This window comes from Grus americana, chromosome 17, assembly GCF_028858705.1.
Source record: "Grus americana isolate bGruAme1 chromosome 17, bGruAme1.mat, whole genome shotgun sequence".
Classification (NCBI taxonomy): domain Eukaryota; kingdom Metazoa; phylum Chordata; class Aves; order Gruiformes; family Gruidae; genus Grus; species Grus americana.
The window spans coordinates 12364207-12940922 of record NC_072868.1 but is presented as its reverse complement, the minus strand read 5'-3'; the positions used below and the strand labels follow the sequence as shown (position 1 = coordinate 12940922).

The window sequence follows — 576716 nt, the reverse complement described above, 5'->3', positions numbered from 1 at the left end:
ATTTGTGTTATAAACAACTCTGCTGGCTGTTCTCTATCAGCGCATTTGTAATATAATAGTAGTTATTCCAGGGCTCCTTGTAAACATCAGGAATCATGTGCTATCACATCAGAACAATGACAGATTGTCAAGGGGTTTGCATTGTCATATCAACCCTGCCACAGATAATGACTATTGGATTGCATTCAGTTCCACAGCTGAATCTCTGCAGCTCTTTGTACCTGTGGAGAGCTTCAGCATCTGGGTTTGAGATCAGATGGACACTAGTACAGAATGTTAAAAACCTTACGCACGGTCACACAAACATGTATGTACTTACATACGTGTGCACACAGGCTTCTTTAGTTTGTGTAAAGCTGCACAGAAGCGCGTTGTGTTAAATAACTTGATGAAGAAGGGATGGTTGATTGTTTAGGTTTATGCTGCAGTGAGTGCATTTAACAGTTGCTTTATTGGGAGAAAGATTTTGCCACCTTCTGGGAAACTACCTGTATTTAAAACATGTAGACCTGGAGATACCAGTAACACCTTTCAAACAAGCGTGTCCTCAACATACTGTGAGAGAGCAGTAGGGTTATAGTTACAGCTGACAAATACATAAAGGCTGCTGAATTCTCTGGGACCATTATATTCCCATGAATAGCAGTTGAAGCCTGTGTTTCTCAAACATTTAAAGTCAGAGGACCAGCTACGCTTTTTGAAGTATATTGCAAAAAAGTCAGAGCTGCAGATGATGTTGGCAGTGTACTTTCTATTCATAAGCTAAAATTCAAATGTCCATTTATTGCTGGAATTTTCTCTCATTATTTTTCCTTGCTTGCTTGTGGGATTTATAAAGAGGGAAAGAAAAGGAGAGGAAAAAAAAAAAAAAGACTTTGCAGATCAATTCTAATTTCTTACAGGATGTCATTGGGCTCCAAACAAGAACACTGACTTGCCTTGCTTTTTCTCTGTGGTTTTAGAGTTCTGAAGAAAATCATTAGTTGCTGGTTTTTGCTAAAATACAGACCGAAGCCATACAAGCCAGGCAAGGGATTTGTTTCCACCTGTTCAGGGATGAACAGTAATGTGTTTTTGGTCTGAGCTGCATTAGGAACCAGATTCCGTGGTGCACCAAGTGCCCTCAAATTCTATTGACACCAAAGAGAGATTAGATCTCCCTGCACCTTCCTGTACCCAACCCTAGATTTTTAAGACTCTTCGCAGACCCCAGTATATCCCTCTGTTTGATGACAGCTCCTAATAACTTACAGTATCTGCTACAAGTTTTTAGCAAGTGAGTGAAAGCACTAGAGACAGAAAAAGGGTGCTTAAAATCCACCTGTCTTACAGGAAGCATATCCTTTCAGGTGTGAGATAAATGGCAGTTGCAGCGAAACCTTCACAAAAGCTGCAGCTTAATGAGAATCCATCAGGCAGAGCTGCTTACTAACATACAGCTCAAGCCTTTCAAGGAGAAAGGTGGGAATAGCCTGAGTAACAGCCATGGTATCAGCCTGTGTCTGGTAGAAGATAAAAAAAGAAAGCCTGAGCACGAGCTTTCTTAGACTCCACAAGTAAGAAGGCCAACATGCTGGCAGGAAAAATACAACTTGTTATACTGATTTTGTTCAGAAAACCCATTCAGTTAATTTAGCACTGCAAAGAACTTGCAGCAGCAAGAAAAATAACCACAGAACACTTTGAGTTGTTATTTTGCTGAGGCAAAGGCAGTAAGTTTGGATCCTGGTCTTGCTTGAAAAAATAGTCTAATGCGGCATAATCTGCTTGATATTATCCATGTACTTCAAAAGAGTTAAATATTGTTTTCTTGACAGAAAAAAAGTAACAGAAAAAAGAAAAGACGACACATCTAGTGACAATAGCAAAAGACTAAGGATGCAAGTTGATAGACAAATTTCTGCTTTGAATCAATCTTCATGAAAATGTGTTCAACATTGATACGGAAAACTTCCTCAATGAAGGCTTTTACTGCACAGTTCTTCCATCTACTAAGTCATAATCATGATATGCATAATATTGTAAGGTTATAATTGAAAATGTCGTCGGATCATCACTGGTGGCAAAATTTGTTTGAGAGCTATCAGATTAATCTAATAATGCCTATAAGGAAAGCATGAAACTACATTAGAGACAATGCTGTGATTACCTCCCTTCCCTTCTCTACAAAAAAGATAAATATAAACATTTCCTGAGTTTGTTTCACGGTAGATTAGGAAATAAACCATCATGCATACTAAACATTTAAGAATGGGACTAAATTAAATTTCTGAAACAGAGGCAACAAAATACTGTATGGCCAATAGCAGATATTTAAAAAAATCTAATTTCTTGAAACAAGATAAATGCATAAACAGGATAAATGCATAAACAAGATAAATGCATAAACAAGTATGCTTCTTAAGCTTATTAAGCATCTTACTACATTTCCCTTCTGGTATTCTTGGGCTATGATTTTTTAGAATCAATAGTAATTTGGGCTGTGCCCACTGCTTGTGTTTTCAAGCTGTGACATCTTAAGATACTGATTTAAAAAAAAAAAAAAAAAAAAGGGATTGGATCAAGTGTGATGACTATGGGTTTGTCCTCAGCTACTTTTCTCTTCTACTTTATCTTTCTACAGAATCCATTCAAAACATATTCCTATGTCAGACAGCAAATCTCTTAAGAAGCCTGATCATGCCTGTGGGAACCCTTTCATGTACCCCTCCTCCCTATCTTCCTCCCTCTTCCAATTTTTACTGGGTTTTCTGTCTCACATTCTCTAAAAAACCTCAAGCACTTCTGAAATGCTCCAAACCAGGCTTTCAGAGCTGTACATAATTTTGGAAATTAAAAGCTCAGAATAACAGACTGAAAGATGTAGCTTTCCTAAGTATATAAAGTTCAGTGCACACCTTCTTGCCTTTCTTATGTGTAGTTTGAAAACTGGTCAAAGATGTTGTTCAGTATTGATATTTCCTCACAGATCTAATAAACAGCCAGTTAGTTTCCCTTTGTTTTATTCTTGTTTTGCTCAATGCTCTCAATTATCAGCTGTAAGCTGTCTAGTGTAATCTTTTCCAGGCTCGCATAACCTAACTGTACCTCTGCAGTACCAAAGTCAGTAAATTTGAAAGTCTCTGATTATCTGGGGTCTAAAATTTTTTTTAAACAAAAAATCAGCAATTTCTTTCTTTTGTGAGAATGAAGAACCGCAGTAGAGCACTATCCTTGAAGCATATCTACCTTTGAATGTTTTAAAATGCCCACAGAAGCCCCATAGAAGTTTGAGTTGAGTTCTCAGACCACATCCTTCAGTCAGCACAAGCTCATAAACAGTTTTTTCCTAAGATGTGTATCTAGCTATCTGGGACTGTTTGAAGGTGCTAGACTGGGCAAAATGGCACTCCAACTGGTCAGATTCAGAAAGGATTTTTATCTTACAACGTTTAACGCGTGTCTGTGATCCCTGGTAGGTAATCACCTGGATCTTACAGAAATCTCAGCCATTTGGGGCTCCAGCTGTCCCTTGACAAGTCTCCTGGTTGCTGTTCTGTTGCTGAAAATTAATACAGCACAAAAGGAAAATCTAGGTATTGTTCAATGGGTATCAACAATCTTTCCTAGCTAATCCTTCCTCTGAGCTGAGCCATAAAAACTCAATCTCCACTTTAACCTTTTCCTTTGCAAGAATACAATAGGCTAAATTGTATTATTTTGTCCCCGTGCAGTGTACTGCTGGTACCTTTTGTCAAAGGGCACCCACAAAAATATTCCTCTTTAGTTTGTAATAAATCCTTTGTCCTCAGGATGCGTGTATTTCCAGACAAGGCAGCAGAAGAGGAAAGACTTGAGAATATCTATCCCACCCTTTCCATTCACCTTTAAACAGAAATTTTCCCCGATATGAAGATGTAGCCCTGGAGACAAAATCTATAAATGTGCTGGAGGGAGGTATTTGTACTTGTTTTGAAAAGTATGCAGAAAGAAACTGAACGGTGTTGACCTAAAACTGTTTCCTCTAAGACTAGGATTTTTATTGTTGATTTCAGTGGATATTGAGTTAAACTGAAACCAAATCTTTTGAAAATCTGGCTTAGAATTTCATTTCATGATGTGGATTTAGCTGGACTATTGACTTGAGAGCTGTGTCGTGGATGCTTTGTCCCTCCAGGATACACGCTTCAGATAACTTGCATTCTAAAGACAAGCAAAAAATATTTATTAAAAGCCCTGATGTAATTATCTGTAAAACTTAGTGGGTTTCCCCTTATGCAGCTATTATTCCAACAGGGCTGGATGAGACTGCTGAAAACTGCCCAAAGTGCCAAGGCCATTCACATGCAGGATCATACGCTCTGGGGTACAACAGGGCTTGTCCCACACACAACTCAGAGCACGCTTCAACAGACAAGGGAGGTGTCAGTGTTGCCAGTTTTGCCTGGAGGCTGTTTGGAGTCCACTTTACTCAACAGTGTAGATGGTCCAAGAAAATGTGCCTCCTGTATCCTCTTTTCTGATTGATGGTAGGAAGATATGAGGACTGTTTGCTGGCCACTTTTTCAGGAGTGCACACAGAGATTTAAAGCCTTCCTTAACACTTCTGTTTTGGAATACCATGGCTCTCAAAGTGGTTTTTTTTCCCCTCCTGGATTCACATCAGAGAACCAAGAATAGAACCCATGTCTGCTGAACCATGGAATAAAATTTATATGCATTTGAAGGGCTAATATAATAATGTCATGAGAGTCCCCTGAGATGTTTTGAGTGTATCCTTCAATCACACTGAAATTAGTAGGTGACTGTTGAACAACTTGGACAAAGTGACTGGGCTTGCTGAAGCCATAGATGTGACTTGAAGGATGGGGAAATTCACAGTTGGTATGAATAAGGTTTTCTAGCCAAGGAGAAAAGATGACAGTTGAAAGATTTGTCTTTATAAGCATGACATATAATTTCAATAAAAATATTGGTGTCTCAGTTGGGTGAGATGAAAGGATCAGAATAATTCAACTAACGCCCTTCTTTTGCCACCAGTTACCATAGCGCTATTGACCATGCAAACTTAAAGTTATAATGTTATTTATTGGTAAGTCACCACATGTGTCCCTGATGCTTTAAAATAAAATCAAGACAAGCATTCCTGTCCACTAGAACTTATAATTCAAATTAATTATATCTTTCAGTAACAGATGAAGGGAATCATAGTGGAAAGGTTAGCATAGTATAGAGAAATGGTCATTTTATATGCAGGCAGATGTGCTAGATGTTAGGGAGCACAAGTTACAGATGAGTGTAATGCAAAGAATGCCCAGTTTTGGATTATTATCAGCCTGGAATCAATCAGATGAAATTTCCTATGACATATCTGTGTGTTCAAGTGAGTTTCTTCTTACATGTGATGTTTTCTGAAGAGCACCTAGAGTCCCTGTCAGTAGATTACAAAGGAATGTTTTAAGGACCCATCACTGTATTTGAAAAGATATATACTGGAGATACGAGAGGGCCTGTTACAATAGGACAAGGGGTAATGGTTTTAAACTAAAAGGGGTTAGATTTAGACTAGACATAAGGAAGAAATTTTTTACAATGAGGGTGGTGAAACACTCAACCAGAATTGCCCAGAGAGATGGTAGGTGCCTCATCCCTGGAAACATTCGAGGTCAGGTTGGACGGGGCTCTGAGCACCCTGATCTAGTTGAAGATGTCCCTGCTCACTGCAGGGGGGTTGGGCTAGATGGCCTTTAATGGTCCCTTCCAACCCAAACCATTCTGTGATTCTATGTTGAATTAGAGTATTTGCCTCTGCTAAAAACTTGCACATGAATCTGGCATCTTGGTCTTGATAAACCTGAGGCCTCCAGTATTTCCACTGTAGTCTGAGGTATTTCTTTTATCTTTAAATGCTATATGTAAATAATTCAGCACTCAACAAAGCAGCAAATTTACAAAATAAAAAAAAAACCTAAAAATGCAATTATCTCAAAATAGTCATATGTCTAATAATGATTTTCACAAAAGTCTATACTTTTGTAGTACCGTCTATACTGACTGACATCAGTTGAACAGGAATTTGTCACTGAAAGAACAACAGAGACAACACCTGAAATGTTAATGAAAACTTCTTAAAATTATAGGGTGAATATTGGTGATAATGCAAATAGAGAAGTATTTCCAATATGAAAATGAGGGATGGGACTGAAAAACAACACCCAATTCAACTTTTTACTACGATAGCAATCTGGGAAAGTTCAGATCTGGGTCTTGACACAAATTTCTCAGATTTGACCCCTTCTAATTAAAATGTCATGTCACGTAACTGAGGCTGACAATAGAGTATGTCTGGTTTGAACTCTCTGAGCTCTGGTGCCTTCTCGCACTGAATGCTCTAAGTGGATTTCACCTAATTGTTCAGAAAATATCTCTGAACTATACACTGTGTAACCCTTCTTGTGGCTCCTTTGTAGGAGGGAACAAGACAAGCTACAAAGACAAGCTCCAAGCCCTCTCAATAGTGCAGAGCTGCTGCTTCATAAGGACCTACGGATTTTGCAGTTTGGGGAAGGTGGGGGCAGACGGTGGCTCGATGTTCAGAACGAACCGTTGCGTGAGGAATGAGACCGTTAAATCTGTTCAGCAGTGCTGCCTGACTCAGTCACAGCCCAAAATTATACCCCCTGCCCCCAGTATCTTCATGTAATCACTATGATGAAGCTTTTGTGTTCTGACTTTGTGATAAATATGGTACCAAATAGTGATGATATGGAAGAGGCTAATTTCACCCATACCTACTGTGCCAGTAGGGTGTTTTTACTGTTTCTATAGTAAACACAAATATATGTCTCTGCATGCTCACACATGTATATTTTAATTAATTCCTGGTCCTGAGTTTAATTACATGCTATTCTGTCTGCAGATAGTGGCTTATAATGTAGAGATAAATTGATACTTTGTCAGGGTACCCGAACATCTTTAGGAAATCGTAAATCAATTGGCACACAATATGAGGTTTTATGACTCTGCCAATCCTACCGAATTATAAAGTGAACAATACATATACCTCTCTCTAGATATGAGTATGCTAATGATTAACTGAGAATATTTTCTGAGTGATTTGTTACCTTAAAAAGCACTAAAATTACTTATGCCAATAAGTGTGTTATAGTTAAACTCTATGTATTATTTAAACAGTTTGGTTACTGCTAGTATGATTTATAAATTCAATATAAAAATGCTCGGATTTTTCACTGGTTATATTATTAGTCTCTTGATAAAAATTCCTTGCTTTTTTCCATCTCAAGGGAACTTAATTTAAATATGAATAATGGAAAAAAGCCCACTTCCAGAAATTTAAACTAATCATGTCTTTTAAGGCAGAGAAACCTTGGATTGAATTTTGGAGTTAATATAAAAGAATTAAATGGTAACAAATTGTCTTGGAACTTGACACGTGATAAAATGCTGTACATGTTTGATGCCGCATTTATGTTTTGAAATTTAGATGTGTATCTCAGTAAAATATACATATGAAGATGCTAGTGGTTGATAATTAGTAAAAAAGGTATAAATTAACAAACCTCAGAGGGGAAAAAAAGTCCTTAAGTTATTTGCAATGTTTTCCAGTCACAGATTCCAATAATACTGAATTGAAAGGAAGTGCAAATACCTGGTGGTGAGAAAGTAGATTTACAATTTTTGAATAGCCAAAGGTTTGGGGACACTCTACTGTGGGGAAATAGTTCAAGCCCATCATTGCAAAGGAAAGGGAGGCATGATGCTAGCTTATGTACTACCTTACTGGAAATAATGCACCTCAAATGCAGAGTAGTTTGTCATCAAAATCAACTACTAAGACTTTTCTTAGGCAAAGTCTCCTTGTTCTCAGAAGTTCTGCCTGAAAGAACTTCAGGATCTTAAGGCAAACAGCCTTTGGCTAAAGTGGAAAAGAGTCTGCTGTAGCTCAGTATTACTATAAGCAACATTGATGAGTCACATTTTTTTTGATACAATAAACGTATTTGGCCTTTTGAAAAAAATGGATTATTGGGACTTCTAACTAGACTCAGAGGTATTAATGCATAATGATCTGTCACAACTGTTTTGTTTCTCAGTAAAATGTGGTCCCGATGTTTGGGAAATCTTGGAGAGTAGGTGGCAAGCCATCATCAACACAAGTCATCTTCTGAGTTCCATAAATCTGAGCCTGCTTTCTACCATCCATTCCCCTGAGCAACACCACCTTCCAAGGGTCATCAAGGTAGCTAAAAACCAGCTGGAAGGAGGAATATAAGGACAGACTAGCTTCCATGCTTGATTCTAGACCACGGTGTATCAAAAAGAGGACTATTAAGTGTATCTTAAAACTGACCTTGCTTTTCATATTAGGTGTACAGATCTTTCTACCTAATGCTATTTAACTATGGTCAGAACATCTTTACTTTTGCATATCTTGATTTCTTTTGATCTTTAGCATCTCCATTTCTATAGCCTTAACATAGTAAATTGAATTGCTGGGATTTTCAGTAATTCAACTTGAGATACATCCTTCTCAAGAAAAAAAAAAAAAAAGTTTTGCTGAAATCAGATTTATTTGGTTGTTTTGCTGTTGCTTGAATCTGGCATGTTATACAAGCAAAGAAGAGTCTGATTGGTGCTCCCAGGTGTGGATGCACTAAAGCAAACGTCAATAGTGGTTTAAAGAAAGTGCAAGAAAATACCCAATGGGTTAATTAGGAAAGTTCCATAGCAGGATTCAAATTAGGCTCAGTGGGTAATGGAGAAATATTTTTTATTTATCCAAAACCAGAAATGGGATTCAAATCTTGATTGTGAGTTTCAAGTAAGTTCTCAGACTGCAAAAAATTGACACATTTTGAATAATTTAGGAAGGTCACTGACTGTTCTGACTGTTGCCTTGAATTTCTTCTGCAGTCCTGCGGTCTGGTACACCAGCTTTAGTTTACAAACATTATTGGCGCTTTGGCAGCATAAGTTTCTTTTTTTCCTCTCTCTCCCACTCCATGGTGTCTCATGCTTTTGTGAAGGTTTGGCATGTGTCCACTGCCCAGCAATCACAGATGTTACCCATGTATTTCCACTGCTGGGTAAAAAAATCCCTCAGTGTGTTAACCTGCGTGTTTCTGAAGATTCAGCTGCTGCTGCAAAAGCTGTATTGTTCTTTGGTCAGGGCTGGAAATTTGATATCCTGTCTCTCCTTTCTTTTGCCTTCATTTCCTTATTTCCAAAAGACATGGAATTTGTTAAGGGAATGCCTGATAAATGAAAATTAGTAATCACTATTAATAAGCCTACTGCATATGCAAATTCTAAAATGACAGCATATTTTCTAGTACAATAAACTATTATTATTTGTGCAACTGTAGATAAGGTTGTGTCTGCTCTACTCTTTTCCAGTAAACTTTTTTTGTGGGGCTTAAACCCCAGGAAATAGGTCAATTTATGATGAAGCTCTGGCTCTACACGTTCAGGCAAGGACTGAATACTTCATAAATTTTATTTAAAAGACATTCAGTTATTTTTCATTAGAAGAGGGTAAAAGACTATTTTGCTTACCAATTTATCATGATGGGTTTTTTTTAATCTAACAGAAAAATGTCTGTTTCTATTAAAAAGAAAGTATTTGGCCATGATTTTTTAACAGCTATTAGTATACTACAAAAGACTGAAGAAGTAAATGACTGTGACATCGTAGGTCATATAGGTATTCTATTACAGGGAAAATAGTCTGTAAGCAATTCCCAATGTTTTTCCTTAAACATTTGTCCTTGCTGAATGCCAAATCCAAACACTAGTCTGTTGCTCGTGCTTCGTTCCAGCAGCCTCAGAATCTGTAATCTCTAGCTGCATTTTCTGATTGTAAATCATGTCGTTTAATCTTGAATAACTGAACAGTGAAGTCAGTGTTCTTCATTAGCATACAATAGATCTGGTGATGACGATGATTTGTGCAGCAGTGGTTTCAGATGAGCTACTGAGGATCCCTCGTGAGATCCCATCGGAGGGAATTACTCTTATTTAAGACCGTAATTCAACACTCGCTCCTCTCACCTAAGATTTGTCTGTTCAAAAAAAATGGAAATGTGCTCTGATGGTCCAGAAGCATGATGATTCCCCACAGAGGGTCAGGTTCCTGCCCTCCCGTCTTTGATTACACAGTTGTCTTAGGAAGACTGTGCCAAAAAATGTATTGAATTTCTTGGGGTTTGCCTTCAAAAGTTATTGGAATACGTGACAAAAAGCATCACTTCTGTTTGCCCTCAGCACACGTGTTACCCTCCTTTGAGAAAGCTCTGCCTTGATCAGGTAGGACATTTTGGAAGCAGGAGGTACTCCGGGAGTCACAGGTGATGTGCAGGGTCAGGTGGCTCCAGCCCGAGAGAAGCAAAGGAAGGGGAGGGTTGGCACAAGCCACAGCTGCCCAGGGAAGTTACAGCACCGCTGTTCATGGTGATGGAAGGAGAAGCTTCCTGGAGACTAGATGGGACCAAGCACAGTTTTCTGAATCCAGGTCTTGAAGTGAGGGTTTCCTTACAAGGCCACAGTGAGTAGGGAGACAACTGCTTGTAACCTCTTTTCATCTTTCTTCTGGTTTATTTTTCAGTTTTCTCTAAGAAGTGTAATCATCCCAGTTTGCATTCTAAAACCAAAGAGGCTTGAGTTTGCTATCAATAAGGAAAAGATCTGGATGGATCCCACTCAAAGCTCTGCCTGACTCTGGGAAGTTGCAGTGGCAGGATTGCTTTGGGAACTGTAAACAAAGGCTGTGTGATTTCGATAATCAGGAAGAACCAAACTCAGATTTTTTTTATTTTTTTTTAAATATTTTCTGCTGATATAATTTTCACTCAGAAATTATTATTTTGTTTGGCTTCAAACATTCCTTGGCCCACTAAGGATTTATTTTGTGGCACTTGGCAAAGAGTAAAGAATCTGGGTTCATGGAAAGACTTGGAACAATGAAATACATTTTTAAGTGAATTTATTTATTACCCAAATAAATTTACCCAGATCTTCTTGCCACTTACATGGACTTCACTCCCTCACCTTTTCTTTTCACAGAAAGACACCTCTTACAGCCTTTAAAATGAAACACAGATCGATGCTGTTTTCAGAACAACAGTTAAACTTTTTCAGCTGATGTGTCACTTTAGATGACGCCATTTCAGATGTGATTAAACAAAGGAGTCAAACATGCTACAGTAGATTAAGCTTGAGCCAGTCTTTGGGGATTTGGTGAGTGATAGTGAAAAAGAATTTAGCAAATCACTTTGGGATTCGGGATGCTAGTGATTCTACATGCTGTTTTCAGCTGTTTTCATTAATTGCTTTGTGCACTTGTGGTCCTTTTTCTTTTTGAAGCTTGTTATATTTATAAAGTAATGTAGCAAACAGGCTGTATTAGTGCCTGATTAGTGAAAATAAATAACCATATGTTTGTGAGCAGTCCTTTGGCTACTTGCCATGTCCAAATTATTGTGAACAACCAATGCTTTGCAAGCTACCACATGGTCCCTGCTCTGCCTCAGATTAATTTGATCACTTAGTGCATGGCTTTTGATAAAATAGAGTGATTTGGGAATTAAAAAAATATAATAAAGGTAAATTTTTCTTGCTTTAATGATTGACTTCAGATCCCTAAGTATTAATATGGTTTGGGAGAATTCCTGTTTTGACTTTTATTTTAAATTGGTAGACATTTTGTCCGTTCTTTTCAAACAGAAAAAATATTGACTATATATATTAGTAGGTAAAACTAAAGGTTAGTGGGAATAGCCATTAGAAGAGAGAGGGATGGGGGCGGGGAGAAATCAATAAATAATTTCCATTTTTTCTCTTAAATTCCTCAAAGCTGGGTAAGTGACCCAGGTTAATAAAGTTAATAGACAATAAAAAGGAGAAAGATTTGGTCCAGGATAACTTCATTATGCTCTAGATTTGCCATGGATGTATCTTCCTAGTTAATCCAAATCTCATAGGAAGTAGCCTGTTGTAGTGATGGAGCAATAATGTTATCTTTAATTGGAAGCCAAATTGACCCTTAGAGCTTTAATTTTTGGGTTCGACTTGGGGACAGGAGTCATCATATAACAGTTCGACAAGTTCAATAGTTGAAAATAAACAGAGTAAACCAACTTGTAATCACGTATATACAATTAAAACTTAGTTTCCGGTTGGTAAAACCACCTGAAATCAAATAGATCCAAGCTATATTTCTCTATGGAAGAAAATAGGTCAGACCATTAATCCACATAGAGAAGTGTAAATCTGGTTTTGAAGATTTCATGAAGTCCACAGATATATACAGATGAATCCATGGACTCAACAAAATGATGGGGATGCTACCTGAATTATTGATTGTTCACTTTTCTTCTTGATTAGGAGAGCCTAGTCTTTATATTTGCATTTAATAAGTCCTTATATCTGGTATAACTCTGCAACTGTGATGGACCCTAAATACAAAAAATATAGAAAAAAATGTATGTCATCTGCATTACAATATTTACAAGCATATACAATCTATTTCATCCTATCTTCTAGCTTTATTAATGCACAAAGCTTAGAAGAAGCAGTGACGGTAGCAGGTTCTGCTGTATTCACCTTGAACTTCTTTTAGTTTGATTCTCAGCCTGAATCTGCACTCAGAGCTTCATCCCTAATTTATACATGCAGTGCTTTTGAGGATGTCAGCACCTAACTATTTATGCCTGCAGATCCTGAACTTAGGTATGCTTGTGCAGAGTAAATGGTCTTTTGCACTTGTATTTGCATATTTCTCTGAACTCTGGGAGAGAAAGATAATTTCTCTTTTACAAATGGACAAAAAAGTGCCACACGCTACATTGCTAAGGCTACATGTTGACAGATCTAGGAACTGAATCCAGATCTCCTGAGCCCTGTTCCTTCACCAAGCGGCCATCCTTTCTTTCCAATAACTTTCTACAAATGTGGACTATTTTGAGCATATAGATCAGGCAGCACTTTACAACCCCTACATTTCAGATTGCTCTGCCCTTAGTACTTATCAGCCATGTGTCTCATCTCCCTAAATTGTCATTCCCCAGGGTGTGCTACATGATCTGCCTGAAGCGGTAATTGCACAAATTATGATACCATGATGTATCAGGGCAACAGGCAATAGCTGTAATCAGTGTGTAATAAGGTACTGATGCTTCCCATCTGTTGCATGAGGTTCAGTCTTCAGAATGAACAGGATAGAGTTTTCTATCTAGATTTCATGGATCCCATTTGTCAAATCTCAAGTGAGAGGCAAGAGTTACACCCATGTTTCAGACCCACATCTTCAGTCCCAATAAATAACTTTGACAGAAACTCAGCAGTCCAGCTTTTCCTGTCATTCTTTGAAAATTTTTCTTTGGTGAAGGAGCTTTAATTTTTTAGCTGAATTCCAAGCCATTAATGATGAAATCTGCGACAGAAAAGTAGCAGGTTTTTCTGTACTCTTCATGATTAATACCCAAGATGCTGTTCCGATAGCAAGTGTTACTCCTTTCTTTCTTCTTTGAAAGACCTGGAAGAGAGCAATGTGCATCTCTGTTCTTTCTCCATATTGGACTCTATCCTAATTTAAATCTCTGCGGATGCCAGTTTTACGGTGAGTCTCAAGGATGCAGCACATTGAACTAACCATTTTGTTGTATGTGCCTGCTCCAGTGCTATGAGTAAGAGTGTTTCATTTTTGGTGGAAAATAATTTAAAACAGTTCATTGAAAATGCATGGTCATACAAATTCTAATCATCCTGCAAGCCCTACAATCCCAGACGCAGGTCTTTTGTTGCTGGCTGGTTTACTGAGATCCGAAAGATTTTTTTATATCCTACAAAACAAATGTGGTTTCTCAACTCAAGCTCATGATTCTCTAGAAGCAGCAGGTCACCAGTTCTTCTCTGGTGAAAGCCAGTGGGAGATGTCTTCATGGTTTTGGTAATGTTGGTGAAGCCTGAGTCAGAAGATTTCTGCCTAGAAAATCTGGCATGATTCGTTTTTAAGTTGTTCTACAAAATGTTTCTTGCATATGGCTTTTCTCTGCTGTTATGCTTTAAAAATGTCCAGTACAATATTCTTTATGGATGTACATCTGCCCCTGAAATACTGTGTCTAGAACACCGACGGGATTAGACCTCCAGTAATTGCAGATTTCTGCATGGCTGTAACTATTTCCTGAGCATGGAAAATGATATAAAAATGAGACCTCTAGAATGATGCCTGACTTCATTCCACTGTTATTAAGTGAAGGTTCATTTTTACAGAATGGTTTGTTCAATTTTACTCCATATTAGAGGAGATCAATGAAATAATATGATATTTGACTAAAAGTGACATCTGGACTTGTACAGTAATGTTTGCTTTTCTCAGCAAACTGACTTTTTCCAAAAAAAACTCTGATCCTTTTCTTGTATCCACAGACTTTGAGGAGTCGGTGCCTCTGAGGTACTTCAAAGTATAACCTGGTGACATTATGGTTTAATAAATATATAGCTTTCCTCTTTCACTGCCACTGACAGAATACTCTTTTCAGATTTCCTTTACCTAACTTTTAGTATGCCTATCAGCACTGAACTGGCCTGTAGCTGCTCCCATAACAAGAAAATTTGTTCTCCTGATTCTAGCCACACTGTCTCTCAGGCATCAATTCATCACTTAAATTTGTCGTAAGTGCATTAAATAGAACACTGAAATTGTTCTTGTCAAATAATCTCCAAGAAGTATAGAGTATGACTCTGCTACATCCTTGGATTCTGCTCTGACATTTTACACTGTCAAAATAAAGCAGACGTTACCCTCCTCCCCAGTAAAAATTCTTTAAGCCATTAAATTACATTATCATTTATACATATTTTTATCTGCTGTATTTGCATGGCTATAGTTATGGATATGTCAGTATTTTCGCTATAAACCCCTATTTCCAGGGATTTAGACAGTAACTCTGCCTTAATAATTTGCTCCAGGCTAAAGCTTAAAATGCAAAGTCTCAGGCTGAGAATAGTATTTTTTTTTTCTCCATTTTGAAAAGCAAACCAGTTTGCCTGGTCTTAAGTATGGGAACTGCAGTTGTGCCTGCAGGGAAGAGCTCCCTGGAGGGGGGCTGGGGGGTGTCCTCCCAGGCAGAAGGTGAACCTGTACCCGAAACAACCGGGTATTAAGTGGTTCAAGCGAGAGAAATCTTTCCTAATGCTCATAAAAAATAAAGGGGTGTCTATGCAGTAGTCTAAAGATTGACTGCAGCTTGCAAAGACGTATGCCAAACAGATTTAAATTAGGTAGTTGGATAGTAATACCAGTAGAGCTCTGGCAATGTAGAAGTCAGCACAGGTTTTTGGGTAGGTTGGGTTTTTTTTGGGGGGAGGTGGGGGGTGTTGTTGATTTTTTTTTCCAGCAGTGTTCCCAGATAGCTTTCACTGCAACTGCTCAAACTTGGCTGTTCTTTGGTATTTCAGTGGAAGCAATCCCCATCTCTTGCCAGCTGCCATGGTAACAGAGCCTTGCCCAACTATTGGAAAATCAGCATTATCACCCCAAAATTATGAGAGTGCATTTGAAATGATGAGATTTGGGGGTCTCTCTTTAAAAATTTTTTGGGGATGGCTTTATTTGTCTGCAGCTTTTAAGCCTTTCAGTAATTTCAAGCTCATTTTGAAAGCATGCTTTCAATCTTTGTGCTGTGTGAGAAGCTGCTTTTATTTATTGTTATAATTAATAAATGAAGTCTGGACTAATCAGATGATTCTAGGAGCTGTGATTTTAACAAAAATGTAAAAAAAAATATTGCAGGGCTTGAAGTAAAATTATAAGTTGGCACAGATAATTTAAATACTTTCTGACACTTAACGCATACTTGCTGTTTAATTTCCCCTCCCTCTCCCTCACCCCATTTTCTCTCTTTCTCTCTTACAAAGTGCCACAGACACAAGAGCCCAAATTTCAGTTCATCACCAAAGAAATCAGATGGAGGGTGAATAAATTGATCATAAAAAGAGAAAGCACCCATTATTTGCCTGATAATTTCTGGTAATCAGCAATAATGAGAACAGAAATAGAGAAAGTTCTTGCTAATTACATCATTTTTTGTGTGCAAAATGTTAATGTTTTCATGAGAGGCAGCAACCATTCAGAAGAAGAAATGGGTGCGTTTTCTTAGAATATTTGTTGCAGGTGGCTACTGTTTAAAGAGGTTTCTTTCTTTGAATGGCTCATGTTAATTATTTAAAATGAGCTGCTATGATATCTTACTGATCCCAAATTGCAGAGATTTCTGGAATTTTTTTTTTTTTGCTGTGAAGTTTAAAAAATGGGAATGAAGGTAATGAAATAACTGTGAGAAATAAGGAAATCAGATTAGAATTGACCTTGCTGCTATGATGACTCCTCTCAGCTCTTGCGGAGGGGGAGGGGAAAAATCAAAGATGTTAACCTTATTCTCTTTTTTCCCTTGCCTGCAGAAGGCCTCTTGGCACATACATCACATCTAATCTTATTTCTCTTTCTTGTATATATTGCATTAACCTCAGTTTGCATTTGGCTTGTTTTCTGCCTTTAAAAAATGATGTGTGGGGAGCTGTACCTTCCGTTTGGCAGTCTCCAGTGATTTGGATCTTAATTTTCACCAACAAATAATTTGGTTGGAGGGCAGGTCAAGTAGCCTCCAGGCTAACTTAAAATTGGTTTTGAAAATACACCATACGCATCTGTTGACAAAAGGGTCTGTCAGTACCTGGCTAAGCGGCAGGGAAGTCAGGCAGCAGACTTCTCCAGGTACTGGGATGGCATCTGCAGCACTGCTACAAATTAGCTTCCAGGTTAGCTTGAGCTGTAGCACCATATATTGCATCTTGCCATGTTTTATGACTCTGTGGAGCACAAAAATGTTGTTTTAGACAGAGATCCTGATCGCAGAACTGCGCTGCGGCTGGCAGAGACGTTGCACTTCTTTGCAAATAGGCACCACGGCAGTTGTTCGGGAAGTGGCTCGTTGTGCGAGCCATTTGGAGCATTCGTCTTGTCTCTGCAGTCACTGCAGGTGTTGAATAATTTGCTGGTTCTCCAGGTTTTTGTCATTAATTCTCTCTAAAGACAGAGTCCTATGGAAAAAGTTCTACGATCAGGTTTGTGCTGAACGCTGCCTGCCTGCCTGCGCGCGGACAGGGGGAAGGACTGGCACTTACCCCTGAACGCTGGCACGAAGCAGACACCTGTGCTTGACCTTGTTGATCTGGCAGGAAGGGTGCAAAGCGGGTGCTCCGAAGAGTCGTCTTACTATGCAAATGCTTGGAGAAGCGCCAAAATCCAAACCAAACCTAAGCTATGTGATGCCATTTAACAACAGAATCAAGGGTTGCTGCAAGGGGCAGGAAAAATGCTTGCTCAATCCTAACAAAGCAATAACCTGCAGATGCAATAACCAGAAAGCCAAGAGTTTAGTCCTATCTCAGAGCACGCTATCCAAGGAAGAGACTGTTGTGAGCACTCTGAATTTCACTGGAAATCTCATGACAGTTGGGAATGTTGTTCCTTAAAGTTCCCGTGCTCAAGCGAATACACCTCTCTGACAGCTGGGAAGACGTGAATGATCTTCTTTTCTTTCCCTCCCTTATTTACTCTGTGTGTCCTGAAATTGAGAGTTTTGACAGTAGGAATAGATTTTGTCTGACTATTTGCAGGATTGCTGCTTCTTGGCAAGGGCTCGGTTACTGAGAAAAAGATCCTTGATCTAGAAAAAGTATGTGTGTCTGTGTATAAACATTCAAGATAAAAACATTCTAAAAGCAGAATTGAACAGAAGAGTCAACAAAGTACCTGTCATGGAAATACTGTGGTTTGGTCTAAGAAATGGGAATGTACTGCATTTGTGGTGGAGAAACCAGAGAAAACATGATGTTTATATTGTATGTGTATTTAAAAATAGAAAACCACAAAAACTGACATCTCTATTTCCTTCTGCATTGTTTAAATGACATGAAATGCAAATGTCAAGCTAGCAAAGTATCATAGACAAATCAACTCTTTTTTTTCTCAGTATTTGTAGCATATTTACAAAGTTTCTAAACATTCCTAAACCATGAAAATATTGAGGCATATTCTCTTCCATGTAGGAATACAGGGCTGTTTTTTCTTTAAGCTAGGAAAGGGAAAGGGAAGACTTTCCAACTCCGATTTTAGATACTTAAGTAAGTATTTGACATGGTTTCCTCAATGTTATGTACATAAGGGCTTCTGCTGAGGCCCATTATTATTGTGATAGTCTTTTTCCTAAAAAGAAGAAATAAACCTTCCACACCACCCCCACTGCCACAACTGTAAGGTTGAACTCTTGCTTTTCATACCTGCTAAGGTAATGGTATTTTAGAGTGCTTCTACTTTCTTTAGTGTTGCATATTGATTAAGTTACTCAGTATTTGACAACAAGAAGCTTCTTTTCCCAAGATATTTGTTAGAGAAAATCTATGCTTTTCCATTTACAATGAAAAGCATTAAACACACACCTCACTCTTTATGTGTCTTCCTAATGATAAGGTGTGCAGCCAGCACCGGGTGACTGAGCAGTGTGGTATGTTGTTTCTTGACACTCAACAATTGCTGTCAAGTACAGAACGCAGCATTTGAATAACTGATCATTTAATTCGTTTCCCCTAAAATGATATCCAGAATTTTCTTTAAAAAGCAATTTCAACTTAGATAAAATGATGATTTAATGCATTTATAATAGGTTTGTGTATAGAAAAACACTTGCTTTTATTTCTTGCTTTGTAATTTCTCCTCTTTTCAATCTGCTTTCCCCACCACCACCACGTACAATCGTACAAGAATTCAGTGGTCTTGAAGTAATTCTGTCAGTCAATGCTGCTTACAACGCTCTGTAGGGCTGCATATTCCTATGTTTCTGTATTTCTTTTAAGATTTTTCAGAAATACAACTAATTATCATTATCATCTTGTGAAGGATAGAAAGCCTTCTGTCTGAGTTAGTCTAGCTACTGGGGTGAAAACTATATGATCTAACCATATGTGAACAGTTGCAGTAACTCGTAAATTATAGATGAATGCTGTGATTCCACATTCTGTAGCAGTCAGGTGCTGCATACAATCCTTCTTCCATCCTTGCCTGTTCTCTGACAAAATACAAGATTGAGTTTCAGTATAACCACTCTCTTTTAGCTTTATTTTATAAATATGTCTAGTAGATATTAACTATTTTCGACTCCTTTACAGTACATATGATGAGCTCTTAAAGGAAAGCAAATTTCTCTTTTTGTTTCCTTAAATAACTTTCTTGAATATTCCTCTGGGAGGCATCAAAACTGTCTCTAGTTAAAGGTGGCAGTGTACAGACCTGCTACATCTTCTTGTTTTGTAGCTACTTTTCTTTCAAAGTTGTGTGAGAAACCACATGGCCTGCTCCTGCAAAGCCTTCACACAGAGACGTAACACTCGTGTTGTATTGGAGATACAGTAACGTCTGAGGATGGCTTAAAGGGCAGGGTGGGAAGCATATTCGCAGTTTCTCAAGAAGGGAAACACGCGCTCTGAATTAAATTCAATAGCTGTAAATTTTTGCATGCAGGTGCATGTGTGCTTACATAGTGGTGACTTCATTAGCCAGTCATCAGAGTTGTGACTCATGCTCTGGCAGTAGTTAGCTGCATTGCAGATATACATATTAAGTAAGACTTAATTCATATTTAATTGGCAATTAGGAAGGAAAGTTTTGAAGAAGTTAATTTCCACTTTTTTTACCTTCTGGGCAATACTAGACTGTTAACCTCTAGTGACGGTTATTGTAAAGTAGGTTGAAGTAGCAGAACAGGAAATTTTTAGAGAATGAACTTTGAATGACTTGAAACAACCCATTTCTTCTACCTGCTCCATCACATATGCGCATACTCTTCTTTTTTTTAAAAAAAAACCCACCACACCGTATACTGTTTACCACCATAAAAGTAAAGACTGAAATTTGATCATAAAATGTACTTCTGCATCAAGAAACCTCACGGAAGAAATCAATAAAAAAGAATTGCTTGTCTTGTTTTTTTCCAAAATAATGCTCAGAGAAAATATGATAACACATCTTGAAGGCAGGTCAGGAAGGGCAAGTTTAACTGAACAGAGGCGTTGCATGAACAAAGTGTGCAACTAATCCATATATTCCTTTATTGTCTGGGCACTCTCTTCCCTTCTCTGTCGGACTGGATTCAAGCAAAACATCTTCTAACATTTTGTTTACGCAGCCTTTTCTACGGCCAGTGTTCACCATAGAATTAGCAAGATATCAGCGGCATGCAGAAATGTGGCAAATTTAAGAACGTTTATTTCTAATGTCACATGCTGGTACGCCCATCCATGTGCTAGGTGAGATTTACTCTAATCTGCAGAGCATCGTTCGTCAATTCTGATCACGTTTGGCGTGCTGTTCCCACGGTACTGGCTGGAGGTGCTCAATGAGAGGAGAGTTTTCAGTGGTTCTTCTTGTCCGTCTTCATATGGAGTGCAGGCAGAGCGGTCGGGTGCTGTTGTCTCTTATAGCCATACTACATCACCGCTTTCCTAACCAACTTGTGCATCATCAATTCTACACTGTATCATCTGGGTTCTCACCTTCAGTGCTGTCAGTGGTCCTGCTGCTGAGCTTGCTGATGTCAGTCTGCAGACCGTCATCATAGATAGATCCAAAATGGCTATCTGAACATCCTTTGCAGGCAATTAGAGGCAATGATGTACGTTGTTAATGTGTGTCCTTTATTGGAACGTGGTAGCTTCTGATAGCGTTGGACGCTGCCAGTGAAGCAGCTGTAGCTTGGTTTGCGAGTGCTCATGGAACGGACAAGTTTTGACTGCTATGGTGGAAATGATTGCAAATGAGAAAATACTCAAAGGCAGGTTTGCATTAAAGCTTGTTCATCACTTGATTTGGGTTTCGCTAAGACTTACTGTATGCATGAGAAGCAAGGTGGTTTTTTTTCTTTTGTTGTATATTTTTGTCGTATATTTTTGGCAACATATGTGGGTCATAAACATTTGATATGACACAAGAATGCAAAGCAGGATGTAGCATGCAAAAATGGCTGAGTTCTACTTTGGCTGTCCTCACCAAATTAATCACCGCTCTCTGTCTGTTGGCTTCACAACCATTTCTTGAGAAACAATTGCTTCTTCCTGTGGAAACAGGTATATTAGTGGAAGCTCCAGGCTCTATGCAGTGTATGATGTTGGAAGTTTAATTTAGACTTGGAGAAATGAAAAACTGTGAAAGAAAATTTGCGGTTTTTTTCATATATTGCAAGACACTAAACTATATTAACTTTATGCAATGACTTTTGCTCAGCCTACAGATTCATTTTGTGGAATTGGCAACACCGAAGCTATAGAAAGATATAGAAAGCCATAAAAGATGCTTTATAAGAAATGCAGTCACCTTACCACATCCAGTTTCCCAGGATAATGATTAACTATTTGTATTCTTTGGAATTTCTTTATTTTGACAGACTAGAACTCATAGAACTCAGTTCCTGTAGGTGCTAACTCCTTTTAGTAAATAAGCAGCTATTTTTAGATATACCATAAATATATTAAAGCTACGGTGGTTTTTTATTGTGGGTTTTTCTTTTTTTCTTTTCAAGGGGATACAGGCCTTTTGGCATTCAGTAACTCCTGTGCCTTAGCAATACATTATCATTCTCATTTTGACAATGTGGAGCCAGGACGTAGAGAGGGAAGGTCAGCCACAACGTATGTGGCTGCCCCTTGAAGCCGGGGCATTATCTCCTGACCGCTGGGGCAGCACTCTGACTACAGGACCATCTGCCCCCCATAGTGTAGCAGTATGCAGATTTCTACTGACTTCTTGGGAATAGGGTCAAGAATACAAAGCTAATAAAGACTTTCTGTAATGGTGGTAAACAGATTATTTTTTTTTAAACTTTTAAATTTCAGTGAGGATTAAGCTCTGTTACAGAGCCATGGAAGCCTGCAGAGCTTTAATTACTCAGCACTGGAAAAGCTTAATTTTGCTGACTAGAGTCTGTCATGATCTAGTATGTTTCTGATATGCCCTTGAAACATCACTCACAGAAAACAAATAGACAAAAATAAAATTGGAAAGTTTTAAAGCACCTGCAGTGAGTTTTAATGAAATTCTATAAAAGCACTGTGAACATGTCCTAAAATTAGCTAAAATATTCTGTTTGTGATCCTGATATTTTAATTAAAGCACCACTGAAAGGAGTCGGTTCGTTTGGGGTTTTATGGAACTACTGAAAAGTAACTGCGGACACAACTTTTTAGGGGAATGACAAAAATATTGAGAGAGTTGCTTGCTGTTATTTTACCAAAAATGTGTGATTGTTACACGCTGCTCTAGTCTGCATTAGCTATTTTGAGTGAGGCAGATTCAGCTCTGCATTGCATTTGTGACTCTTTTTCCAAGTATTATTCAGCCTATTGTGCCACTTGATAGAACAGTCCATAGGGGTTGCTCATTAGCTCCTTTAAGATTAATTCTCTGTCTGTTGGCAAAGAGAACAGAAATACAGAAATATAAAAGTACAACATACTGCTTTCTTTTGAACTGAAAAGTAGGTTTCAGATTTATTTGGCTCTTGATTATCATTTTCATGTTTTTTATAGGTTGATTTCATTTGTTCCTTGGAATTTGAGTTTCATCACATATCATTGTATGATCAGTTGATGAAATAATTGAGGAAAAAAAATTAATGAACAAGCCTTTCAAAATTGTAGGTCTGCAAATCTGAAAAGCTTAAAGTGCAGTTCTAAGAAGCTAAACAAAAGCTAAACTGAAGGGGAGGACCCTTCTTGAAAGAAAATTAAATGACATTATAGATACTATTATTTTCTAAGAAATAGTCTTCTATGCTGAAAAGAAACTCTCTTCAGAGGTATAGGACATACTACTTATGATAAAAGATTGGAAGGCAATTTAAAATTTCCCAAAAGGGCATATGCCAGTATATTCCAGACCTCTGAAAACTAGGATGACACTGTGGGGCGCTTAATTATAGACCAAAGTTTTATCAAACTAAGAGAAATAGAAAGCACTAGACTAAGTATAAAGCTGCAAAGAATGTTCAGTGGTTTAATACTCAAAGCCAAGTAAATTTTTTATTTCCTTTTTTTCTCAAGACCAGCTGCAGTACCACTGATAAGAAGTGCAGGGGAAAGACAGCCTTTGGGCTACTTGTTCCATTATCTCTGGATGAAGATGCCCTCGATTGTGGATCGATGTTATATCCACCTCTAACTGAACATAGGGAAAATACTTTTCAGAAATATTTTAGACTGAATAATGAGTGAACATGTATTTTCAAAGGACTTTTTTTTTTCTTTTAACAAAGAAGTAATGTTTTTGAGGGAGGACTGATGTTTACCCCTGTAATGAAGTGTAGGAACACCCATCTCAAAAATCTCCCAGCTTCCCCAACCATAGAAACTCATCTACAGAGTGTGAAAATGCTGCAAGTCATTGTCCCCAGGCTGGAAATGGATATTGCCTTATCTCTGCTGTTCATCATGGCTACGCTACCAGAAAGCGTGCCAGGTGAGCAAGGCAGTCAGCTCAGATGAGCGCTGAGACCCGGTGCTTTGTGGTGTGAGACACCTTGCCATTAGGCAGTGGTGGTTTTTACACACTGGCCATTGCCATGGTTAAGGCATTATATGTTTGAACATCAGTTGCTTATTCTTGATTCCCTTCCAGTGGTCATTGCATGCAAGCAAGAACAAGGTCATGATGAAATAATGCAGACAATTTGTTATTTAACTGCACTTTCATCTCTGTGCTCAGACCATTTTCTTTCTGGTCAGCAATGATATCCAACTGGAGAAGCATCCTAAAACCAGATTTTTCAGAAAGTTGGTACCAAGGCTCTACAAGTGAACCTGAACCTAAAATTCCTGTATTGTATGTTAATGAACCCAGAACACCGATGTGTGTTGATTTTTAAGGTTTTATTCACCTTGAGATGTGTGTATTTTAGAGTCAAAGGAGATAATGTGTCTCATTCAAGAGATAAATGTCTCTTGCTGAAACTCTCTCTGCTCTTCTCTCTGAATAGGCTTCCAGAGATTTTATCTTTGCCCTTCTTGAAAGCCACAGATGATGACATCAGGTGGAGTCCATCATGCATGCCTTGATGTCATTACTCGGGGGGGGGGGGGGGAGTCTTTTCAGAGTGACATGGCAGTGCGCCGAGAGCCATCTAGATTTACCTTAGAAGAACCTGCACACTGAGGACATTTAAAAATAAATGTGTATCAACTTCCTCTTCTCTCCAAAAAGCAAACATCCCTAAGGGACATCCAGTGGCTTTTTACTTCTTTATCTTCTTGTTCCCTTTCCATTCCCTGTCCAGGCTTTTATTTTCTACCCTCGACCATCCTACCCTCTCTTAACACTTGTCTCACTTCTAATTTGCTTGTCCCCTTCTCCCCATTCCCTCCTCCCTGCTCAGCTAACTCCAGTCCTCCTCCTCTCCCTCGGGTGCCCGCTGCCGAGTCCTCACTAACATGCTCACAGACCCCTCCATCCCTCTGCTACAAACTTGAAGATGAAGGAAGTGACAGGCGGAGTGGACAGCTGGAGTTTGTCTGACATGACAGTTTTCCCCTGTGCCAAAGATTAGTATTGCCGCTGCGGTAGCGCAGCCAAATATAAAATAAATATAAAAAAAGTCTTTTCCTGAAATATGCCCTATATAAAATCCAGTCCTTGAGTGGGAGAAAAGTTGACTATATTTGATATCATCTTTTTTTCATGAACATACACAATCTATATATAATTTTTATATCCAAGCTTCCTTCCAGCCTTCACAGTCTAAGCAGCAGTTCATAGGCTCAAAGTGAATTACACATATTTAGCTTTTAAAACCTGGTTGATATTCTGTGTTAATTGACAAATAATGACAGGGATGCCTGTATCACTGTTTAGCACAACCACACAGTAGCGATCAATATTTACTCTAATCAGGAAAATGAGCTACATTTATTTTTACAGGGAAAATGTTTCATTTATCACTCTATAAAAATGCTGAGTGAGCTACAATATTAAAAGTCAAGATGACCTGGATTTTGTCACTGACTTATTTTGGGAATCTTATTTAACCCTTTTGTTTCTTAGTTTGCACATATGCCAAAAGGGTTTAATAACTTATTTCTCACCCAAGTTGGAAAAATTAGTAATTGGTAACTGCTTGGGGACTTCCACATAAAAAGTACCATATAGATACAGTCATAATTGCACCGGACAGGTTTCAAAAAAATAGATAGCTATAGGCATATTTATAATATCCAGTTCTACTAGGTCAGTTTAAAAGTGCAAGAAGTAACAACCCTCCCACTTAAAACAACTAGTTTTCTTTGCCTTTGAGAAAGGAGAATTTGGGATTCCCAAATGTGGAGGAACCTACAAAAACGTCAGCACTTTCTGTTGTAGCACCTACTATTGTTCACTGCTTACAGCAACAATATTCTAGCCTATATTTGGCAGTATTATATTATTTGGTATGACAATTCTCATGTTCCAATTGCAGAAAGCAAGATTTTGTTATTCTTTCAATGACAGTAATATAAAGCAGCACAATAGTGGCATTATTTTACTTGTTTTATGGAATTCCACCACAAGGTAAAATTGGAATCTGCCCCCTTAAATAGGAGGTTGAAAATCTGGACATAAATCTCAAACCCACAGAACAAGTAGTTTTCACTGGAGATCACAAATGTTCTTCACAATTATTTTGGATTAATTTTGTGGTTTTCCTGCACCAATCTGAAATTTCCTGGGTCTGTCATGCCTGATCTAAATTAATAAGTAAAATACTAAAGCTTTATTGCCATAAAAAGATTTCTGTTTCCCAAATGATAAGAATGTTATGACACATATTGATCTACTGAGGTGGTAGTAAGTCACTGAAAGATGGATCTCCCCATTTATTTTTTTGTCCTTTTGCTATTCTTATATGTATTGAGAACATGTCAGAACAATTGTCACAAAACTTTGAGATGTTGATAAACTGATAAGCCATGCATATATTTGAAGCAGTAGTTGATCAATGTATATTAACTAAGGTTATTTGGACAGGGAAATGTAATACTTTCCACATATCCTCTTGGAAATAAATTTAATAGTCTATCTCACCTCCCATGTGTTTCCCAGTAATCGCCTTTAGTTATTTTTTTCCCAATTAATTACAGCCATTTAGATGATGAACGGAGTCTCTCTCATGGGGACATGTAGTCAGAGTACTGCTTGGAAAAATTCTTCTTTGAACAATGCAGCCTTACATGCGGATTATTTCTAAGGAGATTTTTTCCCTATGTCATACTCATTTTAATGCATATTTGGAGAATCTAGAATTTATTCCAAGCTAGTTTACAACTAAATTAAAGGAGAGGAAGGAAGCACCAGAAGGGAGATTTCATCCAGTTTGTCAGTGTAAGCTCCTAGCTATTCAGGATTATTCCCTTGGTTTTGTGGGGGTCGTATGATCTTTATTGTGATTTAAGGAGGAAAGTGCATAGGATTTCTTCTGTGTTACTTTCTCTTCTGTACGTGTGTGCTTCCCTCCTCATTGTTCATTTACAATGCCTGTTTAGTGAACACACAACAGTGGCAACATTTAGTAGCAGTGAAAGATTTTAATTGTAGTCATCCAAGACGATGACGAACATAAACCATTCTATGTGAATTATGTTACAGCAGAGGATATAACTGAAGAATAATGAGAAGCAAACAGAAAATATTTGCTGGAGGGGAAAATTGGAGACAGGCCAGATTGTAGATTTTTATAGTATTTTTTTCCTTAAACCATATACCAACCATGCTACAAATACATCCAAGAGCAGGAATTACCTGCTTAAGGAGGTTGTGCTAATGGGGATAATTTTAAAGCATCAGAAGCTATGCTGTTTGTGTTTCAACATCAGTAAAAGAGGTATCATTTGGAGGGATACTACATTATATCCACTGAAGTAAATCTTCATGCAGACATCTCCTGACAGGCATGAATATGTGGTATGCATAAACAAATACTGTGTAACAGTATTCTTATGGAAATTACCATATTGCAGAGAATATCTTTAAAAAAAATGTTCAAGATATCAAAAGCACATCACCCACTGTGCTGCTTAGGTTCTTCTTGAATACTGGGGGCACACTTAAGATCTCGGTATTTCTAACGCTATCAGTAGACCAGACTCCTGGTATCTACGTGACTGAGTCCATCTATCAGCTTTGGGCCATCGTGGGTAATTTTTCACTTTAATAACAAATTACAGGCCTGAATTTAATTTAGACTACTTGTGTGATCAAGTTTATTCAGTGTGGGCTTCAGTTAATAGATGGAGCAGGATTATGGAATTGATTTGCATAGAAATTAGAATTGATCAAAACTAAATTATTGATTATTTCAAGTTGAAAAACACTCTCTTCAACCTTGCATTCTCACAGAGCAGCTCCTAACTGATTAGCTTTTATCATTGTATAAATGATAACATAATAAATGTATGTAGGAGGGGTGGAATTTGCTGATCGTTTCGAACATTGTGGAATGAATAATGAGTTTGAATTAGAAGAACTCTCCTTTAAATGCTACGAAGACCTTATGATACATTCCAATATCACTTCCAACTTTATTTGGGAATGAATAACTTTTGATTTTCTGTTTCATATTAAAAATGTAATCTGCTCTTCCAATTAAATATAAAATTAAAAATAGTCCTCCCTTTTTTTTGTGCGTGGTCAGATTACTTTAATTTATTTATTAAAAGTCCCTTATAGTACTGTCCTGCATTAAATTGCATTGTGTTTTGTTCCCGCTAACACTTCCAGTTCTTTATTTCTAATGATAAAATACTCCTCTTCCCTTGCCTCCTCTTTTTCCCCTGTTAAATGCTATTTATTTAAAGAACTCATGAACAATGGCATTTGAGAGCTAGGAGAACAAAGTTTAATTCCTGGCTTTACTACGTGATCCCTTTATGACACTGAACAAGTTAGTCAGGCTCTGTATACTCTTCCCTATCTGTAAAAGGCAGATAATAGCACTTTCTTACCTGGCAAATCTTAACAATGAAGGTATTAAAGGTTATGTGTACTTGTGCTGAGGTACAGCCAGAACTTTTAAATAGATACAATTTTTGAGGTAGGTTGAGAGCCATTTCATTCCTTTTATTTTATTGCTAACCTCTGAAAAAGTTTTCTTCTTGTTTTCAGAATTTGCTGCAAGTGTCATAGCTGATCACAGGTATCAGAGATCCAATTATGAAACTGTCTGATTTTAGAAACTTCAGAAGTAGAATTCCAGAGTCACTTTTTAGCTATTTAGCCTTCATCTGAGGGAAGTCTGCACAGATGGATACCTTGTTGGGATTCAATAACCTGAATATTACTTTGATTCTCTTTTGGTAACTGAAGATAGTAGGGAGAAGATGACAAATTCTTCAGTATTTGTTTTCCTACAAACCTCTCTTGTAATGACTTTCCTTTGGTTATTAAGGTAGATGGTGGGGTTTTTTGGTTTTTTTTTTTTGTGTGGGGTGGTTTTTTTTGTTGGGGGTTTTTTTTTGGTGTTTTTTTTTTTTTTTTTTTGCCTGTTGAGCTACATTCAGGTCACCTAGCTTGCCAGTAATTTGAATACCAACAAACTGGGTCTTTCTGACAGCCTGAGCTTGACAGGCTGCTCTAAGTCCCTCCACTGAATTGTTGGTCTGTCATGTTATTTCTCCTAGCAATGGTATAAGAGCTGATAGCAACCTGAATACCTAAAAATAGATGGAGAGAATAGGCCTTAGAATTTGTAGCTGGTATTTTATCATCTTGGCTCCCTCTGCCATTGCATGGTGGAATGCGATAGCTTAAAATAACTAAGTGCCATTTTTGTGCCAAAAATATAAAATGTCGTTCAGGATTACAGTATCCATTTCAGCTATGGATGCTCCTACCACTTCCTACCGCAGCTTTCCTAGCATAGGTAATTGTGAAGACTGAAAGAAATAAAAGTCTTGCAGGTGACCAGATTTATTCAATGGGGAGAGACATTGTACTCCATCTGCATCCATGTGTTCAATTCTTCTAGACTGTACGCATGGCACATGATCTTGTATGGTCCTTACAACAGCTGCTTTTCTTTCCACCGCTAGTCAGGTAGTGAGTAAAAGGATAAAATCTGCCTTGCCATCTTATACTTTCTTCATAGCCACAGGCTAACTTTTGTTGTTACGAGGAGTATTCATGCATATAATGAATGTACAGTAGATTTGATGAGCTGGAGCCTTCTGTTTCAGATGGTGTTCCAGCAAGTTGTTTCGTTGCTGTAATGCAAGCAAAATGTTTCCTTGTTTTGACACAATGTGCATCGCTACCATAGATTTAACATGCTTCTCCTGAAAAATATATCATGTGGTGGAATTACTTCATAGAAAGCCAAGTGGCGATTTTTAACAAGCTAAAAGATATGGAATGGTGTCGTCATTCATTTACCAGTTTGCCTGAGCTACGCTGCTACTAATCTCTGGGGAAAACCAGATGAGTGCTTCTCATCAGCTTTATCATTCTGATAATGATCAGATAGGGGAACTGGAGGTGTAAAACCAAACAGCTGTATTACAAGCTTCATTTTAAATCAGATAGAGAGACTATTTTAGCTGTTAAAATATCTCACCCACATCCTGATTCCTCTTTATTCTTCCCATAATTTCCACAAGAGCCTTTCAGGCTGCTCAGGTCTCTGCCGTTGCTCTGGTCAGAGGGGAAGCGCGCTTGCTAACGTCTCTGATGCAGTCTCTGCAGCGGAGGGTGTAGCTAGTGACGTGGAAAGGAAGAGCTAAATCTTTGCTGCTACAGTGGGACAGGTTTTTTTGAACACTTTTATACAGTTCTTTGGCATTTCAGAGGCTTGACTGAGCTCTTGATAGGTTGAGTTTACAGGCAGTTACTAGTTGCAAAGGCGTTTAGTTTGTCTAAACTTTTATTTTTTTCTCTTGAGAACGCATTGATATTTCTTGTAACTATCAAACATTTAAGTTTTACTGTGGTTAGGATGGGAAGGGGTGAACTAAGAACTGTACAGAGTGTGTTTTATCATGAGAAATAATTAGCGGGTAAGAGAGTTGGGCTGTCAAATTTTTATGCCTGCGTTAAAGCAAAATGAATTGCTAGACAATGAGGAAAAATAACATTTAGAGGGCTCTGTGGCTTGTGTATTTTTGATACCTTTGCCTCAGATAGTTTCACCAGGCCCAAGTGCCTCACTTCATCCTTTCTCCTCTCGTTTCAATTGTTTTGGAAGTGCCAAGAGCATCTTGTTTGATTTAATAAATGTTTTGTCAGTCATAGGCAGATTGTTTGCAGAGCTGCAGTTCTCTTAGGTGTGTGTTTATGAAGTATATAAGCCTGTTAGTGATGATTTTTCTTCATATTCTCTTGTGTTTTGTATTTTTGTACAGCAGAACAGAAACATTGTATTGTGATAAAGTTGGGATGGTGGCTGACTCACTTCCCTTTTCATCCTCCTGAGCTGCAATTTTCTGTGTTTTCATTTTTTGTTCAAGTTTGGCAAAGACAGCGCGATTATACGCTTCACACTTTGTACTCCTGAGGTAATGTTATGGATCTTGATTCTGCCATGAATTTGGATTCAATGCTACCCTGGGCTGAATATTTGGGTTGTCAGAAGTGTTTGAAGGGTGGCAGGATGGTCGTTTTGTCTCATAAAAGTGTATGTAAAAACCAATGAAATAAAACACAGGACAGAGGCAAGACGTGATTCATTAAGGATGGACAAATTGGTTTTCAAAAGACAAACTAACTGCTCTCCAGAGGGATAATACCGCAAGTTGCTGAGCAGTCTGGCTAGAATCCAGAAAAGCATTTAATTGTGTGCTTAGTTTTAAATATTCAGTTAGTGCTTTAGCTTTACAGGGAAAATCCATGTGTGTAAAGTAAAACAGAATAGAATGTTCACACAATCAAGCTCTAAATCTTGCTCCATTTCCCTGAATTTTGCTCCACGGCTTCCAAGTCATGATTCCACCTTGGAGTGATCTTGTATTTCATAGCACACATCTTCTCAACTATGCGTAACCCACAATTTCAGATGGCTCCTATCTAGGAGGTTTCAGGACATTCACATAGAGCATCCTCAGAATTAAGTTTACGAACACTAAGATAGCAATGGAATGCTGTTTTCTTTGATGACAACAAACAGTGCTCTGTCCTTCTCAGTGCAAGAGGTTTCAACTTTTCATTGAAGGAAAGGAGGGCAGTAGGAGAGGGCTGCTCACTTAGGAGAAAGCTTCGGCTGATAAGTGAATATATACATTAGCAATTAGCTGCTATAAGATGACTAGGAAAATATAATAAGATGAGTTCAAGAAAATGTTTCTAAAAGACCTTAAGGCCAGATTCTAATTAGCAAATGACAAAATTGTCCAGAAAATAAGACCAGTGCTGTAAGAATCTTGCCATAGTCAAAGACTACCATCAGCAAAGATGCTTAATTATCCACTGCATATAATAACTCCCTTGTGGAGTTATATGATAAGTATAAAGGGCATTGAAGTCAGAATTACCCTGAAAGTCTTTGGCCTGAAAAGCAGGGGCAGTGAAAGACGATGTAACAATGAAAACACTTTGAAACAAGTTGCATATTTTCAGTAACTTCTTATTTTTAGGCCCTCTGTAAATAACAAAGCAGAAAAACAATGAAAAATTGTATGGGCTGGAGTTTCTTCTCTTTTACACGAGCTTAATTGTGTTTCACTGTTCTGTTCCTGATTTTCATTAATACTAGCAAGAATGAAGTCAAGGCTTACTGCTTCTTAAGCTGCTCAGTACAGATCCATGCAAGCCTTTGAAAACAACAGGAGCAAAGCAATCTTCGGGTAACATAATACAACCCCTGAACTTTGATCTCAATCAAGGCAATCTAGAAAGAAACAATAATGTCATAACTCTTTTAAAGCTTGCAACACTGAAAAATAAAACTGCTATCAGAAACCTACCCACAGAATGCCGAGAAATAATTCTCCTGACCTACAGTACTGCTCCATATGTTGTATATACTAAAGAGAAAAACTGTTTTTTATTTGTACCTACAGCTCCCACCAATTATAGCTAGAGTTGTTGGCTCCCTGTGTGTTTTCATTGACACAGATGGATAAAAACAGATACAGCGTATAAGATAGAGAATATTATAACTCCGAGCTCTCAAGTTACACCATAGACATGATTTAAATTCCTTTATACCTTTTTAGCTTGAAAAGTTCTCTGAGAAATAGCCTTACTGATTAGGGTCTGTGTAAACTAAAACTTAAAGCCTTTGTGTTAGCATTCAGGCTTGAAGACACAGCAGGAAGATAAGAGATCCTTTGGGGCTAAGAGAAATTTAGTACCGGTTGTAAGCCCTACATGGGGATACATACCCTGCTCATTGTAGCGAAATGAATCAAGACATTTTGTCTCATCAAGATGACCAATAAGTGACAACATACTGATGTACCTGCTGTGCAGAAGTCTTGTTTGTCCTGGAGCTGCACTGGCTTAAGTGGCAACACTATGATTTCTTCGTCCCCTACTCTTCCACTACTTGGTGCTCCTTCGCAATCCTCATATTCCCAACTGGCATGTGTGCAGCCAGTTTGACGAAGAATGAACGCTTGGCCTGTAACGCTACCAACTCACAGCCAGCAGAGCGGGAGCTGTTAAGTGTCAATATTCACGGTCAGAGGACTCACTCATTGAGACGCTGATAGCTCACCTGGAAAGTTTGTGTCCAGTACAAGAAAGACATAGACCTATCAGAGCGAGTCCAGAGGAGGCCACGAAGCTGATCGGAGGGCTGGAGCACCTCTCCTACGAAGACAAGCTGAGAGAGTTGGGGTTGTTCAGCCTGGAGAAGAGAAGGTTCCAGGGAGACCTTAGAGCCCCTTCCAGTCCCTACAGGGGCTCCAGGAAAGCTGGAGAGGGACTGGTGACAAGGGCAAGGAGTGACAGGACAAGGGGGAATGGCCTGAAGCTGAAGGAGGGGAGATTTAGGTTAGGTGTTAGGAAGAAATCCTTCCCTGTGAGGAGGGTGCTGAGGCCCTGGCACAGGTTGCCCAGAGAAGCTGTGGCTGCCCCTGGCTCCCTGGCAGTGTTCAAGGCCAGGTTGGATGGGGCTTTGGGCAACCTGGGCTAGTGGAGGGTGTCCCTGCCCATGGCAGGGGGGTGGAACTAGATGGGCTTTAAGGTCCCTTCCAACCCCAACTGTTCTAGGATTCTATGAAAGTCCTCCCGTCAATCATGGGCAAACGCTCAGGACTGGGAACTGGCTGTTGCTTGGTTACAGCTTTTCCCAGCTGCCTTGGAAAGCGCTCTGAAAGGAGGATAGCTTCAACCTGACAGCAATTACAGAAGAGGCAGGCCCCAGCTTTCATTTTAGAAACCAAATAAACAAATGGTCTTTCCTTCGCAGTTAGCATTTCATTATGGTTTGAATGGGCTTCCTGTGGTACAAGCATTGAGTTGTAAGGTAACAGAACTGAGATGCTGAGGTTTTGTGTCAATAGCAATCCCCTCACCTCCAAACTCTAATCTAGTTTTAAACATAAAAGAATTTTTTTTTTTTAAAAAAAGGTATTCTGGAAGCAGCTGAGGAGGAGGTTTGGATTTGAGTGACCAGTGGCTCTCCTAAGAGCAGATTTTAGTCAGTCCAGCTTCTGTCATGTATCTCTAGAAGTTTTGTGAATGGGAACCTCGTGTCCTGGATCTTTCTCGCCTCTTTGTTTCTGGTAGGGTTTCACATGGTAATTACCTTAAGCGGAAAGCTCAGGAAAGCAAAACAGGACTCCCATCAGTAACTGTATGTGCAGTGCCAAAAAAATCACATTTCCTGATAGACAAACCTTCAATAACAACTGATTTGAAAATTACAAGAATGATCACTATGTATCAGCAACCACAGGAGATTTTTCTGATTTTACAAGCAGCTTTAAGGTTTTTGTTAGTTTCGGTCTCTCTCAGATTTTCTGTTCACCACAACTGAAAAATGGTGTTTAATGGCCTTTCTAAATCTTGCTAATGAAGTCTTTAAACTATGTAATAACCACTCTAAATATAAGTGAAATTATTACTTTAAATTTGCAAACACAATGGTCCTGATAGGTATGAAGGCAGGTAATGTTACATGCATGTGATGCAGATCTTTGTAGCTGAGAAAAGTTGTAGCTTTGAATCACAGAACGTGGGAGATGAAGGGTGTAGTGCTTTGAGAAGCAATTTTCCAAAGCATATGCTTTCAGTTTAAAAACATTGTATTAAGTGGTAGCTAGAGTAAATGTCAGGAGAGCATAAAAGAATGAGCATGGACAAAATGCTTATGAAAATTAAGTAAAATTGCAGTAACTTTGAGTGATTACTCCACACTGAAGTCCTGAAATTTCTGTTCCATGCAAATCTACAGGTCAGTCGGCAGATCTAGAGGGGAGACACAAAAACTGTAGATGTGATATAAAGTAAGAAGTGACAATCAGAGAAATAATGTGTTTTGGGGGAGGGCTGAGATGGCATCCAATACGTTTTGCCATGTTTGAAGAAATAATGTGAGTGCTACTTCAAAATTAATCATAAAATTTATAGCTAAGATGTCTAAAGTGATTGGCTCATAAACAAACCAGAAATTATATGCCAGTGTTTAAATTTAAAAATAAATATATTCTTGGGAGAGCAGAACTAGTTCATAATGATTGAGAAAAGAGGAGTAAACCAACCCAAAATTCATGATGCGTGTAATTTGCCGTGCATGGTTCCACAGGCTGCCACTAATTGCTGCACGTTCTCTGCAGAATAAACACCAGCTTTGGTGGAACCGAAGTCGTGGTATTACTTCTGTTTGTAAGAGGCCTTCTAGGTGTCGTTAAGTAATTGCCACTCAGCCGCCGGGAACTGGCTCGAGGTGATACTGCTGAGTTCTCTCTGCTTCCATTAGCTTCAGCCAAAGTAGAGGTGATCTGATGCAGACTGTGCCGGATCAGGTTGGGCGTTTTCCCCGGCACAGGAAGGCTGCTTTTCGCAGAGTGTCTGACGGTGCTTCTCCAGGCAAATGTTCTGTCTATGGAGGAAAACTTCAGTTCCTATGTGTATTTACATACACTCGCAAATGTTTATCTGAAATTACAAACCCAGGGTAATCTCTATGATGGGACACACCTACGTTTTCTCTTTATTAATACTGCATTAGGCAAAATGGAAAAGCGAGTGCTTCCCATGAGACTTTTTTAACATAATTGAAGACACTGGGATCTTTATAAAATTAGCTTAGACATTCTGCCGATTCCTCTGTCCTCCATGTAGTTTTGAGTGATTATAACACATCCATGCCATTGACAGCTGTCTCATTATCTTTAAATGGCAGACCCTGGACTTATTTACTGAAATAGGTTAAAAACGAACGTTGAGGCTTAACTATTACTTGGTTGCCGTTAATGTTTATCAGTGCTCTTTGCATTTGAACCGACAAAGGGAGGATTGCAAGAGGCAGTAAGTGTGCTGATCCTGCTCAATGCAACATAATTGCAGGGTCAGACTTAACATGTTTTGTATCAGTGTGTTAATAAAGCTGAAAATGCTTTTAGGAGTCCACAGTAGCGCTGCAGTAAGGCAGCTGACCTGCCAACCGGTAGAGATGAAAAGGCCATCCCAGCCCATACGCTTCAAGAGCACTTAACGAAAAATCCCTTTTTTGTATGTGTGTGAATGTGTGGATATTGTCGTGCACTGGAAAATCAGTTTCCATGAACAGTTCCCAGAAAATACCTTATATAATAAAGTCTCAAGCATTAAAACATACATATAGACAGCAACACTCCAATGATCTGACTTCCCTCTTTGATTCTGTCCACAGACAATGACGTAATATTATTTGAAAAACAAAGGGGGGAAAAAAGGAAAAAAAACCAAGGACATTTAATGATGAATTCTGAAATCAATTTCTTCCCCCATCAGACAATGAATTGTTTAATGAAAAGTTCTGAGGGCAAATGAAACATGTTAGAAAGGAAGATTTCTGCTGGGGTATCTGTTACCATAATCTTTTTTTTTTTCTTTTTTTTTTTTTAATTCAAACTGAAACCCAAAATAGCCATATAATTACATGGAGTTTATAGAAGCAGAAATTTGCAGGGACAGGAAAAGCAGACTTTGTAATGAAAGATAAACTAAGCTTCTTTGGAGTTTTTGAACTGCAAGACATGGGGAAGGTGATAGTAGAACACGAGTAAGCGGGCTAGCAAGTATATTCTAAAGAAATCAGCAAATGTAGAGCTTTCTCTTCTGTGATATACCCATGCATAGGTGCAAAGTTGTGTATGACAGTATATAGATATGCATATATAAGTTCATACTGCTCGTGTACATATTCTCATTACTACTGAGGTTTGCTATTGCAGCACAGTCCATGTTTCCTATCTGTAGAATTTTTATTTCCCATGAGTACATGTTTCAGCGAGAAGAGAGCTGAACATCTGTTTGGTATTGAGGCTAGTTTGCCTCGCTAGAAGATCTTTAGGTCCCTTCCAACCCAACCCATTCTATGATTCTATGAATCCTTTCCATTAGAAAAATCAATTAATAGTGCATTATCAGTCATTGCTTATATTGATTACCAATTATTACTACGTCAGGTATTGCTTTGGCACAGCCTTTTTTCTTTCTGAGGAATATGCAAAGTTCTTTTTCACACTGAGCTGTCACTCCTTGCTAGTGTTGCTTTGTAGAAAAGCAATAACCTCATGTTTTCCTGTGGCTACACAATATTTTGGCTGTGCATCTTTCTATCTAGTATCACTTGCTCTGTTTTAGAGAAATAATTATTTGAGATTGCCAGAAATAAGCACAAATCAAACAGCATTTACCCCTTCTATTAGATTGAAAGTGGTTGCAGTCACCTTCTCCTGAATTATTGAGCTAAGAGGTCACCAGTAACAAATGTAATAAAAAGCCATTTGCTTTAGGGCTATTAGCACATTTTGGAGATAATTATATAATTTTTCAAATATTCCTAGGGATTTACTTCATAGCACAATCATACATTTGAACTTCAGCAATGGAAAATTATAGGTAATTTCTGTTTGTTTGGCTTGTTTCTATAGTAATAAGGGTAATTATTAATAAAACAACACTTTATTCTGATAAGTCATGTTAGGAGAGCCTCTGAAATAAAAAGCAATGCTAGAAGAGCACAATCGCTCTCCAAGTTACCCAGTTAAGTTTTGAAATGGTAACATATCCTCTAGTCTGTTAGCAGACAGTGTTGTACAGCCCTCATCTTCCTTTAGAACCATTGCCATCAGTGGAGCTACACTGGTTTACGTCACTTAAAAACATCACTAGCATGTTTTAAATACGTTAGAAGATAATTTGACCTAGATAATTCTGCCTGCTTTTATTGTGTATTGATGTTAGAGGTCTACTATTAGAAGTCTAGAGGTATTAGAGCTCTTGGTAGGTCCCATTTTGTGGAAATAAGATGTAAAAATGCACTTGACTTTTTTCAGAGTTTGCTTTATTTAACATAAATTGCTCTCTGTATTCCTATTACGGAGACAATAGAAACTTACTAGTTAACGGTCTGTGAAAGTCAGAAATGCTTATTAAAGGCAGGTGACTCTGCTTTTATCTCTTATCAGGTATCGGCACATGTCTTGTTTAAAAGCTAGAACTGGAGAGATGTACTGGATTTGCTCAGAGGTGTGGGCAAAGCCACAGCTCCTTCAACCATCTTGAGCTGTCTCCTGTTCTCCATCGGGTTACTCATTTTGGCGGCTAGACTGCTTTATCCACTTGCCCAGCAGATCTAAACAAGGACTTAATTTACTTTTTAGAAGACTGTACCCCACAGCGTAGTCTCTGTCTTTGTTTTCTCTGCCACCAGCTTCAGCACTGCTATTTGTGTTGTCACGGCCGCTCACTAGAAAAGTTTTTCTTGCTGTCTTTCCTGGAGGACAAGCATAAATATTGTGGGATGTCTGCAGGACAGAAATAAATGCTTCTTTAAGTCCAGAGAAATTGGGGGTAAAACCCCAAGAAGTACAGTTATGCTCTGGAGTCAAGTCCATAACATTGGTGATAAATTTTCTGGTGTACCAGTGTAGATTGCTGTCTGAATTCAGTGTTGTATTTGCATGGTTTACTGTACAAACCAAGGGCCTGCAACCACGGGAGGCAGTTTTAGCTGGGAGGGGTCTGCTTTAAATCTGGCTCATACTTCAGTAATAGAATTGTTAATTGTGGTTTGATTATAGATTAATTTATAGCTCCTTACAGGATATCAAGGACACTGATACTGAATTTACAAGTTTATCAGTCTGGTAAGCAGGAAAACTTTTTCCTTGGAAACTATTGCAGTTTTAAGTGAATTCATTCATACAAAGCTTCTATGGCAAATTGTCAGCTGTAGACTCTAGTTCTGCTGAAGAGAATGAAGCTGTGCCAGTTTACAGTGCCTGAGACTTTGGTCCCACGAGGCCATTTTTAGATTCACATTTTGACTATAATTGTATTTTAAAGTGTAAGACAGAATAAGGAAGAATGTATTACACGGTCTTTTCTTCTACTCCGTTAAAATGATCCCAGTATAATGGAAACAGGAAGAAAATAATTCAGTTTCCAAAATTGCAGTTCTGCAGAAAGGAGGGAAGTGAGCAGTTATGTGTAAAAACATTGGTAAATTGTCAGGCAAAGTACCATACGTGGAAGAAGAAATGCAAGTGGGCATATCTGCAGAGCTTTACCAATTAATCTATATTTGTGGGCAATATGCATGCGTAACTCCTTTGGTAGTATGTGCAAAGGCTTCTGTTTGCGTAGTCAGCTGCCTGGTCTGGCAAAAATTGTGTGGGGTTTGGGTAAGTTTTGCTTTGCATCATCTCACTTGACTGTATCTAACTGCGCACCCATCAAAAACCTTACTCTTCTGTCTGATAGAAAAATGACTTTGAAAGATACCTAGTCATCTTTCTTGGATATATATGAAGATGAAGATAACATCAAGCAGTTTGGTATATTCACTTATGAATAATTCATCAGGCTGCACACAGTTATTTTTTATTATTATTATTATTATTATTAATTACGTGTGTATAGCTGGAAAAGACAGGAAGGCTGTAACCGCTGCCTCATGAGAGATGCTTAACGTTAAGAATTTGGTTAGACCAAGATGTGTGATATGAGAATTGGAAGACAGACAGTGATAAATAGATCAGAGGATACAAAGGCTTTAATAATGTTGATGGGGAGAAATATCATTTGTTTGAGATGATAGCCTTGGGACCACAGGCTACTACTACCTCCCTTGCCAGGAGTTCAGCTCTTTGTCGCTTTCTGCGAGCTGTGGATATTCAGAGCAGACATGCCTACGTTAGAGCACATCTAGCTTTGATCTGCAAAAAGATCTTGATGTGGACATGGGATCTGAGTTATACAAGCACGTTGGGGAAAAGGGCAAGAAGTGTTGTCCAGTTTAGACCAGACATCCAGAAGAATGTGCATGGGTCCAGGAGCAGCCCTGCTTGAAAAGCTGGATTGAAGTATTCTTGATATCACATTATTTAACTATCTGGAAAAAAAAATAAACATAAATGTTTGGAAGCAGAAAACAAAGATGCAAAGAGGAGCTTCACAGCAATAAACTACTCTCAGACAACATTTCACTTTCATATCCCCCATGCAATTCAGAGGTGTCACAAAAACCTGATTGAAATTACATCAACTGTAATGCTTGTGATTTATTTCTGGCTTACCTCAAAGAAAATCTTTACATTTCATGACAGAACTGAGTAAAGCCTTAATAATTATTCTCCACAGAGATACTTATAATGACTATTTGCTGTGTTTAGACTTTTAGGAAAATGTGTGAGGAAATAAACTGAACTTAGTCCTGGTGAAGAATTAGTAATCTGGAATTCTTCATTATATAGTAAAAATGTGACATAGGAGTTACCATTTGGGAATCTCACTTTATATTTTTATAATTGCGTAAGAATAATTGAAAACTTTCGCAAATGGAACTAAAAATCAACAAAATATTTCGATGTAGTTTTGTCACTTTTTATCCTAGGCGTCAGAATGCCCTCCATCCTTTAGGTATGATACTGACTGTAACCGTAATGCTAATTGTACGGAATGGCGTGGACCCTGCTGCAACCTCACTTGAGTGCGGACTCACAATCTGGAGAGCGCGAAAGACGCAACCTGACAGCACGGGCTGCTGCTCAGGAAACGCTCCGACGGTTGGTCACCGGTGACCAGAGTCAGACAGACTCGTACACTGAAAAGCTAATTCAGCCTCTCTCACTTACTTTTTCTCCCACCTCAGTTCCGTAAGAGTGGCAGGTGGTTATTCAGTTACTCAAACACTCGCAGCGTACTGAGACCAGCACAACTTACACGTGACCCGCTTCTCCGCTGGCATTGTTCTTTGCTCTGCAAGGACATCCAAAGGCTCTGCTTTGGACAGAAGTACCTCTCCTTATACATAGAGATGGGAAACATATCTGTGCCTGGATTAAATAACTTTCTAGATAAGTGAATTTGAGTTGTTGTTGACTAGCTCCTACGCTATGGTTTTCAGGCTTCTGGAGAAAATGTTATTTAATGCTATCTATCCAATTCATTATAAAGATGTGTTAAGTTGGGCTAAAACCAATTGTGATTCTTCAGGTTCGCTATTTGAAATTAACTCTGCATTCCAAATACAGTAATTCAGTGCTCTGGATAGTTTGTGGCTTTTCTTCATTACTTTTTTTATTTTTTAATTAGCCATATTTGAGAAATCAAAATTTAGCACTGAGTGTACAAACAGTGACTTTAATTTTCCCTTTTTGTAAGGTAAAGTGTAGTATTTTGCTTTCTGTCTGAAAACGTTCCAGCTACTAAATGGCTGAAAGTTTACAAGTTGCCTCAATCTATCAATAGGAAAAATAATAGTTTTGCTTCTCAGCAATCTGGGTGTTGAAACCATCTCTAGATTCATTAAAGCATACAGTGGAAATAATTTTCTAGTGGGAGATATAATGAATGTGTGAGGCATTTTTACAGCATGCAGGAAACTATAAATTTTTAGAGAGCTTTTATTATTATTTCTATGCTGTAAGTCATATTTTGCTATATGTCATAAAGGTTTGAAAACTTAGAATGCTTTGTAATTACTCAGGAAAAAAAATTGACTCGTTACATCTTAAATTCAGATAACAAAAGAAATGCGGTGTTTGTGCAGGATGTTTACTAGTTCTGCTTATTCCAGTGGGCATAGGCCAAGGGCAAACAGTTATAAAACTGTAGCTGTGTAAAACATCCTTTGCTGTTTGAGTGCACACAAACAATAACAGAATTCGTCTGAAAGTGATGGCTGATGGGTTTCAAGGTGAAAATGTCCTTAGTAAGGATGTATTTTACATAGTGAAACATCCATCTTTTGTTTTGTTATAAAAGCTCTGCATATATTTTTGCTTTAGCAACATGGTCACTACCTTTTTATCCTGCAGAAATATTTACATATATGTGCAGCAGAACATTGAATAAAAAGTGTGTCCTCCTAAAAAATTAACAAGCATTAATTTCAGTATCTCTAACACTCTTCCATATTTAATTTTCTAGCCAATAAAAGTGCGATAGAATAACTCCTGTGCAAAATCTACAGAATAAGAAGGGTTTGTGAGGATAGTCAGGAGGAACTGTAGCCTCCTTGGTCAGCACTGGTTGCTGTGATACGGCTCTTAGTCCAACCGTGGTGAAGTAAGCATGAAATAGAGGGGAAGGTATTTCATACAAGTAACAGAAGACAGCCGCCTGCCAAACATCCAGAAAGCGTTGCAGACGTTAATCCCTAGGCGCTGCGAGTGCAAGGCTCTGAGGTTGGGTGTCTCCTTTGACTGCCCCCTCCTGACGACAGTGGTGACATGAATCTCTTCTGTCTTGTCTCACGGGGTAGGTTGCTGCATCTGCTTGGATGTGGTCATGATCGCTTTTGGGTTTCGATCCTCATGTGTAAACTGGAGAAGGTTTAGTGCTCTTCACTGCTGGAAGAGCTTATCAGTCTGTTCAGTGCACTACATTTAAGAGCTGTATGACTGAAAAGTCTGCTTGCAGCTATAGTGAGGCTGAGGAGGAGCAATATGTAGGGATAATAGGCAGAAGCGTGGCATTTCTGAGGATGTACTAGTTCCAGACTGAAAGGGACAGCATACACATTGTACTTGACTTAAATGTCGTTTTCCTTAGAACACATTTGTATGAATTGTTATGTACTGATTTTATTCAGTCTCTAAGGTGTTTGTTTATATCTTTGCACGGATGTCTGAATATGTTGGCTTTTGTTTTCAAGGTGCTGTTATCTTTTTTGGAAGCTTTAGTCTTGCTGAGAAGTATTAATTTAAAAATCAAAATGAAATTTCAGAGCCAGAGTGAAGCCTTCCTTATAAACATGTTTGGAAAATAGGACGCAAATCAGTTGTTTGTTACGGCACTTCATTATATCATGTGCATGACCCCTTAAAATTCGCCATCTGCAGTAAACATCATTTCCAAACTCTCATTTCTTTCAAAAAGACCTAAAATAATTGCAATAATATTTTCAAACAAGTTGTTGCCTGTCACGGAAGTTCTAAGTCCAGCTGAAGAGGAGGGTAGGATGCTGCCGTGCTTTGCATGTCAGAGTAGCTGTCGCAATAGCTAATGAGCTGGTCTGTTCCTCAGTAGTGGGGCTTGAGAACAGCAGGAAGCTCCTTCGCTTTGAAAAATTACAGCATTAGGCCTTGGAGTGTAGAAAAGTGAAAATGAGCCCATCCTTAAACACTTTGTTAATGTGTGTTGGTACAAATGAGCCACAGAGAACCTTATTCCACCTTCACGTCTGAAGCTTCAGAGCTTTTTTTATTTCTTTCTACTTCACAACCAAAAGAAAGAGAAGAAGATCTTTGTGTTGCAACATGTAAATTCCTACCAGTCAAGGATGAGACAGTCTGATCAGCCAAGGGTATTTGTCCAAATGTGAGTGGATTTTGCTTTATCTGTTGAAGAAGAAAGTGGTGCTGGCATAGGAAGAAGTAGCAAGAGCAATTTTAACAAATTAAGAATATTGTAGTGACTAATCGTTACCCAAAACTACGTTCTGTCTCCTTATCTGATAAAACAATGGTGTAAATAATTTTATGCCTGTGAAGTACAAGTTTTCCAGGGAATAAGGGTCAGCAAGTTTGCATGGTGGGTCCTGGACTGTGACAGGATGTTGCTATCCTTATCCAACAATTCTGATTCCATATTTCAAATGAACTCTTGCCATCGCTTTAATAATATAATTTTTTTTTTTTTTTTTTTTTTTTTTTACAATGCAGCATATGGGAAACCATAGCCTTCTTAAAACTGCAGGTATTTTTGATATTGAATGTGCATTGGGAATATTTCAACTATAAATCAAAGAAAGCGAGGATGGAATGATGGGTTTTTCTAATGGCCCTGCTGAGGATTTTTTTGGCAATAACAATGTATCCGCACCCATCTGTATAACTGTCTACTTACGGCCCAAAAAGCTATCATTATATGCAATGGAACATCAAACAACTATTTCATTAATGGTCCTATTATGAGAAAGTACAGTGACATTAGAATACCAGCATCTTGTTACTATAGATACCTGAGTTCTCTGCAACACTCATGTTCTTATAAACTTACATATATCTCTGTGTGGTTTATATATAAGTATGTATAAATGTATAAGTATACACATTTCTCTCTCCTTCAGGAAGATCTTCTTGTCTTTTCAAGCATTTAGCATACTTTGGTAGACATCATTATCCAAAGGCCACAAGACATTCTGTATTTGAATGGCTTGAATTAGATGCAAGTGTTGTAAATGCAAATGCTCAAGAAAATAAGTTTGTAATTCATCTTATCTAACAGCCAACATATTTACTAAAGAATCTCGGACTTGTCTGGTCTGTTTTACACATTTGCACTGTAATGTTTGCATGTTGAGAGCAGGGGTTTGAGGGAGATCAGGTTTGGGTGTGATCGCTTTAGCTGAGGCACAGAAAATTGTTTTAAATGTGCTGGAAAATGAAAGCTATGAATAATTACCATTCTTTTCCTTAGTTGTGCTCAGATAATATGTATTCAAAGCATTTCACAAACGGTAATTGGTTCTCACAATTTGCATGAGCTAGAGAAACGTGGGAATAGTACTTTCCTGACCATGTGGTAAAAAAAATGTGTCAGGAACTACATAATTTGCTTGAAAGGAGGTAGGGAGGGTCACATGGTAAATCAGTGGTGAGATGAGATGAGATTTTTAGCCCTGTTTGTGTGCTTTAATCACCGGACCTTCTGCCTCTGGGAAGACAAGACTGCTGATGGGTTCAGACGTGCATCACTACAATACTGGTCTGGATTTTTCACGTGGGTTGGTTGGTTTACGAATATTTTTAAGATGCTGTTATGTTTAGAGATAAAAACACATTGCTAAGTACCAGCATGCTACATATTGATATTAAAAATGCTGGCTTCAGTAAGGCAGTTGGACCAGACCTTACTCATTAACTTTGTAACAGCTGTATCAGCGCAAGAGAGAATTTGTCCCCCAGCTAATGAGAAAGCCATAGAGTCCAAACTGTCTATGATTTAGTATATATTTACTGGAATCTTGAGTTCCTTCTCTTTGAAGCTTATTTGCTTTGGGTTTTTGCTGATCATTTTTCCTGTATTTTCCAAAAATTGTTATAAAAATGATGTGGCAACTTCTAATGTGAAATATAGGCACTCTGCACAGCTGACGTCTGAGGCGTGCAGAGATTTAAGTTCTCGGCATTTCTCTGACCTTGAAGTCATTTTGTTCTTGCGCTGTCAGTTGGAGTATAGTCTGCGAGACGCTGAGCATCTCTGGCAAGCTCTCTCCACTTCACTAGAGCTAGCGCTTTGCAGGATTAGCCCCTCAGTGATTCTTTCTTGTGAAAAATTCTATCAATAACTGAATGCACAAATGTAGGATCTTAGTCAGAAAACTTTTTCTACCTCTTCTCCACTTAAGCCATGGGAAGGAAGTAAAAGCTCTGAAGACATATCAAGCAGCCCATTTTCTTTTGAACACAGCTCAATTGTGATGAATTGTGTGGTAGTTTTGTGATGTAAGCAAAAGCCTTTTAGAGGTACAACTGTTATCAAGTTCCTTGGGGAGAGGAGTGGGAGGTGAGTATTCCTTCCTGCGTACCAGTGCAGGACACAACTGCAAGATGGTTTTTCATTCAATGGGTACAGGGCAGAGCAGAGAGAAAAATGTGGCATGTCATTAAATTCAAACATTTATTCGTGTTATTTAAAAATTGTGGCATTAATGCAACCATGTCGCCTTGCTCTGATTTAAAACCATTTCCTTTCAGAAGAAATACAAGGCCTCAGAAATTGCAAGTAACAGCTCTTCTTGATAGCCTGTACTTTATTCTGAAGTTAGACATGAAAGGGGGGATCAAATATTCCATCATAGTTATGTTTACAAAAAATGTAAATAATTTGTATACAAATAATTATACTTTCACGTTCTGTATCACTGCTGAAATTTGGAGTCCTGAAAAATGAGAAACAAAAAACAATTTTAGTTTAGAATTTGGATGCTAGGTAAGATTGAAGTCAAGGGGTTTTCTTTCTGAGATTTTCTTACACTCCTTTCTAAATGCTACCATTTCACACAAAATTGGGTTCTCTTTGGATTAATACATTTGAAAATTAGGTTGATTTATAACCAATTTTCTCCTCATTTAAACAGCGACCTGCAAGTGTTTCTCCAGGGATCAAACAGGATCAGAGAAATTATGTGTTGTTCGAGTTGTTCACTGAAGCAGAATCCCTCACAAACATGTGCATATGGTGCTAGGCGCTTTAGGGATCAGACTAATACATTTACCTTGTTGTACATTTTTCCTCTCATCTTGAACTTGTATGTTCTTACTAGGAACTAAAAAACCAAAACAACAAGCTATCACTAATTTGATGGCTGCAGAAATAATACATTCCTTGTTCAAGTCACAGCGTTGAAAGCGTATAATGTGCTAATGCCGAATGCATCTGTTCGGATACCCTGGTCAGCTGCTTAAGGACAGTTGGCAGTTCCCCACCTCAAAATCAGAGGAAACTGGGCAGCAAAATTATCCTCCCCAAAGCTTTGAAATAATGGGAGTGTTTTCTCTTTATGCAGTCAATGTTTAAATGCAGGCTATATTTAGAAAGCATAGCCATATGTCATCTGAGAATGAGACAAAAAATAAATGAAAACCCTAAATTGTTCTCTGAGCAGCAGAATTAATGGGACGTGATTTCCTATAGTTTAGTCCCCTGCAGTCCCCTCAAGTCATTTCTGTCCCTCTGATATTTCAAGTCTGTTGATTACCAACGGGCAAACCCATGTGTAAACGTAGCGTCTGTCATCTGCTCTGGGGAAGCTTCCTGTGCAGACGCGCTTACCTGTAGTAACTTCTTACTCTGTGGCAACCTGTTCGGGTGCATGTTACCCATAAACCAGATCTTAGCTTTGTTGGGAAACGGCGGCAGTGAAATTACAAGATTTAAAAACTTGTCAATATAATTTCTCAAATGATCTAATCAGCTTTAGTGCTATTGCTGTTTCTGCTGCTAGATAATTCCCCAGTCATAACTCGTTCAATATGTTCCTCCAAGCCACCTTTAAGAAGGGTTTGCCTCGATGCGGCTCCGTTTGCATAATTGCTGCGTGTATCCTGAATACGTTGGATGGCTTGCTGTGTATAATCACAGCGGGATGTTCACTTGCTGCTTGGCTACCTGAAGTGATAATGCATGCCCAAAAAAATGAGTTTAATGAAAATGTTTAGGATATCAAATTCAGCATCAGGGATGCTTAGAAAAGCACTTACCCATGGAGTAAGGGCAGCATAATGTACTAAGCTGTTGTAGAAAAGGTCAAGGTTTAGAATTTCTCCCCTAAGTTTCATGAGGAACAAATTAAAAATAACTAAAAAAAAGAAAAGTCATGAGAAAGCAACCCTAATTTTTTGCTTATTCCAAAGCTATAAGAAGCTTGTTTTCATTATTCAATATGTCTAATTAATACAATGAAACAGTATCAAACATTGCAAAATGAGTACACTGATTTGACAGTAAGTATGAATTATTAAAACCTACTGTAAAATAATTATTGCCCCTCCATTTTAAATATTTCCACTGTAGTCATAGGAAAGGACATTTCACGTCTCAAAATTCCCTGAAGACACAAGGAGAGATTTCTCAGGCAATTCCCTAGGCTTATTTCCCTATCTGAAAACTAAAATAAGTAGTCAGGCTTACAAATGGCAGGTCTGCGGACCACGTGGAAGCATCTGTCTCTGAAATAAATGGAGTTTTGTTATCCCACTACTGATTGCGAATGATTGTGTGGGGCCACTGATGAGACAATTACACTGCCCGCAGATTTCGAACCGTTATGTGGAGCAACAGAGAGACCCGATTCCCAGCGCTCTGGTGCCCAGAAGTATCGGGTGCTTCTCTCGGCTTTGGATCAAACTGTGCTATAGGAATCCTCTTTAGGTTAAGATGAGATTTCAAATCTCAACCATCGACACACTTTGCCATGGATAGATTATTGCAGTCAAGTGACTCGCCAGTGCCTTCTGCTGTTTCTAATATGCTTTGCTAATTATTTCAGGCTGTAAGATAAGGGGAAATAGGGAATGACACGCTTTATTTGTAGCTGAATTGAGTTTATGAGTGAAGCTAGGAAAGGAGGAGATGCAGAGTTATTATATGAGAGAAAAGCTAGAAAATAAAAAAGGATGAAAACTGGCTGGGTAGGGTTAAGTTTAGCCTCAAAGCTGAAGATTTAAACCTGAATGAGGAGACTCATTAGGCTTTGAATAGGTCATCTCTTGCTTTCTGTAAAGAGAACAGTGATGTTCCCTGGTGCTCCTCTGGAAGAATGCAGGTGGAAAGAAAAGCATAGACAATGAAATAATAGGGAGAAAGCAGGTATTACTATAGAATAATGTTTCCAAATTTCAGAAGCTACTGTTACTCAGGTCAAAAGCCAGGGAAGAGGAGAAAAGGACTCAAAAGCCAAGAAATTGGAAGGCTTTATTTCAGGCCTCAAACTGTGATTTCACTATTTCTGATATTTTTTTAAACCTTTTTTCCAGTCTGCAGAATGTTAAATGGCTGGTTTTTAAGGTAATAGTGCCTCTCATTCGAGTCTCTCTCACCAATATGCAGTATTGCAGAGTCAGGCAGAATGCACGCACGCCAAAAGCAGCATATACTGAAGAGACGGACACTTGAGGGACTTCTGAAGGAAATGCCGGAGGCTTGAGCTGGGCCAACACCAGGGCGCGTGGCGGCAGGAGGCAGAGCTGGCAAGGGTGAGCTCAGCGTTCTGGCTGGTGGTGCAGCCCCACAGGGACACAGCTGAAGCTCCGTCAGCGTAGGCGCTTCCCAGTTCAGGGCTCCTGTGTCACAGCCCTGTTCTCTGAGCACATCAAACCCTATTTGTCATAAAATAGAAAGCATTTCCTAGAGATTTCCAGGAGTAGGCAGGTATGCGGCAGTGCTCGTAGCTCCATATCCCTGTTTGATGCGTACCTGGAACTGCAGAGGAAATGGTCGTGTGTGCTCTTTATATTTTCTTTAACAAAAATAAAGTTGTATTAAAAAGAGGCTCTTAAAAGGAGATAACATCAGTGCTTTCTTGACAACGCTATGGTCTGCAGTGCATTCTTTAGGAGGCAGGAGAAGGTAAAGCCAGTAAAAAGTGAACTAGTTTAAACCAGATGGGAATTCAGTCCTAAGAAATGAGGTTTAAAATGCTATTACTTTTGCAAGTTTCAGTGGAGCTTGCAGTATACTCATTTTTATTCCTTATCTCAAACACCACAAAAAGGGGAGAATTAAGGGGAACCCTCCCAACCTGAAATACTTCCATTTTTCACGCACTATCGTGGTCTGTATTTGCCTGATGACAGATGTTAGTTTTACTGCATTTCAGTCCTTTTTCTGCCCGTACAGATGTGATTTACTAGATCATAAATCAGTCACCACTTTTGGAATTTCAACTAACAGATGTCCTCTTTAGAGATTTTAATATAAACACTGTTAACCCACAGATTCTTTTTGAGGAAATGCCAGTTGCGTTTAAGAATGCCAACTGGCATGAACGTAACGTGAACATTTGACATATTAATAGATTTTTTTTTCTGAGTGAAATAGATTTATTTTTTATGGAGAAGGCATAGCTGCTTTAGTTCTCCATTAGAGCCCCAGCTTGCAATATCTGTTTGCTTGCAATGATGTCATTAACTAGAAAACAGATGCACTCATGAGCATCAGAAATCAATCATAGCTGTTGGCACTTTAATAAACAGCTGCCTTCTTAAATGGTTTGGAATAAACACTGATCATCACTAGCTCTTTTTGAAGGAAGATCAGTAGGTTATAAAACTGCTGATTAGAGGAGGGGAAAACCTTGAAATTATAAACTTAGTGGTTGAAAACCTCTGATTGAGTTATTTTAGACTGTCAAAAGATTTACAGTAGAAAATAATTGCAAGATACCAACTGCACTGTGGAATATCTGTCATGTGGCCGCTGGAATGGTGCCTCATATATTTACATGAACTTTCTTCTTCAGAAATAGATTTAATGTAGGGGAGTCAATTGTATTAATAAGTCATTTATCAAACTTGAGCGGAGCAGGATCTTATTGCTTCATTGTGCAGTTCAGAAGGCATTTGTTTAAAGATACTGAACTCCTTCCCTCGCTCTCGGATGCAAACTAGGAGAAAATGTGCTATCCTTCTTCTTTTCAGGAGATGCTTCTACATTCAGGGCCTTTTTATGACCTGTGTATGGGCCCAAGGATTTAGCTTTGAGATAGCAGCTGCAATTCACAAAAAAAGTGCCTGGAAAGAGGCAACCAAATATCAAACAGTGGCACAGTGAAATAGCACATTGCATTTCTCATACGGTACTCAGATTAGCTTCAACTCTACCTTGCTAAGTAGCTTATCAACAGAAAAGATGTAAGAATAATCCTACAGCAAATGCTTCATATGGCTTAGTGACAAAAAAGGAGAGATATGTTACAATATATCCTGCTGGTGCTGGTAATCTGCTTGTTCTGGCTTCTGCTGCTGCTGATGTGCTAGGTATAACCTGCCCCCTCTACAGCGTCTCTGATTTTTATGTATGCCGTATTGTGCCATCAGGTCATAATCTGAACCTTTTACAGTGTCAGTGGACCACGCTAGTGTAACTCCCGGTATTGTTGCAGAAAGTTCCTTGTATCTCTTTGTCATGGTACTGTAAAAACGTCTGCAAAACAGATTAGAGCTGAGAAAAGGAGTTTATCTGCAACTGAGGTTGTAAGCTGTGTGAGGCACAGGCGCAGGTTTGTCATGGGCCTTTTGTGCAAGGCTTTGCACTTTGGGATTGTGATCTATGGCTACGGCTTTTGGGAACTAATACAGATGATGATAGCGATAAAATGGCATTCATGAAAGTCTTAGTGGATCCTTCGGAAATGTTACTTATCTCAGCCGGGGCACCCATATATAGCAGATCCACACTGCACTCTATTATGAAAAAGATGTACTCCAGTGCGGTTACAGATGCTATTTGAAACCATTTTATTCAGTTCCAGACTGCCATATTATTTTATATTTAGGTCCCATTTCCAAATGGCTTGCAGAGGTCTACTGAACGATTATTCAGTGGAATCAATATCAGAACCTATCCTTTTCCCTTGGCGTCCTAATCTTTCTCTGCTCCCTGTCCCTGAGAATTTCACTGGGGCTGTTTCCTCCTCCTCTCTGTGCCACTCGGGCTCTGCCAGAGGGACTTTTTCTCTCAGATGGAACGTTTCATACTGCTGTAGTCCCTGGCAGCCAGGACAAGGAAAGAGGGAAAGCCCTTAGCATCTTGCTGTGTTAAGCAAAGCCAGCACAGAAAGAATTATCAGAGATTTTAGGTGCCAAACTCTAACAAGTTTTTATTGGTCATGTATAAGCTGAGATTTTAGGGGATGACATTTGGCAGAATATGAGCAGATTTGGAAAATATATTCCTGCTCTTGTAGGGAGTGCTAATACCTTGTATTAGTCCAAGTAGTATTCAGAAAAAAAAAAAAAAAAAAAAGACAGTTATTAAGGCCTGTGAATCTAAACTGAAGAAGGAACATCCCAGAACCATCTCCCCTCTCACTCCCCATTTCTCCCATTAAGTCTAATAAAGGAGCATTACTTCTGGCAATAAGCCTTGTCTGGGTACAGTACTGCCTGTGATGTTCTTCTCTTGGGAAGTTACTCACACGTTCACTGCCGCACAGGACGAGCCCTGGGACCCGTAACTGCTTGACTGAGTGTGCGAACCTCATAGTTACGTGTACACACACTGAATTTTTTTTGGTCTGTAGTTAATTTTGTGGACAACATCAGGCAAACATTAACAAGCGAAGGAAAACTTTTTCCACTGCAAACTTTTCCCCCAACGAGAGTAAAGTTTCACTGCCTTACTCTGGGAATTTCTGGAAAAGCTCGCTAATGCCCATGACAGCAGCTGCCATGTGGCGGATGACAAACAAATGCTTTGCTTCGTTACTGAATATCTAAGTATTTTAAATCCCACTCCACCTTCCCTACAAAAATGTCATATGAATGCTTTGTCTTTCAAGTTTTGTCTCCGTAAGTGTTTCATGGCTGGCTGTGATATGTGTTCTGGTGGGTATTGTCATCATGGCTGACTGGCGTATGCCTCATTTAATCTCCAAGAACTTTTCAATATAACTTAGAAATCCACTTACAATCATGGTACATAGTTTCTGGGTTTCATTAGCTGCAATACAAAAGAAGTTTTTGCTCCTTTTTTCTTGCTGCTCGGACCTTGATACTCACTAAAAGCAGCTCTCCAGGAAATGAGCGGCGTAGGGAGCTTACATTGAATTCTGTTATTAACACGGCGGTGTGGTGTCATGGAAGATATAATTCACTCCTGCCTCAGATGAAAAATAATTTCAAAGGGATGTTCCTCTTGCTGACTTCTTTGGGTCTGCTTGTGGAAATCAGGACTCGAAATTTCAGCTGGCTCAGAAGAACAGAAAAGAAATGAACTGGCTTTTACCTTGGCCTTGCACCCAGGTTATCAGAATAATAAGCTTGCTTTACTGGTTTCGATTATGGGTCTCATTTCTCCAGAATTTAATTGTTTTGTTGTTAAACTGAATGCCATACTCTAGAGAATTGTATTTCTATGGCATATTTTTAATACCTGTAGATTTACGTCTTCTTTTGTGGTGTGATTCTCCAAACTCAAAGGTATTCACAAAGGTAGTTCTGAAATTCAGGACGAGGTGCGTACATTACCTGTATGCTGAAGCATTCATGGGAGGCAGAACGTATTTTACATTTGGTGTTGCTTTCGTGTTACAGACCTGGATTTAAACTCAGCTGCTTGCAGAAAAGAGCATGTTCCCTAGAACCGTTCCCTATCCCTAGTCCTAGAACTAGGACTGGTTTTTGTTAGGATCAGAATGAATATCCCAGTGATAACGCAAGCATAATTTCCTGTCATTTTGGTCTGAATAAGGCAGTGTAGCTTCCCTGCATTTCATGCACAATGGAGATAAGACTCTGATGTGGAGGGCTGAGGAACAAATCTCCTTTTTATGTAGTGAATTTCAGAATAGAATTCAATTTCACAGAGACTCCTGTGCCTGAGTAGTCCAGTGCACTCTGTGAAGAGAGAAATTCTGGTAGTTCATTGGCACTCGCAGTTGCAGGTGCCATTGTGCCCTTTGCCACTGCTCACACGCAGCCTTGGGTGTTAAGGTGCTTCAAGAGAAAAAGTAGAGGAAGATAGAGAGGGATTGGCAACAGAACAGCGCGTAATACAATAGCTGCTCCTTCACCCACTGCCTGCTATTCCATAACCTCCCTCCATGCCTTTGAAACTTTTTTTTACTAATGATTGGCCTGAAACCTAACATCTTTTAACCTTGGAAAGTCAAATTTCACGACTTTTAGCCTGTGTAATAAGCCGGGCCGAATCCTTCTGCTTGAGGAAGCTTTGGATCTGAACTCTCACTTTGTGGCTCAGATCTCCTTCCCTCTTTTTTTATTTCCTTTTTTTTTCTTTTTTTTTCCTTTTTTTTCTTTTTTTATTTAATCAGTAAGCAGGGAAGGAGCAGAATATAAAAAACTGTAGCAGGTGATTACCCCGCATTTCTCCCTGATACAGGTAGGTGTTTGTGGAGTTTTCATTGCCGTAAGTGAACAGGAAAGTTTCCCTCTCTATCCTAAGCAGACCCAGAAGCAGGCATTCCCCTTTCTTAAGTCTCCCTTCTAATACTGAACCTGTAGTCAATTCCTGATGGGTATATGACATAATCTTGGGATTTGCAAAAGATTTAATTACACCATTACAGCCTAAAGGTGTTTCTCCCTTTTTCTAACGTGCTAAATTACCCGCATCACTCCTGGTTTTTTAAGCATCAACTTGATATAGAAGAGTGACTGAAGAAGCATATACAGATTAAAGATCAGTTCTGTTGTTACACATAGTGCAACACTTTGATACGACTGTACAGACTGCTGTAAGAGGCTGCGCAGCTAATTCATAGCGGGAAGCTGATGGGTGGCAAATAGCGGTACATCACGGGTACCTGTTTCATTGACTCACCAGCTGTGCATGAGATTTTAGTTCCGTTTGGTGAAAAGTTATCTTACCTGCATCATGATGTTATGATATGCACATCAGTAGATAAATGTCATGCATGGCTAATTAATTTTTCTAAAGGGCATGTATTGCACGGTATGTAAATGACAGGGAGACCATATTGCATTTTGCACAACAGTTTGTTTTAAATGAAACAGCTTGGCGGTTTTTTTCACATCAGATTTGCTTAACTCTGATTTAAGATATGCACAATCAATATATTTCCTTATTACCCTTGATTTTTAACTCCAGCCTTTTACTTGTCACACTAGAGAGTCATACACCACTGGATACACATGCATAGAAGAGGGTGAGTATCCTGGTACGTGTATCTAAGCATCCCGTCACTTAGAAGGCCAGCAACTCACTGCTCTGTTTGCAAACTGAGCGTCGTCATGATCCAGATTAATAAGGAAGCATATTGCATGTGACTGAAGAGAGAGAGGATCTCGGAAATCAGGCCAAGGGCCTCACAGTATGAATATTGCAATTTCACTAGCTAAATCCAGGTCAAAAATGGTCAGTAAGAACATAAATCTAAGCAGCTGTCTACAGCAGTCTACAGCTATTCTAGCAGCAAGCATAACATTTTAGATGAATTAATAAAAATTCTAGTCTAGGTGGTTCTTCTTCTGGGTTATGCTGACCTGGACCAAAGTAGCCAACCTCCTGAATTCATGATTGTGGCTGAGAACAGTTTTGACATGCTGTAATTAATGAAGAAAACCACAACTAATGATAATTAATCTGCAAACCCCGCACCTCTAAATCAGTAAGAAATCATCGGAGCTGTGTCTTTCCTCATTCTTCCCACAGGAGAAAGCAGCATACTTGATATCAAAAGAGCACTTTAAACTTAGCAGGGTGGCTTTATTCACTCATTGTTCTTTTCCACAAGCCTGTCCCTTCAAAGTGAGCAATGTTGTGGCGCTTTTTTCACCCGTTTCTTTTCCTTTTTTCCTACCCTTCTCTCTAACTTTGACTTTTCTGGCACTGCAGTACATGTGATCCTGTCCAACACTCTCCGATGTGCAAGCTGTGGACAGCAAGGCATCTACTATCAAAGCAAACAGGCTCCCTGACTTCCCACTGTGATATTGGTTTTTTCTGGCTACAAAGTTCCCGGTGGTTTGGGAGACAGGAGCACGCATCCTGCACTCCGTGTCTCATCTTCAAAGTCATGTCTCTTGTTCCAAGAGCCTTTTAAGACATTTCCTCAAAATATTTTTTTTTTTTTTTTTAAAAACCCACTTCATACCTAATGATCATGAAGTGATTGAACACAACAAATGTGTACAAATTCCCTGTCTTATAAAAGTACAATCTGGAGAAAGAGAGAAGGCCGGGTTTGTGTCCTTTGTGCCTACAGCCAAATTCTGGGCCAGGAAAGGGATTTTGGTGGGGAAACAGATTATCTCCCAGCTCCTCAGATCATCTGAAGCTGCCGTTGCTCTTTCAAACACACAGTTCTGGACTTAATTATACCTTATTTCAGCTTCCTCATCACCTTTTGGCATTGATGTAAAGTGGGAGGCAGAATTTACTACTGCTAGAGCTTATTAACATTACTGCTATTGCTCACAAAGGATAACAATGCAAATTATGTGATGAGACTCTCATGTGATATAAACCAGCATCAGTTTAGCGAAGTCAGTAAAGGTATGACAGTTTGCATCTGCAGAAGGGCTACTCCATTAGTCCATTTTATGATTGCAAGTTAATGAGCTTCAGAACCATAACCATAACTGCATCAGTAATGTGAGCATCAGTGACAACCATCCGTATCTACGGGACGCAGACCTCGGTATGGGAGAAGAAAAGACATGCAGTTTTGTTAGGGCAGAGAAATCTCCTTGGGGTAACTGAAACTTTCCCTGCTAGCCCTGACATTTGGCAAATCTGGTTACAGCTGGGGTTTTGGGATTGGTTTTTTCCCCCTGTATGTAGGCTATTTAAGCTCATACTGGAAATGTGAATAGCACGGTCTTTTGGCTGGTAACTAATCTAACTGAACACTGCTGCAGCATTACAGATTTCATTTTCATGAATGACTGAAATTTTTGTTTGGAAGCAGTGGCTTGAAATGCATTTTGACTGGGAAAACATTGATCAACCTTCTTCACTGCAGGCCTGTCTTTGTCAGACCTTCACGTGACCTAGGCTCATTTTAAGAAATCCTGGACTGTGCTTGCAACTTCCTGTGATTTTACACGGTTCTGAGCAGAATAACTTGCAGTGATTTAATCTTTTTCTCCTCTCTCTCCCAAACAATGCAATTTTCATAGAGCCCTCAGGGAGTTAGACACCCAGCTTTCCCTGAAGCCTCCCCAACTCCTTCAGGCTCCTTTGAAAATCCCAACCTAAATTCCAAGTTCTTTCCAGGTGGAATTCTTGGAACAAGTGAAATCAATGCTGGCACTTCTTACACACCTGCAGCTCATTTTCTCATAGGAACTGCTCACCACAAATAGCACAGAGAATGTAATTACATGTAACTTTTTCTATTATTTTTCTATTAAGGGATTCCTTAATGCAAAAAAATCCCACTTTTTTAATAACGAATGAACGGAGAGATGTCTAAGCATCGAGAGGGTTTTAATTAGAAATGCTACCTGTAAGTACATCTAAACAGTCGGTAGCAGCCATGGAACACTTCTAATTATAATCATCATTTTGTTTTTCTCTCAGGTAGCTTAGCTCATTAATTACTTTAAAAAAATCAAGTCTAGCATTCAATACTACTGTGCAATATAAAATTCAAATTAGACTGATATCGCTACCAAAATATTATGAACTGATTTATATTAATGGTATTCCGTACACACAAATTTTGGTAAGTTATTGTCTATAAATAAATTGGGTATCATAGTCCAAACTTTTTGATTCCCGAAATTTACCTGCGCATACCAAGTTTGCCCTTGTCTTTTCCAGATATTTTCTCAATTATCTTGTTTGGATTTCCATATGTATCTGTTAATGGTATGACAAACCTTTTACTGTATGGGCATGCCACTGTAAACGTACAGAGTTTGGGTAACCAGGCTTCTCGCTGAGTGCACAACTGTGATTCTAACTCGCACCCATCTGCCTGGTCCTGTGGATTTATAGATCCAAGGAATGCAGGACTGTTGGCTATAGGCTGTTTTGGGATCCATGAATAGAAAACAGCCTCGACAGACAAATCAGTTGACAGAAAGCAGTCTGGCCTTTGAGAGAGTGCATAGAACAAAATGGAGACATCAAAGTGACGAGAGCAAATGAAGAGTCTGAAGATGGATGTTTTCTCTAATTTCCCCTAATGGTTTACTGGGCAAACCCTAGCTACCTATCGCACACAGAAAAGCTGGAAGAACTGAGAAATACAATTGTCTTAAAGACAGCTCATCATCAGCTGGGACGTGGTCCTTGAGCAGGCAGGGGCCTGAGGCTGAAGGAGCATCTCAATGTTTCCTTCTTGCCAATGGAGCCCCTTGTAAGCGAGCATTATTATTGTCAGAGGGCAAGAGGAGCAATATATTCCGTGACCTTGGATTAGTCCCTGCGTTTTGCTGCGTATCAGTAACTTGCCTTCTCTGCCGAAAAGGGAGTTCCAGTGTCTGACGTGGCCATACTAATTTCTCTGATGGCAGTGAGAACGTCTCTGCTCTGCTATAGCTGAAATGATTGATTTTGCCAATGCAAATAGCTTGATGTTCATTTTTTTCTGTATTTGGTCTGTACAGAGCAAAATACCTTCACGTAGGTGGGCTTTCAATGCCACATTCATGAGAAATAGTGCACTAGGGTATCAATAATGCTAAAGTGCTGCTCGTGGCAGGAAGCACAGTACAGCAATATCAGCCGTTGCTTTTCAGAAATGTGATGGGATGTTTGTCAAAGTCAGTCAATAGTAGAAGAAACTCCAGGTCAGGAACGAGACTGGCACTAAATTTAATCTAACTTTAGTGGTGTGGAGGGGATGAATGGCATGTTTTGCAAACAGTCCATGAAACTTTATATTAAGTATGTATACTTCTGGGTTATGACCTGTTTTATAATTACTTCTGAATCCAGATGCAGTCTGTTTCAGGATACGTTTTGTCAGTGCGGTAAGCTCAGGATGTGACAAGTGGTACAGGCTTCTTTTCCTTCCTTGAAATAATATCCTCACATGGACAGTATCTCGTGGGGATGAACTTGAATTCCAAAATTGTGTTGGCTAAAGGAGGTCTGAGTTCAGCCTGCTAAAAATACAGCTCCTACATATTTGCTTTACTTTGCTCCTTTATGTCCCATTGACTTAAACGAGGTCGCAATAGAAAACTGCTTTGAATAAGGCACTGACAAAACCCACTGCTTTGAGAAAGACCCAAGCTGCTCACAAAGATGTCCTGAAAAACGGGACAGCACAAAGCTTCCCACCACTTTCCTCGCTCTTATCTCTGTCTGAGTCAGCGTGCTCATGGTGGAGCCTTACAATCCCTTTGCATCTGGTTGCTCTGGAGGGTTTTGATGCCTGTTGGGGATGTGAGGTGAGGCTTTCCTTTCTTGGTGGTATCGCAGAGAACCATTGTTGAGGATTTGATGTGAAGGAGTGCAGAGATGTTAAGGAGCCAAACCTTCCTTCTAAGGGTAACGATGCGCTGTCTCTTCTTTTTGCTGTGCTATATTCGGTCCAGCCTTCATGTAAATGTGTTATCTGGGTGTCTGTTTGATGAGCCCGTTATCTGTACAGAAAGCATCTTTGCTTTCAAGTTAAATATTTTCAGAAAGCGGTGCTCCTTCTGGCACTTTACTCAAGTTCACTTAGTTCCATGAAGAAAACTAACCATGAAAAGTCACTCTGCTTCAAGTGACTGCATTGGAATAATTTTGTGTTAGTTTTTCTTAAAGGAGAAAGGAATGCACCACCCTCGCCCCAGCTTTAGATATGCAGTCTTTTCTCCAGCTTGGTAAATGTTTACCTACTCGTTTGTTCAACAACAGCTTATTTTCACACTGTAAACAAAGACCTTGTGTTTAACAGTGTTAATTTGACAGTGTACGGTGTTGACAACATCCCACTAATATGTGGTGGTACTTCTTAAAAGGTGTATCGAGCAGCAAAGCTGTATTAAGCTTAATAAGAACGATGCAGCAATAACAACATCCACCGACTCACTGGGTGGATGAGGGTCAGAATCGCTTGGCTCGGAGTCCTCTGACTCTGTTTGCAAACATCAGCAAATCATATACAGGTGATGTGCTGAGTAGGTTTGAGCATCGAAGTGTCTAAAAAGGAGCACTTGGCTCTTTGGAATTTCTGTTCTGATGTATAAGCCATGGGACAACTGGAAAAATCTGTTCTTGTAAGTACAAAAATCAAAGTACCAATTTGGTTAGGTTTACCAGAGGAAATGCTTAAATAGAATGCTTCAGAGATGCCGGTATTTTGTAAGTTTAGCTTATTGCTCTGCAATTTAAATCTTAAACTAAGTCACTGTGGTATCAGAAACCTCTCACTGAACTCACGGTTTACTTATTACTGTCAAATTCAGCTGGAATCTATGTTTCTTGGAAATCCAGAAGAATTTATGTGGGAGATGGAGTGCTTGCTCTTGAACAAACCAGGGTAAGAATTACGACTGAGGCTGAAACTTAAAGAGAAGTGAAGACTCAGGCTTGGAGCAAGAATGTTCTGAACTATTTTCTGGTTTCAAGTGCTTGAAATAAGTATCATATTACAGAGGGAAAGTAATTACTGAAACTTCTTCCAATTCCATATATATAATAGAAATGTCATGGAGGAGATAAACTGTATTTAATTTTATTTTATAGTTCTAGTCGTGTGTTGCTGTCTTCAGGGGGTGGGGGGCGGGGGCACAGAGGGCTGTTTCTCAAGTCCTTTAGTCTTTAAAAACGTCAAAATCTGTTTGAGTGTTGTGTAGCATGTACAATTTTTCTCTCTGTTATCCAGAAGTGATTGTGTTGTGAAATGCTGAAAGCTTAGGAGCTTCGGAATAACTGGAGGTAGTTTCAGAAGTATGAAGAAGTACTGAAGTATGTTGTGTCTTAGAGGATTTTATTTGCAACAATGATGTTGATAAATTCTGTCATTCATTTGCAAATTATATACCTAGTAAGCAGCTGGATTGCACCCAAAGAAGTGAAATGTTGCTCACTTTCTCCTCGTCTAGTCAGGACCATGCATCACATAGCAGTAGCTTAAAAAGCAGCTGCTGAATTTGGCATCTTAAGTCAGCAAGAAGCCGCTTCTCTGCACTAGACTGTCTGGTGCGTTTGCACATCGCTGCCTTCTACTGGAAGGCATCAGAGCATCACAGCTGTCTCAGAACTGCAGCCAAAAGCTAAAGGGTCTTTTTCAACTGTTTAGATGTCTGTGATTTAGTAATTAGAAGAACAGGGATCCATATCTGGTTTTGCTGCCAACACAAAGTTCAACAGTTGAAAGTTCATCAACAGATGAAATATCTTTTCACGTTAGTAAGAGTTTTGTGATAAATGTTAGCGCATTGAGGTTTTTACCTCAAAATGTCTTTATTGACAACTCAACAGTCCGAAAGGCTACGGGGTTGTATTATAAATATTAATTTGGTTATATGCCGGTGGGACTTAGCACAGACCCAGCATATGTCATTCTTCACGGGTTTTACGTTCAGCAAGAATGTACGCTGTCAGAAGACATTTATACAGCACGTGCTATGTCCTGGTAATGGCCAACTCACTTTAACTTTAATTGTATATGAGTTTTGCTTGACAAAAACTGCAGTTTCGAATCGACTTTGAATTGTCATTTCCCCTGAATTGCTCAAACCCTCCTTCACCCCCATGAAATATACTTAAATGATTAAAATGACTGCCTAGACACAGCTGTTAATAAAATGTTAAGGAAATCAGATTAAATCAGACCCATTATAGTTTAAACATTATTATTACCCTATTGAAACCCTGGTGCAAAGCTCCGGATTCCAGATGTCCTCCAGGGAGGGGCTGTGGTAGAGCTGAAACCTACACACTGGTGGAGACCTACGGAAAGATGCGTAAGATCTCTTCATGTTTATCTGTACTTTGCTCTACACTGATGTCTTCATGCTGGAAACAATTTTTAGAAGGTAGAAAACCCAAACATCGTGGCATATTCTGAAACAGAAAGCTGAATCATTGTATTAATGTATTGATTATGTATGTTTTGTAACACAAGCTTATCTAACAGGACATTATCAAAGATATTTGGGACTTTAGCCGTGAATGAGAACACACACCTGAATTGTTAGCATTCTTTGTGATATATGTAAGGTCTCTGCAGTCCTCCTGCTTGGTCATTTCTACCATTTGTTCTCTTCTCTTGCTGGACCAATAACGCAGAAATTCGCATGAAGTTGTCTTCCCGTTAGTGTATTGACATTTTCCTTTTTCTGCCTTAAAACTGAGCCCAAACTGTGACTATAATTTCTGGCCTGCCTGAAGGGAAACTTACTCCGTATTCACCTGTGGCCATCACTTGGCATTTTAGGCATGTGGTGGTAGAACTGGAGGTGCCCAGGGAATGTACCTCCAGGGGCTGGGTGGGATGGGCACGTTGTTCCGCTACTGTCTCCTTGTACAAGTTTGGCTGTATGGCGAGGCTTGGGAGAGGAGAGGATTAATCAGGATTTCCTCCTGGTGAGAAACATTGCCTCTTCTTTCTCTTGCTGGGGGGGGGGGGCGGCGGGGGGGCACAAGGGAAGGAGCACCAGTGATATATTTATGGATTATCTTACTTTTGGGATTTTTGTGGGATGGCCTGAGCACTCTTAGAGGCTGCTATTACTGAATCACAGTCTTCTGGAATTTCTGTTTCAACTCCTTAAAATGCACTAATCTCTCACTGGAGTATCAGTTACTAACCTTCAGTTATTTATATGCCAGTAACCCGTCCCCTTTTTGTCACTGCTTTTCCATACGGCACATATCCATTTCATTCAACCTGACTACCTAGGACAAGCAATGTGTCCACTTCATCATTTTTATTGCTCTCTTCAGTAGTGCCTCTGGTTTATCAATGTACCTTCTATAGAGGAGAGCCCTAAAATATATATATACTACATCAACCTTGAGCTGAGTTTGTGTAACTGGGAATTAATCACCTCCATGGTCTAATCCACTCCCTTCAGGTGCTGAATATCTTCTGCTATGTGTTAATGCTCCCAATTCTACCAAGTTACTGTGAGTAAAAAGGTCTCAACTCACCAAATGGAGTCTCCTGTGTGTAGAATAACATAGCTTATGCTTTCTGTATGGAAGGATTGTGCTGCTCACTCATTTTCAGTCTTTCCATTGGTGTCCTCCTATTGCCATACTTCCCTCTGATTTTTGCCTCTGATTGACATTCTTTATTTTTATCTTTCTGTTTGTAGAATTTTGTTTCCATTATTATTTCCTGTTCCTGGAAAAAACTGCCAAAAATAGAAATTGCCCTTGATTTCTGCCCATCATTTAAAATTTATTTCCTGTAAGCTTACTATCTGTTGTACGTGTGGCAATTTCCAGAGCCTATCCAATTATTCTCTGTAGATAAATCCTAATTTGACTGGGACAATAGCGAATAAGATACCACACCATGAATATGGTTATTGCTTTCATCAGCTATGTTATCTAACAAAGCAGACAGAAACATGTCAGACAACTGTATGTGCTAAGGACTCGGAAAGATAAGTAGAGTGGGATTCACCACCACCAGATGACAAAGGTTAGCCTAGCAAAAAGGAAAAAGCTTTAACCTCCTCCTGCCAGAGATCAGAAAAAAAAAGGAGTCCTTTGCTGTGTGTGACCAGAGCAAGAGTTTGTGTGTTACTCCCCTGCATTATGTGTATCTCTTGTCGTCATGCTTTTATGGGCGCTTTGCTATTTCATGAGAGACATGTCCTCTGTCTTCCAAACTTACCGCAGCACTTCAATATGGATCTGATTTTTTAAAGAGACTTAAAGTTCTGTCCTACAGGTCCAGATAAAAAACCTATGCGTGCACACATAGCTGCACAGTGAGGCTGAATGACGGAGTACCCCCAGCTTTCATGTTCGGAGAATGGACAACTGGAACCCAAAATTCTGCACGTACCATTTCCACAACTTGCATTGCCCCCCAAAAAAATTAGTTGCAGTGTCCCAGGAACCAGAGAGGAGGAGGAAAGGAGGCATGGCATCAGGCAAACAAAAGAGCGTTTAAAAAAAGCTTAGAGCTGCAGTACTTGTGTCACAGCATTGCATCAATACATGATTTCATCTAAGGCACCGCAATGATATATAATATCACAACAACATACAGCGATGAGCCTGGTAATCTTTGTAACGGACTTTGATCGTGAAGTGACTGGCTGCCCGGCAGAGCTGGGGCTCACTGAACTGATTAATTTATTTCTAGGAAGGTTATGGCTTGATTTCTTTAATCCTTTCTGACTTTTAGTTTGTAGAGGAAATAATAGTTTAGGTTCTAACCCAATCACAAGGATACTCCTTTTAGATTGGACCCTTATCAGGCTATTGCGCTTCATGTCACTAAGATGATTGGGAAACAAAGTAATATGTCATAAATTGTCTCTGGTTCTTTGACAATACATGTTTTATTTGTCTGTGCTTAAATACAGTTCTGAACCATAACTTTAACTGGGAGACGTGGGAATATTATCAGGGAATGATTCATAGCATTAGATATTCCCCTCCTCTCGCAGAGCATCTTCTCTGTTACACTGTTGGGTTTTTTTCTTTTTTCATTTGTCGCATTAATGTGAGTTGTAAGCAGAGTTTCAGAGGCAATGTATTGCATGCAGGAGTTGTTATAGAACATTAAGTCCATCTCATAATTAAATGCTCTATCTATTTTCTTGTAAACAATAAGACCATAAAAGAGGTAATAGAAAAAAATGATGTCCCGAGTGTAATGGTTTATACAAAATATGGCCAAAAGATCACAGCGTTACAGCGTGTTGGAAGTGCCAAGTCCTTTGGCTTTGTCCTTAACCCAGCCGAGTAAAGTTAGTATCATCCATGGGCTTTTGAACATAACAGATCGTCTCTTCATGGGTTTTGAGCATTGCATGGCAAGGATTCCCCAGCTAATGAAAGAAAGAATACATTTCTCCGGATACAGAAGTACTTTAAAAAGGGAGTTTTGTAATCAATTTAAAAGCTAGATGTGAATTAGTATTAGATTTTCCTTATGTTTAATTAAGTCTAATTAAACAATGCAGACATCTTCCTGTCACCTGTGGTGTGATTATGTTAAATATTTAATGCTTGTGAAGGATTAGACTGCACATCTAATCTATATCTAGCAATCTGTTCGCTCTCTGGAGTATTTTTTATTTAGTTCTGCTTTTGTATAATGAGTTGCATTTCAAAGGAAGTTGTTAAATACTTTGGTGGGAAGGGGGACATGTCACGCTGTACTGTTTGGAGAGGAGAATCTTGCTAACTAGGCATGCAACGTGTAGGCTGCACTGCCAAGACGGTGTGGCAGGGATAGTATACTCTGCCTTTCTGCAAGGAGAAGGAAACCAAATCAAACCTTTCTGTTTGTTTTAGGAGCTTCAGTTTACCCCTCTTCCACAGCATAGCCAAATGATTAAGGACTTTGAAAATCAGAACACAGGGTTCACATTGAAAATATCCCTTGCAGCATGCACACATTTCAAGGTTGCACATTTCTTAGACTTGTTTTCCCAAGGGGCTGTCAACTGTGTAATAGAAAAATGTATTTGTACATCTCTCCCCTTCTGAGCCCCCCTCCTCCTTCCTCATCTTTGCACTGCCTCTGAAACACAAGAATGCATTTGTATATATCTGGTCACCTCTTGGGATGAACCCCTTTAAAGGAGAGGCCAAGGATGTGTTTCTGGGAGCAATTGCTTTAAAATATGGGTGTTTCCATCTGGTCCTAATAATCATCTTCTATAACAAAACCAGTGGAAAAAAAATTCAGCTATTCATCAAAAATGGGTTAAATATATTCTTATTCATGCTATAAAAAGCACATAAAAATACTTCTCTGGCAGTTTATTTGCATTAGCCATTATTTGCATCTAAGGACAAAAGACAAATTCACATAATTATTTTTCAATTGGTTGGGTCTGTGTCTGTGTAATCATTTTTTCACAGTGTATGAAGCCCTTTCTCAATAGACCATAACAGTAATAGCTATTTCTTATTTACAACTTGAGGAGAAGATCCAGCAACCGGATTTTATTATGCAGGGTGAACTTTTCAAAATTAAATTAGCAGAGCTAACGTGGTAGCCCATAGTAAACTAATTAGTTGTTAGACTGTTGGCAGAGATAGTATCAACTCTTTCAGATTTCCTAACAAACATCCTTAAAAATTACAAGCAAAGGTTTTCTACTGCATTTTGGTTAAGCATGAAAATACGCATCCTCTTTAGTCAAAATGAGAAGGTAATGTCATAAGCGGCAGCTCAGGGGCAGAGAAAATAGCCCCCAAAACATGCTGATCAAAAGCAAAGCCCAGTCAGATGGATAAGAGGTTTTCATTACTACAGCTTAAGTAGCTTGAACACTGGTGGCTTTACTCTCTCTAGCGAAACCCACATGTTTTGATCTACAAAACCAGTGTAATGTTCAAAGGGGTTTTATGAAATGGAGCTCGGTAGGGTAACTGGAGTCAAACAATAATACTCAAACAAAGGAACGCACCCTCAGTCTGGTGCTGGGGGGGGGGCTACGACTCCAGTAACTTCTTCCTGGCACCTGTTGGGAGGCTACAGCATGTATATTCAGCAGCCTAACTGGCTTTTCAGAAGTAACTTTGCACTTATGTAAAATTAATAGGGTATTCATTATGAAATCCATGCAGCATCTTATTAAAAGTGCTCTGTCATTGAAAGTAGAAGGTGGAGGCTTTTTAAACTGGGGTTTTGTTGCCCTCTAGTGAATGAGGTCAGCATTATGCATGTGAAATTATTTTGATCACTGCATAATGAATGTGTTCTGAATTGGTACAAAAGTGCAGCCAAATTGCATCCTGTTCCCACTTGAATTAGTTAACCTACAGTTACTGTTTCTTACAATGCGTTGCTTCCTTGCCTGAGGTTTTTTTTCCTTGCAATGAGAATGCATGATTGTGTGGGTATCATGATAAGGCAAGGTAGCCAGAGACAAGGAATAAATCAACTAAATGGATCTGCAGCACAGTAGCTTTAATACATTGGTATATACTTAATATGTCTCCTGAAAAGAATGTCTAATTATACTGTCATGGCACAAAATGCATTTTCAATAGTGATAAATTATGCCATCATTTACTTTCTGAGAACATGCTGAGATTTATGAAAGATTACTGCAAAATTATCATTCTGGGATAAAAAAAGCAAAATGCAGTTATCATTGGCATCAGGAAAGAAGGAAAGGAGAAGAAAAACCCCTTTCAGTAGCAAAAAGGCTAGTAGACTTGATAAAATATTATGCAGTATGAAAATATGCTACTATGGAATGAAATTCAGCTTTACATTGTGCTCTTATTCTGACTTTGTTACCTGCTAGAGTATATTTTTTAGGCTTAGAGGAGCAGGAGGTTGTCCCAATCCTGTCTATAGTTGGAAGCCACAGGGCCTACTTCTTCAGTGACTAGAACTTGACATTTCTGCTTATCTGGTATAAAACCAGTGTGAAGTAGTATTGAGCCACAGAACAGCACATTAGAAAATATGAACATATTCCTAGCAGCCTTTACTCAGAACAGCCACCAGCTCAACATGAACTGATCTAGAGTGCACGTGTAGAGGCGGCTGTTATTGAACATGCATTTGTTACATGTGACTTGAAATCCGTATTCTAAAAGTTTTCCATTTTTTTAATCTTTATTCCTCACTTATTTTTTAAAGAAATCTACAGAATTGATGTCATTTTGTGGCACCCTGTACTGCCAATGCCATAGCCTACATTACGCACTCCTACCGGTGTATGTGGAATCCCTCCTACCTGCAGGCTCAGTAGTGGGTCATCATGAACCTCGTCTGCTCCATCAGCTCCTTCACTTTCAGAAAGAGGAGCAACTCTTCCCTGCAGGGTGTAGTCCCTTGTGCTTTTTTCTGCATCACATACAATCCAAAAATAAGGAAATCATTTTCTTCCTCACACACGTCCTTCTACCAGTTCCTTTCTGAGCTGATGCTTCCTTCACTCGAAGGTATCTATTATGGACTTGAATCAGAACCCTTTTTTTTTAAATGGGATTTTTCTTCTATTTATTCTAATGGGATTGAGAACGAAATTTATATTTTCCCAGTAAAGGCACTGCAGTCCTCTACATGATTAAAGAATACAGAATTGAAACAACAGCTATTAAGGATGAAGGCAGCCCACAATGGAATGGGACTGGGTAACCTGTTGAGGTCAATTAGGGGCTCGGATAAGGTTCAGAGAATGACAACCAAGTCCTTTATTGACCGCCCGGGGAGAAAAACGCAACTTAGAAGCAAGGAGATAAATAAAATGTTACGGTGTTTGCTGCATTCTATGAAAAACAGAGTGCGGGTGAAGATCAATATTCTCCAAATAGAAAGGACAAATTTAAGGGGAAAAGTATTGTTTTTCCAAGGCACTGAGGTGTATATAAAACAGGGGCACAAATTCTGAATTTTCCACACAGCTCAGGCTTTGCTTTCAGCCTGGCGAAAGCGGGGTGGACTCCCCAAGTTACTCCCAGTTTCCTGTGCAAAACAATGGTGATCTGACCGGAAATTTTATCTGAACACATAATTCAGGGTTCTGTCAAGACATCTACAAAAAAGTGCAACCTGATTTTCTGAGAGTGCATGGTGGGTTCCTAGTTTTCATGTCGATTGTTTTTTTTTAATTACTGACTGCTTAGACTACTCCTAACAGACTGCATGGGGTAGTTGGGAGAAATGGGACATTTGATCAAAATTCTTATTCAGAATAAGTCAAATATACTTAGTGCCACGCAGCACTGCCCAAGCAGTCTCACTGAATTAAAAAGGCCTTCCCGATTAAACAAGATGTCACTGAGTGTAATGATAATAGATGGCATAAGTAAGTAATCCATTTACAAAAATTTTATTTCCTAAAGAAATAAAATACAAATATAACTCCTAAGTGTATGAGATGCTTGTTACATGTCCCAAAGCTAATGCAAACCGCAAGGCAACCTGTCTTGCAGTAAAGACTTGCCTTCGTTGTCTGCTGCTGTATGAGAGATTTCCAGCAAATCCTCTGTGGCCCCATTCTAATTTTCCACCTCTTGGCTGTTTTTATTTGCTCAGCTATTCACTGTAACAGCATTTTCAGTACTGTCACATGATAAGAGCAGTTACAGTAATATATGGTATACAGTTCATAGCCAATTATGTCACTACCTCTGTTTGTTCTGCAGTATATGTGATCTAAAACCAGAACTGTAAAATAAAAATGTATATATTATTGACTGAGCTGTTAGAACATGAGAACAGTTTCTGATCTTTGCTGTACTAATGTGGGTGTGAGGTGACAGTATTGACTTCGGTGCAATTCGATGACATTTTGTTCAGCGTAACAGTTTAGTTCAGGCACATTTTATTGGCTTTGCTGAATGTATGCAGCATATTCTCATAACCTGTAGCACCTAGCGCTGAATTGCCTTTCAACATTTTAGTTCTATTTTAGCTGCTACAAAACTTTTTCTTATGAACAAACATGATTGGCAGTTGTTATTCATTAATCTAAGTTAGCAAAGAGAAATCAATCTCTTTTTCCGAGCAAAGTCTTAATTTTTTAGGAAGTTTTTCCCTCTAGTCATTAGCAAGTACTCTTGGCCATAAAATTAACAGCTTTGGTATATTTTATAAAGACATTTACATTCATCTTCTTCATGCTTTACACTTGTTTCCTAACATTTTTTAATCGCATGGTGAATGTTTTTTTAAATATTGCTGGCTTCCTGCCTGAGTCTACATACTCTCTGGAAAATGCTATAAATAGAGACGATGCCATTGAAAAGTACTACTTGCTGTTTGTGAGATTTAACATTATGCTTACATTAAAAAATATTATTGCAAATATTACAGTGAAGGTTGAAAGTGTTTCCTAAATACACGGCAACTACTTCAGGGGATTGTTGTTGTTGTTGTTAACAAAATGGCAGGAACAACAGATCCACAGTTATTTTTTTGCTTTCCTTTCTCTATCTGTTTATTGAATACAGAGGTGATAATTGCTGTGGTTTGTTCACAGCTGGCACTAGATGAGAAGTTTTATTTTCATTAAACATGTAGACCACTGACATACTTGCTCAGCTTCTCCAGTTTCATCAGATATAGTCTCAGCTGATTTTTGTATCTTTAAAATGAAGCCTACGTTTGGTCCCAATAGGCATATCAGGTATTTTTGTAATTGAAACCCATTAATAAAAATTTCTTTTGATGGAAAGAGGTATTTTAAGAGTTGGGTATTTTTCCCCTCTATTCATTAATGAAAGCACAAGTGGACCAAATTTCAGAGCCCAAGATCCATGGGGATAGGAGAAGTGATCTGTCCCACCAGTCACTGAAGCTCTCCACTGCAGGAACCTGTGTGTCATGAGGGGAGAGCACCTCTATGACTACGACATTAGACGAGGTCTTTACACTATGGGCTTTTTTAACATTTCCGGACAATCCTAGCTTTAAAAGAAAAAGCAATCCTGAATGCTTCCACACTCACTAATCTTCACTTTCAGTTTATTTAAAAATGAATTTTCATTTTCTTTATATTTATTGAATCATATTTATTAAATTGAATACAATTTATGCAGAACAAGTATTAGCTGTAGCACCAAATGACCTACTGAGCTCAAAGTCTGCAAGAAAAAAAGGAAAACAGTTATGCTAATAAGATCCAGCTTCACTTACAACACATCTGCAACATGAATCGCTAGAAAAACTGCTTGTTTCTATTACTGAATGGACTTAAACCAGGACATTACCAATCAAAGAGAGATAATTTATGCACGTGCATTTGCAAATGGCTTTCAATACAATGAATAATTAAGGAGGTCACATCTCATCGTGTTGTTTCTAACACCCACGTAGCACTTATTTTCAACCCTAGCTCAAAAATGTCATCTCATCATGGTGGACTTGGCAGTGCTGGGTTAACGGTTGGACTTGTTGATCTTAAAGGTCTTTTCCAACCTAAACGATTCTATGATCATTAGTGAACTTTTGCATCTTGATTGCTGCAGAGCTTTCACGGTTTGCTGCACGAAGTCTGGATGACCTACAGATTATTCTCCATCTTTGGCTGGTGGGAATAATGGAGTAAGAACTTGGAGTTGCTTAATCCATTCAGACATTATGGTCCTGATTAATGTCGTGCATTCTCATCACGCAGCTATATAGCCTGCTGAAATTCTGTCACTGCAGAACTGAAGTAAGCAGATCTAATCCGATGTTTCAGAGTAAAATTTAGTTTTGAATTGCTGCATGCAGAAATGGTAAAAGTTGATGCAAAATGGTTTTAAGCAGATGGAGATTCAAGATTAACTATGTAGAGTCAAAGAATAAAGCGCAGCATTTGATTTCAACTATAGTTATGGATTTGAGAGGGAGAACAGATTTTGTGCTTTCCTAGGTTAGTGGGATTGCTCTGATTGGAATCAGTGCAACTTGGAGGCAAAATTTTGCCAAACGTTGAATTATTTTGACGGCAAACAGACAATATTTGGATTTTCACACATGCACCCCACCCCTGAGAACGCTTTCTCTGGGAGGCTATGGGGAAGATTGTCATTGATAAAAAAGAATAACATTCAAGGACTTCATTTTTTTTAAGAATACCTGCAAATTTGAGGGTAAAAAATAATTACCTTTGTTGCTGTAACATTCACACATTTTCTCAGTCGAGGTGGCTCTGATCTCCAGTTAGATTCTTTAGAAACTGTAGTAGTACAAATAAAGAAAACGGATGTTTGCTGTCATCTCTTAAAATCTCCAACACTTGCTTCATTAAACTCCATGCAAAATCTGAAATGTTGGTTCACGTGTAGGTCCTGTCCTTTCCTTTCTGCAATATTTTCCACTCCTCTTTTCTATTTGTTCTTCCTTCCTATTAGTGATTCTGAGGATATTTTGTACCTTGCGCACATTTTTTCTTATTAAAAATATAGAAGTAAATATTGCTCTTAGCTGTTTTGGAGTAAATCCAGAATTAACTTAATGCTGTCATGGATCTTCCTTCATTTTTGTAGTGCTATATATCAGTGCTCTGAGCCAGAGTCCCTGCATAACGTAAAATTTAAATTCTAGACAACAAAAATATCTCAGTGAAATGTTTTTCCATTTTTTCTCATTAATCAAAATAACATGTTTCACAGAAACACAAGCTCTGATCATTCTCTTTGTGAAAAACTGAAAATGGATTATCTTGTTATAAAATGTAAATCTCTGGAACCTGAATGACACATTTCAGCTACCCACAAATCAGATTCTCTTTCCCAATAAACTTCTTTTCTGCTTTTGTTTTGTTCCATTATAAAAACCTAAAGCCTGTCAAAATCTCAGAATGACACATACAACAGAAAATCAGATTGCTGCCCACCTCTATTAGTTTCTATAATAGTCTTCAACTACAAGGAGGAAAAATGAAGCATTAGGAACAAAACTGTTTCAATGACAAGATGCATCCGAACTTCTTATTTTCTGACAAATAAGAAGAATATCTTTACTGTTGCCTTTGCTGCTTTCCAGTTTTCTGACAGTTATTTCTCTGCCTTCTTCAGCGCCAGCAGAAATGAAAATATCAACCTTGATTTAAAAACTGCAAATACTTTTCTGTGGCTATGTGAGCGTGCACACACATGCCGGGTACAGTTTTCGTATGGTGCCAATTAAATCCATGCTTGTATCAAGGCTTACGTTTTTATCTGACCGTGCCTTGATACATATTTATAATAAGAAGGTGTGCATTTTTCAGGAGCACTTTTTACTCCCTCAGAGAAGTAGTAGGTTGGTGTGTGCCTTACTTGACAGATAAGGGTGGCACTCACTCGAATAGGATCATCAAAACCAACATACTTTGACAGAACAGGCTTCATAAATAATGTGCATCAGTTTTTACTCTGTCAGTGTAAATGCATATCCTCCAGTACTGGGTTCCACTTGTTTCATCTGGAATTTCTAAGAATAATGAATAAATCATAGTCCTGTATACATGTATGTATGCATATGTATGTGTGTACATTTATACATAATTCATGCCATAAATATCTATTTGCATCTGGCACAGAGATCATATGCAAAAGTGGAGGTGAGCTCTGGAGGCACTGGTCTTTGCTTGACCTAAATGATTCATCGAGATTCAGAATGCTGCAGATTATTTCATTCAGCGAGAAAAATAGATGAATGCAGATTATGTTAATGCGGTCCTTTGCTTTTTGTTTGGTTTTCTGGGGTTGTAGTTTTGGTTTGGGTTGGGTTTTGTTGTTGGGGGGTTTTTGGTTTGTTTTGTTTTTTCACAAAGAACATGCAGCATTCATGATCACCACTGGAAAGTTCTTCTGCTTATCACTCCTGGCTGCTTCCAGTCATTAATTGGCCCCAAATTGCTCATTAAGTTTTTCTTAGCCTGCCAGTTCTTCTAAGCTGTATGTGGTGCTTCCTTCTGCCTTCTCTCTTTGGTTCTCTTCTCACATAAATCTTCATAAACAAGAGTCATCGCCTTTCCTTCCACATGTCTTTGTTTAAGAGTGGCACTAGCCAGGGTCTTGATTTTGTTTCAAGTTTCTGGCTCCATACAGGGGCATAAATCGTTGACATATTCCCTTTTATTTATAAAATACATTCAAAGAACACGAACAAAACAAGAGACATCTTTTGCTTGGAGCTGCAGTTATTGGGCAGTTTTTACACCACCTTACTTCAGTGATATTTAACGTACATGTGATTTAGTACACAAAATCGATAACTTCAGCATATGATTTAGCCTCTCTAGTTACCGCACCTTCGTACGGCCTTCAGCCTTCCCTCTCTGTTCCATCTTTCTTCTCTCCACAGGATAAGAGACGGTCTTTGTTTTATAAATCACTGTGCAAATCCCCATTGTTAATTTGCAAACTATAATTTACAGTGTTGCAACACTTTGGTACTGAAGCACCTGAAGAAAAAAGCTGCATAGAAAATATGCAATGTTGTCTGGAAATTAGCCCACAGGATTTTGGGGCGCGGACTCCAGTTTTCTGTGTCATTTATGGGAAAATAAGGTAATTTAGATCTCACTGATGTCTAATTAGTACCTAAGGAGTAATATCTTCATTGGACAAGAAGGCGTGGAAAAGGGTCCTCAGGAGAAAGGTCTCTGACTGGAGCTGTTGGCACCAGCGCTCGATGCTATTGGATTTTAGCATCTATGACACACGAATAGAGGCACGCGTCCCACCGTACGGGAACTGCCCGTGTGCTGGGGCTCCCAATACACTAATTACTCTGTTTAACACAAAGACATTTGTGAAATAGTTTTTGGAAAGAAAAGCTGAGCCATGTCATCTATATGCTGTGGGATTCCTACTAATGCTGAGTCCCGGACCAAGTGCCTTCCACATGAGAAGGAATGGCAAAGGACTTTTCTACTTTGTTCTTTCTTCATTATTTTTGAAGTGCAGGCTGTGGTCTGTTGAAGATTTTCAGTTTACCTTTTTCTCCCCAAAATATGGACCAGTCCATGATACTCAGAAAGTGCCAAGTCTAACATGACTTTAGCGTATTCTAGGACATTTTTGCCTTTCAAATTAAACCTGATTATTTCCAGGTATTATACACTTCTGATGACTTAGAGCTAGTATCGGAGATTTTTTTGTTTAAATCTGCTCAAATGCATTGTAAGGGAAGATAGAGGCACTGCATTTCTCAAAGATAGCTTTACATTTCCACTCTGGCACTAAAGAAGGGTGTAAATTTTCAGAAGGGTTGAAGAGCTGCTAAGGTTTTGACAACTGGGCTGTATCTGGATGAGCAGGTCTTTACAGAAACACGACCCTTCTGCAGGTGTTGACTGGAAGCTGAATTCTTTCAAAAAAAAAAAAAAAAAATTGCCAGTCACAGTTGCTAGGAGCTTTGTCTGAACCCTGGGAATTGGAGGGTTTTTTCTACCCACGCCTGCAGAGGCACAGTAGATCACCGTAGGGTCGGCATGCCCTGCATCACAGCGTGTACACTCCTTACCTCGTGCGTTCACCTGCCACCTCTAAGCTGTCCCTAATCCCGAAGTCAGCAAGTTTATATACCTTTAAATCAGTCTGTAGTTGCATACATCTGATGCAAGTTTAGGCTGTCCGGCTGACTGTGGTTTGCAAAATAATGTATGGAAAGTTGTGCAGATAACAAGAAAGACAAATCTCTTTCGAATGATTCCTAACCTCACCTTTTTCCTAAAGAGAGTTTGTGGTGTTATTAACTGACTGCTAATGGCACTGCCTGGCCTTCTCTAATGGTACCTGCCATTAGTCAGGGCTGCTAAGCCCAGCTATGTGTTTGTGTCTTTGTTGGCCCCGGCTGACTATAAATATCGTCATTGTATATTGCCCCTGAAGGCTGTGTAAATCATTCTGCGGGTCAGTCAGTCGTGAGAGCTGTTTGCTCTGAAACCCAGCGCTCAGTGTGGCTTTCAAAGGGCACGTGCAAGTTAAAGCAGGGTAAACAGAAAAAATCTGCACCAAGGACAGCAGTGAGTTTCAATGGTGTGCTGCTCTATGAAGAAAAGGATCTGCTGCTGGATCCGGAGTTCAGTACGGTCGGCCGGTGTTTTCCCACGTACCTGTGACCTGTAGATCACATTTCTAGAGCTCTGTCTGCTTTGGGCAATTGCCATGTTCTCCCTGGAGCACAGGGCTGAAAGGAAGCCATGCTCAAACCCAAAGCGGTTTCATTACCACCACATCTAGCCTCTCATCCGAGTCAGGAATACGATTAATCCAAATTATGCAACTGATTAGCAAGTTGTGTGTTCAAATGAAAAACCTTAGATTGAAAATATGAAAGGGGCTTCATTTGAGATTTGAACATCCCAGCGTGAAGCAGCTCAGCAGGATGTTCCACCTGGTGTGGGCCACTGATGGTTGGTAGAGATCGGAGCAATCACTGCAGAGCAGAGCGGTGGCTTTGTTTGCTGTTCGGGCTGGCGATAAGAGGCACTGAGAGGTTTGGAAGGAACGTTTGCGTTTCCCAGTCAGCTCTGGGCAAGCAGCGCTCTGGTCAGGAAAAGGAAAAACTCATTTCTAATTGAATGTAGCATTGGAGGGGGAGAAACGAGAGGAAGAGATCAATACTTATGTGACACTAAGTCCTCCCTCTGCTTTCTTTTGCACAAACCACCCTGGTTTCAAGTGTCAAAGAGTGAACGTGGCGCAGGCTGACTGGGTGACACTGGCTCTGTACCTGCTGTGCAGTGCGAGCGACTCCGCTTTCAGCCTGTGCCCAGGAAGGTCCAAATGCAGAGCTGGTGGGTGCTGAACGTGCGGCAAATTCCTCCCAGACTGTGCGTGCTTGGATAAACTGCAGTTAACTTAGGTAAGCTGCCCAGAATTCATCGGCAGCATTTCAGAGAGGGGATTTGGTTGGGGCTTGTTGTTTTTCCTGTTTCCTTGTTTTTCACTTTTGAGGGAGGAAAAGTAGGTTTAAGTTATGGTCAGAAACTTGGCAAGTTTAGAATTGTTTGACAAATCCAATACACTGCTTGCAAAGTTTGTGAAACATCAAACTGCAAGAGGTTGGAACATCTACAGTAACAAGTAAGAAGCAAATCATGACAGAGTGAGTGACGAGGGTGTTAAATAAAGTCACAACAAAACCTGTCACAGGTTTTCTGATAAGCTTTGGAAGAACACCTGACAAGTCACATGAATAGCAGCAGTTATTGTTTGATTACATTAGCGCTTTGAATGCAAAGGGCTATTATTTTGCCTTGCTGGCTTAGTAAGAAACAGTGGTTTGGTCACCATACCCTAGTTTGTGAAAGTTGCTGAGCAATTTTTTTTCATATTAATTTATGATGTCCCTTTTCTATGGGGACATGATTTTATTTTGACAAAGTGCAGTAACACTCAAGAGCTCCTAATATTTAATGTATGGAGAAGGTCATGAATTCATATCCATGCTGGGGCAAATATTACAGCATATATGCCAGAGATGGATGGCACCTGTGTTATGCTATGCTGCTAAGGAAGACAGTAAATCATAAGATGTTACTTCTCACCTTGCTGAAGTTGTAAAATGGATATAAAATTTCTTTACATTGAAAGATCCAATCAGGGGTAGGGAAGGTCAGGTCATACAGAGTTGGGCTTCCCAAAAGCTCGAACTACCTCTCCAGGGTAATTGAGATATCTTTTGAGACATGGAGAACAAAGTTTTTGCAGTGAAAATCAATAAATACCTGGCTGTCCATCACTGTCTCTTTGCATTGTCATGATGAAGTTTCTTCTTGACATCTGATTTAAAAAAAAAAAAAAGAGATTGCATTGCCACTTCTGTGAATGCGGGTTTTTGTATTGCTCTTACGGCAGGTCAGGCCCACAGCGCAGAACTGGTCAGGCAGCGCATGGGAAACCCCACGAACTCACGCTGGGGGAACACCGCAGGTTCGGGGGAAATACGGGGCTGTTTTTTCCTTTCCTGTGCTCCTTTCCATTACCTCATCTTGCTGCACCATTCGACAGGCAAACCTTAGGCAGCGGCTACTTTTCAGGAGGCTGCCCAGCACATTTCAGTGAACGGGAAGGGGAATTTTTGAGCACGGCGTGGCTTGGCCTCTTCGCCTCCCAGCCTGGGAACAAGCAGTCTGTGCCGGCAGTTGCTTCTAAATGGAGCTGCTTTGCTCTGGGGAACTCGGCACTCCCTGAAGTCCTGAGAACTGGTAAATAGCAACGCTATATTTATGGTATTTGGCAAAACTGGAGCGGGCTTAAGTGTAAAGGCCAATTAAGTGTACAGAGGAGAGAGGAACAAAATGTTAGGGACAAACAAGCTTGTGGTAGCTGGAGAAACTGTCACACTTGAAAAGGCAGTGATAGACAGGATTTTATTAGGAGGTGGGTTGTTGGATGGGGTTGACTCTCTCTCCAGCCAAAATCTTTAATTTTTACTTTTGTTGCTTAATTTGTGTTTGACCAATAAACAGATCAGACAGTGACCTTAAACCGGTTTTTAAAGAAACACAATGATTTTATATCCTTCCTTCTTTTTTTTACTGACTCCTTCCTTCATTTGGGGTTCCTTCTGTCTTTGCCATCTTCTCCTCCTCTCTTCCCCACCTGTCTGCTCTTTTTCCCTGTATCTTTTGGATATTTAATATTAGAAAAGCAGCTAGAAGATTCAGGAGACCTTGGTCCTACCTGGTTGCCTTTTCTATGAATACTGGTATCAGAGTGAGCACCCTTCGCACCTTACTTTCACCACCTGTAAAAGGGAGATGGAGAGATTTGACCCGTGATTCTAGAGCACGTTAAACTCTTCTGCTGGGAAACGTGGTGCTGTTTTATTTCATCAACCACTCACTTGGCCGATCTGCCCTAATGTTGAAGGCAGTTAAGCATTTTAGCATTACATGTTTTTGTGGGACATCAGTCATTTAACGTTAGCTTAAGATTGTCATGGGGCTTTGTTAAGAATATTTCAGATTAGTCAAATCAACTTAGCATATGTGGACTAATTACCGGTTAGCACACATCCATGTTACCAACACTTCGGTTAAGTGGGGGGAAAAGTCCTGAAGCTTGTTCTAGCTAGCTAAGATTGCATTCATTTCTTTTGATTTATTTCATAAACTTGGATATTTGTTTCATTTTTTATTTAGTTTGCAGGGTTTTCACCTTGTGTTTAAAATCTGCAGACTGTTCAATCCCCCTCACACCTTTTGCAACAATCCACCTTTTACAACATTCAAAATACTGTGGTGACCTAACCATACGGTGGCTTACAGAGGCTTGGAGAGCACAGATCCAAGCTCCGATTTTTATCTTACCATCTTTATTTGCTGAAACAAATGGGAACTAAAGGAAGCTACCGCCACAGGCAGTCTGTGTCACCAGTTGCAATGCGCATCTTCATGGGTAGTTTAGAAGCAAATTCTTCAAAATTGTTTCTACATAGTTTGAGGGGGTTTATCCATTTGGATCTATGCTTGATAGAATATGAAAAAAATAAGAGTCTCTGATAATATAATATATATATATATCTTTAGCAAATTCTTTAAATTCATTTAGTTGCGGGCATAGAATAACAAAGAGATGCAAAGAATACTAACCAGCGGGAAGAAGGATTGGTCTCTGGGAAAGAGAGTCAGGGTTTGTCTTTTATGTTTGGCGCAAGTATATATCTTTCCGCAGTGAAATGTGTAGTAGTTACAACATTAGTTGATTGGATAGTTAATAACTTTGACGCAGAGAAATTACCAAAAGCAAATGGATGGCATTCCTAAGAGCAGTTAAGGGGAACAATTGTTCTATCTAACAACTGATTGAATAATATGTCAAGCAATATCAACATCGAAAAGAAGGTAAATGCCAAACAAGTAAATGAAACAATGATAGCTTTTAAAGTTGTAATATTTGATTGGGAAATAAACGAGCCTGGCATTATGTAAGGACTTGTCTACATGGAGAAATTCATCAACGTAACTATATTGGTATAATTATACCTTTCAAAGCAACAGAAGCCGAACAAAGAAAAGGCACTCTGATTGCAGAATAAGATTCTCCACATGGGGAGTTATACAGCTCTAACTCCGGTGTCGTAGTTATACTGGTGTGGTTACGGGGGTTACTTTCCCCATGAAGACAAGCCCTAAACCGCACGATGGGCTGCTGCCACAGACCCGCCTGGCTCCCTTTGCATCGGGCTGCGGCATTTGCATCTGCTCAGGAAAACGCAGGCTGTAGTGGTGTCGATGCTGCGAAAGGATGCGAAGCCAGGTGGTGAACTAGGTTGTTGTCCGGGCTGTAACACATCATGCAGTAAAGTGGCAGGCCCACACGGTAAATATCATTTAAATACGTTCAGGGTTATAATACCCAAAACAACCTGCCCGTTGCCATGTTTCACCATGGCATATTTTCCGATTGCGATAATATAATTTTTAACATTCTTTAACCTGCTTGCTAGGAAGAAAAATAAGAGTCTGTTGTTCTCTACACCTTAATTAAGTTGATAAATAGTATCTTTATGACATTTGAATAAAAAGTTAACTCAAAGCTTTTTCTTTGCGAAGAGTCACTAATTTTCATGACTCAAGTTTTGATAAGCCTGAATTTGAAACCTGGTTGACTGGGAAGGAATGAGGTAAAAGGAAAGATCTAGCGCTTCTTTCCCAGGCACCTCACACGCTTGGCTATGAACCTCTGAAGCCACATTCTGAGGAGCACATGGGAACTCTTTCAATAGGAAAATTCAGATCTAACAGGTGAAAAGGACTAAATTAACAGATCTGAAAATCACTTACTCTCGGAAAGCAAAAAAATCATCTCCCATCCGAGGGTTTGAGATGGTTCAATGTGCAGCAGTGGGTCAAGAGAAACAGCTGGTCTCGCGTCTGCCCACCTGGTCCCCTGCTTTCGAGAAAAGCACTAACACAGACTACAGCAGCAATGAACGTGAACAGTTACGCTTTCTAGGTGCACATCTATGTGTTTCTATATGTTCTGGACCTCCTAGAGAAACTGTGCTACGATTTGCAGTGAAAGCAGCTGGGAAGTCTGCATCCAGCATGCCCTTGTAAGCAGCTTCAGTGATGCAGGCAGGCGGAGCAGCACCCAAGCCATACGCATAAGCTCGCTTTTTGGTTTCGCATCCGCAGTAGTACAGCCTCAGCTTAAAGGAGCCTGAAGACAGTACGGCCTGCAGAATATTGTATAGTTTTAACATGCTTATGTACTATGTGGCCTTTTTTAAAGTGACTGTAAATGTATAAAGATTATAGGTGCTCATGTACGCTATACTTTACAAGAAGAAAATCAATTTTTCATTCCTCTGCGGCAGCTTGCAATACAACTGGAATATTACCTGAACCAAGTAAACAGAATTATCTTCTAACCTGAATAAGAAAAATGTAGCAGAAAGTCTTTATCTCTCTATTTTCAACTTTTATTATCTAAGTTTGGCTGTGATTTAAAAGAAAGGAGGGGAAGATGAGCCAAATGCAGAATTTTTATGAAAGAAGCTAAAACGAGCCCCGTGAAAGGCCTGTGAGAGGTTCAGAATGGAAATGATTTTCAGTTTAAATTACTTTTGCAGGACTGGGATGTGGCAGTCAGGAAGCTTCCATGAAAAGTTCATTCTTTTTCCTTCTACCTTTTTTTCCTTTGTTGGTTTGCGTTTGTGTGAATTGCCCATGGCCCAGGCTGAAAAATACCTATCTTAAACGTTCGTCCCTATGTGTCTCCTCCTGGAGTATCTGAGCACTTCACACACATTAAGAATTTCCCTTTTATAAACCCTCTGTGAACATTATATTGTTACTATTACCCTTCCATTGCAGACAGAAGTTCCTCAAGGTCAGATTAAAAGAACTGGGAACCAGATTCTCGTCACAGGCCATTCTCTTCCTTGTATGCTTAGGATAGATATCCATTTGTACTCAAAAAAGGGTACCTAGATTTGAGGGTCATTCCATTAACAGCCGCACACGACAGCCGGATCCACAGGAGAGTTGGGCCTACGGCAGAAGAAGAGCCCCTTAAAGAGAGGAAAGAGGTTTATAGTTTTTAGCTCGAGCTCCCTGAAGTGGGCAAAGGTGGCACGGATTCAAAGACACTGTCTAGCTACAGGTGTAAGGACTCAGATCGGGACTGGAAATTGAGCTTTTGGGCATGAAAAATCCACGCCACCTTTTACAGCGATTGGTGCTTTGTCTCTAACAGCACAACAGCACACAGCACTCCCTACCTCCTGCCCCTAAATGCTTCTTAAATCTGTGGCATCTCGGTTGGACACTTGGCACGTTGTTTTCAAATGTTGGCTGCATCTCAACGACAGATACAAAGAGAAGGACAATCCCCCTCGTGACATGTCAATACATTTTGGTGTTTAGAAGTAAGAATTTGGATTGGTTTTTAATTATATATACAGTAATTACGGTATTAGTATTAATGGAACTGCAGTGCATATCAGTGCAGTGTTTTACTCAGGATTTTCTGAATTATGTCCATATCTCACATTTCTGAGGAATGTTCATCCCCTGCAATAACACAACTGGCCAATTATTCAGTGCTGCATATGGAAGCAACAAATGAAAATTAATTCCTGCTGGGATCTGATGATTTTCACAGTTACGGTTTCTCTTCTTGTGAATGTGTAAGTAGAAATTACTTTAGTGTCTTTAAAATTTACATTATATAGTCTCTCGTACTTCACTCTCCCTTATAAAATCCAATTATAGAATTTGACTTCATGAGCCTTTTCCTGCTTTAGTGAAGTCCACAGACTGATACGTTCCTAAAAAAAGTGTGGTTAAAAAAAAAAAAAAGTGGTTTACATTTTTCAGTATATATTGGGGAAAAAAAAAGATGTCATGCTGAATCTATAAATACATTATAATTGCAGTTCTGTTGCTGTCTGTGTGGAATGATACAGGAAGTTTTACAAACAGGGAGAATGATTGTCATGAATAGTGTTCAGCAGCTATCCTGGAAACTGCTCTGTGCTCTTACACTTATGGACTGAGAAGTAATTAATGCCTCTTTTATGTATCCAGAATTGCATCTCTTAATGCTTTGCAATTTTTTTGTCTTTTATACTTCCAGGTTTGTCTTTAATTTAAGGATTTTAGAACAGTATTGTTTTCTTTTCCTAAATTTCTATATGATGTTTTCACTTCCTGGAGCTTTTATTGTTTCATCTTTTGTCTTTGAAATAGCTCTGGATTGATGGGAAGATGATAATAGTTATGAAAAAAATAATTTTATTGAATCTCAGCTTATTGGTCCCTTGAAATATTCTAGATAATTTTCTCCATTCTAAACTCTTTAATATGTTTCTTGAGTCAGCAGAAGTTTATTGTGTGAACCTATTAGCTGCCAGTGATCTTTGCTGGAAAATGGATAGCATCTGTTTTTTGGTAAGACTGATCTCGTCTTGGTTTTTAAAGACACCATCTGCTTTCCAGTGCTCCAAAGGGGACTGTGGTGTCCAGCGGGATTTTTATCATATGTTTGCCTCCTTTTCTGAACATCTGAATATTTTAGAGAGCAGCTAAAGGCATAATTCTTCCTCCTAAACCGTATACTTGTTTATATATTAAAACCACATGGAAGTATTTTCAGCAAATTGAGATTAAAGTTGTAAAATGCTTCTTATAAATGTTATACTTCCATATTTAATAATGGATATTTAGTATATACTCATGAAAAGTGATTTTTGGTACAGAGTCATTGCAAGTATATTAAATTAGGCAAACAATGGACCCATTTTCTAAAATGGGAGCTTTGGATTTGGTCCTCTAAAAATTGCTCACCAAATTGCTCTCAGAAATGCCTTTTAGTATCACCAATCACATCTACATTTTAAAAAGAACAAACAAAATCTAGCTTTATTCAACTGTGAATTCTATTGACCTGATTGAGCAACTTCTGTTCCTGTGAAAATTCGTTACTTGCATGCTAATTACAATGAAACCCTTTTGTCAGGATCACGACAGGGTACGGCTGAGGATTCTACTGACATTTTATTTCCCTTTAGTCCAACTAACATCCTAATCCCTTTCAGCCACCGGCAGTAACGCACACGCTCAAGTTTAAGCATGTGCTTTAGGATTTTGTTGAATTAGAGGTTTGGCAACTGGTGGGAACACTAATGTGAATGAAATGATATAGGTGCTTAAGGGTAGAAAGATCTGAACCAAAGAAATAATAGAAAAGTAAAATATATTTATTTCCCTCATCTGAGGTCACATTCTGTGTTTCAGAACCAAAACAAGAGGACTGCTTCACTCGCCACTATTAAAAAAATGATTTCTATCCACATTGCGTAAAGTCCTTTACTATGATTACTGCTTCAATGCGTGGTTTTACTGTGGAAGATCCGAGGCAGTGGCTACAGTATCCGAGTGGGTTCTTAGCACGGCTGTTTCCTTAACGAGGCTCATAAACTTACTAGAGCATTTTCATGTAATTTTTCTTTGTTTTCCTCTACGTTCAACATGTGCCAGATGTCATTTCCAGACTGATTGTGTGTGTGTGTGTGAAAGATGCACAACATGAGGGACAGCCAAGCAAATGCATTAACGGATGCAACTTTATTGATGAGTAGCAGCGTCTGGTGTTCGGTGGCGTCAGGCTGCGTTCCCCACGGATAGTCACAGGAAATGCCACCCCAGCCCCATCTGTTCGCCTTGAAGAGGTTTTACAAAAATAGGGAAGTCACGTACCTGCCTTGTTTTATGACACTCACCTATACCACATCATATGGAATGTCTTGCTTTATATACCGTATATTCAGTGTTTGACCTTCTTCGTGCCATATGCATTGCACACCTCTTTGTAGCTTTCGACACTTTGTGTGTGTAGATGCACGCACTTGTACAGAAGGTGTTAAATGCACATGCCTTCATACTGTGTTAAAAAGAAAAGACAATATTTTGCTGTATACCTTAAAATCACATTGTCCCTGAATAAAAACTGTTCCAGAGAAACAAGATATTGTATAATACTTAATTTTTCCTTGTTGCATGGAATGGAATTATATCAGAACACTTGTTTCAAACATGACCATAATACAGTGAGTTTTAATCTCGTTTTCAGCCACTGCAAATAAAGGAGATTATTCCTATTAAGGTATGACTTTATCACATAATGTCAATAAATGTTGTTTGGTCCTTATGCTTTACTACAGGTGTTCAGCAGGTGATTAAGAAGTTAAGCAGGATATATACCTATTCAGTGACATTCTGTCAACAAGTGCTACAGAGCACAGAGATCCTGGCTGAATACCGTTCCTTTTAACTTTTCAGGTCATGCCACTCCTGTCTGTCAGACAAATACAATAGGAATTACTCAATTTAACACCATTTCAGTTCTAATTGAATTCCATTTGCTAAATCCTGAATAAATACATTACAACTGCTGCTTCGGTCAAACAGAGAGAAATAGCCATCTTTTAATGACTCCCCTGTGGATTTAATGCCTATTCTATCTGTTAGAATAATGATTCCTACATCACTGGAATATATTGAAAGGATAATAGTTATTTAAACATGCCAAGTCTTTATACAGCAGATAAGTATTTTTAATTTGCATTTATGAAATCAAAAGGAGTTACTAGTTACCAATTTGTCTGTTTTCTAAAGTATCTGGGTATCAGAGCAAAGCTACAGGATTATGAAAGGGTTTTACATTTGCTTTTAACATCAGTCTTAGGTGGGGCAAAAGGATCCCATCAAGGATGGGATTCGCGTCACTAAATCCAGGTAACTACCATGGAAATGCACTCTCTGCTCATCACGCCTGGTAGCCTACTGGAGAAAGTAGGCCACCTATGTTGATTCATCTTTTTGGACAGCAGCTATATGGAAGAGATTTGATGAATGACTCCATAAAAGTGATCTCAGGGGGATTAAATTCAAAGATATTTTCTCCATTATAAGGATCTGAAGTTAGGTGAGATGAATCCCACTTAAGCCCATAAATGAGAAGTCCATTTGTTGAAATTAGGAGGCTCCCCCTGGAAAGAAAGGTAAATGCTGTATAAGGTATGGGTTTCTAGGTTTAAGGGAAAGGGAGCGAAATTGTCTCACTTGAAAAGAAACAAACCAAATAAAAACCTGGAATCTCTCATTTGTTTCAGAGTTGAATATTTCAACTCAAAATATCACCAATTTTTTTCTTTCTTTTCATGAGAGATATGAGTCTCTGCTGCTGCTGATGTCACCCATAGAGCAGTGGTTAGGCAGTCACCTGGAACACGGAGACTGTACTTCCCCAAATCCTGCTCTGAACCCAGCAGAAGACTTGAACCCACAGGTCCCTGTATTGAGATGAATGTCTCCGTTACTGAGACGTGGTAGGCATGCACCTTCTCTGCCTTGCTAGTTTTGTGAATGGTCACCAAAGTCCCACTTTTTTTTTTTTTAATCAGCCCAAGTTATTTGCCAAATTTGACTCAAAATGCTGAACAATTTCAGTTCTAATTAACTTTTTTTTGAATCAACTATTCACAGCCTCCCACTCCCTCTGCCTCCAAAATTCCATCTTTAGCACAGATCTTGTGAAACAATGTAGATCATGAGAAAGAGAGAATCTAATATAAATTATGTACTTTGCAGAACTTCTTTTAAATATAATGTGTTAAGCATAACAGTCTTAAATATATGGTCTTAAAAACATATCAATGCTAGATGATTTTTTAGGGCTGTGTTCCAATTAAATCCATTGAAGCTTGAGTTAGAGGTTACGGGTTGAAGATTCATACAGGACTTGAATGACTCTCGCTACAGAAGTGGATTTCATCCCTTTGAACAAACGTGGTCTAATCTGTGGTTAAGGCACCACGCACAGAAAACGCCAGTTCTTGCTACGCAGCACGATTTCTGTGTGAGCCCTGCTCCCTTAACCTCTCCCACCCAATTAGCCAACCGATGGTATTTGTGTCTTGGTAGCAACGTCTTTATGAGGAAGCTCTTTGCCCTCTCTGGTGAGGTAGAGACTAGCTCTCAGAAATGAACAGTTCAAAGACTCATGTTACGTTTTGTCTCAGAAAGTTGCCTCAGACATTAAATGACTAGAATGAACGCTGAAATGGAGAGTGTTCCCTTATCAGCCAGAACAGAGAAGAAGAGTTACCTCTCCTGCTACGTCCAGGCATGCTGCTTTTTCTTCTTCACCACTCCCTCTTTTTCTGTACTATTTTCCAAACATTCAAAAACTCCTTTAATTTCTATTTTACCCTGAAGAATTGTTAATGTTTTACTAACGTCCTCAATGCAGATCACTAGGAGAATATAATTCACCCAGAAATTAGCTAAAATGCATCTATGGCAGAAGTATCACATACCAGGAAATAGATTTTATGAGTTTAAAAATGTTTGATCTGTTGTGCGCCATTTATTCTGTTTTGGAGCTCTTGCTCGGTCCTTCCAAGATAAAAGGTTAAAGGTATGCAGGTGGCAGAGAGGCTCCTGCTTTCTCTGCCTGTGGACAGCTTGCTCACAACTCTTGCTCCACTACCAAAGGAGAGTTGTTTTAAAATACACTCACAATAGTGTGGCAGGAAGTTTTATTTTCCTTAGCATCGCCATCGGTAAATATGCACCCTGTGGCGCATTGTCACTAAGGTAACCCACCATGGGTGATGAAAATACTCAGAGGTCAGGAATTTTAACAAGTAAAGGAATGCAGCAAGGAAGTGTTATTTGTAAGTTTGAGTTGAATGAATGGATGAGACACGGAGCCACTTATGATTGCCAAGGCACCAGAACGCTTATTCTTTACTGAAACTAACTTTTGCTGATTTTACAATCCCCAGGGCCTGTCTTCATGCTTCCCACTTACACCCTTGGCCTTCTCAGCGTGTTGGTAGCCACGTCCCTCTTAGTCCAGTGCGATTCACAGCCCCATGACCGCTCTCAAGACCCTGCTGGCAATGGTGAGTTAGCTTGCTCACTGATAGCATGGTGGCACCGGGGAATACACAGGGGTCACGTCACTTGTTGTTGCCCTTAAGGTGACACTTCTTGCCTGTAGGTTTAATATTAGCTGGGTTGATGACAGAATAAGTGATTTTTTTCCCCTTTAGTTATTTTGGTATACTTATGAATCATCTTACAAAATCTTACAAATAGCCCACTCCAAGAAAAAAGATCAGACACTACCAGCTCCTGTGTCTCTGTGTTGTTTTCACACCTGATGGTATTTCCACTGTGGTCAGAGAATAAAGGAAAAAGACATGCAGGGATTTTGCTTCCTCAAGAATTAAACATTGAACAAGATATTTAGGATCATCTGGTCATACCACTTGACCTTTTGAATATTATGGTGGAATGGTGACAATGTATTTTTGAAGAACTGTCAAGAGATAGTGTACGGGTAGGTGTTCAGAGGATCGCCTTTAGGGTTGTCTAGTCTTGTTTCTTGTATTCCTAGACTTTAAAAATCAGTAAGAATGATCTGAAGAGGTGGCTAGTTGTGATGGCAGGATGACTTATGTTAGAATATATGGGGTTCCATTTTCTAATGTTTTATTCTTTCTCTTTTCCCCTTTATCTTTTCCCTTTTCCCTTCCCTTCCCTCTCCTTTTCCCTTTCCTTTTGCTCTTCCCTCCTCTTCTTCCCTCTTCTCTTCTCAGGGTGACCTTAAACTAATCTAATCTATGTAGATAAAAAAACCATCTTCTACCTAATGAGAAGATAAGATAAACCCACACAGATTTGAGGTGTATGATACACTGTTATGTGCTTACAAACCAAAATGTATTGGCAGCAGCCCAAAAGTGTCTTAGAAGATACACAGACATAAGATAGACAGGTAGAAACAATTATTGATCAAGACCTTTTGTACTAGGAGCTAAAGTTAATAACATTTTATATCAAAATCAAGTGTGGATCCTCAGGGTGAGAGATGTATTCTGAAAATGTTTACTCATACTTTGCTATGTGGAGGCTTGCAGGGAAGCAGTTCGAACTCAGTAGCATGGGAGCACAAAAACAGAAGATCAGAAAAACTTTGGAAATATAAAGTACTAATCAGTCATTATTTATGGGTTTTTTAAGTTAATGTGGCTACATGTGGCCAAACACAACTAGATTGGAATTTTTTTTCTATTTTTTTTTTTAATTTAAAATTCCTTCGTACACACAATAACCATTTAAGGAAAGAACAGTCAGATTATTATATTTGCAATATACATTTTAGTTATGCTGTTTAATTAATGAGAACAAATGTAGTGTGTGCTCACAGTGTAAAATGAAGAATCTCAGTTAAGAACAGGTTGGGGAAACCATGTGCAAAGCCGGCATGTTGCAGAACAGAGCTGTGTTTCAGTTGTATACACAATTATTGCGGCCACATATGCAGATCTGGAGAGTTGCAGGCATAAGCTGAGTTGGACACTGTGCATTTTGTTATCCACTTTGTGCGTGCGCTCAGAATAAGTAGATGTGAAAGCCAGGAGTATGAGTACCTGGCTGCCTTGAACAACCATGTCCAGTCCTACACTGCTTGTGGGCAAAGGAAGCTTGAGATTTTATTCTGGACTCAGTCATTAGTTAAGGGACAAATATTCTGTCTCTTCTGTGGTCAGACATGACAGAAGAGGCATAAAGTGTCCTCACGTCCTTAGGGATTATCTCAAATGGGGTGCGAACCCTTACAGGTATGGACCCACTCTATCCAGCTTGCCGGCTTTCCTTCCCATGGCCTGTAGTGTTGAACATCCATCAGCATTAAGAGCAAGAAGATCAGGAAGGTATAAAAAGGATGGCACAGGTGACACCACGATGCTCGTACTGAAATACAGCATTAGCTTGCAGCTAGGCAGGGACACGAACTGGAGAGATTCCAAAGTTTCCCTCTTGCTGCTGAGTGCAGCATAACCTGGACGCAGAAGAGAATCTAGTTCACTGAAGATGCCACGCTGCAAAATTAGTCTAAAGGAAGGTTTTAAACTAGTATTTTGGGTCTAGTCTCTGCCAGCTGAAATAACTTTGCTCCAGATTGACAAAACTGTGAGCGAGGAAAAACCCAAGCATGCTGGCTGCGTTTACACATCGACACTTTGAACCAAGCTCACCGTACTGCTGGTTTAGGTGTGAGGAATCGTCTGCAACTCTGAACTTACGTGTTCACAGTGGGAGGTCTGAAACCAATTTCCAAAGGTTGCCAGCAGTCGCTCGCTGCTTGAAAGTATCTTTGCACTTTTGTGAGCATTCTCGCTCTCATTTCAAATTAGTGAACTCTGTGTCTGTCTTTGGCTCTGACCGGCTGCAGTCATGTTGTTCCTGTACGGACAGGTACACGACAATGTTTCTTTAATGGACAATTATGGCTGGGCTGGGTTTTTCTCAACCAGAAATTATTTTCTACTTTGCATTTCCTACTCTTCAAAAACATACGTATAATATTTTATTCCCTTTCTTCTTGCAAGCTTTGCTAATTATGCTACAAGTAAAGGGCTTACTCTTTTCTTTCTGTTACATTTGAAAAAGGATGCTTAAAGATGGCATTACCTTTAGGAAAGATTTCTGGCAGAAGAAATTTCTATTCTCCCAACAACACTCAAGGCTAAGTTTGTTTTGATTGAACACTCTTCAAATGTTTGGTGTTTTGTTTTTTTTTTCTTGCCTTTATATAAAAGAATAGATTTCCTCTGAAGGAAAAATGATATCTAAAGTCTCTCTCATACTTTGGAGGTTCCCTCAGATACTATAAAGAATATTTCTTGTTTCAGAACAAGAAAGGAAATTAAGACATTCTCAGTTTCCTGAGTGTCTGATCTGCATAACTGAAAACTCTGAGACAAATGAGCATTGGTAAAAAATCCAGAAGTATCTAAGTAAAACAGGGTTTCACCTCTTGTGGCAAATTAGGAGAAAGTGGATTACTAAGTCATATACATTTGAATAATGTGCTTTTTACTTTTTTCCTCTGTAATCCTCCTCATGATTGGTGATTGCACTGCTCTCTCTTTCCTAAAAGGTATTTTTAAAACATTAGGTCTTACATGAGCTTCAAAAGACCCTAAAAATGCCATGAATCTCCCCAAGTAGGGCAGTATTTAGTCTTCTGAGGGGGTCCAAAACACTATGGTGAACCGCAGTTAAAACTCATGACCATTTCATATTAAAATAGCCATATTGTTCATTAGAGATGTAGCTTTTATTCTTTGGAATTGTGAAGCATCTTGCTGGCATTTCATCTCTCCTGCATCATTTCTGGGTTTGAATTCTTCCTCAGCCCGTCAGATGATGGAAACCTGTATACAGCACCCGTGACCACCCTGAGCTGCTCCCGCAGAATACAGCCCAGACTCCGATCTTTGGAAGATGAGTTATGGACTGAGGTATTCAGCAGCCTGGTTCTAGATCGTTATTGTAACAACAACGTCCCTTCCTTCATTTACAGGTGGGAATGCAACATCCACTCTCCCAGTGCTTTGGGCTGAACAAAGTCCTCTGGGCCAAGCAAGAGACCAGAAGGTGTGAGAGAAGCAGACAGACCCCGGAGGGGAACCCTCTTTTCCTCAGCAGTTACCAAAGCAGGATTTACTGCTGCTACGGCGGTTGCATGACGCAGAGCTAATTGCAATAGGGATCCTACAATGATGATGTCTTGCAGGAATGGAGGCAATAAGCTCCATGTGAGAAGGTGGTCTCATGCCTTTAGATCTGGGAGTAGTGTCCTCAGGTTCTCACATGTGGTTTCACCAACTTAAAGGGCCCTGCTACCTCTTATGTGGCTAAGTAAAGCGAAAGTCTCAGACTTCAGCTTCTTTTTCCACTATAAGGTTTTTACACAAGATGAGACAATCTGATTTATGACCTTAGATATTAAAAAAAAAAAACCTGCATACACGCTTGCTAATTTGCACGTGTGTCTGAACATTTGAGCTAACATACATTAAAGACACATACGGCTTCCTGTCCTGAGCACCTTTGTAATATGGGATGCGGAGACTACCTAGCCACGAGTTTCTAGTATTTGTCATGAAGCTGTGGCAATTACTGAAATGACTGTGCATTTGCTCTATTGATTGTTGGCCCACCAAAATAAAATTACATTTGGCTTCAGATAATTCATTTTCTGTACCCGAATATCAGTTTGCTCTCTGCTGAGACCTATCAGTAAAAAAATGCAGTTAGTAGGCTAAATGTTAACGTTTTTCTTCTTATTCTGAAAACATCTCATTATAGATAAAAACCCCACAGCGAGATACAGACATGTAAATGGCATTTCACGTTTGTATCCTGAGTTTTATTTCAGGCGACTTGGAGGCACCACCCAAGGAACAAGCGGAGTGGTGTGTCTCCAGCTGCCCCGGTGTGTCCGTCAGCCCGTAAAGGGACTGACAGCGACTGTAGGTGGGTTAAAAGGATGCACGGAAATTTGGGTGAGGTAGTCTCCTGCCTATTGTACTTAATCACTGACTCTCTCTGATTTCTGTCATTGCTGACAAGTGGCACTAACAATTTAGAAGGAAACTTGAGGGCATACTTTTGTCCAAGATGCTTATCTTCAGTGCCTGCATTTTTTCTGTGCATTATCTATGTTCAGTCCCACAGGCGCCTATTACTCGAAAGCAGATGCAAATCTTCAGCCTCGATAATTGTACATATGCAGTGAGGTTCTCTGCTGAAAATTTGGCTCTCTGTTCGTCAACCAGTGGCACGAAGGGAGCACCACTTAACTTTGGTTGTGACTTGTGCAGAAAACTTTAAGTATTCCTCATACGGAGAAGATACCATGGGTTGGTAAATGCAGACTGACTTGCACCAGTCATTATTAAAGGAAATTGTAAACAGTCTAAGTTTGGCAAACGTGCTGATATCTTTAGTTCTCGTAATACAGCAAAACGTTTAAAATGTGACATAACTGAATGCAATAGCATAGAGTAGTTAGTCGTAACCCCCCCACACACACCGTTATTGCCTGATACACAGACCCAGTGATCACAAAATGTATACATTAACATATGAAACAGCTCTAGTGGAGGTGGTTGGGAACAGAGGGTTTGATTCTTCTTTATCCTGTGGCTGTTTAGTACCAGTCTAACCATCTCAGAATCAGAAAAGCTCAGATTCCTCCCTGGCATAGTGCTGAATGCTTCCCTGATTATTTACAGGTGGCTATGGCACAACCATTTCATTACATTGTGAAAGATGCACATAGCTCGTCATACAGCACTGTAGACATTTAACAGGTTCAAACCATTTTCCCGTGAGGTTAATATAATGATTCCTGTGGATTTCAACGAGCGTTGGACAGAGCCCTTAGTGCAGCTTTTCCCCATATGTTTTAAAATGAACATTTCTTGCCAATATTTTCAGGTTTATAGTAGCTTCCTTCTGCCTCAGGCAAGGAAAAACAACGGGGCACAATGACAGCACATTATTGGAAGTAGCATGATAAATTCTAAATAGATATAATTAGCATGTGACCCAAAAGAGACCTGCATATAATTAATATTGAAATATGGTGCATGCGTTATATAGGAAAACATATTGTGTATTCAGAGTGGAACGTTTGGAGAATGGAGGCCTGTCTGTAAATGGCTTGTCATTTTTTCATTTTAATCGGAATTGAAATTTCTGCACTTGAAGAAATAGAGAATGATCATTAAAAACACTTGGACTTTAGAAATGACACCACCTGCTTCCTTTTCCTCTTTTTTATTGTGACAGTGGGAAAAAATCCTTACATCTTCAACTGGGGAAATGTGCACTAATGGGGAAACAGCCCTCTGAGGCGCTCGCAGAGTGACAAGCTGTTCAGGAGCACGAGGCTTCTCAGCAAATAACATTCACTCCTCTAGTAGTTTGTGGTAGATTATGTCATCTCTAGAAGTCCGTACTTATTCGAACCCGGCAAAGTGAATGAATAACAGATACATAATGAGCATCCATGAAAAAGGGAAAGAACATCTCAGATATAAGGTGAAGATTAAGAGGGGCAAAGCCACCAGCGAGCTGTGAATGCGTTGCCTTCTGAGTGACATTCAGTTCGTATCACACGGCAGCTCATTACGCAGTCTGTTTATACCAGAGGGAAACAAATATAAAAGTTAGTCCTTTATATTTCACATTAAATGCAAAGAGTTCAAGGGAACGGAAAGGCTTCATTATGGAATCTGATACCGCCCTTTGTATTTTGCTGGGTCCTGTTTTAAGTAAACTGAATAATTTTGGTGGGTTTTTAAAAGACTTTCTATCAAATATTTAATTAACATTTATTCTGCCTCTTTGGAAGCTGAAGCTTTGGATCCAGGATATAATTTTTTATCAGAATGAATAAATATAAAACAGATGTTAAGCAGAGGCAATAAATTTCATCTTAATTGTAACTCTAGAGATGACTTTCTCACCAAACCACATTTTTTTCTCCCATAGCTTTAATTCTCATTTCTGTAATTGACAGTGCACTGTCCCGCTATATTTTCAGTTATATTAGTTCTTCCAGTTATATTTTTGCACGAAGATAACCACAAGTTCATTTTCGATTAGTAGTCTTCACAAACAGACTATGTCGTGGATTAGTAGTGGCAAATTCAACAGTTTGGATCTTGTGGCGATTCTGTCGGATAGGATTGTTGCCACAGAAGGTATCTGGCATTTTTGTTCTTCAAATCTCCTCTGTGTGGTTCCGCAACAGATTTCTGCAGGCGGACCGTTTGCGTTGTGACCTTGCTGGATTTCCTTAGGTAAACGAGGTTTGATTTGAAGCAGAGCTGAAGAGAAGCTCTGGAAGGTAAACCCAGATTGCTGTGGGAAGTGCTGTCAGTCACGCAGAGTCTGGCGCTTCTCTGAGCTACTGCTCGGGACTGATGCGTCTCTGGGTTTTGAACCATTGCCCAATAAAACTGAGCTTTCAAATGTGAGTGCGCTAAAGATAGCATAACAATGTTCACAGAAGTGGCATAATTGGACCTAATAGTTTGTTTCACCATGTTTCATGTGTTCTGAATGTCTTCTTCAATTAATAATTATTCTGCATTATTCCGTCCCTTTGCTAACCAATTGTTTAATATCATGGTTGAAAACAATGAAACTCTTCCTTACTGTGATTTCCAACCAATTAGTTCTGGGCAATGGGTTGCCCATGAACACTCCTGACATATCTCATGGCCAGAAGAAATAAAAAATTAAGCAAACGGAGGTTATTATAGAGCAAATTATAGACTTCTGCACAATATTGCTCAGTATTGTTGCCTCTTGGCAAGCAAAGCTTTGGATGGCTATCCTAGAAAAAACCCTAACTGTCTCGTGTGTGGTTTATTTCCATTAAATGCTTTTTGAGTGAATCTGGTACAGATTCTAAAGGCTGCAGAAGAGGTTACAGAGAGATCTAGAAAAAAAAAAAAAAGGAGAGTGAGAAAGGTTCATTGTGCTGGTCATAATGATAATTGAACTTATCTTGAAATGTTTATCAATTGGGTATTCAAGCTGCTTGAATCTCCACATTTGCATGCTTTTCATTATATGAACAAAATGCAATTTTATTTTTTTTTAATTGCTGCAGAATGTTTTATTAGCTTCATTTCCAGGACCGTCCTGCTATTATTCAGGGCTGAAAGCAAACAGTTCATCTTGGGTATACAATGCACAACACGGACCTTCAGACCTCAGTGAAGACAGCCATGTTAATACATGAAGTAAAATGTTTCCTAGGTCAGTGTTTCATCCACAGCAGAACCGCTGTGCAGTTTTTTATGAACCTTCAATCAGCAACTAAGCAAAGAAAATTGTATTTCAATCCAATCATACTGAAATCAACGGAACCATTAAACTGGACTGCCAAACCAGCTGATTGGACTGGACTGTTCCTGAAGACCGCCAAGCTTCTAGCAACGCTCTGTTCTTAATTAAAAAAAAAAAGTGTGGGTACTGCAGATCATTTACAAAATGTATTGCAAAACTAAAAGTACTGGCCAATCTCCCTGATTTCTCTAGCCATTGACATAGTCCACTCATTTTTCCTCTTTTGTTGTTAAATAATAAGCTCCAAATAAGGATCTCTGTCAGTCAATATTGCAAGTGTTTTTATTTTACCCTTTTCAGAAGGTGAATACCATTTTTAAGTTGTTACAAGGTACTAGTGGTATACAAAATAATGCTTCTGATGGTAAAATTGCCAGTTACACGTAGTAATTCCTTCACTGACTGTCAGACCTGTCATGTTGCAGAAAGGTAGGTCAGTTGAATTGGTTATTAATGGATCTATTCAAAAATAAGCATTTAGGATTTGTTTGCACAGGAGAAAAAAAAAAAAAAGGACTAGCCGCATCATTTATCTGTGGGAAGTGACTAATGTCTTTATTCTTTTTAGTCGATTAATAAACTGTGATTCCTAGAGCAGTAATTTCAGGATCATGCCATTATTTGCTAATTCTTCATTTCTTCATTTCTTAAGAAAATATTAAAATTGCAGTTGGCCACAGCAGGACAGGCCCATGCATCATTGAAGAAACCAGCAATTTATGATGCATTTGGAACTCTATATTAACATTCCAGGCTGTAATGAAGTTTCATATCGAACAAGGTCAGGCCTGATTGTATGATTAAATAATTTGAAAATGTTATTAAAAGTTTGCATTTCTCTCCAGATTTCCAGCATGAGTATTTTACTCTGGGGCACTCCATTAATCAAAGCCATAGGCTTTGTTGGGCCACGTCCATTCCATCCCCTATTTATGCAGACATGTAGTCATCAGGTTAAACAAGCTGCCGAGGGGTTATAAAGTCTTCACAAGTAGTTGGTTTTTTTTCTTTTCCTTCAAACCTGGAAATCAGACACATATCAGTTGTTGTGGCTGAGTCTTTTTCGTGCTTGGGCCATCACACCGTGAAAGCTAGCGACTTATACCTCCACCAGGTATGCGTATCTTTTGAACAGTTATTCTTCTGTTATGCTTCCAATTAATCTTCCATTTTTACCAAGCTCTCAAGGTCCATAGCTGCGTACTTGGTAGACGTCGGTAGCTCCAGTCCTCACTGATCCTGGTTTACGGCAGTATCCAGCCCTCCAGAATCTGACGGATTTATCCTGACGCCTCCTCGCAGCGCTGCAACCCCTGTTTGCACATTGAGAAGCAAACTACTGTGCTGAGAGGACAGATCTGAGATTTCTCTGGGCTTCTGGGATCGAGGGGCTGGTTCAACTCAAGTCTCCTAAATCTCTTGCTTGAACCTAATCCGTGTTTTGGGAAATATGTAGAAACATTTGGCATGTTAATGAAGTGCTGTTTGGTAATGGATGACACCTACAAGTACGGGGGTTGAGCACAGGAGAAACTCAATGGGCTTTTTTCCTGTGATTGAGACATCAGACTCTACAGCCCCTTAAACATAAACTGGGGTACAATACACTACTATTTGGAGTGCTTCTACTTGAATAGGACTGTTATGCTGTTTGCTGGTTGCAAACCCCCATTAATATCCACGTTTCTCGTACGGAAATCTGTGAAACTGAGTCCCTCCTGCAAAACAGCACTAAGCCATCTTTCATCCTCCTACTTAGAAAGGACCTTTGGTCCTTGTTTCTCGCCTCGTTTCCTCAGCTATAGCACTTGTCAGTTTGTATTATGCATATTTGTAAATAACAGAAAATGAAAAAAGGTATTATCCAGGTAGAAGGTCATGGAAGTTTTACAATGTGGGCTTTGAATAACCCCAAATGATAATTACAGTGTTAAATTTATGTGTGTATATATGTATAAATACATGTATGTGTATATTTTTATATAGGTATTTGGGGTTTTTAATATATATTTATATATATATATATAAAAAACATTATAAACATTTCCTTTTCCAGTAATAGCTAAGCTCCAATACTGGAAGATATAGCAGGAGTTTTGTCATTGATATCAACAGTGTTGGATCATACCAAGAGGATAAAATAAAAAAATAAGACTGTCGTGTATGTTTTGTTCCCTAAATTGAATTTCTATTGCTTTGCTGGTAGAGCTGGCCATCCTCCCTGAGAAGTCAAGGCATCTAATAAGGAAAGAGCTCGTTAAGTGAACACTTTTGTTCAAGCCATTCCTGCAGTTGAGAAGAAGGATGGGAAGGATGCATGCAAAAAATAGAGCAGCTCTGACTCTTCCCAGAAAGCTTGTCAAGAAAAAAAAATCTTCAGAGCTGGTATTTTCGCACTACGTATTCAGCATTCACAACAAACTCATAATGCCAAAAAACGTGGATTGTAATCTGAATGAAATGAAACGTGGGGCTTTGAAAGCTGAATGGCCGGTTCCCTGCCCTGTTCTCCTCTCTTTGTAAAGGTAATGAAGGTTAACCTGAGCATCAGATAGGGATTCCTTTTGTGCAATTGAATTTCTGATGGCTTTAATCCACCTACCGATGGGTTATTGCATAAGAAGCATGTCAGGGAGCAGAAAGGGAATGCCTGGAGAGTTCAGCAATACAGAGCCAAGAGAAGGGTCCCAGGTGCTGTGACCAGGAGCAGGTTCCAGCTGTTCTAACTGCCATCGCTGACCAAATACTCTGTCCCCAAGGCCCAGGGAAGATACGGGCGGTGTGATACACCGGGCACAGTGCAGAGGAAATTGCTCTAGTTCTGGATCTACGAGTTTTGTTCTCCTTTTAACACCGTGAACCGTAAAATAACAAATGTGCATTTTCAGACTCTTATCTGTGGGCCTTGCCAGAGATATGTCATCTGATTATGCATGTAGGTAGCATTTAACATAATCTGCCCTGACACATTCATAAGAGAAGACAAAAATAATATTTTATCGCCATGCAGTAACAGCTTCTTATCAAACTCCAAAGTCTTAATTAGGGATTTCTCTCCAGGTCCCCACTTGTCTGATGACCACATAAATGTCTACATTAGATAATGAATATAGTTCATACCGCAGGGCAGCATACAGCAATTTAAAGCCCTAGGCAGTGAGCTCAACAGAAACATTTGCCTTTTATATTGCTAGGAATTCAGCTAAATATGTGCATCTAGAAGTTCCTCGTACGATATTGATTCTACTTTTTAACTTCTTTATAGTTTCTGTGAGGGAATGCTATTGTCTCCATTCTTCATAAACTCTGAGAGATGAAAGGATATTGGGTTGTTTATGATACTTGGCATAAATGACATTTTATATTTTATTTCAAATTTTAATCAATATTTGGTCTGCAGTTTGCAGATTAATACCATACAAGATGTACGCATTCTACAGGGGGAAAACCTACCCAGTGCTTCATTTATATGCCAAATCTATTATCCCTATTTTTCTTAGAAAAAAGCTTCTTGCAAATTTAAACTGGAGCTTTCAAGTTCCTTATCCACTTCTACTACTGCAGGAATTATGTCTAATATTTAAACAAGTTTTTAGTGAATGAAGCAAACACTGAGAAGCAATATCGTAGTCTCTAAGTAACACAAAGCCATGTTTCCAGAATTTTTCCTTGATTATTCTTTAAATGTAGCAGTTATATTTGTTTTTTTCAAGTAATTACCAAAGAGAAAACATTCCTGAAAGTGTTCACAGTCTAACGCACTAGTCTGCGACTCTGTCTCCTAAATGAAGAGATTCGTAAAATAACTTGAAACTCCTTACACAGGTCCAGCCAGGAAGAAGGTGGATCAGCCATGGAGAAAGAATTTTAGATGAATTTCCCAGTATGAGGCAGCCGGATAGGTGGGACGGTGGTTGTGGAATATCTCCGGGTTTCCCCTGGGAGCAGTGCTGATCCAGGCTGTGCAGAGCCAGGACAAAGCTCCAGATGCCATAAATTGAACGTTGTCACTCCTCGAACTTAACATATTCAGAGTCAGTGATGTCAGAAACGAGCGTTAATTGTATGTAGCAAGAGCTCAGACCAAATCTACAGGCAACAGAATATAAAGAATATAATATCAGGGAGTCAATAACAATTTCAAACTCGGCGAAAGAACTGAGGTCACTTGTAGAATCTGCTTGGAGATACAACAGTAAGACTTCAGCAGCTCAGAAAGTTTGCTCACTGTTGGATTTATTCTGCTCAAAAAGGAAAAAGAAAGAAGTACATGAACAGCAGGAAAAGCACAGAGACAAGCAAGATGGAGTGATGCCACACTGCAGTGCTGGCCTTAGGAAATGAACTCTAACACATGGAAAATACCGTAATGGTCTGCATCACAAGGCAGGTGTTAACGAAGCAATACACTGGTTAAATTTTGGGAAACCTGAGAATGATTGCAGGGGTGCTGAGGATCTGCTCTATGTCATGGTGAAACCACTAATAAAATCAAAAACTTCTCAGACAAATTTTGGACCACTATAAATCTATTTTTAAATACGTAAATTGATGTCTAAAAATGTAAATGAAACATTTCAAAAATTCTGAAATAGTATTTTAACTAATTCAGATACTTGATTCAGGAATTTTTAATTTTTTTTTTTTTTTTTTTTTTAGTTTTCACGTTTTTCTTGTTTGGGATAGCTTATTATTAAGATATCAAAAGCTTAGTATGAATGGAAAATAATTTCCTGGATCATCTAACACTTATCTGTTAGGTGTTGCTTTATGCAAATTCCTGATTTGCTAATATTTTTGGTGGTGCATGGAAAAGAAGTAAATGTCAGACGAATCACATTGTTTCTGGGTCTGCAGCTGACCCTGTTCGTGACACTTTAATTTTGCATTTCTGCTGCTCTCTCCAGAGGACATTTTGGACAGCTACTGTTCCTTATTATGTGTTTGCATCTGGCTATTGTCTGGGGCTCAGAAATAACGCTATAATAGAAATAACTGATACAAAGTTACTTTGGGTGGTGTCATTTCCTCTAAAATTGAAGAGTCTTCCTTCTTCTGTTAAAAGTTCACTTATTTTTCAGCTGTTATACTCATTTTCATCAGATTTTCTGGTATAAAACTGATTTACCTGTGATATTTCTTTCTCTCCTGAGAAATTCACATCTGTCTCTAGCATCTGTCTCTGACTTCATTCAAAAACAGTGGTGGAGGGGAGCATTAATTTTATGGATCTATTTGTATCATTGCATTTCTGTCAATAAATCATTTGTTATTTTCAAGAAGAACCTGCAACCTCTACCTATCAATACTTTTCTGAAGCAGAGCTAATGCACAGCAGCTAAAAATAATCACATGGAACAGAAATGAAAAATACAGAGAAGTCAGTGTTGTGAGTTAACACTGACATATTTTTACCGGAAAAGGACCAAAGAATCAGCAAAGCATCACCTTGTTTCAGCAAAATTTATAGTAGTAATCAGTTCCTGTACAGCTTTGATACCCTTTCGGCTTTTGACTCTTGATTTAAATCACTTCTCTGGGAATACTGTGCATAAACTGGCACCCTGCACACAAATACAGCCCACGAAAGGCACTAATCCTCGCCGCAGAAGTTCCACCTCCTTAAGGCATTTTGCTCAGCAGAGCAGCTCGGGTAGGCAGATATCCATCGGGTTTCAGCAGGAGGCAACGTTTTAGGGTCCTTAGATCTGATAAATGCTGACTCCCAGATCGTGTCTGGGCCTGGCTGGAGACACGCACACGCCATCCACGGGGGTGTCTAATACAAAGAACCGACTTTGCTCCATCACGAGCTGAGAAATGCACCAAGAGACCCGGTGGAATCCCTGAACGCCAGTGTTCATCGCTCCATCCTTTCTCCTCATCCTTTCTCCGTTTTCTAGGACAGACCAGTGGCAGAGAAAGAAAAGGAGTAAGCTGCTTTATAGACTGTGGTTAAATAAGTTCCTCCTCCTTCAGTAAAACAGGAGGAAAGCTTTGCGATTCCTGAACTCAGTCTCTCCATTCCTGGGACGGCACAGTTTTGTCCACGGATCCTTACCCTGAATGTATCGCTGCAGCCGCGGCTGAGAGGCAACATGTATGTAGGGTTGCTTGGGGCAAGAGATCGCGTGAGTGTCAAAATGTCAAAACAGTTCCTCTGCCTGCTGTATTTACTCTTCTCCTGGGACTGAGACTAGCAGAAGTTGCAAGCTTGCATTCTCCTTCCAAATTTACATCCTATTTTTAAATTGCATCATTTTTGGAGGGTGGGAGGGAGTAAGCCTACATGTAGATATGTACTCCAGAAAGAACATGTTCTACTTCTTTTTGTCAGTTGATATAAAATAGGGCATCTGTTTTCAAAATAAGATTGCTAGTTCTGGAATAATTGCAAGTATTAATTAAACCTAGGGTTTTATCTTCAGGGGTTTTTTGGTAAGTATTTCAGGTTCTAAGCCCCATAAACTTGAGAAAACAATACTAATAATTAAAAAGGAACAAAAATAAGCCAGACAAAGCTTTTAAAAAATTAGAATTATTTTCTGTAATCCTCCACTTCAGATGCTGTATGCCAGGGCTCAATCTTTGGATTTCTTTAATCATTTGGATTGGCCTGTTCTTCCTCCTGATTTATCCAGTGCCGCAGAAGGATTAAATCAGCGTAATGGACACTTGTTAAGTGTCTACATCAGTCTAATCAGCTTGACAGTGTTCTGGTTTATTCCTCCTTGTAAACTGTGGTATCATAAAGATGCTGTACTGTATATAGCACCACTTAGTGGCAGAAGTCTACTTCAAATACTGCCTTCTGAAATCTCAGCTGAGGAACTTTGTTCTGAGTCAAACCAAACCAAACCAGTACGTTCCTTTTCCCTCCTCCCTGGCTTTTCACATTCGGAGCCTCACAATGCCGCCGTGAGTCTGTCTCGGGAGCACAACGGCACTTTGGCTCTGAGCCAGTCTCTTTTCTCCCGCTCCCCTTGCACGTTTCCCTCCTTTGTGCCCACAAAGGCCGACGGGTATCTTTCGCCTGCGTTAGTGGCTGACTGAAACATTTGACCTCAAGTTATATGTCGTGCGTAAATAAAAAGGTGCTACCCTAACTGCTTGTAGACTCGGCAACACAATGAGCAGAACAGAAAATAGGAAACCATCACAGAGCAGGCTGAGGATATATCCCTGCTTTCAGTAGCCAGAGCATATCAAAACAATACAGACAGGTATTTTTCTTCACAGGACATTGATGTCAGGGATGTTTATCGTATCATATTGAGAGAATTTTACTGTATTGAATTTTAACAATGCTAGCATGAACTTTCTCACTTTGCGGATATAAAGAGAACTAATCAGTGTTTAGGTAAAGGAACCTATAACATCAATGCCTGGAAAATTAAAACAGGTAGATACCCTTTTTTCCCCAAATCTCACTGAACCTTCCAAAGGGATATCGTGCTGTCATACCAGAAACCCCGCTCGGATGAGAAGAAAGGGCACTCGGTCAACGTACATGAAGTAAAATTTCCTGCTTATTTCCAAAACACATACTGAACAGGTGACAGCGGGCTACAAACGTCAAGTTTAAGTTTAATGACACCATCTCTTGTGCCATCGAAATGATTTTATTTTGCTGAGTGTGTCTTTACCGTACTTGCAGAGATGGCTCTTTTCAAGCCATAGATTTGCATGCTATGGTTCTAAGTGCATGGGAAAGCAGTAATGGTAGAGATGGTAAATTCCATTCTTCCTGTAAGGCTCCTCACAAGCTTTTGCAGTCCCTCTCACAAGCCCTATCAGTTGTCCTATTTCTGATCGCGTGCTCTGCATCAGTTATTCCAACACAGTACTGAGAAACAATTTTTTTAATCAGTTATGTGTCCAAAATGCATATGCAATCGCACATCTGAGTTGTGTGTACAATTACTGCGATTCCATGCGTGCATTGGGTAATTTCTCACATAAATGCACTTAATTAGTCATCTGTGCATGAGTTTTCCTATTTGCATACATACTTATGGCAATTTTGCATGCAAATTAAGCACTTTATATATATATATATGTAAAAGTTTGACTCTCATCATGTTTACTAAACAGAAGCTTATGTTAGATCTGGAAGAAAATAATTGAGTTGTCTGAGACCCTACAATACAATGCGGTAGCTTGCATATGGATTATTATAGTGTCCGCATCCTGCTGAGGTTTTCACAGAAAGGTTATTAGATTTATCTCTCATAAAATACTTGCGGATCAGCTGTGTAAATGACCGTTCTGTTGAAATATCTGGCTAGGCAAAGTACGGGTTACCTGATTCAGCCCGTAACTTGCACCAGATATAATTTGTATTTGTTGTTAAAATCTTAAAATAAAAATGTCCCATCTAAATCCTATGCTTCTTCCTGGCTACAATAAAACCTGTTACATGATGATTTTGCCGTTTTCTACTAATGGATTAGCACGATCACGATCGCTGAAGTAATGTCACTTACAATAAGCTTTATTAAACCACAAGCTTGCCTGTAGCTCATAACGGAAGATGGTGCAGGAATATCTCCCATAGCGTTTCTCTCTCAAAGAGATGGAAAACACACACTTCACTGTCTATCAGAGTTACTTTTTGGCTGGGCGTTACCCCGTCTTGGCTATACTAAGCTCTTTAGTGCCTATACGTGTGTCCTGGACACAGTTACAGCCTGACTCGGAAGCATGTGTGAAGTTGGGAACAGATAAGGTGATGTGAGACCACAGGATCTATTGGCCAGCATTAATAGGATAACTGCAGATGATCTCATTAGATGAATGCATGACCTTGAAAAATTAATCTTTCGAGTTCAGGTATTTCTGGGCACTGGCAAAAGGCAGCAGTTACTCTGTCTACAGAACTCTTTGGGATCATGCAAGAACCTTGCCAACATCAAAAATAGCCTATATGCGTTGAACAGTAGCACCAGGTGATAATTACCAATGGTAGTTACCAAAATTTTAACCCACGTGACTCTACTCTTTCTCTTCCTTTCTGTGTGTGTAGAGGACTTTGTTATTCTTGGCTACAGTCAGTCCATATCATTCAGCTGTGCATGCAGTTAATGTTCTTAGATAGTTCACTTCCTTTTATGTCTAGGCTTTACTTCACTTAGGCGTGTAATATTATTAGTAGAACTCCTCCACATCATATTATCCTCATTTATAGCTAAATCAGTGATTCAGATATTCAAGTAAATTTCACAGACATCTTCAACTTGACCAGAGTTGTATGGAGACAAACACTGTAAATTTCTTACTTTTTTTAATTGGAAAGATGCTGGATCTTTTTGAATGTGTGATATTAAGTCATAAAGTAATCTCTTACAAGGGCACATCTCGCCCTCTCTCTCCCCTCAAGTTTTCTTATCTTTTCAGTTCTACTGTTCAACTCCATACGCTGTCAAAGCCATCTCTTGTAAAGTGCTTTGTCTTCCAGGTGGTTCTTGACCAAAAGTGCTGACGGCTCCGGAAAATGACTTCATATTAAAAAGGTAACTGGGGCTTTCTCTGAGGAGCTCTGCCTCAGCATTTAGCATGCACACACACACACGATTTAGAGTATCTGCTCTGGTGCTAAAACTGGTGGATATATTCAGGAGGAAAAAATATTGGGAGGCATTCAAACAAGCTGGGTGCCACAAAAGGCAGAGAGAGTTCAGAATATAACTTCTATTTATGCCTTACCAATCTGTGCAGAAGAAAGCATACTTTTTTTTTTTTTTTCTGATAAAGAAGAAAAGCATGTATTGTCAGTAAGATAAGAAATTTTGCCTGATCTGGACCCCAGGTTTTTGCTAGATAGAAGAGTGTTTATTTATTAATATTGCTGCTTGTACCACTGTAACGTATTTTGAGATCTGGACTGGAATAAGTGATATTAATGTGAATATCTCAAAGTAGATAAGAGCCATGTCCACCAAAAGGTGGGGAGAAAGAAAGGCAATGGTGAAGTGACGAGAACTGCCGCTGTAAACAATAAAACCAGCAAAAGCTGCAAGTCTGAAAAAATCCTCATTCTCCTTTCGCAGTCCCTATAAGAAACTAGGGACATCAATTTTAATTATGTTGATATTCGTTTGGAGTTTTCTGGTGTGTGGTGAGTAAACTTTACAGAACTGTGGGGTTTCATGGGTTAGATCCTGCCCCTTGTCCCTGAACTGTGCTGAATCTGTAGGTGCGAGCGTACCCGATGGCACGGGAGCCCGCAGGACGTGTCAGAAAGAGCGTGTGCGCCTCAGCTGCTGAGGAGGGTGATGGAGAGGGTGGGGAGGAAATCACTTCGGTAAGGTTCTTCTCAGATGGCTGTCACAGTGGAAAGCCTACTGTGAATGCAACCGCTTGAGATGATGACTACTTTAGTAACTCTTTGTTTCTGAGGTGATGGCACAGTCACTCTTAAACACATGCTTGTATAAAGAGTGTCTTCAAATCACTGAGTCTGGGGAGGCTTTTGGGAAACCGGGAATCTGTGGCCTTCCTCCCACTTGTGAAACAGCACAATGACTATTAATTTTTTTTATTTTTTTTTTTTAACTAAATCTGGTGGGTTTCATTGTTTCCGTGAATACGAGGCACTGCATCACAGAGCAGCCTGAGGAGCTGTGTCTGGGATCTCTTGCAGCCTGTTCTCCTTGGTGATGTTCTGTCTGAGGCACACAGGTTTGCACACCTACCAGAGAGGTCACTTTTCTGAACCTCTTACGTAAATAGGCACTCACTCTATCTTCCCAGAACAAACCTAATTCTGCTTTTTTTTTTTTTTTCAATACCACTGCTTTAAACTGCAGTCCACTGTAATGATACAGACGTATTAAACCTCTCAGTCTACTTTTCCCTTTTTTCTTCGTTTTTGCAAGAATACAATAAATGAATTAAAAAAAAAAGTAGTAGAATTGTACTGTTTTGCATATGTCAATTTTGTTTTACAATATTTTAATAAGAGTTACATTAGTATAAGGCGTGTTACCTCACCTAAGGTGAAAGGGAGGTAGAATTGGGATTTTTAAATTGATTTTAATATAGCCATTGCTGGCACGCTGCCATTAATGCTTGCATAGTTCAGTGAGGAGACCACAGCACGTCTCATAATTGGAGGTCAGACTACGCTAAAGTTGGCCTCCCTTGGTCAGTGTAATTAACTGAGCAGGAAGGTTTTGTATAGGGCCTCTGAAGCTGTATTTTCCTCATTGCCATTCACATTACTAACTCAGAAGGAGAATCGATAGAAGCCACAATGTACTGATGAGTAGATAGCAGAAAAGAGAGGAAGTTCAAATTCCTTGGCATTGCAGCATGTCTGGCAGGACTGAAAATGTGACTTCAAAAGACCTGTTTAACCAAGAAGATAGCTGTGTCTTTCTCACCGTCCCAGCACACAGGCAGCACATGCAGGGTGGTGCAGAATCAGCTTAGAGTAATGGGTATTCCGTTCCTGTTCGGCGCTGCTTTTTCCTGTGGGTTCTTTCTTCAAGTCACTTTCTCCTCTGTGACTCATCATTTTGTCTTTAGATATTGTACCAGAGTCAGACCATAAGTAATCCAGAATTTTGAGCTGTGCCTAACCATTCGTGTAGTTCCAGTGATTTGCTGTTGCTTTAAGAAAAAATTACATAAATGTACCAAAGTCTGACTTTTACTGTAAGTTATTTTCCCTCTGTGGTTGTGTTCTTCCTACTTGGGAGCATCTTTGTTTCCTATGTTGGTTTCTGTGTCTATCTGGTAGGTGCTTATGTCTTTTCCTGACCATTGATTTCTCCACAGCCTCGATTTACTTTTCACTTTACAGTTCAGTTCCATCTTGTCCCATCTTCCCTACACATCTTCCCAAAAGATCCCAAATGTGGAGTAAATCTGAAGGCATTTCTCATTCACTTCCGTTTTGAACTGCTGACATATATTCATAATTTGCCATCATCTATCAATCCAGAATCATCATTCTCTGGTTCTGTATGTATGCCTGCCTCTGTTACTACTTTTGACGTGACCAAAATTAATAATATCACTTTCTAAATCACCAGTCTGCTATCGATCTCCTAGAAGAAGGAAAAATCATCAGATCATACTGAAGAAACCTAAGGTGTGATCTGCACACTGTAATTTCATTTCTCCTTGTTTGTCAGATTTTTTTTTTAATAAAACCACTTTTTATCCTTAGCAGCTAGGCCATAACTGTTTACTCGAGTTCAGTGAAACATTTACTTATTAGACAATTAAATGGGTTAAATCAGCAGGAATATTTCCCAAAAAAGGAATTCAGATACCAGCCCTAAGCTAGGAAGGCAAAAGTCTCTTGAGACTTTGTTTTCTCACCTCCTGTCCATTTAATTTGTTATTCCCATGCTTTCACATATTTGATGGCTGCTTGACAATTTTATTGTATGTTGTACCGTCCCTCAGTGATCACACCTCCCTCTCTCTCTTTTCTATCCGTGGTAACACAGCTCACATCTGATACTCATCTCCACCACTAAGGGTTCTATTGTCCCCTTGATATGTACGTGCAACTCCCACTGCTGTCAATAGGAATTACATGTGTGCATCAAGGAGGGAAAAATCCCTTGTGCGCTCCACGCTCCTCATTATCTTGGCGCAGTCAGTTCTGTAGATGTCTCGTCTACGAGCCTTTTATTCTCTCGAGTGTTGCACAGCATAGCAAGTTGGCTCTTAGGATCAGCAGTTTTGCTCTTGAGGTGTTTAGCAAGTTGATTTACTGTGCATGTGTACGCTCTTAAATGTCTTCATCCAGCCAAATCCACATCTTCTAACGTTCATACGTTAGACGGTGGAGCTTCGTATTTCCTTTTTATGCAAGAATATCAATTCATAACCAGTCTCCCAGCAGACTCAAAGCAAAGCATATGTTCAGGCCCAGACCTGTATGCTTAAATGTGAAAAACTCAATAGGTACAAAAATGTAAATGGCATATTTTAATTTTCCTTGAAGATCTGAAGGAAGATATTTTATGAACACTTCATGTTAAGTGCTTCTAAACAAGGAGGTAGTTGAAATAGTAGCTAATCAGTTAGCAAAACTTTAATTCCTTCCCAAATTGATCAGAGTGTTAAGAGTTGAAGGAAAACGGTAGAGCGAAAATGACCACACATGAAAACCAGTGATTTCCACTGTCTGAACACGGGATTTGTATTCTCCTCTGATCCTCCCGGAAACACCTTGGTTTGGGAAGGTACCCGGTTCTCACACAGGCCAGCGTTATTAGAAACATAACTGGAAGGCATATTCACTCCATTTGCAGACTCATTCCCCGAGTACAGAGTCAGTTACCACAGCTTAGAAAAGAGGGACGGCAAACTACTTAGGGAAAAAAATCAATTTGCCATCAGATTAGAAATCAACTGTAAACATGTTGAAGAATTCTATTTTTTTTCACTACTGCTCTGCCTTTTCTTCACAATCTGTTGTGGTGTCAGACTTATTTTGACAATACTTGTAGAACTTGTCATATTAACAAAGTTATCAAACCAAGCGAGCGCGTGCATAGCAACAGCTGTAGTCCGGCAAGAGTCAAAATAACTGGCCATAGATATTCACAAGGAAATATCCACAAATCAAAAATACCCCCTGAAGTCTCCAGAGTACTCGTAGTTTTATTTAAATAGCAACAACCGCAGCTGCCCTTCGACCTGGAACAATCTACTCCAAACTTTGAAATTTAGGATAAAAATAAAATAAACAAATTTAGATTTTACATATACATATAAGGATTTATTTTTGCTATGACAGCATCACTCGATTATTTCTGCCTTTGTGAAAGTGTTTCATAAAAAGAGTATACACTAAATTCGATACAATGATGGGATTTATTTGATGTTATATAACAAACTCAGAAATACTTGTTTAAAAACAAAATAAACCCCATAATCCACTAAGACTGTAAATTGGTGGGGTAGGAACAATCTTTTCATTATTTGTGTCTACAGAGCTTAATACAATGAGGTCTCAGTTCTTCGCTAACATCTCTAGGTGTTAACACAATGCTATTAAATCTACTCAATAGCAAAAGATGCAGTCAGTGGATTTATGTGTCTCATTCCTTTGGAAATGTGTGAATATAACAGAATAGTTTAATGGCCAGATTTTTCAGCTGCAATGTCTGATTTTGCACGTACATCAGATAGTATGCATCTATTTATGCAAATAGATGTTGGATTTATATGCACAAAATATACATGCCAGAGAACTCCTATTTGTGGTGTCGAGCTGCATTCAGAAAGGAAAAAGATTGTATTTGGATGTCAGGGTCACGCTGGAGGAAAATAGCAGGAGCCATACTTAGCAGTCGAAACCACTGCTTTCCATTTTCAGTTTTCTGTGAAAACTAAACTGACTTAAGTTTCGTTTTTCTGGCCGTGTTTTTGTCTGCCTTTATTTTTACACCAGAAAACCTCCAGTTGAGTGGCGTTGGCTTTATCTGCTACTGACCCTGGGCTAGGCCTGACATGCCTATTTTCCTCTGAGAAAAGAAGGGCTGGGCTCAGACTGCCTCACGGACGTGGCTGAGGAGCCAGTTCAGGCACTATCCATTTTTTCACCCCATCCTGAAACCACCATTCACCCAAATTACTCTCTTCCCAGGAAGGCACCTCCCGCACCCTCCCCTCTTGCTGCCCCAGGTCTGATTAACGCCCGGGGCAGAGCCTGGCCCGGTGCTCCCTGCCCGCACCCAGGCCCTGCCTGCCTCACACACGCCTCTCCCACCGGCTGCCCAGCGGGGCCTTTCCCGCCCAAACAAGGCGACATTCCGCTGAGGCCTTCGCAGGTGAAGGAGCGGGTCCCTGTCGTGGCGGGGCTGCGATTTCCTCTGGTGTCTTTTTTTTTCCTCTCTCAAGATATACTAGTTTTTTCTTCTCTGGATATGTTAGTTTTTTCCTCCCGATATGTTAGCTTTTCCTGTGGATACGCTACTCTGCCCCACACAGCTCCTTTTCCTCACAGCCTGGGCTGGGCTCTCCTCATGAGGTATGCTCATCACCCCCTGGATGTATTAGCTTTTCCTGTGGACATGCTAGTTTTTCCTCACTGGATACGCTTGTTTTTCACCTGGATGTTAGTTTTTTCCCCACTGGGCATGTCTTTCTGCTGGATCTATTAGTTTTCTCAGGATATGCTACTTTTATCCTCAGTGGACACCTCCCTACCCTGGATATGCTGGGTTTTTTCCCCCAGGATATGTTAGTTTTTCGACTTTGGTCATTCAAGTTTGTTCCCTGGACAGGAGAGTTCCAGCTCCCGTAGCTGCTCCGGCTCCCGGAGTTCCCCCACCTCCTCCCTCCCCGCGGAGCTACGCCGGCTGCCAGGGGAGGAGGCGGCCCCGCCACCCGCCACCTTCGCGCGCGCGCCCCCCCCCAGCGGGGCGGTGCCTGTCGCTTTAAGGCGGCGCGTGCCCGCGCGCGGCGGGGCGGGGCCTGGCGGCGGCGCGCGGCGGGCGCTTCACCTGCAGCCCAGAGCGGGCGCCGAGCGGCGGCGGCGGGAGCGGGGCGGCAGCGACCCCCTGGCCCCGGCACTGCGCAGCGCGGACGGGGCGGCAGCCGCTCCGCCACCGCCACAGCCCGGCGGGCCGGCCGGCGCCGCCGGGGCGATGAGGACCGGCTCACGGGTGCTGCTGGTGCTGCTCCTTCCCGTTTGGGGCTCGGCGGCGGTAAGTGGGGCGCCCCAGCGGAGCGGGCGGGCGGGCAAGCAGGCGGGTAGGCAGCACCCCCGGGTTCCGCGCCCCGCGGAGGTTTTGCCGCCGCTCCGCGCCCGCCGCCTGCGGGCATGGCAGCCGCCGCAACTTCGGGGTCGGGGCGCGGAGCCGGTCCGGGCGGCCGCGGTGGGGAGAGTGTGCGGGAGCGGAGCGGAGCCCCCGCAGCTCCCTGCCGCTTTCACCCTCTCTCCCTTTTTTTTGTCATCATTACAGTTTTTAATGACGATTTTTTTAGCGCTATCATTCGCCTCGAATCTAGTGCCTCAGCCGTGCCGGCAAAACTTGCCCTCCGTGATGCGCGTCGAGAGATAAACTTCGGGGGTAGCGGCGCGTCCCGGCGGCGGTGCCGCTCCGCCCGCGGAGCCCTGCGCGCCCGGCGGAGTCTCCGCACCCCAGCGCGGTCGCGCTGCGCTGCCCGCTCCGTGCGAGATGTCCCTCCTTTGCCGGCACCGCGGCGGTGCCTTTAACTTTTGTTTTTACAAGCCCGTAAACACACCGAGCGGGCCTGATCCGTGCTGGGGGCTAAGGGCGTGAAAAGTTCGGGGTTTTTAGGGGTTCGTGTGGCCCCCTCGAGTTAAGGGATATCTGCGGAACATCAACAAATGCCTGAACGCGTGGCTGCAGTATTACAGTGCGAGCGGGGCGGCTGCTGTATTTCTCGTTGGACTGGCTGCAGAAACGAGAGCCGCTTATTTTTCTGCCTGAATCCCCCTGTGCCGAGTTGAATCTGTGAAGATGTCCCGAGTCCGAGCCCTCGGGAGGCTGGTGGGTGTGCAGAAGTAGCCCCGACACTCTCTCATCTAGCAAGCGCTGTTACAGTAATTGATTGATTTCAGATTCAAAGCCTGTTATCTTCAGTCAGACCCGTTGAAATGTTTCCTAATGGCAACATCTTGCCAGCGATGGTCAGAGTCCACAGAGCCGCTGCTTCCTTGTGCTTCCCATGCAGTAGCTGGCATCTGTCTCCCGAGCGTGATTTTTAGCAGAGTACGTTGGCTTGCTTTCTGCTTACTAAGCTCATCTGAAAGGACCCTTCGCTCCTCTTCCCTTCTGCCTCTCTCGGTAATACAGCATCGTCTGTGTCCAGAAGCGTTTCGGGAAGCCCGGGGGAGCTCTGCTCCTCTCCCCGGGGAGGCAGGTGCACGCCTGGAGTTGCACTTTCTCGGGGAAGTGACTCTCCCGGTCCCCTGGCTTCAGCCTGCGCTGCTGGGACTGGAGGTGTCGGAGGCACAGCCACATCGCTAAGCGATGCTCTGGCTAGCCCTGCCGACGGTCCGGGAGTGTTAGAAATCCCTTGCCACCAGCACTTGTTTGTGCATAAATCACCTGGCACTTGTTAGGCATAAATCACTGGCTTAGGTGCTTCCAGTGAGTTGGCTGGAGCTGGGGTCTGGGACCCTCCTTGCTGGGGCATGTGTACCCCATCCCAAGGAGCCTGGACTACCACGACTGGACTGACCTGTCCCCGTGGCAGGGGCTGGTTCCCTGCTGCGCGGTCCAAAGTTGCAGCAGAGCAGCTGAGTGTTTAGCTGGATGCTTCCCGCTGGATCCTTGCAGGTTGTGCATGGGGCTGTGCTATTCAGTGGCGTTGTCACATTTTTGATCGGGCGTCCCTTCCATCCCCTTCGTCCCTTCCATCCCCTCTCCACTGCTGGGGCAGGTGCGGAGCATGGATGGTCTCAGAGGCAGCAGCAGGCAGAGCCTTGGAGGCTGCTGCAGGGCAAAGGGGAAGGAAGGGGACTTCAGCTGCTGCGAGCTGGGGTGTTTCTCCTCCTTCAGTCCTGGGGCTTGCCCAGTTTCTCAATAGCAAACCCCAGTGATTTGGATGTTGCAACATCAGGCCTCTGCGTGGCTCCAGTGCGAGCACAGCTCGCCTTGATGAATTGCTGCTCTTTGTTTCTTCCCCTCTTCTGACAGTGCCCAGTATCCCAGCCTTCCTACAAACAATGCTCTCTATTGTAGTCAAGCAACTATCTTCTGGCCCATTTTATTTTTGCAGCTACAGTATGGATCCAGTCCAACAGATAGGCACTTTAGCACGAGCGGTTTCTACTTGCACACTGCTTTACTGTTCAGGTTTGCCCGTGCCTAAACACGGAGTCACTGGGTGCAAAACATTTTCCCAAATGACAAAAGTCACGGTATGTGTTTTCCTTGTTTTCTTTTTCCAGGCACACAATGGGGATCTTACAGTTAGACCCGCGTGCAAGCCTGGCTTTTCAGAAGAAGACTACACAGCGTTCGTCTCCCAAACCATCATGGAAGGGCAGAAGTTACTCAAAGGTAAGTGGAATAAAAAGCTTAATAGGTGCTGCAATAACTGTATTTTCGGGAGGTGAAAGGAGGCTTGAAGATGCTGGTTTTGATGGTGAAATTGTCTGCAGAATTATGTTTGTAGGAGGATGAAACACTAAGTGGTTTACCTGAGCGCAGTTTTGAATACAGATGAATCACTCAGAGTCCACGTGCTGTCTGCTTCAGGTGGATTGTTTGCCTATAGTATGCGAGGTCATCGCTTCACTTTTAAGTCTCCCACTCCCACCCCGTCTGAAGGAACTCTGCATTTGATATTTTAGAAAGTATTTTTATGTATGAAATTCTAAGATCCTTAAATTATCTCTGCTTTGAAATGCATGATAAAGCAGACGTTGTTGTTGGAAATGTGGTAAACAAGCCTACAGACATTCTGTTCACAAATGTGGCATTCATTTTCATTACTGCCCCACTGACAACATGAAAACACAGGCAAAAAGAAACTACCAATTAGCTTTATAGTAATTGCAGGATTATAACCACTTTTGTGATTGTAAACTCTAAGACGTCTTCATAATCCAAATAACAATAGATTATCCTGTGTATTGATCTGTCTCCCTTTCAAGTTAAAAATAATTAAACTTTGTATTTTCATGATGCAGGAAATGATTGTTTTACTCCAAGAGAATTTTTGAAGATCAAAATCTGCCCTCCCTCCCCCCAGCATCCCCCCCCTTGATTTAAATCACTAACCATTGGTGGATGTTACAGCAGTTCTAAAAACATAGTACATTGTGGAAGTTGGGGAGCACATCAGGACTTGACGCTCTACTCAAGGGTTTATAAACCCTTTGCTACTTTCTCCTGAGTACATTTACTCTCATGCATGTTTCTCTGCCAGAAAGCTGGGATTTCTGTCTTCCTCCAGAGCAAACACCTGCTCCGCTACTTTGATTTTTCTCAAAAGCGAGGGAGAGTTGTCAGTGTTCTTTCTGGCTTCAGCAGAATCCAGGACTGGACATTTTTTCTCTACGTGAGTTGGCAATCAGTTTTGTTTCTGAGCCCAGTTGTCTTAGTTTTGCTGTTCAGGAATTCTCTTGACTAGCCTGGCATCAATTAGTAGACATTGGGGAGTTTATTTTTAGTTTGAAAGATAACCAAATAGGGGTTTGACATAAACCCAAGAATGTAGCAACACATGAATAGACCAAATACCAATTGTTTACGTATTTAGCAACGCTTTTTCCCAAACTTACACACTGTAAGGCTTTACAGGTCAGTCTGTAAACTGAGTAGATTTCATGCTTTTTAGCTTTGGAAGTTAATTGATAAACAATGCCCTCCAAATACTGTAGAAAATAATATCATTAATACACTTGCTCGCAGGAGTATTTTTTGCAGTTTAGTGCTTGATAAATTGTGCTGTGTGTTTATGTAAGTGGACAATAGGGGTGGAGCAGAAGGTCTGTTCAGGAGTTAGCTGGCAATGACTTTGCAGACAGCACAGTGGCTGTCATTTCATTTCAATTGCAACTGATAATTTTTAAATATAAAATTATATTTACATAGGCTGTCAAGTTGTTTTGAATGGAAATATATTTCTATTTAATTTTGTCCTTTAGGGGGCCAATTGTAGTTTCACATTAGTCATGGCAAACCTGCCACTGATTTAGGGCTGACCTGGCCCTCAAGGTATTAAGTGTGCATGCATCTCTTCTGAGATTCATGTCCTGATAACATTGTCACAATGTATGTGATTTGTAAGCATTTTGTCAACTGAGGGAGAAAGAAAAAAGTGCAAATCCTGTGTTTGCTAATAAGTAAACTATCGTCTTTACACCTTTTAATCTACAGTCAAATACATGCTGCTGTTTATCATAGGAAACAAATATATCTAATTAATTTGTACAATAATGGGGGAGAAAATCTGCTGCATAAAATTCTTCTTCGTGCTTGTGTTGTTCTTTATATATACTCTAGCATGTAAAATTGGTAGTTTTCCAGTTTAGGTTTAATTTTACTTCCTAACACTTGATATGTCTGAAGCATAAAATGTTTATCTCTTTCTTCCATCTGGGTGAAGTATTGTACAATAGTTCAGACCAAAAATGGGTTCAGATTGCTTACATTATCATGTTTGATAGATTGACATATGTACTGTTTCACACCATCTTACCACGCAAAGCTTTGCTGCCAGCTACCACCATCTTATTCATCAGCATTCAGTAATTCATCTTCAGGCCAAATGGGACTGCTTGCCTCAGAAAAAGTAGGTAGGGATTTACCTGTCAGTGCTTTCTTGGAATTGGGGAAGGAATTCCCCCACATTGCTCTCGGGGGATTCCAGTGGGCAAACATGAAGTCTTTGTGCTGCATAATCCTCCTCGCTTTGTCCTCAGGAAGGAGATGCGAGCAGTCCTGGGACAGTTTATGCTCCCTAAAGGTTTGTTCATCAGAAATTGGGTAGTATGTAGAGTTCAGCACAGCGGTGAACTTCAGCCGGTGTTGGGAAGTTTAGATGTTACATGGCTTGGGGGCAAGTTGCGTGGCAATAAACCCAGCGTTTCCCTTTTAAGCTTTGTAACATCCAGCTCTCAAATGTATGCAGTGTTATGAATGTATCAAAATCAAAGTGCTTATAGTATTCTAGGTTTGAATCAAGTTAAACAGATAATGACTGCCTATAATTGACTTATTCCAATGGAAATAGCTTAGCCTTAATTTGACAACAAGAGCTTTTACAGAGTCATTGTTTTATTATAAGTGTGCCATAAGCTATTAACTACTACTTTGTGGTTCATCTTATTTGCCTGAGTCAGCTCTCTAACATCCTCAAAACATACAGATTCTAGCAGGAGCTATTTGTTACACAGTAATTAACTTGTTTATGATAAATGGATGGGAGAAATGTCACGGCATTTTGTTTTATGTATAAATGAAAAGCATTTGCATTCCAAAAATTTCATGTTAATTAGACTTAAAATAGTTTTCCTCAGTAGTGCCACAAATACCACGTATTGCACATCGCTGCCAATGTTGTAGCCTGATGATGGGGTATCAGCTGAGTTGATTTGTGGAGCCAGCGCCTTCCTTAGAAACGCTGTCCCTGAATCTCTTAATAAAAGTTAGCGGCGTGTAATCAGTTATAATTTTTGATCTTTGTTTTTGTTTGCAGGATAATAAACTTAGTCTTGATTGCTGAGGCATGATAATGTCTAAAATAGGATCGTTAACTTTTTTCTTCTTTAGCCTAAGGAAAAATCTCAAAGCCTGCAGTATGGCAGAGGGCAATTGCAGCACGGGTATCTTTTTCTCTTTGTTAATTATTAATGTTAACTTAAAATGGTGAGAACATTGGTCCTGAGGAGTGGGGAGCAATGACATGCAGTACTGCACTGGAGACAGTTCAGGACTGACTCGAGGGATCTGATCCCTGAGCATTAACTCAGGTGTAGGGGGATGCTGATGACTAGTGGCCTCCTGGGAAAGGAGAGGAATAAGGAGCAGGATGCTGAGAGTGATATGCGATATGGTCTAAAGGGGGGTGATACTCTTGATACTAGGTTTATGCCCTTTTCTGTTTTTGAAAATTGTAATTTAAAAAAAGGACATTCTTCAAGATCAGAAATTCAAGTTTTATTGGCATGCTGTGAGACCGTGGCAACTGGTAGTGGGTGGAATGACATCACAGTGTTAAATGTATTATTTTTCCAGTGTCGTAACGTCACAGTTATAGCACGGTCACCTCTCCGAAATCCAGCTAAACAGAACAACTCATAGCTTTCCGTACAGTCAGGAGGCAACGCAAGCAGTTGAGGCATACAGCCCCTTTTTTGTTTTTCTGCACATCTCTCCCTCTGCAGTGATTCACGTTTCTGTTGCCCATCCTAAATAGTTCTTATACTGATGTAGCAGGCTAACTTCACTTGTGTAGGCAGTTACGTTTGGGTAGAAGCACGTGGAAGCACAGTTTATTTTCATATGGGAAGATGAATAAACTGTGCCAGCATGTTCTGCTTTAAGCAAGTGTATGAAACCAAAGGTAGCCAAGCTTCATGCAAATGTATAAAAACGTAATTGCTTCCACGCTAGGATTTTTACTAGCGTTATTTTTGGCTAAAACCAAATAAATAAAATACATAAAACCTTTACCGAAATAGTTGTTTTTTCATAAGAATTCAGTATGGAGGCCATCTCTCATAAGCTTGTTGTTTTAGGTTTTTTTTTAGAGGTAGGATATTCTCCATGGCCAAAGCCTTTTGTTCTCCACACTGAAGTTTCAAAACCTCCATCCTATTCAGCCCTCATCACCTCCAATAGTAAAACTTAGGAAGGCTGCAAATGCTGTTTAGAAAGTATAGAACAGATGAACCAAAAAACCCCAACACCCCAAATCTTCATGGGTAGTGTAGAAGCAAACATTACATTAAAAAAAAAAAAAAAAAAAAAGAGGGGAGGGAGAACCTGAACAAGCCTTTGCAAACTATGTTTGAGTCTGATTTCTTTTAATTCATGCAGTAGTAACTGTAGGGATATATACTGTACCTCCTTTTGGAGGTAAATGTGCTGTATTCTTGTGGTTAAGGTAATATAGGGACCTGATTGCGGAGGCTGCTTGTGAAATGTACTAACAGCTCTACTTGAAATAAACATACAGCCCCAAAATACTACTGCATACATGAAATTTTGGCCCCTGTGAAAGCGTGAGACAAATAAATCTTTCAGGAGGAGTACTAATAGCTTAGCCAGCGTACCCCTGGGGTAACAAACAGTAACCTGGCAAGCAAGTGTGTATCTGCAGTGCTGTGTGGCCGCAACGCGTGAATTGGTTAACGGGGATGTTCTGCCTGTCTGTATGTCTGGCCTCCCACTTTTCCTGGGTCTAGGGTCCAAGAAATACATAGGTACCCGGCTGCTGTTACTTTTGGTCAGAGCTTGGTTCCTAAAGGCTTTTCTGCAGGTCGAGGTCTGCCTTTGAAGCATGCTTGGGAGGATGCTCTATCCCGCCTGTGGCCACGGGGCGTGCAAGGTGCCTGCCGCGCTGCCTGCGCACCCAGACATGCCTCCGTCTTCCGAGTGCCCTTTGGTGTGTCGTACAGATGGTTTTTTGGAAGCGAAGACCATAAGGAAAGTTGGGATTTGTTCTAGGGTTTGGTGGGATTCTTGAGCACCTCTTGAGGAGTGCTCGGTCCTCGCTGCAGTATGGAAGCTCTGCTGCAGCCTGCTGAAGTATCCACTGCCTTCTCTGAGCTGCTCCGAGGTTAAAAGACAGAGAGACTTTTCCATTCATGCTTTCATTATTTTCTGGTATGTGATTCTGCATGAAAAGCAGTTACTGGAGTTATCGTACACATAATTAGCTTCGCAGTTCCCTAATAAAATCTGCAAGTAGGCGAAAGTCCACCGGGAACCCAGAACTCTTTCCCTAACCTTTCTTCATTCCTTTCTTGGAGGAAAAAGAGACAGACAGACAGCAGCTTTCTATGTGAAGTTTGTACATGCTCCAGTGAAGCTGCCTCTCAGAAAACACTTCTCCTATTCCACAGGACAACTTCTTTTAAAAGCAGTTCCTCTTGATGGGCATGTTGCAAATCAAAACCATAATTTCAATTATGAGTTCCAGGGGAGACCCCAGAAAGAGCTGCTGCAGATTGGGGAACTGCTGATGCATATTTATTTTTAATGTTATTCTTCAGATCTAACTTCTGACACCAAAATGATGTTTAAGATGACATTTTTATCTAAATAAAATTGCAGTTAATGAGACCGGAGTAGTCAATAACACTCTGTAGAGTTAATCCCTTTACACTGTTTAATAACTGTATATATTGCTTTCTAGATCAGAGCTTTGAACCAAATTCCTTAAACCCAAGTAAAATTACTTTTTTCTGCATTCTGGGGAGCTAACTGATTTTTATCTGAATAAATCTGCTTCTCCAACAACAAACTCAGAGCTTCTCTCTTTTTCTTTTCCCAGGAATTTGTTAAAGAATTGCACTGCTTCAAATTAGGCACTCTAAAAAAAAAAAAAATTAAGGAAGAAAATGAAACAGCAATATCTATTGAATAATTTATTCATTTCTTTATTTATGCTTAGGCTTTTAGGAAATAAGCCATGTCTGGAACAGTATCAATTTGTTATTTATTGTGAAATACCTGTTGTTTTGAACTCCAAACGGATGATGTTAGGTCTTTTAAGGTTAGAAAATGTTAATTTTAAAGTCACTTCTGTGTTCAGAAACTGTCTGTTGCTGACAGAGCTCATGAGCTCTGATCTCACAGAGCAGAAGCTGAAAGCATTCAGGAAATTCTATTTTGCATGTGGTAAATCAAAATTATTTATTCTAGCAGTGAAATATTTTCTTGCTTAATTTTCATTGACCTAATGCCAGTTCTTATTGCCTGATTTCATTGATATTTATGTGTAGGCCGCCTTCTGCCTTAATTTCTAACCTGGAGATGAGTGTAATGTTTTTCTAGAGGTAGCTTATTTCATTGCAAACTAAAGCTGGTGAAGTACTTAGTTCGACAGTAGCATGGGCCATGTGCATAGCTCATAGAATATTTTAGTAATATAGATAATACTTAAAAGTCTTATTTGAAGGGCAAGAAGAGATTAAAACTACAGAGGATAGGATTTCATTGGAAATCTGCTTCTTAATATTTTTTCCTATAATAGAATGAGTTTGAGTAACATAGGGAAAGAAGGGAGTTTCTGCTCAATTCGAGGTTACTGGTATATTCAGAATTTGTGCCATTCCTGTATAAAGCCTATTTTTTTATTTTTAGGCAAATGGAAATAGTAAGAACTAAGACCAGAAAGTAGTGTTTGAAAAATAAAGACTGGTATTTGCCTCTGGGAACTCCAGTTTCCAGTGGTTTGACAAGGGTTTTGAGATGAGCCTGTGCCAGTGACCGGTTTCTCCAGGACCCTGATCTCGAGCACTGCTGTAGGAATTTATGCTGGCTTGATGGACTCAACCTGTATCCATTTTTGTGTATGTAAACGTTTTGTGCACTGGCCAAAGGTTCTGAAGAGCGTTTGGCTTCACATTCAATTTTCCTTTTGTGCTTAAGTGACCCCCCCGCAATGTTGCTTTTTCAGGTAACGCTCAGAAGCGTCCTTGGCCAGTCGTGCCATCAGAGAGTTGTCTTGCTGCTCACTATACTGTGATGTATTGGTTTTGATATTTTGTTTAAATATTTATTTATTAGTATTTCTGAAAGGAGAAGCTGAGAGAGCTGAGATTGTTTAGCCTGGAGAAGAGAAGTCTCAAGGGGAGACGTTATCATCGTGTATAAATACCTCATGGGAGGGTGTAGAGACGATGGAGCCAGGCTCTTCTAAGTGGTGCACAGAGAAAGGGTAAAAGGAAATGGGCACAAACTGAAATGCAGGATATTCCACTTAAACGTGGGGGAAAACTTTCAGTGTGAGGGCTGTCAGACCCTGGAAGAGGTTGCTCAGAGATGTTGTGGATTCTCCATCCTTGGAGATAGTCAGAACCCAACTGGACACAGTCCCGGAGCTGCTCTGGCTGACCCTCCGCTGAGCAGGGGCTTGGACGAGATGCTCTGCAGAGGTGCCTTCCAGCCTCCGCTGCGCTGTGATCCTGGGAAACGCCTTACAGGTGAATATATGAAAAGGCAGAGTGATGAACTGAGCTTTTCTGCAAATACAGATCAAATAGCCTTAAATAAAAACATTGCAACAGCCTGCAAAAAATGATCCTCCCAGGGAAATTGTGTTTCTGTAACTTCTTGGAAGCATAACCTCTAAAGAGAGAAGCATTGAAACACCAGGGACCAGCATTCTGCTGTTTGCTTCCATTAATGTCCAGACTTAACTTAGGCATAGTTTGTCTCCCGCTGTAAGGAAATGTTACACTTAAATTCAAAAAGCTCTTGGTTTCCTCTTTTTATTTTTGGTAGAATAAAAGGAGAACATATGGAGTTTCTGTTTTCCCAAAATATTTGTCATTAGTACTGGCTGCTTCACTTCTTTCACCAGAATCTTTCCCAAGCAAATTTTCTGCAATATAAAAAATAGTTGGGTGGAACAAGATTTCTTTTTGCCACAGGCTTTATGATTTTTCTTGCTTGTATTCATTGTCTGTAATTTATTAATTTTCAATTGCAATTGCACAGAGGGAGAGAGAAGTGGCAAATGTTCTGGCATATGGGCTGCACTGTCATTGGAAACAGCGACTTTGAGCTGCTCTTGCTGCCCCGTTCCTCATGACCCCGGGCTCCAGCGTCTCTCTTTGCCAGCCTGTTTAGATTCCTGCTTTCTGCTCCCTTCCAATACAAAATTTTAATTATTTTTTGCTTTGCCCTCACTACTTTCCTGCCACTGTTCCTCACCGCTTGCCAGCATTTTGTAATAGAGAGCCAGTGGCAGTAATTCAGTGCTCTGCTAGTTATGCTGTGCAATAGCTGCTGCTCCGAGGGGTCACATAAGCTACAGCCTATTAACATTAGCATGGTAATAGCAGCCACTATGTGGAACGCACAGTGGGAATGTTGGAAGCTCCTCCGAGGACCCTGAAGATATGTATGGGCCACCCATGAAGGAAAAAAAAAAAAATTAAAAAAATGCCCTTTCTGCTTTGAAATGAGCCAATCTGTGTGTTTCATTGATACCCAGAAGCACTGCAATCATTAAGGCTATTACTATGCCTATTATAAATCACAATTTTGTAGCAGTTCATAGATTAGTCACAAAAATTACTTTTCGTCCAAAATTTTGTTATACTGAGTTTGTCTAGTAGCAATTCCAATCCTTATTAAACAAAATTGTCTTTAAAATAATTATGAATGTAGCAATTATCCAAAGATAAATAGTCAAGATTACAAAAATTGTTCCATACAAAGCTGTGTGTCGGCTTGTTCTGTTGGTTTGTGTCTAGAGAGTCATAAAATGCAGGTCAGTGAAACAGACATTTGTTACTTCACCATGTAGCAAGAAAAGCATATTGGGATTCTTGGTATATGAAGTAAAAACATCAAGAAATGAGCTTGTGAAGAAGTCAAAAAATAAAGAAATTATTGCACTTGGAAAAACTGCAAATCAGGACCAGTTTAAAGCATAACATTTAATAACCTGTTTGTTCCTGACATAGCAGTGATTAATGGATAACTCTACCCTGAGTGTTTGCTATCTGCCTTGTCATTGCTTCTGGCCATACAGGTTTTTTTTGAGAAGTCTCACTGATTTCACCGAGAGCTGTTTGTGATATTACCTGGACCTGCTCGTGCTCGTTACCGTCTGTTCGTTGGCGTATCACGGACTCATGGAAAAATAGGGCTGGAGGAACTCAAGAGGATGTGTGATGCATGCTCCTTCCTCAGGGCATGAGCAGCTCCTTTGTAATAGGTTTGTCCCCGGTGTGGCTTTGAAGATCCAGTCGTAGGGACCTCAGCCAATATATTGTATTGCTTCCCTTTCTTTCCTTCATGTTTAAGCTGCAGCTCTCTTGGTGCAATTTAAACCTGTTGCTATTTGTCTTGTTTGTCATAGACACAGAGAAGAGTTGTAGCCTTTTTTTTTTTTCCCCCCCAACATACTTGAAAAATACTTTTTTTTTTTTTTCAGCTTCCGTAGGCTGAACCACTCATTTGTTCCCTTTCATGTGTCGTGCCTGGGCTCCCTTCTCTGAGCACTTATCTTTGCTACTAGCTCGATGCCCCGAGTTGATCTGACTATGCCAGCCAAGTCTCGCAGTGCTGAACAGACGAGGAGGATTACTTTGCCTGTTTTGCAGGCAATACTCCAGTTGATTTATCTAATGTGATGATTGCTTTTTTTTCTTAACAATATGACACTGTTGACTCATGTTCAGCTTGTGATCCAGTATAACCTCCCACATCATTTTTTGAAGAACTGCTACCTACCTAGTCATTTTCTATATGTGTAGTTGATTAATCCTGCTGAATCAAGTTACCTTGCTCCTCTTCTATTGAATTAGATCTTTGGGTTTGGGTTTTTTTTTGTTTTACGGCCTGATCTGACTTGTTAGGATTGTTTTGAATTCTAATCTTGACCTCCAACAGAGCTGCAGTTGCATCCTGCTTTCGTCTTATTTGCAGATGTAACAAACATATGTTGCATTCCTTTATCTGTTCTGTTAATAAAAGCATTGAACAAAACCAGCTCAGAACAGACTGTTGCAGAGCCCATGTGATAGAGCCTTCTGCTATGACCATGAACCATTAAAACTTATGCTCTGACTAAAGTTATTGAAATAACTAGAATTTGAATAGTGGTTTATGATCTGAGCCTTTTATGTCTTGACATTGTGTATGTGGGATCTGTAGGAATACAAATCCAAACGTCTCCATTTGTCAGTTCTTTCCCTGGCTTTTATGAGAGTTACAAACATTGGGATCTTTTGAGTTTTCACCATCTACAAATATTCCAGATTAAGCCTGGGATAGGTTCATGCGAGTTAAATAAAATGCTCTTGCTGTTGGAGGGGAAGGACTGCTTCCGTTCTCTGTCCAGCATTGGACACACTGAATTTGTAGGGTTTTTTAGATGCTTCAACTCAACTCCTGGCCACCCCCTAAGGTCTGTTTCCAAGCCACAGGACATGCTTTTCGGGCTGCCCTCCCCCGAGACTAGTGAGGTCTGCTCAGAAGAGGACATTTTTATTGAAGGAGCTGTTACTAGTCCCAACATGAGCTGAAAGAGCAAGATTAAATTAAAACTGCAGTAGTAAATGGGAGCGTTGTACCTGTATGCGGAGTATGGGTGGACTCCTTGGTATAGTCTGTGTTTTCACTCTACTGATGGCTTTTGACCTTTGCTGCGTCCCATTTCCCACCCTGCAATCTGTCCAACCTTGTAATGTGTTGAGGGCTCTACACGTGTTTGCGCCACGCAAACCAGTTAGGTATTGCACTGCCTGTTTTTATCATATCTGTATTATTCATAAAGCTTATTAGAAGGCCTAGCTCACACTTAAATGTTTTTCTGTTTAGTGTCTCTGTTTAATTTTGCCCGTCGTGCCTGTGTTTTTGGTAAGTGAAGCAAGCCAGATGCATGCTGATCTCAGTGTTAGAGGAAGAGACTCCCTCTGCTGATAAGATCTGATTCTGGAGCATCTCACTTCAGGAGGGAAAAGAGAGTGGGGCTAGTGGATTTCCAGATGGAAAATTATTTATAGTGTTTTCCCCCCCAGTGAAAGTGCTTCCCTGGGGAATCAGAAAAAGTCATCATTTCAGGTTCTGCATGCCTTCCTACTTGTCTTTCAGGAGCCTAATTATTGCTGGCTGGTTGCTTAGCTCCCTTGAAAACAGAAGGTTTATACAATTACACATGAAAGGCAACTGTTTTGCTCATCTCCAGAAGCTTTAAATATTTTTACTTTGTGCCTTAATTATTTGGGTGAATTATTCTTTCATTTATTTATCTTTTCATGGGCAACTGAACATTCTTCAATTGATTCCGTGTCGTTTTTTGCCTTTTGACCTCCTGTAGAGGATAAAGAAATGTGGGTAAATGGCATTAACAACAAAAAAAAGAGGTGCTTTTTGATGTTGTTTGAGTTTTTCCTTTCCTGGGGAGAGAAGAGAGGATGGGTTGAGGATGAAGAAGGGTACATCTATGGTTGCTTTGACAAAGGAGAAACTATAGGCCCTGGTACGATTTGGTGTGATGAAATCTTCTCCAAGGATGGCAACTATCAAAAATGTTTGGATCACACCCAAACATTTCCCGGTACTGTGTTCAAACTCTGAGACCCTCCTCAGGAAAAGTTTAATGATCTCTAGATCGCTAAACTCCAGATGCTTGTTCAAATAACTGAATAGCAGATTGATTATGTCTGTGCAAAGTTTACCAAAAGAGATTTTTTTTTTTGTTGTTTTTTGCCTGGAGTTTAAAACGTAAGAGGAATTGAAAATTAACAGGCTGGTTGCTATCCCTGGTAACAGGCAAGCTATTCTCATCATACAGGATGGTTTTGATAACCTCCTGACTAGAAGAAACCCAAGTAGAAGGGTTGTGTGGGGCAGTTAGAAATGTTAGGTTTTGTGTTAGACATAAAGTAGAGGTTTAATCCCATACTGATCACTGAACACCCGTTGCATGAGTCTTTGTGGGAATTTCTGAGAGTGGTGAATTAACTGCGGTGTTTTGGCAAAGCTCAGTGCAGACGATGCATTTTACTGGAATGAATTTTTCTAGTATTTTCAATAAAACAAAGTTTTATTTTCCCTTTCTACTGTGAATTGAGGCATAATGTTGGCTGTATCCTGTTAAATAGCAGCAGAACTGAGCAATAGTGGCACAGCTGGTTTTACCTTTATAACAATACAGCAAGTTTCATTGCCTGGGAAGACGTGATGACGAAGCACAGTGCTGTTAGTGCAGCAGTAGCGTCCTTTGGCAATGCAACTGTGAGAGGGAGGGTTTAACATCTGGGGAGTGCGGTTGCTCCTGGGGAAAAAAAATAGAAAATTAAAATGAGGCGTGGGGGCAAGGGGGAGAGAAGAGGAGGTGTTGCGTGCTGGGAGGCATGGGTACACTACAAAACTGCTGGGCCGTGGTTCACATTGGGTCTGGACAACTCCAAAAGTGGTGCATATGATGGAGACCTATAGAGAAGACAACATTTCTGCCACAGTTTATTAACAGCCTAAGTGATTTTTTTTTTTTTCAGTCTTTCATCTGCATTGGGGTCCCTTGTCAACAGTCTCTGATTGCAATATGTGTGTCTGCACCTCCAAGAAAAGTTTGTAGGGAATTCCCACACCAAGAAACCTACTGTTCTTAGGACAGCTGTCCTGAAAAAATGGGGAGGGAAAAAAAGAAAAGAAAAACAGTAAAAAAAAAAAAAAAAGCTCAAGGTTATGTACTAAAATCAGTAACATGCTCAAAAAAGTTAATATCTGGTGAATGTCAATTAAGTACTTCCCCAGCTAATAAATAGCTTAGGAGGCATAAAATTTAATACTTGTCGAATTGTAGAAGCCTTTGAAGAACACTTTTAAATGGGACTCATTGGAAGCAGATTTAACACTGATCTGTTCAGAGGTGAGTACTGAAAAAGATATGATGGAATGAAACTACATTTCTTGAATATAGAGGCGTTTGGGCTTAAGCTTTTCTTTCGTTAGGTTGCTTCTGAAACAGTTTAAGTTCTTGTGTAACACATCAGCCGAATTGCACTAGTAAACAGTGTCCTGTTTATTTACGAGCGTGATTCGAAGTGTTTCTGAAGGCTCAGCTGGCTTGGGAGCGGGTCACTGTGCCGCAGAAACGGCGTGAAGAGTGACTGCACAGAGTTTTTCACATGGCTGCGCCTACTGGTTTTGCTCACTTTCAGTCTTAAAACATAAATCTGTTGCCCACGTAAGGATCTCAAGCACCAGAATGATTCTCACTTCCCTTTTGTTCTTTCCCTGTCCCAGGGACCTACGGGAAACAAATGAGAGGTGCACATTTCTGAGGGCAGTATTAGGCACACTCTGTCTTGGGCAAAGAGCTTTTTTATTTTATTATGGAGCTTTCTTTGAGAGGTGAGCAGATAAGCAACAGAAACTGCTCCGAGGTCACTGAGACATGATGTAGTAGTTATGAGTTTATTTGGAAATCAGAGCAAACCAAACCTTGCCCCAGTTGGCTTGCTTCCTGACAAGCAGAGCCCCCTGTTTTTTCTAGTCATGTGTTTTTTCCTAATCCCAGTGGCAGTCAGTTTTTGGCAGTTACAGTTAGGAGGAAAAAAAAATAAAATGAAGTAATACATGGCATTTGTTTTGGCCCTAGTCATGACTCATAAATAGGGATAACATCTGCGCTGATAGTTTTTCATGATATATAACCAGATTCAATGAGCAAAGTTTTCATTTATTGCTGTTCTTTTCCCATTGTTATATTTAGGGAGCTCCAGTGTAAAGAGTGAAACTATCTACTTATGTATATTACTCATGTATAGATCAGAATTTATATACATCTTGTGAATTTTAATTTAGCCACTCTATCGCTTTCAACTAAAAATGGCTTATTGCCTTTCCCCGAGCTTTACAAAACTTTTTCAAGATCCTTCCCAAATCTTAGTCTGTTGAAGACTCGTACTGCTGCCAAGTCTACACCATTCTTTTAATTAAAAGACAAAAAAAGAGAAGCGAAACTTCAGTGGATGTAAATCCTTATAATCCTGAAATGATGTAAATGAGTGCAACTCCCGAAGTCATTGGAACTACTCTGACTTACATCTACTGAAAATCTGGCACATAATATTCCTGCTGGTCTTTTCTTTTGCCCAATAGTTGCTCTACACGGAGTTGGCACTGCAGACAAAGCGCTCTCTTACTAGCTGATAGAGGGTGGCACGGCTTCCAGCACTGCTGATTCAGCACAGCAGAGGCCATTTTCCTGATTTCTTTGTGAGCTAGATTAAATTACTCTGCAGGCTGGACTGGAGCCACAGGCCATAGTTTTACAGCCTTATAACATGGTATCCTAGCCCATGGCATCCGAGAGGTCTGGCTGCGCGTAAAGCTCTTCTGCTTCCCTGCAAAGGATTTTTAGATTTGGCGATCTGTCCCTTTATAAGGCTAACGCCAGCAGTATCGAAAATATTTTGATTGTCTCGTTGAGATGTAATGAAATGGGGTTCTGTTAATTGAAGGAAGGGTATCATGGGGATTGGGTTAGTATGAAAACTCCACTGTGTGTGTTTGTCATGGCAACGTTTCTTTATATTTGCCTTACAGAATTACAAGATAATAAATAAGGACTGTAAGTTTTTAATGAATATAACACAAGGGTAGCACCAGTGAGGCGTCCTGCCTGAGTTGGGGGGGGGGATGTGCCATTAGAGCTGTTCGAATGACTTACCAAAATTTTGGAAAACCCATTTCCTTTTGTGTCTCAGTCTACGGACATTTCTTGTCAATTCTGAGCGGGTTTGGAATTGAACCAAGGGGGTGAAGCAGTGGGATGCGCTTTGTGGTGAGCTCTGTCTTGTTCACATCCTACAGAGCTGAGAAGTGGGATGTCTGTGACTACTGTAATAGGCACATGAGTAGATGAAAAAACATGTTTTCTGTTCACTGACGACTACTGGCTTCGGGTATTGAAAAAAGGATAGCCAGCTCTGCTGTGCTCACCGGTTGGGCTTCATGATTGCAGCTCATAGCAAACTTGGTCTGGGTTGCTTTGGCCGAGTCTGGATGTTGCTCCGATTTACCCCTCTCCGCTCCGATGCTGCTGATCTAGCCAACAAGGAGTCTGGTGAATGGAGAAAACGGCACTGTTAATGACGGGAGAAAAGGTCAAACATGAAAAGTAAAAGCCATCCTGCTTCCAGCATAAAGAACAATCTGAGCCGATCCCATCTAAGCCAGGTGTTGGAGTGAAGCTGAGACCAGGCTTAAAAAATTTTCACAGTAAGTTTAGAAGTTTCACTTTATCTCTTCTCCCTCGTCTGAGTGTCTAATCACATTGCTTTCTCACTTTAAGGCGCTTGCATTATATCAGAAAGACACAAGCTCCATAGGTGTGGTTATCTTTGAGTTGCCTTATTACTTTTCAGCTTTATCTCTGTAGTTTACAAATAAATAAAAGAGAAAGCACCACCAAACTAAACCTCCTGGTTTTAATACAAAGATGGACGTTATTTTTACAATTAAAGAGTATTATTGTATGAGAACATTTTTCAAACAATAATTCCCCGAGTGTGATACAGAGGTGAAGTTCACGTTGCTGGTTTCAGTGCCAAAACAAAGGTGGGCAAGTGAGGAACGTTGTTTCTGAGCAGTTCTATTTTCTGAGACTTAGTTCAGTCTCACCGTATCGGGTAGTGTGCCAAGCAAAGGGTTTATATATTGATTTCTGAATGTATTGTGCTGTTAATCTAAAACTTCTTTCCCCAGTGGAATTTCTATTCAGAAGGCTCTAGCCAAGCTCAAGAAAGTTACTTGATTTGGGAAGTTTGAAAGAATAATAAAAGAAGGATTGATGCAGTTGGATTTTCATGATCTCAGGTCTTCTAGTAAAATACGCAGATTTCTTCCTCCTGTATATATTTGTGATGGTTTGGCTCGTTATTTAGGAGGAAAGCAGAGTATGGAGATCACTTCCGAGAATTTGCAATTATGAAACATGTTCAGAAGAAAGTTATGAGAATGGTTTTGGTGATATAGCAAAATATAAACATTAATGGGTTTTAAACTATTAAAATTTCATGCTAGCAATGCATTATTGTAAATTCCTAATAAGAGAAACGTGGCAAGGGAATTGCACAATATATGCAGAGGGGCTTTACCCCTCAGGTATTTCCAACATCCTTTAAGTAGTTAAGGAAACTAAACCTTTTAAAAGAGGTGTGGCAAGAGACTAGATAGTGCTTTATGGACATTCTAGTTATTAAAATGTTCCTTACTTTTTCTAAGAACTGAACACAGGAATAAACAGTTAATAAAAAACCCCCAAAACGTACTTTTTGCCTTTGAGTGGACTGGTGTTCATCTGTTGTCTGTAGTGCAGGAGTTAGAGAATTAAATGGATGAGATGCAGTTGGTAGCAAAATGAAAAAAAAATATTGAGGTATTTTTGCCTTTTTGGGTCTACAATCCTGCCTTGCTGAAGTCAGTTGCCTTTGACTTCACGGTGCCCGTGACTGGTCCAATAATAGGTTTATGCTATTTCATTAGGACACTGTCAAATTAAATCAAGGAAGGTGGACTCATGTCTAAAAAGAGCTTCCTTGTGAGTGTTCCCTGTCTCTGGAGCGCTGCAGTTTGTTGGAGCTGACAATTACTACTAAGTTGGGTTTGGAGATATGCTTGTTGCTCTTATTTATGCAAAAAATGCAGCTCTTTGGAGGTATGTGATTAACCTGAGGCATTACTTTATTGCATGCCCAGGTGGGAAGCTGGAAATTAAGAGTATGCATGAAGAATTATCTGGATATGGGGAAAAATGTTGTATTAACTATGCAGTTAGTCTTTCTCAGTAGCATTTATAGTTTCTTCAGTCCTTGTGGTGAGTAACCTAGCAGAATTTATTGGTGAATAGTTCAGTCTGCTTCAATGGGCTGATTTTCTTGAGTAGGCAGAAATTACATCTTATTTCACATCTCAGATTTACTTTAAATGAAAGGCCAAATCCAGATTTGACTTGCTTTTCTTCCCAACCTCCTATTTAAGCGCCGGGTGAACAGGACACGTAGGACTTGCCCTAGTGAACTGTTCAGAGTAACTCAGTTTACCGGAGCTGGGCTAAAGAGCTGCTAACGGTTAAGGCTGTGCTAAAGATCCAAGTTTTTGAACCAGATAGGAAAAAAAGTGATTTTTATTATTTTTTTTTTTTTAATCCCTGATGTAGAAATAAGTGCTTTAGAATATCTGAAACATCCACCAGTATCATTTCACTGCTGAGAATCGGGTAACTGTGTAAAATTATATTGACCTGAGGGGATTGAAATATAGAAGTGGCCGTGCGCTTAACTGTGCAGGAATCAAACTGTTTTACTGATAACATTTTATTGATTCATCTTCTCTCGGTGTTACAAGTAGCCCGAAGCTTCGCAAAATGAGCTGGCTATGTTTTTGTGTTGTGGACATGGAAGCACTGCAGCTCTTCATAGGTATTGAAATTTTATATATGGGCTGAGAGCTCAGATAATTATTGTGATTTGTAATGACTGAGACTGCAGATGGGGCTTCCCAGAGGTTTCATTTCAAGCTAGATAACTGGTAATTCCTCTTTTCTGTTTAAGAATCTGTTGTCCCTCCTTTTCTCTGCAGCTGTTAAGGTTTCTCTCTGTGAAAAGCGGAACCGTATCTCTGACTTAATGAAGATGCGTAAAATGATTGAAATTGCCTTAACAAGGCAGCGCTCTATATACAGTAGCAATGAAAATGTGTCTTGCTGTTCGCAAGGGATACTTTGTCCTTTTCATAAAGGAACCATGGTTTCTAACTGTATTATAAAAATAATAACAATAAAAAAAATCCTTCTTACGATAAAGCTTGAAGAAAATGAATGGCTTAAGAAACCACAATGGCAGATTGTGAGTTTAACCTGCATGTGTTGACTAATTAAATTCTTTTGAAGGAGCTAATTTCATGTATTTTATTTAATGAAGGCTTACTTAAGATTTTAATGATGTGGGTCTTTTCTCTTCAGTAGAATGCCATATTGACTCATGACATATTTTTACACAGGCTTCATTCTGCCGTGAACAACGGTAGTTGAAAATGTGAGCGCTTGATAAAGTATCATTAAATTAGCTTATTGTAGTTGCAGATTTTTATTATGCTACTTCACTGAGATATGAATTGATCGCGTTGTACTTGCTGTTTTTTAAAGGTGCAGCATTGTTATTGATTATGCTACTTTATCTCAAGTGTTTCATCAGCCTGCTGGCAGGCTTGTTCCCTCTGCAATTTGAGAAAGTACTAGCCTTTGTGCTTTTTTTCCCCGTGTATTTCATGTGTTTGCATGTCTTTTTCTATTGTAAGTACACTAAAAGAGATTGCGATTCGTGTTTGTACCGTGCCCTTGCGCACAGCAGGTCTCCTCCGTCCTGGGGCTTTGGGTGCTGCCGTGGGAAGGAGAAGCGGTTGGTGTCCTGCTCAGAGGTGCTGCTGAACGGTCTAGTGTCCTGGGCTGAGTTCCAGGGAATCCGTCAGATTTACGAATGCCGAGGGCAAAATCAATTCTGCTCAAATTTTATAGCATATGCCTTTGGAACAGAGGTTTCATCTGTGCAGTCGGTGTAATTGTTTGTAATGCGATGTATGTCACAAATGAAGTCAGAAAAACAAGAGCCTACGTCTTGGATAGTAAAACTTTCAGCTATTTTTCCATGTTAACTTGAATAGTGGATTTCTTCTGTAAGTCTTGGAACACCCAGACCTATTTCAATACTAAGTGTATTGGAAAAGGATTGCTGTCAAGGCTTGTCCATCTAATTAAATTCCCTTATTAGCACTGGAGCTGCAGTCTTCCAGAGAAGACATTAGATGAATAATCTTTCCAACCTATCTAGATTAAAACTAGATGGCCCTTCATCAAATGCTAAGCTAAAAGTCCAACAACAAGATATGTAAGTGTTGCTCTAGTCGCCCTTTTTGTGTGATCTGTTGTAATTCAATCTATTCCTTAAATATAAATTGGTATTTCAGCTGTCTGTGAAATATTTTCAGACTTCAATTATCACAAGCACTGGATGCCGCGAGGGCTCTGTCACCTTGTGCTTCGGGCTGATGGCATTCCAGCGGCGATGTCTTTTATACGTTAGTAGAGCTTGCCATGATTCATTTTGACATATGCTTAGCCAAATGTAAGAAACTTCTTGTCATAAAGTCCTACTGATGCACAGGGGCTGTTTGCGGTCTGTCTTGGTGTCTCCCTACCAGAGAAGGGAGTTTGACGGAAAACCAAAATACTCGCATTTGAGGAAAAGCCTTGGTGTTACTTTCTAACAGGTGAGGGGCTTGCCATTGGAGGGAGCTACCAAGTGAAATGAAAGACGCTTTGACCCTTGAGCTTTGCAAATCGCCGTTGAGTGACTGCCAACAGATGTGCTTTAGCCAAATGTAATCTATTGACCCCATGGAATGCGTGTGGCCGGCAAGAGCATCCAGGGGTCCTGTGGTCCTTCAGCTCTGGGAGCAGTGGGGGCCTTTCACGTGGGTGGTCGGGGTGCCGCAGGTGTGAATGCCTTGTCGCTGTGTAGAAATGGAAGAGAAAACTGTCCTTGCGGCAGAAGAAAGGTCCGCACTAGCTCGGGGTTAGTAATAGAGAGTATCGTAATGATACTGAGCAATAGAGGTTTAAAAATTGCCAGAAGTTTCAAGAAACAAGATATTTGTGCTAATTAGACTATTTGTGTGTCATCTTTATTCACTACTTTAAACAACAAAAAACCCTCAAGTGAAATCAAAGCGTGGTAGAACATATTTCTTAAGTCTCCTTGATCAAAGCTTCTAGAAGGAGGGGAATACTGCTCGTAACCATTTCCTCAAATACAGATTCGAGATAAATTCTCTATTGTAGCATGAGGACTTTTGTGTAATGTCGGTATATGGCATATATAATGGCATGTATAATGGCAAAGTGTCGGTGAATGTCTTTCAGTATTAGACAGCCTGCTCCCTTTCAGGTGTACATGTGATGCTTTAGTGTTAGCTTAGCTTTTTTAGGTGATGCCAGAAAGGAATAAATAGGTGTTTTTATAAAAAGTACTGTTAGTATTTATGTGCCCACATATTGATTAATATTGGTTTGCTGTGCTCTTGTCTTCCTCTGTGTCTTCCTAGGTATCTGCCTCTTTATCGTTACTTAGATTGCAAATCATCTTTGAGATGGAGATCACAGTTTTCCTGGCCTGAGCTTATAAAGCGTTCAGTTAGCGCAGTGGGCTCCTGGCCGTGGATGGGGTCTCCCAGCTTCTGTCTTGGAGTGAATGATTAGTAAAGCAAACAGGAGATGCCTTTGGGTTGTTGTTTTAGGGCAGGTTGATACAGAAATCTGCCCAGAAATTTTTGGTGTGTTGTTTTTTGGTTTTGGCAGCGTGACTTTTGTTTTTGTTTATTTTTGGGTGTTGATTTTTCTTTTGTTGCTTTTTTTTGTTTGTGGTCTTTAAGGAAGTGGGTTTTTTTCGGAAAGCACTATGAAGCAGAAAAAATGCAATTGCTGGATTTGAATAATTGAGAAAGAAGGCTCTTCAAGGTTGATCGTCTGTGAATGGGAGAAAGTACTAAAAGGGAAGAGGAAGCACACGCGTGTCTGGACCCAGGGAGGAGGCAGCGATGGCACGCGTGGCCTTTAGGCCGGGACAGGCACGCCAGGCTGACTGCGCGGCGGTGCAGAGGTCACGGCTCTACCGTAGCACTGAAAGTTTCCAGGGTCTCTCTGTGCTGTCTTGGAGGAGGACTGGAAAATGCCAAGGAAAACGGAAAGGAGTCTGCCATAATCGTGGCACAAGATAACTGGAAAATAATAGAGTACAGTGCAGGAGCTCATGTGCTGTCAGCTACTGATGTACATCTTACTCATTCTTGGCGTAATAATTTGCACTGAAAATCTTTAGTCAGAAACCAGCTGATTTCTTTGTTTCTTTTCATTCTGCTCCTTCTAGATAAGGGAATGAAAGGATTACTTCATAGATGTGTAATTCAAATGTCGATGTTCTGGCTCATTACAGAAACCAGCACAGTCTACTGAAAAGAACAAAGCGTCAGCATGATACCCCATCTGATCACCTACCCAGACGCACTTTTATCAAGCTCGGAAACCCCATTAGTCTGAAGGATTTCCTACTACGTGAATTCCTCACCTGTGCTTCTGTAGCTGTCTTATTTTGAATTCGCAAGTCGCAAATTGCGTGTCGTTTCTGGGCTGGTTACTTTGGAGGATTTTTAAAATTTGCGTCCTTTAGTCCTCTCCTGCCTGGGTCAGTGGTCATGTTTACTTTTTAGATAAATAGCTCAAATCAGTTGGAAGGAGAGGGAGTGGAACAGTGTCCTAAATAACTATTTAGGAATGTTATTTATTAATCTGTAAAGAATAAAGAGGAAGTTTCAGAGTTGGTCACTCTAAGTGGTATTGGACTGGCTGAAACTTGACTTTTAGATCCATCTTTTGAAACTTGTCTCCATTCAAAACTTGAGTTAAATATCTTTCAAATGTATGGATTTTCTCCTCTTTCCCTTCTTTGCTCAGCTAGATGAATGCTTAGAGAGGGTATGCAGTTCTTCTCAAAGGCATGCCTAAAACCAGAGACCAAAAAGGGCGGGGGGGGGGGGGGAATCTCAGAGAACTCAGTTATGTGTCTGCGGGGTTTCAGCAATAGTTTAATTTATGATGTCAAATTCTTTTCAGCAGTTGACTTGCTGTGACCTTAAAGGAAGTTCTTGCAGACTGAGCTTTCGCTGCTTCTGGGAGAAGAAATTGTGTATTTTTGTGAGTGTGTTTTACTGCCATATATGGGTCCCGCTGAATTTGGAGGCCAAGGGCAGTGGCTAACGGTTTTATTTAAGGATGAGAGTTATGAGATGGCACTTCTGCATAGTAAGTTTCTAAAAACAAACACATCAGTGTTTAAAGCTTTTTTCTGAAGCACCCTGTAAGGTCTGGTTCAGAAGATGTTTAAAAACTGTAAAAAACCCTCCAAACAAACAAAAAAGAAAAGGGAAAAAGGATGTGTTTGCCTGCTTGCATGCAAGTATCCCTGAATAGCTGATAGGTTCATTTTTACTTATTTATGGGCAAATTATAGAGGTACATCTGTTCCTCCTCTGTATACAGTCAGGCATCTCAAGTTTTTAAGATACTTCTTGACAGTCTTTGAAGATTTAATGCCAGGTGGAAGATCAGTTAGAATTACAGATATCCTAAACTTTCAAAATAATGCTCCTGCCTGAAAACTCTGTTACTTTGGCTCCCAACTTTAATGAGGCGCAGTCTAAGCTTCATAGTAACTGAGGCAGGGAAGAGGGAAAAAAGCCAACCCAAAAATTCATGAGAAGGAAATCTTTCCTCATGTTTACAGTAATGCCAAAATATTTGTGCTGTGTTTATTTAACTTAAATGCTCAGGAATATGTCATCTTATAAAAATGACATTACTGGAATAAACCAGTAAGTAGCATGTAAGTCAGATACCAGGACAGGAAACACTTAGCTGGACTCAAGCTTTTATTATTTTTACAAGTCGCTTATAGTGCTGTCAGTAAAGAGGGCAAATAACCATAGATAAAACTCTTTGCCTGCCATTAATTGTGAGAGTAAGTATGTGCCTTTAGATCGCAAACAACCTGATTTGCATGTGCAATCAGGCAGCTAGGTATCCTGTAGCTAGCCCTTCTACATCTTAATTGTGTCTGCAGTATTGTGTCTGCAGAATGGGAAGCTTTGTTTGAAAGATCACACCCCTAAAAGTGAAGAACATGTAAGCTGTCTCACTGGGGATTTTTGTTTGCTTTGCTTTTTTTTTGCTAAATTCAATCACTCATTCAAGTAAATATATATACACCCTTTGAAAGTATGGCCTGAGGAATCTGACAGTGGCCATCAGTTAGTGGATTTTGCTTAGTAATTGCTTCATCTATTCAATACTATTGAAAATACCCTTGAGCAGAATATAGCTGCAGGGGAACAGCACTCTAAAGCAGCAACCTAATTAATGAATCTCATTGCCACTTAGACGAGCATTATACAGTTGGCCTTGGTTGTCAGTATAGATCTGTTCTTACGACGTTACATATTTGTCCAGAAAATGGGTGTGATTATTAGAAAAATGAATAAAGTGGGTTTGGGAGGCTGGTGTATTAGGGTCCATGAGTGAAGCAGATTGCACGTTCAGTATGTGGTCGCATTCCCGACGTTGCAGGTGTCACCAACATCTTGTGGCTGCGTGGAACAACAAATGAATTCTCTTGGCTTTTATCTCTGTAGCCGTGACCAAGATTATTCATTGCATTTAGATGAAGTGAAAACAAAGTAATCGTAGCCGGAGTGTGAAAGCAGGTAAATTGTTTTCACATAATAGAAGAGAGAGCGTGAAACAGCAGTAGATTATTTTTTTTTTCATTTAATATTTAAAAAACCACAAGCCTTTGTGTGCATCCATGAGCACCTGGTTTTTGTAGCCTGGATGGCAGGGGGAGTGTTTGTCTCCAGTTGAGTAAGTTGGGCAATAATACCTGCTGGTGATGAGCCTTTTCTGAAAACCTTTTGAAGAAAGTTATTTTAATAAAAGTCATGCCAATAGCCAACTAATTCTTAGTTCCTAGCTTTAAGAATATAAATGCTATGCTTGAGATCTGCATTCCTGAAATCATTCTACCAACAAAAACTGTAACTCTGGATGCAAATCAGGGCTTGTGTTTTTAACTAAAGTCATAGACAAATTTACTGAGCAGTCAATAAATAAAAATGTTGAGGTTGGACCAGATGATCTTTTGAGGTCCCTTCCAACCTGGGCTATTCTATGATGCAATGAAAAAGGCACATACTCTTCTAAAAACTCTTACATAAAGCAAAGGCCAGAATAACTCACTCTTCCTTGAGAAGTTCTTTTCTGGATGGTACTGAGCCTTTACCAGAGCCCAGTTCTGCAAGTCCCTGCTATCATGTGGTGTGGCCTCTATGCATATGAGACCGCACATTAAGGGCCCCTCTATTGCTTATAAATCCTTCAAATTTATGCAGCATTTTAAAATGTAATTTTCTGCCTCTCTATGGAGACTCCCTGAAACCTGTGATTTCTACTTAGGCTTATGAGAGCTCTTTGGATAAAATAATTTTCATTAGTAAACTCCTCGGATGGGGTTATGGATCTTTAATGTGAGATTGTCACTGGACCTTTTTTCTGTTCGCTGGAGTGACCCTGGTACAGGACGAGTTTTGATCCTGGAGTATCTTTACTGGTTTGCACGTTGGTGATTAGCATGGCAGCTTCTCTGCTTGAATGGGTAATTCCAATAACTCAGGTAGTCAGTTGATGGAGCATTCTTTGCCTTATGATTTGAGTAACAGAAGTAATAACATTTGGGCTTATATATCAGAAAAATAACTTATCTAGCTATTTTCAGTCACACTTACCCATTGGACGTGACCACAATGCCTTTTAGTGGTGGTCAGTCATTTTCAAGTCAGTGAGCATCTGGGTTGGCCATTAGCCAGCAGAGAAATCAATTAGGGCTAGTGGGGGTGTGTTAGAAGGAAAGGATTAAAATACATGAATTTTATTGATCAATTGTCCTGTACAATCAGCATCCCCACAAGCAGGTCTTAAAGCTGTGTGAGAACTTGATGGAAGTTCTTTTCTGCTCTTGCATGTCTCTAGATTTAAGAATGAGTCCTCCGGTCAATGGAGATTGCAACTTTCAGAGGTTCAGAGTTCCAAATGTTGATAAAGCAACAAGCTAATTAAGCATAAATTGTTAGCATTATTATGCGGAGTGGTGCTGAAGATCCATTATTTTATTTAGTATATTTGTCTTAAAGTGATTATGTTGCTAATTATAAGGCTCACTAGTCTGTTTAACAGGAGTCCAAATAATTACAATTTGTTTGCAGTTCGCACCCTGCGTATTTTCATGCAATAAGGCAAATATTTTGTTGAATGATTGATCTCCTGCATGCCTTTTTGTATGTTTAGGAAAATTAGATGTTTCATTTTTGTTCTAAATTAAATATTTCCAACTTCGGTACTCTTGTTCTGACAGTGTGTTGGTAAATTTTGGAGAAACTTGAGGTTAAGGCCACAGGAGAGATGATTGACTCTCAGGGTTGGAACTGAATATGTTCTCAATAAAGTCTGTAACAAAATTCCTTTTGGTGTCAGTTGCTTTTGCATAATTTATTTTGTGTTTAAAAAAACTGGATCAAAGTTCTTATTTACTGGTTATCTTGAAGCAAGAGAAACCCTCCAGCCTTGGAAGCAATTTGGGAGCTGAGTTCCGTCGCTCTTAGGGGAGTAATTTGAAGGACAAAATTTTTAACAGGCTTTTCAATGAATGCTCAATTTAGGGCACCTTGGAATCAGCAGCAGGCATCTAAAAAACCCTTGGAACATCCAAAGAATGTGTTATTTAATGTTAGGAAAAAATTTGTCAAGCTTTTATAAAAAAGCTCAGAAAATTGAGGCTAAACTACCCAAGTCACTCTTAGAACTAGAGCTGTACTTAAGAAAATGGCTTAAATGAGAAGTCAGCATTGTGAAGTTACCTCCTTGTTTTACGGCAAAAAAAGGGTAGGTAGACTTCTGTCTCCGAATCTCCTTGTAAGTTTGCTGAAGTTTAGGTAGCAAAATGCTTGCTTGGAAAAAATACCTAGTAAAAAAAAAAAAATCACAATCTCAAACTTAGATAATAGTTTCTGAAAATAGCTGGGCTGCCAGAATGTCAGTATTTGGAATGAGAAGATTGCTAAGGGGAAATGGCAAGTAATAAGGGGCCTAAAGAGACATGAAAAGCTAGCAGCTTCATTTTAGTTTGAGGGAGAGAAAATTGCTTAGCACTACTTATAGCATCTTTCATTCAAAGATCTCAAAGCTTGCTGAACCAAACATAATTCTTTGAAGAGAGGTATAGACTAATGATCACTTTACTCTTCATTGAAATGCATCCATCTCCGCACTGGAGCATACTTACTATTTGGCGGCAGGTGTCAATGCTACCTCGTAGTTCAATACGTGAAGTAAAGAGGAAAAATGCGGTTGGGAAGAAGCTGGGGCAACAGAATGCACTGAAATGCCATCAGTTATGTCTGAACACCACCATGCTTTTAATAAAAAAAAAAGTTCAAGAAGTGGAGGTGAAGATATTTCTTCTCCTCTGACATTCATGTTTGTTATTCTGCCAAATGTTTCCTTTTTTAAGAAAAAAACTGGGGCAGCCAAGATTCTTAATGTTAAAAGACCTTAGTGGAACTGTTAAAATTCCGTTCTGTTCAAAACTTTAATGCCAGTTGGCTGTATTATCTCTTTATAATTTTCTTCTTCAGTGCATACGTAACTGCATTAGTTGGTCATTTACCAACAGACTTGAGAGACCAATACCATTTAGCTGGGAAAACATCTAGAATTTTTTATGAGGGAATAAAATGGACTGAAGTGTTTCTTACTTTTTGATGGTGGTAGTAGCAGCCTTTATCTTTTCCTCCCCCGCCCCCTGTTCCCATAAAGGCAAGAACTCCAATTTTATGTACATTAGTGTGAATAAGTGAAGTGCATCCTCAACTGAGATGCATGAGTATAACCCTTTTTACTATGCAAGTAATAATTGCACTTGTAACTCTCTTAAGAGCTGTTATAATGCATGAGCAAGTCCTGAGAGAGCATTCGTCATGGTTATTTCAAATACAGACCTTCGCTCCGCGGTTACGGACTGGGTCCTGCGCGCGCAGGGTCCGTCGCTGCATCGGACTTCGGTGGAGGAGGGAGAGGACAGAGAGAGATTAACACAGGCGTTAATCTGAATACTTTCTCTGAGTCTTGGAAAGTCTTTGCAAGCAAAATATTACTTGATCACTGCTGAATTATGTATTGTCAGGCGTTTAAGTGGCATAGCTATGTTTATGCCGAGCTCTCTGAACCAGAAGGAGAAGGAAACTTCCTAATGAACCTCCTGGAGAGCCAAGCCCCAAGCATTGGGTCTAGCACTGTTTTTTCATCTGATGCCAGACGGCTCTAAATAGGTCTTAAAGCAGCTCCAACAGTTTATGCTGTTTAATAAATCTAATCTGTAAAACAGGTCACGTAAAAAACCTAAAACCTTTTCTTCTAATTACAGTAAGATTTTATTGAATGCACATTATACATATAGATCATAATACTTATTAAAAAAGACTATTAAGATTTTACAGTTCAAGATTTTACAGGCAATGGGAACAGTGGAAGCCTAATGCTTTCTGAGAATCATATCTGCATTAGCAAGATAAAGGACAATTTAGGAAGATTACAAAAGCAATGATTTAGAGTACAACATAAAAATCTGCTGAGAACTAATTCGCAATGCCAGCTGCTGCTAAGCTTCTTAATCTTTATCTAGTTCAATTAAAATCTGAATGTTTGGGATTTCATTAACAACTGGGGACTTGGAAATTACATGCACTTTTACACTGTATTCAACTGCTTATGCACATTATTGGAAGTTGCCCAAAATGTCTTCAGGTAGACTTGAGATATAATTAAAACTTAAGTACTTAAAGGATAATGCAGAGGTAAAAGAGGATTATTTTAATTTTTCTGTCAGATCCAATTGACAAAAAAAAAAAAAAAATCTTACACAAGTCAAAATGAGTTGCACACCAGTAAGAATTTTAGTGCAAGTGATATTTATGGGTGATTGTGCAATCAGATGTGCAGATCAAACAGCTTCGTTGAGGGTGGAGTGAATTGGATATTGTAATTGTGCCCTGTGCTGGTTGTATTTTTTTTTTTTTTTGTGGAAAAACCACTTCACATCTATCGCTCACTTCTGTACTGATGTAACCAAGCTGCTATCAATTAATTATGCATTTCAAAGAATCTGCAAGTAGGCCTTTCTAAAATTAAACTAAGCAAAGTGATGAACAAGCTTTTAATCACTTAATACTGTGTATAAAAAATAGTTTCTTTCCATTAATTCCTCAAGAATAATTCTTCTAAAAGTTTTTCACATGTAGAAAAAGCCTTCATTTTTTCTTTTCCCTTCTCCCTTGTTTTTCTTCTATTTTTCCATGAAAGATTTGACCGTGGTTGGCATGCTGATTGAAAGCAGCAAAATAAAATACATGTCAGCGTTTAGCAGAACAGCCCTGTATTTTGAGGCAGCCATTGAAAAAGCTGATGATTTGGTTATTTGATGGTGTACAAGAATACCAACTTTTTCTTTTCTATGTAATGGAATGGATGTCACGCTGGCTGTGTTTCCAAAGAGAGCAAGGGTGCTGGGCAGGGTTTTAGGGGGTCGGGGACAGCACCGGGGGATCTGCTAGTTAAGCTCTGGGTCAAATTCTGAGCTGGTTTAAATTTTCCACGTTTCCAACTGGAATGGATTTCTTTCTCTTTAATTATTCAGTTCTAATGATCTTACGTGCCACTATAGGATGTAGAGATAAGAATATTTTTCAGAACGAATGAGGGTATTTCAGGTGGTGATGTTTCTCTTGGAAATGTTGAAAAAGCATAGTACTGCAGGATAATTGGTACAAGACTTAGAGACAGCCTGGACGTGTTTAAATGGTGTGTTTTGATCAAGTTAACTTTTAAAATGATATAATGATAAAAAGAAATCGTTCAGTAGTGAAATTTCTTAACACGTTTGGGGAGATTGTGTTACCTTTTGTCATAGGAAATTAAGATGCTATTCTTAGCAAAAGAAAACTGAGGCTTTATCTGCTCGGCTACTTGATTTTTTTTTTTTTTTTTTTAAAAGAAGTTGTGTTTGCAGAGCAAGACCAGTGTGTAGGAATACTGCCATATATAACTTTCAAAACCAAAATACCTTTTTTTTTTTCTCCTCCCCACCTCAATCATGCTTTTTAATGGAAATAAGCGTGACTGGGTCGCTCAAGACAAGTGGAGAATGCAAGAAAGAAAAGTGAATTTTGGCTTTGGCATGCTTTGGCCAAGTATGTTCTGTCCTGTTTCATATTTGTGCCTGGAAACTTTTTCATATGCTAGGTAAAGAGGATGCAGAGATATCCTCTGAAAGTAAGTTTGTTTTTTTTAAGCAAGTAAGTATCATGAAGTTATGTGTTTGTCATAATGAGGGGAAACTTATTTACAGAAATACGTATATGGTGGTTTTCTTTCCCTCTGCATGTTTGGATTTTGGCTTTTGAATAGTGATACCTTCTATATTATTTAATAAAGTAAACTGTACTTTCAGAATTAAAAATAGACCTTTTGCTTTCTTATGTAAGAACTGAAGCAAAGATGTCTAGATCGCAAGACTTAAGTACTTTTGAAAAATCAATTAAGTCTATATAGGGCGCTGCAGAGGGGATCTCACAAATGATTTCCCCATACAGAATGGCTAGGGCTGGAGCTACGGGAGGCGGGAGAAAACGGAGTCCCCAGCAGTGATTCCTGGAGGCGTTACCCATGCATACGGGAGATTTTGGTCATGTAGAGGAAAGTCTCGTGGCTGGCTGTATGGCTGGAGCAGTTGTCGGGTGCTTCCATTGCACAGCTCTTGCGTGGCAAGCTGCAGCAAGCCTGGGCTCTGCCACCCTGTGCCGCCATCACCCTGTGCCGCCATCACCCGGCCACCCTGGCCCAGGGAGGGCTGAGCTTAACAGCATGCTGAGTGCAGTTTGAGTGGGAGTTTGGGGACAGTATCATGTTGGGGGAGAGGGAGGGAGAAGACAAACCCATCTTTCACCTCTGATCAGAGAGGTCTTGAGAGCTTTGTGGCAGCGCTGCTGACTTGATTGTCCCTGCGAGGTTGGGGCAGTTTGGGTACAGAACACTTCAAACTGTGCCTGCTGCTCAGCCCTGCTCCCACTTAGAGCCATCCGTGGGAGCAGGGCTCAGTCTTTTTTTTTTTTTTTTTTGTCTGGAGCTGATCCTATGACTTCAATAAATTGAAATCTGGCATTAACCTTCCTTATATGTGGATGCTGAGCCCAGTGAGGTGTATGTGGTATTTCAGCTTCAGAGATCTCAATTTGCCCTGCTATGTGCTGGGATATATGTCCTCTAAATCTTCTCTTTCTTCCGACTGTTGAATACATTGAGTATTTGGAGGTATTTCTTTAACTCTAGGGTTTTAGTCTGTGATCTTAAAATGGATCAGCCATTACGTAGGTAGCCCAATATGACAATCTGGACATAGGCTTTTACTCCTTGGATTTAGATCCTTTCAGAAATGTAGGGGTTGTTATCGAAGATTAAAATAAGCTTCCTTCTTTTTTCTTACAAAGAGAAAACTGAAATAAATAAAATGAAGAATATTGATATATCACAAATGGAAACAGTAAATGTGTCGCTAGGGAGATGAGTGGGAGTTGAGAACAAAGATAACTATAGATATGATAAGTATCTGTACGTTTGGCTTCAGATATGAAAATCTGTGCCACAGATTGATCCTATAGGAGTAATAAATACACATTATCTGTAATTATTCTCAAACTTCATAAACCTTACTTTAATAACATCCTTTGCATCATTTTTTTGAGATCTTTGATTTTTATGACACTGTCAGGCTTTTTAATTTTAATTCCAAGAAAATTGCTCCAGCTGTTACGGATTTTGTTTTAGCTTCCTTTTCTGTCATTCTCTTGAAAGCTGATAAACTGTCCCACTTCCATTCCCTGGAGGCCGAGAGATTTCTTTGGAGAGTTCTGGTAGCAGGTTGGAGGGTTTTTGTGTCTGAGCTATGCCTAGATGACTTTTTTTTCTTTAAGATGATCACAGGCAGTGAATTTGCAACTTCTTTTACAAATACAATTTTGGATGTAATTCCACAACACAATATGATCCTACAGTGGGAACCCATTTTCATTTATATTATATTCCCTTTGGCGGAGTAGGATTTGCTAAGAGCTAACGTAATGCACGGTGGTTCTCCTCCTGATGATGTGACAGCAACCAGACTTCTCAAAGTCAAAACCTTTCCAGAGTTAACCAAAGGGGCCATCAGACCCAATGGTCAATAAGGGTGTTCCCGAGAGCTGCATTAGTATTACATTAGGCTTGATTCTGATCTCACCTCTCTGAATATAAAAGAGAAGTAACATTCCTGAATGAGAGTCAAATTCCATGTCTGAATAAAAAGGGGCTGCTTCAAGTAGAAGAGGAAATATGAAAAAAAAAAAAAAAAAAGGGCTTGAGTGAGTAAAATAAGTACTTTTGTGTGAATGTGGGAGGAGTTGTCTTGGAATAAATCTCATGTAAGTGTTTGTGTTTAAATTTGGAAATATAAGCAATATTTCCATTTTTAACTTAATCTTAGAAATATTTTTAATTTAAAAATTTGATGTGGTTTGATGTGTTGTAAAGTGTTCTTTTATCAATGGGCAGAGTGGCATATGTGTTACCAGCACTCCCATGGTTGCACATTGAGCTAGGATCAGCATGGATATTGAAAGTGTTATTGGGTTTCTTCTGCTGTTATAAGTGTGATCGCATTTCATGATGTCCTGAGGTCTTAAAAAAATCAAGAACCAACAGTAAGCAGAATTTCAAGTGCAGCTTTTCTGAAGAACTGAAATTAAATATAGACCAATGTACTCTCTTGCATATCTGATGATGTATTGACCACGTGTTATGAGATGGAGATGCAGTGGAATTTTAAACAAGTAAATCTGAGTACCCAGTTGTATTTCCTAATAGCAATGAAATATTCAAACTTCTCTAATTTCCGTAAGTGTAGTCCTCCATCTCTTCTTCCCTACGATGGGGTATCCAGCTGTGGGCCGAAGGCCACATCTGCTTAGTGGCCATGTGAGGGACTCTCAGGAGAACTGGAAGTATGAATTTTAGTGAAATTTCAGGTTTCGGGTTAATGATTGTCTCCATGCTGCTCTTTTTTTAACTTGTTTAAAAAATACAAATTTTTACAGTGAAAACTAAAACCAAACCAGTAAAAGACATTCTCTATCTTCTTCTCTTTTGTAAAACAAAACTTGAGTGATTGTGAATAACTTCTGAGTGATTTCAGTCTTTGAATGGAAATTTTTGGGTTTTGTTTTCTCATACAGTTTCAATTTCAAATTTTGCATTTGCTAATGACACATTTTTACTATATCTGAAGATTGCCATCTACTGGCATGTGACAGCTTTGGGGTCTGTTACTGTTCATAAATCTGAAAATTCAATAAAGTTGTTATTTTCTGAGTTGATTTTGTGATTGCATTTTGGGTAGGGGCAATAGTAGGGGAAACATTAACAGCATTTACTTTATCATACCAAGCACTGTGCAATGTCTGCTTAATTAAAAGCCCATTATAACAAGATACTGATGCTTCCCATGTGAATGATCTTTCTATTCCCCTAAATTAAGCCACAATTCATATTTCTATTCTATAAGAACAGAAGAACACATTATTAAAAGGTTAAAATGTACAGTTTCTCTAAGCATTTGACGTGATTCTGACCTTCTGGCACGTAATGGTTAGGTGGCTCAATAAGCTAGAGGTAGAATTTAATAGCGTAAATTCCAAAATGGTGAGAGATACCTCTCCCTCCTCAAGCAAATCTTTAGTTAACCCTAACATTCTTTAGGTTTCTAGACCCTGATTCCTCCCAGCATCATCTTTAGTCAGCAGGGCATGAGGATCTGCAGAGGAACTGATAAGGGGCTCAGTTCCCCCCACCACACTTTGAGCAGGTCGGGAGGAGCAGGAAACCTCTGCTCTAAGGTTGGATGTTGATATGCACCTGGAACTACCATTGTCTCAGAAATTTGGGGCAGCTGTGGGATTGGGAGGTGGCTGCCTCTGCGTTGATTGCATGGGTGCTGAGCTTTTTTTAAGGAGGCCAGAGGGTGCTGGGACCTGGTGCTTGCTGTGGAAAGCTGAGGATCCATTCTACATGCTGGATGTGGGCTGTTACTGCCAAGCAGGTGAGGACACCCATAAGACAGTCAGAATTCTGGGTTTTGTCCAGTTCCTTTGTATTTCAGCATGGGGAGGTGCTCAGCATGCCGCCTCCTCTGTATCTTATTTTTAGATGTCCTTCTGCGAGGAAGCTCTTAGGTGCTTTGCTTTCCCTTCCAGGGATGGGGCACCTAAAACTCAGCTTTAGTTCTGGTGTGTGACTTTCGTGGAATATTTCAGCTGTGCAAGCTAACATTTTTGAAGTAATTTGCAAAGGGCCGTGCTGTTCTTTTGGTGAAGATCGTGTACTTTCAGCTGTGTGGGCAACTCTGGTGTGTTCTTGCTTGAAGCAGCACTTACCACAAAAGCACTGATACCGAGCAGATGATACTGCAAAGGGAACGTGCTGCCGCTTCCACCGTTGTGAAGCGTGCAAAAAGAATTGCTTCGCTCTGAGGAAGTGGTCTGTGTCTCAGGGGTAAGGCATAGGTAGTGTGTGGTGAAGGAGCTGTTGCTGTACTGTAGCTACTTAAGCTTCATTGAATTGGGAAGTAAATAGTCATGTAAACCCTGTGTAACTTGCTGATATGTTAACTAAAGCTGCCCTAGGGCTGCCTTCGCACACATGTGCTATTGGTGTTGATATCCTATCTGCTATTCTGGTTTTATTTGGGGATTTGCTGCGTTTGTGTATTAGTCATCTTGTCTGAGTTTTCACCCCTCTTAGTATCCGCTGTTTCTCTTTTACATACATGTGAGGTCTTGTCTGCAGAGAATGAAAATAATGGTAAAAAAACTACATTGTGCATTTACCTAAAAACGTGTGTCCTAAGGTGGTTCTGTATGAACTTCATAAAGTGTATTTATTTATTCTAGCTATTTAGCTGTTGGCACTGCGTTTTGATTTCTGCTAGATAAAGTGTTGTCAGTGACACACTGTGTGTGTATTTACTGGTAATTATAAATAGTCATCTTGGCTTTTTAAGGCAGGCAGGCTTTCCACCGTTTGCTCACATAAGCCTGTTTTATACTTCTTTGGTGCATAAGTATTTTGAATATAGAAGAGTGGGGAGATTTATTGAGAGGCCATATGGCATGAACCTACAACCTGGAGCAAAGTTGATGATAATCAGATACAAAGAATGAGGACACAAAATTATACTATCTTGAGTAGATTGAGGGCATTTCTGATGTACACCAGCTCGTGCAAACACTAGATGCAGGTAATGGTGCCCCTGGCTGAAGTCTTTTATGCACGAAGGACATGGCAGCGTGAGCCAAGCCATCAAACCAGCTGCTGGTTATTCCTTCTTCCTACTAAAGAGAACATTTACCTTGTGTTGTTTTTTTTCCTGCTCGTTACATAAATATTGACTTTCTCAGTTCTTCAAGGAGAAGCACCCTTAGAGAGGTAAGTGCTGATTCCCACCTTCTATAAGCATCTCTACAAAGTAAATACATGTTTACAGTGGAAAATGGAGTAGCCCATTAACAGGGTGATTGATTGACATGAAAATGCAGCTCTCTGATTGATGAGACAAATGCATGTTGCTCACAAAAACTCCGAGGAAATGTAGTCTATACCATATTCGTTATTACAGATTTTTCGGTGGGTTTTTTATTATAAGCAGTCAATTTACTTCCAATTATAATATGAACTGCAGTAAATCTTGCTGTGGTGGTGGCTGTTAATCACAGATCAACAGGCGTAAATCACGTAAGACAGGTTTTGGCTATTAAGAGATGGACCATTCATTAACAAAAGCAACTGCATCGTTCTGGTCTCTTCCGTGGCACACGTAAGTCTCATTTCCCTTAAGATGTTCACAGCCTGTAATATGTTTCAGTATCATTAGATGTACTGTGGAGTGAAAATTCCCTTGCCTATGTGAATTAGAGAAGTAGTTTGAAGTTTCTCAGCTGCTGACTTGCCCAAAAATTCTTGTCAAAATGTGTATCACAAATTATTCAGGCATACACCTGTTCTATGCATAAGTACGTTAAAAGGTGGTGAGATGAGAACCTTAAATTGAGAGTTTCTACCTTTTTTACGGTGATAGTATCTTACCTCTGGAGTGGCATGAGCTCAACCTGAGCACAAACTTCATGTAGATCATTGCAAGCTTGTGAATCACTTCTGTGACTTTTTTTTTTTTCTAACAGTTGGGATGATTTTGGAGGAAATCGGTCCAGTTGTATTTGTGTATGCTGGGTAGTTCTCCTAAACTGTTGGTGGTGATAAAACACATTTTTTATTTTAAGTGAGACTGAATAAATCTTTGGCTGGTATATGGCAGGGGGAAGGGCAGAAAGAGGAAAGATAAACTCATCAGCTTCTCAGCTGTTAGATTTTTTTTTTTTTGCAAGAGTTCCCTTTTTCATTGAAAAATGTGGCATCTTTTGATAGAATAAATCACTGTGCGTGCTAAAGGTAGAGCGGGCTGCCTTTGGTGATGATGATTTAGCAGGGTAGTCGTGTCATTGATGGATTCCAATATTTGATAGTAAATAAATATGTTAAGAAATTAAATTAAACATGAGACTATAACTTAAGTGTTTTCCCTGGTTTGTTCACCAGTGAGAAAAGGGATTGATCGAATGCCCATTGCACTCCATAGGAGTCTCTGATGCTGATGGACTTCGGAACAGCATTAGAACTGTTTTTATAGCCTTTTGGTTGAGTTTATTTACAATAAAGTGTGCTTACAGCTAATTGTATAGTTTTCAAGCCCTTCAGATAGCTGACTGATGATTATGCCTATAAACATGACCTTTAATAACAAACAAAAAAGGTAGGGAAGGGGGAGCTGCTTGGTTTCAAATGCCCTGCCTCTCCTGCTAATACTTGCAAGAGCAGATGCACTTCTCTCAAAAATATAAATTTTCTTGCTGTGCTTTGTCTGCCTCAGTAGCTCCTTATCTGTGAACCCATGAAAAATGAGTCTGTGTCATGGATCATCTACCATTTGTGTTTTGATTTGCATTCCGGAATATGGCTTAGATCTGATATAATGGGTTCCTCCTTTATTGTGGTATCTCTCCCTGGCTGCACACTATTACCTCCTCGCAGGCTCTTACTGCGTGGGGCTCTTACGCTTGCCCTGAGCACTCCCTTTTCGTAGGTCTATAAATTACGTGTATGACCTCAGGAGGTTTTTGTGCAATTCTTCCATACGTGCCAGAGATGATAAAGCTTCCTTATCTCATTGTGGCATTTTGTGGATAAATTCACATGTGGCTCTGTGGGGCAACTATCAAATAACCTGCTCGCTGGTGCTGCTGCTGTTAAACAAGCCTGGAAATGTCTGTCTGTGGGTTTAAAACTGTCCCGTTTCTCTGTGCGAAGGTCTGTGCGGTGAAAGCATTTGGAAGCAGTTCTTGTACATCTTCACCTGAACATGTGTGGTTTAAAAAAAAAGAGGAATAAACATTTGAATGACTCCCTTTAAAATTGGGAAGTATGTTGAGTCTTTGTAGCAGGTTATCTAGCCTTGTTCATTTTACTAGTAAAATAGAAAAGTTGATTAATTATTTATTTTACCAGTTGACGAACCTCCCATCCCTACACCTGTAAAATACTGCTTGCACTGTAGTGTGTACCTACAAAAGGGCATCCCAGGATGCGATGGGATAAATCTCTATTCAGGCAATATATTGTTTATTATATGAAAATTTGACCTCACTGGCTGTAGTCCCTTTCTATCTCTGTTGTTATCTCAAGTGTATAATAACGAGGAGAACATCATCTCAATCTATCCATGCAATCAGACAAAGAGATTCTGTTACAAACTCAGGGAAGATTGTGTCCCAGATGGGAACAGCAAATTTAATTACTGACAATGGAATGAGTACAAAATGTTTCTGCACGCACAGTTCTGGACAATGCTCTGCTTCAAAACCCATGCAACTTGATTTTTGCAACATTACGCTGGGAAGAGTTAGTGGATGGTAATCCCCTGAACTGAGGATGAGTGCGTGTTATGGAAAAGCTGTGAAATGCTAATGAATTCGTTGAGTGAAGTCGGTGAAATAGCGAAACATCTAAAGAGCAAATATCAAGCACTGATATTTATGTGCAGATAGTACAGAGGATGGGAAGACTGTTCATCTCGCAGAGGCCCTGTGTTTCCAGTAAAGTGGGTTTTTTATACGGAGAGCTTTATTTTTAGGTGGCTGCTTTACCCTGAGAACATACCTCGGTGATGGTGCTGTGGCTTTTCCCCTGTAGGAAAAGGGCATGGGTGTGTAAGTCAGGAGTCACTGAATACAAATACTGTGCACATAAAAAAAAAAATAATCTTATTATACTACCACTTAGGAAATGAGGTTGAGACTGATATAGCACCGTGTTTTAGAGCCCATGCATCCAGGCTGCGTCTACAAAAAATTGACCAGAAGTCGATTACAAGCTCTAATTCTTCCAGGACTTGTCGAACAGCTGCCTGTTGCCATCTCTCTATCCGGGAGATGGATCCCTGTGTGCTGGAGGTAACGACCTTGTGGATGCTTTCTAATAAAACAATGAAGAGCTGACTTTATCATCCTTAAAGCAAATTACTTTTGAAAAATGCTTTACAAGTACCAAGGGTGCTCTTTAGATAGGGATGTTTTCTATTAAAAAGTCTTGAATATTTTTCTGCCCTTAAGTGGAAAAGTTTTCTCAATCCAGAGGGGTGCGTAGGAGCAGCTCACACAGAGAAGGCAGGCGTGTTTTCTGTCTAGAAGAGCAGTGTCATCAGATTGATTTGTCTCAAAGGTGCAGTAAATTAAGGTTATTTTTTTTCATCAACTAATTACATTACCTTTATTTCTCTACCTAAAATGATCTTGGGTAAAGATGTTGTGGTAAGTCTAGTAGTGCCTTAAATGTTTGCGTCTCATCCTCTGCGTGATGGCAAGATGACAGCAATAATGCTGCGGGACCGGGACTGTGGTTTTATGGGAAGGAAATTGAGGTATTTGCTCATCTATCTGAATACCTGGTGTCCAGACACGTGTTGAGCTGCTGTTGTGTGGCTCAGCCCCGTGATGGATGGTGCGGATCTGAGATTGCTGGTGCTGGTTACGCAAGCAGCTCAGTTCCCCAGTACTTCTAGTTATCTGTTTATGTTAATATCGGCTAACAATGAAAACACTAGGCTTGGCCCCAATGTACTACTGTGGGCTTCCTGCTGCCTTGTTTACGCCTTCTCATCCCACAGGTTTGTCTGTTGTCATAGTTTCCATTTTCTTTCCGTTTTCGAAACCAGGACAGGAGGTCTCTATGGAGACAGGCATCAGTTCCACTCCGTGCGCTTAACTGTAGGGGTTGCTGTAAGAGCAGAGCTGTGAACACGCTCCGTCCCCTGTGGAAGCCAAAAACATGGCCATGCTGACATCTCCAATCCCTTGTGTCGCTGGGAATTAACATTTCAAGGTTGCAACAGCTTCACTATAACAACACCGCGTGCTGTTGCCTTCATTGGATCAGTAACGTGATAACAGGAACATCATCTCTGCACAGTACAACTTTAACTTTGAGGACTTTTTTTCATTAACTGCATAAAAGACACTGAACCATGATGATGTGCCTTTAGAAGCAGGACACGTGTGTTTCATCTGAAATGGGAAAGTTGCTAAGTCACTGGGACACAGACAAAAAACTTTTTAGGGAGGGCTTTGCCACAGAGAAGGAAGTTCATGAGTTCTCTTAGGTGGTGTGTGTATGTAGTTACTCAGACTTGTACCCAGAGGAGTTGGGTTGCTGAGCAGTGTTGTGTACAAGACGTGACTTACAGCTCTGAAACCCTCAGAGCAACAAATCAGTGGAGACAGGGAGGTATCTGTCTCACCTACTGTCCTTGTTTGGGGTTGAACGTTGTTGTTGTCAGCTGTGTGATGGATGGATATGATGGGAAATGCAGTCAGGTTTGGCTCAGACAACTTTTCTGTCTATAACGATGAGGTAGGTGTTATGGGTGTAATTTTCAAAAGTACCCAAGCAACTCGGGAACCAAAATCCATCAGCGCTGTAATCACTGAAGTTCAGGTTCCTACATCATTGACTGCTTAAACTGTTACTCTATCACGGTTTTGGTTTGTGCCTAACTTCATTGGAAATTGAACCAGGAACCCTGAGAAGTGTGTGTGAGCATATATATGTATTTCTGCTTGAATTCTTTCCGTGTGTGCTTATCTGTAATCGTAGATAGCTGTACAGGAGAAGCCTTTTGCTCACAAGGCAGATAAAAGGGGGAAATCACAACTGAGGCTGCCGTGAGAACAGAAGGTTTGAATTGTGCGGGATGAGTAGAATCTGAAAACTCCACCAGACAAGGAATAAAAGAGTTACCTGACGTTGTATGTTTCATTTTTTCTCCCAGAGGGGACGGTACTGATCTTGTACGAGGATTACTTCAGAGTCCTGAATGGCCTGGTGGTCCAGTCTGACGTGATGCTGAAAAAAGTATCATCTCTTAGTTTGAAGTATATGCTATGGAACAGCAGTGACATTTTATTATAAAGCAAGTTTTCTGGATAGCGCACACGTAATTAGCTAGGTATGCTTTTAATAGCACATTGGCTAAGTGGAACCTTTGAGAGTGTTTAAAAAGTCAGTGATTGAAAGGTGACGTACTATTTTGTTCAGTATTATGACCCCAATGAAAAAAAAATAAAATCTAGGATCTGGTGTCACATAAAGCACCCAGAACTTGTAAATGCAGATCATCAGTTTGCTTGAAAGATAGCATCTGAATGTTGTCTTTCTGGGCCGGTGGTCCTCAGCCTGTCACTGGTGCCACAGAGCTGTGCAGCATAACGCCAGATTCAGAGATAGAACAGTGAGATTGACTGTACAGTATTGGTTATGAAATAAAGGTCAAGTTCTGCAGTCTGATAAATCTGCTGGCTTTTAACGCCCTTGTATGCTATGAAATTAAGATTAATTCATATGAAGTCAACAAGGAACGTTTTGGTGGGCAGAGGGCTGGTGTAATGTTTCCAAGTCTGTGCATAGTTCACGAGAGGGAGTAGTCCCCATGGGCTGCTGGCAAGAGATAAAATACTCCTTTTAGTATTGTAATGTCCTTTTTGTGCATGTGCTGGTTACTTCCCACCAGCTCCTCAGGCACAGGTTGTTGGGTCCGTCTTGGCATAGAAGTGTATCAGGTTAATATCAGGTCCCTGGGAGCTCAGCTTCTTGGCATATTTTCACAAGCAAAGACAATTAGGAGGATTAAAACCACCTTTATGTTGTAATCTAAGTTAGTCTTCAAGGCTCCTGGTGTAGTCAGTACAGAGATGGGGGAGTCTCCAGGGAGACTCGTTTTGTCTCAAGATAGGTGTCAGATTTGGGTCATCTTCTGGGACGCCATTGGGAGGAATCCTTTGCTGTGTCCACTGTGAAAGGGTTGTATTGTATTTCTCAACACTTTTAGGATATCACTATTCCTTTACCGCTGATGAAGCATTACTCAAAGTGCAGTGACTGCTTAAGGCAGTCACTTTGTTTGGCCTCCGTAAGGTATTGAAAGGGTGTCCTAAGATTGTACTCCTCACCCTGGGTGGAAAAAATGAAATGAAATGAACAGAAAAGTCTTCTTACTGACATACCTGCTTTTTCTAGTAATTTATAGATATGAGCAAAGGTAGGAGCTGTAGATAGCAGCAAGTAAGAATAGGCACCAAATCAAATAACAACATTTTGAAAAGGTCAAATTAATATATTTTTACAGCTATCTTTCACAGAATGAACGAGGCATTAAAATTCTGATTATAAGTTCTCGTGAGAATGGATTGTAATGAGAACAGGAACCAGCACATTATAAGTCCACTCTCCTGGTAATAATTTAACTAGAACAGCAACTGGTACAAATGTAATTCATTAATTCATTTTTATGACAATTTAAAGACTGAAATGTGGTGGTTATTGTGTGGCCTTCTTATGCTGTATATAGGACATTTTTTTGTAGATATGGAGTTGAAGTATTGAGACTAAGAGTCATTATAAAACAGATGGATGTAAACTTCCTGGAGTCTACCTTACCACAATTGCTGCCTTTTATAAAGTTCTTGTATCACTTAAGATAGGGTTGAAAGAATATTAAAAAGTAGTTCTGATTTGTGTTTTTTTAGGACAGATGGCTAATTTAACTAGTCTGATCTCAGTTTCTTATTGGACTAGAGCCAGTGATCCTTGATAGTCTAACAACTGAATTCAACATTTCCCAAAACCATCAGATGCAAATAGCAAAAGTAATTAAAAGACTGTTTCGAACTGTAAATATCCATTAAAAAGTGTGAGATTTTTGCTAATGACATTTGTGGAGCTTTCGTTATTTTGAAGAGTTTTAGTTGCACTGACAGTAAAGACTGACACCAAGTATGGCGAGTGGTTTTATCTGTTTATTTGTGGTTTGGTTTTTGTTTTGGTTTTTTTCCTGCTGCTTTCAAAGTATCTTTAAAAAAAAGACTGTAGTAGGCAAGAAGTTTTGTGACTGTCAAGCCCTTGTTTTAGCAGGGGAGTGAAGGGAGGATGATGCAGTTTCTGGAGTCAGGGGGGTTCGGGATTTAGGACTGACGATCATGGTATCCGCTTCTGTCTGTGGTTCCCGCTCGCTGTCCGTGGGCAGGTCTGGAGGGCTCCGTGTGCTCAGGCTGCTGGATCGGGAGCCGCTGATGGATGTGGCCTCTGTGACTATCATAGAAGACATCGATATGCCAAACTGATTGTAATCTGTCAATTTAAGACAGCTAGTTTTGTAATATGAATTTTCAAGTTAGTCCAAAATTTTTTGTGTCTTTGTCAAAAAGAGGGAGTGTAGCCCATTCCTAGTAAATACCTGTGGCTGGGGAAAGCCCTAGAACAATTAAAATCTGTGTTTTAGTCTGTAGTGCTTAGACATCACGAGTGAAACCTTGGCTCTGCTGCAGTCAGCAACAGAACTCCTTATTGATTGCAGCTGGATCGTTATTTATGCTAAAATAGATGGATAGAAGATACAAAATTATAAAATCCATGTTACTTGATTTTTTTTTTTGTTTTGTTCAAAACACCAAGCACATTTCCTTAGCCAGGCTTCATACTCTTCCCATTTTGCCTGTCTGCATCAGGTACGCTGCTCTGGTGTATCAGCTACTAGTTCACTGTAACTGGCTTTTCTGGCATCGTTTCACCATGGGATGTGTAGTTTAACCTTAATAAAGATGTCCACACAAACTCCCATCTGAAGAATGGCCGCTGGAGAGTTTCTTTTTAACACCTAGCTCACAAGTACCAAATGATCATTGTTTCCAGCATCTTCATTAATACTGTCAATGTGCAGAGACATTAATGATGATCCTTATTGTAATCGTAGGCGTAATAGAAGATTGTTCAGATAGTAGAAAAGACCTATATACATGCTGTTAAGGTGTTTTTACAAGGATTGCTTTAAAAATGGATTTATTGGAGAGTAATAGCTGTAGCTTGAATTATTAAACTGAATGCAGGCACTAATAGATCTTCCTTGTAAATAACAATGTGTTTTCATGAAGTGTCTTTTTTTTTTTTTGTTTTTGCAAACATAGGTTCTTTACATTCTCTGGTCATACATTTAGTGTTAATCTCACCAGTGAAAGTCTAGTTAGACCACAGAATTTCAAGAGCTTTATATTCAAACTCTATTTTTGTCCTTCCCACTCCCTAGGTTGTTGTCCCTAAGACAACCTCTGTATTTGATTGCAGGTTTTCTATTTTAAACATCTTTTTAAATACCAGACTGTTGAGTTCCTACAAAGGAAAAAAGGAAACTTTGCAACAAACAAAGCTGCAATCATAACATGTCCTGAATGACGATATTAAAATTCTGGGTATAAGCAATAAATTGTTTCCCAGAAGCCATAGACTAATGGAGCAGCAGCAGTAAACTCTTGCACAAAAGAGGTCTGTGCATTAATTAGGAGATGCTTTGTGCAGTGTCAAAATGCAGTACAGTTTGGTTAAAATGAAGAGAGAAATGCTGCTGCAGAATAATCATTGAAAAAATAACTTTAGATCAGCTCAGTGCTGCACAACTGCCAGGGTTTTCTGGTGAACAGCAGTAATTCAGTGTACAGGTGGGTCTCTGGCTTGGCCTGATGCACTGATACTGTATGTGCAGCTTTCCTTTTTGAGGGAGATGTGGTTTGCTGTGGATTTTGCCTTTGCCTGTCTACGAGACCCTGGTGTTTTTAGTTTAGATCTTACTGACCAGAACAATTTTCACTGCATGGGCATATCCCCGAAGGTAGATGATGGTGCTTCCCAATATTCAGTTTCTTTTCTACTGTAAATCAATATAACTTCATTGAAATTCAGCTTTTCAGCTGGACCAAGTGGGAAATGGCTTAGAATGGTTGATTTTTGGCTTACAGAGACTCTGGGAGTCCCTAGCTCCAAATTCTGGGAAGGTCACTTAGTTCTTACGAACTGGCGGTGGCTCAGATGCTCCAGCCAGAGGAGCTGCTGACAGCAGCACAGAGCGAGCCGTCCAGGACAATCTCATGTTGTTTTCTCCTGTTTATGTGACTATATGAACTTAACTGTAGACTATTTTTGGTTCCTCAGAAGAGTGGTGCAAGGTTTATTTGTCAGATGCAGAAAAAGATAGGTAATACTGAAGTTTTCACTCTAGTGTCAAAAGATCTTACAAGGCAGTGGGAATTTTTGTGATGGCAAATCTCCCATGGTTTTCAACAGGATACAAGAACAGTCTGTATTTTAATAAACATGATGACTGAGGTTGTTGCTGAGTGAAACTAATAAGATGAAGTATGTTGACAAGTCATGGCTTTGTATTGTTCAGCCTGAATATAACTTGAAAAGTCAGCAGTACTGTACAAGTACGACTTTTGAAAATGTGAATATATTTACATGATTTGATATGTAATGTTGAAGCCAATTTGTTAATGGGCACCTTCAATGCTTGGCTTTATATGCTGAATACAATCTAATAGGTCAATTGTAGTGTAAAAATGCACATTTTACTTTGCCTTACTGTTTTTAGGATTAAGCCACGCATTCAGCATAACAAGAGAGCAATAACCTTCGTTTGATTTGATGATATACAGCACCTTTTATGTAAACCCATGAAAAGTGATTACTGGTATCATGAGGAAACAGCACCTTAGGGAGATTACTAGGCAAGGCAAACAGCTGGAACCCATAATCTCCTAAAAGTCTGATTGTCTGTGGATCACCATGTCTACCCTAGGGTGCTATAAGTAATACTTTTTTCAATTATGCAAAACAATAAATTCTTTGAAAATTTTGAATTTAAAATTGTTAGTAACCATGAAATTTAGCCGTGTGTGAAGCCAGATGTTTGACAGAAATTCTTAGCTTAGGATTTGGCAGAACTTGTTTCTGTATGTAAATATGAGACACTTCCTATTATTTTCTTGGCATTTAAGATTAATTATTCCATCAGTTTAACTGAAGTTTAATTTAACTGGAGGAATACCTATATCTAATCTATTCGACAGTTGGTTTTTTCAAGTTAATTTAAAAGTTAACTGCATCTTTAACTGAAATAAGTCTAGCTTTGCGGGTATTTGCATTGATTTAATTAGATAAGCTTAATAAAAAAAAAAGACAACTTTAGTGAAGGTAGAGCGACTGTATTTTTCTCCTCTTGAGTACAAACCTCTTGAGAAATGTTGCTGCCTGTCTGTTGACCTGGTAGATGTGGCCTCGTTGTTGTTGCTGTGTGTTGGTGTTGCAAAGGCTGTAGTTTGTGAGGCTTTCCTACGGGGTTTAGTCCATGCAAATTCACTTAAATTATGAAGCATGAGCTATGCTTCAAAAAAAGGAAGTTAGATAATTTGTAAAATCTTACCTAAATCATCCTCTTCATTATTTCAGTTTCTTACTATTAAGGTAAAATATCCAGGCCACTTCTAGCACATCCAGTGATCTGAAATAATACATGTTTTAAAAATTATGTGAAGCCCGTACGGACTTCAGTGCCCTCAGCTGTGCCCTTTGCTTGTTCCTAGCTATGCGGTATGGTGTTGCTTCTGTTGAGGGAGTGTTTCTCGTGGTGCTACTCACAGAATATTGAGCTCCAAGTGTGGTGGCATGGTACAATGAAACAAAAATTACTGTTTTTCAGCCAGGCATCCTGCTCCCTATTGACTTGAAAGCCCTGATGTCCCATTGCATGCTGCTGACTCCGGGAGCATTTCGAGAGGGGGATTGTCATATATTGAGATACCTGCTAGAGATGTCTGCGTGGTATGGTTGTGTCTGTCAGCTCTTCCACTATGCTAATTTTTCTGGCAGTTTGTATCGCTCTTTCACCCTGAATTCTAGTGCCTTGTGCCTGGTCTGGATCTCTGGGGGAACTGTCTGAGAGGTACCTGAGGAAAAAGGTGTTTGAGCCTCTGTTGTTAAAATCCTGCTTTCTGAGAGTCTTCCAGGAGGGTGTTCCATTATCTCTGCAGCTAGAGGTGCTACTGAAATTTTCAAAGCCAGCTGTTGGACTTAACAATATAATTTTCACCTGAAACTTTTTGTTCTAGCAGGTGATAATGATTAGAAGTTGGATATTAAAAAATAGGCTTTTTTTTTTTTCCCTGGGATGAGGTTTTAGTCATTCTGCCTGTGTTGATGTCTGGCTATGTAGCTAAATGCTGCTTTCTCTCATCTTAAATGCCCTGTTGCAAGCAGCTGCATCATTCTTGAAATGTCATCATAAAGCTTGTCAAACAATTTCTGCCCCTCAAAGGCAGATTCTAGGTGATCTAAGTGTATAATTTGCACGTTAATTTGAATGTGTGAACTGGTTTGGGGTCAAACCCATTGGTTTGATGAAAGCATTGAGAAAAGGTTATCAAGCATTCAAGATGAGTGATGAGCAGGCATTGTGTGAGGTAAATATTCACAACTTGTTGTTGTTTGTGGGAGTTTGTTAGGAAGCCTCAGTTCCAGGAGGGTGGTTAAGTCCTTTGAGCATTTACATGATCTGCAGGAGAACTGTCGTGTCCTTAAACGTGTGTCTAAGCATGTTCTTCAAGAATAGCTCTTAGAGCTATGTTGGAGGACAGAGCAGACCAGCATTTCCAAGTAGCCATCTCAGTTTATGTTCAATAAGTTTGATAGTTCATGTATTAATTTAACTGGTTAAAACACAGTTTTGCTGTGTGTGACTCAATCTTTTTCTGGCTGGTGGAATTGTCAGTTACTTCAGAAAATTTTGAGCTCTCTTCATATTTAAAGTTCCTTGGATTATGTATCTCTGAATAGAGACAACAGTTGAAATTCTGCATCATGTCTTTCTGTAAGTATTTCTTATATAATATTAATTGTGCCTTACAATACTGAGAAGCTAAATTTTCATGAAATGGGATTTACAGGTCACGGTAAAGGGTATTGCCACTGTGTACTGGGATGCCGCCTTCTTAAACAGGTTGTATCCATCCTGTATTGGTGGGGATGGATTATTTGGCCTAATTGTTCTTGCCTACCTCTAATTTCTCTAGTTTCATCTTAGCTAGGACATTAAAAATTGTAATGGGCAGAAACTTCACGTGCCAGCTGCTAGACTACTCATGAATTCTACTCTGGGACCAATACTTTTCACTCGTTTTACATTTTATTTATGATTTTTTTTAAGATTCTTCATTATTCTTGTTTTTAAATGTTTCTCACTTCTTTTCCACATTAACATGCTGTGTGATATTCCAGTCTGAGTCATTATGGGATGTTAGAAGAAACCTGAGGTAGAGAAGGACAGACATTTGACCTCAATGGGAGGGATGGGTGGTAGTGATGGTTTAATGACGGTAGCACATGCAGAATTTTAATAAGTTTCCTCCAGGTTTAGTATGTTGATATTATCTTAAATAACAATAATTCATGTAACATCATGTTGAAATAGTGCCTTAGAGCCTCATTGCCGAGCACAGCATAAACCCCCAGAAAGATGTATAGTCTCTGGACTAATGAAGCACTAATCCAGCTGCGAGATGTCATGTGGATGCCAACAGATGGAAGACATAAGAAAAGGAGCCAAAGCTGGAAGGAGTGAATTTCTGTGTTGTTAGGTTTTAATTTTCAAATATTGATAGATAATTGATACAGTCAGGTTTCAGTAAGATTTGGTCCTCCTCTTTGGTGTTATCTGAGAAGCTACAGATTCACCAAACATGGTTTCTTTGAGATTTTGATACCTAGAGTCCTAATAGAACACTTAAAAGAATGGAATTGTCATGAATTCCAGCTTTCTTAATGTTTCAGTTTCTTTTTATGCTGTGTCTTGCTTGGGAGGTCTGGAAAAATAAAGGAAAAATGGGGGGGAAGTGTCCTAGAGGAGCACAGAGCAACTACACTCCATTTAGAAGGATCTGCAATGCTAATGAAACCTGGGATCAAAGTATAATTAAAGTTGGATGGGACGTCGGGAGGTCATCTCTTTGTACCCTTGCTCGATAATACAGACTGTGGCTGAAATAAAACTGTTTCACAGTCTCACTTAGTTGCTTAGTTTGTGTGATGAGATTTTAATCTCGTTTTAAGAAATACTAAGGTTACAAAGCTTGAAAAGATGCATAAAGTATCTGTGTACCACTTTGAAAATTTTCTGTCTGGGAGAATACTTAATACTTTGCTACTATCTGTTTTCTCTTTTTGTTTGTTTTTGATCCATAACCTTATTTAAGAAAAAGCATCTACAGAATTTACCTGGAGAAATCATTCCAGAGCACAGTTCCTTGTTAAATGTTAATGAAATGCTAGCTGTGACCAGCTCTGTATTTCTCCATTCAAGATCACAGCAGTAACTCTCCTTAAAAACTAATGTTTGATTTTTTACGACAGTGTTTGGGGAAGAACAACCCTGTTTAGGCTGCTCCAGGCTTGCCCTTTTGCTTTCCTCTTTGCTTTAGTGACTGAAAGACAGTGGAGATGATAGCTGTACGTAAGGAGCTCTGTGCCTCCATATTCTTTGCAAATAAAGAAAAAAATCATGCCCTCGTGCTAAATGGAGCTGCATCAGCAGCTTTCTTAGTTAAATAACCAATAGGCTGTTTTATGTTTTTACTTAGAGCAGGGAATGAAGTAATTCTGGAATCGGGTTAGTAAACACTGCGGTCTGGCAATTAGGAAATTGATTGGGGACCTAATTCACTATAACATAGTCCATCTTTTGCCAGGGCTGTAAATATCTCCTTATTGCTTCATTCTACAATATCGTTAATAGGAAACCTGATCATTTGTAAGAAATCAGCCGTACATGTGATAGGCTCATCTGTTTGCGTTGCTCTTTTTTTTTTTTTTTTTTATGTTCATTTGCAACAAAACCATCTTGGTACAGATAAAGAGCAAGTGGTAATGGGCTTGAAGCTGAAAGCTCTTAGCTTTTAACACTCAAGCAGTTGAAGTGGAGGATTTGGGGATAAAGAGCCTTTACTTATGGGTTGGAGATACTTTGTTCTGTGCTTGGCTTGGTTTTCCTATAGCATTAGTAGATGGCAGGTTGCTTGCAAAGTAAAGATACTTAATTCTACGGTCTTGAGATCATAAAACGTTTTTAAAAATGCAAAGGCAGCATTCACTGGAGGCCCTTTGGCACCCATGGCACTGTGTCAGGATTATGGATTATTGCCAGTCGTGCATTTCGGTCTGAAAAATTGAGTTTTAGCTTTCTGAGAACGCTCTGATTGTAAGAGCAGTCCATACCACTTAAACTACTTGTACCAGGCACCCTGGGCCTCCTGAATTCACAGTAGCTATATGCTTCGCTTGAGGTTTGCAGCATAACCTGCAAGTGATTTTGTGAGAAAAGGAATGAAACTAAATTGTAATCCTTGAAAAATACATACCAAAAAGATCACATATGTTGCTTATGTAGAGTGGATTTTCTATCTGAATTGCAAGCAGGCAATTTCAAGGCCAAGCAAAGCTTCTTGCTAGAGCCAAACAGAATCTCAATTAATTGTAAAATGAACTTTTAAACCCTTGGCTTTTGAAACCTATATTAAGCAACAGGGAAAAAGTATTAATTGTTATGAAAATGCAGGCACGGGCTTTATTGTTTAGGGGCAGGATTGACATTTGCAGCATCTTCTTAGGCCTTCAGGAGAATCAGCCTGGCCAGGAAAGGAGGGCGGCTTCAAGCTCCTGGTGAAGTCAGCTTTGAGGGAAGGGTCCCTCCTGGCCAAGCAGCCGGAAATGAAGCGGTGGCTCTGCATTCCTGTGTCTCCACACCGCTCATCCTGATGGCCCTGTGGGCAGCATGAAATGAAGGTTTATATGTATATGCTACAGCCTTAAAGGTTGGCAGCAGCGTGCTTCGTTTGCAGAAGGCGCGTCCCCCGTCACTCAGTGCAAATACACAGATCCGTGTTTGGAGAGGGGCGAAGAGCGTAAGGCGTTTCTGTAACGTTTGACACTTCTACTCGTACTTAACAGAGTAAGAACAACACGGGATGTGGGCTCCTACGATCCATCTCTGTGCTGACTAAATATAAATATCTATGACAAATTGCACAAGGATGCTTTAATGGCAGTTGTCAGAGACATTTAAAATGGATTAGACCTTTTCAGTTTTCCTTCTAATAATGAATATTTAGTGAGACTTTTAAAGCTGTTAGCTATTAATTATAGTACCTAAAAATATGATCGTGTTCAGTCAAGTAGGAATCGGCACATGACTGTATGCAAAAGTATGTTCTCTGTCTAGCTTTTGTGACATAGCTTACTACTTTACATTTTCTTTATAAATGCAAGAAAGAATTTTTTTAAATGATGACAGCTGGTGATGAAGCAGACTTGCCCTTGAAAGTTGTAAGCAGGCTGAGAGTCTTAACACTGAGGAGGTAAAAGGATAGATTAATAGATAAATGTCCCGATACTTAAATAATGTATGATAAAATTAGATTACCATAAATTTGGTTCCGTTGTAGACATTAATATTGTTCTGAGGCTAGAAATTCAAGTGTGGAAATAGAAGGTTAGTGTTTGCATTAATAAAAATGCAGACCATTGTCCTTTGCTAGTGTTGTTGCTGCTTTCTGCAGATAAGCAATCGCCTTTCTCTTTAAATTCATTTATACTACCAAGGGTTACTTTTGCAGATTGGAAATAAATAGGGTTATATTTCTACAGCTAAAATAAATGTTTCTACTGTTGAAATAAATGACTTATTCCAACAATAGAAAGCTGATTATACTATTGATAAAGAGGCTGTCAGTCAAATAATTCTCATTTATGTATTCAAAAATCTTAACTAATAGTGCAATGAAAAAAGCTCTAGTGGCTTTATTAAATTCTCGCTTTTCAGGGTAATTTTTTTTCTTTGTAGCTGGAAATCATCTTTGGTTTGCAGCTTGCAGTCGTTTCCCTGAGTAAAGTGTTACAGTAGAGCGAGGAAGCTTAGGGGCTTTGTTTTGGTATGGTTACTCTGTTTTGGTGGTGGTTTATTTTGTTTTGCCCAAAGTTAGTCGAGTACAGGGGATCTGGCTTGCGGGGTCTAGTTTCAGTCTTTGTGGGTCTATTTTTTTGGAAGAAATAGCTTCTTCAGAAGACAGCTTGGCAGTACTTGCGTGCTCTGTGGAGACCTGGCCCACTAACCTCTTTTAGTAATCAGTCTGCAGGCTCCACAGACCATCCATCTCGGGTCGCTTGGCCTCCCAGCTCTGGTGGGGAGCAGGCACTGCTCTTGCCCCTGTTTTCCTGGCTGAGGTATTTATCTCCTCCTGTGTTAGCTGTGAGAAGTTAGGGATGTAGCCAGGGCTAGTTTTATGAGCTTCCCCTTGGGTCAGCAGGGGGAGGGAGAAAAGTCCCGAATGTTGCTTGTCCTCTCCGGGTAGGCAGGTCTAAATACTTTTTTGAGCGTGTGTGTCTGTCGGTGGTGGAGGCTGATGTAGACTATCCATTCTATGCTCAGGATAAGTGAGATGAGTCTCAGTTAAGACTTGCACAAAGTCATATAAGAAATGTCTGGTAGACCCGTGTCCTATGCTTGATTTTTTTCACATATCATGGTCTGATATCCTAGCCAATGGATCTTCATTTTGCTATTGACTGAGCCAGGGGTGTGACTGCTGAGCAGCCCTGTCCCTAAATCTTCCTTGAGGGCTAGCATCACAGAAGTCCATGTTCTCCCACGTCTTTCCTACTTTCTTCCTGGATATTTCTTTGTGGTCCAGGTTTCTCATGAAAACCCTTCCAAGCCTTTTAACCCAGTAGTCTTGAGTAGTTATGTCATTGGGAGTGTGAGTTTAGGGAGGTGAACCGGACTGAGCTCCTTTCCAGATACAAGGCCAAGGTTCTTGAGTGTTGAAGGGAATGGGACTGGAGCCTTTCTTGGCTCTTCAGCACAGCATGCTGTTAACCTCCTGAGAGATATCACAGCTCCAGGTGAAGTGAAATCCAGCAATGGGTGAGATTTTAAGCTTGTCTTCTATGGATTTGAACACTTTCCCCAGCTTAGAGCTTTTGCTGCAAGAAGTGTGAGAAAATGAGAGTGGAAATGCATACAGGAGAAATTTGATGGGGAAAAGAGCCCAAGAATTTATTCTGAGTCCACCTGTGTGTGTGTGCATGCATTTATTTCTACTTAAGCATTGACATTCCTCGAAGTACTCTCATTTGATAGCTCTGAGTGCCCTAATGATAATTACATTTACACTAAATGTGGAGCAGCATCAATACTGATATACAAATAATTTCAATCTGGCAGCCGGCTGTCTTAACTAATCAAATGGAGATTGCCCCCTGTCTCAGTAAAGACAAGAGAAGAATTCATCTTCTCTAAGCAAGAGCTTAAAGAAGGGTGAATGTGGTGGCCCTTCTGTTAAAGGTGTCCTTCCAGGGAAAAGGCTGCAAAGAGGAACATGCAGGCTTTGTCTGCAGCCTAAAGACAGCTGTGCTGACTTGCACCAGCCTTGGGATCTGGGGTGTAGCTGTGGAACTTAGAACAAATGGTTAATTTTTAAAAATGTACAAATTTTGTAGCAGTAATTGAATTTTTTCAGCTCTCAAACAGAAGCATCTCTGATTTCTTCCCTTGGTACAGTCATATTCAAAAAGCAAAATTTACTTGCTATTATTTTTGGAAGGAAAATAGGCTTTAACCTTGAGGTGCTGAAACAGCAAATAAGATACTGTGTTCAGGTAAGGATCTGTGACCTGTAACAGGTGTGAGGGGCCGCAGAAGTGACCTGCTTTTACTTCACAGCATAGAGTAGAAGGAACCTTGCTGAGTGCTAATTAATTGTTGCTTTCATGCAAAATAATTTTTACCTTCAAATAGCCTTGAAAAGAGTTCTCCCAGTTTATTCATCTAGGAAAAGTTGATATTCAATTACAGCTCTGTAAAATGGGATCTAACTTCAACAACTGAACTCTTTAAAATTATGGATTTTGAACTTAAATATTTTTTCTACTACTTAAGCAAGCCATACTTAATTTAAAAATAATCCTGTCTATTTCAGTGCGTTATTGTGGAGGTGGCTGTTTTTTTGAGGGGCTTTGATTTTTCAATGGAAATATCTTCTTTTTTTGTTTGGGGTTTTTTAATGATATTGTATGTGGTCTTTCGGGGGCTCTCTGGAATATTTTTACTGAGATATTACTATCATCTGGTTTTATCATCAACTTGCATGGACTTGCTCCTCACGCCCATGCTCACAGTGGTATGGGGACAGCACTGAAGTTTGAGGAGAAGACCTGCAACCACCTGCCAAGCTGGGCACAAGCATGTGGACAAGCTCAGGCTGGCTCTAGCCAGCCTGAATACAGGGTGTTAGTTGGGCAAGCTCATCTGCAGCTGTGAAGGTGCAAAAGCATGTGTTACAGTACAGGCAACCCAATTCCACCAGCACCCTGAGTATGGGATGGCCAGCTTGCCTCAAAGTGCGTGCTGGACGCCATTGTATGGGAATACCTACATTGTGCAATAGGATGGATGAATGCAAGTGGACTTCATCCCGAGAAATGGATATCGTTCTGTACCAAAGCAACCACCTCCTCAAAATACATCAAGGAGACTCTTTGATATGTAATACTTTAAAGTACAACAGAGCACATGGGAGATTTCCAAGAAGTGTTTATTACGGTGACAGGTAGATCTGAGGGAGTAAAAGCCACAGCTGGCTCTCCGTTCTGGAAGGTCCTCACTTGTGATCATAGTCATGATGATAAAGCAATTAAATGCCAGCGCACATATATTTTCCATGTCTGTGAGGCTTCTGGCATAATTATATAATCAAAAGTGCCATTAAAGAGCAATAATGTTATTAGCGCATCACTTGGAAGAAATGCGTAGCTCGGATGCAAAGCGTACAAAACAGAAGTCCAAAGTGTACTGCAGCGCTTAGGGTAGGACGCGCATGACTGGATGGTGCAGTCGAGCTCTCTGCTGATTCCTAATGAATGGCGATTACCTAATTTTGTATGGCACCCTGATATTTAAGTGTTGCATAAATTAAGTAGAAAACCGTGCGAGTACAGCTTTTGTGCTGTGTATTTCCAAGATCATTAATTTAACTAGGGTCTGAGCCTTGCTCAGCTCTGATTTGGTCCAGGCTCTTGGAACATGTTTGGGGTCCTGGACCAAAAATGGCTCCCTGGACATCATCCAGACAGACTAGGGACTCTTCAGCTCTGGCCCTGTCGGTACGCACAGAAATTTCTTTATTCCTGGACCAGTGAAGCATCTCTTACATTAGAGCTTTAAGCTCAGTTCATAGGAAATCAAATAGGGACTTTTGAGTGAGGATTTAATTTCTGTTGTCAATACTGAGCGTGACGAGCGCTAGCATCAGCTCTTCTGGCTGAACCGTAACTAGTCGGAGGTACACTGATTGATTGAGAGTTGTCTAACCTTGAAGCAATGAAGACCTTGATGCATAGAGTTTGCCACTTATCCTTATAACCATGGGTGAAGCTAGCGAGTCAAGTGAATGTGAAATAAAGTTGATGAATTCATGGATATTAGGGTCAAAAGGGTCAACTAGACTTTATTTTATTTTTTTCTGACTACCTTTGCAGCACACCAAGGAATGTCACGCGCTTATTCCTGTATAAAGTCTAATAACTGTATTTAACTAATGCATCAATGTTTTACAATAACGCCTGTGTCTATCACTGATTGAAATATTCAGTTGTATTCCTACAAATATTTTTAAGTGGAACAATTTCTTCTCTTTCTTGACCTTCTTCTGGAAGATAGGCACTTTGAAGAAAAGAAAATTGACGGAAAATAAATGCTCAAATCAAAATGAAGTTGTTACCAAAATTGAAGGCAAATAGATAAATACAATGTTTTTCCATATGCAGTTTTCCATTAGCAAAATGGTGGCTGAAATCTGTTTGTGTAACATATTTTCATTTATAAAAATTGTCCTTTGGGGGAGAAATTAAAATCCAGCTGTATCAAGCTTAATGGCATCAACTGGGTAAAAAAGAAGTTCTGATCTTACTAATTACTTGCATGATTTTCAAGGAAAACTTACTTTCCGCAGTAGCTCTCTTTTCCTACCCAGCCTCTGTTCTGGGCTGAACTTGGATCAGTTTTGCTTGTAGTCTTTTTGAAGTTAGGATTTTAAAATCTATTATAAGAAAACAAACAAAAAATTAAGCTGTAGATTTATGTTTTGTTTTCATCGTTCAGGGAAAAGTACCTTTTTAGAAACATTTATTTAAGAAGAAAAAAATTGCCCTGTGAGTATGTATGTTTATTTCTGTCTCTGAAATTTGTTTAGATGTCCGAGAGTAACACAAACAAAATGATGGCCCAAAAGGCCACAAAGCGTTGGAACAATCTGCGGTTAACCTGGCTCAAAAGTGCAGCTGGTTTGGCGAGGGGACAAAGGCAGCACCGTGCTGAGCGTGCTCGATCCATCGCGGTGGCGCCAGCCCTTCTGCGGAGCCTTCGGTTTGGTGCTGACCGTGGAGCCCGTGCTGCCCCAGCCCCGCGGTGCGATGCCCTCGTGTTGGAGGAGAGCCGTTCAAACCCCTCAGAGATGCTTCCAGCCCCTGCGAGAGGACACGAGCCGTGCATGGGTTGGGACTAGGGGTGTGTGTCTACCTGGGCTTTATAACGAGCACAGGGCAAGAAGCCACTGGCTTTATTTAGATAGTGCGTACTCTCACGGGTAAGAAGCCCTTTAATTAGGTTTTCACAATGTGACAAAAAGTCTCTAATTAAAATATTTATAGTTGGGTTTTGATTTGAGTTTTCATCACATATAGAAAACAAAATTTGTCATCTGAGGTAAAGCATCTGGCAAGTTGGTAAGTGTTAGCTGACGAATTGAGTGTGACTATTTTGGGATTGGGAAGTTACTCAGATGTAGTATGGATGCATCCGAGGAGGGATGCAGCTAAAATGAGGATGGCAAGTTCTAGGATGTGGTTTTTCTTAAGGCTTTATTCAGGCCAACAAGTTTAGAGCCCAGCTTCTCCATCTGCTTTTCCAGAGTTGGCTTAGATCTGATAGGCAAGGGAGGCCATGGGAGCCCACCACAACCCTGATTCATAGCTGACACCTGTGGAAATTAGACTCCAAAGGTGGGCTCAGGTCTTCAGGCAGCGGGGACTGCAGGTACGCAAGCGTTTCTTCCAAATTATTGTCCCCACAGTGCTGTGATGATGGAGAAAATGTAGAATTCCCGATTTATGATTTTAAGTCCTGCTTGTTTTAACCTGGTGGTGAGAGTCAGCAGAGGGAGAGGGCAAAGACGTCTGCTGGGCGCCTAAAGCTGGGTAGCAGCACGCTGGGACCTGTTCCTGGGCCCCTGGGTGCCCCCGCCATGTGTCCCCAGACCCAGCTCCTGAGGTCCGAGTTGGGCACGCGGCCCTGCAGTGAGGAGCTGGAAATCCTTGTAAAACAGAAACTGCATGAGCTCTGCCTTTGGGGAGGAAGGGGAAGAGCTTATTCACAGCTCGGAGTTCTCCCAGACCCATTTCACATCCTGAAACGTGGCAGACACAACTGCATGACTCGTTTTAGTTTTGATGGAAAAGTTTGCCAGTGTTTCTGCTTTTTAATTTTTTTTAGCATTATTTGTAAACCCTTGCGGAAAGCCTCTCTTTCTTTCCCACAGCAACTCTTTTAAGAGGACTTGTTTGATCTGTTGTCTTATCTAAGATTATGGCTAATTACTCAATAAAGAACTTTCTTTCCAAGGCCTTCCCCCCCCCCCCCCTTTTAAGTATCATCTCACGGGGTGAAATTTCTTCCTCTTTTGATTTTATTCCATCACAACTGAGCTTTCATCAAGACATGTCTCAGAATCTGAAGGGAGCAGTTAGTGCAAAACGAAGCCTTTGGAATTTCTTTTCCTTTCTTTTTTATGCTAAAGCTGAAAGATGAAGCATATGGGAAAGAAAATAGCATTAAATCTCCCCCTCCAAAGGGAAAGGCACTAAGGATCTGGCCACTGCAGGAGAGGTTTGAGCTGCATGCTTCATTTACTACTTTGTGTAGACGTAACAAAGAATTTACTTCAGTCCCCTTGGTACTCACACAACCTATTGCGCTGTAGGCAGAGAGAAAGCAATGAGCCTAGTGTTACAGTACAGCAGCAAACTGGGAATTAAGGTGGTTTAAAGACAAATGTTTCCTTAATAATCTCATGGTATAGACCTAGTTCCTTTCCGGTTTAGGTTTCCCATTTCTGAAAAAGGCGCTTTTGTGCAATGTGCCAGTAGCTTTATTTGAATGAAGCATAAAATAGGGCTCATAGCAGAAATTCTGCTTAATAATTCAGAAATTTAAAAAAAAAAAAAAAAGGAAGAAAAAAGAGGGTGGAGGGGAAGCCCTGTCATAGATTTTTCAGCATTATTTCTTATATCAGAAAAAGTAGAAGAGGAAATGTCAGAGTCCTGAAGTGAGATTTCACTTAGAATTAGTAGAATAGTTGTATTAAGGAAGGAAAAATTCCACTGTGTTGCTTAGTCCAAACTAAATTTTGGAGTTGAGATTTTATAATTTTCATACATTATTAACCTCTTGGAAAAGTCTTAAAGATGAAAACCTGTAAGATTCCAATCTGAAATGAACCTTAATACCTTGGAATATTGAAACGCGCGGTGTGGCTCATCATGGCCGTTTATGTAGCACTGTGTTATTCTGTCACAAAACACAGCACTATCACTAAAATAATGGGACTAGATAAAAAGGCTGATTGAGAGGCAGAGGTTTCTGTATGCATGCGTCTCGTTACACTGACAAACCAAAAAATATTGAAAAGCACTCGAGCATTTAATTGAGTTTGTGAAAAATGTCCGGGTGTGTATGGCTGGGCTGTGTGCGCAATTTAAGCATTTCTGCTTGCAAATGAAGTGGGTCCATCTATTCTTCAGGTTGTTTTTATGATTTTTTTTGGCATTAGAAATGGCAAATAAACAACTTGCTGCTGTCCCGGCCCTGCCCCAGGAACCAAACCTGCTTGTATGGGTTTTTGAGACATCTATTCAGACTTGGAAAATAACAAGCAAAGAAAAGGGAGTGGTTGAAATAAGGGAAATTTAATTAAAAATAAAAGGTCAGATGGATTCAGCTCTCCTCCTGCCATGTTGCTTAGGCTAAATCATCTTAGGTAAAGGTGTGCCTTGGGGAGGGAACTTTTGTTCATACACAAATGAGGTCTGTAAATACCGGACATAAAAAGAAATAATTTTAAAGCTCGTGTTCATTGTCTTGTCTAGAAATAGTCTGTAAAATAATTTTTTATTGTCTTTGTATTCTGGCAGTTCTGAGTAGGCAGCGTTGCATCAAGAGCTTTTCAGCGTGGTTTGAGGAAGCGAAGCTGGAGTGCCCCTTGTCTCTCTCCCTTAGTGACTTCCCAATAATTTTTCGACCAGCTGGCCAGCTTCACTACCTCAGTCCAGATTTTGCTGGCAAGAAATAGAAGTGTCAAAGATAATAAAGTTCCTGCAAGGATTATAGGTGGGCATAAGAGGAAAAAAATCTGCTACCAAAGGGAAAAATCCATAGTTTATCTTAAACTTTATTTGACACCAGAGTATCTAAGCAGCAGGCAAAACCTCACAGTTGTTTCAAGGGTGGGAAACTCTTGTCTAAGCTCATGGTTAACCATGGGGAAGCCAGGCTTTATTAGTGCTGGTCTTTCTAGATCCACTTGTTTCATTAGTGGTGAGGAAAATACGGTGCTACGGGGATTGCCCAGAACTTCATACTTCTGCTGCGGGTGATCCCCAGACCTCCTGTGTGCCTTGGTCTCTGATTGCACGCACAAGTGCCGTTTGTCTTTTACTTTTTCAACAAAAATGAAAGTGTTTCCCTGACTTGAGAAAATATTTTTGTTTTAACGTGTGTTAAAAATAACATTTTGGTTCTGCAGTGCAAAATATGGAAACAATGAAGTTCAGTGTTTGGTCTTGTCACAGCAACGCTGCGATTTTTACCAGCAGCTGCATCCTCTCTCGGGGCTGCCCTCTGGTCCTGTCATAGCAATGCGCCTTTTAATTTATATGAAGTTGTCTCTCTCAAGTTTTCCTGCAGTTTGATCACCTAAGGAGATCTCTTTCTGTGAAGGAATATTGAGGTGGACTTCTGGTCTTGCCCAGTCCTTCATTGTGATACCAGCACTTCATTAGTTGTCACTGTATTTCAGTTAAAAAATAAAGGTGATGAACGAAATGAACGGAAAAATCAGGTGTGGAATGTCTTTTGTGGGCAGAGAGTTGCCACAGTATTTAAACTGTAAAGGATTCTTTCTGGAATAGAATAATGATTGCTGTCAGCTGAGGATCAGTTCCTTTTTTCAGAGGACTCTCTCATTTCCATCACCCTTATTTCTTCGATTTTTCTCAGTTTTCTTACAAATTATTAGGAGAAAGTCCTCTTTACTGAGGTCTCCAGCATTCCCTGAGATCCTGGAGTTAGTCCCAAGAGGAGTTGGGAAAATTGTTGTTTCATTCAAACTGAAAAAAGCCACAAGTTTGAGCATAAGGACTTGGAAGCCTAATTATTTGTTAAGTGCATGTTTATAGAGCAAGACCTAGGGAAAAAAGGATCCTCTATCTCGGGAGTACCTTTATGGTAACGATGAGGAGAGAGGATTTAGCAGATCTTGGGGCCGGGTGGCTAGCAAACGCAGGCCGGTTGGCATGCAGAGCTAGCATCTGTCCCTGGTGCAGAACTTCTCCTGATGAGATATTTTGAAGCACATGTTGGTACTAGTGAGTGGAAAAATCTGCTGCAATTTTGAACTTAACCAAATTAAAGAGAGTGTAAATTTAAGGTTGGCCTCTGAGAAGAGATTGCCTCTTTAATTGTACCCGTCTTTGGCAAGTAAAATCTGCATTTGCCCGTTTAGCCTATTTTCAGAGATCCTTTCACTTCTGTCGGTGAAAATGAAATCGCATCCCAAAGAGTTCTGTGGACCGTTGTCTTGTGTTTTCCAGTTAGACACTGAAATTGCTAGATTCCATTTTGCACTGACTGTTTTTTTCCTGGCTAGACTGCAATTTAAATCTTCATCTAGTCAGAGTTTATGACACTTTGCAACAAGAAAGTCAAATGTCAAAGTTAGAGGTCTAATTTCATATGTAACTTGATGACCTGTTTATGAATTTTAAGCCCTCTTCTCTGCTCATACTTCATGAAGCTTCCCAGAGTGATCTTGAGAATGTCTCACTTGTGACCACTGGAGGTTTTTTCCTTTGCTGTAATATCATTATTGACTCATGGTTTAGCTCAGCTAAATGATAAGAGTTGAGCTGTGGTGGCATCAAGGCTGCGGGTCAAATGTGACGAGCCACCCCAGTAACCTGCCCGAGCTCAGCAAAGGTGACGCGATTTGCTTACTCTATTCCTGAAGGAAAACCTAAATATGATTATTTCCCCCCAAATGATAACTTGCATCTGACATACAATTTATTTTGATTTAATGCTAGAACATTTGGCCAAAGACAATATGGTCCGCGCTCCCTTAAAGCGGCAGCTTAGGTATCTTGAAAGCTGTTTAATAAAATGATTATGGAAAGCAAAGCCACCACGCGTACTCCACCTGAATTCTGATGACACCCCGCGGTTTCTGTTTTGACGGTAGTGGTGGCAGCCGGCGCATACGCTATTCTGCGTGATTGTTAGCTGCAGGAAGCTGGTATTTTCATTTATCTGCATGCCACCAAGTTTCCCACAAACGTTCCACACCTGCGCTAGCTTGTTCAATGACTGAAAATTAGTTAAAGCCAGCTGTTGGGATAAGGAAAGGCACTTTGTCGTATTACGGCGGGAGCTTTCTTCAGGGGTCTGAGCCAGTTGCTGAGACGATACGTCAAAACCAAAAGATGTTCAGCGTGAACGCTTAGAAGTTTGGGGAGTTTTTCAAGGAAGGGAAAAAAATATATTGCCTTTGTGGAGATTGCCGTGTGCTCTGTATTTAAATATAGGTATCTTGATTACCTGTACATTAGCTGGAATAGTTACAATAGCACAGGCACTGCTGATTTGAAGTATGACTTTTACTTACGTATGTGATTAAGGCTCAAAGGATTTCTGTCACAAAAAAAAAAAGGACACGTAGGAATTTATATTGGCCCAAGTGTTTTACAAGAAGTATTTCACAAGAAGGCTGTTCTGGCGGTCACCCAGGAGCTGTGCCAGATGCCTGGGTAAGCCAACCCACTTCCAGCAAAATTGCTCTTTCCTTTCTTTTGCTCCCTACGTTAATTTGGCTGCTTGGGTCTAAAAAGGTAACTGTTTAATTTTGACAAACTTAGCTAAAGGGAAGGCTTTTCATGCTATTTCTGTTTGGAGGGGGAACCGCGGACGTGTTTCAAGGTTGCAGTCACGTTTGAGTGCAAAGGGAGTAGGCAGCCCCCTTTTCCCAGGAAGCACGGCGCTTTCCTCTTCCCAGCATTTCTGTGGGCAAAAAAGCATTTCCACGGGCTTTCCTCAGGGATATCCTTTCTGGATTTGCACAGGCCACTTCAAATTTTTTTTTTTTTTCCCCCTCCTGCTTCTCCTTTTAGCTTTCTCTAGTTCTGGTGCAGCAGGGCAATAAATCCTCCCATCTCCTGCAGGCGTTGGGGTTGCGTGGTGATGTGCAGTGGTATTTTGGGCATAGTGGGCAAAACCACGTGTGGCTCTTCCGGTTACTTTGTTTGAAGAGTAGGAAGCCAGTGTGGATCATCACGGTATTCCTGAATTATTTCTAATAACCCCAATTTACCTGACTTTGCCCTCAGAAAATTGCTGCTTTGCAGGTAGTACAGTTGGTCCACTGAGACTTCAGCGTATTTTTTGATGACCATTATTATTATTTTTTTTTGCTCAGATTTCAAGCATGGTTGGAGGTTGAAGCAAGTAGTATTGAATGGTGAAAACAAGACTACAAATAAGGTGCAGAATTGCTGATTGCATTGATTGTTTTGAACGTTTCAACAATGATGTTTTACCACAAGTACAATGAAAGCTTTCTTTTTCACTTTAAGTCCTTTAATTAGAGGACAAAATTTAGTTACTACATGTCACTTACTGTACAACAAGCTGTGCTGGAGTTAATACTGTACTAAAGTAGTAACTGTTTCATTAACCATATTAACGGTTCTGTAATCAGAGCATGGAAGTTTAATGTCTTTCTTTTAGTATCATTGGGTTTCAGCTTTGTTTGTTTACAGCTCTGGCATTGCTGGAAAAAACATGTTGATGTGCCAGCAGGTATTCTTACTTTATAGTACGCAGACCTTTTAATTGCCCTCGTTGTTAAGGAATTAATTTCTATTGAATTTTGAAACGTGATAGCTGCCGAAGCGTGTAATCGGGTTGGGATGTATTTGGCAAATGTGAGTCCGCAGCCCCTGTCGCGGCAGCTGTTGTACCGCTTTGTGTTTTGCCGTGTGTTGCAGAGATATGGGCAGAGTGAGCGTCGGGGGAAAAAAGAAAGGTGTTTGACTGGGTCAGCAAGCTTCACTGCTGCATTTGATGAATAATTAGGTGATGTTAATGCTGTCGTGGTAGTTCAGGTGACTCTTCCACTCTGAGTTCTGCCTTTGAATGATGGTAAACACCTATTTATACTGCAGCAGAGTTGAACTCTCTGGTTTTATCTCTCCCAGAATTACTTTTTGGAATGAAATTTCTAGTGCTGAGTCACATTCTCTGAGATATTTTTTTCCCTTCATATGAATTTGTACATTAAATTGTTTGGCTTATTGGGGCACGCAAAATAGACTGCCATGTGTGCTGTAAAAGTAAATCCCTCCCGACTACTCTTGGTCAACGACTGCTCTCCAGTTGAGTCATGCTGTCAGAGCTGTTGTGTTTTCCATGAAGTTTGGAAATGAGACTTTGACAAGGTCGCTGATGGCACCCAAGTCTGGGGTCACTTGTTTTACTTCTCTGACCTCCCATAACAAATGTGGGATGCCGGGATACTGGACCACTCAGTGCAGTTTCCTTGGATGAGAATTGAAGTGTTGGCTCCTCTCTGGCCCCCTTGGTACCTTGAGAGTTCAAGTGCTGCCCTACAGCATCCTCTTGAGTGCAGACCCTTCCAGCTGGGACAGTGGCTCGTAGCATGACCATGGTAGCACTGTAACCAGTTGGTGTAATGGCATCCAGTAAAACTGAAAGTCTCCAAAGAAATACTGAGTGATTAAAATGTTTGTATGAATCCTTTCTAGGAAATAACTTAAGATGAGTTGTAAATAATTGTGTGTAAATACCTCATACTTTTTTCATGTCCCTTCATAGCTGATGAACAGGTGCCATATGACAAAACTTGCTGGATTTTGAACTTGGTAAAATACCAAGTTCTCTGGGACACTGTAGGGAATATACGCTTGGTTAATCTTTATTTTATTCCTTCTTTTTTTTTTTTTTTCTGGGAGTCAGTGTTCAAAGTAATCCATCAGCTTTTCCGTTTGATTTCACACAGCCTGGCTGTGTGAGTGTTGGCCGATTCCGCTGTCGCCATCTCCCGCTGGCATCCTGGCCGGCCGCTCTTCTGGGTCATTTTCCCTCTATTTCTGGTACTTGTGGGGAGCAAGCAGAAGGGATCAGCAATTCACATGCGCTATTGAGAATAACTTCGTAGGAAATCCCACTGAAGTACACTTACTGGGGCTGGGAAGGCAAAATGTGGCTTTCGTTTGGGTTTGACCAAATATCCAATCTGTTTTCTCAGTCATTGAGGCAGGATTTGGCCCTCTGGGGAAACCGGAAAGAGTTGCTGTCGATGTGCATTGGTATGAAGGTAAGCTTCTATTAAAGAATGCATCACAGCTGGCAGTTCCTTCCCAGGCTGCGTCCACAATTCCTGCGCTCTCCCGTCGCGGGGCGACTCTGCTCCCCAGACCCACTGGAGAGCCTGTACTTGCATCCCGGGGAAGGAGGCCTTGCTTATGGGGACATTTCGGGCTGGAAAATGAAAAGCCAAAGGCTGGGTTTCTCTCTGCGCTGCTAAAAGTCATGGCCTGGGACCCTGAGAGGTCAGTGACCCACCAGGAATGCCAACCACCACCATAAACACCTTGGCTGAGTAACAGGCTACCAACAGCAAGTGCAGACCAGTTTCTTAAGCACACTCCCAAACTATTTTTTTTTCTTCCCCACCAAGCTGAAAGAATGAATTGAATGCTTTTAGAGGAATAAGTACAGGAGCATGTAAGTGACAAAGTTAAATATTGCATTCTTGATAAAACTGCAAAGTAATCCTGAAATCCTCTTTTAATATTCTCCAGTGTGTTTTGCCCCATTCCAAGAAATTACGCTGGCGCTGTTAAGACTGTTAATTTCTTTCACCCATTGCTGCTATTCTAACTTCTGTCATTTATAAAAGTTCCATTTAATACTAGAGACAGGAAAATAACGTCCAAAAAAAAAAATGCTTTTACTATCTCTGGAGGAAATAGGATTTTTATTTTATATATAAACATTGGATAAATGTGTGCATTGCCACTGCAAGTACCACCTGTAGTTAAATGGCTGCTGTTTCTGCAGAGAACCAGAAAAGCTCTATTTTCCAATTACAAATGGGAAAATCCACAGGGTGATATTGGATTAATTGACAGGCAGCCATGCATGAGTAATCCTGCACTTCCAAATGTAAATAACAAGTGCTTTGGAACAGTTAGAATAAAGATTTTTATATTTATTGAAATTAATCCAAAATTCAGAGCTGTGTCTGTACACAGTACAGAAATAAGCGATCATTAAACAAAATCCACAGCCTTGTCTATGCTGCATAGAACTTGTGTACCAGCCTTTTTAAAAAATCATTGTTAGAGTAATTGCTTTTCTTTCTGCTTTAGCATATAACGGCTCCAACATCACAGTTTAAAATGGGAAGAAAAATGTGCTTTAAGTGGTTTTACTTAACTAATTACATGGTTAGGCGCGTAATTTAAATAAAATGGCTTGATTTGTTAATAAGTTGTTTAAATTAATAGGGGGGAAAAAAGTGCTCCAGCAGTTCATCTTATACCCCTGCAGTTTACCGTGGTGTATTACATACTCCCGCTGTTTAACGCAGAATACCATGTTTAATGTGACAACTGAACTCATGGAGTAATACATCACCAACAACAACAAAAAAAAAAGCCCAAAAGAGACATTAAACCCCTGGTAGGATATATTTCTCTTCCTCACAAAAATAAATCACTGAAAGGAAATCACACTATATATGCCTATTTCTGTTTTTGTTTAGTTTTATGCAAATCAGGCTATGGTAGGTGAATTTGTTGTAAACTCTCGTACAAACTAATTTGATATTGTCCTAGAAAGATGTACACTTGAATATTTAACAAAAACAACAATGCCAGTGAATAGATGACATTAAAAGTATTACTTTTGCATAATTTATGCTCAGTGGTGCCGATATCAGGCTTCACTTCATCACCCGCTTATATGGAGAGTGCTAGATGTTTCAAATCTCATTAAGCTATTTATTCATTGTAATGAATGATTTTAATGTACTGTATTAAGGTTATGCCACACTGCACTGTTCAAAAATCCATCTTACTGTACATATTTTAATGTTTGCAGCCAAATTAATACCTTTATTACTGCCTCAATGGTTGAGTGGACACTGTTCATACATTAATCATTGTTGTCTCTGCTTCATCCTCCTCCTTTGCTTAAGTTTATAATGCCGTATTCCTTGATAGAGATGTAATAATCTAGCTGTCTCTGTCTTTGTATGCAAAGCCTAATGTCAGAGGCTGGTAATCATGTTACTCAGGTGTCCTTAGATCCACAGAATGTGTGGCATTTCCCTGCACGTTGTCAGAAATACATCGAATTTTAAAGTAAAAAAAATGTACATGCCCTGCAGCCCCTGTTAACTTCCCCTCCAAAATCCTTCATGTTATTTTCTGTGCACAGCAAAGACAGGCAGTAATATGCCATTGCACCAACAGCAGGCGATTTAAATTAAAATCCTTCCATTCCTACAATAAGTCTGATTGGATTTGCCCATTAGATGCATTTTTAAAAAACATACTAATTGCCAAATGCCAGTATTAGGGTGGCTGATACGGGTTTTGTACCTCATGGTCAACATAGCAAAGGGCAGATGTCAGGTCTTATGACTGAACTTGCAAATTGTTCACTTCATATGGTTTAATAAATAATCTCTTTTCAATTGATTGTCAGTCTCTTCCCTGGAGTTTTTTCATTCCTGGTTCTTTCTCACCCACAGAGTGTTTGAAATTGCAACCGTGTAAAAGGTGATTGCAAATTGTTCAGCTGGGGGGGGGGAAGAGTTAAAAGCTGTATTTTACTGAAAAATGATTGTGGCAAATTTGGTTAAATGGGCTTCACTTAATGAAAGACTGATTCTGGTCCTAAGACCGCAAATGATTTTGATGGTGAAGACTTACTTAAAAAGCCTAGCAAAATCAGGAAACGAAAAGCAAAGCATCAGCTTGAATGGTAACTAAATTGACTGCCCAAATGTTAATTTCCCAAAAATCTTGGTTTCTCTCACAATATTTAGAATTAGTAGTGATAGCTTCTACCCTTAGATGAATTCCTTAATGACTTCATATAATACCTGTATGTTATAATAATATGTTAACAATGAAGGTTTTTCTTCAAAAGTTGTTTCACATCATTACAAAGCCAAACAAACACCACCGAAATCTGTGCGTTGCATGTGTGCCATGGTATTCGATAGCTGTCTGAGAAGTAAACGCTTCTTTTGTCTGAAGACCAATAATCTCCAACGGTTACCACCACCCTTGTATAAATGCTTTATACTTTTTTTTCAACTGTGCATGCTGAGAACTCACCTTCGTGTTTCGTAAGGGGGAGTGAGAGGGTTTTGAGTGGGGGCAGATTTGTGAGAAGTGGGGACTGGGGACCTCTGGACCCTGCTGACCCCAGGCGTTAGGGGACTTGAAGGCACCTACGCTGTCAACTGCAACATCTTAGGAGGGGCAGGATGGAGGGTCTCAAACTGACCAAATGTCTTCTGCCAGCATGCTCAGTCATTGATGCAATTCATGTTTGAGCAAACAGACTCTTTTAATGGCTCGTGTTCAGCACCTAGGCTCTAGCTCATAGTCCGACACACAGATAGAAGTACCTTTTATATATGGAGCTGGAGGGAGTTAGAGGATAGAGTAAAAAAAAAAAAAAAATTCTTAAATTTATTTTGAATCACAACTGCTGTAAATTAACAGAAAAGATTCCTGACGAATGCAAGAAAAATCTGAGATTCACAGGCTCCTTAGTTTCAGTTTGACCTCCTGGCGTGTATAAGAGTGCGGGCAGTGCTCAGCACTGGTTGAAATTAGGTCCATCTCTGTGGCGGAGCCTCCCATTTTGGTCGAGGAGGATGACAAGTCTCTCCAGCTGGGAAAGGACAGTGCAATGCCTGTCCTCATGAGTGCGTCAGAGTTTGGGGACAGAGAGCTGTAGGTGGGCTGAGGTCACTGTTTTCTAGTATGATGCTACTTACGTGATTAAAAGACCAAATACAATTAAACCTTCTCTGCCAACAAATTTCTCCTAATTTATAAGCTGTGTGCTGCTAAGAGGCATTAGTAAAGTTCTTGGACTTCTGACAGTTTCCAGGATCTGGCTCTTTGGGAGTTTACCCTGGGCAGATGCACATAGCATTGGCATGCTACTGAGCAACCTGAAAGAATTCCCAGCGATCCCAAATTTGGACCAGGTTTTTTCCTAGTTGACAGAATGTCAGTGAGCCAGGGAGGAAATTTAAAGGGGTTATCGTCTCAGGATATTAAGCTCTTCCAAGCTGACAGCTTTGTTGCAGAGGTCAGCTAGGAGGAACAAGAAAGAGGCCCTGTGATCTAAAGATGGACTGACAGATGTGATTTCTTTTCCCTTTATTGAATTATAATGTCAGTGGTTGTGTCCCATTACTCCTCTGAGACTGGAAACCTCCATCTGAAACTGGAAGGAATGGATTTTATATGGTAAAGACACAGATTTTTATTTTTTTTTTGTTCACAACCACTCTTTAAGGTAGCTTGAGTGTAAGCCAGAATGTGGGTTGGCCCTGACTGATGAAATCTAAATTAGCTCAGCATATTACATAGAAGCAATGTGAGCGCAAGCGCTGAGAGGACAAGGTTTTTTCTCAGGGATGAATCTGCTGAGTCCTCAACCTTGCAGTCCACAAACAAAAGAATTTGTTTAGCTCAACTCAGGAGATGCAAAATGCTGAAGGTGTTATCTGTTTGATCAGGTCTGTGTTTGAAGGGAAATCACAAGTACCGTTTTCCTCTGTGAATTTTCTACATAGTGGCATGGTTGTAATAATAGTGGGTTCCTTTTTTAGTCTTGTTTTCTGTCTAATTTGTTTCACTTGGGTCTGTTGCTACATATCCAGCAGAAAGGTCATCTTGCCTTTCGTGCTCTACTTTTGATGGCGTTGGCTCCATTTTGACAAAGCTGTATCATCACCTACAATCAGCAGCCTTCCTCATGTAATTAGAAGAAAATCCTTAGGAAAACTGCACCGAATGTACACAATTATTTTGGGTAGCATTATGTTCAGCAAAGATAATTGGCAAGTTTGAAAGTGCATCTTTTCAGCTAGATGTGGAAATGTCTAATGCAGTAAGTGTATTTAGTGTTTAAGCTTTCATAGCAACAGCTCTGTCCACTAATGGGATCAGAGAAGAGGGAATAGACTGGGTCAAAGCCTGTTGGTGCTATGGCTTTGGAGAAACCACCCAATTTCTCTTTTCCAGTCCTAAAATGTCTTCATAAAACTGGGAAGGCAATTCCAGTTATCAGAAGAGAACATATGAATTTAACTAGTTCCATGTAAGAACTATTTTTTAACTTCATTTATTCATGTTGCCTAGTCCTCTGAGTGGCAAGGGTGGCAAAACCTGACTAATAACTGAACGTGAGGCTTATCTGGTTGTGTCTGGTGGTAATAATGCATATAGTGACTGTCTGGAGAAGCTGAGGTGAAAGTAAACTCATTCTATAGAGGTGTTTATAAGAGAACAATGGATTAAAAATGCTGTATAAATACATAGCGTGTTGTTGTTCTTGAAAAACCCCATATAAACACTGGAATTGTCTGGCCACTGGAAATAGCAAAGAACAGAGAGAGGTTTATTAGAAGAGTAGGTCTTGTGATAAACTCTGAGACCCAGAATTTATGGATAGGTGGGGAGAAAAAAAAATACAACTTTTTGGAATTTTTCCTTCCCAGTAACTTATTGCTAACTGCAGAAGTTGAGATCACAGCCTTTGAGAGCTCTCTACTCTCCTTATTCAGAGGAAAACTGAAGTTTGTTAATGGCTAAGAAATGTTAATTACTGATTTTGTCCAACTGTTATGTCCCAAGGACTGATCTTGATTTCCTTGGCACCAGTGATCTAATTGAAAATTGTTAGTGCAGAAGAAAGGCAAGACTCAGCCATGTCTGTGATTGCACTAAGTTCGTTAAATGCTGGAATTTGTGCCTTTCCTTCCCTGAGCAGGACAAGCCCAGCTTGCGCAGTCAGCTCAAGCAAAGGTAGAGCCTGGTGGTTCCAGTTTGAGTGCTTCCTCATGCATCTACTCCTGGATAATGGTGTGGTGAAGGGGGAGAGCTGATGGATGTGAGCACCTCTGTGGTCCCTCCTGGAGTGGGTAGAAGTCATGGAGCCCACCTCTAGTTGGGTTTCTGGAAGAGCTGTGGTTGGGACACCCGTACTGCAGACTGGAAAGTGTAGGATGTGAAGGCACCTCACACCTCCTCACTCACATGCAGCTTTAATCAGCATCATTTAAGAAGCTGTTGGCAAAAACCTGTTTTGGAGCGCTCCTACTGAAGCTCTCACATTGGTGATGTTGAGTTTGATCTGCCTCCTCTTGCCAAAGCAGGTATGGGTCAGGGAGAAGGCTAAGTAGGTTGGCTCTCCTGATTCAAGAGGTTATTCAGGAGATTGGTTGAATATTCAGCGGGGTTCACATCAGTAAGCTGTCATTTTAAATCTGTGTGGTTTTGTGTCTTAAAAACTTGTTGCAGCTGTGCGTTATCTAACAGAAAGGTAAACATCCCAAAAGTGCTGTAGAGGTGCGAGTCGTACCTCAGCCAGTCTTGGCACTTTGCAAGGGAAGGGCTTCTGGCGGAGCAGCTCGTACAAACAGACAAGAACCAACGTCGTTTGAAGTGGGAGAAGGTGTAGAGAAGGTTTATTAAAGGGAAAATGGAAAGTGTAAGTGCTTTGCTTTGGCAGAACCTGCAGAACACATTAAATCTGACAACAGCAGCTGATGAAGAAGGCCCAGGTGCGGACGCGTGGCCCCACTGGCTTGTTGACAGAGCACTGCTGGGAATAACAACAGTTTTCAGTGGTGACTGATTAGGCACGGCACTTCTGTCACTCCCTGTAGTGGACCAGAATGACAACCTCCTGTGTCCCATAAAAACGGTTAAACCTTTTTATCAGACTGAGAAAAAAATTTAGGAAACAGCGAAATGAGTTCTCTGTAACCCTGAATGCTTTTCATGGATGCTTTCTGTACGAATTATCTGTACGGCTTGAGAGACCCCATACATAACTTTTTGAATGCAAGGCAGTGTGTTTAAGTAGATCTCATGCAGGTATTTTATGCAAGAAAAATGCATGCTAGCTTTAAACATTTTTTCTTTTTTTGGGGGGGTAAGCATGGGAAGTTTGATTTTTAGGGCAAGATGAAATATAAGTCTCTTATACGTGCAAAACTAAAGCAAGCAGAAGGTTATTGGGTGTCCGTGGAGCTAGATGCTTCTCATGAGAAGAATCCTTGCATAACTCAGACGGTACCTCCTGGCTGCTATTTGAAGCTAATAGGGATGTTTTACTAAGGCGTGCTTCTGGGAATTGAAAGAAATGTGGCATGAAAGAGGTTAAATCAATATACAGATTTTCAGAAATATATTTCAAAAAGAATTGCAGCAGTTGATTTTCTCCATTTTTCAGGGAGGTAATGAAAAATAAATGGGAAGACTACTTAGTACTTCATGTCTGATAACTCAGAGAGCATATATACAAAACCGTAGTCAATTTTGAAGGCATTTAAGGAGCGATGTATTTATGTATGAAGGCAACATGGACGGTGTCCTTGGATGTACTTTCTTAAACAGGGTGTCTGTGTGTGGGAGTGTGACGACCTGCGTATGTTGAATTCTGTTTCTTTGATATTCTCATGCCACTGACCAAAACCACCTGATGCTTTGATTTTGTTTTCTCTGATATGCCATCAGGTACCAGGAGGTGGTGTAGACAGAGAATTGTGAGCTGCTCTTGAACAACTGCAGGCAGATGCTCTTTATAGTGCTGATTAAAAATGCTTTGAAATTAGAGGTAATTGACAGCCTACATTCAGAACCTCAGTTCTAGTGCCTCCTACCTTTTCACTACTTGACATTGCAATTTTTGCATTCTTTTAATGTGTTTCTTCTGGATGCATGCTACCAGGAGTAACGCAACTTACAGGTGTTATTTGTTGAGTGATATTACTGTGAGAGTGGCTTTGTTTGCGTAAAGGTGACAGAAAAGGGACGTTGTTGCGCTTCTTGGTCCTGCTGAAGACGGCGGCAGATTCCTGTTGACTTCATTGTGATGATGATTTTTCCCATCTGCTAGAGTCCTCAATCTATCCAAAGCCATGAAATAATTTATGTGCATTCAGTATAGATGTGCCAGGATCTTGCAGAAATGCTAATCCAGTTCAGTTTGATTTTTTTCATTACATTTGAAATGTGAATTCTATGTATTTTTGAATGCCATTTGTTTTAGCATTCCCATAGATGTAGCATCTATTGGTTTATTCTAGCTATGTTATTTTATGTGCATAACATTAATACGTAGTAATTAGCTACGTCTTCACTTTGAGGTCCATCACAAATTCTTTAGCTATGTGAATTCAATTCATTAAGTAATTTCCTGAAATCTTAACCTCCATAGTGACTAAAGGAAGCCTTGCTGAGAGCTGGAACATTTTATAGATAGCACTATTTATCCAAAATTCTATTATTAGCCTAGAAAGAAGGGCTCACCATGTATTTTTATTAAAAATGACAATGTACTTAACATCTCTAATGAAAACTAACCATTGTGATATGAATTTAGAAACCCTGACACCTTATTTTATAGAAATGAAGTTCCCTAGTATATTAAAATTAACATTTTTTAATAACAAAAAGTGATATAGTCCGCTGAAGTAGGGCTAAATTTATCTTATGATTGTACTTGTCATGGCCTTGAGTATTTATTGAGTAGTTTTAAAAGTTCATTAAACTCAAGAGATTAAATATTGCCCCGAGCAGTGCTCCATAAAAGAAAAAATATAGTGCTATTACTTGGTAAAATGTTGTGCTATGTTGTTAATTTAACTCCCCTGAGTTCTCATCTTCTGATTCAAAAGACATTTCCTCATGCTGTTAAATTTGACATTTTCAAAGAATCTCAGACTGTCTCTGCGTTCACCAGAAACTCCGTATTTCACGTGCCTTTCAGAAAGGCAAAAGGAAGCGAGTGCCTTCAACAGACCGTCCTTCCGAAATGTCAAGTGTACCGGGCTCATCCATTTAGCCAACTATCATTTTACTATGTGTCTCTGTTTACCGTGATCTGATTGTTCGCCAGAAGCACATCTCCAGCCATAGGGGCCGAGAATAAACTTAGAACTAATGCTGTTACCGCTATCAGAAATTGAGCTTTCTTTGTCCAAAACTAGCTGTTGTTTTCATTCTACCGAAAGCATTAATAAAAACAATGTTACAGAAAAATCTCCGCAACGCTTCCTAACGTCATTAGGTGACGATGTCTACCATTTATTTTACTTGTAATTTCCTACAGAATCCCCAATGGAAAATTCTTTTATCAGTTAATTTAATAAGCTGGGGCATATTAATTGATATTTATCATCATTTGTGACCTGAACAACAGCGCTAGATTTTTTTTTTAATATGCGATTGATACAGACATAACTTTTCATGTTCTGACAAAAGATTACCTGCATGTGGGGCAATAGGCGAGAAGAATGCTTCCGAGAAGAAATGTCAAGTTTGCACTGGTTACCTAGCACAAAACCTGAACTGTTCCCATTTCTGAGCTCTGCTCTCATTCTTTCAAGTCAACTTAAATGAAATTTTGTTGTGCCATTGTGATTCTTCTTAACAGCATTTCACTGCATCTTGCTTGTTTGCTTGTGAGCTCATGGGCTTTTTGATTCCTTTGCTATTGTATACCTGCTCACTTCGGGCTTTCTGTGTCTAAAGCTGCTCTTGCTTTCATGCCTTATCACTGCCAGAGCTTGACTGGGGATGAGAGAAAATAATAAGGTACTTCAAACCCAGCGAGGGGTTGCAGCTCCAAGTCACGGTTTGGTTATGTTCCCCTGGTTGTAACTTAGATCTCATTAAGCATGGCAGATGCTGAATTTGATGCTGATGCATTTGGTGGCAGGTAGAGGGGGAAGTCCTGTCTCGTCGAGGTTGTCATCGTCAGTGATTGAAAATCCACGGGGAACATTATTTTAAAACTTTGTAAATGGTCAGATAAATCCTATATTTTGAAAGCTGTGGTGATAACCCGCAGGTGGTGATGCGTATGGCCTTTCCTTGCCATTTACAAATGCACTGCTTGTCCGATGCCGCTTGTACGTCAAAATAAAACGGTTGTGAGGGCAGTTCCCATCCAGAGAGCTCCTTTCCGTACTGTGAGATGCCACCGGTGGCGTCGGACACGGAGCCTGCGACGTTGACAGACGAGGTCCAGCGCTGCCCATGGATCGCTGACCGGGGCCGTGCCAACACTGGCTGAGCTACGGATCAGGCAGGAGAGCCCTGCAAAGCGGGGGGTAAGCCCGGCTTTCCGAGATGCCTTCCAAAGACTTTGCTTTTTCTGTACAGTTTTCCAAGAATATGTCTTTAAGGCCTTCAGGTGGCATCATAATTCGGATTGTCCAGCTGAAAATGTGCGGGGCAATTGTGTAAAACGGCTTTAAATAACACGGCTAGTGTTGCATGGGATCTCTTACACTTACAGAGCAATCGAGTGAGAGCATCTTGGAGTAAAATTGATGTGCTCCTCTTTGATGACTTTCAAATAAATTTCAGAGGAGTCATAAACTGAATCATTTTGAAATGATTTAACATCACTTGCAAGGGATCCCTCTTAGCAGAAATGTTGTTATACTTTCTGTAGCTTATGCAAAATGACTCTTTCTAACATATACCTGTGGATACCTGGCTTTATAGATATTCTAGAAATCTAGCTTGTATCTAAGATTTGCTTATTTACCTGTGTGTGTGTTCTGTGCCAGGTGCTTTACATTTTCTGGGCTCTTGAGTTTTCGGCACTCCTTTCTCCTTATGCAGGTGTGGTTGAGGGCTTTCTGTAATTAATATTTTTAAACCCCAAGATTCATGTGTGTAGAAATGAGGTAGGTAGATATTTTTCCAATTATGTTTGTTTGTATAACAGTCATGCCTGGGGATGTACCGTTTACACATTACACATGCACACCAGTCAGGGCGTGTGTGTAAATCAAGGATTGATTTGAAAATTAAACTCGCTGGCCCTGTAGCAAAATCTAAGTTTACAGTGACAAAACAATAACAGGGAATTAGAGAGAAACTCTTCTAAAATCAAATCAAGCTCTTGTTTTGCAGCAAGTAATTAGATTGCAGTTTGTTTCGCTGCAAAACTCACCGTGGCCAGTAAATTAAACTATTGCTTGTCTTGCAAAACTACTTGCCTTTGGACTGTTTAACAGTGGTCTTTTTTTGCCCATATTTTCCCTTTTTGTTACCAGATCAAATAGTTTTGCATTAGTGTCAGTAGCAGCTGCTGCTGTTAAATCTGTAGCCTCAGATTTGTTACTTGCTTCGCTCTGGGCTTCATTATGAAATTTAAGCTATTACTGATCTGTCTACTAATGTGTGTCGTGGGAGAACCTGACTGCATCAGCAAAAGTCCCGAATGAGATGCCTTGTACGGGAGCTACGCAGTACACCGGAGTCGTGTAGCCAAGCCTGTGGGTCAGACATCATGCAGCTCTTCTATATTAGTGCTACAATTAAAAAAGATAACTCTTCCTAATGAGTGAGGCTCTCGGGCTGATAAACTTCAGTAACTGTTTCAGTGGGAAAGTAAGAACTATAAAATCCTGTGAAAACTGAAAATATGTTGGAAATACCATGATGTGTTGCCACCAGAGGCTTTCTTCTGTATGTTTGCAGTAACGCGCCGTACATGCCTTATTTTGGTTTTGTTGAAGATCCTTGCTGGAAGTAAACGTTGGGGTTTTTTATACATTTAAGTACAAATCTTCCCGAGATATCTCATCTCTAAGATAAATACTAGGTTTGATTCTAGTTTTGCTGATAAATACACTGTGTGGCTGTTTACTCCTCTATGCCCAAAACTGATGGAGAGAGACCGGGACTTTGGTAAATGTGAGTTTTGGAAGTTGGGTTCCTGGTGGTGCAGTCAGCGCTGGGCGCCGAGCTCTCCGGGGATGCGGGAGGGAAGGCTGCGCTCCTGGCTTCGGTGTGTGTGAAATCAAGTTCTGGCACTTGGCGTGGTGAGACCTTTAGGGCTCGAGTGTTTAAGACTTCTCTGTGGTCACGGATGGCTGGGATAGGTGGGACAGAATGGACGGGGGTTTGGAGAGGGGCATTGCAGTGCGTTATGGCTACTGGAAGCGTCTGCGTGTCTCTCAAAAAAAAATTCGGGTCATTAGGCAAAAGACAGACTGTGCTGGACCTTCACCTGTGAGGAGGTTTAGAAACATGGTGATTTTAAAGTAAATTCGACCAGACCTTAGTTTATCATGTAATGAGGATTGCAGAAGGAACTCGTTCTCTCTTTCTCTCAACATAATGATCCGTACTATCAAAGAAGCCACATGGAATTCGATTTACAGCCCCTTCTGTTTGCCAAAACAGTGATTGAGATTTTCTTTAGAATTGTGAACTTTGCCACTGTGCAGGACAAAAAAAATAATGTACAGTTAATCTTTTGCAGTTATATCCATTTAATGCTTCCTGCTCTGAGCAAAATGTATTCAGCAATTAAAGGAGGTACGCAGAATATTCCATTTATCAACCAATTGCCCTTTTCTTGTTGCTAATGTATTTTTTTGAACCTCAAACATGTTTGTCAGTTGTGAGGAGATGTATCACCTGTCTGTACAAATGAACGTGAGCTTTGGCTTTTAGCGAGATATTTCAAGAGGGAGATAAATACATGTTTAACTTACTAAGTTATGCAGGAAAATGACAAAACAAAATTGGATGATGTTGTATTGCCTTTTTATAAGCAGGGGGGATGAAAGATGTAGCTCTTCCATGGCTGGCTAATAAAAGCTGATGTTTGACCTTGTGATTTTTGAACTCCTGTGCACCTCACAAGCCTTAAATGGCTCACAGAAAATCTGGGAGACATGCGAGTAGATGATAATTTGTTGAAAATGAAGCATTTCACAGATGCTTGCTGCTGTTGCTGAAGCTTTCACCTCAGCACAGGCGTGTTTAGAGGCTCATCCGACTTCCCACCAGTGTGTCCGCTCTTACACTCCCATCTGTAATGCCATGGGACTGTTGGTGCTGGAGGAGTCCTCATCGAGAACATGAGGAGCGTCAGACGTTGATCACGACCATGCGCATCTCGTAGCCCATGGATGTACTGCCTATAATTTGCATTGTGTTTTCTAACACTCTGGATAACGAATTGCTGTTTTTTCAGATTTTGATTGTGTACGGACTTGAGTGTTGGTCAGCATTTGAGTATGCTGTGCCAGAATCAAGGTCAGTCGTCTTTGATGATCACTTTTGGTGTGCGATGCACTTTTACGTAGTGGCAGCATTTTTCCTTGGAAATGGTTGAGAGAGAATTTACGCTTTGAAGCATGGGGGAACTGAGGCTTTTATCAAGGTAGGAGAGTTGCTTGGTTTCACTGCCAGCTTTTTTATTGTGGGCTTATGTTACAACCATACAGCTTTGTAGAAACGGTCAAAAGATCAGTTAAATTCAATGGTAAATTTTGCTGTGGTAAAATCAAAGTGTTGAATGGTAGTTAGGATTTGATGGCATGCTCGTTGCAAAATACTGAGGTGTTTGTTTCAACGTGATCAAAATACAAGATTGGAACCCTATTGAAACAAACCCGTTCTCTGCTTGTTAATCTATGGTTTATAATGTAAGATGAAAACTCTAAACCATAAATTTTCAGGTGATGATAACTTTCACAAATAACTTCTCATCATGTAGGATGAGTTTTGAAATAACGATCTACTTACGGGTTAAATATTCAACTTTTCAATAGGTTTTGATGCGTTAAGTAAGCAAATTATTTCTGCTTGCTTTTTTAATTAATCTAGCTCATGTCAACTCTAGCATTAAGGAACTATGCTCACACTCCTGGCAGTTTTAGGTTCAGATAGACAGAGCCCCAGTGTTTGAAGCGGAAAAGACCAGTTTAAAATTGAATGCAGGACTACGGGTTCTGACTTCTGTTTGTTTTCCTGTAACATCTTTTTGCTGCAAGTATGTTAACCTGGACAAATGCGATATAATCGGCTCTTACTAATGTACTAAAGAAGTTATCTTGCCAGGAAATGATTTTTTTGTATTTGAGTATATGGATAAACTTTTTGGAAGATTTCCCCTCATTGTACAGTTCTTCACTTAAGTAATGTTTACATGATGTCAGCTATTGGTTTTGTTCTTCAAGAAAAGTCTGAAAATTACAGTAGGTAACCTTTAGAAAATATGAAGATCTTCATGCATTGTTTTTAATTATTTTATTGAAATATATAAATGACTGACAACCGTGGTAAATTAAAATGATAGAAATATATACTACTTATTATTGACTATAAAGCTTATTGAATTGTGACAAATACCAAGGTGTTTTAAACTGGCAGCCTAAAATGAGAAAATATTTGCTATTTTACCTTTTTCCCCAATTCCATTCATTTGACTCTATTTTCTGTGTAGAAGTAAGAATAAGAGAATTCCATTTTACTTTGTAAAGTGAGATTTCCTTTTTCCCCCATCAGGGCAATAACATTGCAGTTGCTGAGCATCCTTAACAATGCTGTCTTTTGAAGACTGAGCTAATTTATTTAATTTTCACAGTCAGCACACTCTGCCACAGTGGTGGGTTGCTGTCACATTAAACATCAGAAAAATTTTATGCTTCTTAGCATTTCCGAAATGACCAGTGACATTAAAACTGTATACAGCACCTGGCTTGGAGGTAACTCTTTGAAACTTAATTGTAATTATGATGGTTTCAAAAAAGCTACATGATGATTCTTGATGATGATTGCACAGGGAAATGGTAATGCTGTCAGGTGTGGGATGGCTTGAAGGAGAATTTGCTGCTTTATGTTTTTTCCTCCAGTTTTATAGTTTCACTGTTAATTTATTACATCTCTGGTGCCTTATGCGTCTATAGTACATTTAAGAGAGAAAACTACAGGTCTAGTCAGAGATTCCAATCCCTCAGAAAGTCCACAGGGTGCAATATATTGTGGATGCGTGAGATTTCTGTGAGTGGGGAACTTGTGTATTTGGTTTATGCTGAGTTGAAGTCAAAAGACCCAGTTCAGCTCAAGTGAGTGGCTAGCTCTCTGCATTTATATTTTTATATATATGCGTGTGCACATGTGTGCATGTGTGGTACTAAGGGAATGGTTGCCTTAGGGAAGCACAGGACTGATGATATCTTGGCTTTTATCATCAAATCATCCTATTGGAGAGAAGCCTTGGAAGCCCGAATACATTGACTGTGAGGTTTGGCTGGCACAAACTGAGTGCAGCAGCGCAGAAGCAGTCGTATTTGGAAAACCGGTTGAAAGAAGGGAGTTTCGTGTGGGATTTGGAGGGCAGAAATGAGCTTACAGCACCAGCATCAAGGATGGTTTTCCCAGAAAAGCTGCAGTGACGGGGAGCAGGCTTTGGGGAGCAGCATGCCCCGAACCTGCAGCATGAAGAGGGTGCTGTGGGCAGGATGGGATCTGCAGCACGTGGAGTGCCAGGTTGGAGAATCCAGAATTTGGTGCCAGTGAAGCTCACGTGGAAGCAGAGACGTGGGCAAGCAGCATGTGGATGGGTGCACGGAGATCGGGGGTGTGAGGGGGCTGCTGAAGGCGGGGAGGAGCATGGGGCTGAGTAGTGGCTCCTTGGCATAGGTAAGATTAACCACCTGTACAAACGCTACATGGCTGAGGCCCACACTTTTTATTTTTTTATTTTTTAGAAGATGGATTCTAGCAACGTTACGTAGGAAGAAGCAGCATGAGCTGGCAGCACCGTTTCTACTGCAAAACTGTTAAACAAATAAGTGTTACAGAAGTAAACCTGTGAGAAATGAAACATCTTTGTACTTTACTGAGCCAATTAAAAAAAATCAGGGAACCCTTCCTACATGTATTAGAAATCTGTTTTAAAATCTGTTAAGTGGATATTTTCAGTTGAAGGAAGTTATGTTGCTGTAATGTTTTCTCATTCGTTTCATCTCAAATATGTGAAACCTGCTGTTTCCTAAATAAGTAAAAGCAGATGGAGCAGCCTCGGTGATAGGTTTTGCTGAACACTTCAGCTCTGTTAGTTCAGTTCTCACTTACTTAATGCTATTACATTAGAGATCTACTTGAAGGTCGCAGTGTGGAATGTCTCACAAATATAACATTGACTGGAAAAGTCAGTGAAATATATAAAAATAGTATTTATCTGTTCTGTTTTGTTCTCTTCAGTATCTTTTACTCCAAAGGATTAATTTGGCCAAATCATAACATACTACATCAGAGTTGTGCCAACCTCAAAATAAAAAAAACCCCAAAACTCATGAGTCAGTCGCCAGATGTTTGTGAGATTGGCGGAGGGAGTTCCCAGTTGTGTTTTAAAGTTCTTTATTTGTTCCTTGGTTTCAAGGGCTTCAGATGTACAGTAATCTAATCTTTTGTACTGCACCTCACAAAGGTTTCTATATATTTGTTTTAAAGGAAGACTTTTCCAGTAAGCTCTCCTTTCCAGGATTTAGAAGAAAAAAAGAAATGTTGCAGGGCTTTTGATGTCGCTGGTAACAGTGATTCTCATAACCACGAAGTGAATTCTCTGATGTGTTTGTTTTTACTGCTTTCGGAGTGAGGTTGGGTAATCAGTTATTGGAGTGTCAAGGTTAGCAGTAAATTTTTAGTCGTGCACGTTAGGATTTGTACAAATTAAGGCTTTGACCTTTTGATTTTCTTTGCCTTTGGAGAGGAATTGCCAGTGAAGGTGTTGGTAAGAGTGTTGCAGAGGAAATGAGAAAGGTAAGGTGGGAAGGTTTCCAAACAGAAATCAGTCTGGAAATCAGCCTTCGTAAGCGCATCAAACCCATATGTTGTAGTTCTGCCTAGACCAAAGTTATCACATTCCCGTTGCTTCCAGTAGGTAAGGATTTCATCCCAGAGCGCTGTTAAAGTATTTCGAGCTTTGATGCAAATAGCCGATGCTGCCCAATATTCATGATGTGGTGAATAAAATGAACGTTGTGTACGATAACAGATTTTCCTGAGTTGTATCTCATCTTCAGGTACAGCAATTCATTCCTGAATGTTTTGTGTGCAGAGAAAATTTCCTTTGAGTTACATAAACTTCTTCACATTCTTTATTTACTTTAGTGAACATGTATAGTAAAAATATCAACCCTGAAATTTGTTTTCCTCATGGAATTAGTTTTGCCATCTGGTAGTCGTGAGCAAGAAAGAAACTTTTCATTCCTGCTGAGAGAACTGCGAAGGCTCCCCCCATCCTCCTTTCCGCGTGTTGTTAAAATCCAATAGTTCCCATGAAAAAAAGGAGTAAATAGCCAAGATGGGACCAGGCCCCCATTAGCAGGACCATGACTTTATCTCCAGCTACGTGAGGAGAACAGCAGGGGTGGCGAGCGTGATGCTGTTCTTGGTTGCATTTCTTTTAAGAGCTCCGTCTCGTTTCTGTACACAATGCCCATGGAGCTCATATATTTAAGGATAGTGGAACAACTTGCATTTTCTTAATGAGACTCGTGGTAGTCGGCATTGCGGGTCGTTTGGAAATGTTAGTGTAATAGAAGCTTTCTGTGATGGGTATTGCATCTTCTTGTCTGCCTTAAAGGCTCTCTGGCAGATGGACTACAAGGAAAATAGTTTAAATGGGGACATGGGTTCAAAATAACTAGCCATTTAATTGCTCTCTTTCAAAATCACAGTGTATCCTGAAGGTTTTACCACTAGTTAACGTTGCCTTTACAGTTCTTAAGTTGTTCATTATGGAAACACAGTCAAGAGCCTTTTCTGAAGGGAGCTGGCTTGAACATTCCCAAGATATTGTAAGCTGTGAGGCACAACTTTTTGTTTGGTTTGAAGCAAGGTACTAAGTGCTTTGCGATAAATTTTAATTGATTCCAGTTGCAGTTAGTTTCCAGCTTGTCATTGTTAAGGAGAGGCTTGTTTAGCATGGGGCAAAATATCTCCATATTTTTCATTCTGACATACAGGATTTTCTCCTCTGTTGGTGTAAATCAGCCTAAAGCCAAGGAATGAACCTGTGCTGATTTATGCCACTTGACCTCCTCTTTTTGCTGCTTTACATACGGAACCCAAAGGGATTACTGACTGTCGGGTGCCTGCAGAATCAGGCCCTTCAAAGCAAATTAGTCCCATCTCTGTCCAAGCAGATTGCAATAAAACAAGAAAAATGAGTAGTGCTTTTAGAATAATTTTGAACATAAAATTTTTTACTGTGTTTCTTTTCAAAGGAACTAAAATGTGGTCTCTTACAGATAAATATAAATGAGCAGACCAGTGAATTTGGATGAAATCATACCTTTTTAAAGATGCAAATTGAAAATTAAGCCTCAAAACAATAGAATCCTCCTGGGTCTTTCAGGAAGGATTGTATATTGCTCATCAGACTCCGCTGCCAGGTTGCAAATTTTATTTCACAGTGAATTCCATGGGAGAGCTGCTGGAGCTTGCTTTTGTGATGAAAAGAGAAAGATCTATTGAAAACACGTGTAGCTTTTCCCACAATCTGGATCATCTTTTTTAAGAAGGATATTCTTTTATGGGGAAGGAACAGTACTGGGGAGTGTTGGATTTACCATGCTTTCCCTGGGGCTTTGCATTAAAACCAACACTGCTGTGTGAAGGTTCTTGCTGGTAAGGGAGAACCTCATCTTTGTCTCCAGTTTGGGCCCGCAGTTATGACAGATCTTTTTTTTCCGCATGCCATTTTAAAGCCAGATCCTTTCCATCTTTTGCTTCTCTCCATTCTTATTTTCTTTTTCATTTTCTTCCATGGAAGATTTTTCAAAGCTATTCTGTGATGTCTTTTGACCTCAGGCATTCAGCTTGGAAGTATCTCCCCAAACCAAAAACAGGAGAATAATCTGTTCAGGAACTATTCTATGCAAAATATAGTCATAATAAGAGGTTAAAATTAAGCAGTCAACCAGTTGGTAAACTACAAGTGGAAGAAAAGATTGGTTAAAACAGATGAGAAATTGCCAAAATTATGGTCTTCTGAGTGAGGAGGAGGATTCTGCAGTCTGGTTCACTTTGGTTGGGACACAGCAGGGCTTTTGGGGGGTATTTTATAGTGGTGTCATCCTGTTTCTGCCATTGACCACTGGTTTTTATGGGATATGAATACTGGACAAATGTGGGAAGGATGGTAACAATGGATTTACAAACATAAATTCTAAGGGTAAGCCGGAAATGTCTCCCAAACCTCCAATTGCCCATTGGGTACGCATGAAATGAATCTCAGACTTGGACTTGAATGTTTTCAGGGATGGCTCTTTATAGCATATTGCCATTAAAACAAGATACCCAGAAGCAGTATGTTTTGCTTTTGTATAGTATAAAAAAAATCATGGTTAGTACCACAAAGCAGCTGCTGATGACAGAAAGCAGCTTAGCTTGAAGAGAAAAGTATAATTCTGATTATAGAGGAAATATTTCCGTTACTTCCAATGCTATAGTCATAAAATTCTTCTGCTTGTGGATAGCTCCAGTTGATGCAGAGTAGGTTTAAATACGGAGTTTTACTGGACAACTCCGGAACAACGTCAGTAGTTAATAAGGCAGAGACTTGCTGCTGGCAGGAAAGTATTCAGGACATCTCTAATTCGGCTGCTGTAAGTGGTGTTCACTGGTAGTTTGGCAAACTGACCCCTTTACCTGTAGCTTCGTTTTGGGCGCTGGTTATGGTAATTCTTGTTGTGCAGCTGCAATATTAATATGCCCATGAAATACTGTAAGTACAGCAGTAAGCTGGCACACGCAGGAAATAGGAGAGGAAATGGTTTAAAAATGTGGCTTTGCTTATGTTTTCAGTGCACTACACTTGCAAATTTGCAAGTTCAAATACAAGTGTAGTGGTGTTACTAGCTGAGAAGGGGACTGGACCCTGCATTATAAATCAGCTTTTTTTTTAATAGATGTGTGCTTCAGACCATCCTCAAAGCATGCTTGTCTTCCCCTTGCTCCCCCCGTAAATCAGCTTTTATTGAACTGCCAGTCTGAACCTGTCTTTGCATCCCGTGCTGGATCTGGGTGGAAGGAACGTGCGTTTGAGTGAAACACTGCGTGCCGCAGCCTTTTCCGCGTGCCCTGCCTGCGAGAGCGGGGTCAGAGGGTGCATTGACTCCCGGGTGCATCCAGTCAATCACAGCCAATTCCCTTGGCGTAGCCAGGGCGAGATGGACAGAAGCAGGGTCCGGTCACGCTTCGGGTGGATTCACCTCAGCAAGACTGTTTAGCTGCTTAAATATTCTGGTTTAAAATGTTCAGATCAATGCAGATAATACACTGCAATTAGAGTTTAATTTCAAAGAAATACTAGAGAGCGTACCCTGACATGCCTCCCCCATAGAAAGTTTAATTCAAATTGTTGGGAAGGTAGAGCATTAAGTAAATGAAATGTGAGTAATAACTTGCAGATTGCCGGAGAAGTGTGTGCCTAGGCATTTTAAAAGTAATGGTAATATTCCACCAGCTCCTCAGAAATATATCAAAGATTCATAGATTTTAAGGCCAGAAGGCACTGTTAGATCATCTATTCTGACAACCTGCATAACAAGCTAAAAACTTTTCAGTAATTGCATCAAACGTACACAAAAATATAAAAGAAAACAATTTTGATTAAACAGCAAGAAATGTGCACGTTGAAGGTATCGTTTCTTCAGGCTTCAGTTTGCAGAAGTTTTGTTTGCTTGCATGATGCAAATTGGATCAACTGCCTGGCTCATCCCGCAATACCTGAATTTTGATTCCTTGTTTCATCATTTATAGCCTTTAGGTGGATTAGATGTTTTATATACAGAGAAGTTGTTTCACACAGGGGTGATTGAGTCCTGAAGGGGAGAAGCATGAACAGAGCAGCTGGAGCTATCCAGTATTGCCAGGTCTGGAGACATCCAAACTTTGCCCATGTCATTGGCATGATTTCTGCTAAGCATCGCAAAGTACCCAAAGTTTTTTGGGAACAAGCAAGTAACAATAATTTAAAAAAAAAATTTTAAGTAAAAAACACCTCATCACTTTTTGAGTATCAGTGGTCTGTTTGTTTTTGGAGCCAATTCCATTATTTCCTGCAGTTAAGATTCAGTTTGAGCTCTTTGTCTGAATTATACCTTCTGCCAACCTTCCCTTTTTTGCCCTTCACCACACCCTGAGTGATTTTATTTTATTTTGTTTGCTATTGAAGTATGCCTTTATACAAACTCTGGGAATGGTATGCATATGGATCACTTACAAATAAATCTGTGTACAGAAAATATAGATTGCCAAGTAGGCAAAACATAAAGATGTCTGTGTACTCGTAATTTCTCAGCGTTACTGTGTACCACACTTACACAGGTTTAAGAGCTGTGTATCTTTCCTGCAAAACATACGTTCAAACAGGAAAACCACCTGCATTAATTTTTGTTTTCAGCTGTCGCTGCACATGGATCTTCACTGCCTGTCAGGATCCATATAAATGGCTGATGTTGCATCTGAAGATAACACCTTCTACTTGGAGGAAATATACTGTATGAACTTTGATGCTGTTAATACTGTTGTTATTCGGGTTCTCTGAACTCCATCTGCTTAGCTATTCTCATTGCAGGTATCCGAGGCTACTTGGGTACTCACCTGGCTTTAACCATAGTTAAAAGGTGAGCTTAATACATGATAGCTGTCAGACAGAAGGCATATCAAATTTTAAATTTCACACAGGGCATTTTATAAAGTGCTTTTCGTTACCGGTAGTGGTGTGCTGACGGTTATGATGAGTTTGTGTAGTGATAAAATCATTCAGTGGTGCGTTTGTCAACTGTGTCAGGGTAATAGAAATGAGTTGAACATCATCTCTTGCAATTTATGCTTTGAAGGAGCTGAACTATTCTGTCAACATACTTGAATTTCAAATAATTCTAATATATCTGAGAAACATAATTTTTCTCTTGCAGAAGCTTTGGTAGTTAGTCTCTGCAGTTTCTCATAGGTGCCGTTTCCATTACCGTGCATCCCGTTCGACTGGTGTGGCATGCCGTCTCTTTCCACCTCCCTCTCGCCAGCTTTGCTTCCGTATGTCTGACATAATTGTTCAGGCAAAATATACCGCAGATGGATTGTAGAAAGCTCGCATTAGAATAAAGTGAACAAAGATATGCACTAAAATCATTTACTGATGTGGATGTGGTAAGTGACTTGCTTGAAAATGCTCGTCGTTTCTTGGTTAAGTAAGCGATCACGGTTATGTTTTCCTCAGTAGTATTTAATAGTCCATTAAAGACTCCTTGAAATATGACTTTTCTGAGAAGCCGAAGATGGAAGGATGCTCTTGTTCTTTGTCCTGATTGATATCAGCTTGACCAGCATCCACAACTAAAGCAACTTAGCAGCAGCGGTTGAGATACGTGCTTCTCGACCGCATTATTAACCATGGTGGGGTAAGGGTCATCCACAGATGATCTAATCTAAATTTAGTAGAGGCCACTTAAATTCTGACCACAGCTTGTTTATGCTCCCCTTCATAAGGAGACTTTCAGTGTTTAATCTTTCTCCTTAATCACCAAACCTCATGTGTGAGAGGACACGTAAACACTCAGTGGAATCTTCTTGCAAGGTTGGACCTACCTCACATTCAAAAGACAAATTCAAGGTGGTGTGGTTCTGATTGCGTCTGGTGTGGTTTCAGCACTGCTTACAGGAGTCCGTAGTAAGCAACATTTCATGAGACTTGTTTAAACAACTGTTTAATGCAGTGAGTACTGATTTGCTTCTTTGCAAATGGACTTTGTGCAGAAGCAGTTATCATATATGAAATTTGTTGGACTTTCTCATTCTGTTGATGGTGGTCTTTACTTCAGATTGGTGTCCTCCATCTGCACCTGCCTTCTCACATCATTTCACCCATTTTTCTCTTTTTCTTTTGTAGTTCTAAATGGAAGGACCAGCCAACGTCTCCAGATTTAAAAATAAATAAATAAAAATATCACCAAAAGAACCCACCCAGCCATACTTTAATAGTTGCTTATTTTTGGAATTTTGAAGAGGGGTTTTTTCTTATCCATGATGAGGTTTCAATCTGGAGCAGCACTTGAGAATTACAGCGTTATAAGAATACCACCTAAGAGAAGATGCCAAGAAAGGAGGAAATAGTCATTTTATTATGAACAGCAGGTGGTTAAGTTAGAAAGCAATGCCAAACATGTCTGAGTTTGCAGTAAGTACAAGGGTTGAAAAATATCTTGTCACGGGATGGCAAAGGTAGAGTCAAAGATGCAGGTACCAGTGGTGATGAACACACAGGGCAGATGCAGTTCTTGCCGAGGTATAGATCACAATCAAAGTAGTAGATAAATCTTCCCTATGTTTATTTAAATTGCCTGCAATGCCAGCACTTTCTCTCCCATTCAAGCATGTTACTGACTTGTTTCACTGGCGCCGTGTTTCACTCACCAACGCGCAAATCTTCCAAGCTTTATTAAGGTATCGAACCCCCTCTTCTGCCTTCCTGGCTGGCATCTCTCCGCTTCCTGGCAGCGGGATCGGTTTGGTTGGCGATGCCGATAGTTCTGGAGCCCTGCTGTGTGTGCGGTGCTCTCTGTGCATAGAGGTGGACAGCCTGGAGTCATGAGGTGGATCACCTGAGTTATCGTTCTGTTGCTTTGAATGTGCTGCCTGAAGCTGTTGACTCCCTCCTCGAAAGGTCTTTGCTGCTCGGGAAAATAAAACATGTTTTAAAATGGATACAGCGCAGTCCTGGGTGGAAGGGCTGGCATACGTGCATATGCCTTGATAATTGTTTTAATCAGAAAATAAGGTGTATGTTAGACATCATTAGTTCAGAATATTTTGTATTTTTTTAAAAAAGAACTCAAAGCCCATTTTAGGTAGCGATGACAGCTGAGCTTTTCAAAGGTTGGGAATGAATGCTAACACACCCTGAGGCATATTAAAATAGGTCCATGTTCTTCATGGCTAGGGTCATTGGAGAGGCACGGGAACAAGCTGTCAGTTATGGCGTGCAAGGAACTATTTGTTCCTGTTCATTTTCAGTGGCTAAATGCTGCTGCTTCACGCTTTCCCTGACAGTCCTTTTGTCATGCTGTCTCGCCGAGGTGGAAGGGACACAAACCATCTATTATTTCAGAACAGTCCTAGGACTTGTGTCTTATGTTGCTGTTGCCATCATTTGGTAAAGAATATAATTCAGGCAGGTCGGATCCGAGCTGCGCGACTCTGAGGGGATGGGTGGCAGAGGAGAACCGTGTGTGCTGTGGCAATGGTGGTTTCTCCTCTTAGTCGCAGCCTCTCGTTAATGGTATCTCAGGGATGGGCTGTGGGACGAAACTGCCAGTGTGTCTTGCAGCTGGCAACACCTGTAGGAGTTCTGTGCGTTTTTCGTTGCTATTGAGAACCCGTGAATGACCACATGCATCACGGGAACTGCAGATGTTGGAACAGCTGTTGTGCTGTTGAGTTTGGTGGGGTCCTACTGAGGGCTCTGAGGTTCAGAGGTGGGTGGAGGTTTTAGTCGTGGCCAGTCACGAGTTGGTGGGGATTATGGCTTCTGCCATATCTCATCTCGCTTCTCATAGCTGGCGTGAGAAGTGTGAGTAGGGGAAAGCTGTAATTTTTGGGTGGGATTTATCCTCTGCTTGGGTCCATAGATGCAGTTGTGTTTGGCTCACCCTGGGATTCATTGTTTTTATGTGAAGTTGGATATCTGTGTTTGAGCAAATCACAGCAGTAGTACACTGGAAAGCAGTAACTTCAACGTTGCCTTGTTTCCATCTTAGCATCCATCCCAGCCTTCAGCTCACATGTTGGAAATTCAGATGCTACGAGCATTCTGCCAGTTGTAAAGATCTCAGCCTATCAGGAAGGGGAGAGCTACATTTATAGTCTCAAAGTGTTAGCAAGTATGAAATCAGAGGATGGCTTTCTGGCAGCGTCAGTGAGAGTAATCTTGTTGGTACTATCTACGTATCTCCTCGGATCTGTATGCTAAAGAGAGGAAACTGGTGAGGAGAGAACAAAAGTGGCTGTGACCAGGTCTGCAGCACCCTGTCCGTCAGGACGCACTGGCTTTGCGCAGGGTGTAGGTAAGGAGCTGCCTCCCCTCGTTTACAAATGAAGCGGAGTCATACAGGAGGTGGGGAAGGGGTGTTACATCTGTGAAATTAAACCGTTTGAAATATCCATACTAGAATGCGTGAATTGCTTAAAATGGAGCGACAGGAAAAAGATACAGTTTTGGCAGCATTGCTGTAGTGTGGGGCAAGTTTTTGAGCACCTGAAAAACAGACTTCTGCCTGTTACCGTGTAGCCTTGTAGAAAAAAAAACACAACAAAATGACAAAAGAAAAAGCCCGCTGTGTAAAGATGCAGTGCTATGAACAGGCTTCTTACACAGACGGTGGCTTGCTCTTAGTGTAAGCGTGGCTTTCATCTCCTCTTAGAGGCAGCTCAGTTAATGTTGATATAAAACTGCCTGTTAATTGGAGTACATGGAGATAATGGTAGGAATAATCTCTAAGTAAACTCTTAAAAGCTCTGGAAAAAGGGTATTTTAAAAAAAAAAAATCTTTCCCCAAAACCTGAGTTTGCACTCTGCTTTGAAGATAGACTCATCAGTGTGCGAAGCAGACTTCTGCCTTGAGGCCATTTATAGTGCCGAAGCTTGTGAAGCTAAAACAGTTTGATGTGTAATTGCAGGAGGAAATGGAAAACCTGCTGAGCATGGCAGGATGTAGTGCCTTATCACCCTTTATGTGCATCCAGTGCTTGCTGAAATTGCCAGCGGATCCGCAACATCGACAGAACGGTGACATTTTTCATGGGCCGCCGTGTTCTGAATCAACACTGCAACAGTGCGATTAGAGTAGGTAAAGTAGGGGGAACAATCAAAGAGTTGCATGTGACAGATCAGGTTTTAGTCATTCCCTGCTCCTTATTGCCTGCTGTCTTGTGTGATATGCAAAACAGCTTCTCCAGACGCATTACACCTTCGCATTACCTGAAAATTGAATTTTATTTGGTGGCCTGCATATAATTTATAGCACTCTTCCAATGCACTTCAGTTCTCATTTAGCTAAAAGTGTGTTCTTTATTTCCTACTGGCAGGGAAACAGAGAAATAAAACTGAATATTCAGCACCACTTACAGTATATAAGAAACCAGGCTATTGAAGTTTTAAGCTGTTTGGATACGTTATTGACAAGAACTGTCTATTCTGGAGTTAAGCACACGATATATTTGATTCCCAGAGGTATCATCTCTCTATAGTAATTAATCAGGGAAAACGCACTGACTCTGAATAGCAGTACTTGAAGTTATGGGCCATATTAGCACTCAAAAAATAAATGGAAATTGAGCATACCATCTGGAGGAGGAACGGGGGTCCAGGCTGAGAAGTTGGGACCCAGCCTTGCAGGGTAGGGAGGAAAAATGATTTTTAATTATTCAAATAGAGCACTTCTTCCGCTGAGCATTTCACTGTATGGAAAAATGCACTGTAAATAATTTACTGCTTGCATTGGTTTGTGTGTTGTACCTGCTGTTGGAATCAACTCTTGGACCAGCATACCTTGTCCACCCGTGCACCCTAAAATAAATAATGGTTGTAACTCAATATCCCTATATTAACAAGCTACTTGCATACGGAAGAACTGGCAGGGAAAATTCATTTGGATTTTAAAATAAATATTTATAACTAAGAGTTAGGGTCTACATTTCTTTCTTTTCCACCTTAAAGCACAGTGCAGTGGGCTGTAAAAGATCCCGGGAAGTTTACTCAGTGAACAGAATGTTAATTGAATATCAGGATCCATGGAAGAGCTGGCCAAAAGGCAAAAGAAGTCATTAGAAACAGAGAAGTAGATAGCAAACTGTGCTAGAGAAATAGCAAAACTTGCGACTGGCACAAAGGCAAATCATGGATGAGAAATGAATAGCGCTGCATCTCTCTTGCACCAGCCATCTCAAAGCACCAATGTTGCAATGTCTTTTGGATGGAGGGTACGGATTTCCAACTCCTGCTGGCGGGGTGACATGGCTTACGTTGATTTATGGAGCGCTCAGAGAACATCTGAGACAAAGATGCATCAAGTCTCTTGGCATGTCTTTAGGTCAAATTTAAATTGGTCCATGATAAATATAGCAATATTGGCGTTACTGTGTTTTACAACTGAAGTTTGCAGCGGGGATATCCCTCACTTGCAGTGCTGCGTGATCCGCATTTTGACTGAGGGAACCTGATTTAGCTGATGCTGTCTCAGCTCTCTTGCAGCGACTTTTCTTTTCAATCACATGATTCCTTCTTACCGTTTTCTTCAGTTGAATCTGCAGAACTGATGCTTGGGTTTTTTGTGCATGTTGTTTATATACTTTCTGAGCTTGATTTATATAGCAGGTCATTTGTTACAACCAAACATTTATTTCAATCTTGTTCTTACAGTTTGATCTTTCAAATACACTTAATTTAATTTTATTCTTCAAGAAAAAAAATCATCCTATCTAATAGGCTTTCAAATTTGATAGTTTGAGAAAAAGGAAACAGTTTAAATGTAGTTTTCCGGCAAAACTTGTGCCATGTAGGACAAATAATAGCAGTGTGAATTTCAACGTCTAATTACAGATGTTATCAACTATGAAGTTGATGCTGTTTATGGGGAATGTAACTGTACAAAGGTGTGTTTTAAATGAAAAAAAAAAAAAAATCTGAAAGCCCTGAGTGGAGTTCATTCCCACTCCTCCTTTTCATTGTTGGGTTTTTTTTTTTTTTATTGCAAGGGTTGGTTGTGAAGGTGCTTCTCCAAGTCAGAGGTGATTTCAGAGAGAGGATCTGTTGGCCATACCTACTTAGAGATTGGCCTGATCTACTTCTAAAAACTTATTTTTAAATATTTCTTTCCATGTTACATATAGCACATTCTGGGCTCACCCTGGATTTCAGAAGTTTTCTTTCACTTGTCTTCTGTATCTTTCTGCTTCCTACCAAGGTTATCTTTCTCCAGAAAAATGCAACTTTCAGTAAAGACCAATCCTGCAAATGTGAGCCAAGAATCTTACTTGGGGGCTTGAAGGGGAGGAAATTGCCAGGCCTCCTAGAAAGTTTGTGAACCTTAGTAGAGGAATTCTGCTTCCAGTGGGGCACTCAATTAATTCCTCTTTCCTGTTCGAGGATGGAGATGAACCAGCTTTCCTTTTATCTCGCAGACTCAAAGGCTTCCGATTGTTGGCAACATTTTCCAATGATACTTATTTAGCAAAACTATTGCTCCAGCGAATACAAGATAATGTTCTTTGCATTCTTAATCTGACCTATTGAGCAGTGCTGCTGGATTGATGTGCTTTTGACTGGTAACTTTTTAGAACTGAAGAAGGTCCTACAGAAGCGTGTATTGCTGTGCATAGCAGAGGCTGTATGGTTGGTGAAGGATAGCAGGGGAAACGTGAACAACAGCTTTTCCAGAATTCACGTGCATCTTCTAGGCTATATGACACCATAAATAAATCAAGAGTAAATGGACTAGTAATATAGCGTATATTAATATTATGTATTAAAAGCACTCTCAGTCATGTCTGTATGTACCAAGATCTCTGCAAATTCAGGAGTTATACCTTTCACATCTTGAACTATGTCGGTTAAAAACTTCCTTCAAAAAGTCTTCAATGTGAGATCTGTATGTACAGCAGTAACAGAGCGAGACTTTTGGATGGACGATGTGTTTAATTCTTTGAGCAGTAAAGCGTGACTGTCTCTCACTTGTAATTATTTTGCTAGTTCTTTACACCACAGTTCTAAGCCTAGGTAAACTTTCCTTAGCGAATGAGTAACAGAGCTATTTTATCTCTGGACTCTCTTTGGCATTGCTCTAGGATGTTTTACTACAAAAGCCATGTCTGGGGCACTGATTTACTAAATGCGGTAGCAGATTTTTTTCTGTTATGAGAACAAACGCAGTTACCATGTAGGCTTGAATAACATCAACGCAGAGCTCATCTTCCCAAGGTACAGATGATTTTTGTTACTTTGCCCAAACGTAGCCATTGCTTTGATGGAATAACAAGAATCAAAAAGATTTTCCCCATATCCACCTGTGACTCCTTGTACTTTATCTTGCTAAAACTCTTTGTAAACAAAAATTTATTGAAATAGAAGTTAACATTAAGAGCAGAAAAACAGCAGCAATACTGTTCTGAACATGCTCAAGTCTTGATTACAGTCCTATGAAAAGTTGGTCAATTATTAAAGAATTTTGGTTTTAACTGAAGAGCAACCAACTTGGTTTCCTTGTATGCCTAGTTAAGGCTCAGATCCTGCTGTCTAGCACTTTGAACAAATGTATGTTAGCAGCTTTCAATTTCTTAAATAACAAACTTTGTTTAAATGATGCATTGCATTAGAAGTACTGATTATTTTTTATGTTTATAGTTGCATTTTTTGTCTTTTATTTTCAAATTATTTGAAGTAAACAACAATAGAACGCAATCCATCCATCAGAAATTATGAGAATATGTGTCCCTCTCACTAATGGTATGGAGTTTCCTTTACAACAGTCAGTCATGCTTTCTCCTAAATTTTAGTTTTATAGACTAGGTTTTGTTCTCCTGGAAAGTACACTGTAAATCAATAAGATGCATTTTACAGTAGAAGGAAAACGTTATATGTGTAGAGTACTCTTTGGAAGACTTTTATATTTTATTGAACACTTGAAAAGTTGCAAGTGGCACGCTTGGAGTAAGAGTAACTTGGCTTTCCATTGATGCTGTTTTCTGATTACTGTATATCACCTCCTATGCAAAATTTATTGCAGATCTGGGTATCTGTATTTCAATAACATCTTGAGAATGTTTACTGGAGTGAGCTACCCTCTGCAGTAAGCGAAGGCAAATACTTGCCTGAGAATTGATTGATATATATGGAAAACCAGAGAAATAAAATCAGTTGTTGCAAAAATATTCTGGGTGAAATCTTAACCCTTTGAAGCAAGTTGGGAGTTTTGCTGTCGAGTTCTAATGAGGTGATGATATTTGTGGTGTTTATGAGCACAACAGAGTCCTCAGATGCTCATACAAGGGCGGTGTGTTAGTCTAAGCCCCCTTCCAAGATCTTGCAACAAGCTACAAGAGGGAGGGATGTTCCTGAGTTTGGAATTACCTGTTTTTCCTACTTGGAAAATACAAGAGAAGAAAAGCAAACTGGCTTTGGAGGAGAATCTGCCTGTTAGCATCATGGGTCATCAGCAGGTTTGGCCTTGGAACTGATTCTAAGGGTCCCCTCCAAGGTGGGTGGTGACCCCACCAGGAATCCTGGTCAGGGAGCAGTGCTGACCGAGGGGCACTCGGCGTGCTGCCGTTGGTACCCCTGGGGATGCTCGCCCTGCTCCGAAGGCATGCGCTCATTAATGAGTCCCGTGCAGGTGCTGCTCCTCTCGCTCAGACGCATCTCCTCTTCCTCGTGGTTCACAGCTCAGCCTCTGCTGCTTCATACAATCTCCAAGGCTGTACAAGGTCTGACTCTGACTCTCGTTTACCTGAATAAGAAAAACAAACAAAAAAATAGATTTTGCTGCTCTTACTGGTTTTGCAACATGATGCGCGGGCCCCGAATGGGAAAAGAAATAAATAATTTGGTCACTAGAAAAATTAAAATAGCTAAATGAAGCCAAAATCCCAAATCACAGGAAAATACTTTGATTGGTATTTCTCCTTCTTTCTTTGCTGTGATGGATTTATTTTAGTCACCAGTAAATCTGTCAAATCCAAAAGTGTTTATTTAAAGGAAATACAGACATTGGTGTTTTCTTTTAGGAATCATATAATCTAAAATGGAGGGAAAAAACCAACCTTGTATCTGTGTGGTTAAAAGCAGTTCAGCAATGTTAGAAAATTTTATTTTGTTTTAGCCAGGTGATGCATTGCCTTGCTGTCTGGAGATTCAAACTTTCTTTGAACGCTTGACCTTTTTCTAATAAACATCTGCTATATTAAAAACGTGTGTTGTTTTGTTTTCTTTTGCATTATCATAAAAGGATGCAAGCACAGGAGAAGGGGAAGAAGAATCTGGAAACATTGGAGTCACAACTCTTCCAGTGACACTAATGTCACTGAAATGCGATCAGACTATCTGTCTTCCACGTTATTTATTCAGTCGTTCTCTTGAGGCAGGGTGGTCTCTCGGGATACGCCTGCAGATGGGCACCGATCCTACCTGTGTTGTCTTCTGCCTTGTAGTTAGGTGGAAAACACTTTGGACGTGCGCACGTTTTTATTTTGTGATGGGGACTTTTTGCTTTAATGCAAGTAATTACCATTCTACTACTGTTTCATTATATGGCACACTCTTTTTTTTTTGAGAGAGAAAATGCAGAATCTCTTAATCTGAAGTGTATTCCTGCCTGCGTGGCTCTGAAGCCGCTAGCTTCGATGGGAGGATGATCCTCCCTTCATAAGGAGACGAGAAGACGGCGGTGGAGTGCTGCATCATGTTTGAAGCAGTTTGCTAGAAAAGGGACCCTTTTTCCTTTACACCTTGTCCTGGGGCTGTTTGGGGAAAAAGTTCTTTTCATTAAAATATTTTGTTAACCTAGATAAATCAAATTGTTTTCAGGCAGAGTCTTACACAAAAAAGAGAAGTCAGCTTTTTATGGAAAAATCAAACTTTCGTGATTCATCAAAAGCTTCTAAAACACAGCCTTGTATTTTAATGAAAACACTTGTCTGGATATAGCTGTGAATTTTTTGCCAGTGACGTGCACCTGACTTCATGGTGAATAAAAGTGCGTCCCTGTGCCTGCCCCGTTGCCTCAGAGCCTGTGCGTATTCTGGCGTTGGCTTCCCGATGGAAAAGAGGGGTCACCGGCAGCGGGAGAGGCTGCGTGCTGGTACGTGCGCGGTGCCAGCGGGCAGGACGTCAGCGCGCAGCACGCGTAGGGGTGTGCCGCACAGTGGCACAAAATAATTGCACGTGGGCGAGACAGTGAAACGCGCGCCATCCGGGCTCAGTGCATTGCCCTCGTTAGCTTTGTTTCCAAAGACGCTTTGTCGCTGCAGTAAATACTGGAAAAGGTTGCAAGGCTCTGTTCATCTCTGCTCTCTCGGAAGCATCGGTGCTGTTCTGAGGATCGTCAGGCAGAATCTCCTGTTTGGCGCTCAGACTTGCACAACTGTTATTTAATGCAGGTTAAGAAATGACGGGCTGTCAGTACTGGTTGTGAAGGAGCTTCAAGGAGCCATTGTTCTTTCAAATTAAAACATTTAAACATTTAAATCCAAAGCTAGGACTGCAGGCTCATTTTAATTATTCCTTTTGTCTTTTGGAAATACTTTCCTACTGATGATCACACAGCTGTCACATATACATTACCTTTAGTCAGACTACATGACAGTGCTTTCCTATTAGCTGTCATTACTTTACAAGGAAAACTGAAAACCACTAGAGCAGATATATTAATTTCAAAAGAAGACACTGCTAGCAAAGTTATTAAAATAAAAATATCTGAAGACTCAAATTCACTTGATTTATGGCAAAGATCTGCCATAATGTCTCTTGGCAATTGAGGTGACTGGATTTTTTTGGTGCTCTCGTGGAGATGCCTACAGTCCTGTCTGATCCCACTCCATCAGGGTGAGGAACAATGTGCGGAGTAGTTCGTGATGTGTTAGTCATTCCTCTTTTGTAAATCATTTTTGTCAGCAAGATAAATATATTACTGCTGTACTATATGTAGTAATCTTAAGTAGTCATGAAATCTGAAATATCTCCGTTCTCTTTACCTGCCGCTCTTGATTTTGTGCCGTTAGTTACCAAACGCAACTTTCAACGTGAAACATGAAATCCTGAAAATATGGCATACTTTGTTTAAAAATCTATGGACGCTATCAGGCCTTTGTGGTGACCTTTCTGAAGGTGTATCCTAGTGATTACCAGCATTTTTATATCACTTGAAGCTCTCTGCACTTCCAGCATTGTGCTCGTAACTGAGGAATAGTTATCAAAATAGTAGGAAAAGAGCAAAGGTACATAATTAAGTTTTGTCGTAGCAAAACGATGCTGCTTTATTCCTCCTCTGGAGTCACTGGTTTTCATTGAAAAGGCCGAAGGGCGAGTCCAGGTCTTACTAACTTCAAGCATATGTTTAAATGGTTTCATAAGCTGATTTTCTGGGAGAAAAATCAAAAATAGTGGGGGTGTGTGTGGGGAAATGCAGCATATTCATAAAGCAAACCATTTTTTCCACTTTTCCCCCTTTTACCAGTCCTGTCCACTTGCCTGCTGGTTTGCCTGCTTTTCTTTTCCTCTCCGTTTTTGTGGAGAGGAACCATGAATGTGGTTTGTGGCATAAGGTAAAATGATGGTTCTTAAAATGGATTGCTCTGAGAAAATTTCTGGTAGAATTGCTTTGGCTTAGTGTCCATTTAACACATTCACTGGCTTTTAAGCCACAGCTGAAAAGCTTACTTTTAAGGCTTAAAAAATCTACCTGTTGCTACACTTAACAGTGGTTCAAAATATTTTGTCTTTCCTGGGTGAATTAAATAGATGCTTTTTTGGTTGATTCCTGAGGCGAGGTTTCAGTAGGCAATCCTGGGTTCTGGTGCAGCAGCAATGTTACTTTTTTTCATGGATATTCTCTTATTTCTTATGAGAGAATACACAGAATAGAAAATCAAGAATTCTATGCACAAAGGCAGGATGGAGTTGTTTGCCATTTGCTGTCCAGCTAGGTACCGTTAATTACATATGTCTCTTTCTTGTCTAATCTCCTGAAATGTATAATGCAATTTTATTCTCATTTGTATTTCCTATGTTGTTTTGGAGATAAATATATGCAATATGTTTTCTGAGAGTTCCAGAAGTATTGCAAAAAGGGCAAACTAAATTGATTTAATCATAGATGATGTTAAAGACTCTTTTTTTTAATGGAATGTGCTGTGATTCTTGCTGCTAACAGAAGATTTTCATTTTTAAGCCGTTACTCAAAGAGAATATGCATGTCCTGAGAATAAACTACAAAATTAAAAATCCAACAAACAAACAAAAAGCCTCAACACCAAACAAGTCATAGGAGGACAAGATTGTTGTATGAGAATAGTTTGTGTAAGAAGACTGGAGCATCTGGAACAGCTTTCCTGCCCCATAATTCATATGATAAAATTATTAGGAAACACAAACTTTCAGACTCCTGTTAGTTTACTTCAAAGTGCAAAGGAGAGGAGATGACTTTTCCTAGAAGCTACTGAGTTCAGGTAGAAGTATTTTGATCCCTGGTAGTCATTGTCTCTAATGGCTTGTTAAGAAGCCTGGAAAAGAGTTTGGGGGTGGGAGCTGCGTGTGCTGATGGATTACTTTATTAGAGCGTAGTAGTGTTCGTGGCTTACGTACCGCAGGGTGAGCGGCCTGAATGTCGGCAGCGCTCTGCAGGAAGCTGGGACACAGGAGCAGATGTGTGCCGAGAAGAGGGAAGGATGGATTTAACAAAGGTCGTGTTTGATGGCTACAGGTACGTGCCATCAGACTGGAAGAAAAAAGAAATAATTAAAGCTTTTAATATCCTATTATACAAGTTTCTACTTTAGCCTCATTATACAGGACAAGCTGCACTTTGAATAGGACCATTTTATGCTTCCTTTCTTTTCCCCCATTACATTAACCAAGTTGCAGAACATGAACAGCTCTTTATGTAAAAACTGCTCTGTTCCATATTGTTTGCTTTTAAATTACTTGGCCTAAGCTTTGTTTTCCCAGACTAGGCAGTGTGAATTGCATTTGTTAAACCCTAATTTCAGTTGTTTCGGTTTGGTTTTTTAAATGCAAAAAGCTTCCCCTTGCTCCCCTGTGGGTGAGAATCCTGAGGAATGCTACCTGGGCCATAAGAGGCAGCCAGGAAAGATCCTGCTAGGGCTATGTGCAAGAGGAGGCATGCTTGAATCAGAACAAATCAAGATGTTGACCTCATTTCTTTGTCTAGCTAAAGCAACCAACCTTGCCAATGCGTACTAGTCAGCTCGTACGTTCAACCTATAGCCTGCGTTGTGAGCTCTGCAAGTTCCAGTTCGGTTGGACGTTGTTGGCCAAGGCAGTGCTCGTCAGGGGTCTCCACGCAGCCGTGCGTGTGAGAGCATATCCTTCTGAGCTTACGCAAACAAGTACAGGCAAGAACGAACAATATTTAAGGTAGTAATGTGAACAGACAACGTAATGTGGACTGAGATGGTTTTCCTGGGATGCCACAGAAAGAGCAAAGTATAAACGATTTTTAGCGTTCCTTTTCTTAATAATTAACATTGGGTGGGCAGAAAGTCAAAATGACCCAGAAACAATGTTTGGAGTATAGCCAGCGTTTAAACATTTTTAGCCAAACATCTGCAGTAAAGGTGCAGCATAGGTGGCAAACAGAAACCCATGATCAAATCCCTACTGGAGACTTCTAGCCCTTACTCAGCATAGACAATCAAGGGGGTGAATTAATTTGAGCAGTGCCTGAAATGATGGAGCAGCAGTTAATAAATGAGCAAGTAGATGCTGTAGATTCACACACTGTGGGTATTTGTGCTGATCTTCATCATGACTTCTGCAAGTAGATTCTGGTTTCTTTTCACATCTTTGCATAAAACCAAAAATATTTAAAGGATAGTACTCCGAGAGGGATAACAGAGATGGCTACAAGCAGCTTCTGATGATGTTTAAATGTCACCGTGAACTTGAGGTGCTTTCTGAACTGTAAAAATCAGTTATTGTAAGAGCTCTTCATTGGTAGGATCATTATTCTTTTCATGTTGTTCAAGAAAAAACATCCAAGAAACTACAGTGTAAAATTAAGGAAATGCTCTTTTCTATCCAAGTGAAGGTTTGGAAATCATTGGTTATTTCTCTGGGCTTGATTTTCGTAACTGCTGAGATGGGAGCATTAACAGGTGTTACAGGGCAGAGCAAGCACAGTGCATTTTCATTTCATGTTCTTACAAATCACGTGTATCAAAATTGACATCCACTTCTTACACACAGATGCATTTTTCTGGTAGAAACACTTGCATATAAAAATGAAAGTTTCTGTCATAATGCATGTTCTGAATTGTCTAATACCCATAAACGTACAAGGGTTGGATCTTGTCTGGGCACTACTGGTGCAAATTTTAATATGGTGATTTTCTTCTGACAGTCGTTTTGGTTTTGTTTTGCTGCTGCAATGCTATTTCTTGTATTAGTACACTGACGTGTGTTGGACGTTCAGGTTCTGTCTTATGTACATGGAAATGTCCGTATATCTGCAAATATCCATCAAATTCTGAGTCTATATTAAGCAAGGAAATGAAGATATGCAAATGAAACTTTGAGAATTAACCATGCCAATTTAAAATAAATGACTAAATACCGCAAAGAAATCAAGAAATATGGTCAACTTAGCTAAAAACCAAATTGAATATATTAAAATATGCAATGCAATTAAAATGTCACTATCACTAACACATTAGTGATTTATACATCTAGGGCAAGATGCTGACTTGGGTGGTAATCCAGGAAGCCCACTCAGATACCTAACCTTCCAGTGAAATACATCTCATGTTTTGCTCGGATAAGGACCCTCTGACGCACAAGAGGGTGGAATGACAGGTTCACATTTTGGTGTTTTCCTGTTACATGTTGGTGCAATTCCTGGATGTCCGTGTAATGCAGCAGGTTTGTACAATCTGGCTACGGGCAGATGCAAATGAGGAGGAAGTTTCCTTAATGTAGCTGAGCTAAAGCATCTCACTTCTGAATTATAATCCCTCTGGTATTCTAGTGTTGAAGACTTCTCCGCTGGCTGCCAATTTTGCTGAATTGTGCAATGGCTTTGTGATGTACACAAGCGCTCGCTGGGGACTAAGGTAGATCTTTTGACCTAAGGCAAATAGAATTTAATCTCTGGCCCTTGGAGGTTTCCTTTATAGTTAGAGCGGCTTCTGCATTATATCAGTGTGCCTACTGATTGTTGGAAAATTGGCTTACCTTATTAATGTGTGCCAAGTGACTTGGATGTAGTACATCTGAAGATACCCAGGGGTGGGTTTTTTCTTGTGTATAAAGTTGATCTTTTACAGCCTGAAAAAGTACTTAGCTGTGCATAATATTGTCCTTTCAAAATTTCTTGATGTTAATTACAGCAGCTACTCTTTCAACTGTTGACCAAGTCCTGACCAAGTAAAGGCTTATGTAGATGGTCAGCTTCATGCACTGTGATCACATTAACTTGACTAGGTAAAATAACAGTATAAAAAGTTAGTACTGGTGCTAGTTTTGAAGTAATTTGATGCTTGCGTTTGTACTTCCCTACTCGTCCCCAAATAGTCTGGGGCTGTAAATCCAATTGCTTTTGCTGCAAATTTTAGTGACTGGGTCCGCAGGAGGGAGATAATGTACTTGAAAATGTGTTCCTTTTTAATTGGGATGTAAGAATAGGAACTTATTTTATGTGACTCTATAAATTTGTAGAAGCTCTGAGCTTAGGGTAGTTAAACTTGTAATATACAGTGAGAATTATTGTCTTTATGCACGTGTATTCAGCCAAAACCTGATTACCAAAATACGAAACAAATTGCTTCAATTGCCAATAAAATGACAGGGAAGACGTTGAATGACTAATCGTTTTGTTTTAATGCAGGATGCCCTTCTCAAATTGCATACAGGTCAATTCTCATCTCAGTTATCCCACTGCAGGCTCTGAAGAGGAAGATGCCCTAAATGAATTTCCTGAAGGCAGAGTTTATATGCTGGTAACCATGATGAATTCTGCACTAAACAATTAGTCATTGCCACCATTCACTTTTCTGTCTTCAGCTGAGCCTTTCTCACATCTTTCCAGAGGTTAAGAGCATCTCCAGATCGTTTCTTTTGTCCCCAACAAGGTGTAAGCCGTGGGGAGCTGTCTCCATGGGAAACGGGGCATTTTTATTCAAATAATCACGCAGCATTACACTACATGAAAGCCAGGGCTTATGTAAGGCTGGGATTTCTTTGGTAATGACTGCTACATAATAGAGCCACCTGGTGATTTGTGTGTTGCATTGCTCTGTAGGAAACTTGAGTTCAGGAGCTACTTCAGGGCTCTGTCTGACAGGGACCACACTGGGCAGGTATGTTCAGCTCATTTGCTTCGTCTCCGAGTGAGGTCATGCTGACCAAGCAGCACTTTGAATTTTCTGTACCTGCTGGCACTGAGGAAGAGTCATTGCACAAGAAGCTGTTCACAGTAGATGGATACTGAAAGCTGGAAGATTATGGAAATGAACAGCCAACTCAATAGTGGGACATGTATTTTCCACGTATTACCTAGCAGGAAGGTTATTTCATCTAATACTGGGAGGGGTTCTGTTGTCTATCCCTTGTACTTCTTCATACAGTAAAAAGGGACAGTAATGAACACTGCTGCCTATGAGGAAATGTCTTCAAATTGTGTCATCTTTTTTTCATTAGAGACTGTTTTTTGATAACTATTGATCAGCATACGTTTCTTTCCAGAGTTCATAGCTCTAAATATGACTTTTAATTACTCTGTTTATCTTATGTCATCAATCAGATGCTCACTCTTCGTGTAGAAAATGCCACGATTGCCATGCCTTATGCTGAGAACACTCTACAGAGAGCAAAGCAGACATAAAAAGAGCTATATCAGAGCAACATTATCAATTTATATGAGCTGAGAATCAGACTTGGAAAGCAAACTTGAAAAGTTGGTGGCTTTTTTAGTATTGTGAACATGCTCTTAGGACCAAACTAGCTTTGCTTTGTTAAAAAACCCACCCTTCTGCCACCACATACGGTCAAATTATGCCAGATAGGCAAAGTTGTCTAAAACATAGTAGTAATATTTTTGAAGCCGTTTTGATAAGTGAATCTTTTTTTTTTTTTCTTGCCTCACTCCTGCTTGGTCTCTTGAAGATCTGCTGATTGATGGGGAAAGTCTCTTTGGGACGATGGCACTATGTCTCTTTGGGAGTTTGGGGACAGGGTACCAAAGTGTTTGCCCCCTATAAGGGGTTGAGCTAGGTTTAGGTCCTGTAGCTATTCACGAATGTCCTGTGTCAGCCTGGACAAATAGCCTAGCCTGACGATCATCCTGTAAACCTCACTTTCTACAAGAATGTGTCTAGGAGAAAAATGTGAAGTATTTGTAAGCTAGTGAAGTCATGGGACCTGTGGATGCTCTTAGAATAAACATGTAGCAATTCCCAAAGTTGTGTTTTCTGATCTCTGCGGGAATAATCCCCAAAGGAGTGAAACAGTCAGGATTTACCCAACTTGCAGGAACTTTTAAATAATTAATTAAAAAAAAAAAAAAGTATTTTCTAGCATTCCTTCATGTCGTAACCAGGGGATAAAATAGACCATGCAAAATTCACCACAGCTGAATTAACAGGAGAGGAGGTTGTTATGTTTAAGCTATGCATTTTTCTGTAATTAAATGGGTTTCATAGAGAGAATGTTCCTTCTTGAGAAGAAAATCTCTTAATTGGCAGTTATGCAGGGTTAATGAACTACTTAGAGTACAGAGGGGAAAAAAAAAGTTGGGGGAAAAAACCACAACCCCAAAACCATGTTGAGTGTCAGAACTTAGCAAACCAATATCAGAGAGTGCTCTAACCAGAAGCTGATGAGATCAAACTGGCTCTGAGAAGGCGTTTTCCGACAGGAACGCTCGGAGAGAGTGGGGATGCTGTGTACGAGAACAGTTGACTACGAAATGAACGCTCGAAGGAGAGCTAGTCGTATTAAGGAGGCCATAAGTACCAAAATCTTAAATAAAGAAAAGACAGGGGGTGCGGATCTGGAAGGAGATGGTAGGTCTGATTATTTTCTTTTTTAAAGTGCTGCTGTGGGGAAATTGGAACAATCTCAGTTTGTGTTATTTCTGCATTTGTGAGGTTGTTCACTTAACCTGTGCAGTGACCTGGAATACTCAATGCCACTGAGACAGAAAGAGTAACTGAGAGACTTGCGATTTCAAGGAGGAATTTTATTGAACAGCAGCAGATTTACTTTACACTTCAGTAGTAAGTGATAAGAGAGGAATTATTCAACATGCTTTCTTATTCTGGCCCTGGGAGTTGGTGTAAATTTTGAGGGCACAGAACATAGTGCCTCGTATCATGAAAGTGGAACCTATTTTAAAATTAAGATGAGAAGTGCCATGTTTCATAGACGTTGTTTAAGTTTCTCTAGCGTTCCTCTGAACTTAAAGTTTTTAAGTTATGGTAATGCCTTTTGACAAGACATTTGGACAAGAGCAGAATGCTGAAGTGATTAAGAGACGAAATCTGAAATTTACTTAGAAATTTCAGAGGGCAATGGTTTTGGCAATATACATAAACACTAGTTATGATGTGTCAGTCTGTATTAGACCCTGCTTTGCTATCTTTCCATGGGCAGATGTTGCTTTTTTCACTTTATAGGTTTGTAAGGATTTTGGTCTGCTTTTCTGGCACCCTCAGGCTTCCCATCAACCCGACCAAAAACTGCATGTCATACAGGATTCACCTTTTCCCGCTAGATTAGATACTCCTGGGTGATCAGCTGGAAGCTTTTTTTTTCCCCTGTTTTTTTTTTTTTTTTTTTTGGGGGGTGGGGTGGGGTGGGGTGGGGGTGTCGGGAGGGGCCAGGAAGCTGAATTGACTTGATTATTGCAATTTGACTTCATAGCTGATAAGCACCAAGGAAACAAATGGAACGGACTGTTATAACAAGATAATCTCTTTGACAATTAAAATAAGAGTGATTTGAAAAAACGTACGTACCCAAAAGTGCCATTTACACACTGGGTATTTCTCCACGTGACGTTCTGTGTCTGTATAATTGATAGCAGTTAGTGCTGTGTGTTGCTCCATGCATGCAGGAGGTAGCTGGGATCTAATCTTAAAATTAGCTTTCTGTAATTGAGTGTTGAATTCATACATATAGTGCTCTTGACTTTTTCACCTAGAGGTGAAGCATGATGAAAACCTTTTTTTGTTAAAGAACAGTGACATGGTTAATAGACGTTCAGTGAGACACTAAAATATCACTGTGATTTAGCCAATTTCCTGGTTAGAGGGGGGAGATCAGGGAATCTCTTTTTGGCAAATCTGTTCTAGGTTGTGTGCTGACATTGCTGGTGAAATTTGTGAGCATATACACTTTAGATTGTTTTAATGAACTCTTGGCTCAAATACCCACTTGGTTCGTCAGGCTCCAGTCTGCCTTCTGCATGCATGTGTAACTTCTGTAGGAGGAATGGGATCAGCGATACCAAATGTGTACCTTCTGATCTGCCCGGGTTGTTAGCCTAGCGTTTGAACATGCTTGAGCAGCCTTAATATATTTCACTATTTCTAGATTTTCAGAAGGAGGAAACTTTAAAGGTGGTTATTTTTCGTCTTGTGGATATCAAGTAGGTTGCCCATTTTTTATTAATACAGTATTCTCATACCAGTGCAAATAGGACATTTTATCTGGCATTGCCAGGTGCATCTTTCCTATGTAGAGAATCCCAGGAACTTTGCCTGGGCATCTTCGCCTTTGTGTACAGACTTCGGAAGTTGGGGATTGTAAGTGTTAAACACGCATCTTCTGTATCCATCTTCCCACCTTTCTTTCCAGTTTCTGAAAGGCTATAGATACACATACCTTGTTAACCCAGAAGTACGTAATGTTTTGAATACATACGAATATATACAGATGCTTAGTGTAGAAGTGAACAATTCTATAAGACATAGATTTATTTCTTGAAGCTCCCTGTGCCCTGTATGCTGCTTTGCCAGCTTTAAATGCAGAAGAATTAGCTGACCTAGGAGAAACAAGTGCTGGGGTTTTGGTACGGTTTGTCAGAGCTGAGGGAGTCAGATTTGAACCTTATAGAGCAACATGGAACAACATAGTAACACGCTGTGATTCCAGTGTGTAGCAGTTCGTAATTACCTCTGAGAAACCACTCTTAGTATGAATTACACAATACTTTTAAAATGTTTTATTATATTTAGTTCTCTGTAGTGCATAACGCTGGCAAAGGTTAATTGGTTTGTGTGATGCTAGAAACTACAGTCCTTGATACATCTACTAGTCTGAGTTAGCACAAGAGCTGCAAGATGTTCATACCAACTTTGCTGAGGATCTAATAGCTAATGTAAATGCCTCAGCGATCAAGAGAAGTAAGGAATAACTCTGAATTTAATCAGGAATCTCTCTAGAGCAGAGCTGGACAGTGGAACCAAACTAGGTCAGGTAGTTTCATGATGCAGCTTTTCATCCGGTGGGGATGGAGTTGTTACCAAAGTAGTTTTGCTAAGAACAAAGTCTCCAACTTCAAAAACTTGGGAACACAGCAGAAAAGAGTGATACTTTCATCCAGGTCATGCATTTTTACATTTTCCCTCTTTAATAAGCTAAAGCCTGCAGATGTAGAATTTGGTGCATGTATTAGGCAAGTCTTTGGGGTTACTGTAGGTCTTCAAAACACGAGGGGTTTGGTTTCAGTGTTGTGGGTTTTTTTTTTTTTTATTAACAGTCCTTTACATCTAAAGGTTGTGCTTCCAAATCCCCACTGAAAGCCAAGAGAAACTTTGATCATAGACACTGAATGTTGGCAGGGGTGTTTGCTGAGGGAGCAGAGTGGGCGTTCTCTTGCGGAGCAGGAAATGAATGCCCAAAAAGAATATTCAGGGAACAGGCTTTTTTCTGTCTCGTTTAAATGGGGAAAACCCAGCATGATAGCCTCCAAATTTTAATACCTTTAGATAAAAGTTAATAATGTGTATGTATGGAATACACTGGGGTACTCTCCTATCCACTTATCTGATACAACTGAGATCAGAGTACTGGCAGGTACCTCTGCTGGTTTGAGGACCCTTCTAAATTAGGACAATAATTCTCCTTTTTCTTCAAGAAGAGTTTTCAGCTGCTTGTTGCTAGCTGCACTGCTTTAGGTTAAGGCAATGGTTTTGACCTATTTACTTTCACTATAACGCTTAAACCTTACAGTATAATGCAACTTTAAGCTGCTGCAGTAGCTGGTTGACTTGCTCTGAATTTAAGACCTGGTTCTGCTAATGGCCATTATAGCTGATATCAAATGGGATTTCTGAGCTAGGGTAGGACTGGGAATAGGCCAATAGGAATAGTTCATTGAGAGTGGTGAATTTTTACAAGAGGCTTTGCAAATACTGTGCACCTCTGGATTCTTTCTTCCCAAACTTTAATACCAACAAGTTTGGGCTTGCCATGTATTGTAAGGGAGTAGCTGTTCTGCACCAAGATGCTTGTATGTCTCTACCAATAGAGGTATTCATTCAGAACTGAATGAAGGTACGAAGCCAGAGACACTAAGTACAATACACGGTACTCATTCAAGTACTGAGATAGCATCAGAACAAAGCTAAAGATTTCCAGGGCTGCCCAGGCATGAATGCTGCTGTTAAAGGAAGAGTGTCCAAGTGTGACTGCCTTTGATCCAGGGTTGGTGCAGATCTGGTGGAACTGACAGCCATTTAATAGAAAGCAATCATGTTTGATTCTATGTGGCTATTTCATTGCTGCTTTTATCTCAAGTAATTTAGAAAAGAATTATATGAGTAACAAGTATGCACTTAACAGTGGTTAACACAACCTCAAAGGCACGGGTCAGTGCTTGCGTCTACAAGCTCGGAAAGAAACTTCATCTGTCACCGTGCATGGGAGTACCATATAAAATTTCCTAATAGAAGCCAGAAATTAAAGCTTACTGTTATTTAGGCTTTGGTCTACTTTTGGAGTTGTTCGTTTGCTCTAATCTGAAGAGCCGTGTCTTCTCAATCAGGTAGTGCCATTAGCACGGAATCGATTTTCTGCTCTGAGTGGGGTATCTATTCCCAGTAACTTTTAGGCAAAAAGTCACCTGCTACAATTGATGTGATGTGATGTGCCTAGTTCTACACTGTCTGCAAATCTGTACTTAAAGGCACCTTTAGGTGGTACTTTTATAGCGAACAGGACTTAACTGGGCAAAATGTGCTAATCTTGCCTGAACCAGGGGAAAGACTGTATCATTTTTGCCATTCTCATGCCATCATTATGATCTAGTGTTTTCCCTTCATAAATGAGAACAGTAGCCTTGTCTCTGACCTCCATTAATGTATATCATAAAGGCTGCCTTTCTAATATGCTCCTCAGGAAGAGCTTATTCTCTTGCAAGCTGTTCTTTGGTGACAGTTCAGGGGAATGTTATCGATTCCCATGAAACTTATCAAATGGATGTGATAACCCCACTGTCAGAGGCTGCTTGAGCACATATTGAATAGTCCATTCACTATTATATAAGCATTTTAAGTAATATTAGTAAGAAAATAGTTGGATAAAGTCAAACATGGTTGAATCCTGTTGTAATAGGCAAAACACGCAACTGTCAGAGCTGGGATTTGGAGAAAAGGAAGCTTTGATCGTAAGCAGTACAGGATCAGGATGTTCAGCTGTCGTTGCGAGCATCTTGCAGTAGGTGCTGGTCCATCCCCGAGTACTCTAAAAAGGAGGAAATCAGAGCAAAAATGCTGCTCATATGGAGCAACATCTCTTCGTAATTGCGCGTATTTGAAGTGAAGGACACAGCTTGTTTCTAATTCCAACTGCATAATCTTATAGTTATTTGCATATAATTTAATATTGCAGAACTTTATGGAGCAGTGAAACAAGTAGCACATAGGTACTGAGCAGCACCTGACATGAAATGCAGACAAAGGGTCCAGACTGTACATGCATTCAAAAATAAGAACCTGAATTTTCCTTTCTGCTGTCAGTAACTTGTTGGAAGAGTGGCCAAAACTAGTAAGGTACTTCGTGAATGTGTGCTGTGTAGAGGATTTCCTATCGTTGCTATTTTAGGGTTTTTTTTTCATGAATGCAGTGTCAGTTAATCCTAGCTTTATATAGCATTGGGAAAATCACTTTATAAGCTGTCTCTGAGTTTCCCCCATTTTTGTAATATGGGAAATACATTCTTTCTTTCACAGAAATAATTGTGAAATAGCTTTTTTTTTTATACAGCAGTTAAAAAGGTATAAAACACTTCCATATTATTTTGACATGATTTATTTTGAGAGAACAGAAGAATGCAATATGAGTATTGAATCAGGGATTGTATTGACCAGACTGTCACTATGATGACCTATTAAAATCTAGGATGTTTTATCATTCTCTTAAATTTAGATTCAAAATCTATACGTAGCTAAGGATATAGTTATTAAATATTGTGCTAGTAATATTCATATACGTGCACAGCAGACGTGTTGGAGGTCACAGAACTGTGGAGTAGTTGAGGCTGGAAGTCACTTGTGGAGATCACGTAGTCCAGTCCCTGTACTTGAGCAGGGTCACCTAGACCGGGTTTCTCAGGACTGTGTCCAGTTGAGTTTTGAATATATCCAAGGATGGAGACTACACAAACTCTCTGGGTGACTGGTCAAGTGTTTGACTGCTCTCTCAGTGTGTGTGGGGAATCTTTTTCCTTATGTTTAAATGGCATTTTCCATATTTCAGTTTGTGCCCATTACCTCCTGGCCATGGGCAGGGACCATGATAGTGGAGCTCAGGATCTGAGAATCCTCAGGAGTACTGAGGTTGGCATCTGCATCATTTCAGCCGTATTTTGCTGGTTCCACTTCTTTAATCCATTATTTCCTCCAGACAGTTCTAGTCATAGACTAGTTACATTTGATGGCCTGGGCTGTCAATATTAAGTATCAAGACACTAGTAATAGTAACTTTTTCACTAAGCTCTGCATTTCTTGGAGCAGATTTTCTATTGTGGCAGAAGTGCCGGGCATGGAAAATCCTGCTTCGGTAAGTCAGAATGAAGTTACTGTGGAGTAAATCTCATTTAATGCTTTGAAACGTAAGAGCACATTCCTATTTTGATACACGTGGACAATAAATCAGGTCTCATGAAGCCGTTATCCGTCTAAGAATAGCAAAGTATAAAGAGAAACAAAATGGATTCATATTGCCTATAGGTTCAAGTGTTAGCCCTTTCTGATATCCAGGATCTTTTTTCCTTTACAGTGTAATGACTGCTCATAATTTCACAATAATCAGTTACTATTCTGGAAGACCAGCAGTACTGCTTATAGCTCATGAAGTACTGGTTTGTTACGTTCATTTCCCTTTCATATGCTTGCTTTATACTTTGAGCCAGAAAATTTTGGGCAAGAACACTGTCTCCTTGGTTATCTGGAGCGCACTGGGCACATTTTTTTTAATTGATATTGGTAATATAAGCAGCACGTCTTGGTTAACTGTACCCAAATATCTGTTGTTCATCTAAATATGAAATTTCTTCTTTATTAAAGCTGTGGAGATAACTCTTGTCTTGGTTGTTGCCAAACTCAGTAGCAGCTCTGCTGGACACCATGGCATGGTGCTGCCCCATGATGGAGGAGAGCTCCCAGTTCCAGGCTGGTGTCAGGCTCCTCAGGTGCTGAGCTTGAATTTAGCACCATCTGGAATTTACATCATGGCTGTGATGGCCTTCAGCTAAGGTGGTATTTTCATCCCTGGAAACAGGAATCCTAGAATCATAGAATGGTTTGAGTTGGAAGGGACCTTAAAGATCATCCAGTTCCAACCCCCCTGAAGGAACAAGCTAAGTCTAACGTGTTTAAATTCCCATTATTTGAGTCAGTTGACTGCCTTACTAAGTATTTAAAAGTCCTGTGAAAGAAGATGCTAAGTAGTTTAAAGTTACAAACACTCAGATGCCAATGTCATGGTAACCGGGCCCGTTTTGACGTCCTGCTTGCTGAGACCTTTGTAGGTCTTTTCTCTTGGGCTCTGCTTTATATAGTTAATGTAGAAAGCAGAACGCAAAAGAAAAGATTTCACAAAATTAACATCTCATATTAACAGTAGGGTAGGGATGTGTTGTCCTCCATGGCATCATCTGCTGCTGACATTCAAGCAGTTCTAATTACTTTAATGACTCCCATAGGTCCCCTCTGTAACTGCTGGATGATGCCTGAGGACACTCTTCATAGGTGGGAGAATAAAGCTAGGGAGTAGCAACCAGAGAATGAACTACTCTTCTTGCAGGCAAAAATTTTTTTTACTGAAGGTCTGTGGAGTGATGAGGCCAGACGCTTCCCTCTCTTATTGCCAATCATACCTTCTCATTCTGCTTCTAGGGTATGCTTGTATCTCTGAATTACTTTGGATTTCAGAATCAACGGAAACTTGCTGCTGTCTTCTGTTCATTTCTTTCAAATCTATCTATATGTATATTTAAGCAAGTCTAAATTGCTCAGAATATTTTTTTGGTGGAGTTAGGCTGTAAAGTTTTCCTGTCAAACTACATAAAACATCTTGATAGTTACTAGTCTCCATTTTTCATCCCATTTTTATATGGTGAGCTACAAACACCTGAGATTATTTGATCGTTCCATCTGGTGGGAGAAGATTGGCATGTTTTCTTGGGATCACAGGTACTGAGTTTTGACTTCCTCCTTTTTCGTAATCTTAGACAGTGCTCACTTTCTTGAGATGCGCTTCCATAATGGAATTGTACGTTATTATTTGTGTTCTTTGATACAAAAGAAATTCAATACCTCCGGGGCTATAAATACCATTGATTCACTCCAAACAGAGAAAGATACTGCAATATTTTTTAGATTATTAAGACTTTTCCATTTACTGTCTGATGGGGAAGAGTTATGAATTTGGTAATCATTATGCCCTAGGTGACTTAGGTTAAGCAATCAAAATCTCTCTTTAAAACGTAATTATGATTGTTTCCAACATTTAATTCTTTTTTTTTCTTCAAAATATTATTTTTTAATGCCTTGAGCATTTTTTGTTTACTGTTTCAAAGAACTGTTCCTGTGGCCTGTGTTAAAATAGAGGAAAGTCTTAGTAGCTGTATGGCAGATTGTATTTCTCACCTGCAAAGCTTTTATGGAATTATTGAGCACTTCAAGATGTTGTAGTAGGATTCCAAGCTTGCAATAAATGTATGGATTTCTTTTTCTCTGCTGTGAATGACTAGGATGAAAAATCTTGAGTCTTCTCCATGTGGATTTCAGTTTATTGACCAGCTTGCTTTCAAAAAGGGGGAAAAATTAAGAGAAAGGGGAGGGCGGAGCTTCTTGGAGATGCTAGATTGAATCTTAGACGATTTGGTAGTTGTTTTAATAAGTGATATAAAAGTGTGTGAGGCAGAAGTTTAACAGAAGTTCAGGTAGGTGTTTATCCATCAATCAGTAAGACATATGGAGGTATATTAAGGGAAGAGTTTTGTACATGCATGCACACAAATTCTATGTAAAATTCAAGTTCTGTATATCAAAAATGCCTCGTTATTTTTAATTCACTTTTACAAATTTTAATGGAAGCAGGTGACCTGTGGTGCATGTGCCTGTTCCCATACTGCTGAAGGGGGACGTTCAGAGTCAAGTGCTGCACAGGTGACATGCTGGCAGCTTGGGGGTAGGTGGTAAGGTTGCTTCTGAATTTTATGGGAACAGAGGTGCAGATATGAAGGTGCCTGGTCAGAATTTGTGACTTGAGATATCCTGCTGTCCACAACTCTTGTATCCAAGTCAGGTAAAACACAAAACTCCTGCTACGTTTTATTTAAATTCTTCAACTAATGCTTTTGAAGACTGGGCAACGGAGAGCTCTAAGGGCAGACTTGGTGGGGCTGAAGTGGTTTCCATCACATTTGCTGTATGCCAAGCAATACCTTTACAACCAAATAATCTTTCATAAGGAGAAGTTCAGATGTCTAGTAAACAAAAAAACAACAGTTGTGAGATGTATGCTATAAACCCATCAGCCTTGTTTGCTTTAAGAAGTTCCAGAAAGTTTTTCTGTGGTGGGTGTGAAGCAGAAGTTAAAGCACATTAAATGGTGTGTGGCTGTTGACATTCAGGAGAAAAACAGCTTTAAAGCTAAAACTCAGGAGGATGCTTTCTCGTGGGAGCGTTCATACTGGGGCTTAATGTACTGCAACTTCTGCGTGTTGACTGCACACCATTAGTTGATTTGCCTCAACTTTCCTGCATGTCCTTATGTTGATGTGGCCTTTGGTCCTGTTCTTCATGCTGCCTGCAGACTTAAGGCCACGTCTTTCCACAGACAGACCTTACTCCACAGGTACTGCGTGATGTCCCGCTTACGTGTCAGTCATTTAATTAACCTTTTAAATTGTCTCTTCAGTCCCAGTTAGAAAGGGCAAAGTCCCATGGCCTGTTTTAATATTTAAAATAAGAAACCGATGTTCATCACTGACGCTTCATTTCCTGTAGAATGATGTGCCTCAGAGCCCTTTTATCCCCTGGACCTGATGCGCATGATGATGCCTCTACTACATTAACACATGCTTTTCAGCAGCACTCTTCCTAGTTTAGGCTGATTAGGTTAAGAGAAGATCATCCAGAATGTGATGATGATTCAACATTTATGGTTTTTATCCATCACAAGCTAAATATATTCTCAGCAGGATATTTGAGGGTAGAGAGGGACAGTGACAATGCTCTGCTCTGTTGTATTTCTAATGGGTTTAGTAATCCTTGGTAGAAAAAGTATCTTCAGTTTTCTTGGTACAGACATTTATAACCGAGTACTCTGTGCTATAAAGGCAATTAATTGCCTGTCTGATGTGCTTACTGTACATCAGAATCTGCTGCTTAATTGTGAGTATGAAACTGTGACTGCACAAAGGATCAATTTTTGATTTCCGAAGATATTTAATGAAAGAATGTGTTATGAATAGGAAAATAAGCCTGCAGTCAAGTTGAGCATTTTATTTCCTATTTTAAAGTAATTGTCAAAGTTATGAAAATATTTATGCAGAAACTACTGTTTTAGTTGTCTGATTACATAAAAAAATGTGAACCTGTAGAATTTAATGGTAGAGAATGAGGTTTTTTTCTCCCTAAGAGATCTAGCAGCTTTAGACACATTTTCCAATTAATCTAGTACAAAACATGAGATACTGACACCATCTCAAAACAGACGTCTAATTTAGGAGTCTGTTGGGAACCTAAGTTCTTTAGATAGTCCGTGAAGTTTCCAGAGGACTCTGACTCATCGTTCGGAGACTGCAGTAGTTAAGTGGAAGCTTGGGTTCCTCTCTACGCCTCTAAACTTCACACCCCGTAAAAAGGTGTGAACACTCCCGTGTGTGTCTAAAGCCACCTCTTCAGGCTTTGTGTCCATATGGAAATAGAAATGAGTAATAATAGTGGTTTAGCTGATGGCTGGAGATAAAATAAAGTGTTCTAGAGCATGATAGTGAAATCTGAAAAAAAAAAAATTATTTGATGTATGACTGTTTGTTCTATTAAACTGAAGGCTGCGTAATAATGGGATTTGGCAGGAAATTTGCAAGCGGTACATGAAGAATTAATTTGCTGCTATGTTTGAGGACAGAGCAGTTTCAAAATTATTAATAAACATTAAGTGAAAAAAATTTGATTTATAAGTGCTTTATGATCTAATTTTGAAAGAGGATGAAATCCTTTGTTCTTTTCAGTTGTACTATTTCTGTTGATAGAAATCTGTGGACAGTTAGCCAGCGTAGAACTAGAACGTGATAGAATTGGTTTGACCCAGAGCAGCATGAGTCAACTGTGGAGTAAACTGTCTGAAGGTCTTGAAAAGCACTCAGCAACATTCATGCCTATCCAGAAAATAAAACATATATGTTTATCCAATTAAAACTCCAGAAATAAATAAGCACTTTAGACACAATCTAATTATCCAGTTGGAATTTGGCCAAGATGCTAGGAGTTGACAGCCCTTGAGTTAGAAGTGTCAATGGGGAGTTATTAGCAGAGTGCAAGAAGTTCAGGTCTGCGTCCCGGGTTGGCCAGTGCTGACAGTGCCCACCACAATGAACCTTTATCCCTGTCCTTCATCAGTGTATGCTGAAATAGCATGAAACATAATTAAAACAATCTCGAATTATCATTATTTTAAGTGCTGCTAATGGCACCATTTGAGACAATGAGATGAAATAGTATCTAATTTTTCTGGTTAATATTGTTCTTTTAATTCCTCTTGCATCAAAGCCTGTTTTTACATAAAGTAGCTCTTGAGGAGGATGGTGCTGCATTACGTGGTATCACAGAGTTTTGGATTCTTTATCTTCAGATCTTTAAGGAGGAAAGAGGTTTTGGTTTTTTTTTTTTTTTTTTAGCTTCTCTCTGGGGGCAATCTCTGCAGTAGAAAGTCCTGTTTTTAAAAAATAATATCAGATATCTATGCTAATACTACCGTGTTTTTTCACAGACTGGTTCTATGTGGTTATAGCTGTATCCCAAAGAGCAGTTCAATTATAGAGGATGAACTGGCAAGATTCGTTTTTAATGTGATAACTTTGGCAAGATTTTTATTCTTTACCAGTGAAGTGAGCACCTGTGAACTCAGGGGATGCATGTCTCAGCAACACAATTTTAAAATTTGGTTCTCCCCCTCCTCCCTGAAAAACAGGGGGAATCAGTTCAATTCTAAGGATCAGGAGGTTTTTGGGATGTTGTGTTTAATGATTTTTGTGCTCTTCATTTTCTTTTTCTCCCTCTTGCTGTTTGTTTTGGCTGACATGCCCAAGCGTGCCCTTTCTGGGTCCCCTCTTGAATTGCAGCATCGATAACAGTCGCAAACACCTGCAGGTGAGTTCACGTGCCGTGGTCACCAAAGAGAATTCTGCCTTCTCTGAACAGTGGTGTGCTTTCCAAATGAACTGGCATATCCTTCCCAAGCATTTTTACTTGACAGCTGATGATGGCTTAAAGTTTCAGATGCAAAATGCACTTTTTTGGGTCTTGGCTAATGACACACAAGCCGACTCCTGTCTGCTCCAGCCCTCTTCTATGCCCTGTGGCTTGATCGTCAATGCGAGCATTTAATTCCTTGCATTGCTCTTCTTGATGCCGTGTTTCTATATGATACTGCTTGGACTGGGAGGAACCCTGAATACATTCCTGCGTATATGCCTCCTGGTAGAAGTGTGTATGCTCCAGGAACCAAGGTTCAAAAGGTCCCAGCGAGGCACCAGTAAAACTAGCGGAAGGAGGTGTAATCCAGTCAACCCAGGCACTTACTGCTTCAAACACAAAGCTGCGTGGCTTTGGCCGTGTGCTCCAGAGCCTCAATTGGCATTTATCTCCAAGAGATGTGAACAAAGTATTGTAGTATTGTATCTGTCTGATATTCTCAAAAACAGGCTTTTATGCATCTGTGCGTGTAATGAAGTGAAGTGGTATATAGCAGAGACTTGATGATGGTTATCTAGACAGGATGATCTTTATCCGTAGAGATAAGTTCCTTTTTACCAATTAAAAAAAAAAAAAGGCTGTGTTTTGCTTAAGCAGTACCTAAGAGTAATGCCATTCTCTCAGTTGGTTGCTCAACCATTAAGGTGATGTTGGGGACATTGTTGAACGAGACCGAAGTAAGTACCAATGGAGAATTAGCCAGTTGAGCTTAGTAACTAAGCATTTCATATTTGGGTGGGAACAGCAATTCACAGCTCTTTTAGGAGAAACAACTAAATCAGGTTTTTATTAAGAGATTAATCAGTGTCAATACTTATGCCATACAAGATTTTCTGTCGTAGCGGAGACTAGTTCTTCCCAGACCCAGTTCTGGAAGCTCTGCCTGGTTTTTCCACCACTTGGGCAGCTGCGGTTTCCCTTAATGTTCGGAAATGGGCTGTCGAGTCTCCGCCAGCTGACATAAATAGCTGAGCGCCATCCATTTTGTCACGCCTCGGGCACGGGGTGTTTCTGGATGTCTTGCAAAGCGTGGCTGTGATTAAGGGGCAGACACCACGGGGATGGTGTCAGGGATAATTCGAGGTCCTCACAACGCTCTTAAAGGAAACCAATTTCTGCAGCTGCCAGACCATACAAAGTTAATCCAAAATGGAGCGTGGTCACTGACCTAAGGGAGCGACTGCTTTCTCTCCACTCTTAATCTGCCTCTCTCATTTACTAACGAGCTGCTGCAGTTCTGCACTGTACTTCTTTCCACTCACACAAGAGGGACACTAGCATGTGCGACGTCTAATGTCCACCCAACAAACCTGTTCTTCATGAAGGGGATCCATTGTTCAGTTCCCTCCGATCGATACAGCCCAATGCTGCTGGCTTTGGAAGTACTGGGAGAATGAGCCTCCTCTTAAGAAAAATTGTTAAATACTTAAATGCAGGGTATTTTTTTTTCATATCCCTGTGAAATGCCTCAGGGCAAGGTTACAGTAATTGTATGTCATGTTACCCTGCTATATAGAGTCCCATAATAATTTGGCTCATTTTTGTAGCGTTTATCTCTGACAGATCAGTTGGAGTAGCTATTGCAGAACGTCAGTGTGGTGTTACAAAGGGATCTGTAGCATGTGCGTGTTTGTTGGGAGGATGTCTTTCGAGGCATAGTAGAAAAGACTGCTGTGCGGTTTGTGACTGACAGGTGGTTTCCTTTCCTTTTTACTTTTTTTTTTTTTTAAAAAGGGACATTGAAAAATTAATAATTCTTCAGGCAAAAAGGATTTTTTTTTTTTTTTTTGGTAGGTTAGGTAGAAAATTGTGGTCTTGTAACTGTCAAGTAGTTTATTACTCTCTGGAGGACTACACAGCGTGCAGCACTGATACCCAATGATGCTGCAGTTTTTCATGCATCCCTCCTATCCCTGTTTCTCTTCCTAACTGCTTATTTTGGTCAACTTGACCCATTTCTGACCAGAAGTCTTTATCCGATTCAGGGACAAAAATTAATCAGGCATTACATGTAAAATACGATTTCTTAGAAAGCAGTGAAATGCTCCTGAGCTCTTTTATTATCTTCCTCAGAAAATGAAAGTGCATTGCAGCTCAAATGGGGCCCCATTTTTAGACTTTACCTTGTCTTGGTACAGGTTGTCCTTTGAGGACTGAAGATCTTTCAGGACAGACACAAATCCCAAGTACTTTTTCTGTAATGGTTGCTAAGCCTTTACTGTTACAAAACAGGAATTTAAGGAGTTAGAACAAGATTGGTTTAAGATCTATTTGTTTTCCCTCAAGTCGCCGCAGGTTCAGAGAATGGGTTATTTTATGCTTTGTTTCCTGGCAGGAACATATTTTCAGTATAATCCACGTATCTCTGAATGTCCTCATCATTTGAATTGTGCTCCGCAACATTTCAGACATGGGAGCAGTTAATGCGAATCCTTCCTCTTGACCCCGGCCACGTTTGTCCCCATCAATTCATTTCATTTCAGAGTATGATTCCCTTTCAGCTGAGAACGAGGTGCCTGAAAGCTTTGCTTTCCCCCGGTGCTTTTATCACCTATTTCAGATGCCAGAACACCTTTGTAGCTGCGTCACATGCTGTTCTGCACTTCTTGTCTAAGCTGGGTGCTTTAATGGAAGGACAGCTTGAAAAATGCGGGGTGCAAGCAGTGGTTTTAGATGTTACTCCAATCGGTGGGAGTTATCTCCTTGTATTCTGCTCTCCTGACCTATTTTATCCCAGCAGCTAGAAGCAGTCTGACTTTCTTAACGCGCATTGTCCAATTCATTGCAGTTGTTAAAAGAGATTGTGTGTTTCAAGGTACAGGCAGCAACATTGCCTAGAAGCTCCATTTTAGCAAAAATAAGAAATTCAGTGAACGTGGGATGCATTAAAAATTTAAAATGCGACTAGTATTTTCCATATTGTACGTACATAAAGGAGTAATATGAGCCCTTGCTTGGGGATCATCTCTTTCATATGTAGCTGATCTGCCGTGTGTGTCTGGACTCCAAAAGCTTTCCCGTCCCTGCCTGTTAAACTTCGCCTTACTGCTTTAGCAATCCACCCCAAACTGCGAGCGCCCCTATCATCTCGTGGGTAATCTTGGATGATGCACACAAATCCTTATGCAAGTTTTCAGTCTGATGAGCTTGAGTTAGACCAGGCATATTTCAGAGAGGTGTTCAGCACCATTTGCATTGCTGTTGGACTGTAAACTCAGCTCAGATGTTTATCGCTGGCGTTTTCAGACCAAGTCCGCTGTGTTCCACACAACTTCTTTTCCTGATGGGGTTTGTCTCAATAAAGCTTCATGCATAGCAGCTTCTCTGCTGGACAAGGATATGTTTGTTTCTTCGCTTCTGAGTCTGTGGTCAAGCTCTGTTGAAGAAGAAAAAGCTTGAATGTGGCACCTGAGTCCTTTTTATAAAAGTGTAAAGAAGGGGCACAATATTTATCAAGGACAGAATTTTTCTACAAAATACAACAGCTTGCACTTTCTTGTGACACTGTTACCCTTTCACCGGTACTTTGGTATCTTGTCTCACTTCTGACCGCCTCACTCACTTTAGCAGGGAGCTAAATCTGTGATGACCATGTTGGCCATCCTTTGGTGAATGATTTGAAGTCCATTCAGAGAGAAGAAAAGACCCAGCCCGCTCTGCCTTTTTTTTTTTTTTTTTTTTTTTTTTCTTTTTTCCCCCTTTCACTGTAATGCAGAATAGTGTGTGTTGGTTTTCTGTGTGAGGGGAGACGGAGATGCTGGAGCTAATTCTCTGCAGCCTGGTAGGACCACGAAGCACCACAGAAATGCCAGGAAAGGGGTCCAGAAAAATTGGACTTGGCATCGAGTGGTGCCACCGCGGGTCAAGGGTTGGTTGGGCACGTAGTGCAGGGCTGATGGAGCAGAGAGCCCTTCTGCCATCCTCGGTCGTTCGCTGTTACCCGGGCAGGATTCTGGACGGCCGTGTCTCGCCATGGCACTAGCAAAACGGCATTGCAGCCCATCCTCGCTCGACAAGGCCCTCGTGCGCTCGGGCGCTGCGTTAGCACGGTTATGAGGATATGAAAGGTGGCCGCATCTCTCCCCGCGTGGGGCCGGGGTGTGTGTGTGGACGGGGCCGTGCAGGAGGAGGTCACGGCTGGGGGGAGCCGAGGGCGGGCGGCAGCCCCAGAGGGAAATGCGGGCTGCGCAGCGAGGGAGTCTTGCTCGGATGAGGAGGTTGGAGTAGGGCAAACTTCTGGGTGCAGAACAAGGGAGGAGACAACTACTGAAGCCAACCGAAGTGTTAAAATGAATTAAACAGAAGAGAACCGTTCCTCGGATTTGCACATTTTCAGCTGATCCCAGTCTTGGTTCCCTCTGACTACACATTTCCTAGCTCTGCGGAGTGTGTGAGGCTGTTCCCGAGGGACCGAAGGGCTGCTCCTAATGAATTACAGGCCTGCTAGGCCTCCTAGTTTCTGTTTAATTTGTTTTTCTTTTATAAGGTGAATTTCTTTTGGTTTTGTACAGTGGGTGGAATGAATATTTTTCCACTGTGTGCAGAGTGTTATTTTATAAAGTCTCTAAGAGGATTGGAGTATCAAAGCTCTGGATAAATCTTGCATTTGAATTTTTGTGACTTCTTCACAAATGTATCATTATTCATTTTCACCTTTACGGGTGTTGCTTTCTGTATGAAATGCAGAATAACCAGCTGCTAAGTGAGTTTCAAATGGAGCTTTTCATTTTCTTCTGAGGAAATAACAGGAGCTGTGGTGGTAATAGATCATCTATATAGGAGGCAAATCTATATTTTATGAGCGTGGTATTTTGATGGCAAGTACCAAAATTATACAAAAATAAGAATACATATTGCAGATAATTAGTTCTGAGATTCTTTTTTTTTTTAATGTTTGTACTAAACTCTGTCTAACTTCTACACGGGCAGAGATGAAGAGATGTTCGCTGTAGGTTGTCTACTGGAGTTTCAACTAAATGGGTACAAACTGATTGCCAACGTTCGCAGGATTTATCAAGAGGGTAGAAGAGAGGAAAATCTGAGCCAGTTTTTGAAAGCAAGTCTACCCAAATCCAACTGCCTTCAGCATTGGGGTAGATCGTATTGGGTACCCAACATCTCTTGTAGCCAAAGTGAGAATAGGTTTTTTCAAATATTTACATCGCTGACCTGGCTGTACACCCATCCTGTCACTCCTACGCTCTTCCTAAGCCCAGCCAGCCATCCCCAGCCTGCTCTGAATTCCCTTTTCTTTTGTTTTCACTGAGGGACAGCGTGGATACAGTGGTCGTGCATCCCCCTTGGAGTGCAGCCTGAAAACCAGCGAATATGTAGATGGGTCTGGAGGTGGCTGTACAGGCTGCTGTTGCTGACACCGAGTGGAGAGCTGTCATGTTCAGAGAGTAAAGGCTGAAATACACTTGTTACAACCACTGCAAAATTTCAAAAGTTGCTTGGATGCAAAACTGAAACAAATATTCTGTAGATGATGCCGTTTCACGCATGTGCCCCTCTCTAATTTGTTCATTGCAATGTTTTTTATTTGCCAAATAATGAAAAATATTATTGCCTAAGTTGCAAATGAAAATTAAATTTCTGATAGGATATACTGGAGTAATAAAGAAAAAGAGAACATAAAAAGGATTCTTCCAGGATAATTAAAAATTATAAAGTCATTACTTAAACTTGCTTTCTGAATTACAGAGAGAATTAAACTGCTTGTTTCAGAGCAGAATCCTTGTAGCATTCCTTCATTAAAATTCTACATTGTGAAAACAGATAAAAATGCATATACAATGACTAATTTTGTTCAAACCTTGCCTCTGCTTTGGGCCTTATCTCTCTTCACAACAAAGCTCACCTTGAAGGGACTGAAGTAATGATATATATTTGCTGAGCTGGAAAAAGAAAGAAAGAAGCATCTACTTTTTGCAATCTGTGTTTTTTCCCCTCTAGATACTGAGAAGGAAAAGACCTGTGGGGTACTAAAGCTCTCATGTACCATAAAGTGGTATTATAATGAAAAGTATTACTTTTTACGGCATCTCCACAGTATTAGGGAAAGGAATTTTTCTATAAATGTTAATCTTTAATCTTTATAAATTGCACTCTGTAAGACTAGAAGGTCTGTAAAGCGTTTGTCCCGAAAGCTTAGAAGGATAAAAATAGTATTGCAGACTCTTTTTTCTTTTTTTCTTGTTTTTTTTTTAAACGAAGAAATATTAGCTTGTTTGGAGGAGAAAAGCATGAGAGTGATGTAAGCCATTAGCCTTCCCTTCCAGGTAGCCCTTAAAGCTGGTGTTCAACTTTACGTGTCCAGTTGAGTCACTGGGACTTAAGCCTGTGCTAAAATTCTGCCTGGAATAGGAGGATTAACGAATGGAAGCCACAAATGCTGAGCTCCTCCCCCAGATTTCTGCCAGCTCTAATCACAAGATACTTCGGGCGTACGAAATGTCCACGCTAACTGCCGTTACAGGGAAGCCTTTTCCAGACAGTAGCAAAAGTAAACAGATTTGGGAGATAATTAAAACTGCTTTATACATTTTCTGCCAACGAGATTCTTCCCCTTTCTTCTTCCCAGTGAATTTTCTTTTATGTTTTATGCTCAGCCTTTGCTCTGGGTGCTGTTTCTGAGTATGCTGAGCTTCATTGCTGGGACAAGGCTTGCAGAGGTGGAGCTGGTGTTTCAGAATGACTGGCTTGGGTTGCACCCTGAATTTGGAACCTTAGTATTGAAGTTTTACTTTGATATGAGCTTGCCTAGTGTATATGGATTTGTAAAAGTCTGGACTTGGGGCTCGCTTTACCAGCTGGTGAACAAGGCGTTGGTTAAACCTAAATTGGGAGCATTAACAAATCCCTGCTGAAAGTTGTGATAAGCATCAGCAATTTCCAGTTTTGCTGAGCTTTCTTAAATCGGTTAGCCATTCTGAAAAATATTAATTAATGGTGTATTAATACTTGGTATCTGTTTATCAATGAAACCTTACTATAATAAAGTATTTATGATATGTAATTATAATCTATAACAAAAGTTTGTCCAACGCAATCTCATCATTTAAAAAGCAAAACTTTCCCAAAAGTTTTAGCTCTGCCTAATGTGTCCTTTACTATTTTTGTTTGTTTTCTCTAGGTAAGTGTCTCCATTCTGGAAGTGCAGGAAAGTTCTCTGAATGCTGACAAGTTGGATGCCTGCTGAACAAGTAAAGCCCCTATGCCCTTTAGTTTTGGTAAAATCTGTCACAGATTTGCAGTGATTTCTAAGTTCGTAGGAATGTTTTTATCTCTGTGTGATTTTTGTGCGTGCCCAATGGGTCTTGGTGGGCTCTCAAAGAATGAGGTAGACTGGCGTAGAAAATAGATTTTTTTTAATTGAGAGCGAATTTTAAGGCTGACTGTAGGTAAAGACAGAATGGAGTAAAACCAAGAATCACCTCCCAGCAGAAAATCCACTGCTGCAATGTGTGGGGCTTTAAATATTTTCTGTTGTTGTTGACTGCAAAGTCATGTTAACTGTTAAATTGCGTGTGAGTGTGCACACAGGCTGAAACTATCTGGTGCTTGTTCATCTCAATGGATCCTTGACGTTGCCCCAAAAATATTGTAGTGTAAATATCTGTAATTTTAACCTTCACAGTTTTTTGAGCCGTGGAGGGGAGGATTAGGGGCTGTCAAACTCTTTTTCTTGTACATAGTCTGGTTTGCAAAGCACTTGATTTTGGTGTTGGTAGCGGCAGAGATTGGTTTTTGAACAGCGCACCAGAAGAGCATGTCTCACTTCCCCTAAAATTCAACCCTCCCAAAAAGTAATGAGCTGGCAGTGGCTGGGCTAGCAAGGGGAAAAAATTATCCTGGTGCAGTGCTCTTATTTTTTGAATCTGGAATTGCTCCAAATCTGGGAATTCTTCCCTTTCCCCTGAGGTGAAGGTTTTTACTGCATCCAAGTCCCAAAGGCTTAAACATCTGGTGCTCTGGTTTCACTCCTGAACCCAGATCTCCAAGGCTTCAGAGCAAATCCAGTTGCACTGGGTTATTTTCTGACTTAAATTGAGTGGCTGAACCACATCTTGCTTCAAGATTGAAATAATGAGGATGTGTAGGGGGTGAAAGGAGGAAAAGAGGGTTTTGTTTTGTTTTTTTATGTAAGGTTAAGAGGTAAATGCACTCTTCAATGCAGATGCAAATTGTAATTGTGGCTTTACGGCGTATGTATTAGAATAATGACCTGAATTGATACTACAAATATAATTACATTGATTCTTTACTGATGGCTATAAACAGTGACATTTCCCTTGATCTCTGAACAGAGTTAGTTATAAAACACATGCTCCACTTTTATATTCACACATTGCATTCTCATCACTTTTGTTTCTTACTCCCCAAGGGCTTGATTTAGAAGAAGTGTCTGATTTAATGGAAAAAATGATGAAACAACACAGCAGTTCAGAGCATTTCTAATGTAAAAGAAGGTGTTTCTTTTTGATTGCGTTCCTCAGACTTCATTGCTTGTATTTTAATATTTTACTTAAGAAAAATATAATGCCAGGCTATTTTCACTTTTTAAATTATTTTAAAACGTGTATCTGCTTTCCTTGATCTCCGAAATGACTATTACTGAAGTAAGAGCTATTGCGCTGATCTGATTTAACAAATCATGCTCCAGACTACCCATTAGGTTACCAGGCTGCAAAGAGCTTTTATTTAAAAGAGCAGAAATTGGACACGGGAACCTCAGATGCTGCAGTTTTTACTAGTGGCAAATATGTACGTCATAAAAATAAGAACTAAACATTAAGAAAATCGGTTGGTATTACTGCTTCTTATGTAGTGTCATGGCTTCATTTCACAAATTCTGCAGAAAACCCTCCAACTTCTGCCTGACGTTCTTCCAGGTAGATATTGAGGGAAAAATGCTCACAAATAAACATTTAAAAAAATGTAGATTCCGTTCAAGAATATTGTTCCTTTAAAATGACTTCTACTGACTTTTCTTGTTCCTTAGTCTGTGCTGTCAAGTTGTGGTGGTATCTCTGGAAACAGTTCCTGATTTCTCTGTAACATCCTCAGAATCATCATCCTGAGGATATTGTGAAATGAGACCACAGTAATTGTAACTGAGATTGCTAAATACGCTGTCAGTGCTAAGATTGTAAGTGTGATCGTTCTGGCAGTATGCTGTGATCAAGCTACCATGTTGTTTATCCTTATTTAGAGAGGAGTTTTTCTGGAATCTTATTTTAGTAGGCTACAAAAGGAATGATTGTAATGTCTTGTTTAAGGAGACAAATGTTTCTGACTGCTTAAACACAGAACGGTTTTGTGTATCCCTCTCGAAGCAGTAAGTCAAGACAGTTTTCAATCTCAACAAGAATAATACCGGTAATGGCATCATATTAAAATATTTTTAACATCTCCCCCTTGCAAGAGGTGCCTGTTTGACTTTAAGAAGCAGAGCCAACAAAGCTGGTGTTTGTGTCAGGTTTCTGTGTAATCTGGTTTATGTATAAAGTAGTAAAAAATAATGAGAGAGTTGTGTTCCCCCCCCCCCCCAAAATCTGGAATAGCATTTGCCAGTGTCTCTCATTAGGAGATTGCAGAGTAAAGCAGAGCTGTCTTGATTATAATAACCATCTTTCAGATAATACAGCATTACATTAGCACTTTGCAGTTGTTTTGTTAAGTAGATTTGCTTTATTTTCAGTTCCTAGCAGAAGCCAAATGAAAGTGGCTTACACTTTTGACCATAACAAAGAAATTCCACCCAGTCTTGTTTTTTTTTGGTTTCAGCTGCTGCTTCTAGAAAGCGTTAGATAGTTTTGAGGCAGATGTTACTGGTAAGTGACACTGTTGGGGAAGAGAGAGCCTGGGAAGACCCTCCACCTCTGGAAAGATGGACATCTCTGTTTTTAGCAAGCTGGGTGGTATGTTGGGGTAGGACGTTTGCTGACTCTTTTGTTCCTGCGTATTAGTCCAGAGGAGCACCGTGTGCTCTCCAGGCACGGATACTCTCTGAGATCTTTCATTGCTGTTTATGTGGGACACACATCCTGTGCTACTCAGTATTTCTGTGATTTTGTAAATGGATGAGGAGCACTTTGGATTTCTGTGGTTTTCTGAGTGTGCTTGCAGAGCTGTTCAAAGCAGTGATTGCTCCTTCCTTGGACATTTGGGAACGTTACAAATTTGTGTGCCTTAGCTCCGCTTGTTTTTGTTTCAGACCCTCCTGCTGGTAATGGTGCCCGTGATTTGAGGCAATGCTGGGTTTGGCTCAGTGCAATTCCACTGCATCGATTCCATAACCCCGCGTTGTGTGAACGCTACAGGCTTCTCGCTGGAATGATCCACATACAATGCGTTACGGCCCCTAGAAACAGAGATGAGTCTCTTCAGATCAGACCCTATGGCCCGTTTGTGCAGTTCCTGAGATGCCCTGTTGAAGGTTTGCATGTGGACTGTGAGGGCAGCCAGCAGGCTGCAGTGATACAGAAGGTCTTGTAACTACATTTCTGGTTTAAGCGTGGCATAAATCAGCCACAAGCAAATGCTCTTCAGTGCTGGCTGAACCTCAGAAGAGACAAGCGCAACGAAATTCATCTGTCCCCCCACCTTGACAGAAAGAACAATTATGTCTAGGTGGGCCCAGTGCACGTTGATGCGTATCAGTTTGGGGTGTAGGGCTGGGGGGGGGACAGACTGCTGTTGCCTGAGTAAACACAGTGCTTTTGGCCTCAAAGACTTTGCAGGCACCACCTTGCCTTGGTCTTTGTCCTGCCTGATACCTGTTGTCCTGGTTTTGCTCTTCTAAAGCAGATGCTATGGGAAATGCCATTAAGAAAGTGAAAGCGGTTGGAAAATAAAGGGTCCAGGGTATATTCATTGTTATACTGAGTTAGATGAAGAGGTGTCAGCATATTTGAGTATATAGCCCTTGTCTCCTTAAATCAAGGGAAAAAATGCATAGTCTCATTTCTGTTTCAGATATTGCACTGGCTGTCTTGCTCTGATTGCGGTACAGAAACTGCTGCTGTTACTTTAAATACCTGGGGCAGTTACCACTGGGGTTTTAATATTGCCTACGATATTACTTTATTGTGATTAACTTAGTGATATATTCCATAACCTCTGGGCTATTCCTTTGAAATGTATTTCCATTTTAAAAGTATAATAGTATGACCATACTAAGAGGAAAATTACCAAGTTCAAAAGTCATTGATGCTGAATATCTTTAATGGCACATATAACACTATGCTGTCACATTTTGCAAAATGTGCTTTAAACATGCATCTCTCCCTAATTGAACAGACGCTGTTGTTTTCCATATCATGTAAAAATATTACCCTTACGCTTGTGTCGATTCAAAGGAGCTTTTGTATAGGTAGAGTTATATGAATTAGCTGATCAGAAAGCACTAGGAGTGTACTCAGATATTTAAAGCATTGCATCTGCATAAATCACGGGTCAAATACGCTTTTCAGTCACACCAGTATTCCTGAGGATAGGCAATTGATTTATCTGGTGGAAATATTCAGCCCTTTCAGCATTCACAGAACACGTTTCTCAGTAAATTGTTACACACAAAAATACCGGCATTAAAGGATATTAGAAAGGCTGCTTAACAGAGCACACAAACCTTAAGAAATCCTCAAATTAGGATTGTCTGTGTAACCTTTATTTGCATCTTGTGTGCATCTGCATTACAATAAATCCTTTATACGATCTCATGCTATTTTTGCGCAGGACCCTGGCCTCATTCAGTGCACAGAAAGTAGGATGCTCAGTTAATGAGAGGCTATTCAATATTTTGTTTTCCTTTCATTAATCAATGTGTCCCCTATGCCTTATTTCTGTTCGTAATTCCAACCGTGTTCTAAAGACAGAATTATTAATTTCCTTTTGGGCTCCTCTGTAGTGCTCATCATTTTAGTATTTGACTGGTTCATAAGCACTTGGGAGTTTCTTTTCTTGAATTAAAACTCCTTGTGAGGTAAGGGAGTTCCAGTTTTTCCCTACGTTGTAGGATTGAATTGACCAACAAGAGATTAAGGTCAAAACTACCCATTAATTTCAGGTGTCCAATCTGTGATGGCTTGGACCTGTTTTTTTCAGCCTCCTTAGCAATGTGCAGCACTTTACACAACCAAATTACAGGTCCCACTGAGTCCATTTGCAGCTGTGAATATTTAGCCCCTGCACTTAAGATAATGAAATCCCAGACAGCAGTGGGAAGATGGCGTTCCTCCATGCAGGCAGGCACTGATGAGGGTGAGGAAGGACTCCTTTGGCAGGGGCTTCTTAATTGGGTATGTCCTGGAGATGGTTTGATTGGCCTCTGCAATCATTAACCACCAACCCCCTGCCCGTTTCGTCCTTCCCGTCTCTCCCCCCGTACCTATGAACATCCTGTCCCTACTTCAGCCCCTGCCCCTCGTCACAGTCTTGTCCTCCCCACCTCGGACACCCCTGTAGCCTTCCTTTGCCTGACTTCATGCCTTGCCCTGACCCGTTCCATCTTTATTGTCAGTCAGCCGTGTTTTCCCTTGGAGCCCTGACCTGTTATGTACGAAATACGGAACAGTTACATGCAAATCAGCTTTTTCCTGATGGTGTGGGAACTGAGATTCCAGTTTTCACAGGACTAGAAAAAGGGCATCTCTCACGTTCAAAGCCCACTCTGTTGAATTCCCAGTCGTTACTTAAGACTGTGCAGGTACTATGTCTTTTCAAAGAAAAGATTGCCAGATTGTTTTAATGCATACAAATGTTTTATTCACCCTGATCATGAAACCGGCTGATCTGTTTCAGCTGGAGCTTTAAACCTGGGGCAGGCAGTTGGAAAGACGTGTCCTGGCCAGCCAGCTAGCGCTTTGGTTAAAAACAGCTGAGAAATAGGGTTTTACAAAAGAAAGATTTAATACTAGTCAAGTTGTAACACATCTGAGAGGTACCACATGCATGAGACATGAAGTAAAGCTTTGTATCAGAAGAGCGGTTTTTTTAATGATTTATATTGCACAAAAAAGCACTCTGATAACCTGACGTAAGTTACGATGACAGCAGATATTCAGTACACATTAGTTTCTATGAAAATTAAATATAATCGTGGTCTTTTCTTTCTGATGTGTGTGAAAAAGTCTATGACGTTTGCTGTCAGAATGACAATATTTGTTGGGTTTCATGAGGCTTCCAGGTAATGAAGAGTTGTGTGTCTACCTCAAAACACAGCCCAGCATAAAATACCAATTTCTCTTTCCCATCCTAATGGAAAACGTACTTGCTTTCTCCAATCTTGCTCTTATTAAATAAGTGAGACAGTCGCACCTGTAGCAGATTAGAATTGATCATATGCGATTCGTACTCTACTGTGAACCCTTGTGGCATCATTATTTCATGAACTTCTACATTCTGTGTGATGCATTATTACTGGTTTTTAAGGAACACCTGTAGCATTCATTTTTCTTATATGTCTGACAATGCAACGCTACTAAGAATGTGAAAGGTAAAGGAGGCAGCAAACCATTGTGGAAAGGTAATTTTGTTAATTGGTGATTGGTGCGGTGAGAACAGTTATCTTTGTTTTGCCACAGAAAGGCTATACATTTTTATCCTGTAAATGGGTTGATACAGATGAAGCGGATTGCTAAAGTTCTGGGCTGGAATTCTTTTTGCCTACCTACTATACATACATATAAAATATACTAATATATACATATTGTGTACTAATATACACACATATATAGTAATGTATATATAGTAGTGTGTATATATAAAAGTCATATTTTGAATAAGAAAAACAACAAAAACCCCTCTCTCTGAGTCTCTCTGGTGTTTTGAGTCCTGAGACACATCTCTCTCTGTAGCGAATGGAAGGTTTTTTCCCTGTTCACTGCATTCTAGAGAGGGGCTCTTGAAGCTATTTCATAAATTAGAGATAAAATGAGGACATGCAGTATTTCATGTTCTCAGAATATCTTCTGTGACTGTGGCTATTCCCCACTACTTGGGGACCTGTTCCAGTTTTAACAGTTTCCAGAAGTACCACGGGCAGAAGGTATTAATAAGAATTACAGACTTCTGCAAAGATTGACAAAATAAAGCTGATGGGATTTTCTCTTTCCTTGAAGACTAGGTTAAGTAATAATACCTCTGTGTGGTGTTTGAAGGTAACATTAATTTTAATCAAGTAGGGATAAGTACTTTTCCCTTTCTGTCTGAGATACGATAGACCTGAGATGTAGTGGCAGAAAGATACTGTTCTTGGATTCGGGGAAGAGGCTGCGCAGGTGCCTGCAGGTGTGAGCGGTGTTGGGGCTGGTCTGGAGGTGCAGCCGTAGAGAGCAAGAAGTTGTGGGGATGGAGAATGATGGATTAAAACCTGTTCTGGAGGTGTTTTCAGGAAAGGAGGAGAGGTTCTTTTGTACGTGCTGCCTTGTCCTGCCAGGGTAGTGCTGGAGTCTGTGGTGGCCACGTGCTGAGAAAACTTTATTTCTCGGTACGTGTGTTTAACAAGACTTCCTTGGGTTTCTGGTCTGTAAAGCAAGAGGAGACAGACTGGTGGTTATTGTAAAAATATTGTATTTCCTTCTCAAAGTGAGCTGTAACTAGAAGGTCTGAAGAAGAAAGGAATCCTATTTTCAATGCCACGATCATCCATTGTCGTCATTGCATAACGTTAAATACCAAATGCACTGATACAGCAGGAGCAACTGAGCATTTAATCAAGTAAACTGGAAGAGTATATTAATTCTAGAGTTAATTTTCAGATTTTGCCCTTTCAATTCTTAGTAACTGATGAATGCATTTATAAATATTTTTAAAGTACAAAACATGCACACTGAAAGATGCTGGAGAATGGTGGTCACCCAGTGAAGCATCAAGTTGGATGCAAAACTTAAACTTAAAGGTCTTCTAGTGCAAGGATGCCAGAGCTGTGAATGCTTTCTCATTAGCCCTCTAAAGTGGTTGAATTCCCCTATGGTGAAGAATTTCCATTCGAAATGAAATTCAAGCAACTTCTGAATAGCAGGCTATATACTTCATCTCCCCTGTACTCACTGGGTTAATTGAGGTGGATCTCACCTGGAAAAAAAAGTCTTCAGAAGTTTCATGTGCCAATGTTCTTAATAGTATTCACAAAGACAGAATCTATCACCTAAGGACATTGATACTACAATAAATTGGAAGGAACTATTTCCACATCTCTCATGTATATTGTATATAATGAGTCTCTGGGATGTCTCCACGCTGCTGATAAGCAGCCTGCAGCAAATTAGATATAGCTCGTTTTATCTTGATTTCAGACTGCAGCACTTCACTTCTGGGACTCAGAAACTTAGCAGCAAACCAAATAACGCCCTTCACAGGTGCTGACTTTCCTGGGCTTCACCTCCAGTCCAAAGTCGTATGATCCCAGGCTGTTTCCCTGCTGCAGAGCTTTGCAAGGGCGCTTGTCACTGGTGGTGAAAACTGTTTTGGACTTGAATGGGTTCCTTGGGCTTCCAGCTGAGAACAAAGTCCGACTTTAGTGCTCCTGCACTGCTGCAGGTTCTGCTCTGAAATTATTTTGGAGTAAGTGAATTCTGACCATTCCCGTGTGACTGCAGGTGACCTTTTTTCCTCTCATTTTCTCCATGTCTCTTGTGAAATCTCCCATCACACTAGCGTGGCCATGGTGACAGTGTTCACCTACATTACATGCAAAAGCACTGTGTGAGGACTCCCGTGGTGGGATTGGGTTTGGTGCATTGAACGTCAGGATTAAGACTGTAAGAATTAGGTTGAGTCAGTTCAATTGACCAAGCTTTATCCAAGCGGTACAAGCCCAATTGCTGTAATAGGCTTCATTCTGAACCGAGCAGAAAGGAAGGAGAGGTTTAATAACAGGGTTCACTAAAATGTGTGTTACTACTGTATTACATTATGACCCAGTTCTGCTGTTGTGAGCCTTAAAAAAGATAAAATAGGCCATCAGATGGAGATAAATCAATGGAAGTAAAAGTGAATGCGTTCATAATCATTTTAAGATTTTTATATGGGTAGAAGATTAATTAAATAGACAAAAGTAATTTTCAAAAGAGTCTTTTTAATACTAAGTCTCAGATAAACGGGTAAGTGGAGAAATATATCGTGAAGCTTATGAGTGTGGCCTGAAAGTGCTTGTTTGTAGTTGCTTACATGAGCAGCGGGGCAATTTTAAAAGGTCAAGGCAGCACCGGGACTTGCGTTCTTGGCTTTGCTCGCAGTTTGGCCCCAAACTACATCGCTTCCCTGTGCCCCTACTTACCTGCGTGGGCAGGAAAGCTGCTTATCTCCGGAGCTGCTCCAAGGCTTGTTTGGTTGGTGTCCTGACAGTGCTGTGTTGATCACAAGTGCTAATTTATCATGAAGGGGGAGAATACTATAGGACAAAGACCTGTTTGGCGGTGATGCTCAGAAGCGCACCATATGCATTATCCTCCTCGTATTGCTTTGGATGCTTCTCCCACGTGCGAGTGTGGCAGGAGAGCAGTGAGCGTTTGCTGGCCCACCAGCGCACGTCCCCGAGAGGAGCGGTTCAGGGGGATTTGTACTGCACAGGAGATTTTCACCCTGAAGTTACTGATGTTTTGGCCCGTATGAAAACCGTAGCAGAGGTTTTTAAAGCAGCAAGTGCTGAATTCTGCATGCAAACCTCAAAGTGCGTCACCCTGCCTGCATGGGCCATGCCAGTGTATTCGCAGGGGCAGGCAGAGGCACAGCGCTTGCCTGAGCGGCTCTGGGTCAGAGGCACGTCTCCTGTGATACAGATCTCACTCTCCACACGGTCGGGGTGGGGTTGTACCATTTTGCATGATTTCTTATTAATTACACTAAACTATTTATTGTGTAACTGAGTAAAGAGGTGGCAGGAGTATATTTCACCCCTTACTTTATAAATCCCTTTGCTTTATATAAAGTTAATGATTCTGTACAGTCAGAAGCAAAATGTTGGTCTGTGATTCACTTCACGGGTTGCAGCAGTGGCCATACGTGAGTGCTGCACCGCGAGGTTTGGTATGCCGGGATGGTGTAAAAGAACAGTGCGGTAAGGTGACACTGATTTCTTTTTTATGCTACCAGTCTTTCCCTCCGTTTGCTCCTCTCTTACTGCCTCCGCTCTACCCACACACATCATTTCAGAAAAAAATTCTCATGGATAAAAGACTTCAGTAGAAGTCAGTGTGGTTTTTGCAGATAAATCTTAAGGCAGAATCTTACCATCAGACTCTATATTGCAGTAACAAAGCAAAGCATTGGAAGCAGTGGTAACTACATGATGATTCATAACAATAGAACATCATTATCTCAATATGCAGTAAATAATACCTGCATACCCTGGTTCTTTCTCAGCTTCAAGGTGTTTTTTGAAATTGAAGCCCTGATCAGTTAACTCAAGTTGCGTTTTTTCTGTCAGCCCAAAACCCCCAAACCTAAACAACCGTACTGTGTCTCAATTAATAGCCATTGCCGCAATTTCTACCTTCCTAGCCCATTTGTCTGAAAATGCTAATTGTTGGTAGTATTTTCTTGAGCTTTAGGTATTTGTCATGCAGGTATAATTGAGCTGTATGCTTTAGCTAGAGATGTCACTGGCACTGAAATTTCATGGACACATCTACTACACATTCAGCTGCTTCAGAGCCAGCTAAGACTGCCTGGCTGCTACAGGTCACTGAATTTCTTTTTTCTGTTACCAATAAAAAAACCCAAAATCATTATTTGTAATTACAAATAAATGGACTGTAATTGCATTTGACTCCCCGCCCCTGGAAAGGAAGGCACGTAGTGGGCTTTTTTCTTCCTCCTTTCCTTTCTTTTTTTCCTAATAAGCAGTGATGCCTGGATATGTGCTGTTTCAAAGTTGGAAGATTGTGTTTGCACTTAGGAAATGTGAAGTGTGCTAGGATGGAAGCGTGTCTGGTTGTATCCCAACGTGGGACCAGATTATGGGGATGTGGAGAACATGGAAGAATTACAGGTGGAAAAAAATTCTCCTGCCCAGAGAAGATGGGGTTTGTATCAGGGGAGCATGATGTGAGATGAGGGCCCGTATGGAGAACGCAGCTGTTGCTGTGATTATATGTGATACTGGCGTACAGACCTTGTTTCCTGCTTGCTTTTACTGTCTGTTTTATATGTATAGGTTTCTTGTTACAAAAACTCACTTTTTTTTATGTAATTCTGTGCTCAAATGCAGCAATGCAGACAATTTTCCACGTACTGTTCATGAAGTCATTTGAACGTTTGTTCGTCCTCAGCTTGCCATCTTGGACATCTTCCCTTGGAATTAAACAGTGCTACCACTGTGCTTAAATGTAAATACAGACCTAAGGGTGTTTTCCTTGATTTCCCTATTAAATTCAAATCTCCAGCATTCTCCATGATGTGATGATATAAAAGTGAATATGTTGTGTACCTAACTATAAACATGAAATTGGGGATTTTCTGATCATTTAAAGTGATGCTTCTTTCTGGAGGGAAGGAAGCAAAGTGATTAGTGTTAAGAAACTGCTTTACAAGTGATCATTTAAAATGTAAATGAATTCACCTTGGCCATGATTGCATCACTTCGCTTTTTGCTTTCTGCATGCATTTGGGCAGTCATCTTTTACCGCTGAAATTCAAAACTGAGCTGCATTTGTCACAGCGTGAAATCAACTGCATAGGATGTAGAAGAAGAGAGAAGGCATAACTAATTGAATTTTAGACGTTTTGCAAAATCAAGGTGGGGGGGAGATGGTTCTTGCGTTGATGCGAAGGCCCCGCTCTTGTAGTAAACACTCGGGAAGTCAGTGGGTGCCTGTGCAGACACGTGTTGTAGGAGTTGATTTCACAGCGTGTTTGATGGTGACTCTAAAAGTAGAGGTTGCTAAAAATCCAGCAACTTCCACGCTCAGGAGCTGGTTGCCTGCACTCCATAGGTTTTTCCAGAGTCCCAGACCTGCAGCCTTTGGTTGGTTGTGTCCATCTCATCCTCAAAGACTCTGTTTATGTTGTGGTACAGAGTGGGAAATTGCTAGGGAATGGGAGGAAAGAGGTTTCTGCATAGCACTAACAAGAGTACGATGCATTCAGCTGGGTATGGTATGTGTGTGTAAATAAGGTTGAAGTAATAATGACTGTGCAGAAATAATAAGCAAAACACCCTTCACCCCAAGCAGCTAAATTTACAGCGCCTGCTGTTGTTGTTAGACATTAAGCTGTTTGTCCCCAGTTAACATTTACATAATATGGGATCTTACTGTTTTCTACATCTTTGTAACTTTTTTCTAATAAAAGAATTCTGGCATTGTGCTGGCTATGATGAAAGATGTCAAACTGTTCATAGTGTCTAAACAAAAGGCTCCTTACATGGCTTTGTGTTTTCATTATATACATATTATTACAGCGCAACTTCAGCTGCAGCAGCGTGGTACTTTGCAAAAACAAAGTCTTTCCATTATTTAGAAACAGTAGCTCTGGAATCCGGTCAGAGGTACTTCTGAAAAATAGTTCCACTTTGGGAACTGGTTTTGGTGTCAGCCCTCTTCCCCTTCCCCACAGATATGTGCAGGGAAGGGAATAGTATTTAGTTTTCTCAAGAAGGGCTGGTTGAAAAGTTGATTCAGGCAAAATGAAAGTATATGCTTTCTAGTCGAGAGGTGTTGTAAGGGAAAGCACTGCTCATCACCTGCTGCTGCAGTCACTAAAGTTTAATTTGATCTTTTTTAATATCATGCCCAGGTGTGTCTATGACAATGAGAGACAATTCTTGCAATGATGTGCTTAGCATAAATCTGCCACGTGCATTGGTATTTCATTTTTATTTGCTTTTATTTAACTTGGTAAAAAGTAATTTATTTTTATTAATTGAATAGTTCTACCCTCTGTCAAGGGCAAAGCTTTGCTTGAAGATTGTATATGGGGGGAACCCCAAACCAACCAACCAAAACACCAGTATGCCCAAAAGCCAGGAGCTTTCTGCGTCTTCTGCCTTTTTCCTTGCCACTGTCTGCAGTAGCTGCTTTAATTGCCTGTCTGGGTGACTGCTGCTCCTGTAATCTGCTTCGGTGCTCCCTTTCCCTCTAGGTAACAAACCAGGTGAGTCCTAACCTGCTGCGTGTTGAGTCTCTCAAAACATCGACATGGCTTCAAGCGTGTTTTGAGACGCCTCTCAAAGAGCCACCAGCTGGCAGGATGCTCTGGCCATTCCCCATGGAGCGCAGCCGTGCGAGCTCCGAGCAGTTTGTGTAGAGGTGCCTTTGACGGAGCCTGTTGTGCCTGGGTGCTTCCCTGAGCCTCGCTAAATACACCCAACAGGAACTGATGCCTGTTCAAAATAACTGGTGATAAATTTAAGAAGAATTTGTAGTACTGGGCTGCATTCATAGGGAACTAGCTTTCGGATGATAATCTTCAAGTTTGCCCAGTGCCTGAGCTGAGCTATTATAAACCGTTCAGGAGTGACTGCTGCAGCTGATTGATTTTCTCAGGGTAGCCGAGACTTCTGAAAGGGAGTGAGGAAGATTTGAATTCCAACAATGGTTTATTGCCTTGTGCAGGAGGAAGTAAATATTGATACAGAATGCTTATTTACTGAGCAGGGGTAGTGTCAGCAAAATTAAGGTGTATACTTTGCTCTTCCTTTTACAAAAGAAATAGAAGAAATTGATAGAGTTCACAGTGATGTATGAGACAGTGTAATTCAACACTTTCTGGGTTTGGGGTTTTTTTCTTCTCCTCTCCTCTCTTGAGAGGTGTGACTGGGCAGTGAAATGAAACAGATCTCCCTAAAATCCGCTGATTATTTTTTTTTTTAGGGGGCTGAATGCTGAGTGGTACGGCAGGGGGGAGAGAGTCCTCTTCAGCAGAGTCAGGTTGATTGTGTTCCTCTAACATGCAGAGTCCTGAAGGGGGTGGATGCGGCAATCCTCCCTCCTTCACCTGCGGGGGGGCTTAGGTGGCATCAGCTCTGCAGTGGGCTTCATAAGGGGAAAAACTGGTGAGGATCCAAGCGCGCCATAACGCGCTTAGTTAGCAAAGGCCATTGACCTGTCTGAAATGCTCCCCTGTCTTGGATTAGATGCAGACGTGGCCTCTTGCAAAAGTCCGGGTCAGAAGGAGGAAAATGGGGCAGAGCCAGGAGCAGAGCCCCTGATCCTCCTGCTCACCACCGTGCCCGGCGAGGCTTGCCTTCGTTTCTGGGGAACGCTGTAATGTTGGCGGCGGGTGCAGCACACTTCGCGGGTGAGAAACAGATACCCCGCAGCATAGGGAAAAAAATAAAGACAGGGAATTAGTGTAACTTTTCTACTACCCTGCTAGTAATTGCTGCTGGATCAATGCCTTGTATTAGCAGGACTCTGCTACAAGGGGAGTTTCAGCAGCATTGCGGTGTAGGCACTTCCACTGGGAATTAGCACAGTCATAAATGTAGGAGAGCTTAAAAAAGGAGTAGCAAGGGAAAAGTGTTGTATATCTGTTAATTATAAACCATAGATTGTACTCGCAGAACCACTGTCAGGAATGAATAGGTTATATTGTCCTTTTTCCAGCAACACTTTAGACTATGAAAACTCATTTTATTTTAAAAGGCTATTTTATTTTCAGCATTACTTCACTCGGTTTGATCAGGGAAGCTAGACTGGAGAGGTTCACCTGCTAGTAACCATGTATAAAACAATGCTTCTGACTCCGTGCTGGTAGTAGTAATAGTGGTATTTTTATGATAGTCAGTAATTAAGACCAGGGTTTCATTGTGCTGAGCACAGTGAAAACACATGCAAACAGACTGATAACCTCAAATTGCTTACATTGTTAAGAGCTGAATAGTGCAATTGTCCATTTAAAAAAGACTGTCGGGGTTGCTCAGACTTTGACTTTCTCCGTGTAACAACAAGAATATAAATAACAAGAATTCAGCAGCCATGGATGGGGGTAGAAGGAACACCAGTGAAGGTGATACTTGCAATAAAAAGAAGGTTTTCATTATGTTAAAAATAACACACCACTCTCCCCAAAAAGAAAAATTCTGCCTGCAGTCAGAATTTCAAAGACACTTCTCTTTCCAACAACCCAGCCTCCAAAATTGGCCTGGCAATTAATTGTATTTGTACATTTTGAGGCTTAAAGGCTGATATTAAGCATCTGCTCCATTACTATTTAGTTACCAAAACAGCTACATTGTAGTGCTGAACACTTTATTAGTGTTTGTTCAGAGTACGTGCAGAGGAGGTTAGATAGCCTAGAAATTTTAAATGCTAATTTGTCATCACAGATTGTTTATCTACTTTTTTTATTTGTGTTATAAGAGCATTTTATGTAGGCATAAAAGAGAGATATTTATCACACATGCCCCTTCTTGGCCCTAGCCCATAATCACTCCAGTAGAGTTGAATATCAAGAGCTGGATTAATTCACAAATTGAGATATTGACAGAATTTTGTACCACATTTTTGTTTCAGTTGCATCTTTGACATGGTTTTAAATAGTGCAGTCTTTCAAAATTTCCTAAAAATAATTTTCTACTAAATTGTACAACTGCGCTAAGATAGCCAGTTTTCTGCAAAATTGAAATTATTACATGCTTATTTTGGTGACTAACTGCAAAATTATCAAATTACGTGTTTTAATACAATTACATTCTTACTGGAGTGAAACTTGCCTAAGACTTCGTGTGTATACAGACAGGGCTTTGGTTTCTGGCATGAATTTTTTGTTGGGAGCCGAACAGCGTTTAAAGCTTGTCAAGTTATCCATTAATACTTTTTTTGAGGTCTCAACGAGAGCCCGAAGAGCAAGCAGAGTCTGATAGACTTAATATTGCACTAAAGAAAATTATTAGCAATACCAAAGTGTTACAAAATTATTCTAATACTCTTAACTTTTGTGGCATATGTGTGAAAATACTAAGGAGGGATATGTGGCTGGAGAGAGAAAATTCATAGCAGTGGTAAGATTTCATATCTTTAAATAAAGTTTGAGAGTAGAGGAAAATAAGAGTGAAACACTGACTTTTACAGCCTTGTTTAAGAGATGTGCAGCTGTACAGGGTGTATGAACATCAAAAATTGTAAGATGCTCTGTAAGGGCTTCTAGTTATACATCTGTGTGATCAAAAACCCTTTCCAGAAATGTAGAATCTAATTATGTCACATTACTTTTTAAATAGCTCAGTGTATGCACATGCTAGGCCCCTATTTTCAGTTAAGGATTCTCAATGCTTTCCGTTGTAAGGCTTTTTTTTAGATGCCTGTAACTTTGGCAAGTGAAAATAAATCATTGACGTGAGCACTTCACCTAGTGTGTGCCCGTCTGTGCCAGGTAGTTTCTGGAGAGCTTCAGTAGCTGTTGTCCAGTCACACTCAGCCATGTGCTTTGGTGAAAAGCCATCCCGTTTTTCCAAGCTTGTGTCATGTATTTTGCAGTTTTTAAGGTGTTGCATAATGCTGCTTTGGTGCAGGAACTTGATGTTTGGCACAAGGTTGGAGAAGGCAAAGGATATGCTATTTCTTACAGAAGTTGCAATCACGTTTTCTTGGGCTTTGGAAAAAAAAAAAAAAAGGTGCATGAACATGGTCAGTAGAGACAGGTTAAACCATGGATTCAGTTGTGAACACCAGACAGGACAGGTCTTGCCTTTCCTCGATTTTGCTGTCATGTCTTTGGTGCCAGTGCAAGTGCTTATATAGCCCCAGACCACGTTAGGTTTGAGTCCCTAGTGCCCACCGAAGGGAGAGGAAGGAATGAGGGACTAGAGGAGGGAGACAGGAGATGGAGCCTGCCCCTTCCAGTAAACGCCAAAATTCAGGCAAGAAGACAGACATCTCACCCCAAGATGGTACGTGGTCTACACAGAGAGGACGCCATTCTTCCTCTGTCGTCCGTGCAACGAGATTGCTTTAGGGAGTTGTTCTTCAGGGCAGACATAAACTTCATAAATATCAAAATTATACTGTATAAAGGATTCCTGAGCACAAATATAACTAGATGTCTGCTCCAGATACTGCTATATGTGCCCTTTACATTATGAGCTTGAAATATCTGAAAGAGTTATAATGAAGAAGAGCTAATTATAAAACAGGTAATAAAATAGCTTATTCAGGTGATGCTGTTTTATTACCATCTCATTATGATTAAATAATTCCTATTAAGTTCTGGATCAAAGAGAAATTTCTCACAGGAGAGTTTACAGAGTAGTTTAATGGAGTCTATTTATTTTATAATCCCAGGGTGAGTATTGGCTTTTATACTGTCATATTAATTTATTGTGACAATTCTATGCAGTGCTCCTCTATGAACACTGGAGAGTATAAGGGTCGGATTTTTTCCTTTCCTTTTTTTTTTTTAATTTAAATATTGCTGTGCAACAGGCTGCAGGATGGTTGCTTTGCTGGAATATATTTGAATATTCCCTGGCTTTAAACTAACCAAACTGACATGAGGCTGTCTTAACGCTCAGATTAAGAAAAAAATCTGGGTAGTTTTTCATGTTGTTTATGCTGATATTTGGAAGGATAGAGCCACAGGTTCTACCTATCAAGGAGACAAGGAGCATTTGACTTTAAAAATAAATGAAATCCTTGCAGAACTCTGCATCCACTTACTTCATATGCACAATGAGCTCTTGGCATTTTCTTTTTCGTTTGGAGGGTTAGTGGGGTTTTGTGTTGTTTTTTGGGTGTGGGTTGTCGGGGCGGTGGTTGTTGGGGTTTTTTTTTTCAGCTTGTGAAACCTTCTTTTAGGCTGAAATTTCACAATTTTGCTGTTTGATATGTTTAGGCAGAGTGGCTGTCTCTGGCAATCTGGAGTTGCCGCAGCGTGGCAGGGCTGGACACAAGATGGGGTGGTGATGGCTGCTGAGAAAATGCCATAAACAAAAGTAACAAGTTGGAATCTTAAAAAGAGAAATCAGTGCAAAGGCATAACCCAGGTTAAGCAGAAACAGGAGCTTTCCCAGGTACGTTCGCACCCTGACGTGGTAGGGATCTCTTCCCCTGCCAGGGGCACTATTTACTTGGCAGCCTGATAACTTAAGGTGAAGCATGTCTCAGGCAGTGCCACTGCCAGCGTCATCCTGGAGTGACACTGCTCTACCGGCTGCTGCGTTTCACCCCCCTGCAATCAAATAATTTGAGTGTACTCATGGGATGCAGGGAGGTTTCAGCCCACCTTCATGGTCAGGGAGCAGCAAGCTGAGCTTCAGGATTCCCTCATGATAAACGGGGGTTTAACCCTCCAGTTCCTGGAACAACAGGAGCGTGAGAAAATGGCCTTTTTCGTATTTAATGTATTATTTTTTGTAGTAGTTTTCTTAACTACTTAGTGTTAGAAAAAAGCAGCCTGAAAATAGGTGGTATAGATACATGTAAGATAAAAGGCAGTTTGAAAAGAATGCAAGAGTTATGTATGTATTGTGACTCATTTTAAGTCACTGAAATGATTTTGAGGGGAGCTGACTCATGACGTTTGAGTAGTTCAGGCTGAAACACTGGGCCTGGAACCAATACCATGTGATGGATATGAACCATCTTCAAATGAAGAAGAGCTATTGAGAGACTTGGCACAAGCATTTCACAGTCATCCTGATTATTGGAAATGTTTGTACACATTTTTAATGCAGAATTTCAAATGTATGTGCAATTTGTTCTGTTTGGTTTATAAGCTGAGAAACAAATATGTTTTAATGGAAAAAACTTTTAATGTATTTGCTCTATAGATTAATTTGTTCAGGAACAGATCTTGCCTTGCTGTTTATACTCCCCATTTCTGAAGATCTGGTTTCCCCTATTCCCTAAGGAGGAAAGCAATTATTCACTCATTTCCTTTAATTTTTTTAATTGAAGATTGCAGCAAGGAGATTGTTTAACTATACTCAATTTGTTTTCAGCACAAATTATTGTCTTTCATCCTAGATATTACAGTTACAGCTTACTGTTTTCCTGTTGCCCAGACCTGGTAGCGAAGGTACCCATGTTTGTGTAGGTAACTGCTGCAGTGCTGTCGTCCGTGCAGTACACCCGCCAGCCGCGTTTGCACGTGCAATGACTTGACCTGCGTGTGCACTTCGTTGACACGGTTGCGTGGTCTGCGGCTCTGTGAGCCGTGGGGAAGTACAGCGTGCCGCTAGGAGATCCTGGTTAGATCGGGAGCGCTGCGTTGCTGTTGGATTGGCTTCCTCAGAGCAGAGCCAGCTGGAATACAGTACTGTGGTTCACAGTTAATCTTCTAAACAGGGCGCAAAATTAAAGCTGAAGCCAGGCAGAGCTTCCACAGTGAAAACGTTTTCAAGCTGTGATTGTACTCCAAGTAACATTTGAACAACTGCGTTGTAACTGCAGCTACGCAATGAAGGCCACTGCGGGTCAATACATTCCTCTACAGCATGAGTAAAGTCAATATAATTTCATAGCTCTCCTGACTTGCCATAGAAAAAGGCCCCTGTTGCTTTCCTGTAAAGGACAACCTGTCCGGTGCCCATTTTTTTCCCCCACTTTCCTCAGGGTAGCTTCCTATGGTGCTGTAAAGATTTAATAAGTTAGATGTAGAAGTGGTTGCACAGCACTGTCGTTGTGACCGCATGTACAAATCTGGAGCAATAAGACGTGGGTCTCTAGTTAGCTGGTTCTTGTGCTCACTTCTTGATAAATAACTCCTGCATTATGTTATTTGAATTAGTACTCTGGACGTAGGCTCCATCTTCAAGACCAGCCCTGGCTCTTCCTACTAGAGGGTACGCATCACTTTGACTCAGAGTTTGATTATGTGTGCAAGTCACTGTTGCTTCCTGGGGATCTTATCATAGAGCAAGCTTCTCAGAAGACTTCTTTGGGTGTAGATAAAGAAAAAAAAAAAGCCTTTCTTTTGTGTGTGCGTGTCCTGTTGTGGGGTGATACTTGCTGGAGGGTCCTTTGGGAAGTGTTCTGCATTCAACAAAAGGTTTGGAACATGCTGATTAATTAATTGCCATATTTTGGATGAAACTTTGCTTCCTCCAAGAGTTCTGATCAGTTCTCACCTGGAGTTGAGTGCGTTAGCCCCAAACCCCCTGGTGAGAAGGAAGCCTTTCTCTTTGAATGAGTTGCAAGGGATGCTCAGGGTTTCGCTGCTTATTGCGGGTTGTGCTCTGGGTGCCCAAAGCTGGAAGTTGTTTCGTCAACGCTGAGGACCCCAAAATGTAAGGGCCTTTGCAAATAAATCTCTTCACCTTCCTTTGCTGCAGCTTCAGAGCCGTAAAAGCGTAATTGCACATCTTTACCTTCGAGGGTGTTGAGGCAGTAAGTGTTTTGTAATGCTGCAGACTGGTACTGTGAGAGAGGAGCGAGCGTTAGGGTGGCCGGTGGGAGTGGGATACCTGGCACTGTATGGGAGGGAGCCTGGAGAGAGCTAAACCTCGGGAGAAGATGAGGATGAAACTCCTGGCAGCTGAGATGAGGAGGACCAAAGAGCCCTTGTGACTTGGCAGGGGCTGAGGTTAATACTTGCTGAATAGAGCTGGAAATTGGACGTGGTAACTTACTTCCCCTAGCATCACTCAGGGAAGCACGATTTTTTTAAAGGAGGATTTAGATAAAATTGCTTATTAGTAAAGTAAGGATTATCCAGGATTTTAAAGTTTGTTCTTATCTCTAGTGTTGTTCAAGTGTGCAAACTTGAGGATATTTCAGCCCGTCATCATGGATCTTCCGCTGTAAAAAGCCACGGACAGTCTTACTGGACTGAAACCTGACTGTAGCTTGAGGGCTTTTATAGCTGTGGAAGATTCATGGTAGAACAAGAAGAAAAAGGGCTACAGAATTTGTAGAGAAGAGAGTAAAATTATAAGCCAGAGCATCTTTCTTATTGTTCTTTGATTCTTTTTGCTTTCTTCTTTTTGGCATCAAATGGATTATTGCAATTTTAAAGTGCATGAGTGAAATAGGCCTTTTTATAATTTGAACATTTTCTTCTCCCTTGAAGTGTCTTTCACTTAAATGATCAAATCCTGACAACTTCTCCCCACGCCCGCTTTTGCCATCATCAGTCACTGTGTGTGCTTGACATCAAAAAGACCTGGTGGCTGAGTAAGCACTGAAAAGTCTTGCTGCTGCTGCTGTTGTTTTGCCTTGCAGTCGCTTGGAGCTCTGCCCCGTGCTGAAATAAAGGTAGGGAGAAGTGAGCGTGCCCTCGTTCCCCTCCTAAGCGATTTCGTGGCTGCTTGTGTCATATGGCAGTGCTTCAGAGGTGTGAGTCCATCGGGGCAGAATTTCTAGTGCCCATCTGAAGAGATGTCAGGCTTGGACGTGGCTAGACGTCATCCATGATGGAGCCTAGAGTTGGGACGCTGCAGCAGTCTTTGCTAACGGGTTTTTTTGGCCGATGCGGCATTCGTGGTGTCCCGTCAGGAAATTCAGCTGACGATCCCTTTCTGCCTGCAAGTTTGGCTGCCTGAATAATTGATTATCAAGTTGGCAACCAAAGCAGAAATATATCTCTGTTTGGACTGACATGCTTTTAAGGATTTTTTCCCCCCCTGTGTCTTTTTCACCTCATTTGAAATGAAAAAAAAAAAAAAAAAAACCAACTCCAAACCCAACAACCCTCTCCTCCCGCCCCCCCCCCCCCAAAAAAAAGGGGGGGGGGGGGCAAAAAATGTTTCATATCAGACAAACCCTTCCACCTGACCTGATCCAGGATCATTCATTCCAGACACTTGTGGGAGAAGCAGTGAAACGCCAGGCTCAAGGAGCAGAGTGGTGGAAGGATGTTGCGCTTCAAGGATCTCTGTCCTCACCTACGAGCACAGAGTGCAAAATGTGAAAGTTGCCAACTCGCCCTCCCTTCTCCCCCTGTAAGGCTGGAGCACACCTGTCCCCTGTCCTAGGAGATCATCCTGATTCCCACATCCTCAGGGATGGAGGAGAGGGTGCTTGCAGCTTCTCTTGCTGCTGCTGTTCCGCTCGGATGAAATGCTCAAATGCTCATGAAGCGGCTCTGGTGTCCGGCTGTGCCAGCTCCTGAGTGCGTTGGGTCTCCGTGGGTTGAGCACCTCTTCTTGGAGCTGTTCCACTCTGCGCTGAATACTGTGATGAGAATTCAGCTACATTTAAGGGGCAAATTTACCATTTGCTCAAACATTTCCAGAGAGTTGTACTAGCGACATACTCGGGCTCACATCTCCCGTCTGGCAGGAGAGTGCGGGAGTTAACAGTTCTCTCTCAAATGATGTGTTGCACAGAGCGATGTTATTTTAGCCTTGGCAGCAAAGCAAGCTGGAAAGTTAGAAAAGGAAATACTAGGAAAAGAGGAAACAGGAATGTGTCTTTTTAAGGCTGCAGTTCCTACTGCTACAGCTGCTGTCGCGGCAAAAGCTGTTATTGCTACTCTCTGGCTGTCTTTTGCCTAGAGGGAAGAGCGTGTTGTATGACTGTCCTGTAATGCATCCTCCTCGCAGAAAACCTCTTTGTCGCTTCCACCCTCTTACCTCACACTTCTGCTTCTTGTCTCTCCCTCTTTCTTTAAGATAGAACATAGTTGGTGGCAAAACCGTTGCCACCGTGGCTGTGTTGTTAGCGCCCTTCCGCACACGTATAATTTCTGTCTCGTTCCATGACATTATTGAATAGGTATCTCGTGGGGTGGGAAAAAAAATCTCCATTTTTCAAGGTAGAAAAATAAGGGTGAATTTCTTTCTTTCATATGGCATAAACCAACCAAGTGAATATTACACTGCTACTGTCAGCTGTTCAGATACCTCTGCTCAATACATGACACTTTTAAAATGAGAATTTTTTACAAGGATGATTTGAATACTGTTTTTCTGCTTCCAAAAGACAAGCTTGAATTTTTGCTTTTTTTTTTTCTAAAACTCAGTGTAGACATAGATTGATTTAAATCTAGTCTGCTTCAGATGAAGAAATGCGTAAGAGAAAGGAGGTTGCGGTTGATTTTCTTTGGTTTTTTTTTAATTATTGTTTTATTTTGTGTTTCAGCATTATCATCCTACTTCCAGCTGATAATATTGATTTTTTTTTTTTAGGAGAACTATATATTTCATATTACATGCAAGTGTATTTGCACTGCGCTAATGTAATATTACTCTGTGGATTAGAAATATTATTTAGATTGTTATTCAAGGAAATGATAGGTAGTGGGAATGAATGTCCTGTTGTGTCTGCTGGCTGAATTAGCAGTGCATCTCTAAAGAACACTACGGCTGGAATAAAGAGAGACATGCATAAGCTGGACAGCAGATAAAATACAGACAATAATGGAGAAGAAAGGGACTAGTCTGCTGATGTCAGAGTGACAAAGCTTAGCCTCAACACAGGTGAGAAATCATTTTCTGAGTTCATGAACATAATCTAGGCTTCTAGAGGCAGCTACATGGAATTTAGGTTGGTTTTATTTTATTTTTACTACTTTGACAACTCCTACTGCTATTAAATCTTGCATTTTAAACTCAGCTTCACTTCCTTTCTCTTGTGCTGTCCATTCATAAAACTGGAGTATCTATAAAATGTCATGTTCCCTGATGACCTCCAGTATTTTATGATATTAATGAAGCTGGTATGTAAGCCGTGTATTTATTTCTTTGTGGTGTGCCGTTCTGTGTCCAGGAAAGTGATTATGACCTTGAAATATCAATATTGTCGCCCTTGCCCCAAATCTAAATTTTTCAGCTCTGTACAGCAATAACAACATTACATGTTCACGTGCCTAAATTTGATAGTGTAAGGCTGCAATTCCTCAAAGCTTAAGCTTATACTTAACTTTAATCATGTACTTAGCGCCATTCCTACACAGCTAAATGTTTTGACATGTGCTTTTGTCCCATTAATACTGATGGGTTTTAGGCATATGCTTCAAAATGCTTTGAATGCATGAAAGTTCAGCTATCAGTGAAATAGGTGATTTAGGGCAAAAGTAGCGCATGTGTAAAAAAACGCAAACAAATAGAAAAACCCATGGGTCCTTAGATGCTTATCATCGCAAAGATTGAAATTCATTTCTCCGTCTTCCTACTTTCAGTTGTTATTTACATGGTTTATAAATTGGTAGCATGTTGTAATTTAGCAGGGGAAGTGCTGACCATCAGCAGGCACTTGAATTACGAGCAGATGTTACCATGCTGATCGGAGAGTTTGCCTTCAGTCTCGCTTCTCAGCACTGGAAATTATTGGGGTCCTCTCTTGAGGCAGAACTAGCCAACAAAATGTAAGTGCTACCAAGTGAAGGTCGCCAACATGCACAGCAGTGTCCAGCAGAATAACTTTGCTGAACATTCAAAATATGAAACAATAAATAAAACATTCCCTCAGTGAGGGTGGCCCCGGATCTTTCCTATTCCTAGGAGGTAGCAGTTGCTATGGCAACTCCTCATTTACTTGCCTTTTTTTTTTTTTCTTCATATATTGATAATTATATTAAGCAGCATGTAAAGACTGCTAGCTGGTGCAGAGCTGTATTGCTGTCCCGGAGCTGCAGTAAACTCTGTACCCTTCATTTTGAAAATACATCCTTTCATGTGTTTGCAGGTGTGCTGTGCTGCCCTCCCATCACAGTCGGGACTGGCTGGCCGTGCAGCCCAAAGCAATGTTAAACTGTACAATAATTGTGTGTCTCTGGGTTGTGTTCATGTAGCCCTTCTCAACGGCTGCCACAGCACCTGCTCCTTCCTCTTCTGTGCTCGTTCCAAGAGTAAGTGTTGTGTTTGGAGGTGTACCTTCCGTACCCCTGCTAGCTGCTTCTCTGTCCGCTGGGCTGGGGAGAGCTTTGGTGGGAATTGGCGCTGCGGGGAGAACACGAAGTGCCAAGAGGTATCTGAGAAAACTGGAGCTGGGCTGGGAGGTTTGTAAGCTGAGTGTACATTTCTAGATCAGGATCACTGGATTTGTAAGGCTGTGCCTCAGCATCGTACCTTAGTCCTGCTCCTTCTGGGGACTTTCTGTTTGAATATGTTAAAGACAAACAAGGCGAATGAGCCAGCATCCACCCATCCTGCTCTGGACCAGAAGCAAGCCTTCTGACTTTGGGGTGTTGCATCTGCTCAGCAGCGTGTCTCAGCGCCACGTGTGAATACTGGACCGTAAGTAAAGTGAGCATCTATCGGAGAAGAGCTTGTCTTTCACTGCAGCCTCTAGGAGAGTCTGTGTCACGCATCTGAGACCTCTTTCTCAAGGTTTCATTTATTTCTGTCTAGTATTTTAAAAAAAAAAACCAGTAAAAAACTAAACAAAACCCCAAAATATGGCTGTACCTTAGATTTTACAGTACAAGCGATGAGCAGTGCACTCCAGCCAGGGCTCTCTGTCACATCTGCTGTTCAGAAACCAGGGCTGGTCTCACTCCTGGGGTCCGGCTGCTGGCACCGCTGCCCCCATGCCCGGGGGAGAGCAGGGGCAGGCGGGTACCTGCCCTGTGCCGGAGGCCTGGGGGAAGGACAGTCGCTTTTCCATACGGTGCCATTAGTCCTGAGTCCAACAGGACCCACGCTCCTTCCCTGTTTTGGGAGTGGACTGGTGGCAGGAGCTTTACCTCTCATTTGAAAGCCATTGGCTCTTGGTAAATATTCTAGCAGTTAACTTAATCCATGCTGTATAGTTATTTCTCCCTCATCTATGGGTGCAAGTACCCATTACCACAACATGATGGGGTGTAAAATTATTTTATATATTCTCAGCGTCATGGCCAAGTCAGCAACCTTAATTGCTTTGGCAGTGTTCCAGTAGTATGGGAATTGAATGGCTTCGGCATTATCGCACCGACTTCAGTTGCATACAGTCAAACAAACAGGATATTCCGTTTAAAGCATTTTGCCAATCTCTCCAAAGCCATTTTGTCTCTGTGCATCACTTGCCATGAGTAACTTCTCTTCCAAAAAGAAAGTATAAGTGGGAGTGTAGGAAGAGGATTTGACTGTTTTGCTTGCACAAAGTAACTTGTTAATTGTATGTACCTGAATACCTTCACAGTCTAAAAAGTTGTGGTTTCAAACTGAAAGGCTGTCGGGGGGGGGGGGGGGGGGGGGGGGGGGGGGGCGGCGGGGAAGAGAGGGGTGTTGAATTTTCACCTGCTCATCGGAATTATTAGAGAGCTATTTCTAATCTGTTTGGTTTCTTTTTTAGTATCAAGTTGACTGATACAGAAATGGATGGTTTTTCTGATTGTAAAGTTCCTGGCAGTAAGTTTTAGCAGGCGGAGATGATGCTAATTTCATCAGTGTCAGGTTCTTTTGTTGCTTTCACAGCCATGATACATTACCCTTATGACAGTGTAAACACAGCACTATTCTCATTAATTTTAGTGATAAAAATAAATTGTAAAACATCTGTGATTTGTTGCTGCTAAGAAAAACAGCTAAGATATTTTAGTGAATGGCCTACTTACAGCTATATGGCAGAATAATGCTAGACTGAAATAATGTCTTAAACATTGTGTGATTACAAGTAATCTTGGAAGTGTAAATTGGCCTTTTGTAATGTTTATTTCAGCTGAACTACAGAAATGGTACTTTCTTTTACCCTAATCCTGTTACATTAGAGGCACAAACGCAAACCCATTTATCGTAGCATGAGGTACTAATATTTTACAACTGCTTGAATTATGCTAAGTGATCCTGTGCAGTCTGAGGAACATCAGCAGAGGTTTTGACCTTGCTTCTTTCTGCGATCAGCAAAGTTGAAATTAAAATATCAAGAGAAACAATTTCTGCAGCAAAATTGTAAAAGTTAATAGAGTTGAATCTACTTTTGCATTCCTGTTCCCGTTAAGTCAGTTCTATTCATGTTATATTTCTGAAGCACATGAAAAAAATAAAGCCAGTACTGTTTTGATATCTTTGATGTAACAGATAAAAGAAAACAGAAAAGCTTTAAATTGAATTTCCTAACTGCTTATTTAATTGGCATTTAATGCAGCAGGTATTGTATGTTAATCAAATCGAAGGTTACTGTTAAAAATTACTAAGAATGAATTGGTTTGTGTTTGTGGCAGTTGTTGCCTGATGTATTTAGAAGGGCTGTATAGTAGGGGCCAGGGGACAAATTCTGTGCTGGTTTCTATCTTAACCAACTTCCTTTGATTTAGTAGCATTGTGGTTGAATTTTGCTAATTTTGTGATGTTTAGCAGAGTTCTTTTAATTAAAATCAATGGATTTCTCGTAGGCTGGTACTTCTCAAAATGGGCATGGGCACAAGGTGTTTGTTTAGGCTGCGGAAGTGCTTGCTTCTCTGTAGTCATTATATAGGGAATTTACGTGCGCCGAGTTGGTCATGCGTTAGGGTGAGTACCTGCCTGCCTTACCCAAAACACAGGGAATGGCTATTTAAGACTCTTCTCTGTCCCATGTAGCCTAGTGTGTGGCCAGATGCAAAAAACGTGCAGAGTTATCAGCCTTGAGTAGTAAAGGAGAATAAATTTTAGATCAGAGATAATAATCTCTCTTTGCCTCACACCACTGAGCTGAAATAATACCGGGCTATAACATATCAAGCTGCCACTGATAGTTTCAACAGAATATTCGAAAGAAAACATGTTTTAAGAAGACTTTGTAATCTGATAATATGTATTTTTAAGGATATATGAAGAAAGGGAAAGTGTACTTGTCACTATCTGGATCAATACTTTCAACAAATCATAATAAATGCTACTTACTGGTACTTAGCAGGGCATAATTAGTATTCAGTAAACCAATATTAAAATGTATGCTATGCTTTAAACTGTTTGACTGTATTAGCATTTAAATACCCTATTGTGTATTTGCTATTTCTTCTCTTCTTATAAAACTGTATTCTCCAGAGTTCAAAATGATTAATTTCCTTTAGAATATGTACAATGCAAGGATTTAACAATTCCTTGTATTTAATAATTGCTCAGTAGCCAGGCTTATTATTTTGCATAAGCACTTGGGTACGGAGTCATCCAATATTAGGTCAATCATGCTAATAGCAAAATCTGCATAGTGCTTCCCTTCCCCTCCCGGCCCCGGGCTGCGGAGCGGCTGGCCGGGAGGACGAGGAGGGCTTCCACCGCGCAAGCACTGTACGAATTCATTTCACTTGTCATCCTTCATTTTCTGCCTACGAGAACAATTGACAGCTGGATCAGGGGCTTGACATGTCTTCGGAGAGTTTTGCCCTCCTTGGCATTTACAGACAATAGTACAGCTCTGTCTGACAAACAAAACCTTTTTTTTTCTTTTTTTTTTTTTTCCCCAGCAAACTGACTTTCCCTTCTCTTGCTTATGAGCAGCTATTCCCTCCCGTGAACAAGGGGCATCAAACACCACCAACATAATTTTAACTCAGACTCCAAGTTTAGCCTCTGCAATGTGAGGAAGGGACTTTCCCCCATCGTGATACTTAATCAAAGTATTTATGGAAAGACCTGTATAACTCTCGGAAATGATATTCCCTTTTTGTCTCCCGCCCATATAATCTAACCTTTTTTCCCTCCTGCAACTGTGAATAAGTTATTAAATACGTGGCAGCTGAGCTGGTAAAGTGATTTACATCCTGCTTGCAGGGCTAGCCTTGAATATGATAAGTGTGCCTGTCTGAAAGATGGAGCTAAAAAGGAAAATTCCCCCCCAAAAAAGGTGGTGAGGCAACTTCTCTGTGAACAGAGGGTGGTGAGAAGATTTGGTAATAAAAGTGAACGTTGAGTTTGGCTGCTCGAGGGCAGTGCGTTGCGCCAGCGGGCTGTTTTTGGAAGCAGCTAATTTTGTCCCCCTGGTACCATTTTCCCCAAGGTGGAGACGGCGCAGTTGGAGCCGCCTGGCTGCTGGGCCACGGCCCTGCTTCTGCTACCGCAGGGCAAGTGCAGTGCTTCTTGTATGACTTGGTTCATCGGTTTCTGGGGAAGAAAAAACCCTGTGGTGGTCCTGTTATGAAAGCTTCCTTACATTCCTTTATCGAAGGATGTGGTTTGGGGTGTTTTTCCCCTCTTTTCCCCTCTCCACGTTGGGGTCCCTCCTGAGGTGCCAGCGTCCCCTGTCAGCGTCGGCCTGCAAGGTTCCTGCTTTGGGCATGTGGCCGCCTTGTTCCTGTGAGGGAAGAATGGGAAAAATGGTCTGTTGGCCCCTCAAAAAAAGGCAGAAACGTCAGCAGAGGTGGGCAGGAGTGTTTTGGCGGGAGGTGGAGGGTCAGCCTTGCGCCTTCCTGAACGCCTGCCCGAGGGAGGGGGGAGCTGGGCAGAAGTCGGCAGGCCTACGATCTGAGGTAAAATGCCGTGATTTTATTTTGGCAAATCTCCCCGTGGACGTGAAGAAGCAATTAACCAAAGCAAGCTCTTTGCCGTGCAGGTGTTGCTCTGGTTAAAGTTTGGAGATGGGAATGTTTCCCCGTTCCTGCTGTTCCTAGGGGTGGGAAAGAGAGCTGTTTCCCCACTTAAATAAAAATGTCATTCAGCTTTTTAGTTAGACACAATTAGTAATTTTTAGGAACAGTTTCCAAGCTCAGCGTTTTTTAAAATACACTAAAATCCATCTTTTCTTTGATTCAGACATATGAGCAGTCGAAAAGAGAATTAGGGATGGGATTTTAGAAGGAAGGGGTGGGCTTAATAAAGCCACAAATTTATTAAGGTATCCTATCAAGCACATTTTAAAGGGATGATATGTGTGACTTAGGTGCTTCTGCTGTACGGTGACCTGGGTCAGTCTCTGTTCCTGCGCTGGGCAACTCATTTGTGCCCTTGAATTCTTCACCTTCTGCTGGAGGGAGAAGACACCACAGGGGACCATCACTGCTCCCCTCCTCAGAGGTTTTTTCTTTGACTTCTTATCTGCATAGGCCTCCAGGCATAAGTGATTTTGTATTAATGTTCCCCTGAATGGCTGAATAATGAACTTGTGAGCCTGCCCCTTTGAAGGCGATGTCATTCGCATGCAGTTGTCTGGAAACAGGACTTCTGCCTGCTTCACCCACGTGGGAGAGTCGGGGACTGCTCAGAGCTGTGGTATCCTGAAGATGCTGTCCGGAGGGGACAGCAGGGAATCAGGGTCTCCAAACACCCTGGGGAACATCGACCCTATTGAGGGTTGTAAATGAGCATGGAAATGTTTTGCTCATGTTTTCAGAGATGTTTTTCTTCCTCGCTTGCAATCTGATCAAATCTCTTGCCCTGCTACAGGATATTTGCTGCTCTTATGCATTCCTGTGGCAGGGATATGAGACTCCCTGCTCAGATAAGCCTCCGAGTTTGACTTTGTGGACTGAAAGTGTAACTAAAAACCACCCATGGCCTTGCAGTAGTATTTTGTTTTTCATAAATGCAGGCTTTCTAGCCTCTGTCAGTCTGTGCTGCTCAGAGATGGATAGCCTTGAACGAGCCTGCTGTCTGCTGCAGGTGTAGTATTGATAAGTGCTTGAAGAAGCACCGTGCATCCTTCTTTATCAAGGGGATTGCATCTCCGATAAGGAAAGGAACAATAGGGGTTGGATTGATATTTGATTTGAATGAGAGGGATTTCTTAGATCCTTTGGTCTAGCTAGGAGATGAGAGATAAGCCTTACAGAAGAATTGCATATGGTCTCTGAAATACCCAGCAAAACTCTGGTCCCTCTCCCTGTAGGCTACTTAGCCGAGAAACTCAGTTCTGTATCTTGTGTAGATAAAATTGCCGTCAAATCTGTCTAAACTCTTTCTGCTTTCAGAAAACGTGTCACTGAGGTGAAGATTTAAATCAGGCTTTTAAATTCCACTGGTAGTGGTAAAAACACATTTCACAACACCACATTAATTGGTGAATTACAATTGATTTCCTGTAGAAGCACATATTATGTTCTCAATAATACCACATGACGCACTGTAATTAATATTGTTACGGTGAATTCTGAATTAATAATTAATATCTTGCTGTGTATTTTAATGCCTCTGCTTGGGTCTTTTGTGCCTCTGGCAGGGAACTGGCGTTATAGTTCGTGCCACTTTTGTGTTTACTTTTACTGTGATCATAACGACTGTTATTTGAGGATCTGCTTAAATGGAGTCTAACATTGTCCTTCATGAAATAAAAGGTTTTCCACAGCCCGTGGTCCTTCATGCCCTGTCGAGCACGCCAGTGGCTGCCAACTTGTGGTGATGGACTTTCTAAAGGTAGTGAGACCACAAGGATGTGCGTGCTTTCTTGGGTTCACCACTCGCCTGGGGCTTATCAGAACTGTTGGTGTGATGGGGAAGGGTGGTGACCCCTTCTTGATTGTGTGTAGTGTACAGTGCCCTTATTGAACTCTGCTATTCGTACAACTGATTTACTTGTGTTTACAAGGAATGGTAAGGGGAGGAGAGCAAAATGGCCAGAAAATGCTAAGAAAGCTAGAAGTTGGTGTGTAGTGGCTTTGATGGATCCATCCTGATTTACAGCATCTGAAGATCATACCCAGTATATTACGGGCAATGGATAAGGATGGAGGCAAGAAATTATTATGCATCAGAAATATGACTTTTGTGGTTTAATTGAAGATGTGTGTGTTTTCTGTATATCAAGTAATAGCAGTTGGTATGAGAAAGGTTACTTTACTCATCTTCCCCTCCTTGAAATGTTTTCTGCATTCAAGTTGAGTTCCTCCTGCTCTCCACCCTGTTTACCCTAACCAGTGAAACACTAATGAAATAGTCTGTATTATAATGTAAAGTTGTTTTTCACTCCCCTTTTTCCTGTGTATTTTCTGCTTAGGATCTTTGAGTTAAATACAAAAAAGTGAGAGAAGGTTTAACAAATACAGTGACTTCCTTCAAAATGACCTCGATTGTGAGAGCCTTTAAGATGGAAAATGTACAGAACATTCACCCAAGTATACTTCAACTTAGGAAATAGTTTAAAGACTGTAAAGCACAGTACCATATAAATAAAAATATTTTGGGGGCCATGTTCACTAAGCAAGCTGATATTTGTAATAATGAATAAATATCACTATGAAGTTGAGATGCTCCAGAGATCAGCAGTGGTTAAGATTTGTGTTCAGTTTACAAATGGAGCCAGTTTTCTGAAGCAAGATGAGGTCAGGCTGTATCAGTTTAATAGCAAGCAAGGTACAGACTTGAAGGTATGTTTATTCAAGAACATTATGTCCGAATGAGTCTTGAGGAATACCAAATCAGGCTCAGCTTTGATGAGCTAACTTTAAATATTAGAAGTTTAATTATGAGTGATATGGTATTAATTTTAACTGCTAGAACAACGTAGCATTTGACTAAGGAAAGAAAATATATGCCTCATGAAACGGCAAATAGCATCATTTTATAAATTAGCCACAGATTTTATGACATACACACGATAAACTTATAATGTTAATCATTGTTAAGCATGTTGAATTAAAGGCGCTGATCTTTCTGAAGGAAGAGAATAAACGACTTCACAGTTGCAAAATGGGAATCAAAAATCCATACAGAAATTTTTTTGGAAGAATGTACTGTAAAAAAAAAGTATTTCTATCATGGCAAGACTCTGTAATGAATTGAAATTTCTGATTTAAAAAGGTGAGAATCTCATTAATTAGGAACTTTTCAAAAGAAAATAACCGCTATCTTGAGTCAGCTGAGAAATTTGGCAAGCCCAAAAACTTTTCTTTGGCAATGGTCTCTAAGACATGCTTACGGAGTATCAGAAGTATGATTCTTCCCCAAGAAATGCTTTCAGTGATCAGTGAAAGACCCTGTACACTTTCTTCAAATATTTTATAATGATGATGATCTTTTGTAATTCTTCACACTGTTATAAAATCACACTATCTGATTCCATTTACACCTGCAAATTCTGGTTGTTTTTCAAAGATATTTTGGAGATAGTGAATAGAAAAGAGTAAAATATATATTGGGCTATTAAGTACACTTAGATGAAAAATGCAAAAAAATTGCCTGATAATGTGTTATTAAATAACAAAAATTTAGTTTGATGTCAAGACAGAAATCCAACTTTCTGCCAAAAGTCTCAAACTAGCTATAGCTTTTCTATTTTACTGCTGCAGCAATCAGGTTTATCGATGTAAAATCAGGCTCCTGGACACAGTTAGTCTTCAGTGGTCTTAATGTCTAGAGACTCCAAGTCCTCGTTACCTCTCTGATGTTTGTTACCAACATCAGCGGATAAGACAAGACCAATATATTTTTATTACGTATACTTCAGCATGACAGTGTTCTGTTCTCTCCTGCGCTCAAAGATGGCACGAAGCAGCACTATGTTGTGTGATGTGCTCATGTACTGTTAAATCTGAGAAGGATCTCTAATTATAGGTGGTATTTAGTATAAGGGTTTTTATAAATCTTTTAAGTACATCTGTATATATGTGAAAAGAAGAATATGATGTTGAACAAGTATGCATCAGTTTTTAAAAGAAATATTCCTCAGCCTTCATGGTTCACCACATTGTATGATAGGAGTTCCAGCCACAACAACTAATTTGGGCTTGAGGTGAATTAATGTTCTCATTTTTTAAAGGGGAAAAAAAAAGCCAAAAAATAAACAAGCAAACCAGAACAAACTCCCAAACCCGGCCGCTTCCAGCCAATTTCTGTTTTTTCTCAATCCCGGGTGAGCTGGAGAGACTTGTTGACATTTGAATCTCCACCTCCTGAATAGCAGGCTCTGCTCCCCAGCCCATGTGAGAGCATGAAAAGACATCTGCGGCCAGGCCAGATTCCTGGTGAATGGCTTGTTCTGGTGCAGAGCCAGCGTGCCGGGCTCCGCGAGGGGCTGTGGATTGCTGCAGGCAAACGGAGCTCTGAACCTTTCTGCTTGGACTTGCAGGAGGTGACGCTACTACGGATATTAATCCCTGGCTTTAAGATTACGGCTTGTAATAGGGAAACCAGTTCCATGTTCTCAACAGATGGCAAATGTTTTCATCTACTTTTTTTTTTTTTTTTTTTTGCTAAGTAGGTTTTATCCTTAACAGTTTTTTATATTATTTTTACCAAATTTTCTTGGACGCAAATGCTGTGTTTTTATTTCGTTTTGGTTCTTACTTGGCTATAAAATTCATCTTAAATAATGTGGGTTATGCTTGTTTTAATTTTCCACTATCATTTTAACACTGGCAGCTTAAAGCATATTTATGATGCAATCCAGTGTTGGAAAATGAGCTGTAATATACATTATACTCAGTTTCCTGCAATGTAAAAATATCTTTGCAGTTATATTCTAAGCAATAACTGTCCTTAGGGGCTAAAAAAGCACATGCTGTTTGCTTTGTTTCTTAAAGTTAATCATCACAACTCAAATGTAAACTTAAAAAGCATTAAATGCTGAGATAAAATGTAAGGAGTATTTTGTGGCTTAAAACCATGAAAGATAATACAAAACGTTTTATTGCAAAGGGAACTTTGCATTTGCTTTTGCAGAAATAAGCTCTAATAACTGATGATCAGACAGACTCTTGCACTGGCCACAGATAAAGCTACGGTGGCAGAATACCAGATTAGATGCAGCGAACTGCACAATTTTGGCCGAGTAGCCAACCAAGGAGGAAACTGCTGAATTCCTAATTTTCATCCAAGTGACTTGTTACTTTTCATGCTCTTTGCCCTATGTCTTACATCCAATCTATTGAGAACATAAATTTCACTGTTGTGATTTATTTATTTATTTAAAGTATATTTTGGAAGTAGAGAGAAAACAGCAGAAAGATGAAACAGAACAGAGATTTCGCTTACCTTCATGTTTTCAACCCATGTGTGAATTTCCAGGGCCGTTAGTAGGAATCAGCCAGCCAAACGCCCATGCAGCACTCCCAGTGTTGGGCAGCCTCCTCTGACTTGTTTCCTGCATGATTCATGACTCTTTCCTTGGTATAAATAATTTGAATTCTGCTTCTTGCTGAGAGTGTTTCATAGAATCACAGAATGCTTTGGGTTGGAAAGGACCTTAAAGCCCATCTAGTTCCACCCCCCTGCCATGGGCAGGGACCCCCTCCACTAGCCCAGGTTGCCCAAAGCCCCATCCAACCTGGCCTTGAACACTGCCAGGGAGCCAGGGGCAGCCACAGCTTCTCTGGGCAACCTGTGCCAGGGCCTCAGCACCCTCCTCACAGGGAAGAATTTCTTCCTAACACCTAACCTAAATCTCCCCTCCTTCAGTTTCAGGCCATTCCCCCTTGTCTTGTCACTCCCTGCCCTTGTAAAGAGTCCCTCTCCAGCTTTCCTGCAGGGACTGGAAGGTGCTCTAAGGTCTCCCTGGTGCCTTCTCTTCTCCAGGCTGAACAACCCCAACTCTCTTCGTAGGAGAGGTGCTCCAGCCCTCAGATCATCTTTGTGGCCTCCTCTGGACTCACTCCAACAGCTCAACATCTTTCTTGTCCTGGGGACCCCAGAGCTGGATGCAGTACTGCAAGTGGGGTCTTGCCAGAGAGGAGGAGAGGGGGAGAATCCCCTCCCTGGACCTGCTGGTCACGCTGCTTTGGATGCAGCCCAGGACACTGTTGGCTTTCTGGGCTGTGAGTGCACATTGCTGAGTCATGTTGAGCTTCTCATCCACCAACACCCCCAAGTCCCTCTCCTCAGGGCTGCTCTCCATCCATTCTCTGCCCAGCCTCTTTGAGTAATGTGTCTTCAGAATGGGCTTAATCCTTAAGTGAGGAAATACCAGCTTTAAAAGCAGCAGCCTTTTGATCAGGACCAAGATGTGTGTCACAAAATATTTTATTCTTGGAAAGTTCTGCACAGATCAACTCCAACAAGAGTAAAATAGGATATGCAGGTTGGCTAAAATGTATTTAAATAATATATGAGAAAAGGAAGGGAATATTCTTTTTCATTAAATGAGCTCAGTAAGTAGGATGGCATTGTTAGTGTGGTAGAAGGGATATTTCCCGTTATTAAGTATATTCGTATGACATGAAATGTCTGAGACTAAAAGCAATTTATATGTAACTTAAGGAATAATCGATATTGATTTGGAATGAAGAATGCTATAATCTTGTTTTTGAAAGATTCATACAACTTGCAATTGTATGAAAACTTGATTCTATTACACCTTCCCTGCAGCAACAGGCCATAAAGATTGATTATACATTAAAGGCAATATTTGGGTGAAAAAATACACTACACAGATTTTCAACTGTCTTTTCTCTAGCTGCTTTTGCTTTCTGCTTTCAGATGTGCAAGTATGAATGTTTCCAAGAGGGGCCACAAGCACGCTTAGACCCTGGTAGTGTAATGATATCTAACAGATAGCAGTATTACACCTTTTCAGCACTATACAAATGAACTAATTCATTCTCAAAACACCTTTGAAAGAAGAACTCTTTGAATATTGCATATGAAAAGGGATTAATGAACAATCATATTTGTAACTTATTTTTCATTTTCCAGGAATACTTGTTCAAACAAGTTCTTGCTTACAAGGTGGTTCATGAATAAGAAAAACACTTGTAAATACTCAAGCAAAATACTCTGTATGCTCAAGCATTTGCATCAGTAGAATTTGATTGCTTTGAAATCTCTTGGAGATTAGGGAACAAAAGCAAATTCTACTTCAAAAGGTTACCAACATATAGTTCAAGGTATAAATGATGTAGACTCAAAGTAGCAATTCTGGCAAGTAGTATATTTTTGGCAGCTTTGGCTGGTATTTGGTAGTGCATGGACATACACTTTTTTCTATTTGCCATAGCTTGTGCTTCAGAATCTACGTTTTTATTAACTGCACTAAAAATCCTCTCTCCCGACGCACAAATAATGCTGTGGTTTTGCTTGAAAAACTTACCTTCAGAGTGTGAAAGAGAAATGCGTAACGATCCATTTTTCATTTCTGCAGCCAACTAGAGGTAGAAGTTCTGGGAAAGGCGTACTTTGTGTCTGGCTGTTTTGTGCGTTCTCGTTCAGGAACCTGGTGATGGAACTGAACTGTCAGTGCTGCTTGCTGTGTCCGTGGTGAGTAAGCTGCAGCAAGAAAAGGCAGCACAGGAACGTTAAGAAAAGCTGCAGAATCTGGTAAGAGTAGCTTTTGTCCACCCAGTTTGCAGTTAGTGGTGCTGGTTATTTCAAGAAGTTTTCTGGATATATAGAAAGGCACCATTTGGGGCTTCACCTGCACACCGAAGTCAATGTTTAGGGCTGTCTGTTGAAACAAAGAGAAATAATTCCCTTAATGTTCTACTAACTTTGAGAAAGCAGCACAGCGATACTCCAATTAGCACGCCACAATAGGGCTTTCATTTTGGTTTCAGTGCGCTTGCCTTCTTTTACTGCCTCAACATATTTGTCTAAGAAGGTTTTTGATTTCTCTTTTTTTCCAATCACTTCCAAATTTTCCATATGTCTGGCACTTAGTAGGAGTTCCTGCGCAATAGGTGTGAGCAGACCTGCTGTCTGAAATCCATCCAGCCTTGTCCAATGCTTTATGAGTTTATTACAGGAAAAGTCATACTTAGGGGCTTGTGTGTTCATTTGAACGTGCGTAGTAGAGCTGTTGCTTCCTGTGCACTGCTTGCGTACATATTTATTTTTGGGAAAATCCGTACAGAAATATGGCAGCTTTATTGCCCAGCAGTCCTCTGGCCAAAGCTGGGCTTTTGGTTTTTTTGTTGTTGCTGCTGAGGGTAGTGCAAGTTTCTGGGTGATTATTGGGATAAAACATGACATTAGCTATTGCCACGTAATATGACAGCTGGTATGGGTCACCTATACCAACGGTGGGTGGAAACAGAATTGGTGTGCAGGAGGCATTGCCCATGTGTTGAGGAGGATGAGGATTATTTAATAACTGACGCAAAAAGAAGTGAAAACCCAAAGTAAATGTGGAAGGTTTCCAATATCACCAAGATTGCAAGGAAGAAGAAATTTGTGCAGACAAAGCCTAAATTGAGAATGTACTTGGAAATTGTGCTTGTTCGCAAGACTTCAAGCCACGTGTGTGCTTCCCCTGCTATTGCAGCATGTTGTCTGCTGAAGACCAATTTCATTGGTATTTTTCCAAAGAAATCCTGCTGACCAGTTGCTGTAGATTGTGCTGTACAATTGCTTGAAGCTACAGTAGCAAATACTTGAAAACATTTGGAGTCTTAAGTGTATTTAGAGATGTTTGTTTGCAATGGACAAGAATTTTGCACAGAGGTTGCTAGACATCGGGGAAACTGTTTATCAGCAGGTGCTCTATTTTGCTAGTTCAGGGCTCAGAAGCAGGGAGGTTTTTTGTGGACTTGGAATCCAAACCAACCACTACTGGGGTAATACTGTAGGTTATAATATTAGAATATAGCTTATCTATTATCTGTAACTTCCTTTTTTTTCTAGTTTTCTGAACGTTCTTGAATGTTTTTACTTAGGAGAGATGATGAAGGGTATCCATGCTTAGGTGATTAAGAGGTTCAGAACTTGAGCCTCAGAGATCTATTAGCCACACAGAAACAATGCTGCGAAGAGAGGAGTATGTTGCCATCATGTTAATTCCGAACAGATTTCAAGCTGTGACCATAAAATAGTTCTCAGGTTAGATGTGATTATATTTTTTCTTTTAAATCTGCTTCTCTGGCATGAGAATAACTTCCTGATTTTCCTCTTTTAGAAGTCTGGACCTTTAATTTTTCATTACATTAAATTCCTGAACAGTTTTGTCTTTTAAATGCAAATGATGTATAGGCTTGGAAATAAATGCATGAATGTCAAAATAAATCAATGAAAGAATATCAAAGAATAATAGGAATGAATGAGGCTAACATCGCTATAAATGGGAAACAATGAGACCCTGATTATTCCAATTCGACGTCCATAAATTTGCACCGTGGCTGTATGTACATTGTTAACCGTGCATGTAAGTGTTTGCGGGATTGAGATTTGACTTAATACTGTGTCACAGAAGTGCATAATTAAATGCATATACAAATTAAAACACATATGAGAAAGTAGATTAAAATGGAATTGAGTAAACAAGACTTAAAAGTGTCCCCAAACTAATACCGTTGTGTAATTCTTAATTGAAAACAGTTAGGAACCTATTTTTGTATATGTAGTACTGTATCTAAGCAACATGTACCAATTCTTTATAGGATATTGTAACCAGAGGAAATTAGATTCTTTTCTGTGAAAGTGTGAAATGGCTTGATACATTTTCCTTTACTTTTCAACTCCCTGAAACAAGGTGACTGCAAACAGTTGCTTGTTGTTATGGTGCAGATGGTTTTGAAGACACTAAGACAGGGGTCAAGAGACTGTAGTTCTGGCTCTGCTAGCGACTTTCCAGGTTACCTTCAGCAACTGAGTTCCACCTACTTTTTTTTCTTCTTCTTCTTTTCCTCTGCTCTGTATAGACACAGGTTTGGAGGGCATGGCTTCCTGTGGTTTGTTTATATGGTATGTACTGTATGCTTGGCTCTTGTCCTTAGAATAGTTCTTGCTGTACTGTAGTAGTACAAGAAACAGTTTTTAAAATTACTATTGTACTGGAGCAAAGTTCAACTTCGTTCCTTCATCGCCTTCACTAGTAAAAAGTGGTTTTGGTCTAGCCTTGTATGGCATAATGTTATCATTATCTTTGTTCTATGGCAGAAAAACTACTGAAATGGGGAAAATCGCAAGTCAAACCCAATACAGACACATTGCTTAGAAAGACTCCATCTTCACGTTTTAGTAAAAATAAGCACCATTCAGGGAGTCCCGACCTGTAAAGATGGGGCTGATTTCTGGTTTATATGCACATAAATTCCATGATAGGTTAGCACAAAAGCTCACCTTTGAAACCACCTCAGGAGAAAGAATACAGACAGCACCATGCACAGCAGTGGCTGCAATACCCCGGTCCTGAAATACCAGCTTGTGTTCAGCAAGCCTACCAGCTTTTTGACATTTTTAATCTTGCCACTCTGCTTTTCTTTTTTTCTTTTTTGTTTTCGTATTCTTTTTCGTTGGAACAATAATAAACCTATGAGAAGAGATGGCTGTTGTCATTGTTGTCATGCTGATCTGAGGTTTGAAAAATGTGAGTTGGTTTAAACACAGTGGTGAGGACTCTACTCTCGCGGAGCTAGGATGGTCTGGTTTTTAATCATTCTTTTCCACCACCCCTGTGTGCCCTCCATTTCCTTCAAAAGTCTATACTGAGTGACCTAAAGCCAACAGTGATATTGTAGCACCAGGCAGTGAAATCGCAGGGATATAAACTGTATATCAGGCAGGCTCTGGCTATACTATGGAGAGGTCTGAACGTGCACGGGAGCATTGCCTAGCGAGTCACCTGTCTACAGCGGTCAGCAAACTGCTGTCCCGGGGGTGACCGTAATAGTCAGCCTTTGGATGAGTTTGTTTGGCAGCCCGCTGACCCCAGGCTCCTGTACTAATCTCTGATCAGTAACCATCTGCTCAATGCAACCCAAACAACTAAGCACTTTTCTAACTGTCAGGGATGACCTGGAGAAACTCATGGGGGAAATAAAACTATCAGCCACTGATTGGAATACTGATAGCCATCATTTAGTGTGGTGCTGCAGGAAACCAAATTATGCCTACACTCTCTGCCTCACTGCTCAGCAATATTGTCAATTTGAAGTTAAATCTTCTTGATCAATCCGGGCTCAATTTTGCCACCTTTTGTTCTATTGACTTATGCTTCCTAATGGGAATAGTCTCCTGTAATCCAGTGGTATGCGTCACTCTGAAGGAAAGTGCAGTTACAGGATGTAGCGTTTTAAAACAGTTTGTGTGTTTTCTTGCCTTACCTGGACTACGCTCTGATCTGAGTTTTTATGCCGGTCTGGAGTTACTTCTTCAGAGTGAAAGGGATTGCGGTAGTTTCACTGTGGTGCAAACACGCAAAGAAGTTTGGTCATTGGAAATCAATGTATATGGAGGAGAGATTTACTTTTGACTTGTCCAACTCTTTAATTTGCCGTGGAGGCAAAGTGTAGAGGCTTTTACAGTCACTCATCTTCGAGTAGGAAACAGACTTTTTGGCTGTGGCATGTGTAAACCCATGGAAGCCAAACACCTAGAATATGAATCCTTTGTCAGTCAGCATCAGCTAGTGTACACAATTTCCTAAACATCTGTTCAGTCATTACCATATTAAATCTGCGGTACCACAAATGTCTGCATGTTAAAACAGAGATTTGTATTTTAGATGCCCTAATTGAGTTTTAAATGTTATTTCATTACCTAGGTCACAGGACACAGAGAAAAATAAAGTTGTTTGTGAAAACTCAGAGCCAAATACTGCAATCCTCTCTTGGTTTTTGCTCTGGTAAAAGTCGAGCTGGCTCCTGCTGTGGTTCAGAATCAGCAGTGCAGTATTGGCCTCTTGTGGGAAGGGTTGATGACAATCTTCACACCCGTAATGCAGTGTCGTGGTGATACCAGCCAACACAAAAATGATCACGCACCAGCACGGCTTGGTTTTCTGTACCTGTGAGACTGGTCTTCCTGACCCTCTCCCTGCTGCCCTGTGTGGGTTGTTCTGACACTGCTCTCGTGTCTGCAGAAGTCAGGCAGCATATGTGACAGGTTAATAGGATATTAAGGGGTTTTTTTTAAAAAAAAAAAAAAGGAAGGTGACAAATATTTTCATGCAGGAGCTTCTTTCGTTCAGTGTGCCATGTCTGTGAGATTTATTTCCCAGTGGGCAAAGGCTGCGCAGGAATAGACTTTAATATTGGCGACATGAAAGATTCAAATACTGATGCGTATTCCTAGGCCAAATGTGTTACGAGTAGTGGGCAAGTGCTCTGTAGTCTTTCCAGAATCAAAGCGCTCCATTTCTTACGGGTGAGTCCTGGATAGGAGTGCATTTCTGACCATATTCAATTTTTTGGAAAATGCAAGTGGATTTGTCATGCTAAAAAGGTCACAGGAAGGAATTGGAGCACTGGAAAGGTTAAAAAAAATAAATTATATATAGATAAAGAAATTTATTTTCTGTCATCTAATTCTAAGCATAGATTTTTGAAATGAAGTTGGCTCATGGATTTGTAGGGATTGACTTATGACCATGCTATTTTACTGTGTCGTCTTATTTTCATTCTTTGTTGATGCAATGATTACTGATAGCATGTGAAATAGTTTCTTTTTCCTGCTAAAGAGTCTCCTTGCAACTTGTGCAATCACTTGTACCTTGACATTTATTCCAAGATGCACTTAATACCTACTTATATGTATATATATGGGTCCTCTTTAGCCTGAATAGTCCTATAAATACTGGAAAGGTCATGAACACCTCTTTCAAGTGGACTCTCTCAGGAGAAAAGCTGAAAGCTGGACTGTGTTTTTCTGGATATTTGATGACCACTAAAAATTTCCTGTAAACTGCCTAGAAAGTGAGGGAATGCTTGGGAAGAGCGAGGTGCTTTTGACAGAATCAAACTGATGAGGAGGGATGCAGAGTTCAGGCACTGAGCTCAAGACTAAAGGGAGGTATGTGATAGGATAAGCAACAACTAAACTGGAACTGGCAAAGGTTTTCATGGAAGAGCCCTCAGTTTTTCAGTTCTGGTACTGTCTGGTGGCCCCAGTGCATGATTCAGCTCCTGGGTGGGATTGACCAAGCAGAGCTCCCTTAGCAAGTCTCAGACAGCCTGAGTGGAGGCTGTGCTCAGATCTTGCCTGGGCTTGTGGCCAGGGGCGCTTGGATGCCGGTCGGCAGTGCTTCAGAAGGGCAGATGGAGCCCAGCTCTCATGCCTTTGTGTTTCCATTGCTGCTTGTAGCGCACAGTCAGAGCGTGGTGTACCTGGCTCCAGCTTCCCATTTGTGGAGGGGCAGTCCACTCCTTTCTCATTGGGGCTTTGCCTGGAAGCACAACCTGGCTCTGGTCCCAGCTCCAGCGGGCTGGGAGTGACCAGCTTTCTCTGGTGTGCATGAGCCAAGGGCTCAGAGGAGGGTGATGCCAAGTCAGCACACTGGCTGCTGGAGTTGGAAGATGCTGACCCATATATCGTGTTGTAGCAGTGCCTTCCTTCCCTGCGCTCTTCCGAGGGCATTTCACCTGGCCCGAGTACCGTAGTGCTGGGACTTTGATGCTGGGCAGTGAGTCTCTGCAGCCACAAACTGAGCATCTGGAACTTAATCACTCCAGCTATCCTTAATTAAGCCTCTGAATACCCTTATCTGCTAGCCAAGTTAGTGTTAGCCCAGTCCTACAGATGGTGAAACTGAGACACAAGGAGGTTAAGTAACTTGCCCAAGGCTGTGCAGTGAATGGTGACAGATCTCGGATTAGAGCTTGCGAGTTCTTGGCTCGCAGTGGCTCCTGCAGTCTGCTGGACCGTGCTGCCCAGCCGACCGGTTTGGTCATGCATGCTGCTTGCATCAGAGCTCTCCCAGCCAGAAAATCTTGTCTCCCATCTCCAGGGGAAAATCTGTCATCCTCTCAGCACAATCAAATCATGGAATGTTTTGGGGTTTTTTCATTTATTGATTTAGTTCTAACTGCTACTTCAGCTTCTCAGGTGATTCCCCCAATCCTCCCAGGATCGCCTAGCTGATCACAAAGGATACTTTATCATTTATGCACTACCTGGAAAGTCCGCAGGTATGGAATAGCTGTCATTGTTCAGTGCTATTTGAAAGCCTTCTCTGCATCGTGCCATTAACGTGGAATCATAGGCTAGCTGAGGAGCAGTTCTTTTTATACACCTTATGGTCAGTAAACAGGTGCTTTGCAAATGGTGGATGGTGCATCAGTATCATCAAAGGAGATTCTGACACAAATACTGGTCTTAAACAAGCAGCTGTTATTTTTCAGAGATACTTTGTGCTGAAAAGATCACCTCTTCCTGTTACAGGCACGTGAATTTTTCACCAGTTAAATCCCGATTCACTTCAGAGAGGGATTCCTCCTCTGCCATTCCAGGGGAGGCTCCATCAGCTGGTGCGTGATGCTTTCCCCAGCTCCACCACACCACGTCTCTCCATTGCACAGTGAGACCCTAGAGTGTAGCAGACCCCTTCTGTCCTCTGCTTTGCATAGAGACCCTGGTGGTCCTCCCCAGCCAGTATCCGCACCCCATTTCATTACGTAGCTGATGTGGATGACCAGGGAACCAGGACCCCTGCACCAGCTGCAGTGTGCCAAGGGAAGTCTAGTGCAGCCTCTGCAACACTGCTCCAGCAGTGGTTTCTGCAAGCTCTCTGCCAGTGAGGTGCTGTAACTCCCAGCCAGGTCAGGGTCTGCCCCACACTTGTATCGAATGCCTTGGGCAGCGCTGCTTGAGCACAGTAGGGTGCACCCCTCAAACACTGGAGCGAGAAAAGCATTGTTTGGCCCCCAGATTTCATGTTGTGAAGTGACTTGTTCAGGTGATAATCTCCTAAGGATTAAAAGGGCTAAAAAAAATATATATTTGGTTATGTGATTGTAATGCCATGGATGGATGACAAAGAGCAGAAGGCAGCTCCTGGCTACCAGGCTTTCACTGCAAACTCTGCTTCAGATTGTTTAAATGTTTTTCTCTTTCATTCTGCATGTTGTGCATCTCCGTACTTCCAGCTTCCTGCCGCTACGACAATATGAAATGTCAAAAGAGAAGGATTATTCCTGCAGTATCTCTAGCCCAACTGGAAGCAGTAAGTGCCAGAAATGTTAGGCAAACGCCTGCTCTGACTAGATTGCCAGCTTCGTTTTGCGGGCCAAAAGGTTCAGGTAGGTTGAGTAAGCTTTGGATAAGAACCCATGCTTCTGGGCGCTTATCTGAACCAAACAGCCAAACTGTTTGAGATCTGCCCGTTGCTTCTTGAGACCAGATGTAAACCCATATTGTGCTTGCAGGGATGGAGGGAGAGCTGGCATGCTTGTTTATGCATACTTAACAATTATGAGGATATTAATTACTATTATTTAGCAATATTCTACTATTAGAACACAATTTTAAAGAAGTATTTCTGATTACTTATTTTCATCTACTTTGTTCTCTTATTCACTCGATCAGGGCTAAGCAAATAATTCAAATATTTTCCTTTGAGGAATTCTTTATTAAAGATTAGACCACAAAATCCTTAGAGTGGTTCCATATTTGAAATTATCTGTAAAAGTCTTCGGTGCATCATTCTGGGGTTTTGCTTTCCTTTTGAATTGCGATTATTGCCAATTTTTGTGGTACTTGATTTCTGTGTTATCTTGTGCTTTAGCTTCCTTTTCTGTATTTGACTGTTACACAATTACCCAGCACAGTCTAAACTGAAATTTAGAATTGAATACACAGTTGGAAATTATTTACAAGCTCAAAATCTGTTGCTGTCTTAGTCCTCAATGTTAGCTACAAAACCTGAACACTTGAATGTTTGTAGAAAGTGGTAACAAAAGCTTTATAAATATCGTTGAGCTGAGTCTGAATCTTGGCGCTCAAATTCAAAAAACCTTCCCCCCCATCTCACTCTAATTTCTATTGTAGTCCAGATTTACAGAGGCCTTGAGTTTATCTCTAAATCTGATTGCATTTAACCTACTGTAGTTTTCTGTGTTCACAATCCATAAATATATTCTTACGCCAACAGTCTATGGATGCCCATCGCTCTGGCGAGGGGGAGCACGACAGCAGTTCAGAGCGGAGGGGGAAGGAGAAGGCGAGAGAGGGATTATTCTGCCCTTCAGCGGGTGGAAGTGCAGCTCCGTTCCCCGCTTTCAATCCACGAAGGCTCCTTCGCTGTGTAATAACACAGCCACGTCAAGGGAAGCAATAATATTTTCTATCCCAAAAATAAATACATAAACAAACAAAAGCCCTTATCTAAGAGCTTGAGATGGAAGGAAATACAATATTGAAGAGAATTAAATTCAAACCTCAGGTATGCTTCAGGCATTTCAGGACAAAGAATCGCATCGTTCTGGGTGGGACTTCAGGGAAGCAGAGGCCATCGTTTGTCGTTGTCAACACTTGGATTGAAGTTTAGAGGGACTGAAAATGTTTTCAGAAGGAAAGTGTGGTACCATTGCTGGTTTGGCAGAGCAATAAAAGGAATACTCAAATGTACCAATTAAAAGGTGTGAATGGCATTTTTATGGCTTTGTTCTCATGCAGACTTTCAGCAACAAATGCGTCCTGTATTGTAAGGCTGCTTTGGTCTGAAGTGATTCACTCTGATTTATATTCTTTAATTAAAGGCTTTTAACATTTAATTTTATTGGGAAAATAGCATTGTTGCTTAGGTCAGTTTATGGTACAGGAAGTAATCTTATTTTTGTTTTCTAGGCTGTGATTGCAGAACAGAACTTCAGAATCTCCCCGAGTGGGCAAACCTCCCAAAACATTAGGTGTGCAGAATTGTGCATGCACTTGCACAGCTTGCATAGCAACCCAATTATTGCATTTACCTGCTTTGCATGCATAATCACATTAATTACTTGGGCAAGCTAGCTATGCATTATGCATATTTTTTACAATCACTGGTTGTACTGTACGCTTGTAAATATAACTGAGCTTTTTCTAACTGTAGTATATAATGTAATGAGAAAATTATCTGTGGAGTGGTAAAGTGGTAGCTTCTATATTGCCAGGAAGGATTTCCAGCATGCAGCAATTCTAGCTGTGAACATATCTGATTAAATTACATGAGTTTAGAATGAAAGTTGAATCAGTAAAAAGTGTTTTCATCATCTTACTGAAGGCCAGAATTTTCAAGCTGGGTGTTCAGCATTCTGTACCAAATTTTCTCCTCTTCATCATAATCCCCCCCCCCCCCAATAATACAAATAAAAGACTGCATAAAATTGATACATGCTTAAGAATTAAAATAACCAACTGATGACCTCAAATTGTGCGGTACATATTTAGCTTCCAGGAGATGGATGCATTCTGCAAGTCCACTCAGCTTTTTATCTTAAATTCTTGGATACAAGCCTACCCTTCCAAAACTCTCAACACAAAACTATCTCACAGGTTGTCTCTATCTGCCTGCCAAAAACTGTTGAAGCAGAAAGGGGAAAAGATGAGGACTGCAAAGAATCCACACTTCTTCTGTCACTCAGAGATACCAGGGTGGCTATCTTTTCTCTTCCTGGCACTGTTCTCTTTCTTATCTTTGGTACTATTGTTCCACGCTGGTCTCCAGTTTTTGTCTTGATTAAGTATGCAATTTGAATATTGGTGCAAGACTTTTTCATTCATTAGATGATGTCATGATTTCTGGGCACTGCATATGTTGCATTGCTAGGTAGCACTTAGCAATGTTTGGATCCCCATCTGTTACCTCAATTTGGCACATTGTGCCTGCACTTTAAACTCTAAAATGTTATGACACTGTTTCCTACGTTTCTGGGTGCCAGGTGGATTGGAGCCATTCCTCGAAGGATATATGTGTGCAGTATGAAGGAGTAAATAACTTGGAATGGGCATTTGTCCTTGCTGTGAAGAACTGAGGGTGTCATTGTTCAATACCCAGCACAACCCAAGCCAGCTACTTCCCAGAGTAATACTCCAGTTTCATGTTAATTATTTACTGAAAAGATGACAGCTATTTGGACACTGTTGATTGTGGTTGTGTTTATTTCAGTAAACTTCACACATCTCTTATAGCAGAGGTACTTTCCCATGACTGCACCTTAGCACATCGCAGAAGCACGTGGTTGCGTTAACTAGGCAAACTTCCCGCAACGTATCTGCTCGTTTGATGATCCCCCCACAGCCGATTTGCTGTATAGGTCTGTTCTCCATGTAGAGGTGGTGAGAACTACATCCCTCCTTTCTGTCAGCTGGTTACTTACCTGGTAAAGCTTGGAAAAAATTCTCCTCTGCCTCTCAAGCCATCTTTGCCATCTCCCTTTCTCTCTCTGTCTTTCGAGTTTGTTAAAACTTACATGCCATCTTTCTCCTTTTGTCTTCACACTTTCCCTTAGTGTGGGTGGAGGGTTGTGCCAGATGACCTCCCGAGGTCCCTTCCAGCCTAAATTATTCGATAGTGGTCTTTCGCTCGTGCTGTTCCTGCCTCCCTTCTCACTGTCAGTACCTAGTAGGCACCTTAGTGGCTTGTGTGGAACCATAAATACTGGAGTGGTGAAGTCAAAAACAAGCATTTCAATTATTTTACACAAAAATGATGAAATCTCCTCAAAATAACTTCACTAACAGTGACCTAAATACTCAGTTCTGTCTGTGTTTCTCCTAAAATTCATCAGAATTTAACTCCCCGTTGTGTTGGTATACTTGAGAATTGGGTTAAAAGAGCTTGAAACTGGAGGAAATAATAAACCGGTTTGTAGACGGTGCAAATATTTCAGTACTGACCCATTTCCAACACATTATTTTTAGTGTACGACATTTCGCATCACTTTGCATTGAGATTTTATGTGACAGTATTAATAAACTTAAAACAACAAGAAGAAAAAAAGCCATTTTTTCTGGGCAAGTACTGCTTAAAATCCTGTGGTCTGAAAGAGCCAAGGGTAGAGACCTGCAGAATCTCACCCTCAGGGGCTGGCGTTTCCCATATGATACCTGTAAAAAGCTATCATGTAACAAGATGGTATATCTAACCAAACCCCTTAAAATAATTGTATTATTTAGCAGTCACTGCCTGAGGAGCCTAAGGGATTTAAGCACAAAGAACAGTGGAATAAAGCTAAATCCCATTAATAGAAAAGGCATGTTTGCTCTGCTGCTGTGCAGGAATCTCAGAAAAGGCAGGTTCTGATAATGATTTTTTCACATAATTTTTCTGCATTTTCTTACTTTTAAATATCTTTGGTCAATGAGCTGCTGAACAGGGCTGACTACAGCCTAGTAATGTGGTTGGACTCAGTACCTAAAAGTTCATAGAGAAAAGAAGAGGCGGAGGAACCGTGCTTAGAGCTGTGCTGTGTTATGCAGAACTCTGTTAAAGTATGGCATCTGGCAAGGTATGCCTCTTGGTCTCTATATAACAGGCAAAGTTTATTTCATTTAATTGATTTGAGCAATCTTTCAAGTTTTTGCTCTTTTTTTCCCGAAGGAACTAGAGTCTAAATAATGTTTACTCTTTGTGTTCCAGATCGTGATTGAAATACAGCATTGAAAAATAGAAATTATTTGTCTTTTTCAGCATTTGGTGTTTTTCATTTTTTTTTTCCCAGAGTTTGCACTGTGTGGATGTTCACTCTGCAGAGGTTACAGAGCCCAGAAACTTGACTCTGAAAGAATTCTGCTTTTAATAAAAGCGTTTGGTTTGTAGTTGTTGCCCAATTAACCACAGCTTTCTCCCCAACAGTAGCTGTCACCAAAACCAGAGAATGAATGCTTGATTAAATTGAAAAACTTCTGATCTGGGCAACAATTGAATTGTTGTCATGCCATCTCGTTTTATCTAAATGGTAATTACTTTCTTCATGTAACTTTGTGAGTAGGAAATGCTGTATGTCTCTCAAATGGATCTAAAAAGTGGGCACGCACACGATGCTAAAAAAACCTGTTACAGTTTACAGGAAACAATATTCTTCTAGGCAGTTACAAAGGAGAAGGGACTTCACTGCTGAGAAAATACCTATTATTAGCTAGAGAAGAGGCCACTATATCCATCATTTTAGCATCTTTTTAGTTTGACCATGAAATAGCAATTTCTGCTTTCCTAAATTCTGTTTGAACATTTTCCATGATCAGTTGTTTAAGTCAAAGAAATGTGTGAAGCATAGTCATTCAAAGCTAATTCCTGCTCTTTCAGAGAGGAACTTTTCCATTTATTCTTGACTGCTTGTTTTCTTTAACCTGACCAGATGTGTTTCTTGCTATTCGTGGTGAAGAGGGTTCAGACAAGAATGTACAAAGAGATTTGAAGTTGGTCAAAAATGTGACCAGCTTGAAATATGACTTGCTTGTCCCTTAACTCATTCCTTTTGAGAAAAGCAGTGCTACTCTGAATGATAAAACTGCACAGTCTGAAAAAGATACTAGAGGATAAGAGATTTTGGGGGTCCCTGGCTGAGTATATAGTGGACAAAGTTTTGACATTCAGCATACATTGAAAAGAATTTCTTTTTTTTTTTTTTTTAATGATGCCTCTGAAAATACAGAGCTAGTTAATATATAAGCCATTATGAGATTATTTTTTTTTATGTGTTAATGGCATTCTTTTCTGTGGAACTGCTTTTGACTTCCCTGTGACCTGCAGTTTTAAGTACAGGTTTTGTCTAGAGGCGATAGTGATACTACAGCAGTTCAGTTTCTGTCTTGTGTACTGTACATTTAGAAACAGCGGAGCCAAATTTAACCCTGCTGTAATTCCTAAAAGTGAAAATGCACCATATGAGAAGAGTGAGTTTTAGATTGTGACTTAGCGAGGTAAAGAAATGCCGGTTTCTTGGCAGGAAGAGAATGAGATGCAGGGCTGGGATAGGCTCACTCTGTAGCAAGACATGATATGCAGCCATAGTCGTCGTGTCCCAGAAGCAGCACTTGGAAACACAGATGTGGAAGCTCTGCAATAGCTGGAAGCTTATATCCCCTGTTGTGTCCTGGATTAAGTGCTATCCATGTTGCTGGGATTGCCTCTTCTTCCTCTGCCACCCCCTATCCCCATCTTTATAAAGCTCCGTAAAACTTGTCTCTCCAAGAAGCACCTGGGTAGAAACAGATTCACAGTCCAAATGTGCTTGTGTCTCTGTTTCCAAGGATGCGCACGACCTGCTTCTAAACATATTGCAACTGATGGCTTATTCCAAGACGTTTATTTCTTGTGGATTGCTTTTCTGTAGCGCATAGGCAAATAAATTGTCGAATGCCCAGAAAAGTGCTGTGAGCACAAGCACGTAATTAGTTTTAGATAGAGCATTCATTAAAGTAAGTCAGTGAGTTCCTTAAGAACTGTGGGCCTGATCCTCAGGGTCCTGAGCTGCTGTAGCATGCTGCACCCGGGAGAGAAACTGTCTGTGAAAGTGGTGTGTGAGCTTTCCTAAAGGTTGTGGGTAACAAAAAGCACCACTTAAAAGGAAAAGGGTTGTCTAAAGTGATATAACATCTTAGGGACTGCAAGTGGTTTCAAGCCCTCTCTCCCTTACTTAGATCAGGTTAAATTCACTTTCTACCTTTAAGTAAGTAGGAACTGAGTTTTAATTGTGGCTGCCTACGGGTCAGCTGCAGCTTGGGCTCGTGATTGATTGGGTCCTCCAGAGCGAGCCAAAACGAGCACAGGATAGTCAGCAGGAGTGAACTCAGGCCAATTAGTTCCCAGTGCTATCGGCAATGCTATGGGAAATCCATTTTTTTATCAGTAAGACTGCAGCTTGCATCAGCAGTCTGCATTCCTCATAAGCAGATCATTGACTTATAAATTCTTCTGGTATCTTTGGGATGTTTTTATCCTCTAGCCTATTGCATGTACTAAATTCGAGGGGACATATCACTAGCTGTAGCAGTGGCAAGGCTAATATTTTCTTTCAGAATATTGTGTTATATGTCAGCTGAAACAGCAAATGCATTTTTACGGTGTGTTTTGCTGTCACAGAATTGCATATAAGAAACAGAACATGCTCCCGCTAGCAGCCTATGTTTCTCCTTCTGATTTAATGGGGTAAATGATCAAGGCTTCTAAAACTGGGCTGAGAATTGTGTTACGTATTGCTACTCATTTAGAAAGCAGTAAAGCTTAGTAAATCAAGGCAATTGATTAAGCATCTATCCTAAATTATAACAGAGCAGATCTTCATGCGCTGTCACTGGTAATGTGTTTATGGGATTGCGTATGCATTGCTGCGTCCTTCAATTTAAATGCGTCCTGCTGCAGAAGGAGTGTGTATGGGACTCACTGCTGAAAATTGTCCTCACCAAATATGGGGCAAAAGTCCAACTAGTAGCTGGAATTGGTATGGGCCAGAACTGACTGTCGAACTTCTGGCACATCATCCCATGCAATTAATCGCATGTTTAATGTCCTGTTTCTGCCGGGAAGTTGGTCCCGTTCTGCAGCTATTTTCCAGCAGTCAGTCATGTGAGGAGTATGAGGTAACCCATCACCACTTACAGCACCCATCTGAAGAACATAATGATTTCAGCAAAAGTTTCCCTGGCCCATGTAGCCCTTCTGATCTTCACTCAAAATATTTTTGTTTATTCCATGCTTTAAGTATCCCTGATGTCTTCAAAAATGCTTGTTTGCATTGTCTTTTGGAAAGTTTTGTCAAAAAAATTAGCTAGAAAAGTGAGCAAGGAAATGTGAATTGATGGTGAACTTTGTAAAGGATGAGAAATCTGTGGGATTTAATGGCACGGGAATATTGGAACCTCCTTGATCCAGAGATGTTTTAAAGTCAATAGTAGTGTGAAAAATATTTTAGCACATCACCATATCTCATAGTAAGTGCAGAGAGACCATGTATCTTGTACGTACACTACTATACACCAGCATTCATGTGTCATTATGCTTATTTTAATTCCTTCTGCAGAAATGGTTAATAAGTGAATCAGTGATGAGAAGTGTATTTAATGTTTTGTCATAGAAGAAGGTGCTTAGTGAATGTGCATTTGATGCGTTTTCCAAGGAAGGTGAGACTTGGGGGCCAGCACACATGACTTTGGGCAAGCATCTTGTAAAAGCGAGTGAGATGATAGCAAAAGATCTGATCCCTTTGCCTCATCTATATATTCAACTGCATAGGTTTTTATTTTTCTGACAGCTGCATCATTTATTATCTGTGCCTTTTTTTTTTTACTGTAAAATGGTGCTATTTCCCCATGATCAGCCAATTGTTTCGTAAGAGCTGTCTTTCATCAAATATGTGTATGCTGTCAAACACAGTGGGCCTGATCCAAGTTGGGATACAGTCATATTGCTGCTAACAATAAGATACACAGTAAGATTTATTCTTTCAATGAGAAAAAATGAGTCCATCAACAACTTAAGAGATGCAAATGCACCTTCATGCATCATCAAGGGACATTCGTATTCCACATGGTGATAGATGGGCATTTGAAGTAAAAAGGTATTTTACCCTTATTATCAATCACTGTCAATTGGAGCTAGATGACATTTCCTGCAAGTTGGATTAAAGCAAGGACAAGCAGAAAGAGGTTGAGGTTTTCTTCCTGAGTGCGGAGATTAGACATGTTTGCATTCACAAATCCTTTAAACAAAGTGCTTATTGCTCTAACATTTTCAAGATGTTCTGTAGTGTAATGATTTGCCTCAGGTTACTCAAATTACAGTTTTAATGCAATGAAGTGATAGCAGTAAGCGCCAGTTTCTGTATCGCTGGTGGGTTTTCACAGACAGAGGATACCTGGCCCATTTGTGGTCAGGGTATGTGGTTTTCAGTGAAGACAACTGTGAAGATTCACTCCTTCCCTGTACCTTTTATCCCATCATGATGAGTCTAGCACTTCAGATTATAGGGGAGGACTTGAGAGTTAAATTGAAGTAGACTTTATGTTCTAAGAACGTGGCCGTTCTATGACTAATTTATGCTTTAATACTTTTATCACAAATAGTGGTGTGAAAACAGTGAGTAAGAGGTTAACAAGAAACACTGTCTTGTTTTCTGAATCTCTGGGTAATGTCTCAATTCAGACAGTTTAACTTGGATGGTTTTCCTTCATGATACAAATATGAGGCAGGGGAGGAAGGGCATGTTTTTGTCCACTGGCCATGAAAAAAGTTTTTCTCAAAAGAGAGTTGTGTGGGAGCAACGTACATCTTGGGTCCTGCTTAAGTGCTGTTTTGGGTCAAGTAGTGTGCAGTCTTGTCAGCTCCCTAAGCACAGGTAGATGTTTTATCTCAGTGCTTTTTAAAAGTGGCTGGTTGACATTTGACTCTGGAGATGATATATTTTTGTTTACCCAGATATCTTAGATATATTCATGACCAGGATGTCTTCCCTGGGGTGTCTGTGCTGCCGAATAACTGCAGATACAGGAACCTAATTGCTGTGTTTTCTCTGCCAAAACCCATGTGTCGGATAACCCCTTTAACAGTGCTCGAAATGAGTAGTCACAGAATCCACATTCTCGGGTAACCAGATAAAATCAGAGGCAGAGGAGCTACTACAGGAAAGGGCAGGCGGTGTGTGATGAGAAACTAGAGGACTTTGGGGAGGAAGATGGCTTTGTGATGAAGTCCCCTGGTGTCGCCTGTGCTGCTGCTCGGTTGCAACAGGGCTGGGGGTCAGCAGTGCAGATAACCCAGGGGCGTACGGGTGAACACATTGTGGTTTTCATGCCTCTTGCTTTCTCAGCCTTTTCATTAAGATTGAATAATACTTAGGTACTCCTGGTAGGCATTGTCACTGGTTTTCCTTAGCTAGATTTGAGCAAACGTGTAGTATATAAAATCTTCAAATCAGTGAAGCAATCTCCATGCAAGTATAGCTTAGCTCTGCTTCCCCATCATAATGTCTCTGAAATGGAAGCATAATGCTTATTTTCCATGCGCTTGTCTGCCTCCCTCATACGTAAACCCCTTGCATTTGAGTCGTTCCAAGTTCAACAGTGCCAAAATGTATTTTTGTGAAATAAAATGGCTAATTAGATCACATAAACTTTCAGAATGTAAAAAATAAAACTGTAAAACAAGCAGCTGTGCGCTTGAGGTTCATCCAACCCCTTCTGCACAAGTTGCATTTTGATCAGCATGAAGACTAGGAGTTCATGGCATTCACCTTTTCTGTGATCCAACCTCAATGACATTCTTGAGGAACTGCCTTCTTTGTACAAATTGAGCATTGAACTTTGTTGGGCAGAAGCCCAGTTGTAGTTTTCCTGTAGCACATTCTTGTAAACATGGATACAAATTCACCTCTCTACTATGCAGAATGATGTCCCTTTAAAAAATTTTATTGCAGTCATGTGTGTCTGAGGGAACATACCACACAAAAGGAGAATTTGGAGCTTATTCTCCTTAACATGGGAAGGAAAACTGCTGCCACCTTTCTTTGTGCAAGTTTCCTGTTGAGAACTGATTTGCAGAGAAGAAAAGAAACGTCTTTCATTGACTGAGGAAGTAAGGTGGATATTCCTTAATGCTGTCATCTGGCGTATATTAAGTAACTCTTTGCCTGACAAACAGTGAGTATTCATCATTATCCCTGTGTTCCCACTCATGTTGAATAGTGCCTTGACTTCCAAAAATGCCTGTGTGCTCCAAAGCCAAAGGGGCTGAAGCCCATATGAGGGAGACTTCTCCATGCTGCCTGTTGGCCTTGCAGGAACTATGGGGCACAGTCGGCATTACGTGCTCTGTTGGCCCAGACCATTGAGCCAGGAGGGATCTCATAGATAGGTGTGCTGGCAAGAGAGCTCATAGCTGAGCAGCTCCCAAATTCAACTGGCCCAGGATTAGACACAGCCGTGCAGCAGTGTGGTGCTTGGCTGTTCTCAACAAACAGCGGGGAGGGTCTTTGCACAACCTCCCCACCTCAAACGCACGGAAAGTTTCTTAAAATGCAGTGAGGTCTCAGCGTGTGCTACCTGAGCCCAGCGTTTTTCTGTTCTTTTCCTGATGTTTATGTCCTTTGCTGAAAAATGATTTCTGTTCTTAGAGTTCACATCATCAGTATTTGCTTTTGATTGTAAAACTATTAAAAAACAAATAGAAAAGGAGTATTAACACACACAGGCAGTTACTGTACTGAGAGGGGAAAAATAACTTGAAAGATCTGATTATTAGTGTCAGGATTTGACTTTATTTTTTTTAAACAACTTAGCTTCTGAAATTATGAGTAGATGGCAGCAATAATTAGAGAGCTCTTAGATTCACAGTGCAATCAACAAGTCACTTGTGTAGTCTTCCTTACGATTTTGAATGGTTTTAGAAAGACAGAAAATTATGTGTTTATAGAGATACATGTATAATATTATGTATTTGTGTTTAATGTTTGCTAATCTCCACACTTCATAGAAAAAAAGCAAGGTTTTCTGAACTGTTTTCTTCTTGTGAGGCTGTGGATTTTTGCTTCTGACGTAGAATATCCCCCTGTGTTTTGCAGCTGTTATTTTTTACCGTGTATTTACTTCTATTCACTCATGATGTGGTACTCTGAGACCTATGCATGTAAACTGCTCCTGAAAACACTCTGTGCTCAGAAGTCCTATTGAAATCAATACGAGAATAAAGAACAAATACTTGCCAATTTGAGCTCTGGGTGCTTACAAATACAGCTGTAGTGTGGAAAAGATTATAAAAGCTCAAACACTTCTGCTTTTATAGTTCTACAGAAATGTGCCATGCTGCGGGAATAAAATCTACACCTCAACATAACTGTCTCAGGTAGGTAATTAATATTATCGTCATCATTTTACAGATGGCAAAAAAATGGCAGCAGAGGAGCTGTAGTTCCCCAAGGCAAAAAGACACATTCAGAGCCGATGCTGAAATTCAGGTTGGCTTGATCTCTGCTCCTCTTTGCTGAGTTCTCTAGAGCCGACACCGGAGCAGATGCTGTACTTAATTTTCATGTTCTCTTTCACTTCAGTGAGGAGCACAGTTGCTTCTCAGCTTTCTACCTCGTTAGTGAGAAGTGAGAGATATTTCCACCGGGCAGTTCAATCCGTTCAAAATCTGAACTGCCATTTTTCTCTTCCTTGACTTCACAAGCAACCTCGGTGTCCTGCTCTTTTAAGAGTGTTTTGGCGTGACATGCATGGAAATTTCAGACTTGGGGAAAAAAAACCCGCAGTTATTCTCACAGATACTTTGGAGATGTGAAGATTTCTCCAGAAATTACCACCTTTCCTCGACCTTTTTTTCCAATTTAAAAAGGAAGAAGGTGCAATATTGGTGTAATACTCATTATACTGGCATGGGTATGGCTGTGTAGTGTTTACATGAAAGGAGTGAGCATCCCAGTGCTGTGACCTCATTCTTGCAATTCATGATGGTTTGCCTGGGGAACATCTCTAGCAGTAGTCCCTGGGAACAGTGGCATCAGTGCTCCTGGTGCTGCTGCTCCTTCTCTTGGTGTGCCCCCCAGCCTGGCAGAGCTGCAGAACAGATTCTGTGTGCTGATAGACACAGGCTCTTGAAATAAATGCAAGGGCAGGATAGTCTCAGCATAAAATAGAAAATTACTGTCCCAGTAAGAGCACGGTCCTTCCCCGTTCTTGATACTTGGAGGGGTGCTGCTGTTGGAACAGCAGGTAAGAAGAAACTAGAGGCAAATACCAAACTCTTGTTGGAAAAATAAGGGCAAGAGACAGAAGTTGATTTTCCGTAGATTTCACACTGAGACAGTCTCAAATAGAATGCATTTCTCAGTATGTTAGGACTAATAAGAGCATTTAGTTATTTATACAGAAGAGCTGAGAGTGGTTCACAAAGAAGAATAAACATTAAATTACCATAATTTTTCCTTCTTTCTTTACAATAAAATGCATAAAGGAGCTCTAAGAGCCCAGGAGAAAAGACCAAGAAAATTTTTAGCTCAAATGAGAGGAAGGGATTTTTTCCCAAGCAAAGATTTCAGAGAAAATACTATTTAATATTTAGGCCTTGGAAAGCAAACATATTCCTTTGTCATGGTCAATTCAGCATACAAATAGTACTCAGCTTTTACTGTGAAAATGTCCACTCTGTTACGTTAGGGTTTTTGTTTTGGGGTACGGTGTTGTTGGGCCAGAGTTTAATTAGAGTTTTGTCTAAGGCAAGGGACTCCGGTGGTGGAATTTATCTTCAGCCTGAGAGCTGGTTCTATTTCATACAGTCAGTATTCAAATATTTATTTCAATTTTAGCCTTCATTTCTGTTACTGACCCAGTGAAAGGAAATCTGCAGGCACTCAGCACTTCTGCTTGCCCAGTGACGTACTTGTTCATGTGTCCAGTTCATATGGGTCAATAAAAAGGCTTTCCTGAATGTTAAAGACAGCGGGCTGGAACTTCAGGTTATATTCAGCAATAGAAGAGGGCAAGGAATAGAGATTATTGGTGATGGGTCGGAGAGTTCCCTAATGAGCAGTTTGGTGGAAAGACTGCTTTGAAGCCAGAAGTAGAGGAGTACAGTCCACATTAACTTATGCAACCTGGTGCTGTTCAAGAGAACACAAATGGACAAATGAGCCTACTTTGAAAGGTAGCCAAGATTTTCTTTTCTCTTTTCGAATAATCCCTTGATGTGTTGGAGAAAAGGAAACAAGGGACTAATATGTTTTAATTCAGTGAATGTTGTGCAGGAAGAACAGGCTGTGACCTGATTCAACTTAAAGAAATATGCCCAAATAGCCACCATTTCCCTAGTAAGCATTAGCCCAACCATTAGACAATATTTTGAGTTGAGGGTGAGAGAATATATTGTATCAGTGCAGGTTAAATAAGTAGCATATGCTATGATTATTTTTGTTGTTTGTACAGCTCCTAGCACAGTTAGTATATGAGTTGGCCTCATTAGTAGTATTGCAGTAGAAATAATAAATAGTGTTAATAAAAGAATTTTAGAGTAGAAGGAATGAGGAAACAACAACCTTGCAGAATGCTAAATAATTATTTGTTTTCATTATATTTTTAAATGCACAATAAGCTAAAGGTATTTGAGTCTTTTAATCATAAAGCATTGTCAAGACAACCAGGGTAATCTGTATCTTTGATGACTGCCTTTAATTGTGGAGGGGGGGGGTACACGAATCAAGAAACACTCTCTCCTTCAGGAGTACAGACAATAGTACTAGCAGAATAGTTAAAAATATTTTAAATTGATTTTTTTTAACTGTTTAAGAGACATTAGACAGGCTTCTTGAGCACTGTGCAGGCTTCGAGAGAATAATAGGAACTCATTTAAATTCCAAATGCATCCCTGTCTGTGTAACCAGCTTGTTGTTGTACTCTGCAGAATTGTTCGATGTGGATTAATATTGTTGACTAAATTTACAGAGTGCAAGGGGTGAAAGATTGAACTTTGCTGGGGTCTGGATTTTCGCTGTTTCTTGAAAGGAGGGCAATAGATGCAGATTATTTGTGCATAGAAGGAAGAATTAAAAAAAAAAATCACTGACTATTTGCTAAGGGCAGAGAGAGGGCACAATTTGCTTTAAGTGATATCTCCACATTTAGCTACTGGAGGAGCAAGTACTTGGGAAAAACCACATGGTGCTCAAAGCTCTCTCTTCCTATTAAAAAAAAATAAATCTGTCCATGCTCAGCAGTCAAGATGGAACATTAATTAATGCAATGCCGAAATCACTAGGAACAAAAATGAAATTAATCCCTTAAATACGCTATTTTTATTCCAAGACTTTAGCCTCTCTTCCCAACTTGCATGTATGTGTTTCTCAGTCTGCAGTGAAAGAGGAGAAAGTGTATAAATGTCGGCAGCGTGAAGACCTCCTCGTAATCCTCTGTCTCTCCAGGGGACAGGAGAGCAGTGAGCCTCAGTTTCTTTCCAAATGAGCTTCAGAGCTGTTTCACAAGGGCTCCAGTGCTGGTGATCGAGTATTTGCCGATTGCAACAGCTACAGCTGGGTGTTGTGTATGAGTTGGGAAACTTCTTCAAACTTGGCTAGTCAAACAGCTCGGTGAGCCAGAACGGTGCGGCATTACCATCAAAGTGATGGACCCAGCTGATTTTAGAGTAAATAGACTACAAAGTGTAGGTGGGGCTTCAGGAACACTAGGCATATCTGCTAATTATTTTAATTCCTTATTGCTCACTGGAGCCAGATCAATTAAGAGGAGAAGGTGATAGTAATTACTGTCTGAGATGCAGACTATATAATTCCTTCTGGGTTGCAGGAAAGGGGGGGGGATAGTCAGTGAAACTGAAGGCACCCTGAAGGAAAAGCTTTTCTGCAGTGTCTAATTAGTCTGTGGAGCTCACTGACACACAATATCATTGGGAAGTTTCCAAACCCTATTTGGCCAGAGCAGTTGCGACGGGGAAGATTAGCAAACAGTTATAAGCAGGTGAATTGCTGAAGCCTGGTTTCCTGCTGGGGCATCTCTTGGAGCTGCCTTCTCCAGAGCCCATGTACCGACGGCTGCGCTGTCTGTGGCTGAGCGTTCGTGGGGACTCTATCCCAGGGGGATTGCTGGGAATGTGGTAGGAGCCGAGCTCGCAGCTTTCCTCAGTGGAGTTACTAATACAGTTTCTCCCCAGCTGCCTGGTTTTTCTGGAACTTGTTGGAAAACAAAGTTCTCCAGATCTCTGTGTTTGTAGTAAATTCAGCTAAGTAGGCTAAAAGCTTCTGAAGTTACCTGGAGGGTGGCACATAGACATAGGGATTCTTAAATATTGGTTCCTTGAGAAATGCAGCTAAAGCACCAAATAATCATTCACTCCAGGGAAAGACATAGTCTTCTCGTCTGGTAAATCTATGAATTTTACTTAGTGGTCATGAGGACAGTTGCTAGATTATTCCATGACTGCCAACAGCCAACTATTTTGAACTTCGATCCAAATTAGATGTTTTGAAAGAATGTCAGAGGCATGATAACAAGGGAGATGACTGTGGTGCCCTGATCCTGTATGACAATTTCTGTTGCTCCTTATTAAAAAATGTTCCTGGTAAATCAAAAAGTAAAATGGGTAAGAGAGCAAGAGGGAGAAGACATGAGGCAATGATATTTACACAAGCCGTAAAAACAGTGCCCTGATGCACTCTCTCTACTGGAAAAGCCCTCCACAAAATAAAAGTCCCCAAATATAATTTTTAGTCCCCAACTCGTCTTATTTACTTTTTAGAGTGCAAGGTTCTCCCCATCTCTTCATTTCTCCAGTTCCAGTATTACTTTTGTGACTGTTAACAAAACATGAGAGCTGGAGTTATCTGCTGGTGGGAGTGAGAAGTAATTTGTTGTGAAAAGAAAAGCAATGTAAATGTGTCATCTCTAGGTTGTCTCAGAGCTGATCTGTGGTGTGGAAACCATGAGAACTTGAGAATTGCCTTGGATTTTGGTGCTTCCCATGTCAAATCTGATTCTTTCTCATTCTCTCCTCAACTTTACTGTTCCCACAACTTTTTTCCTCCTGGGGCAAAGCGCAGGTTTTGCCCGTCAGCTCCACAGCTGCTTCCAGTTTGCTGCAGATGTGGTTTTGGTTACAGAAGTGTCTGGGAAAGCTCTGGGGTTAAGTAATGTTTGTCCTAGCACCCTTGCTCTATGGGCCCTTCCAGCACCGTAAGTTACCTTTTGACTTGTTGATGGACCAGATCTCCGTGACTGTGAAGCAAGTCTCTCTAGATCAGTGGCCAAGGTTGTCCCTGGGTTTTTTGTGGGTGACAGAAGTCATTCCTCAATGATTGTGACAGTACTTCTTCCTAAGCTTGCTATTCAGCAACCTTTTTTCCTGCAATTTCTTCCTTCCATTTCACAGTTGCTTCCAACAAAATCTTTCTCTGTCATCTTTCTTGCCAAAATGAAATTCTGTCTTGTTGCCATTTACATGTGTGGTGCCATGAAGGAAAGACAGACTTTCAGCTTCTGCACTGTCTTGGAAGGAAAGGAGACCGGGCTAATGGTCATTTAATGAGGTCTTCCCAGCAGATGCTAATGTGCCCAGGAATAATGTGGCACAAACACAGTTTTAATGAATGAAGAATGTGAAACAGGTTTTATTATAATTTTCAATTTGCTTTTGAGTTGAGCAAGCTGCACGAATATCCAAAGACATTTCTCTCTATTTGTCAACAGATGACTGCCCTCTGAATTGTTAAGGGCAACATTTTGTGAGCAGAGAGATGTTAGCCCCAGGCATCTTGGCTAAATTGCAATTTGGGTAATTCTGTTTCACCTGCCTAAATTCCCCCTGTAGTTTCTGTTGGAGGCAGAGCTCTTCTCCGCTCCTGCTCTGCACTGCTGTGCAGTCATACTATCCACTATTAAACAGCTGCTGCCCATAAGTAGCTGAAACATTTTGGGATCCTCTGGGATGAATAGCACTGTATAAATATGAAATGATACCATTATCATGTTTGAAGTAAGATTTAATATAAACAAACGATTGTTTCAGTAGATGGTGCTCAACTGAGTTATAGCAGCTCAGGGGCTCTGGGGAAGCAGTGGAGTACCAGCAATCCTTCCCACATATCACTGTACGTATGAGGTTTTTCGAAGAAGGGAGTAAGGAGAGAAGGCTTTTTCCCCCTTCCAGCTGATGAGGAGAATGATGCCTCCGAGGCACTGGAAGCGAGCGAGCCAGCTGCTGCTGCCGCCGAAAGCAGAGCCCAGAGACTTAGGCAGTCTCAGGCTAGTACAAATCCATCTCTTCCCCATCATCAGGAGGTGAGTTGGTAAAGGGAGATATTTTCTCTGCCTCTGGAGAGAGGTTCATTACTACCTTCTCTGTTTTCAGTGGGATAGAAAAGTATGTCCATGAGGGAGCGTATCTGGTTAACAGTTTCTGTCTACCAAGTTACCTAGTACGTTTTTCAAGTTGTGGTGTAACTAGCAGGAAGGAACCGTTCTCCTGGATGCTCTCGTCGGTCAGTTTTCATAGCAGCTATTGAGTTATCGCACAGCACTGTCACAGTGATGACCCAGCGGTTAGCTTCCAGACACCAGCTTCTCTTCTTTCTTGAAATATGTCTTCCCACAAAAGTTCAAGATGTCACTCGCTTTACACTAATGAGGGGAAATTGCTTTGTAATCTATGGACAGGGATTTACTTAATGCGTACAGCCAGTCGTGCTGGACAACTCCCAAGCTTTGCAAACTAAACGTACTTTTCAGTACATATCCATTTTGCTCACAGCATTCTTGTTTTCATACAGTAGATGCCATTACAAATGTGCCATTTAGTGACAGAATCATTAACGTTTTTAATGGTATTTTTTATAATTCCCTGTTCCAAGCATTAGATGCAAATTCCATCAGTAATGGCAAAGGGAACGTTATTAATGCACTGAGCTGCACATCAAATAAATAGGCCATTTTTAGGTATTACAGGGAAAAGAGAAAGTGTTAAATGTATTAGCCAGAACAGTGGAGATGGAGGCAGCTGTTTTGCAGTGGCACAGCCACATATGCCATCTGCCCCAGAGATGTGAACTGCTGGAGTCGAATCTCTTCCACCTTCTGTCTGTAGAGCAGATGCAGCATGATCCTGGAGTTCCCGGCTGTAACTGTGACTGTGGACTCATTACCCAAAGGATTTGAGAGGATCCCTTGCAAGAATGTAGCCTATGCAACTTCACTAAAATATTTTTATTGAATAAATGCAGTATTTAAAAGATTACCCTCTGTGTTTCCGATGGAAACCTCTATTTCAAACAGCTCCTTTTTTGTTGCTTACAGGAACACCAGGAGAATCGCTAGATTTACCATCTCATTATCACCTTCGTGGGGATGCTTCTTTTCTATTAGTGTTTTCATGTTGCCTGACTGAAAAATGAGGAATAAGTATATAGAGACCTCTGAACAAAAGAAACCATGAGATGGATTCTCAGCTCAAGTCTAATATTTAACTGTGATTGTAATCAGTGGAGCTGTGTTGATTGACATCACCAGCGAATCTGGGCAGGACTCTGGGTGTCTGCTGTGGCTTATCATTGCCTCACTGAAAAGCTTCTGGTTTAGAATGTCTCTGATTTTAAGCATTAAGTGCTCTGCAAGGTGCACACTGCTTCCTGATACGTCATCTTCTGACTCACTAAGAAACCTCTCTAATAATACTGAGCTATCTCATCATCTAACAGAAGTAAGTTCAGAGGAAAAAGTTACAGGTTTAGTGTCCTAAAGCACACCTTTCTTAACGAAGCTCCTGTCACGCAGTCCGTGCTCCATTTACCGTTTATCAGAGGGGAGTGCTTAAAGTCCTTAGCGTGCGTCTCCAAATGAGGTGACTAAGCCAGAAGCCCTGTTCTCCCCAAGTGTCCTGCATAGTCGGTGCAGGCCAGAGGTACTCCTTCTGCGGATGATTCACCAACTCCCAGGTGAGCCTGTCTTTCTCCGTTATAAAGGAGCACAGACAGATGTCTGCAGCGGATGGAAATGCTCCTGGAGCGCATTACAGTATTTCCGGCTGTGGCTTCTTGCCTCGTCTCTACCACCAGCGTGGTTTCTGCTGGTGCTGATGCTTTTAAGAACCCTGAATGCTTTATGTACCGGTGTTTTATTGTGGTTTGTCCCTGGGAGGTCGCAGTCTTGTTCATCTAATTATTTTCTACTGATAATTACTACTAGTATTTTATGCTTACTGTTTTATGCTGCCACATAGGGATAGAGTCCTACGGTGCTAAGCACAATGCAAACCATAGTAAGAAAACGGTGCCTACATGAAAAATTTAGTATGAGGTATGATCCATCATTGTAATAGGCAGGAGGAGTAGGTGACCTTATGGTGATAATTAAATATGATGGGCAGTATGCAGCCTCCGACTCCCGATTCTGAAACAAGAGCAAACGTTTACACCCATACTGAGTGTGCGTGGACAGCAGCAAGTGCTGAAGCAGTATTTACCATTTCAGCTAAAATGGGACTGTAGTTGTATATCAGACTTATCTGCAAAGGAAGGCTCAAGGTATTCTTCTACACAGTATATTGTTCATACAGAAAAATGGAACTTGGTAAATGTAGTGAATTAGCAAATGCACAGGTGAAATTGGTGAGGTATCTTCAAAAACATAATAAAAAATAAAGAATGCTTATTAGCCTGTTTGTCATAGCTTTACATGAAACATAAGTCTTGCTGCAGTTCACCACCTTACCCAAAACACCACATGTAATTGCTGCGTCGGGAAGTACAATTTATTTATAAACTAGGAGCAGGTTGGTGGGGTGTTCCTTAGTCTTGCTTTGGAAGTGTTGGTGGTAAATTTACTAAGTCTCTTGAATTGATCAACATTTTATAGGAGTTACAACTGTCATTTTTATGGTGAATAAAGAACTAGGAGAATGAGGGAAAAAATACCAATTAGTTGTTGAAATCACCAGAAATGTTTTGCAGACTGAAGGCAGTGCAGTGATTTACAAAAGCTTACAGCTGTAAATATTTTGATTTATATATGTTTGTGTATATATATATCTGTAGATATGTTCCTCATTCAAATAATGCTGCCGCGTTCTGCTCTTTCCACCAGTTTAAAGCATCATAAAATACATCCAAGATTTGTCCTCAGGAAAGGTTAGTCCCATTACTTAAGATGGGGCTGGGATTCTCCACCATTTCTCTGTTATGTTGGCAGTACCTCACCAGTCCTCCCAACTTTATTTTCCTCCTGTGTTACGGAGCTCGTTTTCTCTACCCTCTGATGCAGCCCGTGCTGTAGGAGATACCAGGCATGTGACAGTCGCTAAGTCTTTCATCTTCAGTGTGATAGGAGTAAAATGGAGGGAGAAATGGGAAAGGTTTTTGAACAGAAAAAGCAGCCGCTGACTCATTGTCGTCTTAGGGCATGAGCAAGGCCTTCCAGAGAATTTCTGTGGACTTCAGGAAATCCAGCGCTGCCTTTAATCTGGCTGTTTGATTACAGTTACCAAGGCAAGCCTTTTAACTCCACTTTCCTGCAAACAGGACTTTTCTTGGCCTTTCACTACAGTGTTTCTTTCAGCAGTGTCTTTCCATTACCTGCTATCAGAGCAGGCTGTTTTAAAGAGCTGGAAACCTTATCCTCAAGTTAAAAGGGAATTTGAGATTATTTTACTGGTGCTAAAATTTGGCAGAGTTTCATGGGCCAGGATAACAAAAGGAATTGATCTGTGTAGTCAATAGGTTGTCTGCCCATTTCTCCCTGTTCGACGACCGAGCCCTTGCAGACAAAGGGGTTCTGATGAGCTTCAGCGTAACATCCTGCTCCCAGGCCTGTGTGATAGAGAATATAAAACAAATGCGTTGAGACAGAAATACCGTACCGATCTCAGCATGATGCATCGGTATGCCAGAGGTCCCGTTTCAGTGCTCCTCGGAGCTTTTTGCTCTATACCACCTTTAAACAAAGAGATCCCCATTATTTTTTGTCTCCTTACAAGGCTATCGGTTGCCCTCCAACTTTTCGCTAACAAGACTGCTGTTTCTCTCAAGGGACTTGACCTACCTTGACCATTCTGGCTGGAGTAATTCCTCACACAGTCTCTTTCCTAACCCCTGTTTGCTTTGAATTGTCCCCCTTAGCTCCGGTGAGCACTATGGTATTCATCATTTGATCCAGCGGCATCAGGGCAGGCATCTCAGGTGAGGAATGTGTTGGTGAATATCATGTATAGCTGCCTAAAGATGCTTAAATGGATTGTTTGCCTTCTGGCTGCCTTGATATCTCAAGAAGTTCAGAAATGATATTGGGAAATTGTGTGAAACAGGGGATGTTGGGAGGAACCTGCCGTGAGATGGTGGATAGAAAACATTCCTCTAAGATTCTGCTCCACAAAAATAGCCTGTTTTCTGCGATTCTCTCCTTAGCAAGAAGTAGAACACTGGAAACATGCATTCCCATTTGTCATTGCTAAACAGCTTGCTCTGATGGTTGAATGTAAGAAATAGGTATGCCGTGTGCAACAGTAGTCTCCGTAATTAATTATGCTACCTATGGCTATGAGCATAATTTGAAGAGGAATAGAAGCAAGCAGCATAGAACAGTTTGAGAAAGGAATCGAGAGAAACGTTTTATCCGGTGGTTTGTATTGACAAGGGGTTGAGCTTTGCCCTCGCAGGGCTGGAGCAGTGAGCGCAGGGCAGCAGGACTTTGAACCCTGCCCTTGGTATACCTGGAAAGCCAAGTGGAGACACAGGTCAGGGCTGTTTGCCCATCTTACCTGGTTTATTAATTTGTCAGCTCAGAGAACCTCTGTGGTATGGCAGTTATCCAAGTTACAAGCTAATATGTGGAATTACTTTGAAACCAGTGGGAATATTGCAGTTAGTTTAAGTAGGAGAAGCAATTTGCTCGTTGTAGGGTTAAATGTAGCAGCAGTGCAGTATTGTCATATTATTTTATTTATTGACTAATTCTTTAAAAGCCCACTTTAAATTTTAATGGTCATTTTAGAGCTATTAAGTCATCAAGTAGTTAATGGTATAAAGACTTTTAAAAACTGTTCAAAGGTTTTTAGACTAAATATTACAGTATATCAGTTAACACGTTGCTTTAAAAATGTAGCGTTTCCAATGCATGTTTGACATGCTTGGGGCTACTCCAAGTCTTGATACTTAGAAGGAACCAACTGCAATATTAGGCTTTAATATTTTATGATGAGAGTCAAGCTGTTTACGAGCTATGTAAGAAAAGTGGATTATATTTTGTCACAGTGCAGGTTTTCACTCAAGGTTAGGTACACGACTATGATGGGACGAGTTTAGCTACTCTCCAACAAAAGAAATATAATGCGACTTTCAAAAAATTAAAGAATATATCGCCTATGTTGAATAAAATACATTGAAAAATATTGCCAGGAGAACATGCAGATTTTCCAGTTCTGATCCAGCAAAATGCTGCTTTCTGTCCTGCTCTGCGTGTCCCCGTTCGGGTAAGATGTGTACAGCCGGAGAGGGGTGAAGGCTGCTGCTCAGGAGTGGGCTGAATTTGTGCACCAGTGAAAAGCTCTTTGATGGCTGGGAAATCCTTGCAGCTGGTGATTTGGATATCACAGCCATTTTGTGCTGTTTGGGGTGGCAAAACGACAGCAACTTGACCCTAGAGTGTGTTTATTAACATGGTTGGAACAGGCCAACGCGGATGTGATTTGTGTGGTATTACTGCATTACGAGTGCTAGATACCCAATGTAAGCTGGATCCCAGAAAGGTCAATTCGGTTTATCAAATACATGTTTTGTAGTAATTTCTGTGTGTTTTCTTCAGGCTACCCTAGAATGTACATTCATTTCTCTCCAAAGAAATTAATCTGTTTAATAGTTATCTGTATGTACTAATTATGCATAGTTCTCTTTTTACCTTACTATTTCAGATAATTTGGTTTTTCTGAAATAGTTTCTTAGGCTCAGATAATTTTTTAGTTGGATGTTAATGTCTTCATGAAATAAAAGAACGACTTTATTTTTTTTTTTCCCTCTTCCTAATAAAGGGTGACCATTCAAAACTGAACAGCCTTAGTGACCAGAGAACTGTTATTATATGGGGTGTGAATTACAGCAAAAGGACTGTAAAATACGGCAGAATTTCAGACGTGGATAATAAAGATTCATGTCAGATCTCCTGAGATTATAAAGGTGTTAAATGACTTTCTGTGTCTTTCTAATATTTCAGATTTCATAGTACCATCGCTGTCGAGGTCTATTTGACATTCCATAACACTTTCTCAAACAACAGCCTGTCTCTTCTCCTGACAGAGAGCATGCTTTGAATGAAAGTTCATTAGTCTATTGAAACATCTCAGTTAATTGCTAAGCTAGTACCCAGAATTGTCAAGTTCATATTTCCATCTGTGCCACAAGCATAGCAGTAAAGAATTTTTTTGGACAGGTTAATTTGCCTAAAATACCATGTAGTCAATCAGAGTAACAAAGTTGTTGATGGGAGCATCTGTCAAACTGGAGCTTTCATCAGAGCTGTCCCTCTTTGCTAGACGAACATCTCTGGCTTCCACGAGTTGGCAGAAATACAGCAAACAATAACAGCAGCTGCACTAGAATAATGTTATTCCGATGCTAAACACCAAACAGCTGGGTGTTGCATTGGTAAGAATGGTTTATAGTTTAGCTTCTTATGAAAATAAAATTCAGTCATTCAGATATAGCATTGTTTTAATATTTAATTTAGATTGTTTATATTATTTGCATTTTGTTAATTTTACATTTCATACAATTTGCTTGAAAATAGCACTTTCTTTGAAATTGTGTATGTACATGTGCGTGCATAAAGATTCCTAATACGTGGTGCTTGTCTTTAAAAAACAAAAACAAATTAAATGTCTGCATTAAAAGCAAATTAAATGTATAAACTGAAATTATTTAAATGAGTTGGGAACTTGCATTGAGATTTCCAAGGCATGCACTACATGGCCCACGGTGTGCCATTAATTTTCTGACAATCAGAAAGATCATTTAACAATTAGGTTCCAATCTTCTACTGCATTTCTCTCATCTTTGGTAGTGCATACAGTGACTACATCCAGTATTTGTTATATGAAACACATCAATGTTAATGGAGAGAAAAATATAATAACTTCATTTTTCTACAAATAGCATTTTTCATGCTCTAGGAAACGAGCTCAAAACTCAAGTAATTCCAGCTAAATCAGTGGATTTAGCCTAGATTTACTGTGCTGTGAAAGAGGGTGAAATTTGACCAGTAACATCCAGAGCCACAGAACTTAAAAAGGGATGAGATGTGACGAGTATTACAGTATCCAAAAGTGGGGTTTCATCTGTACCTTTTCACTAGTTCTAAGAATAGAGCTGCCTCAAAATTTTTCCTTGAAAAGGTCGTCTTATTGTTGATGACTATAAATACATGTGTACCTGTGCGAACTGCGTAACTACTGAATAGAAGATAGTCTTGTGTATGAGTCCTTGTTTATGGGCATGCTTGCATTCTGTCACAAAATTTAAGATCTCTGAAAACTGAGTTATAGCTCTAAAGTGGTAAAATTCCTAAATTAAGTACTGATGATTTGACTTTGTGTGATATGCCGCCGCCGTCTGTGCAGTAAGAGCTTTAAGAGCAATTAGATCTTCTCTGTCTTTTGGTAGGGGACACTGATTCACGCAGTACTGCTGCAGGTACTTGTTCATTTTTAGTAAGCATGTGGCATATTCTGTGCAGAAGGAGTGTGGTAGAGCTGATAAAATTTATAACCTGTCTTAAAAGTGCACGTGCATTTGGGATACATGTAAGCAAAGGCAGGGTAGGAATTGGTTAAACAGGAATGAAATGTTGCCTTCATTTAAGGCAGAAGGAGCTTCACTTAAATAGGACCAAGATTTCATCCTATGTATAACTATATTGTTAGGTGATATAACCACTTTGGAAGGACTGTAAGGTCTTTGTTTCAGGGTGGTACAGTGCCAGCACACTAAGGCCAAATTGCAGTGATGGTAAATATGTGGAGCATGTGGGTAGAGGAGAGACAGAGTTTGAAGAGGAGGGAAGACTACCCTCTTTTTGGGTTGGTGGGGTTTTTTTCCCTGAAAATAGAAGGTAGCATTTCCCATTGCTCCTGCTCCAAGCTGAGGAAGCCGCTTTTTCCTGCAGCTGCACAGCTGACTTGCCCGCACTCCCTACCCCGTGTCCATCTATTTTAGCTGCGTGATGGGATGACAGCCAGCTGGCGTGCAAGTTGGAGAGCACTGTTTGATGGAGAAGGGTTTTGTTGCACTGTACCAGATAAAAGTTATATAATCCTATGGAAAGTTTCAGTATTCGTTAACGAAGCTTTCATGAGTAAAAATCTCAAAAGTTTGTTTTTGTTTTGTTTTTTCTGAAAAGGCACAGGGCATTTCTGTGCATACCTACGTAGGTAGCACCAGTAGCTGGATATCCACCAGGCACGTGAGAGACCAGCAGGGAAGGGCCATGAGCCCGCATGTCCCATCCCTCACGTGTGATCACGGACTAGTATACTTTTGGAAGCGCAGTGCATTTTCTTAATGAAAGTCTGTGAAATGTCTGAGGTTCACCCCGAGACAGGACCAGAAGAAGAAAGAAAGAAAAAAAATCAGAGTCCTCTGCATGGGAGAGAATTTCTTGACCACTTGTAGTTTTTAATCTCTGTTATACAGTGTGAGGCTTGACCTTGCAAATTAACAATACTTAACCAACTGAGAGAGATGTTGCAGGCTGTTTATTTACAAAGCAGTTTAAGATCCTCTTCTAAAAGGTGGTGGAAGTGTACCCAGCATTAATACTATTTTGGTCCTTCCTTGAAAAAGCGTCATTCCTCCTTCTGAATACAGTTACTCTTCCATCATGGCTAGGTTCCCTGGCAACTTCTTCAGTTACAGAGAGAGTCTGCTGAAGGGGGGAGTGTTACAAAGCTCTCCTGTGGGATATGGAGTCCCTTGGCCCTGCCTCAGCCTGATGTTTGGCAGTGGGTGGAAGGCAAGAGAGGACAAAGCAGGTCAAGATAAATTTGTGCAATGTTTGATTCCATCCCCCCTCCATGCTGTCCTGCTTCTCTCCAGGCCTCTTAGATGAGGAGGGGAGAGCAGGGGGAGGGCAGGGAGGAGACTTGGGCAGTAAGAAAAGTCCATCAATTTTGGAAGAACATAAGCCTATCAGCTACTCTGTATTCTGTCAGGCTGTGGGGAGAATTTAGCTTGTCTTATTAATGTCATATCAACATGTCTTATTAATAGTGATAGAACCACTCAATACCATCCAGAAAGAATATAATAAGATCAGCTATGATAAGAGGTCAGGGTACAGAGAATTTTTTTCTGAATACAGACATCCATACAAATGTACGGATAGGTTTCTCTCTCTCCTTTTTTTGAGAGTTTGTGTTCTCAGCAAAGTCAACAGAGGTTTGCAGAAAACCTCTACTATTTTCATTGTCCTGAAATTGTGACTTTTGGCCTTGGAACTGACTTCAGTATCTCCGAATCCACAGATGTTTTCAGGCAGGTAATCAATGTGGCGTAGTTCTGAAAGTTTACCCTTGTTTGCCACAATTACTGTATCTTGTCACTGGAATCAGTCCTGTCCTGAGAGCCATGTCCTTATTGAAAATCTTGCCAATAAAACCTATGGCTTCATTTACTAGCAGATGGGGTTGGTTTTCATTTTTGGTAGGGTTGTTTCTTCTTTTTAAATTTACAGCTACAGAGTAGAGCTCTGTAGGTTGGGTTTCTGCAAAGCTTTGCAGATGTGACTGCAGCGCTGGGCTGGAAATACAGGTGCTGGCAATCTGGATGCTAGGTGTCAGGACATGAGCCAACTGAAAAGTAAGTAATGTCGAAGTCAAACTGTGGCCAGAGAAGACCTCAACCCAACAGTGTTTTCTCCTTAGTCTAGCACCTATCTTCATTAAATGCACTGAGTTGAAGCAGTTACTTCCAGTTTACTGTGTGAAAGTGGGTGGCTCCAAATCATAGCATTTTTTTCTTGTTTAGATTATTTGAACTTTATGTTTTAAGTGAAGGATGAATTGGAGACAGTTACGAAATTTTCTGTGTGGCTTGTATAAATTGAGTTCAGTTATGATTGCTCATTTTATTTAAAAGTAGAATAATTGACCAGCTGTTAATGGCCAACTTCTGAAGAGAGGTCTTGATCCTGTGTTAACTTTACATTCCTGGTGGACAATTTCTCATGAAACCAACATAATGTGTTGCTAATGATTACTTTATTGAGTCCATTGACTCCCTGGGAACCGATAAGCTAGAAGACCATCTGCTGCTATTAGTCCACGCATGCCATTCCTGTGGTTTGACCTGCAGGTGATGTGCAGGGAGTTTGGCCAGTGTGTGCAAAGCAAGTGTCAGAAGCTGGAGGCAGGTGTGGGCTTGCACTGTTTGCCCCAGTAAACTCCCAGCCACGACTGCTGAAGCAATGCTGAAGATCATCAAGTCAGACCAGTTCTGAATTTGTGAGGAATCCAGGAACAGCCATTTATGGAGGCTTAGTGGGATTGTTAAGTCTGTGATCAGAGCCAGGAACTAGGGAAAGCTTCAAAGAAAACAATTTCCCAGACAACAGGAATAACAGGAGATGTATTAGAAATGGCTGGAGTATCCTCTTTGAATCAGCCTTGCTGTCTTAATTAGCTTCTTTTATCAGATGAACTGCGGCATGGAGCCTGGACTTGCCAAGCCCTGGGTGGCTCACAGGACACGCAGAGGTTAACGCAGTCTGAGGCCCCGAGGGTCTGGTAGGGTACCGAGTGACTTTCTATAGATCACAAGCTGTAGGATTTTACCCAGTGACTCTGTTGCTCCTGTAACTTCTATGCAGTTAAAATGCTCTTTCCAGACAGGCAGCTAGTCATGATTTGAAAGCGGTGAGATGTGGAACATGCCCCTCCTTTTGACCCTTTGTTCCATCTCATAAGTTCCTTCGCTGTAAAGAAAGTCGCACCCTACAGCTTATTTTCTGCCTTCAGTCTGTGGCCATTAATTCTTGCTATTTCTTTGGTGGGTAGAGTTCCTTTGTATCTGTATGTTCGCCTTTTGGTTGTACAGAAACCTTGAAACGTGATTGTTGCAAGTCCAAAGACCTCACAAATACATGCCCGAAAGCTTGCCTGCTTTTATTCTGCGTATCAGTTGGTCTAATAAAACACATTACTTCTTCCTGTAAACGGTGATAACCTAACCTAAAAACCATTAGGGCTATGACAACACACCACTGTTGAATTCTTACGTTGTGTCTTATATCTGCGCTAACATTTCGGGCATGCGTGTGGTTTTGCTTCACTTATTTCTATCTGTGAGCTCATGCACTTTGTGGCACTATAGATTATGTCATATAAGAATGACAGTTTTATTTGCTTTTATTGTCCACTGTGGAAGCATTGCAGCTTTGATTCTAAATTAATCTTTATTGTGTTTTTAAATTTCTTCTTATTCCTTGACATAACCTGCTGTCTTTCAGACTTAGCTTTGCTGGCTACAATCAATTTATTATTCATAAATTCTCTGTTTTGACAGCAGTAGACTGGATTCAATTACTGCCAAAAGGCCCAGTCATACCATGCTGCGGTGTTAGAAAATGAATTGTTCAGTGACGCGATCTGTCTTAGTGAACATTAAGTGATGCTTTGATAATTATATAGATGTACGTGGCGGGGGGAGGAAGAAAAAAAAAAGCTTTGGGAACATTTTTTGTTACCTCCTGTGGAAAACGGTAGAGAACAATGGAGGAAGATAAATTGGCAGATTGTTACTAGCTAAGGCGTCGGGTAAAGCAGCTAAGGCCTACTGCCACAGCTCCGCTGCAGGGTGGGCCGCAGCAGAAGACTGAAGACTGCAGCAATACATGGAGCAGCAGACAAAATTAACACCATCATTTAGTTTTATTTGTTACAGTTTTAAGTGAGCAGGAAGATAAAAATGTTTAAAATAAGCCCTCAGAGAGAGACTGTGCTGGAGAATCCCAGAATCTTCATATTTCCAAGTGACAGGGCCGTACCTCTTCTATTATTTTCGTGGAGAAAAGGAAGAAGGGAGGACCGGTCCAGGTTATCTTTCAGGCTGACAGGTGAGAGGATTGACTGCAGGAGTTCTGAAGGCTGCACAGGGTGTCTGTCAGAAGACAGCAAGTTTTGCTGACAGCATCAGATTTACACACTTGCATGGGCACGCACGCGTCCTGTACACCGAGACAGTGACTAAACGCTGGTTTCCTTCCACAGACTGCATCCCCGTTCCAGCATAAAACCACTTTCTTGCTGAAATGAGACCCTGAGGACACTGTGGGTAAAAAAATGCTGTTTTGTCCTAAGGTCTTCATTGTGTCTTTCTGTGAGAATTAATTTTTGTCGTTACTGCTTTCCCTAATTGGAGTTGCCTGTGGGATTAAAACAGATATAGGAGGAGAACAGAAGAAATCTCCATGCTTATTTGTCACGTGGTCAGACTTTTTTTCTAGAGCAAGAGTGGAGAAATTTGGCATGTGCTATCTTTTTTCCATGTGAAAATACGCAGGTTCAGATGCTGAAATCTGCCCCATGGTGATAACGAGGGATGGAGGGATTCTTGGGAGAAGCTGAGTCCCTGTTTCCAACAGCTGAGCGGAGTTGGGGGAGTTTTAGAAGAACCTTTCTGCAAACGATGGGATCCGTTGTGGGAGAAGCTTGTTTGGAAATGCGGTCATTTCTGAATGTCTAAAAATGTGCCAGAAATTGGAACTCCAGGGAGCTGAATTCTTTTGAAGGTCAAGTCCTAAGTCTTGCAGATAACAATTTCACCTAACACCTTGAGGAGGAAAACTGACTTTTCATTACTGAGTCAGCTGATTCACCTCACCAGTTTACAGCAGACGGCTCGGAAACTGATAATAATTATGCTCAGCTCTTCTAATAGTATTTTTCATGAGTAGATACTGAGGCAATGAGGCATCTCAGGAAGTCAATATCATTGCAGTTACGTTATGCTGAGAGAAACTGAGGCAGAAAGGTGTGTGCAAGGTCATTCAGTAACCCACTGGTAGAGCTGTGGACACAGCCCAACCCTGCATTCTGTGAGCTCTTTTAACTGTTCACTCCTTGTAGTTGTGAGAGAGATTCTTTTTGAAAGCATTTTATCTTTCGTGGATGCCAGGAAAACCCAAACAAGAGAGTCCAGTAACAACTGTCCTCTTCTGTACTCCCTCTCACATGCCTTTATTTTCATTTCTGTTTCATTATTTTTTCTTCAGCAGTACTTAAGGAAAACATTCCAAAAATGAGGAAAATGTGAAGGAGAAAAAATGAAATCTCCCTGCATGAGAAAGGGAATTCTAATGCAGGAACTGGAGAAAAAAATACTGCTGCTGAAGCTAATAAATGTATTAATATTGTCAGGATAGTAATCCAAAGGGGAGGGTTCTTTCTTGTTAATGCCCGTTCTCAGAACAGTGGCTAACCTATTTCATTCAGAGTAGGACATTGCAGTATATCTGTGAGCTTGTCCATGATTCCTATATTCCACAACCTTCTGAACCTCCTGTAGCAGTTACTGGTATGGGTATAATATTGGATTTCATACCACCACATATACTTACTTCTGTATTTACTTCTACTTGCTCATGCGGACATGCACAAGCACAATGGAGTTTCTCTGTATTTTTTTAATGAAAGCAGTCGTTTTTGCTGTTTTTACCTGTTCGGCTGTTGAAGCTCCTCACTGCGTGCTCAGTCCCTGTCTGGGACTTTCCTCTGGCACCTCCATTGATGGTATCGTCACTGCTTGCAATATCGCTGGGGCATTTTGCAAGGAGCAAGAAGCTATATAGCATACAGGCTTCTAGCATGACCGTGTACTTTGTTAGTAGCTTTTTAGTTTGGCTTTTATGATATATTTGGATCAGTTAGGGTTTTCTCTGATACCTTCTGTTACCTGTGCTACAGCTTGCCAAATTATTAAATGACTGATCAGTTGTTTTTATTCAGTAATCTGCCCATTAAAATATTACTCAGGGAAGAAAAAAAAAGGCCCTCTTCAATTAATATCAATTGCTAGCTCTTCTTAGAATCATGTCATAAAACTCTGCTATAACTATCTTACCTAGGGGCAAAAAGCAGATGTTTTCGTGCAAATGTTTCTTATAATGGAAAAGGAAATGGTGGAAAGTGGTGAAGGAGAAAAGCAGAAACAAATCACCCTGCTGTATATTTCCTATATTAACTACTATTCTGTGAGGTAGCAGCGGGTCTTTAAAAACCCATCGTTTCTTCTTGTTACTGATTGATGTTAGTCTCTAATACAGCAGGGGTGGCATTAATTGCCACTTTTCTTACTTTTTTTTCCCCATTCTTATGGTAGCTTGACTCCAATATAAATAGGATGTTTCAGCATTTCATTTTTTGGTTACCTGGTCTAATAGATAGTTCAAATTCTCCATGCATAGTTCGGCATCAGTCTGCATCATTCCTTTTAAACTGATTATCCTCTACTTCAAACGATGAGTTCTCCAACTAATAAAATGGTTCCTGGAGAAGGTAAAATAGAATGTGAGTGGAATTGAAAACTTTGGCAAAGTAATAGGAAATACCTTCTTCCTTGAGTCCATGCCATCATTGGTGGAACTCTAGAAAAGGAAGGGGCAGACATTCATCTGGGGCTGTAGGGGGAGAGACTGTGTCTGCATGCATGGCTAGATACAGTGGCATTCACAGTGAACCAAATTGGGCTGAAATATGCTAAATAATCATGATGAGACAATGAGACATGGGCAATACATCTTGTTTCTCCAGAAAATGCTCTGGAAAGATATGAGCAGACTAGTTTTTGCTCCTTTTCCTTGCTTTTCTTCCCTTTTTTTTTTTCTTTGTCTCTCCGTCAGAATCAAATCTTCCTTTGGAAAGGAGGAAAATCTAAAGAATATCCTCTTTCTGATTTTGTTTTAAGAAAAAATTGAATAAAGGCAGGAGTTTATTAACTATTTCTTAAAATAGTGGACATACATAAACTACCTTTGAACGCATGGGAGAACCCAGCCTGCACTGAACTCCAGATAGCTCTGGCCAGACTCTTACTTCTGGTAGGTGGTTAAATGCAATACGGTGGCTTGAGGTTTCTGCTGTGATGACAGTGTGCAGCTACGTGTGTATATTTAGTAGCAGGAATGTCAAAAGGTATGACTTCGGTGGTTAGTTATCTGCTTCATTAATCCTTAGAAGCCTCAGCTCAAGACACCCCATCACAACAGAAAAACAGTAATAGCTGAAGAGAAGCTGTGTTGCTCTAGGAGGGAGTCAAGTGTCAGAGCATCCAGAGATGGAGAATAGTAGGGATTCAGGGAACAGTGAGTGTTGGAGGGCTGCAGATGAGCTTTGGATGCTGAGTAATGATACATACTGACTTCTCAGTACCATGGCTTGCCGGGTACCTCTGCAATCATTGATGGCTTTTCTTTTTCTGAATGGCTTTCATGCTTGGGCATTACAGATAGAGAACATGTCTTCCTTTCGTTGAAACAATACTTTCCCTCCTGAGATTGGGAAGAAAACAGCAACCCAAAGCTCAGTTCTGTAAGGGTTGAATATTCCAGGAGGTATTCACATTGCCACTAGATCTGTCTTTAGTATCCCAGCAGGAGAACCACTTTTGCTAGCTCAACTTTTCCGTCTCCCGTTCTTCAGCTAAATAAAATGCTACTTTCCCTACTGCAGCTGCTGCTTCCTTTTGTATATTCAGTTGTAATCCAAATTTCACGCTGTCTTTGGTCATCCACTTTACTACCTACCAAAGCAGTTTCTCAAGACTTTCTGATAAGGAAATCATCATCAGCGTAAAGTTGATTGCAGCATCTGCACTCCCCTCTTCTTCCCCCTCCCCATCGGTGACACCATCAAGTCTGGCTCCACTGATAGTGAAGTGAAAAAAGAAGAAACCAGCAAGAATGGATATTGCTGTCTGAAAAAAAAATTATGTACATGCAGCACATACCCAGGTACAAATACTGCAGTCTATGAGATTTGGAAACCATTCGTGGAGTTCATCAAAAGCAATGAATTAAATATGCTAGATCAACAATGATTTATTATCTGTCTACGTGACCCCTAGTTGACGTAATCAATACATTTAGGATGCAGACTCTAAAGTGTCTAAACTGTATAATGTGCGTTCTGCGACATCCTGCTCTAGCAGTAGCAAAGGCAATTACTCAACAGGTTATTGATAATAATCACTGGCTACATCAACTCGCATGGTAATTTAACATCTTATGTCTCATTGAATTAATTGATTTCCTTCATTGGCTGTATATATAATTTGCTGTGGTGGTGGGGTGGTATTTTTTTCTCTCTCTCTTAGTGAATACATTGTGCCTTTCCCGTGTGCTATAGTAAAAAAAAAAAAAAAAAGTCGTAATTGAAGTGTTCAGATCTTGAAGGGCAAGGAATGGGATAGTGTTTGATAACATATCATGATAAATTTACTAACAAATAATGATCCCATTTGTGCCTCGCACATGAAGCAGTTACTGAGATCTCAGAGCAAACCCGGATACTCTGTCTTCCACCTTGCCTATGCTGCAAGTTGAGAACCTGCAAAATACCTGCATGGCAAAGGGATGCTATGCCTCCCATGGGATGGAGAAGTGCCTCTCAGGCATTTTTCTCCATGAGGTTGTTAATGGGACTTTGTCAGCTAAAGAGATGGTGGAGCATGTGCGTCAGGCTGTATGTGCTAATTGCCGTGAACTTGATAGCAGACTGTTGCCAACCTGCCTGGGTAAGGAGCAGCTCTTGCCAATTGTTGTTTGCTGACTCTACCTCATTCCCTTCATCCCGTATGCCTTCCAGCCCCAAAGCCCCTGCAATGCCACCCTGCCAGGCTTTGTTAATAAGATTTCATTTGAGAAAATCATGGGTTTAAAATATATCTTTTTAATTGTGTTCAGAACCACCCAAACCTGGTTTGGGGAACTTTTCATCTTCAAAGCAATTTATAGCACTGGCTTATAAATATTATGTTACAGTTAATATATCAAAGCATAATGTGGTCTGAAACAGAATTGGTAGGTCATCCATCTGTGTCACATGAAAGGAACTGTTTTCCTGGTTTGGTCTGCTGTTTACCTCTTTACCAAAATAAAGGAAATAACTTTGTAGTGAATCTTCAGAGAGATATTAGATTGTTTTCTCCTTTCTCCTTTTCTTTTCGTGGGGATTTGGAATAGTTCTAAAACATCAGGATACTGTTGTGTTTGGAAAAGGCTTTACATTCTGACCATAATCTTTATACTGTTTCAGCTCTTAGGTCAGCTGTTTTACCAAGGCTAATGTCAGTCCCTTCTGATGCAAGTGCCTTTCGGGGAAGAAATGGGTGATATTTTCTTGGGTTAACCAGATTAGATGCAGGTGCTAGCTGAAGAGGCCTCTATTTTTCAATATCACATAAACTCAGTTCTGTCCCTTCAGACATTTGCTGAACATTTGTAAAAGAATATTACCTTATATATGAAAATTAGGGAATGGCAAGGTCACAAAGTAATCGGAGAGAGCAGTGCATCTGAAAGACCAGCATTTCGCATTTGTGGTTTTGCAGCCCATTAGATGTGTGGCTCTAATCAGTCACGTGAGAAAACTCTAAAGGCACCTGGTGATTAAAGCCACCTTTTCAAAGATAGCCTCTAAAAAAATATATGCAGCAATTAGCTTAGTAAATTGGCTTGCTTCCTGAAACATATTAATTCTTTCTGAATTATTTAAAGTGACTTCTTTTTAGTTTATAAAGTTAAAGATTTATTGGTGATCTTACACTCTGTGTCCTCAGACTCTGAATTAAGGATAAAATTAAAGACATAAAGCCCATGATGAAATGTGAACAACTGCCAGCTACAACTGTGAACAGTTTTTACAAATGGAGGTAATGTAGTGCCCCCACCCACTCTGTCAGCCTGGAGGAGTTTACAGTGACCCATGCTCATATCCCTATTTAAATCCATAATCTGATATTCTTGAAATGTGATAAGGAGTTTTGAAAGGAAACCACTGGCGACCATCCTTCAGGAAGCCTCCAAATTTCAGCTACTATAGTCTTTTATTAAACCGTCCTACTGTTAAGGATCATTATAAAAAATTCCTTAATCCATCTTGAAGCCTTTAGTTTGAAGAATAAAAAAAGAGTATAAACAAGGAGGTTCAGTTAGAATCACAAAGCACAGATGAGAAGTGAGAGCTTGGGAAGCAGATGGAGCTTGTACTGTTTCTTTTTCTTCTAAAACCTCAGTTCTCAGCAGATCATCTTACGGTCTGTTAACTCCCGAAAATTTGAAGGGCAAGTGCTTCTTGGCCCTTTAGAAAACACAAGCACTGCTAGTGAAGGAGTTGCCGTTGTAACAGATACTACCTTCTCTCTAGCCAACTATTTTGTATTTCTTAGCATCATATTTTTGCTGTGCTAAGGGAGCAAGCAGAATGGATTTGATAGCCAGGTATCTTGCTTGGACTCATTCTTGTTCCTACTGTTGCCTTACACACATTTCTCTTCTATCTGATGAAAAGTGTTGTACTCATTTTTATTTCCTTATGATAATAAGAATTAAACTTGGGGAACAGCGGCTGGTTGTATTCACTAGGAACTGAATTCTTTAACTGTAAAATCATGTTCTATGTCTTCATGAAAATGGATCAATTAAAGTCAAGGGGACTACTCACATGAGTAAATGCTAATTAACAAAACTGATGCTCTAATGAAGAGGACATGATAACATTGCAGATAGATCCTGAATATTAAACAGATTTTGCTCGGCAGCAGAAGAGGTGTTTACTCTATAGTATATAAGCAGTTTATTAAATTTCTGGTTGTAAATAAATGCTTTGCGTTGGTTTTCTAATTGGCAAATGTTCTGTACTTTTAGAGTCAAGTGCTGTCTTGAGAAGTTAGGATGCATACATCCTAAGTGTGCTCTTAAGTCAGTGCTGATTTGTAGCTTGGTGATATGTAGATTGTTGATATCATCTAACTAAATAAACCTGTGATGTTGCCGTTACAGGCAGGTGGCTTTTCTGCAATGAGAGTTTAAGATATTTCTTGGCCAGCTGGGAAGAAGCTGTCTTGTCTTTCCCTCTGAAAAAATAAAATTAAAAAAAGCTCAAAAAGCCTAATAATATAAAGAAGGGACATCCATTATCACATGTAAGTCAGTGGGAGAGAGTCTTTAGAACAGCCTGGTAGCTGGATTTTCACTTTAATTTATTTTCCTATTCATGGAAATTCTACTTTCATCACCAAGTGAACTTGGTGCTAATTAATTAAATATGAACTATTGATTAATGTATGAAGAACAGTGAAAGCTGTGGCTACAGGACTGGTCTATTTTCAGAGACTTTTCTGTATTCTAACTAATATCTTCTTAATATTTCATAGTTCAGGTCTGAATTAGCAGAAATAAACAACCACTTTAAGGGAGATGAGAGGTGGTCCCAGCAATGTGGGTTTTTTCAGCAGGATTGTGTACAAATCAGACCTTAAATGGGGACAAGGCCTGGGAGCCCTGTGGTACGGTACCCTGGCCATGATTCCTGTCCAGACTTACAGGTGGACAAAGTCCCGTGTCAGTGGCCGTGGTACGGTTTGCCTCGGCTCAGCAGACAGGGGTTTCTGGGGATTTTGCACCAAGACAAGCAGGACATCGAGGGAATAACGCCTTTGACTTAAGTGGGAGTTGGATCAGATGCATCACATCTCCTATTAGGTCTTTTGTGGCAGAATTGGGGTAGATGGAGATAGGATAGGCAGCAGAAAGAAGGCGCTCAGAAGGGGAGAAGATGAATGCTAATATGGCTGTGTCACCAGCTGCTGAGTGCCTCCTCTAGTCTCACTGTTCCTCTTCCATCCTTTATTTTTCATTTCCACGTTTTTCCTCAAATCAGGGTGGGGGGGGAAGGCACCCAGCAAGTCTTGTTGACTGAACCTTGTTTCTGTGTGCTGCTGACACCACCTAAATCCAGGCTTGTCCTTCTGACTTAAAGCTTAGTTGAAAATGCAAGCATGAAACCAAGCTGATTGAAGTGCCTGGGCATGCCTCTGGCATAGAAGTCTTTCACATGCATCTAGCAGGAGAGATGAGAAATGTTAGATGAGGACATTCAGCTGTGACAGATCCTGGAAAGAAATCCTCTCCATTTATACTTTATACAGTGGATTTGTTTGAAAGCAATGCTAACTTTGGGATATTATGGGCATATATTAGTTGGGCACCACATCCATGGAAAATGTGACGTACTATTGCTGAGGAACCAGCAACAAAATCTATCGTGTTGCTTCTCACACAAGTAGTTTGTTATTTCTGATTTCTAAAATAACTTTTTTATGTTAATTGAAGTTCTGTACAGTCTTAGCACTGAACAGCAAGACAGAATGAACTATAATAAAATAAATTGTGTGAAAAGTCAAAAAATACCCAGCCTTCAAATGTTACTTTTTCAGTAGGTATCATGTTCATAGAAGTTTTCTTTGCATTTTCACAAGAAAATAAAAAGTATAGTAACATACAATATCAAGCCAAACCAAATTATCCTGTGACATGCACGGTTAACAGTATAACCAGACATCCACGTTTTTGCAAGCCCATTCCCAAGATGTTCGAAACAGTAAACAGATACGATTCGATTGATGTCTAATGAAGTTCACCACAAAAAGGCTTTCCCTAAAGGACTTTGAGACTGAAGTGACAGACAGATGTCAAGGTGATTTGCTAAGTGTGAGATGAAAAATTGATAGCAAAGCAATGATTTAAGTCGTTTATGGGATGTGATTTGGCCCAACCATGAAGAATGCATGTCTTTTGTAGGTGGGTTGGAGTGTTATCAATCACCCACGACATACATTATTTGTGCATAATTATATGGCATTGACCCAATACTCAGTAATAAGGGTTCTGTGCATGCTTATCACATCATTTGATCCGAGCTTCATCTGTCATTAAGACATAATGTACCAAATGTAGCATATTTCCACTCTCCATGCAAATATAATTTAGTAGTATCTCCACTATAATCTCTAATTGCCCTAATACCATTCCACAGAAAGCTAAACCTCTCTCCCCCAACTAATCCTATTCTAGCACTCTCAGGAAATAACAACTTTCAAAGAGGATATATCTAGATTTGAGCAGGGATTTCCAAGGTAATACATTCTGATGTTTTGTTGGTTTGCATGGTAGAGTGCCTTTGATGCATGGTCTGTTATGTAGCTTCCTGCATTCGGTCTTTCAGATCTTCGTAAGCCTGATAGCTGGGTGGGTAGTTTCAGGATGTGATGAACAGTAGACCATGGGCTGGTTAGCTTGGAGGGCCCTGCGCTGCTAATTAAGTTCTCAAACGTGTCTTGGTGACCTTGGCATGTTGTGTGAAGGGACACAGTCAGGTAGGGGCAAGACAGACAGGTTGTACTCTGATGTGCTAAATATCAGTTCATTAACACCAAATGGCATTGGAAGAACTTGGAGAAAAAAAGGATTTGGAGGTTAAGTTACTGAGTGAACTAAGGACATAGGGTCTAAGCCATGATCTGCTGAAGTCAAGGTAATCTGGAGGGTTTTATTACACTTAAAGAAAGAAGAATTAATCATTACTAATCACTGCAGACAGTGATAGGGGTGCCGGCTTTTCCGATGATGGTGTTCTATGTGTTTTACAGTAAAGCATCTATGCCTTTTTTCAAGGAAATCTCAATAGTAGTTGAACTTTTTATGTATTTTACAGCATTTTGGGGGATTTAAAATACCAACTTTTTTCCCTTTCTGGGAATGCACTGTCGAACAAGTATCCCTTTCCATTCTTCATTATTTTTGCAATAGCATTTATAAAAAAAGTAAATTAAAATATTTAAACACAACACACTGAAAACATTTGTTCATGCCTGCTGGCCGGATTCCAACTTGTGTAATTGAATCTTGCAGTCTGTTACCTAAATACTTCCTGCAGTTTCTACTCAGTGCAGTCTCTTTCCATAGTTTCTGGCCTCAACTAGTTTTACTGTTCCTTTGCACTGCAGCACAGCTGCCACATTGTATCACAAGGATGGCTGCATTTCTTTGGGAAAAATGACTTTCATATATAAATAATTGTTAAAGTGCTTTGGAAACATCCCTGGGGTGAAGAGCACCATTGAAAAATAATAAGCCTTACAAATACATTATTAATACTGATCCAGTTGTTGTTCACATTCAAAACCAGGGGCAGAGAGAGGGAGAAGGTTAATCTTACAGTCTGTGTTATACCCTAGGACTCAGGAAACCTGGGCGTTACATCAAGCTCTACCCCAACCTCCTCTATGAGGTTGGACATGTCATTTATCCCTTTATGCCTCGCCTGCCCCTTGGACTTCCTTGCTCTGTGGCTTATTTAATACGTATTTTTATGCTCTGCAGAACAAGGGCTTTTTGTTAGTGTGGGTGGCCCATTCTCTATTTGTGCTGGTGAGGTGGAAACCATGAAGACAGGCTGGAATGGGCAACCAGAAGTCCTGATATGTGGGTTCAGGTTTATTTTACCCTTCTTGTCACTGCCCTTTTTGTCACTAACCTTTACAAACGAACGTAGATATTTTTCTAAATTAGAAACGATGAAGTATTTCTCTCGGTTGCACGCAAGGGATCACCCAGCAGATTTGTTTGTTCTGTGTCGATTTTCTGTTGCACAGTGTAGGCATTTAAGCTCCATCCATTGCTAGCTTTTTTTATCCTTCTTCACCCCTTATCTACTCTTTTGTAACCTTGGAAAGCAATTTGTAACGCATGTGAATGTGCAGAAAATACTCAGTGCTGATTCCCATACAGTAGAGCAGTTACTTATAGCTGTCCTTTAGTTTGAGTGAAGTCCTTCACTTTATGCTCAGATTAACCAATGTTCCAACTGAATTTGATGTTATCTCTCTTTTATTGATGTGAATTATTTATAGCAGAACTGTTGAATCATCAAAACGCGATTTCTGAGACTATTATTTATGCTAAGATATTAATCCCATGTTCCTATTAAGATTTATCCCTCTGTTCCTCATTCTGGATTCCTGAATTAAATTTAATTATTCCATCTTTCTCTTTTGCAGTCTGAGTGCAGCTAGGTTTGCATAGTAGAAGTATTAGATTATGGGTGACCGTGTTGAGGTCAACCACAAAATCTGTCTTTCCTGCTTACCTGTAGGTGTGGATTTGAATTTGTATCACAACTAAAAGTAGCTTATGGTTAACGCTACAGTTAAAGATAAAACTCTTCTATACATGATATATTTCTCCACACGTACACGCAATATTTGGATTGATCCCGACAGAGACTGTTACATTCATTCTCTCCAAAGGTGAGGTTTTGGCTGTTGTTGTTTCCTGTGTGAATGAGTTTACACTAAGGGGGGGAAAAAGGAAGTGTTCTCCAGTTAATGAATTGTCCAAAAACTGCCCAGCAGAGAAGATCCTTAGCCTGAGTAATAGAAACTGTGCTTACCTACTCTGCTCCTTCCCCAATCCAACGGTAATTCGAGAGAAGTCAATCTCCGGCAAGAAGCTTTCTTTGTATATTCCCTGTGGTGTTGGGTATTCCATCTGACTCTTGCAGAACGACATTTGCTGATGGGCAGAGGTTAGCGGGTGTGAAACTGCTCCCCAAGTGGTAACACAGGTGTAGCCCAGCAGTTTTGTTGCTCACCAGGATGCTTCTTCCTGAACCGCCTGCTTGTGCCTCTTCTTTTCTCTTCCTGTCCTTCTCCTGCAGGATAAAGCTACAGGAGATCAGTGCAGGTGGCGGTTTTTCCTCTCCAGCACACAGTTCCATGGTTATTTTATAAGTAGCTTCCTGGAACAAGTGTTTCCTTTCTCCCTTCTGTTTTTCTCCTGCTTGGCACCAAGGAACAATGTGCCGTTGGGTCTGGTGTGCAGAAATCCATGTGCAGCCTGGGGGTAGCATCCACAGCCTACATTGTGTGAGCTGAGGGAAAGGGTGTTTGAAGATGTGCCTGGGGCAGAAATATGGGCTGAGCGTGATTCGGGAAATCCCAGCAGCCAGGAGGAGCTATGCTGGATGAATGAGTTTGAACATTATGGGACCATTGCAAAGGCAGGTGCCAAACTTGTTCTCTGGTAGACTGGAGGATTTTGCAACTTCAGGGTGAAATGTGGCTGCTTTTATTTTCCTGCATTCTCTTCCCATGAGCAGAGGCCAGTAGGAGTGAGGACACGGGTCTGTGATTTCTCTCCCTCGCTTTGGGAAGGAAGAGTACTGGAACACAAATTAAAACTCACTAACATAAACAGATGAATCAGGAGTGTTTGAGGAGGTAATTTATCTTCCCAGGTTCTGCAGACTGGACTGGGCAACTCAGCGCTGTTGTGCACTGCCCCCAGTGCAGAGTCCAGGCTGTCCCTGTGCTGTTCCCTTACATCTGCACCATCCTCCTGCATGTCACCTACTCCTTTGAAGTCAGCGGGGCTCCTGCACTCAGAGGGTCTGCAGATTATGGCAGTGCACTTCGGTTTGTGCAACTGCAGCTGTTCACCATGAGCACTCTTGCAGATGATCTTAGGACCTTTTATAATAATTACTGTTTTCTTCCAGGCATTTCTACATCTTTGTATTCTAGTCAAAACCCCCATCTCTTGTGCTGTTAGTAATGATGTGATGGCAGAGAGATCCCCCGGCTTTATTAGGCTCAGAGTTATACAGTGCTTCTGTCTCGAATAATTCAAGACAAGACCCAAACCAGGGCTCTGGGTAAAAGCCACCCATAAATGTAGGGCAGCCCAGGTGTAAAAGTTAACAGCCACAGTTCTAGTTCATTTCTGGCCTTTGTCTGCATACCTGTTAAAAAATTAAAAATGTAAAAAAAAAAATCCTGATTTAATATATAAAACAACTCTCTCCAAGAATTCTTCCTTTGGAGTACACATATATTCACATACCAGGATTTGGAAAATCTTTTGGCTTTGCTTGGTGGTTCCTCAGGAAGCACACATGCAGAGCCGGAGCAGAGACTTTGCTTATATATGAATGTCACCTAACCTCTGAGGTTGGATTGCCTTTCATTTGTTCTGAGAACAGAACTTAACTCATCTTCCTCCAGGGTGGCAGGATTAAACAGGTTCTGATACCATTTGATGGAGTAACAATAGTGCCAGCCAATAAAGTGCAGCCCATTTAAAATCACTCCTAATGATTTGAAGGAGGAGGAATGTCACCCAGAAGAACCATTTCTGCATTTTAAAAGTTTTTCAACAATATTTTCCTGTGAATGATGTGCTGGATGGAAGTCCTTGATCTTCAAATCATTGTTGTCTTTTGGGTGATAAATGGCAGAGTTCTGCTATGTTCGTGTGTAAGCACAAGTACTCGGGTGTGGTGTTTGGCATTGCTGGAGTGAGATTCCCTGCACTTTCAGAAAACACTTAAGTGTTCATTTAAATAATTATGCAGAATATGCAGGTAGTCCTGTCCTTTTTGAAGACCTCATTTGACCATTTGAAGCGTAATGCAGCACTGAGATAAGATAGCATTACTGTTGTCAATGGATTTTCCTTCATTTACAGTCGTGGTAGTTAGGTTTGGGGTTTTATTTGCTTTTTTTTCTTTGCTTGAGATCCAGGATACAGCTTGTTTGCATTGTCGTATGCAAATAAGAATAATATTTAAAACATATAGTACTTTACATATTCAAAACACTGTGGAAACATTTGCAGTCATTCTCACAACACCCTTGTGAAGTCGGTAAATATTGTAGTTATTACTTTAATGCAGTTTTGCATGGGAGATAACATATTGCAGTATTGCCGACACAAAGCAAGCATCAGACCTCCAAAACAGAGTGTGATGTGAAGGGACCTGACACGTTTAATGTTGTTTATATTTGTATCCTAGTTTCAGAGCTTTCACAGATTACTTCTTCAAGTTTTCCTGACAGTGAGGAATACTAAAAACCCCTTTGCTTTTAATGAGTGATGAAATGATGTCACATGTTTCCTGAGGCTGGAGCCCCCAAAAAAGCTAACAGAATTTCGCAAGACTTACAGGCAGGGGCTGTATCCTGTGCCCCTGAAGTTGGCAGCAATATTGTCATTGAATTTGGTAGGATTTGTATAACATCTATGTCTCCTGGGTACAGTTGACAAAATTTTGGGGGCTGGTCATGGTAAAAATATCAGGTTTCATGATTTGTAATAGATTAATAGAAGAATCATATTTAAACCCATGTGGAATTACTGGAGATGAAAATGTCTGGGAAAAATGAAAAACGTACGTATAACTCTACGTGCCTCAGAGGTATTCGCATGCCTTTCGCTCTCCGCCTGTTTGTCTGTTGTGTCGATCTGGGTGTCCGGGCATGTTGAGTGAGGAGGTTGCAACCACATCTCCACTGGTTTTTTATGTTTCTGTAGCTGACAAACCTGTTGATGTAAACTCTTTTTCAAGTGGAGAGGATGAATCTTATTGGAATTAACATGCCGATTGATTGAGAATTATATTTACAAATGTGCAATGCACAGCGTGATGCAGTGTTTGTGTCCCTGTGAAAAGGCATCTGGTGGCTGGAGTGGCAGCTCTTGAGCTCTCTGCAACTGCTTCTCAGCTTGAGCTACTCTCTGCCAGGTTTCCTTATTTTTATTGAAGGACGGATAACCTCATTGTAGAAAATTACACTGAGATTCCTAGCAAAAGATGGGGGATTTGACAGTGTTACTCTTGCATTCCTCTAACTGGATTTCCATTTCTACAAGGAGAGAATAAATGAAACACCAGTTGGTCCATTTATGCACTGCTGTCGGGAAGTGAGTGACCACAGAAAGAAATCAGACATCCTGTAATCTGTGGTCCATAGGAACTCTTTATTAAAAAGAAAAAGGAAGATATTTATCTATGATGTTATTCTCCTGTATTTATAGGGATTTGAACACATATATCCAGTCATTGGTACTAATGAGCTTATCAGAGTCTTTAAAGTGTTTTCCAAATCAACTAGACAGAGCTTACCCTGGCTGTCCTTGAGGCAGCTTTTTTTTTCTTTTTTTTCTTTTTAAATAGATGATTATATTTCTCTCTCTAAGGTATTTACGTGTTCTCCAATACTGAGTACTGATCTTCAGTATGTCTCCAGTAATATAGATGGCACAGGGAGAAAATGACTGATTGGAAGAGTGGGGAATTGAGACCTACTCTGATATCCTGAATCCTAAGCAAGTATCCAGCCTACTGCAGTTACTGCTATCTCATAATATTCATGTGGCTATATTCAGAGGCAGATGGGCCTTCCCTCCTGTGCAACACTCTCAAAGTAATTTAAGCTTATGAAACAAACCAAGTATTCCACAATTATTAAGAGTTTTATTGTTTACTTTTCATAATTCCACCCATCATAGGGAAGGCTTTCAGCAGCTCTGCAGTATTGCAGCAATTTAAAGGTTGCCACACTCTTAGTATCAGTTTTAGCAGACTTAATCTTTTACTTCTGTAATACCTATCTGATTCTGTAAATGTGAGGTGCGCATTTCTACGGATTATATTCATCACTAAGATAAGTAAATGAAAAAAATTGTCTTAGACCATAAGGTCTTTCAGCTCCATCTACAGCAGAGAATGTAATTATGCCCGTATCATTGATCAGGGGACTCCTCCCATTGCTACAGTCTGTATAGCATCAGGATTTAGCATTTAAACTATATTTAAGTAACTGATGTATTAGACAAAGGAAATCATGCAGTAACTGGATTGCCATTCTACTTTTAGCTCAGCATGCTTGTTGAATAAGGGCCAAACTTACTCGTTTCCTGGTGTTTCCTTTATTGTAGGCTGAGGAGCAGTGAATATCTGCGTGCAGTTGGAGGTTTCTAGCATTTCACTTCACTGAATTTTCTGTTCCCTGTTGTCTCTTACAGACTGTCAACCATTTGTATTTCTGGGTTGGAACTAATCAGACCCATCTGGTCTCGCTGACAGTGCGAGCCAGGAGAATAGCTCTGTATCATGATACAAGATCCTGGAACTTGGGACACTGAGAAATTTACTGCCTTGCCTAGTCCTGTTTTTTAATAAACTGAATAGTGCTGTAGTGCAGCTCATTTTCTCCTTTGTTTTTTTAATTAAAAAGGCAGTTATCTGTCAGAGCAGAAATATAAAAATGCTAAGCAATCCATAGGTTAAAACATTTCCTTCTTGGTTAACCTGTAAGTAGTTCTTTGCATTCGTACTGGATGGAGAGTTTTCTGCTGGAATGAGTCCTTCAGCCACAGAATAAATTAGAAACCAGACAAAGAATAATGATTGTCTTTTCAGTGATTCTTAATATCAGCTCGTAAATGAAGGTTGGTAGTGTAAGAGCTCCCGGTGTCTAGCCTGCATTGGAAAGAGCATCCAGGCAGCTCCTACGTTACTAAAAGAATGCCAAATCAAAGGCAATGTGAGGCGCTAATACTGCATATTGTATGAAGTGTGCGTACCTTTGAGTATTTGAATTGTGTGTTCATTGTACGTTAGGGAGAGAATTCAAGGCAAATCAAAGTTTGTATTGATTTTGGGACCGGGGGAAGGGTTGGGGAGGATTATTTGAATAATTCTATTATTCACCTTTCTGTTGGAAAATTAAAGTGGATAGTGCAAAGAGCACTACTGAGAGAGATAAATGAGCTGCTTCATTTCAGAATGAACTCTCGTCTCAGAAAACTGTTGATATTATGTGCCTAAATTCCTTATGTACTTAGTAGAGTTATCTGCATAAAATATTCTTTATATTCAAGAATGACTTCCATCAGCCCTGTAATGATATCAGAGGATGATTGTGCTCCCTTTTTATTCCAGTGGGTGTACACAAATACTCCTATTGTATAAGATTATTAAATCGCAAAGGGTGTTTTTTTTGATTATTTAGGACGGATTCCATTTCAGCGGCTCCAAACCTTGCAACCTTGTTCAGAGCAGTAAAATAAAGCTGTAAAATGAAGAGACACATTGTTGTCCTTTGAGCAAGCATACTGAACAAGAAGGGAATCTGTAATTGAACTTCTACCAGCACCTTTGCCAACGTAGTACCAAAGGTACATAATTTGCTATAGCTAGTTACATGCCTTCTCACAAATCCTGAGGCAGAAATGCTGTGCTCGGAGGTGTGCTGGAGGACTTAGGGACTCTACTTAAAAATGCAGTAGACAGATTACAACTTTGCAGGATCCGGAGGTGCATTTGTGTCCATACCCCATCATGGCTCTGCCATGCAGTTTAGAGGTAGTTTTAGTACCAGTGGATTTAGTTTGGCACTGTTAGCACTTTTGGTGATAAACTTGAAAAAAGAGAAAGTTAGAAAGTCCAAAATCTCAGTCATCAACACACAGAAAAACGAACCTGACTGTGAAGGGGAAGGAAAGACAGAGAAAGCAGGGAAGTAAACTGAACAGAAACTTCAAGATCATGCTGCACAATGAAATTTGGAGGCAGAAAGGGTAAACGAGGGAGAAGCACGGTTTGCTAATCTGGCATGGAAATAAAAACGAGCACCAGTTGCAGCTAGAGAACTACCTTACAAGGAATTTCTCAGCTTTTCTGCTCCTGCCCCAAAATCTGTTAGGGAATGTGAAGAATATTTGTTCATGCTGTAGGAAGGGGTGAAAAGAATGTGTTATATGGGTGAACAACAGCACTGGTGGAAACAGGGTGCTGAAGGAGGAACTAAGGGTTTTGTAAAAACTATTTGGTGAGAACTCATTCCTAAAGATTTTCTATGCATGTGAATATTCCATTTTCCTCATCTTACAGAGGAGAAGGTACTGGAGGAAAAAACCTCAAACTACTTTTGAGCATCTCACAGGGTTTTCACTCTGGTTTTTGAGTCCTGTCTCAAATAAACTCTTACTTGAGTCAATAGGAATTTGCCTTAGTCCTAACACTATAAAAACCGAGTAAGCACTTTGAGATTTACCCCATTGATTTTGCCAAGTTTTGGTTGAGTGAGAACTTAATAAAGATTTTGGATTGTGAAGATAAAGAACTGACTTTTGACATCCTGATTCAATTTCTAGCCAGTCATTTTACAGATTAACTCCCATTGAGTTCAGCAGGAGCGTGTCAGTGCAAGGGCTGAGTCAGGATCCAGCCCTCAGTCCACTGCCAGGAGTCGATGTCTGCTGCCTTTAATCTGCCCATCGAGCGAGGATTTCAAAACTTCAGGGAAGAAACAACCACAGTTTCTGTGACGAGTTCGATCGTGGGGCAGGGGTCATGCTGACTCCGGGCCACAGAAAGTGAAAAGGAGCCAAAGCAGAGGGAGGGATGGGGAGGATGTTTGGTCCCCAGAGGAGAAGGGGGATTTTATGGGCCATGGGGCAACCCGTGTGTATCACCAGAGGAGAGCAGCAAAGTAGTTGCTGCAGTTGCAGGCATGACAGTTAGCTGGTGTTGGATTAAATGCCAGTGTGTAGAAGGGAAGAGGTCTGCGTGGGGGTTGTGCCCGTGTTGGCAGTGAACAAAAGGTACCAGGAAGGAGTTGAGTGCCTTGCCGTGGCAGGGGAGGTGAGTGCCTTGCCACGGTGGGGAGCATTCACCACACTTATCTGCACTACCAGCTGCAAAAATGGGTCCACATCTGGAGACCAGTGGGCTGAGAACATTTCATCTCCCTGTAACCCAAGCTAAGCATTACAACCTCAGGGATTCAGGAGCCCAATGGTTTCTTACGTGTTATTGAGGTTACCTGTCTGGGTGGGATCCCTGCGGGGATGGGGCGCTGGTATCCATGAATTCCACGTGGGGCAGACGGCTGCTATGGTTCTCCTGCTTTTCTGTGCCGGGCAGAGATGCTAACACTCCCCCCAGCAATGCATCGCTCTCCACAGCCCTGTATTGCACAATGTAGTCCCTGTCGGCCCTCTCCAAAATGGAGGAACAGCCAGGAGGCAGCCACTTATGCTGGAAGTATCCCTTCTTCCTTCAGAGGCAGAAATCAGACTGTGTTTGTGCAGCTTCCAGAGTTGCTGTCATCATTATTCTTCCTTTTCTATTATCTTCTTTCACGTCTTTTTTGAATCACTTATTTCTACCCATTTGAGCACGTTCTTGATGTAGCCAGCGTATTTCTTGGAAGATGCCCATCTGAGTTTGGTGGGATATTATGTAGCATTTGTAGAAGTTCTCATACATAGAAAATACATTTGGAAAGGGTGGAGGATCTCTAATTTGTTTTTTTTTAAAAAGCAAGACTGCTTGGCTTATCGTAGAGACTAATAAACCAGTAAGGTTTTGTTTAGAAACACGAATTTTATTTTTTAAGTTACATAAGCACGACATAGTCTCTTAAACATTTTAAATCAATTTTCTTTGCACTCTTAGAATTAAAAAACCACAAAATAGATTTCTTTCAAGTTTCTTGTATGCCAAGATTCAGCCCAGAGGGATTTTTTTTTTGTGGTTTAGAATAGGGTTTTGTAATGAATAGCCTGACAGATCCTTTACTATACTTTCACTAGGTACCATACTCTAATATATAGTATCAGATTTTACTCGTATTTTAATAAAGTATCCTGAACAGAATAAAGGGAACATTTTAAAATATTAGTTGAAATCTCTGTTAGTTTGGTTTGACCCAATGTTTAGGGAATACACCTCCTTTTGTTTCCGTGGTTCAGTCAAGCAAGAGCATAGGTAGCAAAACTGTGATGTAGGGAGCTTTGGCCTTTCAAATGGTTAAATATTTCAGTACTCTATTCCTTACAAAAGTTGATTCCTTTTGAAAACATAGCTTCTCTGTCAGCTTCTCAGAATAATAAAAATGTGCTGAATTTCTTTGTGTAACATATCCCTTCTTCCCAATTTCTTCCTTAAAAAAAAGGGGGGGAGGGGGGGCACATGGCCTTTCCCTCGTCTGTTTTAAACCCTGGCAGTCTTTTGCTCGCTGCCACTCCGCAAATGTGGCCCTGGAGCATGGCCGTTCAAAAACAGGGTAGAAAGAGCACGTTGTACACCTTGCTGCTGTGTGACTTGGGCTGGCGCAGCAGCGTGGAGTCCCACTTCCACAGGAGCTATTCACAGCCTGCAAAACCCCGGTGTTCATTTGTGCAGCTTTTGGTTTCACTTGTGTGTGGTTGCCGCTTTGTCGTGCATGTTGGATTTAAAATTGTTCATTATTAGAAAGTTTGCTTATATATATATGCATTATATGCATTCTGGTTGTATGCTTTGGCACACACATGTGTGTATATATAAAAATATATGTACGTTTAGGTACCTTTGCATTATATGTCTGAAGTATCTAGTACTGGCCGTTGGCAGAGCCAAGATGCAATTCATAGCAGAACCTTCGATCTGATCCAGTGTATTAAATCTTACGGGACATAAAGCTTGATAAGATTTGTGAGAGCTCTGATTACTTAGGTAAGAAAGATGGCCAGAGTTGGATTAGTAAAGACTATAAACCTTCATTCTTTGGAGCAAACTCTAATTAAGGGAGTAATGAGCAACATCCTTGTGCTGATAATATCTTCCGTAACTGACTGCTGGGAGGTTGTTTGATGGGCTCTGCAGCACCGGGATGGACTGCAACTGGGAAGGAGGTTCTAAACCATTGGCCTCATCTCAATGGCAATTTCTATCTTACAGTTCACATGATGCACTCAAATATAAAGTGCATTAATATTGCTGTAGAGTAAGTTCATACCGAGTTATTTCAGCTTTACCAAAACCAGAATCTAGCCCGTACTCAGTGGAACAGGAGCACGTGTGCAAAATACTGTGCGCCATATCCTTTGTGTCACAGAAATGTTACGGCTGTTGGGCACCAAAGTGATTAAATGTGTGCTGAATTGATCTTTAAATTTTTATGGGTGCTGTAAAAGGGAGAATCCTTTTTCCATGTTTCTTCTAGGACAGTTGTATACCATGGATGTCTGATCCCTGTTGCACATCCACATTGACTTTGAAAGTGGAAGTTATAGTATTATGTAATCTTGTCTTGAAGGCAAATATTAGCTAATTTAACCAGATATAATCTACCCCCAGATGTCTACACTACTCACCATTGAAGCAGTGCTTTTAAAAGGTTTCTTAAAATAAGCACAAATTTTAAATTGTATGTTTAGCTCACAGTGAAATAACTACTATTTAACTTGAACATTGGTTTCCCTGTGCCATGCACTGCTGATTTACTGAAGTTGGACAAAGTAATTCCCATCAGCATTGATTGAGAATGTCCAGGTTTTGCCTTTCAATTAATTATGAAACAATCTGTTGTCAGCATTCCCAACAGACAGTGAGACTTTGCCATTCAGAGTTAATGTGGATGAATGTGGATGTACTGAGACACTGGGAAGAAAGGCTGTAATGAAATTCAGACTGAACTGAACTGGAGAAAAAGGGCAGAGAGGAGAAGAAAAGAATGAGCACATTGAGATCCTGGACAAATAGAGAGGGGCTGATGAATCGTTCAATTCAGGCAGGCAGCATAGCTACTGAGCTCAAAGGGACTTGGCATGAGGGGCGAATAACGCAGCATCTCTCAGTGAGCAAAGTCCATCTGGGCCCCATAAATGAGCTGGGCTGGGGGGTACGGGAGCAGCGGAGGTGGAAAACTGAGAGCTGCTTTCTTGAGCTGTCACCAGGATGTAGGTGTGTTCGCATGTTCATCAGCCTCCAGGTGCTCATCGGTGATAAGGACATAGCAGTAGCAGCAAAAACTTTCAAACCAGATAATGTTCACATACCTCCATCGTCATAGTATCTCTTCCATTAATGTTTGTTTCTAACTACTCCTCCCTCAGAGCGCATCGAGGAATGTTACACGAATGCAGATCAGTGAAGAGATCCATTGATGCTTGTTGCTGATGTGCTTAAATGTGTAAGACCCAGAAAGGTGCTGTGTTTTGCACAGGCACGCTTGTCCCTACAGTATGTATGTGTGTGTGTTCCTCCCTGTCTGTAGTTACGCAGATGTGTGGACGTGTTTAGCGTTCATCTGGCTGTCTAAAGGGATTCAGTTCCCCAAGGATGCAGGCAGGTCCCTGATGGGATTTGCAAAATGCCCAAACCAGGTGGCTCCCCAACACCCAGTGAAACAGGTTTGATCAGGTACATAATTCACTCATCACAAGGCACTGGGCTGAATCTTTGGGCCAGCAAAATGCACTTTGAAAATCTGACCCCAAAAATCATCTAAAATATGACTTAATTGCATAGGAAATTTTGAAAATTCAGCCTGTGCTGTATGTACTGCATGACACAGATATTGCACAAGTTTGCTTTTTGATGATAGTTTTCCCTCAGTAACTTTAGAAGTAATTTTCCTTCTGTATTTTTAATGCCACAGGGTTTGCGCCTGCTGAGAAATTAGCAGGAAGCCATGCAGTCCATCCATCATTGTTGGTGGTTTTGTTGGGTTTTTTCCTCCTCACATTGTATATTGAAACCCATAATTAAGACTAATCTTTTAAATGCCTTTGTAGAAGAGGAACACAGCAGGCACAGAATGGACTTTTTATTAAAATTAACAAAAGAAATGAAATTTGTACATAACATATAATTGCTGAACATAGACTTAATAATTAAAATTACTTCTGTAAGCCTGTGCATATGGATATTGAGTAAATAAGATTGCTGTTTGCTGGTAGGTCGATATTTCTGTTCGCAACAAAAATTTATAATTTAGGATAAACAGTACTTCCATTATAGGCTATGAAATTCAGTGGAATATGTCCAGCATGTTAACAGCAACAAAAATAATTAAGAATCACCAGCAGTTGTTGAGAACTATGTATTTATAGTTATATCTGAGCAGAAAACTTTCTCTTTGCAAGTAAGAGGATACTATTCAAACGTGAAGGTGTGTTACCAGTGTTACTGTTTGTAGTGGCCACCTTTTGGGACTTAGATACACCCTGTTTTTAAGCACGTGCTTATCTGCTGTCCTGGATCTCACTAGTGACCTGTGCCAAATGAATCAGAGCACATGCCAATGCATTTTATAACCGTGAAAATGATGCTATTTACAGCTATCAAGGGAATGATGCTATAAATAAGCATTGATTTGGGAAGGGGGGGTTGCCTCTCCAATTTAGCATTTAACAGTCCAGTTTTTCATAACCAATAACACTGCTTTGGGTTCTTACTGATATTGATCATTCCAGATTGTCTTTTAATATTCTGGAAGAATTAAAAAATATTTTTTATCCCTCTCTTGTCTGTAGCTTTACTTAAAAATCAGCTCCAGATTTTAATCTCCTTAAGAAGACATGAACGTTGAAAAGAGGGATTGGGTGATTTCTCTCTTGGGTGGTACAAGTTGATTATCTTGCTGATTGCCATTTCTCCCCCTTAAATGGTTTTAGTGACTACCTAGAAGCTGGAATGTCCCAGATGTAGCTTCTTAGCAGATGATGAATGCCTTTTATAACATGCCCTTCGTAGGGGCTTAGACAGTCTGGAAGGATTCACAATAATACCTCAAGATTACTCTGAGCACACATAGACGATAGCAGACCAGCTTATGTTTATTCATCTTTCATGAAGCATGTGTAGCCAAGGAGAGCAAGGTTATTTTATGATTCACTGGGGTCATTTAACATCAAACATGTCTAAGACCTTTGAGTGTATAACGTTAAGGCCGTGCTGCTACTATGTGCAAAGATTTCATTTTCAACTGGCACAGTCTGCTGTCATGTGCCATTTTTTCCCTTTTCCCCTTCACCGTCTCTTTTTTTCCTTTTCTTTTTTTTCCCCTCTGACTCCTCCAAGATTATACTAGTTTACAGTGAGCTTTATTTTTGAATGGAAGAGCTAACGTTGACAGAGGGGCAACTTGATGAGGAACGATTGCTCTCAGCAATCCTATTAAGGTTGTGGTCATTACAGGCAAGTGACATTAACCCCCCAAATAGGTGTAATGGAATTGCAACCTTGAAAATTGCTTTCTTGAGGTGTGCCACTGCTGTTTCAGCAAGGGGTTTTACTTCGTGTTGCATTGTTCTTTTTGCTCAATGACATGGCTTTGGAAAATGATGGGATCTGCAGGACACGCTGCATAACTTTTGATATAGGGATTTTCATCCGGGAAAGCTTGGAAATGTTTGTCAGACCTTTATGATATGATCAAGTCCTGTTGACAGACTGGCCCTGGAGTTAAGGGCTGGCACAAATGTTGTCTCGTGCAGGGATGAGCCTGCCCACATTTCACAATTTTCCTGAAAAGGTGGGGAGGAGAAGAAAGGAATATGACAAATAATTGTAGGTATATTAACTAAATTACTAAAATTAAGCACGTTGTTAGCATCTCATTTGGATTGGGCCATTGTGCGCAGTGATTTGGAGATCAAGCCTCAAGAGCGATCCTGGAGCTCTGTGGAGACCCTAAGGGCTAATCGCTGCAGTCTGGCTATGGATTAGGAAGATACCCAGTTGTGAGGATATCTTGCCACCATTTTCTACAGCGTTTACAGTAGGGTACCCTTGGTTTTGCTGGGATAAAGCCACGGAGTTAGTGAAATTACAATTATTGCTTTACAACACTTGTCATCTCTTGAAGAATAACTGCGTGAAATGGAACTTTTTGCTTGAGTGTCTCTTTTATCTTCCTGGAGTGTATATCTGCCATGGCGTTTACTTGTTCTGCGGTATTGTCTGGGAAGCTTTTCCTTTTTTCTGTATTCTTGATATTTTCTCTTCTCTTCTAAAAAAAAAAAACCCCAGCAAAACGCAAGCAAACATAAAAGAAGGCGTCTCAGCCCTGACCTCCTTCCCCTACCAACACATTGAAAGGCTTTAATGAAAATAACTTTTGGCAGCTGTGTTTGAGTGACCAATGTGGAATGGGATGTGACATCGGAGCATAAACAAAATGTATAAGTGTATGCAGGACGCAATACTACAGCTGGAATAAAAGATTCAGATGCCTCTTCTTTTTGACACATTGCATTGTAAGGTCACAAACCGAGCTGAAGATGCAACTTGAGGAATGAAAATGTCTAGGTTGATGTAAACTGGTTTTAACCCCCTCAGTATTTCAAGATAAATAGCATTAACTTGGAGGAGGCACATTCTCACTTTACATTCAGCCTCTCTGCTTCCTGTAGAGCAGTTTAAATCTTAGGGGCCTGAGCCAGCCACAAATTAGGGAATAATGGTGATATCAGCAAGGTTGTTTCATGGTGTTGATCTCTTAAAATTAAAGGAACTCTTGGTGAGTAACCAGCAGCTTGCTTTTTTTTTTTCTTGCCAGCTTTTCATTGTATTCATTTAAAAATTCTTCAGTGAAAATTGGCATGGTAAGATCAAAATCAGTGCTGTGAAAAAAGCAAGTTTTCACAGTTCAGTCTTTTTTTTCTTGTACCTGGTAAGAAAAGATGTCATTAGGAGGACTGGCAATTTTCACCTCAAATGAAATGTCAGATCTAATATTTCATATGCGTATCTATGTCTTTGTTAAGGTCTCATTATCTCGTGAACATGTGGACCAAGTCCAAAAGAATTATATCTTTAATATTTGTCTATCAGTCTTATGTCCTTTCTGCTTCTAACAGAGTTGAGACAGGGAGGGTTTGTTAGTGCAGGGGTTACTTCATTAGTTTGATTCGGCATGTCTTGGATTCACAGTGCTTTCAAGAGACATCATGAAATAAATTCAGAATGTGTTATGAGGATGCCCACAGAGCAAATAACATGGGCAAATTACCTCACTGCTAAAGGGAAAATAAAAATCACATATCTACTGCAGACAATATGACAAAATAGAGCAGAATGCAGGAGGGAAATCTCCTGTAAATACTGCACATTCATATTCATGTGTTTTACATTAAAGCAGTAGAACCCTTATAAAACTGTGGTTATTAAAATAAAACATTTCTAAGAAACAAAACAAATAGCTAAGTGCTGTGGAAGCAAACTGAAGCCTTTTAAGCACTGCTTCCTAAAAGAATAATCTTCTTACGTAACTTAGAGTGGCTTTTAATTATCTGCACAGCTCCAGCAAGCGGAGCGGTGCTGAACTTGGTAATATATGGCACCATTTAAGTTTTAAGTGTTACGCATTTGGCAGCAACAGTGTTTTAAGTAAGGCAGCACCTTTGTGAATTTTACTACATGTAATTAATTTGGAAATTCTCTTATGTACTGGTAGCTGTTTTGAAAACGTATCCATATGGATTAGCGTTGAATGCAGTGAGTGTTAGCTTGGATAGAGCAGCTCCCAAAATCAATTGGTTTGAATAACATGTATATGTGTGCGTGTGTGTGTATTTTGAAAGGAATTTGTGAAATCGTTGTTTCTGGAAGGGTGGATTTGGGTATCCATATCTGAGAGACACTGCCAGTGAGTCTGAAGTTTGAGAAATGCTATCCTGTAATGATAAGACTCTAATATTTTATTATGGGTCTGGTAAATTTGAAGCATAATGAGGTTTATAGAGATGTTACTGTTGACTTCAGCAGCAGTAAGATTGGGTCTTCAGAAGTTTATGTGGGAATAATCTCTATGGATAGCTCATTTACAAACATGAGTGGATCATTTAGACTCATGGGGCATGTTTATTATTCACAGCTAAGTGATTAATATTCAAGCATAAGGGAATTTATTCCTCTTACTTGTTTGCCTTATAGGAACTGACCTTTTTTGCCATCCCGAAGACCCCCTTCCCGCATGTCCTGGCAAAAGTTGCACATGCGATGCAGTAGGCTGGAGGGGCTTCATCCGACAAAGGGAAGATTTTTTTAACAGGATGCAACTTGTCCGTTTAGACCAATTAGACATGTTATTTCCTGCCTAAACAGATTCATTTGAGGAGTTTCGAATGCAAATTAGATACAGGCCTCCTTAATTATATATGAGTAAACATACAATCCTAGCTGAAATTGTGTTCCCATTCCTTCGGTTATTTTATGATTGAAATAAACTCCAAACCAAAGTAGGACGTAATTATCTATAGCAAGGTTGCCTCTTCCTATTGCAAACACTAAGCATTCATATATTAGAAAGCATTTATTCAAATATTCAATTAAAACTAGGCATCATTGTACTGTAAATAATGTTAAAATTGACAGAAAATGGGAAGTGTTTAACTACATGCAAATTATGAAGGATGGCATTCAGGGCAAAAATTTCATTTGGGGCCTTGCTTTGGAGAGGAGCATTTTTATATATATCTTCTAAGTGACAAAATCTCAGGAGGAAGAACATCAGGCACCCCAACTGCTTGGTGTTTTTAAAAAGCTCTCCAAAGGCTTGAATCCTTAGAATTCAAATGTTAAAATGCTGCACTCATTAGTGTAGGGATTAGTTATGTGTGAGCTAGCATGTATACACATACTGTAATTAGGGGGTTTATTTGATCTTTTATATATTTGATGAAAGTAGTGTGAGGAAAAGAGTCATCTCAAAAAATATTCCACTTCTGCGATTGCTCCTCTGATGGAGCTTACAGGGCTTTTCTGAAACCCGCTGCAGCTGGGGACAGCCATGCCTGTTGGTGAGATCTTCCAGGCATGCCGACCCGCTTCTGCGGTGGGGCCGACAGCAATACTCCTCCTCACAGTCCTGGTGGGATTCTCGTGTCTTACCCTTCCTCACCAGGGAGAAAGGAAGAACCAGTCGTTCCTTCGCAGAGGAGTCCCTACCATTGATCTGACGGGGCGGGTGCCACCCTCCTGGGGTGAATGTGTCTCATTTGCTTTCGTAGATTGAATATTCCTAGGAGAGGATTTGCTGAAATGACTTACGGTTTTCCTGTTAGCGCTAGCAAAGGCTGTTCCACTAAATGCAAGAGACTGCTCTGGATTTTTACGTCTGTCTTCCATGCTTTGGGTTTCTATAAAATCCTTCTGATAAGCTGCCATTCTGCTTTTGTCTTCTTTATATAAGGAAGGGAACAAAAAGTCAGTGTTGACCCAGGCTCAAAATGTTTACCTGTGCCTCAACACTGCCTCCACGTGTGCTGAAAACTGCGTATTTGCAAACCCTCACTTTGCAGGTGAAAAAAAAAAAACCCCAAAAGAGTCTGCTAACATTTTGACATTTTTGGAAATTCTTTAAATAACCTCACACCTACGTGCCCCAGAATTTTCTCCTGGATTAGTATGACACACGGTTTCTGCTGCTATTTATGCTTATTTTGGGGTTCCTCCATAGGTTGGTGTTAGTGCATGTGCGAACACAGGTGCAGGTGTGTGCATGCTGATGCTGGAGTAAAAATCCATCCCTTCTCCAGAATAAACTCTTTTGTTTCCTGCAGACCACATTTGAATTTATTAGAAAACGTAATGGGACTTTGCGCTTCTGGAAGCTAGCACATACCGCCTACTTGGCTTTTTGTTACAGTGTGAGGGAAACATCAGTGAAATCATATTTCATGAGGTGAAGAAGAACCTGTGACATCCTGACACCCACATACCAGGAGGAAAAAAAAATTAGACTAGATCTGTAATTTTACCCTCCTAAAAAAAAAAGGGGAGAAAAAAACCCTCCACCACTCCTCTTTCCAGTGTATTTTGTGTTTTTACATTCAGTGTAATTGGGAGAGAAATTTATCTTTTGTCCTGTTTGGTGGCAACGCCCCGTTGACATAAGTGGTATCAAAATGTGGCCCTTGATTTAGGGCATCCACATTTCCACCAGTTGTATGTGGGAAGAATGTGCCTTATTGTATAATAATCACAGACTCTCTATACAGATGTAACATTGTCATTCTTGCAGGCATATCTTTTGTTCTGTAATACACAGTGGAATGGGAGATATAATTTAATGTGAATTACCTACAAATTGTATACGGTGCCAGTAAGTAGCTCTTTGCAGTACCTAGTATGAATTTTCTCTCACTGACAAACTGAACAATGTGTCTTCTCAGAAATAAAAAAAAAAAAATCTGATGCAGTAGAATACAGTTAAATTGTGAGGTTGCAAAATACATTACACAATTTATCTATCTATCTTTCTTCCTCCCTTCCTCCCTATGTTTATATATATGTGCTTCTAATGTTAATTTGGCATAATTAGTAAATAGACACCTGAGTATCTTTTAAAATTTGGGTACAATGCCCCTAAATGGAGAAGACCCATTTGCAAACATTATTTAACTGCTGTCTGTCAGATATCAGGCACACAGCGCAGGGTCTTGGCAGAAGGACTATTTGCCCATGAATATACAGGAGCTGACTTCTTGGTATACGTGGCAATGCACGCATGAGAGGACTGAATGCATTAAAACTGAAACAATAGTTACCTAAAAAGAGGCAGTTTATTCTTCCATTAAAGCATATGGTGAACTTGTAAATTTTGGAAGGCTGGGTGAAAGAATGGACTCTAATATAATCACATTTGTCATCTTGTCCCTACTGCAGTGTAAAGGAATTACTGGAGCTGAAAGTGTTCTTGTTGTAGGTACACACCGGCTGCAAAACGCCGTTCAGTGCTGCTGCTCTCCCCGGGCTGCCTCCTGCAAATGGCTGCTGCGCTCGTAGCTGCACCTTGTTCTAGGCTCGATCTTGGATCCACTGAGAGCAAGAGCTGGTTCTGCTCTGCTGGGGTAGGACATGGACTCGTGAGCACGTACAGCTGGGTGCTGTTAGTGCTCTGCCCGCTCTTTCTGTTGCACAACTGGGCAAAAGGCTAATGCCGGTCTCCCGGGATCTCTGTTCATGTATGTTATGTGGAGTCATAGGTGATGCACAGACATGGCATTGGGAAGTCAGAGGTTCAGAGGGGTGTATCTAAAGACCGAGTTCAAGGCATCCTGTAGCTGTGTGACCAAGCATTGGAACAGGCTGCCCAGAGAGGTGATGGAGTCACCATCCCTGGAGGTGTTCAAAAAACATGTAGACGTGGTTTAGTAGGCATGGTGGTGTTGGGTTGACAGTTAGACTTGATGATCTTAGAGGTCTTTTCCAACCTTAATGGTTCTATGATTCTACGACCAGCGGCCATGTTGAAGAGCTCATTTCAGATGGGCTAAAACGGTGTTGCAGCACGGCCCCACCGCTTTGCAGGTCAGAAACTGTGTCCCTGGCTAGGTCAGGAGTGGGGTTCAAAACTCACTTTTGCAGGTTAGTTAAGTGTGCTGCTGCCTGGGGTGCGGCACTTTGGCGTGCCCAGATGTTACCTGGACTACCAAAACGTTGCTGACAAAGGGAGAGAACAAAATGGAGATTTCCGAATCATTATCCCATCAACTCTGAAAAGAATTTCATGGACTAAGGAAAAGCCTTCAGGGCTTTTTCTGAATTTTAAGGCTAGCTGCAAACAATGACAGTGTTAAGAACTCAAGAAAGGTCACAGCAATATTTTATAATAGCAAGTGTTAGGTAGCCTGAATGCAAGGGTTGGAGCCAGGTCTCCCCATAAATAATATATACAAACAGAAAACCGGGGGGAGACGAGGTCTGCGTTCTTACATCTAACATGCAGCACTATCATTTTAATGGAAAAAATACATATAGAAAGTACAGAAAGTGTTGAATAGTTTTTCAGGCTGCTCTTGAGAAACTCAATGTCTTTGTATAAAGATGGGAATGACAGCTCATAGTACATTAAAGTGAATAGAGTTCCCAAGTCATTCAGTAGTGGCAGAAATTCACTTAATCTCAGTTCGATATAAGGCAATTTTTTTTTTTTTCCTTCCCACCAGAACGATTGTCTGGGTATGTATGTGTGCTCTTGCTCTCTCTGCTTCCCTGCCTTACTCGGGCGGGGTGTTTGTGTATGCACACATGCTGTTTCTGACATTTGGGATGCTAAGAAACACTACAGTTGATTTCACTTGTGCTATTCAAATTTATGCATTTAAAATAATTTTCAAAAATAGTATAAATAGACTGTTACGAAAGGCTCGTGTTTATCATTACCCAGACCAAAAAAAACCGGAAGATGATGAAGACACTGTCTCCATTCCTTTATTTTATTAAGTCCCTGATAGAATCATAGCGTGGTTTGAGTTAGAAGGACTTTTAAAGATCATCTAGTCCAGCCCCCTGCCATGGGCAGGGACACCATTCACTAGAGCAGGTTGCCCAAAGCCCCCTCCAACCTGGCCTTGAACACTTAGTGCTGGTAAATGTATCTGATGGAAACATAGCATGGGTAACCCATGGTTAGTGGTTGGAGTAAGTATTCAAAATGATTGTGAAGCCTGACAAATAGTGTGACCCTAAAAATCTTTTACTGCCAGCTATAGGACTAGGAAAGCTGCTGAGAAGAATGGGCATTCTGCAGCTTTTCCATAATTTTTTCAACCACACTAAGAGATGTGGATCGTCATGAGATGCTGTTGCAGGCGGACATGCTTCCTGCCTTCAAAATTCTGCTTAATCTTGAATGTAGAATCTTTGGCTGTCCTGTTGCATTTGCAGAAAGCCAGCTGGAGTAAATGCAACTCTGTTACAATAAAAATTCCTAGGCAAGGCTTCTCCCTAATAGTGTTCTTGCTGCACTCCTCTATATCAAACCTTGGCAATCCATAGAATTGGAGAGAGGCAAAAACTGAATTTCAGATTTAGCTGTAGAGCGAGGGAGCTTGCGGCCTCATATTTTTAATGGCTTTGGATAGCGAGCTGACCTCTGTAATTATACCTGCACCAGGTTGTACGCTGCGGTTTATGTATGTTGGGTATCCAGGTGTGTGGCTTTGCCTGCTGGACCCATACCCGCAAACGGCAGCTTAGAGATACTGAACCAGGTGCGAGTACAAAGCGCGCAATGACTAATTTGTAGGGTGCCCCTGTAATTTCATGCATATTAAGCCAGCTATGCAAAACAGTTTCAGTACAGCCTTTACAATTGGAAGCACAGATTTTGCACATTCAAGTTGATCAGCGAAAATAAAGCTCGTAGCTGTTTGTGCAGATTAGCATTTGAATATCAACCTACCCAGTTTTGGGGCAGAAAGGGAAATATCCCATGTGATTAGTCATAAAAGTAATTCTAGGTGGTTATTTTTAAAACTCCAGTGTCAGTAAGTTATTTTTGAAACAAAGTATTTCTATTTTAGTGGTTAACTGAACTGCATTCACGTTCTGTTGCACAATATTCGATATCCTGCAGAATTCATTTGCCAATGACTTTTAAACATCAGCAACTTTGTTATCCATTCCAACATCAGAGGAATTTGAAAGAGAGCTCCATGCAGAAATGATCTGATCCAGCAACACCAGGGTTATGTTTTGTGGGTTGGGGTTTTTTTTTTTCCAGGTGGAAGTAGACCAGTATGTTCTCAAATTGTAATTTTATATATTTTTTTGCCAAGATGCAGGAGAGCCTGCCAGTTTTTACTGAAAGAATAAGAATTTTCACAAAACTCCTGTAGATCTACAAACTGTTCATAAATTTATTGACAGTTGGCAGCCCTGCTGTGCGTGCTGTACTGTTATATATCTGCCTTCTTCACATCTGCTTTGTCGGGGTATGAGACAGCGAGTCAAAAGTAGCTTAAGGAGGCTTAGCAGTGTCTGTAAATAAAATGGGGGGAAAAAAAGCTTTATTTTTTCACTTCCTCCAAGATTTTCCTTTTTTTAACGTGAAAGGATTTTAATGAAATTCTTGAGTCTAAGAACAGCAAGTGCAAAACAAAGGGGTCTAGCTCCGGTATTTCCTGTGAATAATTCCCTCAGACATGACATGAAGGAGAGGAAGAGAGCATCCTCCAAATGCAGACAGCAAAGTCTCCATTACCAGGAGAATCATTCTCCTTCTACTGTTTTTACTGTTGATTAAAATAGGTAACATTACTGCCAGGATCCCTCAGTTTGCAGGTCATATTTAGATTATAATAGAATCCTGGCTAATTTTTTGTCTTCTTCCATAAAAATGCTACCAGTCGCTTACAGCAGGATGGCTCAGAATATCAATGCATTTCCAAATCTTTCATTTTACAAGAAAATCAAGCTGCTTTGGTTTTTCTCCTGCAAAGTTATCTTGCGCAGAGCCAAGCCCAGGGAGGCTCCTGCGGTTGCTCGGCTGTGATGCATTGCACTGTGGATTCTGCTGACCACACTGTATAAATTGCACCCCTCCCGCCCAGTCCTGCAAAGTCAAATTTAACTGGTAAAATTGAAGTACAGTGTCTAGGGCTTAGTGAAGCAAGGCAAATCCTTTCTATAAGCTATAGAGGTGACCTTTTAAACCACCTCCCACACCAAGCCTCCTACTTTTATTTTTGACACTAAATATAAACCATAGGAAGGGCTAGTGAGAGGGCTGTAATACTTGTGCTCTGCTTGTGACTTTTAAGAGAATTTTAAGCAAAACTAGGAGTCTCTCCTGTTTGCGATTTGACACAGTTAGAGGGACTTGGGTGCCATGACAAATGACAGTATTAACTCAACACCATAATTCAGGTGAACAGAGCCATTGGCCAGATTTCATCATTCCGTAGGCAGCGGGTAAGCACAATGAGAGAGCTGCTGAATCAGATGATAGTTTAAACATCTACTTCAATTTAATTTTACAAAATGAGCCTAAGAAGTATTTTTAGAGAATGTTTAAAGTACAAAGGAGGACTTTGTTTAAAAATAGATTTTTGACAATGTAAAATAGGTTAGTGCTTCCTTTGAGGCAAACAAACAACCCACTTAAGAATTAAAAATTTCCAAGCAAATGATTTGGAAATCCTTCCTTCTTGAAGCATGATCAAAGTAAAGTCTTGACAGGTAGCATTTATCACAGGTTGTACCTTCTGCTCAGTAAGTACTTGATGAGGCAAAAAGAAAAATTAAAATGGTGGTTCATAGTTACATGAGTAAGTATTGTACTTTGAGCATAAAAAGACTCCCGTTAGGAAAAACTTCAGTTTGCACAGAAGCTGCAGGTCTGTTTTGAAACTACCAGTTTGTCCCTACATAACTAGATTTCTGGTTAAAAGAAATGGAAATAGAGAAGAGGTGTTGGATTGCTTTGTCCAGCCTACCCTGCAGAGCAAGATCAGTTGGCCACTCTTGTGCATTACGAGGATGCTGGTCTTTTGAAATGTTCCACGTGGTGGGACTTCAGCCTTGCTTCTGCAGCATCATCCCATAATCTTATGCAAAGCACTTGAGTGTTTAATTATCAGCCTGGAAGTGGACCAAGTGAAATGAATAAGGATTAGTTAGAGTCTGAAGAGAAGACTTCTGAAGGCGCAGAGGACAGTTAGGGCATCTAATTCTTTTTGAGAGCCGTAGGAAGTCAAGCACCTAGTACCTACCTTCAGAGATTGTAAATCTTTCCATAAGGCAAAAAGCATGCATTGAAGTGTTGTGCTGCATTAAGGGAAAGAAGCCTCTCTATGAAAGATTCCTCCCCCATCTTAATATTCAGCCTTAATTTCTCTTCATTAATGGAATACCTTCTCTCCTAGATACAGTAGCTGATACCCTTCTCAATATTCACTTTCTTCTTTCCTGCTTTCCTTGAGGTCAGGCTTTGAACCATTGTGTTGTGCAGTACGTGATGAAATGGTTTATTTTTTTTCCCCCCAAAGAAAGATTTTTAAAAGAGAAATTTTTGTTTCCCTCTTCTTTTACTTGATTTAGATGTCAGGACATTCCCTATTCACAGAGTAATGCTTCCTCATTTTAATTGTGTAGAAGCAGAAAATTTGTCAGTGAACAGGGAGATAACATGGTAACTGAGATCCTGGTGAGAATGCAAAAAAGGGGTCTAGGTTGTATTTTTAAATATTTCTGAATTGTCATCATGCTTAGAACTTTAAACACCTTTTCAAGAAGAGTTACGGTGCTGTAGCAACAGATTTCAGATCTTGCTTGTAGTGTAGTCAGTCTGATACTTCTTGAGCGGGTAGAAGGTATACGGTTAATTATCCCCCCTGTGAAAACTGTGTCTTTTCAAGAACAGCCATATCAAAATTTAGTGAGCACTCTAAGTGGTTATGAAATATAGCTGCAGTGTGTGGAAGGCATCCAAATAAATCCTATTTCAGCTTTTCAGATCCACCATTCTAGATTTATGGGCACTCTTTTCTATGCAAGAAGGACAGGATCTCAGAGCAAGGAATGCTAATTCTGTTTTCCTGGTGAGAAGTGATCTTTCTCTGTATTTGAGTGAGCAGCTGATTCTTAAAATAAGTGGACTAAATGGGGAAAAGATTTATTAAGCTTATCTGACAAGTCACAGCCCCACCCCAAATACAGCAAGAATATACAGCCTAAGTAAGCTCTGGCCTAATGGATCCAACTTAAAAGAATTTACTTAAAGAAGTGTTTAGTTTCTTGTCCATCCTTCACAGCAAATGGGCTTCAGTCAGCAGTATTCCCTTCAGTGTAAGTACAGAGTTGCCTGGTGCTGGGATCCCATGGGAACCTGCAGTGCAGAAGACACACGTTTCTTGGGTGCCTGTGCCTACGTCTGATGTCAAACTTTTAAAATATTTAGGAAGGTACAACTGCAAATTGTGAATAGGAGCATTACCCATGCAATGCTTTTAGTATTTTTTGCTGGAGGTTGCAAGACTTTGCAAGGAAGGCGTTCAGACTGTTGGCTGCACTCAAATACCCCAGCTTGCACTTGCAGTAAAAATGAAGCCTTTGAGCCAGCTTTTTTCTTTTGCAGATGTAGACACTTAACTACAAGCCACCTGATTGTCAGCAGTGGTGAGCAATCACAGCTTCCATTCATCTTTTTGAGAGTCTTAGTGCTTGCCACTGTTGGAAATAAGGCCACTTGTGCTTAGGTGCCTAACTTTCAGAAAGTGAGTTTGAAATTGTTTTGCCTTGAGAGGGAATTACAGTGATTTGCCTTCTTGAAGATGACTGAGCCAATCCAACACACTTGGATTCACTGAGTTGTTCCTGGAAGGCTTCACAGGTGACTTCACGGGATTCAGCAGTCTTCAGGAGATGGATGGCACTGCGCTTCTCTCCATCTCTTCCTGTTTGTCTTTGACGTTGATGCACTGGTCAAATCTGGACTATTGTCCGTAAGCAAATGAAATGCCATCCTTGCTGTGTCCCTCTTGATCAAAATGAGTAAGAAAAGAAGAGTTAACACATTCATAGTACTCTCCCAGCAGTCCGTATATGCGCAGGTTCCTTGCTCTAGCACGTTCCTGAGATGCTCTGGTTCATGCTGTTTGCAGACATCCTTATTTCTTGCTTATGTTCTGTCTGTGCTGATGTTACAGAATGTATTTCCAAAGGCCATAGATTTCAACAGCTCGTCTTGTTTTGGTAATGCTGGTTCGCACAAATAAGGAGGGCTGTCACCCAGCTGTGGAGGTACATGGCTTTTACAATTGGTGCCGCATTATTTAAGAACAAACACGTGTAGGACAGACATAATCTGGTATGGAAACAAACCCAGTTCTTAGTGACAAACATCTACAGAGTTTTGGCTTTCTGAAGGCATGGTTACTGACATTTCATCTTCAGCCTCTTGTGAACGAGGAACCCTTCAGGGGAGAGATTACATTCCTTCCTGTTTGCTGCTAAGTATAGACAGACACTTCCCTCAGTACTCAGAAACCCTCCTTACCTAGTTGAGATATCTGATCCACAGCGCAAAAGTCCCATTCTTCAGGTTTCTTCAACAAGATTCCTTACTAAGGCCATATCTTACAACTTTAGTGTAGCCGCCTTTGAGTGAGTTGAAGGACTGTTACATGAATGCCGCAGGGAAGTTTTGGATCAAGTTATGGAGATATATATATATATTTTAAATGTTGCTACCCCTGTTTATGACATAAATCATCAATAACTTGTCTTTAAATCCAGCGAAGGAACTAACCTTGACTGAAACAGTGCATGGAAGCAACTCCCCAGCTCCGAAACCCTCTGCTGACTCCAGCCCTCACCAATAAGGGTGTGTTTTTGCAACCAGGTGCTTGCACAGAGCCCCGGATTCAGATGACTTCAGAGGTTTTGCCTCCTGATTCCTTGTTGCTGGGTCTGCAGAGACACCTCGCTAATTGGAAACATTAGGTGCAGGAACTCAAGTGGAATTTAGACTGTCTAAATCCAGGCTCAAGTGCTTTCATTTTGCATTTTTTTCAGATATGCAGTGGAAAAGTAAATTGATGGTAACACGTGTAAAATAGCACAATTGCTTTTTAATTACTTGTCTAAATGGGAAACAATTATCGGGCGAGTAGGCAGGAGTCTGAACAAATGTTTAAATAGCAATTGACAAAAATTTTGGTTTTGTCCAGTTTTTTTTCCAGAATATTCCTTGTTTGCTTTGAGACACGACTGCAGTGAGAAATGAGCATGTTTAAACGCCTTGCTTTTGCATTTCCAGTGCCTGTGTTAGACACTGAACAGACATTGAGAGAATTTTCCAAGAAGAGACTGAGAGGTGCTTGGAATTAGTAATGATTTGCCATTTGTCTGTTAAAATTTCTGCCTTTCCTAAATGTTTTCTCCTTGGCCTGTAAAAGGCTGGTTGTTGTATGTCTTTTGTAATTCAGAACATGACTCTGCACTGAGAAAGATGAAAACACCTGCATATTTCAGATATCTGTCATTTGTTGTGACCTTTTAGCGACTTGAACGTACCTCATTACCCAGTTCTAGTTTGCCATGCTTCCCTTGCTTCTCTTCTTCCAGGATCCTTCTTTCTCCCAACTTTTAAAATCCCGTGCAAGTAACGTGTGTGGAATTTAGCTTAATAATGGTACTGAGATACAGAATTCCCACTGACAGCAAGTGCTGATGTGTGCAAAGATGTGCAAATAAGCTGAACGTTGCAAGTGTTTGAAAAACAACCATAATGCAAAAATACCCTTCTGTTTAAGACTACCAAAGGGCTTGACCTCAGATTTGCTGAGAGTAAAGAAGATTCCCACTTGCTTAAGCAGACTGTGTATCAAGCCGTAGACTTTTTGGTGGGGTTTTTTGTACTCACTAGACCAACAACACAAAGTGACAGAAGAAAGTCTAAAAAAGAAAGTACTAGAACAGAAGGAAAAGAAATGCAGCTAAAGAAAATTGATTTTGTTTCATCAAATACTTTTTGAAGTTATGAAGTTGCGGTATTTATCTTAGAAATACTTATTTTCTGCATGGATTTCAGAGCTATAAAAATATACATTCTGCTTTGTCAACATTTTTTCCTAAAAGGGTTCAGTTTAGATAGCTGGACATGCACTAATCCCTTTTTATTCTACAAAAGAAAGAATGAGAAAAAGAGAAAACAAAATTATTTGAGTCCTTATGAACTCAAACAATTTGTTTAAATGTATTTTATGCCAAATTTGCATACTGAGCTGGAAAGCCCTTGGGATGATTCATATGGACTTCAGAAGCCCGAGCATTCAAGCTGTACAAAGAACAAGAAATTTGAAAAATCGTGTATAGTTTCTAGTTTTGGTATAACCCTCTATATTTGCACTTGGATAGCCCTTTGTATAAAGAGTTAGATCCTGAAAGGGGTTAGAAATTCTGACTGCTCGGGGTTTAGCTTTGCACTGGGCCAAAGAGGTGAGTGAGGGGCCAACAGTCAGGATTTCTGCCTGCCCCTCTCACGCCAGCGTTTGCCATATGCTGCAGCAAAGAGTTCATTGCCACAAGATGTCACTGACACTAAGAATTTACTGAGCATCTTCAATGGGAAATATGGCATTTAAATGGCTGAGAAGCATCCACAGCTTTGAAATACTGTACTTGATAACTAAAAGACAGCTTGAAACTGCTTGGAACCGAGCTGATCTGCGATTGTTGGGGTCAGGATAAATTTCCCGGTTTCCCACTGCCTTCCCCCTTGTCTTTCTCTGGCCCAGGGAGGGTGCAGGGTGCTGGATCTTGTGCAATAATTCCTAACGTCCCATTTCCAGTTTCTGTTCTCGTCAGCAACTGGTGTTTGCCAGATCCTCAGTCTGTTAGATGGGAGTGACAATAATTACTTGTTTCCCAGGGATGGTGAAATGCTTAATTGCCTGAAATTGTCATCTTGAGATGAAAATGCTTGGAAACAAAAGCGTTATTGGGATACTGTATTGCTGTTAAAACAGCAGCTTTCCCCATCATTAATATATCCACCACATTCTGGAAAGAAATTCATATGAAACACAACAGAAATGACAAATAATGCCAAACATTTGAAGTAGTGGGTCTGTACTGTATTCGCTGCTAGATTTGCGGTTAGTCATAAGGAAAAACATGCTGGTAGCGTATTGGTAATGGTCTAGCTGGAGCATGGCAGAGATCAGAGCGGGATAAATGCCCGAGTCTTCCGTGCTGGGGTCCGGGCTGCCTCTGGCTAAACTCTGAGAGCTGCTGGGATGGCTTGTTCGCTCACTGGCTGTGTAGCCGGGTGACTGGAAGGGCCTGGGAAACCGGTCAGTACGTGTGTACTGAGGCGGAAGTTGCCATTGCTCATACACATTTTCTAACGTATGTACAGATTTCGTAGTGCGAATATACTGGATTTCAGTATTCCCACTGAATCGAGGGCAGACTGAGCCTCAGACAGGAGCACAGTAAAATTGGAAATACCCATTGTGGGAGAAATGTTGGAATTTCTCCTCCAAAAAGGAATGGAAATTTCTCATGCAGTTGTGTGTCTGAAAAATTTCAACTGGAAATATTTAAATATTCCTTCTGTCTTTCAGACTTTAGATTCTTTCAGAATTTTTCAAGCCAGCTTTACCTATTGTGGTAGTATGAATGAAGTAAATGTAACCGAATCTCCTGTGTGACATACCGTGATGCTAGGCACTAGATTAATAGGAAACTGTTGTGGCACTTCCAGCAAGTTCTAACTTTTTGATTGAAATTTGTAATGTGTCAGAAGGAGAGCCTTCTCTGTGAGTTAAATTTCACAGAGGAAACTCTGACGCTTCCAAATGTGTCTACTAAGTAAAATAGTAGTGAATCAAAAACATACGACAGTATCAAGTACAGCTTCATGAAACATTCCCTGGCACCCCAAGGTCACTCCGACATCCCTGCCTGTGGGGCTCTCCCTTTCGAAGGCACTGCCAGGAGCCTCTTACGGTCTTTACAGAGGAGTTTCTCCTCCTGTCATCGTGCCTTGTGGTTTCGTGGCTCCAGCAAAGATGATGTACCTCTGGAGGTAAACCTTCAACACGCTCTGGGTTTATCCAGATGCGCAGTGGGTCAGGGCAAGATGGGCAAAGTCAATCACACTGAAGATGAAGCCAGGTCTGCCTGTGATTGCCAGCTGGACCTCTGTTGAGAAATGTCCCTAATTCCCGTAATAGTGTGCCTATTTCATGGTACTTTAAAGTGAGAACTCTCAAGTGGCTGGCCACATAAGCAGCTTTCACTTAAACACTTCAGTTCTGCTTCACCGAAAATGGCTTAGGTGCTGATAAGTGAAACTACACGCTTTGACATGGCGGAGCGAGCTGTTTAATTTGTGTGGTACGATTAAATTGTCTCAGGCAAGTTAGACCCACCAGGTATGCACGTACCATATAGGTGCCTTTCTAAACAACTCCTCGATGATCTCCTGCTGTTTTGTCCTTTGAGGGTAAGATATCTCCTGTTACCCCCCTCTCTATTTAGCCTGTTATTTGGGTAGAACCAAAACTAGATGCCATAGGCAAAGCATTATCTGCTGAGTACATTTATTTAAGCCCTGCTTTTTTATAAGGTATGTGTGCAAATTTGCAGGTAGAAATCCCTGCACAGCTGTGCATCTATAGGCTGTGATCATTTCGGGGAATCTCTTTGTGTGAGTGGCAGTTCGATGCACAGAACAATCGTTCTGGCCTGCTCACACTCAGTGTACATGAGCATCTGTCATTAAATTTGTACATCAATCAAGTTCTTGTTTGGATGCTTGAACTTTATAAGATGGAGTGTTTGAAGACTTAATATAGAGGTCTAAAGCTTCAATAGGTTTTACTTAAAAGGCATTTTGTACAAGTTTCTTATTACTTTCACGTAAGTCAAGCCTTATTTGTTCAAAACTCCAATTCCAGACATTCTATGGATGTAATGTCAGGAGGCAGATGTGTTGCAAGGTCTCGCTCTTTGCTCCCCATGTGCACCCACAGATTGGTCTGAGCCTCTTATACCCTGGACATGACTGAAAATATAAGTATTGTCATTTGGGTGCTAATTAGACATTGACTTAACAGATGTTTTGTGTTGGTTCAAGTGTTCTGCGTAACCGGTGTGGTCCTGTCTGGTTGGTGTTCCTGAAGTGCCGTGCTTCCTTCCCTGTGAGCCCAGCCAGCTGACAAGTAAGGCGAAGTTCCATCTTGAGGAGTTTCACTGAGCAGGTGGTCATCTTCAGACCTTGTGTGCCTCTTTTCTGAAGCTAGTGGTGAGCAATAGATTCAGGGTCTCTGTGGCTCATTTCCAAATTTCCTGCAGTGGGATTCTCAAGGGAGGCGTGTCTCTGGCACGCATGCTTCCCCTTTTACTAATGCACTTTTGACAGCATTGGTTACCCTCTGATTATTCTTGCCATATGGTCTTGGGACCCAGAAATTATTAAGGGAAGCTAGGATTGAAGACAGAGTGTTTTTCAACAGAGACTTGGAGATGGTTTTTCTCCTGGTGCAGCCACAGCACAACTACGAGGTTTGAGCTGTCAGTCAGCTTGCACCGGGGGGGACAGGACATTTTTGTTGGAGAACCTGCTGTCCACGGTTTATTCCCTGTACCCTCCGTGTGCCGTAGGGCGTAGCTCATAGGCACTGCCAAGAACTTCTCTGCCAGATTTTTCCAAAGCAGATGGGTTGTGAAGGATATATATGTTAAGATATTGGCAGAGGATAGTTAACACTGAGCTGTTAGAGGTTGTGGCTGAATGTTATTACTGAGAGAGGTGCCCTAGTAAAGTGTATGTGGTTTAGGATTTTACATGCAGCTGAAATCACGGTGTAGACATTCTTACGTGGTAATGAGTGTGGGCAGTCAGATTTTAGACGAAAACTTGGGGAAATAAGGCATGGGCATTAGTGAGAGTGGGGTGCTGAGCCTGGGCATCTGTTTCAGAAGCATGAATGGAGTCTGAGGAGCATTTCTGGGTAAGTTCTTCGATTCATTCATACTTTGGTGTGAATGAATTGAAGAACATCTTTTTGCATCTCCCCTGCAGGACCTCAGGTAGACATGGGGTTGGTGCAGCCACTTTCCTACCAGCTTGGTTTGAAATTAAGAGGTTTTGAGGCTTCAGCAGGCTCTGCTCTAGCTGATCGTTGCAGGTTAATGTCATTGTCTAGTGTGGTGCTTGGTAAGTGGGTATGTCAGGATTTAAACGGCATATCTACCAAGTGTAGGAATATTTACATACTATTAAGATTAATAAAACTAAAATAAATGGCATTCAATTGTTTTATTATGGGTATCACTTACAGTATAAACCTGTCTTGAAAGACAGTAGTTGTTCTCTTTGAGATTTTGTTTTTTTCTTTGGATTTTTATTCCTGATAGAACTGTGCTGGAAGACTCCATCCAAAACATGGGTTTGACTTTATTATGAAATGCAGCATTTCAGCTATTAGTGAAGTATTTGGTGTGTTCTGCTATGAAGCCAGGTTCTCTTACATGAATGCTGATACAAGCATAAAATAGTTTAACAGTAGTAACAAATTGGAGGATCGTCACCAGAAGTGATTGATAGTCCCTTGTCAAAATGAATTTCGTATCATACATTTTCTGTCCAGGAAGTTTTAGGTGCAGGGGAAGGCTAAAAAATATTATTCTGTTTCATTTTATTGTTTTCTTGTTGCTGTTGGCGAACGCCTAACCTACTGTTGGTTTCTACTATATTAGGTTGCAGAGGGAGAAAAATAAATAGTGAATCTTTTAAAAAAACAATCTTTTATTAATAGGGAAGGGATTAAAACCAAGCAAAAATGCATATTTTCATTAAATGTTTCATGATGTGTCCTTGTTTTGTGGAAATATTTTAAAAATATTTGTCAGAGAACCAGGTTCTTGCAGACTGAAGTATTCCTGCTAAATACCAAAGTATTCCAGCATGGGGGGAAGAGCAGCTGTAAAAATCACCCCATGCATTTATTTCTTGAGGCAGTTCAAAAGCGTTCTTTCAAAATTTACCTCTGCTGTGTCGGTGAGAGGATTAATTCTGTTTGTTGTGAGCTGGGGTTGTGTCCTGAGGCCGGTGCCCAGCCGCGGGTGTGCTGCGGCGGGATGTGTGAACGGTGAAACCCTTCCCGGCTGGTACCCGGCTGGGGCTTTTGCTTTGCAGTATCACACATGTCGTGGCAGCGGCTGTGCCCCGCTGCCGACACAAAACCGACTGGGAGGAAGGAGATTTTCCGTAAAGAAAGCATATTTAAAGCAAACAAACAGAGCTGAAATCGCTTCACAGGCGGCTTTTTGAAGACTCCCTTTGTTGGCTGGGAAATACAGTGGGAACTTCGGTTCTGTGCTGGAGCCAAGCACATTCGCTTAAGAATTTTACCACCCAACTTCTCAGTACTTTAAAGGCAAGATTAATGAGCACTTTATCCAGCGCATACGAGCTGCCTATCAAGAATATTTTCAACAGTGCACCAGTGATACACTGCAGATAGTGCTGACAGAAGCTAAAGTGAAATGTCATACTTTCAGATCTGACGCTGTGTGCAGTTGGAAGAGGGTCTGTACTGCCTTCAGAGACTGACAGCTAAATCCTTCATTCTTTCAGCTTCCAACATATGGCATGAAGTAGGGTGTGAAAGATAAATTTCTTTGGATAGGTGCAGAAAATATGTGCAACATTTTTACTGGTTGGCTGCATAGAGAGATCAAAACAGACGTGTTTTCTGAGAGCAGGAATTTAAGGCTTTGAGATTGTACATCCAGATTGCCCGTATTAATGATGGGTACCTACTTGGAGGAATTAATAGAATTCTCCGTAAGCCCAGCAATGGCCGCTTGAGAGCAAATGGGTCAGCGAGGCCACAGGAGCTCCCTGTCTGCCCTCAGCTGCCTTGTGCCATACTTACTGTTAAAATAAAGAGTCGGAGGAAAATTCCAAATACTACTCAACTTTTCTTTACATCACCGGAAGGTGTCCACAATGCCACGCTGATCTCTCTGTATAAGCATACCACTATATGGCTACGTATATGTGTATCGTATACTCCTGAGTTATTTCAGGATGTTGAGATGGGATTGACTAGGAAGCAAAACAGTCTTAATCATATTACCCTGATACAACCCTGTCACAAATTTGGTATGTGCTTAATATTATGTTGCTTAAAGATTTCCTCTTTACAACTGAAGTAAAATGCTTCATATAGGTGGGTGTTTTAGCTGGACAGAAGATAAAATATTAATCTTGATTAACTCAAAGTAAACAGATGTTCTCTGATGCCATGATCGCTGAAAACTGTATTCATAACTGTATACATTAGGATCAATGAAATTTATTCTCTCAGGAGATCTGAGCTGTTGTGAGTTTACAGGCAACGTAAGCAGGCAGACATGGAAACCAGTACATAAATATGTGATGATAATAGAGAGAACATGAAAATGTGAAATTTAAGAATGAAAAAAAGAGCACTTTCATGTTGCCGTTTTATAAGAATTAGGAAAAAACAATCATACTGATCAAACACGTCCCCTTTTCCAAGCCTCCTCCCTTCTCCATCTCTCCCTGCCCATCTGCAGTCTGTTCTCTTCTGTATTCGGAAGGACAGGGACTGACTTTTTGCTCCACCTTTGCCAAGGTCCCCAGACAGCAGCTCCCCTCACCCACTGGCACAGGCTGGGATGGCGGTAGAAAAGATCCTGCTTGTTTCTGGCATGCTGCTAAGGAAAATTCTCTGATGTACGTTTTCAAGTATTTATTTTAACTCCCTAAAATGTTACCCAGAAGAAGTTAAATATGTAACGTTCCCTTTTGACCTGCAAGTTGGTGACAGAAGCACCCTGTGGGAATATTCCCCATGGAAAATGCACACAGTTTGGGGAGTGTGGAAATCAGATGCCTCTGGAATTAGGATTGCAATTGCAAATGTCATAATCTGAAAGTATGGCTAGAAGATTTCACATTTCAGAGAATATTAGACAATGATTATATTTATACCTTTGTCACAAAACCAGTATTCTGTGCTGTTGCATGTTCTCATTACAATATACGGTAACAGTGATGTATTTGAATTTTAATGTGAAATGTGGTCATCTAGGACACGCTTTGACCTTCTCAGCATTTTATATGTTAACCGGCTGACCGTTCCATGCGTCCATAAAGGTTACTGAGGCTGCAAACAGAGGCGCGCACGGGCCAGGCAAGCAAATAAGAGAATACTGATAAGCTCAGAGCAGTGCACCCCGTTGCTGTGAGTCAGAAAACATACAGAGCATTCAAAGTCTGATGTCCTCATGCAGTAATACATATTGCAATGGAAACAAATCTAGGCCCCCAAGTAAATAGTTGTGCCATGGATAGCAATAAGACTGAGAAGAGGTATGAAGTTAACTTGCTTTCATTACAACTGTAAGATTTATTCTGCTTTTCTCCTGGACTCATACCTTTCCAGCAGTTGGAGGAAGAGTTTGAATGCTGAATATTCCAGCAAACTGTTTACATTTTTAAATCATCTTCAGATTTATTAAGGTAGCATCTCTGCAGGATGAAACCTACTTTAGAGGCTAATAATAATAGCAATAATTTATATAGAGAGATGCTTTCTAACACGGCCAATTCTAAAGCATTCCACAAATGCGTTTCCCCTTGGTCTTGTAGCACTGCTTGCACAAAAAGATAGACCATCTATCAACAGAGAGACTGCTTTAAATTGCCAGCTTTAGGCCCAAATATGTTCTTTCCTCTGCTCTGTAAAAGTAGCTCTACCCTGGGGCCGTGATACGTATGGATCATACGTAGCCTGTGCGTTAGGCGAGCATCCCTTTTCCCAGGCGTAGAGACGGGAGTGACCAAGCACTGCAGCCTCTGTAGAGATTTCTAAAGCCCTGAACCTGTGGGAACTCTGCTCCTGGAGAGAGGCAGGGAATGGGGATGGTACGATTTACCGGCATGTAAATGGGGAATAATGCCAGTGAAAGCAGTGATTGTGCTACTATTTAAGACAAGACTGAAATTAGACTCCAGCTGCATTTATGGGTATGTGCCCTGGCTATTTCCTGTAATAACCCAAAGGAACAGACACTGTTGAGTGTATTCTTCTTTTTATTTCTCCTTTTTTGGTTACAAACCACCTCATTTATGTATAGTTGATTCCTATTATTTCTCTGCTTAGCACTTTATGAGCAAATGAAAGTACCTGCAAAGTTGCCAGTTAGCTCCAGCCGGGCTTGGACGCCCGCCCGTCAGACCAGCTGTAATTCCACATTGGCAGCCACCATCGCAGGGGACTAACCCAGCACCGGCTTTCAGTCCCTGCTGATCCAGGCTGGCTCTCGCTGGGTGGATGAAGTAGGAAAATACTTTATCCCAGTACCAATTTTTGCAACCTGATCCCTATCCCGATGTTTAGTTTAACAAATTAGGAACGCAGAGGAAGGAGGTGTAAGTCACCTAACGTCCTGTGTCCAGTACAAACCTTCCTGCCTTTCACCCGACATCCCGTCTGTTTAGAGATGGTTTAATGTATAGCTTTGCTGTTATTTGTTTGTGAAAAAAATTGGAGGCAATCCCATAATGTTTCTTACAAAGGTTTTTATGATGTGCCTCTACCTTACCTACCACTCTGGGATCCAGTCTCATTTTGACTCTCTTTGAAATTGCTGTCAGGAGAAGGAGTAGAAAACCAAAACTGGTTATAGTGACCTAAAGCCCAGGCCTGGTGTACTGCTCATAGTGCTGAATAACGGCCAGTCTTTGGTGCTTGGCGGAAAGTGTGTGGTGCTGGGCAAATCTGAAATCACATGTGTATAGCGAAGTTTGTAGATGAGAACCTGTTAAACTTCTTCAGATGTCTGTGGAATAGCACCTGATCATCTTCATTCTCCTAATCATGGGATATTCCCCTTTAAATCTAGATGCAAGTACAAATCCAGTGCAGATTTAATGAAAGTATCTTAGCGACAGTGGAACAGAGACCTGGCTGGAAAGCTTTCTTTTCCATCCCCAGTGGCACTGGAGGGGACAGTAGTTCTCGGAGAGATGTGCGACAATTACAGACTGCCCTTTCTTCCTCTCTGTTCCTCCAAGTATCTTAATGTTATGACCTTTAGGCAGGCTGGATGCTAAGCTGTGACAGAAGCTGTGCAAGATGTAAAAGCACTATAAGCAAAGAGAATCATGCAGCTCATTGATTTTTGCAGTTTGTGCATTTTCCAGTGTACAGCAGCAAGAAGTTAGTGGCACATACTGTTTTCATTCTTTTTAAAAAATGAATCTATTCAGTGTCAAAGGAACTACACAAACAGTGAAAAGATCATGAAGGAGGTTAGTAAGCAGTTCTGAGAAAAGCCCAGGAACTGATTACTCTTGGCCATAGTGTTCATAGTACTGTAGGCATTAATGTATGTAATTCAGAAATTACAGACCGTTAGTTCATGCATGGATGCCAGCTGATTGCATTGTACTGCTTGTTTTCCTCTTGAGGTATTGAGTCACGGCCTTTCTGCATCCTGTGGTCTGGATACCAGTTCTGCTGACAGGTACCTTTGGCTCCATGCAAAGCACCATTTGAACATGGAGATTTCTTAGACGGAAACCCCGTCTAGGAAAATGGAATAGTATCTGGACCATAGGATTAGGTTACTTTACAAAGTATAGAAGCATTCTTTGTCATGAATCTAGATAAGCTGTGAATAGTAGTATACTTCAGGGGCGGGGGGGGGCTTATTATTGTGGTCTGATTACACAATTAGTTTTGCTTATTAAACAGATTACTTAGAAAATCATCTCCATGTCACAGAGGTTAGTGGATACCCCGATTCCCCAGTTGTTCAAACTGAGCTCATGGACTACAGGTTAACTTCACTGCTTCTGCTCTTTGGTTTGTTGGATTTCAGGATGCTCCAAGCATTTGGCTTCCTGGAACCTGGAGAGGCCAAAGTGCTTCCCTAAGAGGTTCAGCTGATGCTCTTGCAAGGTTGTTACCTTGCCTACAAAGTGAGATAAGCAGCTTTTTATTCACTTTTCTTACTCAGCTGTAACTTTAAGAACTAATGTACAAATAATTAAAGCTAGAATTTTCAAAAGATGGTAAGCCAATTAGACTCAAAGTACAATGGAAAGTCAAGGTGAGTTAGGCTTCTAATTCCCTTAGGGTCTAATTTCCAACAAAGTCTTAAGAGATTATGTTAAGCCTGTTAATGCAATATGAAATTATAAGTGTTTTATAAAGTTATCTTGTGTAGCTATCAGTTTACTTCAACTTGGCATTGCTGATTCTTTTCAATAAGGGGAAAAGACAAGCAAGAGAAAGCAGTAGAAATTGTCTGGCAGTTAAACCTGAGAGGACATTTTGTCATAGTCCTCTGGAAGAGAGATCTCGTACGGAAGAAGTTTATTACAGCTATAATGGCTAAAAGTAATTTGTAGTTTCTCACAATCCTGGGTTGCTCTGGGGGCTGGAGAGCCTCTCAGCCTACATTATATGGCCCTGGGACCTCGTCGTTGTGCCAGGGTCTGTGCTGCCATGAATTTCTGCAGCGGCCCATACCCAGTCTGACAGCCCTCCCCAGTGCCAGTGCCCTGCCCAGAGAGTGGCACCTCTGTATGGGAGACCTCAGGTGCCCGTTTGGGAACTGTCTTCTCCAGTGCCCACACCAGGAGAGTCCTGCTGGTGCTAGAACTAGGATTTTAGAAAGATACTGTCCTTGGGACTTACTGCTGCATCAGAGAAACAGAGCAGGGGCAAAAATCTCATCCTTGACACACCGATTAGTGTAATCCATATGTTGTCTTCCGAATCCCAGACAATTTCATCGAGTAACATGTGGGGTTTAAAATTTCTTAAAGCACCTCTCTTGAGTTTGGAGTCTGAGAAACCAGATGCATGATATAATGGAGTAACAAACTGTAATGTGCCAGCCGATCTCTGATCGCTCTCTATTTCTGCATCCGTACCTCATGGCATAGGCAGAGTGATCTGGATTAGTTGAGACCATGGTGAAGCCAGGGAGGCTGTTGGACTGGTTTCCCCCCAGCACGGCTGGTTTTGCTGCTGGTGTGCTCTCACATTGAGTCGTGTCCTGCACATTGGTTGGGGGCAGCCAGGCAGCGTGTCCACGGTGGCTGCGTCGGATCTAGTTTTGGTGCTTTACAAGTGATGTGCCCATGTGCCGCGGCAATGCCCAGGGCTGCTGCGTGTGCTGACGTGCTCCAAAACCTACGGGCCTTGGTGAGTACGTGTGTGTTTCATGTGTGCAGCAGTCTAGTTTGCCTGGTTTTTCACTAGTTAACCTGATGAAAGCCTGACTGAAAGCCAAAATGCTCAACCAGCTAGATGAAGATGATGCCCATTTGTTTATTCCAGTGCACTTGCAGAAAGATGTTTAATACAGTATTCTGTAGTCTGTGTTTCTAAAATGCGTGGATTTTTTTTTTAAATATAGAAATCTGAAATCATCCCTCTGTATATTCTCAAAAGCATGGAGAGCTGCATTTGAACATAATCACTTCTTATGTCAAAGCTTTAATTATATGATTTACACTTCTAAAATTAAACATGCAAGTACCAATAATAATAAAAAGTGTTCTGGTTAATTCTAAAATTACTTCAGCTAGCAAACAGATTAGCGTGTTCTTTCTTCAAGTTTGGGAAATATTTTGCTTAGAACATTTAAGGCTGAAGAACGTCATCTATAATTTTGTTCCTAAAGTGTCTGTTGGGTGTGTGTGTATTTAAATATCCTGTGACTTTAGTCTTAAAATGATACGTAATTGTGCATTTACTAAAAATACTAACGCATTCATTCCAACACATGGATACAGACGTGGACAGCGTATGAGAGACAGCAAGTCTTGCATCGTTTTAGCTCTGGATGTAGATTCAGCATCTGTTTTGCAGGGAAAAACGCTGATGAGTTAAATTCCTCTCTGATGGGAAAGCACAGGCATGGTCGAGCACAGGGTGTGATCTGCACCGAAACATCCCTGTTCTCTCCTTCTCATTTAGGCAACCTGTATGTGTAAGGTGGGTGCATATGGGAAAGTGAACTTGCTTTCCAAAATCATCTTTAAAACTCCTCCTCAAAAAAAAAAAAGAGTTGGGAATTTGGGGGGAATTGTGACACTTTCCAGAGATCTTGTGACTAGAAATGACCTGTTTTGGTTCTGCAGGCTTAGGAGAGCTGTTGCAGGCGCAGTCTAGCTAAACCTGTCAGGGCTTCATGCGAACTGTTCTTTTCACCTGGATGAAATTGCAGGATTAAGGGCATTTGTTTATATTTCTCTGTAATGAGAAAAAGAAATGAGAATTTAATGAATCTGGATATAAATTGTACGAGGGGTGCAGACACCATGGTCCATACCCTGAGTTTGCTGGCAAAATGGCTTCATCAAGTGCTTATGACTATTTTCCATTTTTTTTTGTTTTACTTTTTAACTTTGTAGACATTCAGATTTTGCAGTTAATTATTCCAGTGTACATGAAACTCTTTCACTGAGTGGATTTGTGCTGTTGAAATTAAACAGGGAAACAAAACAACTGTTGGTAATTAGACACATTTCATGTATCTGTGTACGCATCTTAAAACAACAAAAACTGTCTATGTTTGCACTGGAACCTCGGATTTGATAGCATTCAGTAAATCTAATTATAGGCTACAGGAATTTGCAAAAGTCCCTGAATGTTTATGTACAGTTTACCATTTTTCCCCAAAGAACTTTGATGGATTTTGCAATTAATCTTCAGATTCATTTGATTGGAATTTAGAATTCTTGGATTACATCTGTTGCCGGTTGTGCGGAGCAGGTTTACCCTGCGACAGTTAGCGCGGTGGGTCCTTTGCATACTCTTGTACATATGGTTTTTCATACATACCAATAATATTTCTCATATAACTTTCAAATGAGAATGGAATCAAAGAAATAGAGCTTTCTTAAGTCCCGGAAGATTTTTGAGTACTGCAGGCATTGTTGAGGTGCTGAAGATAACAAGAGAACAAAGAAATCCAATTAAAATAACATTTCTTTTCAACGTCCTTTCCTACCTGTTTTCCGTGAAATACACAATCCTGTTAATTTTCTACTACATCATCAGGACCCATGAAATCTGAGGCACGTCAGTGAGTTCTGGGAAATCTTTTTGTAGAGAGGAAGTTCTTTTCTAGAGGAAGCCCTAGAAAAGTCTTGTCTTTGTATTTGCTCCAAATACTCCCGGTTTTTTGTCTTTGCTGGTTATTGTTGCTGCCCCCCAGTTCTAAAGCTACTTCTGGAAGGAAAAAATTGCAGGAGAATGCTCCGAGGCAAATCAGCCTTGAAAGTCCTGCGGCTTCTCCCCTCCTGGTCTGGAAATGCGGGACACAAGTCGATGGAGGAGCTGAACTTCTCTCTGCCTTGATTTGTTATACTCACGGTACCTCTTTTGCTAGAATTTGGCTAGATAAAGTTCCCCAGTTAACTTTAAAAAAAAAAGACTAAAAAGCTTATTCAATCTGGTTGCTTGCACTTTACCTGCTCATTTCGCGTCAGGACTTGCAGCATTCTCCCAAATGAATATTTGAAACCCTGTTAAACAGCACGTCTGGGATTTCATTGCCGCTATTCCCGCTTTTGGCTAGCGGAGCGCAGTTGCTGCTTAGCACCCTGGCAGCGCCTGTCTGCTCATTTCTTCCAAAATTGCAGCACGTCCCGTGGGCCCCGGCTGCTGCTTGGGGCCGGAGGGTCTCTGCTTCGGCCCGTACTGCCAAGCCCCGAGGAAATCTCATCCCTCCCCACCTATGTAGGTTTTCTGTTCCAGACTGTTTCTGGATCTGGCAGCAGCTCTTTACTGATTTTAAAAAAAAAAAAAAAAAAAAAAAAAAAAAAAAAAGCCCTGTCCCGTTGGCTCCGGGCAGATAAAGCTTTTCCCTTCTCTTTTACCTGACTTCAGCTGCATCCCCCAGCACCGGGGGGAGCAGCGAGCAGTTGAGGGGGTCATTGCATGCTCTGATTGCAAACTTCTGATGATCACATAACTTCACAACCACAGATACCCGACAGGCTGGCACAGCGAGCCAGCAGATTTGTTCCCGAGGATTACCTTTGCTACTTGCACAGGTAATTCCTGGGATGACCTTCTGCATTTGAACACATTGTAGAAAGGCACTTGCGAGATGATCCCAGCAGTGTCTTTATAAATCTTAGCAGTACATGACAGACAGCAGTTAGCAGGAACAGCAGGCATCGAGTGGCCTTTGAGACACTGCAAAAGGGATACTCTGACACGTTATCCGTCAGTGAGGGGAAGTCGCTTGGGAGTTGCTTTTGTATCACTGCAGGGGAGTACAAGGAGCTGCTGAATAAAAAGTGGATTTAATCAGACTTACTTGGTGATATCCTTTCACCTCACCCTCCTGATTGTATCTTGGCAGTGAGGAGCTAGTTAATTTTAATGATAAAAGCGGAGAATCTCCTTATTGAAATTTAAATTAGGTTAATGACTAGTGATATGTCTAAAGGGTATAATTTACAAAACACAAATCCCTTATGCAAAAGTGTGTGTGTGTTCAGTATCGCACACGGAAATCCCTTAATTTTGATTTTACTCACTTAAAGCCAAAAATCAAACACAAAAATCTTGTTAGCATTTCCAAGACTGAAAAACATACCGCTTGAGCATGTTTTTTCCTCTTCGAAAGGGGAGTCTGCCTTTGAGCAGGCTGAACTCCTGCCTGAACATTTCCTCCCTCCTTTCCTCCCCGGGATAATACCTGAATTGTGAGAAGGGCTCAACCTCCATTTCCAGAGGAGCTGGGGTCAGATGCTCAGATGTTCCCTTCTCGTAGCTGAAACTAGATTTTTAAGGATGGAGCCTCCTTTGAATCACCTAATGAAGTTACCAGGTTTACAGCAAGGTTTGAGTCACTGGGGGCCGACCATCTGTCTGCACGTGTTGTAATGGGATATGGAGCACCTCGGGTACCTGCCTTTAGTTATTTGTTACCCGTGTTTCAGCAGAAACTGCTGACATGCTGGTCTCTCTTGGCAGTCTGGCCTTGTGTGTTTGCACTTGGCTTTTACAGCATTGCCTGGTACCAGGAGATCCTGAAAATCTAGGATACACGTAGATCCCTTGTTATGATAGGAGCATCCAGCTTAAATCATAATGCAAGGTAAGAATATTCAGCCAAGCTCATCATCCTGCCCAAAATACTCATATACCCCAAGACATTAGGAGTGAGTGGAGCAGCAAAGGAGCGATGAGCTGAATCACCAGCCTCAGCACCATTTTCTCTTCTGCTTGCAGTCACCCACGTCACCCCAAGCACGTGTCTCCTCAGCTCTCCTTGCCTCCTGTCTGTGCATTCAAAGTTACACCTTGTTGAATAAATGGGAATGCAATGAAGTATGTGGGTGGGAGACTTACAGGTGTATGTGGTAATACAGCGAGTAGGGTTTTTCCCGACTGGTGGAGTGGCAACATCAGCTGCTCTTGTGCCCGGTAATGTGGGCAGAAAAGAGATCACAAGAAGTAGCAAAGTGCCGGGGCACCCAGAGCATGTTTCCTGAAAACTTCCGTGCCTCCTGCCCCGCCAGTGCAAACTTGTCACCTTTCGTCTGTGCAAGCACGCTCTGGAGGTGAGCTGAGCTGTCACGCACCGGCGGGTAGAGAAGGGGGAGCAGTGCAAAAGTTTTGATAAACTTTTGAGCTACCAGTTAATTAAAATGAGAATTTCCTATGCTTGCCTGTGTTAAGGGATGCAAGACTTTACACGCAATGTTTTTGAGTAGTGCATGAATTGCTCATCTCTTTGGCACTTAAAACAACATGGAAACTAAACTGTGTTTCTGTCCTGTCCTGGTCGGCTGGTGTGCCTGGCTGCTCCGACTTGCGGGAGAGCATCACTCAGTCAGCACTAATGGGCAGCGCAGTGCTGGAACATCAGTTTCCCATTAGAACCAAATGTTTCCTGGTGTCTCTACAAGCCGTGGTATGCGTGAAATAAAAACCTCTGACGTTTATGAGGTTCTTTACAATATAGGAGCAAACATTTACTTTTAGTGTCTTAATTTCATATGGGCATTTTACTTGTCTGGTGCAGTCAGTGACATCCTTGAAGAACAGGAATGACATTAAAGCACCGCACTGAATTGCTGGTAATTTGTATAACAGAACTCATTCTTTTCTTATCATTTCCCATTTTATGAACATGACGTTGTGAATTGATTTGACTTCAGAGTGCACTTAGGAGATAGCAATGCATGCAGGCTTTTCTAAATCATCTCAAAGTAAAGTTATGCTACTTTCTATCCAGTTGGAGTCTGGAAAAAAAAATTAAATTAATTGGGAGATGCTGCAGCTTAAATGAGCACAGCAGTAATAATAAAGACAGGTACTCTCAAACCTTCCACAAACAGGGCCATACATTCGCATCTCACAAATAAATGCAATCAGAGGAGGGAAAATAGGAAATATTTCAGGAATAGAAATGAAAATGGATCAGTTGAAGGAAACAAGGTTTGCAAGACGAAACAATACCAAGTCCTTGGACTGACAGCAAAGACTGACTAACCTCTCTCGTGTCCCGAAGAAAGTTAGAAAACGGATGAAGAAGAGTTGCTGTTACAAGTTGGGCCTGGCCTATTCACACTTTTCATCTTAGCTATCTCTAATAGGTAAATCTAGGAATGTTTTCTAAAGGTGGTAGGTGAGTCAGTGGAACAGTAGCTCAAATCAGAAAGTACAAATCAAAAAGACCAGAAGATAACAGGGTGGTTTTTAAATGAGCGAGACAGAATTTTATCGGAAGTGGGCACTACTCAATTAAAATATGCTTTTAGCATCTTTTGCCTGTTTCCTTACGCAGTTGTCCTGGCTTCGAGTCAAATATGAATAGAGATAGACCGTTGCTGGTATTGGAACGTGCAACAGATAAGAGAGCAAGGACTGTATATCTTTGTATTTGCAGCTGTAGGTGTTCACGCTAGGATTGTAAGGTGAGCACAAGACGCGTTACATAGTTTAATCTTCTCTAGGTGACAGGCTGTTTGGGCCATGGCGATTGTGGTCTGGATCTTGCATTGTACACCACGGGTCTGCTACCAGCATCTAACAAAATAATGATAAACCATGAAATAATAAATAAAACATAGCATTCGCTGACCCAGATCTCAGGTCCGTTTTGGAGCTCTGCGTGGAAAATGCTGTTGAGAAAAGTCCCGGGTTTTGATAGCGATCTGGAGGCTGAAAGCTGTTTGTGTTTTTCTCTGTGTGAATAATGTAAGAGCAGTTCACGAGTGGAAGAGCGCTGGGGATGGCAATGGCAGCAGTGCCTGCTCTGCTTGGCTGTAAGGCAAGAGCTCTCAGCATTGCATGGAATTGGCATTTGCCCACTGCACACTACTTGTTTGCACTTAATATGAAAGGAAAACCATTAACATGATAGTGTTTCAGTACACGCTTCAGAGAGAGGAGCTGAATGGCACACGGAGGGATATATTTCACACCAGCGCCTGCTGTGAGAGAGGGTGGGAGTGGACTGGGGCAGCAGCTTCTCCGAGTGTTCCTGGTGCCGGTATTCAGGAAGCCTCTGTGTAATGCAGGCTGTGCTCTCAGCCCTCCTCACTGGGTTCCTCTTTCTCCTCTGGGTCTCCGGCTTGGGGGCGGCCAGCGTGAGCTTGTACAGTGCTATTTAAAATGCTCTTCATTTTTTCATGCAAATGACCCAGCTCCTTTTGCCGCAATAATCTCTTCTCTCGTGCTGTGGAAGTGCTAGCGAGAACCAAGCAGGTACAGCCCGCAAGACCAGCCTTCCTGGTCGCTGCCCGTTCTTTGGAGGCTGAGGAATGTGAGTTCTGCCCCCCAGTGTGTTTAAACGTCTCCAGCGGATGTTATACAGAGTCAGGTGAAATCCAGTCCTGGATGCTGATCATTTTTACTGTTGTCCCTCTAAGGCACTCATCAATATTAACTGTTCCTCATCAGATGCTAAGGGCATCCATTCCCAGACTGCTGCAGTGTTATGCCCTTCCTGCCTGAAGACCGCAGGCACGCAGCGCTGTATGTGCAAGGACAGAATACAGCTCACCACTAAACTTGGGTTGGAAAGACCTGGGAAGTGTTACCAAGCCGTGTAACGTTGCAGGGTGCAATTCCTGCAGCCGTTACGTGTAGGTGAGCTGTGAGACTTGATCACGCACCAACACTCGTTACCGGTATTGAGAACTGGATAAAATTGATGTTTTAGCCAAGTATGTTCCAATGTGCTTTAAAATTTTCAGAATTAATCAGTGAATTGTCGGAGAGCTTCAGACTTATTACTTTTTAATAGCATTTTTTATTACTTGCTAATTATAAGTTGAAAAAGGTGTGAGGCACAGCTAGTATGATAGTTCCTTAAGTAAATTGGAGCAGAAGGTCACAATAAATTGAAAAGTTATTAAGTGCATACTTTGCTGGAGACATAATGCTTATCATTATAAAACATAGCAATACAGATACTCTCCTTTTTTAATGTCCACAGATGGCACAAGCTAATTATTCTCATTTGTATAGCACCTTACACCTCTGTAGATTTTTTTCAGAATGTTGAAAAACAGATGATCACGTCTGTTTTTGTAGCTGTGTGAGAGTTTTTCATTAACAAGATCAGGCAGGACCATCTGTGTGTTCTAGTAAAAAGTTTACCACCAACAGTGAATTCAAAACTTTCAAACAATGGATGAATGCATAATTTGTCATGTGTAGATACAGCGCATTGGCTAACAGCCCATGCAGCTTAGTCACAGGTTCTTGAATGCATTTCTTATCTGTCTTGAGAGGAAAAATGCCAGTCACATTCTGCATTGTATTACTGTCCAAACAAGGTGCTGAGGTTTGTGCCTCTTATGCAGGTACACGCATTCACCTGGCCCCCCTGCAGGCACCTCATCCAGTATTGTCCCTGGAGAGGGATGCTGACTCTCCCCTCCGTATGGGAAAATGTAGGAAGTAGCCTGGAAATCTAAGGGAACGTGCAAAGGTGGTGTTACATCATAGGTTATGTGATTTCTCCTCTCCCATAGTGAGCCCAGCAGGAGGACAGGCAGGTCCGTGCACACCTTGCTGAAAACACGCTGCGCAGCGTAACTTCAACCTAAAGAAAAAGGTGGTTGGGACATGTTAATGTTGAATGCAACTGATGATGGAATAAAAAAGGGTATGCAAGTTCATTGTCTGCTAACTGTGATTCTTTAAGAGTGTTATCCCTGTCCTTTCACGCTTCCCATGCAGTTTCACGCTGCCCCAGCACGTTCTCACTCCCCAGCTGCCTCTCCCACTTCTCTTGGGTTCAGCGCAAAGCAGCAAAGTACTCGGAGGCAGGCGACCTTCTGACTTCCTGCAGGACCTTGTGCGATCCAGATCCCAGCTGCTCGCCATACTATGCCAGGGTAGCCGTCCCCAAAATGTGGCAAATGCCCCACAAAACGAGCGGCCCGTGAGGCAAGCCCCTTATGTCCCTGGTCCAGAGCTGTTCTGCAAAAGGGATGGGTCGTGGTGTGGGCAGCCAGGCTGGGGAGAGAGTGCTCAGCACGGGAAGTTGTTCGGAAAGGACAGTAAGCTGTGAGAACAGATGGGGGCAGAGATGTCTGTGTATTTCAGTTTTATTTTGTCACTTGTAATTTCAGCGTGTTGGACACAGCCTGGAGTGTTGAACGGGCACTTGACTCAGGAAATCAGCGATTTGTAACCCTGATCACTACCAACTCTTCCAGTGTAATCTCTGGCTTGTGCGTTTCCCTTGTGAAGGTGTCAACATCCGCTCAGAGGTTGTATGGCTTGTTAGCTATAGATGTATATCGCTCGTTAGAGGTGGAAATGTGTCTTGTCTTTCCGAGGGAAGCATTAACGATTCCACTCTGCAAATTAAGGGGTTCATTTAAGTCTCTTCCAACATTCCCATGAAAAATTGTGGCTCATACACATGCGTCCTCAGCTGGTCTCATTTTCACTAGAGTACCAATTTGAGAGAGGATTTCATCTCAGAGTGTGGTTCTTTAATGAGAAGATCCTTTTGTGTCCTACATAATCCACATAATTAGTGTATTTTGGAGTCAGCTCAGGTGGGATTTGCAGAAGCTCAGTGCATGGGCTACTCTCAGGTTTAGTTTTATTCAGAAAGTTAAAACTTACCCCAGGCTGAAGTGGGAAGCTTTCGGCATCCCCACAGCCAGTGTGAGAACAAGCGTCGGATGTTGCTTGGAGTGTTGTGCAGTTTATCAACTGTCAGCTGGGTTTTCTTGGACAAACCATTTAACTTTTCTCCTCAGGTTCCCCACTTTGCAGAGGGGGAATGGTGATGCTTTTGTATCACAAAGAAGCTTCTCTGAATTTTAATTAATGACTGGCATGTTTTGGTATTCGGGGATGAAGTCTCACTTGAATTATTGCTTTGTGAGATTATTGTTTTTAGAATGGCATGTGAAGAATTTCTTCACATATATTTCATCTTCTCTCGGTATCCTTCATCTTCCTTGTTCATATGTCCAAAATGTAATTATAAAATGTTCCCTTAGGAAATAAAAATTCTAAGTGGACTCTTTCAAGCCGTGCTTGAAATCTGGGGAGGAGAGGGGGCTACTTTTGCTGTTTCTTTTGTTACTTTATTTGTACCACAGTGGTATTTAGCAGCTGCAGTTGTAGACACCATTGTACTAGGAGCTGTACAAAATAAACACAAAAAACTTGATCCTTGCCCTTGCGGGTTTGCCATTTCAGTATAAGACAGGACATGTTTGATGAATTGAGATGGACAGATGGGGTGAGTCCTCAGAAACAAAGAGACAACAATTTCCACACAAGAGGCAGTCATCCAGCACGCCAGCTGTCTACCCACTGTCAAGGTTTTTTTATCTGCCCTGGCAAAGGAGATGTTTTAAGGAGGGAAATGTGAAGGTACTCTTGCTGCTGGCTCACCAGGAGCTCTTCCAAAGTGACGGAACAGCAAGGGAGAAAGGGCGAAGCTACTTGGTTGAGAAGAAGAGGAACAAGCGCCAAGGCTCCGGTGGCATGGGAGAGGGGGGAGAAGTGTTTGAGGGGTTGGACACTGAGCTGCTGCTTGGTGCAGTGGAGAAGGGGGGAGCCAGGGATGTGCAAGGAAACAAAATGGCATGGTGGAAGGGACAGCCAGGAGGTGGGATCCTCACTGGGGGCTTGGAGCTGGGCTCGAGCAGGTCAAGATGGCATTTATGAAGATGAGGGAAGCAGGGACAAAGCTCTACAAGTAGCGTTAGGTATTTGAAGGAAGAAAACCCACTCTGTCGCTGAATATGACCCAACTCAGATGGGTGTAGAATTTATTTTTCCAATTATAGTCCTATTTTTGTTGTAAATATAGTTGGTTGTAGTCCATTTTGCTAATCCAACACGATCCCCCCAAAACAAATGATTCAGTTCTTGGCCGGCACATAATTTTATTATAAAAATATAACCTTCTAAAAATAATAACCAGGTACAATATTCTCCAGCCATGGAGGATGCAAGAGTTCATTTTCAGATTCTGCCATATTTGCGCACACAAAAAAAAACCACCTTCAGGACATACTGATGCCTCCTACAATTTGGGAATTTTAGATCCATATACAAAACGTGCTTTGCTACACGTTTTTAACTTGCCCTGTGTCTGTGTTTTTAATGATAGGTGTGCTTCCACCTAGCACTCAGCTTCCTGCTTTCTCGTTAAAAGCAAAGGCTAAGGACAGATCAAGTGTTATGGTGAGAAGATGTGTCACAGGAAGAAAAGAAAATACAGCAACCCAGAGAAACCCATCCCAGTTTGATAGTTATTCTCTCTGTTACAACTTGAAAGGTATTATTAGCTAAAGCATCTTTCTTGTAGTTATCTAAAGGCATAATTGGGAATCATTTTGCAGACTCTGTTCTTTTGTATTTTAAATTAATTAAATAAAAGTTATTTATCTGTGCCTTTACCTTTACTGGAAAAAAGACCTCTGGTTGCTTTTAACCAAGGTTCCTAGCCTTAATAGTTGCGCTGTAAGATGATCAATAGCCCGGTAATGAGCGAGCGCTCTGCCTACATAGGAGCTGAGAATATTACTATGGGTGTGATCACTTTAGCTAAGTATTGTGGGATGATAAACTACCTTTTAATAGAACATTAACATTAATCTAAACAAGATTAGTGGAGCAAAGCATTGTACGAATAAGCTTGCTCAATTAAAACAGATGGTCTTCCATGCTGAATCCCATTATGTTAATAAAGCCTCACTTGCATACCCACACGCTTGCGCGTGCTCGTGCGAGCTCTCCTTTTTTCCAGTTGCAAGGAGTGTGGTACATATAAATTCGCTTAGCTTTGTGCTACAGTACTCATTTTATCATCTTTTACTCTGAGAGCTCTTCAGAATTTCATATTTATCAAATTATTTCTGAATGATTAACACAAGATCTTTACATTTTCTTCTAATTACACATCTGTCATTAATCTTCACTATTTCTTTTGCCCCAAGCATTTTAGAGAAGGTGGAGAGTGATACGATTCAGCAATTAGAATCGGCTGTAAGCATGATTAAGGCTGTCTAAAACCAGGGGAGAAGAAAAAAATCTAAGACTGCAGTAACATTAATGTGTAGTGTTAACCTAAATTAATGATCAAACCTTGCATCCTAGCATCTTAATATTGTCTCATGCAAAACGGCTTTACATTTGGAAGTAACACAGTCACAATCTAATCACTATTTTTTCCCCCCAGACAAGCTTGTACTGTTCATTACTAGAAGAAACAGAGTTTTGTTGCTTCAATAATTTTTTTTTTTTTCCCAGGGCTGAAACACAGCAAAATAGTCCCATGTATTCAGAGGCCTTAAGCTTTCCAGAATTATTTTAAATTTCTTGCTTTAAAGAAACCTCTTAAGGAGTAATTCATCTCTAATGCCATCCTTTCAGCCCAAATCAGCTAAATGAAAAGGTGGCATAAACAGACATCATTTCACCTCGTGTCCCCACACCCTGCCTTGCTGCTAAGATGCAAGAGAATATTTTAGTATTCTGTCTATCTAGAGCTAAGCAGAATAAATCACTAAATACTGTTTAGCTTAAGTTTTAAGGCTTGGAGCTAGCAGGATGTAACAGTAGAATACAAGTTACTGCTTTCTCCTTTGCTTATCCTTGTGTATTCTTTGCAGACTTGATCATCTTTTGGCCCTCATTTGCCACTCCAGTGTCAGAAAACTGCCTAAATGCCCAACTAATGGAGAAAAACCCTTGTTGGGAGGTTGCAACGTAGTTACCTACCAGTCCTTTGGATGCTTATTAGTTAGAGCGGCCCTAAGCCTCCTAGGTCTCAGTTGGCACTTCTTTGTTCCCAAGTAGACCAGGTAGAGTTTCAAAAGATGAAGTGATGGTACTTGTTTGTCAAGTGATGTAACTTGTCAAAATGAGTATGACTTGGCCTGGCTGAGGACCTTCGTCCTTCAGTCTTCCCTTTAGCTGTCAGCTTGAAAATCAGACAACGGCATATAATGCCAAATGGAGCCAAGATTTTCAAGACCGTCAGCACCAAGCGTTGGGGTGAGAGGTTGGAGAAGGCACAAACACCTCTGTGGCTGTTCTGTGGGATGTTGAGTAGAAGGTGAATAAAATTCATTAATCCCTTGGTTGATTTCCGGCCTTGTCTGAGATACTTGGCACTGTTCAATTTGAAGCTCCCTTTTAAGTCAAAATGACCCACGTGCTTTTTCTGTGCCCAGAAATAGATTACTTTTGTAAAGGAGGTAGACCATCACTGAAAGAATGGCCGTGTGTCTGCTCTGTGTTTCAGGTGTGAATTACTTTTTGGGGAAATACTGTCTTGAGAGCCAGTCTGCCTGGTAGATGTCAATCGGGATTTGGGAAACAAGATTATAGGGTGAACAGAGGCTACTAATTATCGACGGACACTGGAAGCTCGTTGATGGATACGTACACCACTGCTCAGTCCACTGTGACTTAAATGTAAATGAAATTTAATGTAAAATTATGTATGATTGACAACTCATTACCTATGATCTAAAACCAGCTAATATGCTGGTGGGAGTGTTGGCTTTTCATTTCTCGAGTTCCCATGGCTGGCTTTTCCATAAACTAGAGCCTGAGATGTCTCTGGTTTGTAACTCTGGAATATCAGCTTTCCAGTAAAGATAAATGAATGGTAAATCACAGGAGAAAGGAGGAGGTGTTTTAGAAGTGAAAGGCTGTTCCAGAGGATAAGCTTTCTACCCTTAAAGCTCATAGAGTTTGCAAGATAAGGGTTAGCTCATGAAGAAATATCCATTAGGTTCCTAGTAATAACGAATGCAGGGGCTTGGTGCGAGTCGTCAATCATTGTCAAAAACAAGCAGTGCCACACAAGGACGAGAGGTGTGTGAAGTGAGCTGCAGAGTGATATCTCACTGATTTCTCTTGCACCAACTGAGCATAGCTGAACGGGATATTGGTCCTTTGCTGCTTAAGCAGCCAGAAATAATAGGGTAGAGAGCTAACATATAATATCACCGCTCCACAGGGGCGTTGTGTAGCACAAATACCCAAGGAGGAGGGCTGCGTAAACATATGAGAGCGGTTTTAAACAAGACAGCCTGTATTTTTCTTTCTCAAACTACTGGTTGGGGGGATCATCCCCAGATGGTTACATTCCTCCCCTCTACCTTTTCATTTTACAGCTTCAATCCCTTTGGTGCTCAAGGAAATAAGCAGCTATCACACCAAGCGTGCTGCAGATAGGTGCCATGCGGGTGTCCTGGCCATGTGCACAGAGAGGAGAGCACTTCAGCATTGCTTGTCCTGTTGCACATCCTACCTTCCTGTCCATGTGCAGCGGTGGGGGCTCCTAGTGCAGCTCCGTGACCTCATTTTCACCATATGAGGCCACAGGCCACAGTGTTTTGGGGAGGTGCATTCACAGGAGAGAGTCCTGCTAAGAAGGACTTGCCTGTGGCAGCCAAGATCAACCAAAAAATTTTGCTCATTTTTCTTTGATTTTTTTATTAACATTCAGAAGAACATTAAGGTTAACCATACAGATCTGAGTCATGCTCATTCAGGGCTGGTGGTGTGACTGGTTGGGGTCCACTGGAGCTCAATGTCTGCCCCATCCTCTGTATAATGACTTGCTTGTGCGATGGGTTCACCATGCCAACTGTACGCTTGAGTCAGACGAGCGATGGCAAATGGCTAGGTACGATATCTTGCAGCATAATTAACTGACTCGTGCATGTGAGTGTACTGACTGAGCATCAAGCGATGCCTGTGCTTGAGCACAAAAATAGTCAAGGCCACATATTTTGGTAGTGAAATATGGGATATCTTTAAAAACCGAGGACCCTGATGTTTCAGACAGACAAGATAAATTGTTGATACATCAATAAGCATGAATCAGAAGGGCTTATCAAAGTTCATATCCACCTTTGGACAATTTTCAGTAATTCATTCAGATGACAGTGTAGGTTCTTGCTAGTATTTACATGCAAGAAAAAGAAAATAATACTCTTTTTTGGCAGCCACTTTTCAAGCAGTGATATGTCCTTAGCACAAGACTGCTTAACAGAAATGTTTGGACATTGGAGTAATCAAAGGAACAACTGGGTGAGCAACAGAAATCCCTTCAAAGTGAGGGCAGTGGCTGGTGAAGTTTTCATGGCATTTTATTTTTACAGAGTACAAAAGTTGCTATATTGGAGCTGCAGAGGATTCCTCATGGTTAATTCTTCTTTTCTTTGCTGGCTTTTCTTGCTATTTTTTTCTGTTTGCCCAGTGGTCTGTGTGAGTTGTTCATACTTTTGTTTTAAAGGTCAGAAATGTCATTAAAACTGTATGAATTATGGAGTGAGTAATATTTTTCTTGTTTCTTATTTCAGCTTTTCCCAAGTCTTTTATTAAAAAAAAAAAAAAGGTAGAAGATGGTTACTTTTAGTAGACATTTTGGGCAGTTGGAGGTTTCGGTTTTGATTAATTCAGATATAGCAGCTGGTAATAAACATAAAATTGCTGGTTGATATGCCATTTATTGTCACTGCAGGTATGGAACAGGAGGGAAATTTAGGACAATTTCATATTTCCAGGCAAAATTTTTCATGGAACCTGTGCCAATCTCCATCATATAATCTGTTATTAGGTCAATTCACTCATAATATTGTAAACATTAAAGGCAAAAAAGAAGAAAAGTTTCCGTTGTAGGCTGAGTCAATGATATGAGCCGTCCCTATACATGAATATTTTAATTGGTTTAATAGAATCTATTCATGCATGTACATTTTGTAGAATATTCTACTTTTTCCATAATGGGAATCTTTTTTTGTTGTTGTTTGGGTAGTTGCTAGGTTTTTTTTTTCTTTCTTATCACAGAGTAGAAAAGTAATGTGATTAAAGAACAACTTGAATTAATTGGAAAAAACTGAGATAAACAAATGCCCATTCTTCCTCATCTTTGCATATTAGCTTAAATTGAGACCTGATCCATGATGAATAATTAAATAGTAAAAATTAAACCTGTGGTCATAGCAGTGCCGTATAAATGAATGCATACGTGTTCTGTGAAAAGATTTATTTTAGTAGTTCGAATAAACTTGAAGGTGTAATTTCGTCACGTTACTAACAAAGTGTTTACATTGAGCTAGACATTACTGACAGCCTCCTTACTGAGGCCTGGGTTTGAAAAAAACTGCAAACGTGTGACTGGGAAGCGTTGAAGTGCTGCTACCCGTGTTGGTAACAGGACGTAAAAGCCAACGCAGCGTCCTCCTGGGGTCGGCGCCCACGGCTCCCTTCACATCTGTAAGGAGAGGATGAGGCTCCAGCTCAAGCGTCTTCATCCCTCTCTGGTGCCCATCGGTAAATTGGGATCATTGTCTCTTTAGGCTGTTGATGTCTGTGTAGTTCGTGAAAGAAGTGAGAATCAAGGTTTGGTAGGGCTTTCTTTGGTATCATTCATCACGCTTGTTTAACCTTTAAAATATATCAGCCAGTCGATGTTTCTTTTTCAACCAATCGATAAATAAATAAATAAAAAATAAAATGACAACCTCATAGCTGACTTCTGTGTCTTTGAATGGCCTGACTTTTTGATGTCAGCTTAAAACTCACACAATTGATCTGATGTGATAGGGGACCAGACAGCACGATGAAGAGCAGTAGTAAGAAAACTTCCATGGAATATAATATTTTTAAATCATGTTTCCTCTAGCAATCACTTCAGAATGATAAGTAGTTGATGTCAGTGTGGATTTGGAAGAGGAAAAGGTATCTGTTTACATGCAAAACTTTTTAATTAAAAAGCAGATACAGAGCCAAGATATTTCTTACATTCATATTACTCCACCTCGAGGGTTTATTGGTGTGCAGAGGAGGGTTCAGCATGCGGGTCACGCTGTGTGCCGACGCTGGGCTGAGAGAAATTCAGACATCGGCCCTTTTTGCTTTCCAATTCCAGACATCTGTGGCAATTTCTGTTTTCAATCATATTCCTAGAAATTCTGTGGCATGAGTAGGACAGGATTTCTGCATAAGTGCTGGGACCTGAGCTGGCCACTAAATAGTTCGAGAGGACTCAATCATTTAATAGAAACGTTACGACATTTCCAGAAATAGATTTCAGTCTTTTTTGTAAGATGGGGAAAAAGGTTGGTTGGGTTTGTCACATCCTTTGTTTTTTGCAGAATTAGTTTTGATGGATGAAGCGGTGGCAGAGAGTTCTGAAGTTTGCAAGCTGTATTTATTTATTGCACTGTATGTTCTTTTATGGTGGTAGTTATTCAACCATACAAATTAAAAAGTCACTTCTAAATCAACTTATTCCCAGAAAGATCAAGAGTTTCATCAGAAAAAAACCAACTTCTCAGTATGAAGGCTTCCAACTATTGCATTCCCGATTGTACCACTCTTACCCAGGGGAGAAAAGAATGTTTTATTCTTCGGGCACGGTCTGGATCTGTCTCCTCTGCTGAGGAAGTGCCACCTTAGAGAGGTCCTTGAGAATGCCGACACCCGACCATTGAAGCTGGCTCAGCACCCCCCAAAGAGCCCCCGGGAGCAGTCGGAGTGGTGTGGTAATGAGTGACTTGTATTCGTTACCACGCTGGTTAACATTAGGAGCAGCAGTCAGTTTTGTACTCTGTTTTCTTTGGGATTTTATTGTAATAAAAAGCAATTTCTTCAGTCTCATCCTGTCCAGAAAATGAGGTAAAGGCTTGCTTGCTAATCAGTGGTTTCAGTGGTACTTCTACTTCATCTAAAAACTCAGTATAGGGATTTCCTTAATAAGGGCCGTATGCATATTTTTAAGTATATTTTTGTACTATTTTTAGAAAGAGTTTGTAGTTAATAGCATAGAAAAACACGTAGATGGATAAAACAAATACAAATATAATAATTACAAGATCTACTCATAATTAAAATCCAAGGGGAGAGAAAACATGCAATAAATCAGAGTTTATATGAACCAGATGTTGTCTGTTTTGGGCAGCGGTGGAACTCCATGTGGCTCTCTGAGATGAGGCCGATGCTTTGTGGACAGTAAAATGCGCTTTTCCAACGGCATCTGCTGGCCCGTGTGTCTGGTGCCGGAATTCACACACCTCTGTCGTTTGCTGCTCTTCGGCCTAAAGGTGGCCTCGGTTTTGCCTTCCTGTAGCTGGATGGTTTATGGAGCTTGCTAGTTTTAAAAAGCTTTAAAATGGAGGAAGCAAGAATTTGTTTTCTGTAAGAGAGAATCCGCACAGGTAGTGGGATGCTGCTGGTGAAGGATCGCATCCTGCTTCAAAGAAACGTGCCATTGTTGTAAGCGTTTCACAAAACCAGCTCTGTTTTAAAAGCAAAATGAAAACAATCTGATGTATCAAGGCTGATGTGATCTACGCTCAGGAGCAATTTGATCATAACTCTCTTTATATCTGTCTCTTCCTCTGCCTGAAGTTCCCTACCCTAAAATGAATTTGGCCCTGAGACTACTCACTGGGGTAATCTAAACCAGTCTTTGCTATCAGTGACACGTACGTAATGACATTTTACTGCTTGTCTTATCCAGCACGTCTGAGGAATCCTACTGCTAATTGTTGTATCATTAGCTGCCCACGCAGCCCTGGGGGAAGAAGTGGCACCGGTGCTGCCAGGGCTGCAGTGCCGCGGGATGGACGCGTACCGGGTGCGTGGGGGATGCGTCCCTCCCGCGGGACCTCCCTGTGCTCCGGTCCCCCTTCAAAAAACGTGTGCGGAAATCGAGAGCAAGGTGGGCGCTGACCGACCGACGGCTCTGCGCAGGGGATGCTGCCAATAGGTGGTAAAATGCAAATTTTATTGCAGCAGGACAATGTTTTCCTTTTGGATTCTGGGTTTTGTGTGCTTTTGGAAAGCATTTGGCAGCCACAGCAAGTATGTTTACAAAAAGAGCAGAACTGGTAAAGTTCAGGTTCGTGTTTGGATTCAGCCCCAGCAAACTGAAGCTGAAGTTGTGCCAGACGTTTGAAGCTGCCAGACGACAGTTCATCTCAAACAGAAAGCTGAAGAGGGGGAAAGAAATTTGTCAAATGTATTCCATGTGGAATTTTAGGCAATTTAATTTGATTCACTACACTCTGAAATGTCTTGGACTTTCCTATTGTTTCTTTACTTTAACACTAAATTTGATACCTTCTGGGATCGTCAGTGCTTTGTGCTGCATTTGTCACATTCTCTAATTTACTGGCTTTAGTCTCTCTCTGTTTTAATGGACGGTACGGAGCCCTGCCAAAAGCACTCTGTTAAATTTAAGGTTGCTAGTTGAATCCTGAGGTCATTCTTCAAGCGAGGAGACTGCTGCCTTTCTGTTGGAGACCACTGTAGTAAGAAGGGGCAGAGGGGGGAAATGTGAAAGAGGAAAGGGAAGATTACAGTAAACCTCATCCCTGTATCTCCATCGGAAGCATCAGCAGCCAAGTGCCTTGACTGCAGGGATGCGGTTGTCAGGACGTTGCCTGTTCAAGGGTGGCTGCAGAGGCCAGGAGGTTCATTTTTATTCGGTGATGACCACCACCAGAGAGTGTGGAGCTGTGTTTTACTGTGGTTTTGCTTTTCCAGTTAATTTCCTGCTCCATGGGTGAATTTCTCCTGAATTCGGTGTGCAGTGGAGCCCACGCGGGGCAGGACGCTGTGGCTCTCTGCAGCGGTGCAGCGCTGCCATCTCTCAACTTGCCCGGTATTTATGACCCGCTCAAGTGCAGCTTTGGCATCGAGGCCACTTTTTCTTCTCCTGTTCCCTCTGACCGAGTGCCAGAAACAGAGCCCAGAGCCTCCATCTGTAAATAAAACTCTCTGAATTTGTCCAAATGTCAAAGCAGTTGAGCCCACCAGGTACCAAACAGTGTTTTATTCTACCTAATATTAATTTCTCTTGAAACCTGAAGACTTGTGTGGGCTACAGCTGAAGGTAAGGACTGCAGCTGCTTTTTGTGCAGACAGATGAGCAGAGGTGCACAGCAGCTGCAGGTTAAATATAGCTACCCTGCCTTGATTCTTACAGATAACGAAATTTTCCATGTCTAATATTCTTGCCTGAAACATCTATTTATTTACTGCATTGTGATTTGACTCCCTGGGTCAGTGCACGTTTGCTCCTGAGCCAGACTAAGGAAGATGAGAACAGTCAAGCCCAAAGTTGTCAGTGTTTACACGCGAGTCAAGTCTGTGAGGAGTTCAGTGTCTTTACCGGTGTGTCTGATTTTTTTCCCCTGACATGTGCAGCCTCTGTTTCTAGGTGTTGAGAGTTTGTTTGTTTTGAAGAGTGTGAGGAGAGAGGAGCCTGAGGCTATCTGACACAGCTACGGTTGGAGCATCTCTTTCAACTTCTTTTCCTAGGCTGCAAATGGCCTCTGCTCACATTTTTTTTTCCTCCCTAAAATCTTCCTGCAGCTCCCCGTGTCTTTCAAATACAGTTCTGGCAAGTTGAAAAGAGATCCGTGACAGAGAGGAAAAACCCCCAGGGCCACCAGGTTGCCGTCGGTCGGTGGGGCGGGTGGGAGCTGGCAGGGACGGCTGCGGTTGTGCGGGAGCTGTGTGTGCTTCCCACCACTGCTCCGAACGCAGGGATGTTCCTGGTACCAGCAGGGCCGGGCTCTCCGCTCTGCCTGGGGGGTGCTGGGGAGAAGATGCTCAGTGCAGGTCGCTCGGGGTTTCTCTCAAACACAGCCCCGAGAGCTTCTCCCAGCTGTAGCTTTACCCAACAGGTAAGATGGGCGAGCAGCTGTTGTAACCTAGAGATTGCCCTACAATTATATAGGTTCCTCCCTTTATAATTATAACATTAAGCTGGCATAAAATCTGTAGGTTTTCCTCAAGAAATGCATAGTGATGTTTAAAATCTTTTCCCATGTAGGTAGTTTGACAAACATGAGAGCGTTGTGAAAATCATTAGCGCTAAGGGTAAAACCTCTAAATGAAGTGCCCTGGGATTTATTTACTGTGTGCTGTAGTAATAATAATTAAAACACATCCTACTGCAGGTAACTCCCACAACTTGCACTTTGCTCTGAAGCTGAGAAGCTCATTGATTAATCCATGGGGTCAATCAGTCCATCTTGTTTGGAGAGTTAATCATACAAAGTCTGTGCACCAGGACCAAGAGTGGAACAGGTTTATTTACTGCTGCTTAATCAGAGAACCCAAACTCTCCTGTAGAGTGGTGAGAGGTTTGTTTCTACTTAGCCTTTAATTGCAAAATGATCTCATTAGTGCCATAGTGAATCTCAGTACTATCCTACAGATGCATGGAATTTAAAGAAGAGCAAAGAGCAAAAATGGTTGCCCGTAAAAACTCAGCATTTGCTGAAGAGCGTGGTGCAGTTGGTATTTGCAAGATTACCCAAACCAAGCTTCTCTTTATTAGCCTTTTAATCCGAAGCTGAAACATCAGCTGCACATCCCAGTGGCTTTCAGTCCTCCTTACTGTTAAGAACAGAGGAGGGCTGTCATAATGAAACTACCGTGAAAGGTTTTTTGTCCAAGGATAAAGATGTCTATTGTGAACAAGAATGGAAGCCCACAGCGTAGTTCCTGTGGCGTTCACCAAAGAAAGGGGTAATCCTCTGAGTTATCCCAGCTCGGGGTGCTGCTTTGCAGGGGACTTCAGTCCATAGAAGTGTCCTTCTTACCAGCTTCTGGCATCCGTCCCTGGCTCATTTATTAGTTAATCGTTTCTGGAATGTCTCAGCAGGGTAGAGGGAGAGCGACAGGATCTCAAATGGGCAATGAAATCCCGAATAAAGCAATCGTTGCCAAAGCAGGTGCTGGAAACCCAGAGGTGAGGTTGCACACCCACGGTAAAGCCCTGAGCATAAAAGCGTGGAAAGCAGTGAAAAACGTCTTTAACAGTGAAAAACGTCTTTAACATGGGGTGCTAATGGATGCAGGTTCGTGTTCCTGTGCTGGAGAAGAGGCTCGAACGTGTGAGTTCCACACCATGCAAATCCAGTTCAAACTCACTGCCCTTTGAAATATGGAGAGTATCTCGCTGCCCTTGTGGTAGGAAGCTTCTGGCTTGGATTTAGAAAATTGGGGATGAAAAGACTCCTCCTTTAGCCCAGTGCTAAATACTGGGATGAGAATAGAGGGGAATATTCCCTTTACTAATACTTGTTTCTAATCAGATAAAAATAAGTGACAGTGTAGGAAGAATCCCTCTACTAACTGCCAGAACATGTCGATTTATCAAATTTTTCCACTGTTGCTCTTTTTTGAGCTAGCCTCAGAGCTGACAGTGTATGTTTTACAGTGCAGCAAGGTAGATTGATTGATCCTAAATAGAAAAGCCTTTGGGGTCTTGAGCTGATGTTTTAGCTTCGGAAAAAAACTGAGTAAAACATGTTAATGTAGAGAAAGGAGCCTGGTTTAATTGGACCAACTCCTGGCTTGCTGAAAATTAATGGCTGGCTGGCTGCTGCCAGAGTGATTCATCTTTTCTATCATGTTCTACAGTCCTTCTCTCCAGGGGTCTGTACTCCCCTCCAATTCCAATACCAAAAGTGAAATATACTTTTTTTTTTTTTTTTTTTTTCCCTTAAAAACATGTATTTTAGGTGGACCGGCTTCCAGTAAATGAAAAATAGCACTGGTGGGAATATGAAGGAGGCAGGCAGTGTCTGGGAATTGGGTTTTGTTTACTGTAGGGCTGGTTTTGTTTTGTTTGAATGGGATTTAGATCTTTTTTTAATGCACTCTCAACTCCTCATTGCTACTGGCTGACTGTACAGGTGACAGAATGAGTTTCTAAAGGATCCCGATTTCAGTGTGTTGAAATGTATTGTTCCTTTTCTTTTCATCTGGCTGTGGAAAGAGAAACCCTGTGTAAGCAAGAGCTATTAAAAGTGAATATAAAGCTGGAAAAGGTGTTGAAAGCATTTAGGTGGCTCTGGAAGTGAAACCGCTTTTCCATGTAGTTCTGCCTACAGAAATATTTTATTTTTTTTAATAAATGACTTGTGCATGAAAAAGGCTTGCAGTTTTCCCCATAAAACGTATTGGAGGCAATCCTGGCTCTGTGAAAGCAAAACAGCCTGCAAATGAACGTGAGGTAGGTAGGTGCTGACTAGTGCGTGCCCCAAACCTGCATGGATAATTTCAGCATGGAGGGGCTTGAGCTTTGGAATTTAAAGTGGGGAAATTCAAAATTTACTTTTAAGTATAAAATACTTTTCTGTGCCATTTCAAATCTATCTTACTTGCTGGCAGAGCTAGATTGCTACTCGTTTGCTGATTCGGAGGTGCAGACAGTTGACTAGCACATGGAGTCGCTTCTACCAAGCATATAATAGGTTGGGAATGTCGTGAATGTTGTATTATTGCATATTCCATATAGGAGGATTCACTGTAACTGAAGATTACAGGAAGATAAATAAAGAAAGATTTTGTTTAATGTAATTACATATGGTAAATTGTTATGGTAATTTATTATTATTCCAGTAAGGCAAATATTAGCAGTCATAGCTCAGAGATCATAAATAATGCACTGGAAAATTGGATGTAATGTTTCACATTGACCTGAGATGTGGAAAAATGGGTAGAATTGCAGCAGATTTCTGTACCATTAATTGCAAGAAGATAACATTAAGAACATGCTAAATCATGCTAAATATTTTCAGCAGATGATAGACTGTGGGGCAGTTCATTAATTCTCCTAACTCATTCATTATTTTTGTTTTTTACTCTGAGAACACCTAATGAATAATCAATGCTTTGTGAAGCCGAGGGTGTGGGCATGCACATTTTTTATATACATTCGTATGCCAACCAACATACATCCGTTTATCTCCGGCAGTTTTCTGTATCAAAGCATTTCTTAAACTGTATACTCTTAAACTTGATCACTAGGGATATGTTTATTAGACTCTGAAGTAGCTGTTTGAATTGCTGTTTTTACCTTTTACCAGTAGAGTTTGGTTCTCCCATGGTGCTATAAATATTAAATAAAGACACTAAGAGTTTATTAGTGTAATATTTTTTATGGGGACATGGTTGAAAATGTAACCTATAAAATTAGTAATGAGAGGATGAGAATTATACATTGTTTCTATCGGGTTTTACAGCCATCATTTTTTCCTATTTATGCATTGTTTTTCTTGTGCAGAAGGAGAAGGGCTCTGAGTATTTTATTAATGGTGAGAAGCAAATCTGGTTGTGTATTGAATGGTGGTATGGGGTTCACCGTACGCAGGAACGGGACAGAACTGGGGCTCCGGACTTGCATGTAGCATCGCGTGTAAGTGGAGTGGCTCAAGTCAGTTTTCATTTCCACAAAACATGGAAACAGCAACGTCCGCGGGTTCTTCCAGAGCGGTCGAAAAGCCTGTTGTACCTGGATACAGTCGTCCCTTTAGTACGAGAGAAGCAAAATCCTCTTGCCTTGATTAGCCTTTTGTAGACCAGATATTTTAGTCCCAGAACTCGACCACGTGTTTACATTTGTTCATAGGACTCCGTTTTACAAAAAAAATCACAATATTAAGTTATGACATTTCTTAATCTTTTAACCCAGTGCTAATTTGGAAATACACCAGTGGTTTGTAGGACCGAGAATCTGCCCATTTGCTTTTTGAAGTGCCTGTAAAAGTCCATTTTCCCATTTAACATTTTTATCTTGTATTTGGTTAACCTGCACGTGGGCGATGGAGGCAGCGACCCAGCAGTTTGAGTGAGAGACGGGGAGCCTGAATTTCAGGATTCAGATCCCAGCTTTGCTGGGGATTTCCGGTGTGGCCGTGGGGAATTCACTTGACTGCAGTTTGTTCCCGCTGCTGTAAAAGTTTTCTCACAGACTTGCAGAGGGGTTGCGTGAACGTAAAGAAAGATGCCTCGAAAATGTGGCCACGTAAAAGTTTATACTGCGGACTTACTTTCTCAAATAAATGAAGCTTTCCAATGAGGCACAGCGCGCTCTGTTCCACATTAGCACTTAATGGAGAAATCAGTTTGCGAGATTGTAATGCACTCACGGGGTGCCTGGGAATACTGAATGGTTTCATGCCTGTTCTTACACAACAGGTTCCTATCCACTAGAAAGCTGATTTTGGGTTTGTTTTTTTTTTTTAATTTCTAATGTGGTGACATGCAGGGGAACGCTGGCCAGGACTGCCACCCGCCCTGCAGACGTGGGGTAAGACGGATGAGTGCGGATGTATGGAAGCATTGGGCTGGAAGGGCCAGGACAGAAATACAAGTGATTTGCTAAAGATCACACAAAAGGGACATTTTTGTACATGCTCAGGACTCTGCAGGTTACCTGAACGTCAGAAATTTCCAAAGGTTACAGTTAAGCCATGCTCATCGTAATGGTGTTCGCAGAAGTGGTGCAAGGGGTGGATTTGGCGGCTTAGGTTTATCACAGTCACGCCGGGCGTAAAGGGAGCCGTTCGAGAGAGACAACTTGAAAAGCAGAGAGGATCCTGCTGTAAATAGCGGTGTGTGTTTGCTGCTTTGAAGTTCGTCGGGAAAGAAACATCTGCGCAGCGATAATCCTGCAAACCGTGGTGAAAAACAGAGTCCTGAAGGGACCCGTGCCCTGAACTGTGGGAGGATGTCCCGCCGGGGGGTGTAGCTTAATAAATCAGTGTTATCCCTCCTGCTCTTCCAGCCCTGCGCAGCTTGCCAGAGGGGGCACTTTTTAATGGACTAGGAGAAGTTACAGGAGAATGCAGAAGGATAAGGCTTAAAGTGAACTCTTTGGTTTATACCATTTATAGTCCTATTAAATTCAATATATGGCTCAGACATTTGGGGGGCAAGGAAGTTCAGTGTATTCGTACATCTTTCAAGATCCTCGCTTGATCATTTGACTCTGTCCAGCTAGCTTAACAAGCTAAATAATAAAAGGGAACAATGCAAAACTTGTTGAATTTTTTTTCACCCTGTGTCTTTTTTGAAGCAAAATACCATTTTTTTCCCTCAGATGCCCAGCAGTTTGCTGCAGACTCCTGCAGCTTTTCTGCCCGTCACTCAATACCTGCTTCAGCATATCAAATTGTCGTACTTCCTCCTTTCATAGAGAAGCAATTAAAAATGATGAGGGTAAAGGGTTAAACCTAAAAGCCTGCTAATGAGGGTGTCTTCTTGGTTTTCTTTTCATCAGGCATTTGATGCTGTTTTCAGCATAAGCTTTCGATAAGCATCACTGAACATTTTTCCAGAGTATATTAAAAAAAGTTTTGTTTTTTTACCATCCTGTAAAAATGATAGATGTGTGGCTCTGCTGTTTATCTGAAATCCTAATTACTGATGCTTCAGCTTTTGAATGTTAAATTCATGCAGTGTTCTTTAGACTTCAGACTGGTCAAAGAAAGATGGATTTGTGTCCACAGAGAGATCTAAGTCTAGTAAACAGAGCCAATGTTTGTTTATTTATTAAATTATTTAAAAGTCAAGAGTTGCATCAACTGCAAATTACATAGACTTAGAGCTTTCTAAAGGAGAAAAAGAGAAAAAAAAAGTGAAAGTTTTCTGCCATTGGATGAAATTTTAATTTCTGTTTCCATGAGAGCAAAGAATAGAGGTAACAGGTGGAATTTGAAAATAAGGACAAGATCTCCTTTCCTTGAGCTATGTTATTTATTATAGAACAATAGTTTGATATTTTTTTCCCCAAACCTATACACTTGGGAAAAATATTATATAGCTATAGATATGATGCGTATATGGTGTGTGTGTATGACAGTGCATCTCAGTAGCCACGTATCATCCCAAGGAATCATTTTCCCCGGGCAGCAATGAGGATGAGCACAGGATTCCTAACGAGCGTCCCTGCAGCCGTGCGATGGAAGCGTGAGCAGTTCGTCTACACGGTGTTGCAGACGTGTTTCCTGTGCTGTGTATGAACAGTGCCTGGCGCAGGAGCAGCAGCTCTGCCTGGCAGCGGCCGAGCGTGCCGATCCCTAATGCTCCGGCCCTGATGACTTTCTGAATTCTCCTCCCTCTGTGGTCGACACCTTCTGCAAAGCCGCTCGGGTGAGCCACGGCCTGTTGCTGCTGTTCAGGCAGCTGTGCGTGGGGCAGTCCCTCAGAGTGACTAAACGCTACGGAATCCATACGTCCTTGAAGCCTTTTTGTGCTTGCAGCTCCTAAGTACTCTTTGGAGAGGAGTTGGCTGTGGTAATTCATTGCTGAGCATTCGTCTACCTGCGCTACCTGAGAAGAGCGATGCGGAGCAGAGGCGTTGCTTGTTTAAAAAATTAGACTTAATTTCTCTCAGGATTTTCTCTGTCTCTAGTCAAGTTTCTTTTAAATGAATGGAAGTAATTAGCAAGTCACAGAGGGACTTTGTCTAAGAGGTAGCCATTTTTAGATAATGGAGCATAAAAGTCGACACGGTGACATATGACACCAGAGCAGCATATTGGAGTCACGCGCTGTGTCTTAAGCAGATGTTTAAGTACTTTGAGTACTGAAATCACTACGTACACATATAGGAAGGGATATATTTATTTTTTTTTTCCTCAGGCTACTAGTACACTGTAGGGCTTTCTTTTAATCTCAATAAAATCAAAGTAAGCTCTGAATGGTTTTTAATGTGCAGTCATTATCACTCCTTTCTCTCTTCTTCAAATGTCTTTTTGTATATGATATGTGGGTGCTTCAGGAGGTAGAGATGGAACTCACTTTTTACATTGCCATTACATAGCAGAGCAGTGCAATAATACACCGACTGATGTACCTCATTTCTAACAACGCTGATGGCATGGAGCTGAAAATAAATAACGTATTAGCAGTGAAGCGCTCAGTGTGTTCGCACATATTTATTATAGCTGTGAATGCGGGGGAGATTTGCAGAAATTCCTGAGAGATGAAGGAGATCTCGCAGCGGGGTGGTCCCCAGGGGCGCAGGGCATTTCCCCTGGCAGCACCAGCTGCCTCGTGCATCTCTGAGGCCATCTCGGTTTCTCTGAGTGTGCGGCGTTGGTTCTTGTAGGTGCCACCAAACTGTCTGTGTGTTTAACCTCATTCAGTGTTTTCATGAATTTTTATTTTTCAAACTAGTCTAAAAACTGTGTCTTCACTGTTCAAGCAAGCAGGCCCTGGCATGGGTCTGAGGATTGACCTGGGATCGCCCGTACGGTCAGATTGATGGTAGCACCGCAGAGTTTTGGAGTTAGTGTTGACCGCACGCTGTCCCCAGCAGGCCATTTAGAAGTGAAACCTTGTTTTGGGGAATAAGAAATTCTGGCCTTCGGGAGATGAGCTGTGCTATGCCGGTTGACCTCAAGGCCAGAGCATTGGCTTGCTAGCCTGGGCTGGTAGCCCTGAGCACTGGTTGGGTTTGGGTGGGAAGGCCCGTGCGCTCCGTGGCACACGGCACCTCAAGAAGGGCCCGAGCTCCAGCTCTGGCAGTGCTGAAGTTTGAAGTCTCAACACAGTCGTGTATTTTTTTTAAGTTTGGCTTCCAATTTGTACATCTGAGCTTTGAAGTTTGAGATAATTCCTGGCTTTTCTGGAAACTATGGAAGACTCAATCCCATAGGCTTTCTTCTTTATTTATTTAACTGGATGGAAGTCTCACCTTTGTAAGAAAGATCCCCTCCTGTAGACTGCTGAATACCTGCCCTGTGACTGAAAGCACGGGTCCCAAGAGCTTCAAACTGTGGTCAAAGTAGCGATTAAGTAATATCCTGTCCCTTAAAAAATAGACCAAAGTTTCATTTAAACTTTGAGTAATGCAGGAGATGCTGCTTCCTCTTACACTGAAAAACATTTGTTATGCTTCTGGAGATAAAAAGCAGAGATAGCTGGACAAATGTCTCGAATACAGCGTTTTAGATGAGATAGGTGTGGAGGTTATTTCCCGCAGTCTGAGCTACAGTGAAGAGTAAAGATGGGCAAATCCCTGCTTTCCCAAAAAAACCCAAAGGACTTTTGTTTTCTCTGGCTTCCAGATTAAATGAGATTTTAATGATGTAGTCTATGACAATGAAATTGCTTAAAAGCATTACCCACATTTTTTTTAGATACCGGATAACTTTATCCATCATCTTTTTTATAAATCAATGTGTGCCATATGCTGTTTGTGTCCAATAATTACTGCAGCATTAGGTAACGCTTCCCACCACACACACATAAAAATGCACAGATGTGGTCTACATAGATATATATGTGGTATGGAAAGCCATTGTAAGACATACAGTTATGGCATGATCACAGCACCCCGGTTACTGAGAGGTGCAGTTTGGTGAAGGAGGGGATGGATTTTCCCTTCCTCCACTACAGTCTGCTCCTCATTTTCCGTACTGTGATGGTGCCGGGGCTTCGGCGGCAGGACTGGTTGAGCAGCTTCCTGCCTGTTTTTTTCTTTGGCCTGTGCCATCCCTCGGATAGTTTTATTTAAATCCAGATTAGTCCCTGATTCAGCTCAAAGCAGCACTGCGGAAGCACTCGGCTATGGTATGGGGAGAAGGGGATGGCTGGGGTAAAGCTGGCCCAGGAGCCTCGCTCACTGGATTGCCACTGCATCCCTTCTCCTCCCACCACAGCCGGTCTAAGTAGGATTCATCTGACCTAGCTTTTCTTCTGCAAAAATTAAGTGCCTGCTGAAGCTGCATCTGACTTGGACGAGCAGGTTTTCCTTATCTCGGGGCAGGCCAGGAGCATCGCTGCAGAGCACTCACAAGTCGCAGCACAAGAACCCCTGTAACGATCCTGGCTAGAAAGCTGTATATCCATTCTCACTCACTTGGGATGTTTTTACAGGTACAATATGTTTTCCTTCACCACACGTGTGTTCCGCTCCGTGGATTACTCGAATGGCAGAAAGTGGTGTGTCTCCTGTGTGATTAGCTGCAGGTTCAATTTCTATCAGATTTGTCAATTTTGTCATATAATACTTTGGGGTTTTTTCCAGCCTAATGTATGTGACATGTTTCATAATGCCAATAAAAGTAGTTTTGAAACTAGACTGTAAAAGAATTTGACCAAAAAAAGCCAAAAATAAAAATATTGGCAACTGGGGAGCTTTGATCTGACAGTGTAGTCTTTTAAATGACAAGTTGTGGTTTGCAAAGGGAAGTTTTACAGTTCTTCCTTGCAGTAGTTGTAACGTGTGGAGGGGTTGACCAAGGTGGGATTGCAGCTCTGGTTGAGGAGGTCCGGTTCCAGCAGTGGATGCAATCCACAAAACGGTTTAAATTTTTTTTTCTTTGTTTAAGTTTTTTGGTTTTATATTTCTGATAACGGAATTGTTATGGGCTTTTGAATTTCAGTTAAGAATGTGAAAATAGGCTATCTGGTAAGTAGGTTATTGAAGGGTTAGGGAAATGGAGAACATTTCGTGCAAAAAAATATCCACAGTGTGGGTAATAGACTCCAGTCGAATTTAAAAGATAATGGCGACAAGGGAGAAATCCACTTGTAGAAATGGGGAACAGCTGTGTTTGAGATCTAATGAAACTGTATCAAATACTTTAAAAATGGCTTACAACTTCTTCCCTGGGGAGCAGAGATAAAGCACAAGAGCACTCCTGAAAGGTCGAAGAAACAGTTAAATCATTTCCTTGATGGTTATTAGAGATATAGAAGACATCACTGAAAATTAAATGTCTGAAACTTGTATTTGATTGCTTTCCTTATCACGCCAGTCTCACACGTTTCTTCCATCTCTTGCTCTCTGTTCTAGTAAAATTTAATAACTGTGCCGGTAACAAGGGAGTTCGGTATGAAACCAACAGCCTGGACTTCAAGGTGAGAGCGGATGGGACCATGTATGCTGCCCACCAGGTGCAAATGTCCTCCAAGCAGCTGATCCTGATGGTGACCGCGTGGGATCCCCAGACCCTGGGCAGGTGGGACGCGATTGTCAGGTTTCTGGTGGCAGAGAAGTCGCAACACAATGGACACAAGGTAAGAAGTTTTCTGAGTTCTTCTTATTTCATCCTTCCTTTGCCTGTGTTCCCCAAACCTTTAAAAGTTACATGCGGTGGTGGATTGTTCGTGTTGCCTGGTCTGTGCTTCCTAAGGAAGTGTCCAGCTAGAAGATACCAGGAGCAGCATCAAATTTCTTGCAAAAGATCCTTGAACCTCCCTGACAGAAATGATTTAAGGTCACCAGTGAGGGAAGTGGTTTTTAAGTTCATACTTCTGTATTTTTAAGTGACCTCCTGGCTGTTTTACACTGCAGGTTCTATACCTTGTGTTTGCATCTCACTGCTAATACTCTCTCTCGACTTGAAATAAAACCTGCAAATGAAGGGTGCCGCCCTCTCTCCAGAGTCAAAGTCAACCATCTTCTTAAGAAATACGAGGTTAAGTTCAGATTTCTTTTGTGACAGCGTAGACCTGGAGTCACATACTGGTTGCTGCTGCCGTGCCGCTGAGACATCTCCCTGGTTTCCACAGTGATTCCTTTCTCTCCGTGAGCCATCTGCATGGCCCTGCAGCTCCGTGGGGGCTTCCAGAGGGGAGATTTGGGCTTGTTCCCTTCCGATGCAGCAGGGACAGGGAGCGTTGCTGCTGCCTGATGAGGCACGTACGCTTACACGCGGCTCAGGCCAGTGGGGCAGCGAAGCACAACATGGCATTGCAGTGGCAAACATCCCCTCCACTCAATGCCGGCATCTTCCCTTCCGCCCAGCTGAAGAATAAAAAGCCAGCACTATTCAGTATTTCAGACAGAAGGTTACAGATGCTTTCTTTCTTTTTTAGTCTCATACCCGTAGCAGGAAGGATCTGTCCCTGCCCAGCAGTCTGAGAGCAGCCTTGCTTCAGTTCAATGCAGCGGTGGGCTGCACGGTGCCATTGTCAGTGGGGACTGCTCCCTGGAAACACACTTCTTCTGGGCTGCTCCTTGAGTAGCTGTCTCTGTCCCCCCTCTTCCTTATCATCTTTGGCAGCAGCAGTTCTCCACCTTTTAATTTTCTTCTCCTTCCTTTTCAGTGTTAGTCTGGGCTGAAGATCCTGTAGTACACTGCGTAAACGCAGTTATATTGTCTGGCGCCTCCTCAGAAAATCCAATTCTGTGCTGGTTGGGAGGTTACATTTAAGCAGGATTCGGCAGGAAATGGGCTGAAGAGCCTGATTTATTGCTGGATCTTGAAGACCTGCAGAGCAAGGATGAAGGTGTGTGTCACTGGGGAACGGTCATGGCTAGGTCAGGGACAGACAGGGTCACTTGGCTGTGACTGTAGTTTGGATTAATGCACCTCAATAATTGCCAAAATAGCAAGACTGGCCCCTCCTCTCCTCTTTTCTGCGGTGCTTGGGCAGAGAGGGCAGGGCAGGGAGGGAGGGGGGAAGAGGAGAGACTTTCTGTGCCGTGTGGTCCGAATGCTGCCGTGTGAGTCTGTGCCTTTTGGGAGAATTTTTGCCATGTGTGAGACAAGAAGAAAAAGACTTGGAGAGACTTAAATCTAGCAGTTGCCCAGTGGGCTGACCCCTGAGGTTTTGCATGGCTTAGAGTCGTATAAATACATTTCTGCTGCTCTTCAGTGAGGCTCTGGCTTGTGCAAGATATAATTAAGCCCTGTATGTTATGTCAACTGTATTTGCCATTTTCTAACCAAAGAAATACTGCTTCCTTCTAAAAGTAATTAAATATTGAAGGAACAAAGTAAGGTGTCTTATATACTGCTTTAAATTCCTTCTCAGTGTAGCAGAAAGAAAACCAAATAAGCACGCATTTCTGTTTTAGTAAAATATTTGGTTGGAAATTCATCTAATGTTAATGTAAGCTGAACTCTGGTTCAAAACAGAGAGAGCTAAGCTTTTTAAAATTCATATCCCTCCTTTCTAAAAGCCTTATTAGTGTGTAGTTTGAGGCTGGAAAAATATGGGAAACAAGACTAATGACAAGGTCATAAGCAGTTTTATTGTGGGTCCCTATAGCAGGCATCCGACTTGGGTTTTATTTAAATGCTTATGCTTTTTGCAAGCAAAATAATCCTTTGTTTACTGCAGAAATAAATATGATTATAAGATTATTTTAAAAAATAATAGTGTTTATGCTGAAAAAAAACCCCCAAAACCTAACAATATCCAGTTCAATGTGTTTCAGGCCATGACCCTGATATACTACATTTCATGGCTTTTACTAGAAACAGATTTCACATTTGGTTTTGTATAGTATAATACAACTCAAGCAGAACTACATAATTTTTTTAGACATTTCAGACTATTGTGTTATATTCAGGATATGGAGATGGAAAATATAGGAGAGAAAGGAGGAGGTGACTTGAGAGAGGGAGAGAGACCAACTCTCTGTTCCAGCACATACATCCCTTTCCATTTTACTTTGTAAATTTGTGACTGATTTTGTGAAAATGCCGAACAGTGCCTTACTGCACCTACCGATCTCCGTTTGCTGGCACCTACAGCACAAACAAGTCCTTCTGCCTTGCTCGCCTATCCTCTGTGTTGCTGTTGGCTTCTCCATGACTGATGGCCCTCAGCTGGGGCAGCCCCGCTGATTTACCTCTGAAAGGATAAATCAGAATCAGTTCACAATTATCCATGGATTAAAGCTTCATGGAAACATGATTAGCCCTCCTGGAATGGCCATTATTAGACACATGGCTTATTATGGAAATTAATACAGAATAAATGTTATAGGAGAAGTCGACATTGTTGGGATACTGGCTGAGGTCATGGGGGACCAGAAGTGAGGTCCCTGCTCTGCTGCAATTGAGAGGTATCTGAGGATAAACCCCTCAATACATGGTCCTTTGGACTTGTGATCCTTTATTATCACAAAATATAAGACTGGAAATCTGCGTAATGGGCTGGGAGATCTTTGGTGGTGGCCAGCATGCTTTCAGGGTGGCAGGTTAGTTCAGGATGGCTCCCCTTGCGCGCTTTCATTGCAAAACAAGAGGTTTTGGTGTCTATACGTGGACCTGAGATGCCACAGCTATGCCGTTACTCTTGGTGCAAGCTGACATTTTAATGGTGGGTGACCCAATACAATGACAGTTTCCCCTCCTTCATAGCGGTGGCCTTATAAATGTGCTAATTGCTTTAGATGACTGATTAACCTGGGCAAATCTGCAAATTTTCACTGGGAACCACTGTAATGAAAGAATTCTAACTACTACATTAAAGTTCAATGCTACTAGGATGAAATGATAGCAAAGAAGGTAAATATTTTTAGAATGTATTTTATGATACATGAAGCATACATTTCCCCCTCCTCCCCAGCAAACACTTGAACGTAAACTTTTTTTCTGGTTAATACAAGTGATGTTAGCAACTCTAGAAACTTTTTTTGTTCAGTCTTGCAGGAAACCTGATAGCAATTCAATTAGAAAATGCAAATGAGGTCACATATTTCCCACAGGAGTGCTGAATTACCCCAGAGGAAACCGAGTGATATTCTAGCATAACAATAAATACTTAAGATAAAGTTTCTTGTACTGTTCTTGTCTGGCTGATGGTTGTTGCAATTGAAAGTATCAGTCGGACCTGTGGGTATAATTTGGACAGAAGAAGAGAAAGAAAGGAAATAAAAGAAAAAGGTTTTTTATGAAATAATACAAAGTCCTTGTAGCTTGTGTCAGCATTTATGAAAGATAAAGTTGAGTGGGATAATGCTCCAGACGAAAACAAAGTAAAGCTAGGCTTTACTTATCTGGAATTAGCAGTGCAATGTCTTCTTTTCTAAGAGTGCATGCTATTATTTCCAACAATTGGATATTGATTCAACCAAAAGTCTAAAAATGAAGATTATGTTTGTGCACAGTGACATTGCTGAAGACTTCAGTCTTCACAGTGTCCTCTGTTTCTTAGTTGCAGAAACTCAAGTCTTCCTAAGTACGTGGACAGGTGTATAGCCATTTGTGCTTCACTTCCCACACCACCCTCTGTCTCCATACAGTCCAAGCTGCTCCTCATCGCTCCTCGCTAATCAACGTCCTCCACTCCCTGTGTTGGCTTGTCCCATCTGAAGTTCTGGCCCACTCTTTCATATTGATCTTTTCTTTATTTTTCGGTGCTTGTATGTGTCTAAGCATGTTAAGGCACATCTGGCAAATTTTCTTCTTTATTAGTTTATGTATTTTTATGTAGTTCTCACCTCATGAGTTAAAATACGGATCATAGAAAGGAATTCACAGCAAAAGACCTTGGAGATACAGGATATATTCAGTACATGTAGGATGCCAGTCATCTGCTGCCCGTGACTTATTTTAGGAAAAAAGTATTGTTTTCTTTGAATCATGTTTATGCTAACCTAAGTTTCTTATTGTCTTAGCTTCTCAAATTCTAAGCATGGAAGTACATAAATTTTTGCAATGTTAAATCACTGGGAATTGTACAGTTAAAATCCTACAAATATATGGGTATCCAGCTAGCGTTTAAAACATTGAGAACTGTCGGAAATCAATCCTCGCTTAAGCCCAGCTTGTGTTTTATTATGTCTCGTCTTATTTTGGGTTTCTTTCGTAACCCAGGTATGAGTCCACAGCCATTCAATATGAATGTGAAAAGCTGATTCTTAGAGGCAGAGGGTTTTTTTATTTCAAGCCTTTAAATAATCATCTCTGGCATTTTACCTGGCTGAGATTTTAAATTCCAGTACAGCCTTTTATTGCTGATCACAAATACAAAGGTCTCTGGGCAAGGAAAGGCTTATTCAGCACCAATCTTCTTTCGTTCTCGGTTATTGTGCTAGCCAGGATGCTCTGCGCGAGGCCTGGGAGCGATGAAGATGTAGCCTTCCCTTGATGGAAGAAAATGGCAGCATAAGTGGGAGTTGTGCTTCCAATGCTCCCGGTCTTCCTGATGCTCTGAAATGGGTGCGCCTGTGTCTTGGGTTTGCAAGGCAAGGTTTTGGTAGCGGGGGGGCTACAGGGGTGGCTTCTGTGAGAAGCTGCTAGAAGCTCCCCCTGTGTCTGACAGAGCCAATGCCAGCCGGCTCCAAGATGGACCCGCCCCTGGCCAAGGCTGAGCCAATCAGCGCCTCTGTGATAACATATTTAAGAAGGAAAACAAAGGCGTTAAAGGAAACTTTTGCAGCCGGAGAGAGGAGTGAGAAGATGTAAGAAACTCTGCAGACACCAAGGTCAGTGCAGATGGAGGGGGAGGAGGAGCTCCAGACACCAGAGCAAAGATCCCCCTGCAGCCCGTGGTGAAGGCCATGGTGAAGCAGGCTGTCCCCCTGCAGCCCATGGAGGAAGGATGAGGGGGTGTAGAGATTCCACCTGCAGCCCGTGGAGGACCCCACGCCGGAGCAGGTGGAGGCACCTGAAGGAGGCTGTGGCCCATGGGAAGCCCACGCTGGAGCAAGTTCCTGGCCGGACCGGTGGACCCGTGAAGAGGGGAGCCCACGCCAGGGCAGGTTTGCTGGCAGGACTTGTGACCCCGTGGGGGACCCCACACTGGAGCAGTTTGCTCCTGAAGGTCTGCACCCCGTGAGAGGGACTCCATGCTGGAGCAGGGGAACGATGAGAGGAGTCCTCCCCCTGAGGATGAAGCAGCAGAAACACCGTGAGATGAACTGACCATAACCCCCATTCCCCGTCCCCCTGTGCCGCTGAGGGGGGGAAGGTTGAAGCCAGGAGTGAAGTCAAGCCCGGGAAGATGGGAGGGGTGGGGGGAGGTGTTTTAAGACTTGATCTCATTTCTCATTCCTCTACTCTGTTTTGCTTAGTAATAAATTAGATGAATTCCCTCTCTAAGTTCGGTCTGTTTTGCTCGTGACGATAATTAGTGAGTGATCTCTCCCTGTCTTTCTCTCGACCCAAGCCTTTTGTTATACTTCTCCTTCCCGTCCCGCTGGGGGAGGGGTGAGTGAGTGGCCGTGTGGCACCCAGCTGCTGGCTGGGCCTAAACCACGACAGCCTGGAAGAAACGGGAGAGCGAGCTGCTGCATTTGTTGCCTTCCCTTCCTTCCTCCGCGTTGGGATGAGATGTTACACATGGCATCAGGGTGATGGAGTTTGCCCCATCAAACTGTGTTATCCCTAGAGAGGGGCTGCAGAAATGAGACTGTGTTTGTCATCCTGCCTTTTTCTGGCCATATTTATACACATTTTAAGTACTGGGTCGTTATGCTGGGGCTGTCCTGTTTGACTACCTCTGGGGGGGATCCCAGGCAGTAACTAAGTCCAGTAAAATGGCAGCCGGCATCATTTTTATGTCTTTGTCCTCATCAGTGAAACAAGGTCTTGGCTGATCGCAGATCACACGGTACATACAGAGATTTCTGTTTGCTTTAGCTAACTTGTGAGACATTGTTTGGGGTTTTAACAGATCAGTGGAAAAGATCAGAAAGTGGATGACCAATAAATTAATATCATACAATTGTAACCAGTGAAATTGCTCATGTCAATTCTGGAAGTCTAATGAAGATGTGTCAGGTGCTCTTGTCTGACCTCATGCTTAAGTGAATTTGAACATCTAGCGGTTAATCATAGCATGAGATGAACATGCTGTTTGTGAAAACATATGAACTTGGTCTGATTTTCAGGTGTGTTGAATCACATTGCCTTGCACTGAAACCAAGATAAGATATGACATGCAGGTGCTCATTGCCTTGGAAAATCAGCCCACTATGGGAAGTTTCCGAGTGCTGCACTTGCTGCATTTAGTTCTTAAATAGTCAGCATCTTACCAAGGGTCAGGCTCAAAGCCCTACTAGAATGATCAGCTGTAAGTGAAATTCACTGCAGATCTGTCTTCCTTCAAACAAAAAGAAGTCCTGAGGATTGAACTGCCTAGGCGGAAATATTTTTTTTCTGATAAAACAAAACCCTTGGACTGCTGCGTACTGCCTGCCTGTGATGTGCGCCTTGCCCTTGCGAGATCAAAGCCTTTGACCTCTGGTTTCACGTTCTTTGTTGTTAACTGCTAAAGTCTGACTACCGCTTTCAAAAAAATATTTTGGACTGAATCTCCTAAAAAAACCCTTCATTGTTGTGGTAATCCATTGACGGTTGTGAATAAACATGAGTTTGAATAAAGACAAAAATTGCTTGATGCAGGCACATCTATTAAAATAAACATTTTTGTAGGGGCTGTGAGCATCCACCTATCTTTTCTTCAGTCCAGCAAGCTGAGACAGGTTGGTAGTTAGAAGCTCGGGGTGGAGAAGGGCTTTGGTTCCTCCCAACCTCTGGAGGCCAGGTCCTTGCTCGCTGGACGTGGTCCATGGTGGTGGAGACGCGGCACGTTCCTCCCCGTGGCGCTGCTGGCTGGGGAGCAAGGACAGCTGGCCAGGCGCGGGTGGCCAGCGTGGCCAGGTGGGCTGAGCGGCTGTCGCTACCACCAGCGAGGAGTGGGATTTCAAAACTGGCTCCATCCAGCAAAGCGTTTAAACACGTGCTTAAATTTCATCATGCAAATGGAGATAAAGTGAATGTGGCGGCGTGTTCAAATTTAAGCATTTGCTTAGGTGCACTCCAGAATTGGGGAATGAAAGAAGAACAGCCTTTTCTCAAGAGCCTCTTGAAATAACCAAAGGGTAACTTGAAAGGGCAAACTCGCACGCTAGCGCTGGGGAGAAGTACCAGAATGAATTACTTTGCTTTGTGCTAAAGTAGCCATGGTGCTTGTGATCTCTTAAATCTCCTGTGATCTTTTTACTTGCAAACATTATGGAGAGAAGGAGTATTGTTATATTTAATTCATTATGATTATTTTAATTCATGTATCTTTTGAACCTCATGGCTTTAGAAAAATAAAATGAGATTAAAATTTTTCACAGGCTTGTTAAGGGGTAGATTTGCTCCTGCTTCTTTCTGTAATGAAGAACAATTGTAGTAGGCTGAGTTCTAGAAGCAAAAAGAAATGTATATTGGAACATTTTTTCAAATTATTTGTTAGAACTTTTATCTGGGTAGAAGAACTCAGCTTGCTATATACATTGATACATTTTTCTCGACAAGATATGTGCAGAATGAGAGAACTAATAGTTACTAAGAGCTGCAATAGTGGTTTTTACTTTATAGTATATGACGAGATCTACCACCTTTATTCCTGTCCTATAGGTGTCTGAACAGGTAACAAGTCTGTAGTATTCTGTAATTTAATAGCCATGCTCTTGAGAAGTACTTGTAGTTCTGAAGCCATTGTGTATGGCTTCTTCCAATTATGAGAATGACATTAACTTGAAGGTAGAAGTGTCTTTTTGTAAACACTAGAAGGTAGAGTACAACAGTAATTTAGATGTTTCTTAAACAATCCTACCTATGAAGCACTGTGAGATTAGATCTTACAAAGGGAATGTGAAAAGGTCAAGTTGATGTGTGGAGCTTTACAAGGAGACAGCCTCATCAGAACTTTTCATGTTGGGATAAGATGTTCAAGCCTTAAAATGAGTGAGAAAAGTACATCGAGAGCTGGGCTTTGTGGGTGATGTCATCTTCTGCTGTTCACTGAAGGCTCTTGTAATATTCAGAGCCTGACAATGACAAGAAGAGTATCACAGGTGCTTGAAACCTGTGGGAACCATAAAAGATTCCACCAAAGGCAGATGGATTTCTTGTGTACCTGCTTTGGTATGTGATTCTTCCAGAGAATGGAAGAGGAAGAGCATCGTTTGAAATCTTGAAAGCAGTGTGCAGTCCAGAAGACACCTCTAATCATCAGTGTGGTGTGGTACCACAGAATAAGTTTCAACACAGCTCTTCCTCTCCACCCCAGCCGAAACTTCCCTCACCTTACAGACACCTTTCGCATTTCATGTCTGCTCAGTAACGAACGTGAGCGTGCATTGCCTGCAGGTGTCCTTATTCTGCTAGCACAAAAGCGAAACATATTGAAGAGCTCTGGTGACTTACAGATTTCAACTTAAAATGGTGATAATTTACCAGACAGAATTTACACAGAAGGTGTGGGTGAGTTCAGGTGATGTCTGAATTTCAATTAAATTGTACTGGGAAATCAAAATCATCTGTCCCAGCGGGGGTCACCTGGTCAGCAGCCACCTCACAAGCCATGTTCTGCCTCAAGGCACAAGCTCATACGTTAGCTGCAGTCCGTGTCTGCAAGGTCCTTATCTGGGCCCCTAACCTTGATAGGTTTTCTGATCAACGAGAGTAACCTGCTTTTGTTGTTTTAAATAAGAGTCTTCTATGGCAACCTTGTGGGTTTCACCAAGAGCTAGTACGTGTCTCTTTTCTCTGGAGTCCGGACTTAGGATTTAACTACCATTGCGCTAACTAGGGGCCCTGCTGCATCTTGTGTAAAGAAAGGATCTTCTCCTGCCTGACTTACAAACTGGAGTGTTGTGTTCTCCCTATTAAAAATTTCCTGCTCTTGCCTATTATTCTTCTTCAGCCTTTTTCTTGCTTTGCAGCTACAACGCTAAGGAACATCTTGATTCTTCGGTCAACGCTGATTGCGTTTTGTTCGTTATATCGGATAAAATTTTCCAAAGTCTGCAGCGCCAGCCAGATACCTAACAAACTCAGATTTGCATGCATGCCTCGTTTGTCAGCTCTCAAGGAACAGAGTGCATACGGGCGGTTGCTCAGCTTTGACACGGACTCCTTGGGAGAGAGGGGCATTTGGCATGGCCAAGGCATGCGTGTGCATTTCACATGGCTCATTCTCCTCCTCTGGGGCCACTAACTCTGATAGAGTTTAGTCAAACTTTTTCTTCCCTGTCAGCTGATGTGTTCTAGAAGCTCGTGCACTTGCCAAATCTGACAATTTTTCTTACTAATTGACTCTAATGTGAACTGCTCTATGCAGCCCCACTGCTAGCTGATAAAAAAAAAAGTAATGAATTTTTGCCTAACTAGCTGATTTAATTAAAATGTTTTATACTGTAATTGTATGGTTTCTATAAATGGAGAGGTAATTTTGTTTAATGAGTTCCTAACCAAACATAACATTCCTGACTGTATGTAGCCAGATTTCATAAAGGTCACAAACGCTGAGATTCCAGTGTTTGCTTTTGTAAGTCGTGATGATCAAACAGCTTGATTTGGCACTTGAAATATTCTGCCAGGATTGGTTCCCTCTATTCCTGTTTATACCAGAAATTATTAGTATAGTTTCAGGAGCAGAGGGGGTTCTTCTCTGTATCTGAACACTGTTCATTATCTTTAAAGTAGAAGTCTACTGCCAAAATCACGTCTCATTGTCAATTAGTGGCTTCTCTGCAAACACATTAATTTTATGCCCCTGCTGAAGAGCTGTGCACATTGGAACATCTTGCTGCTAAAACACTAGTTTTCAGAGCACTTTGACACAAATCATTCATGAATAGCAATTTATGCCATGATGGTAATGGGACGTGACATGAAGCTATCTTTGATTAAATTTACCACAGCTTACAACTATTAGTAAATAGAGCTAATATAGGTAGTCATAACAGATTTCTGGAAGGTGGATAAGGAGAAAAACAGATTAGGGATTCCTAAAGAATACCATCACGTAGATCGACTGTAATAAAAGAAAGTCTAAAATAAAAAAGTCTGATTTTCCTAAAACTATTTTTTTCCTGTCTCCAACTTTGGCAAATTCAGCAATGACCTAAATAGAAAAGAATCAATTACCCTAAAATAAATAAATTTTCCTTTTGTTCTGCAACCCTTTCATTATACTGTATGAGAACACAAAATGAAATATCTCTCTCTGCTAAAAGATCAAAAACTGGGGAAATGGTGCATTTTGGGAAAAAAGGGCTCATTCGTCCTCCACTGCCGTCCCTGATATCAGCAAAATGTTGTCTCCTTAGAACAGAATTCATGCAAATGTTTATTTTGCAGCGCTCTCATGTTCTCTTTGTTAAAGAACTAAGCTATATTTTCATTGTCTTATTTTCTGTTTGGTAAATATCATTTTCTCCTGTCCTTTCTGCAGCTACCATGGAAACAAGCAAAAATGCTTCAGATTAAATATTTTTAAATAGATTTTTTCCTTGGTAGAAAATGGTACCAGTTTTCAAAATGCGTACTGTTATAGGAGATGAAGGGAAATATGTTTGAGCAATGGACTAAAGGTGGCTTTGTATCACCTTGTATTGATAAAAACATATTAAAAACACGGTGCCTCAGTTAAACCCTAGGAGTGACACTAGAAACAGAGCAAGCCAAGTATTATTTCTCTTCTGAAAAATGTCTACTGCGAAGCGTTAAAGATCCTGTAAAAATAATAAGACCGGCATATAAATAAAGCACAGGTTAAATCGTAAATAATTTTGATACTTGGGAAATAAAAGCCTTATTACCTCTCCTCCGATCGCAAGTACTTTTTATTCCAAGTGCAAGGATAATATATTTTAGTGGTGAATCTAGAGCATTTTGTTTTGCGGGTTGAGCCCTATAAAATTAATAATCTCCAACAAACGTACCCTAAGACACACTGTTATTTATATGCAGGGAATGGTGGCTTATTTACCCAAACATGAGAGTGATCCAAAATGTTCAGCTAAGCAGGAACACAAAATATGATATTATATTATGTAAATGGGTTTGTGATACGCTCTGCTGGATAATAACTTCCAGATGTCTCTGTAGCCAGAGGCTGACGGATATCAAAGGCAGGTTGGCCGGGAGGGGAGACGTGCCAGCTGGCGAGACTGGCTACTGCTAAGTGTAGCGGAAGGTGAAAGCTGGTATTTCTTCACGCTCGCTGGTTTTATTGGTGGACTAGTGAAAAGTCAGTGGCTCGCAGCCTTCTCTTGACGAGCAGAGATGGAGCTTGGAGGGCTGTAGGGATCCCATGTGTCCTGTTCTTTCAGTGAATTAGTTTTCGACTTCTTTTGTGAGTAGGGGTTGAGTGTAGCCCGAGTCTCCCAACCAATTAAAGGCTGACAAGGCATGGACCCACAGTGGCAGGAGCCCATAGACAGCCGCTACCTAGATGGCTATTCTGCCTTGTCTTTAATTAGCAGCGCTAAACGCAGACGAGGAATCTCCCTGAGCTCTCAACGCCGTGGTGTAAATGGCTTGCCAGTTTGGAGTAAGGTTTCCTAAATCCGTTTGCTTTTAAAGTACGACAGTCCCTAGGGGTTTAGCTACATGTCGTCTTCTGAATGCAGCAGGTTGTATTCACCATCATTAAATGTGATGCTAGACTGAAAAGGAACTGGAAATTACTCCTGTAGGATGCCATTGAAGTTACTGACATGGACTTCAGGAAAGCCACCTTCTGTGGAGCAACCTTTGAGGAGAAGGATCTTTGCACAATCCTTATAGATGAAACTATGCGTCCTTCAACCTTGCATTGTTTTCTGAGAGCTTGACCTGTCCTCTCAGTGAAAGGTTTCCACTTGGCTTCGGTATGTTTTTAATTTACTTGAACTGATAGCCCAGAAAACCCCAAAGGAGTGGCAAGGGGAATTGCAGGGTAGATTCTGCCACACTGTACTGCAGTTAATCCTCAACTCATCAACATGACTTCCTGATCAAACTCAAAGAGGACGGTCTCTGAGAGACTCTTCCCCTGTCTTACGGCTGTCTTAGAGCTGCTCACAGCCAACGCTGTAGTTGCACTTTGCAGAGAAAGAAGCGTTTTATTAGCAGAAGACGCAGCAGCTGCATTATGATTTGCCCACGCTGGTGTTGTGCGTACATATGTTGCAGTTATGGGCCACAAGCCCATTGGAAGAGACACTGGATAGCTCAGAGCAAAGTGTTGATCCCAGGTTTGCAGAATGTAGGCTTTAAATAATAGAGCTTGCACGGCATGCTTTACATCACTTCATTAGCAAGCTCTAAAAAATTCTGCCCTAATATGAATACTAAGGCATTGGATCATACTGAATCCAAATTCATAACAAATTTACATCCCAGCCTGGTCTTTTCTCTTGTCTTTTTTTCTTCATCCCATACTTTGTAATCACTTTTTCTCCCTGAACTTGAAGGTTTGCGTCTGTTTTGGTTCAGCTGTATTTCTCTAGCTTATCAATGTCCTGAAGTAATAGACAGGCATAATTACTAAATTATCTGACTATTTTATATCCTCGTTTAATTGTCTATCTGTTGCCAAAGACCATGCTCACATGTTCCATGCTTGGTGTTTGATCCTGATGTAACAAACTATAAATGTCACCATGTAATTTTCAGAATGGAGAGCGGATTCAGTTTTCCACTGGGCATGTGTTGCATGGACTGGCTTCTCTGTTTTGCTGCAAATGCCCGTCATCCTTCTGCCATATGTGAGAGGGTGATGGCACCTCACAAGAGCAACAGGAACAAAACCACCCTAAAGCAGTAGCGCTAGAGGTGCTCGGCTTGATTGTGAGAAGGGCTACGGACAGATTGTGTTCTGATGACACTACAAAAGGTAGAGGAATGTTTTATCTTCTGAAAATCTCTGCCTGAGATTCTGGAAAGCATATGGCCAGTGAGGCCATGAGAGAAGGAGCAGTTGTTATCTCAATGAAAACTGTTATTCAGCAAAAACAGAACTGGAAGCTGTGTTTCAGAATGAATTTAATGTGGTGTCACATTCTGCATTTGAGTTGAACTTTAGATCCTTGCAAACTCGAAAGTACAGGAGAGTTTTCTGGGGCTCGCAGTTAGTCGTTGCTGTTATTCCAGAGATGTTCTTGGATGTTTCAGTCAGAGATCTGAATAGTTCTGGCATTTGTACTCACCAGACTTTGTTACTGCATTTGTCTCACAGCTTTTAAACAGCAGAAAACATGTACAACGTATTTAAACAACACCAGAGAAATTAAGGTCATGAGAATGCATCATCAACAAATGAAGATAAAAAAGAGCTGTTGTTTAAAAAAAAAAATGTTGTTGCAAGACGCTTTTGAAATTCTACTTACCAAATTCAGAGTCATGTTGATGATTTATTCTAATGTAGGAAAACATCATCAAGAGTGACAAGCAAGCTAGTCACTGTCTAGTCACCTGCCAGCAAATATTTCATAAAGACTAAAAAGGCTGGTACTGCCTTGCTGAGCTGACACTAATTATTTCAGTATACATGGAGCTTTGGGATTCATGTTAATTCTCAAGTCTGTCTTTAGTTCAGACTCATTCCACTGTGTAAACGCAGCAGAGCACAAATTATTTGACCATCCTTTCATAATCTGTCCCCACGCTCACTTGCCAATTATATAAACTGATCCAAATACCTGCTCTCAAAGGATCCCCATTTGGGAATCACAAGCCAATTAAAAAAAAAAGAGGGATATCCACTTTTCTGTAGCTCAGGTCTGGTAGTCCTATTTCATGTTGACATTCATTTCTGGGTATCTTCTTTAGATAACATTGTTTTCATCAGTGTTCAGAAAAGATACCTTTCTGGTGATAAAACCCTTTTTTAGATGAAAACTCTATCCGATATAGCATATTGCATCCCATAGGAAGGGTGAGCTCAACAGTACCTACCAATATCCTGAATATCCCAAGAAACCCTCCCACTGCCGCATCGTGATGCTGTTTCTTTGTTCGTTACACACTTAAGTGAGTATTTTTAGAACAACATCTAAATATTGAACAGTGGCATAGTGATCTTGCAGCAGCTTAGTGACGATGCTTGTTGAGGGTGTATAAAACAGCATTCAGGCAAACGCAAAACGGCAGTCACCTTGGTGGCATGAGGTAGCGTGAGAGAGGATTTGAGAAACGTGGAGCTCTGTGTGACTGAAAAAGACCTCATTTGTCTGTTCTGCGAAAATTCAGCTCTTGAACTGGCTCATTTTTAAGGTTTGCAGTAAAAATAGCTGCAATTTTTGCACAAATGCTTCCAACCGTTGCAGCCAGTGGATGTCTGCCCTCCGCAGGTAACAGATCAGAACCATGTACGAGTGGTCTCCTTGCTGCGATGTCCAACTTTTGGCATCCAGAAGGTCCACGCAGCTTTGGAGCCACCACTCAGTTCCGTATGCTCTTTAGATGTCATATACGGTATCATTTTTTGGTGACCACCTGCTTCATTGCACTTCCAGATGAACTGAAACGTACTAATGGCTGGATTTACATCAAACTATAAACCCCGAAGCAACGATTCCCACTGAAATCAGTGCCTGCAGATAACTGCTTGCAAATGTTTGTAGAATGTTTGAGTTTGTAAGTTGCAAGTAAGACTAAAAGTGAGTGTGGCTTAAAATTGCAGGAGCCTCAAAAAATACTTTGCTAGTTTTCTCCTGTGGTGTTCTTGGGTTTTGGGGTGTTGTTTTTTGGATTGGGGTTTTTTTTGCAAAAAATAGCTGAAAATTGTAAAATGCAGAGAATTACGTTCCCACTGGCTCTTACCTCAAATGAAGAAAATGTGGCTCACAATCTTTCTGATTTATGAGAGTTTAAACATTTTCTGGTGGGAGCGCAGGTCACCGTATGGTAAAATAAGCTTGTCTTTTCTAGTTATCTTTTCTGCGGACTTTCCAGAAGTAATGCCTGGAATCCTACAAGGCCACAAAGTATTTAAGTGTTGGGACTGGATAACCTCAGCAGAGCTTCTCCAAATCTACTTTTCATTGATGCATCGTTCTGTAAGGCAGAAATTTTCTAATAAGGAACCAGACTCTTTAAGTCAAAACCACGGGCTCACCGTTTCCATTTTTATGCCACAGCATTTTAATGTGTCCAACACCAGAGTATGCCATGGGCAGAATCCGTAGTTAAAAAAAAAGTTCAAAAAGGACTCAAAAGTGCTTCCAGTAATGAAAATTGTTTTCTAACTGAGGTGTGTTACACTTCCCAGGCTGTGTGGGGAGATGGATGTTTGGGATTTGTGTTCAAAATCCATCTCTTAGAAAAAGGTCGCTCCTCAGGAAGCAGTAAGAAGTTGAACCAATTCACCTTGGCAGCCGTGGAGCTGACTCTGCCCCTGGTTGTGGTTTGTTTGGCTTGGTGGGATAGGTCTGCAGAGCCACAGATACTGTAACCCTGTTAATGCCAAGGAGCAGGGTAACTTCATACTGTAAAACTGGGCCCATGACATAGGCTGTAAAGGAATTGTCTCCCTTTTTTTTGCATTCTGGTAGGTTGCATTTATTAGAAATTTGCAGGAGCTTCTTTACCCCAATGTGCCGCTGAAGCTCCCTGCAGCTGGTGTAATGGAGACGATATATTCTGGGAGGCATCTTGATTGGAGAGTGACAGCTCCATATATTTGTGAAAATGAAGTGGCAGCAGAGTTGCCAGTAAAACATATTGTGTCTTTGTGACGCAGAAATATATCAAGTTAATAACAATAATTTTCACAGTTACACGTGACCATTTGCACGCAGACAGTGCTGTTGTTGGGAGATGTCCTAAGCAGCAAGGAAGAAACTAACTGGTTTTGTGTTCTTGTTTGCAAAACAGCCAAAAGGGAGGAAGACCGTGCCCGGAGAACTGGCGCAGCAGCAAAGCGACACTCTGCTCCCGTGGCGCCAGCATCAGAACGCCAACGGCCTGCGGCGGCAAAAGCGAGACTGGGTCATCCCACCGATCAACGTGCCGGAAAACTCCAGAGGGCCCTTTCCGCAGCAGCTGGTTCGGGTAAGTTAAAAAAAGAAACAGAAATAATAGTAATAATGGTAATCTTGCAGCGGGTCTGGTGAAGAGCTAGGTGTGGTCCAAGCTCGTGGCATGGAAGTCTGGCTCAGAGCACAGGCTCGCCGCTCATCCTCCCCCACGCAAGAGAAGTTGCCTTTTCCATGCTGCTGAAGTGGTACTCTTCCAAAGAGACTTTCCCCAGTTTTCCCTCCCCCAGCTGAACGGCAGCCTAATCGCCTCCTTCCAGCCAGTCCCTCAAGAGACGCTGGCGTTGCTGCCAAGATGGCACTTTGCCTGCGCTGTCATCCAGAAAACGGCTGCAGGTGTAAAGCTGGGCTTGGTGACACCCAGCGACGAGGGGGTGCTGCATCCTTCCCTTCCTTCGCAGAGCTGGAGTGCAGATGCGTGGCGGGGCTCGAGGAGGTTGGCTGCCTGCCGCCGCTGCAGATGGATCCCTCATCCTCTGCATGTTGCTAGTTTCTTTCTTTGCAAGGATGATCTCCAAGATCAAGTTTACCCATGTGGTTTTCTGTGATGATTATTGGATGACAGGAGAAGAAAAAGAAGGAAAAAGGGGCCTTTGACAGACACATTTGGTTAATACATTATTGCTGTTGATAAGTGTTAGCAAAACACAAATATGTGTTGTTATTCCTCTTTGCGGGTGCTGGTTTCAGTTTTTTGGAGCAGTAGAAAGATTAGCTGTAAAAAAAAAAGAATTCCCTGGTAGTCTTTTTCAACTCTTCCCTTGGAAGAAAATGGTGACAATTATAAAATTTCAGAACTTATTTTGAGCAACAGTGATGTGTCACTGGCATCCCCTCTCAGGAAGCTCACCTAGTCATCTTGAAACAGTGCCTCGATTCAAACGAAGTGTCGTCATTACCTGTTTCACACTGATTAGCTGATACTCTTCTGCACAACCCATGGCTGGGAGGAAGAAAGGAGCTTGCTGAGTCTTTTAGAAGTTCAGGTGAACTTTGCAGTGACTCATGCAATGACCAAAGGTGCATGTTGCCAAGTATGGGGTAAACTTGAATTGTTAGTGTCATTTCGTTGTGCAATTAGGGAAGTACAACAAGGAACAAAATAGTAGTAGGTGGCAAATGTTTTTATGTCTGTCCTGGAGAAACAGGGAGGGAAGCCAAGGAGTCATTGTGTGGTCAACAGTGCTGGGTAAGGAGTGACCCATTAATGTGTTGTCCTACTGAGCTGAAGAAACGTCTGAAGAGGAGAATAACCTGACGTGTCAAAAATATCTTCCTAAATCAGACTAATAATTTAGATTAATTCCTGAATTAGTGTGAAAAATAAGTGGAGTACTTGCAAAATGAACTAATGCCTTGTCCCACTCCCTGCTGATTTCTTTTGAGCTTTGACTAGACAGTGAGAGGACAACTTGGCACCAGCTTACCATGGCAAATTTGTTGATTTATAAGGACTGAAATCTCTGTGGCACTTTTCCCCCCTACACTCTGGAAATGAAACAGAAGGACTCAAGAATGCAAAACTCCATATTAGTGAAAGTGACAAATAATAAATTTTATATAGGTACAGAAGAATTTATATTCATCACTTAAATTACCAGTAACCTTGGAAAAATAACCTAGCTGATGGAAACACAAGAACTCCCAGATTTTCAGCAATATATTCCATTGCAGTTTTTAAATACAGATGCTAGAGGAAACACTGAAAATGAAGTAAAAAATGGGGTGGGAAAGAAAGAAATGGCTTACAAAGGGCTGCTTTCCTTTTCACCTGACGTGCAGAAAGTATCGTAATGACAGGGAAGATCGTACAAAGAGTGCAACTTGATTAAGCGTGAGACCCCTGATGTTTCAGGCTTGGGTTGAGCTTCTGCTGCTTTGCAGCGTCTGGCCCGTTTGCTGGCCCCCAAACGTGAAGCTTGGGTGATTCCTAGCAGGAGTTACAGCTTCCCCTGTTAGACTTTGCTCTTTAATTATCCAGAATAGGACAAATCAACGTCTTCAAAGACCAGCACTATCTGATTATTTCCATCCACATAATCTTCAGATTGCCCTGGAGCATTCTGCTGTCTCCTAGATCTAGGTAGCAGTTTTGATCTGATTTCCCATGCTTTTGCTCACTGAGCGCTGAATATTTTTGTGTCCATCTGCTCACAAACTGGAGCTAGAAGTGCACATGTGAAGTTACAGCTCAGATCCCATTTGTACGGAAGGAAGTCTGTCACAGTTTTCTCTGCTACTTTATATAAAGCATTCAAATCTAATGCTAGTTCCCGGACACTGAACTTTTTTTGGTCCAGACAGCCCTGCTTGAGCCTACGTTTTATAGGTATAACTAGTGGAAACCAGTCCCTCCATTATGATATCGTTGGTTCTGGTTACCTCCAAGGAGAGGAAGGGATGGCATGAAAAATCTGGGTATTAGAAAACCAAAAAGCCCTACCAGAAGTACATTTTCATAGTACCACTTGCTGTTTGCGTTTTTATAGGTCAGACTAATTTGAAATGCATAGGCAAATCTTCTGGGTTCCCTCCTACTCCTGCTTCCTATTGTGAAGGTAAAAATTCCATTTTATGGAAGTTGATTAGTTACTTGTCAGTATTTTTAGCAAGGCTGTGCCTGAATGAAGTTTAAATCATAGCAAAGGTGAATGCAGCTTGATGGCAGCCACATACCTCGAAATGCAGCCCTATCTGGTTCAGCTGGGATCAACTACAATTCTCTGCTCATTAAACCATTTCATTCTGATAAAATACATTAAATGAAAAAGTTTTTAGAAAAAAAGAAAAAAGGAAGACGTCACAACATTATCCCTGCCAAAAAAACCTCTGTTAATTACAGGGTTTTTTCTTTCAAAGGAACATCCGTGTCTGTTCATATGCATCAACCACACTAACTAGGAAATGTATTTCAGAAAAATAATATGTAAAAAATAATAATAGGAATTTCTGATGAGTTTTGGCTGCTGAAAAGATTTACTTATTCTTCAAAGAGTTTAAATAAACATCTGCCATGTATAAGCTAAAAATATTTTTTATTGGTATAAACAATGTTCTGCAAATTCTGGTTTTGTCTTTGAGCTGAGAAAACAGTTATCAAATTTTATTGATATATGCTTATTTATTTTGCAAACATTTATGAAAATCTTGGGTTTAATTTCCTTGTGCTTCACTTCCACCTTTGTATTAGGAATAATATTTTACATGCTGTGAAATATTTTACTGTAGTGAGGATAATTTCATTACTAATTGTCAGGTACTCTCATTATTATAACTATGAGGTCCATAAAAATGCCTATTAAAAATACAAAAACAATATGAAATCCCCCTCCTTCACCAAGCAAATGACTCATGCAGGCACACTGATCAACTAAGATAATATATTAAATAGTTGCGCCCTTGCTGAGTACCATCTATTTTCTCACTGACTCATCCTTTTCAGCTACATGTGTAGCTAATTCTTAATTATCTATTTAATTATCTATTAACTAATCTTGTATTTCATCCTCTTTTGAACTTCAAAAAGTATCTCCGTTTTGGATCCATATGCAAGTCTCCAGCTTCTTCTGAGTCAGTTTTCAAGGCTGAAGTCTTGGCCCATCTCACTGGGCCATATGAAAATCATTCCTTTAAAAGACCGACAGTCTTGTGCAGGACCAGCCTTTGGTCATGGCATGCTTTAGATAACAGTCTCCTCTATCAACCACTGCAACTGTATTCACCTTTATGAATGCTCCAAACTTCCAACTTTATCTCCAAGACCTTGCTAGAGCTCTTTTGAGTGTCCTGTCTCTAACTTGATCTGCATAGACCCTGATTTTTCCAGATTGCCTTTATTAAACTTGGAACTGAAAAATGTGGTGTTTGCCCATTAGACCTCTTACAGTAAACAACTTGTTCATTCTCATTACATCGGCATGAAAATCCACTGAGGATGACCGAGACAGGATCTTGGTGCTCTTACAAACTGCCTTGATTGCGTGCTACAGGCACAGCATGCTCTCTCATATCTGAGCGCTGGTAATCTCAGACACAAGAATACTAGAAATAATCTAATGTGTATAACAGGGAATAAGAGGGAAGGATGCATTTTATGTAAATTTAATCAGAAAGTCCTGAAGTGGTTTGGAAAGTTGGCGGAATATAATATACCTGAAGACTCTTGCGTTGCTTCTTAGCAGAGGTGTCGCTGATTGGTTGGGTTTCATGCGGCACGGTGCATGTTAATGGAGCAGAGAGCTCTTCTTAGCACACTAGAAAACCCCGTGGTGGACTCATGGGTGGGTATAGCACATGTTAATCTGTACAGTGAAATTGGATATTTAATATGAAAAAAGTTGATAGCGCACTCAAGAGCTCCACAGCCTATTTGTGTGCCATAGCCCATCCTGGCGCAGGAAATAGGTATAGTGAGACAGTTCTCCAAAAGTCTAAAATCCCAGTGTTGGAGGTACACATGAGGTACCCACGAAATCCCTACGGGCTTGGACCATTGGCCCTCAATGTTGCCATTTCCTTTGCTCATCATGGCTATTTCAGCATGTACCTTTACGCTGGTTTAAATAGTTGTATTGTAGGAAATCCCTCATGCCTCCCCTATCAACCACGTTGCTTACTGCTGTGAAATTGGCAGTTCAGAATCCATTAACTCCCAGCTGCAAGACAGATGGCATCTGTCTGTGGTGAGAGAAGGTTTGTTGAGAAAAGGCCTTGCAAATGCTTCCCAAAGGACATCAGACCTTACTTTTCCTGAGAGAGATGTGGACAGCCTTGATTACAAATAGGCCTAGATCTTCCTTGTTCTTCACGGGAACAGGTGTTTCTTTTGCCTTACCAACCACAAAAAAACCCCAAAAAATAAAAATTCCTAGTTCTGGCTCTCAGTACCTCTTGTCTTTGGTACCCCTGTAAGCATTGCCAGCTGAAGTTCAGAAATTAGGTGATTTGGTCTTTATTGTGACAGTGAGAGATAGGAAGGAGCAAGCCCAGAGGGTGGGGAGGAGATGGGACATGGTGCGCGTTTTGCTGCTCTGGGCAGGCACAGCCTTCCTTTGAGAGCCAGTTAAAGGATGGTAGATTGCAACAGCTCTTGGCTCTTGACTCTGATTTCACGCCACAAACCACCCTAACACCAAAGAGAGAAAGATTACTAGGAAAATGATTTATTAAGGATTCACATTGCCACGGTCTCAGCTCTGGTATGGACCTGTCCTCTGTGTGTGCGTGTGTTACCAAACCAGGACTCGGCACATGTGGAACGAATGGAGAAAGGGAAATACGACACACAGCTGCTTTCTTGACACATCCATTTGAAATTTCTCATAAACAGACAGTTTAAAGCAGGTTCTTAACCATATACCACGCTGTATATATTCCTCAAACTACATTCCTTTGTTTGCATTCTCCCTGGCGTATGAACATGTCATTCTTAATCTCCAGCATTTCCAGAAATAGAAGGCCAGATCCTGATGTAAACTCACACGTCTCTCCAAAGCTGGTGGGGCTGCACTGGCGTATACCATGTGGGAATCTAGGTCGAAGAAAGCAGGTGCCCAGTGCTTTATGGGCTCCACATGCACGCGCGCGCACACAGCATTATGGATTGAAAAGTGCAGCTACAGCATAAATGCTCCATTTGAAATTCTCTTACAACAGCATTCAAGCCTATACTGTAATTATACATATTGTATTTCCTTGTATTCAGACCCATGGGGAATTTATATTGTCCTTGCTAAAGCCAGAGGGACTGAAGGAAAGCAGTCATTTAATGATTCAGCTGTCTTGGGCTCTATGATTTAATCAATCATATGAAAGAAATTTTTAGATTCTTTGTGTTTAGAGTTCTCTTGTCTGAGCAGAAAATGTTCCCTTTTTGAATTGCTTTAATAGCTGTATTTATGCAGCTGAAAGTTCCTTAAGAAATGAAAGTAAAATCAAATTGCTGAGAATGCCTAGATAATTTATCGGAGAATATTCAATTAGAATATATTAATATTTTAGATTTCCATCATTAATTTAATATTCAGAGATTTAATTTAGTCGTTGAATTGCTGTAGTGCCATGCGTGGGTAGATTGTTAGGCTGAGTGCTTAAAACACCTGCCACAAACGGGTGAATCTCACTTTGATTCCCAAGAGCACAAATGCCTTTCTACTGACATAAGTCTTGCAGCAAAAACTCAGACACTAAATCTTGCCTGTGCTCTGCGTTTTTCCATAATTGCAGAATGGAATAATACAATCTTCTAGCAGGAATAAATGCAAGACCCTTATTTATTTATTTATACATTCAAATCCAGACTGAGGGGGAATTTGGTGCTTTGCGTGGTTCTGAGTTTGTCGGCGTATTACTGAAGAATTTCATTTTGCCAGCCCAGCCTTGTTACTCAAGGAGAACTGTCCTAAGTGAGGTTGGGATTTTAAGGTGATTGGCATTCTGCAGGCAAGTATCAGGGACTCCCATTGCCCAGTTCAGCTAAAAATACTGCCCTTGAGATTTTGCCATTTTCCAGGATGCTTTGGGAATAGTAGCATGAGTTGGAAAAAAGCCCCATTAAATCATAAAAAACTACTAAATCATAAAATTCCATGTGATTTGGAAGTGATAAATTTCCATCAAATATCATATCAGTTGCCTGAAAAAAAAAAAGAACCAATTTTTAATTTCCCACAAAACATAAAAACTGAGATTCTCAGAAGCCATTTGCAGCAATGAGACTCAGCTCCCACTCTGATTGGGAAGTATTAGCATGAAATTTCAGAAGTCTCAAAATCCATTGAGAATATTTCTGGGTTTCTTCAGGTTTAAGCAGAATCTTGGGTTGTTACTTTTTTGGTTGATTGTTCCTAGTTTGGGTTAAAGTCAGGTTGGGGTCCAGGTGCCATCATTAGAGGATCAGTGTTTGTGCTTGCCATTCAGTGTCCTAAAACTTATATCCACGTATGTGGATGATTAACATGGTACAAATCCTGGTCAGATTTGTGCTAACACATTCCTAGAAAGCAAGGGCATCATGTAGCTACCAATTGTGCAAGCGTGAAAAACAGAGAAATTCCGAAGAACGGGAAGACAGTGAAAATCCAAAGGACAGCAAAAATCTGGGGTGCAGTGGTGAGGCTGACCTCACGTATGAGGTTTTAAACTGTTTTGCAGTCATTCAGAATCCCCGTGAGGCAGTGGGGACATACTAGCAGGTATTTGTGACCCTACCACCAACTGCTACTTGTTAAAAATAAATAACAGTTGTAAGTTCGATCCATATGGTCTTTGCTTAGGTATTTTTCCGTGCAGGATCTGATCTTTTCAACCTGTTTGCGTAAGTGAGGATTGTCTTTCTCTCACAAATAAGAAAAGGAGGCAGAAGAGATGAGTGGCTTTGTTCAAGACCACAGAGCTGTTGCCATGGCCATGAGCAGCACTCCCCGGTTGTCGGCACCTGGGCCTGTCCTTGGGTTATTTGAAGAATCTCATAATGGACTTGGGTTTTATCGAGTATTCAGAAATCTTTTGTTGAGGGTTACATTCAGTCACTTCATTTCGTGTCTGAGTTCAGCTGCTACCTCTGTGCATCGGGTCTGCTAATGTACAGGCTTGTTTTTACAGTGATTCAAAGACACTTGTCCACCACAATCCAGGGACGAAGCAGCGGCTCTCTTTCTCTGCTGGGTCTCAGTCGGTTCCTCCACCACCACCAGCCCCATCCAGCCCTTTCCTTTTAGCTCCTGCTCCAAGTTCACCTCAGGAGCAGGAAATGTAGGAAGCACAGAAGGATAAGTACCCCTCGCCTTGAACTGTCATACCAGACACACTACAAAATAGTTCATCAATCACTCCAAAAAAGTATTTAGTTGCAATACCCCATTGCACATATTGCAACATATCATTACATCCCCATCTTCTCCAGAAAGTGAGACAAGTGTAATAGCCGCTCAGTGTGGCTGTCATTATGTGTAGAGGCAAAGACAGGAAGGCACAGTCAGAGCTAATGTGCACAGCTCATGAAAGCTACTGAAAATCTGTAAAGACAGAGTGTACACAAAAACAGTGGGTTAATTTGAGAAGAATAAAGCTTTGGGTTTGCTCATGCCTCTTCCAAAGAAAAATAGTAGTAATGAAAAAAGCTGAGACACGAACAGAGACAAAGAACTTGCAATCTGCCTCTTTGCTGCAGTAGTTCATTATTTAACGCTCATCACCCACATTAGTAATAGCCAACTGTGGGACTTGGCTTCCTTGATGAGTCAAAATGGAGTCCCAAAGACATGGTGGCACTGCGTGGGTGTGAGTTTGGATTTGCAGAATGATGGTGCAGATATAACCTTGGCTGCTGCTGAAATTCACTGTATCAGGCTGGAATGAGATAGGAAGCAAAAAAAAAAAAACCACCCATCCATGCTTTTTCTTTCCTTACTATTGCATATGTTCTTGCTAGTCTGCACCACTGAAGAATTAAATTCAGCACCCTGGAATTTCAGGTGTCAGCTTTTAAGATTTTAGAGAATTTACTCTTGGGCTAATTTTAAGCTTTCACTGCTGCAGTTAATTGTTTTATTTATAACAGCTGAGATTTACCCTGATAGAGGTGTCACTGTCTAAATCCTTCCTCAGCTGGCTCTAATGCAGGCTGATGAGAGGTGTAAGCCCTGGTTAGGTGATGGGGCAGCAAAGAGTCGACGTGCAGCAGTTTACCACACATTTGTTAAAGGTACCATTTCTTAGTGATTTGTTCTTTCCCATAGCTCTTACCATATTTTTAATAATGACCATATTTTAATAACATTAGTATCTGTTGCTAATTTCCTTAATTTAAAGGACGTTTTCCTCCTATCTGAACAGTTAGACAACTTAAAAACAAACAAACAGAACCTTGGATTATATTAGGGGAAACATTTTGCCCAAGGCAGTTTGGGTATCTGCAGATGGTACTGAACATTTTGGCCCTTGTTCAGCAGAGATTTTAAGTACGTGTCTGAATTTGAGCCTTTAAGTAGCTCCAGTGGCTCTTCTGAGTCTATTTAGTGACTGGAAACTAAGGACATGAATAGTGCCTTACTGGATTAAGACCAAGCATTCAGCATTATGCAGTACCAACCTCTTTGGCCCTGCTTATAGTTTTTCTTAGATTCCCAATTTTGTTTATGTTTCTCTGTGTGTACTGCAAGCGTACAGAGACCACGCTTCCAGATGTGCACACACATGTAAGCCTTTGCATACATCATACGAGCATATTCCTTTTTTCCTAATAGACACCAAACCAGAAGCCTGCCCTGAAACACCAGCTAGTAGACCTTGGTTTCACACATTTGGCACTAGGTAGGGAGCTGAATTTTATTTTCCTCCATGAACCAACAGAAACTCGCCATCCCCTGGAAGCCCCTGCAGCAGGCGGGCAGGGTGAGCTCACCCCTTAGAGGGATGGGGGGTTGGCTGCAGGTGCAGGAGGTTTTGTCTTCCTCTCTGGGAGTAATGAGGTGTGTTTAACTGCAGCTGACCTGACTGGGGGTACTCTGCAGAAAAAGCTTCCAGGAAAAGCTGGGGCTGTTTATGCTTCATTAAGGATGAGGTGGATGTGCTGGTGAAGGACTTCAAGGTGAGTGACTTTTCAGAGCATGGTGCAGGGCTCAGCTAGGAGTGGCTGGTGGGGAAAGCAAAGGAAGCTGCTCTGGCCAAAGCTCAAGTGTCTTGTGTAAAATAGAGTAAGCTGGCAAAAGAGTGAAAATGAGGTTTGTGGTGTCATTTTATATTGTTGGAGGACTGCTGAGCATGCATCCAGCCTCACCGGGCCCTGTGCTGCACGGGGTGTGCTTCATCGCTGATCTGTTCTGCATGTCAACAGGCAAGTGGGGAGGTAGTGGCTGGGGGATGAGGAGTCAGCATGGGCTGTTATTCCAGTAAGATGATGTTTTAGAAAACTTTCATGTAATGCGTGTAAGGGATCTCTTCCCTGCCTCAGATCAGTGTGTGGTTTCTGGGATGTGTGTATATATATATATGTGCACATATGTATGAGCTACAGCTGGAAAAAAAGTCATGCAGAGTATTCAGCCTAGTCATAAGGAACTGCCTGAGTGTGCCCTCCCCTGCAGAGCTTTACCTGACTGAATTCCACTTTGAGGATCGGGCTGTGGAGACCAGGACTAAGCCTCTATGGCTCAAGTTATAAACCCCTAAATCCAAAAGTTTCTAGTGGAAATATTAACAGACCCTTAAAAGCCGTTGTGCTGGCAGGCCTCGCTGGGACAGTTCACCTTCTGGCTCCTTTTCTCACTCGTGGTCTCCGCTCGTTTTAATCCAAACATTACGTGACCTGAGGAGGTATTTGCATCTGTACGTGGGTTTACAGTCCTTTCAGTCGGTTCTGCAGTTGACTTATTTGTTTGATTTGTGCTTCAAGGCTTTGTGAGCTATAACATTTATTTAAACCAATAAGCTAATAAATGAAAGGCAGGCGCGGTGTTGTGAAAAGATTGGACGTAGGGCCCGTGGTTTTCCCCTTGAGAGGAACTGGCAATCCGTGCTCCCCCAGCAGCCCCCTCTGCTAATGGAGCCCCTCTGGGGGAAGGCGTAGAGCTGCTTTGCCCCTGTTACTATGGGATTACAAAAAATTCAGTGGAGATGGCCAATTCGTTGTATTTCCAAGTTGCTGTGAAAAGCGTGGCAGCTAAAAGACAGTGCTTCTGACCACACGGTAAGCTGTTCGGAGTTATTTCTGAACTCACGTCCCTGGAAGGGACCATATTAGTAGAGAGAGGGAAAGAAATTAAGATTAAGGATCTGCACTAAAAAGTGTTGCTAGTTAATCTGCAGCTCTCTGAAGGGCTTTCTGTGAGTCGGAAAACAAAAATAAATGTTTGGCCAGCTTACATTTTCAATGATGTGCTTTGCAGTGAAATGATGACACAATTTACTTACCAGTAAATGGCATTCAACTGCATCTAACAAAAAGAAATTAGAGTAGAAGAATCAGACATCATCAGAGCATAAATCTTTTATGGAAGATTATAGCAGTTATTTATTATCTGAAAGCAAAGAATTGAGAAGCAAGGTGGCAGTTTTCTTTCAGTGATGGGAAATGCACCCTCGAATGTCTCCATGGAAAAAAGAAAATGCTGCACCAAAGCATTCACATTCAGCTTGATGGCAAAAACACTATTCGTTAGCATCTGTTTTTGCAGGGAAACTCCTGTTAAGAGAGGAATTTAAGTATCGGAGGAAGCATTTCCAACAACTGTCTGGGTTTACCGAATATTTTTCAGACAGTGTTATGTTTATGGTGTAGATTTTTGTATGCTAAAGAAAAAGGCAATTCAAAATTTATGAAACAGCTGCTGTATCTTGTGAGCACCTAAGGGAGAGAATGACAAAACATACATGTATTTCTGAAGTCATTAAAAGAAAAAAACTTTTTTTTTACTCCTTTTGAACCATAACCCATGGTATCTGCAAGTATTAAAACATTTCCTTGTAATTTTTTTAATTAGACATAAATACAACATTTACTATTCAGGTATAACATGCTATTAGGAAATCAGCTCTCTTTCTTCTCCTTCTGTATCCATCCAGTTGTTAAATGTCCCCCTCCCTTATTTTTTTTTTAACCTCTTGTTCCTAATGAGACTTCCTCCTTCTCCCCATGACTCTTTATGTAAGCAGCCTTAGCTCTTGATTAATCAGTAATTAGGGAAGGAGTCATACTGATTTCAAGTCTCTAGTATCATACTCTCCAGCTGAAATTCAAACCTAAAGTCTAAAGGAAAGCCATAATGTCAATATTGTGCTATGTCTAACCATATGATGACAAAATCACATCAGAGTCAGACCAGGCAATATCTATTTATATAGGCACAAATCTGTCCTGATGGATATCGGGTGTAACCTAATCATAATTCTCTCTCACGGCTGCTTTCCTCCACACACATTCCCTGTCATTGCCTGCCTTTGTCATGATCAGCATTCAATATTTCGCCTTAAAGTTTACTATGCCCACTGTCATCTTCTCTGACGCATACCATTTCGCTTCATGTTTGCCGAGCAGTTAGGGCCTAATTCAGAGTTTAATGAGCCCTCATTAACCTCCGTGAGCTTTGGATCAATCCCTTGTAGTCTAATATGGTAATAATGCCAGGGTATTATGGAGTTAAAAGCTACCGTACAGTGGTCTGAGGATAAAGTCACTGCGGGCATGCAGCTTAATGGGGTATTAATTGGATAGAGGGTGTTCATAAGTACTGAGCACTGAGCGTGTATATTGTTGAAAGAACAGAATAAATGCTGAATAGTATGATCTTAAAGTAAGGAAAACTCAAGTTTCCCTTTGTGTCGGTCTTTACTACAACTGTGCATCAGGCATTTGAGGAGTTAATGCAGGCTGGGGAGAGTTTCTGGCCCAGGTTAATGGGTGCTGTCACTCAATTCATCTTCTCTCTTGTAATCCTGTTCTGAAGTTCTGCCCACCTCTGCTCCATCAAAAATCGTTCCTCAAGAAGCAAAGTATTTGCAAAAAGGTGGTAGCATTGGAAAGGATTCATCAAAGGGAGCTGCTAATTACACGCAACAGCTTTTTCCTTTCCTTTTTTTCTTCTCTGGGATAAGGTGCTTTCAACGCATCATTTAAAGTAACCGAAAATGTCGTGTTGCCAGTAAACCTCCTGTAACCTGGCTCCGTATTTCTATGGGCTGCTTGTAACATGCCCTTGAGGCTGTGCCGATAGACCTACACCAAGACATGTCAGAGCAGCCCACGTTAGACGTTTTATTCTGCTTTCTTCTTTTTACCCTCTCCAGATTTTAAAAGTTCTTAATTCTTGGAGGTGCTGTATTTATTAAGAGCCACAAACGGGAGCTGCTGGGGCCGGGGTAGGGGAAGGCTGCGCATGGCCCTGCTCTCCAGGCCCCTTCCACTCCAATTCATTTTCCCATCGCCCCTGCAAAACTCTGGCCCGTGGCAGGGCTCAGCATCCAGCCGACCCGAGCAGCGGTGGAGCTTCCCTCTGCCGCAGAGACCATGCGGACCTGCCTGGCTCCAGTCACCGCGCTTGCCTGCGTTGCCAAACTACCCGTCCCAGAGGTGGGGGGAAGAGCACTGCCGTGCCTCGCAGGGGATCTGGGAAGACAAACACGTTTCTGTGTTTCTTTGTGTCGGGAGCAGCGCGGTGATGGAAGCTGCATCTCCGCCTCAGGCGGTGTGCAGGGGAGCGCTGGGCTCAGCGAAGAAGTAATCCTCGCTGATTTAGATTCCCTTACGGGCCGATGGGAGTTAGGTACCTGAGTGCCTTAGCAAATCCTGCCCGTGCCCAGATGCCTTTAAAGTGTGGATCTTTATAGCTTAGGACCATTTTCCACTTCTGCTGTGCCAGGAGGTAGGCCCTTAGGGTAAAGAAAAACAGGAAGTGGGAATGGCCCTCCTTGACTCTTTCAGGTGTTTCAGACCTTTAAAGGTAAAAGCCCGTGAAAGAAGGAGTGTAGCAGCATGGGAACATCAGCAGGGCAGCAGTCAGCCTCGGTCCGGGGCTGTGGAGCCATTCCAGTGCCCTCCCAGTTCCTCCCAGTAACAGAATAAGGGAGACCGCAGGCTCAGACACAGGCCTCGGAGTAGTAACGACACGTGTGGGCAGGGATAACCCCCACCCCCGGTCCCTGAACCTGCTTGGGCATGGTCAGGAGAACAAAATCGCTCAGCAAAGCCGTGGAAGTGGCCAAACCAGCCCGTGCGGGCGTGTGTAGAGCAGCGGTGCAAGGGAGTGAGTGCGGTCGGTGCTCTCTGTCCCAGGGACACTGAGTCCCGTCTTCTCGCCCGTCTGACTTGGCGCTGGCTGCCCCAGCTCTGCAGAGGGGACACCAGCTGCGGCCACCCCTTGTTAGCTGTTACCGCGTGTGCGCCCGTGGAGGGTTTTGATATTCTGACATCATCTTTTCATCAGGGAAGAAGGACTAATTTCTTTCACTTATTTATCCTAGATATCCTCTGCGCTTTTTGCTTTTTCTTTAAAGAGCTATTCCTTTCCGTCTGTGAAGCCACAGATGTAACAACTCCTGTCTTCCCCCATGCAGCCAAGTGCTTTTCCCTTTGGGCTGGTGACAAGTCGCTTTTTCTCCATATAGCTAAGAAAAAAAGAACAATCACATATATAACCATTATAGAAATGTTTTTCTGGAAACTCCCAATACATGCTAGCTCCAGAAGACATGTCCCAGTTCTATTTTATTTTTAAGCAAAAGGCTGTGTAGTAGTTGTCTCTGTACTGCCTGTGCCAGCCTACGGTTCTCAGCGCTAGTTCTTGCCTATCCTAATGCCATATGTGAACCAGGCTTGAACATATATGCTAAGGACAAGGAAATTCTGCTTGATTTGTTGCTGTCCTTTTTATTCTTCAATTGATTAGGCCACTGATAAAATAAGCCTTCCCTTTGAGGAATTCTGTAATGCCCTTCTCTCCCTTCCCAGAGCAATACTGTAGCCTACGTACCTGCCTTCCTCATGGCTTGACATTCCCAGCGCTCCCCTTAGACTTGTCTCCTGTCCCTCCATTTCGGGTCTTGGCTACTTCTTCCTTCACGTTTAAATTTTTGCTGTTGTGTGTTCTGGGAAGAATGTCCCCGAGTGTTTTCTCCATCTCAGATGGTACCCACGGTGCAGCTCGTGTTGTAAATCAAGAGTCGGTCACAATCCCTGAAAGCTGTGAGGTCTGCTGAAGTCTCTTGTCTCTGGTTCTTGCACCTTCAGTCTCCAATCCTACGTCGCTCCAAAGCTTTCTCCTAAGGCATGAGAGAAAGAAATATTGGGGGAAAAAAAAAAAACAAAACCAAAAAAACCAGGTAGACTTGCAGTGACTCCAGTAATTGAGAATGTAAATACAGAGCAATCTGTGATGAAGCATTCCCACTACTGTTTTTCCTTGGACTTATGTACCAGTTAAATGTCACCACTATGGTTTTCTTGAAAGACTGCTGTGTTTTCTTACGGGACAGCATGGGTGGAAGCGTGGACATTTTCCAGCTGAGGGTATTGCTTCAAGGGTTGAATCAAAGTGTGGGAGATTTCATTAATCTTTTTCATTCAGTCCTTCTGATTGAGCTTTTTTTATTTTTAATTATATATCTATGTGATTGAGAAAGATGTTTATCCATTCAATTTGTTGATGAATGATCAAGAAGAAAGTATGGACAGGATGCTTTTAGAGCCTTTCAGCCCCGTAGTTGTAGCCACTTACACTGATAGCTCGCACTGGAAAATGGGATGTGAATCAGAGAAAACATGGGAAATAATAGGAGGAAAATGCAGAATCCATTTCTGATGAGTTATATTAAACCCAAAGATTTTCCACTTCATAGAGAAATTATTTAAGTTTCATGCAGCTTTTGAGATTATGACAAGCTGAACAACTTGTTCTGGCTTGGTGCTCAAGCGCCATATGGTACTACTTCAGCAATTTGATGTGATATTATGAATAAGAGTGCATGAGTAGTGAAATGTTTGGGGGTTTTGTATCATATTGGCCTTCTGCAGTAGACATTAAAATTGAATTCCGTTTAGAGTAAGGAAAGGGGAAAAAAAACCCAGACCTGCAGGTTTCAATAGCATAATTGCAGCAAGCAAATGGAAGATGAATTTGTGGTGATTAGGGAACCAGTTGCTGACAGAATCCCTTGGACAGGTGGGGACAACCCATGTTCTACAGGCACTGCTCTCCTTCTAGGTGTTCTCTGGTATGATGCTAATACTGTCCTTGAGGAAAAATCTTTATATGCTGGGTTTTATGTTCAAGACTAGGGGTTTGCAAATAATTGCTGTGCAAGTGCAAATTATCTCTGTTTGTAAAAATAAAATTTTAGGATAAACATGTAATCTCGGACAAGTAGTCAGCAAAAGAGAATAATAAAATCTCATTGTACTTGCCTGAAGAAGGGCCATCACTATTCCTTATGTTACTTTTCTACTAGCGATAGGAAGTTCCCTCATTACGTTGTGCTGCTAAAAGCAGTTCATGGGTAGCAGAATGCGACTGTCAAATTTTGGAGGATGAAGTGATGCAAAGGTGGGAAGTCTGGTACAATTTACAGGTAGTGATCTCCATTTGTGTGTTAACAGTCAGTTTATAGTGAATTCTGTAGATGCAGCAAAGCCCACTTCTAAATATATGTATGAACTAGGATGTATTTGAAACAATCATTTGTATAAATTTGTATGTATCTGGAGAGAGCCATGGTGAATGGAGAAGACCATACTGGCACATAAGACGACCATCGTGAGTTCTAATTGTCAGTCCTGGTGAGCCCAGAGGGGACGGGGACTGGGCCACCAGTCCAGATCTGACCAGAGGAACCTCTGGGAGGTAGAGGGGTGTCACACCGGCCATCCGAGGATCCGTGACTCTGTTCTCTTTCCTGTAGCTAAAAGCCCTTGGCCTGCTGAGAGAGATCGAAGGTGGGGCTTTGACCCGGCAGTTTAGAGGTTATTGGTATTGGGTAATTTTATCTTCTCTCTGTTTTCAAATGTACTTTAAAATGGACAAAAAAAATATTTCCCAGCCTGTCCAGAGCAGAGACCCTTGAGGCTGTGTGTCAGGTGCCAGCTACAGACAGGTGAGCCCGGGGCTATTGCTGTTGCTCTTGAAGGGCTTGCTCTGAAGCAGCATAAAGGTCTCTTGACCCCTGGGGCGTAAAGGAGCGTTTTTCACACGTTCACCAAGATTTTGGTCTCCCTGCCAGCTGCGAAGGAAGGACGGACAGCAGGACTGCTACTCCCAAGGTGTGGGCTGGCAGCTAGAACTGACTTTATCTGCGGCTGTTTGCACAGGAGGTGGCTGCTGGGGCCCAAATCCATGGACCTCTGCAGTGGTGGCTTCGTGGAGCCTGCCCTGATGTAGGTGCTACAGCAGAGAGAGGCCGTGGTGGCTACATGTTCTTAAATGCAGGGCTTGGGCCACCCTTAACCTGTGTGAGAGAATCCTCCCATGCATTAGTACCCTTAGAGACTCCTGGAAATAATTCTTCTTTGCATGTTTTAATTTCCTCAAGATGCAGTTAATAAATAATAAATGCCCTTTGGGTGGGTGGGGCAGTGAGGGCTTTAAAAAGAATGATGGCTGAGACCAAATTTTCCATTTTTTGCATGCAAACTTCTGTGAAAACTTGGGTGTGAACTTTGCACAAAGGCTGCATGATGAGTAGGGAAACACGGCCAGTGAACGTGCATATGACTGGTCGAGTGTTTGTGATGCTGGAATAACTAGTCGTACTGAATGCGTGCCTCGAAAATTTGACCCTGTCTCTTAGTCTGAACTGGAGCTATATTAGGGGAGTCTTAAGGGACAAATGCTGCTTTAAACACAAACAATATGGAAAAATGTCTGATTTTTTTTTTTTTTAATATAGAACTTTCAGACAGTAATTTTGGGATTTGTCAGGTCTGGATGTTTCCCTGAATTTGTTTTTCAAATGGCTTTTGGTTCAGAATAGAGCTTTAGTTTATAATGTATATAGTGCCTCCATGCCACAGAGCTGGCTGGTTTTCAGTTGCTGTTTTGCATTGGTTTTCTACTCTGAGAATTTCTTTCTTCTTGTTCTTAATATATTCCCAGTTGGAATTTAGTTTCTGAAAAAATTCTGCATTGCTGCAGTGATTTTTAGCAGTTGTATCCTTTTATGCATCATTCTCACACAGTGTGAACATTTTAACCTTTTCTTAATTATTAGCATTTCCATTCCCGCTGTTCATTAATCTGCGCTGGGCAAGGACCATGATGTGTCACCCAGGGATGCTGCTGCAGCAGCCGCTCAGCTCTTGCTCTGTGGAAGCCCCTGCCTACAGAGATTTTCATGGGGCATCTACCGTTTCCCTTTTGAAGTTGGAACTTAAAACTGATTTATTTATTTTGTAATGGATAGGTTGGCTTGCTGTCCTGGTGAGTTATCTCCTTTTGTTAAGCTCTTTGAAGCACTAGATATGCTAAAATGTTGTATAAATCCAAGTTGCTGTTACTGCTCTTGAGTAGTAAACGGTGCAGAGCATATTCATAATACAAGTACACAAAACCAATTGCAGCTGAATTACGGCTGACACCTTGTAAAATCTAAAATGAGGAACTGATAGAAATTAAGCAGTAAATTATCCAACAAGGTTGAGGTCCAGCCTGTCTTCCTGGGGCTCCAGTTCTCGCTCACTTGCAAATTGAATTGTGGCTGAATCTGTAGCTTTAGCTACCTGGCTTTTGTTCTCAGGTATTTAGTAGTACGTGGTCTCAGACTTCAATTCACAACTGAATTGCGGGCACAAACGCTGTTGATACTGAGAGAGGCAAAATGACTGGGCAAAATCAGAAAGGAAATCCAGGGTATATTTGAGAACTGAACAGAGTCTCCCAAATCCCCCACCTTACCTTTTCTGCATTTGCTCTGGAGTTAAGATGTTGCTGGTGGTAGCTTGAAAGCAGAGCTGATAGATATTTCTACAAAATCTAGTTTTAAAAATGAAATTCAACCTAACTGAAACTTATTTTGAGTGTTCACGTCCTATATTGTCAGGAGCATTATACTTTTCATAATGAACGAAGGCCCCGGTGTTCAAAATCTGACTGTATTGTGGCTGAAATTAGTAAGATTCTGATTTTTATGTAGGTTTTGGTTTTTTCATTAATTTTCTGCAGATAAAGAAAAAGCCCACTTTCTGAATAGCTTTCATTTAGAATACAGTTGGGTTGTGCTCCTGAAATATTAGTTGGTAATTCTGACTTTCATTCAACATCAGGTTTCCAAACTACAAGTGCTGAAACTGTAACCATTTTCCTGTTGGTGAGACTACAGTACTTACTATTTTTTTTTACCTCTATGCTGGGTGAACTGTGCTGGTTTTGATGTTGATGATAAAGCTTTAATTGTACTTCTGAAATCCTCATCATGTGTAAAATAGTACTGCTAAACTAAGCAAGAATATCATTGCATAAAAACTAGGCAACCTGGAGTATGATTAAGAGACAGTAATTTTTCCTTATTCCAACCAGCATGGTTTCAGTTTCCATACTCTGCTTTTTAACACTTTGCCGCTTGCGCAGAAGCGTGTATTCCCTACCACCGTCCAAAGATTGCCGTACCGTCTCCTAACTTTGTCCCACTCCCTCCTGCACGGAAACAGTGAAAACTCTACTTGAATGGAAACAGTCTTTAATTTCCTTAAGATTTATCTGCAGCCGAGCTGTATTTGAACAGCTTGCTGCATTCGCGGCTTCGCTATGTTTTGAACATGTTGCCGTGTTTGGATGGCAGGAGGTTAGGAGAAGATGGCACTGCTCGGATACGTGCCGTCTTCGGAGAGGTGCTGTTTGACCCTTAACTCCTTGTTTTCATGCCTGATGTGGAGTGCTGTTGTACATATGTAATGACATCAGCTGTGTGGTAGTAAAGCAAAATTACTTTTCAATTTCTCAGTAACTGAGAAACAGGAAGAAAAAAATGTGAATATTGCAAAAATCCTGCTTTCTTCAGCGGGTGCTAAAGCTGCACCTGCCAGCAGGCACTAAAAGGGCTTAGTTCACTTGATTGAACATTACTCAGGGGAGATTCTGGGCCAAGTTTCCAGTCTTGCCAACAGTTTCTTTCTCCATTTTAATTCATTAATTAGCAGCTATACCTGTTTACGTAATGAAGTGTGGGAGAGCTTTTATCAGTGTGTTGCCATATGAAATGTCACCATGTTCTCTTGATCAGATTAGAAGTGTCTGACCAGAAAGTTTCCAGCACTTCAGGACATCGCGTGTGACTCATGGAAGTGAGCCGTTAGTGATGGTGCTGGTGAAAACCTCAATCCAGGCACATTTTTCTACGGTGTAATTTCCCAATGCTCAAATATTTGATAGTCAAAAAACTTAATACTTTTATGCATGCAATGTTTAAGTTTAAACTTGTGTTCTCAAATGAGATGGTTTAATTCAGTTGCTCAGTTTTGCTTAGAAATAGAAAACTGCCATTTGGTTACAAGTCAGGGTAGTTGAGAATAACCGTTGTCAGGCATCAGCCTGTCCTGCCTCGCCGAAGTGCCGTGGGAGCACACCGATGCTGGGGAACTGGTCCTGTACGGGGCTGTACAAAGTTGATGTGAAGTTGGCACCAACATACGTGTAAAAAAAAAAAAATTTGGCAGCTCCCTGCCAGAATGGTGCAGATGATGCGGTGTGCGATAGCATGCCAGACAGGCAGTTCAAACACAAGCAGGGGCGTTTTTCAGACAGGAGCTGCACAGCAAGCAAGCTTCATCACAGGACATACACCTTTCCACTTCAGCCACTGCCAGCTGCGTACATAAACTGGTGCGAATCCCAGTGTGAGGTCTCTCCAAACTGTTTAGCATCACTGGGTCCCTAACTGCTTTATAATAAATGTGGAGGTGCCAGGTTTACCTTGGTTTTAAGAGTGACCGTGATGGGGTTTGCATCTGCTTATCTTTTTCCGGGAACGGTGTACTGGCATCCTCAGAAGTGGAGCACAGCATATGGTACCTACGTAGCGAAATCACAGCTTGCGCTGGGCTTGTGGTAATAAGTTTGTGTAGGTACGTATAGATTTCTGTAACATTGGTTGGAGAAAGGTGTAGGGCTGGCAGCATGGAGTATATTTAGGTGTGGGTTTTTTTCTTTCTCTTTATCAAGGACCTGTCTCTGTTGTGATGTGACTGGAGATTAATTTCAGTGGGTATTAGTATTTAAAAGGATTTTCCCTCCGTCTTTCCTTTAATCCTTTTTTGCTGAATGTATGCTTCATTTCTTTCTGTTCTAGACTGAGATTTGTTGAAAGAGATGGGGAAGAGAGTTTGTATTTCCCTTTTTGGCAGCCTGAGCTCTATGCGGTTTGTGTGAATTCATCTTTCAGGATAGCACATTTAAAGGCAAGAACTCCTCTTTGTGTCTGTGGAAGGGTAAAATCAAGCTTCTCCTACAGCGCATTTCAAAGCGCTTCATTAGGAAACAAGAGCATTTTACATTCACATATCCTAACCAGAATTCGTTTTGAAGAGGCTTGAAGGCAGGGACAAATAGAAGGGTTTTATAATGTGTAACTCGGCTGAACTGCTAGCGTTCTGCAGAGAGGCATCCTTTGTGCGAAGCTAAAAATGTCATAGGCTAGAATGAAGTAATAGCATAAAGTAAAATTCTGAGATTTTCCTTTAAAAATATGCTTCGAGCATTCACAATAGGGCTGTGCTTTTAAAGCAGTCAGACCTATCCCCTACAGATTAATTAGTAGTACAATGCTTGATTTTGAAAAGGAGAAGATGGTAAAGGTGGCTGCAGTGAAAAACTTGGCAAACGTCTTGAAAATACACAGAGAGAATAACCAGCAAGAAGGCTCTGCAAGGAAGCAGAAGGATGGTCCAGAGCCACACAAATCCCTCCACTGTGTACCCGCTCCGGAGAAGATGGCATCACCCTCGTGGGTCCAGAACGGTGTTCCCTCCCGCAAGCAGCCGCTGCTCAGCCCTTCCTTATCCACCTTGGGACTCTCAAACAAACGATTCCTTTACTTTCTTTCGGTCTGGGGATTGTAGCGTCCCTTGGCTATCACAGCAGAGCTGTAAGGGAGAGACCGAATCCTCTCTGTACTCCAGCCTCTGCCTTCCAGAGAAAACAGGTCACGCTCTGATCCCGAAACACGTTACTGTTAAACTTTACTATTAGTCTAGAGGGAAGAAACAATATCAAACCAAATAGCTGGGCTTTGTGGAGGATTTAACGTGCTCTTACAGTGACCTCATGTGGAACAAAAGCAGACACCTTGGTGCCCTACACCGGGGCAGGAACGCTGCTCGTCAGAGCCCACGGCCCCTCTCCTCCTGCACGCCTCCGCCTGATAGTCCTGCACGTTCCCTTACTCCTCTCAGGGACGGAAAGGCGGATTTCTTTCCCTCTGAATGAACTCTCACCTTTAGAAAAGACTTCTCCATTTATTGTTTCAGAGCCACAAGCCGCGTAGCGTGCTCACATCTGAGAGGCCAGAACGAACGCTTGCCTTCAGCAGTTCGAGTATCCAACCTTGTTCTTTGCATAATGCTTTTCATAAATGTTATATCAGTTTTAATATCGTGGGTATTTCATTTACAAGGTGATGATGTGTTTGTAGAGCATGCAGTGCATTTCATTTAGCAGTTACATGCACTGAGGGATGCATTGAATAAAATATTACTTTAAAATTAAATGATTTCTTTAATTCTATATACAGGCTCTCTGGGTTGATGCATATTACATCTGATTCAAACGGTGATGTAACTTCTGTAACCTAGTTCTTCATGCAGTGTAATTTTTTTCCATTGTGTTGTCCAGTGAATTTTATGAGTATTATTTGTTACTATGTTCATTTTTATGCTATTCAAACAAGAAAGCAAGTAATTCCACCACAGTAACTGATCATGCTGTGAAATTAGATTTTGATAGTAGGCTTTAAAGAGAAATAAGGGGTCTGCTTGCTTTTTTTTTAGAGAACTTCTGTTCCGGTGGTGATGGCTTTGCCTTTGTGCGAGTCTTTGTAGCTGTAGAGCGGTTCCTTGGGAGATGGGGTAGCAGCAGCTCCCCAACAGCAGTTCCCAGCCGAGGTTAGGGAGAGCGGACATGCGGTCTGAGGAGACACTCATCAGTGCAGGGACCCCTTCATTAGCAGAACCACCGCCCAAAGAGCAAGGTGTGAGGACAAGGCAATGGGGACACCTTGGATCGCACAAGATGGATGAGTACTTTGAGCGATGAGAAGCGGGCACGGATTCTCCTCTTGGCACGAGTGGAGCTGAGGACATACCCTGTGCTACCTGCAAAGGCTCTTCCACAGGGGCTCCAGCCTTCCCACAGCACTACAGACATCACGCCAGTAGCCTTCCACATTTGGGATGCGCTAAACAGTATTAAATTGTCAGCTAGCTGAGGGCTTTCCTTTTGTCTTCTGCCTTGTGCCTTGACCGAGAGTGTGTAGAAGGAGAAATCAAGGCATTCGGTGTCCATGCTACGTGAGTCACTCGTGTTGAGTCACTTTAAAGACACGGGGGGAGAAAAACCCATCCTGGGCTTTCTTGGGCTGTGCTGCAGCACTCTGGCAGCGTGCTGCTGAAGGAGCCCACAAGACCTCTCAAGTAGCTCCAGGCACAGTTTCTAAGCCCTTGAAAGTTTCATTGCTGTGTTGTTTGATACGTTATCCAACAGAATAAAATATTTCCAGTTAATGTTTTAAACATGTGCAGCGCTAACCAGCTAGTGCAGAGAGGCCAACAGCTAGCGCGGATGAGATAGCCTGCATCCCAAGCTGCTCCTGCTTCACGCTTACCAGTAACAAACCCCTGGAAATTGCAGTCCCCTTGTTTTGCTGCTTTCCTGGAGGAAAGGGAGAGGAAAGCAGAAGGAAGGGAAAGGATTGTTTTGGGAGCTGAAGCCGCCAGCCCCATGCTTAATGCCTGTTCCTGTGTACCAAAGGGAGAGAGATGATTCTGCTGCTGTGGAGGAAAGGTTTTGTTGGCATGAAGTTGAGATGATCAGAAGAGTGAATTCATCCTGCAGGTTCTAGTTCATCAGTTTCCCATGCAGAAGATGGTCCTTCCCTCCCTAAAATCCTGATAATTGTGCAGAGAGACTGGAGATGGGCCCAATCTGGATAGAGGGAGGCAAACGGCTGTGTTTGGGGTAGGGCGTTGGGTCTGACGGCAGGAGCACAGTCCCTCTCCCATCTGCGGCTGGGTCTGTGCTAGAGCCAAAACTGAAACTGTGAGGGAGGTTTCTGGGGCTGAGGTCTGGATGAGTCCAGCCTGAGTCCAGCTGGGTGAGTCCAGCCTAAGCCTCACAAATTTCAACATTTTACATGTAATTCATTGGGGAAGGCTAGCAAGATTCAATCTCTATGAGCTAAAGTCATCCCCTCCGTGTCCTGGAATTACTGTTGTAACCCAGAAGGTACCAAAAGGCTCTTTTTGGCACGGAGACGGCGTCTGATTTCAAACGCAGAACTTTTCTCTGAATAGTAGTAGATTGGCTTAAGCAGATGATACTTCTTCGTGTCCTTGTAGCATGATTTCTATTGCTGTGCGAATGAGTGTGTGACACAGCAGCAGGTGTTCAGCGAGTTTCCAGCAGATCATTAGTTGCTTTGTAAATCGGCCTTGTCTGATGAAGTGGAGGGAGAGAGGAAGGCGTTTAACCCAGTGGCTGGAAAGTTGACCTCGGTGAAGCTGTATAGGAGTTGCATCTTCTGATAATTACATTAATTATATTCTGAGGGATTTCTCATTTTCCTTGTATTTAACTCAGGTAGAACTTGACTTTTTTTCCCCCCCATTCCATTTTTACCTTTTTTTCCATGCAGCACTGCTTATCTAATCAGCCACTAGTGTTTTCTCTGACAGTCTCGCAGCTGTACTGACACTCAGTCTCAGTCACATCAAACAAGTAAATGGCTTTCATTCACAGCACCTTTTGTCTGATCAAATAGGTAATTACTACGTGAAATTAAAGGCTTCTTTAACAAAAAAAGTTCTATATTGTTCCTGACTGACAGAAGCAATACAAAGAGAAAGTGCTGTGATTCCAATGCCATGGTGACACCAGCCCCATCTTTGAAGCAATCAAAGGCATTATTTATACACATTCCACTCATTGGAGTGAAAATACAAACCAGGCAGAGCCAGACTGACAGTCTGCCTTTAATCTTTGCTACCCCCCAGAAGTCTCTCTTTGCTCTTTTTTTTTTTTTCCAGACGAGAATATCGGTTTATGCAAATAGCAAATATGACAGGAAGATCCAGATATTTGAAATGTATTAGCTGGATCAGTGAAGTTCCCACTATCAGTAAGTAGGGTACTGTCTCTGATTGCCAAATGATAACAGGCTAATTCATGCCGTGGCTTTTGGGACTAGTGCTCTTGATTTCCTTGAAGCAGAAAACAAAACATAGGCACTTCTTTGAAAATGAAGAATTTCAATATTTATCCCCAGCATCTCTTCTTAAAGGCAACATTTCATCCTCTGTTCTCTCTCTGTGTCCTTTAATCACTTCCTCTCTCTGCTGGTGAGCATCATTCTCTGCTCTTTGCATTTTACCTCTGGGAGAGGTAGATTTACCACTAAGGTGTTTTCAATCCAACTTTCACAAAGGGCTGATGATAGAAAATGGAATGGATACGGTTTCTCAAAATGCTTTTCTTTAATGAGGGCCACCGGGTTACTGCAGTCAGCAGAGCTAATCGGGGAGCCTGGTTCTGCGGCATTAGCCTGTGCAACAGAGGTAAAGAGAAAGGTAAACATAAAGTAAATATGCCTGTTTGTCTATCAGTTAATAGTGGCACGCAGCTGCCAGGGACTGAGTCAAGGTCGTGTTTGAGCAGGTTTCTATGACAAGAGATTGCGGCTCTGAATTATGCCAACAGAGAGATACAGTATATTTGCACTCACCTTTCCTGTGTCACAGGCCAAGTGGGTGAACTTTCCATGTAATCGCCTTGTTTGTCCCCACAGTGCTTTCCAGGGAAACTTGAATTTATGGAGCTGGTTTTAGGTTAGGGGATGCGATGTGCTGAGATCAGCACCCTGCGCAGATGCTCCCGTGAGGGCGTCCCGCAGGTTGGGGCTGGGGCTGTGCAGCCAGCTCGGGTACCGGTGCTGAGTCAGACCGTGATCATCGAGCTGCTCGCCTCGCCTCCAGTGGTATCAGTCACAGAGCTATGTATTAACCCGACACACTCTCTGAACCCAGACATTTACAAATACATAAGGAATACTAATAGAAGTGTGCTGCAAGAGTATAATCTCTCTCTGCTATACGTGCCTAAGCGGAGGATGTGCTTTGTACGCGTGCTGGATACACCTGAGCAAGTTCTAGAGGTGAGATGACAGCGCAGACGAAGTTTCTCGGCAGCAATCACAGATCGTGGAAAGAATAGATTCCCCTCATCTGCAGGAGTAGCACGGGGCGAGCTAAAAGCCAGGACTGTACAGTACCAGCAGGAATTACTGGCCACAAACCACTTTGGATCAAACTGTGGGTCATAAATCCAGCTGGTTCACAGACTCATTTGCCATTCTCCAAGCCCGCGTCTTCCCTGCCCTCCGCTCTTCACTGCGGTGTCCCCACTGAGCGCAATTGAGTGTGGAGTTTTATTAGAAGCAGGGCTGCTTGTGGAAGATCAAACGGCAATTGTAGCCAAAAATAGGATTTTTCCTCATCTGCCTCTAGCTAGGAATAGGAGACCAACCCTTTCTTTGCGGCCCGTGCCGTGCATGAGGTTATTCATTAGGACTAGTCAGGAGCTCAAATTAGAACACAGCTGCCAGTCGTTGGGTAGTTCATCACGCGGAGAGCAGACCATGTCGTGGCTTCCATGACTGTGCGGGAGTCAAATGAACCCCAAGAGGCTGTTTTTAACCTACACATCACCAGACGGTTGGAGCACGGATTGCTGAGGGGTGGCAAGTGAGCTCCTTGCTCCTGGGGCTACTCCGTCCCCAGAGTCCACCCGCCTGTCCCGCCGTGCCCGGCAGCGGTAACCTCTGGGCGTCCGGCAGACCAGTCCCTTCTCACCAGCCCTGGGCGAGAGCAGGATCTGGAAGTGAAGGCAAGGTGGGATTTCATTATGTGGTAACATAGGGTTTCTTAAGCTTTGGAGACTCAATTCAGTCAGCTGGAAAGGATGTATACAAAATAGGCACTGGACATTGAAATGCATCTGAAGCCTTGGGAAGAATGGCAGTATGCGGATGCGGGCTTGCTCTGCTCTTGCATGAGGTTTATGGTAGCTAAGGTTTAGCAGCATGGGATTTCTACCTGTAAACTGAAGCTGCTGCTTTTGCTGATTGACAAAGGCACCTATGGTGTTTGCGGGTCTATAGGAAAATGTAGGCTGAAAGGCTTAAGGAAAAGACATCTAGCAGGCTTCCGAATGGGTATTAGAAAAAAAAAAAAAAGGTCAGAAATACACAAACCAGAAAACTACAAAAAAATGACTTTATAATGTCCATTTAATGGTGGTTTGGGAGTGGAATGAATAGATAAAAAGGCCATAGGGAATAAAGACAACAATACACTTCACTTAACAGCAGAGATCCCGTTTGCATAGCTTCTGGTGTCAGAGCTTAGCCTGTTACCAGGAAATGTGCACTCCGGCAATGGAAAGTTTGATTTCTAACCTTAAAGATACAATCTGTTTTCTTGGATTTGTTTCAAACTCTGCAGTGCCAGCTGCATAAAATACCACTAAGCTTTTGCACAGAGCCATTTATAATCACTTTACCCTGTAGCAGAAAAAAATGTCTCCATTTAGACACTCATTTTGAGTTCATAGGCACATTAAGGACAAACTTTAGATCTTAATGAGGTGTAGGAGGGGTTTTTTCCCCTTTAATTCTGTTTTCTGTTCTCTTATAGATCATACTATATTTCAGAGCATTAGGAAAAGAGACGCTGAATCTTTAATGTGATGTGAAACAAAAGAAAAATTCTGAACTGCAACAGAAATGAACTTCAGAATTGTAATCTCTCTAAATCCTGATCCAGCTCTCGCTGAAGTCAATGGAAAGGCCTCGATTGATTTCAGCTTCTAAAGCTCAGGGGGTTTTGTTGGGGTTTTTTTCCTTGTTAGTGTAACAACTTGCACTTCCTTCTTTGGAATTTTCTCCTGGTAGGTTTATAAATATAAAAGCCTTCCAAAAGCCACTTTAATAATATAATAAAATGGCAGTGGTTGTGCTTAGTGCTGGCTGGAGGGAGTGGTTTACAAAGAAAGGGTTAAATGAAGACCACCTCCACCTTTCCTTGTCCCTCCTGCATCATGTCATCCCACCACGCAGTTTTCCATCCATCTCCGAGCGTACGCCTGCCTGCAGTGCGCTCCCAATCCGGCACGGAGGGTTCAGAAATCGCCGAGCGCCGTGCCGTGGTCTGTGCGCAGCCCCTTCGGGACCACCAGACCGGGTCCCCCGTACCGCACCAGTTGGGGTGCAGCAGCCTTTCCCTGGAGCAGGTTCCTTGCAGTGTGTTATTGCATCTCTGCATCCTTGATTCCACCACAGCAGGAGTTTCCCAGCTTCTGAATTTGCCTTTGTAATGGGAAGAAAACAAAAACACTTCAGACATTTTTACTTTGGGGAAGGCAAGTTTGATGAAAGCAGTCCTTTTTTTAGTCAAAAAGGTCAATGTTGTTTGGGGATTATTTTTTTTTTTTAGATTTAATTTTCTTCTCTCTCTTGTGAGAAGTAACCAAAGAGTTCAATACTGTGGACACTTTTCTGTAAGCAAAATGCTGTATCTGCGAAATATTTTCATTTCACAAAACCTCTCTTTCAGCAGAGAGGCCAATTGTGAAAAACATGTTCATAATTTTGTCTTAAAAGTGCAGATCTGATCAATTACATTAAACTGTCTAGAGCGTGAAAATAAATATTAACCAAGGGCTCTGTATAATTCAATATTTACTTGTCAGCCTGTGTCCCCTTGCCCAACATTTATAGCAAGATACTGAAGGTTTGGGTTCTAGGGGTTTTTTTTTCTTCTAGAATTTTGTACTTCAGAGAAACTTGCTTTGATTATTAAGAAATACGTATCTCAAACCTTTATTTGCATCTGAGCATTTTGGCTATGTTCTTTGTGTGGCTGGCTGGCTTTGATTCTTGTTAAATGTTTGCAAGTAAGAAGGGAATAAAGAATGCGAACAAAAGGCTTTTAAGGATATATCCTGCTGGAAAGCAACCTAGAAGTCATGACCATGAAGAAAAAACCTAGTACAGTAGCTTTTATGTATGCTGCCTTTTACTTCTGCAGATCTTCTTATCTTAAATGTGATTTCTCATTGTGTTTCATGACAGATTTTACCATTGACGGTAGAAATAGAAAAGTTATATACCTGACACTTGCGTGCAAAAGTTAAGATCTCAATGGAAAGGGTGGTCACCTCTGGCACTGCAGCATATCAAGCTTACTAGGTACATCAGTAGGAAAATCAGTCAAATCCTATCATATCTGGTTTATTTAGCAATGAGCCTTTTCAAATAAAAACAGTTCTTTCTGTTAATCATGAGACAATTCACATTAAATAAGTATCCAGTTAGGATCCGGTCCGCCTCTGGTTCGCTCATTTGAGAATTGCCACTGATTTCAGTAGTCTCAGAGTAGTTGTAGAATTGGAAAAATGTTGGAATTTGCTATTAGGATTGTATAAAAACTATGTTCTTATTGAACATAAGGGAACATTGGTAAAATAAATAGGTTATGAAGATGCGTCTAATTTACCATGCTGTGTAATGCTAAGTAGTAGACATTGACTTCTCAGCTAAGGTGTGGACTTGTATTTTTTTGTTCTTGGGTACTCCCAAATACTGGGGCTGGTTTAAGTGTGTAACTGGTGGATGAGTTTGGTTGCCTGAGCGTGAAATGAAGTATTGTTGTTCGTGATACGCACCGGTACGGTTGATGGTACATTTTGCTGAGAACTGGGTACCAAGATGTGCTATAGTATGCAAATTGCAGAGCAGAAAACAGTGTGCAGAGAGTGAGAGCTTTACTTGCCGGATGAAGGGCGAGGATTTATTGTTTGCACTGGAGTTTGTCAAAGAGCAGCTCTGAGATGCTCCCAAGGGATGTTCCCTGAGGGAATACTTGGTGGAAGAGCTGCTGGCTGGCTCACCTGGCCTGGATCCTGGAGAACAACTGGGGAGCGTGGAAAATCACGTGGCCGCTTTTTATTCATGCAGAGGTTCAAGTGCACAAAGCACAAGTCTGTAAAAGATGTATAATAATCTCTGTGAATGTAATCCCGAGTCTGCCACTGATTTGCCTTTGAATTCTATGCAGACGACTTCAACCTCTTGGTCAGTTTTCCCCGTGGAAGGGACAGTTCATCCTATTTGTAAATAATTGTAGCTTTGGCTAAAAAATAAAGCTCTTGAGCTTCCCTCCCCCCCACTTCCCAAACAAATATTTGCTACCTCCTTTAGGGAGGCTACCAAACCAGCACCAGCTCCAGGCTTCCCAGCACTGTGGGTGAATTGAAGTGGCTGGTTGTTCCTGCCACAGGAGAGGCAACGGGGCTGGGAAGAGGACGGAGATCTCAGGAGGTGCTGGGATTTATTTAATTTTATTATTCTGTGGTAGCAGTGACAGCAGCCAGGCTGGTTTTCCAGGGCTTAGAAATAGCTAAACGAGGCCAGAGGGAGCCGAGGTTTGTCACAGCCACACAAACCGGCTTCCCCACGCTGCGGCTTTCTGCTCCGAGCCAGCCCTGTGTAAAAGTGTCGCAAGAGTTTCATCTCCTCTCTTATAAACGCAGAGTGGCTCAACTGCCCGAACTGAATCTTTTTTAGATCGCCCAGGTGTTACAGAGTGAAAACCGTGGCCCGTTGTGTGCATTGGATATTTCCATCAGTTCCGTCATGCGAGCAAACCTGGGCACTGTGGGATCTGAAACAAGCGGTGCGTTTTGCAGTATTTCAGGTAGTGCTCAGATGTCCGGCTTTGAGCAGCGTGTTGCACGAACCCACGGAGGAGGGTTGAGCTGAATGGTCGCTGCGGGGAAGGGACCCAGGAGCCCCGAGGTCGGCTCAGATCTGAGCGCTGCCTGAAAACATTGAGAGCTCAGCAGTGGCTCTGGAGGGACATCCTCATTTTAGATCTTGGCAGAGAGAAGCAATTTCCTTATCAAAAAAAAGAAAAGGGCGGGAGGGAAGTGTTATCTCCTGAGAGAGGAAAGCTTGCTGGGGCCGCGCTGCGGCCGCCAAGTCCCCTACAGCACTGGTGTGGGGACGCTCGAGTCGCACTTACGGGTAATCAGTCCTTGTGTCCTGGGAGATGATCTCTTGCCTGACTAATTATTCAGATGTGAAACAGCTGAATTAAATAAGGATTTGAACATGCTACTTTCCTGGTTTCATGAGAAAGGAAGAGTGTTCCTCTGTGTCTGCTCGTTGGGGTTGGCAGTGGTGGTTTTGGAGTGGCCTCTTGGCTACGGGACGTTTCTGTCCGAGCGGGAATCTTGGGGAAAAGGGCCAGTCTGCTGCTTGCAAGGCACGTGAAAAGCAAAACCCCTGTAACTCTGAGCGTGTGCTGGAGTCGCTCAAATCTTGTTTAGAAAGGGCATAATATCTTTGCCAAACACATTTTCAGTGTTGAAGCTGCTCATAATTACGACCTTCATGAATTTATAACACTGTATGCTCCAGCAATGGAAAAGGCTCCTACACTTGAGAGATGAGATTTTGATAAAATAGGATTTAAATATTCTATTACCAGAAATGTTATATTAAATGATGAGGAGGCATTCAAATACTGCCTTTCACCATGTGACTGTGAACTACATTATGCTTGGGTCAATTAGGCTATTTTAAACCCATGGCTTTCTTGCATTAATCCCTTTCATAGAAAGCTAGTGTTCCCTCTGAATTTCACCATTTCTTTCCTGTGGTCTCCCCATAATGCCTAGCAATGTCTCCTGCTAGCAGATCCAGCAGGTTCTGCTTTTTTCCCCTTCTTCTGTACTACAGTCTGAGCTGCAGTGCATGACCACTGGGAAGGGGGTTAGCCTTGATCCAACTTGAAATAGGGTCTTCCAGATAGACTCCCAGCTCCGGCTTGAATCTCCCTCCTGTCTCCAGCTGCCTCAGGATCAAGTTGTCTTGTACGTGTCATAACCCATCCCCAGCTTGTGCATAGCACGTGCTTAGGGGCAGAGAGAGGGGCTTTTGGGGGTGCACGGAGGTGTTAGTGTGGCCAAACGCCTAGGGAGGCTGTGGAGGGAGCAGCTTTGTCCGTGTCTTGTAGCAGGTTGGCCATTTCTCGGGGGGGCGGATGGCTGTTCTGAGTATTTATTTCCTGTATTGTGGCTAAAAGCTTAACAGAGATCAAATGGGAGTGTGCAGTAAGATAGAGTGGGAATTTACTGCACCCTCGTTGTTTGCACACAGACGCTCTATAAGGAGTATTTCACTGTGGAAGTGGAATAAGCTGTCGCCCACGGTGACATTCCTAATGCTAATATCACCCCTGGGAGAGATAGTGGGAAATAGCCGTGAAGCGGGAGGGAGTCGGGATGCGCTGGTGTTCTGGATCAAGGTTTGCCCCAGAATTTATGGCTGTGGTCCAGTTGATCAGTAAATAGTTTCATTTGAGTTGACTAATGCCTCGTACGTCTGTGTGCTATTTTTTTAGTGTTTGATGGGCTTTTTCTTTTCTTTTTGTACTCTAGTGGTCTCTAAAGCAAAGCCGGCACACCTGTAAGTCACTGGCACACAATAATAATGCTTGTCAATCTTTCTGCTTTTTCATGACCAAGAGTTGACCCGGTCCCTCTCGTATACCAGGTGATTTCAGTGATTCAGTATTAAAACACAATCGCTTTAGTGGATCTGAGAAGGGATAAATCCTGTAATATTAAACTCTTAGTCAAATATTTTGAAATGTGCTGAGGCCACATAATTCTTAATCTTTTTTCATTTTTCGACAAGAAAAAAAACCAACAAGACCTAAAAGATCACTCAGTGATCCTCTACCCAGTGATGGTTTATGGCACAGTTGGCGAATGTGCAAAGGCATTGGATCAGAATCAAGCCAGAATTAAATTTAAGCTCAAGAAACTTTGTTCTCAGTTTTGATTCTCAAAGCTGCTAATCCTAAATTATCATGAGAAAACATGTAAAAAAAGAGACATAAAGACATCAGAGTAGCCGAGCTTTCAAATAGTCAAGTCAGACCTGCTGTCTGCACCCTCTTCGCTTGTTAGAAATGGGACATTGTAATTGCGTTATGATCAGACGTAATTCTGTTTACCTAAACCTACACAATTTTTTTCCATTTACAGAAGTCTTAAGAAAGCTATTTCTGTGAGCCATTGCAAGAAAACAAACAGAAAATAGAATAAATCATCTACAAAAACCCCACACAAATCAATTCTTGGGGCAACCTATATTGTTTCTGGATGTTTTCTCGCATCTGGTTGTTGTATGTGGTATTTTACGTAGCGTGAATACCAAAGACTATAACCATCCTACAAAACTCGAGTTTTGATGCCAGAGTTGAAAAGCAGAAGCCTATGGCTCACTAATGAAATCCAGACAAACAAGTAGCAAGGAGGAAAGTGCAAATAACACAAAGGGGGAGCAAAAGTGTGGAAAAAAAATTATTTTTTTTTTTTATCACTAGCTCCTCTTTAAGGAATAGTTAAAGGTCATGCAATTTGGCCAGGCAAGATTAGCTATCTTTACAGGCTAAAAAAATCAATGTTTAGACAACATAACAGCTTGCATTTAGGTGCAGTGTATTCCAAATATATGTATTAAAACAACCATAATGCATAGAGCGCAAATTGATCATGAAAACTTTTTAAAGGTTGTTCCATTCTTACAGGAATGAAAAGAACATTGAGTTCTCCGGTTTGCAGAATTGAGGCTGCCCGTGTGCATTCATTGAAGCAGCTTTCTTGCTTGTCTGTCACTGCTTCTCATGTAAACTTAAAAAGCATCCCATACAGGGGAAAGAAAAAAAAAAAAAAACCCCAAACCTAAAACACCTCTGAAATAACTAATCCTGGATTCTGTATATATGTGTGCATGGTCCTGAACAGACAGCAGTGCTAAATATTAGTTTTCATCCCCATTAGCATGTCTATGTGTAATTATTATTGTTTGTATTGCAGCAAACAGCAAATGTCATCCCCATTGCTAAAAACAAGAAGGTTACCAGTAGGTCTCCTGAAAGTTCAAACATTTCATTAAATGGTTTTATGTTAGGTATGTAACTATGCTGGTGATAATATAGTGTAATGGTAATATAATAGAAGCTACAAATAACATTTTATTACTGTTTTGTTCTCTATACTACTAGCCTAAATGGTTTCCCTTACAAGCCAAGCAGAAGGTATTTTATAACAGTGTCTTAAAACCTCCTAATTAGCAGCAGTTTTAAGATACACACTTCTTGGCAATCTTTTGGGGATCGATCGAGAATAACTGTAGCAGACTTTAAATCTTCTGCCTGGAAAGATTATCCTAATTCTTTTTCTAATTCCCTTGTCCCAAGGCACCATGCCTGGAGATTTCCTAACAAAACAGTGTCGTGCTGGCTTCCCCAGCATGTAGGTCAGGTGCTCCAGAACCACCGTATCCCAAGCGCTGGTTGCACGGGGTCTTACAAGCCCATTTTCTTATCACACCCCAGAAGCTGTTGAACCTCCATGCTTAACCACACAATTAAATAAATGTATGCAATGTGCAGTACTCCAGTTCATTTGCAATACGGTTTTTCCTCCAGAAGAAAATCTCCACGTGTATTCACATTCCGTGGGGTCTTTTAACTCTGTGATTTATCATGTCTCCTCAAAATCTGTCATTAAGATAATCATATGCATTTACAGAGGCAGCAAAGCTGTAGATGGAACTCATTTTAGGATGACATTTTAGCCCTGGTTTTCTAAGGCACTGTTTTGCCATGATTTAGTACTCGTGTGTATCAGTTATAGAGAAGTGTCATATTTGATGTCCTCAGTGTTTCTTTTCCTCCTTTCTGTGCTGATTGGTATAATTTATATGAATGCTTTAAACCCCCCACTGTGTGTAGTCTACTTGGAATGCACATATAATTACCAGCCCATCTTCTAGTTTTGTTTGGGAAGTATTTTAAAATCTATTTCAGTTCTGCCAGTGGATATGCACCCACACATACACACGCACACATTTTGGGTGCATGGTTACTTAGTCTTTGTAACGTACTGTGCCTCCCTGATAAGGCCTTCTCAAGAAGTGAACAAAATGTCTTAAAGATAACGGCATTCTGAAGCGCAGTGTACAGAAGGGAAAGTTGTTTTTTTATTCTTGCTAGGCTAGCAGTATGTCTCAAAGGAGACAGGCTAATTTGAATGGGATTCAGGTCTCTGTTGCTTAGTTTTTCTGTAGTGTCTGAAACGATGTTTTTAAGCTTACCGGCAGCTACGTGTTCTCATCCTGATGAGCAGGTGAGGCATCCTTAGAAAAGAACAAATATTCTGTTTGGTCAAGATTCAGACATCTTCATCGCCCATTACCTCTTTCGGGGTGCAGAGATGGAGGAATATCTGCAAATGCATCACATTGTGCAGTGAATCATTCCTCTGAAGCAAGCATCAAACTGTAAATAAAATTCTACAGGCTTAATTTTTGACAGGGCCTCAAAGGCTCCCATTGGCTTTGGTATATGCATGATATCAGTACGTATTGATAATGTAATCTGGAGTTGTATGCTACAGGCTGTGCTTCTAAAACTCAGTGTCTGCTTGTGAAATGGGATTCACTACATATAAACAGTCAAATCTCTTCAGCTTCCTTCTACCTGAAAAGAGAGAAAAAAAAAAAAAAAAAAGGCTTAAAACCTAAGGAACTGGTGTCCTTCAGAACCTACTTGCAGCGTGATTTTATAGAGGATCAATATACAAATGTTGGAGCTCTAGTTCTATGTTTCAGGGTTACTCATTTTCTCAGCTGATAGCACATCAGCCTTTAATCCCCCCAAGTGGCTTTCACTGTTGCATAAACTGCCAAATTTGCATTTGTTTTGAAGAGTTTGTTTGCTCGCAGAGGTTGTGCAAAAGCTTGAAAATCAAAATGTAGCCACTGGTCTCTAGATATCACGAATTCTGCAGCTTGTTATTCCACTGCGCAGGCTAATAAGAAAACTGGGTTCGTTTGCAGTGTAGTATAGTTTCCAGAAAGACCCCGTGCTCCAAGGAGCGATGGCTGCGGCCAGAGCATCTGCATTACCCGTAGGGGCTCTCAGGGAGAGAGCGTGGTCCAAGCCTCTGATCCGCTTGAGTAGTCTCTCCCCCTCCCTCCTGTTATTCCCCTTCCTTTAAAAGGCAATTGCTAGCAACATCTGTCCTTCTAGCGTGGCTGGGAAGCGTGCACCTATATGGAAACATGAGACAGATGAATGATCCTGTCTCAGTTCTTCTGCATAAAGACGCAAAACAAATGTTAGCCATCAAGACCATCAAGTTGCTGTGGACACTCCCTGGAGTACATGTTCTCTAAAACCACGCAAAATCTGCTTGGCAGTTTGTGAAATATGTCATCTGGTTTCCATATGTTTCCTTTCCAAATGCACAGCGATGTCAGAAAATTTAAAGTTGCTTCCCAGCACAAAGGGCCCAGGTCCCCTGGTGAAATTCCCTTCCCAACATGGCTTAAATTTGCACTTTCCCCCAAGAAGTTGAGTGCTTCTAATGGCGTGTGGGTCTCCGAACTGTTGTTCTGTACCACATCACAACGTCGCTTGCTGCAGAGGACATGTTGTACATCACTGCATTGCACGTAGGTAGACATCGTCTTAAGTGCAAACGATGGTCTGATTTTTCATCCCATGCTCGATTTTTATGACCGGAAGAGAACACATTAGGAGGGGGATGCCGTGTTTTCCCTGCTGAAGCTCTCCCTGCTTTGCTTTGCCTTCCCATGTTGTGCTCGCTGTGTTCTGGTATTACCTGGAGTCGCTGACCTGAGACATCTCAAACGCGCGTGTTTATCTTGGTCTGACCTTCCCGTTCATTACCTGCAGACACAGACTGTCAGCCGGTTCTGGGTGGCAAAGGGTGCAAGTCCCTTTCAGTTAGTGAAGAGGAGGGAATGAAATCCCAGGTCTGTTTGCCAGGCAGATAGATCAGGTTGTGTTACCTGATTCAGGATTACTTTGTAAAAAAACTTAGAGGTTGTCCAATAATATATACAACCTTGATAATGTTTTCAAACGGCAACCTGACATAGCTCCAAGCTGTGCAGATGGGTTTGTGCTCCTGGTGGCAGTCGTGGCTGGGAAGGTACCTCAGATACCAAACGCTGCCTGTAATAGACCTCATCAGGTAAAACGCTCTGCGAGTGCCGAGCAGGGCAGGCAGAGGCTAGGGATGTGATAACGTGACATTATTTTCCTCCTTTTTGATGGGGAAGTAGTCAGTGTTACTTTAAATCCTCATTAGAATTCAAAGAGCCCTAACACCACCAACACTGTTTCAGGATTAGAATTTGTTAATTAATTTAATCCTCTACCCTTCTCCATCCTCGCGGATTCTGCAGCAGCAGATGGTAAATCCTTAAGGCTTCAGTAGGAAGAAGGGGTTAAAATCCCAAGGCCTGGATTAGATGGGATTGCAAAAAGTGCGTGAACAATCCTCAGTGCCTGTCTTATGATTTGCCAGCTTCTCGGGAGCAAACTGCTGAAGTGCAAAGCAGTCAGAGTCCCTGGCTATTAGCAGCACTTAGTTACAGTAGGTAAGATTTGGGGCTGCGGTTCCTGAGCATGTCGCTGTAATAACTTAGTTGTTTGTTACAACTGTTTTCCAAAATCACAGGATTGTTCCCTAATGTGTTGGTGAATAATGTGTTTATTATTCTTGTCTGCAGTAAAGGGTATCTCAGTGCCTGGAAAATCACTCATGTAATAAAACCACTGCCATTTTATCATTTTAATAGAATAACAATTTTGTATAATGTTGCAAATATTACTGTCCAATATATGATGGTGGTAGTAACAACGGAAGACGGGCACTTTTATAGCGCAAAATTATTACCTTGTTTAGATTATCAGATAAAATTTTTACCATCGCATTAAAATGAAAATGAAATGAAGACCAATAAAACAAAGAGGGGCCCCGTCTAAGCAGAAGCCGTGGGAGATTGGCTGCTGGCCGCGGGGGCTGCCAGCCTGCGTGGAGGGCACGCGTCCAAGGAAGCCACGCTGAGAGGTGGCCAGCTGATCTTACATGGAGAAATTCGGCTGCCCAATATGCTGCTGCCAACTGAGTATAACTTCTTGAAATGTTTTTAAGATACAGAGTTAAAAGGGAGGAATACAGAGGAAGCCTCAAGCTCTCTCCTGTTGCATTGTTGGAAATAAGTATGAAAAATAAGGAGGATAGGGTCTTTTGAAACGTTCTTCCTATGTAACACTCAAACCCTTTGGGGGACCAATACAGCTCTCACTGATTTGAATCAATACTAGAGCAACGTGTTAAAAAGTGGAATATGCCATGAAACAACCGGGTTGTAGGAGAACAAGTCAGCCATAACACATCCCTGCTCCTGCAGTGCTGTGGGGTTTATCACTTGGCCCTGGGTCTGCCAGGAATGGCTGGAAAATTCAAGAGGGGGTTGTCCCCTTGATCCCTCATCTTCAACCGCTGCTAAGAGGAGGCGAGCAGAGTCTGCTGTGCGAATGAGCACCAGTTAAAATCAAATTTGTGACTGCTTCTTGAAGGCCAGTGCAAATTAAACTGTTACTTGTGGTCAGAGAGATACAAAACACCATTTTAAGTATCGTTATTCTCTTACTGTGCATTTTTCTATTTCGTTATTTGCATCTCTTTTGGTATCTGCTTTTGATACTTCCTATTAGATGCTCATTAATATCTTTCCTACTGGCTTGTAGAGGTTTTATGCTACAATCTGCAGATACAGTGAGATCTTTCTCCTTTCTCATGGGGCTATGACTGATTTCTTTCCCATCTTTTCTTCATAATTTTTCCCTGCCACAGTGTCACACAAATGTATAGTCTGGTGCAGTATTGGACTGACATGGTTTTGCTCCGTGACCTCATCTTAATGTTATACCAGCCTTACAAATGGGGGTCCGATCAACTCGGCGAGAGCTGTTCCAGCGCGGTTGGCAAAGTGGGGTTTTGGAGAGGTGCTCACAAGCTTACCGTCAGCTCAGGCTGGTCAGTGTGAGGCATCTGAACATTTGGAAATCAGAGGAATAATTGTCATGTGATTTGGCTTTAGCGCTGTTTCTTAAGGAAGTCTGCCCAACTGTTTTTAACCTTTCAGTTGGTTGAAGCAAAATTTACAGAAGGGTAGCATTTGTTGTTGCAGGTATCATAAAAATGGGTAGCCAGATGCTGGACACCTTGCCGGGGTAAAGAGCAGCATGTGAGCTCAAAGCTTTGACCATAGCTCTGTGATGGCTTCACTCTGAGGATCCCATAATTTCTTATCCTTGAGGAGTATCATGCAATGCTCAGTTCCCAGGAGCAAAGCCCTTTTGGCTTTGAAATCCTGGCTTCTGCACTTCAGTTCTAAATATGCCACCTAGATCTCAAAAACATTTGGATGTCTAAAAAGCACTGTTTATTGCTTTGGGCTGATATCCCCCAGTGCTTAGGATATCACAGTTAGCTCATCAGTCCATTGAGAATGGTATTTGTGTCTGTAACCTGCATTAGCATCAATGATATTAAAAGGCAAAGTCCTAAAATAATTCTCAAAACAGCAGGACAGGTGAATAGTCCTTGCTGAAAGGCAGCGGTAAGTTCAAGGTAAATGCTTCCCAGTACAATGTGATACTCTCTGCTAACTGTGTTTGGCGTATCTCCCAGCACATCCCAATCAATGCTGAATAAGGTCTACCAAGCGTTGGTGAGAGCTGCATATATAATGTATATGCAGATACACTCTGAATAAATCACTGTAAACAATGCTGAAACAGTGGGACAATTCATTACCAGAAGTAAATTGGCAGGGACCTGCAGCAGAGTTCCCAGCGTTGCCAGCAATCCCAGGATCAAAGCACAGCGCCCCATCTCCTCCGTGGGATCCTGCAGAAGGTAAAGCAAGCTGGTAGCCCTGGGATGTAGTCAGCTAGTGCAGCTTCAGAATAACAAAGCTCCTCTATCAGGTCAGAGCTCGTTTTACCGTCAGCGCTAGCAGAAGGCAGAGCTCCCTGGGGCACGGTCGCAGGGTCTATCAACACGGCGTGGGGCAGCGGCAGGTGGAGACGGCCGCGGGAGCTGTGAGCAGCCCGGACAGCATGCCTAGCACAGGGCAGTGCCCCGCAGAGCTCCAGCCCGGGTCCCAGAAGCAGTACAGCTTCATTAGTGTGGCACTCTGCCCTGGCTAATATACCCAAATTCTCAGCAGGACCAATTAGCAAGGGCAGGCTTAGATACATGGCTTCCAGTTCTGGCGCTAGCTGGCTATGCCCTGTAGACATTACATCTAGTGCTACGCGCTGAGTGGCCAAGCTGTGCCACCGCGTACCTGCCCGCAATGTTTCCTCGAACGTGGCCTTTCCCGAAGACTGGCTCCCTGTTTCCCATTGCGCTCCTCATGCCGAGAGATCCCGCGAGGGCAGGGAGCCGCGCAAACCCCGCTCGCCTTGCCCCAGCTGTAATTCCCTATCCTCGAATGTCCTTGCTAGCAGAGTAAGGCACGACTTGCCTATCCCAGCATAAGTGGAACAATATAGTCTCTTATTCCTAGCCTCTCTTTTTTATGGCTTTGCTCTGCTAATTCCTTAAATTAGGTATTTTTCACATGAAAGGTTTCTTTCTGACTTCCGTCGGCATTTGTCAGATTCTTGGGGCAGAGGGCAAAACTCAGAACCTGTGTTGGAGAGTGCGGTTCCATTGATGTCAGCAGAAATTTGCCTGCTTACGTCAGTCCTGAATTTAGCCCGTAGTGGTTCTTTTGTAGCATCAGAAAGCTTTGTGTGCGTCTGAACTGAATGTCCACGCTCTAAGATCAGAGTGTGTCTGGGACAATTGGCATGTGGGTAATTGGTACATTTCTGTAGGAGAAAATGGTTCACGATCCTTGCAAAGGAAAATAAAATAAAGTAATGTTATTCCCCACTGACATATTAAGTGAATTGATAGTGTTTGAAAAGGCAGGTATTAAATCTGGAAGCCGCATGAGTGTTATGAAGTAGCTAGCAGTTTTATCCCAGCAATTTAAAATTCCTATCATTCAGCTCTCACTGATTTGAAAGTCACACATTTATTTTAGATTGTAGCCATGAATTTCCTGGGAATTACCTGACATGAAAGCGTGGAAGAGTCACTTGATATGAACTGACAAGACAATATCAAAGAAAACATCTTGATACGCGTAATCCAGTTGCAAGTGACTTTTATAAAGTTTTTTCATCCAGCCATATTATTCATTAGTAGCATTTTGGTATTAGGAAAGCCATTAAGTTAGATAAAAGCTCTAGGCTTCCTGTAGGGCAGTAATCCAAAGCATCCCTGGAGATCTGATTTCAGACTCCAAATAGATCAGGTCTCTTGCTCTCCTTGTACACATAGTTTACTCACGAACGTGAACTGTCTGACTATTTCCTTGCTATGTTGTTAATGTGAAAAATGTTACGTAAACATTTGGCATGTCAGGGTAAGAAACTATTTCCGAGAGCGCCTGGGACTGGAATAGCAGGTATATTAAAAGATAGGACCGAAGGGTTTTTTGCCTTTGGACCGTATCCGTCCTGTTCTGTCTGTGCTTAATGGTCCTGCTTTCCTGATCAGTGAAAATTCACCAGCTGATCCATGCTCTGAATTAGTTCAGAATGAAGGTGCAGGAGATGAAACAAACAAAAAGAAGCCCAGATGCATTTGGCACTATCCGACACCGCCGCTGGTCTGATGTAGATGACCAGATGTTTCAGGGCACGGGAGATCTCTGGTTTTCTTTTGACTGTCCCAGAGTTCGGACGTGATGTCAGAGCACAGAGATGTTCTGGCTCTTGCTGCTGGGGAGCTGTCTCCTCCCATTACTCCACCAGATGATTGGGAAACCGTGACCCTTCTCCCATGTGTGCGATATTCACGCCATCAAGCGCACAGGCTGTCAAAGGCAGCTGTTGCCCCGAGGAAAGGGCAGCACAGGATGAGGGGAGGGGGCACATGCTGCTCCGGCACCTGCAGATTCGTCTTCTGAGGATGCGACATGTTCTCATGCGCTTCTCTAACGCTCCCTCAGGAGCTGATGGGACAGCAGATTTGGTCCAGGTAATGTAGTGCTTAATAGTTGCAAAGAGCTCGTGCTCCCGTATTCTTAGTTAAAACAAGCCGGCGAGCTCAGTGATGCTCTCCGGTAGGAAGTTGGGAGGAGCAGGACAGGGAGGTATGGATGTGTTTGCCTTCCCTCCTCTGAGAGAAGAAAAATGGATTCTGGGTTGGGTTTGGGGTTTTTTTGTGTTGGCTTTAACTTCGTGGTCAGCATCTGTTGGTGATGAGCAGCGGGAGCCCTGAAGTGCTGACCAGCTCTTTTCACAACTCTTTAAATAACCAGGAAGACACACAAAGTAATAAAAAGAGAAGAGCAGATGAGAATACATATTAAAGGCATTAATAACTTGAACAGAAGTCTCCATTTAAATGATAGTTGGAGACATACTGTCAAACATTTGTTTATTTTATGGGGTTTGTAACCCAGCCTTTTCCCCCTGAAGACCTGGGACTGGAGCGCGCCAGGGCACACAAGTGCGTTCTACGTTCAAGAATTTCTCATGAAAATTCTCAGGAGACATTAGTACTCTTCTGTCACGATTGTCAGTGCAAACATTGATACCCTTGTGCGAGTAAGGATTTAATCGCTAGCACAATGGATGTGTATTCTTTCGCAAAACTCTTGTGGATGTGTTTCTGTGTCGGCACTAAATGGGAATAGGATTGAACAGTTGGCGTTCCTCTCATGTGAGATAGTGGATGTGTGTGTACCTAATATTCTTTTTTTGAAAACTATCTTGTATCTGCAAAAAGATACTGCTTAAAGAATGAGCAATCAAATGTTTCCAAAGCATCTTCTCACTCCTTTCTTGTAAACAGAATTCTTTATTAAGCAAATTGGTTTTTAACAGCGTTTTCCAGGAAAAGAAATTTGAATGCCTCTATGCTCTGGGTATATGGCATCTCATAGACCTCACTGCACAAATAAGTGTTTTGAAAGAATCTGCTCTGAAAAAAGCAAGAGCCTATGGCTTCATAAGTGATAATTGTATATTCTATGTATCGTTTCAATTTTGTTGCTAAAACAGTATCTTTGTACGTGTGCCTTCACACCACGCCTGTCTCCGCAGTATCCAGGAACCTCATGAGAACCTACCATGGAAGTAGACTTCTCTTAATCAAATCCATCTACCAGTTTCCAAGGGAAACAAACAATTTTTCCCCATGCTTATTTTCATACTTTCACACATCATGCACACAAAAAACATTTCTGCTAATTTAAGAATTATGACAGTTCACCCCTTCTTTCCTTCACAGTACAGCAGCAATACTGCTTGAGTCACATCAGTAGCATTCCCGCTGACCAAGATTATAGCTCAGCAGGAAAACAAGTCATTCCAAATTGTCTCCTGGCGTAAACATTTTGGATCATTTTTATATTACAACTGAAAGGGGAAAAATCTTGGGTTTCAGACTTTTTTGTGCTCTTGTCATATGAAAAGTGACAAGGGTTTTATTTTTACAATGAACATTATTTTTGCTTCTTTTTACTGCTTTAGCAGTAGGAACTTTAAAAAAAAAACCAACTATGTTTTTAGTATGCTGTTATTACACATGGATCTGTGGATTAAAGGCTCCCTAGGGTACCTATTGATACAATAGACCGTAACAGCTCCTTCGGAGTCATGTCAAACTGTTATAATCAACCCTGTCAGTGATCCACAGATAATAGGACATTAAGAGATGCTTGAACCATATCTTTCGATCCCAGTCGTGGTTATCCGAAGCAGCGTGGAGGTACACGCTCTTTGCCCAGTGCTCCAGTCGCACGCTCCGAGATGACCACTGAGGTGACGCTTAGCTGGGAGCAACGCGAAGGAAAGGGATAAACAGCATCTGTCCTGGTTGAATGTTGGGGTTTGAAATCGTGCCATAGCTGGAGAAAGAGCTCCCAGCAACTACTGCTGCGCTTTGCGTTTGTACTTCTCAAAGGGTTTTTATGAAGGAACAGTTTGTCCGCAAAGATTTGGGCCTGGAAGCCTTTGGTGGACAGTGGTCTGGCACCTTTTCTACCAAAAGACCTGGTGATCAGGGCTCTGCTAGCTAGATGTTAGTTGGATGTTTGCATTCTTCTCCTGTTGGTAATGGTGGTGCTGGGGTCTTCATCCATCCATCCATCAAAAAAAATATATATATGGGCAGACTCTGGTGCTTATTCTGATACTCTCTGAGCAAAACGTCCATTGAATGTTCACAGAAGAAAGAACTAGACTGGATGGAGCGTTTAAACCCAAAATCTTTTCTTCTTTTAACTACTCCCTCAAATTTTCTCAACTGTTGTGTGCTCAAGAAAGCCAGTACAGCCTCCGCTGCTATTTGAGCGCAGCACAAGTGACTTCAAGTGGAATTTATCTGTTGACTTGCTAAACCTCTGGAATGAATGAAAGCTGGGGAAGTGTGATGCTGGAGTTGAGAACAATATGGTGCTGCTGGTCCGTACGAGCTATTTAAAGTGCTCCCTGAGTTTAGCTTCTTTAGTAGGAAAAAAAAATTATTTCTTCCACAGACTCAATACTTAATTATACCAAGTCCGGGAAGAACCTAATACTATGAAGGTCAGTAAAGTCATGACTTCCCCCCCACCCCACCCCCGCCCCCAGTATTCAGGCCTGATAAAATTTAAAAGGAGAAATCCCTTTTATACCTCTTAGGCCTTAAGATTGGTGGGGTTTAATGGATGTCTGGCCGTCACATAAATATATAGCTTTAAAGACAACGAAATGTTCTAGGCAGTAAGAGAGAGGCTAGTTTAAAGAAATGGCTTGTGTCATGATTTCATATTCATCCCTCAGAGAAGATGATTAGGTCCTGTGAAGACAAAAGGATAAATTATATATTCGTAGCGAGAAATTAACCACTAATATTTTTCTAGGGAAAAAGGAAAAAAAAAAATCTCCTGTTTCTTAGAGAAAATAAATTTGAGTATAAAGTAAAACTAAATTAGTGTATATATCTATACATGCACAAAATTGCATAGTTTTTTCCCTACTTAAGTTAGTAAAGGTCTTCCGTGGCTGTTGGTAGAGCTAATATATCTGTTTGTAGGTCTCAGGTACCCATAACTGGCCACGCTTGCTGTTATCATAGTCTTTCCCTATTCGCTCGTAACTTTGCTGGATTTTGGCCATTCAAGATGGTAGATGTTTGTCTCGGGCAGAATACTTTTGAAAAGTTTTGGCTGAAACGGTTCTTTCATCTTATGCAATTAGGGTTAGACTAAATGCATTTTCTCATTTTGATACTTGCTTGTTTTCTGTGTCACAGGCTGTTCCAGAGCCCTTTGAAGTCGATGGAAATCTTTCCATTAACTTCAGCAGACTCTAGTTTGTCCCTAATCGATAGTAATTTGATTAAAATAGCTCTGAATGTTTTGGATCCCAGTGGACATTGCAGTTGCTCTTTAGGTTGCAATAGCCCCCAGCTTTGCTGTGCCCGGTCAGTTCTGTTTGCCAGGGTGAGGGGAGGCGTAAGGGGACGTGTGAATCTCACAGTTATCGCCTTTCTTGCTAAATCCTGGTGGACAGGTTTGAGTTAAGTTAAACCCACGCTGTGCGATGTGGTTTGAGTGGCCGAATCCTTCCACAGCCTGCTTTCTGCAAGCAGCAGGGTTGTCCTGGGTACAGAATGGGGGGAGGGGGGTGTTTTCTTTGTTTTCCCTTTTTTCTCCCTCCTCCCAGCCACCAGGCACATGGGGTTAGTAACAGTGCCTGAGAGTGCTGCTCTTTAGCTGATTCAAGAAATACACAAGCCTAGAAAAAAGTTTCATTGTATGAGTGTTCTTATTGCTCTGGAACGTTCTTTGTGTTTAGACTATATCTTTTAAAACTTGCAATGTCTTTGTCTCTGCCCACCTTGAGAGAGCGTCTCCCCTGGAAGGTGGCATTGATCTCCAATGTTGGAAAGGACACCTGGGGCATTTCATCCATCTTCCCCCCCGAAGCTCAGTCGCCAGCACCGTATCCCGGTCTGTCAGTGTCCTGGATATCTGTGGCTGGTGCAACCTTCTATACCGACTTCCCGAGCCTTTGAGGGAACTCAGATCAGAGGGTCAAAGATGCTGCCAGTCTGATCTGTTGTTTTTTCACCATCACCCTGAAGGTCAGAGCTGAAACGCTGTGTTTTTTAGATTGCCAAAGGGATCTTTTTCTCCTTGCATGCTACCCGAATGAATGCTCTCAACCTCCCATTACTGCTTACCCTGTACCGGTGCACCGATTTCTTTTCTCAGCTCCTGTGTCTTTTAAGCTGAACGTAGAAGTGAAAGAGAGGGAAAACAGCAACGAAGCTCTGCATTGGAATTGAAGCTACGGTCTGGCACAGATGCACAGAGTCTTCCAAATCAAAGAGAATTGATAAGCCTTGCACAGGCAGGTGCCCAGGCTCTATCACAACCTAAATAATCCTGAAATTAAGATCAGAGTCTGTCGCTGCGGTTGCTGCCGTATGCAGGCGCTCCCTGGTTCTGCCCCCCGTGCCGAGGCAGGGAGCTGGGTGCATGAAAGCACCGACCCGCAGAGCGGTGGGAGCCCTGGCGCAGAGGCAGCCTGGCAGCAGGAGCACCACTCCTCTGTGGGGAAGGCAAATTTTGGAGTGCCGGGGACTCGGGATCAGAGAGCCGTGGAAATGACAAGCGTGGCATGTCACAGCGCACCCCCTGCCAGGTGATTCAGGGTGCAGCGTGGACAACGGCACATGCCACCTCTTAATTAGAGGAAAAATGATGTCCCCCAGTAGTGGCCTCAAACCAAAAGGGATGAGCTAAGGGGGATGTCGTCCTCCGAATAAAGAGATGGGCAACAGCACAAATGCCTGGGAGCAGGGCTACGGAGGGAATGAATAAGATGCCCTTCCAAAGCAACTCTTTCTTTGTTAGTCTTATTAAAAAATATATAAAAATAAGCTGCAACTATTATGCTCAACACAGCATTTCAAAAGTTCACATGGCTTTCAAGCATACCCTGCTAAGCACAAACTATGATTCATTTGGAATTTGCTAATTAATACTGGCGTGGCATTGTCCCCTGCTGTTGCCCAGCTTCTTGCTTGAGAGAACTTTTTCTTTTTAAAGAGAACAGAAAATATTTTCTCTTGGAACAGTAAGGTGCCTCTTCAGATATGAAGTCTGCCAAGACAGAACAGGAAGGGGGTGAAGTGTGGGGGATTTTCCCTTTGCTTTCACTGAGTTCCTTTATCATCAGTAGCACAACCCGACTCTTTAGTAAGGTGATGACCAGAAATAACATTGCAAGAAATGCTAGCTTTTCTCTCATCCCCATTTTTAAGCACTAGAAGCTGGGGAAGAGTAAATCGTCATTTAAACTCTAGATACTGCAGCAGGCGAAATGATTTTGCCTTTTTTTCTCTCTATAAACTAATGGATGTGGAATCTTTCAAAAAGTAAACCAACTCCTCTTAATAAAGCTCTGCATATAGATATTTAGCAGCTAAGCACTAAATCCACGGAATAGGGGGAAAGTGCAGAAGTAGTGGATTAATATATAAAAGGATGCTTTTTCCCCTTCAAAGCCTCCTTAAGTGCTGACTGATGGAATAAACCCTGAAAACTTTCTCTGTGCTAATTGTCATGTTCCTTGGCTTGCATCCCATTTGCTGTCCATCATCCTCTGCAGTTCAAAAATTTTCACATAAGAGCTTTCTTCTTCTGTTTACAGGCATGCCATGTAGCGTATTCAAAACCAGGGATAGTTCAGAGGGTCAGGAAATCTTCCTCCTGCTTCTTATTAAAAAGAAAAAGGAAAAAAAAAAAAGAAAAAGCCCTGAAGATTTAGAGTTTGAAGAAACATCATTCCCCCACATACATCCAGCTTCTCAAAGGCACAAGAGCCAACTTTGAGCTTTCCTAGAAATAAACATGAAGCGATATCCCACTCTAATCACCACAAGAATACTGGGTCAGCTTGTCAGCCAGTGGAAATTGGTGTAAAGCCACTGAACTGAAAGAAGCCATGCTGATTTACACTAGCTTGGAGAGCATGGCATGGCTTGTAAAGCAGCCGCATGATTTTGGTATGTGACAGACTGTTTTCTTTTAATTTCCTCTGATAAAAAATGATACTGTATGAAATAATAATAATCTCTTTCACTATCACCTTTTGAGTATGTATAGGATTGATAGAGGGAGGAAGATGACCTGTAATTCTATCCCAATTAAATGCAGAAAGTCAGCAGTTCACAATTCTTTCACTGGTGGATTATTTTCAACCCTCCCGGTTCCCACAGGACCTATTCCCTGCGTCATTATCAACTTTTTTAAATTGAAAGTATTATGAAGGCAATTTCCTGCCACCAGCGCCTTTCACATCACTTTTTCTCAGGGCCCTGCAGCCCGAGAACAACCGTTACGACTGAATCTATCAGCGACGGAGAATCGGATGGAGTGACCTGAATTACAAAAAACCAAAATGCTCAAAGAAATGTTCTATAAGAAATGATTTTCCTTTACTCGCTGCCGATGCTTTTAAAAGTCGTTGGGGACCACCATGTTTCAGGTCCACTCTGCTGTCACCAGTCCCCAACAAGGTTTTAAGACGACGTGTGTGCTGGGTGGGATGGATCTCCAAGACCTGGATGGCGTATTTCTGACTTACAATGGAGCTATAAAATCTGACACAGCAGTGGATATAGTGAACAGATCAAAGAGCATCAGAAAACACAGAAATGTTGTAAGAGCTCAGATTTTGTTTGTGCTTCCAAATAAGAAACTAGAGCAGGGTTTCCCAGCTCTGTTCCTGCAGGGCTGCTTGTGGGAGTGAGGACCAGGCTGGGAGCTGTGCAGTGAAAGCATTTTGCAATGCAACACCTTTGCTTTCAGTGTGTGCTAAGTTAAAATTTTCTCCAGGGCTCGTACAGAGGCTACAAATGACCTGTGGTTGCGCTGTGGGATGCCAGGGCCAGATTTTCTGCATATTCATAGTAAGGTGTGCAGCAAGCCCTAGAAATAATTTGACTTTGTTTCAGGTGCTTTGGCAGGAACACAGTTGCACTGACGATCTCGCCCCGATTTGCCAGTGCTGAATATCTTGAAATGCGTCACTGATGTTGTCAAATGCACGGAGGAATCATTTCCTTCCAAGCAGTTTTACTTCTGTAGTAGCGTGTGTTAGCTGTAGCTGTACTTGACTGAGAGTGAAAGTGGCAGCAGAAGTGCGATTTGGGGTTAGTAGTACCCCTTTAAATAAAGCCCAACGTGCAGATTTCTGCGTTTCCTACATTTGGCTGTTCCCAGAGGTTGCTGCCGGTCCTTATTCTCAGTGTTGCTAGAGATGTCTCTATTACACAGCTTGGAAAACGAGCGGAAGATCAGACGGGTTCTCTATGCTTGCAGTCTTTCTCTATTTTACTTCTCCGGCTGCAATTGATAGACCCAGTGGTGTGGAACAAACATTGCTCCCATAATTACCTGCTGCCTGTTAGATGGGGAGGTAACACGCAGCTCGGGGGGGGGCAGGGGGGGCGGTTTGGTGGCAAACCAAAAGCGCACGTAAGAGAGCGATGGATAGGTGAGGTACAGACACGCGCTATTGCCTCCTGGGGGTCGCCTGCTTGAAAGTATCGATATGCGTATCGGGGATCTCTGGTTAAGAAATGGAGTTAGACCCTGCCAGTTGCATTTACAGTATTTTGCTAATCTGTTCTTTCAGATACCACAAATAGCGTATTTCATTGTGCTGCTTTATTGATCGAAGGAAAGATTCGATTTGACAGCAGTTTCAGAGAAGCCTTCAAGTTGTCCAAGATGTGGTAGAATTATTAACTACCCTAAGCTGACATATGGTAATTTAGCGTTTAATGTTTGCCCTGACACGCTGAGGAGTCATCACGCCAAGTTACCAGCTGATGCCCAGAAGTTTATGAATACATAAATAATAGCTGAAATAGTTTTCTGGAGCCACACTTAGATTTAAACATCCAGCCTTTGATTCGCTGCGTGTTATAGTTAAAACTTTCTTTGGCAGGGTGGTGGGGGCTGGAACCCCGCTGCACTACCCACTACAGTTGGAATAAATTAATAGGATTTTGCAGCTTTTTGCAGCTGTATTTGTACAACTTCATCTTGAAATAATTTTAATTTCTGTGCCTAGGCTTATAATTTTTTCAAGCGCGTTACACAGTTGGCTGTACATAATTATGTCTTACAGCCATAAGCACTGACAATCTGCTTACCTAAACTATTCTGCTCTAAACTTGTCATTTAACTGATGGTGAAGGAATTGCATGTAATTCACCAGATCGGAAATTAAATTATCAATTAATAATACTGCAAAAAAATTAAACAAGAAATTCTAGATGTCTGTCAGAGTATCTGCAATTAAAAAGGCAGTCGAGCACGAGCATCCCAGATCAGACTGGACTCCACTGTCCTCGGGAGCCAAGGCCACCGAGCTGTGGGTTTGCACAGAAGATCCGAGCAAGCGGTTTGTGCCTCACACCTATCGTGGAAGTGCTTGGAAAGGCAAATGGCATCAGCAAATTAACGTGTCCCCCCTGTAAATTATTAGTGATAGGAAGACTCCTTGTGGCGAGCCTCCTGAGATCCTGGTCTTTGGAGTGTTAGTGATGCTCCGGGCTGCCACGCGGTGCATCTCACCTTGGTGCACGGGAGCACAGCCCCCCCGCCTGCCTGTGCGGTATTTGGGTGTGCTTGCGTGAGTCCGTCTGCAGGTAAGGTTCAGGAGTGCGGCTGCTCAGCTGCTTGCTCAGGCGTCTGTGCTGCGCGCCTTCTGCAAACAGAGCTACCTACGTGAACGCCGTCGTCGTTATTGGGGGTTTCAGGGCGGGGGGGGGAGGCTTATGGTTGTGTCCGTGCTTGTGGCTTTTGAGAACTGGTACTGGCTTTGCGGGGTTAAATTGAAAAACACAATGTGCCATAAATGGAAGTGAGATGTAAAAAGGCTCTAAAACATGTCAGAAATTACTGCTTTTTTCTTTTTTTTTTTTTTTAAAAATATATGAATATATGGTGCCATGTCCTGAAGCAGGCCTGTCTGCCTCTCGTGTTAAAAGCACGTGGGCAAGAAGTGCATCAATAAGTCATATGAACAACTCTAACATGAATTCAAGTCAAAGCAAGCAGGGGTCTTAGATCTAACCCTCACAGAAGTACAGTTAATGAAAGAGAAAAAGTTGCCAAAAATTCAGCCCTGTGAATTCGTTCCAAATGAGTGGAGTTCAGCTAGGTTTGAAATTTCCTAGAAGGCAATCTCCCATCCCTACCGCACGGAGCAGCTTTGCAGAGATGATGGGTGTTTGAGTGTAAGGACACCCGTGCCAGAGGGAAAGGTACCTTTGAGAAGTGAGTGGGGCCCGAGAGCAGGAGCTGCAGCTGCCGGGGGACCTTTAGCAAAGCGGCCGAGCTGCAGGAAGATGAGGCAGGACGGCCAGGGCGGAGGAGAGCAGCCTGGGAGGGGGCTGCGGGAGGCTGGATGCTCGTAGGTGATGGCGAATGCAGCTGGCGCACACGTGGCAGTGCCTGCCTGTAGCTGGTGGTTAGCGTTTTTCGTGGGTAGCTGGTGCACAGTGTTTGTAGCTGCACACCGAACGCGTACGTGTCGGCACGGTGCTGGATCGTGTGGTGTGGGCTGGGGTGCGCGTGCCTGGCTTCTGCCTGTTTGCTGTTACCGTGCCGGATTTTCCTGACTGCAGAGTTCTCACGGTGTCTTGTCAGCAGTTGCTTGAAGGAAAAATGCAGGTCTCAGATGTCCTGCTTAGCTGCTGTCTCCTGTTGCAGAAGGAAGTGTACCTATCCATCCATGGGCAGAATTTGGCTATCAGGGGAAAGTTACAGAAGATCCAGTATTTTGTCTGAGAGTTCCATAGTATTTAAGGATGAGTCCTAAGACCAAAGTCATCTCTCACTGGTTTCGTTCAGTGGAGAGTAAATGGTAAAGGCTAAACCTGCACCGATGCTGGGTAGCATTGCTCCTATACTGCGTAGGGAGAACTTCATTTTCTGCCTCCTCGTGGTTGGTGGTTCCCTTTACTGACCATTGAAATAATTTCTGTAAACATTGTGCCATGTAATCTACCCAACAGAACGAATGAATGGGTTTGCTTTTCTTGTAATTAAATTTATTAGAGAGACTTTGAGAGCTGCAGAGCTTTAAATCCTGCTCTGCAAGCATCCCAAAGTAGTGTCTCGATCATGAGCCTCAGCAGATTTTGGTCTCCAACATGTACACACTAGAGGGTTTTATTGTTGTTTCCTATTGTTAGCTATTTGCAGACAGGTCCAACAGCTTAATTTTATGCTGAGACTAGCATTCGCAATCATGCCTCGGCACCGCTTCTCCATGATCAGTAATATCTTTAGGTGTTGTACAAAATGTGAATTCAATGTATGGCTATGTATGATTGGGAAAGCCAGAGCTCATTACAACAGCAAAGGTCATACTAAAACCAATTATATCCCCTGAGTCTGGGAAAAACTCCCCTCTTGAAGACACAAGTGTGTGTGTTCTCCACACTTTCTCCCTGTGTCCAAGCTCACTGTCCTACCGAGAGGAATGCTGCTTGCGTTAAAATGCTGCGTGTCGTACAAAGGCTGTTCTTCCTCATTCTTCTGCTGTGCAGCTTAATTTTTAAATGGCAGGGACTAGATTTTCAGCTGAAATAAATTAGCATGCCTCTGTCTGAAGCCGGTGAGTCTACACTGATTTATACTAGCTGAGGGCTTTGATCATTAGTTACAGTGATCAGGTTACTCCTGCGCAGGTCAGTATTTGCTACCTTTAGTTATCTTCTGCACCGAGCCCTCGGGTTTCCTGCTCAGTTTTACCCAGAAAGGTGCTGGATCCTGTTTGCCTGGCTTTGTGGCAGACATGGCGTAAGGCTTCAGGACAGACGCACTTCAAAAAGAAATGAGGACAAAGTCCCACTGCCATGATTTATTTATCTTGACTTAGTCTTCGCTTAGGCAGAGCCATAGCAGACAGCAGTAGGGTCAGCTGCAAGAAGGCGCTGCAGGATAGTACCCTACCTAAGGATAACAGTGCGTAGCCCTTCATAAATAGATTATGAAGGATGATCTTCTCTTGCCTGTCATGACTCCTCCAGCACAGGAATAAGAACAGCGTGTTTTGAACTCTCAGAGGTATTTTCTTTGACCTTTTGTCAAGGAGCATCCTCTACAGCAGAGGAGGGCTTGTGCATCTGGTTCAAATCCCAGTTACTTAATATCAGCCACTTGCATCTTGCACAGTGTGAACCAGGCTCAGTTCTTCAGGGCCCAAATTCACCCGATAGCAGCACATGCAACTCCGCTGGGATGCCTTCAGTCACTACACTGAAGAATCTGCTTTGTTGTAAAAGAGATAAGAGAAAGAGTAGTAAGAATGAGTTTTGTTGCTCCTGCTATCAACGTTCTGGCAGTGATAAGACATTAGTCATGTGGTGGTATTCTGCTGATCCGTAATAATCTTCTCTTCCCATCGGAGCCACTCCTCCCTCTCACTCACCTTGCTACAGTCCGAAGCTTTTCCACAGTGGAGCACTTCAAAACTGAACTGGCTGCAAAAGGCCTGAAGAAAGGCACAAGTTGCTTGAGAAATTACTCTGCCGTATCAATTACTGTTAGATGTGGAAGATCCATTAGCATGGGCCAGTTCCTGATAAAGGCACATTAGCTTCTTGACCTTCATAATAGCGAGTAATGAAAATTGCTTAATTATTTAATCATGAAGACCACGCAACAAATTGCAATTTACTGAGTTTTCACTGGTAAAGACAGAGACCTGGCAGGGCTGGCATGGTCTTAGCTGCTGTCGGTCCCAAGTCACAACTCGGAAACCTTGGCCCAGCTGGAGAGTTACGCAGAGAGCAGACTGGCCCCACGAATCCTGCAGACCTCCGTCGTCTTGTGTCCAGACAACTCATGCTAAAACATAAATCTTTGCTGTTTCAGCAGGTAGGAAAACAAAGTTAAAATGCAGCAGATCCTGAGCCTGGTTGCGCTGCTGCGCACCAGGTATTCTGTGCTTGTAGCGTCTCATCTGATCATGTACGGAATCGGATTTCCTAGGCAAAGTGATGATTATTTTGCTTTTATCCCAAGCAGAATAATGGTAGTTTTGAATTGGACCATGAGTCTGACAAGCTAATTTTCATCCCGTGCTTATGCATGGGGTCACACACGGTTATTGGCCAGAATCGCAGGCAGAAGGTCTTCTTTCCCGCTGCATTATGGTGGTCTTATTGAGTCCGATTTATATTCTCCTGTTCTCCATCTGCTCGATGTTACATCTTCATCCAGGTAGAGGAGAAAACCCCTGGTAAACAATTCAAAAAAACCTGGAAGGGAGAGAGGGAGACTATCAAAGCTACTGATGGGCATAGGGAAAGCTCCGGAGAAACGTATCCACATGGACGTAATTGGCCTGAAGGGAGCTGCTGCGCTGGAGAACAGCCCTTGGACAGCGGGAGCCGTGCAAGAGCCAAAGGACCTGTGAAACGCTGGGACCTTCCAGCAGCTGAACATTTGGTGAAGCGCCTCAGCCAAGCGCTCGCAGGGTCAGTGCAGGGGAAGCAAACTCCTCCTGGTAAGACGCAGGCGAGCTGGATGGGGAACGGGTTCCTCTGCAGGCTGCAGAGCACGAGCCACTGGTGCGTGAGAGGTTCTTCTCTTTGGATTTGAACGTTTTACAGTTTCATGTCTTTCTCTAATGCTGGCTGCATCATCGGTTACATCAATAACTTAAATGACAGCTTTAATCTCTCTGACATACTAGTTTTACTCTGTTTCATCATCAAAATAAATACATTATAAATCACTTTGCACAGATTTCAACTGGAGCAGAGGAAGATTCAACCTGACATGAGAGACATCCAGCTACAAGGACAAAGGGAGCATTTTTACAGTTGGCGTTTGCATTTGGATTTTAAAGAGGAGGAAGAAACTTAGGCTCTGGCATAGTAATAATGATAGTAGCTAAATGCTGATTGTAACTGCAGGAAGAGTGGCATTTGTTGCAGTGAATCTCAACCATGTAGCAATCAGGCATCTAGTGTAAGCATTAGTCTCTACAACATATGGAAAAAGAAAACCGGTTCTTCCAGGAAATTTGATGTGTACTTAAGCGTTCAAGAGAGGAGGATGGATTTCCATCTGGAAAGGTTTGCTTGTCTTCTGTTTATTTGGCTATCTTAAACCAGATAGGAAGTTTTTAATAAGTTACATGTGAGATGGAACCAGTCCCCGGTAGAGGGATGAAAGAAATCCACAGTTACAAATGTCTTGCCATCCTTTCTTTCTTTGCCAATAGAGATCTTTTCCTCCTTAACCTTGTTTGCAAATACCACCGCCATGGGGAACTTAGCTCAATTGGTAGTCGTCTTGTCCGGTAGTGGATAAAGACTTGCAGGCTGCTATTAAGCCCAGTGTTGCAGTTAGTGGAAACATTCCTTTTATTCAAACACGATAGCTGCCCTTGGCATGTCAGAGCATCCTCTTTGCAAGGCCCAGAATAGATGGCTTTCTCTGAAGACAGCTGAAGTATTTTAGAGGATCTTTTGTTTTGTTTTTTTTCTTTCTTCCTGGGAAGTAGATTGGGATCATTGACAAGTGTGATAAAAGGGCACAGAGGTTAATAAATATCACCTTAACCTGCTTGGGTCTCCAAATCTGTCTTAATTTTTCTTTGTCCATTTGACTTTTGCATCTATTTATTGAAACCATATGTGATGCTTTAAGCAGCACGCAGTAATTTGTTTGGAAATACAGGGCTAGAGATGCGTCTCTCTACTGGCTTCTAAAACAACTGTGAAATAAGAGTTAAGAACTTTTATACAAATGACTCTTAAACATATTGCAGATTCAGTTAAAAATAAATAAGTCCTTAGCAAGGATTTCAATAAGCAGTAAGAGTAGCTGAATTAAAATATTTCCACTAAAATTAATGAGCCAATCCTGGAATGCTTAGGCTGACTCTTAAGTGTGCTCATTTAAAGACTTTGAATATGTTTGCCTGTCTGAATTTCTATGGAGCATTTTGAATGCATGACAGATTATAGTCTTCAATTATTTTAATTTGGTTTTCTTAATGGGCAAAATAGCTAAGAGCTTAATAATAAAAGACACTTACTGCTTATCATTTACATTATTTTATGTGTTCATTAATAATTATAATGGGTTTTATAAAACAAAAAAATCAAGTCTAAGTCTCCCCAGGTCATGTTAGTGGAAATGCTGCGTAGTATTCTGTGGGAGATTGGGAAATTAAGTATTTTTTGAAGGGCATTCTTAACTCCATACTGTTATAAAGAAAGTTGGAGAACTTCAAGGGGAATTTATTTTCTAGTTGGCTCTGTGGATAGAAAATGCAACAGAGTATAAATGGCCAGCTTTGCTTTCTCTACATACATTCCCAGCCACTTACATATCCCATCACACGGTGATGGGCAGAACCCAGAGCCTGTACGCCTGAGTGAAATCCTTTAAATATCAGTTCTCAGGTACAGGAGTACTGTTGTTACAGCACTGTCTTCTCTTCTGTAGGCTCAGTTGTCCTTGTTTGTTCTGCCTTTCCTTACACACCCGAGTTCTGAGGCTTCCAGGCATTTCCTTTACTACTATCTGAACAATCTCCATTGGGCCACTTTTTTCTGGCAATGTCGTGCTCCAAAAACTGTGTAATTTATGGACTCACAGGTGTCTTCCAATCTGCTGACCATACAGCTTTCCACAGTCGACGCTGCCTCCGCTCCTGTTGCAGGAGAGTTACAGGGATCTGGGACGGTTCTTGTCATCGGCTAGGATGAGAGGGCTTGTGAATTCAAAGCCCCGCAGTGAGAAATGGAAGTGCGAAGAGCACAAGAAGGATGTGGATCAACAGGAGCAAAACGGACTGGTAAAATCTGGTACCTCAAAGGAGCTCATCAGTTCAAATTTTGCTTACCAGTAAAACTTGCGGGAACAGTTTAGCTACAGAATAAATCCTGATGGAGATGCACGAACCCTAAGATTTTATCTGAAAAAGCGGGATGCAGTCCTGTGTCACAAGCAGGCTGCTTTTCAAACCCGTCTCAGTGGGACATTGCTACAAAGGAGAAAAAACAGCTCTGAACGGCTTAGTTCTTTATTATCTCAAGAATTGCAATGTTCATTTTCACACATTTCAGTTATTATACCAGAACCTGCAGTGGAAAATACCCATCTCTGAAATCATACTGATTTCTCCTGTTCCTGGGATTACTCTATAGAAACGAGAGCTGAGTCAGACTCTTGGCCTTCTGGTTCTGAGTCGCAACCATTGACTGCAGCCCTTTGTGCTCCATTTTGGATGGTGCATCAACGCTTCAAGCTCAGACCTCCCCTGCAGCCCCCCGCTTCGCCACTGGGCTGCGAGGCCGCTGTGTCCTTGCTTGCCGCAGCCAAGCAGAGGTCTGGCAACGCGAATTTGGTGCCCAGCTCTGCTGCAGGTTCCCTGTGTGGCTTTGGCGGCCGGTCCCGCAGTTCCCAGATGGTTCATTTGTACCTGTCAGCGTAGGTGAGAATACTCAGCATCCCAGGGTTCCTGCACAGAAAACTTCACCTGTGTTCATGAGAGAGATGGGATCCCCAATCCTATCCTTCCACCATAAATTGCCTTTCTATCCGGGACGTTTTCTCTCACCAGTGTAACAATCCAATCTAAGCCCCATCCTAAAGGGTTTTTTTAGAGAGTGAAAGGTGCTTTACAAGCAAATCCCTCCTGTAACAGTTATCAGCCATCATCATTCATCATGCTCGCATCATCGTACACAGTTGTACCATGGCTGGCGCTGGAGAAGCTCAAAGCTCCAAGGGTTCTCTGAGTAAAAAAAAGTATAAATGCAGCTAAGGAAAACTGTCCTTCTACGACCTGTTCTGTAACCCAGATCCCTGCATAACTCTTGACTGCATTATAAAAGTAAAGATAAATTACAAAAATTCACGTGTATGTTCTCCAGTCAGACGATTATCCTACAGCTATGTTAACATCTTCTCACTTCCCAGGCATAAATGAATGAAAAAGCCACTCTCTCCTGAACCAGTAAATTCCCCCAACCAGTAATTTTTTTCTCCTGATCTAGTGAGCTCCTTGGGAATAGAGATGATGATTGTTATTATTATTGTTGTTATTATTATTATTGTTATTATGGTAACTGTTCCAGGAACAGTTTCCACAAAAGAAGTAAATCTTACACTGTATTCAGATAATGTTCTTAACTTCTCAACAAGATTTACTAAATTGCACCCTGGGAATTACGCAAATGAAACCTTTGGTCAAATGTTACAGGATTACTGTAAAAAAAAAAAAAAAAAATTTTTTTTAAATCTCATTAAGAGTGCTAAAATTACATGTTCCAATATAAAAAGCATGTGCCTTTGTGCGATGAATATCTCCCTGGTAGTAATATGCACTATGCTTCATTGTCAGTGGTCTTTGCAACTTTCTGTGACAAGTGCTGCTACTTATGTAGTTTTTCTGAACACTTCACGTTCTTGTATTCTTACTGGAAATGGAATTAAGTACAGGTAACAGGCAAACCATTGTAGTATGATGGCAATTAACAATAAATAATGACTTATTGCTGAATATTTGCAACATAGAATCCCGGACTGGTTTGGGTTGGAAGGGATCTCACAGCCCACCCAGTGCCACCCCTGCCATGGGCAGGGACCCCCTCCACCAGCCCAGGTTGCCCAAAGCCCCATCCAGCCTGGCCTTGAACACTGCCAGGGAGCCAGGGGCAGCCACAGCTTCTCTGGGCAACCTGTGCCAGGGCCTCAGCACCCTCACAGGGAAGAATTTCTTCCTAATATCTAATCTAAATCTCCCCTCCTTCAGCTTAAAGCCATTATCCCCCATCTTTGTTTTGCTCAATGCAGTATGATTAGCTCATGGATTTTTCTTAGTATAATTAGGTAAGTCGTGTGGGTCTTAGGATACATTTCATCTCCTAGATCTGCAATGATTTACATACAGACAGCTTAGGCCCTATTAATGCTAATAAAAGTGCTGCAAGGACATCCTATAGCATACACTTTATTAAACTGTACATAGCTTTCTTAGCTTCTGTTTATCTGCATTTCCTGAAAATAAAATATAGTGCCTTTAGCACTGAATATTTAAATCCAGCCTCCTTTTCCCTGTGTCTGTCTCTATGCATTTCTAATGCTTCTATCACAATGGGATCTGGGTACTATATGCAACAGGAAATAGAGCAGAAAAATGTCCACGAAGAACTAACAGACTCTCGCCTTCTGTGATTCAGGTTAAAATTGCTTCCATTTTAGTTCCTCGGAGGGAGACTGGTTTGCTGTTTGGTGCTTGTGCTCCAGTTGCAGCCATAAGTGAGCTAGGCTGGGACTGGGGAGACCCTCCCGGCTCCCATCTTTCAGTGAGCAAAAAGGCAGGAAAAGTGCAGATACCTTGGGCTTGTTTGGGTTTTGTTTTTCCCTTCCACCTTGGTTAAGGAAAAGCTTTGTTAAGGATGAAAGGCTCGTTTTATCCTGATGCCTGACAGTCCTTTGAAGCTGTGCAGACACACGCTGATAGAGACAGACACAAAACTCTGTGTCCCATGTTACCCTTTTTAATTTCTAAGGTGGGAGCCCCGCACTGGCTCAAAGCTAGAGGTCCTCCCTTGGCTTCCCACACTTTCACTTACCTTAAGCCTTGCCTCAAACGTGTACGTAATGGGCTAGAGCTTGAACTCCCTGACTTGAGCTATACATTTACACAGATATTCACGCAGGTTCAATTTTCAGCCCTTTGCGCCTGGCAGGGTGAAAGCTGGCTTGCTGAAAGCGGGGACTGTGGACTTCGGTTATTGAACTGGTGAGTCAGTTGCCGTCATTAAAACCACAGTTGTGCAAGCAAAGCTTGATTTTAATACTTTCCTTTCCACCCACGGATTTGCTAATGAAAATTGGATTCATGCCTGTCTACTTGGGTCCCTGTTACAAATACCACTGGGCCCACAAAAACCTGTATAAACCGTTGTGTGCAACATGAGGGCACTTTCACAATGTCCCCGGTACCTCTTTTAAGTGATTATACCAGTGTAAGTCCAATCACTTTTCCTTGGTACTAATAGCCTAACAAGCAGTGAATCCTGTAGAGAAAAGACAGATGAAACTGTCTCTGTTCCCTGACCTTCAGCTCCAGAAGTGTAGGTGCAGCACGAATCAATCCTGGCAGTGTCTAGTAATAACTGACATTATTAGCCGTTAACAGGAGCAGACTATTTGGTGGAGGCAGTACAAAGAAAACAGTGTACAAACTTGGTAATGATCTGGACAAAGGCATCAAAGGAGATGCGCAGAGCCAGGGGATCTGATATTATTCTGCACCGACGCGTTCAGCATCTTGTCAGCCTCCCGCGTCAGGAGAGGAAGAAATAGCAGTAGGTCACATGCGGGAGGAGTGCGAGAGCAGCCCACAGCCCCATCCCAATTCCTTTGCCTGATGAGCGAAGCCTCCTCTTCCCTTGGGAAATTACCTTCACACCCCAAATTGGGGCTGTTTGGGGGGCCTTCTGCATCCCACTGAGCCCACCCGGGCTCCTCCGAGCATGCAGCTGCCGTAGCAGAGATGCTAACGTGCGCTCAGCTACGAGATTTCTATTATCTTCCCACTACTTTGTTGTATTCATAGGCCTGTTAGGGAAAAATTTATGCACGTCGCTTTTACACTGCCAAGACAGTTTGTGGTGGTGCAGGGGGTGGTAATTTATTTGTACCTTGCACTTTCTTTCAGGAATAGTCATGCTGTTGCAAGAACTTCTTTCAGCGTTTGATCAGAAAATTAAATTTGGGTTTAAAGAAATAGTCAGGGTTGCTAGGACAACATATTAACCTCCCTTTTTTTATTTTCTCAGCTCTGCATCCAAGGTTCATGTAATTCGTCATACTGTATTCGGTTTGTGGTGTTGTTCTCAAGGTATGGGAGGGAAGGGGTTTCAGAAGCAATGTGCCAAACACGCTTTTCCTCAACAAATAGTCAAATGAAATGGTAACGTCCCACCGGGCATTCCCGGCCTTGCCTTGTCAAGCCAGCGGGGTTGGACAAAGAGGGAGCAAACAGCCCTGTTCTTCGAATTCCATGGGAGCGTTTGTGTGCACAGTCACAGGGACTGAGGACATGACGTGGGAGCTTGCAGACAGCATTTTCAGAGGTGATTAATGGCTGGGAGACTCTGGGTATGGCTGAACAATTGGGGCATTTTAAGGAGCCTAGGGTTTCAACAACATGTAAACAGCATTTTATTTTTTTTTGTGCATATAGGTTCTTCCACATCTAAGGCAAAAAGTCAGAATTTCAATGATTCCTCGAGAATCGTCATGAATAAAAGAGGAGAAAAATAGCTGAAAATATGTGGAATACACTTTTCCTGGCTTTTCCCCAAACCTTTGGCGTACAGCTCCCTTGTCAAAATTGACAGCGGTACTACATTTATGCAGCTTTCAGGCTCAGATCTTTAAAGTTGTTTAAACATCCATATGGCTTTTGTCCAAAACTTATCGATTGCTGTCTTTGTTATTTCATCCAGATTCGTTCTGATAAGGACAAAGAGATCCATATCAGATACAGCATCACTGGAGTGGGAGCCGACCAGCCGCCGATGGAAGTCTTCAGCATTGACCCTGTGTCTGGCAGGATGTATGTGACTCGCCCGATGGACAGAGAAGAAAGAGCTTCCTACCATGTAAGCATAAAAACATTTGAGTTTTATCTAGGTTCACAAGCTCAAAGCAGAGCTGTACCAGAATTTCTGGGTTCAAAAAGGGGCATGCAGCTTTGAGAAGACTGGGGGTTTTGTTCAAAACCAGAGCTCAGTTCCCAGTTTGGCCTGGGTCCCTGTGTCAGCAGAGACCTGAGGAGCTGGTTGCACAGGGGTGCTCGGGTTTAACTAACGGTGCGAGTCTCAGCCTCGCTCTGCCGAAGCAATTGTGTGCGTATGGAGATGCTGGCTTCACTTCTGCTTTCCTTTAGTGTAACCTGCCCTTGCTAAATCAGGCAAACCAATGCAAAGCGGCATTAAACCGATGTCCTTTTTGGACACAGAGTCATTTGTTTAAAGTGCTGCAACTTCATGCTGTTTATTAAAGCCGTGCAAATTTATGTGTTGACTGAACCCCCCAAAACCATGAGAAGCCAATTGCTACATTAGCACATCTTGGGAAATTACTAATTTAAGAATCATTACTGCAGCTAAACATGCAATAATTGGTATAGTCATTTTTCATTTTAAATCACTAGGAGATGTTCAGGCAGTATGATGGGGGTGTGTCAGATAGGTTTTTAAATATGCAGATAGACTAATATTAAATGTGAGGAAATTAATTAAGATTAATTACACTGAAAAGTGGTGCCTCACGCTATCCTAGTTCATAAAATGCTCTACCTGCAGAATACTTCGAGTGTAATTGGCCATTACGTTTTGATATAAATCCTAGCCCCTATTTTGCGCAGCATAATTGCACAGCAGCGACAGTCCCACAAATTGCTAAAAAAATGTGTTGTACCTTGCATGATAGCCCTGCAAAATTTCAAACACTTTCTGCATCTACGCTTTAGTTCTCTCCTGGAGTGGTTGTGAAGGGTTGTTTCATGGATTGCTTTGTATCAGCATTAGCCACATCTATCGGCATCGTAATAGCCGTTCCCAGGGATGCTGTAATGTCAGTGAAACGGTACGGGTCACTTCCACTGACACCATATTCCTAACTGCGCCGTCGGAGATGCACATTCTGTCAGCTTTATCAGGTATCCAGTTAACCATGTTGACACAGCTTCTGGACTGGGGTGGAAGGATAAAGAAAATAGATTACCTCTTTAGTTGGGTGGAAAAAGAGATTTCCCGTGGGTAAAAGAAGATCTGAAGGAAAATTATTTTATCCTCTGTGAACAAGAACAATTATTTTGTTTGTCGTGCCTAGGAAAATATGAAGAGAGGTTGTTTTGAAGAAGGAATATTTGAGATACAGCGTGTGTCATCTCAACATTGTTGATATTGTTTCAGCAGTGCCAGGTTATTATAACAGTGTAGTCAATAATACAACACACAAGTTAATGCTTTTGATGGAGCCACTGTGATGTCTACTATCAGACTCTCTCAGTCAAAAACATAAGATGAAAAAGATTTTGTCCTCCATAATAACAAATCATGTGCTCCCTAATAGCAAACTTAGCCTACTGGTTACAGTGAATTCAGTAAACTGACTTCTCGCCTTGGCAAAGGTGCCCGGGTGAGCCTGCCTTGTACGCACCGCAGGATTTCCAGCCTTTTCTGTTCCTTACGGAAGCCTTGAACTAGTGACATCCACATGTAAACAAGCATATTCACACTCTGAAGGCTACAGGAAGATGTAGTTTATAGAGAGTGAATAACCGATAAGTATGTTATGAGACCTTATAGACAGGAACAGTGAGTGATAGAAAATCTTTGTTAGCAGGACAGTAGGAGGTGATGGAGAACATTTTAAGTCATGGCTGTAAACAACCCTTTAGATCCTTCAGCCTCAATAGCAATGGATTGATGGTTTATTGAACCGTCAATTGTCCATTTAATAACCCTTTACAAAGCATTTATAAATACACCATGTACAAAGCAATGACTCAAACACTAGTGCAGAAACCTACAGTAGGAATAGACAGTCCTAGAAACTGGAAAAAATTAGGCCAGCTTCCAGAAAGAAGATATAGTGCAAAGCCTCGGCTGTTGCGAGTTTCAGAGAAGTCGATGAATTTATGCCACTTCATATAGCTGAGTCTCTAATTGAAAGGAAAGATGGATTTGGAGCCTGGCTTACACTGAGTACTGGAAAAGCGGTGACTGAGGTGTAGGCTTGGATCTGAACTGTAGAGCTTGGACATCTGTAAATTGGTTTGACATCTGCTGTAGAGTTCTCTTCATTTTAGTAGCTTAACTCTTCAACCAGAGTAAAGGGTGTCAGTGGAGCTGCAAGGCACCATCCCTGGTCCCTCGTACCCAGGAGGACATGGACTTCTTGTCCGATCTGGGCTGAAGATGGGTGCATTTATATAGCTTCAGGTTTTCTGCAGTCCTGAACAGAATGAAGTCTTTTCAGCATCTGTGTCACTGTCAAGTGTTGTCCTTGCTGTTTTCATTCCCAGGTAATCTAAAAACTAATTATATAAAAAAAATAATATGGCAGTATTTGCGAGGCTACATATGAAGGGTTCTGTTTCATTAACTTCCACATTTTCAACACATATTTTCTTATGCATAATTATCTGTATTGCTTCAGGACTACCATTTTTAAAATACCAGTGTTTTAACTCTCTCTGCATTTAGCAAGCCATTTGTCTGATGAAACCTACCTTTTTCCCTAAGGTGAAACAGATTTTTTTCTAATTAGATCTGTGGAGTTCTGTAGCAGAACTTCCCCTGTTCTCAAGATCGTTCTTGAACTTTTAGGGAGGATCATTCCGAGCTTGATGTATGCGGAGATGTATATGCCTCCGGGACTCAGAGAGTCTGCCCAGGTGCAGTGTGTGCTATCATTCCCACGTTAACCTCCCAGCACAACTGGCGGTGGTAGCGATCGCAAGTTCAGCTGTATTTTGGCCTCATCTGTTTTCTCGTCTGCGCTACAAACCAGAGTACAAATTCTCCAGGGACCTCACGGACATCCCAGACGCAGAGTCAGCTGCAAATATGAGCAGAGAAAAATGAGGAGGGCTTTGCAGCCACTTAACCAACACCACGTTGTGGTACACGACTGCACGCGTTACACTGAGTGATGCTGTGGGAGCCGCTCCAGCGTCCTCAGTGCCCGTGCCTGGGGACGCGGCCGGGGGGCACGCTCCCAGCACAAGCACGAGCTTAGTCCCCCCGTCTTGCTGCCGTCTCACTGCGGCAAACGTGCGTTGTTGCATCTGCCTTGTAGTCAGCCCTTAATGTTTATTGCATGCCAAAGAAGTTTCAGCAGGTCATAATATTTAATATGCATGAGTTGTCTTGGCCTTATTTAACTGCGTTCCCAAAGTCCCGTTTGTACCGCTGATAGAATTAGCAACTCTGAATGTCTTTTCCGATCCAGACACCGGTTTCATATCAAGCTGCAGTTAAGGCCTGGCAAGTGCAAAAGATAGTAAATTGGCAGGTTAGTTTTCCAAGACTTTTTCAAGCTCTTTTTTCAAAAGACATCAACATAAACGTGTCAGTAAGTAGTCATTGCTTATGATACTCAAGTAGTAGGCGTTATGGGGAAACTTTGAAGCAAGTCCTAATCCAGTCCCAGACACGTGTGTATGCCTTCAGCATCACACCGATGAAATCCTGTCTCAGAAATGGCTGGAGCAGAACAGGTGGGTTATAGTCTAAGAAGGAGTTATTTGAAGTGCAAGGAGACGAAGAAGTTTACTAGAAATTAAGGGATACAATAGCTAATTGCAGTATTTTGAACCGAGTCCTATTGAGTAATACCAGCCATTTGTATCGCAATACTCTAATTTGAACTTTTAATCACAATTAAGAGCACACAAATTAGGCATGACATTGTATGCTTATTGCTTAAAGGTGCTGTCACTGATTGATAATGTATATTTGTATTAGTGGTATTAGCGCATAAGTAATATTCATATTTAACACAATTCACTATGTTGACTTTGACTAACTACCTTCAGATACCACCAGCCTCCAGTGTAATCAATAATCACGATACTGAATCATTTGTATGCCAACAGCTACATTTACACTGGAAACTGTCAGTAGAAAAACCTGAGAGACCTGTGGTAGCTGCTGCTGAATATGATAGCAATGATTGTCATACTTTTAAACAATATTTGTTAAAGAATATTGACCCATCTCTTTGACTGATGTACAGCGGAGCGATACAACAGCTAGAGATTAGCCAGCTACCTGTATTAATTTTTTAGAATCCTCTGCAAGGTATTTCATTTGATATTATTTATTCCTTCTCTACTCCTGTCATGTTCTCCCTCTTGGGGACAATGTAAATATTTCAAACCAACTTTATAAATGTTTCTTAACTGTGTCTCCAGCTAGCCACCAGCTTCCATTCGAACACTCATGCATGACCTGTGTCTGGCATGTGTCCCATGGCCCAGGTTCTGCTCACCGGCGGTTTTTGGTGGTGGCTTTCCCAGCTTGAAATGGCGCGTGTCTGACAGAGCACAGCCGTCACCTTTTGTGCCGTGCCCAGTGCCGCAGAGCTCTCGCATGCGTCTGCCTTTCATCCCATCCGTCACTCTACCACCACAACACCCGCTTGGTCACAGGCTGGAGCAGATGGTGGCCTGAGCCGCGGAGCACCGTATTAGACTCAAACTGTGCCTCGCACAAACGAGCCCTGTCTCGGCATCAGAAAAACAACTCCAGAACAAAGTGTGTTGTCCAGCTTGAGGATGCCTCATTAATGTGAAGAGTAGGGCAGGAGAACAAGGGAGAAGATGAATTAAGGAAGGGAAATGTAGTGTCTCATCTGCCTTGGAGATACAACTAGTTTCCCAGTGGACAGATTGCCCCACTGGAGTGCCTCCTTCCTTTGCTCTCTCCACTGGGAATGGTCTCTAATGGGAAACAGTCTCTAATGAGGAAGAGCTCCCATTGAGCTGAGTTGAGATTCAACCCTCTGGCTCAAGCCTCTCTTCTCCCTCTGCTGCAGTCGTCACTGACCGCAGAGGAGCAACGCGTTGTGCGAGGATGTGGAGGCGTTAGCGCAGGAGAATTGTTAAAAAGAATACAAATAGAGAAAATTCATGCAAGCAAGCACAAGAGGAAAAAAGAAGAAAAGTTCCTTGAAGTCAGGCAAAAAAGGAGCAGGAGAGAGAAGAGGGGTGTGCAGAGAGGGCAGTGGTACCAACTGCGTTGGAGAGCAGAAGAGCAGCAGCTACGAACACCCAGATACCAGCACAATCCAGGACATAAAGGCGCAGGGTCTGCTGCGCTGGGCTTGGGGAGCAGATGCCGTCCTCCTGGCTGCCCAAAAGCCGTCAGTCACCAGTGCCCGTGTCCCCAGGCAGTGTCCTCCCTCCCATAACTCATCCTGGGTGCTGGTGCTGGGCTCAGGACAGAGGTGACACTTGTGCACGTCACCGCAGGTTTGATGAGGTTGCTGCAGTCTTGCTTATTGAATCTTTTTTCCTCGAGCGCAGGCAGTAGCGCATTCGTGGGTACATGTGCTTAGTGAGTGCAACAAGCAGATAGATGTGCGTTGCTGAGAAATCCCTTACTCCTGGAGATTTCAAACAAAAGCTATCAAATGTAATTAAAAATTTGCAGGGGGAGAGTCAGATCTGAGGGGGAAGATATCAGCTCTTCTCTCTGCTTTATCTCTGAATGGAACCGTTTCCGCTGCTGGAAATGCAGCAAGAGAGAGCCCAGTGCTGCCTCGGTTTGAAGATAATAACTTTAATTTTAGCTCCGAATTACTTTTTTTCAAAGGCAGTCTGACCTCTGACTGGCAAAGTTATTGAATTGCTACATCTGACGTGATGAAGGATCGCTCAACAGGTGGGAGTCAAAGCAGTTTGTATGCAGGCAAGAAATGCAGATATTAAGAGCATTACAAGTCATGAAATACAAACAGTACATCCTGTATTGGAAATGAAGCCAGACTTCTTCAGTCTATAAAGAAGTGCTGCTTAACTTCCTTAAAAAAAAAAAGGGTTTCTCCCAGCTCATTTCACGTGGCAGTTTGTTCTCTTTGCTTGATTAAATGTTAATCCAGCCCATCCTAATAGCACGCAGTTTCTTTTGTTAAGCTCTGGACTTCTGAACACCATACATGAAGGAGAAAGTTACATCAATCACAGCACAGCAAGAGTGAAAGACGGAAACCAGTGCTAATGCAATTAGCACATTTATTTGTCATGCATCAGGGGAGCTGGAGACCTCCTTGGCACAGGCGCTCCGACTCCCGGCAGCAGCACGATGGCCCGGGGAGCTGCTGGGAGGGACCAGAGAGTCCTCCTTCCCCCGAAGGCACGAGCTGGTGTGTCGGCACGCTCGCGGGGCTTGTGTCATACAAAATGCTCACCGCGGGGTGGTGGGTAGGTCCCCTGTCCCTCAGCTCCGCTCTTCCAGCCAGCCCTTGCACCACACTAACGTCCTCTGAAGCTTTCATTCTTCATCCCGCCAGCCTTGCGGGATGTCATGCAGCCATCCTGCACGCCGTCCCCGATTTTCGCGGTGGTGTGGAGGTTCAGCAGTGCTCACTGGTGCTGAAATGAAGAGGGTGACAAAGGAAATCTGCAGCGCCTGCACCCTGGCAATGCCTCTCCGCTGCCCAGCCATCGTCAGGGGCCGTGCAGCCCTCTCCTCGCTTCTCTGTCGTTTTTCTTTCTGAAGCTGACATCGGCAGCTCCGTTCAGCACACGCACCATTTAGAGTAGCCATCTGTTCCCTTTAATGAGAAAGCTATCCATTTTTTTCACCTGATTACTGATTGTTCCAGACTATTGTTGATTGCTTTGTTTTATTAATTACTCATTTTGACATGCTGTATCTGTCCCTTTTGTTCAGAAAACAGATGCTCTTGTTTTCGAGCATTATTACTGATGGTTATTGCTAATAAGATAAAGCCGCAGTTCCACGTTAACTGAGGACTTAACACTGTGGCTCTGGTTATTGTAATGCTTCATCACTGGATGTTTTAGTTAAGCCTGAGAAAAATATTTCATTCTTAGTGCCACAGGGGCTCCTATCGTTTGAAGGAAAGAGACTTTTTTTATATCTTTTGGTGCATAGACCTATGGGGTTGGTAGCTGTTGCTGTTCCTAGAGACCATGATTAAACAAAGAATAAACAATACTAATGCCATTCTGAAATCTCTTCACTTATTAATCCCCATTATGGGTATGAAAGGCTGCAGGTTCCCATAAGAAACCTCTCAGTCAAACTCATTTCCTCGCTGTGTTTGGGACTAAGCAAAATTTGCTTTTCGGATTGTCAGACGAGGTTCACCACATCTTTAAAATACAGTGGTCTATTAGCAGTGAAGGAGCTAGCATCATTACCCCAGAGTTAAAGTGTTTCCACTGACAATTGCTGTTTTAAAATATTATTTCAATATTATGTTAAGCCTTGAAAAACTGTCTGTGTGTAGAGTCTAGATGGAAACCACGTTGCTGCTTTCTGCTGGATTAGATACCTGCTCAGTTCAATTTTGAGAAAGTATTTATGAGGTGAAGTCAATTCCTACAAAACATGGTCTCTCACTCTGTGGCAAATCCAATTGCTGATATTATGCTTTCATTGTGCTTATTCCCAGCTCCGGGCTCATGCGGTGGATATGAATGGAAACAAGGTGGAGAATCCTATTGACCTTTACATCTATGTGATTGATATGAATGACAACAGACCGGAGTTTATAAACCAAGTCTATAATGGATCTGTTGACGAAGGCTCTAAACCAGGTACAGTTGAAAAAAAGTCTTAAAGTTATCACTAGCCTTCAAACATTAATCTGACACGGTAGCTTTGCCTCCTCTTGACACGGAGGGAACGTAGGAGAGGTTTGCTGTTGCTGGCTCTTTGTTGAAGACTGATGGAGATGAGAACAATCTAGCTGGTATCTCTTTCTCTGGATGCAGAGAAAGTGCAGACTTGGGTTGGAGGGAACCTGGATCCTGGTGATCCCTTCCTAGATGTGGAATTTGCAAAAGCAACAGTTTTGTAGAGTAATTCTCTGTACTGCCGCTCTCATATGCTCATTACGCGTGTACAGGGCTGTTACTCTAACTGCAGAGTACTGAAAGCCAGCCCGGCGGTGGCCTGTCGCAGACCCTGTGCCTGAAATGCTGAATATCTGCCTCCTTGATATTTAATCCAGTCATTTGCAAACTCAATATCTGGCACCCAGTCAGACTCCGATAAAGTCTGTGTCCCAAAGTGTGAAGAAAATAATTCCCTATTTGGGGTCTGATGCAAACCTATTGAAGTGGGAATATTCCCACTGAAATTTCTGGCTCATCCTCCATCCCCAGGGACTTTTCTTACAGGGAGTGAAATGGGAAAAAAAATGAACTAGAGTTTCAGAAAATTTATGGGTGAAAAATTAGCAAGGGTGTAAGCTGTACGTGGAATACAAGTGAACTTGTTTATATGCTTGGAAAAATACAGTTACAAGGATCTTTAGTGTTTTCTTTTCAGCTGTATTGTTGGTTTGTTATTTAAGTGTGGTGTAACCATGCTGTTTCCAGTATGGTACCAGGGCTGGTTTAGCTTATCGCTGAACATAACTAATAGGAGTGTATTCACTCTTGGAGCAGAAATTATGTTGTGAAATCTGTCATCAGTACTTTTGTAAGTCTCCTGAAATCCGAAATTTTTCCAACTTATCCTCGGTTGTTCACCAGCTGAGGGGTTAAATACCGCGTGACTTTGTTTTGTGTCAGCAAACATTTATCGTGGCTTCTCCGCTGCCTGAGGTGTCATAGGAAAGTCTCCGGTGGCCACTATTTTTAACAAGGTGATTCGCAGCCATGATTGATTGTCTTTCAGTGTTGTGAGGAATGGGCTGCTGCGGTGACATGCAGTGGGGACAGAACGTGACATTATTTTTGAGGAAAGAATAGGTACAGCTCCTTTCCTGATACGCTTTGGGTGGTGACGTGCCAGCTTCAAAGTGCTGATCCTGGTCCTGCTCGGCAGAGGAGACGCGAGAAGTCCCTGAGCTGATGGCTCTAATGGCATCTTCCCAGAGGATTTTCCAGCTTTCGTTTGAAGGCCGCTTTGGGGCATATCAAGGTTTGAAGATTGATACAGTATTTCCATAGCAAGTCAAATTCCTTATATCTTATTCTAGGACAGATCAATATTCAAAGTGTTCCCAAATGTTTTAACTATCCCTGCTCACTTGTGGGAAAGAAGCAGTAAATTGCATCCTCCTCTTGTCTGAAATCCAGATAAGTCTTTGAGCAATTAAATCAAAATAGGATAACTTTGCCTACAAAATACTCGTGCCTCTACTTCTACCAGTGGTTTTTGGTATTCTCTATCCCAGGCTGGAGTGCTCGCCTTTAAGGCAGGTAGGTAGAAAGCAATCTGGGTTCATTCAAAAGCAATTACATTTGTCTTTGATGTATTTTCAGGGTTTTTTCCCCCCTCTTTCCTGTTTAATCGGTATTCTTTTAAAAGTTTATATTAGTATTGAATTCCTGTTCTTTGCTTTTGTAGAACCTCCTGGGAATTTGGGTATCTGAGGCCCTCATTCCGTGCACTTGGCAATAAACATGATGTTGTGTCTTTGAGAAAGTGATAGAGAGGTCATAGAATTATTGTGGATGTCTGTGTGCTCCTCCTTTGCCTCCAAGTTATGTATCCCTGTTTTGTGTAGCGACAAGTCTAGACAATGTATTTAGCTAAGTGTAGATCTAGCAGAGATTTGGAAACTTCTTTATAGTTTAAGATGCTTCAGACTATTGTAATAACTAAGGAGGTACCACACCAGCCATTGCAAGAGGAAAAATATGTGGCCAGAATTCATGATTATTTGTGGCAATGGTTGACAAATGAAAGGCATTGCATATTCTTAGAGGTAACAGCAAAATGTGTTCAGCATTGATTCAACAGTAAGCTATATATGTATATGCATCTATAAATATATATATATATGCATATGCGTGTATATCCGTGTTTAAAGTATGGATTTGCTTCAAGCAAACTAAAAAATCTTATTATATGTTACAGGAGTTCAGCATTCATTTTCCACTGTTCATTGCTGTTGAACTATGCCTGAGGACTCAAAATGCTTCCCTGGATATCCTGTACAATTGTTATTTCTCACATCTTCCATATGCCCATTTATAATGGCTGTGATTAAAAATGCAGTATTACTCGATTACCACAGTATCTGCAATGTTCTTAATAATTCTGCACACCTCTTGTGAGAAAAGTAGCTAGAGTATTAGAGTATCCCAGATAAACGCTGGCTCTGAGGGCAGCTAGTGTGAGCAGCCAATGACTATTTGAAGTCCGTAGGGATTTTGCCCAGACTTTAAAAAAAAAAAAAGAAAAAAAAGGGACATATGGAACTCAAGCTCTACCCATGGAAATTTTGCAGAGCAAAACCATCAAAAAGATGCTGTTGAGCACAGACTGAGCAGGGCGCAGTGACCTTGAGCTGCAGGGAAAGCCCCTGTTAGGCTTTAGCAGGATCAGTAGAGCAGATCGCATTCGAAACGAACGGGGAAGGCTCAGCGGGGCCGTCGCAGTGCACCCCGGGGTACGGGGCCAAGCAAAGGCATCGGTGGGTGCTGCACGCAAAGGGCAGCATGGTCCCCTGTTAGCAGCCGGGATGCGGTGAGCTGGGAGAGAGCATTGTGCCTCATCTGTGACCCTGCGGACAGCTGAAAATGGTGCCTGGCCATGGCAGGGGAGGGAGGGTGGCCAAGTGAGATGTGACCCCCTGACTTTGCAGTGAATAAGCCAAAAGGAGCTGGAGTGAACCAAGAAAATGGGAACGCAGGAAGGATGTGCACTCCAGCCTGCGGCACGGTGGATGCCGCTGCGCACTTAGCCTCCCACAGAAGAAGCAAGTTTGCTTTAGCTTAAAATACAAATATCCTTCAAAGGGGATTGTCCAAGAGCTGGAAGAATTGGCAGCAACGTGAAGAGACTCATTAGAGACAGTCTGATGGGGTTTAAGTGAAGGGGCTTCCCAGACTGCGGAGCACTCAGACTGCACGGGTTTCCAAGGAGCGTGTTCTCTGCGGTGTGCAAGTCACCTTGAAGCAACTCTTGACAGGAATAGAAAAGAAATCATCAAGTATTATTAATTATAATAGGTTGTTGTTGCTGGTTAAGATTATAATAGCTTAATTGAAATAGTGTCTTACACCATAGCATAGTGTTCTTGAAATCAGGAGCTTGTTCTTGGTGGAGTGAAGTTCTCTGTAGCGTGAACACGTGTGTCACAGCCTGGCCCCATTACATCCTGAAATGTGTGCTGGCTCTTAAACTGAATTGCATTTCTTCTTGCATTTCTTACACACTCTGGAAAACATTGTAGTGCATTGGTAGCTTATCTCGGGTAAGGTCACGCAGCTGGACAATTTAAATGTGTAAATACAGGCCCCTCCAAAAATGCAGAACAGGAATAGCGATGCAGGATTTTCTTTTCCACAGGACCATCTTTCTTCCTTACTCTCCCCCTCCACGAGCTGTTTTGATTTAACGCGCCACTGTTTGAAAGTGTATCTTAAAAGACCGTGTTTTACTCATATTGAATAATGTTCTGCCTCTTTGAACTTTGCCTCTATATGAAGAACACAGCCAAGTTTTAAAAATGCAGCTGCAAGCTGGAGCTGAAATTCTCCTGGTCCCTCTGGCAGCCTAAATCAGCAAAGTTCTCCCGGAGCTGCAGAAGTTGCCTTTCAAGTGCTGATAAAGCGGGATGGGTTGCACAGCTTTGCTGCCCAACGCCGCCTGCCCTGCGAGGATTCTGCTGCCCTTTCAAAGCCCGCGTCTCTGAGCCGCGCCACGCAAGCTCCACCGCCTTACGGCAGAAAGGAGCTGGGGTTTGGGGTGGCTTTTTCCCCTCTGTACAACACCAATTACTGCCTGCCGTGAGCCCAGCCCCTGTGCTCGTACCGCCGGGCTTGCAGCAACCCAGGGGTGTCCTTGGGGAGTGCTGTTTCAAAAGAAATTTTATGGTTTCCAAAAAAAAATTGCTCAATAAGATAGAGTGAAAATGCTTAAATGTAAAAGAAAAAAGGGAATTTAATCACAGAACAAAAATGTGATGGAGAAAGATTATTTTGGTCACTGCAGAAGCTTAGTTTTGATATAACCACCACAAAACGTACCTTACGGTAGGATGTGGATGTCTTACTTAACTGAAGCATTCAGTTCTGAAAAGGTCAATGTGCAATGCTCCGCGGTGACTCGAGCGCTTTGCTCTAGGTTGTATCTATTTTGTTTTAACAGAAAGATTGTCAAAAATTAACACATCTCTCCAAAACAATTTGTTCCTGTCAGACTGGCCTTTTCCATTCCCATTCATCCTTTCCACTTCACTAGCTCTCTGGATACGTCTTGGTCCCTTTCAAGTCAGTAGCAAAAGTCCAAGTGGCTTCTTTTAAACTAGAGTTTCATCCAGCTCCTCCTTTCTCACGGTGTTGTGTAGGGTAGTTTATTCCTGCCACCCTCCTTGGGAGTGCTGTGAAAGAGTGCTAGGTGTGGACAGTCCTCCAAAATAAAGGAATATTAGTGTTTCTTACATGAGAAATGCTGTAATTTAAAATTTCCCCATCTCCTCCTGATTTCATGGAACTCTGATACAATAATTGTTGATAGCGTGCCACGTGAAAAATGAAATAGCTGGGAGCCAAATCTATATGTGGCAAATTGAGTTAAAGAAATCTCATAAAAATAAGCAGTATATAAAAACCCAAGGATTTTAAAAGCCGATTATTCTACTAGTTCCCAGTTTGTTTATTTTATTTCTATGCCAGCAGAGATTCCCTCAGAGATTAACACCATGGACTAATGCACAGATGGGCCCAGAAACTTGAAAGTCATCTGAATATTAAGAATTTAAATCTTTAGCCTCAGTGATTTGAACAGAAAGCCAATTATGAGGCTGAATTAGTTTTCAAATTAAACTGCAATTTAAGGCTTGTGAAATTAATCTTTTAAGGCATACAGTTGCATTTGTGTGTCTATGTATCCATGTGGAGAATTTGGATTCTGCATTTCTGGCTCCTTCCTCTTCTCCAACCTGATAGTGCAATTCATAACGAGATGCCTGGTGTCCTGCAGGTTGGTCTTTCAGTGAAGGAACAGGGCGGGTGTTGCTGGGTGACGGGAGGAAATAAAAGCGGCAGCACCTGAGGTCTGAAGAGAAGATGCTTCCTTTTTAAAAATGAATAGGACACCGAGTGAAAACCCCTTTCTTCCGTTACAGGCCATTCCAAAAACGCCATAGCGCTCCTCATAATTAAAATGTTCATTATCCTTTTACTAGCTTGGAGGTAAGCTTTAGTACTCTTCATTTAGGAAGGTCCTGATTCGGCAGAGCACCTGAACAGGTTCGTGGACCTGGACCGACTCGGCTGCTGGCCATGACATGGCACAGGGAGGCCAGGGCGCGTACCGGCTGTGCCTTCCCACGGATAGCACTGGAAACTGGAAATAATGCAAATGCCATCTATTTCAGAGAGATCATGTAAAGGTAAAAGCTTCAAGAGCCAGAGTAGGTCTTAACAGTCGTCCCAGAGCTCTGCACAGGTTGGGTGCATTACTCCTGGGTTCATCACAAGCCTAAATGTCTGCATCAGCGCAGTGCCATCTTCTGCAGCTTGGGTAGGTGCTACTCCTATCCTTGTGCTTTATACGCTATTAAAAATGGCTTTGTCCATCCTGACTCTATTCCCTCACACATTACACACAGTCGTAGGATACTCAGTATTCTTTTTTAAGTCCTTTTGCTCAGCCGAGCACAATTTTAAGATAAGAAATTGGTTTTCTGCAGACACATGTGGTAGTGCTTTCCATTTTGTTTCGAGGTGAGTGGTTATGAAATCTGTGCTCTTAATTTCCTTTTCAGAAGCATCCAGTCCCAAGAGCAAGGAAGTGAATTATAGGACTGTAGGTGAGAAAAAAATGCAAATCCCCACACTGATGGTTTTTACCTCCAGAAAAAATGGCCAAGTTGATATAAAGAAAAAAAATGTGGAAATCATGTTCGGAGATCACTCTAGAAGGGAGTTACAATGCTGCAGTAGTCCACACTCTGCCTCCTTTTAACTGGGAGTTACAAATACCGTAGTATTATATATTTTATAGTATTTATATAACATTATATTACATAATATTTATTATATTGTCAAAATTCAAGGATTGGATTCAAGCCTCGTGGAAGCTGTGTTAAGTCTCCAGTTTTGTGCAGCCAGGTCTGCATGATTTCACTAGTTGCATGTGCCTCCAGTTAAGCATGAAACCCAGCCATACTTCTAAGCATAGTTCAGTGGTGGTGGTCAGGGTATCTTGTCTTAAGTCACGCTTTCTCCATTTTTTGAATTAGCCTCTGGGAATCGAGAGGATTCATCTGCAGGAACTCAGCCTAGCTGAGGCTCAGCGATTTATGCAGTCAGAACTGTTTGCTCAGAGGTTGAACGCACTTTTGCCCATCTTGAAGTTTTACTTCTGTTATTTCTCTGCGGTACGCAGGTCTCAGTAGGCTGCAAGGCTGCTGTACAGCACTTACCTTCAAATGTGGCTGTGCCCATGTGTATGCTGCATTCAGTGCGTCTGTTCCTTTTCTCTCTGGAGGTATTTATTTTGTTTTCAACAGAAAGAAGGTATTATTTCAGTTCCGGGTGACAGCAGCCTCTTCGACTTGCTCAGTCATCTCTCCAGAGCCGCTTGCTCTCTTTATTCTTGTTAGGTTGGCTTTTGTCTTGTCGGAGGCTGAGAATCTGATGTCTCCGCTAATTAGGAAGTGGCATTCTTTATGAATTAGGTTAGCTGCTTGAAAGGTCAAAATTTGCCAATGATTACAAAAATAATGGTGAAAGAGAATGACAGAAGCTATCAGTTATGACTGAAGGAATATCATTCAGAAGAACAGTGCTGTTTCTATTTAGTTTTCTATCTAGTGCATGTGTGATGCAGTTTAATTTGAGCATATTTGCAATTTATTACATCTGCAGTAGAGTTTCAGGCACTTCTGTCATCTTGATGTCTTGCACACATTCCTGTTTACCTACATAACTCCACTCTGCACCTTTGGTAAGTCGGCTCCCCATTTTTCATTTGAAACCCTTAACAATGAGTATGTGAGAATCCTTCAGATCACCTGTTGAATAAGTTTTCTTTTTTTGACTTGAGGATATAGGTTTATTCGCTGAGATGTTTTAATCTACAGCAGATGTCTTTAATACCACAGCAGTTCTCCAAATACCGCTCTCAAATTCATACTTCCCGGCAAGGTAAATTCACCCGTAAGGAGCTCTGTGCTGTTCCGTTCAGACTGCTATCGGTACTCCAGGAAGGGCAAGTAAAACTCCCTTGGGATGGCTCGGCAGCGTTGCAACCTGCGTACCTGGAGACAGCCCCCTCCCACCCCTCACCTCGCCTCCTCGCCTTGGGAATGGAAGAATCTTGTTGGGTTTATTGATCAATTAAAAAGACAAGTAGCACAAGCACGCTTCAGCGTGTTTATCGGTAAGAAAGATCATATTTTACGTAGGGAAGCTGTATACAAGTAATTATGTGTATAGTTGTACTCTGAGGACTTGTTGAGGATCCTATCGTACTTCTCATTGTAACTTGGTTTTGACGTCTTTGCTTTTCTAGCGTGCTTTCTTTCTGTTCCTGAGACCTTGTTGTGATGAATTAAATCACTTAAAGGGTGAAGTGTTCCTATTGTAAGCAGAGGCATGAGATTCCCATCCTCTGTGGGGAAGAAAACTAGTATCAGGGAACTCTTCTGAATGGAAAATTGTATTTTTAGGAAATGTTGTAAATTTTACACTGCTTTTCAGTATTTAATCTTCCCATCAACAATTACTGTCTTCTCTCTAACATCGGATGCAGAGTGTTCACTAAGTGAGCTTTCCAATTTGGGGAGAAAAAAATTAGGAGGAAGGGGAGGTTTCCATTAGTACAAAGCCATTATTAACTTGGGTTAATGAAGATCTAATGTAATATGGCCATCACCACATGTCTGCACATAATGATTCAATCCTTTTCTATGGGGGAATGATTAAATTAAGTATCTTGTAGGTCAAAATTAGACTGAGAAGGTTAACCAACCTTTAATGATTCTGCAACCATTTACCAGCCATTAAAAAACATAAACTGTAAAATAAAGCTGAATAGAGAATCAGTGTTATCAGTAAAAACTGAATGAAGTTTTAGCTTTTTCTGTTTATATCGCAGGAGTAGGCAGAGAGGATTGTGTATTTTTATAGTGATACGTGGTATAAAGGGCAAAGTGAAAGGGGTTTTTTTATCTTCTTTTTTATTTGGATTCCTGATAAGTGCCCATTAGCTCTTTCTTTTAACATGCATTAAATCTAACTAATGGATATCAAACCAGCTTAGAAAAATGGTAATTATAAAGCAATTGTAACAAAGACTTCGGGAGCACAACTGTGCTAAGATATTGTTTGTATGCCTTAAAACCGTGAAAGCTCAGTCTTTACGGAGAAATGAAGTTGCAGAGATGGGAGAGCAGAGATTGCAGACTACGTGATGTGAATTCGCAGTCCTTGGCATGCTTTGGGACTGTCTGAGCTAGAAAGAATTGAGCTGGTTCTCAGATTCCAGAGTAATTTGGAGGGGACATTTGTTTACGACTGTGTGCTTATCTGCTTATACGTACACAGGGCAGCTATCTTTCTTGTTTTGCTTCTTTTTTTATTTAACATGTACAGATCGGATGAGATATAGTGAACCTAACAAAATCTTTTTGCAATCTTCTACAAGCAGATGCAATTCATTTTAAAATTGGTAAACAAAACTGGATATACAGGTAAAAATTATCTCCCTTTGCTTCCATCCCCCCAGACTCTGTAAGGCGCTGTTTTGCCTATCCTGTAGAAAGCTTAATTAATCTAATGGGAATATTTTCCATAAGGGTTGCTCTCAAGCATCTCTCTCGTGTGTCTTGTCCGTTGTTAGATTGAAACAAAAATATCTCATTTGACAAAATAACATCTAGGAGATTGCAGTCTCTGGGAAATCAAAGGGAATGCATTGTGAAGTTGCAGATTCTCGGGGTCTTGCCTTTTATTGATAGATCTCCTTCGTCATGCCATACATTAATTTTAACTCAGGTGATATATGAACTTGGCACATTAGTTAATGAAAGCTAATGCACAGTAATCTTGTCATCACTGGCTGTGCATGATAATTCAATCTCCTTCTCGGAAAAGCTGTTCAACATGCAACAAATTTGATTTAATATTGACATGATGTACTAGGTTAGGTATTTTATTTAACTTACCATGTGCCTGATTTGATGAGAAATGTTTTTCTTTCAACAGGTTATCTACCTGAGTTAGTAATCCAGGTGTGTGGTTTAATACAGTTATATCAAACACCGTCTGGACTGGGTATTTGTTATGTGATACGCTGCGCGGACTGGGGCAATTTCCCGAGTTTCAGCACTTTGTGCGTTTGTTTAATGTTGTCGGTGTGCTTGAGAGCAAGCCCTTCAGAGCAGAAGAATAAAGCTAATGCTTCTCTCGCACAGTGCAAGTGTAAAGCCCCTCTTGTTTCATTTATATACCCCTCTTGTAGCTCCATCACCACTGGCAGGATCTGACCCAAAACCAGCAGAGTGCAGTGGGGGGGTGTCACTTGGAGGAGTTTGCCCAGTGTTTCTGGTCTGTAGTAACTGCTTCCAGTCTCTGTTTGGGTAGGATATAGGGATTTAAAGATGGTGTGGTTAATACTTTGATTTCCACAAAACGCATACACACACCCTGCAGGCCAGGTTGGGCAGTCTGTACTTTTTCACTTAAATCCTCACAAAACCAGCCTCAGTCCTCAAGTGTGTAAGAACTGTGCAGTCTGCCACTGTATATTTGCCTAATTTGTGTAGTAATAGGGACTGGATATGAGGACGTATTTCCTTTGTTTTAATATAAATATATGAAGATATACCCCCATGCCTAGGACATAGAAACATGACATAATTTACCTTTTTAGCAGATAAATCATCGCCAACCATCTTAGTATAGTGGAAGACTTTATATAGCACCCAGAAGATGTTAGACGCTGTAGCAGCATATATCCACTTCACTCTATCGAATACTCTTGAGCACAGATATATGTTTATGACATTCACTCCAGCACACGGGTATCTAGAGGATACGTCTTGCTTACAGACAGGCTAAATACACAGAAAATTGAGTGGAACGTAGATGGTGAGCGTAGGCTACACCAGCACATCCCCTGGGAGCAGACCTCAGGAGTGGTACTCTCAGCATGGGTAAGAGGAGATGCCCTCACCCTCTTACTCTGGGGTCAACATTGCCAGGTGGGAATGCGTGCACTTAGGAACGGGAATGGACGTAGCAGCCACCATCCAGGCTGCAGAGAGGAAGAAGTAATTTGCAGCCGGTTTACAGCAGACTGTGGTCAGACGAGCAGCCCCAGGGAGCAGCGGAGAGCCGAGGAAGGAAGCGGCTGCTGCAATTCCGTCGTGCGCTGCAGAGTGCTGCAGCCACACAGGGCCCTTTGCAGAGGACGGTTTATTAAGTTACGAGTTAGTAATTAATGCCAAGTTCCTCTCTTTATTTTCTCTGTGGTTGGGTTTCATAATCGAAATTAAAGATATAAGATAGGGAGCAGATTGCCTCTTGAAATACAGCTCCCTGGTGCTTAGTTCATGACTTTAGAGACATTTGTCCAGCCCCATCTCCCTTTATGGGGATGTAGGTCAAATGCTGTTGAAATAGTCCTTTTTTTCTAGAGCAGATGTGCTCAGTCCAATGCTACACTGAAGAAAAGAAGGAAAAAGGTCTAGTTTATTTTGGAAGCTACAGTGCAGTCTGAGAGATCCTGGATGAGGAGGGACCAGAACTGCGGGGTGCTCTCGTCTGAACTTAGTAGCCTCAATAACTTCCCTTTCTGTGCTGTTTCTTGCACTAGAAGTGAATCATGAAATACCACCTGGTTTTTGGAATAAGTCCTAAGACTGCACATGTCCTAAAATAGATTCCGTTTTCTTCCTCCACTTATGTTTTCATTAGCCCTAGGTTTTGGCATTCTGTTCAGAGATATTTTCAGTATAGAATGCATTAAGATAACATAAATTCCAAATCAAACATCTCATTCAGCATATTTCCTATTTAAATTTCTCCTGTACATTTCCCTTGTACTTATCTAAGGGTTGGCTTCTTTATTTGTATCAGTTGTCTCACAATAACTGGTTTTGCAATAGAGCAAAAAAAGAATGCTTGAAGAGAAAGAAGAATATTCATTGCTCGCACAGCCCTGCTTCAATTCAGTGTTCCTTCCTTCTCCTGAAGTTTATTGATCAGAAAAATGTTAAAGTTGTTGAATAGTTTGTTTTCATTTCGCAAATGTGAATCAGGATTATTGCAGAAAGATAGGAATGTATTCATCATTAGAATTTGCTTTACACATTCATTTATTTTTTAATCTATAATTCTTATTGAACTAAGAAAACTCACAGGGATATGTATCACCACGGAGAACAAAAAGAGCCTGATTGAGCCAGATGGAAGGAGATCAGCAAAGCACTTTCCACAGTGCAAAAATACAAACTTATGAGGCCACTTCTTGCTAATACCGAGAAATGTTGTTTTCCCAGGCTTGGGGAGGATACTGAGGGGATTGCCTACGCACCAAGTGGTTTAAAGCCACTTGGCTAGGGTACAGAAGTTGGGCATGCTGCAGCCATGGGCACATCCACCCATTTAGAGCATGCGGTATGTTTGTAAACTCTCTTGCAAAGGGATGTAAGCTGCTTTCTCTGAGCTAGGAGTTCGATAGCTTTGTGGTCAAGCTGGGGATCTGGGCTTGTTAGATGAGACACGATGCAGCGCTGATGGAGCCACGTGTCCTCGAGTTTGCCAGTGGCTCACGTCTAACCAAGTGGGCAGAACAAACTCATCTCAAACATGTGGCTCCATCTTGAATCTGCTCAGGTTGGGACAACTTTGCATCTCCTCCAGCATGGCAGGCTCACAAGTTGGTTCATCCTGTTCAGAGTTCCCAAATGAGCAGTGTTCAAGCGGTACTCTCCATCTTTCCATTGATCTGTTGGGTTTTCATGGTCACTAAACGAGGTTATGTCTGGTTTCGTTGTCTCTTTTTGCCTCCCACTCCTCCTTTCAGGTCTCATATCATTAGATACATCCACTGTTGCAGATTGCTTTTTGCAAGCAGTGTGTGTCTGCCCTTTTAGTCATTCTCTCCTATCAATATAACAAGTGTAAAGCTGGGCCCTATGAGCTCTGGGGGGTCACAGGACCATGCAGCTGCAGGAGTCCATCCAATCAAGTAACATCTTTTACCCTCATAATGATAATTTCCCACTTTAACAAAACACCCTGCTGCCAAACTCCAGTGATAATGAGCCTGTCAGTGCATCAGTGCACTCCCAACAGTATCTAGAAAGTAGGGATTGTTTTTTTTGCAAGGCAAATGAAGACACTGATGATTAGCAAGAAACAAACCAATGATTCAATACATCGCTGGCCACACATACCAAATCATTGATTTTCTGTCCTGCTGGGCAGCAGCTGTTCCATTTGCTCTGCAGAAATGGGTTGTTTTCTCCAGAAGGGGGGGAAGGGTGGACGTTTGTCCAAGAACTGGAGCAGCAGGCAGTTGCTTCCTGCACTGGGCATGGACACGTCGCTGGGGTCCTTCTGAAGCTGCTGAGAAGTCTGATGGGCTTTCCACTGTTAAACTCTGGAAATACTTTTGAATGCATATGAATGCAGTGATTGGATGGAAAAGAGTCTCCTGTGAGATTCTATATGAAATTGCAGGACAAAAAATGTTGCCCTAAAACTTACAATCACTGAAAGAATTAGAAGTTAATCATAGATATCCTCATATGACTTCTGTATACCAGTTCTGTGTAATCAGTATCCTTACAGATCATCTAGTCTCAGCAGTGTTGCTATTTTCATAATCCTCGCCTTGCCTAGCTGGCTGGATTGAAATGGGATGTCTACCCCATAGCATTTCTGAGGAAAACTCGTGACTCGAGTCAACGGGACTGCAATCTGCTCTGCAATGAGATAGTCCTGATATTTCGTCTTCTCTTGTTCCAAGGTACCTACGTGATGACAGTGACAGCAAATGATGCAGATGATAGTACAACAGCAAACGGGATGGTGAGATACCGAATCGTGACTCAGACCCCACAGAGCCCATCGCAAAATATGTTTACTATTAACAGCGAGACGGGAGACATTGTCACTGTGGCTGCTGGACTTGACAGAGAGGTGAGTTTAAAAGCCGTCATACCAGCTTTCCCATTGCTGAGGGTTGCTGACTTGCAAAACCCCAATCCTATCTTGAATACAAACCCTCTAAAAGTTTGAGTTGTGGCGTGGAGATTGTGGTCTTTGCTTCTGCAGCAGCTGCGGGGCATTGTGGCTTCGATGTGATATTTTTGTCTTAATCCATGTTAGTCGATGAAACCCTGGGAGAATCTTCAAACTCATGAAGCTGATATTTTCCTTGCGTATATTTGTACAACTCAAAGGTGTAGAAAATACACCAGAAGGACCAGAGGGATGAGTATAGTGGCATTTGTCCCTCTTCTGTCGGGGGACAAATGAATGCCATACACCTGTAGCCCTTTCTAGACCTGTCGTGCTTAGCTCTTTGCACCTTATCTTTGGAAGAAGTTACACAGCCTATACTCAGCACACTTTGCATGTTTCATGATGGCATTCTTGTGTCATTTCCAAACTAGGAAAATGTCTTCCAGTGATTTTGGGTTTGTGTGAGGCTCTGCTTTTAATATCTCTTTCTGGTATTTTACACCGTACAGCTTTTCCAAATGCAGAAGCATACTCTGCCAGCGTAAGCTGCATAGTACGATTCTCAGAGCTCTGCCTTCTCTGTTTGTGAATATAGCTCAAGGAGAAAGCATTTATACCTCATGCATTAAACAAAAATCAGTGTGCATTAAACAAAAATCTGTGTAGCATCTGTGGTGGGTTGGAGTGACTGGGGATGGAGGGGACGGGGTCAGTGGGTGTGAAGGGAGAGCAGTTTTTTTCCGTTGGACTGTGCAGTTCATGGAGTGTCAGCTGTCCAGTGCAATTAGGAGATCTTGATCAATTTGTAAGTGATGGGAAGGATCATTTGTTCATTGAGCAGCCAGCCACAGGAAGTATGGCTATGCAGCAAATATGAAAGTAAGGACTTCCATAGTTTTAGGCTCAGATGTTTAAGTTCAGGCCGTCCCCAGAGATAACAAGTCCAGTGAAATCCATTTTGGAAGAGCCCAATGTGCTGCAATTCTGAGAGAAGGCACCAGCAACTGGTTTTGTTCTTCCTTTCCTCCCCCGTGACCGACGGCAGGGATGGAGCAAGCGGGAGGCCCCACGTGCGCGCTGGTGCATGGGTTTCCTGCCTGGGACACCGAACTCAGAGGGCTGAAAACCTCCAGCACTTCAGAGAGATTTTTCCCTTCCACATCAGCCTCAGTGGCTCTTTTTTGGCCCCCTGCGGAGTGCTCTGCCGCGCGCCGGCCGATGGGCATTGCTCTGCCGGGTTTTGTGCCCGTTTCATTTGCACGCCTGGGGCTGCTTTTTGGCTTTGGAGCTGCGCGGCAGCTTTGGGAGGAATCCCGAAAGCAGCTGCGGAACCGCTGCTGAGGGCTGATAAAAGCACGGGCAGCAGCTCAGCAGCAAGCGGAGTGCCCCAGGGCAGCCAGCGGGACCAGCACAGGGACTGGGGCTGCCGGCTGGGAACGGCGCGGATTTGGGGCTTGCCCAAGGCATGGTTTCAGGGCGAGCTGACCCGGGGGTAGATGCTGTGTGAAAGAGCTTTCCAAGGAGAAGGTCGAGTGAGCAGAGAGCTTTCCAGATGTGAGGACAAGAAGCAGAGCTGGGGGAGCAGGAGGAGCACCAGAGCCTGCTCCTTCCCACCTGACGTGGCAGACTTTGCAAGCACAACCTAGGGCAGATTTGACCTTTCCTTGCTCTTTTTATTTAGAGAACCGGAAAGTTAGTTGAATCTTAAGCAGGTAGATTATCCTAGGCAATGCTGAAGCCTGCAGCGTGGTTGCAGTCGAAGAGGAGAAACAAGTGCTGTAGAGATTGCTGCAGCCCTCGGGGGGACAGTGGCGTAGTACTCGGAGGAGAGATCTGAATTCTGGCAGGAAAATGCTGATTTTATGGAAATGACAGAACTATTATTGCCCTCTTGACATCAGTGGGGGCCAGCATTTTAAAGTAGGGCTTTATGGGTAGAGAAAGGTCGTTGGTTTGTATTAATTTCAGAGACATAGATTGGGATAGCTTGGTGGGAGAGAGGTTTTAATCTCAGCAAATCAGCTGGAAAAAAAAAAAGCAGGTGATAATTAGGGGGAAAGGGTAAGGCAGAACAGTCCTCTTTTTTCACATTTATGTCATTGTGTCTGAAGTATTTTAAAAACTTGCAGAGGAACCATATGCTTCACGTTAGGTTCCCTGTTGCACTGAGTCTGGGAAATCAAGGCAAGCTGGCATGTTATATATGGAAATATGGTGTTAAGCGTCCCACAGCGGAGTACCAGGTTGGGAAGGGACACTTGGATCGAAGCGGAACAACCAGCTCTGGGCACAGTCCTGGGGCTGCCCTGAAGCGATGGGACATGCTTATTCCCAGTGCCCTCTGCTGCATTTCAGGATTACATCTGGAACTGGCAAAAGTTTCTGATTTATTAACATAACGTCGTATTAGGTCTAAATTGAAAAAATATGTTTAAGCATTCCCATAACTGTACCACAGATTGGTTTTTTGTTTTTGTTTGTTTTTCCTGAAATCTTGAGAAAGCTATTAGAGGAGTAAATTTGGTTTTGCTGCTGACATTTTCTTGTTGTTAGGAAAAGGCACCGAAGAGCAGTATTTGGAATGCAGATTTGTGTAAATTAAAATGTTAACAAATCTGACCTATTCAGCTGAAACTACTACAACCAAGATAAATTCCCTGGATACCAGTTAATTCTCCAAATGCTTATTGACACATTTATCAGTGCCTATGACACTAGGATGTTAAGCCATGTTGAAACAGAATCAGGTTTTCAGTCTCCGTTGGACCCTTCTACCTTGCTCCTGCAACGCGAAGGCGCCTCAAAGCAGGCGTGAAAATAACTGTCAAAGCTATTCCGTACCTGAGACAGGTCCGTGTTCCAGATCCAGCATTTGTCTTTCAGAGGGGAGACAAGTCACTTCAGAACTGGTGTTTCTAGCTCAGCGTTTCTGCTGCATGCTCATTAAATGAGACTTCCCGGTGCTCTCAGCATCTCCACTTAAATATTGGTTCTTTACTGGTTTCTAACATTACCTTCATTTCATGAAGTGTCCGAGAAACTGGGCGAAGCGTTCCAGCGTGCTTTGTGTCATGAGAAGTGTTTTGGTTAACCTGCAAGAAACCTATTTTAAGACAAATTCATGTAGTTTGCTGCTATTTCTACACCCTCATTTCCACAAACCAAGGAGGAAATTAAAAACTCAGCCTCTCAAATTGTGCTGGTCCCTCTAAACGTGTCTGACACTGAAGATAGCAAAATGAAAAGCGAAGGTATTAAAATATTGATGGCTTTAAAGTTATCTTACCTGGTTCCCATTAATCTGGATGTAAATACGGTTACAATGTTCTGTGTCCGTTCACTCATTACGGCTGCGCTTAATTGAATGGATCCCCAAGGAAGATAAAGATAATTGGACTACACTTCATAAAAATTATTAAAGGAGGACAGTTTAGCAACAGCGTGATTTAAGCTCCTGGATGCCTAGGGGTGAGAAATGCCAAAGGTGGAACAAAGGCACATCTATCCCTTGAACTAATAGGGAAAATGATAGGGATTTAGAGCGCACCAGAGGTTCAAAGGTACGTTCAGACAGCCAGGCTTAGATGAAAAGGTTAAAAGCAGATGCTTGCTCTAATACAGGAAAACGTCTGGGAAACGTAGGAAATCTGCAGCTGATTTAATGAAACTAGGAAGGAAAGATCAAATAGCAGTCGGAGCACAAAATGTGTGGATTAATAGGGAAGGCTACGAACACGTGTCACGGCCAGGTTGTAACTAAGTTCAGGGGGTAGGAGGGGACCATGCTAGTTTATTTAAGTTATGGCAGGCTGCAGCAAAAAGGGGTGGTACTACGAGGAGATGCTACCCAACTGATAGCTTAATTTAGCAGTGCATCTGAATTCCAGATTTCATGGCTCTTTTTTTTTTTTCCACTGGCAAGAAAATAACAAGAGGTAAAAAAGGGTCAGCTGTCCCCAGCTGGGGCTTGGAAACAGGCAGAACATTCATATTTCTGTTTTCCATTCTGAAAAATAACGTTTCTCCTTATAACCGTGCAAAAGGGACCAGATCTGTTCTGCGTGTTTGCTCATTTTGTCCGCTGCCGTTGCCGCTGGCGTCCCAGGCGGGGATGGAGCCCAGACTGTCAGTCTGACGGTGAGCTCCTGGTGCAGTAATTCAGCCCCATCAGCTCTTCTGATTTCTCTGGTGGCAGAATATCTGTCTCAGTAGCACAGTAAACCTGCGCTGGGGCTATAGTATAGGCAATATCATCCTCTGAAGAGCTTCCGCTAAATATTTTATGAACGCAGACTTTGAGCAAGCAGGAGGGGAAAAAATGAGAGAAAAGGAGCTGGTTGATCCACACTCTGCTGGCAGGCCAATAAATGTCGAGACATCTCAAATGTCATCCAGGCTTATTTGAGATAATAAGTATTTCAGCTCTGCGGTGCTTGTAGCGTAACGTTGCTAACTTTTTGAGATCTCCTTTAGAAAGTAGTCCCTTCCTAGCACATTCGTCTCGTGTTGAAGAAATGAAGATAGTCAGGAACTCTAGGTTGCTTCTTCCGAATTTCTGTATGTTTATATCTCGTTTAAATGTGATTGGAGCTCTGCTGGTGCAAGTGTTTTAAAAATACATGAAATCCGATTCTATGATTACTACACTTGGCTTTCTGAAAACGTGATGTTGCTAGTCTTTCTCAAGTGAGTGAAAGATAAAAGGGAGAGCCTGCCAACAACTGAGTTAGTGACTTATTTTATTTATGAATGAAATGGCAGGATTTTTATGGGGAAGAGGAAAAGTTGTTCTTATTGGCAGAGACAGTTGATTTCTTTTCCAACACTGTGGTTTTAGTGCAACTAGACATTTCTGATAGAGCAGAAATTTGAAATGTTATGTTAAAAAAAAACAGTACTCTGTCCCTCCAAAAACTGAGCGGGGATTGCTTTTTACCATCTGTAGTAACTATTTGGGGTACATTTATCTCCAAGTCCTTGCAGTAGCTTTTCAAACCCTCCTTGTTACTTCATTTCAAATGTTGGCCAGGAGCAAACAAGGCATTGCACTGGTGCTAGGAATTAGTTTACGCATCAGGACTGCTGTATTTCATCCTTTGTGAAATAGTCCTGTAGGCAGCAATCCACTAATTCGAGATTACCCAAATACAGTGTTTCAATCTGGGTTTGGCTCTTCCAGCCAGACGATTAACACAGGCTGAGCCTTGCTTTCTGTACCAGGAAATCTTCCTCTGACGGGAGAGTCCAGCAGCTTTCAGTCCTTTTTCCGCCCCTGGAATATAACAAAAGGATTTTATTCTGTTCTAAATTATGGTCGCCTGTGTTAATTATTTCCCCTCGCTGCATGTCAATGCGATGTTCTGCAAAGCTGCACCACCTCCTCTGAGCAGGGCTGGAGGAACATCTGCTGCAGCGTGAGGCTGAAGGATCTCGACACGATACGAGTGATATATGAGCGAGACTGTGCAGATTATCAGTCGTGTATGTGTACTGACAAAATGCAAAGAATGAGGGAAGTGACATCTAAATGGCTTGACTGCGTCCTAAGAGTTTCTGTTTCCCATTTTCCTCTCTCAAATTAGCCATCTCCAAGGAGCAGTGAGGACTAATGCAAAATTGGTAAGAGGATGTCACCTTCTGACAGGCACAATCTAGCATGCACCGTATTTGCTATTTGTATCTATTACAGGAGTTCTTGAAAGTGAGAGGGATTCTGGTTTTCATGTCCTCTCCATTACTTATACCGGAAAGGAACTAAAATAACGTTGGTTGATTCTGCTGAGCCACAAGTATCTTGCTTTTAAAGATGAAATTCCCATATCACTACATTAAAATGTGCAGAAAAATGCATCCGCAGCCAAGCTCACGGGAGAGCGAGAGTGAGAGATTAGCAATTATTTTGCCAGCAAGGCACATCCATTTCTATGAATTTGGACCACAAGCCCCTGTATTTAGCTTCCAGACTTGCAGGCTCCCAAAGTATTTTCCAGTGACTGAGATGACGAAGGACTGTAACAGACTTCCAAGGGTAAGTGGCTTTTCCACTTCTCACAGCATTCAAATAATGATTGGAAGCCTTTGTGCAACGTATCTTCAAGCCAGACATAAACTACTGGAGCCTTAACAGAGGTAAGCAGGTAAAATACAATAGCAGCCTCGGTACGGCAGGTCAGACTCCGTGTTTTACTTGTCCCTTCTAGCCTTGGCCTTAATGTTTCCAGCAGAGTTTACTTTTGCTGTTGAGGAGCAGTTCTCCCCAGCCCTGTCACACGGCAGGCTCTGCCCTCGCTGTCTGCCTGGCTGCCACACGCCATCCCGGGGATTTGTGGAGCGCGAAGTCTTTCTAGGGGATGAAAACCACTCTATGAATGTCATTTATCACTGAATACTGTGTTATTCCTGATACCTTGTAATTTTCCAGGTCCACATAACAAAAATGTAAATACTGAAGCTTTATATATTAATATGCCTGAAATCGTTACTTAAAGATAAAACTGGTTAAATTATTCAGTTATAAAATTATCCCATTTCCACAGCAGCATATCCTGTCAAAGGAAGAGCTGATTAGCCATAAGCTGAATTTAGCCAGTAGATTTATGCTTGATTCTGGTTTGTGTTTCTACATTGTACGTAGGACTGATTTGAGCTTGCTCCATCATTCCAGCATGCATTTCATTTTCTCATTACAGACAAGAATGACCTTTTTCAGCAAATTATGGTGAGGAGCACTAGCACGCATCAGTGAAGAAGGTTCATTTTATTAACCCCATTTAGTGCCTTTGCAAATGCGTCGTGCACCCAATGGAGGGCCACTTGTAGTAATTTGAGACACCAGAAGTTAGCAGATTGGGAGGGCTTGAATCTGCTCTGAGCGCTGTTGGTCCATCATCACGTAATGGATTTCTCGGTAGCCCTTACTGCAGAATGGGGAAGATGTGAGCAAAGCCTCGTCATAGAAATAGTGCCATTTGTTTTAATTAAGAAGGGAATTATTTTAGTGGCTCTGAAGCCTTGTTACGGTATCTGGAAAGAATATTTCTCCCTGGTTGTGTTTCTCGAATAGCAGCGGCTGTGCGTCTTTCTGGTGGGTGTTTCCAGAATCATCTGTACCTTTTGGTCTTCTGCATGATTGCTGCAGCTCACTAAATAGGAGTTTTTAGAGCTTGTGTGTATGGAAAGGTTTTTTTAATTATTTTTCTTTGATAAAAATCTGGTAGCTAGGTAGAATAGTAAGACTGATAGAGGAAGGGCTCTGAGCTGTGGGCCTTGGAAGACAATAGCATGACTATGTGTTTCACTAAAAAAAAAAAAAGTATTTAGAGATGATAGAAGAAACTTTTAAAGAACAAAAGAGCTTTCCAAAAGAAGAGGCTGATAAATAGCTTGGAACCTGTGGGAGTCCATTGAGTAGATAGGAAAATAGCCATGGTATTTGCCTCCAAAAAAAATTCACCATCAAGATGATCAGGACTCAATTGTAATGGGCTGGAGACCAACTGGTTACAATTGTGATGATCTATTGGCACGGTTTGAATGTGAGTTTGTGTAAGCTCAGCCTAGCTCTGATTTCATCCGCACGTATTCACTCATTATCCTCTCTCTGCTTCGACACTAATGGCCCTGTCATCACTGGGGGGTTTAGGAACTTAATAACGTTGACAAGCAAAGAGAAACACTAATGAAGGAAGGAAGACAGCGCAACAAACGTATTTAATCATACTGCCTGAACAGGGAGAGCGTGTTTTATGGCCACCTGTATAGCTAATCCTCGACCGATAGATGTGTGATATTTAATCCTTGACGCTTCTGCTTTTGGGGAAGGAGCACTTTACACGCTCTGGAAAAACATGGCAGAGCAGAACCTGCTTGGTTAGGCAAGCTGCTCAGTCTGATAGTTTCCATGAAACCTTATGATTCTCTCCCCATTATTTCAGTCTATGCAACACAACCTCTTTGGGATTTGGAAAATCATGGTCAACCTGTCACCAGGATAAACAGTCCTACCAATTTTTTAATGCTAATTTTAAACTTGTCTTCAGTAATTCTTTGCCTTGCTGTTAGCATTGTCCAAGTGCCTTATTCGTGACTGGGACACGCTGTGTCTTCTTTGCCACTCCTCCTGCCCATAGAAGGAGGGGAGCATCAGAGCTGTTTGTGAGGGATTAGGAAGGACCCGTGATTTTGTGGCCATGTCGATCCCCTTGAGAAGCTGGTTTCACATTTGCAGACCAGTTGCTGAGGAGGCTTCACCTTTCCTGACGAGGCTGGCAATCCCTGCGCTCCAGTGAAATGGAGCTGTCAGAGGAGCTGATGGGGAGCCCACCTCAGCACCACAGCGCTTCTCTGCAATAAATATCTGACACGGTGGTCTGCCGCTCGCGGCTTGCATTTGTCTTGGCCTTTCTACTGTCTGAGGGCATTTCATTCCACATCAAATTACGTTTTTAATAAAGAGGATCAAATAGAGCAATGGTGAGGCTTTTATCGGTTTAGTTGTCCTGTGAAGTTTTTCAGTTTGAGTCCCTGTGAAGATGCGCACGGAAGGATGCTTTAACCACAGGACAGAGAGAATCAGTGTATAAAAGTAAACCTACAGCCAGTTTACATCTTCCATGGAGCTGATTCCACCAAGAATGATTTCACCCTTTGGCTGAAATGAAGAGTTTCCTCCCACTCACTGCATATGGAGCTATTTACTGCCTGCCAGAGTAGCTCCCCAATTTGTTTTTTTAATTCTTTTTTTTTCTATTTGGATTAGACTCTCTTTTATACACCTTGCTTCACAAAATCATAGAATAGTTTGAGTTGGAAGGGACCTCCAAAGATCATTTAGTCCAACCCCCCTGCAGTGAGCAGGGGCATCTTCAACTAGATCAGGGTGCTCAGAGCCCCGTCCAACCTGACCTCGAATGTTTCCAGGGATGGGGCATCTGCCACCTCTCTGGGCAACCTGTGCCAGTGTTTCACCACCCTCATCGTAAAACATTCTTCTTATGTCTAGTCTGAATCTATCCTCTTTTAGTTTAAAACCATTACCCCTTGTCTTGTCACAGCAGGCCCTACTAAAAATATTGTCCCCATCTTTCCTATATAAGCCCCTTTAAGTATCGAAAGGCTGCAATAAGGTCTCCCCAGAGCCTTTTCTTCTCCAGGCTGAACTCTCTCAGCCTGTACTCACAGGAGGGGTGCTGCATCCCTCAGATCATTTTGTGGCCTCCTCGGGACCCACTCCATCAGGTCCATGTCTTTCCTGTGCTGAGGACTCCAGAGCTGGACGCAGTACTCCAGGTTACAGGATGCAGTAGTGCCTTTAAGTATTGCTAGCACTGAGATGCTACAGCCTCTGGAGGAGATTGGACTGATTCACATGTTAAACTGTAATTACTTCTTATTCATATTTGGGCAAGCTATTGAAGAGATGTTACCAAATTGAAAAGTTACATGATTTGGGGTTGACCTATTCAGATAAAACAAACCTTTGAGTTTAATTGGATCCAATTATAGACTCAGAGCAAGAATAGGACTGATACCCAACCTAATCCATTCTCTTTTTTAAAATGTGGAAATCTTCAGAGCCTCTCCTGTCAGAAAATTCCACATATACTAATAGTCTATAGACCCTTTTCTTTCTTCGCACACATTTGTCATCGTTTAGCCCCAGCCGGGAACTGAGCACCAGGCAGCCGCTCACTTGCCATCACCACTCCCTCGTAGTGGGATGGGGAGGAGAATGGAAAAAACTCATGGGTTGAGATAAAGACAAGTTTAATAGGATAACAAAGGAAGATAATTTTTTTAATATATATGTACATATAAAAAACATGTGATGCACAAATGCAATTGCTCACCACCCGTGGAAAACCCCTCCAATGCCCACTCTGCTTCCGAGCAGCGATCCCACCTCCCAGCCAGCTTCCCCGGTTCTATCCGGAGCATGACGTTCTCTGGAGGGAACATCCCTTTGGTCCCGCTGGGTCAGCTGTCCTGGCTGCGCTCCCCCAGCTCCTTCTGCACCTGGCAGGGTGTGAGAAGCTGAAAAGTCCTTGACTTAGTGTAGACACTGCAGCTACCCAGCAACAACTAAAAACTTCAGTGTGTTATCAACATCATTCTCATACTAAATCCAAAACACAGCACTATACCAGCTAGAAGGAAAATTAACTCTATCCTAGCCAAAACCAGGTCAAGATTTTAGTATGTTCAGAGGGTTCTGGTACAGTCTGCTTGCACTTGTTTCAAGTTGCTCATGAAATCCCACCTCTGACTACAGTGGGTTGGCTTATACATTATTCAATAGTAAAATCCCAGCTGAATGGGGAGGGGGAGGGAAAGTTAAGTATCAGAGTGGAAAGCTCACCAGGTCCTTAGCATAATCTCTCTGGTTCAGACCCGCATTTCTTTTTTCCATTTGAGCTTGTCTTACAGTGGAGAATAGTGTATCATTCCAATTTTAGATAGAAGAACTACCTGCTCAGCTCAGGCAGATTTAAAGTTTTTGTTCTGGTACATCACATACTTTCCAACAGCCCCTTCCCCTCTCTAAAGGGATTATTGTCTAAATCTGCACCAGGTCAAGTGAAATAATTAAACACAAGCTGGCTCCACTAATTAACTTATCCACAGACCATTGTCTGTTATTAGCATTTTAAAGAGAGACTTTGTTAACTCTTTCTTCCAGACTTAGTAGTGGGGGTTTTTTAATAACGCAACCCATCCCTATAGGTTTCTTTGGCTACATTTCGTACTAAAATATTATCATCTACATGTTTACCAGAGCATGAGTGAGTTTACAGGATGTTTCAGTCTGCAGCAGCTACTTTTCTTAACAGAGCATAAGAAAAAGGCAGCTTAAATGCAAAGGAATGTAAGGGTCAGAAGACCGGATATAGAGCCTTGTAGTCTGCAAGTATTCTTGAGATGGAAAGTCATCAGTGTAAACAATGGAGAGACTATTACATGATCTGTAAAATATAATTAAAATAACGATATATCTAGTGTCTTTATGGTACATCTCATCAGAGCTTTGGAACAGTGTCAGGAGTCTGGAGCTGCTGGGGATGTAATATTTCCAAAAAGACAGAAATGTATGCACAGGGACAAAAATGTGGGAGTTTGCTATTCTGCGCTACGAATACTGTCTAATTCCTTGAGTGCTGTACTAATTAGTATCCAAAAAGGTGGCAGAAGGTGGCTCTCGGAAGGGGAGAACAACTGTTCCGTTAGACACTTCCAAGCATCGCTAGACTGGCTATAAATAATCACAACGTCAGGTACGGAGGTCTGGGGTATTCTCCATTCAGTAGGTGTTGAGAGAGGGTCTCGTGGATAAGGCCAGCGAGGTGGCACGTGCAGGCAGGAAGGAGCTGTGTGTTATTTTTCCCAGAATTGCACATTAAAGCAGCTAGGAGCTTGTAGTAGCAGAGCAGTGAGGCGGTTTGTTCTTTTGTCATGGTAACCTCACCATTTTTTCTCCTAATTTTTAGGCTAAATATTTTCCTTTCATTGTTGTTCTGTTACTCCAGTTTGAAAAAAAAAATTGTGGGGATTTAGTGTAAGAAATCCTCGTTAAGTAGAGTATGTGTCAGTACAGTGATGTTTTATTCAAGCTATTCATTTTTTTTTCACTTAAAATGCTTTCTGTTCCAAATGCCTTTCTAGAAAAATAAATGTAGTTTTCAGTTAAAGTAAACAGGTCACATACTGAGCGAGCTCAAATCTGATGGCTAAAATTTAGAAGGGGAACTAATTGGATAAAAATGTGGTGACTCATATTATCCAGACATTCAATAAGTTGGCCTTTCCAGTCTTAATTTATACAGCTCTCTGAAAAATAAACAGATTGCAGTTTCACATTCATACCAACGTGGAATTCATCTCAGTTTACGAGGAAGAAGCTTGTTTTAATGGTTAAGGGTTTGGCAGATGCTCAGACAGGGGTGAACTGGCCAGGCTGATCTCTGTTGCCTGAGGATGGGAAGCAGGGTTTGTACATCAACAGCGAGCAACTCTTGTAGAATTGGTAAAGCTTTTCTGGTAGATAGCTGCTTTTCTAAAGGGAGGATTTGATACCACCCAAGCAAGCGTATGCCAAATAAAATGCCTATTTAGGAAGCTTTTTTTCACCTTCCAAAGGTGAATTATTCAGAGAGATAAGAGCAGCATCCTTCTCTCTCTAACTCGGTGCAAACCCTGCAGTTTGTTTGCAGCAGAGTGGAGCTGGCCCAGCTGTGGAGAGCTGCAGTGTTTGAGACATCCTACAATATATCGTATGTGTTTTGCTCACAGGGGAGCTTGTACTGAGGTGGAGTGAAGTAGTAGATGAGAGGGTACTCCACACATTATTCATTCTGGAAGTGGTTTGTTTTGGAGATGTGTATGCTTCTGCAATTATTTTAGCCATTAAACTTCAGCCCTGAAAATGCTTTCATCTTGGCTGATTCCATCTTTTTGTGGCCATGGCAATGCAGAGGAGTGTGATGGGAAATGCATTATTAGATTTGTAAATTATGTGCATTTTTTTCCCCTTGATGTTTGATATCAGAAGACATGATGTTTGACAGAAAAGGTAATGAACAGTATTTGCTTGTAAATCAGCAGCTAGATGTGGTTTGAATGAATGCGTATTTGAGCATAAAGAGAAAATCTGAAAGGGTTAACGGTGCTCCTTGCTATCAGAAAATCTGCCCTATGGATGAGAAGCGGAGGCAGCTTCTGAGAACACTGCATGACTGCGTGACTTCAGCGCGCCAGCTGTTGGCAGAGTAGTGGCTGCCCTGACCGCGGCACATAGAGCCATGTCTGAACAGACTTTCCATGAGCAAACTTCACTAGTGCTAGTAAAATAGCTTGAAGACCAGCGCAATCTGCAGGACATTGGATGGGTCTTTGGGTAGGTGGCCCACCTGCGACTCCTTGGCCAAGGCAACATTTCTGTGAACCCCCAAACCAGAGGGCTGGACCATATCTCCACTATATTCGTGTGCGTAGAAATTGAAGCATCAGCAATCACTTGTGTAGATGATCCTGATTAGGCAGGAAATGCCCCACAAGAGTTTCCCACCCCCAGATTAGGATAAAATAATGATTTTTTTTTAAATTGTAATTAACCAATCAGAAAAAAAAATTGAGAGAAACAACATTTGTATTTTAATAGATGCAAAAATGTCACATTGATGTTGGTCTTCTAAAATGACGTTTGACATTTTAAAAGATCCATTTTTGTCAAAGTTATCTCAAACCATAAAAACCATTTTAAAAGAGACTATTTTGCAATGTAAAAATAAATTCCAAGTGAGGGAGAGGTTTCCAATGCCCTTCTTTGGGAGCAGTTTCACTGTTAGCATCTTCTGATGAAAAACCACTTTGTCATAATACTCTCTACCAGTTTTCATCCTCAGGCCCCTTCAGCTCTCTATATGGTCTCTGCCACTACTGTCATCCTACCATATCAAAATGGGTATTTAGGGATGTTCTTCTGAAAGCTAATTCCACTGTTTGCAGTAAGAGCCTATTAATGTAACTCAGAGTGACCATTGCCTGCAGTATTAGCATCTTCAAAGGCTGACTGACAGATTTGAGAAATGGATTTTGCATTATTGTGCTGACCCCCGATGCTGTACCAGGGCAGGTTTAGAGAGGAGCACAGGCACGGTGCTTTTCTTACAGCATTGGTAGGAAATAAGGTAGGCTAAATTACATACTTAATAACCAGATGTGCAGGGGAGCATTCAGGGAAAACGCATCAAAACATCTTGCAAAAACTCATTTAAAGTTATATAAATTATTGTTTGCGTTTTCACACGCAGTTATTTTCAAGTCTAACCAGCTGTATCTGTTTGGAGTGGCCCTAAATAAATACATCATTACATAAACACAGAATTTGTTTGGGGATTTTTTTCCAATGAGGTCCAGGCTCTGTTTGCTTCGCAGTATTGCACAGACTGTGAGAAGGAGGTGTCTGAATTTCAGTGGGACACTTTGACACAGAAAATCCCATTCTTAGTATGTTTGGTGTTTCTAAATCGTGTGGTGACAACTACCTTAGAAGAAGACACAGTCAATAATATGGGACATTTTTTGCTAGAGAAATTTGAATGTAAGTAGAAAGTCCAAGCGGGTAATTACATTTCATTTAACATTTTTCACCCCCTTCCAGTACAGCAAGCCAACGTCTGGAGCATGCTGATGCACCGTACAGGCGTTGTGCTGACAGCCTTCCCAGCAGCATATTGGTTCACTGCTTATTCAGAAAGCCGGATGATTGCTATTCGAGGAGAGCACTATGTCATGATCTGCGGTGATAACGCCGCAAGCCCGCCGCCAGTGCATTATCATCTCACAGGATGCAATTACCTGATAAACGGTGACGCTCGCCGTAGCCGTGCATTGGTTATACACCGCTGCAAGTCCAGTCCACAAAGTTCCATCCAGTGTTCAAAAGTCTTTAAGTACCATTGAAGTGTTCTCTAGCAGGTCCCCAGGTTTTATAAATGAGAAAATAAACGAAGTGACTCAAGGTGCAGACGCTCGGCTGTGCCTTCTCTCTTCCAAACCAGAATAAAATGTGAAAGAGTAATCTGAAAGACATGATGGTTGTTATTGAAGAAATAATCACAGAGTCACTTATCAGAATCAGGAAACCTGCTTTATCCTTTGTTGCATTATAAATAAGAATTATATTTGTTCTTGGGAAACAAGCCTGCAGTACACTGCAACGCATTATTGTGAGTGACGCACGGGGAGCGACTGAATAAATGCCGCCTGTCTGTTCCGTTAGGTGATTTGGTTTCTTATGTTTCTCTGCTTTCCTTACCAGGAACGGGTTGTTTTATCACTTCAGAGGTGCAGTCTGGCCATTTATCGGGTCACTCATTACTGGGTCTGAATTCAAAGCTGACCGAAGGGAGGATGCTGGCTGCCAGGCAGGGAGCGTGGAGGTGGGGAGGAGGCAGGGGCTGGGCTCTCCAGCTCTGCTCCGGTCTGCTCGCCACCAAGGTAGGCTCGCTTCACGGCATGCCCGCTCGGCTGCGGGGAGAGCGCCGTCAGCCAGCTCATCCCATACTGATGTGGAGGAAGGGAGAAGAAGGGAGAAACATCCCTCCTGCATCTCTCTGTCTCTCCAGGAATGGGGAGATTCAAAGGGGATCAAGGTGGGGATAAAACCGAAAGAGGAGGAGATATTTGCAGGGATGGAAGATCAAGGAGGTCAGCATGAGGACATCAGTAGCAGAGTTGGTAGCAGAGCCTAATCAGGCTTAGGAGCGTCTGCTCACGGAAACTAGCCTAGTACTTACTGTCTCTGGGCATAAGCAGCCTTGAAAATGATCAAATCTCGTTCATAATAAATGGCGCGGGTTGTGTAGGATGTCTTATGTGGAAGGCAGAAAACTCAGATCCCATGAAAAGTGTGAGCACTCACGACTGTAGGTTTGGAGAGAAGTCAAATAACGATGAAGAGTAGCTGGGACGTTGCAGCTGAAGGAAGAGGCTGAAGCTCTCTATCTTCTGTGCATCGTGATAAGAGTTTCTGCAGTTACTACTTTTTGTCCTTTTTTCCACTCTTCATGTGAACTCTGGCAACAGCTATAAGCTCTGGATTCAAAGGGAGATAGAAAATGCTACTCTAGATGGGACAACCCATGTAGCCCAGCATCCTCTCATGATACGGGCGTTTGTCAGAGCTTCAGGCACGAGCTCTTGGAGCCGCGTGTTTGGCGGTTATGTCTCACGCTAGGTGATTAGATGTAAAATTACACAGTATCATCCTGACTTGGAACATAAAACCACTTCCATGCTCTGTCTTGACTGTTCATACGTTTCTTGGCAGAAGCTGTTGCAGACACCAGCTTTCAATCCTTCCAAATTAAATGTCACTTGATGGTGGAGTCGTCATCAGCACAACCGTCCTGCTCATTCTGCTTCCCCCGGCTCTGGAGAGCAGTTCTGCACCTCCTGAGCTTGCTGATGAGCAGCTCATCTGGGAGCAGTTTCGAAGGAGATCTTTGACTTTCTTTGGCTTCCCAGAGGAATTCATAATTATTTCCTCCTTTATCATAGAGTGCAGCTGGAGGCTTCAGCTCCATTAGAATTGCCCTGGTAATTTCACAGTGTGAAATTTACAGCAAACAAGGGACATTAACGTTAAATAAATTTATGCAACAGCAACCCTCACCCAAGTCATTAAAAGTCTGTGCAATTTTTAATGGATGCTTCAGCGTGGCATTTGATAAGTTTGTTCATTTCTTTTCCCAGTCTGTTAAGTATACATATACACACAGACATAAATTTTTCTGCCAGAGGTATCGGTAAAAGCTGGCCATGGCCTCGAACGTCACCTCCTTGCAAACACTTTAGACATGGCTATAATCCCAACCGCAGTGGAGTGAAGAGAGGCTGTCACTGAAGAGCGGATTTGTGTGTGTGTGCGCGCGCGCGCGCGAGTGTGGGTCTGTGTGCAACTCAAATAATCCAATTGAACTATGTAGTGATTCTGAATTATGCCTATTTGAAAAGACAGGATATCATAAAGACTGCTAATATGGTGGAAAATTATATTAAGCTGAGACAAGACAAAGTTGATTATGTGCTAGACTAGTGCAGATGTGCCTGGCGCTAGTCGTTTATGCATATTGATTGATCTTAAATATAGCAGAGCAGAGGATGGGAGTGGTGTTTGTATGGTTATTGATTTTGTTTCAACTCCTTGGGCTGTCATCATATGCTTTCAGATTCAACTATCTTGACTGATACAACTCCTGATCAGAAAACTTGATAAGAAAGCAGGCATGAGGCTGATGTCCTAGCCAAAGAAAACATGCCAGTTACGTCTTTTTAGAAGCAGACTGTTGCACTTCTTTCCTGCAGATATTCAGAAACACGCCAGCTCTTGATAGCTCAGTGGAGCCTGAGTGTAAAACTCATCGGAAGGCTGCAGTTGGGCTTCCGCGGGCTCCGGGTTTCAGCTGGTTTCGGGTTGACCCTCGGCTTGGTGGGTGTTACTGATCTGGGCTGTGCATTAAACAGTCCGAGAGTGCTCACGTGAGTAATTTGCTGCACGGGTCGCTTTTCTTCAGTTTGCTAGAAGGAACTTAATTGATTAATTTTGGCTTTTACAAACCTGCATGAGCAGAAGTGTTGTTTCTCCACCTCTCCCACGTTCCAAGCAGTGAAGCTGTAAACAGGAGGTTTTCAATACCGTACTTTGGTTATTCTCTCATTCCTCGTGAGTCTTTATTAAGACGGTATTCTTTAGTTCTGCTGTGCCTAGAGCCACTGACCTTTGCCACCAGGAAGCCTGGCTTCCAAGGGCTCTGTAACTCTGCTGGCATCATTTGCGTGGAGCTTGAAACGTGACATGGGAGTCAAATAAGATGCTGGTTTTCTAATAAACAAAGTATTTAGGAGTAGAGAGAATTAGACCTTAAGCAGTCAATAAAATGGATTTGTGGCTGTTTGCCCCGGGAATTTCCTAATACCCCAATCCCAAGAGTTTATACATATGTATGGCCATCGCCACCTACCTTGACTCCAGCCTGAGCTCCACGCAGGTGAAATCTGCCAACACAGATGAGTTTTCATGATTATGGTTTAGTTCTGAAACAGGAATTTGTGAGCATGTTGAATTGAGTGCATATTGCTTACTTTGATTTATGTTTGAGCTGAGGTGAAAGAACTCTATCTGTGATTATAGACATCAAAGACAATATATTGAAATTCACTTATTATAACGTACACATCATTTATCAAATCCCTGCCCAATAATGCCGGCGTTTGCTTCACAGGAAATATAGCTTGATGGATTATCTCCTTCTCACCATCTTTCTGAAGGCCAAGGAAAGCAAACACAGAATTACTACAGAAACTCAAACTCGGGCTCTTTCAGGCTGGGGAGAGGGACTGAAATCAAAAACCACAGGGCAGTCAGCAAAATACATAGGCAGGGTGAGAATTTCAGGGAGCTTACAGTCCTCAAAGGGAACGAGTTTCTTTGTTTCCTGCCGTGATCAAGATCAGGAGCGACCCACTGACTACAGGCAGAGCATGTATCACCTTTTGCAGAATTTGGCCTGGTTTAGTGCCTGCCTTGAGGTGCTGCTGATCTAAAAAAAAGCACATGTTTTACATCTGAAGCAGCGGTGATCTGGACTTGGATCTATAAGAGCCAGTTCTTGCCTGGGATCTAAAAAAATGGCTTTAAAATACAAATTTCAAATTAAACCCAGCAAAAAATAAATAGCAGAAAATACTTTTCTGTCTTGCTGAGCTTCTATTCAGTTCCTCCTTCCTGTTTTGACAGTGTAAGTTATACTTGGGCAGGAAAAAAAGGAAGCCCACAAACATAATTGCAACCATGTCTAATTAGGCAGAGCTATGTAAATTTAGCGTTTCTACATGATTATAAATGTCAGGAGAGCCTTAGATAAGACATGAGAGTTTTGAGTATCTCTTGTGTACCTCGTCTAAAATGTCCTTATTGCTAATCCTATTCATCTGGAGTTGCTTCCTAATTAGAATATTTATGGGCTAATAAGGAGGTGAACAAGACACTCCAGTTCTGTTCCAAAGGTGAGAGTAGGGATTCATTAGACTCAGCGTCTCTGTTTTGATTGCTGTACAATGTAATTAACATTGTGCTAGACAATCATTTTAGATTTACCTTAACAACAAATATTTAAGAAGATTCCTCTTGTTGTTCTCTCTTTGAGTCTAGGTCTGCTGAAACCAAGAGCAGTTATGTCATCAGGTTTGAGAGATTTTGATGGTTTTTTCCTATTTTATTTTACAAACTGTTTTGACCTCTGTTTGTCAGTTACTGATATTTCTGAATTTTGTCCTTACGAGCTAAAAATGAATGTTTTGCATATTTTATGAATTCATATTTTATGAATTTTATATCACTAAGACCTGTTCTACAGGAAATGCTTATTTCAGGGAGGGGGGGCGGTCCCAGAATTTTCAGTTGCATGTCTATATCCAGTGACCTGGTAGAAAAAAGAATTTTTAAAGTCAGAGATAGTTTAGCAGATTTTAAGTTACAGTGCCATGGAAGCATAGTTACAGGCTGATGTTCAGTGCCCACATCCAGATTGAGACAGTACCAGCACAATCCCGTGAATTCCACCCCACTGGGTTGTAGGCGTTCCTGATCCACCACGGCATGAGGATTTGGATGCTTCTCCGATGGGATCTAATCATCCCCCCTTTCCCCCTTGAGGGAAGGTCCGGTCCTTGCCCACCCTTCCAGCCCAAGAGTTGGGTCGCAGAAGACATCTTCCAGCCTTCTTCCTCCTGCAGTCTCTCTGGCTTTTGCAAGACATTTCTTACTTCCTGCTGCCAAAGCTCCCATTCCAAAGTACCCCTGAGCACAGCCTAAGGAGAGATTCTCTTTTTCTGAAGTCCAAGGGGAGGCTGTGAGGACTGCCAGCCCCAAACCACTGAGGCCGGTGCTGCTCAGGCCCAGGAAGCTGGGGTGCAGTTCCCCCAGGCTCAGAGGTATCTCCCGTTGGATTTCAGAAAGGACCAAGGCGCAGAGTTTCTGTTCTCCCTCTCCCCATCTCCCTTTACTTTAAGCCCTACTTGTACGTGCAAACCATGTCAGAGTTCTGCAAAGCGGTGCCCATAATAAATACAAATGCTAAATTGTTCTCAAATTTTTGCCATTGCTGTGACCAGTCTCAAAATCAATTCCTTTCCAAGGGTAAGCTGCTGAAAGCAAAACCTAGGGGTCTTGATCTCCTCTCTTTGCTTTCCTTCACAAACTGAGAAATGGACTCCGTTGTCTGAGAAAACAATGTTCTGTGACTTTAAAGGTGTTATCCAAAAAGTTGTTAAGATGGCAAGTCACGTTACTTCAAGTCTTCTCTGTATAAATTACAGTTAGGTATGAGAATCTCATAGATAATGATAAATATAGCATCATTCTACTGCTGATGGAAATCATTATCAGCCATTATCAACTTTAATTAATATATTCACATTATTCAAATCCAGGTAGAAAATGTTCTTTGGCATCAAGTCTAGAGTAGTATGGTTCATGGCTTTTGTGTTGCTGGAAAAGCAGCAGGCGACAGGGGAGCAACTCTGGGGAAACACTTTGTTTAGACACGGGGTCCAGCAAATTATGTGTCCTCTAGATCTCACCCATTTTCCACGCCTGTGTAGAAGGGCTGGAAGATCTCATGTTTCTGAGGGGTATTTCTCTCCTTGGTGCACAGCTTCTGCACCAGAAGAGCTTTGCTCTTGCTTGTGGCATCTCAGTTGTCTCCGTAGCAACCAGGGTAATGCTGGGGAATACACAATTGAAGATGCTAGGAATGAGCACTGGTAGCAAATGTTCTTTGCTTTGAAAAATGATTGAAAACAAACAGAAAATATGGGCTAAATAAACCTCTGCTAGTTCTAAATGGAATGCTTCTTGAAAATTTCCATTAGACCTTAGCAGCTCTTTAAATAAATAACCAGTATGTCCCCTTCCATCTGAGGATTTCCATCTGTTGATTTTGTTTGTTTGCTTTTTTCCCTTTTATAAAAATACCGAGGTCCAGTTCTGCCACATGTCGTACACACAGCCCCAGGGAGCAGCGTCGGGCGCGTGGGGTTGAACGTCCCCTTCCACTTGAAAAATAATCTGAAAAATAACATCAGGCAAATGCACAGACCCTCCCAAACCCCGCCTGCCGCTCCAGAAGCAAAGCCGTAAAACCCTGACTGTGCACCTGCCGCATGCCTCTGGAGCGTAGCCGGGGGCCCGTTTAGCCACCCCGGCTTTCCAGGAGAGAGAGGAAGATTTCTTACAGCAGGTATTCCCTGTTTATCTGCTGTGCCGAGCCTGGGCCCCACGCAGCTGAGGACAGCGGGCTCTGTTTTATGTATGCAATAAAGCAAACGAGAAAACTGCCTGAGGAGATGCTCCTGCATCCTCTGTCACCCCCTTCGTGCTCGCTCCAGCCTGCTCACAGCATGCCAGACCCTGGCTCGGGCGCACGCCGTCTCTCCGCAGGCATTGCAGTAATACCTGGATAATTCCCCCTCCCTCGGATGTGCACCTTCCAGCGGTCAGACTGGAGGAAGGTGCCGGCGGTGTTTCAAAAGGAGCAGTGAAAATGGGATCTCTGTGATGTGCGTCGTGTTTTCCACTTCTACCCCTTCAAAGTGACAGGGCTGCCTTTATGTGGGGCAAGGTCTGTCCTCTAAATCAATGACTCCGTGGGCTAATGGTTCAGTTAGAGACCCTAAAGACTCAAAGTAAGGACCTGTTACAGCTGGTTTGAGTTAGCACTTTGTTTCTGCTGTCAGATAATACGTTTCTAAACCTGGACTGTTCTGACATTTGCTATGAGAAAAGAGAAATAAAAAATCCATACAGCTCCCATTAACCGAGAACGAGGTAAACACGGCAGTTAGTGGGGTGAGATAAAACCTTTTCACCTCTGGGACACGAATGCGAGTGCAACTTATGATAAAATTAAATACATTTCATGATCTCACCTTATTCCCCACAGGGAGTTAATCCATCTCACAAAAATCTTGACACATACTTATCACAGCCGTCAGCTGCTTCTTAGGAGAAACCAAGGGCCAGAGTCCTAAATCCCTTCACGTCCCGCCTGAAGAGGGTGATCCCACCAGGTCCACATGCAGCCCGGTTTTACAGCCTTGCTTCTTGCTTGCAGTGAAGCACATCAGCTTCCAGACCTTCTACTTTCACAGCACAGTTTTGTCTGAGAAGTGGAGGAAATAAAGCAGCGCACGTATAACGTTTACTTAGTGTAAGTTCGTACACCACCTCCAGAACCTGAGGTGAGGAGCTCTATGGAAGTTTAACATTATATACTGCTGTAGGAGTAGGAGAAATACTTATTTTCCATTCCAAAGGTGCAAGTATCACCAGTATTTAGGAGAGCATTGAACTTAGAATCTCATCAGCCCCTTCTAAATCTGCTACAGGGGTAAGATGTTAAATTGGATTCTGAAGAAAATACCGGTGCGTTTTTGGGGATGTTCCCCTTGTGTCGTGCAGAGACCTGAGATTATAGAGCAAGGGGCCACAGACAGCTGAGAGGATTTCATTTGAATTCAACATCATGACCAAAACAAAAATACTTTGTTTTGAGGAATTCTCCATTCCACAATATACCCTTTCCTTTCCAATTGTCAGAAGGCATCCGTACTAGAATAAGGACTGTCGTTCGCGACTAGCGTATAGCCTGAACAAACTACAGCTAGCGCGCGGCAGCCTGGGGTGGGGTAAGGTACCCCACTCACTGCAGGTAAAGGGCAGCGTGGAAACGGGTCCTGTGGAGGGGCTAGGGCACTCTAAATCCATACCCCAGAATGATTTTCTTACGTATCTATATCCTTAGTCTGCAGTTACGTTTTGCTGGGCTAGTTATGTTACTGAGTATAAAACGATGAATTGGTGCCCAAAACTTACAGTCAATCTAGTTAGAGTGGCAAAAAGTTTCTTTTCAATCAATCTAGTTTTACTTACGTGCATAAAGAAGCCTTAAAATTGTATTCAGCCTCTCAAGCTGGACTCCCCAAACTGATGAATGCCTCTGCAAAAATAGCCTTAATTCCTCTGCCTGTTCCCCATTTGAGAAATGGGGATAATTCCCAACTCACAGAAGTTTAATGAGTATGAATTTGTCAATATTTATGCCTACAAAGAAAATAAAATATGCCAGCATTATTTATAGCATTTCAGTAAGCTCATCAGAGCAGCATCATATATGATCAGGTCATGGGTTAACAAGGATTAATTATCTTGGCAGAATTATGCTTTGTGATTTTTCATTTCAGTCTGTTGCTTTTGAGGTTTTTTATACTGTAGGCTACTAAATTCAGGATCATTTTGCTTCTCAGATGAAATTCAGCACTTCCATAACATAAATGTTTTTTAAGAGGAAATGTAGCCAGAATTAGAACTGAAATGCTGAAACTCCCTCTTGCAGCTAATAGCCAAGAAACTGCTACATTCCTCCAATTTTATAACTGCAAGAATTATATTTCATCACATAAAGATGGTTGGGAAGTTCCTCTTTCATACCTTGTAGCAATGGGAAGTTAATTCCATATTACAGGAACCTGGAAGGTCATCAAGTGGGTCTCTACGGTGCTGGCTCCTTTATAAAATTTCCCCTGCGAAGATGGAACCTGCTCCTGGCCCTTAAAGGCCTTTGACACTTGCAAAGATCCCGTGCATCCCGTAGATGACAAAAAGCATAGAAATTAAATGCTTCTTGATTAAGGCCCTGATCTGAGAAAATTAAATTCTGCCTTCCAATTATTGAAATGGCTTGCGGCTACTGTTCCGTCCTCATTTTACGTACGGTCACAAGAAAGGGCCCGAGTTACCCCGCCAAAGGTCTCCCTGTACAGCTGGGACATTCTAGGATTATCGAAAATCCTTCTTGGTCTGCTCCCTCCTCTTTCAAATTAATATACACAGCCTTTAAATTTCACACATTGTGTATCAACACACTTCTTCTGGAGTACTTTCTAAAAAACTATTCTGGCCATACATTGACATTGAGCAGCGTGTTTCCTGGATGATGACTGCTCTCTTTGTAGTCTCACCTGGACGTACAGTGACTCTGCTAACGGAGATCTGATTAAGGCTGACAGGCCCAATATGGGAGGGAAAACGTCCCTGCTCATCACAGCGAATTCTCGCAGTGGCACTCTGCCAGCCCGACTTCTCAGTCATTTAGTTTATCAGCAGTTTTTCAGTTTATCATGAAGACGTTCGTTCCTGTTCCTCACTTCCCCAGTTTTATCTCTTGTCTGAAACCTTCTGAGCAGGCAGTATATTGTGTTGTACAGGTCGTCACTCCCTGAAGCAGAAACACATACCCAGAGGGTGGTGAAGTCCCACTGAAGCCGGACGCCCGTCGAACTGGCATCGCATCCTTCAGAAGGTGTCCACAAAGCATCTGGGTCACCAGAGGTTGGGTCGCTGTGGTGTTTCTCTGCTGAGACTTTGGGTACAGTTGAACCCAAAAGATGCAGACATCATCACCAAAACAAAGTTTGCCCAAATGCCCTGCAGCCACTTTCTATTGCAAACCTATGATTGCTCAATACAGCCATCAATATTTTCCTGGGATTGCTCTGTTTCTCATTCCCCAAATGTTGTACCCCACAGAGCAGCAAGAGCTGAGAACATCAGCAAGCTCCACGGGAAGCTCTGCGCTATTAAGTCTGCTCTCTGTGAAAATTTCTTTATTTTGGTGGCCTTTCTTTTGTAAGAGTACACATAATAATCCATTCATGACTTCACTCAAATCCATTAATACAATGTTTAATAAAAAAATCTTTCTTTTCTATTTGTCTAATACATCTACATATCAACATTAGAATCATTAGCTTCTAAAAAACAGCTGAGATGCCTCGTTCCGAAAAGTGTAGCATTTTATCCTCCATTAATCCTAGATCTTGTTCAGTCAGTGATTTGTACCAGGTTGTAGCTGTGTTGCATTGGTAAGTTATCGCAACCTTTATTACCAAATTTTGCTCTGGACTTGCGTGGTTTTTTCCATCAGATTCGGTCTGAATTATGTCCTTCCTTCTTCTACACCAACACATGGTACAACAATCAAGTGTTGAATCAGCTGCATATTTTTTATTTCTTGTGTATTTCACCTTTGCCGTTATTAACATAGACAAAATGAACAAGATCAAATCTCGTCGTTGTTCAAATGTCTTTGTTTCGTGTCGTGGGTCAGAATTTCCAGCCAGCTCCAAATCCGTCACTCACAGGATAAGCTTTTGGGTTCTTTTCCCATAGCATTGAAAATCTTTTCCTTTGCACCTGTTTTCACATAAAAATTGACTTTTCCATAATCAGCAAAGCTGGCAGGTTAGCTCAGGTCTCACCCCCGCGGCAGTCAGAGCAGGGGCTGGGTCGGTGCCGTGCAAAGCGACTCTCCAGTTGCTGCTGTAACAGCTTGGGCAAACTCCCATGGCTTTGGGGGGTCACAGTTTGCAGAGGAGGAGTTGTCAACGGAGGCGGCAGGCAGGGCTTTCTGCTGTATGTCCCGTGTTGCTCAAGCCCCAGCACTGATCCAGTAGACATCAGTGCTCGTACAAGGCGTAGTACCCGTGATGGCTTTTAAACGGGAGATCTTCCAGCTGAGTCTACACTGACTTAACCTGCCCAGTTGATCATGTCTGAGGTATTTGTCTACAGCACCTGAAGAGCATAGCCCTCTTAAGAGCCAGGGAAACGAAGCCATTTGCAGGCAGAGCTGGTTTTGACAGAAGCCCCCATTGGTATTTCCGACTTCGCAACCAAACCGAGTTTCTTTTCCAGTAATTCTGTCAATCACGTTCTCTCGCAGCAAATCGACACAACATGACCCTACCCATACTGGGTAAAACAGCTCTTAAGGGAAATACAATAGGGAGCATCTCGCATTAATCTCTTCTCAGTTATTTGACTGTTTTCCACTAACCTTTCTTTCTGCCAAATTTAATTAGATCAGCTGCTTTTCCAACTATAACCTCTTCCTTCACTGTTTGGATGTTCCCTTCAATTCATAATGGTGAAGGCATGTATGATAGGCAGCTAGCAAGGACTTAGTCAAGCTATTTTCTTAAAATAATTCTCAGCAATGGATAACAAATGACACCAAATTAGTTTATTTTATCCAGACCATAGGGAGCCAACACAGTACAGATTCCCAAGACTTGTGTTGTGCTCCTTACTGCCATTAATTTTAAAATGCAGGATCCTTGTGTTGTACACACCATTTGTATACATATAGGCTTAGATGAAGTGGTTTGAATATATTATGTTGAATATATTGCATTGATTTTTTTTTTTTTACTTGCTGTGTTGATAGGATTTAGAAAAGCTCATGCTCCTAAGAATAAAAAGGTCTGACTATAGCAGCGGTGTCACGAGTGTGGAATTTCAAGCCTATCTGCAAAAATGAGATCAAGTCTAAATTATGAGCAATATTATGAATATTTATTCACCTACACTGATCTTCTTGATGATCTTTTTCAAGCTTCCAGCCCGACAGAGCTTAAAGAAGGCGGCAGTTTTACCTGAATTGTGAAAGGTTTTTCTTCCTCTTTTTAATCAAGCGAGATATACCAGAAAACAAATCAGGCTGATAAAAACAGAAGTCAGACTTAGAAGAAAAACAGCTGTAGCAGCTAAATGGCTTAAAGCAGAGAAAGTAGGAAAACAGCATGTGGGGCTAATGATGGGTGGTTTTCAGGTTTCAGAATACATTAAGGCATTCTCCCTGTTTATTAAATTGCTCTGGCAGCATTTGACAGCAAAGGTTTTGTGGATTATAAGAGTGCAGTGGACATAACTAGGATTTTTTTTTTTTTTTCCCAGAGCCTTGCCTTTGGGTAGTCACCAAGAAGTTACACACTACAGGAAGAATTTGGTTTGCACAAGTCCAAAGAAGGTCATTTTTTATTTTCAAAAGCATTTCTCAGATTGTTGTTTACTTTCCCTTCCCTTGGTCTGCCTGGGGTTTTTGGGTTTTTTCTGTCTCTCAACACTCACTCCTTTTGTCAGAAAGTGGCAGACACAACCTGGAAGCAGCATCAATTTAATGCTGGCATATTTACCGAAGGGCACCTCTCAGCAGCGACGATTGCTGTCTGACCACCTAGACGTTGAACTATCACTCGTCTCTTCCTGTCCAAGAACAGTCAAATGTAATTTCATAGTTTTACAAAAATTGCCTCAGCCAAAAGTTAGAAGGCTTATTCCTCAGGTCTCCTTTTAAGTGCTTTGCGAGATGACCTGGCATCTCTGGGGCATAAAGCCTGCAAAATATTGACGGGAATTGAACGCAGTGTCTGCTGGATCTGAGCTACTTCTCGTTTCTGCCAAGATGCAGAAGGATGCCAACTTGTACGCCGGTACCCAGTGCGGTTGGCACCAGAGGGAAGGGTGCTGGAGGTGGGTACTTCTGCAGCCCTCCTCAGCGGAGTGGCTGAGCGCTTCAGCAAACTAATGGATTTTTATTCTCACGATATCACCGTGAGATAAGAAAATGTTTTCATTTCATTTTGAAGTATTATTTTCAATTTCTTTGAGGCACGGAAAAATTAAATGACCTACTAAAGGTCACTTGGGGAGTGTTTGGGAAAATGCAAAAGAAATCCAGGTCTTCCAAGCTGCAGCCTGCAGGCTTAATCACAACCCTACTCTGTTTTGGCACTGATTCAGTGGCTGTAGTCAGAATCAAAATACATTATCCAAGATATTCGTCATATGTCTTTTTTTTTATTGAATTTATTTGTAGCTCATACCAGCTCACCGCCACCCCCTTGCATGACTATCAATGGTGACGATCAGAGGCAGGTAATTCATTTTCCTTATTCCTCTCCTGCTTCCTTGTGGACTTATGTCTGATCTGTAGTTTGGATCACAGAAGAGTGAGATGTAACCCGCTTCTCATGATTCCGTGATTCTAATTTTGGCGTTAAATGAGAGAACCGTATGAGAAGCTCATTAACAGACAGTCTTTCTAAACAGGAAAGTCGATACTACCCAAGGACAGAGATACTGTTACAATGGAGTTTCCGATAATAATTTTGATAATAATTCTGGTAATAATTTTAAAGTCAGTCCATAATGCCTGAATGGCTTCAATAGACTGCGCACAACCCAGGTGCCTTTATGGGACTTCTTGAGGCATAGAAATGTATTAGGTCCCTCAGTGGCAGCATCAGTACGTAAGACATTGTAAGACTAGAAAAGAAATGCTACAGAACACTGGCCTCTTTTTGGTGGTGGCGGTCTTTTCATACTTATCTTCTGAAAACAGCCCAGTCCTTATTTTCTGTTTGCTCCAGGCTTGGTAGTTTATTTGCCAAGGCTCAGTCAAAAGAAGAAAAAAAAAAAATCCGAAGAAATGTTATGTTTATGTTATGAAACTTCCCAAAACTGGAAAATGCTGTCACTGTCTTAAATATAGAGGTATTATTTACATTTTGGGTGAACTTTAAAGAATGAGGACAATTTTAAAGCACTGTTTCAGATACAAAAAAAATTCTTTGGGCTTACAAGTTTTTCAAGCAACTACATTCAAGTTTTGACAAATGTCTGTGCTCAAATATCAGATAAAAAATGTTGTGACCTCTAATCCCCATCCTTTGCAACTCGAAGTCTAGAACAAGTATCAGGTTAAACGGACCCTACTTGGCTATTAACCTTGTATGCAGCATACTTCAAAACATGCTGTTTCCGTAAGTGGTGGCCAGCTGGGGTCACAGTGTGGCAAACCCTCTGCAAGGTGCGTTGTGGTCGGTTGACTGTTCTGTGGATGTATTTTCCAGTAGGTCCCTTTCCTTGGGCAGAAGTTGCTGCTGCATTGATATTCCTCACGTGTTCCACCGCAGTGGGGTTTCAGCTTGGGTGTTTTTTTTTTCAAAAACCTTGATAGCCCAGGCTCAGTGGCTGATCCCTCAGGAATAAAACTCACTCAGAAATACATATATATATCTCAGATGAATGTGGTTGCAGCATATCACATGCAAAAGCATCTCTGTTCCTGTTTAAGACAGCCCTCCCTGTGCAGAGTGTTGCTGGCACCAGGCATTAAGAACACCGTGACAATGATCCACCAGGATCTCCAGACTGTTCCCATTTTCAGTTATTTGCTGGGGTTCTTTTCTCTGGTTTTGTTTCGGGGCTTTTTAGTGTTTGGAGTTTATATTTCTAAGCTTCCCTTTGTATCCCTGACAACTAGGAGATCGCTTTCGGAGATGAGATTCTCAGTCAATAACACCGCTCCCGGAGCTGGCTGTTCAGCAGAATCCTGGCTCTCACAATGAAATTAGGTGGATGAGCAATTCAGTTTGGTTCACGTATCTTCTGTCCCGGAGGCTACGGGGAGAAACAGCCAGGATGCTAGAAGGCTTTCGGTACGGCTGTGAGGGTCTTCTCTGTACCTAGCGTCTCCTTTGGAAAGGTTTCCACTTTCACCACTTTAACTGTCTGAATAACACAAGAAAAAGGCAGCCGGGGGCAACAGCCACTGAACTATTTGGTCTCACACTACTAAGAGGCCAAACAGAGTAGACTCCTGAAAGGCTTTCCAGCGTTCTTTGATTTTATAACCTCTATGTGATAAAAAGATCATATTCCCTTTCTTCCAGGTCACTTTTAAAGCACTTCCTCGTGCTTTCATAGAAAAGCTCCGTTAGCTATTGCTGGGCGTTGTACCCACCACCAGAAGCTGTTTTGCTTTCAGAAGCTGCCACACAAAAGAGAAAATAGCTGCTGAGCTGGAGCAGGTCCCATTTACACCCACGGGGGAGACTCGGCGCCCACCCTGGGAGAGGCTGGAAGAATTGATCGCACGTCTGCTGGTTCTGAATGGGTTAAAATGTGTAAATTGTAACACATTAAAGTACTATCTTAAAGTGCAGTAGCTTAAGAGAGAAAAAGATGAGTAGCGTGAGGTGTGAGATCCCAGGGGTTACAGGTCTCAGGTGCTGAGAGGGAAAGTGTTAAAGAAAAGTTTAATTGCGGGTTGTTAATCAGGCTGCCAGGTGGAAGCTGTTAGAGGCTGATTGTCAATATAGTTGCAGTGCCAGAGGGAAATCCTGAGGTTGGCTTGTGGCCTCTGGATCTTTGTTTGTCTCAGAAGAATTTGGCGTGTGTTAGGCCGGTGTCTGAGGGTGTGTGGAACGGCTCTTTGAGCCTGGTGCTGTGGGTGAAAACCGCCGGCGCTTCGGCTGGTGAGTCAGAGCAAACTCTGGGACTGCTCCTCAGAACAGCTCCTGAGTAAATAGTTTCCTCCTTTCTGAGTCACCCGCGTTCAGTGCTGCGGGCAGAAATCCTCCACCGTGCGAAGAGTTAGCACGAGAAGTCATCCTCTCCCTGCCTCCTCCGTACGCTCCGGCTAAGTATGGCGTGCGTGGGAGTGGAGCGGGGTGTGAGCTGGGCCGGCCCTTGGCACCGGGGTGCCATGGCAGAGGAAAATCTCCCCTGGGCGTTTGCTCTGGTTTCCCACCCTCCCGCTCTCTGTGCAATGCCACCAGGCTGACGTGCAGCGGCACGGGAGAGGTGGGAGCATGCTGCAAAGCGCGATTCAGAGAGCTGCGGGTGGTGGGACTGAGGCTTTTCCTGAGCTGAAGGTGTTTATCGGTATCTGGATCACAGGCAGGTTTGGTCAGATGGTAGCGGGAGTTATGGGGTCTGACCCGCATGTCACGGGCCAGGATGTTTCACATCGACACCTTTGTTAAGGAAGAAAGCCAGCTTAATTAACGCACCACCGCACCACTGTTTCCAGGAGAGCAAACTGCGCATTGCTAGGTACAGGTAGATCAAGGCGCTGCTCCTGCTCCAGAGCTCTGCGATCGCAGGTGGCTCATAAAATCAAATATGCCCGGATGCTTGCGGATGGGGAACACCGTGCCGTGCTGGAAGAAAAGCCAGTGTAACCCCAGCCAAAAGGAGAAAATAAACCTGTCTGCTTCACTGTTCGTGGTTGTGCAGCACCATGGAGCCCAGTTAACGTTAAAAATGGGGTCCCCTCCCTTGTTATACCCTCGTGCTAGCAAGTGTGAAATGCCTCTGATAGGAGCTGGTCCAGCATAGCAAGGTTGAGATGGACCAAAACTGCATCTTTTTAACTCGGGCAGCAGCTTGTGCATTAAGATTCACAGGCCCAGGGTTTGATGTCTGTCGAGGGTGCTGCATGCATGACGTGATGCTGCGCTATACGTAAGAAATGAAAAGGTCAACCCATATCAAAGACTCTACTCGACTCTGGCGCACAGGCGAAGCTCGTTCCTCACCGCCGCCGTCTCGGGGGGAACTGTGAAAGGTGTCGGGTGCTCTGTGAAAGCTGCCTCCTTCACTGAGCTCCCAGAATACGGTTTTCTCCCGAAAATCTGTGTTTTCTCCTGAAAATCTGTGTTCCTATTTAGTTGTGGCAAAGTAGGGAGTATTAAGGGATAAATGCTTTAAAGGGTCTGCCTGTGAGCTTTGTTTAAATGATGGCTAGTTAGATGTTTTTGGAAAAAGTATTTCTGCTAGAGTCAAGGGGATGTTTTGAGGGAGAGTTTGTTTATTTGTTTTCAAATTGGCTTTCCTGGCTCTGGTACAATATTTATTACTAGTGTGTTCACCGTCAGCTATCTTACACCAAAAAAAGTCAACATCACTAGCACATAAAGAAATGATTTAGAAAAAACAGAGGAACATACCATATTCTTCTCATTGGTATTGCAAAAGTAAGGGGAGATGGAAAAAACACAGAAATATAAAGAAGATGTGAGGGTAGCAATGGAATAGGATTTAGATTTTCTAGCTCCTTCGCCAATAGATTCCTGCTCAGTACATCCTACAGCCACATCCTGGTAACCTTATTTGCTTTACCAGACATGATGCTAAAATTAGCTAGTCATACATTTCTCAGGAAGTGGTAATTAATTGGACAATATTTGTACAGAGATTTGAAAATGTAGGTCCTAATTTTGCAAACCCTTTGTCCATAATGCAGATTAATTTAATCACATAATTACCGCATTTCTGGACTTTGGCATACACAGTTACCCAGCTTGTGTGTGATTTATAATAATTGCATGTGTAAACCAGGAATGGCCACATTCCTAAAAATACTGTGCATGCACAGTTGAAAATTGGGATCACAGATAGCACTTCATTACTAGGATTTCATTTTAAAATACTTTGTTCTTTTAGACACTCTCTCTGAATGTGATTTAGTTTTATTTATAACCTCTCAGCAAGACTGTGCTCAGCTTGATCAGGGATTTGAGACAGTGTCTTTCGTGCCAGCCTGTATCTTGATGGGGAGAGCCACTTGCAATAACTGTAATTTTGTTTGGGGCACCTATTCCTTTGTGTGTGCGCCGATGGAACGGGCTGCTTCAGTGATATCGATCGGTGTTAAGTCTTAAACCATTTTCGCACAAACATATTGTGGTATTTGGACTGAAAGAGATTTTATTCTTTTTCTTCCTAAAAAGTTGTGTGTATACAGAGAATGCTGAGAGATCTGGCTTCTGCTTTAGCGCAATCTGTCATAATTTCTACCTAGACCAAAAGGATTTTACCCCTAATGTAATACATTCTTTTGAACCTTTTTGTTCCCTGGACCCTGCATTAGATCGCTCCGGCATCTCACTCCTTTAGCAGTGAAGGACCTACTAATTTCCAGCCTAAATTTATTCATGGCCAGTTTATACCCATTTGTTCTTGTGTCAACTTTGTCCTTTAGTTTAAATTGCTCATTTGCCTTCCTAGTGTTTATCCTCCTGATGTATTTATAGACAGCAATCATATCTGCTGTCAGCCCGCATTTTGCTAGACTAAACAAGCCAAGCTCTTCTAGGCTCTTCTCGGGTGATGGGCTCTTCACCGCCGGCACCTGGTCGGATCCGGGTTGCTGAGCAGTGAATACAAGGGACCTGGATTGTGCACAGCATCCCGATGAGCCCTCGGTGCTTGGCACCAGGAGTTAATATCGCTGTATCTGCAATGCTAATACCGCACACGATGGCGTTTGCCGACGGCGTTTGTGTCTCGCTCAGCGGCACGGAGCCAGTGGGACGTGGTGCCAGTCCTCCTTGCTCGTGTCCAGTAAACCAGCTTCCAGAAAAGTTTTATTTGTACCTTGCTGCGTTATCTTGTATTTTGTACTATTAAATTGCATCTTGTTTCTGTTGTTTAAATCTCAGGTAACCCTTCTTTCAAGCCGTTACTTCTTTTTGTACAAGGCACTGCTATCTTCTTAGCCAAGCCCTTGATCACCTTCCCATTAACCAGCTTAACCAATTTCTTCAACTAATTCCCATCTTCTGGAATTTAGCTGATGTATTTCTTTGTGGCACTGTATCAGATGATTGACAGAAGAGCAGACAGATTAGATCTGCCACAGTTCCTTTAATTATTCTTTCCTTCATAATTTTTTCCTTCAAAAGCCCTTCTTAGTTTTTAGGTCAGACTAAAAGCTCTACAGTTATCAAGATGAGGGGTTTTTTTTTTCCCTTGGCTTAAGTAGAAGCAGCACATTTACTTTCCTCTAGTGTGAAGATTTGTTAGATTTATTAAAAATACTGGCCACTGGACCTCCCAGGAACTTCACTGAGGCTGGGTTTTTAGTCTAGACCCCCTCAGGGCAGAGGCTCATTTCTTTAGTTCCACAGCATCACCATCAGAGCAAACATATAGTAACTCTTTCATTTCTCTGGGTTAGGACAATTTTGTTACCTCTGTGCTGTAGTTTCTGCCCTGTGCTATTTAAAATGTCATTTTTGCAGAGGAAGAGAGGATGAGAATTACTCTGTGTGATCAAAATGCCATCAAGAAAATGTCTCTTGCGCTTGGGGGCATGCGGCTGCCTTTTTTTTCTTTTTTTTTTCTTTTCTTTTTTTTTTTAACATAGTCGTAACAATAATAATAATATTAGGACAACAAACTAAGATGCCCCTGGAGATGTTGTGACAAATTGGAAGGACATGTTGAAATTAAAATTGATTGACTAGTTCAATAAAATCAGCTTAATGCACAAAAGCATAAAGATTAGCTACAGAAAAACAAAAAATCAGTAATTTGTTATCTGCTGGGGCCAATCTCACTGAAGATTGAATTAGTTATAAACTAAAACTAGGTACTTGAAAGCACTGCCCTTGTATGCCCACATGGGAGCCTTTCGGGTAGAACTGGACGTGGATGGTAACCCAGTGCCTAAAGGTTTGACGAATCTCAGACTACTTCCATTTGCGTGTTCTTGTGTTTTATGTGACTTTACGTGCCAGCTGAGGCCCTTCTCCGTGTCAGACCGCACTTTTGCTCTAAACGCAGTAGTTACGTCTTCAGCTGATGGAAATCAGTGCAGCCTTGGTGATGTGGTGATGCCTCTGGAGCTTCCAGCAGCAGCTCCCCTCCCGTGTCCCTCATTGCTGCGTGCCTCCGCTATCCTGAGGTACAGCACCCGTCTCAAACGTGTCTGTTCCCGTAACAATCCTACCCGATCACTCCAGCTGTTGGAGATCTGCATTAACTCCTGGCATTCTCTCACTAGGCTCGGACCCTCCACACGTGCAGCGCTCCTTTGCCTTCCTTCTCCTCTTGCCACCCTTAGGCACCAGCTCTTTGTGCCTGGAACATTTGTACAGTACTAAATTCTGGGCATTTTCATTTTTGACTTTGTATTATCTGATTGATATCCTCTTTCTTTTAAATTTCTTTAATTTAGTGTTCTGAATTTGTGTGGAGGGTTTTATTAACACTGTGCTAGGATGCTCTGAAAGGCACTTTGTTAAATAAAAAAACTTTATTGTAAATCTGAGATTAATAAGACAGGGTCCGTGATTACACACAGGCGTATGTCATCGGAGTATGTATAATTTAATAAGCAGTAAAATTGTGAAGTTAACACAAATTTTAAATGAGACTTTGTAGTCCCTTGCCCCCTCTGGTATGAGAGGATTCATTTTTCCAGGGGAAGCTTCAGTTAAGAAGTGAATGAGGCAAGCTAGAAAGGAGCCGAAGGCGGCGGGAGGTTTGCAGGCTGGGTCCCGGTGCGAATAAGCGCGATGCAGGCTGAGCGTGACCTTACCCAAGGTCTGCAGTTTGTTCTCGGAGTTCAGATTAAAGTTTGCATAACGGTGTCACGAGTTTGAATTGTTTTTGATGGGGAACCGGAGCTGCCTTTGCCGTGCCCTCGCCGGAGGCACGCTGCCGTGACAGTCCCGGCTCGCTGCGGTGGGCACACCTGGGAGCGTGGCCTGGGCGCCCGGCGGCTGCAAACACGGGAAAGTGGAGAAGAGCCACGTTAAGAACAAAGCAGCCCCACCGATGGAGGCTGCTTCGTCACCCTCTCGGCCGACGAAAAGGAAGGAACGTTCTTTTTTTTTTTTTTTTTTTTAATTGGTTTGGGTTTTTTTCCTGCTGTCGCTGCCAAAGCACTGAAGTTTTTACAATAACGGGTGACAGCCACGCCGTCAAATTGGAAATGCTGTGAATTCCGTGTCTCTGTCTCACCGCAGTGAGGAGCGTGCGAGGTGGCTTTGCCATTTAAATGCACTATTGAAATGGCGTCGCTCATGTGGGCCTCCGACCTGGTTTTCTAATTCATGTGGAATCTGATTGCCACTAATTTTTTTAAATATCTTCTGCCCTTTCTTATGATTTAAACCTAATTTGGCTCGCAAGTATTTGGCCTGTTAGGGAGTACTTCTGTCAGCCTCCCAAGTTGTCTATAAGAGAGAGAATAAGAAAGGAAAAGCTAAATATGAAATAGAAGTTACATTCGCTAATAAGGACATTTCAGCCTTACAATTACCCAGTGCTTTACAAATGGAGGAATGCTTTTTGCGTGAGGAAAAACAAGGGACTAGCAATAGTTTCTCCCTCATGTTTTATTATACAAGGTGGCAAGAGACAATGAAAGTGCATTTCCATAATATATTCCAGTTGCAAGGTGCTGATGGATCCCTGTGTGTGATACCTTGTCAATTTAGCAGGTTACTATCTGTCAATTAAAAGTCCTGGAATCAAGATAAAGCTAAAATTCAGATCTCTGTTATTCTAGCAACTCAGACGAATTCAAGAGTTATGCCAGTTACAGCACTTCAAGAATGTTTATGCAGCAGCCGAGAAACCTAATTCTTGCCCTTGGAAATTTCAAAGGACACTTCAAATTTTACACACGCTTGTAACATCGGCACACGAACGTAGCGGCCCTCGAGTATCTAAGCTGCGTTCTGCGAGCAGGAGCAACCCAGCGTGTCCCTCCGCTTGGCTTTGCACAAAGCTTTTCCTGCGTAGCATCATGCCTCCATTTGCTTTTCCCACCCTTCGGGCTCTCCGATGTGCCGTCGGAGCTGCTTGGTCCTTGCGCCCCAGCCCGCGTCTGTAATTACACCCTAAACCTTAAGGAATAGGGCGCAGTGTTTAGCTTTGCCCTGAGTCGCCCTGATTTTGGCTGGATCCCTCCCTGGTTCTCAGCACATCACTTTGCCCGTGTTTCAGGAGAGGAGCTTTGCTTTCATATCCGCCTGCAAAGTGCTCGGCGCACCCTGAGCGTGACGTGTATACCCATCGATAGCAAATCCTGCAGATCCAAATGAAAATTTAATGTTGAGGCCAGTTTTAAAGATTAGGAGGCTTTTCTCAATGCAGGCAGATATTCACAAGTAAAGAAACATCCCAGGGAGATGTACACACGTGCAAGATCAGGCGCCCTCTCCTATTTTATTCAGGTTTATTTTCCAGTTGCGCTGACATACAGAAGTCTTTTAGAAGAACTTTAACGTGTGATTTTTATGGCTGGGTCTGTAAAGCTTTTTCTTTGAGAGCCACGTTGTTTGGGGAGCTCAGGAATTTAAATTAGTTCCGCTGAACTTTTGTTTATTGCAGTGAATATTTTTTTTCATATTGGACTTAAATTCTCCTTATTTACCAAGGCTGTGTTAAGGATTGAAACATGGAAGGTATTTTAACTATCAAAATGCTTTGCGGGCATCAAACTGTGCGAGCAGAGCGCGCTGGAGGGCTGCCAGGCAATGTTGCTGTCAGTTTTGGGGGTATAATGTTCGTAGTGATGTTTTCAGTGAAAACACATTAGCAGAATTTTTACTGGTTTTCAGAAGACAGAAACTAATGTTGCTGAAAACGCTTAAAAATTAACAAAAATGTCTGTTTTGACCAAGGATTTTTGCCCATAAGATTTTTATTTTCCCATAAAACAGGTGATATCCACCAATCTGTGCAAAAATCCCTTCAAAAATGCGATAGAAAATTTTCTCTGTCTTCTTTACTACATTTTGAATCTGATTAACTTCTTAGTCTGCTTAAAAATTGCACTTGTATACAGAAAATAAACCCAGGCATTTTACAGGACACATTTTTGTTTCTTATCTTTCCTTTTTTTTCTTTTTTTCTTCCAGAAAGTTCAGCAGTATATAGTCATTGTTCAAGCCACAGATATGGAAGGAAATCTTAACTATGGTCTCTCAAACACGGCAACGGCGATCATTACGGTGACAGATGTGAATGACAACCCCCCCGAATTCACTACCAGCACTGTAAGTATCCAGACATCGACACCGTGATGCATGGGCACCCAACGTGTTTGTAATTCACGGGTGTTTGTATCTGTTGTCTCTTTAGCTTAGGAGGAACTTGATGGATAAGCGTGGAACAAAGACTTGGGGCGGGGGGGAGCAAAAGGGGAAAGAAGAATGATTCATGAACTAGCAAAACTATTTGGCGACCAATTTCACCGAGGTCTAAAGGAGCTGAAATAATGTGGCAAACAGACTATGTCTGATGGCACCAAAGAGGATACAGTTGTTTCACAGCAATTGGCTGTAGACATAGCAGAGTTGTTATTACTGATGAGTGAAATCCTGAGCAGTAAGAGATATTTTGGGTTTAGTAGCTCAGATATGATTTCAAGGAGGCAGTAAATACTCTAAATGGTAACAGGTATCTGGTAAAACTTGTATTTCACTGATAGCTCTAACAGATGTATTTGTGTGTGCCAGCAGTGAACGTGTAGACATTCTTCGGTACATCTGGTTATAATCAGCTAAAAATCTTTCTGAGATTAGTACAGTATTTCTCTGTTCTGTTCTTAGGTGCTCCAAGTTGCTATTACTGGGGGACATGGGGAAAAAAATAAAGAGATTGCAAATGACAAGTTTTTAGAGCTGGTAAAGGTAAAAATGAAGAGTTGGAAGGTGAAATGGTGTGGTCTGGTTCTTTCCAGCCTTCATAATCCATAGACATAGAGCATCGGAAATACGCGTGGTAATGTTGGAAACCATAGAGCACTGCAGAGGTCTGCATGCTAATAAATGAGAAATCATTGTGTATCCACTGCCTGTATTTGTATGAGGGTCGACAAGGAGCAGTAAATGGTGTATCTCAAACTAATACCAAATCTTTAAAAATACAGAAAGTCAAACCGCGTTGTGCTCAGGGCACTGAACATCCTTTGAGGAATGTTTTTATTATTTATATTATTCCGAATTTTCATTCTGTCTTAAAAGATATGCAAATACTTAGGCACGCAGTACCAAAGTTTCCCCTTAGTTTTACCCTTACAGACTACAAGTGTGTCGCAGAACTCGGGAAGCCATGCAGAGCCCAATTCATGCCACCATGGACCCAAATCAGCTCCGTGCCAGCTGTGGGGTCTGGGTCCTTCCCTCCCATCACCACTGGGACCTGGGCTCATGGCTGTGATGTGCTCAGCTCCCGAGTAATGGTAGCAGTTTCTGATGAAGTGACTTGGACTTAGATTCTCAGAAAAAAGGCACTACGTTCCTCCTGAACCGGAGAAGTAGGAGCACCCAACACGTTTTCAGGTCAGGGCCTCAGTCCGCAGCCTGCGCTGCTGGTCCAGCAGCATGGGGTGGGTTTCCCAGCAGCCTTCCTGTCTGTCACAGTGAGTACACCAAGCTTTGTATTGTGAAGGTGTCGTTAAATACCTCCTTAAGTAGGATACGTACACTTGTGAAGAGCCATAAAGATCTGATACAAGCCTTGGGCCGTGTGGTCCTTTCTCCTGCCAGCACGGGATTGTTCTCTGGAAAGTTTTACAGCGGCTGGTCTTACGGCGTTCTGTGTCTCCGAGGCCACGGGACTTGTCACCACAGCAGTACGTGTGCCCCAGCTTGCTAGTGTTTGCAGGGGGGACCTGATTCTGCCGGGTAAATACATCTTTAACCTTCCTTTGAGTGAAAAAGGAATGACATCTAGTGGCCACATCATTTAAGCACAGGTTGCTCCAGCTGACCTAGGTTGCCTGGTCCTTGTCCCCAAGTGCAGGTTGGGAGATGAGGTTTTGGGTAGCGGGATGAGCCGTGTCAGGGTTAGTCGCACACCCCCATCCATGCCTTCTGGAGGGCAGCATCCCTCCAGATGTGGTATATTTTAATGTCTTTCCAAAACACCTTCCAAAGCTGAATCTGATGTAAGGTGACATAATGGAAATTTACTTTCAGGTGAATTCAGAGTATTTAATGTCTTGATGTGTGTTAGACCTAGAAGGAATAAAAGCTATCAAGAGGATTACCCATAGGATTGTGTTCAATGAATCAGAAAACGCTACTCTTCCTCTAAGCTGATGCGTACCATTATTTCTCTAATTTCAGTCATTGAAGAAAGAGTTTTGCAAGGGCCAAAGGGCTTTACATCATAGCATGTGGGACTTTGTAAAGATTTGAAAACCAAGGGTGGAGTGTTTTACAATAATATTTTCTGATTCTATGGAAACAAATATACTCCTGGGTTTAGCCAGGATGAATTTCATACAAGTGTGAAAGTATAATTTATTTTTTTTCCCTGACTGGCAGAGAGAACAGCATCAAGCTGATCAGTCTCGTTAAACCTGAGCTGAATCTCCTTGCTGTCTTCAAATAGTCTGATCTGCATTTTAACACCTCTTTAAAAAAAAAAAAAAAAGGGGGGGGGGGGGGGCAAAAATATCTTTCCAGGAAATCTACACCTCCTCAGAGGGTAAGAAAGCCAGTGGTTTCTTTTAAGACTGGGGACTGTTTGGAGAGATACAGCATATTTTTATTTAAAATACTTCTGTATTGAGATGCTGTTGTAAAAACAAAATAGGCTGAATAACTGAAATTGTGGTTTGCTCTTGGAAAGCTGCCAGATGAAGGGAGCTCAAGCAACCGTATTCAGCATAGACACATACAAAGGCCCACCCTATAGCGCTCCTAAATTACCTGTCATTCAGCCAGGGTGGTTTTAGACTTAATCGTTTCTGGATAAGAATGTAGCTCAGGAGGACACTGCACCATGCTGGCGTCACAGCTCATGTATTCAGCAGCAGGAATTAATGTTACTGTGCAAAACTTAACAACAGGACCGGAGAGAAGAAAACAACCACTGCAATGGTCAAGGAAGTCAGATCACGTGCGTAGTGGGGCATGCCATGCGGGGAGGTGAAGAGACTGCATGCACGGACCATGTGAAAGTTGAGACACGGGCGTACAGGAGCCAAAATCACGCGTCCGCAAAAGCCGATGACCTGCAGAGGTATGGTGGTTAACGGACATCCGAAATACCAGATGGGCTGTGATCAAAATGATGAGAAGTGGGAAAAGAGCAATAAAAATCACACAGAAGATCTTTAAATATACAAATTGAAGCTACTCTGATAAAACTCCAAAATGATCGCTTGCTGACATGGAAGCGGATCAGCGTGATTGCCATACCCTGCAGTGCATCACCTGAAGGGCCGGGGGAACGTCCTGTGCAGCAGCAGGGGAAGAAGTACCCCCGCCTTCTCATACAAAGCATCCTGAAATCATATGGAGGGGAAAAATTGCGGTCTCTAGACGAAACAATTTTAAACTAAAGTCTGCTGTTAAGTCCATCAGCATGTCATGACTAGTCCTGACAGTCACGACCAGGACTATCTGCATCAAACTGGAAGGCGCTGGAGCACAGCGAGGGCGAGGTGACCTCCTCTAGTCCTTTCCAGCTTTGTTTTTTGTGATGGTGAATATTTTCTCGATCTGCGATGCTATCTGGCTGTGTTGAGAAGCATCAGAGAGCAGCTAACAGTGAGGAAATGTCTTATGAGAGACTGCCCCGGCGCGGGAAGCAATCAGATCTGCGCCAGAGGAGTGGAGCATCCTATGAAGCCCTGTAAACATCCTAGGCAGCTATTTTGGGCAATTTTAATGATTTAGTGCAGGACCGTGACCCAGGCAAAGCTCTTCTGGCTAGCTAAGGGACTTCAGCCCGCTCTTTGTGTTGTGTTCTTCATGTGACATTGTTGCTTGCAAAAATAAATGGAGAGAGGCAATTCTCCCCTCTGCCAGAGAGCAGAGGTGCCAGTTCTGGGCGAGCAGAGGTAACGCTGCCTCCACGCCGTGCCCGACCAGCCCGTGCCCACAGGCTCTGGGTCAGGTGCCTTAGAAAAGGGTAGGTTAATCCCCCAAACCCAAGTTTTCCATGGGCCTTAGGGAGCGATTAGCTGTGCTAGTTCATTTTCGTGGCATTTTTAGTGGGTTTGGCATCTGCCAAATCATCAGCTGGTGTAAAATAGTGACATTTTAACTGGACTGTGTTACAAAGGCGCTGTAGTAAGTTTTACTGGGAAGCTGGCTCCATAACTGTTACAAGATAAAGGTACTGGTATCAGTGTGCCCTCTGTTATCCAGAGTGCCTTTTACTCGTAACAGGGTCATGTCCTCTGACATGTCTTAATTATGTGGAAATTCCTCAGTCTCCCTTCAAATATTTATCTCTTGTGTGCAGGCGAGTTGCGTTTTTTCTGTATTAATATAGATCTGTAGCTGAGCCTCTGGCCAGATGCTCATCTCAGATGCAGAGGACGTGCTCTGAAATTAGTGTTGGTATTTCAGAGATTAAAAGTCAGCTGAGACAGAACAATGCTGGATAGTCTCAGGTGAGTCTTTATGCAAGGTGGAGGCATTTTCTTTGCTCATGGAAGGAATGCCTTTAATTCCAGTGTAATCTTTAACTCCTATCAAGCAGGATGCCCTTTCCAGTCTGACCCATGATACTGTTAATAGCCATCCAAGGGTTTCCACTTTATCTAAGAAAATGCATAATCAGAGGGGAGGAGAAGTTAAAGAAATCCATGCCTACACTTGACTCATACAAAGTCTATTTTTATCGTATTCAATCAGGAACAATCAGGCACAGAGAGGAGACGCAGATGAATTTGCATGATCAGACTTCTGTGTCTTAAATGTTAATTAAAAGTTATTTTAAATTTGCCTACTGTGCAGAACTTGTTTTTATAGTAGCCCATGTAAGGGAAATATTATTTCACAGGGCTGAAGTGCTCATGATTAGTTGAGCTTGTGGATTCTTGGGAAAACCTGCCTGGCAATCAACGTAGTCTTTTTTTTTTCTTTTTTCTTTTTTTTTAAAAAAGGAAGGAAAAAAAAGAAACTGGGCTATTCAAGTTCTTTAAGCTCCTGAGCCTTAGGAGGTCTTATTTAAAGCTACTTTAAAATTTGCCCTTTGGCACTGCTTTGAGAATCTCCTCTTCCGAGGCTGAATCCAGTGGAGCGAGCGTGTTTTAAAGAAGCAGCTCTAGGACTGCATCCCCTTCCCCACTGCGCTGCCTCGGTGGCTAATCTCAGCGCTGATTCCCATTAGGACCAGCTCTAAAGGTTTAGGACAGGACTATCGGGCACGGGTGGGTTCTTCCCAGCTGACAGCGCCCGGGCGGTGGTGACTCCTGCTAGCCTGGGAAAGGCAGTCTGGCCAAAGGCTGGCTGTGAACTCCAGGCAGCGTGGCTGGTACAGGGTGTCAGCGTGCAGAGAGAGGTGCTCATATTCTAGCAGAAGGGGATGTGTTGCTGGGTAAGGTTAATCTAGTTGCAAAGTGGATTTGGCTAATTAGTGGAGGAGCAAGTACTTGTTGCAAGTGCATTGGAAAAAGCAGTTCTTGCCAGTTTTTAACTGGGCTGTTTAATTAATAGTGTCAGATCAGACTCGTCTCTGGCTGCTAGAGGAGCGCTGAGTTAGTAACCTGGCTCGCGTTGGACTGAATCAGTCAGCAATGAAATGTGCAGAGTGAGGAGCGCAGCGCTTCATGAGTAAAACGACATGGAGAAAGACCCAAGTTAAAAGGGCTTTTTGGTTTTGGCACTGCACTGCCAAAAATGTCTGACCTTTGTCTGTGCAGGTATTCTGGCTCCTCCGAGTACTGTGGAAAATGCTAATGAGCCCGCTCTGAAAAGTGCTCTGAAATTTGAAAGTGAAGCAGGCTCTCAGTACATCGCTGCCACGCTAGCATTGTCCTTTACCTTAAATAGTTCTTCCCTCTCCCGTTTTGATGTTTCCTTCCCACTTTCTCTCCCGTCTCCACCCTGATGTACTAGTGCACGCCGTTTTGTGAAGCTAAACAAGCCAAGCTCCTCCAACCCCTTTTTACATTACAGCTTTCTGTTCCCCTGGTTATCTTGCTAACCCTGCTCTCCACCAGGCTCTGCTCAGATTTCTTTCTTTTGACCAGACTTGTATCTAGTAATCCAGATGAGATTTTTTTTTTTCAGTGTCTTGAACAAGAGCACTAATATTTCCTAGGATCAAATTTGCCTTTTTCATAGCCATGGCGTAGCATTCCCTTAGTCCTCCTGCTCTGTGAACTTGCCAAAATTCTGGAAAAGCAAACAAGCATAAACCAAAATTTTATTCCTTGCTCTGTGTGTGGTTTTTTTTCATGTCTAATGCTGTTTGAGGACAAAATATAGCTGTGCATCAACCAATGCATGAGCAACACTGTCCAGAGCTGCAGAAATAGCTAATGTGAGCTGTAAAAACGTGACTTTTTTTTGCAAGTGGCAAAGCTTGGGGTGAATACTTCACCTGGGCTCCAGCCCCCCGCAGCTGAATCCTGCTGAGCTCTGTATTTAATGGTAAGTTCAGAAACAGCAAAGTAGCAAAGAAAACCCTCAGCTTTTCCTGCAGGCTGAAAGATCCTGACTTCCAAATGACCTCGATGTAAAGAGGTCTAGTTTGGAGAAATGATCTTCAATGGTAGTAGGAAACCAAAATCGGAAACCACGTCAGCGTGCTAGTGGTTTGGGGTTTCCTAAGCACGTTTATAGCCAGATGTATCCGGAAGCATTCAGTCCATGTGAGCATAATGAGAAATCCCTTTTACATACGTGCTTGCGTTTTACAAATTAATCTTGCGCTGTGAAGGGAGAACCCAGCAGGAACGGAATTTCAGTGGGATTTCCCACGGACAGAAAAATGAACCAGGGTGCCTACCAAGGGCTGTCCTAAAAAGAGGTCTTACCACAGCTGATCCAGGAAAAAAAACAGTGGAAGCAGTGGAAGGGGGTAGCTAACTATCTCCTGGGGCCTGGGCACATGTCCAGATCTAGAAAAGATCAAGGGCTTAAATCTTGAGCACCGTGTACCTAATTTCCCAGCGTATAGGCTAAAGCTGCGTATGTAGTTGCCCAATTCAGATCTCACAGTCCCTGTCATTACACCTGTGCCATTCAGAAAGTCTACAATGACATTTGAATATAGATTAGCCTAGATGCTACAGTATTTTAAAATCATCAAAATTATGCCCGTGGTGTAATTTAGAGGCAGTTGTCACAAGAGGCAGAAATCAAGGTGAACAGCGCAGGTCAGAGCTGGCAAGGGGAAAGACCTAATACCATGGTGAGAAAATTTACAGGACTGAATTGTTTTACAGCTGAAAACAAACCCAGGAGTTCCGTTCAGTCCTGCAGACAGGATTTATCGTTAAAAATCAATTGTGCTTTCACTGAAAATCCCAGGTGACTGCATTCGCTTGCAATTTTCCAATCAAAACGGAGCTCAGCCTAACCACGCAGTAAAGCTTGGGCTGTTATAGAGCTGTCACCCTACAACTGAAATTATTATATTCAAGTGAATTGAATATGCCCGGTAGCATTTGAGTACATGAGCATCTACCTAATTCTGTGTGTGTTTCAATTAAATATATAGATGGTGAAGTCTAAAAACTACAAATCAGTTTAGTTTTCCTAAGTAAGAATTCAGTGTTCATAAATTGAAATGGGCTTTCTGCCTCTCGTTACGTTGCAGGCCATGATGAAAACCTTTTGTCATGAGCAATGAATTAGACTAAGGATGTTGGGTCAAGGCGTAGCAGTAACAGAGAACAAGCAGAAACAATACTCTTTCTTCCCATCCTGTCTCAGCCTTGCCCAGGACTCGTCACACTAATGCCAGGGGCTGTGCTGCTGCAGGCACGCAGGTTAGCCGCGGTTAGGGAAGTATTTGTGTCCTCACAGAAGTTATTGACATCGTGACCTGCCTTCTGAATCAAACGTACCTTTGGATACGGATCCCGACCTAAATGCAAAGCCTGTCCAACAGAGCTCAGGAGATGTGATGCCTACAGTTTTGATGCCGATAAGGAATGCGTGAGGTCCCCAGCTCAGGGTGCAGATTTTGCGTGAGCAGTACGGCTCTTCCCAGGCACGGCATCTTGAGGTGCCTGGAGGCCCTTTCGATGCAATGCTATGGAAAACGAGACACGCTTCGTACTCTCTTGTGGATACTCAACTTTTGCTCTTTATTTTATCACCTCTTTCATCTAAAATGAAAGAGATTTCTCAGTTTATGAGAAAACAATAATTCCCCGTGTCTTAATGAAAAGAGCAGCAGCCCCTTCTGTGATTTCTGTTCAGTCTTTACACCAGTGCAGCATATGACAGAAAGGATGAAATACCTTCGAGACTACTTAGTGTAGTCTGCAGGATGGATGGATAGATAGATACAAAGATGTATATGTACAAACACACAAATATAGATACACACGTATAGCTAGATTCAAAGCATAGATAGGTACTGATATAAGGCAAACAGTCATCAGTATTCTCCAAGTCTCTGCTCCCAAATAAATTGGGGTTTATGTGAATCATTCCATTACATTGTGTAGGTATATATGCATTGATATAAAAAAAAATATGGTCTCTCTGATAGAAGTCTCTTCCTAATAGACCCCATTAATCAAAACCTACATTTACAGTGGCTTTTGTTTTGGTTATTTCCTTTCAGTACATTCATTTTCAAATTATCACCAAGTTAATCGTGTACAGTGCTTTAAACCAACTGCTGTTTGGTGAAACAGTTCTGGTTCCTCTCCATTACACTGAGCGTTAGTTATTAAGGTACAGTTCAAGGCTCTGTTTAGCCTGATTCTGTCCTGAACCTAATTGGAATCAGCTAGATTCTTCCTTGTAAATGGGTCAGTCAGGAGAAAAAAAAAAACATCAAATGTAATCTTGAGATTGCAAAAAAAAAAAAAGAGAGAAAGTAAAAAGAAGATAATTTTATTTCTCTTCATTGATACCTGCCTAGTGGTTAAAAGAAGGATTAAAATGAGGTCATTAAACTTTCCTTGGAGACAAAACCCAGACCTCAGTGGTAATATGATTAATCAAATATAAAAGTGAAGCTACCCTGAATGAATAACTCATTTTTATAAAATATCTAATTACTGAAATGTCGTCTGCTGCAGAAAAAGAAGGGGGGGTAAATTAATTGCAATAACAATTCAAGAAGATAAAGTTTTTCTGAATTAGGTCTACACAAGAAGCTAAATTGAGTTGATTAAGTAATTTTGGTTTCAGGAACACCCTTGATGGAAGTTAGTAGTAATGAATTTTTCAGACCTCGGAGTTTAAAATTGCCAAAGACCAGTGATTTAAAAAATGGGAACGATAGTTTCATTACAGATTTCAATTTTCTGTCACAAAAAAAAAAAAAAAAGCTGTATTGGTCTCTCTCAAATTGAACACATGTACTGCTTGGTGTAAAATCAAGAATAGTATAACCTCCTCTCCCGATGCTCGAGAGCGCAGTCTCAGCCGATTAGAGCTACGGCACCGCGTGGGAGGTAGAGCCTGCGACGCTGCTCCTGCCCTGCTTCTCACCATGGAGGTGGTTGAAATCCAGGAGTAACAGCACGACCTCAGTGCCCATGTACCTCACCCACCTGTAACGTACAGCGCGATGCTCTCCTTTCTTTTCAGTGCTTGTAGGTAGCTGTCGTTAATGGCGTTGAGCGGCACGTGCGTATCGATCATCAGCATCGTCATGATATGTTATAATTTGGTTTGACATTTGATTTTCTAGCCTGCTGGTTTATGCAGTCAGGTTAATATTATCAAAACACAGATGATACCTCTACACTGGCAAGACCACCCCGACCCGTGCAGTATGACAACACCTACCAGCTATCACTTGCCATAACCCATTTGTCTTGAGCCATTTCGTTTGCCACACCTGGCAGTGCTGGGTCTCCTGGTGCGATGTCTCATTAGCAAGGACTTCTCTCTCCCTCTCCTGCCCCATTTAATGCGCGTGGGGTCTGGGGGGAGAAGCTGTAGACCACATCCCACACCGTGCCTTCCATCATGGCGTGGAGGAATTGTCCAGTGAGAAAGAGGTGCTAGAACACGTGTGAGCTGCGTGTGTGCAACAAGGTGTGACACAGCCAGGTGTCGCGGACAAAATCTTCGTAGTCAAAGGAAGCATCTACAGAGAAATACCCTTCCTATTCTGTGATGTGCTGCGATGGAAATCACCCTGGTCCCCACCACCTGGTACGTGTGTGTGGGGATTAGACACCGTTCCCATAATTTGGTGTCGGTGAAGCCAAAATTTCAAGGAGAAGCCAGACATCAATGCTTCCATATCTCCCCACACCAGAATTTCTTTTCTAAAATTTATCTGTGTGTAGCGTTTCTTTCGAATTTGAATGATTTTTTCTAGATTATGTGCCTGTCTCTGCTTTTGGATGCATATTAAATATCCCAGTTCTCCTCCTGAGCCCAGACCTGGCCTCGGAGGGTCCAATTCGGTTGCCTGAATGTAGACACCCAGCACTATCCAGGAGGTTCCTGGTTAGGCAGGACATCCACGCAGCCCTGGCAGGTATGTCTCCACATCCGCCAGATGTCCCAGGCAAATACCCATTTGTAGCGGATTATTTCATTATCTTGCAAGTACACAGCATCTCAGGCACTGATGTGAAATTTAAATACATTTTGTACTTCTGTTATTGCAAGGCACTGAAATAAATCGCCTTGTGAAGTTGGCGAACTTCCTTGGGTCGGCAGGTTTTTAATTCTTCAATATTCTGTTGCCTTACAAACAAGTGCTTCCAAGGGCTGTCATTTGAAGAGGATATGTATCTGGAATTTCATTAAGCACATTTCACTTATGAAATCTTTAGTGACATACCGGGGCGGGGGGGGGGGGGGAAGGAGATTTAGCAAAGGATTTGGTAGTGCTGTGAGTTTTCTTTTAACAAATCTTTCTAACTGTCCGGGATGTCTTAACGCTTCCCAGTCATAGAAGAAAGGGTCAGAACACAGAGAACAGCCAGAGTTAAGATCAGATAGGATGGTTAAAAGGTTTCATATAGTTTTTTGAGCATGGTAGAGTTTTTCAAACCGTTCAGCTTAGCACAATAATGTGTTTTAATTTCAAAAAAAAAAAACGAGAAGAAATAATAATGTGTTCCGTCCTAAATTTGCAAGCATATAGTGACTCCCTCTTTTCTTTGGCTGAATATCCTCCCATTCCTCACTGCATTTCTCTCCTCCGCTACAGGCACTTTAACTTTCGTATGGTAAACAAAGAGTCCAGCTCGCTCACTGTTTTTCAGTGAGAATGCTCTTTCTCATGGCAAGTCTGATGAATTACACAGCATTTAATTTAGTCTTCGTTCTGTGCTCTGAATTACTGTAAGCAGGCGGGGCATGCCTTTTCGGTGATGCCAGATTTTAGGGACTCCATCCGAAGGTGAGCGCGGAAGGGCGGGTTTCCTTTCGGGGCAGTGCTGCAGCTGACCCGTCTGGTTTGTCTGTGAAGTGGAGGGGCTCTTCAGCGACCCCTGCAACGCGGAGACGCGTCCCCCGTTCCTCATTCCCTTCCCATAGAAACCACAGCACAGGGGAGCAGGTGGGGGCACACAAATCTCACCCCACCAGTGGGCATTGCCGTTGCGTTTTATGCAGCAGTACGGATGTGAAAAATTGTCCGTCGTGGCACCAGCTCAGAAAATCACGTCTGTAAACCACAGTAGCAGCACTTTTAGAATAAAGCACATGCTTCAGAGCCTTTCTCCTACAAGGATGCTCTGACCAGTCAGGATCCCTATTTATGACCAGACCCTGAGGGTTTTCCAAGCACCTGATAGTGGTGTTCAAATCCAGTCATTAAAAAAATAAATCCCCCTGTGTGCTAATTTTGAGACTAATCTGGAAACAACAGAGATTTCAATTGCAAGTGCAGAGGAGGTTTGAGCAGGCGTCAGCATGCAGACGGGCTGAGCTGTGCTATGCAGGAAACTTGTTAAAAATCTCAATACCAGGATTATAGTGTACATAAAAAATTCAGTTTCAGTACTCTTAAAATTCTCCCTTTCCCAAATATCCATCTTCAGATCCCAAAGGCACACGAGCACCTTTTATATGCCTTAAAATCTGAAAAAAATTAAATTAAAAACTCATTATGAGAAGTGGGCTGTTAATAAGAAAATCCTAAACCAGACTTATCAGCTTAAGGCCCTTCTTTATGAAACTTTATTACAGGTGCCTGAATTGAAAGATCCTCTTCTATACACAGCTCACCAAGAAATACAGAGTCAGGCCTGGGGAGTATGTTTTTTTCGCTCACGAGCTGAACTCTGTCACACAATTTTTGTCAGTCTGGTTTACTTGTAAATCAGGAAAAACATGTTTTCAAAGGTTCGTTCAAAACAGCGCAATTATTTGCCGCTCTGCAGTTTGAAGAAAGAGAAAGAAATTTGAGGCTTGACATTCCAACAAATGAATTAATTTCACCTGCTTTTAAGGAAGATGGGTTTTTTGGAGAGTAAGGGCGAGCGACACAGTCTGCACGTTGGAAAGCTCCCCACCTGCCATGCTGGGCGACGCACGGGATGCCAGCGCTGCTTTGGCAATTCAGGCAGGTCAGTGTATAGAACCGCTGTTGACCTTCATGGCGGTGGAGCTTTACAGCCGGTTGTTCTTTTGGCCTGTTTTCCCCCAGCTGTACAACCTGTTCAGGTTCCTCCGTTGAAGCCAACGCGGTGCAGAGCCTGGGGAAGAGCCGTGCTGGTGATCCTGCTCATCCCCAGCGCACAGCGCTCTGCCAGCCTTCCCATCTGGGAGCTTTTCCACCCTGGGAGCTCAGTGGGGATCACAGGGCTACGTGGCAATGCACTGGGGAGATCGATAGACTAATCCGGGCTGACCTAATGGGTTTATCAAGCAGCACATGAATTAATGATGTTCGCAGGATCCTGCCCCAACCCAGGCAGCGGAGGGCAGGACACGGCTCCAGCGCCAGTTCTACGTCTGCCTCGGGAGACGCGGGCAAGTCACTTAGCCTTCAGTTCTGCGGCTGAAGGGAAGCATAGGGCTGTCAACCGTCATAAAGCAATGAAGTATCTGTGCAAGAATGTTTTATTATATAAATGTATGTATATAAATTATCTTTTTTTTTTTTTTAAGAATGAGGCTTTGTAGGCAGTTCCAGCTGTTTTGAAATCTATGCTTCTATTTAAAAGATAGCATTACTAATTACACCTGACAATCAAATAGTCTGCAGAAAGGTATCAGCTACCTTTTCCTGCTGTTCATTCTGTAGGCAAGAAACAAAGGTATGTTAGACAAGAGAGCAAATGAAATGTTCAAAGGATTCTTGTCTAAAACTGGAAAATAAAAGGCTGTGCTATCAGATCAGAATTTTAACATATACTGTTTCCACTGGCTCCCGAGATAAAATCTTTTATTGTTGAGTATAACCATTGTTAAAGGTCACTGTTGCAAAGGCTACATCATTTAGACGAGATGAGATCCCATTTTGGATAAATTCACAATTTTTCTTCCTAACAAGGAGATAGTATCAGGATTTGAATGTACAAGAGTGCCGGGTTACAGATTAAAGGCTTTTGTGTTCTGGAAACCACACTATGCCAGATTTCATGAGTTTCAGCGAGACGTGCAAGTCCCCAAAGTCAAGTAGGTTGATTAAAGTGGTTCTTTATAGCCTTTGAAATACAGATAAAGTACAACTTTCCTACACGGGGTTAATGTAGAATTTTTTTTCCTTGACAAGGCTATATGCCTTTCCAAGGACATAATTTTAATCTCTTTTTAAACCTTTCATATGAATGTTGTAAAAAGCTCCTTTGTATTGTAATGCATTTTTATAAAATATCTAAATTTCTATGCAAACTTCAAACCTCGTTTCATAAGATATATTTATCTGGAAATGGTTATCTTGCAGCAGAATAGTGTCTTGTGTCATCATTTCTGTGGCATCTTTTCATACTGTCACAAGAACGTAACATCTGATAATGGAAAAAATTAGTGCTCATTGTCAGACATGCAAACTTCTTTTTTTTAATATCCTTTTACCATTACGTGCTCTTGTCTCTGAACTCCTGGCAAGTACTCTAAGAGTCTTTGAACCAAGGTGAAACCTGCATGTTCCTTCTTCACACCAGAGAATCTGAAATGAGAGGGTTTTCTGCCGCTGCTTCTGTAAAAAAAGAGTATTGCTTTCTTCTCCTCTGTTCCTGCTTTGTCTTCATATTCAAAGAGTAAATCTTGTAATTTAATCCAAAACTAGCCTTTACTTGTGATTTTGGAAAAATAACACCAGTAAAGACAAAGCGTAAAGCCAATGGCTGCCATCAGCTGCAGGAACACGATGGAAATTGTCTGCACTCCATCATAAGATCAGCTTCAGAAGTGTAAAAGTTTAGGGCTTTCTTTTGTTTTTCAAAATCATCCAGCAGAAGTGAAACCAGCACGCTGAGACCGCGCTGAACGTCACTCATCATTCCTTGTAGGAACTCCCAATAAACAAGCGGATGGTCTGGCTCCGCCACACCATGCATAGAGCTGAGAGAGCTCCTTCGCAGGCAGGTGAGGCATTTTCATAATACAAACCGCTGCAGATAAAGGCAGAACTTCCAAAGCATCCTTTAAAAGTTGGTGAGCTAATTGTCATGCACTTCCTTCCGCTCGGCTGGGCAAGGCTGACTTCTGCCCAACCGCGACGAGCCGGTGCCTGCAGCCGAGCAATTCATTTCTGAATGAGCACCGTGACAGCTGGGCCTCGTACCAGCGGAGCAAAACTGAGCTGGCAAAAGTGCGTTGGGCTTTATAGATAATGTTTTGGGAAGCATTTGCCACATGGCATATAACTAGTCTGAAGTATGATATGCATACGTGGATTGACTGTGGAGTAGGTCCAAGTGAACGTGAAGTCGAAGCAGGGACGCTGCAGTGCAGGGGATGTTGTGGGCATGAGCCTAAAAAAAACCAGTGGCAAAGAGATTTCCGTAGGGGTTGCTGGCTGGTACAATGCAGAGCAGGGGTGCCATGGGCTGCCTCAGAAAAAGTGAGGACATCGGTACTTAGAGGGTGATCGTCGTTTGAGAACACACCAAAGTGAGTAGTTCTTTAATAAGACGTGATTAAGAAATGAGCATCTCAAAATCTGATTTGCATGCAAAATATGGTTGACTTCATGGAGATTTTGTGGGGATTCAAGTGAGCTTGGGGTCTCTGCTGCGCAACGGCAATGATGGAGCAAGAACCTGGAGGCCACTATTGGACTATCACAGAAGCTGATAGCCAAGTCTGACCCGTACGGCGTGGGGGGGGTGGGATAACTTGCAGACATAGTACAGTCATCCATACAGCAAACTATATCGGAAATTAAAGGTCAGAGAATTGATAGTAAGGCTTAAGAAAACAGCAATTAGGCTGCTAGGAAGAAAAGCTAAATAACCGGTAGTAGGAATGGGGGGGCGGGGGGGAAGAGGATTATTGATCTAAATATCAAGTTGGCAGATTGTACACAGAGTACAATCTAGAGGTTTTTTTACACCTCTGGGCTTACTCAGCCCCCACAATAAAAAATGCAGGCCTATAAAGATGGAATAAAAAGCAATCAATTAGGATGGCATTTGCTTGTTTCCATGCTGCAGCTGGGCAGACACATCACAATTAATGATTTATTAGGAGATTTTGGTCTTTTTTTTTTTTTCATTTTACACAGATTGCTGCAACCAGACCGCAGTTGTTTATTAATTTGCCTGCTATTCAAGCATCTTTGTTAAGTATCGTGCGGAAAAGGTAAACCGTTATCTCGCATGCCAGCACTTGGTTGGAAGTATGCCCTTAAGCATGGAGGAGCTGTGGGTTGGTATTCAGGCTGGGTGCCTGCGCACACAGTTTGCATGGGCAAACACAGCCCTCTGTGCGCTGGGTTCCCCGGCTACCCATCGCATCGTATCCAGAGCTTGCCGCATAACGGGGCGGCCTGGCAGTGGAAAGTGATGAGAGATGGGACACCCCACACATGCACTCACTGTCATTTCAGCTTCTCTGGACCTAGGGGACCCAGAGAGGAGATGCAGCACTTTGCAGCAGTCATAGCTGTCAGGGGAAGGGCTAATAAGAGGACTGAGATGCCCATATTCTTCTACTTTAATCCATAGCTATAGGTTGTAAAAGACTCTATTTCTTTAGGCAATTCAGCCTTCATCAACTGCTTCTGCCTGTAACAAATGTTGCATCGTCATTAGCAAATCTTGGAGACAACACAAAAATCTTTCCTGCAGACATTCAGGTGAACAAGTCATTACTTTCACAGCTTTTTAGCAAAACCAGCTAGAAAAAAGTAAGAACGTTGGAAAAAAGGAACTCCCTTTAGAAAGAAGCCTGAATAATTATCTTTGTATTCATCCATCTCAATTCCACACCTCCCTAGGAGTGGCTGCAGTGAGCTAATTGGTTTTACTCTGCTGTGCGTGGCTTCACCGCCCAGACTCCAGATTTATTGCACAAAGTCAAGTCATTGTGTGAATTCATCATCTGTCCCCTCACATCAACCCGTTGCTCTGCCGGAGTGATATTTGTCTGTGTGTTTATATGCTGTCAGGTACTGAGTGAGGTGAAAGACAAACTCTGGGATTAACCAATGTTAGTATAATCTGATGCAACCTGAAAATCAGAATGAATTTTTACCTTTTCAACAAGATATGACTTCAGACGCGCCAGCTCCAGAGGAATGAGAGAAGGACTTTTGCCAGCACAGGCTTTTATGGGAGGGGAAGAAAAAAGACCCTACAGAATTTCAGAATTTAAGAGCGTGCCAGATTCAGAACAAATCCTTATCTGAGAAGGGAAGCGAAGTGTGTAACAATCAGCCATAGAAATCCTTGTGAATGGGCTTTAAAAAAGCACTCTGGAAATTAAGGACTTCAAATGCAACAATTGAAAGTGAAGCTAAATGAATTACAGGGGAATATGAGTAAATGCTACAAGTATAGGTCAAGCACTGCTTTATCAATCTTATGTTTACTCCAGCAGCTCCTCTGTTGCCCATTGTTTTACCTTGTTTGAATAGATATGCTTCTCTTTATTTGAAAATCAATTGTAATCGTATGAAAGAAAACTTACAGCACGGGGAATGCTGCAAAGCAGCACAGTGAAAGATGGCATTGTTCATTATCCTAAATTACTCCAGGATAGGGAGGGAATGACATTAAAGTGTGGGTAGCTTTGAGCTGCCATCCTTCCGTTAGCAGATGTAATTTAGTGTCATTACTTAATTTTATTAAAGGTAAAGACAATTGTGGACAGTACATGTTGCAGCATTTACTTATAATAATGATAGTGGGGGAGTGTTAGAGGGAGAAAAGACAGACTACATTTAGGATTCCCAGTAGGTGCTGATCTGTAGCTGATGAAAGTTGTTCAGTTCTTCGTGGTGCGTCTCTCCAAGGTTTGCTTCTTAACCTGAATAGCTTTGGATGGCTCCTTTGATTCCAGTGAAGGTACTCTGTTCTCATCAGAAAAATATTTAGCTTTATAAGTGTAGTAGACAATGTCCACCCTCAGTGCCACATAGGACTGATCATTCCCTGACTATGCCTAATAGGTATCAACAACTGGATGAACTCCTGGATTGCTCGGTGTATGCCAAACATTGTGAGGTTTACCCTAATGGAAAAGATTTATAGACTGTTGTGATCTTCCTCTAGGTTTTATACTGAGTTGTACTTGTGTATTTATAATTTTAAATATACCTCATGTTTTTAAAATATGTCTTGTAGTAAACTTTATCGCTGTGGGCTGAAAATGGATGTTGCGATGGCTTTTACAGAAGCTGCTGTAAAATCTGTTGGCGATTGTGTGGGATTTTTCCATGTAACCCAAATTCACTGGCAGCGCCAGGGTTATGATCTACTAAAGGACTGGCCCTCTTACCTGTCTTAAATGCAACTGATGGCTTGCTCTTGATGAGTTAATTCCATTTGGTTCTACAAGGCATAAGTCTGGTAGTAATGGTCAAAAACCTGTGGTCCTAGGTCAAAGATTTGAGATGATAGTTGCACAAAGTACTTAACTTCTTTGAAATTACAATATGATGCCTTGATGTGCAGTGCTGCCATCTCCTAAAAGAGACTGGGGGCTCATCAACTTGTCATTGCTGGCATGCCATACAACATTAATTTAATGTAATGGGCGATAACTAGTGTGGATTTAGTAAAAGACGATCCTGCTTAACTAATCTCCTTGAGTTCTTTTGAGCATGTTTCAGACAAGGTTGATAATAGGAGTGTACATATGACATCATCTAATGGATTTTTCAAGAGGCTTTTGATAAATTTCCATATGATATTTCCCTTGCAAACGCTGTGTGCCAAGGAGATTCCAAATTGGGCAAGAGAATGGGTAAAAAACGAGTAAAATCATGGGAAATAAAGAGAAAAGAAGAGCTGTAGTATGTACTGTAATGAGAACTATCCCACAGCTTCCCACTGTTCTTCCCCACTGCTCAGCAGGGCTGGAAGGAGATGTGTCGTGGTTTAACCCGGCCGGCGGCTAAAGCAACCACACAGCCGTTCGCTCGCTCCCCCCTTCAGTGGAATGGGGGAGAGAATCGGGGAAAAAAACATAGAACTTATGGGTCGAGATAAAGACCATTTAATATGACAGAAAAGGAAAATAATAATAATAGTAATAATAATAATAATGATAAAATATTCAAAACAAGTGATGCACAGCACAGTTGCTCACCACCTGCAGACCATGAATGCCCAGCTAGTTCCCAAGTCGCAATCTAAACCCCCAGCCAGCTTCCCCCCCAGTTATATATTGAGCATGACATCATATGGTATGGAATATCCCTTTGGCCAGTTGGGGGTCAGCTCTCCTGGCTGTGTCCCCTCCCAGCTTCTTGTGCACCCCCCCCAGCCTCCTTGCTGGTGGGGTGATGAGAAGCTGAAAAGTCCTTGACTTGGTGTAAACATTGCCCAGCAACAACCAAAATATCAGTGTGTTATCAACATTATTCTCATCCTAAATCCAAACCACAGCACTATACCTGCTACTAGGAAGAAAATTAACTCTGTCCCAGCCGAAATCAGGACAAGATGCCATCTGCTTCACTAACAAAAACTTGTTTAGGACAGGTGCATAACAGAAGAGAGGGCAAAATGCCGTTCAGGATTCCACTAAAGGGCAAATTTAAATTTACATTAACATAAGGCAGATGACTGAATATTTTTGCTGTCAGTGGTGGAATAATATATACTAAATATAAGCACACGTAACTGAAAGACTCCGATGGATGGGTATGGGTTAGGGGTGGAAAGGGAATCTTGTGCTAACAAAGGAATGATTTATTATCATTTACATAACCTGGCATTTGTGCACACCAAAGGCCAGATTTTCAGAAGTGCTCTGCTCCTGCAGTTTGGGGCCAGGATTTCAGTTGCAGCCTCAGAGCCAGCCGCCTCCCATTGTTTCCCCAGTGTTTAATTTGCCATATGTCAATCAGAGTGTTGATTTGCAAGTGCTGCTAATAGGCGATGCTGAGAGATGAGGACAGTTGAAAATTCGGGAATGTGTCTTACTGGCAGCTTTTGAGCCCCAAACACTGGAAGCATTCACAGGCCAGGATCCCTGATCAGCCGTATGATAAATCAGGGACTGGAAAGCAGAAAAGAATGCAGCTAATGGATCAGGATATGCCTGAACTGGACATGCTCCATGAAAATCAGTGCTAAATGAGAGAATTAAGCACCAGGAAAGGCTATGGCAAAATCACAAGAAACACTTTAAATAATGAGACAAAATCAAATCAAGGGCAAGAAAGAAAGAAAAGGAAATAAAATCACTGAAGAAGCAATAAATTGCCATCACTGAAATCTGAGTGAGGCAAAATAGCTCAGGTTAAAGGGACATTGTCATCCTAAAAAATGCACATTTTAGCCTGCCGATTTTAGCTGCTGTTGACAATTAACTCTCTGATTGCTGTAGCCAAATGAGAGTATCAGTAACATTTTTTTCTTCATTTACTTTGAGCATTTGCTGAAGCTTGGACAGTGTCTGGGTGATAGTGGGTTTGTTCTCCTTTGGGCCAAGAGGTGAGACTAGACTTTGAAAGGTTTGGAAAAATATTCAAAGAAAAAAATAGGAAAACGAGGAGTGAGAAAGGTACGTGTTGCTCATCACGTACAACCCCGTGGTCCTCTTCGCAGGACTGGTTTCCCAGTTGGTGTGCTGATGTAGGGGAGAAGGGAAGTAGTCGTGAGGACCGACAGAATGCTCCCACCATGACCGCTCCTGTCTTCTATTTGCAGTATTCAGGAGAAGTTCCTGAGAACAGAGTGGAGGTTGTGGTGGCAAACCTGACGGTGATGGACCGGGACCAGCCTCACTCCCCCAACTGGAATGCCATCTACCGCATTATCAGCGGAGACCCCTCTGGCCACTTCACCATCCGGACAGACCCCGTCACCAACGAAGGCATGGTAACTGTCGTGAAGGTAAGGGGGAAGCCAAAGCAAATCTGTGTTTGTCACCCTGTCAGGCCAGAGGGATTGCCAGAAGCCTGCAGTTATTTCATGCCTTCTCTACCTGGGAATCTGTCGTTTCCCATCTCTCTTTGTGCAGGAGTCCTGACTACTTTTACTTTAAGGGTATGCCACTGGTTCTGCGTGTCCCAGCTCAGCCCAGCCCACCAAGCTCTGCTGAACTCTCGATGCCAAAGGCACCTCCCAGCACCTGAGCCTGACCTCCGCGTCCTGCTCCTCCTTAGCTTTTTGAGCGCTGCGAGAGGGAACGGCACCTGGGCCGTGCAGCCCTGCCTGGTGTGGCAGGGTGGGGCAGAGGCTTCACCTTCTCCTTTTTGAGCCAGAAACTCCCCATTAGCTGTGAATTGGGGGGAAGCGTTTCACTGTAGGGGATAGGTCGAGTGATCCTCTGTGAAAGCAGGGAGTGCAGGCGAGATTTCAGGAGGAGCGAATTTCCTGGTAACAGAAGGAAAGGAGAGATTTTTCTCTGATTTAGTTGCTTGGCAGAAAGAAATTGGAGAAATTTTCCTTTTCCTACTATCAAGCAATAAGCACACGATGTGGGCCAGATCCTCAGCTCAGAATAGCTCCCCTCAAGTGTAAGCCACTGCCCAAGTTAGATCAGCAGAGGATCTTATCCAAAGACTCTGAGAAACAAGACTTTAAATATCCACCATCCCTTCTTTCCTCCATCCATTGCCTTCAGCGTTAGGAGAGCTGGAACCCTCAAGGTGTCTGCAGCAGGTATCAAACCCTGTTTCCCTCCTTGCCTCCAAAGAACATGACTCTACCTTCATTTGCGAGGTCACTTCCCATTCAGTTACTGAGGCCAGCAGCCCAGGCAGTGAGTGCTTCTGCAGTCATTACACACAGTCAGAACATAACCGGATCCCTTCAGCATTCATGGAATCTTTTCCCAAATACGATGCCTATGGATGCTCCCTCTGACTACCAAAAAAGTGGAGGCGTCACAAATAGGCTCCTGTGATGTCTAGCTTGCACGACATGCACTGTGCATGGCACCTGGAAAGGATAATACATGCTGTGATGGACAAAGCCTGCATCTTTTGATAAGTCTGTCCTTCTCTAACAAAGAGTTTTAAACAACTTAGGATGAAACACTGATGTTTAAAGAGCAACATGATTTAAGAATAGCTCTGTGTTGAAAAAAAAGAGCCCTGCTTCTTTATAGCTAATAAGTTGCAGTCATTCTTAATACTTACAGGTTGGATATTAGGAAAAATGACATCAGTGAAATGCCAATGAGGTTACACTGGTAGGAACGTGTGAGCTTGTCCTGTTCTCTGACCCTTGGGCTATCTGTGTGTGTCTGCAGATGCCATTTTGCTGAAACTCTAAGGGAGACATCATCTTACCTGCTAGATGGTATTTCAGCAGGGTCCTTTTATTTATTGCTCTGTAATGATGGTTGACAGCCTTATCTGGTGCAACATCGGAAAACCTCTTCGAGCTTAGCAGTAGTTCTAGACACGTGTATATGGATGCATATATGTGTGTAAGTATACACGTACTCATATGTATATATTTTCTGCTTAAACAGAAAATATTCAGCAAAGTAAAATACAACCATTTAACTTCCATTGATATCAGCAGCCAGTTGAAATGCCAACGTTTTCACTGAGAGCAGGGGAGGACCCCTTATTCTTAATCTAGTAAAGTGTCACGACTGTAGTTAAAGGCACATCAAATTGAACAACAGGGGATTTACATGATCATCAGTGCTACACAAGGACTTCTGCATAATGAAGCATCCCTTATTCAGAACTTGCAGGCAAAAAGCAGGGTAGATTTGTCAAGACACCATTGATGCTGGTGTTGACTTTCCACTGCTGTGCAACCCACAGTGATCACAATGCAAAAAAACCACATGAAAATCCTGTCTTGTCAAGCTGAGCTCAAAGCTTGAAATTGCATTGAATGTCTTCACTATATAACCTCACCTGATCCACCTGGGTGCCCAGAGTTTCTTACCCATATCAAGCCGGGAGGCTTTTTGGTGTATTTTCAGCAAGGAGAATGAGTGAAATTGCTTGTGATTAAATTTTCATGGTGAAGCAGGGAAGACTCTTAGGATTCCACCTTCTTTGAAATATTTTGTTCTCTGTTAATAAGTGAATATTCTTAAAGGTTGGGGGAATGTATGCACGTCAAAGTGGGTGGCCGGTCAGATCTTGTTCTTTGTGGTGTGAGAGCAGTCTCTTGCTGGTTTGATCCCTGGTGTAGACTGAAAACACAGGTAAAAAATTAAGTCAAGTAATGAACCTTTTATTTACAGACCCTACATGGCTGGACTTTCATGTGGCTCTTTGAAGCCATTTATATGTAGCTCCCCACTGCTGCAAGCAGAGGGGATTGCATCTGGGCTATGGCAGTCACAGAAGCGGTGCAGAGAAGGGCGTCCTGTGGAGAATCCCACCCCTCCACCAGCAGTTTGAGGACCAGAAATGGAGGGTCAGAAATGCTTCCAAACCAAGAAGCCATTGGCGTTCAGATGATGCTCATGGAGGCCATTTTGCAGCCATTCCCAGCAAAACCCCATCCACAGCTCCAATCCAATCACCAAAAGTGTAACATTTCCCTTTTTTGTTCATGCCTTTCCAAACCGTTTCCATAACCGCACAAGACCCTAATCTTCAAAGAAAGCCTTGATCAAGGCGGGAGAGAAACTTCCCACTCAGATGAGACACCACGGAGTCTGGAGACAATCTCCAAGAGCAGCAGTGACTGCCCTGTGGCAGCCAGCTAAGTAAAATGTTATTATAAACTCTGCATGGATCAGAGCTGTGAATTTATAATGGAGACGCTTCCGAAGCTTCCGTTATTATTTGCCTCAACAATAACATAAGGCAAATTTGTTCTCTTCAGTTAAAAGTACCTTGAGAAAAGGAGGACACGTGGCAAGCCCTCAGCTTCACTCTGCTGCATCCAGGTCGGGGAGACTAGCAAAGGAGGAGGATGTGCAGCAGCCACAGCAGGAGGTTTCAGAGCCTTTTGTGCCAGATCAGACGCCAAACATCCGACAAGGGATGTCTGCAAAGGCGCTACTTTTTAATTTCATGTCACGTACTTCTTGGACATGAAATTAAAAAGCAGGTGACGGTCCACCACCTCCTTGTCCCAAATGTAGCGGCTCTGTGGGCTTTTACTCCTGCTGTTGGCCTGATCAATATGCAGCATTTTCAGTGCGATGCGTGGAGATAGAAGGGGTTAGAGCAGTGTGAAGAACATGGTGTGCTCTGTGCACCGTTATCCTCAGAGGGAGGCAGTTTTAGGAAACAGAAGTATGAACTGTTCTGGTAGAAATTGCTTATTATGGTGTGAAAGAAGTTCTGCTTTTGGCTGGATTGTGTCTGGCTGCAAGAGGCTCCGGTCCCACCAGGGACAATAACACAAACGCTGCCGTGAAGGCATGGGCTCTTGATTTTAATTTTTTTTTTTTTCAATAAAATATGTGAAATGGGACTCAGATGGGCACAGAAGAGAAGGAGGCAGATCAGCTCTCTCTTGCAGACCAAAGCGTGGTGGACACTGTGGCAGTGTGTGCCAGCACGTGGCACTGATGCCTCCAGGACGGTCTGTGGGATGGACGTTACCGGGTGAGCCCGGTCCAGCCCCGCTCCCTGCACTGCTTTTCTGCAGCCCTGGTTTTATTGCTCCCAGAAGAGAGGGAAGGAAGCTGAGTGAGCAGCTCTGGATTTTTTGGGGAAAAAAACCCAATCCTTTGCATCAGGCCACATCCTAGCAGATATGTGTGTGGTCAATGTGTCCTGTGCATCATCAGGCAGGGAGCCCGGTGGTTTCCTGCATCAGTTCCCCCTGGAGCTGCTCAAATTGGCCCCTCCATCTCCATCTGAGCCTCAGCAGGGAGGGAGGTGCAGACTGGCTGTGGGCAAGGTTAGCAAACAGGCTAGCACCAAAAAAAAAAAAAAAAAAAAAAAAGATGACTGGAGGAATATAAATTGGAGGGATGTGAAAAGAAATTGAGGAAATGCGTTAGTCAAATTGTTTCGAGGCCTTGAATAGTGCTTAAATGGGAACTTTTACCATGCATCTTTTTTGAATGCGGTACAAGTCCATGAGTCAGTGTTGGTGGGTGTACTGGGAATCTTTATGCTTCCTTTTATTTATTAAATGTTGGCCCTGCCTGTCAGGAAACCATTTAGCAATAGGAACATTTGCACTTCAATCAAATAGAGATTCCACTGTTTTACCTTTTGCCCCTGAAATTTGTTTCTCTCGTGTAGCCTCCTATGATTTGATTTCTCTCCTGACAATACTGGGTTTTAAACAGAACATGGAAGCCAGATCTTGCTGATGTAAATCAGTACAGCTCTACTGAAGTCAATGTAACCGCAGCATTTTACACCGTGAGAGTACGCTTTGCAGACTCAGCGCTGGAAAAGGTATTAGGGAGAATGGTTACGCTTCTAAATTTATAAATTACTGCAAAGCATTTTTTAACAAGCAGAGGTGTGATCCTGCATAACTCAAGCCTCCCTGGCAGATGATTAGCGACTTCCCTCATAATAATTAGTGGGATGGTTTAGGAATTATTATTATACTGCGGTTCAGTCAGTTGTGCCAGCAAAGGCTTTTCACTCCTTCTAGCTCCTGAGACATGGCCTTTATGTGCGTGTTGAAAAGAGATCTGTGGCCACCCAACAGCAAAACATTTCTGTAGGAGCGTGCAGGCGACCTCAGGAGACCACGAGGCGTCTTGCAAGAGGATGAGAGGTCCCAGTGGAAGGACTGCCTGATTAGCAGGCATTGTTCCTGCTGCTCCACCTTTGCTTATAAACTCACTTAAGAGCACTTCAGGCTCATGAGTCCGCATAGACTGTCCTAGTTACTTAGTCAGCAGCTTTAAATGCTAATAGCACTGTTAAGTACCTGTCCAGTGCCTCTTAACAGGCTCCACCTGTTGCCTTTAGAGCAGCCCTTGGTGGATTTGTTCGTTCAATGCTCGACTAACACAGGCACCTTTTTTTTTGGAAACCACGTAGCACCGGAACAAAGCATAGGGCAAATCCTCCCTGCTGTTCACAATTTTTACTTTGTGGGGGTTTTTTAACTATTTGACCCTCCAAATACTGGAAGGCCAAATCCTCAACTGGATTGAAGCTGGTCTGGATATACACCTTCAAAAGAACTGAGCTCAGGAGGAAACGAGATGAGGCAATGACTTTGATATCATCTGCCTTCTAAATCTTGCAGCTTTCAGCCAGAAGGTAGAATTTATTCTCTGCTTGGCTCTATACTTGCTTGTTTGTTTGTTTTAGGCAGTCGATTACGAGATGAACAGAGCTTTCATGCTGACAGTGATGGTATCAAACCAAGCTCCCCTGGCCAGCGGCATCCAGATGTCCTTCCAGTCGACAGCAGGAGTCACCATTTCAGTCACAGATGTCAACGAAGCACCGTATTTCCCAACAAACCACAAGTTAATCAGGCTGGAGGAAGGGGTGCCTACGGGGACAGTCCTGACAACGTTTTCAGCAGTGGATCCTGATCGCTTCATGCAGCAGGCAGTAAGGTGGGAGACCAGGCAGCCAAGTGAGCTCCTGTACAGGCGGGGGATTTCAGCTGCAGAAGTTTGGGGAGCAAAGCAGCTGAAAGCTAATCCACAAACTAACTGATGTGATATGAGTAAAATGCTTGGCAGGGACTGGCACCCTCAGTCGAGTACCCTGCAAGCTTGTAAACTCGCAATCCTCCCCCGTGCAGGTAAGCCAAGCTCTGAGCAGCTGGGTCCGGGAGGGCAGACAGAGTTGGATGCCGTGCTGCTGGCTCGCAGAGGGGCAGTTTGCAGCCTCCGATGCAGCAGACAACAGATTGTGTTGTTACAAAGGCAGAGGTCAGGGCTGCACTGTACTGTTTTGTCTGCCTTGTCAAGGATGCTTTTACTTATGTTGTTCATGCACTGCATAAACACAGAGGTGTAGAAAAAGGCAGCTTTGTTATTTCTATTTTACAAGGGGGAAACTGAGGCACAGAAAGGGCGAGGGCCAGATTTCCAAAGGGAATGACTGAGATTTTTAATCATGTCTGGTGTTGCTTCCAGAGGACGTAGGCTCAACCTGGCCTAAAAAGCACATTGCAAGAGGAGCTCTCAGCCGGTTCAGAGCAAGGCTCGTTTGGTTACAAACAGCTGCTGAATGGGCTTTTGAGATGTCATACCGTTAAATATTGCCTGAGCAGTCAAACACCTATTCACATGCCATTGGCACTGGGTCTTTATCTGACTGCGGCCAGTCCATACAAAGCACCCCAGCAGCCCTTGCCTGCTCTGCAGTAAGCGAGATTTGTTCTGACCTTCCCTTTCCCCTCAGACCATCTGCCAAACGTGCCCTCCTCCTTAGCTCCTTTCCCTATGAGTGGGATTCCGCTGGCAAAAGTTGAGCCTTCTAAAAGTCAGATGTTTGTTCTAACCGGTTTAAGACCAGATTTAGTCCATAATGCGACCCAGCGGGTGTTGTCCCACCTGGGCAGACTGGGGGCTCAACCCACGGTCCAGGACCCCGACTCGCACACCTTCCCACCGGGAAATACATTGGCAGGAAAGGGTGTGTGAAAATGAGAGTCCTTGTGACACCTTTCACAAGTATTTCAGCCTCCATCTGTGCAGCCAGGAAATGCATTTCCTGCTCTTGGGTACTTCTACGTCCACAGAAGTTTGTTTCTTTTTTACTCCAAATCTGTAAGGACCACGGTATTTTTTGCAAAACCTGAGTATACGACGTGACCACAGTCGAGGCCACTTAAACTTACATCAGTTGTGACATTTCGTGTCAGGCAGAGTTTGAAGTATTTCACCTGGCACAGAGCTGTCTGGTCTAGAAAACGATAGTTTATTCACTGCCTCATCTTGTTGTCTTTAGACAGGTATTGTGAGTTTTGAGGAGAGAGACCATCCTAACTAACAAGCCAGTTTTTCTTACGTTCTTCTTGAAATATTGGCCTTTGAAGGGTCTTTATTTCCCTGATGTCTGTACCAAGGCTGGTTTTCAGAGAGGAGAACAGCTCATGTCTGATGAATACTCCCTCTGACCCGGCGGTGGATGATCTGTAATCCAAACGAGCACCTGCCATTTCTGGGAGAAGAACCAGCTCTGCTGAGCCGGTCCTGTCATTGCACAGTACATGTGCAGGGTCTTGTAAGACTTTCTGTGAATATGAACCACCAATTACTTGAGCTGTTTTTTCCTAGGGCTTCCAGCACACACATTTTGTGTATCCACCAGCACTTCGTTTCCAAACCCGAGTGCAATCTCTCTTACCCCCTTTTCATCAGGACAGCCCAATGCCAAGGCTTTGCAAGAAGCAGTGGGATGTTGTTGGGGTCCTGTCTTGGTCAGCTATGCAAAGGATATTTTTTTTTTCCTTCACAGTTGGCATTGGTGAATTAGGAAGAAAGATACCCAAAAAGCTAAGCCTACAGATCGATGATAAGCACTTCACGGAGAGCTGATCCATCTGCTAGAGCCTTGCATACAGTTTTCAGGCTCTCTCTAAATAGTCTTTGATGAAATAGAGTTTTTACAAATAGAAGATAAGAAAGCAGGAGCATCTCAGTAAGGCACAGCTTGGCATGGCCAGTGTCACACCTCAAGTTATCCTCATTAGCCACAGACACATTCACAAAGCCAGCTTTGAAACTGGATCCCTGGTCATTTAGCAGAGAAAGGGCAGGAGACTCACAGCAGTGATATTAAAAAGAAATGAAAACATCCCAAAGAGTGTAGCTCCATGAAATGTAATTCTTTCCTTTGGCAGGGGCTTGTGCAGCTGTGTGTTGCTTTCCTGCTCACATGGATTGACACAGCTCAAGTTTCACTTTGAGTTTCAGCTTCAAACAGCCCATTTCTGGAAAGGGATATTCACCAGAAGCCAGAAGCTCTCCGGCCTGCATATCTAACTACAAAAAAATTATATGAAACTATCAGCAGGTCTGAATTGCCCATGGAGTAAGCTCAGCTTTTGTTTGCTTATTTCAGTAATTTATAGTTTGGCCATTTATTAGGTTCTAGTTTAGGTGATAAGGTTCCATCTCAACTCAAACTGTACAAAACTGAGAGGTAGAAATCAAAAGAAACAAATGAAATAATAAAACCAAGAAAACAAGCAAGTGAGAAAGATAAACAGAACACATTGATCTGGAGAACATGGAATAAGTTTTCCCAAAATAAACCATGTTCATAGCTGGCTGCGTAGGACATGAACAGACTTGGGCTATGAGTTGACCGAGTTGGGAGGCAACCGTTGTTGGGTCCTTCCAGCCCAGGGCACGCTGGGGACTGCCAAGGGGACCCCCCTTGTCGCTGCTCTCTTCGAACCTCCCGCATGCATGGGATCATCTTACCTGCTATTTCAGGAACATACAAAAATGTTTCAGGAGAGCAGACCTGAAACTGCTCCACCCCTGGGTCTACGCCTTAATACAGCTGTGAGTTCCTACTATAGAGTCCCCAAGGCCATTGCTGCTGACGATACGAGTCTGATACAGAAGAGTGGCCTGAAAACTGCTGTTCTTCAAAGTGGTGTTTCCAAAACTGTTGTTTATTAGTGATGGGCAGAAAACAGGAATATCCATAGCTTTAGAGCAAGAGCTATTTTAGGAAGGGCAGTGTTAAAAGAAGGCGAGAGCAGGAATCCATCCTCTAATTCTGGCATACAAAGGCAGTGGTCATTGCAGACCCCATTTCTCCTCAGCTGCAGAGACCTCAGGCTATGTCCGCTCCCAGCAGCAGGCAGCTGGCATGTAAGTGGCACTTAGTGGAAAGAAAAACCTTTAGAATGAAAGAAATAGAAAAATTGAATAATTGTAGAGGTCAAAAACCAGATACTCAATTAGTGTTTTGTTTGTCAACAAAACCAGTTATCCAAAGGTCCTTTGAATCATGGGTCAGGAGTCCAGAAAAACCTTATTTCAAGCAATATTAAGGATATGTCAGTGAAAAGACTGCCATGTATTTATTTCCTTTCTCTGTAGATACTCTAAGCTGTCAGATCCTGCAAACTGGCTGAACATTAATGCCACAAATGGTCAGATCACTACTGCTGCTGTCCTTGATCGAGAGTCAGACTACATTAAGAATAACGTCTACGAGGCCACATTCTTGGCGGCTGACAACGGTGAGCCCAGGCTTCACATTGTTCATGCTTCAATAAGACTCTAATGTGATGCATTAAGAGAAATGATGCCCTGACAGAGTTGTCAGTATAAGTTATCTTTTTCCCAGGTTTTTATGGTCAAAAATGTGAAAGTGGGACGGGAAATTGCTGGAGTAAATTAAATGTGCACAGTATACGGAGAGTGTTATTAAGGGAAAGGGAGGGCAAATGGAAAATCGATTTGGGGAGTTCAGTGTAGCGGTGTAGCCTGAACTTAAAAAAAATCAAAGGGATGCGCTCTCCAAGGGCTGTCGAACACACTGGTCCTGGTAATCGTCCCAAAGACACTGATCAGAGCATTCAGGAAGCCTTCCATCAGGAAACCAGAAATAATTGTAGGGGATGGCAGGAGGGTATTAAAAATAAGTCAATCCATTGAACTGCTGTGGCTTTCATGAAAGGTCTGTCTGTCTGTCATCGGAGCTAATCCCTCTCTGTCCGCTACCATTTCTGAAATGTCCAGCCATCATCAGAGCATCTGGAGGCTGGGGTACTTTATTATCAAAGTCACTGAGGCCAGTACAGATCTTCTCACAGAGAAGTCCTGTTAATGCTTGCTCTTCTCTACTCATTAAAGATCACACAGTGCTTTTGGTCAAATTAGCACTGTGAACCTCAGCGCTGGCCTCACTCAAGGGCAAGCCATCCATTGCTGCTGCCCTGGATTTCTCTTCCTAATCCTGATTAGGAGGAATTGATGACTTTTTTTCCTAACCATACCTAAATGTGGCCATGTTGTTACTTCCTTCATTGGTTCCTTCAGGTGGAAAAGACTCTGTGGAGGTCTCAGTAGCTTCCCTGGGAAAGGAGAGGGCCTTCTTTCCCATCTCCCACCCTCGCCTTCCCCCTGCAGGGTGCTGAGCCATGCTTCAGTAATAAAATTAAGTGTAGGCTTTGCTGTGAGCACCTAAATGTATTGTTCATCCTCTGTAGGTGCTTTCAGGACAGTGATTGTGTTAGCTGTTGTCATCCCTCAGGCTGAAGGGTGCCATGTCCGTTCTGAGCAGATACGGTGGTGCTTGCAGGGCTAATGAAAACTTGCTCCCTCTGGGGTTTCAGGCTTCACTTCAGTCATTGCATCCTGGAACAGAGGGGCAAAGCAAACTCATGGAAGAGTTTCCATGCTGAGCAGTAGTACCAAGAAGCAAATTTTGCCCCTTCTTTGTGCCATCAATGGTAGGACTGTTGTGGTCCCACAGCCCATCCAAAGCTTCCCCTCTGTGAAAGCAGCCAGGGCAGTGAAATCCAAAATAGTCTCAAGGGGATATAGCAGCATTCATCTGCAAGAGCCACAGAGCAAAACAGGTCAAATGAGTTGGCCGAGGCTATTCACAAAAGCAGTGGTAGAGCTTGGACCCATCAAACTAATCGTCACCATCTGACCTTGCAAATCCCAGGCATTTAGTACAACGTGATGTGGAGTTAACCCCTTTCCTTGGCTTCAGTGCTGATGCTGCAGTGCATCAGCGCCTCCACATCCATCATTCAGCAGCTCAGAAAGTGAGGACCTAGATAAATCTCTTTATTCTGAAAAATTAATCTATCACTGGTATATTGCAGCCATTAAAATGCACATAAAGCAACACCTTATTTAAAATTCTGTCTAGAGTGCTTAGGATAACAGCTAAAGTTTCATCTAGGCTAATAGACTCTTTCCACATTTCTCCCAAGTTCCAGGTTCTCCAGCATCACGTACTCATCAAAGAAAAGCTTTGGGTCGGGGGTTTTGGTGCGGATTTTTCCTTCTTTCTTGAAGAAGCAGCAGCATCTTGTTTCCTTGAAGTTCTTTTTGCTGTTTTCAGTGTATGATAAAGAAGAAGTTTAGCCAAATACTCCCTGGACATGCTCTCTTTCTATCTGTAGTGGGTTGAGCCTGGCTGGGGGCCAGGTGCCCACCAGAGCCGCTCTCTCACTCCCCTCATTCACTAAACAGGGGAGAAAAGGCACAACGAAATGCTTGTAGGTCGAGATAAGGACAGGGAGAGATCACTCACTAATTATCGTCACGAGCAAAACAGACCAAACTTAGAGAGGGAATTCATCTAATTTATTACTAAGCAAAAGAGAGTAGAGGAATGAGAACATAAAATCAACTCCTAAAACACCTCCCCCCCACCCCTCCCATCTTCCTGGGCTCAACTTCACTCCCGGCTTCAACCCTTCCCCCCCCTCAGCGGCACAGGGGGACGGGGAGTGGGGGTTACGGTCAGTTTATCTCACGGTGTTTCTGCCGCTTCTTCATCCTCAGGGGGAGGACTCCTTTCATCGTTTCCCCTGCTCCAGCATGGAGTCCCTCCCACAGGGTGCAGACCTTCAGGAGCAAACTGCTCCAGCGTGGGGTCCCCCACGGGGTCACAAGTCCTGCCAGCAAACCTGCCCTGGCGTGGGCTCCCCTCTTCACGGGTCCACCGGTCCGGCCTGGAACTTGCTCCAGCGTGGGCTTCCCACAGGCCGCAGCCTCCTTCAGGTGCCTCCACCTGCTCCGGCGTGGGGTCCTCCACGGGCTGCAGGTGGAATCGCTACACCCCCTCATCCTTCCTCCATGGGCTGCAGGGGGACAGCCTGCTTCACCATGGCCTTCACCACGGGCTGCAGGGGGATCTCTGCTCCGGCGCCTGGAGCTCCTCCTCCCCCTCCATCTGCACTGACCTTGGTGTCTGCAGAGTTTCTTACATCTTCTCACTCCTCTCTCTGGCTGCAAAAGCTCTCTCTCTAAGTGTTTTTCTTCTTCTTAAATATGTTATCACAGAGGCGCTGATTGGCTTGGCCTTGGCCAGCGGCGGGCCCGTCTTAGAGCCGGCTGGCATTGGCTCTGTCAGACACAGGGGGAGCTTCTAGCAGCTTCTCACAGAAGCCACCCCTGTAGCCCCCCCGCCACCAAAACCCTGCCACGCAAACCCAACACACTATCCCTGGGCTACAGTGCAGAGACACTTTAAGAAAAAGTCTTGGCTGCAATGTAAGGGCACTGTGAAAAAGGCAATGATGGGGAATATAACAGTTAAATGTTGATGTAGCAGGTGCATATTCCTCTTTCTTTTGAAATAGTGTCATTAGTATTTCAGTCTTCATTTCAGGGAGTGGACTGACTTCTCCACTGGAGTCAGTAGTGCTATGGTAGTCCTCATCTCTTGAGCATAAAGTCCAAGGGTCCTTTGTAGTACATCAGTACCTGCTCTGTCCACGCCCTTGCTCTCTCCATGCCCTTGCTCTCTCCACATAAGACAACTGAAATAATTTGAAATGTTCCATGGTTTGTAGTACTTGGACACTTAAAAAAAATGTTTACTTTTCATTTCTCTTGAGACTGCCCCGGAACTGCACTCAGGACCACAAAGAACCAAAAATACCAGGAACCAGTGCCCAACAGTACCCAGTAGCCCTGCAAAACTGCGTTTGTATGTGTGGCAATTGCAGGTTATTTCAGCCGCACACCAGGTAGCGCCTCTCGGGACTGCTAGTTTGCGGTCAGTCTGTCTGAGGTCAGAGCATGGGCCTTGTGTTCATCCCAGAAGATACTGGGAAACATATATCGTGAAAACAGTGAAATCACTTTGTGTGGTCCCAAAAGTCAGTTTTCATGTTCACCCCCAGTATCCTATCTCTCCAGAAACTTTCAAGGCTGATGAAAGACATTGTTTTACAGGGAGACCTACCCCTTGCTTACTAGATGAAAGGATAAGATCAGTGATTGAAGAGCTTATGTAGGAATCATTTTCAGGGCTCCTTCAGAGTTTTCAAGGCCCCCTTGAAAAATGGAACAGAAATGAGAAAGGAGTGTAGAAAGGGAAGTCTGTGGAAACAGAAGCAACATTTGAAGGTCTAGTGGGGAAGTGGTTTGTGTAGCTCTATATCCAGCGCTGGGAGGAAGAGCCAGGACTAAAAACACAAACTTAAGAATTGCTGGAGTAATGCTGTCTGAGAAGGGAGGTGATAGGCAGGCCAACACGGAGCTACCAGATGTATGGGTGGGGAGAGAAATTAAAAATACTGTGCCATTTCTGGGAAGGCTGTTCTCTCTTGTCAGGGCAGGTATTACTTTATGTAAGTGGTTATTAGTCAGACAAATGTGGCTCTTCATCAATAAGGGAGGACCAAGAGTGGTGTGCTGCGGCATCCCCGCTGGTTGGGACAAGTGTAGAGAGGATGAAGAACTGTATATTGGGACATACTGCTGCTGCCATGGGTTAGTAGCATTACTCAACATGTTTGGTGATGGTTAGCTCATACCATAGGTTTTGAGCAAGGATCTTTCACCACTAAAGGTAGGGCTGACTGTGGCATGGGCTGGAGAGTTGGGCTTTCTTTGAAGCAGTGTAATAGTCTGCAAATCTAAAAACTGGCTAGCAAGTGCTACAGTAAATGGTGACCAACGGATTACACTACTTACCTTTTTTTCCCCCTCTAAGCCCTCTTCTTCCTCTTGTTAGCTACCTTTCTAATGGTTTTTCCTCTTCAAAACAGCCATTGCCAAAACTTGCACTATCAGTGTGGCATCACCTCCTTGTATTTTTAGAGTTTGACTAAGGACATTGCTGTAGGCTACAAATCTGCAGAACTCAACCTTCATGTTCTGCAGGAGGAAAAAAATAGCAACATTAGGAGGCATGGGGAAGTTTTAATAATACCTCTTAAAGCAAGAGACCATGAAAGTGCAGTATGTCCCTAATAAGGTCCAAGGAGGGAGGGTGAAAAATCCCGGTTTATTGAAATTGGAAGGCAAAGAGGAGGCTGGTCCATGGTAGTGTCATTCCCGCTGCTTCTCCAGTGATGGTCATCGGTCCATGTTCGGCTCTGCCTCTCTGGTACAGGTATACCCCCCGCAAGCGGCACTGGCACTCTGCAGATCTATCTAATCGACATCAACGATAATGCTCCTGAGCTCCTGCCAAAGGAGGCACAGATCTGTGAAAAGCCAAACCTGAATGTCATCAACATAACAGCCGCGGATGCTGACATCGATCCAAACATTGGGCCCTTTGTCTTCGAGCTGCCAAGTGTGCCATCTGCAGTGAGGAAGAACTGGACCATAACACGGCTGAATGGTAAATGGGGCAGGCAATCCTGAGGACATTTGGACTCTGATTCACTAATGAGGCCACGTGCGGTTTCAAACTTCCAAACTTTCCTACTTTTTTATCTGATTTTTATTTTTTAAAGCACATTATGGCTGACATTATAGACAAGATATTTAATCAGAAATGATTTGTATCAGACCTGCAGCATAACTCTAAGAGCCTTGGCACTTGGCTTTTTTTAATGCAGTTCATAATTATGAACAGTTATCAGTAGTGAACAGAGTATAAATCATCCATAATGGCCAAGGGGAAAAAAGCTATTATCAGTCTTCCTTATGTTCCAGTGTAATTGTCATAAGCCACAATCAGGATCAATGTTCATTTCTCTGACCATAATTGCATAAAGGCAGCCTTTTAATTTACCATGGAACCAGGAGGGCTAGGTAAGTGTGAAGATTACCAGTATGTGAAGGATTTTTATATTGCAGCATGCAACCACAAATGGCCCTAATTGCTCCTCTTATTAGTAGTTTCTGCAGAGGATGGAAAATGTCATGGAGCCTGAGGGCTGGTTTTGGCTTCAAAGCTGGTCCCTCTCGCTGAGGTCTGGCACCCTCTGCCAGGCGAGGGGTAACGGCTTGTGTCCTCGCAGCTCCTGTACCACAATGGGGGGGAACACAAGAAGGATTACCATCGATGGGCGATGAGCTTCCCAAAAATCCCAAGGTGGGAGGGTGGGTGGGCAAGCAGAGAGCCTGCACAGTGACCCGGGGAGCATCATTCATGCTTTAGGATTTGCGTCTCATGCCATTTCAAACGCATGCAACTGGATTTGCAAACGGCGTCAAGGTAGGTTAGTGCAGCAGTGAAAACACACAGTATTTTGCAAAACACAGGCTGATTGTTGACCAAACTGTTAGGGCAGAAGTCTGAAGCTGTCCTGCCCTGGGGTGTTGCTGATAGCCTCTTCTTCAGGCCTGGGTAGACTGCTCTGGTGGAGGAGCACTGCCTGTTCAAGTGTGGCTGCAAGGCTCTACCAGAGTGTTTGTCATCCGGCTGTCTGTCTTGGTCTCTCCAGGCGATTACGCCCAGCTTAGTTTACGAATCATGTACCTGGAAGCCGGTGTGTACGATGTGCCGATCATCGTGACGGACTCAGGAAACCCCCCCTTGTACAACACATCCGTCATCAAAGTGAAGGTGTGCCCATGCGATGAGAATGGCGACTGCACCACCATCGGGGCGGTGGCCGCAGCGGGGCTGGGCACGGGTGCCATCATCGCTATCTTGATCTGCATCATCATTTTACTAAGTAAGTACTGCAGGGAAGTGACACTTCTGGGAGACATCATGTTTCCCATCCTGTTCCCTGTTGTCCCGTTTCTTTACGTGGTATTTTTCAAGAGCCGTGCAAGCTCCGTGCTGAGGACAGAGCCGTGGGCTTTGGGCTGCGGGGGGCGGTTCACACATCTGCATTCAAACCTCCAGCACTGCACTGTCAGCGAAACGAGCCAGAGCACTCTGTGTGCGATGGACTTTTCTTTCTAATATTTCCAGTAGCTTTACAAACATCATTATACCTGACAACGTCTTGTAGGTAGTGAGTGTGATGTGATTCTCCATATCACTTTTTCTGCAGGAAAAAGTTGACGGACTTGTCCAAAATCCTGTGGCAGACTCCCCCATAGCTCTCAGATCCCTGGCTGGCTGGGGATATACTGGTTCCCAGTACCAGATAAACTGGTTATGAATCTGGCTAGACCCTGGCAGAGCCAGTGCATAGCCGTAGTTTTCTGATTGTTCGAAGGAAAAGAAGAATAGTAGTTACTCCCATTGCTTGTAAAATACAACAGATTGGCGAATCGTGGTGGATTGTGTTTTTAGAGGAAGGATCCCCAGTTTGTCAGGAGCACTGGAGTGCTGGGGGGGGCATTGCAGAGAAGGGCTGCCCATCCCATTGCTCGAGGCAAAGCCATCCCTTTTGCCCAGAAACGCTGTTAGCCCCAGGCTTTCATGAACATTACCAATAACCATGTGTGTGCACACTTAAAAATAAAAATGATATCATTATAACTTCAAGCAGGAGTTGGCACAGTAGGAATAGATAAAAACGAGCGCTGAAATGAACAATGAGGTAAATATTCATCAAGAAACACAGGATGAAGCCATGGGACTCCCATTAAAGCTAATGGGAGTTATGGTGCTAAATCACATTTAATATTTACCCCCAATGTGTTTAAACAGAGAGCAGACAGAGCGACGTATGCTACAAATGTCACCTAATGTGGATATGATATGGTACATTAAGAGAATGGGTCATCTCTGGGCAAACATCCACCCTCCTGGGCCAGCGATGGGAATATGTTGTTGTATAATTGATTTACCCTATCAGTCTGGAGAGCGAGCAAGAAAACAGGGTGTTTGTGGCTGTGCCGTCCCCGCTCGTCATCCAGCCCATCTGAGCAGGTGGAAGCATCCCCATGTGTTGCCATGATGAACAATTTCTGTCCTTCATTGGATGCAGGGTCCCAGCAGCAGAATGTTTTAGGCTGCTCCCTTCAGCAAGGGCATTTGTTACGAGGGCACCGCAGTTGCACACCCAGAAGAAGAGATGGTGTTTGTCAGTCCCACCGTGTTTGGTACGCTGGGGCGTGCAGGCGTGATGCTGCCGGTGGGCTAAAAGTTTGCACTGGAAGCCACCGAGGTGATAAAAAAAACGGGACTTCTTTTAGCTGCTCTCGTATAAATCCAGTGCTAAAATACAATTTAAACAGTTGAAAATCCTATTGACTGAAATTAACTTCAGCTGAAGGACATTTGATTTAAGAGATTCCTCTTTTCATTTTCAGATACATTATCCCATTTTAAATTATGGTTTTTATTACAAAAGCTTATTTTTACATTCATTGTAATTCTAATTGACTTTTTTTTTATCTTCAAGAGCTGCAAAGCACTGTATCAGTGATGAAAAATGTAATTTGCGATGAGCGGTTTTCCAGTTACATCCTTCCAGTGTTTTGCCTCCTTTCTATCTGTTTTATATCGTGACCTCTGAACAATAGCCCGGAAAAAGGCAGATGCGGGGGCTTTTGTGCTATTTGTCCATTTTAGAGTCAGCAGGTCAAAGTTTGATGGCTTTAAAAGGAAGAAGCAGCAAGGGGACGGATCTGAGGTTGCTCAGGTGAAGGAAGTTTCTGGCTTTACCTTCACTCAAAGGTTTTTTTCTTCTTCCCGATACCTGATGTATTAGCTGCTCGAATAACACATTTAGAAGAGCAATGCAATAAAAAATTGTGAGGGGTGAAGACAATAGATTTCAAGGAAAACTACATGCAGAGTGAAAATGGGTCTAACAGCAGTAATAGCACTTCCCATTTTGCAGAGTGAATAAAAGGAAGGAGAGTGCACTACATCCGCTATTGACACTTTGAAGGTCTTTTTTTTCCAGGTAGCTGTAAAGGCGTTAATGGCACAGTTTTCTCCACAAGTGCATGAAAAAGTAGCATTTAAAAAAAAAAGGAAAGAAAAAGATAAACCCTGGTAACCATTATAATATTGTCTTTGTGGACTAGGCAGGTATCTTGTTGTGAGAGACTTGAAAAGCAAGAACAAGAAAAGGACTTCAATAGTCTGCTAAATAGCTGAGGTTTTATATTGCAGATAAGAGTTACATTTTCTTTCCTTTTCTTTTTTCTCTCTCTTGAATAGATCTAGGATAAGCATTAAAGAAATGCTGAACTATCTGAAAACAATTCTGTTAGCTGGCAGGCAGGGATGGCAGCCAATTGGCACACAATGGCGGTAATTAGCTGTCCGGTCCTCTTCTGCTCACTTCACTGAATTCCTGTTGGGTATAAACACTTCGGTGCTGGGAGGAGAAACTCAGACCGTCCTAACCACCTCCCCACGCAGTGGGGCTGTGGGCTGGGCTGCCCATCTGTGGTCCCAGGGTCTGGTCTCTTCTCCATCCTTGCCCTTGGTGAAGCGACACCAAGGCTCCATGAAGATGCAAAGGGAAAGAAAACCCAGTTGCTTGTTCTCCTTATGCAGCTAAAAAACACAAAGAGAGTTTGGGATCTTATGTCCTGCCTGGGTTCACTTGTGTTGGCTGCATTGTTTTGGCACAGTCGAGGGTTGACCCAAGTGAAACGAACCTGAGCCACACGTTCCCACCTCCACTGTCCATCCATCTCTCCCTTCTCCTGAAGATTGCCACCATCACAGCTTTGTGTGTGGCTTGCATGGAGAACAGAAGGGGAAGCAGACACTGGGAGGTGTAACTGCGTCAGCTGCCCAGGCTTAATTTCATTTTTGATGACATTATTTGCAGCTACTGAGTATGAGAATGAAAACTAACGTATTAACAGGTTCTTGAAGAAGACAAGGTCTGGTTGCCTTATGTTAATGGAGACTGAAGCTCCCAGAGCGACTTCCATGCAGTAAGTCACAGGGAGTGCACAGCCTCTGGGACATGGGTGGCCCTTTGAAGGATGAGGTTGTGGAGCGTTCCCATTGGGTAAAGTTGTTTAACTGGGGGAAGAGTTCTCATGATTCAAGAACTGTTCATCTCTCTCTGAGAAAGATTAGCCAGGGCTTGGCACGTAAATGCTGATGCCTGAGGAGGTTGGCTGTGTGCTACCAGATTTGCTCCCCCTTGTTCTGCAAAGCAAGCCCTGCTCTCTGAAAGGATTTCAAATGATCTTAGATCTGCTTTGCAAGTCGATAGCCAAATGCATATGCTCATGTCCTGGCTAATGTCATCTTGGAAGTCGAGAAAGCCTCCCTCAGTCACCGAAAAAGAGTATATGTGAGCCCAAATCAGATTACCCAACCCCAGTATTACCCACCTTCCCCAAACCAGTTTTGCATGGCATACTGCAGACAACTGCAAAATGACCGCTGTGGCCAGGGCTCGGGACCCGAACGGGCATCACTGTGTCACGCTGGTGGAGCAGCCGCTTGTGCACATGTGCTGGTCACCTCTACGCGTTTGCTTCCCAGCCCCTCTGCAGCTCTCTTTCCTCCACCTTTATTTTATGCCCGTGAATAAAACAAAGGTGGAAATGTAATCCTGAAAATTCAGGATTTAGATCAAATATTTTCGTAAAGCGTCAGTTTTCACACTTTCTGTTTGCGTTTCCTTTGATTGTGTGTTTGACTTCTGATAAACATCAGTTCAATCAGCATTGTTGATGGATCTTAAAGAAATGTTTGTAGTGGAGGGCTGTCACAGTAGTTACAGCTCTCACTGATCTCTCCCTTATAAATTAGAACATGCAATAGGGTAAAATTTTATTCCTCTTACTAGCAGCCAGAGAGGTTCTCTATAGTGGAAGGGAGCAGGTGAGGCACTGGGACACGCCACCGTGCTCTGACACATGCAGCTTGGCCTCGTGTCGTGTGAGATCCAGGCTCACCCCGCTTCTTCTCCCTTACAGCCATGGTTCTGCTGTTCGTGGTGTGGATGAAACGCCGGGAGAAGGAGCGCCATACCAAGCAGCTGCTGATCGACCCCGAGGACGATGTCAGGGACAATATTCTGAAGTACGACGAAGAGGGAGGTGGAGAGGAAGACCAGGTGAGAAGAGCCCGCAGGTTGTGGCAAAGGAGCAGTTGTGCAATCTGTACTCTCAAAAAGGCAGAAACCACGTTATTTTCACTAAAGTACTTGCAAAGGGTTGCGTTCGCCCTTGTTTATGCCCAGGCAGCTTTATTGTCTTCCCCAGTGTGGCATGGACATCGGTGAGAGCCAACTTAGGTCCAGCGTGGCACTGGGACACTTCTGTGCAAACAGTGAGGCCAGTGCTACGTGGATTTTGCTACCCCCTAGGCCAGCTTCCTGGGGAAGGACTCTAAATCAATCTGCTGACACTCATGTTCAAACAATATTTCTGCTATTTTGGTCATTAAAATTGTATATTTTACCATTCCCCATCAGAGATCTTCGTAAAACCAGCTAGCAGCCTCCCCCAGACCTCTGGCTGCAGGCACTTTCCTTGGTTTGTTGGAGCCTAGAGCTTCTATGGGCTTTCCCTGCATTTACTTAATCGTCTCTAATGTGCCTTTAATTTCTTTTAATTTCTGGTCGTGGTTTATGAGAAACATCTAAATACATTTGGGGATTTTCTTTCTCACCGCAAAGCGTACAGTGGCAAAGCTTTGCTTGGTGACAGAGCCCTAAGCCACAGCCTGCCTGAACGCATCAGCTTTTCTGCAGTGGCTTCTTCTTACAGACACCGATGCTGATGTTGCATGAAAACTTCCCTGGCCTGCACTCCTGGGATGTGCTGTCCCTCTGCTGCGGATCTATTTCCTCAGCTAAAATAGCAAAGTTTGGCTGTTCATGTTCAGGTTGCTGGTTTTTTTATTTCTACCTAACACAAGTAAAGAGCCCAAGACAGTCTCAAATATGAAGTTCATGCAACTATGTGACTCTGCATCATATAATGGCTTTATTCTTGCTTGCTTAAATGGACTGCGTGGTTCATGGGTCTGTGCAGAGGCTCCTGTCTTCATGGTTGGTGTCGGTGAGTCCTAAGGTCAGTGGTCGAGGCTGGTGGTTAAGGAGAGGAAACCACTGCACCACGTCCCGCCGTGGAAGTCCCGGTGGCAGCCGAAGGCGAGAGCCACCGCGGGGAGCCAAGGCAGGGACTTTGCCCAAAACTTGAGAAGTTCTTATTCAATGGAAAAATCCTTGCAATTAGCATTTCTTTTTCCTTTTCACTGACAAGTTATTTATAAATATTGCTCCTGGAGATTCAATCATCATCCCCGTCTGAGCACAAGAGTAGTTTTGCCGGTAGAACAAAGTACTGTTACAAGCATTCAGACTAGCTGAAGTATCTGGTTTCAGGCAACTACACTGTAGGCTTAAATATTTTAGAAAGGATTCGTTAAAAATAACAGCAAAGGAAGAGCAGCAAAACACCATTACCTACATGAATACATTTTTAATGAAATATTACCTGGTTCTTACTCCTTGATAGAAACCTATTCTGTTGGGATTTTTCACAAGCAGAAAGAACATAATTACTTCAAAAGGCCTACATGCATAAATGCAATACACATTTTAATGTTTCTACTTCTGTACAAATGTAATTGCAATAATATGTCTACCAACACTGTCTTTACATTACATTATGTATTTCATCAAAAAGTTATGCACATATCTGTGCACGTGCAAGCAAAAGCCGATTTTTTTTATCCCAAAGATTTAGACACCATGTAAAATATTCAGAAAGTATTTAAATTTTTGATTTAACTTATGTTTTAAGAGACACTCTTAGGAGGTCAATTTTATGAGCTACTCAGAGGTCAGGTTCATCTGTAATTTAGATAGAGGTGCTACATAGCCAGGATAAGATTTGCCATTGAACTTCAGCTGAAATAGGATTAGACCCCTCAACTTGTTTGTATGTTGGGTGAGCAGAACGAAAAGCTGTTGGTTTCACTCTGTGCCTTTCCATTTGTCACAGGATTACGATTTAAGCCAGCTCCAGCAGCCAGAGACCATGGATCACGTGCTGAACAAGACACCTGGAGTCAGAAGGGTGGATGAAAGACCTATTGGTGCTGAACCGCAGTATCCCATAAGACCAGTAATCCCACATCCAGGGGATATTGGTGACTTCATTAATGAGGTTTGTTCTGTAGGGTGTCCTGTGTCACATCTTAAAAGCTTGAGCAGCCAGCTAGCATCAGCTATGCAATGTCTCCCTGGCTGCATGGGCCAAGCGATGCAGTTACTCACACGAGAAGTCTGATGAAGGCAGGGGAACGATTGGCATGAGCAAAGGGCGCAGGACTTGGCCTGGTAAAGTCCTAAAAAGCCAAAGTGCAAACAAAAAGCCCCAGATTTCTGTGGATATCACATGCTTTTCAGCATCCGGGCAGTATAACCTGATCCTGTTCTCCCTTGGATTACTATGAAGATTGCAGTTGCTGTCAGTAAGAACATTGCCTGCACATGGACAACGGCGTGTTGTCCTGGTGGGAGGCGGTGGCAAGGCAGCTGCCTGGGTTGCCTCATGCCAGTTGTGGCTCCTGGACTGGTAATTATTTCACCAGCCCCTGCCTTCCTACTAAGCTCTATTTGGTCTAAAACCTCAAAGAGTTTGCAGAACAGAGAGATTCAACTCAGATCAGAGAGGCTTTCTTTATTTTATGTTAGATTAGTGCTCCTTTATCTGCTTGTACAAATATCTTTCCATTTAGTATTTCTTATCTCATTTTTAGTTTTGAGCGATTGAGTGGTTACAAACCAATCAATGCATTATTTCCTCCAAGACAAAACACACCATCCATTTCCTAAGTCAGAACAATAAATGTTATAGCAATTTAATTCTATTATTATATCCATTTCCTGCTGTGCTTTTTCTCATTTTCATCATTAAAATTCCCTCTTCCTTTGTTCCTGCCCATCCTTCACACGCACATTTACACACATCCACGCATGTGAAGACTCCATGCTCCGGCTGCTGTTCACCACAGTAAAACCTACTCCATCTCCCCACGCTGAGACCCGGGTTTGTGAAGGTGTCAGTGCAGAACATTTTGCTTTATTGCAGGTCTATTCCACTAGGCTTTTCCTGACACCGGGCTGCAGCAAAGCAATTCTTTTTCTCCATATCCCAAGGCCATTTCCGTGGCCTGCCTACACTGCTGCCCAAAACGCGCAGGAACAGGAGCGGCAATGCTTCCCAACCCTCTGCCCAGGATTTCACACCCCAAGTCTCTCCTAATTGCAGAATTTTGCTAGGAGAGATTTTTTTTTTTTCTCCCCTAAAGGAATCAAAATCATCAAAATTGAAATAATGGCTATTGGTAGGAGAGGAAGGGCGCTGTTCGTTCTTTCATTGGCCGAGCTGGAAATCTTAACAGGCAAGCCCAGGAAAGACACGCTGTCCAGAACTGAGAGCTCTCCAGAGCCAGAGCTGATCCTGGGAAACAGCTCCCCTCCCGCTCCATCCGGCTTTTGCAGAGGCGCTGGGAGTTAATGCCTTCTGTGCTGGGGGCAGCCCGGAGGGCTGCACCTGGGGCGGGGGGAACACACAACATCTGGGCACAGGGAAGCCCCGGGACCCTCAGTTTGTCCCCAGCCTCGTTTAGCTTTGCACCACCCCTCGTTTAGCTTTGCTGCAGGGATCCCAAGCATCCCACCAGCGCAGACCCTGACCCGAACACCCTTCCTTAGCACCGTCACCGTAAAACCCCGTGGTGAGTATTAACGCCATGTGTTTGCCCCCCCAAGGGCCTGCGCGCAGCGGACAACGACCCCACAGCCCCCCCCTACGATTCCCTGCTGGTCTTCGACTACGAGGGCAGCGGCTCCACCGCCGGCTCCGTCAGCTCCCTCAACTCCTCCAGCTCCGGGGACCAGGACTACGACTACCTTAACGACTGGGGGCCCAGGTTCAAGAAACTGGCGGACATGTATGGGGGAGGCGAGGAAGATTAAACTGACCTCATGTTATTTAAAAAAAAAAAAAAAAAAAGAAGAAGAAAAAAACAATTTAGAGAGAAAAAAAAAAACAAACCCACAGACGACAACATTAACAAAAAGAGCCGATGCAGAAGCAGGAACTGTACAGATGTGGCAGCTTTTTTAATTAATATCCCCTGCTGACTGTATTGTTATTTTTAGTGGTGATATAGGAGGTTTCTTTTTTTTTTTCCCTTTTTTTTTCCTTTCCAATTTTTTTTTATAGAATATTGAGCTGTCTCGCATGAACACTTGTCTCTGCTGCAGGTTTTTTTTTGTTGTTTTGGTTTGGTTTTTTTTTAATGTCAGCTGGGATATTGCTCGTTTATCTGCTTTATGACTAAAGAGAGTGAAAGGCACTCTGTCTTAACTTGAATTTCTTAGAACAGAAGCACTGTTTTTAAAATATATATATATATATTTGAAAGTGCCTTTTGGTGCATGTATCAGATTCCCTTCAATCTCAGGAGTGATGAAAACAAACATACAACCATCCTGGGCAGCACTCCCTGTGACCCTAAGCCAGTTCTAGCTGGGAAGGAGTTAACAAAAAGGAACTGTGGAGATTGTTTCTTTTTTGCCTTTTTTTTTTTTTTTTTTTTTTTTTTGGTAAGGGGGTGACTCATTGTGGGGTGGAAGAGGATGGGGGGGTCGGGGTGGGGGGAGGATGTTTTGAGTCAAAATCTGAACAGCCATCTTTAAGCCTCAGCAGGTGGTGAACTAGTCATCATGTTGTATATAATTCAGTGTTATCAGATGCAAAATACTGACTGGGGGCTCTGCCGTCACCTGGTCACACCCAATGTAGCTGCATAGAACTATCGCATCGATAAAGCCTTTGGTTATTGCAACAGAAATCTCCGACAGCCCTTACCTAAACCCTACAAAGTAAATCGTGAAATGACCAAAGGCCCATTTGTTTGTTTTTATGCTATCGGCGTGTCTTGGCTCCCACAACCTCTCGAGTGCTGTAAATACCAGCTGGGTTTGGTGGTGGTGTCCCGCATCCCCAGGGATGCCCGCTGGCAGGAAAGCTGATGCTGTTCTCGCGTAAGGCAGGGGTTTGTGTAGCGGCTCCGCTCGAGGCCGGGGCAGTGCTAAGGGCAGGAAGAGTTTCATCAGCACTTTTGCCATCCGTAAGTATGAAGTTAGTCTAGTACAACATCAATGCCTTTGGAGCATTAGTAGCCAAAGCTCAACAACATCGTGTAACTCAGCTAATGTGTGTCCTTTCTATTTGATGGGTAGGCGTTGCCAAGTAAGCAAGAGGTTTTGCAGCATCCAGGCGTAATTCAACATCAGTATTATAAATGGTAGCATACTACCTAGTTTATATGTAGGGTCAGTTTAACCAATAACAAATAGTTATTAGCTTTTTTTATTACATTTTTCCTTTACTGATTTGGACTAGTGGGTTTATGTCTAATGTTTGTAAAATGATTTAGACTGCATGGATGTGTAATATAAACCACATTTAATGGATTATGAGCCACTTAATTAATGTGCTATGAAATCTTGGATTACCTGTGTTTTATATTCTGCAGACGATTTTGCAGTGGGTTCGCTAAAACTTGTAAAAGCGCTTAGATATATTTTCATTTAAATCCAAGAATGTGCACAGTATTGGAAGGTGATTATCCAGGGGATAATCGCACTTTTTTGATATCTCGATTAATTCTCAAGGTGAATGCTAAGAGTTAAAGGGGGGGCGGGGGGAGCGAGCGCGTGCACCGAGAGAGCGGGAGAATGAGAGGACGAGAGCTTGCGGTGATGAGTGGACGTCGTTTCAGAGGGTATACTAGGCTGCAAGATCGTCTCTATAGATTTTTGAAATGCTCCTAGTGCATTTTATATTTCATTGTATCATATTTTCTATAAAATGCAATTTCTGTAAATTAATGAGCATTTGAAATGTGTCTTGTATGAAGTGGAATGTGGTAAAAGTCTGCCCGAGGGGTCTCCAATGTTACCGGTATGTTATTAACTACCACGGATGCGATCTTTCTGTTTTGTCTTGGTCGGTCAGTCGGTCGGTCAGTCGATGGGTCGGTTTGTCCTTTCACGGCTTGGAGAGCGAACGCACTCTTGCCCAAGTTTCTTGAAACCAGGAGGCGATGGCTCGGACCCGGGGAGAGGGACGGCTCCGATGGCAGCAGCAAGGCAAGGACGCTGCTCCACGGGCGCGGGCCGGCAGCACGTGCCTTGGCCGGGACGACGCGCCATGCCTGGCAAACTCCAAATTCCTGTTCTGTAGTTGGGAACTCGGTCATCTTGTGTGAGCACTGTGAAAGTCTTAGTTTGCTTCGGCCACGTACCGTCCACCTCCTCCTGGTCGCCCTCCGGCACCCCTCGCAGCCCCTGTCCTCCAGCCATCTGGCACGAGGGGGCTGCTTCGCCCTGCAGCCTCTGCTCTTCGCCCACGGGCAGGCTTGGTTCTTCCCCTTTCTTTTCGGAAAGCCAGGGGCTGGAGTGTTTCACCAACTGGGCTTTGCACCTCCGCAGAAGCTGCCTGGTCACAGCAGAAGTAGTGAATAATAAAAATGCACTTAGTGTTTCTCGCTGATGACTACCCGTCAGTGTTTTGTGTCCGTCACCGTAACCTCATCACCGACTCAGGAGAAGGACGTGGCTCGAGGGCCGGGGCGATGCCGATGGTTCTCCATCCGTTGGGTTGCTGCTGCTGCCTGCCAGCTCTGCACGGCTCCTGGGATGCTGGCGCAGATCCCACGATGCCAGCCGGCTGGGTCTGCACTGTAAACCGTGCCGTGCCATCCACCTGGCACCGCTTGCCCGAGAGCAGTGGCTAAATCCCTGCGCCAGAGCGCTTGGTGCTTGATGTCCGCTGCGGCTTTGGGCGGGGTGATGGATTTCAGGTAGGGCCGGGGCTGGCAGCAGTGCGGGACGGCTGCTGCGGGGCCAGAGGCTGTAGGGGCGGGTGGGCAGCGTGTGTTGCCCCGCTGTCACCGGGGGACGGGCAGTGCTGTGAGCGGGAGCCGTGAGGGAGACGCTGTCAGACTTCAGCTTGTCTAAACATTGCAGGTTTTTAAGAATGTTTATGCAACCCAAGTCAAACAAATCTGAGTGATTAAAAATAAACCAACCTGTTTCCATTGGAGACTTTTTTTTTTTACATCAGCGGATATTTTTTTTGCAGCATTTGCCGTCCAGCCATTCCAACCCCACAAGCCTATAAATCAAACCAACTAGTTTATTGTCTTTTGACCGAGTTCTGCTCAGTCTCCCTCTGCAGGACCTCCTTCTCTTCTTCCTCCTCTTCCCCTTCCTCCTGCTCTCCCTCTTCCTCCTCCTCCCTGCATCCTCCACCACCGAGCTTTACAGCCCCCCAAGTAGCAGCAGCATCAAGCCCCTTTCCTCGCAGTGGGACGGGCAGAAGGTAAGCAAGGAGCACATCGAGCAATGAAAATAGACTGCTTTTTGCAAACCTTTTTGCTTGTTAATATCACTTAGGGTTTGTAACCCAGCTAGGAAAACTTGCATTAATGCAAGGGCCCCCACTGAAAAGGTGACTTTGCCATTGCTGTCCCCCCACTCTGACCCTCGTGGATGTGACATGGCGTTGCCATTTGCAGCTGGAGGGGACAGTGGGTTCAAGGAGCCAGGGCAGGGAAACAGCACCTTTGGCTGAACGTACAGTCCCTGGTTTTGTCTTACATGCTACAGAAGTGGTTAATGCATTGAGACCAGAATCCTTGTTCTCTGACTAAGCTAAACTAAAGCATTAAACTTGAATTAAAGAAGTGGTGCCCAGACATTCGAGCCCCCACTCTGCACGCCACGAGGCGGTGGGGAAGGACTTGCTTTGAGGCAGGTGGAGGGGAGCCCATCCCCGAAATACCAGTGTTACACCCCAGTACCCCCGTACCCCGTAGCACTGCCAGGGGACACTACCACGGCTCTCCGTGCTGTCTGAGGGATGGGAACGATGAGCTCCCAGGGCGCTGGGGCACGACGGACACCCTGTGGCCTCCCTACGTCCTACGCACGAAGAGCGCACGTCCCCCGGCCAGGGACCGTGCAGGTCCAACATCACTGCTGTACCCGCGGCCGCCTCCGGCAAAGCGTGGCCCCGCGGCCTCGGTGCAGCCGCCGTCCGGTCTGTGTGTCACGTAGCCTGTAAACGGGGAAGCATCAGTCACGGAAATGCTTTGCAAGGCAACGAGGAGATACAGCAGGTACTTAGTGACAGTAAAAAGGCAAGGCTGTTTTAGGTGACCTGTGTGCTAGTCACAGTTTTGCTTCTGGTTCTGCATTTTTCTTTTCCTTTTTTTTTTTCTTTTTTGTTGGACCAGGCAATGCTGGTGGTGGTTGTGAGGTGATGGTGGGGAGTTCGCTGCCCTGCGGCTGAGCCTCCTTGGGCCGATTTCAAGGGGTTTTTAGGGACAGTCGAGTCTGAATCCAGCCTCCAGGAGTAAGCGGGACGTAGGAGATGGCTGTATCGCCTGCAACTGCTTCGCATAGGGTAGACGTTCGGGCATTGGAGAATGGTAATGGTCAGCGCAGGGTCTGTACAACACAATACGCCAAGATTGCAACTTTGTTTAGTCTCAAAAAACATATTAAAGGTAAAATACGGGACTTTTATTTGTGATGTCTTTTGGAGCTCTTCATTGTAAGTGTGAAAAAAAAAATGTTGGGGGGGGAATGCCGTATAACGATGAATGCGTATGTTTAAAACAGCCGCTAGACAACGTAGGTAACTACCCACGCAAAGGTAACTCAGTTTCATGGGGAAAATAAAAGTTCTCTCCAGTACACACCAACCCTATATACAATTCCTTATACAATGTGTACATAATGTAGTTAGTGCTTGAAGCTACAAATCAAATAGGGGAAAAAACAACAACATCATATAGATATATAATTGGAGCACTTTCTTTTTCCTTTTTTTTTATTTATGATTTTGCATGTTTCCTTTTACGATGGAGAAGCTGTGTAGCAGCCCGCATGACTGTGGTTGTTCTCAAGGAAGACTTCTGCTGTTCTGCTGTATTCACGCTGAAGCGCAAAAGCAGTTTGCGTCCGTTAACCCAGTTCAAAAACCTTTTTTTGTAACCGTCAACAGCACAAATATTTTGTATTGTTGTTTGTACCATTTTTGTACCAAAAACAAAAGAGGAAAAAAAAAAAAGGAAGAAAGTAAATGTTTTCAATGTGTTTTTAGTGCCACTGCAATCTTGGTTTCCAAACTGAGTAACAGCTTTGCTGATTTATTGTGTATCAAAGCTGAACTGGCGCACTGACGCCTGGCTCCAGTGTAATAAAAATAAAGTCCCCCTTTTGAATAGTCTCACTTGCTTTCTTTTAATTATTATTTTTAATTTTTTATTTCATTTTCCTTCCCCACATGCATACCCCAGCTCACTCGGTGCTAACAACAGACTTACCTTGCAGTGAGCCTGGTTGCAGGTGTGGGTCCACGTACGCAGGCATCGACGGGGTTTTCGGAGATCCCGGGTGCTTCTGCACTTGTCTGGCGGTGGGAAGATTGCATTCATTAAAGCAAGAAGCGTGGCTCACCCCCAGCCCGCGCGGCTGTTTCGGGCGGTGAGGAGGTGGGGGTGCAGGTTCCTCCCGCAGCCCGATGCGAACGCGTTTGTCCTGCACTAAACTGTTGGTGCAAGTCAGTCGGGCAGCGATTTCATTTCTCCAACACAAGATCTTTGTGCTTTAGCACACTTCAGGCACATTTGGGGTCCTTACTTGCTAGCACGTCGGTAATCCCCGCGGCTGCTGCACCAAGGCATCCAGCCCCTTCGCCTGCTCGTTGCCCCGCAGCTCGTGAGCTGCAAAACACAGGAGAGCAGCCAGCCCTTTCACTGCCAGGGAACAGGAAGGGTTCAAAAATGTCTAGGGAGTGATGGAGCACCCTGGAGCAGCTGATGCCCAGCAGAGGAAGCCTGAGCTTGCTGCTCCCCGTTGTGTTTCTCCACCACCTCTGCACATGCAGGAGCAAAGCCATGACTGGAGATGCTGCTGCGCGTGTAGCAAACAGCGTGCAAACTCCTTCACGTTGGCATTGTGAGCACAACAGCACTCCTCTGCGTGCATCTCCTTTAGGGCCATCAGCTGCTTCTTCTCAGGCCGCTCTTCCCAGAGTGTTTCACCGAGAGCCCTGGGAGGGGCACGAACACCCCGCTGCCAGGCTGAGCAGCGATTGTCTGGCAAGCAATTAGCAATTAGCACCGGCAGCGAACACGCACATCGTCCTGGAGACTTTTGCAGGGTCTGAGCAGAGGGTTTCCATCACCCTCACCCCAATGTCAACCCACGTATGCCATGAGTTAGCGAGAGGCCTCAGCAGGTCCCGCAGGCGCCCGGGGCTGAGCAAGGGCTGGGAAGGACGCGCAGTTCCAGCACGCCGTGGAGCTGTTCCAGCCGAGCACGCGGAAAGCAGCGCTGTCTCATTTTTAATAAACATTAAGATGAATGCAAATCCTGTACATGGCAATTTACTTCCCCCCGGAGTCAGCTAAGAATATTTTATTGCTAGTTTTGCTAATTCTCAAGCTGTTCTGTTTCTTAGAATTATCTTTAACTACTGAATAATGCAAGACTGTTGCATCACAAATATTAGTTTCTGCTATCTGTGGAAGTCTGGGCTCTCATCATCGTGTTGTTAGGCTCTTATCTGCCTGCAGAAAGTCTTGTTCCTCAAATGATTTAGCTGCGTGCTTAACTTTGACCATGTGAATAGTTTCGCTAAGCTGATGGAAACAGCCGTCCTCTCCTAAATCCATGGACTTTTTGTAACAAAATTAAAAATAATAATTATTATTACAGTTATTATTATAGGCTCTTGGATTGGGTTTTGTTTTTTTTTTCCTCCCAAGTCAAAGGCAGATGCCAGAATTTACAGCAGAATTTGGTTCAGATCAGATCCCTGAAGCACACAGGGATTTTTTTTTTTTTCCAATAAATATCTGAACTTTTCCTTGTTTTCCAGACTAAAACCTTTGTGTCACCAAGACCTTTTTCCCCCAAAATCTTTCTAAGTAGAGAGCAGTCTTTTAACCAAAAACCCAAATTAACACACACATTAAGCAGTTTTAGGTGACAAAAAAGAAAAAAACCCCAAACCTCTATATGCAATATTACACTACTGTCAAAACAGTCCCCAGGTGGGGGCGGAGGAAGCATTGGGAAGATTAAATGCTTTTATTAACCACTGGCAACCTGTCTCCTTGACTCAAAAAATTAAAAAAAAGAAAACATAAAAGAATCCAAAGTCCTTTTTTTTTTTTTTTTCCAAATTCCTTCCACATGTAAAGGAAAATTTGCTCAGCTGTAAGTGATGCCACCGTGAGGTCCCGTGTGCGAGCAGGAGCACGCCTCCGCTGAGCACTTTTACCCTCACAGTCCATCAGCGTGCGCATCCCTTCTGCCCAGCCTTGGCATCTTCTGGTGCTAACAGCAGCTCTGAGACTTTTGCTGTATTTAGTGGTAGTAGTAGTACTATTATGACGTAAATGTGTTGTGAAGAAGACCCTGTGTTGAGCCGTGTTGCACAGCAATCCCTCTCCCAAGCAGGGACGGAGATGTGTGGGACAGACAGGGGACACGGGGACACACGGACGCCTGCAGGAACCGCGTGCCCAGCTAAGCAGCTCCTTTGACCATTTACCTTGAAAACAGCCCCGGCGCTTCCCCTTCGCAGCACCACGCCACGGGCACAGGGGCCAGGGCAGCTCCTGCGCAGAGGGACAGAGTTAACGAGACATTAAAGATTTGTACATCGGTGCAAAGCAGAGAGAGCACCGGATGCCGAGGGGAGGGCATCGGGGGGGTCCCATCCTGGGAGCTGGGGATACCCCACCCAGCTGCGGGGACGGACCAGCTCCCGAACGGGGAGCCAGCCTGGAGCGAGCCGCAGGCACGCCTGGACCTTTGCAGCGGCATCATTTCACAACAGCAAATGCTTTCTCCTGATAGAGATGTAGGATCTCCCCCCCCCCCCCCCGCCTCTTGTGATGATTAATGTATAGCTTCTCCGCACTCATCTCAGCGCCACAGCACAATCCATCTCCCCTGCTCGTTGCCTCGCCCTCCCCCTCCCCACCTTCTTTTTTTAATGAGAAAATATTTTTTATTTTTTTGCTGCAATGCTTTTCTGCGAGCGGGGAGGCGGCGGCGGGGGCTGGCTGTGAGTAATGGCAGAGTCTCCTGGCAATGGGCACACAAGGACCAGGCTGCAATCTAGCACACCTCCAGCCCGGTGACAAGGGCTTCGTGCGATGGCCAGGACTGAAAAATAAAAATTTAATGCAACCCCCTGGCTACTCCTGGGTTTTTTCTGAAAGGCCGTGGCTTGCTGGCAGGTTTGCCCTCCCCGCTGTCGCCCACCATCCAGCCTCCTCTTGATGGAGATCAGAGGAGCAGGAAGAGGGACGCCTTGGTCGGCACCTTTCATCCGCCTCCTCGGGAAGGTGGTGTTAAGCCCACCTAACCCAAATGACCCCAAACCTTTTCTGAAACGCCTGGAGGCTTTGGTGAGCTGCGCTCAGTTGACAGGGTTGGAAGGAGAAACCCTGCTTCAAGTAATACCTTGGTTTTGCGTTAATTAGCGACCTGTTGGCTTTAGGAAGGGTCGTTTCCACCTGCGGGGAAAGGGAAAGTGCCCCTCCCCAGCTAATTGGGATTCACACCCCGGGGCCAGGTTCTCACTGAGCGTGGCACGAACCCCAAACCACACACCAAACCACTCACGGTCCCTGCCCTGGAGCCGAGCGTAAAACCGGGAGAGGTTTATACACACGGCTCATGGTGGGAAGGCGAAAAGGGATTAGTAATAACTGACGAGGTATTTTAGTGCCAGTGCGGGCTCAGGCGCTGGCTGCGGGATGCTGCCCGGCAGGCTCCGGCACCGCTCGATGGACGGGGGGAGCAGTGTCAGATCCACCCCCACAGCTATTTTCCTCTGAAGACGGTAAGTCAAATAACGGCAGGAACCGTGGAGAGCCCAGACCCGTCTGGGCAGGGGAAAGGGGGGGGCTGCCCAAGCTGCTCCCGCAGCCCCCGGCTCCCCGCAGCCCCCGGCTCCCCGCAGCCCCCGGCGCTGGCTGAGCCTGCGAGCGGCTCCCATGGCTGGTCGGCTCCTGCCTCCTCCCGAACAGCCTCTCCTCCTCCTCCCGCTCAGGGGATGTGGCTGCCTGCAGAACGGCCTGGTCATGGAGCAGAACCTGCACCTCCTGTGGGAATTTAATTTAAAGCAGCAGCAGCTGCCATTAGGGGCATATTTAATTGTTAAATCACTCTTTGTAGGAGGCTCCTGATATGTTTTCCTTGGTGAGCAAGATCTGGTGCCATGGACTTTCCTGGTGCCAGGTGCTCACTTGTCATTTACACCTTTAAAAAAAGAAAATCTACCTTTAGAGCTGATAATAACAATATGAAAGAATCACCACCTAACACTCGGCAGCCGTTAAACTGAGCCGGGCAGCCCCACGCGATGCTCAGGCTGGGAGATGAGACAAGAAGGATGGAGAGCAGGGCTGGCCGTGGCCAGCCAGCACCATTTCAAACTAGTTCAAACCTACCTTGGTTTGGAGAATTAGGTTTATGCTTATCCTGGCTCCATTTTAGCCTCCAAACATTTGCAAATATAAATCAATGGCTTGACACTCACCCCAAAATAGCAGTTTTCCTCTGAGAGACTAAAGTCTCTCTCCTTCTGTGCTGGACGCTGCCAGAAGTGGTTTGTCA

General features: G+C 41.8%; 1 protein-coding gene across 1 annotated transcript; it reads left to right on the top strand.

The window, feature by feature from the left end:
- The first annotated feature begins 109611 nt into the window (after positions 1–109611).
- On the top strand, positions 109612–567567 carry CDH4 (cadherin 4). Its single transcript, XM_054845867.1, has 16 exons — positions 109612–109832; positions 112049–112160; positions 386541–386764; positions 403072–403248; positions 464504–464659; positions 472215–472359; positions 485711–485883; positions 522832–522969; positions 543093–543278; positions 548606–548859; positions 552316–552458; positions 557309–557542; positions 558594–558827; positions 562954–563093; positions 564991–565155; positions 566766–567567. The coding sequence occupies exons 1-16, from the start codon at positions 109773–109775 to the stop codon at positions 566970–566972; spliced, it is 2748 nt and encodes a 915-aa protein (XP_054701842.1). The 5' UTR covers positions 109612–109772; the 3' UTR covers positions 566973–567567.
- The last annotated feature ends 9149 nt before the right edge of the window (positions 567568–576716 follow it).

What these genes read in the sequence shown, in the direction of transcription:
- CDH4 (XM_054845867.1), top strand. Translation starts at nt 109,773, where the DNA reads ATGAGGACCGGCTCACGGGTGCTGCTGGTGCTGCTCCTTCCCGTTTGG. An exon ending in CCGTTTGGGGCTCGGCGGCG is followed by an intron (nt 109,833 to 112,048) that starts GTAAGTGGGGCG and finishes TTCTTTTTCCAG; the next exon opens with GCACACAATGGGGATCTTAC. An exon ending in AGGGCAGAAGTTACTCAAAG is followed by an intron (nt 112,161 to 386,540) that starts GTAAGTGGAATA and finishes TCTCTGTTCTAG; the next exon opens with TAAAATTTAATAACTGTGCC.